General features: G+C 39.6%; 4 protein-coding genes, 2 long non-coding RNA genes and 3 pseudogenes across 24 annotated transcripts in view; 6 read left to right on the top strand and 3 right to left on the bottom strand.

Annotated features, from left to right (window-relative positions):
• The window catches only part of THSD4 (thrombospondin type 1 domain containing 4), a 701,089-nt gene extending 561,117 nt beyond the window's left edge, over positions 1-139,972 (top strand). For 3 of the 4 annotated variants that reach the window (XM_045587370.1, XM_036457096.2, XM_036457098.2), the window contains 10 exons: positions 67,133-67,308; positions 69,552-69,648; positions 72,845-73,117; positions 85,578-85,707; positions 86,599-86,803; positions 87,330-87,503; positions 97,365-97,538; positions 103,604-103,783; positions 126,854-126,998; positions 129,912-131,471. In XM_045587370.1, coding sequence (XP_045443326.1) covers positions 67,133-67,308; positions 69,552-69,648; positions 72,845-73,117; positions 85,578-85,707; positions 86,599-86,803; positions 87,330-87,503; positions 97,365-97,538; positions 103,604-103,783; positions 126,854-126,998; positions 129,912-130,054 — 1,697 coding nt within the window. In that variant the 3' untranslated portion in view covers positions 130,055-131,471. Of the gene's footprint in view, positions 1-67,132; positions 67,309-69,551; positions 69,649-72,844; positions 73,118-85,577; positions 85,708-86,598; positions 86,804-87,329; positions 87,504-97,364; positions 97,539-103,603; positions 103,784-126,853; positions 126,999-129,911; positions 131,472-138,646 lie in introns of those variants that run through there. The other variant, XR_006742686.1, reaches the window with a different exon arrangement.
• Positions 139,973-158,306: 18,334 nt separating this feature from the next.
• NR2E3 (nuclear receptor subfamily 2 group E member 3) lies at positions 158,307-164,008 on the top strand. Of its 2 annotated transcripts, none has more exons than XM_045587354.1 (7): positions 158,307-158,389; positions 158,881-159,007; positions 159,157-159,260; positions 159,347-159,595; positions 159,697-159,872; positions 160,618-160,864; positions 163,823-164,008. In XM_045587354.1, exons 1-7 carry the CDS (start codon positions 158,308-158,310, stop codon positions 163,855-163,857), a joined length of 1,020 nt encoding a protein of 339 aa, XP_045443310.1. In that variant the 5' UTR covers position 158,307; the 3' UTR covers positions 163,858-164,008. The 2 variants fall into 2 exon arrangements, with proteins under 2 accessions (XP_045443310.1, XP_045443304.1); XM_045587348.1 differs by lacking the exon at positions 163,823-164,008 and adding an exon at positions 161,102-161,379.
• Positions 163,072-547,990, bottom strand: MYO9A (myosin IXA). Of its 14 annotated transcripts, none has more exons than XM_045587304.1 (45): positions 547,640-547,990; positions 491,605-492,515; positions 472,211-472,305; positions 468,296-468,358; positions 452,890-452,989; positions 448,697-448,753; positions 442,085-442,182; positions 436,121-436,247; positions 415,375-415,464; positions 410,410-410,526; positions 406,584-406,718; positions 371,884-372,005; positions 356,185-356,326; positions 344,311-344,506; positions 335,489-335,608; positions 319,666-319,741; positions 298,668-298,811; positions 297,277-297,316; positions 290,206-290,328; positions 289,859-289,939; positions 286,875-286,985; positions 285,793-285,915; positions 283,094-283,243; positions 281,925-282,244; positions 279,366-280,949; positions 269,046-269,145; positions 268,470-268,539; positions 268,327-268,373; positions 257,002-257,114; positions 248,425-248,567; positions 240,585-240,808; positions 240,021-240,137; positions 239,080-239,268; positions 237,792-237,839; positions 228,581-228,692; positions 226,553-226,614; positions 214,741-214,933; positions 213,205-213,333; positions 211,600-211,705; positions 210,760-210,891; positions 208,423-208,546; positions 206,830-206,883; positions 177,500-177,702; positions 172,347-172,489; positions 167,175-171,843 (listed from the first exon to the last, which is right to left on the bottom strand). In XM_045587304.1, exons 2-45 carry the CDS (start codon positions 492,442-492,444, stop codon positions 171,407-171,409), a joined length of 7,800 nt encoding a protein of 2,599 aa, XP_045443260.1. In that variant the 5' UTR covers positions 492,445-492,515; positions 547,640-547,990; the 3' UTR covers positions 167,175-171,406. The 14 variants fall into 14 exon arrangements, with proteins under 14 accessions (XP_045443287.1, XP_045443260.1, XP_045443263.1 ...); XM_045587307.1 differs by having other exon boundaries at positions 268,470-268,536; positions 547,640-547,989; XM_045587331.1 differs by lacking the exon at positions 167,175-171,843 and adding an exon at positions 163,072-163,951 and having other exon boundaries at positions 268,327-268,539.
• Positions 258,076-259,396, top strand: LOC118706016 (annotated as a pseudogene).
• LOC118729623 lies at positions 352,280-353,894 on the top strand (annotated as a pseudogene).
• Positions 408,310-408,443, bottom strand: LOC118710348 (annotated as a pseudogene).
• Positions 477,204-485,345, bottom strand: LOC123653042. Its single transcript, XR_006742681.1, has 2 exons — positions 485,100-485,345; positions 477,204-477,407 (listed from the first exon to the last, which is right to left on the bottom strand). It is a non-coding gene; the product is annotated as an uncharacterized LOC123653042 (long non-coding RNA).
• Positions 499,729-525,503, top strand: LOC123653043. The gene is made up of 3 exons (XR_006742683.1): positions 499,729-500,006; positions 510,697-510,702; positions 525,491-525,503. It is a non-coding gene; the product is annotated as an uncharacterized LOC123653043 (long non-coding RNA).
• Positions 547,991-548,030: 40 nt separating the features above from the next.
• Positions 548,031-571,399, top strand: SENP8 (SUMO peptidase family member, NEDD8 specific). Of its 2 annotated transcripts, none has more exons than XM_036457094.2 (2): positions 548,031-548,374; positions 568,892-571,399. In XM_036457094.2, exon 2 carries the CDS (start codon positions 568,928-568,930, stop codon positions 569,564-569,566), a length of 639 nt encoding a protein of 212 aa, XP_036312987.1. In that variant the 5' UTR covers positions 548,031-548,374; positions 568,892-568,927; the 3' UTR covers positions 569,567-571,399. The 2 variants fall into 2 exon arrangements, with proteins under 2 accessions (XP_036312987.1, XP_045443314.1); XM_045587358.1 differs by lacking the exon at positions 548,031-548,374 and adding an exon at positions 551,695-551,740.
• Positions 571,400-576,716: the final 5,317 nt, after the last annotated feature.

Genomic DNA, 576,716 nt, shown 5'->3' with positions numbered 1-576,716 from the left:
AGACACAAAAATGTCTCAAATTGCTTGTTGTGTTCCAGATATGTAGCCATAGGTTTATTTGAAGACTGAATCAACCTGGATGTTAACTCACTATTAATTTCAGGATGTGGGGATGATGAAGTGAGATCCAGCCTATTGGAAAGGAAGATCTGAAAAACTTTCAGTGGATGGACATTTGTCATTGCTACCAAAGGGTGTGGAAGGCAAAAAACAAACACAAAAAAAAAAAAAAAAAAAAAAAAAAAAAAAAAAAAACCCACACACACACACACACACACACACACACACACAAAAAAAAAAAAAAAAAAAAAAAAAAATCCCTTAACAGGAAGCATCCCTTGGGCAAGGGGAGAGGGGGTAGGTTGGGGGAGCAGGAGTCCCTTCATGCTTTCTGGTGGGGCAGCAGGGCATGGAGGTTCAAGTCCCCATCAGTTTCCTTGGAGCCACAAAAGATCTTAGACTGGAAGGAGAAGTGGGGGGACAGAGCCTGTGTCGAAGATAGGACTCTGAACAGAGGCACATGTGAAGGCCTCCTTTCCACTAAGGCTGGTGCTTTGGTGAAGACCATCTGGGAAAGGCTGTCTGTCAGATGCTCTATTTGGAAAAGCATTGGCCATTGAGTGGATTTTCATTTATGTTCTGGTGACTTTCTCTTTCTTGTACTGTCACAGGCAATTCATAAAGTTCTAAAATGCTTGGATTTCAATAAATTAATAAATAAATACAATTATTTACTTATAATTGTATTGCCCAAGTGTGCATTCATGGGCCTTATAGTCTTAATGTCTAGTCTTATTCATTTTTAATTATATTTGTTCAGCCTCTCTTTATCTACAGATTCTCTCTTCTCTTCTTTTCTTTTTTTAATGAGTTAGCTGTTGGAGGACCCAGGGTATTTGATTGTAAGGTTTTCCATGGTAGTGAGTTTTGTTGATTGCATAGTCATAATAGAGTTTAGTAAGTTCCTCTGTATTTTCTTCCAATTGCCAGCTAAATAGAGTTAGGCACAGTCCCTTGAGCAAGATGCTACTTCATATATGTTGATATTGCTATAGTTGGTCAAGCTCAGTTAAGGCATTGGCAGACTGTAGCTCCTCCCCCTTCCAACCATACTCCTGTGTCTGCTATCTACCCCTTGCCATTCCAGGAGAGGAGCATCTTGAGATATGGAATGTCCTTGCTCAAAAAGGCAGACGCATAGCTCTGTGAATGCTGGAAATAACCTCAAAGAGGGGAGACGGACTGCAGAAAGGCCCAGGCTCTGTTGTCACTGAGTCCTCTGTAACTGGGGAGATAGCAGCAACCACAAGGGAAACAGGGAGGTGTCCTAACTGCCACCCCACATCTAGGAACACCTTCCACACCACACACTCAGCAGCCAGCACAGATGTTACTTCTTCCTTTACAGGAAGAAGAATGGCTTTAGAACCCAGCTCAAATCCAGACTTGAATCATGGTAGCCCTGTGAACTTAGGCAAGTTACTTTGCTTGTCTGAGCCTCTGCTTCCCCTTCTATACAGTGGAGTCAATAGTGCCTATTAGAGACTTTGTGAAAATATATATGACTAGAGGCCTGGTGCATGAAGTTCATGCAGGGGGACCAGGAGGGTGTCCCTCAGCCTAGCCTGCACCCTTTCCAAACTGGTACTCCTTGAGAGATGTCCAACTGCTCATTTAGTTGGATATCCCTCTCACAATCCAGGCCTGCTGGCTCCCAATCGCTCACCTGCCTGTCTGCCTTATTGCCCCTAACCGCTTCTGCCTACCAGCCTGATGACCCCCTAACTTCCCTCCCTTGCCATCCTGGTTACCCCTAACTTTCCTCCCCTCCAGGCCTGGTCACCCCCAACTGCACTCCCCTGCAGGCCTAGTCCCTCCTAACTGCCCTGCACTGCTGGCCATCTTGTGGTAGCCATCTTGTGTCTACATGGGGGTGGATATCTTTGACCGCATGGGGCATCCATATTATGTGTTTGAGTGATGGTCAATTTGCATATCACCTCTTTATTATATAGGATAATGTATTCATGTTGGGAAAGTTACTTAACTTCTCTCTAAAATGTAAATAATTGAGTTATCTACTGGGAAAGCATTTAGGACATGCCTGGTGCATAGTAACTCTTAAATAAATGTCTTACTATTTATTGACTATTATTTTATGCTAGCTATGGTGATTTAAAGTAACTGAGGACTGGCTGATGTGGCTCAGTTGGTTAACCAATAGGTTACTGGTTTGATTCCTGTTTAGGGCACATACCCAGGAGGGGGCTTTCTGGAGGCAGCCAACTGATGTTTCTCTCTCTCATTGATGTTTCTCTTTCACCTTCTATCTTCCCCTCTCTCTAAAATTATATAAACATATTTCTCAAAATAAAAATAAAAGGTAGCTGAAGAGAATGAATAGGTGTCCATCTCCCAGTATTTCCTCCACAAACAACCTAGAACGTTAAGAAAGAGAAAAATGAAACTGCAAGAAATTCACAGTCTCAGCATAACTTGAGGACAGAGATGTCTCAACATTAAAATAACTAACTGAAAGGAAAAAAGAACACAAAATCCCAGCACATAAAGACCCATACAACACCACTTCCCGACCTCTGTGCAGAAGCAGAGATGTGTGTAGGAAACATCTGGGGAAGAAAAATTCATGCACTGGGCCTCTAGTAATGTATATTAAAAGAAAAAATCATCTTAATAGGAGCTGAAAAGTCACTTAATAACATTTGCCACACAAGCTGTATTAAAACTTTTAATAAGCATTGACCAACATTTTCAGTGGTTAGAGCATCTGTCCATGCACAGAGGGTTTGATTCTCAGTCAAGGACATCTACCTGGGTTGTGGGTTCAGTCCCCATCCCTGGTCAGGGCATGTGTGAGAGGTAACCAATCAATGACTTTCTCACATCAATGTTTCACTTTCTCTCCCTCTCTTCCCCTCCTTCCCTTCCATTCTCTATAAAAATCATTGGAAAAATGTCCTTATGTGAGGATTGACAAAAAGGAAAACCTCTTTATTTTATTTTATTGTTTAAAGTATTACATATAGTAGTACATATATCCTCCCTTTTTCCCCCATAGAACTTCCCCCAGCCTCCTCTACCCCCATCACATGCCCTCATCTACCCCCCCCCCCCAGTGTCTTGTGTCCATTGGTTATGCTTATATGCATGCATACAAGTCCTTTGGTTGATCTCTTTAATAAGCTAGGAATAGAAGTGAAATTCCTTAATTGGATATTAAATGTTTACTGGAATTCAATAGTATTCTTCATACTTAAGATGAAATGTGAAAAATGTCCTGTTTCAGGAAAAGGTAGATGCCCACTATCACTGTGAAGTTTCTAGCCAATGAAATAAGATAAGAAAAATAAACAAGTGGGTTTTCAAAGATGGCAGTGGAATAAGTGGAAACTACACTGACTTTCTCCCAGGACTAAACTGGAGTTACAATTGACATATAGAAAACCCATCCTTAATAACCAACTAAAGATTAGCTGAAGAAACTTTATAATGAAGGATGTAAAGTAGAGACTATCTCAAGACAGGAAGGTAGTGTGGAGGAGCAAGAGCACTGGTTGGGCTCCCACAGGCAACAACTGAAATTATAAAGAGACTAGAGGCCCAGTGCACAAAATTCATGCACAGAGGGAGGAGGAGGGTCCTTCAGCCCAGCCTGCACCCTCTCCAATCTGGGACCCCTCAAGGGATGTCCAACTGCCCATTTAGGCCTGAGAGACCCTAAATGGGCAGTTGGACATCCCTCTCACAATCCAGGACTGCTGGCATCCGACTGCTTACCTGCCTGCCTGCCTTCCTAATTGCCCCTAACTGCTTCTGCCTGCCAGCCTAATCACCCTCTAACCACGCCCTTGCCAGCCTGATTGATTTCTAACTACTTCCCTGCCAGCCTATTTGCCCCCAACTTCCCTCCTCTGGGGGCCTGGTCACCCCTAACTGCCCTCCCCTGTAGGCTTGATCGCCCCTAACTGCCCTCCCTTGCAGGCCTGGTCCCTCCCAACTGCCCTGCCCTGCTGGCTATCTTGTGTCCACATGAGGGTAAGATCTTTGACCACATGGGGGCAGCCATGTGGTGTGCTGGAGTGATGGTCAATCTGCATAGTATTCTTTTATTTTGGATAGAGGCCTGGTGCATGGGTGGGGGCTGACTGGTTTTCCCTGAAGGGTGTCCCGGATCAGGGTGGAGGTTCCTTGGTGTGTGGGCAGCCTGGGCTAGAGGCCTTTGGTGGTTTTCAGGCAGGCCACATCCCCCAGCAACCCAAGTAGAGGCCCTGGTATCTGGGATTTATTTATCTTTTACAATTGAAACTTTGTAGCCTGGAGCGGAGCCAACCTTCTGCTCGATCTGTGGCCATAGCCATTTCTGTTGGAATTTATTTTCTATAATTGAAACTTTGTAGCCTTAAGCAGAGGCCAAGGCAGGCCAGGGATGCAGAAGCTTGGCTTCCTCAATCACCAGGGGAAACTCTTGCCTCCTGCTCTCTTCAGCTCTGCGGCTGCTGCCATTTTTGTTGGGATTTATTTATCTTCTATAATTGAAACTTTGTAGCCTTAAAGTGGAGGCCTGAGCCAGCCAGAGTGCACGAAAAGCTTGGCTTCCTCCATCACTAAAGAAAACCAAGCTTCCCTCCTGCTTTCTCTGTGGCCTCAGCTATATTGGTTGGGTTAATTTGCATAATCACTCCTGATTTGATGGTGGGTGTGGTTTTGTGGGTGTGGCTTATGAGTGTAGCACAGCGGTGGTTAATTTGCATATTACTCTTTTCTAGGGTCTCTCAGCTGTGGGGGGTGGGGTTCCCACTGAGAACTCTGGTGTATAAACCCGAAGCTGAGCTTCCCAGCTCAGAGCACCAAAACTGAGAAAGGTGCCCATATAATATCTGGCTGTGAAAAGCAGTGGGATTTCTGTTTGCAAATGAGAGACATCTGAAAATGCAAGCACCTTCTTAAAGGCCAATGCACAAAATTTCATATGCAACCAACTCACCTTGGGCTCTGCTAGAGGGAGGGTAGCATGGACAAGAGTTGTGTGTGAAGAATTCAGGATTGGTAGCTCTGGTTATAGAGCTCAGAGGGCAGATGCATGGATTCCTGTGCTGAATTAGCAAAGGACATCTTTCTTAGGCATATTTATCATCCAGGCAGCTTTTGCTGGGGGTTGTGGAGGAGGAATTGCTCTACCCATTTGAAATCTCTTGACCCATGCTGTGGAATTTACACCTTGCTGTGGTCTACAGTCTGAGGCTTAAGAGAGGCGGAGGCGGAACTCTGGGTATTTGAGTCTTTGTCTGAAGCCCTCTGGACCAGAGGCTAGGAAATAGATACCTTGGTGTGTACTTTTGTCCTTTCCAAATGCACCCAGCCCAAACAGGGGGAGCCAAAAGCTGTGGATTACTGATAGCTCCAAACAAGGGTATCAGGGCCAGTCAGAAACAGTGTCTGGAATTGGCTTGCACAAGAAACAACTGGGAGTCATAAAAGATCTACCTAATACTCAGAAACAAACTCAAACAGACAGCCAAAATGGGAAGACAAAAAACAAGTCCTAAGTGAAAGTATAAGAGAATTCTCCAGAAAACTTCAATGAAATGGAGGTAAGCAATTTGTCATATATAGAATTCAGAGTAATGATTATAAGGATGCTCAATAGCATGAAAAAAATATAGAAATTATGAAAAATAAACAGTCAGAAATGAAGAATAACATAGCAGAAATAAAGATGAAGCTGCAGATTAAACCACAGCTAGGATTAGGTCAGTGAATTAGAAGACAGGGTAGGAAAATCACTCGGTTATAGAATTAAAAATGAGAAAAAAAATGAAAAGACAGGAGGATCTGTAGGATAACATGAAATATTACAATATTTTCATTATAGAAATACCAGAAGGTAAAGAATGTTAGCAAGGCATAGAGAACTTGTTTGAAGAAATAATGGTAGATATTGTGTGTCTTGTCCTTCCTAACCTAGTGGAGGAAAAAGACACACAATTCAGGAGGTACAAACAAGTCCCAAGCAAAAAGAACCCAAACAGGCCTATGTCCAGACACATCATAATTAAAATGCCAAAAATTAAAGACACAGAGGATTTTAAAGACAGCAAGAGAAGGATCTTTGAAAACTGAAAGGAGAAAATTAAAAATGGCAGCAGAGTATATGGATGCTGCATGGACATCCACAGGAACAAGCTAAAATTACAGTTCACTTTCCACATAGACATCAGCCTTGCCTGGGGGGAAGATAGTCAACACACCCTATTGGAAAACACCTTGCCCTGAGACCACTAAGATATTAAAAGTAACAATTAGCCTCCAGGCAGAAGCACTGCCCCCACCCTATTGAAAAAACTCTCAATACACCTGAGGATGATTGCCTGGAGGAAATTCAAGTCAGAATCCTATTAGTCTGTAGACAGATGCAGTCACTGGAGGCTTTGAGTCCTTGCCTGGTCCAATTAGTCAAAAACAGCATTTAACACTCTGCTGCACTAGAGTTTGAGAAGTGTAGAAGATCAACCTAAAACATAGTGACAAACCCAAATAGACAACCAAAATGTGGAGACAAAGAAGTGATACCCAAATGAAAGAATCAGAGAATTCTCCAGAAGAGATAAATGAAGCAGAGATAAGAAATGTATCTGAAATAGAATGTAGAGTAATGATGGTAAAAATGCTCAACAGTATGATATAGTAACTATGAAGATATAATAACTATGAAGAAATAACAATCTGAGATAAAGAATGACATAACACAAATAAAGAACACATTAGAAGGAATACACAGCAGATTAGGTGAAGCTGAGAATCAAATCAGTGAATTAGAAGACAGAGTTGAAAATATCACTCAATCAGAAAACCAAAATAAATAAATAAATAAAAAACAATTAAAAAACAGGAAGATAGCTTAAGGGACCTGTGGGACAACATGAAACATATCAATATTAGAATAGTAGGTGTGCCAGAAGAGGCAGAAATGGAGAAAGGAATAAAGAAGGTGTTTGAAGAAATAATAGCTAAACATTCCCTAACCTGGTAAAGAAAAAATTCACACAAGTTCAGGAGGCAGAGAGAATCCCAAACAGACCCACACCCAGACTCATCATAATTAGAATGCCAAAAATTAAAGACAGAGAGGATCTTAAAGGCAGCAAGAACAAACAAAACTGATGCCTATAAAGGAGTTCCCACAAGGCTGACATCTGATTTCTCATCAGAAACTCTACAGGCCAGAAGGGAATGGCATGAAGTACTCAAGGTAATGGAAAGCAAGGATCTGAAACCAAGATTACTGTATCCAGCAAGGCTGTCATTCAAATAGACAGTCAAATAAAAGAGCTTAACAGACAAAATAAAAGACTAAAGGAGTTCATCACCATACTCCCCAAAGCAATCTATTGATTCCATGTGAACTGTTTTAAAATACCAAAGGCATATTTCACAGATCTAGAACAAATACTCCCAAAATTTATATGGAACCAAAAATGACCCCGAATAGCCACAACAATCTTGAGAAAGAAGTTGGAGGGATCATAATACCAAATATCAAGTTATATTATAAAGTCATTGTAATAAAAACAGTGGCTTTATAATATTGGCACAAGAACAGGCATATAGACCAAAGGAATAGAATAGTGACTCCATAAATCAACCCAAGCCATTATATTCAATTAATATTTGACAAAGGAGGCAAGAACATACAATGAAGTAAAGACAATCTCTTGAATAAATCGTGCTAGGAAAATTAAATAGGTATGTGAAAAAAAAAATGACATCCAAATTACACCATACACAATAATAAACTTAAAATGGATAAAAGACTTAAATGTAAGTTGTGAAACCATAAATATCCTAGAAGAAACGATGGGCGCCAAAATCTCTCATAGCAATATGTTTGACAATATATCTCCTAGGGCAAGGGAAACAATGGAGAGAATAAAAAAATGGGACTACATCAAAATAAAACAGCTTCTTCCCAGTAAAATAAACCATCAACAAAATGAAAAAGAAGCCCACTGTATGGGAGAACATATTTGCCAATGATACATCTGATAAGGGGTTAATTTCCAAAATATATAAAGAACTCGTACAATTTAACAAAAGGAAAACAAATGCACAGTGGTTGAGCATCAACCTATGAACCAGGAAGTGATGATTGGATTCCAGGAGGTCATGATTGGGCATGAACCTGGATTGAAGGCTCAATCCCCAGGTTGGGGGCAAGCAGGAGGCATCCAATGTATGATTCTCTCTCATCATTGATGTTTCTATCTCTCTCTCCCTCTCCCTTCCTCTCTCTAATCAATAAAAATATTTATTTTTTAAAGAGGAAGACGACCAATCCAATTGAAAATGGGCAAAGGATCTAAACAGACACTTATCCAAAATGGACATACTGATGGCTAAGAAACATATGAAAAAATGCCAAAAGTCACTGAGCATCAGAGAGATGAAAATTAAAGTGACAATAAGGTATCACCTCACACCTGTCAGAATGGATATCATCAACGAATCAACAAATGACAAGTGCTGGAGAGGATGTAGAGAAAAGGGATCTTTAGTACATTGCTGGTAGAATGCAGCCATTGTGGAAAACAGTTTGGAGTGCCCTCAAAAAATTAAATATGGAAGTTGACCCAGTGATCCCACTTCTAGGAATATATCCTAAAAAACCCAAAACACCAATCGAAAGTTCAAGCATAGTAATTTACAATAGCTGAGATCTGGAAGCAGCTCACATAACCAGCAGTAGATGAGTGGATAAAAAAAAAGGCTGTGGTACATTTATACCATGGAATACTATGCAGCTGAAAAAAGAGAAAGGTATCTTACCCTTTGAAATATCAGAGAGGGAACTGGAGAGTATTATGCTAAGTGAAATAAGCCAATCAGAGAAAGGCAGGTCTCACATGACCTCACTCATATGTGAAATCTAGTGAATAAAATAAACTGATGAACAAAATAGATCCAGAGTCATAAAAGTATGGAACAGCCTGACTAATTTCAGAGGGAAGGTGGGGATGGTTGGGTGGAAAGAGATTAACCAAAGGACTTATATGCATATATGCATAACCCATCAATATAAACAGTAGTGTAGTGAAAGCCTGGAGAGGGGTGCAGGAGAGGGTTGGATAAGGTCACTGGAGACAAAAAGGGGACATTTGTAATACTTTCAACAATAAAGATAAATTTTTTAAAAGCGCAGTAAAAGGAAAAGAAAAATAAATAAAAATAAAATAAAATTTATATTTTCAATTTAAATAAATTGAAAATATATGCCATATTTATGTCTAAGATTCCATATAAAAGATCCATAACTTTCCCCAAATTAATTCATAATTTTAATTTTTTTTAAATTCATCAATATTCCAATAAAATTTTAATAAAAAATCATCTAATTCAAAAGTTTGGAAAAGCAAGAGCAAATATATAAAATTAATCACAGTTTTTGAATAAAGTTGAAGTGAAAACATGTACCAAAGAAATTGCAATGAGTTTAGAAATAGACTGAACATATAACACAGAGTATATGCTTAAAGGTGCATTTTAAATAATTCAGGAAATATTGTACAACTTAATAGCCAGCAATCTACAGCCATACTGTTACAGAGTTCCCAAACAATCAAATAATGCAGGAGGAGAGTTTGGAGATACTCACTTTATTCATCGCGTGATGGGCTCAGAGAAAATGAATTCAAATTCTAAGCAAAGGTACAAGCAGAGCTTCCCTTTTTATAAAGGAGCCAGCTCTCTGTGCAATTAGTGGTTATCTCGCTGCTGTCCTTCAAAACAAACACAGCTAAATTTATGGGCATACCTAGTCTTGATCTGCAAGGTCATACAGTTAATTTTATGATCCTCATTTTACAAGCATGCTAAAGCAAACATTTTTAGAAACAGCAGAAAATTCCAAACAGCAGGGTTTTGTTTTGTTTTTTTCAAAATAGGGGTTTTCCTTCTCATTCCCCACCCCCCCACCCCCCTTCCACAAGCTTTTCAGCCTTGTGGTACAGTAACCACGGGATGTTATGGTGAACAGGGTCGTTAAACTCGTTTACTATTTCCTGCTGAAAAAGGACACAGTCCAAAGGGTTAATATCCCATTTCTTCCTCTTGGAGGGGTTTGTAAGAAATTTTTCTGGCTTATAGGACCATTTGAAGTTTAAAGGCATCTAGATGGGATGAGATAAATGAGTTAACAGATTTAGAAGACAAGGTCCTAGGGTTATGGCTATCAGTAGCATTAACAGCGGTCCTGTCAATGGAAGGAGCCATTTTCATATACCCTCCTCCCACCCCCCTGCAGCCCAGGTCTTAGATAACTCCTATCTTATTTTTGAAGCTCGATCAGCTAGTTTATTGGTCCCATCCCTTATAATACCAGACTGGTTAGCATAAAAACAGCAATCTTCCTCAAGGAACAGGCATAGCCCCACTTTCTTCGCTGTGAGGTCTAGTCCTCTTCGATTCTGGAGAGTCACAACTGCCAGTGAGTGGTTAAGATTAAGAAAGTTCAGTAACAGTGAAAGAATTAGCCTTAGCTTCATCATGTTCCTTTGCTGTATAGGAAGCAGTAATTTTATGGTGCCTCTGTTTTCCAGCAAGGGCAGAAGAGCTCTCCTCCTGGGACTAGTTTCTGGTTCTGGTGGCACTCATGAAAAGACAAACTGAGAATTATTAGAAAGAAAAAAACAATAATTATCCATAGATACTAGAGCATTTCCAATTTAAGAGAAGATAAGAAATAGTGTAAGGAAGAATTCAGCAGGGCATTTCTGAATCCCTTGGAGCAGGCTGATCAGCCAGGTCTGTTGTTCTCTTGAAGGTGATCTGCAGGAGGTGTTTCTGGTCAGAGTTCACCTTCCACTGAGGCTGGATGTCACTCGGCTGGTGGGCTGCTTTCACTCAAGAGTGGTGAATACAGTTGTTCAGCCCTGCAACCTTGAGAGCTGTGGGAGTGGTTAGTATGACTGGATAGGGTCCCTTCCAAATTGGATTAAGGGGCTCTTTTTTCCAGTCTTTACCCAAACCTGGTCTCTAGGTTTAGAAGGATGTGTAGCTGTTTCTAGAGGGATGGGTAGTTGGTCAGTAACCCATCTGTGGATCTCAAAGACAGTTTTTCCAAGTCCTTGTAGTTGCTTCTGGATTTCTAAGCTTCCTATTTCCCCAAATCTCACTTTGGCCAAATTAAGGGAGGGGGTCTACCATATAGAATTTCAAAGGGAGAGAAACCCACCCTGGCCCTCAGGGCACAGCGTACCAGCAGAAGTGCAAGAGGCAAGATATCTGTCCAGAAGTGCAAGGTGGTTTCTTGGCATAGCTTAGCCATAGCCTGCTTTAGAGTTCGGTTCATGCGTTCTACCTTCCTTGAACTCTGAGGCCTGTGAGCTGTATGTAGGTTCCATCTAATTCCTAAAGCCTTAGCTACCTGTTCTACTACTTCTGCTACAAAGGCTAGGCCATTATCAGACCCTATGGTCAGAGGCATTCCATACCTCGGAATTATGTCCTTCAGCAATGCCTTAGTGACTTCTCTTGCCTTTTCAGTGGGATATGCCTCGACCCAGCCTGAAAAGGTACAAACAAGGACTAGTAGGTATTTATTTTCTCTGCTAGGCCATACTTCTGTAAAGTCTACTTCTAAGTCCTCAAAAGGAGCTTGCCCACAGCCCTGAACTCCTATTGGTCACACAGGACCCTGTTTAGCATTGTTCTGTGTACAGAGGAGGCATCGCTGAGAAACTGAAGCACACAAGGAGGGAAGACGGGCAATTAGGTAATCTCTGCCTAACAAAGCTTCTAGAGCAGTCTTCCCTAAGCGAGTAAGTTCATGCTGCTGGAGGACTACCTTATGTGCTAACTGTCTGGGACATAGATCCTATGATCTGAGAGTATCCACCAACCTTCTTTTGTTCTTTTGCCCCCTTCTTGCTGAGCCCATTCCTCCTCCTGTGGAGTGTACTTTGGAGGTTCAGGTAATTCCAGGGCCAACATGATCTGTGCTGGTGCTGTTTGTCCTTTGGCAGCCTGCTCTGCTGTAGCGTCAGCATGCTGGTGTCCTGACACTGAGTCTTTCCCTTTCTGGTGACCTTTGCAATGAATGACAGCTATTTCTTTAGGCTCCTAAACAGCTTCTAGTAACTTTAAAATCTCATTTTGATTTTTGATTCCTTTTCCTCCTGCTGTCAGAAGCCCCCTTTCCTTGTATATAGCCCCATGAATATGCAGGGTAGCAAAGGTATAGCGTGAATCAGTGTAGATGTTGGCACACTTATCCTTACTGAGTTCCAAGGTTCTAGCGAGGGCCTAAAGTTCTGCCCTCTGCGCTGACCATCCTTCAGGCAGGGCCTGTGCTTCAATTGTCTCGAAGTTTGATACTACTGCATATCCAGCTCATCTTTTTCCTTCATCTAAGAAGCTGCTGCCATCTGTGAACAATACCAAATCCGGGTTTGGCAGGGGCCTATCCATTAGATCTGGCTGGCTAGAGTAAACCTCCTCTAGGACTTCTAGGCAATCATGTTCAGGGGCCCCGTTAGCAGACCCTGAGACAAGGGGGCCACCCGGAGGCAACTGGGTCAATCTGCTCGGAGAGATAGGCTACTGGTCTTTGCCAAGGTACAAATTCCTGGGTTAGAATTTTTAGGGCTACCCCGTTGTTCTCATGAACAAAAAGATTAAAGTCCCATGTCATATCTGGTAACCCAAGTGCTGGGGCCTCAGTAAGCTTTGCCTTTATGCTGATGAAGGCTTTCTCCTGTTTGGGGCCCCATACAATGGGTGCTTTCTCTTTCCCTTTTAAAGCTTCATAGGGGGGCTTGGCCAGATCTGAAAACTCCAGGATCCAGATTCCACAGAACCTTGCTGCTCCCAGGAATTTATGAATCTGCCACCGGATGCTAGGGACTGGGATGGCACATACTGCCTGTTTTCTTTTGTCCCTAGCCTTCGTTTCCCTTGGGTGATTTGGAAGCCTAGATACTTGACTTCCTTCTGACAAATCTGTGCCTTTTTCTTGTACACTCTATAACCTGTTTCAGTTAACAGTCTTAGGAGGGCTCGTGTCCCTTCCCAGCACTGAGCTCATGTGGAACTGACTAGTAGGAGGTCGTCTACATACTGGAGTAGAACACATCCCAAATCCTGTCCTGGGAACTTAGATAAATTAAATGCTAGTGCTCCACTAAAGAGAGTAGGGGAGTTTTTAAATCCTTGTGGAAGTCTGGTCCAGGTGAACTGCTCCTTGGCTCTTGTATTTGAGTTTCCCACTCAAAAGCAAAAAACGGCTGGCTGATGGGGGCTAATCGGAGGCAGAAAAAGGCATCTTTCAGATCTAGGCATGTAACAGCCTCATTAACAGCCCATAAATCCTGTACTGGGCAGCAGTCATTAGTCCCAGGCTTTTTGACAGGCAAGAGGGAAGTATTCCATGGTGATTGGCATCTTTTAAGGAGTCCCCACTGAAGTAGCCGGTCTAAGTGGACCTGAATTCCTAGGTATGGCTCACACAGTCTCTCATATTCCATCAGGCTTCTGGAAAACCTCAGAGATTTTAGCCCTATTGATGGGCTTCTTGGCTCTGGCCCTGACCCCTTGGAGGAAAGCCAGCTGATATCTTTCTAGCCTGGTATTTCTGTCTTCTGAGTTCGGGGACCAATTAGGTTCCTCATCGGGGAGGGCCTCCCTTGCCCATCTGTCTGTGTCTAATGTCCTTGCCTGCCTCTCCTTAGCCTGCTCCTGCCCTGACTACCTCTCCTTAGCCTGATTCTGCCTTGCCTGCCTCATTACTCCTGCTACTAAAACCTTACTCTGTCCTTCTTGTATACACAGAACCAGACTCAGGCGGCAAGGTCTGAGCAATTTCTAACCAGCTGTCTATGTAGGGAAACTGATCTGGGTGCCCAGGGTCTCCTGTGACTACATTCCACACCACCCTGACCAATCCTTCATCTAAAGAGCCTTTCGAGAGCCAGCCAACCCTGAAGGCTGGCCATTCCGCTTACAGAATTTCCTCAGTGTTTCAGAATTTATTTTAATTCCATAATCTCCATCAAATCCCTTTTTAAAATTTTCAACATGCAAAGGAGAACAGTAGGTTTACTCTGTCCCGACCCCGTGATGATCGGTGGCACAAGACAGACAAGGGAAGGGGTGACCTGTTTTCACAGATCCTCACTCAGATGCCCGCCTGGCCGCGTCTCTTGGGAGCTTAGATTCGTCTTAGCTAAGGTGCACCCGTATAAACCCCGGACCTGGTCACTTCCACGTGGGGGTGAGTCACCGTTATGCCATATGACGAATCTCGAAACCTCAGGTTGGAGCCCACTCGAACTCTGTAACCAAAGTCGTGGAGCCACACAAAGGATAAGAGAGGGCAGGCCCTCTCCCTCCACACTCACACACTTTCACCAGACATTCACTCAGAGTTTAAACAACAATCCACCCAATTCCTGATTAATTTACCTGAGGAAGCCTTATGGCTTCCTGAAAGAAAAGCTCTTTAATTCATTTACAGATGATATTAGAATCAGGGTCCATAGATAGTTAATAATAACTTTAGCCTTAGTTCCACGTTGGACCTTGATGTCACAGGCAGGGACAGGAGCTGTAAGCCCTGACTCTGAAAGTCTCCAATTACCAAAGAGATAATAAAGCCATAAATAAAAGTTCTTTGTTCTTTGAAATGTCATAAATGTATACCTTTAAATTAACCTTAGGACTTTCAAATTTCAATTTAATATAGCAAATTTACAAATCAGAGCAAACTGAAACCCTTATTTATACAAATTTATAAACAAAGAGAGAAATTTTTATTAGCTAAATAGGCTGATTTCCTTCACTGTGATAGAGAGCAAACATCTCTGAGAAAAATAACTCAGCAGTGCTTGCTTAAGACATTTGCAGACTATCATCGCCCTATCTTTAAATAATTTAAACAACAGAAAGAGATAACAAATAAAGCAGTTTTCACTTCACACAGACCATTTAATGAACAGATAATTATGCCAAGACAGATAAACATCCATACTCACATTCTCTCAGTAGACTAGCACAGATTGAAGCTGATCAGATAAACACAACAATGCCCAACTCCCCAGACAGGCTTGGGAGTACTCCAAGCACCCATGCCCCAAAACAGTCTTGGTGAGAAACTACCAGAGGAGTTAAGACTGCGTCCAGTCCCACTTCTCGGTAACAGATTGGCTAGTCCCACACAAACAAACAGCAAAGTGAACTCATAATTCCTTCATTCACCTTCATTCACCAAAGTCCCACATTTTTATACTAGCTAGTCCAAGTTTTTTACTTCTACCCTGTTTCCCCGAAAATAAGACAGTGTCTTATATTAATTTTTGCTACCAAAGATGCGCTAGGTCTTATTTTCAGGGGATGTCTTATTTTTCCATGAAGAATACGGTACACATTTATTGTTAAATGAAAATGAAGGAAATTTATTACCTGTATACGGTATGGTAGTAGTACGGTAGTTGTCAACACAAACCAGACAAACTGTGAATTCTACAGTATCAATAATTTACTCATTTATTCAATGACAATCATGTCATCATCTTCTGGAACATCATCATAACAATCCAATTCTTGAATTTCCTGGTGAATTTCTTATAACTCAATTTCTTTCAGAATCAGTGGACCAAATCTCTCATGTTTAGCAACAGCATTCTGAGACAGAGCCTTGGGGGGGGGGGGGGGGGCTTATTTTCGGGGAGATGCCTTATATTTCACTCAGAAGGAAACCTGTAAGTAGGTCTTATTTTCGGGGAAACACGGTACCAGATATTTACCTAGAGTTTAAACAGTCACCTGATTCCTGACTCCTGATTAATTTACCCGAGGAAGCTCTAAGGCCTCCGGGGAGGTGATCAAGCTCCCCTTTCCACTCATTCTAGTGGGCTGAACTGATGGGGCCCCTACCTTACAGATTCTGTTGACAGGTCCAGAAGTGTCTGTCTGCTCTCTCCAAATGCTGGCGGGGTCCTGGGCTGAGGTCCGGGAGCGCCCAAAGTCCCCCGGTTTAATTCTGCTAAATTAGCAGAGCGGTGCCTCCCAGAGGCCTGTCCAACGCCCCCGGTCCCCAAACCCAGTCCATCCACCAGAGGCTAAAAGGGCTGCATGGGTTGGTTCCTCGAGCCAATGCACCAAATTATGTTACAGAGTTCCCGAACAATCAAACAATGCAAGAGGAGAGTTTGGAGATACTCACTTTATTCATCGCGTGATGGGCTCAGAGAAAATGAATTCAAATTCTAAGCAAAGGTACAAGCAGAGCTTCCCTTTTTATAAAGGAGCCAGCTCTCTGTGCAATTAGTGGTTATCTCGCTGCTGTCCTTCAAAACAAACACAGCTAAATTTATGGGCATACCTAGTCTTGATCTGCAAGGTCATACAGTTAATTTTATGATCCTCATTTTACAAGCATGCTAAAGCAAACATTTTTAGAAACAGCAGAAAATTCCAAACAGCAGGGTTTTGTTTTGTTTTTTTCAAAATAGGGGTTTTCCTTCTCAATACCACCCTGAACTTACCCAATCTTGTCTGACCTTGGAATCTAAGTATGGTCTGGCATGGTTAGTGCTTGGATGGGAGGTAATTATCACTATGGGAAACATAAGACCAAATTTATGTCACTATAGAAATTAATATTAAAAAGTATGAATATATCAGAAAACAGTATAGGAAAATAAAATCTATAAAAGTACCTGAGAAAAATATTTTTAAATTCTATGGTGAGGAGAGAATTTCTAACAAGACTCTAAATCCTTGACCTACGGAAGGATTAATGAGATATATAAGTTGATTTAATAATTAGAACTTCCTCTATGTCTAAAGACTCTGTTTAAGCCGAAGCCAGTTTGGCTCAATGGTAGAGCGTCGGTCTGCGGACTGAAGGGTCCTAGGATCGATTCTGGTCAAGGGCATGTACGTTGGCACATCCCCGGTGGGGGATGTGCAAGAGGCGACTGGTAGATGTTTCTCTTGCATCGACGTTTCTGGCTCTCTATCTCTCTCCCTTCCTCTCTGTAAAAAATCAATAAAATATATTTTAAAAAAATAAATAAATAAAATAAAGACTCTGTTTAAGACAAGTGATACACTAAATGATAATATTTTTAACATATAAACACAAAGGACTAATGACTCATTTCCTTAATATTTGAAAAAGCGCCTACAAGTCACTAAGAAACAATAAAACAATCTAATATAAAACAGGCAATTGATATAAGCAAGTAATTCCTGGACAGAAGGACACATCAATGATCTAAAATTATGTAAAAGGAGCCGAAACCGGTTTGGCTTAGTGGATAGAGCATTGGCCTGCAGACTGGAAGGTCCCAGGTTTGATTCCTTGGTTGCGGGCATATCCCCAGTAGGGGATGTGCAGGAGGCAGCTGATCAATGATTCTCTCTCATTGATGTTTCTAACTCTCTGTCCCTCTCATATATTAAATTATGTAAAAAGATATTTAACCCCATTAAACTCTATATCCCCATTTGAACTCTATAACCCCATAACTCTATAACTCTATAACTCTAAACTCTATAACCCCATTTGAACTCTATATCCATTAATAATCTGGAAAGTTCAAACTGTGGCAGTGTAGTTTTTGCCTAGCAGATTGCAAAAATTTAAATGTTGGTTAAAAAAAATACAGTGTGGAAGAGGAGGCAAAAATGGTGGGTCGCTCTCATCAAGTGTTAAATAAATAATACACCACCAAATTCAAATCCTTGACTTAGCAATTCTACTTCCAGTTGTTTACCCTATGAAAATACTCCTTTAAGAGCACAAAGACCTGTGCAAGAATCTTTCTTGCTATCAGTTTTATAAATTGAAAAACATTAAATGCAATCTAACCACCCCACAATAGGAAAGAGATTAAATGTTATATTTCCCATTCTGTGAAACACTCTTCAGCCATTAAAAATAATGGAGTTGCTCCACATGTAATGACATGAAATGGAAATGAAGATCTCTGAAGGGATTCTGGGCTGCTTTTTTTTTTTTTTTTTTTTTTTTTGTCATAGTAGGGTCCCATTTTTTTTTTAATTTAATAAATCTTTATTGTTCAGATTATTACAATTGTTCCTCTTTTTTTCTCCAATGGTTCCCCTCCACCAGGTTCCCACCCCACCCTCTGCCCTTATCTCCTCCCCACTGTCCTCATCCATAGGTGTACGATTTTTCTCCAGTCTCTTCCCACACCCCTTTTCCCCTGAGAATTATCAGTCCACTCCCTTTCTATGCCCCTGATTCTATTATATTCACCAGTTTATTCTGTTCATCAAATTTTTTATACATTTGATTTTTAGATTCACTTGTTGATAGATATGTATTTGCTGTTCATAATTTTTATCTTTATCTTTTTCTTCTTCCTCTTCTTAAAGAATAACTGTCAGCATTTCATATAATACTGGTTTGGTGGTGATGAACTCCTTTAGCTTTTTCTTATCTGTGAAGCTCCTTATCTGCCCTTCAATTCTGAATGATCACTTTGCTGGGTAGAGTAATCTTGGTTGTAGGTTCTTGCTATTCATCACTTTGAATATTTCTTGCCACACCCATCTGGCCTGCATAGTTTCTGTGGAGAAATCAGCTGACAATCATATGGGTGCTCCCTTAAAGGTAATTAACTGTTTTCCTCCTGCTGCTTTTAATATTCTCTCTTTGTCTTTTGCTCTTGGCATTTTAATTACAATGTATCTTGGTGTGATTCTCTTTGGATTCCTTTTGTTTGGGGTTCTGTGCATTTCCTGGTCTTGTAAGCCTATTTCTTTCACCAGGTGGGGGAAGTTTTCTGTCATTATTTCTTCAAATAGGTTTTCAGTATCTTGCTTTCTCTTTTCTTCTGGCACCCCCTTAATTCTGATGTTGGTATGCTTAAAATTGTCCCAGAGGCTTCTTACACAATCTTCAAATTTTTGGATTATTTTTTTCTTTTTGCTTTCCCTGTTGAATGTTTTTTGCTTCTTTGTATTTCAAATATTTGACTTGATTCTTGCATTCCTCTAGTCTACTGTTGGATCTCTGTATAATATTTTTTATTTCAGTCAGTGTATGTTTAATTTCTAGTTGATCCTTTTTCATATCCTTGAGGGTCTCGCTAAATTTATCAGCCTTTTCTAGGAAATTCTTGAAAAACCTTATAACAGTGGTTTTGAACTCTATATCCAGTCATTTGTTTTCCTCCATTTCTTTCGTTTGTGATCTGTTTATTTGTCTCCACATTTTCACTGCTTCCCTGAGTTGGTAGCGTAGCTTTGTGTACTAGGTGTCCTATATGGGCCAGTGGGTTGGCCTCCCTGTTTCCTGAAGTGGACACTCTTGGTGAAACTCTTTGTGGACTATGTGTACAGCCTTGGTGTAGTTAAGTCTTGATTGTTGTTGGTATCACTGGGAGGAATTGACCTCTAGGCCAATTGGCTGTGAGGATCAGCTGTGTCTAAGCCGGGAGAACTTCTGTGTTTGAGACAGCCTTATAAGACAAGACTTTCAAAATTTCAAAGCCTCTGTGCTCAGCTTGGAGTCTCAGGGCTGATCAGATAGTCTTGGCTTCCTGTCAGCCCTTCCCTATGAGGCCCCTGGTTCTCAGTGTCCCTCGGTAACCACTGCAAGCACCTGCAAGAGTAAACCACCCTCAAGTTTTGTCCACTGCCAGACAATCCAGTTTCCTCCCCCAATGAATCTATGTTCCCATATTCTCACCCAGAACTGGAGTTCAGTGCAGTGGGGAGTTTCTGTTTCCCTCCTGCTAGAGAAAGCCAGCAGCACACTCAGTAGTCACTCCTCTCTTTGCACACTTGCATACACACCTCCAGATCTCTGCCTTTTACGGCTCCCCTGAGTTTCCGCCTGAAAGTCCAGATTCCCCTCTTCCTTCCCCCTCCACCCCATATCAGGCTAGGTCCCTAAGGTTTCACCCGGAACTGGAGTTTAGTACAGTCGGAACTGGGTTTCAGAACAGTCAGGAACTTTTGTCTCCTTCCCACTAGAGAAAGCCAGCCAGACACTCAGCCATGTGCACATGTGTCTCTGTACCTCAGCCTTTTGTAGCTCCTCTGATTCTCTGTGTGCTTTTCTCTTTCCTTCTAGTTGTATAATTTCCACTCAGCCAGCTTTCCTATGGTTCTGGGTGGTATCCATTTTGTCTTTTAGTTTTAGTTTTGAAATTGTTATTCGAGGCAGCAGTTTAGGTGTTTATCTATACTGCCATATTGGTTTTTCTCCCTAGAGTCCCATTTTTGTATTAAAAATGCACCTTATGAGCTTTAGCTGGTTTGGTTTAGTGAATAGAGTGTTGGCCTGTGGACTGAGGAGTGGGTTTGATTCCCGTCAAGGGCACAAGCCCAGGTTGTGGGCTCCATCCCCAGTAGGGGATGTGCAGAAGGCAGCTGATCAATGATTCTCTCTTATCATTAATGTTTCTGTCTATCTCTCTCCTTTCCTTTTTGAAATCAATAAAAATATATATTTTTAAAAATACATCCTATGAAATTATAGTCAAACCCCAATACTTGAAAGTCTCCCATCTCTAACAATTTAGTTCACACCCAAGTTATTCATGGAATAAATGTCTCAGTTGTCGAACAAAATTTCATTCTTGACCCAATAATCCTTTCATGCTTATATCTTTATGATCAGTCAGATATCTCTCAGGTGACAAACAAAAGAGAGAATGTGTGAGTATGAGTCAGTTTACCACTAAACTTCTATTGTTAACATCTTTGAATATTTTCACGCTTTTTTGCTTTTGTTGCTGATTATTATTATTAACTAAAGGCCGGGTGCAAGAAATTTGTGCATGAGTATGGTCTCTAGACCTGGCCTGTGATTAGGGCCATCTTCCCCAGCTGCACACAGCTGGCCCTGCCCCCCCACCATTACCCACCCCCAGTTTCCTGTTCGCCATCAGAGCCTGCCAACCATGGAAAGGGACTGAAAGGTGGTCAGTGTGCCTCATAGTGACTGATTGAGCAGTCGTTCTGCTGTTAGGGTCAATTTGCATATTACCCTTTTATTATATAGGATATGTATATACAGTAAATCAGCACGGGTCCTATGAAGGTTAGTGATAGCAGCAACATGAAAAGGACAGTTGTGAGAACCATGATAGAGCTTAAAAGAAATAATTGTAAAGTGTGATAAAAGTGTTACCTGTCTGATTGGCTCTTGAGTATGGCATGGTGAAATCAATGATTAGCACAATTTTAAAACATTAAGAGGCCATCAAAAGTGCTGATGTTGCTACGAGTGTGAAACTGCTCACAAAACAATGATCACAGGCAGTTGAAGCGGTAGAAAAACTGTTGTTGATTTGGATAAATAAAAAGCAGTTACCCAGTGATAGAATTTTAGAGGCAATTATTTGTGGAACAGTAAAGATGCTACATACTGACCTCCTGGAAAACCCCCTGAAAGTGATTTGTTTAAGGCTAGAATAGGGTGGCTCAATAAATTTAAGAAAAAAGTAGTATTCATAGTGTAGTGAGGTTGCCAGTTCTAACAAAGTAGCTGCTGGTAATTTCATGACACAATTTAAAAAATATACAGATGACGAAGGATTTGTTCCCAACAACTGTTCAATTGTAATGAGACCTGCCTCTTCTGGAATAAAATGGCAAAGAGGACCTACATCACACAGGAGAAGTCACTGCTGGGAAACAAGCCAATGGAGGACAGCCTGATGTTATTGCTGTGTGGAAATGTGAATGGGAACTTTAAATTGAAACTTCTACTTGTCTACTATTCTGAAAACTCATGAGTTTTTAAGAAAAATAATGTAATGAAAAACAAGGTGAATATGATATGGAGAGCTAATAGCAAATCTTGGTTGACCAAGCAATTTTTTATTGAATGGATTCATGAAGTGTTTGCCCCAAGTGTGAAGAAATAACTCTGGGATAAACAGTTGCCACTCAGGGCACTTTTTGTAATGGACAATGCCCCTGCCCACTTCCAGGCTTGCAGGCCAATTTAGTGAAGGAGCAGAATCATCACTGTTAGGTTCTTGCCACCTAACAAGTCCTCTCATCCAACCCATGGGCCAGCAGGTCATTTTTAATTTTAAGAGCTCTACACAAAGGCACTGTTTCAGAGGTGTTTTGAAGTGACCTCTGAAGCTAAATTAACCCTCAGGAAGTTTTGGAAGGAACATTTTAATATCCCCACTTGCATGAGGCTGATAGACAAAGCATGGGGGGAAATGTGCAATCAGCCTGGAAGACACTGTGGCCTGAGTCTGTTGCTCTAAGAAACTTTGAGGGCTTTGAGGATGAGCCTGTGTCTGTTGTGGAGAGTATTGTGTCTCTGGGCGAGTCCATGGCTTGGAGGTGGAATGATGATGATGTCGAGGAGTTGGTGGAGGATCACAGCACTGAGCTGACCACCTAGGAGTTCCAGGACCTTCAGAGGGAGCAGCAACAGATGGCAGCTGAGGAGGAGGAGGGAAGAGGGGTATTCCTACTTTACTAATCAAGGAAGTGCTTCGAAAATGGGGAGAAATGCAAAGTTTTATTGAGAAATATTACCCTGACAAAGAAGTAGCAAACCCTACCATAATAATGACAATGCAGCATTTCACTCATCAAGCATTAAAACATAGACAAAAACACATCATTGGATAAGTTTTTAGTGAGACAGAGGCCCAAAAGCAAGTTCTACTGGAGACAAAGAAGCCCAGAACAGCTACCTGACTTTTTATAGAAGGGGACTCCCATTCCAAACAATAATATCCTCCATCCCTCCATCCCTCCATCCCTCCTCTCCATAGTCAGTCATCAATAGCTCTCAACATTAAAGGTAAGTTCTAGTGTATTTGTAAATTTTCACTTTTTACTGTATATTTCATTTTCTTTTTGTTAAAATTTTCATTTACACTTCATGTCCATTTTGTTTTTAAAGTGTTTATAGAGTAAACAGTATATTACATGTGTACTATACTAGTATATATAAGAAAGGTTAAAACAGGAAATAATTTAGGGGGCTGGAATGAATTAATTCAATTTAATTATTTGTAATGGGAAAAAAATAATGATTTTCACAAAAATAGGTTCTTAAATAGCTTCCAGGATGAAGTAAGTTTAAAAACCAAGGTCCCACTGTATATATCACTTTATATGCCTCTGTGTGGGAACATGCATGAAGCAGTTGGGAAGAAGCCCTGACAGATTCCAGGAAGCAACCAATTACTATGTTTCTTTCACATATCTCTATGTCTATGTCTATGTCTGTGTCTGTGTCTGTGTCTGTGTCTGTGTCTGTGTCTGTGTCTGTGTCTATCTCTACCTCTCTCTATCTCTATCTCTATCTCTATCTCTATCTCTATCTACCTCTTTCTTCTATCCACCCTTTTTCCCTCCCTTCCACTCTCTCTAAAAATCAATGGAAAAAAATATCCTCATGTGAGGATGAATAAAAAAGAAAAAATATATAAAGTGAGATTGGGGCTATGTAGAGGGAGAAGAGAGAATTTCTACTTACCTTTAGGACACAATGTTTTTAATGATTTAACCTCTGTGTTGTAAAAAACTCAAATTATTCTAGTGAAAAACATGGCAAATAAAATGGGCAAAGGCAACACTACTGTCCAGCCTATAAATCAAATCTGAAAAATGTCTTCAGACCAGATGTCCCCTGCTACCCTCATCATCTGAGGTATTCCCAACTGACAGACTTCAAAGCCTGGGCTGTCTGCAAAGTTGCTCTGGGGCTTTCCTCGCAGGTCGGGCTTTCCCATCAGGTTCTTCCCTGCTGCCTTGTCCAGGCCCCTCTCACACACACACCACAGTGACTATAGCTGCAGTGTTGTAACAGGATCAGAGAAAAGCAGGAGGAGCCTACCACCAAGTCTCGGAGTTCATTTTCATAGTTAAATTCTTAGTTAATTTATTCCATCATTTTGAATTCATTATTTTAATTAAATTTAAGCTTTTAAGAGAGTTTTTCATTTAAAGAGACCTTGGAGATCTTTCAGTTTAATCCTAACATTTTATGTATGAGGAGTCAGAGGCCCAAGGAAGGATCGTTAATATATTGTGTTACATTTAAGACCCTTGAATTTGGGGCTCAGCCTCATTTCTTGATTCTTATGAAAGCAAACTCCTGACTGTTTGCCACCATTTGAGAATGTTATTGCCATTAGCTGCTCATCTATACCTCCAGAAAGGTGACCATAGTCACTTCTCTTTATAGAACAAACTAAAGGCCCAGTGTATGAAATTTGTGCATTTGGGGCAGTCACTCAGCCCAGCCTATACCCTCTCGCAATCTGGGACCGCTCACCTGCCTTCCTGATCTGCCTGCTTGATTACACCTAACCACCTCTGCCTTGGCTCCCCCCCCCCAACCCCCACCATGACTTCATCCAGAAGGTCATTCAGTTGTCTGGTCTAATTAGCATATTATGCTTTTATTATTATAGACTAGAGGCTCCATGCATGAAATTTGTGCATGGGGAATGGTTGTCCCTCAGCCTGGCCTGCACCCTCTCCAATCTTGGACCTCTCGAAGGATGTCCTACTACCCATTTACAGGGATCAGGCCTAAACTGGCAGTTGGACATCCCTCTCGAAATCCAGGACTGCTGGCTCCTAACCACTCACCTGCCTTCCTGCCTGCTTGCCTAATTGCCCCTAACCACTCTGCATGCTAGCCTGCTCACCCCCAACTGCCCCCTGCTGGCCTGCTCACTCCAAAACTGCTCCTCTCCCCACTGTCCTGGTCACCCCCAACTGACCCCCACTGACGGCCTGCTTGCCCCCAACTGACCCCCCTTACTAGTCTGCTCATGCCCAACTGCCCCCCTGATGGCCTGATCATCCCCAACACCTTCCCACCAAGCTGATCACCACAACTGTTGTCCCATCCTGGCATGATGGGACAGCTGCCTTCCCCTCTTGGCCTTTAACTGCCTCTACCTTGGCCCCACCACCATGGCTTTGTCCAGAAGGTATCCTGGAAGGTCTCCCAGTCTAAGTAGTATATTACCCTTTTATTAGTATAGATAGAGGCCAAGTACATGGGTGGGGGCCGGCTGGTTTGCCCTGAAGGGTGTTCTGGATCAGGATGGGGGTTCCCTTGGGGCATGTGGCCGCCTGGGCAAGGGCCTGTGGTGGTTTGCAGGCTGGCATGCCCCCATGGATAAGGGTCCCTCCTGTAGGGATGTGGCCAGTCTGGGTGAGGGGCTGATGGCTGTGTGCAGGCAGGCTAAGCCCTCCAGCAGGGACCCTCACCCCATGTGGGTGTGGCTGGCCTGGGTAAGGGGCTTTTTTTCTTTTTTCAGTGCCTCATTGAGCATAGGACAGGGCCAGCTGGAAGCAGGTATCTGGGATTTATTTATTTTCTATAATTGAAACTTTGTAGCCTTAAGCAGAGGCCAGGGCCAGCCAGGGCGAGCAGGAAACTTGGCTTCCTCCATTGCCACAGGAAACCAAAGCCACCTGCTCAATTCAGCTTTGTGGCAGTGGCCATCTTTGTTGGGTTAATTTGCATACTTGCTCCTGATTGGCTGATGGGTATAGCAGAGTGATGGTTAATTTGCATGTTTCTCTTTTAATTAGTGTAGATGTCATCAGTCAGACCTGTCATTCCTTCAAATTAAGTCTTTCTGACCTTGAGACTTTTCCACACAGGCTATTCCCTCTTTCTTCTCTTCACAAGACTGGCTCCTTCCCACACTCAGGCACCTCCTCTGAGAGGTCTTCCCATCATTACCCCTTCTGGCAACCCATTTTCCTCAAAGAAGGCAGACTTTGTGTGTCTCGTGTCCTTAGATCCCAGAACATAGAGCATATAGTAGGTGCTCAGAGTTTGTTAGGTGAATAGAGGTGCAAATGTGACACCCACTTCTGGCCCTGCTCTTATGTGATTGTCCCCTCATGTGGTCCATGGAATTGTATTATCATTTAAGGGTATTTTTAAGTAAAAATGGTACAGCTCTATTATTGTAATTTGTGTGGATTACAAGGGAGACTGAACATATTTCTATTAATTTATGATGTTTGTTCAGCTGTCCACTGTCATCTGAATGCTTTACTCAGTAATTCTTGGGTAGTGGCCTGAGTCAGATGGGGGAAACCTGTGAGTGGTTGTAACCTGAGTCAGGTGACAAAGAGAGGGGATAGATTTAACTTAGGTCTTAAGTACCAGGGACAGGATCCTGGGGGCTTGGTGCTATGGAAGATGCCTAAAGCCAGCCCCACCAGCTGACCTCTTGCAGGTTTTCCCACAGAGACAGCTCATCTGGGCCTGCAGTGCAGACAGATGGCACAAGAGTAGTGGGTCCTTAGTCATGGGAGGGTCCTCGGTCATGGGAGGATCTGGAATGATGGCAGATCCAGACGTGAACTCAGCTGCAGGCCCAAGTCTCCTCTGGTGGTAGATGGAGAAACTCTACTACTAGGAGCCTTCATTTATTCCTTGTGTTAGAAAGGTGAGCCCCAGAGTTAGGGGTCCTAGTAAAACATGAAGGATACTCAGGAGTCAGACTGTAAGGCAGTATCTTTACTTCTGCAGAAGGGAGTGCAATTGACAAATTCTGGTAAATACACACACTGATCAAAAAGTACCTCAGATTTTATGCCTGATGCAGTCTGCATTCACCCTGATTGGTTAAGGCTTGTGTTCACATTCTTACATGATTGGTTAATTCAAAGGATGGGGAAAGGTTGACATTTAGGAAACAAATATTTAGAATGGCAGCCTCCTGGGGAATTGCAAGTCATGGGAGTTAGAGTGGTGACCGTCTCTCAAAATGGCTACTCTTAAGCTAAGGAGCTTCCTTTTTTGACAGAAAAGATTATGGGTTGACTATCATAATTCTCACACTTGTCAGGTCTGACTTCTGTCCTCCTCTCTGGTGAAGGGCAATGATCTTGGCAAATATTAGTAGTATTTAGTGAAAAACTGTACAAAGTTTTTTAACATAATTTAAAGTAATTTCACACTAAGAAACCATAGTTTTTTTTCTTAGAGTGAAAATTGCTAAGTGACAAGGTAAAGACAGTGCATACAGTTATACTAAATTATATAACTGAGAGATAAGTATTTATTATTACACATTTATCCAGCAACCACCAGGATCTAGGCACTCAACCTGGAGACCCACAGGCCGCAGTGGCATATGTAATGGAACAGGGGCAGAGTGGGTTTGGATGCAGAACATGTGGCAGGAGCCCAGGGCCCAAACCCACTCTGACTCCAGAGCCCAACACCTATTAGCTGTGCACATGGCAACCTGGGTCCATGTGGGAAGTGGAGCATGATGCCATCCTCGTGGACTCTGATTTGAAAATCTTGGCCTAGAGAAGGTAAAAGTCCACTTTGTGTCTTCAAAACAGAAAGAGGAGCGTTGGTGGTATAGTGGTTAGTATAGCTGCCTTCAAAAACAGAAAGAGGTGATGTGTAGAATAACTGCTGGCAGGGGAGACACAGAAGAGATGGGACATGGGCCAGGTCTTGAAGAACAGGTAGAATTTGGAAAGGAAAAAGCAGGAGCTAAGGGGTGAAGATAATCCTAAACCACTAAAGGCAGCCAATGAACTGGCAGGACTGGAATGAAGGGCCTTCTGGGAAGAAGTGACACCAGAAGGGTGAGCACCCATGGCTCACCAACAGCCAGGAGCCCCTCAAACTGTGGGTCCTTCAAATGCTTAATCAGTGTTGGTTTTAAGAAGAAATTGGGCCCTGTGTGAGAAAAGGGAGATCAATGGTAGCAGCACTTTAATTTCCACATCTTATGGATATTTAGCAAAACTAAACCCCAAGGATAACCAACCCACTTTCCTTAGAGGGCATTTGGTTCGTCTCTGTTGGTGATGAAGCACTGCAGTGTTGTGGAACAGGTTCTTCTTGAACCCCAAGCAGCTCATCTGGGGAGGTCTATGGACATACACAGAAGCCCCTGAGAGAAGTTGAGGGAAATAAAATTTCCTATCTTTGCATTTCTTGTGAGGTATTGCTTTACAGTCTAAAAGGTGTTTGAGAGCTCCTCACAGACCACCACCCCAACAGCTGCCAGACTTGTCCATTCCCTGTCCCAGCACTCAGGGTAGCTAAGCTAACCCAGCCCCAACCTCAGGATAGCTGCCAGGACGAAATTAGAAGCTATTGTTGATTTTTCACCCAGGAAAAGGATTCCGCAGTCATTCATTCATTCAGTATTTCAGAATTGCCTACTATCCACAAGGAGGATATAAAAAAGAAAAAATAGAAGTGGGTTCTTCCTTCCAAGAGTATGTGGTCAGTTAATCTAATGAGGGAGATAAGAAGTAATCTTTTAGTGAAAATTCCCTAAAACACAATGTTATAGGAATCCAGAGGGGATGGTGTTACTTCTAGTGGGGGTGGGGCAGGGAGGGAGTCAGATGAAGTTTCGGAAGAAAGCATCAACTAACCATGAAACTTGAAGGATAAGTAAGTTATTGCCATGCATGCAAAATGAGGAATTGCATCCAGAGAATCACAAAGCCTCAGAGAATTGTCTAACTCTTCATTTTACATGTGAAGAAACTGAGGCCCAGGCTAGGTAGGGGCAAGTCTGGAAACTGAGCCTTTACCTACTGCAGCTTCTGTTCTCATAGTGTCCCGGGGCAGGGCTTCCTCTGAATGCAGTGTATGCAACTGGCTGGAAGGGGGTAAGCTCTGACCTTATTCGGGTGGAATGAGAGTTGCAGTTTGCTTTGAAACAGGATTTGTAATTGAACAGATGCCACAGGTGAAGGAAGAACCAGGGAAAAACAAAGGTTTCCAGCCTCAGTGGCAGGGAAGACACCTGGGCCAGGAACAGGAAGAAGTAGGGCTAGGAGAGAAAATGATGTGTTTGGTTTGGGACATGTACTAGAGGCATTTATGAAATGTACAGGGTAAAGTTCTAGCAGGCCATTCCTGCCGTTCATGAAGGAGTCAAGACCAAAGATAATTGAGTGTCATCTCTTCATGGTAGAGAGTTGGAGTTAGCCAAGAGATGGGATGGAGGGGAAATAGAAGCTCAGCAGACAGTATCCACAACTCCCTATGGAAAGGAGAAGGCAGAGGGGACCCATGATAGGTGGAGGTCAGCAGGGGTTGGAGATGTAATACCCTGGAGGGGAGAGGGGAGAAAGATTTCTCAGGGATCAGTCTATGTCCCAGCAAAAAGAGTTAACATGACACAAGCATAACACTTGAGAAGAGGCAGCTGGATCTAGCAACTAGAACATTATTCCTGACTTTCATAGGTACAAACATCTCTGGCTAGAACAACTAGGATAAAGCCATAAAATAAATCAAAAGTAACTCTAACTTGAACAGATAAGTTAGGTATGGGAAGGGCAAAGAAAAGACACAGGATATAAGCACAAGGGTCCTAAGTTGAGGAAGAGTCCAACTAGAAAGGGACAAAGAAAACAGCAGCCGCCCTTTGTAGGGGTCCCTTCTGTCCCTCCTTAGCCAGGAGAGACAGAGTAGAAACTTAGAATTAGGAGTTTTAGAGATAGAAGCTGGTTGCAATAAAGTTTCTGTACTTTTCACCTACAACCTTTTGTCTATGGTTTCATTCTTCAAATCCATCTGGACAAGAACCCAGAATCACTTTTGCTTCCTGCTCAATAAAACAACCGGAATCACCACGATGGAATTTAACTAGAAATCACTAACAAAAACAGATCTGGGAATTTCCAGACTATTTGAAATTAAACAACACATGGAAACACCACAAGTCTCATGTGAATTTAGAAAATATTTTGAACTGAATAAAAATGAAAATAGAACATGTCAAAATTTTTCTGGGATGTAGCTTATGCAGTGCTTAGATGAACTTATTAGCATTATATACTTGTACTAGAAAAGACAATATTAAGTCAATAATTTAATCTGCAACAGAGAGAATTTTGGAAAAGAAGAGCAAATTAAGCCCAAAGCAAGCAGAAGGAATGAAATAAAAATAAGAGCATAAGTCAGTGAAATTGAAAATAGGAAAGCAATAGAGAAAATCAATGTGCTTATATGCAATCTGTATCTTTGGTGAGGTGTTTGTTCAAATCTTTCCCCTAATTTCTAAAAGGATTTTTGTTTTCTTACTGTTGAATTTCAAGAGTTCTTTACATCTTCTGAATATAATACAGAGTCTTTCACAGAGCAAAAGTTTTTAATTTTGATGAATTCCGGTTCATCAGTGTGTTTTATCCATGGATCTAGCTTTAGGTGTAATATCTAAGAAACTTTCACCTAACTCAAGGTCATAACAATTGTATCCTATGTTTCTTCTAAACGTTTTACAATGACATATAGTTCTATGATCCATTTTCATTTAGTTTTTGTTTAAGGTGAGAAATATAGGTTGAGATTCAGTTTTTGCATATTGATGTTCATTGTTAAAGTAGCATTGGTTTAAAAGATTATCCTTTCTTCATTGAATTTCCTTTACAACTTTGTTAAAAATCATTTGGCCATATTTGTGCAAGTCTATTTCTAGGCTGTATTCTGTTCTTTTCATCTGTGTTCACCCTTTTGCCAATACCACACTGTCTTGATTACTGTAGCAGGCATGGAGTGAGTTTCAGGGTGGGTTAATAACGTGAAGTTTCAGAGATGTCTACTGCACATACATTATCATAAAATTTGAAAGTAGAATTTTTAATATTAAATATAGCATCAAGGATTCTTAAATTTTGCCTAGGGAATATCAGATCCCTGATTCTTGGAGTTGTCTATGTCTCAAGTTAGCCCAACCTCTAGAGCAGTGCTTGATAAACTAGTGTCACCAAGGCTTGTTTAAACACCAAGGTTTGGCTTCATTTGTGCCTCTACAATGAAACCCTTATGTTAAATTAACATCTAAATACATACTATGTTTTTTTAGAATAACTGCTTTTGCCATTACCAGTTCACTGAATTGCTGCTGACATCTTGGAACTCCTAGCAATACTATTGGATTGGTTGTTTGGAATTTCCCTCACAATCCTGCATTTTCTTTCATTGGATTCAAGTTTATGCACCAAGTTTCCTCTTTTTTTGTCATCAATTTTTGTAATTAAGAAAAAAAACAACTACCCACCCAGTTGATGTGGCTCAGTGGTTGGGCGTCAATCCATGAACCAGGAGATCATGGTTCGATTCTGGGTCAGGGCATATACCTGGTTGTAGGGTCCATCCCCAGTAGGGAAGGTGCAGGAGGCAGCAAATCAATGTTTCTCTCTCATCATTGATGTTTCTAGCTCTCTCACTCTCCCTTACTCTCTCTGAAATCAATAAAAAACATATTTTTAAAATTACCCAGAGATGGGGGTTGGGGAGGGCTAGGAGAGGGTAATGGATAAGAAACGGGGACATGTAATACTTTCAACAATAAAATAGATATTTTTTTAATTTCTCAAATCTCCAGCTTTGAAGGACCTTTGGTTATATAGTGCCTAGAACAGGAATGAAACTCTAAAATTATATATTTGTATAAGTAATAAAATTTAAAACACTAACTGTCCCATTGTGTTGAAAATTCTGCTTATTCACCAATGTCATTCTAGTTTAGCCCCAAGTTTTGTGCTCTTGTTGCAGAAGACAAAAGAAATACCAAGCACACTTCCTAGAGGGACCCGTTTATTAACACTAGTGGACCCTGGAATGATTTCCAAATCAGAGTGAAGAAACAGGGCTTCACTTTTTATAACCTTCTGGGGTCTTTGTTTTGCAGATATGGTTCCGCCCACTTTCATGGGCTTAAAAAAAGGCCCCCAGGTGTTGGGGTTCCCCAGGCTATATCCAATGATCTGTTCTGGGGCCAGCAATAATGACCCTCTTTTCCCACCCCCCAGGGCAGTGCATTGTTCACAGTTTTTATGGCCTGACAAGCCTTGCAAGACCAGTTTCCTCCTCATCCAAACCCCCCTCCCCTTGTCCCACAAGCTTCTTTTAGCCTTGGGCAGCAATGACCACTGGATGTTATGGTGAACAGGGATGACTACCACTCTTAGCTACTTCCAACTGGAAAGGGACAATGACCAAGGGGTTATCATCCCACTTCTTCCTCTCAGGAGTTTGTAGAGAGTTCTGGTTTGTAGGACCATCTGAAGTTTAAAGGCATTCCTGTCCAGTTTACAGGCAAGCAGAGGTAAGCAGTGGTCCCACACGCATAGAATGTTCCTGCAGGGGATATCAGAGATGGGTGGTGTTTTCAGGCTTGGGAGCAGAGTTACATAGTTCATCTGTTGGATGTTGGCCCTGCATACTGCTGAAACAAATAGGAGCAACATTGGTTAGCTGCACATTGGCTGTGACAGGTCCTATTATTATTTTTTCCTGTCAAATAAAATCTCCCTACCCCCATCACCACCCCCACCTCTACATGCATTTGGTAGTAGAGTCGTAACATGCCACAGACTAATAAGTATAGCTAACAGAAATCTGATTTGATTGGGTTTTCTCATGGACTACCCGGTTTAGTATATTTGGGTAGTGAGTTTCTAAGCAAGAAGCAAAGTATGGCATGACAAGGTGTAATACAACAATTTATGATAAGGACTTTGTTTCCTTGCTGTGTGGAGAGCAGGAATTTTATGGTACTTCTGTGTTCCAGTAAGAACAGATGATGTCTCCTCCTGGTACTAGTCTCAGATTCTGCTGGCATTCATAAAAAGATAAAATAAGAATTATTAGATAAAACTAGTGATTATTCAGAAATACTAGAGCATGTTACATTAGGAGGAGATAAGAAAGATTAGTGTTAGAGAGAATTCAGCAGGGTGTTATCTGAATTCCTTGAAGCATGCTCTGCAAGATCTGCTATCTTCTTGAGGGTGATCCGCTAGAGGTGTTTCACCTTCCACTCAGACTAGATGTCATTCAGCTGGGGGACTACCTTCACCTGGAGTGGTGAATCCAGGTGTTTCCTTAAGAGCTGCGGGGATGGTTAATATGACTGGATAGGGTTTCTTCCAGGTAACTTGAGGGGCTCCTTTTTCCAGTCCTTTACCAAAATCTGGTCTCCAGGTTTATAAAGATGTACAGCTTTCCCTAGAGAGATGGGTAGTCAGTCAATAACCCATCTGTGGACCTCAAAGACAGTTTTTCTAAGTCCTTATAGTTGTTTTTTGGATTTCTAAGTTCCCTATTTCCCCCAAATCTTTCTTTGGCCGAATTAAGGGAGGAGGTCTACTGTATAGAATTTCAAAGGGAGAGAAACCTACCCTTACCCTTGGGGTACAGTGTATCTGCAGGAGTACAAGAGGCAAGATTTCTGTCCAGGGTAAGGTTGTCTCTTGGCACAGCTTAGTCATAGCCTGCTTTGGAGTCCGTTTCATGTGCTCCACTTACCCTGAACTCTGAGGCCTGTAAGCTGTATGTAGATTCTATTTAATTCCTAAAGCCTTGGTTACCTGTTGTACTATTTCTGCTACAAAGGCTGGCCATTATTGGACCCTATGGTCAGAGGCATTCTATACCATGGAATTATATCCTTCAGCAGTGCCTTAGTGACTTCTCTCACCTTTTCAATGGAGTGGGTTATGCCTTGACCCAACCTGAAAAGGTGCAAACGAAGACTAGCAGGTATTTATTCCCTCTGCTAGGCCCTATTTCTGTAAATATCTACTTCTAAGTCCTCAAAAGGACCCTGTTTGGCATTGTTCTGAGCACAGAGAAGGCAATGCTGAGAGACTGAGGCACACAAGGAGGGTAGATGGGAAATTAGGTAGTATCTGCCTAACAAAGCTTCTAGGGCAGTCTTCCCTAAATGAGTGAGTTCATGCTACTGGAGGACTACCTTATGGGCTAACTGCTCTGAGACATAAAACCTATGATCTGGGAGTATCCACCAGCCTTCCACTGTTTTCTTGCCCTCTTCTTTCTGGGCCCATTTCTCTTCCTGAGGAGTGTATTTTGGAGGTTCAGGTAATTCTAGGACAAACATGATCCATGCTGGTGCTGCTTGTTCTTTAGCAGCCAGCTTGGCTGTGGTGTCAGCATGCTGGTTTTCTTCTAGTCTTTCCCTTTCTGGTGGCCTTTGCAATGGATGACGGCTATTTCCTTGGGCTCTCAGACTGCCTCTAATAATTTAAAATCTCATTCTGATTTTTTATTCCTTTTCCTCCTGCTGTCAAGAGCCCCCTTTCCTTATATATGGCCCCATGGACATGCAGGGTAGCAAAGGCATAGCATGAGTCAGTGTAGATGTTGGCACGCTTATTCTTACTGAGTTCCAAGGCTCTAGTGAGGGTCCAAATTCTTCCCTCTGTGCTGACCATCCTTCAGGTAGGGCCTGGGCTTCAATTGTCTCAAAGTTTAATACCACTGCATATCTGGCTACTCTTTTTCCTTTATCTAAGAAACTGCTGCTCTCTGTGAACAATACTAAGTCCGAGTTTTGCAGGGGCCTATCCCTTAGGTCTGGCTGGCTGGAATAAACCACCTCTAGGACTTTCCAGGCAATCATGCTCAGGGGCCCCCTCAGCGATGGGTAGAAAGGTGGCAGGAGTAAGTGTTCTCACTGCTCCTAATCGTACCCAAGGATTCTCACATAACAGCCCTTGATACTGAGTCATTTGAGCACAAGTCAGCCAGTGCTGCCCCCTTGCTTCCATCAGGGTGACAACAGCATGAGGTACTTTACATTTAGGTTTTGTTCCAGGGTAAGCTTATCCACTTCCTTGACTAACAATGCAATGGCTACAAGGGCCCTGAGACACAGGGGCCACCTCAAGGCAACTGAGTCAATCTGCTTGGAAAGATATGCTACTGGTCTTTGCCAGGATCCAAACCCCTGGGTTAGAACTCCTAGAGCTACCCTGCTGTTCTCATGAACAAAAAGATTACAGTCTCGTGTCACATCTGGTTGCCCTAGTGCTAGGGCCTCTGTGAGCTTTGCCTTTATGCTGATAAAGGCTTTCTCCTGTCCGGGACCCCAGTTGATGGGTGCCTTCTCTTCTCCCTTTAAAGCTTCATAGAGTCTTGGCCAGGTCTGAAAATTCTGGGATCCAAATTCGGCAGAATCCTGGCACTCCCAGGAGTTCCAGAATCTGCCCCCGCCAGGTGCTAGGGACTGGGATGGCACATATTGCCTGCTTCCTTTCAGTTCCTAGCTTTCGTTTCCCTTGGGTGATCCAGAAGCCTAGACTTGACTTCTTCCTGACAAATCTGTGCCTTTTTCTTGGACACCTGATAACCTGTTTCAGTTAGTAGTCTCAGAGGCCCTCGTGTTCCCTCCCAGCATTGAACTGATGTGGAGCTGGCCAGTAGGAGGTCATCTACATACTGGAGTAGAACACACTCAAGTCCTGTCCTGGAAACTTAGATCAGATGATAGTGCTCCACTAAAAAGAGTAGGAGAGTTCTTGAACCCTGTGGCAGTCTGGTCCAAGTGAATTGCTCCTTGGTTCCTGTAGTTGGGTTTTCCCATTTGAAAGTGAAGAGAGGCTGACTGGAAGGCTCTAATCAAAGGCAAAAAAAAGGCATCTTTCAGATCTAAGCATGTAAACCACTCCACCTCTGATTGGATGAGTCCCAGAAGAGTATAGGAGTTTGGCAGTGCTGAATGCAGGGTTATAACAGCCTTATTAACAGCCTGTAGATACTGCACTGGGCGGTAGTTGTTAGTTCCAGGCTTTTTGACAGACAAGAGAGGCGTGCTCCATGGAAACCTGCATTGTTTAACAAGTCCCCACTGAAGCAGCTGGTCTAAGTGGACCTGGATTCCTAGGTATGCTTCCCTTGGAATTGGATATTGGTAGATTTTAACAGGCTGTGCCCCAGGCTTTAACTCAATTAGCACTTGGCCGTGGTCCTTAGCCAGGCCTGGAGGATTCCCTTCTGCCCAGGCCAACAGGAATTCCTTCTCTAATTCAGGTTCTAATGGTGAGGCCTCTGTCTGGGGGATATAAAGTCTCCATGCTTCCTCCCTCAGCACTGCTAAGAACAGGATCATTGGGGAGGTCTCCTCACCTAGGCAAAGCTGTGCTGAACCTTCTGGAGCAAAAGTGATTTCTGCCTCCATTTTGGCTAAAAGGTTTCTACCCATTAGAGGCATTGGACAGTCTGGCAAGTACAGGAATTCATGAATTACTTGATACAGTCTGATGATTTCTCATTCTATTTTTTTTTAAATGACAATGAATTTTGAATGGGATTGCATTAATCTGTTTATCACTTTGGGTAATATGGCCATTTAAACTATGTTGATTCTATTTTGTTGTGTCTTTTTCAATATCTGTTAATAATGCTTTGTAGTTTTCTGTATATAGGTCTTTGACATTCTTTGTTAAGTTTATTTCTAGGTATTTTATTCTTTTGGTTGCAATTGCAAAAGAAATTTTTTTATTTCTTTTTTCTGAAGTTTTGTTGTTAGTTTACAGGAAGGCAATGGATTTTTGCACATTAATTTTATATCCTGCAACTTGATTGTATTTGTTTATTGTTTCTAATAGTTTTTTGGTGGAGTCTTTAGGGTTTCCTATACAGAATTATGTCCTCTTCAAAAAGTGACTATGTGTCTTCTTCCTTCCCTATTTGGATGCCTTTTATTTATTTTTCTTGCCTTATTGCTCTGGCTAGGACATCCAACACTCTGCTGAATAATAGTGATGAGAATGGATATCCTTGTTTTTTTCCTGATCTTAGAGGAAAAGTTTTCAGTTTTTCACCATTGACTATGATATTACCTGAGGGTTTGTCATAGATGGCCTTTATTATGTTGAGGTACTTTCCTTCTATTCCTGTTTTATTGGGTGTTTTAATCATAAATGTATATTGTGTCTTATCAAATGGTTTTTCTGTATCTATTGATAAGATCATATTATTTTTATCCTTTCTTTTGTTTATATGGTATATTATGAAGATATGACTTTGGGTGGTGGGCACACAGTTTCTTGTAAAATAGAAACCCACACTTGAATCCTATACGTTCATGTTGATCAATGTCACCCCAATCAATTTAATTTAAAAATAACCTTTGATGGCTCTCCAGCACCCACAATCCACCCTGCAGTCTTCCCTTCTAACCTCTTCAGTGGGGCTCTCCCTCCATACTCCCCACTCCACTCCAGTACTCAGCACCCATGACACCCCTCTCTAGCACATCAGGCTGTTCCTTCTCCTCTAAGCTCAGGCCTCTTTCTGCTTCTACCTCTGCCCCCTGGTGCCCTTCCCCTGTTCTCTTCCTGGTGAACCGCTTCTCACCCTGCAAATTCTTGCTCAAATGCGACCTCTTCTCTAAGATCCTCTACCTTTCATGAAAGTTTTACCAGCCTCTCTGTTCCCATTATATTAGCATGCGTCTGAAATTCCAAAGTTATGAGCTATGTTATCTTTGCATCCCCTCAATACTGCTTTGCCCAATTTATTTTCTTTCTTAAACCATAGATGGAACCTATTACATACAAAGTATTTGAAGCTTGGAAACACAAACCTTCTTTATAGTAAGTATTCAAAGGAAATTTGGAGTAAAAATAAATCAAATGTTAATATCTTAAAGAATGAGAATTAGCTGTACTTAGCTCTAATTTAGCAATGAAATAAGAACAAAGACTTGGCATTTCTCTTTATTTAACCCCTTCACAACCTGGGATCACGGAGTGCTGAAAAGAAAGCCAACCTTTCTCTGATACTCTGACTTCCAGTCCAAACGTGTTACATCATATTTTAGAAAATGACATGGGTTCAATTTTTCTAAAATCCAAATGCCAAAGTGAATCTGAACTGAAAAATTACTGTGTAATACTGTGTGTATATTTATTTAACAGAAATCATAATTTGTACACTTTATCAAACTGTGCCTGGATCTACCTAAAAATGCTTGTTTTTTAAAAAACAGAGTTTTTATGCAGCACTGCTTATGTTTACCATTTGGGTCAGGAGGAATGAAGAACATTTTTGCGATTGAAATTCTTAAACAGGAATATCCAGATAAGCAGGACTTTAAGTAGAGTTTCCAAGACTTTCTTATCTGAATTCCAGGATTAAAATAAGATAGATCAGAATCCAAGATGGTGGCATAGGTAAACACCTAACTGCAGCCTCACACAACAATTTCAATAAAATACAACTAAAATACAATGTGGACATTACCCAGACCTACAGGAAAGTTGACTGACTGGAAATTCTACAACTAGAAGGAAAGAGAAAACCAGAAGGAAAATCAGAGGAGCCATAAAAGCCTAAGGTACGAGACATGTTGTGCACGTGGAGAGGAGAAGCAGGGGAGGCTGAGTGCCTGTTTGACGTTCCCTGGCGGGAAGGAGATAAAAGCTCTGGACTGAGCTGAACCTCAGATCCGACAGCACTGAACTCCAATTCTAGGCCAGACCCTGGGCACCCAGGCTCATACAGAGGGAGCCTGAGCTGTAAGGCAGAATCTCAGGGGAACAGTAAAAGGCAGTCCCGAAGGCGCACACATTACGTGCAGAGGATGGACTGTTGACTCTGCTGCTAGATTGCCCTAGTGGGAAGGAGACAAAAGCTCTGGACTGTGCTGAGCCCAGTTCCGACTGCACTGAACCCCAGTTCTAGGCCCGACCCTGGGGACTCAGGCTCATACAGAGGGAGCCTGAGCTGTAAGGCAGAAACCCAGGGGAGCGGTGAAAGGAAGTCCTGGAGGTGCACACATTGCACACAGAGAACGGACAATTGACTGTGCTGCTGGGTTGACCTAGCAGGAAGGAGACAAAAGCTCTAGAAAACTCTAAACCCCACTTCCAATCCCACTTCCAACTGCACTGAACCACAGTTCAGGGCTCATTGTGGGAGAGCCTAGACTGTTTGATAACAGGCGAAATACGAGGGCACTTTTCTCTCAGAGGTACTTGCAGCCAATACCGAAGGACACTGAGGAACACTGAGACTCAGGAGCCTAATAGGGCAGGGCTGACGGAAGGCAAGGCTGTAGACTCCACCCTGAAACTCCACCCCACCCAAGCTGAACAAAGAGACTTTTAAGGCTACCAACTCAGAGAAGCTGCGAAAATGTCGACACAAGGAAACAGATCACAAATGAAAGAAATGGAGGACAAAAAGCCACTGATATAGAGTTCAAAACCACGCTTATAAGGTTTTTCAAGAATTTCCTAGAAAAGGTCGATAAGACCTATGAGGATATGAAAAGGGATCAACAAGAAATAATAAGGAATCAACTAGAAATAATAAGGGATCTACAAGAAATAATAAGGGATCAACAAGAATTAAAGAATACATTGTCTGAAATAAAAAATATTATACAGAGTCCTAAAAACAGACTGGAAGATTGCAAGAATCAAGTCAAAGATTTGGAACTTTAGAAGACACTCCTCAACAGAAGCAAGAAGATAAGAAAATCCAGAAAGTTGAAGATAATGTAAGAAACCTCTGGGACAACTTCAAGTGAACCAACATCAGAATTATGGGGGTCCCAGAAGATGAGAGAGAGCAAAATACCAAAAACATACTGGAAGAAATAGTGACAGAAAACTTCCCCCATCTGGTGAAAGAATTAGACTTACAAGTCCAGGAAGCGCACAGAACTCCAAACAAAAGGAATGCAAAGAAGACCACACCAAGACAAATTATAATTAAAATTCCAAGAGCAAAAGACAAAGAGAGAATATTAAAAGCAGCAAGAGCAAAGCAGGTAGTTACCTATAAAGGAGCACTTATCCGATTGTCTGCTGATTTCTCAACAGAAACCATGCAGGCCAGACGAGAATGGCAAGAAATATTCAAGGTGATGAATAGCAAGAACCTACAGCCAAAAATAATCTACCCAGAAAAGCTATCACTCAGAATCGAAGACCAGATAAAGAGCTTCACTAATAATAATAATAATAAAAAGCTAAAGGAGTTCATCACCGCCAAATCAGAATTATATGAATTGCTGAAGAGGGTTCTTTCAGAAGAGGAAAAAGATAAAGATAAAAATTATGAACAACAAATATGTAACTATCAACAAGTGACTCGAAAAACCAAGGGAATTAAAAAAACCTGATGAACAATATTAACTGTTGAATATAATAGAATCAGAGGTATGGAAGGGGAGTGAACTGACAATTCTCAAGGAAAAGGGGAGTGGTGGGTGTGGGAAGAGACTGAACATAAACTGTGCACCTATGGATGAGGACAATGGGGGTGGGGAAAGGGCAGAGGGTGGGGTGGGAACCTGGTGGAGGGGAGTAATGGAGGGGGGGGAAATGAGGAACATTTGTAATAATATGAACCATAAAGATTTATTTTAAAAAATAAATAAATAAATAAATACAAAAATAAAAATAAAATAAGTAGATCAGAGCAATACAGCTCATAATTTACTTCTATTCAACAAGCATTTATTGATGCCAAGCAAGAGCTAAGTAGTGGGCAAACAAGCTTATATCACAGTGTCTGCCTTTAATGCACTCACCTTCTAGCAAGGAAGGCAGGTATATAAATATATATATAAAAGCCTAAATGATCGAACAACTGGTCGACCAGTCGCTATGATACACAGTGACCACCAGAGGGCAAATGCCCAAAGCAGGAGCTGCCCCCTGGTGGTCAGTGCACTTCCACAGCCAACCTCCCATGGCTGACCAACCTCCGGTGGCCCCTCCCCCAAGTCAGCCAATATCCTCAGTCCCTGCCCCCCCACTCAGCCAGTTGGCCTCAATTGCCAGCTAGGCTGAGGGACCCCACCCATGATGAATTCATGCACCAGACCTCTGGTCTATATATATATAAAACCCTAAGTGACTGTTCAACTGGTAGCCATGATACAAACTGACCACCAGGAGGCAGATGCTCAATGAACAGGCATGGAAGCATGTAACAGAGTGATGAATCTCAGAGGAAAGAGGAATGGGAGGAGGGCAGGAAAAGATTAACCAAAGATCTTATATGCATACTAGATGCCTGGTGCACAGATTCATGTACGGAGGCGGGGGGGGGGGGGGGGTGTCTCTCAGTCTGACCTGCGGGGATCAGGCCAAAACCAGCAGTCTGGCATCCCCAAAGGAGTCCCAGTTTGTAAGAGGGCTCAGGCCAGGCCGAGGGATCCCACTGGTGCATTTATCCATGTACTGGGCCTCTAGTACAGAAAAATAAACATGATAATGGAAACCAGCCCTGACAGATATATGCACACGTACTACTTTGTTCTATTGCCATTGAAGTTGGACTCGAAGCCTTCTTCTGTTTCAGATCCTAAAACTTATTCTGAACTATGTTTTACCTTTGGCAGTTTTGAGAAGCAAACAGTGACAGAATCTGTGCAATCTATATGCACAGCCTTCCTTTAGTGTGTTTATACCAAGCAGTAGAAGTTTGAAGCATTTTAAGGAATAATGGGGCTTTGTCTGAATTGCATGTTTGATTATACACATTGTTGTCCCTTCATCAAATTACATATTTCTAGCAGTTGTTGCCTAAGAGTTAGCTCAAAACTTTTGAAAAATGCATATGGAGCAACAGAGTAGTGATCCAGGATTCAGGAGTCAGAGGCAGCAGCTTCTGCCAGCTTTGAAATTTTTATTATCTGGTCCAGCTCTGCCTGTAATTAGTATCACTTGGGGAGCTTTTAAAACACTCAATGCCCAGGCTATACCCCAACCAATTAAATTCCATCTCTGGGAAGTAGAACTCAGGCATGAGGATTTGAAGGAAAATAAGTCAACTTTTTATTTGGAAATACAGACAGACACCAACTTAGAATGGTTTTACTTAATGATTTCTTTACTTTTTGATAGCAAGAAGGTAATATGTAGAAGCCAGGCTTTGAATTTTGAAGTTTGATCTTTTCCCAAGCTAGCAATATGAGGCCCCACACTTTCTCAGGATGCTGGGCAGTGGCAGGAGCTGCAGCTCCTAGTCAGCCAGGCTGACATTAGAGTAAGCAACCCATGCCCTGCAGTGTACAGTGTTGCCAGAGCTTTTGTTTTAGTTCAAAGCTTCAAACATTTTCCAGACCCAAAATGCTTTCAACTGTGCACATTAATGAAGATCCATACAATACTCTGTGTTCTTCAACACTTGATTATAAAATAGAATATATGCTAGATGATTTTGCCCAACTGTCAGCTAATGCAAGTGTTCTGAGCCGTTTAAGGTAGGCTATGTAGGTTAGGTGGATTAAGTGCATTTTTTACTTACAATATGTTCAACTTACAGTTTATCAGGTCATAACCCCATTGTAAGCTGAGGAGAATCTATAATTTGAAATTCATAAAATGTAACAAACATAAAAATAATACAAAGAACCTCTTTCTCTTTATCGAGAGTCACCTAGATGTTTTCCTCTGAACCATTTGAGGTTTTTACATGTATATTGGCCCGTTACCTGTACATACCTCTGTTTTAGTATTTCCTAAGAATAGGAATATTCTCTTATATAACCATGGTACAATAGAATAACTTCACACATTTAAGTTAATACAGTACTTAAAAGTATTTCATTTACCACCCATACTCCAGTTTTGTCAATTAATCAGGTAATGTTCTTTATAACACTTTTCTACATCCAGTTTAGAATCCAATCAGGGTCAGGAACCACATTTAGTTGACATTTCTCTTTCTCCTCATTTAATCTGTATACAGACTTTCTTTATCTTTCATGATATTGACATTTCTGAAGAATACTGTTCCCCACTTTCAAAAGCCAGAATGCTCTTCATGGTCAGATGCAATGACACTCTTTTAGTCAGAGCACTGCAGTGTCAAGTGCCTCCTTTCCAAGACACAACATCTGGATGCACACAATGCTCACCTTTTCTCACTGATCTTAATTTGAGCACCTAGTAAAGTGTTCCCCAATTTCTCCTTTGCTACTACTATTAAACAATCTGAGGAACCTATAAGACCAAGGGAATATCTTGCTCCACAATGAAATGTCCCCCAAAGTTTGCCATCTGTTGATGATTTTGAGGGTTGGATGGTAACTATGGAGGGAGTGCTGAGTTGGAAAATCATTTCTCAATTGTCATAGTAAATATTGTTTTCAGCAAAAGTCATCAACATATCTACATTTTAAGTGACTCTCTTTAAATTTCTAACTTTATTTATAATCAGATTTAATGCTTGAATATTAGTAGAAAATATTTTAAATTTTTTAAATTTCTCCTCTTTAATAAGCTTAAAATTTACTTTTAAACAGCATCCTTTTTGGATCATTTGCATATACAGAAGGATTCTGGGAGGTCTTAATAACTTTTTCAAAGGACTGGCTTGTAGGGTGTAAGCAAATTTTCACTTTGGCTTTTGTTAAACCTAATTTCTTATAAAAATATTGGTTTCTTCTATCACTTAATTTATATGAGACCTTGATTATATTTGAAAAAGTTAAATTATATAAATAATTAAAGTAGGCATCTTTGTTGAAAAATCAAAGGAAGAAAATTTATATATTTGACCCAAGAGGTACAAATTCCATCCCCTTCCCCAGCCTATCTAAAATGCAGGCCACTAGAGGGCTTTTTTGTCTTCAAAATTCCATTGCTTTTGTGTGTTTTTAAAATTCTTCAGAGGAAGAAATCTAGTACTGCAACTTTGCCTTGCCCTCAGGGATTAAAACTTTATTATATTTAAAATATATGTATATAAACAAAATATATTTATTAATTTTTATTTGATAAAGCTTTTCACGTGATTTTAAGTATAGTAGATCAGTCTAATTAAAAAATAATTCTTCTGACATATATGTGTGTGTGTGTGTGTGTGTGTGTGTGTGTGTATATATATATATATATATATATATATATAATTGTTTGAAGTATTAACTTATAGTAGTACATATATCTCTTTTTTCCCCATTTGACTTTCCCCCAGCCTCCACTACCCCTTGTCACATGCCCTCATCCCACCATCCCAGTGTCTTGTGTCCATTGGTGTGCTTATATGCATGCATACAAGTCTTTGGTTGATTTCTTTCCCTCCCTCCCTACACTCCCCAACCTTACCACTGTAATTTGACAGTTTGTTTGGTGCTTTACTGCCTCTGTATCTATCATTTTGTTCATCAGCTTATAATGTTCTTTATCTTCCATAAAAGAGTAAAATCGTGGTATTTTCTTTCAATGTCTGGCTGCTCTTCAGGTTCATCCTTGGTGCTGCAAATGGTAAGAACTCCTTTTTTTTTACCACAATGGAATATTCCATTGTGTAGATGTACCATAGTTTTCTAATCCACTCATCTGCTGATGGAAATTTAAGCTGTTTCCAAATCTTAGCTATGGTGAATTGTGCTGCTATGAACATAGGGGTACATATATCCTTTCTGATTGCTGTTTCTTGTTTCTTGGGGTATATTCCTAGAAGTGGGATTACTGGGTCAAATGAAAGTTCCATTTTTAATTTGTTGAGGAAACTCCATACTGTTCTCCACAGTGGCTACATCTGTCTGCATTCCCACCAGCAGTACATGAGAATTCCTTTTTTTCCGCATCCTCACCAGCAGTTGTCCTTTGTTGATTTGTTGATGGTAGCCATTCTGACAAGTGTGAGGTGGTACTGCATTGTTGTTTTGATCTGCATCTCTCGGATAATTAGTGACTTTGAGCGTATTTTCCTATGTCTCTTGTCCTTCCTTCTATCTTCTTTTGAAAAGATTCTATTTAGGTTCATTGTCCATTTTTTTTTATTGGATCATTTATCTTCCTTTTATTAAGTTGTATAAGCTGTCTGAAGATGTTGGAGATTAAACCTTTATCAGTTATTACATTTGCAAATATGTTCTCCCACACAGTGGGCTTTCTTGTTGTTTTGTTGATGGTTTCTTTTGCTGTGAAAAAAACTTTTTTATTTTGATGTAGTCCCATTTGTTTAGTTACTCTTTAGTTTCCAATGCCCTAGGAATGGCATCATTGAAGAAATTGCTTCAGCATATGTTTGAGATTTCTCTGCCTGTATATTCCTCTAGTATTTTTATGGTTTTTCTATCTTATGTTTAAGTCCTTTATCCATTTTGAGTTTATTTTTATTGTGTAAGTTGATGATCTAGTTTCATTTTTTTTTGCATGTATCTGTCTAATTTTCCCAACATAATTTATTGAAGAGACTGTCTTGACTCCATTGTATGTTCATGCCTCCTTTGTCAAATATTAATTGAGCATAGTGGTTTGGGTCAATATCTGGGTTTTCTGTTCTATTCCATTGGTCTATATGTCTGTTCTTATGCCAGTACCATGCTGTTTTGAGAACAATGGCTTTGTAATACAGCTTAAAATCTGGTATGAGATACTTCCTACTTTGCACTTCTTTCTCAGGATTGCTGTAGCTATTCAGGGTCTTTTTTATTCCAGATGAATTTTTGGAGAGTTCTTTGTAGGTCTGTAAAATATGCTGTTGGTATTTTAATGGGGAGTGCATTGAATCAATAGATTGCTTTGGGTAATATGGACATTTTAATGATGTTGATTCTACCAATCCATGAACATGGTATGTTCTTCCATCTGTTATATCTTCCTCTATCCCTTTTTTCAATGTCCTGTAGTTTTCCACATATGGATCTTTTACCTCCTTAGTTAAGTTTATTCCTAGGTATCTTAATTTTTTTGGTGCTATGATAAATGGAATTGCTTTTTAGTCTCTCTTTTGGTGTATAGAAATGCCATAGATTTCTTGGTGTTAATTTTGTATCCTGCTACATTGCTGAATTCACTTATTAAGTCTATTAGTTTTTTGATGGACTCCTTCAAATTTTTTATGTACAATATCATGTCATCTGCGAATAAGGACAGTTTTACTTCTTTTTTCCAATTTGGATGACTTTTGTTTCTTCTACTTATCTGATCACAATGGTTATTTCTTCCAGTACTATGTCTAACAGGAGTGGAGAGAGTGGGCATCCCTGTCTTGTTCCTGTTCTTAGGGGAAATGGTTTTAGTTTTTCCCATTGAGTATAATTTTGGCTGTGGGTTTATCATATATGGATTTTTATCATGTTGAGGTATGATCCTTTCTATTTCCACCTTGCTAAGAGTTTTTATCAAAAAAAGGGTGTTGGATTTTGTCAAGTGATTTTTCTGCATCAATTGATATGACTATGTGATTTTTATCTCTCTGTATATTTATGTGATATACTGTGTTTATTGATTTGCGGATATTTTACCATCCTTGCATCCCTGAGATAAATCCTGCTTGGTCATGGTGTATGACCTTTTTGATGTACTGCTGGATGTGATTTTCTAGAATTTTTTTGAGGATTTTGGCATCTATGTTCATGAGGGATATTGGCCTGTAATTCTCTTTCATTGTGTTATCTTTATCTGGTTTTGGTATTAGGGTGACACTGGCTTCATAGAAGGAGTTTGGAAGTGCTTCTTCCTCTTGAATTTTTTGAAATAATCTGAGGATAGGTATTAGTTATTCTTTGAATGTTTGGTAAAACTCGCCTGTGAAGCTGTTTGGCCCTGTGCTTTTGTTTGCTGGAAGCTTTTGAATGACTGCTTTAATTTCTTCCATAGTTATCAGACTATTGAGATTTTTAGAATCTTCCTGATTGAGTTTTGGAAGCTTGTATTTTTCTAGGAATATGTCCATTTCCTCCAGGTAATCTAGTTTTTTGGAATAGAGTTGTTCATACTATTTTTTAACAATCCTTTATATTTCTGTGGGTCTGTTGTTATTTTGCCTCTTTCATTTCTGATTTTGTTCATTTGGGTCCTCTCTCTTTGGTTCTTGGTGAGCCTCATTAGAGGTTCATCAATCTTGTTTATCCTTTCAAAGAACCAGCTCTAGGTTTTGTTTATTTTTTGTATTGTCTTTTTAGTCTCTATGTCATTTACCTCCACTCTGATCTTTATTATTTTCTTTCTTCTACCTTCACTGGGCTTTTCTTGTTGCTCTCTTTCTAATTCTTTGAGTTGTAAGGTTAGGTAATTTATTACCAATTGTTTTTTGTTTGTTTGTTTGTTTGTTTGTTTTGCAGTAGGCTTGTAGAACTATGAGGTTCCCTCTCAAGTCTGATTTCGCTATGTCCCATAGATTTTGGGTTGTTGTATTTTCATTGTCATTTGCAGCCATAATATTTTTTTTTATTCTTCTTTGATCTCTATGGTAACCCAGTCATTGTTTAATAGCACACTATTTAGTCTCCATGTGTTAGGTGTTTTTTTGTTTTGTTTTGTTTTTTATTGTTTTATTGTAGTTGATTTCCAGTTTTATGCCACTGTGATCTGAGAAGATGCTTCAGAAAAATACAAGCTTCCAAAACTCAATCAGGAATTTATATATTTCATTCCATTCCCTTCTGGCCTGATATGATTTCTATCTTCTTGAATTTGAAGAGACTTTGCCTAAGACCCAAGGTATAGTCTATCTTTGAAAATGACCCATGTGCCCTTGAGAAGAATGTATATTCTGTGGCTTTGGGGTGAAATGTTCTGAAGATGTCAATTAATTCCATCTGGTCTAGTGAGTCATTTAGGATTGATGTTTCATTGCTGATTTTTTTGTTTAGAGGATTTGTCCAAAGCTGATAGTGGTGTGGTAAAGTTTCTTCCTATGATTGTATTGCTGTCAATCTCTCCCTTGATATCCTCCAGAAGTTTTTTTTGTTTGTTTGTTTGGTTGGTATTTTTGTTTTTGTTTTTGTTTTTAATGTATTTTGGTGCTCCTGTATTGGGTGTGTATATGTTTACCAGAGTATTTCTTTTTGTTGGGTTGCTCCCTTTAGTATTATGAAGTGGCCTTCCTTATCTCTTTTTATGTTCTTCATTTTGAGATCTAATTTGTCATATATAAGTATTCCTACCCAAGCTTTTTTTTTTTTCATTTCCATTAGCCTGAAAAGCCTTTTTCGATTCCTACACCTTCAGTCTGTGTGTGTCTTTTTTCTGAGGTGGGCTTCTTGTAGACAGCAGATATGTAGGTCATGTTTTCTTATCCAACCCAATTTCCTATGTCTTTTGATTGGAGTATTTAATCCATTTGCATTTAAAGTTATTATTGATAGGTACTTGTTTGTGGTCATTTTTAATTCTTTACCCCTGTGTTCCTTTTTCACTTCCTATTTCTGTTTATTTAACAGCAGACTCTTTAGCGCTTCTTCACTTGCTGTATTGGTGGTAATAAACTCCCTTTGTCCTTTTTTTGTCTGTCAAGCTTTTGATTTCACCTTCAATTTTGATTGATAGCCTTGCTGGGTATAGTATTCTTGGATTCACACCCATCCTTTGAATGAATTTATATATTTCATTCCATTCCCTTCTGGCCTGATGTGTTTTTGTTGAGAAATTAGTTGCTAGCCTGATGGGGTAGCTTTGTAGGTAACTTTCTGTCTCTCTCTTTTGCTGCTTTAGGTATTCTTACTTTGTCATTGGTGCTTGCCAATTTAATTATAATGTGCCTTGGCATCGGTCTTTTGGAGTTCATTTTGCTTGGGACTCTGAGCTTTTTAGATTTGTGTGGGGTTTTTCTTCCTTATATCAGGGACGTTTTCTGTCATTATTTTTTCAAACCATTTTTCTATTCCTCACTCAGTTTCCTCTCCTTCTGGCACCCCTATTATGTGGATGTGGTTTTGTTTCTTGTTGTCCCAAAATTCCCTTAAGCTCTCCTTCTGCTTTTTACTTTTTTTCTAGAAGCTGCTCTACTTGTGTATTTTTTCCTGCCTTATCTTCTGGCTCACTTATGTGGTCCTCTGTTTTTTTAGTCTAATTTTGATGCTTTCCATTGAGTTCTTTATAGCAGTGATGTCATTTTTCATTTCTTCTTGGTTCTTTTTCATTTCCCCTTGGTTCTTACACATATTGTCAAATTTGTCTTTCATTCTTTTCATCCACCTTATGACCATTTCTCTGAATTCTTGCTCTGACAGGTTGCTTGCCTCCATTTCATTACTTCCTTTTCTGGTAATGCCTGCTTTTCTTTCATATGTGGGCTCTTTCTTTATCTCCCCATGATCTCTCTTATCTGGGCATTTAGTTATGTAGTTCTCTCTCTCCTGCATTTTTAAAGCCACAAAATACAACACAACAAGGTACAACACACAAGGCACTGAACACAAATGTATTCGATATTGATAACCCCAAATAAAGGTGACCACCAAAGAAAGGCAAATTTGAGCATAGGAGAGAAAGAAGAAAAAAAGGAGTGAAAAAATGAAATTGGGAAAAGGGAAAAAAATAAGAGAGAGAATCAGAAAGAAGAGTTTTTGCAGAAAGCAGTAAGATTTTGGCCCCAAGAGTCTTCCATGATTCCTTTCTTGTACTCCACGGAGTAGCTTTTTCTCTTCGTGCTCATTTCTAGGGGTAAAAAAAAAGGAATTGGGGTATCAATGTGGGGGGAGGGGGATCACTTAAAATGACACAGGGGGTGCCGAAACCGGTTTGGCTCAGTGGTAGAGCGTTGGTCTGCGGACTAAAAGGTCCCGGGTTTGATTCTGGTCAAGGGCATGTACCTTGGTTGCGGGCACATCCCTGGTAGGGGGTGTGCAAGAGGCAACTGTTGATGTTTCTCTCTCATCAATGTTTCTAGCTCTCTATCTCTCTCCCTTCCTCTCTGTAAAAAATCAATAAAATATATATTTTTTAAATGACACAGGGGGATCAGAGGGGGAAATCAAAATGGCACAGGAGAATCAGAGGGGGGATTACCATTTTATTAACCCCTTTTGATCCTCCTGTGTCATTTTGATTGCCCCCTCTTACCCTCCTGTGTTATTTTAAGTGATCCCCCTCCCCCCACCCTGTGCCACTGAACACCTTCACCAGACATCCCCCCTACCTTTTTGTCAGACCTTTACCCTGGCGCCTGCCTGGGGACTGTCACTGGGCTTGCTGGGGCCTGGATCTGGGCTGGAGCAGGGTCTGCCACTGACTGAGAACCTTTAATCATCATGAAGGCAGCCACAAGCATCAGGTAGTGTCACCAGAGACAGACTAGCACTCACCACCTTCGCCACGTCCTGTCCGCTCTAATCCTCCTGTTCTTCTACATGCATCTGTGAAAGTCTCCTCCTCTCTCCCGCCCTGCGCTCACCGCTCATTCCGACCTCCACTCCGCTGCCCTGGCCCGCAGGGCAACAACGGGGGTACGCAGGAACCACCTAAGAGAATGAAACAAGCAAGGAACGTGAAAGAATGGAGGCAAGACAAGGTTCTGATCAAACCTCGAACTTTATTCTTTGAAATGGCTGTATATATACAGCAGAAACAAAGGAGGGCAGGGTTGCCTATGCAGAGGGGTCTTTGGCAGTGTATAATTGGTTTAGGCACTGAGTGACAAGGTGGTAAGGTATCTGGTGACACAGGATTGGCTAACTGCCAGGGCGGCGTAACATTCCAAGGTGTAACATTCCTAGGCTGGGCTAGCTATGGGGGAGGATTAGGAAGGGGAAGTTGCAAAGATGCTAAGCGGCAGGTTAATCTTATCTTCTGACCAAACCCTCAGGGCACCGCATAACTTCTGCTAGAAGGAACTTAATTCTATTTCCTTAAGACGGAGTTGCTTGTCTCAACTCTGATGGCTCCCAACACTCCACCTGCACACAGCAGTGATGTCAGGACTCCGCATAACGTCACTGGTTGCTAAACTCCAGTCGGAGCGGCCCTAGTGACCAGTTTACGGTAAATTAATTTTCATTCTGAGACAGAGCCTAGGGGGGCTTATTTTCAGGTGGATTTCCTTATATTTCACTCAGAAGGAAACCTGTTAATAGGTCTTATTTTCGGAGGATGTTTTATTTTCGGGGAAATACGGTATATATGTGGGGACAAAATGCCATTAGAATAGCCACTAATCCCAACAAATGCCAGCAACAAGTACCTGGAGATGAATGAAAATTACAAACTACAACTAATATCAAGCAAGGTGAGGGAAAACAGAAGCAAAAAACAAGCAAACACAAAACATAAAGAAAAAGAAATACAATCTCACAAACAAGCATAATAATCGATATAATCAATAATCAAACAAACAACAACAAAAGGACAGAGGAAAAAATTTGGATAGTAAGAAAGAGAAGAGAGAGGTGTGAATGGATTAGGAGCAGAGGATTGGAAATTAGATATATAAGTAGGGTGCAATTTTAACAGAAGGTAAAAAGAAGAAATAGGGAAAATCTAAAGCAGGAATAGGGTATGAGAAATAGGACAACAAAAGAGGGAAAGTGAGGAAGAGAGTGTTGGCATCAAGGTAAAGTTGAGATAGAGTAAAATGATCTTAAAGGAAAGATAAAAATAGAATGTAGAACAGTAATCCCAAAGTATAATAAAGAGAAAATTAAATGACACTTTAAAAATAAAGGTAAAATATTAGTAGTAATAATAGTGATTGAAAAAATGTAATAATTTAAAAGGTAAAAATCAAGTGAAGAAATAGAAAAAAAATTAGTTTCTTAAGTAAAAGATGAAAAAAATAAAAATGTGCAGTAGTGAAAGTCATTCTCTCTTCTGTTCTGTTTGGCATGCCTTGCCTTGTCAGGACAGTTTTGAAGTTCCCTGCATTCCACTGCTCCTCAGTGTTGTAATCCAGTCTTGATTTTTAAGCAGGCAGTACATCTGTATTTCTTATTTTCATTTATTTGTTTTTACACAAGAGTCAATTTGTGATTCAACCCTTGGATGTCAGTTTTCCCAGAATGACCTCTGATTTGTTTTCCCTGTGGCAGTTAATTCTGGTTTAGTGGAGTGGGTTTCCCCAGAGCTGGTTCTCTGATGGTTATTCCCTGCTTTGATCCCCAGGTTCCAGAAAAGCAACTTTCCTCTGCAGTCTCTTAGAGTGACCTCAGTCGGGTGATTCTATATATTGGGCTTAGTAATCAGAAGCAAGGATTTAAAGAAGAAAAAGAAAAAAGAAGAAAGAGTAAGAGTAAGTGTGCACAAGGGCTTTGTGCACAAGTCTATGCAGTCTTTTTTCCTTTTGGGTCTAAGCAACTAGGACAGTTTTAAAATTTTTAGGCTGTCCTTTTGCACCCAGATCAAAATGGGTTGCTTTTTAGAGTTCCCTTCTGTTAGCAGCTCTGCAGATCCCTTCCACATTCACGGATCATACTAGCCCCAACATCCATGGATTTTTCTAGGCACAGACTGCCCCAGGTTCTCCAGCTCCCACAGTATGTGTGTTTCTCTCTTTTGCAGGGACCAGAGACTTCAGCTTATGCCAGGTGAAATCTGACCTTTCCATTGTGGAGTGTAGAGCTCCTCTGAATCTGCGTGCTTGTGCCACTCAGGGACTGATGTTCTCAGATTCACAGCTGTACAGTGGGTGTTGTAGTTGTAGATTCCCCATGATTTTCAGGCATCTGATAACATCCACTTTCCCCTTCAAGATGGCACAGTCTCCGTGTCCGAGCTGGACACTCAGGGAGGGAACCCAGCAGCAATGGGAGCTGCCTGGTCAGGGAAGCCCCATCCAACAGTTCCCCACCATCTCCTGGAGTATAGCTGTCCCTCAGCTCACCAACAAACACTTTTTGCACTACCACACACTCTCCCTTTGTTTTCTTACACACTATCTTGCAGTCTGCTTTCCAGTCAGCAGCCATCACAAATATCTATTTTAAGAAGAAAAAATAAATTCTTTCAATCACTCCAGGGCCCATGAAATGTTTCAAAGTAAGCCTTTGGTTTAAGTCTTGAAATTTAACTTGGAAAAACTATCAAATATCTTACCTAATAATAGACAAACATGTAGATTTACCTCCACTAGGCCCACAGACAATCAGAGTGAGTATGCAAATTAACTAAAAAAAAAAGCGCCTGTGTCCTGGGAACATCCTGGCACACAAGTTACTGTGAGGCCAAGCCGTGTGAGCCCAGAGCAGCCTGGGAAGGGCCTGAGCCAAGGGGCTCCTGGGTAGGGCCAGGCCTGCAATCAGAATGAGGGAACAGGGATGGAGCCTGCGATCAGCCTCTGGTGGAGGCTTTTGGCCTTGGCAGGAGCAGAGTCTGCAATCGCAGGGAGCTGGGGGTCCTTCGCCAAAGGCTTTTGGCCTGGGCAGGCCTAGGCAGGGGTGGAGCTGGCGATAAGGAGCTGGAGGGTCCCTGCTCAGGTGTAAAGCTTCAGCCAGAGGCTTTAGGCCTGGGCAGGGCCCAGCCCGTGATTGGTGTGAACTATAGAGTAAACCCCTTTTCTGACTGCACATTGACTGAGCTTCCTTATGCCACTGATAATAATCTTTTTTTTTTTTAAATCTTTATTCATATTATTACAAATGTTCCTCTTTTATTCCCCCCTCCATTGCTCCCCTCCACCAGGTTCCCACCCCACCCTCTGCCCTTTCCCCACCCCCCATTGTCCTCATCCATAGGTGCACAGTTTATGTTCAGTCTCTTCCCACATCCCCCTCTCCCCTTTTCCCCGAGAATTGTCAGTTCACTCCCCTTCCATACCTCTGATTCTATTATATTCAACAGTTAATATTGTTCATCAGGTTTTTTTAATTCCCTTGGTTTTTCGAGTCACTTGTTGATAGTTACATATTTGTTGTTCATAATTTTTATCTTTATCTTTTTCCTCTTCTGAAAGAACCCTCTTCAGCAATTCATATAATTCTGATTTGGCGGTGATGAATTCCTTTAGACTTTTTTTTATTATTATTATTAGTGAAGCTCTTTATCTGGTCTTCGATTCTGAGTGATAGCTTTTCTGGGTAGATTATTTTTGGCTGTAGGTTCTTGCTATTCATCACCTTGAATATTTCTTGCCATTCTCGTCTGGCCTGCATGGTTTCTGTTGAGAAATCAGCAGACAATCGGATAAGTGCTCCTTTATAGGTAACTACCTGCTTTGCTCTTGCTGCTTTTAATATTCTCTCTTTGTCTTTTGCTCTTGGAATTTTAATTATAATTTGTCTTGGTGTGGTCTTCTTTGCATTCCTTTTGTTTGGAGTTCTGTGCGCTTCCTGGACTTGTAAGTCTAATTCTTTCACCAGATGGGGGAAGTTTTCTGTCACTATTTCTTCCAGTATGTTTTCGGTATTTTGCTCTCTCTCATCTTCTGGGACCCCCATAATTCTGATGTTGGTTCACTTGAAGTTGTCCCAGAGGTTTCTTACATTATCTTCAACTTTCTGGATTTTCTTATCTTCTTGCTTCTGTGGAGGAGTGTCTTCTGGCTCTTTATGTTCCAAATCTTTGACTTGATTCTTGCGATCTTCCAGTCTGTTTTTAGGACTCTATGTAATATTTTTTATTTCAGACAATGTATTCTTTATTTTTTGTTGATCCCTTATTATTTCTTGTTGATCCCTTATTATTTCTTGTTGATCCCTTTTCATCTCCTCATAGGTCTTATCAACCTTTTCTAGGAAATTCTTGAAAAACCTTATAAGCGTGGTTTTGAACTCTATATCCAGTCGCTTTTTGTCCTCCATTTCTTTCGTTTGTGATCTATTTCTTTGTCTTGGCATTTTCGCAGCTTCTCTGAGTTGGTAGCCTTAAAAGTCTCTTTATTCAGCTTGGATGGGGCAGAGTTTCAGGGTGGAGTCTACAGCCTTGGCTTCCGTCAGCCCTGCCCTAGTCTCAGTGTTCCTCAGGATCCTTTGGTACTCGCTGCAAGCACCTCTGAGAGAAAGGTGCCCTCGAGCTTTGCCTGCTACCAAACAGTCTAGTCTCTCCCCCAATGAGCCCAGAATTGGGGTTCAGTTCAGTTGGAAGTGGGGTTCAGAGCAGTCTGGAGCTTTTGTCTCCTTTCTGCCAGGGCAATCCAGCAGCACAGCCAACCATCCGTTCTCTGCGCGCACCTCCAGGACCTCCTTTCACCGCTCCCCTGGGTTTCCTCCTTACAGCCCAGGCTCCCTCTGAATAAGCCTGGGTCCCCGGGGTCTGGCCTAGAACTGGGGTTCAGAGTAGTCAGAACTGGGGCTCAGCACAGTCCGGAGCTTTTGTCTCCTTCCCGCTAGGGCAATCTAGCAGCAGAGTTAACAGTTCATCCTCTGTGTGCAATTTGCACACCTCTGGGGACTCTGCCTTTCGCCGCTCCCCTCCCCTGATATTCCGCCTCATAGCCCAGATTCCCTCTGTATGAACCTGGGTCCCCAGGGTCTGGCTTAGAACTGGGGTTCAGCGCTGTTGGGTCTGGGGTTCAGCACAATCCAGAGCTTTTATAATATCTCCTTCCCGCTAGGGAACACCAAATAGGCACTCAGCCTCCCGCTCCTCTCCGGCTCTGTTCTCTCCGCTCATGCAGTGTGTCTCCGTACCTTAGGCTTTTACAGCTCCTCTGATTTTCCTTCTGGTTTTCTCTTTCCTTCTTGTTGTAGAATTTCCAGTCAGTCGATTTTCCTGTAGTTTTGGGTAATGTCCATTTTATATTTTAGTTGTATTTTATTGAAATTGTTGTGTGCGGCTGCGGTTAGGTATTTACCTGTGCAGCCATCTTGGATCCTCCCAAAATTCTGATAATATTCTTAGTAACTTGGGTAATAAGTATCCGAAAAGGTGATCTAGGGTTTTTTCACCACACTTCTGGAGAAAAAAAACAAAGGTCCACTGCTGGAGGGGCTAAGAAATGTCATATCCTGCCCTAGCCAGTTTTACTCAGTGGATAATGTCTTGGCCTGCCAACAGAAGGGTCTGGGTTCCATTCTGATCAAGGGCATGCTGGGGCCCAGGTCAGGGCTCATGTAGTAGGCAACCAATCAAAGCGTTCCTCTCACTTCAATGTTTCTCTTTCTTTCCTTTTCTCTTTCACATTCTCTAATAGTCAATGGAAACATATCCTTAAGTGAAGGAAAGAAGGAAGGGAGGGAGGGAGGGAGGGAGGGAGGGAGGGAGGGAGGGAGGGAGGGAAAGAAAGAGAGAGAGGAAGAAAGAGAGAAAGAAATGCATATCCTATGAAAGACACATCTTGAAAATACCTAAAGAAAGTTGTCATTTTTTTCTCGGTGAAGAGACTGGAGTCCATGTTGATGAAAACAACTTGGTGTCTGTGGTGACTGGCAGTGACTTCAGCAGTGGGGTGATGGGGCTGGTGCCTTACCCTGATCAACCTGGTTGCCTCCCACAAAGGGAGGCTTAGGACATCCCCTAAGGCCTCCCAGTATGTGAGAGGGGGCAGGTTCAGCTGAGGGCCCCATTGCACAAATTTCGTGCACTAGGATCCTAATATACATACATACATACATACATATATGTATACACACACACACACACACACACACACACATATATATATATATATATATATATATATATATATATATATATATATTCATTCCAAGGATTATAGTATTTACTTTTTATAGTTATCTTAAAATATATTAATCAAATTTAAACTGGTTTATATATTAAAAATTTGGTTGATACCACAGAATTAATCCCCTTATTTAGTTAGACCAATAAACAGTATATTTTGAACTAATTTTTCTAGAAAAAATATAAAAATTATTTTCTAAAAAATAAATTTCTATACTTTATGCATTTTGTTGTTGATAGATTAAATAAAGAAGGTAGCTGGAGATCTGGATGGCACGACACATACTGGCTTTATTGGAGGAAAGGTACCCTTGCTGGTTGCTTCCATGGAGAGGGATGGAAGAGAGCTAGTGCAGGGGGTACAAACACCTTTAAGGATAGGAGGCAGGGCTTAGGGCACTCAGCACAAGCTGATTGGTGATTAGGGACCTAGGGACTTAGGAATCAGGGGCTTAGGGTATTTGGCAGGTGCTGATTGGTGGTTCAGAGCTCAGGAATGTCTGGCCACAGGTGGGGTTTAAGTCTGTCCATTAGCTGGAGGAAGAGAGGATCTATCAATTATAACAATCATAAAATTTCTCATAACTTAATTTGAACTTTAAACTTTTAGAAGCCTTAAATTTTAGCTGGCAAGTTAAATACTTAGCATTTCTTAGATTACTAACACCTTTACATTTTAAAAAATGTATTTCAAAAATACAAGATATATTTATAATATATTCAATTCTGTCCCCTAGATTTTTCTTACGAAACAAACTCAGATTAATATTTCAGTATTTTGTTATTTCAAAATACCTAGACATTTAATAAGTTTTTATCATTTAATTCAGCAAACTCCAAAGTTTTAAGTTGCCAGAGGCTCCAGAAAACCAAGTTTCTGCCTGGCAAAACAGGTTTGGCCTAGCCTGGTCTATTTGAATGTAAATTGCCACATTTTTCCTACTGGGTTGCTGCCACAGGAAATAAGACCAGTCTTTTTCTCTGTTAAAGAATGAAGCTAGTTTCCCCCTGGGCTACTTGGACCCTTGCTATTAACATATTATTACTGAAAAGCTTTACTACAAATCCTTTATTTTAATTACATTTATTTATCTATATTTTAACAATTTGGGGATTTTAAAGCTAATTATTATCCATGGTATTTACTTCTTTAAATTCTGTAAAAGAGATGATTTACTGACATTTTGGTGACCTTAATGTTATACAGTCCATTATTTTTTAAAAACTGCCCTTTATTATTGAAACAATAATCTTGTTGCCCAAACTAAGCCTGTATTCTTTCTTTTCTCCTTGGGTCATTTCCACCATCTTTCTTTTGAGAAAAAACAGCTTTGGGTTTTATTCTGTAGCATTAGTAAAGAGATTTAAACTTAGCTCAAAACCTTGTCCAACATTGGATAGAGTGTTCTTTTGCTTTAAGATAGCTTTCTCTCTCTACAAGTACAGAAATCCCAGACGAATTCCTAAATTCTGTAAAACTTTTAAAAGATGAATGGGGGGAAAGCATGGCGGAAATGAGTTTTCCTAGCACACTCAAGAGTGGGCATCCATTTTATAGGATTACCACGTGACTCACAATCTCCACATCCTGTTTTTTTGGGGGAAAAATTAGCAACTGACGTGGCCGAGTTTATTTTCTTATTAACTTAAAGGCATGTTTAATAGATAACAATAAACATATTAATCCAAATAAGATGACAGATCCTGAATCTTTTTCTTTTCCACTCTCCATGGCATTGACTAGCTTTTAAAGTTATTTTTGCTAAAATCTGCTTTTCCCAACATGTCCTACAGTAATTTTTAAGCAAAACATTAGAGAGTCTCTCAGTGAGAATGCTCAAAGCTTTAATCTCTCTAGCTGCCCAGCCTTTCAGTACTAAAGGCGGATTTGGCAGCAGGGCTTTTTTATTTTTATTTTTTATTACAGACTTTTGACCCCAAATTTGAATTAGACATTTTGCATCTTGAACAAGAACCCACATAGTTAAATGTGACAACAGCACTCCTTTTCCTTGAGCCTGATTTAAAAGAGTACCTTTCAACATTTTAATTTCTTTATCCTTGAGCATGGAAGCTAAAAATTTACAATGATACATTTGCCTTTAAACTTAATTATTCCCCATTATAGTCTGGCTAGAAAAAGACATTCCCACCCAGTCTGGATTCACAACTTCCAGAGCTGGTGCAGGCTTTATGCACAGTGAATCATCCCACCGAATTTACCAGTGACTACTCGCCTATTACTGGTGATTCCCACCTATAATATATCGTGTAAAACTTTTCTTCACTCAGGCAAATAATCTTCTCCAGATATTCTTGTCTCAGGCACCATTAATGCCAGGGTGTTTCTCAGCATCTAGAAGGGAATAGGAATCTGGAAAAGGGGCTGCACATAAAGGGATTAAGAGACTAGACACAAAATAAAAATTTGGTAGGCATGTTGGAGGACCAGACAGAAGCTTAGTTCTAGTGACTAAACTCCCAAAAAAAAGCACACAGGACTTTTTATCACACATTTTTCCCTCTAGCAAAGCAGATGTACATATCAAAGGTAAAGTTTTATAAACAATCAAGAGATTATCAGGTTGGGCGAACTGCCATCAGCTGTTCCAGCAGCAGGCAATAATATATGCAGATTTTCAGCCCTGCTGAAGCTGTCTATCCTCCTCCTGATGAACTTCTCGAATGTATTATGCTAACTTCCAGCAAAAAAGAATAAACAATGTGAAGATATGTCATGGAAATAAAGTTAAATAAAAGATGCCCAGTGCAAAAGAGTATTGTGGTATTATTCAATTTATATGAAATTTAATAACAAGCAAAACTATGGTGTTAGCAGAGTAATTAGTGGGAATCCTTGAGGCTTGTGGGGACAGGAGTAATGACTTTGAAAAACCTGGAAGGAGGCTTCTGGGATGCTGGAATGGTCTATATCTTATTTGGGCTGTAGTAACACAGGTATAATACAAATATAAAAATCATGCTATAAATTTATAAATACTTTATATAAGTAATATCCTAATTTTAAAATATTTTAATACAGCTATAAACCAGGTTGCCAATGCAATTAACTCAACTGGAATGACCTAATCTACCCTATCGCAAGTGCTCAGGAAAGGACACCTATATCAGAACTTAATCACCTGCCTGGCCACTACTACCTTTCTGTCGAAGACACATCCAGTGCCAATGAAAAAGGGAAAATGGTACATGCCAGCATTTAACAATGCAGTACATGAGCTTAGTGTCAGGGAATATTTTGTGTTGAGTTGAATTGGACTCTCTTTTATACCTCTCTTCCCACCCCACCCCCCATGCCAAGGATTAATCACAATCCAAACCCATAATAGCTTATGCCTTGTGTATGTTACATGATTATAGGCATCTTCTCAAATTGATTGCTGATAACTCAAAAAGGTTGGCTCTGGGAATCCTCAACACTCACAGACAGGGACAGCAGGCATGTTGTGAAGGCTTCAGTAGAAGGGAGGAATAAAGGCCGCAACCCCTAGAATGGCCCTTTGGCCTACCTCCTCTCAGTGTCTGCCCTATTGTCCAGGCAGAGCCAGAAGATGAGAGGTAAAACCTTTCCTCCTTTGATTAAGAAGCTTCTATTTTGATCAGGGCTCAAAAATAAGAGATTAGAGAAGTTGTACTGCAGTGGCTCTATAACTTTAATTGCACCACAGCCACCTGGGGGGCCTGATGCTAGACCCCCTCCCAGAGTTTCCAATTCAGCCAGCTTGAACCTACATATCTGACCAGCAGCTACCAGGATGCTGATGGTGCTGGTCCAAAGACCACATTGGTGTAAGGGAAGAATTTGGAATCAGATCATCAAAGTTTAAGTCCTGAACTCTACATAATAGCCTATGAACTTGAGCAAGCAACTTAATCTCTCTGAGCCTATTTCCTCATCTGTACAAGTAATGTAATATGTGTCCTGCTTGCCTTATAGGATTGGCATTCATATTATGAGTTCATTTGTAGGGTTTATTAGTGAAGTATAATTGACTTACAAAATTATATTAGTTTCAGGTGTATAACATAGTGATTTGACATTTATATACATTACAAAGTGATCACCACACAAAGTTATGATTGTCACCATACAAACTTATTATAGTACTAGAGGCCCAGTGCACAGATTCGTGCACTGGTGGAGTTCCTCTGAGTGGCCTGTAAGCATTGGGCTGAAACCTGCAGTCCAACACCACCTACTACTCCTGCCTGCCACTCCTGCTCATCCCAGCCCCACTGCGGTCTCTGGGCTGTGATGGCCAGCTGTGAGCCCTGCATCTGGCACCTGTCAGTGAGCTGAGTGGCATTCCCACTGAGGGAGTGCACTGACCACCAGGGGGGGCAGCTCCTGCATTGAGCATCTGCCCCCTGGTGGCCATTGCACATCATAGCTTAGGCTTTTATATAGAGAAACTAGAGGTCCAGTGCACAATTTGCGCATTAGGCCTGGCCAGCAAAAAACAAATTTGCAATACAGTAGCATGTGCTTCTTTAACATTAAAATAAGAGATCTTTTAGAGGACCTAACAATCATAGTAATTATTATATATAGGGATGACTTTGAAAGTTTGTTTGTTTGTGGAACCAAAGTTTATTGGGAGAAGCCAGTCCTGGAAAAGGTGCAGCTAGGATTTCAGGAGTAGGCATGTCCAGAGCTTCCTTTCTATATTACAATCGAGAGTAGTTTAGTATCCAAGCTAATTAAAGCCTAATAGTCCATGTATGGAGACCCACATGGCCATAAGCCACATGGGCATAGGGGATATGCTCCCTCACAATAGGTATCCACTGTGTGCTATGCCGGGGAAGAAAGGAAGGGAGCACATATTTTTTTGTATATATGTTTACCTCATTGTGTCTGACTCAAAAAAAGCATTACATTCTTCCATGATAAATTAAAGGTTTATGTCCATCCCTGAAAAACATCTATGTGCTTGTTAGGGTTATCTGAAAACTTTCCTAAAGTTATCTTAATTTGTCTTAAGTCTTATATGGAAGATGATATCTGGACACAGGTGGGTCCAAACTCTCCCCCTGTCACTGCCTGAAGAGGACAAATGGTAGTCAGGGAGCCTGTGTGGCTGAGTTCCCCTTGAGGCTTGGTGGGACTAGTCCTTCTGGGGGTCCTAGATAAGGGGAACAAGATGGGCCATTAGGCTCCGTCACCCACTTAGGGGTTTCTCGCTCTCTGGTATTGCTTTGGATCAATGCTGTTAAGAGCAACGGTTTAATTTTGTATTGTTGACACAATTTTTTATTGTTTCTTAAAGCAAAGAAAGCCTGAATACATGAAATCTCTGACCTATATGGCAATGAGTTTTTAAACAATTTTTCAAAATATTTGTAAATCTTAATGTCATATGAATACATGTGTGATTTCTATTGATGATAAAAGTCACAATAGTACTAGTACTATTATGGTCTGTTGCCTACATTTATTATAGAAGGAATGCTAAGATAAAGATGTAATTGACAGACCCTTCCAAGGTGGTAGTATGAAATGAATACTTGCGTTCCATTTCCAGCTTCACTAGCATATTCTGAGACTCAGCTGGGTTTGTGCCCATGTGTGGGCTTTTGTTGAAACTCATAGACTAAACCACATGTGTCAAACACAAGGCCCGCGGGCCAAATCCGTCCCTCCAGGCCTTGCAATGTGGCCCGCACCGTGCTGTCATCACTGCACTCCGCTGCGTTTCCATCACAATGACAGTTTATGACTGTTCAGTAAACCATTCGGCCCGTGATTTAGGCTGGATTTTAGATTTTGGCCCCTTCTCTGATTGAGTTCGACACCCCTAGACTAAACAGAAAATAGCAGGGCTACAGACCTCAGCTGGCATTGTGGCGGTGGCCGGTGATGTCAGTCCCCTTAGCTTTTGACTTTGTTGTGCTGTGCTACTTCCCAAATAACTTCTAAGACCTGCTGAAAGATTGAGAAACTTGGAATTTACTAGTACTTCCATAGGAAGAAACGACATCCAGATCACAGTGACCTGCTTGCTCTAAGGAAGTCACCTTCTTTATCTGATTGTGGAAGCCAGTGGTTGGGTCATCAACAAAAGGCATTAAGCTTATGGGGTAAAATGTATGAGAAGCAAGGCTTAGGTTATACACCTAGGCTCTTGGATAAGGGCATTGCTGGTGCAGATAGTTTAAACCAAATATATATGCCAGGCATTGACAACTAAAACTGGAATAAAACTTAAGTGTCAAACAGAAGTGATTTCCTCACATTGATACAGCTGTGAGGTTGACTTTCAAACAGGTTTTGTCAAAGCCTAACCTTCAGTGAACACACTCACTAGCAAGAGTCATAAGTCACCTGCACCTTTTTGTAGGGTAGGGTTGGACACCATTTATAGCTCTGTGAATGCTTAGGGGCACATAAACTGTAGGTACAGCTGTTTTCAATATATCTGACCAGGTTTCAGTTCTTTGAGAGCTGTTTCAGAAGCTAAACCACGAGCATATGGAATCAGGACTGTGTTTGTTAAAAATCTGGTATGGCTTTTATATGCTTTGCTGTTATATGGGTAAGGACTCATCTAAAACTTTAGAATGGATGTGTGAGTAACAGTAGTAGATGATAAAAGAATTCAGGGTCACGTGTTTTATTTGCTGGGAGGCCCTTGCAGCTCTTTCATATGAAGTATTTCAAATGGTTCTTTACTGGAACTTTATGTTTCGAGATAATAACCTATTCTACAATATTTTCATTAACAGCAATAAAATCTTAGTCAAAACTTACCTCAGTTTTGAGCTTTTGATACTCTGAATGGGATTTTAAGGAGAAGCTGTAAAAAATTGAAAATACATATATCCCTCAGGGTATGTCTGCTTGTACGGTGCTTTTTATATTAATTATAAAATCGTAAGCCTTTAAAAAAGTAATATAAGCATATGATAAAGCAAATTTAAAATAGTAGTAACAAGATAGAAAATGAGAAATAATGGTTCCCTTCTCATCTCACATCCCAAACTAAACCCCAGTTTCTGTCCTCAAATATTAACAGTTTTATGACTTTTTCTAAAAAGTATTATGCATGTGCCTGCATGTATATGCTTTTATATAAAGTATACACAAATGAGATTATACCAAACACACTGCTTTGCATTTTTGTTTCCTTCAAAAATTATCATTGCCGAAACTGGTTTGGCTCAGCGGTAGAGCGTCGGTCTGCGGACTGAAAGGTCCCAGGTTCGATTTCGGCCAAGGGCATGTACATTGGTTGCGGGCACATCCCCAGTAGGGGGTGTGCAAGAGGCAGCTGGTCAATGTTTCTCTCTCATCGATGTTTCTAGCTCTCTATCTCTCTCCCTTCCTCTCTGTAAGAAAATCAATAAAATATATATTTTTAAAAAAATTATTGTTGAGTTCTTGCCATACCCACACACACAGACCCATCTCATTGTTTTTAGGGCCCACTGCATGGACATCCATTAAGCAATCCTCTACTAATGAATATACATGTTGTTTTTAGTTTTTCTACATTTAAAAAAATCTTCAGAGAATATATTGTTATAAACACTTTCATATATTTACAGAAAGGTATTACCAAGTAGTTTCCTAGAAGTACAATTCCTGGGTACTTTATGTATAGGCACATAAGGTTTTAACAATATAACTACTGCCCTCCAATATGATTGAATCAGTTTATATTTCCACCAACAATGTTATGGGTGCTTGCTTCATATACCTGTCAATTCTGGCATCATTGAATCTTTTAAAACATTTGCCAATCTAGTGGATCAAGAATATACCATTGTGGCCGAAACCGGTTTGGCTCAGTGGATAGAGCGTCGGCCTGCAGACTGAAAGGTCCCGGGTTTGATTCCGGTCAAGGGCCGTACCTTGGTTGCGGGCACATCCCCAGTGGGCGGTGTGCAAGAGGCAGCTGGTTGATGTTTCTCTCTCATTGACGTTTCTAACTCTCTATCCCTCTCAATTCCTCTCTATGTAAAATCAATAAAATATATTTTTTTTAAAAAAGAATATACCATTGTGGTTTTGACTTACATTCCTTAAATTATAAGCAAAGTAGAGCATCTTTTCATTTACTTATGGAATACGGGCGGAGGGAAGCTCATTGGTGGAGCTACGCGCTGAGTGCACCTCATTTACTTATGGAATATTTGTACTTGGTTTTCTGTGAATTGCCTATTTATCATTTCTTGCCTATCTTTCTTTTGATGTTGCCTTTTTCTACTTTTGTGTTCAGCAAATAGCAAGTTCCTACTACCTGGTGAGCACTGTGCTTGGACTAGAGCTCTAACAGTGAGGAAGCACCACTTCCTTTGCCCTTTTGGAGCTTAGGGTGTACTGGGAGACAGACATTATTAGAGCAAGTGAGAGAAGAGACAGGCTTGGACTTGGGGTGAAAGAAGACTGCTGAGGAGCTGACAACCGGAGAACAAATAGAAGAAAAATAAACATCATACAATTTCACTTATATGTGGAATCTAATGAACAAAATAAACAAACAAAATAGAAATAGACTCATAGATACAGAGGAAAGGAGGGTTGAGGGATGGGTGAAAAATGTGAAGGGTTTAAACAACAACAATAACAACAAAACACCAAAAAAAAACTCATAGACCCAGACAATAGTATTGTGATTACCAGAGTGAAGGGAGTGAGGGAAGGTAAGAATGGATAAAAGGGGGATAAATGGTGATGGAATAAGACTTGACTTGGAGTGGTGAAAACACAATACAATATTATAGGTGATGTATTATAGAATTTTATACCTAAAACTTATATAATTTTATTAACCAATGTCACCCCAGCAAGTTCAATTTTTTAAAAAGTAAAGGGGATAAAAAGAACAAATGGGACTGGAGGCTCAAGGAAGTATGTCTGGAAGAAAGCACAGCATTTTGGAGGGAACATGATGTGTTAGATGAGCTAAAAGGCCAGTGAGCAGAGCACAGAGATGACAGTGATACAAGATGAGGTTGGACCACATCACCTATGGCCCTGGCTTCATTAATGATTGGAGGTTTTCCCTAGAGAAAGAGAAAACCATTGAAGGATTTTGAGCTGTAGTTAGTGACCAAATCTGAATTCTAAAAAGAAGGGAAACAGAAAGACTAAGGTGAAGGTTTTTGAGTTAGTGCAGATAAGCCCTGATAGTAGCTTGGCACTTGATTATGGTGATGGGCAAGGAGAGAAGCAGATTGGTTCAAGAAATATGGAGGAGGACAAATAAATTTTGATGGTGGATGGATAGAGGTGATAAAGAAGGGAGGAAGTGTCCAGGATCCACATGTCTAAGGATTCGTGTGTTTCTAATTAGATGGTGTACCATATACTGAAACAAGAAACACTGGTAGATTTAGGGATGAATTCAGTATTAGACAACACATCTGAGTGAAGCTGTCAAGTAGGCAATTAGATACAAAAATCTGGGAGCAAGGGAAAAGTCTGGATTGGAAACATAAATTTGAAAGTCACTGGACATAGTAATTAAAGCCATGGACATGAGTACAATGGCCCAGGAATCCCTGAAGAATGCTAATATTTAATAGCCCAGTAGAGAAAGATGATATAGAAAGGAATAATAGAAGTCTGAGAGCAGGTGGAAAGCAAGCCAAGTGTGGTGTCCCAGAAACCAGTGAAAGAGTGTTTCAAATAGGATGGAGTGGTCAATAGTGCCAAATGTTGCTGAGATGTCTAGTAAGAGGTGGCTACAAAGTTTCAATTATAGAAGATAAATAAATCCCAACAATGATGGCTGAGCTATGGAGCTGGAGCAAGCAGGAGTCTTGGATTTCCCCTGGTCTTCACTCAAGGCTACAAAGTTTCAATTATAGAAAATAGATAAATCCCAGATACCTGCTTCCAGCCTATGCTTGGGTTGCTGGGGAGCATGGCCAGCCTGCAAACCACCACAGGCTCCTCACTCAGGCTAGCCCACACCCAAGGGAACTCTCACCCTGATCTGGGACACCCTTTAGGGCAAACCAGCCGGGCCCCACCCATGCACCAGGCCTCTATCCTATCTAATAAAAGAATAATATGAAAATTGACCATCACTCCAACACACAAGATGGCTGTCCCCATGTGGACACAAGATGCCTGCCACAAGATGGCCAGCAGGGGAGGGCTGTTGGGAGGGACCAGGCCTGCAAGGAAGGGAAGTTGGGGGGACCCAGGCCTGCAGGGGAGGGCAGTTAGGGGTGACCAGGCTGGCAGGGGAAGGCAGTTAGGGGCAATCGGGCTGGCAGGGGAGCAGTTAGACATCAATCAAGCTGGCAGGGGTGTGGTTAGGGGGTGATAAGACTGGCAGGCAGAAGTGGTTAAAGGCAATCAGGAAGGCAGGCAGGTGAGCAGTTGGGATCCAGCAGTCCTGGATTGCAAGAGGAATGTCAGATTGCCCGGGATGGGGCCTAAACGGGCAGTCGGACACCCCTTGAAGGGTCCCAGACTGGAAAGGGTACTGAGGGACACACACACCCCATGCATGAATTTTGTGCACCAGGCCTCTAGTTCATTAATAAATGGGAAATAAACTGAGACTTCACCTTAGTGGTGGGGATTAGGGCTAACAAAAGCATACAGGCTCCATCAAAAAGGGGCAGTCCTCCATAGCTCTAACTGATTGCTGCCTCAAGGGAATGGAGCCAATGTTAACATGTCTTCTTATTTTACAAAACAAGGTAATACTCTAAATTTTTCATGTGAAATTTTCCAATTATTAAATTTATGTTAAATTATATTTAAAAAATAATAACACGAAGGCCAAATTAAGCCCATCTGCAGGCTAAAATCCACTACTGAACTGCCAATGTGCAACCTCTCACCTCAATAATGGGATATAATAATTTCCCCTAACCTAACCACTCTTGCCCTTTATTTCTATGGTGGAATCAATCGAAGTTGAAAAGGTGATGAAGCCCAAAGGGATGTGATCTAGATGCCTCATTCTGCTCCAATGCCTAGATCAGTACCTGGCACATAGTGGATCCTGATGAAAAACTTAATGAAGCAATAAGTCAGTTCAATTCCTTGGGCTAACCTGAGAAACTGTGTCATTTCTCTTGACAGCTTTGCGAAGTCGTTCTGGCCGCTCCATCATCAATGGGAACTGGGCAATTGACAGGCCGGGAAAATATGAGGGTGGAGGGACGATGTTCACCTACAAGCGTCCAAATGAGATTTCGAGCACTGCTGGAGAGTCCTTTCTGGCTGAAGGTCCCACTAACGAGACCTTGGATGTTTATGTGAGTTTGTATGTTTCTGTTCTTGGGATAGTTTATCTTGTTGCTTCTAAGGACCACACTTAGAACAAATAAGCAACAAATCATTGCCCATGCTCAGTATGACCATCTGAGCGAAGTCCCTGGAGGTGCCCTTACATCTCAGCCTTCATCTTCACCATTCACCCTGAATGTGCCCAGCTCACAGAAACCTTAAACTCTACCAGATGCTTAGAACCCTCTGAGTTTATTGACCCAGTAAAACCAATTTTACTTGTTGAACCAAATCAGAGGCAAAACATATCCTTTATTTCATGAGCATTGGCTCTCCTCCAGGCCCTTGCCTCCTAATGCTAATTTGGCATGTTTTCTTTTTATGGTAAAGGAAAGCAAATGCCTAAATCAAGACAAGACCGCTCACAGTTCCCAGCCCTCTTCAAATTCTGTTAAAGCAGATGAAGACAGGAGAACTCCAGAGTGCTCCAGATGACCCAATAAAGTGCAAAGTAGCAATACAGAGTTTACTAGGCATTCCCTGATTCACAGAGAACTTCAACTTACTTAACAAGAAAATCAATTATGAAGACACAAGTTAAAAACGGTCCTTGTTTTTGAAAGAAACACTAGAATCTAGTCTTCTTTAAAACATTAGGAAATAAAAGGTGACAGAAATAAAAGCTTGAAATTGGGTTTTATGATAGAAAGACTGAGCTTGCTTATAGATATGCATTCTCTTACAACCTCCCAAACCAGTACATGTATGCATTAAGGTTTTATATATATTACTTCTCCAAATATAAATTTACATGTTTGTTCCTCTCGGGCCTAGTAGCTCATGGACTGGAAACTATAAAGAAAGCCTTGTGGTAGATATTCTTTTACACTGTCCGATAGGTTGTTGGACTCTGGGTAGGTTTAGAATGGCATCAGGGATAAAAAGCCATATTGTTAAAGGACCACTGTGGGTGGTCTAGGACGTAGTAGCCAACAATAATTTTCTAAATGGGACAAGGTTTATATTGGCAGAACGCTCACAAAGCTCAAGAGGCATGGAAGAGAAAGAGTTTCCAGCCACAAACCAATTGTCGAATTGTGTGAAAGGAGAAGTAAATGAGGGGATGAAGGGTAGACCACAGGAACCTGAGGTCATAACACTGTCTCTCAGGACTCTGTGTGCACCACCATGGTTTCTGAGTGTACGAAATCCACTGGGTGATGTATAAAATGGAGGCCTCATTGCACATGCAGGGAAGACATAAGAGATAAAGGCATAAATGGACATAATAGACATATTCAGGAAACAAACTGCTTGAAGCATAAAAGACTTAAGAGATCATCTGTGATTCCAACTTCTTCTCCAGATGAAGAAAAATAAAACTGAGATTAAGGGACTTGATCTAGGTTACACAGCTGGTCAACAAGAGAGCCCCTGTATAAAGCAGTAGAGACAGAAATACCAGGAGGTAGGAGTGTCTCCTTGTCTGACTCAATTTACTCAGGAAATTCTTCTTCTGCTGGTGAGCTGAGCCCATCGCCCTGCTGCCCACCAGTAAAGCCATGGGCATTTGTGCTCCAGGACCAATAGAGAGGGGTTTATTTTGCTGGACCATGCTGATTTATTTTTTTCTTTTGCCCCAGAAAAGTCTCATTCCTGACCTGCACAGCCCTATGCAGTTTGCTGTTCTACTTTTGTCATCGGTTCCTAAGAGAATAGGACCTAGGGACAGTTACTTCCCTTATACCTGTTTTCCTGACCCCATTTCTTTGTGGTCTAGAGCTTTCTATGGATGAGAAGGGGAGAAACCCAAGAGTCAAAGAAGAGAAGAGGCTGTGGGCAGGTCTTTCCTGAGCCAGCCTCACTGGCCAGGTAGAAAATGATAAGAGAACCTAAACTTGTATCCAGCTGGCTCTGCCAGAGATAGGCCCTTTGCTTGGCTCTCTTGCCACCTAATAATATTCAAACAGGTTCTCTGAAGTGTCAATATGTACCTGCTTGGACACTCTGAGAGCACTAAGCAAAATCACATTGCTCCCCTCTTCCTATTTGGAACTTATAAAATATTCACTTTCAGTTTTCTTTTGAGTTTTTCATTCTTCTAAAGCAAATAACAAAAAGCCATCTGGAAATAGCTTTGTTTAATCTGTCACAGGTTCACTGATATTATTAGATGTGAATCGAGCCCTTCACTTATAGATCCTGTCACTTATTCCACTGAACCCAATGGATGTGCGTGCCAGCCCAGTGACACTGACTTTTGTGTTGTCAGATGATACACCAGCAGCCTAACCCAGGAGTCCACTACGAGTACGTTATCATGGGGACTAATGCCATCAGCCCACAAGTGCCACCTCACAGGAGATCAGGTAAAATCCCTTGTTTTGCTGCCAAGCACTCAGATCATTTCTCTTTATTTATTTATTTTTAATTTTAGTTCAAATTCATTTCCTTTTTATTAAAGTTCAAGTTACCATTACATGATTTGGTTCTTAGTAATGGAAAACTTGTCCAAATAGATAATATGTTATCATCAGTATTTCCAGGTGATTTTTACACTCTAGTATTATCAGTAAATCCTTGGAGAGCCTATTGCTAGGATTTATACTTTGTCAAAGTTCAGTTCCTCTGGAGTGAAGATTCCCAGTGCATTTAAATTTGGTCTAAGTTCCTGGATGACATAAGGGTAGGTTTTCTTATGCAGTCCTGCTTTGTCCTTAACAACCTCTAGGATGCTAACCACACTAGCAAAGTCATTTAACCATCTGCATGCCTGCAAAGCAGAATCAATTATTGATATTTGGGGTTCTGGAGCCAGATCATAGCCAACAAGTATGTTCATCCATTTATGCAATTCCCAGACATCAATACCTGGCTTGTTGAAGTATGTCATCCAGTGAGCTTCAAATTCCTCATCTGTCTCATGTGAACCATGGGAGTATTAGCCAACTGATAGCTCGGAGACAAGACAGGAGCCAGGCAGGATACAAGAGGGCTCAATGGAGAGGGTTACTCAGCATGCCAAGACAAGGGGAGTGCAGGCTAAGGCTGAAAGTTGGAGCGTTTTCTTTTAAAGCCCCTTCCCTCTTCTTCTGTGCAGTTACCCTTTCTCTCTAAATCAGCACAGGGAAAACCCAGGGACACATACTTCAGAGTCAGTGGCCCTGATGTCACCACTCATCTGAGCCTTTGCTGATTCAAAAAGAAGTGAATACCCTGGGTCTTTCTCTCCAGGTCCTCACTTTGAAATGCCTTATACTGGTTTTTTATTGTTGCCATAATAAATTGCTTCAAGCTTAGTGGCTCAAAACAACACAGACTTATTCCTTTACTGTTCTAACAGTCAGAAGGCCAACATGGGTTTGCTGAGCCAAAATCAACGTATGGTTGCCATGTCCCCACAGAGGCTGTAGGAGAGAGTGTTTCCTTGCCATTTTTCCAGAGGCCACTTGCTTTCCTTGGTTCACAGCCCCTTCCTCAATCATCTAGGCCAGCTGAGCAGCCCTTCACATCTCTTTCTGGCTCTCACCCTCTGCTTCCGTCATCACATCTCTTTTCCTGACACTCACTCTCCTGCCTCTTTCTTATAAGGACTTTTATTGGGGCCACCCAGATAACCCAGGATAATCTCTCCACCTCAAAATCTCAATCATGGCTGCAAAGTCCCTTTTGCCATATAAGGTGATTAGGACACAGACATCTTCTGAGGTCTTTTTGCCAGTGCCTTTTCTATTAGCCCCCTTTTACTTCTGTTAACACTACATTGATCTATCAGAAAAGAATAATGAATTCACACTTAACAACCTGCCTCTTTCCTGGGGCTCTGCTGATAGACAGGGCAGGCAGCTTTTGTTTAGGAATGGCACACACTTGGGCTCTGCAGATGTTTCTTTGCTGAGTGCTAATGGAGCCCACCACCTGAATGGAGACTGTCTTTTCCATCTTTCAAACAGGAAGGTCTGCAGAAATATTAATGATGACAGTTGCTCATATTCACTGGGACCTTGCTGTGTGCTGGACACTGCTGATCCCATCACATAAATTAACTCACCCAATTTTCACCAAAGTGCTTAGAGGAAAGTACTGTCATCAGCCTCGTTTTAACAATCAGGAACTAAAAGCTTATGGAGATTAGGTTCTTATGCAGATCCCATAGTGACTAACCCTGTGCTTGTTATATACTGCCTAGAGGCAATCTGGTCCAACGCCTGTCCTACAGAGTGAGGGGACAGGTGTGAGACCTGGCACATCCATTCTTCTCTGGGCTGCCAATCAGATAATAAAATTACCTGATTGTCACTGGCCACTGGGAGACAACAGCCTGGAGTGTGTCAGACACATAGGGTACATGTGTTGTTCAAACTCCAAGTTAGCGTACTCAATCCGACAGATTTTTTAAACCATTTCCAGGAGCAATACACAGTCTGAGAATCAAGTCCAGGGGGCGAACCAATGCTGATTTATAAGGGCAATTGGACAGACTACTTGAAATCATATAGGATATTGATGTTTGATAACAAGTCTAATGGGTTTCACCTAACAGGTAGCATGGAGTTCTGGGGTCCATTGCCTAGGGCAGGGCAGGACCAGAAGGGGTCACTTGTAAAAAGTTGGTGAGGAAGGGCATTCTGGACCAGGCTTCATCCTCCATATCAACTGAGTTAGAAGGGCAGAGCCTGAATCCAACTCTGCCACTTTCTTGCTGGGCAACCTCAGGCAAGTCAGTAACTTCTCTGAACACATTTCTGTACTCAAAAACTACACTCAAAGGTTTGGTTTTGAGGGGGCAGGAAGTAGGGAACTTAATACACTAGGCATCAATCCTAGTGCCCAGTACATACAAAGTACTCAAAGGTGTTTTTTTGCTGATAACATCTTGGACAGTCTCATTTATATCAACATGCCTGATTTTGTCTCTGTTATTTTTAATTTGCATGTTGTATTTTAAACCACAAAATTGTAAGTAGCCAATTAGATAAGAATGTATTGGTGAAGAGGCAAAGAAAGCCCTATGTTTTAACTTGATTTAACAGTAACTGTCGAATTTGCCTCCTTATTTTGTAACAAACTAATATGTGCTTGGATAAATGTTGCCAAATTGTTGTCCAAAATTTGCATCTTATTTGCAGACTCTTTTACAGTGTATGAGAATGTGTTTTCAGAAACCTTCAGCAAGGAGTGTAGTGATTAAGGGTTTCCAAGGTCTCTAATCTTTATTATTAGGCAAATAGATTTTTTGTTGTTCTTGTTTTCACATGTAGTTCTTTAATTATAAGTGAAGTTGGGCACTTTTATCTGACTTTTGTCAGCTTGTATTTCTTTTTGGGTAAATTGTCTCTCCCTGGCCCTTGCTTACCTTTCCTACTTGAATGTTCATCTTTTTTCTTATTTGTTTTTTAAAATGTTTTAAATGTTAAAGAAATTTGTGTCTGCTTATTTTAAATATATGTGCTATGAATTAGAAATGATCTCATGCTACCTGATTTAAAATGTTGAAGCAGTTTTCTCTTTATGACTCACCCTCCAAACTGAACTTCCTTCTGCGTGAACCCTGGCCTCTCTCAGGGAAGCCCTTCCAGGGCCAACTGCTCCCAAAGAGGAGGAGTCAAGAGGCAGAAGAGAAGGAACGGACTGAGAAGAAGGAAGACTTGCATGGTGGAGCACCAAAAATATTCACCTCAGAATCTGCACAGACCTTCTCAGCCAGGCGTCCAGATAGATTTTCTTCCCACTGGCCAGGCAATTTGGTTCTACCAGCACCACAGCCCCCAAGACGAAGCCGAGATCACAACTGGAAGCAGCTGGGGACCACGGAATGCTCAATGACCTGTGGGAAAGGTGAGCACCCAGGAGACAGGTGTGTGTGGAGGGTGGAGTGGCTGGGGGGGAGGGAGGGGGGGTAAGGAGGATAGGGGCAGGGACATAAGCCTAACCCTGCGATGACTCACTAGTGTGAGGTTGTGTGTGTGTGTCGGGGGGGTGGGGGAAGGGGGGTCCCCAAAATCACCTTCAGGTTGGACTTATGAGACAGAAAAGCTGCTGTGCTCATAGTTACAATTTATTACAGTGAAAAAAATATAGGTTAGAATTGGCAAAGGGAGACAGAAAGCTAATTACACATCGAGGCCAAAACCATTTTGGCGAGGACCTGTCCATGACACAATAGAGGTAAGCAGTATGAAAGTTAATTGACACAGGAACCCAAGATCAAAATGTATTTTTATTGAAATAGCCTGCCATTTAGGTTATGGTGTGATGCCTGTTGCAGGGACCGGATACACTCAGAGCCAGGTGGAGACAAGGGAAAGTTATAAAAAGGATAAAAATGGTTGTCATGTGGTTTTACATTGAGGGTAGCATGTGTATATTCTCTTCCATTTCATGTCTTTAAAGATAGCCTGGCCCAGACCGCCCAGGAGGGTGAGATGCAGCCCTCTCTGGAGATGGTCAGACATTGCTTTGTGGACATAACAGATGAGGACAAAAGCATGTGCCATTAGCCAGCTCACCCTCATGCTGCTCACACAGTCTGCTTACATCCAGGAGGCCATTCAGCAAGTCTCCTCTGTTCTGTACCAGACGTGATGGCAGGACTCTGCTTATCTTGCCTCCCTCATCACCACTCCAGTCTTCATGGTTCACACTAAAATAAAAATCTACCACCCTTACTGTTCTCTCTGGTATCTTGCAGGCACTTGCCTGCTTGCACTTCACCATCTAGCTCAGACATCACCTCCTCTGTGAAGCCTGCCTGATTTTGTAAGGCAGAGGTAGGCACTTCTTCCCTGGACCTCATAGCAATTTGAGACGCAGTTCTTTTTGTCCCAACTCTTCTTGTCCTCGCTGTCTCCATAAGTGTACACTTTGCAACTTCTGCAGTTGGTATCAGGCTTGCATGGTGGGGCAGTAAGTATTCCTTAAGTGCTTCTTGAATGAATGGCAATATGTGCACCTGGCCTCTCCATATAATATAGACACACACACTGAGTGGCCAGATTATTATGATCTCTGAACACATAATAATCTGGCCACTCAGGATATATGTATGTATGTATGTATGTATGTGTGTGTATATATATATATATATATATATATATATATATATATATATATATATATATTACTAATATATATATATTAGGCCTGGTGCATGAATTCGTGCATGGGTGGAGTCCAGCCAGCCTGGTCAAACTCCTGGTCGAGGAGACAATTTGCATAGTAGCCTTTTATTATAGAGGATATACACTGATTGGCCAGATTATTTTATATCCTATATAATAAAAGGCTAATATGCAAATTGTCCCCTCCACCAGGAATTTGAAGAGGAGGAAGGTTGGCCAACCGCCCATGTCCCCTCCCCCTGGCCAGGCTGGCTGGACCCTACCCATGCACGAATTCATGCACCAGGCATCATATATTGAATATATATATTAATAAAAGAGAAACAAGCAAATTGACCATAACTCTGCTACACGCACCAGCCAATCAGAGCAAGTATGAAAATTAATCTAACAAAGATGGCAGCTGCCATGGAGCTGGAGTAAGCAGGAGGCTTGAGTTACCCTCAGGCATGGAAGAAGGCAAATTTCCTGCCACCCTGGCCTGCCCTGGAACTCTGCTCAAGGCTATAAGTTTCAATTATAGAAGATAAATAAATTCCAGATACCTGCTTCCAGCTGGCCCTGGCCTATGCTTGGATCACTGGGGAGCATGGCTGACCTCCAAACCACCACAGGCTCCTCACCCAGGCTGCCCCATGCCCCAAAGGAACCCCTACCCTGATCTGGGACACCCTTCAGGGCAAACCAGTTGGTCCCTACCCATGTACCAGACCTCTATCCTATCTAATAAAAGAGTAATATACAGATTGAGCATCATTCCAACACACAAGATAGCTGCCCCCATGTGGACACAAGATGGCTGCCACAAGATGGCCAGTAAGGTAGGTCAGTTGGGAGGGACCAGGCCTGCAAGGAGGGCAATTGAGGGAAATCAGGCCTGCAGAGGAGGGAAATTTGGGGGGAACCAGGCCTGCATGAGATGACAGTTGGGGGGGACCAGGCTGGCAGGGGAGGGCAGTTAGGCATCAATCAGGCTGGCAGGGAGTGGTTAGGGGGTGATCAGGCTGGCAGGCAGAAGTGGTTAGGGGCAATCAGGAAGGCAGGCAGGCAAGCATTGGGAACCAGCAGTCCTGGATTGCAAGAGAAATGTCCAACTGTCCAGGATCGGGCCTAAACAGGCAGTCAGACATCCCTTGAGGGGTCCCAGTTTGGAGAGGGTGCAGGGTGGGCTGAGGGACACTCCCACCCTGTGCATGAATTTTGTGCACTGGGCCTCTCTCTCTCTCTCTCTCTCTCTCTCTCTCTATATATATATATATATATATATATATATATATATATATATATACACACACACACACACACATACACACACTGAGTGGCCAGATTATTATATATTCAGAGATCATAATAACCTGGCCACTTAGTGTATTATAAGATCATAATAATCTGACCACTTAGTGTATATAATAGATTATATATATAATATAATATAATATAATATAATATAATATAATATAATATAATATATATTATATTATATATAATTATATATTTATATAATAGATTATATCACATATATAATAGCTTATATATAATTATATAATCTATTAGTGTATATTATAGATTATATTATATATAATCGATTATATATATAATCGATTATATATAATATAATCTATAATATACACTAAGTGGCCAGATTTATTTATTTATATATATATATATATATATGTATATATATATATATATATTTATTTATATACACACACACACACACACACACACACAAACACACACACTAAGTGGCCAGATTTTTTATATATATATAAAGAATGTGGATTTGTGTATTCAAAACTGAAGAATCTCTTTCTTTAGATTTCCATATTATTTTTATTCATGTTCTGAAATAGTTTTTCTCCTTTGCATTGTGGGGGGACACATGTACACACTTCACCTGTGCACTCAGTGCCTAAAATGACATGCTCATCCTCTTCTTTATCCTGATAAACTGCACTAATTCTCAGGCCAAAGAGCTACTGAAGAAGTGTCTTGGAAATAGAAGAAAACAGAGCTATCTTATTCATCTAACACAATAGCCCATGGATGGCCCTTCTTTGCTCCCTTGAAGGTTTGCTCCCAGACATTGAAAGTCTCAGTCAAAGGTGAAGGGCAGGTGAGGCACTGTGAATGTACCAAGCACTTAGCTCATCTCACGGACATCAGCAGTAGTGACAAGAGCATCGTGACAAGAAAGTCTGAGTGTGCCAGTGCTGTCCAGCTCTTTTCTGGACAACCCAAGTTCATTCCACCACCCCCCTTTTTTTAAGGTATTATATGTGTACATATCTTACCATTGCCCACACACACACACAAACACACACACACACACACACACACACACACACACACACACACACACGCGCCCTCCCTCCCCAGAGTTTTGCATCCATTGGTTATGCTTATATGCATGCATACAAGTCCTTCACTTAATCTTTTATCTCCCCCATCTCCCTCCCCTCCCTGCTGTAATTTGACAGTTTGTTGCTTTACTATTTCTATATCTTTTTGTTCATCAGTTTATAATGTTCTTTATTATCAATAAATGAGTGAGATCATGTGGTGTTTTTCTTTCATTGACTGGCTTATTTCACTCAGCATAATGTTCTCCAGTTCCATCCAGGTTGCTGCAAAGATAAGAATTTCCTTCTTTTTTATGGCAGCATAGTATTCCATTATGTAGATGTACCATGGTTTTTGGATCCAGTCATTTGCTGACCAGCACCTAGGCTGATTCCAAATCCTAATTATTGTAAATTGTGCTGCTTTGAACATAGGAGTACATATATCTTTTTTGATTGGTGTTTCTAGTTTCTTAGGATATATTCCTAGAAGTGGGATTAATGGGTCAAATGGGAGTTCCATTTTCAGTTTTTTGAGGAAACTCCATACTGTTCTCCACAGTGGTTGCACCAGTCTGCATTCCCACCAGCAGTACAGGAGGGTTCCTTTTTCTCTGCATCCTTGCCAACACTTGCTGTTTGTTGATTTGTTGATGATAGCCATTCTGACAGGTGTGAGATGATATTACATTGTCATTTTGATTTGCATTCAGATAATTAGTGATTTTGAGCATGTTTTCATGTGTCTTTTGGCCTTCCTTCTGTCTTCTTTTGAGAAGATTCTATTTAGATCCATTGCTCATTTTTTAATTGGATCATTTATCTTTTTTTATTAAGTTGTATAAGCTGCCTGTAGATATTGTAGATTAAACCTTTATCAGTTATAACATTTGCAAATATGTTCTCCCATACAGTGGGCTTTCTTATTGTTTTGTTGATGGTTTCTTTGCTGTAAAAAAGCTTTTTGTTTTAATATAGTCCCATTTGTTTATTTTCTCTTTAACTTCCATTGCCCTAGGGGAAATATCAGTGAAAAAGTTCTTTCCACATATGTCTGAGATTTTGCTGCCTGTGGATTCCTCCAGTATTTTTTTTTAAATATATTTTATTGATTTTTTACAGAGGAAGGGAGAGGGATAGAGAGTGAGAAACATCTATGAGAGAGAAACATCGATCAGCCGCCCCTGCACACCTCCACTGGGATGTGCCCGAAACCAAGGTACATGCCCGCAGGCCGACACTATCCACTGAGCCAAACTGGTTTTGGCTCCTCTAGTATTTTTATGGCTTTCCATCTTATGTTTAAGTCCTCTATCCCTTTTGAGTTTATTTTTATGGATGGTGTAAGTTGGTGATCTAGTTTAATTTTTTTTTTTTGCATGTATCTGTCCAATTTTCCCAACACCATTGATTGAAGAGACTGTCTTGACTCCATTGTATGTTCATGCCTCCTTTGTCAAATATCAATTGAGTATAGAGGTTCTCTATTCTGTTCCATTGATCTATATGTCTGTTCTTGTGCCAGTACCATGCTGTTTTGAGAACAGTGGCTTTGTAATACTTGAAATCTGGTATTGAGATTCCTCCTACTTTATTCTTCTTTCTTAGGATTGCTGTGGTTATTCGGTGTCTTTTTTATTCCAGATGAATTTTTGAAGAGTTATTCCTAGGTCTGTGAAATATGCTATTGGTATTTTAATGGGGAGTGTATTGAACCTATAAATTGCTTTGGGAAGTATGGATATTTTAATAATGTTGATTCTATCAATCCACAAACATGGTATGTTCTTCCATCTGTTTACATTTTCCTCTACCTCTTTTTTCAGTGTCCAGTAGTTTTCCACATATAGGTTTTTTACCTCCTTAGTTAAGTTTATTCCTAGGTATCTCAATTTTTTTGGTGTGATGGTAAATGGGATTAATTTTTAGTCTCTGTTTTTGTAAGTTCACTATTGGTGTATATAAAGGCCATACATTTATTGGAGTTAATTTTGTATCTTGCTACATTGCCAAATTCATTTATTAAGTCTGTTAGTTTTTTTATGGAGTCTTTTAGGTTTTTTGTGTACAATATCATGTCATCTGCAAATAAGGACAACTTTACTTCTTCTTTTCCAATTTGGATTCCTTTTATTTCTTCTTTCTGTCTAATTGCAATGGCTAGTACTCCCAGTACTATGTCAAACAGGACTGGTTGAGAGTGGGCATCCTGGTCTTGTTCCTGTTCTTAGAGGGAATGGTTTTACTTTATGCCCATTGAGTATGATGTTTATCAAATATAGCTTTTATTATGGTGAAGTATGATCCTTCTGTTCCCACTTTGTTGAGAGTTTTCTCAGGAAAGGGTGTTGTATTTTATCAAATGCTTTTTCTGCATCAATTGATAAGACTATGTGATTTTTATCTCCCAATTTGTTTATGTGATGTATCACGTATATTGATTTGCAGATATTGTACCATCCTTGCATTCCTGGGATAAATCCTACTTGGTCATGATGTACGACCTTTCTGATGTACTGCTGGATCGGATTTGCTAGAATTTTGTTGAGGATTTTGTTCATGAGGGATATTGGCCTGTAATTCTCTTTCATTTGTTATCTTTATCTGGTTTTGGTATTAGGGTAACATTGGCTTCATAGAAGGAGCTTGGAAGTGCTCCTTCCTCTTGAATTTTTTTGGAATAGACTGAGGAGTATAGGTTTTAGTTCTTCCTTGAATGTTTGGTAAAACTCCCTTGTGAATCTGTCTAGCCCGGGCTTTTGTTTGCCAGAAGCTTTTTTATGACAGCTTCAAGTTCTTCCATAGTTGATGGCCTATTGAGCTGTTTAGATTCTTCCTGATTGAGTTTTGGAAGGTTATATTTTTCTAGGAATATGTCCATTTCCTCTAAGTTGTCCAATTTGTTGAAATAGAGTTGTTCATAGTATTTTGTAACAATCCTTTGTATTTTGATGGGGTCTGTTGTTATTTCTCCTCTTTCATTTCTGATTTTGTTTACTTGGTCCTCTCTCTTTATTGCATGATGAGCCTGGCTAGAGGTTCATCAAACTTGTTTATCCTTTCAAAGAACCAGATCTTGGTTTTGTTGATCTTTTGCATTATTTCTATGGTCTCTAAATTGTTTATCTCCACTCTGATTTTTATTATTTCCTTCCTTCTGCTTACACTGCTTTTTTTCTAACTCTTTGAGTTGTAGGGTTAGGTAATTTATTACCATTGTTCATTGTTTTTTGCAGTAGGGTGGTAGGGATATGAACTTCCCTCCCAAGACTCCTTTCACAGTTTCCCATAGATTTTGAATTGTTGTGTTTACATTGTCATTTGTTGCCAGGATGTTCTTTATTTCTTTCTTGATCTCTCTGGTAACCCAGTCATTGTTTAATAGCACACTGTTTAGACTCCATGTTTAGGTTTTTTGGATTATTTTTCATTGTAGTTGATTTCTAGTTTTATGCCACTGTGATCTGAGAAGATGCTTGATATGATTTCTATCCTCTTGAATTTGAAGAGACTTGGCCTATGTCCCAACATGTTGTCTATCTTTGAAAATGACTCATGTGCACTTGAGAAGAATGTATATTCTGTGGCTTTGGGGTGAAATGTTCTGAAGATGTCAATTAATTCCATCTCATCTAGTTAGTCATTTAGAATTGATGTTTCTTTGCTGATTTTTTGTTTAGATGATTCGCCCAAAGGGGTAGGGGGTTATTAAAATCTCCTACTATGATTGTATTGCTATTAATCTCTCCCTTAATGTCTTCCAGCAGTTTTTTTTAATGTATTTTGGTGTCCCTGTATTGGGTGCATATATGTTTGTCAGGGTTATTTCTTCTTGTTGGATTGCTTCCTTTAGTATTATGAAGTGGCTTTCCTTATCTCTTGTAATGTTCTTCACTTTGAGATCTAATTTGTCATATATAAGTATTGCTACCCCAGTTTTGTTTGTTTGTTTGTTTGTTTTGTTTTGTTTTTCATTTTCATTCACCTGGAAAACCTTTTTTTATTACTTCACCCTCAGTCTGTGTGCATCTTTTTTTCTGAGGTGTGTTTCTTGTAGACAGCAGATATATGGATCTTGTTTTCTTATCCAATCCGTTACCCTATGTCTTTTGATTGGGGCATTTAATCCATTTACATTTAAAGTTATTATTAAGAGGTACTTGTTTGTCATCATTCTTATTCTTTTCCTCTGGGTTCCTTCTTTGTTTTCTATATTCTTTTTTACAGCAGACCCTTTAGCATTTCTTGCATTTCTGGTTTAGTGGTGATAAATTCCCTTAGTCCTTTTTTGTCTGTGAAGCTCCTGATTTCACCTTCAATTTTGATTGATAGCCTTGCTGGGTACAGGATTCTTGGATTCTTTCTTTGCATGACTTTTTATATTTCATTCTATGAAGAAGAATACGGTACACATTTATTGTTAAATGAAAATAAAGGAAATTTATTACCTGTATATGGTAGTATGGTAGTTGTCAACACAAACCAGACAAACTGTGAATCCTACAGTATCAAGAATTTACTCATTTATTCAATGACAATCATGTCATCATCTTCTGGAACATCATCATAACAATCTAGTTCCTGAATTTCCTGGTGAATTTCTTGTGACTCCATTTCTTTCAGAATCAGTGGACCAAATCTCTCATGTTTAGCCTAGGGAAGTAGGCTTATTTTTAGGGGGATTCCTTATATTTCACTCAGAAGGAAACCTATAAGTAGGTCTTATTTTCGGAGGATGTCTTATTTTCAGGGAAACATGGTAGCAGTAGTAATAATGCTGATTGAAACTAAAAATCTAATAATTAAAAAGGTAAAATCAGTGAGGAAAAAGGAAAAAATTGTTTATTAAGTAAAAGATGCAAAAAATGAAAATAAAATAAAAAATAAAAAATTAGCATAAAAATGTGCAGTAGTGAAGACATTCTCCTCCTCTGTTATTCTGTTTGGCATGTCTGTTTCTCAGTCTAGACAGTATTGCAGTTCTCTGTGTTCCACTGCACCTCAGTATTGTAAGCTAATCCTTATTTTTAAGTAGGCGGTTTCTTGATTTCTTGTGTTTCTTTATTTTTGATTAAGTAAAACTAATAATAAAAAGTTCAGTTTGCAATTCAGTCCCTAAGTGGCAGTATTTCTGGATTGACCCCGTCTTTTTGGCTGCTCTAGCTTTCTTTTTCAATGGCACTCAATACTGGTTTGCGGAGATGGGCTGCCTCCGAGCTGGCTCCCAGATGGTCTCTCCCTGCTTTGATCCCTAGTTTCCAGTAAAGCACTTTCCCCCTGCATTCTCCCAGGGCATGCCAAACTGGGTGGTCTTTGCTTGGTAATCAGAAGCAAGAGTATTAAGGGGGAAAAGCCCAGGTGTGCGAAAGATGGGTCTGTGCACAAGTTCAAGCAGACTGCACACCTTTCAAATTCTTATGCTCTCCCTCCATGTCAGATCAGAATTGGTTGCTTTTCAGAGATCCCTTCTGTTAGCAACCTTGAGGACCCTTCCACATTCACAGATCATGCCAGACCCAACAGCTGGGGACTTTTGTGGGCACAGACTTCCCCAGTCCTCAGGGTTTTGCAGAGCAGGCTTTTCTCTCTGCCGCCGCTGCTGCCTCCACCTCTGCCAGGACCCAGATACCTCACGTTATCCCTGGAAAAATCTGACTTTTCCATGGTGGAGTGAAGAGCTCCCTTGAATCCATGTGTTTGTGCTGATTGGGGCCTCACAGCTGTTCGGTGGTCTCCACAGTTGTGAGTTTTTCAAGCCTCAGATAAGATCCATTTTTCCTTGCAAGATGGAGTAGTTTTCCCTCTGAGCCCGTAGCTCCAGGAGAGGTCTCAGTCACAGTGCGGGCTGCTTGGTCACCCTTTCCAGCAGTCCCTCACCTTCTCTTAGAGTTCTGCTATCCCTAAGCTTGCCAACAAACATTCCCTGAGCGACTCTCAGGCGCTCCTTCTATCTGATCCGGGACTAGGATCGGAACATGTCTGTCTATTCTGCCACCATTTTTACCTTCCCATTCCCCTTGTGACCTCATAATTTATCCCCACACTGACCCTCTCCCAAACTCTTCTCCAGTGCTTCACACATTTCTAGGCCTGTCACATTAAAATTTCCCTTTCTGTAAATGTCAGAGGAATGACATCATCATCGCAGAAGAGGCCCTGTCACGGGCATTCAGGTGTGGCCTGTACTCTATCCAGTCATCACTAAGACCTCTATCTGGTCAAACTCTTGGCCTGATTGTTTGGTACCTGGAGTTCCACACTGGAGTTATTTATTTTCTTCTTGCTCCTTATTTTGTCCATCTCTCTATATGCCTTACTGACCTCTGCCTGTGGTACATTGCCTTGTCCAACTTAATGGACTTCTGTTTTGATCAGTACATCTAACATATAACCCAACCAAACTGATCCCAGTTCTTCCTGCTGCCTGAAGCCCAGCCAGCACCTGACCTCACCACCCTATTTCCACTTGAATGGCATGCTGGAACAGTGAAAAGATGGCCAGGTTTTTCCCTTTCTGCAGAGATCAAAGTTGACCCAAAGAAGGAAACCATCGTGGTCACTGGAATCAAGAATTATAGATCTGGCCGAAACCGGTTTGGCTCAGTGGATAGAGCGTCAGCCTGCAGACTGAAAGGTCCCAGGTTCGATTACGGTCAAAGGCATGTACCTTGGTTGGGGGCACATTCCCAGTTGTGGGGGGGGGTGCAAGAGGCAGCTGATCGATGATTCTCTCTCATCAATGTTTCTAACACTCTATCCTTTTCTCTTCCTCGCTATAAGAAATCAATAAAATATATTAAAAAAAAAGAATTATAGATCTGATATTTTCTTAACAACAGAGAAAGAGGGAGAGCCTCTGACTTAGCTTCCACAGCTAAGCGTTGGAACTGGACCATGGACAAGTGGTAAAGGTGGTGAGAGGGTCAGGGAGGGCAGGCAGAGGCCATTTGCAAACAGCCCAAGCAGGACCCATCTTTGCAAGACACAGAGCATTCCTATGGTAGTCCATATCCTTTCCTCTAGATATACAAAATGTCCCTCTCATTTGAATGCCAAGTGATTGGAATAGTTACTATTTCCAACCCACAAACTTAAAGTAGAAAAGTTAAACCCATGTGGCCTGAAGGGAAAGGGATAAGCTAAAAAATATACTTTTACATGATCCCTTAATAGCTGAGTTCCAAATGGATACCTTTAAAGCCATGTACTGAATCCACTCACCTGAGAACAACGTACTTAATGTTTATTGACTTTAATTGAAGATCCTTCTTAAACAGAAGCAGATATATCGCTGGACCAAACTTAATTCCACAAAAGTTTTTGCTTCCTATTAATTTTACAACAGTACTGCTTTTTACTCAGGTAATAACTATGCTTAATTAGAATGTTATTTTAAGTAATGGTCTCAAGTTATAGCTACATTGTAAATTTTTACTGCCAGAGTACTTTAAGCAAGTATGTGTTTCAGATTCAAAACTGTCTTACAAACTGTCCAGTTTCTTACAAAACTATCCTCTGGCTCAGTGTCACATAAAACCAGCTTAAAGAGGCACTGAACCACTGTTCATGGCTGATGAAATATTGAAACACATATTAAAAATTATTTCTCTAACTACAATTAAAATTGTAGCAAGCTGGAAGTTCAGAAACTGTAAATGCCTGGCCAGTCAGCAGCAGTGCTGAGACAGAACTGTAGAATAATGACAGTGCTCTGCGGGGAAGGAAATGAGTGGTGGTCTAGCCTGGGGGATGGGCAGCTTTTTCTGATGACTCATCTTTCTCTTCCAGCAGTTGGGATGCAGTCGCAGCTGGTCATAGTTTTCACTTTGTAAACGTTCCTTCGTGATACTTCAGTGTTGCCACCTGGGGATAGCAAAGGAAGGAAGGCAGAATTATGAATTGGCAGGTTTTTTTTTAGTTGTTTTGAGAACTAGAAATTCCACTTAACAAATTATTTTCCCCCAAAATAGATGTATAAATTTTAAGACAATGAAACTAGGCTGTGTGAGGGTGTTTTTTAATACAAAAATCTGAGGCAGTTAGTATAATTTTTTAAGCAAAGAAGTAAAAATAATATTAGACTGCTAACAAGTATTCATTCAACAAACTTTAACTAAACACCTACTACTCTGCTGGGTACTGGGGATACAGAGATGCCCAGAACTAGTGCTGTGTCTCAGAAGCTCACTGTCTCATGAAAGCAGACATATACTCTTAAATAACTAAAATACCACTGGATCAGGACATTAGAAGAAAGTGTCAAATGATTTACATAGGGGAAGCCAGCTACGCTTCTAGTCTTTCTTGAATCTTCTTATTTCTCTCTCCATCCTAACTATCTCTTAAACATATCTGGGGCTTGCAGGCAAGTTTGTTGGGCACTTTTGTTCTAGTTCAGTGACTTGGACAGCCCCCTCCCTTCAAGGCCCAGGTGCAAACAGGTTCCCCACGGAACCCTTTCTCTGGGATGCAGCTGGAGCTCTTCCAACCCATTTCTATTTGATGTCTCCAGAAGATGTTCAAGAGTTATTATTTGTGCTTATTTTATAATCTCTCCCCGACATAGTGATATAAAAAACCATTATGGAAATTTATCTGCCTTTGAGCATTTCAAACCACGTTCACCAATAGACTATAAGCTCTCTGAGGGCAAGAACTATTCCTACTCTCCTTTGCACCCACAATGCTGAGCAAAGCCCTTGCGTGAGAGTGTGCACATGGATTGTTCTGTTTCTGTGGCCTCTTCATCAGCTCTTGGGTCTCTGTGCATCTCCCCCGCAAACAAACATTCAGGTGTGCGGCACTGTCCTTCAGACGTTCTCCTTGTCCTTCTAGGATCACAGTACCCCATTTTTCGCTGTGTGCACAGAAACACTCATGAAGAGGTTCCCGAGAGCTACTGTGACTCCAGCATGAAGCCGACCCCTGAGGAAGAGCCTTGCAGCATCTTCCCTTGCCCAGCCTTGTAAGATGTTCTCTCCGCTTCCATCTCTATTATCACATCACTTCTAGTTGCTTGAGCGAAGGACCTTGGTAGCACATATAATCTCATTTTTAAATCAGTCTACATCTGATTTAGAAACATGAGACTTGATCTTTGCATAAGATGTAGTCTGTTTAGCAAAATCACCTATCTTTCCGGATCATCACAGGAACCTGTAGCCTTTAGCAGGTCAGCATACTCCCAGGAGCCCACCATTTGGGGATTTAGAGCAATTAGGGTTTCACCTGGCAAGGAAAAACACAGAGGGAAACAGAGAACTACAATCCAGCATAGTCAGTGCCATAGGAGAGCTGTGTACAGAGGGAATGATGAAAGGCACACTACATCTGCCTGGAGAAACCAGAAAGAGCCCCTAAGAGAGGCCTTGGACTGGCTCTTTAATGACAAGTAGGACACTTTCAGAAGATCATGGGGACAGGGCCCAAAAGGTGTCAAAACTTAATTCTCAAAGTAATAAAAACATGTTTTCATCCGAACACCTGATGAGCAGGGTGGCACAAGAGGAAATATGAGACTGATGTGTAATTAGCTCATGAAAAATAAAGAATGCTGGGCTAAGATTTCTAAGTTAGTTCCAAAATGGGTTAATGGCCTATAGGTTAATGAAACTAAACTTTGGAGTTTGTTTTTTGTTGGGTTTTTACTAGATAAATTTGTACCTTGTCATTTTTCTTAAGTTGCATATACTCACTGGCAAACAGCATGTTAATTTCTTTACAGAGTCAGGTAGCCCTTAGGTAGACTAGTAAGCAATGCCCTGGGATTCTGATGGTTCTGTGTGAGTCAGCTGAGCTCCTGCCCTCTTCCTGCCGACTGAAGTGATCTGTCCCTGTCCCTCTCTCCTTGAGCCAGTTGGGACATCGGGGAGTGGTCAGAGTGCAGCAAAACCTGCGGCCTCGGCATGCAGCATCGTCAGGTTCTGTGCCGCCAGGTGTACGCCAACCGAAGCCTGACAGTGCAGCCCTACCGCTGCCAGCACCTGGAGAAGCCCGAGACCACCAGCACCTGCCAGCTCAAGATCTGCAGTGAGTGGCAGATCCGGACAGACTGGACCTCGGTACGTGGAGTTGGGGGCTTTGCTCTGGAGCACCCCCTCCAAGGCCCACACTTCCCTCCTGCCTCCCCCTCTGAGACCTGACTTGGAAGGACCCTGAGTTCTCCGGGAGAGAACCTGCCTGCGGGATCCGGGCAGCCACTTTTATAAACCTTATCTTGTGTCCATAGCCAGTGTAGAGCGCTGGAGAGCCCAGAGGAGCCTTGTGCAAAAGCTCTCATCTCTGTGTGTCACAGGGAGGGAAGGCTGGCAAATTCTGGTAGAGATGTCTCCTCCCCCATCTTCTCTTCCATTTTCTAGATGACAGAACAGAGGCTCAGATGGACAGAGTAGGCAAGATATCAAAGAAGGTCTTGGCGAAAGGGTTTGTGAAATGATCAGGGCTGGGATTCTCCTGAGGTAGCATTGCAGGCAGGGGACCTAGCAGCACAGGGTGTCTTCCCAGACCTCTGTTTAAAGGGCAGGTAACAAGAAGAAGGTCGCCCAGACCTGATGTTGCCCACCCGCTGACTTGCTTGCTGTGTTGCAGTGCTCGGTGCCCTGTGGAGTGGGGCAGAGGACCCGAGATGTAAAGTGTGTGAGCAACATTGGGGACGTGGTTGACGACGAGGAATGCAACATGAAGCTCCGGCCGAATGACATTGAGAACTGTGACATGGGGCCCTGTGCAAGGAGCTGGTTCCTCACTGAGTGGGGTGAGAGGGTGAGTGTGGCCGCAGCCCAGTGGGTTTTCTGGAGTGGAGAGAAGAAGGGGAGAAGAAGGGTGTCGGGAGGGGATGAGGGAGGCTGGGCTAAGGGTGGGAGCGGGTGTCACAAGGTACCCCAAAACCATACAAAGAGGAATTACTAGCCAAGCATCCCAAGGGTAATTTCTGACTCTAGGGGAAAGGCCCATAAATGAACAACTGCCGGCTTTCTATCCTTCTATGAATCTCCACAGTGCTTCCAAGCTATCTTGTGCCTCTGGATGACCCGGGCACCTTGTTACACAACACAGAATCTGGACAGAGGAGGTGGGCTGGCCTGGATCCTGCATGTCTAAGGAGCTCTCAATGGCACCAAGGCTGTAGGCCTTAGGAGATACTCCTGAGCTCCCAATCCTTCCCCCGTGTCATGTGAACAGTACAGTATCTCCAGCTGGGAGGAGGAAGGGGCACATCGGAGGATTGGGGCCCATCCACCCTGTTGGTTGATTCCATCTTGCCAGCACCAACTCTGACTGGTCAGTGCCCACCAAGGACCAGTTGCTGAGTATTCTGAACCTGCAAGTGTTCACATGGGTTTCCTTCACAACCTTCCTCTCAGCACAATGAAACAATCCACGCCAGTAGGAGTACTGTTGAGAAGGAAAGGAAAAACAAAGATGTAAATGCAGCCTTCACCCCACATTCAGAGATCCTCTCAGAGATTCCCATCAGGTGGGTTTATCTCCTCATGGTTTCCTGTCACCTTGTGGCAAACAGCCCCTGCCCCTTAGTCCCAAGACAGTCCCCAGAGAGAGAGTGCCTTTCGCGAAAGCACTGAGCCCTTAGATGAGCAACTCACCTTGCCTCCAGGCCCAGCCCTGGACTCTAGCAGGCACCAAATTAGCCATCAGGAAAGTGCTAGCCAAAAGCGTCCATTGACTCAGACCTCTGCCCCTATGGCTGAGTCCAGCAGAGCTCGCCCAGTTCTGTTTGCGTCCCTCCCTTCCCCTCCTAGCAAGCACATGGTTTCTGGCCTTGCAGAAGCAGTGCTGGGGTGTGTCAGGGGTCATTTTGTGCACCTCCCTTGCAGAATAAGGAGTCCTTGATAGCATTCCTGGAGTAAATCTGATCCCTTTGTCAGAAATTCCCCGTGTGTTAAGCCAATGACGTCTGCTTCTTGTACAGCCCAGTGTCAGGTTTCCTTCCACATTGAACCCAGGTTTTTCTTGCCAGCTCCCAGTATGTCCTGTCAGAAGTGCATACACTGTCCTTACACTGCAGATTCACAGATACTGGGGAGCCCCTTCCACTTTTTCTCCAGGCTAAAAATTCCTACTTCCTTCAACTGATTTTGTCTTTCCAGATTTCTAGCCAGAATTTGTTTGTACTAAGAATAAACCTGCCTAATTTAGTGTATAAGCAAATTAATGAAAACAATAATACTGGGCCTTCTTTTTATATTGGAAAGATGTTTTTCAAAATAGTTCATTTTTATGCTCATACAGTAATATAAACTATTATAAAGGATATGAAAAGAATCTCAAAGTATACCTATAAACTCTTCAATCTAACAATTTAAGAGTTTAAGCTACACTGACAAGCTTTTTTCTACTCATACATACTTTTCATACATAGTATTTTGTATTCATATATATGTTTTAAGGACATAATAATAATATATGTATAATTTGTTAACCTGATTTTTTTTACTTTTCTATTGTAAACATCTTCTGGGATTAAAAACCTTGAAAGTATTTTTTTTTTATTAGAATAAGCTATTGTATGATTATTACAATTGAACTAATAATGCCCTATTTCTAAATTATTGAGGGCATTTTCTTACTATTTTTAATAATATTTCAGTAAATATCCTTTTTTTTATTATTTCAGATAGGAAGGGAGAGTGAGAGAGAGAGACAGAAACATCAATGATTGGAGAGAATCATTGATTGGCTACTCCTGCACACCCCACACATTAGAAATAGAGCACACAACCCAAGCTTGTGCCCTGACCGGGAATGGAACCATGACCTTCTGGTTCATAGGTCAATACTCAACCACTGAGCTCAGTAAATATTCTTATGTATAAATCTTTATATGCACTTTTCTTTGTTTTCCTAAAATAATGTTTAGGAAGTAGAATTATTTGACCAAATGCTATGAACTCCTTTATTTATTTATTTATTAATTTTCTGTGAACTCCTTTAGAACTCTTGATATATTTTGGCAAATTTCTCTCCAGAGAATTATTTCAATTTAGAATCTCCCAAACAGCAACTGAGATCACTTTTATAATTATTTTATTTCAGTGGTTCTATACTGTTTTTAATTCCTTCTCTCTACATTTGCCAGGCTCTGAGAAAAGCATTGGGCTCAGAATAACTTGGGTTCAAAGAAAAAAGCAACTACGTGGAGGAAAACTACAATGCTCCATTCCTCTGTGTGTCTCCCATATTTCCTTAGAACAGTAAAACTCTATAAGTAAATTTACAAGGAATTCCACACTAGTTATTTTCTCTCCAATAAAGACCTCTGCTTTGTATTTTAACATAAGTACTTGTTGGATCTAACAATTGTCTTAGAATTTCAAATAGAGCGAAGAATGAGTACTTTACTAATATTCTTCTATTTAGAGAACATTTTTGCTTTTTTGGAAAAGTTGGGTTAAGCCATGTAAGTATCCTGTGTATGATATAAGTAAGGTTGCTTATTGTCTCCCAAAATAGATCATTGCTCCTGATTATTTTGAGTACATGAATGGGAAGGGTTACTATTGTGTTTAAGAGAGAGGGAATTGCTATTGGCACCCTTTCCCCAAGAATTATTTCTTACTAAGAGGCCTGTTGCACGAAATTCATGCAAGAGTATGGCCTTCCTTCCCCTGGCTGCTGGCACCAGCTTCCCTCTGTACCTAGTACTCGGGCTTCCCTCCCAGCCCTGGCTTTGTCCAGAAGGACGTCTGGCCTAATTAACATATTACACTTTTATTATTATAGATTATTATAGATGAGACCTTAAGCAAGCTGCTGACTCCCTGCCTCTCAGTTTCCTACTCTGTAACATTGCTGAGTGAACATGAAGGGAATGACCTTTCAAACTAGGACCTAGATGAGACTGGCATGCTAGGAGGGTTTCCTGTGGGCGCTTTCTTCTTCATATCAGCATGAAGTTTCCATCAAAACCCAAACTGATGGGGTTCTGAAAGCCTGGGGTTAGTGAACTCGTGGAGATGGGGGGAGAGTGATGAACTTAGAGAGGGCATGGAAACTCGGCACCCCTTCCCACATACCTTTCCCTGTGCTTCTCTTCCATCTAGCTGGTCCTGGGTTATATCTTTGTATAATAAACTGGTAAAATGTTTCTCTGAGTTCTGTGAGCTGCTGTAGCAAAGCAAACAAACTGAGAAGAAGAGTTTTAGAAACCTCAGACTTTTAGCCAGATGGTCAGAAGTACAGGTAAAAAACTGGACTTGGGATTGGCTGCTGAAATTGGGGGTGGGGTAATTGCCTGTGGCATCTAATGCCATTTCCAGGTAGTGTCAGAATGAAGTTGAATGGCAGGACACCCAGCTGGTGTCGAAAAATGGCTTGATGGTGTGGGGACCCCCACACACACACACACACACATTGAAATTGGCACCAGAATACCAAGAACATCCTGTTGTCCAATTTAAAATTAATTGGTCTCTGCCTAAATACATTGAGATTGTAAACTCAATCTGAACCTTCTCTTAAATGTTTAAGGTAATATGTATAGTTTTTCTGACTTGATGACTCACCTTAAAAACATCCTTGCAGCTTCTTTTAAAAATTTTATCTTTATTGTTGAAAGTATTACAGATGTTCCCCTTTCTCCCTATTAACCCCCTTCACCCTACACCAGCCCCCACCCAGGCCTTCACCACACTGTTGCCTGTGTCCATAGGCTATGTATATATGTACTAGTATATAAGTTATTTAGCTATTTTTAATTGAGATTGGGGCTTATTAGATGCAGGCATCATTTGCTTTTTAGTTCTGCAAATCAACAAGTTTAAACATTTGTACAGTTTTTAATCACAACAGAGAAAAAAGTCTTCTAGAAAGTCCACCAGCCTCAATTTTCACCTAAATTATCACCTAATTACTAAGTATGTTTTCCAAGAGAAGAAATAAGTAAAGATATTGAGTTAAATTGTGAAAGATGATGCATAAAACTGAAGTCCAGATATAGTCATTAGAACCTTACAGTGTCTCAGGACCACTTGGGCCAACTTTAGCATTTTGCTATTGCTAGGGTGAGAAGATAATCCTTACCAGAGGGTTGCTTAGGAATTCCTGTGTCTCTGTGTTTTAGCTGTGCACAAGTTCACTTAGGAGTCAGGTTCTTTTCTGAAATGGATTTGGTCCTTCTTTTCTGAAGTGGATTTGGTTTTTCAGGGTCAGTAAATGGGGGTGTTTTGGTGCTTCACTTTGAAGATTAGTCTCTGCTGGCTAGTAAAGACCCCTTCATCCCCTCATTTCTACTGAGAGGCTTCCCTGGTCAGGTCCTGTGTGGGTAGCTCCTTTTAAATATAAATTGGTTGTGCTTTTCACTGCAGCTTCGGCAGGGCTGATCCTTGTGATGTTCTCTCACTGAGCATTGACTTGGCCCTTAGCATTACTCTTTTAAATTAAGTGCTCAGAGATATGGGGAAACTTTTCTAAGATGCATGTGGTTTTCCCAAGATTACTTGGATTGGAAAGCAGATTTCTAATAACAATGCAGTTAAAACAAAAGTTGTGAAAAGCATTTGTGAACCTGTAAGGGAGATAAAACTTTTTCTTTACTCTCTTAGGTACTTTAATGGAGGGTTGCAAATTAAGCTAACAGTAGCCAGATTAATATGAGAAAAGCATATAAATTTTATCTGATGTTATTGTGTTTTATATGGCATGGGGATAGGGAGGAGGGAACTTCATAGGAAATAAATGAAAATCCCAGAAAAGCAGTTAGATTTGAGGGATTATGTAACATTTTAACAAAGGGTAATAAATTGTGAAGTGACTAGACAAAGGATAGGGGATTGGCTTCTGGGAATAGTAAATTGTAGGAAAATAGCTGAAAAATATATGGGGAAAACTAACGGAAGATAAGGGTTATAGTAAAATTTGTTTATGCAGACTTGTCTTGATTCCCCATCATCCATAAGAATGTTCTCTTATTCCTGAAACTGGTAGGGCATTCTCAGGGGAATGTATGCCCTGCTTCTAGGCTGAAAAAGGGAGGGCAGAGAGCTCTTTCTGCATCTGCTATTTCTTTTTTTCCCTTTTTTTTTTTTTTAAATATATTTGTATTGATTTTTTACAGAGAGGAGGAGAGAGGGATAGAGAGCTAGAAACATCGATGAGAGAGAAACATCGACCAGCTGCCTCTTGCACACCCCCTACTGGGGATGTGCCCGCAACCAATGTAGATACATGCCCTTGACTGGAATCGAACCTGGGACTTTTCAGTCCACAGACCGACGCTCTACCACTGAGCCAAACCAGTTTCAGCTGCATCTGCTATTTCTTAATTGCCATGAGCTCAAAATAATCAATAGGCCAAAGTAGCATATTTTGGGGCATATTCTAACCACTTATGAGCTCTTAGCTCCAGAGTTCCCTCCCTGAGGAGTCAGACTCAGTTTAGCAGTGGTCATGTAAATGTTTGATACTCATCCTGGGTTATGATTTTACAAGATTAAATAGCAAGTTACAAAAACAAAAGTAGGATTTTTTATAAGGAAATGAGGTTATTAACATTTTGTTCCTTTTCTTAAATTTTATTTAAAATTATATTGCTTTTATTTACTTTTAAAATGATGGTGGTAGAAACCAAACACTGACTCTGTTTTTAAGAAAAGTCCCACCAGAAACCCCTAGAAGGGCTTTGGTTATAACATTTAGGCACTTTCAGAATTGGAAGGTGCTGATGAGAGAATAAAATTGAGTGGGAGAGGACCCCCATCATATTTATTTCTGATATTCAGGGATTTGCCCATAGGTGAAGTGCTCACTGAAAATGAAGTAAAGGTGATGTAGGCATTGAGCCTACTTACATAATGAGAAAAAAATAAATGGACACAAATAACCATAATACAAAGGATGACAGCAGAATACAGATGTGTCAGAGCACAGCTGCACTGAGTCCACATATTCTTCTGAAACCTACCCTACTTTATTAATTGTAGAGGCCAACCTCCTCTGCCCAGGCTGGACCTTCTTGGACTCCATGTGGTAGAAGGAAAGACCATGAGAAGTTGTGGGTGTATAAGAATGAGTCTTTAGTTAGGAGCCAGTGGCCATTGCTAATAAGGAGCCATCACACAAAACAGTTGTTCACAATAGTCACATACAGGCAGCCATATAACAATACATCTTTCCTACAAAGCAGTAGTAGCCTTTGTACCCACAGACTTACCTAGCAGCAGCACTGAGCTCTCTCTGTCCCAGTAGCCTCTCTAGCATAGCAGCAGGACCTGAGCTCTGAGCTCTCCTAAGTAGCCTCTTCAGCTTCTCCCTACCACACTGGATGGCCAATAATATATATTATACTACTCAGACAAAGGAAGCTTCTTGCCACATAGTGACCTTGCTGTGCATTGGCATAGTCCTTGGACACCCTGATTAAGATTCCCATGCTCAGAGTGGCCTTGGCCATCTGGTATACTCTAAACAAGGCTTTTCATACTCCAATTGGCCTTGAGCATTCTGCGGATTCTGGCATGGTTCCCATAAGATATCATGGGAATTCTAAGGATGGGAAGTATCTATTGAACTGGGAAATCAGGGACGCTTTCACAGAGGAGATGGCACTTGAGCTGAACCTGAGCAGATTTTGAGTGTCCCATGGAAGGGCAAGAGTGCTCCAAGCAGAAGGAACAAGGTGCTAGGAGCATTTCGTGTGGCCAGGGAATAGTGAACCTTGGCTCTGTCCAGGGTAGTCAGTGATTTTCATATATTACATCTAACTATTCGGCCCCTATGATTGTTTTAGAAGTTCATATTGTGATAATGTAGAAGTTACTATAAAGGAAACCAGTGTGGCCTGGCTGATGTGGTTCAGTAGTTGAGCATTGACCTATGAACCAGGAGGTCACGGTTCGATTCCCAATCAGGACACATGACTGGGCTGTGAGCTCCATCCCCACTGTGGAGCATGCAGGAGACAGCTGATCAATGATTCTCTCTAAGCATTGATGTTTCTTTGGCCTTTCTCACGTTCTCCCTTCCTCTCTAAAATCAATTAAAAAAATTTTTAAAGAAAAATAGTGTGTTCCCAGTGTAGTCTAGAAGAATGGAACCATATTTTAGGGAACATTTAATGCCATTTAGGGGCAGTGCATAGTGAATGTCATTAGGAATGGACCAGCAACAGAAGGACTTCAGCATGGATATACCAGCACTTGGAAGTCCAATGACAAGAAGAGCTGGTAAAGCTGAGTGAGAAGCTGCGACCACAATCCAAGGGAAGAACATCAGGGTGCTGGGAATAACTGCAGCAGCAACAAGACAGATAAATGTGCTTAAACTAGAATCTATGAGACCTGCTAGCTGGCGAGATGTGGGAAACCAGGAAGCCAAAGAGCAGTGGGTTGTGAATCCAGATATGCATTTGAAAACACATTGGAAAACCCAGAGGAGAAATAAGAATGATGATGAAGGTGATATCCAGTCATTTCACCTATTGGACATGAGGTATTGATGGGACACCCACACCAAGATGCCCTGAAAATATAGGATGAGAAGCAAAAAAAAAAGGCAACATTCTGAAGTATTACAAGGCAGATGGGAAATGCTCTCAGAGCTTCAGAGTATTTACTGTGTCCTTGGTGAAGACAGAGTGAGATTGTAGTAATGACAGTTATGTAGCTTTAAGTGAAGGCTTAATCCTGTGAGCTTTGATTTCTCTTATCAGATTAATAATGCAGATTTTTTTCAATAGATAGAGTTACACATATGTTGATGCATATGTGATTTTATATGTATGCTATTTTGTTGTATTGACAATAAGCTTCAACACTTCATACGCCAAATTTCCTGAAGGTATTAACATCATAGATATTTTTACACTTAAAAATGTCAAATTTTATGCCAAGAAAAGAGCATTTGCAGCAAATTATAATTCATTAATTTATGTTGAAGAAAAGTGCTGCTGAAAATGATCATATACTTCAGGAAGCTTATGGTGAACATACTCCATCTCAAGATACTTGTGAACACTGGTTTAAATGCTTTAAAAGTGATGATTTCCAAGTGAAACACAAAGTACATACCGGTCAACCGAAAAAGTTTGAAGACCAACAATTACAAGCATTATTGAATGAAGATGTATGTCAAACTAAAAAATAACTTGCAGAAAGATTAAACATTGCTTAACAATTTCTAATAATTTACAAGCAATGGGAAAGGTTTTAAAGGAAGGGAAATGGGTGCCACATCAACTGAACGAAAGACAAATAGAAAACTGAAAAGTCATCAGTAAAATGTTGCTTCAAAGGCACAAAAGAAAGTCTCTTTTGCATCGAATTGTGACTGGCAATGAAAAGTGGATTTATTTTGAGAATCCCAAATGCACAAAATCAAGGGTTGATCCAGGTCAACCATTAACATTGACTGAAAGGCCAAATCGCTTTGGAAAGAAGACAATGCTCTGCGTTTGGTGGGATCGGGAAGGTGTGGTATATTATGAGCTTCTAAAACCAGGTGAAACCATTAATACTGATCACTACTAACAACAAATAATCAATTTGAACCACACTTTGATCGTGAAATGACCAGAATGGGCCAAAAGATGCAGCAAAGTAATTTTGCTTCATGATAACGCACCATCACAAACTTCAAAACCAGTTAAAGACATGTTAAAAGATCTTGCCTGGGAAGTATTAACCCACCCGCTGTATTCTTGCTCCTTCAGATTATCACTTGTTCCAATCAATGGCACATGCACTTTCTGAGCAGCACTTCAAAACATATGAAGAAGTGGAAAATTGGGTCTCTGAATGGTTTGCCTCAAAACAAGAAAAGTTCTATTGGGACGATATCCACAAATTACCTGAAAGATGGGGAAAATGTGTAGCAACTGATGGACATTACTTTGAATAAAGTACTTTTGATTTCTCTTGAAATTATTGTGTTTTCTTTGATTACAAAATTTGTATTATTAACCAATACACTTAGTAGAGTAGAGATGTAGGTCTTGGCCTTTTAAAGCCCCGCAATACCATTATTGAGTACCTACTGCATGCATTCATTGAGCACCTCCTCTCTACATGTAATTCACTCCCTGTAATACTGTCAGGACTGTGTTCCCATGCCAATGATCAAGGTAAGCATGCCAGAAGTGAGAGGCTCAGGTCACTTGCCCCAGGCCACATAACTGGTAGTGATATTAACACCAATATGACCAGTTCCCAGTCCAGGCTCTTCCTTTATACCAGGCTGCATCCTGATACACCGTCACAGCTGTGTCCTTTATGGACTAGAACCATGTGCCTTAATATTAGGCAGCATTGTTGAGGTGACACACACCAATTCTCCTCCTTCCTCAGATCAGTCCAGACTCACTACCAGTTTGTAGACATGTGCTTACGTTTTCACATTCTTATTCTTCTTCTGCTGAATATATTTTTGAAAGCCAAAGCCAGAACAGATAGTCTGACAAGTGCAAGCATATCAATCACAACCAAAAATTCTAAGGCCAGGGATATGCAATACTGATGTCTCATGATGGAGCAGGCCATGCGTGAGAAGTGGTCAGAATTTTCCAGGGCAAAGAATTGGTGGGGAAACATGCTGTTCTGGAATCATTTGAATGTGGCTCAGAACCTGGGTGGAGAGGCCTTCCCTCTACTGTGTCCATCTTCTGTCTTACAGTGTTCAGCAGAGTGCGGGGCTGGAGTGCGGACACGCTCGGTGGTATGCATGACCAACCACATCAGCAGCCTGCCTCTAGAGGGCTGTGGGAACAACCAGCCAGCAGAGGCCACTCCGTGTGACAATGGGCCTTGCATGGGCAAGTTGGAGTGGTTTGCTGGGAGCTGGAGTCAGGTAAGTAGCCACAACTGGGTGTGTCTGCCTATCCCTAGAAGAAGCAGCATAGCAGAGGGGTTAGGAACTGGGCCTGGTATGTCTACGTTTGAATCCCAGTTGTGTTACTTATGACCCTGAAGAAGTTGCTTATGCTCTTGGAGCCTCATTCAGTCAACACTATTTACTGAGCATTTATTATGTTCTCTTCTAAACACTTGAACACAATAAAAATTCCTGCCCTCAGGGAAGATCATGGTGTAGTATGGTTTCTTTGTCTATAAAATGTGGGTAGCGATAGAACCTGAGAGGTTATTTTTAAAAGAAATGAAGTAATGTATTCTAAGTATGTAGCACACAGTGCCTGACATAAAATAAATGTACAATAAACCACAGCTACTGCTGCTATCATTGTTAATAAAGCCAGTTTGATCTGAGTTTGAGTATCAGAAGCAGAAATAAATATGACCCAGAAATCCTATCTCTAGAGGTATAGCCACAGGAAATAAAATCATTATCTCAAAAACATATCTGCACTCTTATGCTCAAAGCAGCATTATTCACAATAGCCAACATATGGAAACAACCTATGTGTCCATCAACAGATGGATGGATAAGAAAATATTCGTAGGAATATTATTCAGCATTTAAAAAAAAAAAGGGAAATCCTGCCTTTTACAACAATATGGATGAACCTGGAGGGTATTATGCTAAGGGAAATAAGTCAGACAGAGAGAAAATACTGCATGGTATCAATTATATGTGGAAAAAGCAAACTTATAGAGGGTAGAATGGTGATTTCCAGGGGCTGGGCTAGAGGAAATGGGAAGAGAATAGTAAAACTTTCAGTTATTAGATGAATGAGGTCTAAAGATCTAATGTATATCATGGTGACTATAGTTCATAACACTGGACTGTATAACTAAAATTTGCTAAGACAGTAGAACTTAAGTGTTCACACAGAAAAGAATGGTAAGTATGTGTTAACTCAATGTGGAAATCCTTTTAAAATGTATACATATACCAAATCATCAGTTTAAATACATTATAATTGTGTTTGTCAAACCTCAACTAGAGGCCTGGTGCATGAAATTGTGCACAGAGTGGGGTGGAGTTCCTTCAGCCCAACCTGCATCCTCTCCTATCCAGGACACCTCAGGGGATGTCTGACTGCCGGTTTAGGCCTGATCCCCAGCAGTCAGACATCCCTCTCACAATCTGGAACCACTGGCTCCTAACTGCTCACCTGCCTGCCTGCCTGATAGCTCCTAACCTCCCCCCCACTGGCCTGGTCACCCCCAACTGCCTCCCCCTGCTGACCTGGTCACTTCCAATTGCCCCCCTGCCGGCCTGGTTCCTCCAACTGTCCCTCCTGCCAGCCTGATTGCCTCCAATTGCCCCCCTTGCTGGCCTGGTTACCCCACACAATCTGCAATTTAGTCATTTGGTCGTCTCTCACTAAGCCCCCTGCTGGCCTGGTCACCCCATGCAGCCTGCTGTTCAGTAGTTTGGTCATCCCTTCCTAACCCCCCTGCCAGCTTTATTGTCTCACACAGCCTGTGTTCAGTCGAACATCTGGTGGTTTCGGTTGTGACGGCCCCTGACTTTTTATATATTAGGATAAATCTAGAGAAATTTTTTTAAAAAGCATAAAAAGAAAAAAATTGAGGTTGTTTATTATAAAGAACTAGATACTTTAATAAAGTGACTTAATTTATCAATTAATGTTTTCCTTACTGTGCCAAAATTGAGCATGAACTGAAAATGTGGAAAATATCATTCCCTCCTATTTCTTTGTTATGATTACCATCAATATTTTGAGTTCTTGGACCACTTAGCATTTGGCTTCCAGGGTTGGCTAGTTCTCCAAGGACTTTTTGGCTGATTATCATGATTTACACATTATTAGGATCTCTGACTCCACATATTAATAGAATTTTATTTATTTTAAGTAGCTTCATACAAAGACCCTGAAAAATGGATTGCCTTGTCCTTGTAAATTTATATAACCCCTTTGGAAAGCAATAAAATTCAAGAGCCATAAAAATGTTCATTAGTCTTCACCCAGTCACTCCACTCCTGGGGATTCATTTTAAATAGAAGAAAAAAGCCTTTTTGACAGAGATGTTTATGACAGCCGGGCAATATTTTATGGTATATCATAACTCATTAAAATAGTATGTGCAACAACAATAATTAGGAAGATGTGGAAAGTACATTAATAGAGTGGCAAGTGGAAAACAATATGAAAACCTTTGAATCCTATTATCTCAACCACTTCAAAATATAGTGTGTTTTTTTATGTAAACAACACGGAGAAATTATTTGCTCAAATTTCATTTAATGTTTTATAATACAAACTATAAAATATAAAAAAATTAAGAAAGAAAATTCAAATATGGCCAATGGTAGGTACCCTGGTAAGTATGAGTTAGACATTTTTAGTTATTTGATTTGGGGCAACTAATTTAACCTCTCTGAGCCTGTTTCTTCATCCAAACGTGAGGATAATAATACCAACTTCCTAGTTTTATTATTGGGTTTTCATGAAATGCTATATATATGGGGGTTGCACATTGCTTGAAGCACAGGAAGTACTCAATAAATATTAGTTCCTTTTTTTCCATGTTTATTTTTTCCACTAGCTGTTTCTCATCCTTTATTGGTTATAAAACACCTAGAAGGTAAACTCCAAAGATAGTTAAAAATGGAATGTACCTATAGGATGCCAAATAACGATGTAAACTGAGGCAATTGGAAGAATCCTGTGTCAAATTGTAATATCAGATCATAAGTGTACAGGTATGGTGAAGATAAGGGATGCAATTCAACTTGCATGCCTACCAATCTCAGGAGAGGAAAACATGATTCAGGGTCTTTTTTGTTTGTGGGCCTCTTGTTGACTTTAGACTTAAACTCAGAGAACAGAGTGGTATGAATCCAGGTGAAAGCAGCCTTTATTTCTGCTAAGATGAGAAACATATAATTTATTGCCCTGTTACCCACGAAAGTCAGCACATTTTTTTGCAATCATTTGTATGTTTGGACTTTTCCCTGCCATGTTATTGTGTGTTTTCCATTTAATTTTCTATTTCCATATTTTCTTGGGATGTTTTTCCTCCCTCTCTCCTTTCCACCTCTTTCCTTTCCACACATTTATATTGGTATAACTTTCTTGTTTCATTTTTTCTCTCTAACATTTTGGAAATTATAAATCTGTTTTTATTCATCCAATGACATTAGAAGAAAAAAGATTTAACACACAGTTTTAAACTTATTTTCAGTGTAATTATCAATAACCACATTCAATCTATAATACTTCCATAAAGATGTTGAGATCATCTGGATTTAGCTCCATATTAATGTTAATTAATTTTATAGAAAAATACTATTCTAGATTTTAAAATAGCCTTCTTCCCTTCAAAAGGTTATTTTTACTGAAATATAATTCACTTATAAAATTCACCCTTTAAGTGTACAATTCAGTAGTTTTTTTGGTATATCCACAAAGTTGTACAACCATCACTACTACCTAATTCCAGGGTATTTCTGACATCCCAAAAGAAACATATAGCCATTATTTATTTCTTTATTAAAATGTTTTTTAAAATATTTGTATTGATTTCAAGAGGAAGAGAGAGAGAGAGAGAGAGAGAAACATCAATGATAGCAGAGAATCATTGATTGGCTGCCTCCTGCACACTCCTTATTAGGGATTGATCCTGCAACCTGAGCATGTGCCCTGAACAGGAATTGAACCGTGACCTCTTGGTTCATAGGTTGATGTTCAACCACTGAGCCATACTGGTCGGTTACTATAGCCATTATTAACAATAGTTTTTATTGGTGACTTTGTCAACTTCTGCTTTTGTAACCTGTCTCTTCTTCCTGATTCTTTTTAATTTTGTTAGAGACCATAACCCAGTAAGTCTTTCTAATAGGATTCATAAGCCATCATTTTCTGAGCCCTTCAATATTTAAAAATGTTTTCACTTTTCCCTTTGACTTGAATGCTCCCAGTAGATGCAGATACCTTTGTTTCTTCCTTGGCAGAGTCAGTTTCCTGGTCAGTATCTTAGCTGACTACTCTCAATGTCCGAGGCCACCTCCCTCCTGCTTTTCACAGCCACATGTCCACCACCATTCTTGCCCAAAGCATTTGAGCTGCTTCCTCTTGGTTAGGAGTCACTCCTGTATGTGCACTTTGAACTATGATCTTTTCCTTCGATTTATTCTCATCTATCTTTCACCATTCAAATATTCTTCATAATTTCTGGTTCACCAAGGGTGAGTTCCTTTCCTAATTCAAATACTGTCTTGGCTCATGGACACACATATACTTACACACATCCATTCCTTTGTTCCCACACACACATATTCTGCTGTTTCTGGCCATTTAAGGTAGGAGAGGGCTGAGATATGTGCTCTTTCTCCCTTCATTACCTAATGTCTTCAAGGACTTTACAAACATAACGTAAAATCGCCTGAGGTTTTGATCAAGGTTTAGAGTCTTCTGTTTTGCCAAGTACTGGGTCTGTACCTGGCCCCTCAGAGTAGTCAAGGGTCTTTCCAGTTTCCAAACCCCTCCATTTTGCAGGTAGACAATGAAACCTGGGAAAGTGCTCTGTCATGGCCAAAGACACGGGACTATTCAGTAACAATGTTTACTAGTTTCTATGTCTCCTGACTTCAGTGTTCTGCTCCTGCTGTACCCTGGACCTTACATCCTTACTCCTCTTTTGCCTGGAAGCCTATTTCTCCTCTTCTGCCTCCAATTCTTTCATTATTTGCAGCACTTGAAAGAGAAGAACAAAACATGAATATACTGATAATGCGCCAGGTCAATAATGAACATGTTATGATGAGTATTGTTACACACAGATGAGAAAGATCACATCCAGGAAAATCCCATGTTGGATACATCATTAATACACACTGTACACACCAAATAGATAGAATACAGTCTGCTTGTGAGGCTGGGATGGTACTTAACCTCCAGCACAAGTAGATTAATTAACTCCATAACTAACTAACATGGAAGAAAATAGGAAATATAAGCTAAGAAGATTCCTGGATGCCTATGAAGATGGCAGAAAAAGACACAAAGCAAAAATTGCCAATCATGGTGCTTATTGTGCCCCATGTGACCAATTCATAGTCTATTGGCTTGGATTTTTCCATTTTCTATATAGATGTGGTTTCCCCCCTATTTTTGTTTGACCCTATACCTGACTACAAAAGCAAGGCTAATGTTAAAACTTTAGCTATAAACATTGTTAAAAGTTTTCCATAAAGGTAGTGGATTCTTTAAAGTCTCTGAAGGCCTATACAACAAAAGTTTTAAACTTTTTAATCAAGATATATCGAACGAACCAAATGTGAATAAAAAAATGCTTTACAAAGTAATAGATTTGTGCATAATTATCGATATATGAATCGTATCTTCATAAACTAACAAAATGCATCAATATATTTAATTGTCTGTCCTCTGTGCTCAGACTCAGGGAAGTGAGAGGAATGGGCCCCATGGTGAAAGGCTTCCTACTGGCCACCCTGTTGGAATGGAGGGTTGGCCATATTGTCCCAAACCTAGAATCTTCTATTCAGCTTTGTATGTCTCAATGAATTTTAACTTAATCCTTCATGCACAGGTGCACAGACTCTGAGAGATTAATTCATCCCCAGTGTTCACCCATTAGGGGACTGGCAGAAAATGAATGTGTTAGATCATTGTCAGGGGTCTATAATTCTACTGGATAGAAACAAGCAAAGTGATTGCCTGGTGTGTTCCTGTAGGTGAGTCTAAGGGGAACCATTTCAGTCTCAGCACAGAGGGCACCATGATCTCAGTGACAAGTAGCCTGAAGCCCTGATGACTCAGGACACCCATTCTCCACCCCAGACATAGAACTGTTAGGAAAATTGGAATTCATGGGCAACTTCTTCTCTAGAAACGTTTTTCAATACCCTTGGGCTCTTCCTTACTGAATTGATTATAGAAAGCATGTGCAGACACACCCTGATGGACCACCATTCTCATCTCCTGCCCATGATGTGATACCATCTTCTTCTGCTTCCTTCTTTAGTGCTCCATTGAGTGTGGCAGTGGGACCCAACAGAGGGAAGTGATTTGTGTTAGGAAGAATGCAGACACCTTTGAAGTGCTGGACCCTTATGAATGTTCCTTCCTAGAGAAACCTCCCACCCAGCAGTCCTGCCACCTGAAGGTTTGTGGAGCCAAATGGTTTAACACAGAATGGAGCATGGTAAGTCAAGGTGCTCTTGATAGAATTGCTGCTTTTAGTGCATCATTCTCCTGCTTTCCTTCCATATACACACCTGGGCCTCCGACTGGGTGCCAGGCACAGGGCTCAGCCCTCAAGTAGATTCCCTATAATGGTCTATCCAGATGGTTGCTGCCAGGGCACCCCAGATGCACTCTACTTGGTGGGTGGAGCCTAAGGCTGAGACAATCTTGATCTAAACTGCAGAGCCATAAAGCACAGACTCTTAACTGTCAGTATGCATAAGAATCAGCTGGGGCCTTGTTAGGAAAAAATGAATTCTGGGTCCACCCAGAGAATTTTGCATTTTGAATAGTCTCCTTAGGAGACTTGGATGCAAGTGTCCTTGGACCGCATTTTGAGGAGTGCTGCTTCAGAGGATTGATGGCTGAACGCATTCAAGGATGCCATTGAGAAACTGCATCATGAAGGAATTTCAGTAGGTCTCAGTAATACAGTGAGACCCACACCAGTCAGGCCTCAGTGTGTGTGTGTGTGTGTGTGTGTGTGTGTGTGTGTGTGTACACTTGTTTAAAATTCAACAGATGATATGGACTATGTATTATGAAACTGGTCCTGTTTTTCTCTTTGAATTGACTCCTAGGAAACTCAAAGCTAAAATTGTTGTCCATCTCTAAGAGAGAGTTTATCAGCCCTTACAAAAATCTATTTTTATATTTTATATTTCTTTTAACCTCAGTTTCCCCAGATCATTTTACATTTTGTAATCCTCAAAGCATTTCTTAAGCCATCTTAGATCCTTTTTGTAAGGAGGGGGGTACTGTGTGAATGATGAGAGGCAGAGAGAGTCTGAGACACAGAGATAGAGTTAATACACAAATAGGTTACTAAGAATTAAGTGGAAAAGGTTTGAAATAGTGATAACACCCTTTTCTTTCCCCAAGTAAAAGAGTTTATTTTCAAGAAACATCCTAAAACAGAAAATGTCCTCAGGGCATCATTCCTGGTGACCAAATAACAGACCTTGGACACATGGGGGTGGGATTCATTCTGCTTTGTGTCACTGAAGATCTTCAAACATGATTGTAGGTGACCCCAAAGTAGAGGCCAGAGCCTTTATCAAAATCATTCATAGGTGATAAAAAGATTTTGCTTATAAAATATATGAATAAAAGCTGAGAATTCTGCTTCCAAACAGTGTGTTAGCTCCAGTGAGAACAGCCATTTGGCATGTGGTGAACCATAGGTCAGAGGCAAATGAAAACAAAGGAGGTGTTGAGTTTCAGAGGTGTTTTTTCAACTTCTGGGAAATGAAATTTAATTATTTTGATGCTGGCCAAGCCCCTTGAGAACACAGGAACAGATCACTATTTTCTTTTACTGTTTAGTTTGAAGAGTCTAGAAAGGACCAGATTCACCAGACATTTCAAAAAAGATAGACTGTGAAAACAACTGTCTGGAAACAACCCAGATGTCCCTTAACAGGTTAATGTGGTACCTCTGAACAACAGATATTACTCAGCAACAAAAAATGAATGAACTGTTGGTACCCAAATACCATGGATGAACTTCAAATGCATTTTGCTAAATGACACCCAAAGCTACAAATTGTACTATCCCATTTATTTAATATTCTATAAAAGGCAAAACTATATGGACAGATACCAGGTCAGCTGAATCTCACCAGGGAATTTGTTGTGCCTGATGAAACTTTGACATAAATGATAATAACAAAGACTGTGATGGAACCCAGATGTCTTTGAAGATGCCTTGTTTTGTAAATTTGAGTTTATAAGTGAGTCAACATTTTATGTAATTATTAAATAAAATTTTAAAGCAATCCATAAAAATGGAAAATTAAATGAAACAAATTAACCTAAATATATATATATATATATATATATATATATATATATATATATATATATATATATATATATATATATATATATATTCAGTAGAGGCCATCGCACTATTGCATGTGGATTAAAACACAGCATTTGACTATCTATCCCTAAGGACAAAAGAACTACAGAAAAGTGTCTACATTGCTTGCAGTAATCACATTTTCAGTGATAGTTTTGTACTATATTCTGAGATAGTTGGGTGTAATGTGTAATAAAATAAATGAGTAATATACTTTATGGTAACATGATGATATGTGTGTATGATAATATGATAGTATAACTCTGTTATCCCCAGTATCCTTGAGAAATAGTGTTCTCAATTTAGGATTAAAAAGATAGGAGAGGGATTAAAAATGGCAGCAGAGCATGAGGAAGCTTACAGACATGCTCCCAGGACCAAACTGGAATTACAACTAAAATACAAAAATAAACCCCACCCTGAATAATCAATTGAGGTCTAGCTGGAGAACCCTGAAAACCAAGGACATAAAGTGGAGATCACATAGAGACTGTAAGGGTGGGGGAGGTGCAAAATAGCTAGCAGGCTCCCACAGGTTGTAGCTGAAGTTCCAGAGAGATCTCAGCTATTGGGGGGTTGCCAGTGAGAATTCCGAAGTCTAATCCCCAAGATGGGTCCCCCAGCAGATAGTACTTGAACTTAGAAAGGTATCCAGATAACACCTGTCTGTGAAAAGCAGCAAGGTTGCTGTCTGTCAGAGAGACATGGATGGAAATGCAGGCACCATCTTAAAGGGTCAACACACAACATTTTGAGTGCAGCCTCTCGCCTTGGGCTCTGGCAGAGGGAGGGCAGAGTGGACTGGAGCTGTATAACATAAGCCAGGGTTGGGAAATCTGGGGTTAGAGCTTAGAAGACAGACACCTCAGTTTCCTGTGCTGAGTTATTCCCTCATGCTATGGAAGTTATCTTTCCACAAGATAACTTCAAGCAAACTTTTGCTATTCTGTGGTTTTTGCCTGGGGTAAAGACAGTTAATTCACCCTATTGGAAAATCCCCTGCCTCACCCTGTGGAGTTTCTGAGGCCCATTAAGAGACTGAGAATAATAATTAGCCTCCAGACAGAAGCAATTGCCCCACCCTGTTTGAAAATCTCTCAACCCCACCTGTGGACAATAGCTTGGGTCTACTCCAAACTGAATCTAATCAGTCTTCAGGCAGAGGCAATTCTCTGGAGCCTTTGAGTCTTTGCCTGATCTAATTACTCAGAAACAGCAGTTTGAGTCCCTGCCACAAACACCATCCCAGTCTGCTCATTGAGGCAAAAGTCAGTGGGACCCCCAAGTACTTGCAGATAACATCTGCAGGACCAGCTCAGAACAAAGTCAATAAAGCTATGAGACTCAAGGCAGAGTCCCCAAACACTGGACTACTAGGGGATTCAACCCTTTGGACCTCAGGTTGCCCCGGGCCAGAAAGGGACAGTTACTCACATTCACCTACACTAAAGAAGCTCCCAGGAGACCCAGGATAGACATACCAAAGAACCATTCAACAACATCAGAACAAAATTCAGCAAGCCACACAAATAGTGGATCAAAAGCACCTGTATAACAGCTGACACTACAACATTGGGGTTGAACCTCACTGGCAGCAAGTCAGAGGAGAGATCCCTCCCACAAATGGGACATCAACATTCAAGTTCCAATTAAAACAGGAGATCCCAAACAACACACACAAGGGGCACCCCTAGAGCATCCAGCTTGGCAAACAAAGAGACTACACCTCTAGACCCTTTAAAACACTTTCTATACAAGTATAAGGCCATCTCACAAAGACTGGGAGCTAAATCAGTTCTATCTAATACATAGAAGCAAATACAACAAGATAGCTAAAATGGAGAGACAGGAGAGAAATCAAGAACTTGCTGCCTTGCACAACCACTTCAAAACTACAACTAAAAGACAAAATGGGCATTATCCAGAAACACAGGAAGACTGGCTGAGTGGAGATTTGGAGGAGGGACAGATGTAAAGTACAGAAATATGGAGGCGTGATAAGGGCTGGCAACTGAGTACGCTGTTGTCTTTTTCAATCAGAAGGGAGATACAAGCTCCCGACTATTCTGAACTCCAATTCTGGGAGAGACTCTGGGGACCCAGACTCATACAAGGAGAAACTGGACTATCTGGCATCAGGCAGTATTCAAGGCTGGCTTTCTCTCAGAGGTGCTTGCAACAATCATTGCTACCCTGTTTCCCCAAAAATAAGACAGTTTCTTATATTAATTTTTTCTCCCAACGTTGCGCTAAGTCTTATTTTCAGGGGATGCCTTATCTTTCCATGTGCTAGGTTTTATTTTCGGAGGAAGTCTTATTTTCGGGGAAACACAGTACTACACGGAGCCGTGAAACACAGAGACATGGGACCTCTTCCAGGCAGGGCTGACAGTCAACCATTGCTGTTTGCTCCACCTCACCCAATTTACAACTCCCAAGCTGTGCTCAAGGCTTTTGCATATGAATGGCCTGGCCCTTTGCAATCTAAAGCCTAACATACTGCATCTGGGTGAGAGAGCCCCAGAGCCTCAAAAAAAAATCCCAAGGCTTGACAGCATTTTGCATTGTTCACACCTGGGCCTCATGTGGGCACCTCCAAAACCCAAACAAAGAGAAGGAATCTGCAAATCTCTCTGTAGCCCCTGCTGGGTGGCCTCAGGCAGAGGCTAAATTAGCACCTCCTTGGAAATCCAAGAGCCAGTGTACCCAGGGGTCAGAGTAAGACCATCCAGATTACAACTCCTCAGATCCATAAGGGACATACTCAGGGAGCAGAATCAGTGAGCACCAAAGCCCCACTGAAGCAAGTCTTGCCCCATCAGGGTGTCTCAAGCACAAAAGTCCTCCCATCATAAACACAGCTGATCCTCATAACCAATTGGTCTGGAGGTCAATTCCTCCCAGTGATACCAACAACAAGTACTTCGTGCCACTTCCTCTGGCCTAAAGTGTTTCTAGTGAGAAGTCAGTTTACATTCTAATTGAAACTCCTTTGTAGGTAATTTTCTGTCTTGCTCTTGATGCCTTTAAGATTCTTATTTGTCCTTAACATTTGCCATTTTAATTATGATGGTTTTATGTGTGAGTCTCTTTGGGTTCATCTTGATTGGGACTCTGTGCCTCCTAAATTTGTGTGACATTTTCGTTCATCAGGTTGGGGAAGTTTTTTGTCATTATTTCTTCAAAAAGTTTCTCTGTTCCTTGCTTATCTCTTCCCCTTCTGTTATTCCCATAAGGTGAATATTGTTATGTTTCATATTGTATCAGAGCTCCCTTAAGTTATCTTCCTGCTTTTAATTCTTTTTTTTTCTATTTGCTGCTCTAATTAGGTATTTATCTTTACCTTATCTTCCAAATCACTGATTCGATCCTTTTTATCCAATTTACTTCTAATCCCATCTAGTGTGTTCTTGATGTCAGATATATCACTCTTCATTTCTGTTTGGTTCTTGTTCCTGGCCTCTATTTTCCTTCTCATGTTATTGTAATTTACACTAAGTTCCTTAAGCATCTTTATAACCATTGCTTTGAAGTTTATGTATGATAGGTTGCTTGTCTAATCCTTTTTCTGGAAATTCCTTGTTTTCTATCATTTGTCAGTTGTTTCTTTGTCTCTCCATTTTTTTCTGATAAATTTTTATTGTTCAGGTGATTTCAGTTGTTCCTCTTTTTTCCCCTCATAGCTCCCCTTCACCGGTTCCCACCCCACCCTTTTCAGTTACCTGCCCCCACTGTCCTCATCCATAGGTGTATGATTTTTATCCATTCCCTTCCCACACCCCTCACACTCCTTTCCCCTGAGAATTGTCAGTCCACTCCCTTTCTATGCTCCTGATCCTATTATATTCACCAGTTTATTCTGTTCATCAGACTTTTTATTCACTTGATTTTTTAAAGTCACTTGTTGATAAATACAATATGTATTTGTTGTCACTTTGTTTCTCCTAATTTTTATCTTTACCTTTTTCTTTTTCTTTCTATTCTTAAAGAATACCTTTCAGCATTCCATATAATATTGGTTTGGCAGTGATGAACTCCTTTAGCTTTTTCATATCTGTGAAGCTCTTTATCTGACCTTCAATTCTAAATGATAGCTTTGCTGGGTAGAGTAATCTTGGTTGTAGGTTCTTGCTATTCATCACTTTGAATATTTCTTGCCACTCCCTTCTGGCCTGCATAGTTTCTGTTGAGAAATCAGCTGACAATCATATGGGTGCTCCCTTGTAGGTAACTAACTGTTTTTCTCTTGCTGTTTTTAATATTCTCTCTTTGTATTTTGCTCTTGGCATTTTAATTTGATGTGTCTTGGTGTGGTTCTCTTTGGATTCCTTTTGTTTGGGAATCCTAAACTTTCAAGTCTATTTCTTTCACCAAGTAGGGGAAGTTTTCTTCAAATAGGTTTTCAGTGTCATGCTCTCTCTTTTCTTCTGGCACTCCCATAATTCTGATGTTGGTATGCTTGAGTTGTCCCAAAGGCTATGACTTCCAGTACTATGTTGAATAAAAGTGGTGAAAGTGGATATCTCTGCCTTGTTCCTCATCTGATCTTAAGGGAATTTTAGTTTAGTTTTCTGGCACAGGGTAGGTTTAATAAGTACTTTTTTATATAAATAAAGAATGGTATGGGAAGTATTGAGATAAATCTAACTTTTCCCCCATTAAACTTATCTTGCAATAAAATAATTTAAAATATTTATGCAAAAAGTAAACAGTGTTATCTAAGCAATAAGTTTTCTATGTTATCCTATATAATATTGATGAAAGAGTAATATGCAAATTGACTCTCACACCAACACACAAGATGGCCATCCCCATGTGCTCAAAGATGTGAACACAAGATGGCCACGACAAGATGGCTAGAAGGGGCCGGGGGGGGGGGGGGTGGCATTTGTGGGTGATCAGGCCTGCAATGGAGGGCAGTTAGGGGTGACCAGGCTGGCAAGGAAGGGCAGATAGGGGTTACTGGGCCAGCAGAAGAGGGCAGTTGGGGGTGACCAGGGTCAATAAAGCAGATAAAGAAGATCAAATTTTAAGGGGAAGAGAGAAAGGAAAGAGACAAACCAAACTGGGGAAAGTAGAAGAAAAACAGGAGAAAAAAAAGAGTAGAGAGGAAGAAAAGGGTGCAATAAATAAATACAAATAATAATTTTTTAATTAAAATAAAGAAGTGAATTGTTGTTCACTTCAGCCAAGTTTTAATGCTCCATGGGAGCTGGTTTAGGACCCCACTTTTCTGTCTGCCAATTCTGGGCTTCCTGTTAAGTTCATAAATCCTTACAACTTTCAGGTATGGTCTTTGGCTTTTAGCACCAAGTGATCACTTGAAGCTCCAAGTGATCCACCAGTCCTCTGCTTATATCTGTCTCTGCAGGCTTTGGCTCAAACAGGCAGGGCCAATCTGTACTCTTTGCTTGCCTACCAGCTATAATCTGAATCATTCAAGCACCTGTTTCTGACAGGGTTTCAAATGGGGTTGGTGCTGTTTCGCTTTCAGGGAATAAAGTGTCGGGGGTTGGGGGAAGTTTCTCTGACCCAGAGCTATTCCACTGTGAGTGGTCCAAAATATTACTCAGGCCTTGATTGTTCAGAGGTCCTTTTATGAAACCAATAGAGTTGGTTGGCAACGTGGATATTTTATCAGTCTGGCTCCCAGAAAATCGAGGCAGAGGGCCCCTCTTCCAATCCAGTCATTGAGGACTCCTTGGAGCTGTTCAGACACATAAGCTTGGCCTCTGCCTTTGTTTCTTCTGTAAAGCTCAAAATGCAGGGTGTGGCAGACTGTTATCACCTTCCCTAAGGCTACTAGGAGGGGCTAGCTCTTCTGGGGAGAAATGGCCGCTTAGGTCTGGAACCTTAAGTCCTAATGCTAGACTCTTGGCCACAGGTCCCTGCCCTACTTCCCTCCCCAGCCTCTTCCTGGGCACCTCAAGTTGTACCTCCCCCTACCCTGCACCAAAGCCTCAGCTGAATAATTGCAATTGTAAAGTCCTGTGTTCTGAGTTTAGAGAATAAAAACAAGAACAACAATGAAACCTCAGCTTTCTCTACCCCCAGCACCAGGCTACTTTCCCCATTTCACAGGGCCATCTTTTGCAGGGTAGCCTATTGCAGCTGTGGTCTTGGGTCCAGAATCCTCAGCTGCCAGCAGCCCTGTGGCTTTTGCTTTTCACAATTGGAAATTAAGCCTGCTGCCAAGGGACCAGGCCTTGGTGCAACGCAGCTTCCTTCTCTCCCTCTCAGCCCACTGGCCTGCTGCCCCTCTCAAGCGCACTTCCCCATTCCTACCAGTTTCCAGGTGTTTTCTACCCTTCCTACTTGTAAGCTGTCTTCTCAGCTATTCTTAATTTGTTAATTCTGGGTGGATGTTCTCCGATTTAGTTGTATTTCCAGTCTGGCCCTAGGATGGGATGCATGACACATCTACCTATTCATCTGCCATTTTTTCTTTCTCCTCCTATTATTTACTTTTTATTGCTGGGTTAAAGTTATACAGATTATCCTTGCACTTTGAGCAAGAGTTTCTTATTTGAAGTTTTGGAAACAGTTTTAGGTCTTAACTTGGAAAGGTAGATATTAATCTACCCTTTTGTCGCTTTCAAAAAATCCAAATAGAAGTGATTATATCTAAAAAGAGAGAGAGAGAAAGAGAGAGAGAGAGAGAGAGAGAGAGAGAGAGAGAGAACCCAAATAAATAAAATCAGGAATGAAAGAGGCAATATAACTATAGATACTATAGAAATACAAAAGATTGTAAGCAAATACTATGAACAATTATATGTTAGCAAACAGGACAACCTGGGTGAAATGGAAAAAGTCCTAGAAACATACAATCTTTCAAAACTCAATCAGAAAGAATCAGAAAACCTGAGTAGGCCAATAACAACTGATAAAATTGAACAGTAATTTAAAAACTTCCTGGGCCAGATGGATTTACAGATGAACTTTACAAATAGTCGAGGAAGAACTAACACCCATCTTCATCAACTATTCCAAAATATTTAAGAGGAAGGAACACTTCCAAGCTTTTTTTATGAAGCCAGCATTATCCTAATTCCAAAATCAGATAAAGGCAGTACAAAGAAAAAAAATTGCTGGCTATTATTCCTGATGAACATAAATGCTAAAATCCTCAACAAAATATTAGCAAATCACATCCAGCAATATATTGTATATTAAAAAGATCAGACACCATGATCAAGTGGTATTTATATCAGGGATGCAAGGCTGGTACAATATTCTCAATATTTCTCTTTCAATGTGTTTATGTGGTGTTTTACACACCACATAAACACATTGAAAGAGAAAAATCACATGATCCTATCAATAGACAGAAAAAACATTCAAGAAAATCTAGCACACTTTTTTTGATAAAAACTCTCAGCAAAGTAGGAATAGAGGGATTATACTTCAACATAATAAAGGCCACATGTGACACACCTGCAGCCAACATCATTCTCAATGGGAAAGCACTGAAAGTGTTTTCCTTAGGAACAAGACAAGGATTCCACTTTCACCACCCTTATTCAACATAGTCATAGCCACAGCAAACAGAGAAGAGCATCCAAAATGGAAAGGTGGAAGTAAAATTGTCATTATTCGCAGATGACATGATATTGTACATAGAAACCCCTAAAAAATCCACCAGAAAACTACTAGGCTAATAAAAGGATTCAGCAAAGTAGTAGAAACAAAATCAGCATTCAAATAGATGGCATTTTTATACCCCAATAATGAACTCTCAAAAGAGAAACTAAATAGTAATCACATTTACCATTGAACAACAGAAACAAAATAGATACTGAGGAATAAACTTAACCGAGGAAGTAAAAGACCTGTATTTGGAAAACTAAGAAATAGAGGCAGATAAAAACAAATGGAAGTGTATACCACAAGCATGTCAAACTCAAAAGCTAACACAGGTCATATAAACAAGGTTTAAGTTTATGTGGGCCACAAAGAAACAAAAGCTTCAATTTTCATAGAAACGTAGGTTTATTTTGGTAGAGACATGCTGAATACAAAGAGCTGAAATAAATGAGTAATCGTTAACATAAAATAATAGAACATTTTAATAAAAATCAATATGTCTTTTTGAAAATTAACTTACCAGACACTAAATAACTACATAAATTAATAAGTGTAATGCAAATAAACTATTTTTCTTGTTCTCTGAAAATGAAATATTTCCTGTTGTGCATGCCAAACAAGTCAGTCCAAGACTTATGACGTTGCAATTGGCTGTTAAAATATTTGCTGCTACTATTAGTGGAGAGAAATGGTGTGTCTATACATAAGGTGTATAAGGTGTATAAGGGAAATAAATGCAATATGATTGTAGTAACCAGTCATTAGTGAATGTTGTAGTTTGTTATTAATAATTATGTATAACAGGATATTGTAAAAATTAAGTTAAAAAAATTTTATTAAAACATTTCTTGCATACCTTTATATTGAGTGGGCTGCAGAAATATTCATTGTGGGCCACATGTTCATAGATTGGAAGAATTAACATAATTAAAATCCCTATACTACCCAAAGCAATCTACAGATTCAAAGCAATCCCTATTAAAATACCAATGGCATTCTTCACAGAGCTAGAATACATACTCCAAAATGTATATGGAACCATAGGAGACACCAAATAACTGTAGCAATCTTGAGAAAAAAGAACGAAGTACGAGGTATCACAATACCGGATATCAAACTATACTACAAAGCCATTGTAAGCAAAACACCCTGGTACTGGCATAAGAACAGGCATATAGACCAATGGATCAGAACACAGACCCCAGAAATTGAACCACATCATTGTGGTCAATTAATATTTGACAAAGGAGGCAGGAACATACAATGGGGTAAAGACAGTCTCTTCAACAAATGGTGATGGGAAAACTGGATAAACACATGCAAAAAGATGAAACTAAACCACTATCTTATACCAGACACAAGAATAAACTCAAGGTGGATAAAAGACTTAAATGTAAGGCATGAAACCATAAAAATCTTACAGAAGAACATAGGCAGTAAAATCTCAGACATCTCATGTAGCAATATGTTTGTGGATATATCTCCTAGGACAAAGGAAACTAAGGAGAAAATAAACAAATGGGATACATCAAAATAAAAAGCTTCTTCATAACAACAGAAACCACTATCAAAATGAAAAGGAAACCTACTGAATGGGAGAACATATTTGGCAATGATATATCTGATAAGGGGTTAATATCCAAAATATATAAAGTACTCCTACAACTCAACAAAAGGAAGACAGGAGAAAAAAAAATGGCAGTTGAATAGACAGACGGATCCTGACCTTTGTCCCGGAGCAGAAAGAAGGACCCAGCTGAGGGTTGCAAGGGGAGTATTTGTTGGTGAGTTAAAGGACAGCTAAACTCCAAGAGAGGGTGGGGAACTGATTGATGAGGTTCCCCTGACCAGGCAGCCCACAGGGTAGCTGAGTTCCCTCTCAGAACGAACAGCTCAGATGCAGAAACTGCACCATCTTAAAGGGGAAAGTGGATCTTATTGGAAACTTGAAAAGTTGCAACTGTGGTGACCACTGAACAGCTGCGAGCCCCAGAACACTGGTTGCCAATTGGTGTAAACACGCGGTTTCAGAAGAGGTCTACACTCCTCCACAGAAAGGTCATATTTCACCTGGGATAAGGTGAGGTCTCTGGTCTCTGAGGGAGAGAGAAGCATGCTCACTGTGGGAGCTGGAGGATCGGGGAAGGTCTGTGCCTAGAGAAGTCCATGGTTGTTAGGGTTGGCGTGATCCATGAATGTGAAAAGGGGTCCTCAGAGCTGCTAACAGAAGGGATCTCTAAAAAGAAATCCATTTTGTTCTGATGCAAAAGGACAACCTAAGGATCTTAAAAGTATGGTGGCTGCTCTGACCCAATAGAGTAAGGGGGATAGGCAGACTTGCCTGCAGCCCCGTTGTTTGCACACTTGGGCTTTTTCCTCTTCAAATCCTTGTTTCTGATTACTAAGCCCAATACATAGAATTACCCAGTTGGGGACCACTGAAATACTGCAGGGAAAAGTTGTTTTTCTGGAACCTGGGTATTGGATTGGGGAGTAACCATCAGAGAGCCAGCTCTAGGGCAGCCCATTCCCACAAACCGGTATTGAGTGCCACAGGGAAAGAAGGCTACAGAGGCCACATAAACCCAGAAGTCCATCAAGAAATACTGCCACCCAGGGGCTGAATCACAAATTGACTCTTGTGTAATCAAACATAAAGACAAGAAATTGAGACACTGGCTGCTTAAAAATCAGGACTGGTTTAATACTGAGGAGCAGTTGAGCACAGAGAGCTGTAACACTGTCCTGACTAGGAAACAGGCATGCCAAACAGAATAATAGAAGAAGTTAATGACTTTCATTACTGCACATTTTACTTTTTACTTTTTTATTTTTTATTGTTTGTATTTTTATTTTTTACATCTTTTACTTACGGAACTATTTTCCTCACTTGATTTTACATTTTTAGTTATTACATTTTTATTTTCAATCAGTATTATTACTACTACTATTTTACCTTTCTTTTAGTTTCATTTTATTTTTAATTTATTTTACATTGGGATTAGTGTTCTTCATTCTATAATCATCTTTTCTTTTGCATCATTTTACTCTACCTCAATTCTACCTATACGCCATCACACACTTCCTAGCTTTTCACCTTTTGGTGTCCTGTTGCTCTTACCCTTTTCCTGCTTTAGATTTTCTCTATTCTTTCTGACTACCTACTGTTAATATTTGACCCTACTTATATATCTAATTTCCACTCCCCTGCTCCAAGTCCATACACACCTCTCTCTTCTCTATCTTCACTATCCAAAAATTTGTTTTTTTTCCTCTGTCTTTAGGCTGTGCTTTGCTTGAAAGTTGACTATATCTATTTTCTATGCTTTTTGTGAGATTTTTTTTGCTTATTTTTTGTTTTTGTGTGTTTTTTGTTTGTTTTGTGTTTTTTTTTGTTTTTTTTGCTTCTGTTTACCCTAGCCTTGCTTGACATTAATTGTTGTTTGTAGTTTGTATTAATCTCCAGGTACTTATTGCTGGCTGTTCTATTGGAGTTTTCTCCATATATGGAGAAAACTATATGTATATAGTATGGTCTACTTTTCTTTCTTAGTCTCTTTATTTTCTCTTTTACTTTTTTTCTCTTTTTCCCAATTTAATTCTGACAGTCCTTTTTTTTTCTCTCTCTTTTTTTTTCCTCATCTTCTTCTTTCTCTCCTTTTCCCTAATTTGCCTTTCTCTGGTGGTCACCTTTATTGGCAGTTATCAATAATGTGAATATATTTCTGTTCAGTGCCTTGTGTCTTATATATGGTTGTGTTGTATTTTGTGCCTTTAAATCAATGCAGGAGAGAGAACTACATAACCAGATATTGAGAGAAGGGAGACCATGGGGAAACAAAGAAACAGCCCACATATGAAAGAAAAGCAGGCATCACCAGAAAAGGAAGTAAATGAAATCGAGGTTAATAACATGTCAGAGAAAAAATTCAGAGAAATGGTCATAAGGTGGCTAAAAAGAATGAAAGACAAATTTGACAATATAAGTAAGAACCAAGAGGAAATGAAGAAGAATCAAGAAGAGATGAAATATGACATTGCTGCTGTAAAGAACTCAATAGAAAACATCAAGACTAGTCTAGAAGAAGCAAAGGACCGCATCAGTGAGTTAGAAGACAAGGTAGGAAAACATACCCAAGTAGAACAGCTTCTAGAAAAAAAATTTAAAAACAGGAGGAGAGCCTAAGGGTACTATGGGACAACACAAAACAAAATAACATCCGCATATTAGGGGTTCTAGAAGGAGAAGAAACTGAGCAAGGAATAGAAAACCTGTTTGAAGAAATAATGATAGAAAAATTCCCCAAGATAAGAAAGAAAAAACCCACACAAGCCAAACCGGTTTGGCTCAGAGGATAGAGTATTGGCATGCAGACTGAAAGGTCCTGGGTTCAATTCAAGTCAAGGGCATGTACCTTGGTTGCAGGCACATCCCCAGTAGGGGGTGTGCAAAAGGCAGCTGATCGATGTTTTTCTCTCTCATCGATATTTCTAACTCTCTATCCCTCTCTCTTCCTCTCTGTAAAAAATCACTAATATATATATATATCCCCACACAAATCCAAGAAGCTCACAGAGTCCCAAGCAGAATGAACTCCAAAAGACAGGTGCCAAGACACATTATAATTAAATTGGCAAACACCAACGACAAAGTAAGAATCTTAAAAGCAGCCAGGGAGACACAGAAAGTTACTTAAAAAAGAACCACTAACAGACTAGCAACTGATTTCTCAACAGAAACTCATCAGACCAGAATGGATAGAATGAAATATAAAAAGTCATGCAAAGGAAGGGTCTGAATCCAAGGATACTGTACCCAGCAAAGCTATCAATCAAAATTGAAGGTGAAATCAGACAAAAAAGGACTAAGGGAATTTATCACCACTAAACCAGAAATGCAAGAAATGCTAAAGGGTCTGCTGTAAAAAAGAATATAGAAAGCAAATAAGGAACCCAGGGGTAAAGAACAAGAATGATGACAAACAAATACCTATCAATAATAATTTTAAATGTAAATGGATTAAATGCCCCAATCAAAAAACATAGGGTAACGGATTGGATAAGAAAACAAGATCCATATATCTGCTATCTACAAGAAACACACCTCAGAAAAAAAGATGCACACAGACAGAGGGTAAAGTAATGAAAAAAGGTTTTCCAGGCGAATGAAAATGAAAAACAAAAAAAAAAAAGCTGGGGAAGCAATACTTATATATGACAAATTAGATCTCAAAGTGAAGGACATTATAAGAGATAAGAAAGGCCACTTCATAATTCTAAAGGGAGCAACCGATCAAGAAGAAATAACTCTAGTAAACATATACATACCCAATACAGAATCATCCAAATACATTGAGAAAAAAAAAAAAAGACCTTCTGGAGGATATCAAGGGAGAGATTGACAGCAATGCAATCATAGTAGGGTTTAATATTTCATTGGACAAATCCTCTAAACAAAAAATCAGCAAAGAAACATCAATCCTAAATGACTCACTAGACCAGATGGAATTAATTGACATCTTCAGAATATTTCACCCCAAAGTCACAGAATATACATTCTTCTCAAGTGCACATGGGTCATTTTCAAAGCTAGACCATACGTTGGGTCATAGGCCAAGTCTCTTCAAATTCAAGAAGATAGAAATCATATCAAGCATCTTCTCAGATCACAGTGGCATAAAACTGGAAATCAACTACAATAAAAACAATCCAAAGAATACTAACACATGGAGACTAAATAGTGTGCAATTAAACAATTACTAGGTTACCAGAGAGATCAAAACAGAAATAAATAAAAAAACATCATGGCAGCAAACGACAATGAAAACACAACAATCCAAAATCTATGGGACATAGTGAAAGCAGTCTTAAGAGTGAAGTTCATAGCTCTACAAGCCTACTGCAAAAAGCATGGAACAATGGTAATAAATTACTTAACCCTACAACTCAAAGAGTAAGAAAGAGACCAACAAGAAAATCCCAGTGTAAGCAGAAGAAAGGAAATAATAAAGATCAGAGTGGAGATAAATGACATTGAGACCAAAAAGACAACACAAAAGATCAACAAAACCAAGAGCTGGTTCTTTGAAAGGATAAACAAGATTGATGAACCTCTAGCCAGACTACCCAAGAAACAAAGAGAGAGGACTCAAATAAACAAAATCAGAAATGGAAAGAGGAGAAATAACAACAGACCCCGCCGAAATACAAAGGATTGTTTAAAAATACTATGAACAACTATATTCCAACAAACTGGACAACCTGGAGGAAATGGACATATTCCTAGAAAAATAGAACCTTCCAAAACTCAATCAGGAAGAACCTAAACAGCTCAATAGGCCAATAACTATGGAAGAACATGAAGCAGTCATCAGAAAGCTTCCGGCAAACGAAAGCCCAGGGCCAGACAGATTCACAGGAGAGTTTTACCAAACATTCAAGTAAGAACTAAAATCTATCCTCCTCAGACAATTTCAAAAAAGTCAAGAGGAAGTAACACTTCCAATCTTCTTCTATGACGCCAGCATCACCCTAATACCAAAACCAGATGGCCACTATCCCTCATGAATATAGGTGCCAAAATCCTCTACAAATCCTAGCAAATCAGATCCAGCAGTACATCAGAAAGATCATACACCATGACCAAGTAGGATTTATCCCAGGAATGCAAGGATGGTACAATATCTGCAAATCAATAAACGTGATTCATCACATAAACAAATTGAGAGATAAAAATCACATAGTCTTATCAATTGATGCAGAAATAGCATTTGACAAAATCCAACACCCTTTCTTGATAAAAACTCTCAACTAAGTCAGAATAGAAGGATCATACCTCAACATAATAAAATCCATATATGATAAACCCACAGCCAACATTATACTCAATGGGAAAAACTAAAACCATTTCCCCTAAGAACAGGAACAAGACAGGGATGCCCACTCTCACCACTCCTGTTTGACATAGTACTGGAAGTATTAGCCATTGCAATCGGACAAGTAGAAAAAAATAAAAGGCATCCAAATTGAAAAAGAAGAAGTAAAGCTGTCCTTATTTGCAAATGACATGATATTGTACATAAAAAAATGAAAAAACCCTATAAAAAAACTAATAGACTTAATAAATGAATTCAGAAATGTAGCAAGATACAAAATTAATGCCAAGAAATTTATGACATTTCTATACACCAATAGTGAACTTACAGAAACAGAGATTAAAAAAGCAATCCCAATTAACATCGCACCAAAAAATTAAGATATCTAGGAATAAACTTAACCAAGGAGGTAAAAGACCTATATGAGGAAAACTACAGGACACTGAAAAAAGAGATAGAGGAAGATGTAAACAGGTGGAAAAACATACCATGTTCGTGGATTGGTAGAATTAACATCATCAAAATGTTCATACTACCCAAAGCAATCTATAGATTCAATGCACTCCCCATCAAAATACCAACAGCATATTTCACAGACCTAGAAAGAATTCTCCAAAAATTCATCTGGAATCCAGATATTGACACAAACAACTATGCTGAATTAATATTTGACAAAAGAGGCATGAACATACAATGGAACCAAGACAGTCTCTTCAATCAATGGTGTTTAGAAAATTGGTCATACCATGCAAAAAAATGAAACTAGATCACCGACTTACACCATACACAAAAATAAACTCAAAATGGATACAGGACTTAAACATAAGATACTAGAGGAGTCCACAGGCAGCAAAATCTCAGACATATGCAGAAAAAACTTCTTCACTGATACTGTTCCCAGGTCAATGAAAGCAAAAGAGAAAATAAACTAATGGGACTACATCAAAATAAAAAGCTTTTTTACAGCAAAAGAAACCATCAACAAAACAACAAGAAAGCCCATTGTGTGGGAGAACATACAATATTTGCAAATGTTACCACTGATAAAGGTTTAATCTCCAACATCTATAGGCAACTTATACAATTTAATAAAAGGAAGATAAATTATTCAACTAAAAAATGGGCAACGGACCTAAATAGAATCTTTTCTAAAGAAGTCAGAAGGAAGGGCTAGAGACACATAAAAACATACTCAAAGTCACTAATTATCTGAAGGATGCAAATCAAAACGACAATGAGGTACCATCTCACACCTGTCAAAATGGCCAACATCAACAAATCAACAAACGACAAGTGTTGGCAAGGTTGCGGAGAAAAAGGAACCCTCTTGCACTGCTGGTGGGTATGCAGACTGGTGCAGCCACTGTGGAGAACAGTGTGGAGTTTCCTCAAAAAACTGAAAATGGAACTCCCATTTGACCCATTAATCCCACTCCTAGGAATATATTCTAAGAAACTGGAAACACCAATCAGAAAGGATATATGCACCCCTATGTTTATAGCAGCACAATTTATAATAGCTAAGATTTGGAAACAGTCTTGGTGCTGGTCAGCAGATGACTGGATCAGAAAATTATGGTACGTCTACACAATGGAATACTATGCTGCCATAAAAAAGAAGGAATCCTTACCATTTGCAGCAACCTGGATGGAACTGGAGAACATCATGCTGAGTGAAATAAGCCAGTCAATGAAAGAAAAAATATCACATGATCTCATTCATTTATGGATAATAATGAACATTATAAAGTGATGAACAAAAAGATAGGTACAGAGACAGTAAAGCATCAAACAGACTGTCAAATTACTGCAGGAAGGTTAGGGAGAGTTGGGGAGATAAGAGATAAACCAAAGGACTTTATGCATGCATATAAGCATAACCAATAGATGCAAAACTCTGGGGGGTGAGGGCATGAATGGGAGTGGGGTGGGAAGACAATGGTAAGATATGGATATGTCTAATACCTTAATTAGAAAATAGAAGAAAAAAACAAAAGGAAGAAAAACAATTTAAAAATGGGCAGAGAAATGGCATGCAGTACTCAAGGTAATGGAAAACAAGAATCTGAGACCAAGATTACTAGATCCAGCAAGGCTATCGTTCAAAATAGATGGTCAAATAAAGAGCTTCCCAGAAAAAAAAAAAAAAAAAATCTAAAGGAGTTCATCACCACCAAGCCAGCATTACAAGAAATGCTAAAGTGACTGTTTTAAGGTATTGCTGAGAAGAAGAAAGAGAGAGAGAACCCTACCATACAGAATTAAAATGGCTACAAATAAGAACCTCTCAATAATAATCCTAAATGTAAATGGATTAAATGCTCCAATCAAAAGGTGTAGGGTAGCTGAATGGATACAAAAACATGACTCAATTATATGCTGTCTACAAGAGACCCACCTCAAAACAAAAGACACACATAGGATGAAAGTTAATGGTTGGACAACAATTTTCCATGCAAATACAAAAGAAAAAAAGGCTGGAGTAGCAATACTCATATCTGACAAAATTGACTTTAAAAGCAATATGCTAAGCAAAATAACCCAGTTGGAGAAAGATAAATATCATATCATCTCACTCATTTGTGGGATATAATGAACAACATAAACTGATGAACAAAAATCAGAGGAGAACAAAAATATACTATAATATAATAGTATAACAGTATAATATAATATACAATTCCTAAGATGCAGTAATTCTGTTATTTGCAGATTTATAACATTTCCTACAACTTCTGTGATATTATACTATGTAAGTACAGTTTTGGTAATATTACATTTAAAATCCTTTTATTCTTGAAGTATTAATGATTATTGCATGTAATATAATTATATGGAAGATTTTAAAAAATGTGCGGAGGACTTGAATAGATATGCCTTCAAAGAGGATATAAAAATGACCAAGAGACACATTAAAAAAATGCTCAAATCACTAATCATTAGAGAAATACAAATTAGAACTACAATGAGATATCACCTCACATTTGTCAGAATGGCTATCATCAAAAATCAACAAACAACAAGTGCTGGCGAGAATATGGAGAAAAGGGAACCTTAGTTCACTGCTAGTGGGAATGCAGATTGGTGCAGCCACTGTGTAAAACAATATGGAGTTTTCTCAAAAACTTAAAAATGGAACTTCCTTTTGACCCAGAGATCCCACTTCTGGGAATATATCCTAAAACCCCCAAAATACCATTCAGAAAGAATATATGCACCCCTATGTTCATAGCAGCGTTATTTACAATAGCTAAGATTTGGAAACAGCCCATGAGTCCATCAGTAAATGAGTGGATAAAAAAAAAAAGCCATGGCACATTTACACTATGGAATACTATGCAGCTGTAAAAAAAAAAAAAAAAAAAAAAAAAAAAAAAAGGAACTCTTTGGGGCAGCATGACTAGACCTGGTAAATATTATGCTAAGTAAAATAAGACAAACTGAGAAAGACAAATATCACATGATCTCACTTATTTGTGAAATCTATTGAACAAAATTAATTGACCAACAAAATAAGACCCAAAGCAGGGAGGCATGGAACAGGCTGACATACCTTAATGTGGGCTTTGGGAGACAGTAAGAGATAAACCAAATACTTACTAGAGGCCCAATGCCAAAATTCATGCATGGGAGAATCCCTCAGCCCAGCCTTACAATCCAGGACCCCTCGGAGGTGTAGAACTACTGGGCCTAAACCAGAAGTCAGACTTCACTCTCACAATCCAGGACCCCTCACTCCTACTGGCCCGCCTGCTTGCTCCTTACCACTTGGCTCATCGCTCCTTAGCACTGCTGCCACCACCACCACCACCACTGTGTTCACCAGCCATGAGCCCTGCTTCTGGCTGAGTGGCACTTCCACTGTAGGAACACACTGTCCACCAGGGGCAGCTCGTACTTTGAGCATCTGCCCCCTTGTGGTCAGTGAGCGTCATAGTGACTGGTCATTCTGGTCATTCCGGGTGTTCCGCCATAACGGTCACTGGGCTTTTATTTATATAGATATGCATAGCCCATGGACACAAGCAGTAGGGTAGTGAAGACCTAGGAGAGTGGGTAGGGACTGGGGAGGAGGGGAGTTAGGGGAAAATAGAAGATATCTGTAATACTATCAACAGTGAAAGATACATTTTTAATTTTTTATTAAAAAAAGAAAAGTTTAAGTGAAACCCTTGTTGTCCTGAATTTGAATTAGAAATACCAATATGAACTCATAAATTAGTCTTACTTTCTTAGGTTTATCCACTGAAAGAGCCTAGAAACCATGACCAGCCCAAAATACCACTTTCCACTAAAGGAACCAGGAATTCTTAGATAAGTGGCCAATTCAAGATCTGGGACTACATAATTATAAAATAGATTGGAATATATTTTAATATTTTTAAATATTTTTAATATACTTAAGGAAGGTCTCAAAGACAACTGAATTTATGTCCAGAGGACTCAAGAACCAAATTTTAGAGGCTCCTGCTAGCCATTGATGGGACATCAGTGAGCATCAGGAAAAAAAATAACTACCATAGATTGAATGAAACACATCACTTATACTAAATTCACCCATTTATAAATTATAATAATAATAAATAGGTCACCATTAAAGAATGTTAGAGAAACCAACTCATTGTTCTGAAAACTGATAGATAAAAGAATCAAGCATTTATTATTTATTAACAAAGAAGCTGTCCCACTGGGTAATGGGAGAATAATGGCTAGGGGATGGTTGGGGAAGGAAAGGAGTCTTTAGCAAAAGCTCCAGCTAATTTAAGAAGAGATAATAGAATAGAATCAGCATTTTTCAACCCTGAATGAATTAGAAGATCTGGGCTTTGCTCATCAATGGCTGCTGACATCCCTAAAAGACAGGTGATATATAATTCCTAAGGATTAGTCTCACCAAAAAATCAAATCTACACCTGTTAAGGCCTCTTCTAGATCGAACTTCCATTTTACAGGAAATACAGAAGCCAGAGGAGCATGTTAAACTGTCCTGTGGAGATGTAGTCAGCAAAATCCTGACCATGGAGAACTCTGCCAGACAAATAACTCAGTGCAAGGAAAGAAAGCTCAGAAGAGGGGAACCTATTGATTAAAAGGCATATCAGTCAACTGTAATGTGCAAATCTGATGAGGATCCTGATTTTTTTTTAAACAATATTAAAATGTTATGAAATTTACAAGATAAGTGAAAATAGGATCACTGACTATTTACAGGGGTGAGCAAAAATCAGTTTACAGTTGTGAGTATGCAAAAAGTTTATTTTTGTATTATTATTTATTAACTAGAGGCCCTATGCATGAAATTCATTCAAGGGGTTTGGCCCCCACCATCACTGTGGCTGCCTCTGCCTCGGTCCCCACTGCTTCAGCCTCATCGGAAGGTCATCTAGAAGGATGTCCAGAAGGACATCCAGTCTAATAAGCATATTATGCTTTTATTATTATAGATTATTGTATTGTTTTCCATACAAAAAACTGTAAACCTACATTTTCCCCACCCCTGTATTTAAAAACAATAAGAAATTTCCCTGGCTTATGTTACTCAGTGGTTAAACCTGAACCAAAGGGTGGCAGGTTTGATTCACAGCCCTTGTCGGAGAGCATATGGGAGGTAGCCAATGTACCATATTTTTCGGACCATAATACGCACTTTTTTCCCCCCAGAAGTGGGGGGAAAAAGTCCCTGAGTCTTATGGTCCAAATATAGCCTACACATATACTTTAAAAAAAAAGTTTTTTTTACTTGCCCGGCTCTGTGTGGTCTCTGTGTGCTTGCCCGGCTCTAAAATGGTTCTAAATGCTGCTGTTTACTTTACAGGGTTGATTACATGTGTTTATGACTGTGATGTTGGGTTTTAATGCACATAAAATATTTTAGGACACTATTTGTTTCAGAATCTTTTTTTCTTCATTTCCCTTCTCTAAAAACTGGTGCTTCTTATGGTCCGGAGCGTCTTATGGTCCGAAAAATACGGTATGTGTCTCTCACACCAATGTTTCTCTCTCCTCTCTCTCTCTCTCTCTCTCTCTCTCTCTCTCTCTCTCTCTCTCTTCTCTCCCTTCCATTCTATAAAAATCAATGGAAAAAAATATCCTCACATGAGGATTAACAAAAAATAAATAAAAACAATAGGAACTATGTATTATTACTTTCTAGGTGTGATAATGGTATAATTTTTGGTGGTTGTTATTCCTCATCTGAGGATATTTTTTCCATTGAATTTTTTTTTTTTTTTTTTTTTTTTTTTTTTTTTTTTTTTTTTTTTTTTTTTTTTTTGTCTTTTAGAGAGAGTGGAAGGGATCAACTCTGCAACCTAGGTATTTTCCCTTGGCCATAATCAAACTCATCACACTTTGGTTCATAGGCCAACATTCTAACCACTGAGAAACACTGGCCAGGGTGGTATTGTGGTAATTTTTATGGAGTCCTTATGTTTTAGAGTTACAAACTTAAATATTAAAGAGGACATGATATGATGTCTACATTTGCTCTGAAATAATCCAAGGAATGGATGTGGGTGGGTGTAGCTGGGACATGACTGAAATGATTTGATGGGTGTTGAAACAGATTGACAGATGCATAAGGGTTTGTTTGAATACTGTCTCCATTTGGAGATGTTTGAAATTATTCATTGGTTGTCCTCTGAAGTGTGCTGAGCTAGTAGACTGCCAAGAAATCTAAACTTCTCCTTTTGTGCCCATGCAGTGCTCCAAGAGCTGCCAGGGGGGCTTCCGGGTCCGTGAAGTACGCTGTCTGTCAGATGACATGGCCCTAAGTAATCTCTGTGACCCTCATTTGAAACCAGAAGAGAAAGAATCCTGCAACCCTCAAGACTGTGTCCCTGAAGTTGGTAAGTAGGGATCCCTATCCTGGAATAAAGATTCATCTTTGTTAAGCTCTGTCAAGTTCTCTGGTGTGAAATGCATCCAGGTGGAATTCAGGGTCAAAGTACTTTTGGTATGTTAAGTTTATAAGCATGGATGGTAATCTAAGCCACCCACCAAAACTTAAATGGGAATTGATTATAAGGGTAATGCATTCAGAGACTTGGTTCCATCATCCTTAAGGTCAAAGTAGTGAGATTTCAATGTCATATTTAAGGGGGAAAAAAGGCCTATCTGGTTTGGCTCAGTGGATAGAGCATCAACCTGTGGCCTGAAGGGTCCCAGGCTCAATTCCACATACCTCAGTTGCAGGCTCCTTTCCAACCTGGGCCTGGTTGGGACACATGCAGGAGGCAACCAATCAATGCGTTTCTCTCACATGGATATTTCTCTCTCTGTCTTTCCCTCTCTCTTACACTCCCTCAAAAAATCAATGGAAAAATATTCTCAGTTGAGGATTTTTAAATAAATAATCCTACCTAATAAAAGAGTAATATGTAAATTAACCATCCTCTGCTACAACCACAAACCACACCCACCAGCCAATCAGAGTGAGCATGCAAATTAACCCCAACCAAGATAGCTGCCACCACAAATAGTAGGAGGGAGGTTTGGGTTTCCCCAGCAATGGAGGAAGCCAAGCTTTCCACACACCCTGGCCGGCCCAGGCCTCAACTCAAGGATACAAAGTTTCAATTATAGAAGATAAAACCCAAGAAAAACAGCAGCAGCCACGGAGCTGGAGAGAGAAGGCTAAGGTTTTACCCAGGGATGGAGGAAGCCAAGCTTTCCACCTGCCCTGACTGGCCCAGGCCTCCACTCAAGGTTACCAAGTTTCAATTATAGAAGGTGAATAAATCTCAATAGAAATGGTTGCAGCCATGGAGGAAGCAGAAGGCTTGGCTTTGCTCCAGGCTACAAAGTTTCAATTGTAGAAGATAAATAAATCCCAGATACCAGGGCCTCATCTTGGGTCGCCAGGGGGTGTAGCTGGCTTGCAAACCAACACAGGCCCCTCACCCAGGCTGCCCCATGCCCCAAGGGAACCCCCACCCTGATCTGGGACACCCTTCAGGGCAAACCAGCTGGCCCCCACCCATGCACCAGGCCTCTATCCTATCTAATAAAAGAGTAATATGCAGATTGAAAATCACTCTGACACACAATATCAAGATAGCTGCCCCCATGTGCACACATGATGGCTGTGACAAGATGGCCAGCAGGAGAGAGCAGTTGGGAGGGACCAGGCCTGTAAGGAAGGGCAGTTAGTGGCAATCAAGCCTGCAGGGGAGGGCAGTTAGGGGTGACCAGGACAGCAGAGGAGGGGAATTTGGGGCAAAAAGGCTGTCAGGGGAGCAGTTAGACATCAATTAGGCTGGCAGGGGAGTGGTTAGGAGGTAATCAGGCTGGCAGGCAGAAGTGGTTAGGGGCAATCAGGAAGGCAGGCAGGTGAGCAGTTGGGAGCCAACAGTCCTGGATTGTAAGAGGATCCCAGATTGGCTGTACTGAGGGACACACAACCCCCATGCATGAATTTCATGTACCGGGCCTTTAGTCTACATATATAAAAGGCTAATATGCAAAGTGTCCCCTCTGGAGTTTGACTGGGAGTTTGATCACTCACTATGGTGTGCACTGACCACCAGGGGAGGGGGTGGCATTGGTTGGGTGCTGCGGGAGTGAGGGAAAGAGGAGGTTGGGAGGCAGGGAGTCAGGGAATCTGACCAACCCTGATCACTGGCTAGGCCTAGGGACCCTACCTGTGCACAAATTTCCTGCATTGGGCCTCTAGTCCTATCTAATAAAAGAGTAATATGCATATTAACCATCACTCCACTACACCAGAAGCCATGCCCACCAGACAATCAGGAGCGAGTATGCCAATTAACCCAACCAAGATGGCTGTGGCCATGGAGCCATCAGGAGGCTTGGGTTTCCTCAACAATGGAGGAAGCCAAGCTTTCCCCACACACTGGCCAGCCTAGGCCTCCACTCAAGGCTACAAAGTTTCAATTATAGAAGACAAATAAATCCCAGATACCAAGGCCTCTGCTTGGGTCACTGGGGGTGTGGCCAGCCTGTGAACCACCACAGGACCCTTGCCCAGGCCACCCCAATCCCCAAAGGACCCCTGCTCCCCGATCCAGGACACCCTTCAGGACAAGCCAACCTGCCCCAACTGGAGTACCAGGCCTTTATCCTATCTAATAATGCAAATTGACCATTATTCCAACACATAAGATGGCTGCCCCCATGTGGACACAAGATGGCTGTCACAAGATGGTCAGCAGGGGAGGGCAGTTGGGAGGGACCAGGCCTGCAAGGGAGGACAGTTGGGGGTGATCAAGCCTGCTGGGGAGGGCAGTTAGGGGTGACCAGGCCTGTAGGGGAGAGCAATTGGGGGGGGGGGGGAACTAGGCTTGCAAGGGAGGGCAGTTAGGGTGACCAGGCCTGCTGGGGAGGGCAATAGGGACAAACAGGCTGGCAGGGGAGCAATTAGGCATCAATTAGGCTGGCAGGTGAGTGGTTAGGAGGTAATCAGGCTGGCAGGCAGAAGTGATTAGGGGCAATCAGGTGAGAGGAATGTCCAACAGCCCAGGATCAGGCCTAAACGGGCAGTTGGACATCCCTCAAGGGGTCTCAGATTGGAAAGTGTTCAGGCTGGGCTGAGGGACAGCCCCCACCAGTGCATGAATTTCAAGCATCGGGCCTCTAGTAATAATAATAAAGGAAAAGAAAAATGCAAACTCTTAGTTCACACCCACACTCCATCAGCAATAGGCAGCAGGACCAGGATGGAGAGCCCTCACCTTGCTTTGTCTCCCCAGTAGTCCAGGCTGCCCCTCGTGCTCAGAGCATTTTGTTCTCTTCTGCTACAGATGAAAGCTGCAAGGACAGATACTACAACTGCAATGTGGTGGTGCAAGCCCGCCTCTGCGTCTACAACTACTACAAGACTGCCTGCTGTGCCTCCTGCACTCGCGTGGCCAACAGACACTCAGGCTTCCTGGGGAGCAGATAACACCTCTGCTCCTACTCAAGGGGCAGAGCAGTGAGTCTGTAAGAGGCTGACCATCAGGCTGCTGATCCACCAGGGCTTCCTGGCCCAGGGTGCTGCCAGCCAATTTGGTCACCAGCCTCACCTTCACTAAAGTGTACACACAGTGCCAGGCACAGAGTCATGGCTCTGAGCATCACCATCAACTGAATTTCTCTCCTTGGGAAACCTGAAAACCTCTAAGAGTGATCTCTGAAAACCAGTCAGGGGGGCGTGCAGGCAGCTCTCAGCCAACCTCTCCTGGGATTTTCTAAGGCAGCCCTGACTGAACACTATCTCCCCGAGGGTGCTATTGGCCTTTCCAATATCAGCACCCCCTGGAGAGTCAAAGGAGGCAGCACCCCTAACCCAGGGCACCACGGAGACTTGCTGAGATGCCAGCATCCCTGTTACCTCAGCCCTGCTGTGCCTTTCCTCATTCTCAAAGACATTAGGTTGTTTGCCTGCATCATGACACAAACATCTCATGTCATGCAGTGCTTTATTGTTTCACAGGTATATTCACAGATATTAATTCATTAGCAGCTTACAACACCCAAGAAGGGTGTTGTCCCTATTGTACCAGCAAAAAAACTGAGACTCATTGACCTCCCAGCCATATTCACCTGTTCACTGGAAGAGCTGAGTCCCAACCCAATCTGACCACAAAACCCTCACCCCAAGGACTGTATAGAAGTCTTAAGTCTTCAGGATGCACTTCATTTCAGAACAAGAGTGAGAATTTCCTAATTAGCAAATGAAACCCAGGACTTTGAATTCTTCCCTCCAGCCAAAGGTCAAAACTTTATCCCAGCATCAGTTGTTTTAGAAGTCTGTTTCTACCAATCCCTTCCCCCACAGTCACAGGCCCTCATCACAGGATTCTATAGCTTTTGTTAAGCCTGTCCTTAAAGGAACTCTCTCTTGAGACCATAAAGGCACTGGGTATCAGTCATTGCCTGAAATTCTGACTTCATTCCCCAGTGAGATGTTTCCCCTGGAACCAAAAGTCAGGGTCCCTTTGGCCACAACAGTCCCTTTCTGGCCCCAGAGCAGATTTCCAGAGCTGTGTGCTCAGCCCCTCCTCAGCCACCTGCCTGGTAAAAAGTGTAACCAACCCACACTGGCAAAAACCTCGTTTCTATTAGAAAGAATTTCCTTTTGGTCTTTTTGTTTTGATTTATGAATTTCTTTCTATTACTTCAAATCGCTTTTTTCTCACCCAGGACTGACAATCCATGTCCCCGCCCCACTCCCAGACATGAGCACTAAGACCTACATTAATGGAGCTAGTCTGGGAGGAGGGGCTGTGAGCTCCAGTGACAGTTGCACCAGAGGGCTCTTCCCTGACTCACCTCGCCTAACTCTGTAGTTCCAGAGCCTGTGGGGAGTTAGTTGGGGGGGGGGGGGGGGGGGGGGGGGGGGGGGGGGGTGTAACAGTGCCTATTGAGAGATGAACTCTGGAAAATCCATTAAGAAGAAGAAAATATATGTATATATTTTTTCTTTTACCCATTAAGAAAAGTACCAAGCTAAACAAGTTGTAAGCTCTTAGTACTGTGGTCCTGGGCCCATTTCCCTTTTATAGCAAGCCTTAGCAATTGTGTTTCTCCCATGAGCCCTTTAAACCAGAAGTCTGCTAATTAGATGATCAGTTGCCATTTTTGGAAGCAATATCACCAGTTAGATCTGATACACTGTTAGGTTCCCACTACCCTTGAGTTTTCAGGAATTCTCTTTGGCTTTCCTGTGGCTGTCCTCTTCCTGGGGAGCCCCAGCACCACTTCCCAGAAGCACCCCATCTCTCCTGGTTCTTATGAGACTGCTGCAGAGAAGCAGGCAGGAAGAGGCCAGACTCCTCCTGCCACCAAGTGTATCAGTGATTTAATCCAGTTCCTGTCCCCCACCTCCTTTCATTAGAGGCTTTTGCTTCTAATCACAAGGGGAGTTTGTCCTTGATGCAACTGCTCTCAGAGCTGCTGAACAAGGCAGCCATCTGTAGGAGTCCTTAGAAGAGGCTGTCTTTACACATTGGAGGGCGGGCTGGACCAGTGGATGGGAGAGCAGGAAGGGTGATTTCAGCTCAAATTAAAGGAAAACTTTGTAGCTATGCAAGCTGCCAACAGAGATGTGGCATCATTTATGAGTGTGCTCTCCATCCTAAGTAGGACTCTGTTGTGTGGGAGGTGAACATCCCAGTTCCTTCCACCCAGGATTTCATGATGTGCTGGTCAATGATGTCTTTATCTCTGACATCTGATAATGTCTGTGTCTCCCAATGTTCCCTAACATTTCTTTAAAGCACAGTGATCCTTCCATGATAATGGCCATTGTGGAATTGGGTAGGGTGCATCTCTTTACTTTGCGGGGAGCAAGCAGAAGTACCTAAACTCAGAGGCTTTATTCTCTTCCAACAAATAGCTGAGCTATTCTTGGAATTCATTTATCTCTGGAATTGTTATAAAATTTCTAGAACAGGGGTTTTATTTGTTTATTTGTCTTAGAAATCCAATTTTTACTAATTTTCTACCTTCTCGTGTCAGCATCCAAATGCTTTTGTCCTTAGCATAGCACATCAGATAAAGTCACTTGATGTTTTCAGTGACCACGTGCCTATGTAGGGAATCTAAGGAAAGCTCACCTTTTGATGGCTCCCTCCCTCCAGATGTGTCTAACTCTCCCTTTCCTGGACCCTATGATTCTGCTTTCTTTCCATTACTTGCCACTCCCTTCTCAGTCCTCTCCATGTTCCATTAACTAGCCACAGTGCAAACCTGAAATTTACATTTGATAGTGCCCCCCCCCCTTTTTTTTCCCCTGTGTACTGGATTGCCTTATCTCTGCCCTGAATTTTAAAATTAGGTGAATTTAAGCTGTTAATCTGTTTTCCTCACAATCAACAGAGCTCTAAACAGAAATAGTTTCTTTGCCCTCATGACAGGACCTCTCAGAGCTGTATCTAACTGTTCCTTTGCCTTATTTCTCTGGTCTAGGGTTCTTTTTCATTTTCCTTTTTCATTTCCTTGAATATGTATCATTTAGATATTCTCAGAGTTCAATATTCAGCACTCTTTTTCCTCTAAAACAAATGGCTTTATAGACAAATGAAAAATGGGAAGCAAGCTTAATTTATTTCCATGCAGTTGTGTGGCAAAGAGAGAAATCCAGATATTACTAATATTACTAGCATCATGCTAAGCCAATGTATTTTTTTTTAATATGGCCATTTTAGAGTTTAAATGTCAGTTCTTTAATGTGGAAGAAGACACAAATATAAGTGGTATAAAGAAATAGGGCTTACCTAAAAGCAGGCTTCATACTCAAACCTGAAGGAACCTATGCCAGCATGGCAGGTGGGGACCAATAGTTGATCCATGCTGTGTGAAACATTGTCAGTGTGACTGAAGGGGGAAATAGTGCCTTGCTAGTGAAATTTGTAGATGACATTGGCATTGGCATTGGAGATGGCAGGTTCTGGACCCAAAATGATCTGGGAAACTATTGACCAGGGAAAAACATATAGTCCTACCTTTGGGTTTTTTTAAAAAAATACTATACAAGTACAAGGTGTGGATGATATAAGAGTTTTGGTTGACTAAGCTCAGTGTGAGTCAGGAAAGTGGGATGTAACCACACACACACAAAAAAATTAAACAGAAAACACTTGGACTACATAAGGAGCATACGTTGGTGAGCACTATTATTATGGAGAATGTCAGCTGTATGTAACATTCAGCTGAGCATGCCCAGTCCTGATGAGCTCTGCAGGCTGTTCAAACAGGAAAAAAGACTTTATAATGGTTAGCCTGGAGTCCTTGGGATAGCTATCCAGGAACAGGAGATAAAACTACAGGAAGGCAAATTCCAACTCTTGCAGAAGAATGAGCTTTCTGAAAATTAGAGCATTCAGGAGGCAGAGCCCACCTGGCCAGTGATGGCTGTCCTGTCACTGGTGGTCTGAGCAGAGGCTGAAATGGCCTTTTGTCAGGGATGCTGTAGAGGGGATTCAAGCACCCAGCTGGGGCAATAGACTTAAGATCCTTACCAAGTCTGGGTTTGGGTGACTCTATAAGTAGAACAGCTTTAAATGATTCTCCAGGTCTGCAATGGCCAGTGCAGGCACACCTACTTCCCATTCCTGTGTCTGCAATTTGAACCCTATGTTGCACCCCTCCGAGCTCAATGTAGCCACCAGAGAACCACTAGAAAACTGGTCAGAGTTGCTCTGACTCGTCCTGCTTTGTAGATGAGTAACCAAACGTCCCGATGGACAGTTCCATGCTCAGGGTCACATGCCTTGATGGCAGCAGAGCCTCTACTAGACTAGGACCCTCTAATACCACCTCTCTTCCTCAATTTACCTTCCTTTTCTGCACCTTTGCTGGAGCAAAGTAACCCTCTCCACCCGGAACAGTCCCACCTGCGAATTACAGTGGGAGCCATCCTCCATGTTGAGGAATGTGACCATGAGAGGCTGGGAACTTCCAACCATCTTCCTCACCCACCATCTTTCAGACATGAGCCCTTGGCCTCAGTGAGAGGAAAGCCATCCTGTTACATAAACTAACTGCACCAGCTTTGACCCCCAGGCTCCCACCATTCAGCTTGACAGAAGTATATACTTTGTTATAACTTATTATTTGTTCTGTGTAAATACAAGATGTTTATAGGAAATATGTATTCTGAACTCTATTGGCAGTATGAGTCACTACACCAAAATAGTTCTTTTATTTAGAATAAATTAATTTTAAAGGAACCTAATAGGTATTTATTTACATATGCAATCCACATTTGTGTAAAATCATTTGATCCTACTGGAAAGTTGCTACCTAATATCTTACCCTAAAACTGTAGTTATGATTTAATATACTGATTAGTCAAACTCCTTGGATCTAAAGATCAAATATAAATTACGTGGCTTTTCGACTTGCTCGGGGCTTTTTCCCCCTGGCATTGTACCCATCTATATTGCCATCTTTTCATTTTAAATATTATATTTGGTCATATGATATGCCCTCCCTTCATGCCCAAACACTTGGAAAATGAAATATGAGGGTCTTTCCCTGCCTCCTCTGTCTCACCTCCTTCATGAAAGTTGCCAGCATTACGTAAGTTGCGGGAGGCTCAGTGAGAGCCCTGGATGAAGCAGTCTCCCTCCCTGCATTTACTGACTGCCCTGTTTCCAGGGCCCCCTGGTCACTGCTAAGGGGGGGCTCTTGGCTTTCCTATCAACTAACTGCATAGTCAGGAGCAAAGACCCTGCTGAGTACTCCACTGACTTGTGCCACCTTGTGATGTTAAATTATTGTTTAAAGAGGTGGAATGTGAAGGTTAATTATATGAGTAAATACAGTCTGTTTTCTCTTCAGCAAAAATGACAACTATTTTTGTGTATGACTAAATTATTTTTATTATTGTAAAAATACAATAAACTGGTTAAGAGATCAGCTTTATTAACACATTTGTGCTCACATTGCTTTAAACAGCCCCCTCCAAAGAAGAACCGAGCCCTTTAGAGGTGGGTTGGCTTGTCAGACTTAGGTTCCGGGCACTCTGTGGGTGGCTGGGCCACTTAGAGAACAGAGCCCATCTTAGATACAAAGGCTGATAGCCTGTGGTTTGTGCATGTCCTCAGCTTGGCTGTGTGTGAGGATCACCAGAGGAGCTTAAGATAACATATTCAGGAGAGTAGCTACCCTGGATGGCCCTTGTCTGGTCCCTTTTTAAACGTCCCTCAGGCAGGAGAAAAGGTAAGACCCATTGTACCATTCAGTGTGGCTCCATCTCCCAACTTGACTAAAACTTCTTCCTACTTCCCTCGGGCTGGCTTCACCTTAGTTGTGAGTTAAGCAAAGTATTTAACAAATTCTTTCAGATTATCATGGTGTGTAATAAAGGGAAATATGACTTAGGCTATGACACCTGTGGAAAGTCACCCTGGCCTAGATCTCTAGTGGAGTGCCCATGAGCTCTGTCTCAACTCCATCCTGCATGGCATTTCATCAGTAACTCTCAGAAACTTATTCTTATGCCTGAAATGTGCTTCCCACCCCTCTCACCCACCTTTTTCTTGCCTAGAAAATCTTCATTTACTCTCTTTTTCAATTATGGTAAAATTCTTGTAGCATAAAATTCATTCATTTACTTATCTTAAAGTGTACAATTCAGTGGTGTTTAATGCACTTCATGACGTGCAATACCCAAATCCTGCTGAGTACTCTTACACACTCTATCTTGTTCACTCTTCACGTAGACACAAAGTTAGATAATTATTTATACCCTTTGATAAATGAGAATTCAGAGCAGTTTGGTGCAGCTGCCACTTGGTGGCACCAGATTTCCACAGTCAGCTTGTCCTCAGGCGGGTGGTGTGCTTCTCCAGCACCAGCCCCCAGGGCCTGGCATCCTCACTGTCCAAGAACGTATTAGTTCCAGTCTCTTTCTCCACACCTATTCCAATCATTGGACAACGGCTGCATGAGCACTGGATGGGGGCTTAGCTGTTGATGACACGTCTGTTGAGATTTATTGTAGTTTTACCAAGCTTGGTATGACAGACCTGATCATACTGCATATGAAGATATGTAATCACCATCCAGAGGGAGAAAATGAACCTTCTCTGTTCTTGGGACCAGACTCAGCTGGATCTCTTGGTCTCCAGTTCAAGGGACCACACGCCATACATGTTGATTGAACTCCAAGAAAGAGCCCAGAGATGGTGGTCAGGATGGTGATTGGGATTGGGAGTGTCTGGAAGGGAAACTGTCTTCAACCATCTTCAAAATCTCCAGCACTATCAGGACAGTGACAAGAACCTGGAAACTATAGCAAATCAGTAAAGAGAAGGGGCAGGGAGTCAGACTTGGTTCAGACAAGACGTTTCTGTATTAGAGAGACACTTAGAGAACAGGGTTCAGCTGTGAAAGTGGGAAAGGGTATTTTGAGACCCTAAAAAAAACACATTTGGGCAGAGGGAAAATTTGAATATGGGCTGAAGTTAAGATGATACAGGGGAATCATATAAAACTTCTTGGAAGGGGTGTCTGGTGTCTGGTAGAGCATGAGTGTGCACTGCTGCAGTCGTGAGGCCCTGGTATCTGCAATTCACTCTCCTAGCGGCTGGCACCATCACTGTGTAAGCACCCCTCTGTGGGTAGACAGGATGCATGCAGATAAGGTGAACACACTGGTGGATACAAGCAAAGGGCATGTGTGTTCATTACACTATTTTTTACTTTTCCAAGATTTCACATTTTCTAAAATAAAAATTGAGGGGATAAAGTACAAAATAAGAGAGAATTAAGAGAACTAACTTTTTTTTTCTTTTCAATTTTCACATTTGTCTAATGACCTAATCACCTGGAGTGCTCCTCAATGCCCCTGAGCTCTCTAAGGGTGCACACACACCATTGCTCCTCTTACCCACAGAGCCTGGTGCAGCTGTGTGTCCGGCACCTGAACACATGCAGGGCACCCACAGAGGCAAGCACAGCATCTGTAAGGCCAGCTCATGCCGGTAGTGATCCTTAGCATCAATAATTTATTGAGCACCTGCTATGTGCCAAATATCCTTTAGATCCTTTACATGATCTAGTTTAATCTTCACAACTCAAGAAAGGAGCACTTCATTGTGTGGCCATTTTGTGGATACATAAATTGAGATTCAAAGAGAATAATTTGACCATTAAGCGGCAGGTCAGCCTTAGGTTTTCATTATGCTTCATTTTGTAATGAAATCAACTATATTTTAGGTAATGTTGGGACTCCCTCTCTTCCACTCCCTCTCCCCCCCCCCCTGCCACACACACACACACACACACACACACACACACACACACCCCTACCCTGCCCTCAGATACTCTAGTTGTCAGTTCTTGAGGGTGGAGACCAGGAATTGGTGTTCTGGAATTAGCAGGGAATTCTAGGGCTGAGAACCACTGGGAAGGGTGTGTAAGTCATCTGGGTCTTGCTGGACTTCACTTTCTGATTTGATGACTGGTATGTGGCCTGAGATTCTGCGGGTCTTGTAAACTCCCAGGTGAAGCTACTGCTTTGAAATGAGGTACTTAAATTAACCCTTAAGAAAGTTGAGGGTTTTCTTGTTTTTGTATTGGGAAGTTGAGCCATTGACTGCTGAGATTCTTTATGAAAGTGTTCTATAAAGTTGAGATGCTTTTCCTTAATCTACCAGTTTGTTCCTTCAATCAGTGAAACACAGACTCTAAAAGTGTTTGATGTCTTTTTACTCATGACATGCATTATTTAAATTTTTAACCAGATAATCTATGTATCATCCAGTCATTCATTTGGTCACACTTAGAAGAAAATCTGGTTACACTGACTTAGGGATTTGTTGTGTGTGTTTTTTTTTTTTTTTTTTTTTTTTTTTTTTTTTTTTTGTTTGTTTCTTTGTTTGTTTTTCCTAATGAAAAATTGGAAGGAAAGCAGTTGCTGGCATTGGTTCAGCAACTCGACAGTTTTGGGGCCAGCTTCTTTGCAGTTCTCTTGGCCTCTTCCTCATGGTTGCAAGACAGTTTCTCTGGCACCAGTTCTTTTCATCAGCTTCCGGGCAGGAAGGAGGCAGGGCAATTGCAGCTGCATTTGTCTCCATTTACTAAGAAAGCAAACATTCCTAGAACCCCTTTCCCTGGCAAACAAACGTCCACTTAGATCTCATTGACCCAAAGGGTTCCATGCTATTTTAGCTGCAACACAGAGAAAGGATTGTCCTGATTAGCTCGGACCAATCAGCATCCACCTGCAGGTGCTGGACACATGGTGGCGGTGAGAGCACAGACTTGTGGGGAGGAGCAGCGAGTCCAAGCCCTGCCCTGCCCTCTCCACTGCTCTAGCCTCCAGGGAGCTGCTCCTTAAGTGGCTTGAGGCTTCCTAACCCTAACAAATACGTGTTGACTAAAGGGAGATGTAGTCAACACATATTTATTGAGCATAAACCACGTGCCAAGCATAGTTTAGGGCACTAGAGACAGGTAGACTTTACAAAATGCTGTACAACCTGAAACTTTTGCAAATAAGGAGACACCTCCTCCACCAAAGCAGCAGACAGAATCAGTGCAGCCAGGTTTCCAAGGTAAATGGCAAATAAGCGGACGTCATGTCTACCTCTCTGCTTCCTGACAGCTGGGATGGGTGGTGCTCGGCAGATTCTATTTCTGACCAGGCAGGCAGGGAACACACACTGGCAGTGCCTCCTCTGTGCAGCACCACCAACACTTTCTTTCATACCAGCAACCACTTGGCAGCAGGGAAAGCCGGGTCTTAGCCAGATTAGGAAACTAACTTGTGATCACACAGGTCATAAGCGCTGAGGAACTCACGCCCACGTCAAAACTTACACCTGTTCCTCTTCAATGCTCACTCTCCATGTGTAAAGCTACACTTGGCTCCCTGAGTGTGTGCTATGCATTACAGCCAAGGCTGCTGTGTCCTTATAGAGGTTCCCTGGCTTGGGGTGGAGAGCTGAGGGCACTGGCAGCTCTTCTGTGAAGTTTTCTCTCTCACTCTATTGCCTCCAGGAAAAATGCTTCCCTGCTACTTCTGTGACCTACTTTTACATGTGATTGTAAGCCCAAAGTCAATCTTGTTTGACAGCTGGCCAGGATGCAAGAGGGACAAAAGCAGACCGACTTAAAGCATCTGCTTTGCTTGAACTTGATACCAACATCAGCTACTGCTCTCTTACCCTGACAACAGAATTTGTGGCTCCTAGCTCCACCTGAGCCCTGGGTAGTCTTCCCTAACTTTTACACTCATCTTTGCTTTGTGGCTCACTGACCCATGCCCCACTCACCTGATCCTGTTTGTCTTACCTAACCTATATAATAAAAGCCTAATATGCTAAGTGTCTAGTTGTCTGGTCATCCATTCAACTTATCAAAGCATAATATGCTAATGATATGCTAAGGTCATTCAACCACTTGCTATAATGTGCACTGATCACCAGGGGGGCAGACACTCAGACTGGTAGGTTAGCTTGCTGCTGGGGTCCAGTCGATTGGGACTGAGCGAGACAGTATGGACATACCCTGGAGCCTTCCTGCAGTCCCTCCCTGGCTGGCCAACCTCCCATGTCCCTCCCTGGCCCTGGTTGTGCACAAGTGGGGTCCCTTGGCCTGATGACCTGCACCCCTCACAATCCAGGATCCCTCAGGGGATTTCGGAGAGCTGGTTTTGGCCCAATTCCACCAAGGGACCCACTGGTGCATGAACTCATGCACCACACCTCTAGTTATTATATAACAAACTATCTCCCAAACTTAGTGACTTAAAACAACAGCCATTTGATTATTCTTCATGATTCTGTGGGTGAGGTGCCCACAGGTACACTGGGCACAGCTTCTGTCTTCTCCTTGTGATATCCACTGTGGCCGAATTGCCCAAGGCAGCTCCTTCATGCCCAGGCCTGAGGCTGGCTGAACTGGCCACATTGCCTTGCCCAAGGTCCTAGATCTAGGGCCTCAGTTCTCGCTGTTGGCTAGAATCCTTGCTTCTTCCCTTTGTAGTCTTGGGGCCTCACCCTCTCCAATGTCCTCTTCATGTGGTCTCTCCTTGTAGCTTGGGTTTCTCAAACATAGTGATTAGAGGGGGATGACCACACAAGAGAGGAAGAGGCTGCCAGAGCCCTTGAGGCTGGCTGTGAAATCCCAGACACCACTTCTGCCTCATTCCATTGGCCAATGCTCACCACAGGCAGCCCAAATTTGGAGGTGGGGGAAGGGAGGCAAGGCCCCTCAGCCTGCCCTGACCTGTGATTTTTGTGTCTCCATTTACAAGTGAACAAAAGTGAATCTCCTTTGTGATTCATTTTCAGTCACTCACTTATTCAACAAACTCTGTGGCCAGCACTGAGTATGAACCAATGCACCAAGTGGAGCGTACATTCGAATGGGGGAGACAGAAAATGGAAACAAAGAAGTAACTTATGCTGCCACTCGGCCATGTATGCTATGAAAACAGCAAAGCTGAGAGATGAATGGGACATGGTGGAGATTGGCAGGGTGCCACAGAACAAACTAGCCACAGGCAGGTCTGGGTGAGGGCGGTGAGGGGCAGGGAGGTGCAAAGGCCTGCTGCACTAGAGCAGGCCCAAAGTGTCCAGAAACGGAGCGAACAGGAAGTGGGGGGGGGGGGGGCGAAGAGGAGATGAGGCCAGACACCTTGGAAGCTAAGACTTTGATTTCCACATGAGAGAGACAGGAGGCCAGTTAGGCATCCAGGCAGAGGAGTGATGGGATTCAAGTAAGGTCAGCTGCCTGAGAGGCCTGCACTGCATTTACTGTGCCCCAAACGCCCACTTTCCTGGGTTAAACTGTTAGCATTGGAGGCAAGCTGAGAAATGCCAGCTCAATGAAAACACTGACTTAGGAAACCCACTTAACACAATGTAACAAAAGTGGTAAAGCTGAATATATCCTTTCACTTAATAATTCCATGCCTGGGAATTCATCCTGGGGATAGAATATAATAACTCAGAGTTTTCAGGAGTGTTTTCATAATGTTTTTTCATTTTGTGCTTTAATGTTAATAATAATCTTGTTTCAATAGGCATGAACATATATACTCCATTTTCTTAGTTTCCTCTTTATGGCCAAATACCATTGGTTCCAGCATTGGGACCAGGTAGTATTAGTTTGTCATGTGCTGAGCTACCGTGAGAAGCATGGAGTCAAATTCAGTATTAAAAGATACATTCCTTGCTACCAAGCAAAAGCCAAATTATATCACAGACTTGCTGCTTGAGATAAGGGTCTTCAATAGTATGTGTAGACAAGAGTTGTAAGTTACCTGTCATTACATGCCAAACCTAAAAGAATTCACACCATTTAGTTGGTCCCTATATCCATGTTGGCAACCGAGTTTCGGCAAAACATTATATATTTTATCAATGTTGTTGCTTTTAATGTTGTTTGGCAATAGTGTTTTTACTTAATTAGCAATTTCCTTTTGATTACATAGTTCTATAACAGTTATAATCCCTCTACTTCATTTTATTTTTTAAACATTGGTGTTAAACATTAAATTATTCTGTTCAAACTTGGGGAAAAGTGAAATAATTAGTTTTCCTTTAAAAGTTGTTTGGATGTTGCCCTAACAGATTTGGCTCAGTGGATAGAGCATCGGCCTGCAGACTGAAAGGCGGCAGGTTCGATTCCTGTCAAGGGCATGTACCTTGGTTGAGGGCACATTCCCAGTAAGGGGTGTGCAGGAGGCGGCTGATAGATGTTTCACTCTCATCGATGTTTCTAACTCTCTATCCCTCTCCCTTCCTCTCTATAAAAAATCAATAAAATGTATTTTTTAAAATATATTTTATTGAGTTTTTACAGAGAAGAAGAGAGAGGGATAGAGAGTTAGAAACATCGATGAGAATCATCGATCAGCCACCTCTTGCACATCCCCCACTGGGGATGTACCCACAACCAAGGTACATGCCCTTGCCTGAAATCAAACCCAGGACCTTTCAGTCCGCAGGCCTATGCTCTATCCTCTGAGCCAAACCAGTTTCAGCAAAATGTATTTTTTTTTTAAGTTGTCTGGATGTTACTCAAGAGAGAGCAACACTGGAATAACTAGAGGTTATTCAAACTATTCAAAACATCTTTTTCTGCTATTGACTCACTGAAAAATGACACCGTGCCTGCTGCAGGAGCTGCCCTGACAGGTTGGTCCCACAAGGACTTGGAATGGACAGCTCATTTATCCTGGTAGTGACCACGCTCTGGGAGAGAGAACAGGCAGATCTGTGCCTAGAAAGTTCTTCAGCTCCCAGGCTCAGAGCATGCATGCTTTATGTCACTTGGACTTTCTTTCAGGTGATCTCAGTCATGATCTTCTGTATAACCTCCTCCCACACCCTTCCAGCTCCCTTACCTCTTGCCATCACAGTTGGCACCCAAGACTCCTCTGACCCATCCTGCCCCATGCCAAACATCTGCTGTGCAGGACATGTCCTCTGAACCAAGCTGTGTTTGCCTAATCCTATTGCTTTCATACTTTCTTTTCTTACTTATCCTATATAATAAAGAGGTAATATGCAAATTGACTATCACTCAAACACACAAGATTGCTGCCCCCATGAGGTCAAAAAATGGCCACCACAAGATGGCCGGCAGGGGAGGGAAGTTGGGGGTGACCAGGCCTGCAGAGAAGGCAAGGCAGTTAAGGGTCACCAGACATACAGAGGAGGGAAGTTAGGGGCAATTGGGCCAGCAAGGGAGCAATTAGGCATCAATCAGGCTGGCAGGGGAGTGGTTGGGGGTGATCAGGCTTGCAGGCAGAAGCGATTAGGGGCAATCAGGCAAGCAGATGAGCGGTTGAGAACCAGCAGTCCTGGATTGTAAGAGAGCTGTCCAGATTGGAGATAGTGCAGGCTGAGCTGAGGGACATCTCCCCACCCCAATGCACAAATTTTGTGCACTGGGCCTCTAATAAAGTATAACCTGACCAAGATTTCTGAACATGCACGACTACAAAATTTCATCTCACCTGTGGTAGGTTTGTCAACTGAACCTAACCATCACTTCCAATCTCAGATAAGTAAGTGTCCTTTCTGCTTGATGCCCCCTAAACCTGGTAGTCTGATCCTTAAAGCAATCACCTCTATGATACAGGAAAACTGAATTCTACTCAAAATTCTGTTTCTAGCCATTCTGACAAACCATCTCAACAGTTCTTATGGGAACAGAAATTCTCTTTATAGAATACTAGAGGCTTGTTTCATAATATTCATGCAATAGGCCCCTGGCCTCACTCCCAACCATCCAGGAGCCAGCAAGTCCCCATTCCCAGCCACCCGAGAGCAGGCACGTCTCCACTCCCAGGCCTCCCGAAGATGGCAAGTCCTCGCTTCAGTCTGGGGCACCACTCCAGTAGCTCCTTCTGCTGCCCTCCTTCCCCTCATAGCAGGATTCACTCCGCTCTGCACGTGTATATGCAAATCAACTTCCATCTTTGTTGGGTTAATTTGTATACATCCTCTGATTGGCTGTGGGCGTAGCAGAGTGATGGTTAATTTGCATGTTTCTCTTTTATTAGGTAAGATCATATATTTATTAAGATATTACAATATAATGAATCTAGCAGATGTTCTAATGTGTGAAGACATCACCTCAGTGTAGACAGTGAGTCTCATTGCTCTATCACAAGCTTCTCTTTGGTTGGTAGGAAAAAAAAAACTGCATTAACACTGGGTAATTTTATCAAAATTCATTACTAAAAGAGTTTAAATCATCTGCCTATCGTTGTAAGTACTAGTGACATGTGTTCTTTTCTGCTATTTCAAAAAGTAAGTGAATAAAATTTCCACATCTCTTGTACTAGAATTTGGGCTCCATTTCCTGGAGCCCGCAGAGCTTTTCTTATGTAGTAACAGCTCTGTCTTGTGGCCTTTCTGGATATTGCAAGTAGATCAACTGTGGGTCATAGGTCTGGGAGAGAACTTAGATTTGGGAGAGAACTCCAATACATCCCCCTGCCTTCACACAGGTAAAGTTTATTAGCTTTACTATTTCTTCATTGGAACAGTCCAGAGAGGTTAAGATACTAATGCAAGGTCTCACAGCTAGAAGTAGAGTGTATTAGCTGAAATTCCTACAATCTTCTTCTCACTTTTTAAGAAGAGGAGACCTTTCTTCAAACAAGACCCTACCAATTATCAAACAGACACATGTAGATGTATTCTGGTTGAAGTGACAGAAGGGCCTACTTTTGCTAGTCTGGGACTGCTTCCCTGTTAAACCCATGTGAAAACTCCAGAGTGGGAACTGAACAAAGATCCCTCGGAGGGATCCCTAGGAAATATTACCTTCTGAAGTCATTTGTCATTTTATCATTTTTCTGTTCTGTCCTTTTATTAAAACTCTCTCTCTCTCTCTCTCTCTCTCTCTCTCTCTCTCTCTCTCTCTCTCTCTCTCTCTTTCTCTCTCTGCCACAATTATCAGCAACTCTGTTTTTACCTCTCTCTTTCCACATAATCTTTAATTTGATTTGTTTTTAATTGCAAGTAAATGTTTTAAAGCTCCTGTAACAGAACCAATGGCAACGTTGGCCATGGGTGTAATAGCAGCAGGAATTGGTGGAGGCTGCTCCACACCGGGCCCTATTCCAAGCTCTGCACAGGAGCAGCGAGAGGATTCTCTCATAGGCACAAGCAGAGGGCAAAGCAGAGAAAAGAGAAGCAAACTCTGCTGGGAAACTGGAGGAAGCTTTCCATCATTTAGTCAGTCATTCAAGAAATAATTATCAGGCACCTTCTATGTGTAGATAAGATTTCTGGTCTCATAAAGCTTACATTCCAACTGAAGGGGAAAGGCAATAACAAATAAACAAATAGATGAATAAAATAGTTCCCAATCTGGTCTGAGGAGAAACACTGGAGCTGGATCATGAAGTGTGTGAAAGAGTCATCTGGAGGAACAGGGAAAGGCCACTCAGAGACAAGGAATCTGTGCAAAATGAAATAAGTCATATACCTGTGGAATCTAAAATGGGATTAAAGGGTACAAACTTCCAGTTATAAGGTGAATAAATTCTGGGAATCTAATGCACAACATGGTGATTATATACTTAAAAGTTGCTAAGAGAATTATTTTAAGTGTTCTCACAACAACAACAAAAAGAAATGGTAATTATGTGGCATGATGGAGGTGTTATCTAACTCTACAATGGTAATTATATTGCAATATAAAGTGTGTCAAATCAAAATGTTGTATACCTTAAACTTACATGATGTTAAAAGTGCATTATATCTCAATAAAGCTGGTGAACAAATTTTAATATATATATATAAAAGCCTAAGCAACTGTCCAACCAATTACTGTCCAACCAGTAGCTCTGACACTCAATGACCAAAATGAGCTCTCTGACATTACCCAGATGCTCCAACCAGTAGGTATGATGTGAACTGACCACCAGGGGGTAGATGCTCAACACAGTGCTGCGGAGCAACAGCAACTGTGCAGAGTGACTTCTCACACCCTGGGACCTCTTAGGGAATGTCGGAGAGCCCATTTTGGCCTGATCACCACAGGCCAGGCCGAGGGACCCCCACCTGCCAGAGGGCTCTTGCTCACTCCACAGACACCCTTTGATCCCTGATGCCACCCAGGAGTGGTTGGCCGGGTAGTGACTGCGGGAGGTCAGATCCTGAGCGTGTCAGGCCCATCCCATCTAGTCCCACCCTGCCGGCCACCTTCTAATTTATTTCTTTTCAGTGTGCATGAATCCAAGCATCGGACCTTTAGTAATAAATAAATCCTCAAAATAGAAATCTTGCATAAAACATTTGGAGGAGAGCATATGAAGGGCAGGAGAATAGAAGGAGTTTGGGAGTAAAGCAAATGGCACAAGTGATGTTATCAATCCTTTCATTTCACCCATGTCTATAATGCCTATCTTCTGTCAGACACCTATCCAGTATCAGGTAGATCGAGCCTTCTGTCTGATTCATCATATATAACAATTTACACAGTTCAAGGTTGCACTATCAGCCTAGTTTAATGGAAAAATGACAGCCAAATGATGTTGCACATGAACAAAGTTTATCGGTTCTATACATGGTGAATCTGGGATTAGCACCTTTATTTATTTATTTATTTATTTATTTATTTATTTATTTATTTTAATCAATCTTTATTGTTCATATTATTACACAGGTTCCTCGTTTCTTCCCCACTCCACCAGGTTCCCACCCCACCCTCTGCCCCCTCATCCTCATCCATTGGTGCACAGATTATGTTCAGTCTCTTCCTCCCTCCCTTTCCCCGATAGTAAATCCCTTTTCAGATAGCAAATCTGTTACTTAGCATTTTCTCATATCAATAATACCTCCACATGCCCAATGATACACTTCACACAAAAGACATTTCCAAATAGGACAACCAGCCTCATCCAGGCCCCACCCAAGGCACTCACAGATCAACACCCCAGCACTATACTAACTCAACACATCCAGATATAAGCCTTCATCACTTGATTCAGCAGACCCTCAAGTTCCCGCAAAAGTTTCCAGCCATGTCTGAGAGGCAGCCGTGGGGCAGGGGCAGGTGAGGAGCTTGCTGTTTTGGGCCAGGCTGCTCCTGGCCTGGCCTCTGTTGCTCTGGTTCGTTCCACAACCAGCTGCTCCGTGTCTGGTCACTGCCGCTCCCGACCCAGTTGCTCTGGACTTGGCTGTTGCTGCTACAGGCCTGGCCACACCCGACTCGGCTGCTCTGGGCCCAATTGCTCTGGGCCCGGCCGCTCCGGGCCTGGCCACACCCAGCCTGGCAGCCGCTGCTCCAAGCCTGGCCGCTCCCAGCCTGGCAGCCACTGCTCCGGGCCTGACCACACCGGACCTTGCTGCTCCGGGCCTGGCCGCTCCCAGCCTGGCAGTTGCTGCTCCGGGTCTGGTCACTGCCACTCCCAACCTAGTTGCTCTGGACTTGGCTGTTGCTGCTACAGGCCTGGCCACACCCGACCCGGCTGCTCTGGGCCCGGTTGCTCCGGGCCCGGCCGCTCCGGGCCTGGCTGCTCCCAGCCTGTCAGCCGCTGCTCCGGGCCTGGCCGCACCAGACCCGGCTGCTCCGGGCCTGGCCACTCCCAGCCTGGCAGCCACTGCTCCGGGCCTGGCCGCACCAGACTCGGCTGCTCCGGGCCTGGCCGCTCCCAGCCTGGCAGTCGCTGCTCCGGGCCTGGCCGCACCAGACCCGGCTGCTCTGGGCCCGGTTGCCCTGGGCCCGGCTGCTCCAAGCCTGGCCGCACCCGGGCTGGATGCTTTGGGCTTGGCTTCTGCTGTTCTGGGCCTGGCTGCTCCCAACCCGGCTGCTCTGGGCCTGGCTTCTCCGGGCCCGGCCACTCTGGGTCTGGGTGTTCCTGGACTGGCCACCCTGGGCTTGGCCGCCTCTGCCTCAGGCCTGGCTGCCACTGCCCCAGGTCTGGCTGCTCCAGTGCTGGCCGTTGATGCTCTGGTTCTGGCTGCTGCTGCTCTGGGGCCTGGCCACTGCTGCTCCGGGCCCGGCTGCCACTTCCTTGTGCCTGGCCACTCTAGGCCTGGTCGCCGCTGTTCCAACATTCTGTCCCTTTTTCTTTCTTTCTTTCTTTCTTTCTTTCTTTCTTTCTTTCTTTCTTTTTTTTTTTTTAAACGCATTTATGTTGCAATGTATACACTCCACCACATAAAAGAGAGAATGAACTACATAATCAGACACCCAGAGAAGAAAGAACATTGGAAAACAAAGAAACAGCATGTATATGAAAGAAAAGTAGGCATCACCAGAAAAAGGAAGTAATGAAATGAAGGCAAGCAACATGTCAGAGAAAGAATTCAGAGAAATGGTCATAAGGTGGCTAAAAAGAATGGAAGACAAATTTGACAATATGAATAAGTACCAAGGAAATGAAGAAAAACGAACAAGAAATGAAAAATGCCATAGCTGCTATAAAGAACTCAATAGAAAACATCAAAAGTAGACAGAAAAAGCAGACCTCATCAGTGATCTAGAAGAAAAGGTAGGAAAAAATATCCAAGTAGACCAGCTTCTAGGAAAAAAAATAAAAAGCAGGAGGAGAGCCTAAAGGAAATTTGGGATAACGCAAAACAAAACAACATCCGCATAATAGGGATGCCTGAAGGAAAAAAAAAAAACTGAGCAAGGAATAGAAAACCTGTTTGAAGAAATAATGACAGAAAACTTCCCTGATATAGGGAAGAAAAAACCCACTCAAATCCAAGAAGCTCAGAGTCCCAAGCAAAATGAACCCCAAAAGACCAACACCAAGGCACATTATAATTAACCTTTAAAAGATAGCATTTCAATTCCTGCAGTGGGGTCTCCCAGCCGGAGCTTTTTTGGACATTTAAATTCAGCTCTGCAGATATTTGCTTTTTTGCCTTTATCTTATCTATTTTTTGAGTTATTTATGAAAAGTAAAAACATTTATAAAGAAAATGTATTAAAGTTATCTTTTAACCATTTCTTGCTGTGAACTAAAGTTCCTTTTCGTCTGATAAAGGTTAGATTGGTAAACACTAATGACAAAGTAAGAATCTTAAAGGTGGCCAAAGAGAGAAAGAAAGTTACATATAAAGGAACCCCCATCAGAACAGCAACTGATTTCTCAACAGAAACTCATCAGGCCAGAAGGGAATGGAATGAATTATAAAAAGTCATACAAAGGAAGGGTCTGGATCCAAGAATACTGTGCCCAGCAAAGCTATCAATCAAAATTGAAGATGAAACCAGGAGCTTCACAGACCAAACCAGCAATGTAAGAAATGCTAAAGGGTCTGCTGTAAAAAAAAAAAAAAAAAAAAAAAAAAAAAAAGAATTAGAAAGTGAAAAAGGAACACAGGAGTAAAGAATAAGAATGACGAGAAACAAGGGAGCAATCCAATAAGAAGAACTAACTCTGGTAAATATATACATACCCAATAAAGGAGCACCAAAATACATTAAAAAACAAAACAAAACAAAACAAAAAAACCTCCTGGAGGATATCAAGGGAAAGACTGACAGTAATACAATCACAGTAGGGTTTAATATCCCATTGGAAAAATCCTCTAAACAAAAAATCAGCAAAGAAACATAAATCCTAAATGACTCACTAGACCAGATGGAATTAATTGACATCTTCAGAACATTTCACCCTAAAGCCACAGAATATACATTCTTCTCAAGTGCACATGGGTCATTTTCAAAGATAGACCATACGTTGGGTCATAGACAAATTCAAGAAGATAGAAATCATATCAAACATCTTCTCAGATCACAGTGGCATAAAACTGGAAATCAACTACAATAAAAACAATCCAAAAAACAAACAAACAAACAAAAAAACCTAACACATGGAGTCTAAACAGTGTGCTCTTAAACAATTACTGGGTTACCAGAGAGATCAAAACAGAAATAAAAAACATCATGGCAGCAAACAACAATGAAAATACAACAATCCAAAATCTATGGGGCACAGTGAAAACAGTCTTGAGACAGAAGTTCATAGTTCTACAAACCTTTTGCAAAAAGCAAGGAACAATGGTAATAAATTACCTAACCCTACAACTCAAAGAGTAAGAAAGAGACCAACAAGAAAATCCCAGTGTAAGCAGAAGGAAGGAAATAATAAAGATCAGAGTGGAGATAAATGACATTGAGACCAAAAAGACAACACAAAAGATCAACAAAACCAAGAGCTGGTTCTTTGAAAGGATAAACAAGATTGATGAACCTCTAGCAAAGCTCACCAAGAAGCAAAGAGAGAGGACCCAAATAAACAGAATCAGAAATGAAAGAGGAGAAATAACAGACCCTGCTGAAATACAAAGTATTGTTACAAAATACTATGAACAACTCTATTCCAACAAACTGGACAACCTGGAGGGAATGGACATATTCCTAGAAAAAATATACCTACCAAAATTAAATCAGGAAGAATCTAAACAGCTCAATAGGCCAATAACTATGGAAGAACTTGAAGCAGTCATCAAAAAGCTTCTGGCAAACAAAAGCCCAGGGCCAGACAGATTCACAGGAGAGTTTTACCAAACATTCAAGTAAGAACTAAAACCTATCCTATTCCAAAAAAATTCAAGAGGAAGGAACACTTCCAATCTCCTTCTATGAAGCCAGCATCACCCTAATACCAAAACCAGATAAAGACAACATAATGGAAGAGAATTACAGGCCAATATCCCTCATGAAGATAGATGCCAAAATCCTCTACAAAATCCTAGCAAATCAGATCCAGCAGTACGTCAGAAAGATCATACATCCTGACCAAGTAGGATTTATTCCAGGAATGCAAGGATGGTACAATATTCACAAATCAATAAATGTGATACATCACATAAACAAATAGAGAGATAAAAATCACATAGTCATATCAATTGATACAGAAAAAGCATTTGACAAAATACAACACCCTTTCTTCATAAAAATTTTCAACAAGGTGGGAATAGAAAGATCATACTTCAACATGATAAACCCACAGCAAAAATCATACTCAATGGGTAAAAACTAAAACCATTTCCCCTAAGAACAGGAACAAGACAGGGATGTCCACTCTCTCCACTCCTGTTCAACATAGTACTGTAAGTACTAGCCATTGCAATTAGACAAGAAGAAGAAATAAAAGGCATCCAAATTGGAAAAGAAGTAAAGCTGTCCTTATTTGCAGATGAGATGATTTGTACATAAAAAATCCAAAAAACTCCATAAAAAAATTAATAGACTTAATAAATGAATTCGGCAATGTAGCAGGATACAAAATTAATGCCAAGAAATCTATGGCATTTCTATACACCAATAGTGAACTTACAGAGAGACTAAAAAAGCAATCCCATTTAGCATCGCACCAAAACAATTAAGATACCTAGGAATAAACTTAACCAAGGAAACTACAGAACACTGAAAAAAGAACTCAATTTGTATATTAGGGTTTTACTATATAAGATAGACTAGAGGCCCAGTGCATGAAATTTGTACACGGGGGTGTAGGGTCTCCTCAGTCCAGCCTGCTCCCTTTCCAATCTGGGACCTGTTGGGGGATGTCTGACTGCCTGTTTAGGCTCCTAATCACTCACCTGCCTGCCTGCCTGGTTGCTCCTTACTGCCTCTGAGTGCAGGCCTGGTCACCACTAACTGCCCCCCGCCACCAGTCTGATTGCCCCTAACTGACCCCCTGCTGGTCTGGTCACCCCAACTGCCCCCTTCTTGCCAGCCTGGTTGCCCCCAACTGCCCCCCCACTGGCCTAGTTACCCTCACTGTCCCTCCACCCCCGCCTAATTGTCCCTAACTGCATCACCCCCTGCTGTCCTGGTTGCCCCCAACTGTACCCCCTGGTTACCTCTCATGGTCTCCCCAACCCCCCACTGGCCTGCTTGTTCACACCCCATGCATCCTGCTTGTTCAGTCATTTGGTTCTCTCAGTAGGCCCCCTGCTGATGTGGTTGTAGGTAGCCATCTTGTGGGGTGTGAGGGTTAATTTGCATACTACTTTATTTTATAGGATTATTAGTATTGTTCAGATTTATTTCAAATTAGCAAGAGTATTAAAAACACAAAAAGCCTTATCTTGATTATCATAACATATGCTCATTATTAAACATTCAAAAATATAAAGAAGAAAATAAAATATCCTCCTTTGGAGAAACCTCTGTTGATACAGTGTGCATCCTTCCCAATAGTGCCTGAGACGGCAGATACATGATTCCTGAGGCACCGCATTACCCACCTGATAGCCAGGCTCCTCAAGAACAGTCATGGCAGTGATTCCTGCATCTGTGAAGACAAACTTGGTGAATTGTTCCCAGGAAAGCACGAGCAGCAGTTCTCGACCAAGGGTGGTTTTTCCCCTCAGGGGATAGTTAGTAATGTTTGGAGACATTTTGGTTGTCACAACTGGGGACAAGGGGATGCTACTAATATCTGGTATGTTAGAGGGTCAGGGATGCTGCTAAACATCCTGCACAGGACATCCCATAGCAAAGCTTTATCAGGCTGAAATGTCAATAGTGCCCAGGTTGAAAGACCCTGCCATGGGCTGTTTTGTTTGTAGATAATACATGTTATAACCAGGAGGGTCAGTCAGCTAGAACACACTGATGTGGTTGTACTGGTTAAGCTTTTATAATACTCTGTACTGGTTTTCAAGGAGCACAGCCCCCCAACACCCATCCTCCAGAGCTTCCCAGGGTCCAGCACTAAAGGGTCAAGACCTGGAATAAAAAGGGTAACTCCAGGACCAGGCCTTACCCTTTTCATTCTCATCTATAAACACTTACAATTTATTGATAAATATTTCCTACAGTTATTATTGGTAACATTTATTTCAAATTAGCCATTCTCTTTTAAAATTAAAGAGATTTTGCCCTTGCTGGGGAGCTCAGTTAGTTGGAGCATCATCCTGACACTACAAATTTGCAGGTTCGATTCCCTGTCAGGGCACATACAAGAATCAATCACTGAATGCATAAATGAATGGAACAACAAATCTCTCTCTCTTTAAATTCAATCAATAAATTTTAAAAGGAAAGAGCTTTATTTTATCCTGATTATAATTGTAACACATTTTCATTATTAAACATTTAAACAAAACACAAAATTTCTGATTGTGGTGACAATTTCTGCTGGTGGCGTCCTTATAATAGCTCTACTGGAGAATGGAAAAGCCACCTTTCTGAGCCCTGAGAGGAAGGAGAACTTAAAACAGAAACTATTCACTCGTCATCTGGTCACAAAGAAGGAAAGGGGTCACCCTACCTGGAGCAGATCACCCTACCTAGACAGACTGTGCTGGACAGGCCAGGAGCCTCGGCAGTCCTGCTTAGACCTTTAAAACTATTCCAGAGACTTTGTTGAGAAATGTTTCTGCTAGTGTCTGTCCCTTGGAGTCCTGAACTTTCTTCAACTCATTGCTTTAGAAAAATAAACTATTGGATCATTTAGGTCCTGCCAAGGAGGAAGGAGTCCCATGATCTGTGGCCAGAAATCCCCGAGACACATGAAATCACGATGTACATGCTGGGGTTTTTTTTCTTTATTGATTAAAGTATTACATATGTATCCTTAGCCCTCCATTGCCTCCCACCCCACCCCCTGTCCATGCTGTTTCATTGCTTGGCTTTGAAGTGGAAACTGGGGGCCTATTTCCACAGGAATGAATACAGAAATAGCACCACTTGCAATGCTGCATAGCACCCACCGCAGGGTTGGTGCACTTAGCCAGTTGCCTACAAACAGGTGTTTTCCTAAATTGCTGCAGGGAACAGCCTTCTGACTACATCTCTGTAAGAGTTTGTGGGATGGTTTCCTGGAAGTGGAATTGCTGGGTACTGATGAACTCCTCCACCCAAGCTCACCACCTGTTCCCCTTTCTCAGAGATAGTGAAGACCCTTGGCATGGTCGAGTGGGGTTAAGGAATCCCAGAAGATGAGTTTCCAGGACCAAATGCTGTGAATGAGGCTTGTCCCACACCAGGAGCCCACATGGCCACCAGCCCTGTCAGCCTGACAGGGTCACTGCAGAAACCTCTCCCTCCTTTCTTGGCAGAACCCAGGCCATCTTTCAGCCTGGGGCCTGAAATCCAGGGTGTGACAGGCCCAAGACAGACTGGGCAGGGGACTTTACCTTCCAGGATCTTAAGTGTCTAGAGGGAAGTCTGTCCGGCAACCGTATCATGCATCTTCTGTTTCTCCCACTTCAGCTCCCAGCCCCCAGCCCTACCCTTCAGGGAGTCAAAAGGAAGTTGATGACTTGTCCTCTGGGGGAATAATAGTATTAGTGAAAAGGTGGCCTCTGGCTGCTTTGTCAGCAGATTCAAGGCTTTGGTTTAAATAATCCTTTGGCATCTGCCCCAGTAGCTGGTGGCCACAGATCGGTGACACTCCCCTGCCCCAGTCCTGCTGGCTGTCATCCTTTCTGGCTGCATGGTCACAGCTCTGGCTGGGCCTGACCTGCAAAGAACCGAGGGCCAGGGGCTGAGAGGACCTCAGCAAGGATCAAAATGAGTGAGGGGTTAACAGAATAAAATAAAAATAAACAGAGTAAGCTGGGGCAGGTCAAGCACTGCAGGCATCTTTATTTTCAATGGATTTATTTTTTGCCATCCTAAAGTAATACATGTCCACTATAGAATAGCAAGAGAATACAGACAAGTTAAAAACATATTCCTGTCTATTACATGCCTTTTGACCCACATATCAAGATTACCTGAACTCTGAACCTGGTCCCTGGAATCTTTCACCTGGACTGAGGAGAGAAAGTTGGCTTGGAGTGAGGTCGAATGCTAAGGACAGGACCTGCCCAGCAGGAAGAGCAGATGGACTGAGGCAGGCCTGGCGCCCTGCAGCAGGCAAGCTCTGAATAGGCCTGGCGGATGGAGCAGCAGAGAAAAGGCTGCCAGGTTCTGCCTGGAGGACCCTTCCCTGACACCTTCAACTCCTTCCCTCTGGTCCTTTCCGTGCATTTACTGAGAGGAACTGAGCCAGGAAGCAGTCCTGGTATCTACCTTCTCCCAGTATTTGCCTCCCTGCTAAGGGCTTTAGGGAAAATCTGATACCTTTCCACACTGTCCACCTGTAAAGGCTTGCTCTGAAGTCTCTCCCTGAGTCCCTTCCCCACAATGGTCACCCCCAGCCTCTGCCCTCTAGCCTGCTTCCACCTGCCTCCTCCTTCTCACCTGGGACTGGGCTAATGCCTTTGGTATCAACTCCTTTAATCCTAACACTAGGAAACAAGTTTAGAGATGATGAAATGGAAGCACAGAGAGGCAGAAAAATTTGTTCAAGCTCACACAGCCAGAAAGATACTGAACTGTCCTAAGCTCTATGATTCTTCAAGGTGGCCCCTGCCCAGGCCACAGCCGGCCCCTACTCTACTCTGCCACCCTCAGGCTTGCTCAGGTAGCAGGCTGTTGATTCACCACCAGCTTTATCCTCACTCTGTTTGACTCCTTTTTCTTTGTGTCTCCCAATTTTAAAGGGAACTCCTTAAATAATGTTTAAAAATATCTCCTTGATAGGAAAAAGTCTCCTTCATGCCTCCTTCTTACAAAGCCCTTAGCTCTGTTTTCTTCCTTCCTTAATGGGTCTCTGCTTTCAGTCCCTCCCTCCCACCTGAAAGAACCGCTGGCCAAAGGCACCAGTCACCTCTTGCTGTCCAAGCCCGAGATGGCAGTCTCCTTGGAGAGTATCTCCATGGAAAGCAGGAGTGTGGGGATCAGACACAGGTTTGTAACCTGTCTACATCCCCCATCTCCCCACCGCTCAGTAGCTTTGTGGTCTGAAGCAATTGCTTAACGTCTCTGAAACTCAGTCTCTTCCTCTGTGAGGATAACATTTTTAGAGGGTTGCTGTGAGTTTTGAATATGACATTGTAGGTATTTGTATAAGAACTCTCCTGGAATGCTCTTCCACATTTTACTAGTGATACAATTGGCCTCATAGGACACTTGATCTTGCTTTAAGGCTGGGTTAGCCCGTTCTCCAGGATGCCACCATTCTTGAAGCCTCCCCTTCCATCTTCCCATGGCCCGAGCTCCTGATTTTCCCTCTCAGCTCCTTTGCCAGAAGGTCTTCCTAGGCCCTGACCTCCAGGATTAGAGTCTTTTTGTTAACCTCGGGCGCATCCCTCCTGGCACATGCATGCTCCAGATGGTCCTTCAGTCCTGGACTCAGTGCCCATCTCTGTGCAGAAACATGGAGGACATGTTGGTTAGGATCTGTGGAGCTGGTCTCCACACCAGACTTCGTGTGGATCTGTGGCTGGGAACTGGGGGCAGAGCCCCAAGCAAGAGTGTGGTAGGAAGTTGCCATGGAAGCTGTGAATGTGTACAAGCTTGCCCAAGAAGGGGGTGAAAAGTCTACTGGGGCCAATGCTGGGACACACTGAGATGATGACAAGTTCAGAGCAGTGAGTTACAGAAGAGCTTTGGAAAGGAAGGACTGATCAACCAAGTTCAAGGGAGATGCCCTTGGCCTTGGCCTTGGCCTTGGCTGTGGAGGTGAGGTGGAGTTGGAGATTTCACAGTGGAGGTTCTGAGGAACTGCCTGTCAGGACAGGGATGCGCAGGGAGGACATAGGCAGAGGCTCAGGTGTAAGGCCTTAGCCTATGGCCTCAATCCTCTGAGGCCCCAAAGAGCAGATTACCCTGCAAAGTCCCTCGAGCTGACTTTCCAAATCCCCAGTAGTGCTTCTCTGTCACAGTGAAGGTTAAAACCACTTACATAGGGCCTTGCCCCACTCCACCTGTCCTCCCAGAAGCTTCACACTGTCCCTTCTGCTCCTTGGGCTTTAAGGCTGGGTCAGCCCGTTCTCCAGGCTCACCCTAGAGGTGAGCTCAGGTCTGCTGAGGACGGGTGGCCCCTCCAGAACAACCTGGGGCTTTCTGCTCCCTCCTGGGCATGGGGTGGGAGTGAAGGAAAAGGGAGCAGGGAAAGGAAAGGCTATTTCCTGATGATTGCTCTCTGATATCCTCAGTAATCTTAACAACAACAGCATCCATCATTTGTTATCCTATAGGAAGTACCAAGCACTGAAATGCTTCTTACTTAGTGTTCCTTCCTACATACAAGACAGGTATTATTGTCACCCCTTTTGCAGATGAGGAACCTAGAGCTCAGAAGTTTAAATCATTTGTTCAGGAACACATGGCTGTCCTGTGAGGGAGCAGAGATTTGAACTCTGGTCTGTTTCTGCTCTCTCCACCCTCCCTCTGGGCTCTGTGCTTGGTCCAAGGAGGGAGACTCCTCCTTCTGCCTCCTCCCCTCAGAAGCATCCTTGGGCTCAGGCTTCGAAGCCTGGGTCTTGGGCCAGCTGAGAGGCCAACAAGGAAAAAGTCAGGAAAAGAGGTACGGCTGCCTAAGAGCCTGTAGCCAGGCTCAGGGGCTGTGCCCTCATCTCGTCCTATGGACCTAGCTCTCCAAGTGGGTAAGAAAAACACCTGCCTTCTCCTCTCTGCTGCCTTGCAGGCTTGAAGGTGACCCTCCACATTGCGCCACAGGCCTCCCACCTCCAAGCTAGCCTCAGAGACTCTGTTGGACCCACTCCCTTGTGTGTGGGCGCTGCCTCCATGCTGTGGCCAGGACCCTGGAATCCTGCGTCCTCAGCAGTCCCTTAACGAGAGATTGGGGGAGAATTATGAGGGGTGAGGCGGGGGAAGGGAGAGCTGGGCCTACCCAACGAGCACAGGTCCACACACAGCCACACATACTTGTGCGGAAAGCGTCCGGCACCTCAGAAAGGGTCAAGTCCTGGAGACATTGGATGGCAAGCAGCTTGAGAGCATGGGGCACTGGCAGCTGCGGGCGGGGTGGCGGCAGCAGGGTTGACCAGCCCTGGGAGCCTTGATAATGTTGCAGTTGTGGCCGGTCGATCCCCTGTGGAGACAGTAAAGATTAAGAGGATCACCAGCTTCACCAGCACTGCCCTGGGAGAGAAATCCTCAGAACCCAGACCTCCTGCTGTGAAAGGAAGTTGGGGCAGCTCCTGAGTCAGACAGTGGGAACAGAGTAGGCAAGAGGACAAAGAAGAGAGATAGGAGAGAGACAAAGAGAAAGAGAGGTCGCCAGGGCCAGGGAAAGGGAGAATTACATAGAAGAGAGAGGGGGCACAAGCAGAGGGGCAAAGTAGAGAGGGAGGTGGAAGCTGATCGGCTCAGTGTCCCAGGAAGCCTCCCTCAGGCAGGAAGGTGGAGGCTGCCCTGGAACCTTCCAGAACTTGGACAGCAGCTCCCTCCAGCTTCCACATGGCTGCAGCTGCACCTACAGCTGTGGCTGCCTCCAGGAAGGAGTCTCCAGGCAGATGGGGCCTGGGAGAGGAGCAGACAGGTATGGCTTTCCTGAAGGTAAGGTCTGGGCCCTTGCAGAGCGAAGTTTGCACCATGAAAGGAGCCAGAGTGACTCAGGCCCAGCCCCCCAGGCTGTGAGCAGGTGTGAAGGAACCTGCTGGAGAACCCAGATCCCAGAAGCATGGGGTCAGTGGAGCCAGGTCAGGACAATTGAGCTGATAGGAAGGAAAGAAGAGAGAACGCGCCCTTTAGGGTTTATTGGTGAGATTCCAGTGGTGTTGTCAAGAATGTTTTGTTTTCTGGACCCACCTGCACAGATGGGGTGGGATGTGGAGGCAGACAGCTTTCGCTAGTTGAAAACTGGCCATAGAGGGTGGTGAGAGGGCAGGAGTTGGGTGGGTGCGGTGGGTTGGGGGTGTGTGTAATAGGGGAAATATTTTTCAAATTGGAAATGGAATGAGGGAGAGAGAGGGGTCCATGAAGAGGTGGGAGGGGTTGTGTACTCACCCAGCCCCTACCCCTGCCCCTCAGGCATGGGCCCCTCTCTTCAGTGTCGTGTGTGTGGAGACAGCAGCAGTGGGAAGCATTATGGCATCTATGCTTGCAATGGCTGCAGTGGCTTCTTCAAGAGGAGCGTGAGACGGAGGCTTATCTACAGGTGAGGGAGGCTGGGTCCCTGCCAGGAGAGCCCTGCTCCTAACCTAAGGGTCCCTGTGAGGGGGAGGAGAGTTCAGGAAGAAAGAGTCCAAAGCCCACGGTCTAGCACCTGAGCAGGATATGGACACCTGGGGTTCCCATCTGCCTCAGGTGCCAGGTGGGGACAGGGATGTGCCCAGTGGACAAGGCCCACCGGAACCAGTGCCAGGCCTGTCGGCTGAAGAAGTGCTTGCAGGAGGGCATGAACCAGGATGGTGAGTTGGGGAGCCAACTGGAGAGGTGTAACAGAGGGGCTGGGGCACATGGCTGGTGGGTGTCCTAACCCTTCCTGCCTCCCCAGCTGTGCAGAATGAACGCCAGCCACGAAGCACAGTGCAGATCCGCCTGGACAGGGTGGAATCAGGCAGGGAGGCCCGGCTGGAGCCCCTGGTGGCTTCCCTGGCCCCCACAGGGCCCAGCCCACGGAGCCCCACACTTATTTCTGCAGCCAGAGCCCTGGGGCCTGGGGCTGTTACACCTCCAGGGCATCACCAGTTCATGGCCAGCCTTATAACGGCTGAAACCTGTGTTAAGCTGGAGCCAGAGGATGGTAAGTGGGAGGATGGCCTATATCCCCACACCCAGGCCTCTGAGCACTCCTGCCTCTTGCTGAGGAGCAGTGGCTTATGTCACAGCTCCCTCCTCCAACAGCTGATGAGAACATTGATGTCACCAGCAATGACCCCGAGTTCCCCGCATCTCCACATTCCTCCTGCTCACCCTGTGGTGTGGACAGCATCCATGAGACATCTGCCCGCCTGCTCTTCATGGCTGTCAAGTGGGCCAAGAGCCTGCCTGTGTTCTCCAACCTACCCTTCCGAGATCAGGTATACTCATTGGGTGGTCCCAGGAGTCAGCCAGCTGGGGGCACATACTTCTTTGTGCAGGTGATGACTGGAGGTGCATGTGGCTTGGGGAGGTGATGGCTGGGGATGCACATGCCTGTGAGGCAGGGGTGGTCAGAGGCACAGTCATAAGTCTGTGATGGTTGGGGTGGCTCATCTCATTGGGTAGAGATTGTGACTGGGTGAGCACCTAGGGGACCATGATGGCAAGGGGCATACAGGAACCAAAGGTTTGAAGGCAATACCATGCCCCTGGTCTGCTTTCCTCCTAGACAAACCTCGGGTCCTACAGGCACTGTGTCACAGGGTGGTCTGCATACCATGACCAATGTGAGCAGATGGTGCTGGGCTCCCTTGAAGCACAAAGGTCTCTGATTTCAGGTCTTGAGCTTCAGCCCAACCAAGATGCTCTCTGCACTTCTCGTGGCCAAGCAGACCAAGCTGTCATGATAAACCTGAGAGACACACTGAGGGTCTAAGCCCTGAGCCTAGGTTTAAGCCAGAACCCAGGCTGCATCTCCCAAGTTCACTCAGTGCAGGGTGCTCATGAGCAGTGTCCCCAAAGCTCCAAGCTTTCCACAATGTTCCAGGTGTGGCTCTGGATGGAACCCAGGCAGCCGGGCCCCTGGATGAGTCAGGAGTTGCTCCTGCTCATCCCGAAGACACTGGGCTGCAGGCTGGTCTGAGGCTGTCTCAGCCAGCACAGTTCCTCCCTCTCTGAGCACAGGTGATCCTGCTGGAAGAGGCCTGGAGCGAACTCTTCCTCCTTGGAGCCATCCAGTGGTCTCTGCCTCTGGACAGCTGCCCACTGCTAGCCTCAGCCGAAGTCTCAGCTGCTGGCAGCTCCCAGAGCCGGATGGTGCTGGCCAGTGCGGAGATGCACTTCCTGCAGGAAACCATCTCACGGTTCCGGGTGTTGGCGGTGGACCCCACAGAGTTTGCCTGCATGAAGGCCCTGGTCCTCTTCAAACCAGGTAGCTGGGTCTTTGTCCAACCAGAGAAATGGTTGGGGAAGAAGAATGGGAATTCCAGTGACTACCTTCTGGCTCTCACTTTCCCTCTATCAACCCACATAGACCCATATGTTTGCCGACTTCTTCCCTGGGGGCAGGAGGAGAGAGTGCAGGCAGAGCACAGCCTTCCTAGGCCCTGGCTGCCTGTGAGGGGCAGGGAAGGAGGAAGAGGAGCTCACTGCTGTTGCTCCTCTCCAGAAACGCGGGGCCTGAAGGATCCTGAGCATGTGGAGGCCTTGCAGGACCAGTCCCAAGCGATGCTGAGCCAGCACGGCAAGGCCCACCACCCCGGCCAGCCCCTGAGGTGACCTGAGCACATGCTTCCCTACACATCTACCCTCACCTCTTCACCCCATGCCCATCTGTCTGGTTCCACCTCAGGGCTGCACTACTTACACAGGTCAAGGGTCTCAGTTCAACATATCCAACATGAATTAGGTGCCAAACACAGTGCCAGGCCCCGAGAGTGGGGACCAAAATGTGTAAGACAAAGTTGCAGCCTCCCAGGGATGCCCAGCACAGTGACTACACTGAAGATGAGAACTGGTCAGGTATTGGGGTTGTATGGATCTGAAGGAGGCAGAGACCCATTGAGGGTGGGGTGTATGGCAGTACTGACAAGGACTCTGTGGAGGCAAAGCTAGGTTTGGAAGGAAGGCTAGCGCCTAAAAAGAGAAATCATAATTTACCAAGGGAGAGAGACAAACTCGGCTGTGTTCTTATGATAAGAGCCCTGTTTGGAAGGTGAAACAGATTGCTTCTAGGGAGAAGGAGGGAGATTAGGCTATAACAGCACTCTGGGGCCAGCCTGTTCAGGACTTTGGATGCCAGCCAAGGCCATATCTGATTTGGTGCAGGCTAACGTGGCAGTGAATGCAGAGGATGCGGCTGCCATCATCCAGGGAAGTCATGGAGTCTGCTCCTTGGGAGTGGAAAAGAGATGACAGATCAGAGAGCCTCTAGAAGCTGGAATGGGTCAGATCTGGCACTTGGATAACATAAGAGGAGCTATTGTGAGAAGCGGTAGTCATGAAATAGAAAGGAGGCAAAGATAGTTTTGAGGCAGCATAAGGTCTGATGCAAGTATGGAAGGACATTTCCTGGGGATGTCCTTGTATAAGTCAAGTGTTTAGACAATAGCCTGGCCTGGCTGGGTTTGGGGGACAGTAGCTGCAAGCTGAGAGTGTGTGTATGGATGTGAAGGGGGAGAAAGAGGGCGTCCAGCCTGTCCCACTACCAAAGGATACCGCAAGGTTGGAGCACTTGGCCTCCAGGAATCTATTGGCTATTTTAGACCATATTTTCTGCATGCTCTTAGGGTTCCCAGCAGTTCTCTCTGAAGAAGTAAGCTAGCATGGACACCCTAATCTGAAAAATGGTCACAAGAAGAGGTCATTTCCCTTAAAGAAGAATCAAAGTATCCCGGGCCTCACCACATTGCACAGCAATATGTCTGCAGCTTGTGTGCACAGCTGCCTAAGGGTGACAATCACACAGCAGACAGCAGAGGCCTCCCGGGCCAACTTTCTGTTGGAATCAACTTCCAGAAATGTCTGAGCATACTGGTTTTGTATCAAATTTCAAAATTCTGGTTAAGTTCAGTGTTAACTACAGGCAGTTCAGTGTTAACTACAGGCAGGACTGAGTATTGAGAGTGAGTTCTCTGAGAGCTGCCAGCTGGCACAGTGACCACACTGCAGTGTTGAAAAACTGCAACACCTGGGAAGAAATACAATTCCCATCATAACCCAGTACATACACTGACACTGCAACAAAGCTCACCAAATCCTACCTGCCCTCCCTTTGTGTAATTAACTCTGACATTTGTTCTTGTTTTTTGTGTGTTTTTTTTGTTTGTTTGTTTTTTGTAAAGACTGGTTGTGACCCATTAGTGCAAGGGTGGAGAACATCCGGCAGAGGGCCGAATAAGGCCTGCAAACTCATTTGGTCTGGCCTTGCCAAGGCATTAGGGGTGAGTCAATTAAATTTTTGACCAAACATAGCAGGCTAATGTTTAAGTTGATAATTTTGTATGGTCTGTGAATGATGTTATAAATATCCAAATGGCCCTTGGCAGAAAAAGGTTCCCCACCCCTGCAGTAGTGGATCAATTCCTGCTGTGTGGAAAAGAACTTCTCTACTCCACTTCACTTATTTCTTCCTGACCCTCCTTAGATCAGAAACACAGAAGAGGGGAAGGCACAGGGAGGGTATATGGCTGCTCTGTGCCACACAGTCACACTCACAGGAGAAAGCAAGTCCTGGAGTTGGCAAAACAAGATTATAGATGATTGGGAGGTGGGTGAGGCATCCCATAGATTCCACGGAGGAAGCTGAGCAGGGAGTAGCCTCACTTTGGAGTGGCTTCTTCACATTAGTATTGACACTGGCTGTCAGGCCTCCTACCCAAGAAAGTTGACTCCCCCTCCCCCCATCTGTCTCTTGGGGCTTCACCATCCACCTTCTGGGCACTGGGGACACTCACTTGTAGTTCTTATTTAAAACTACAATTACTTGTTTTCTGCCGCAAAAATTATGATTCTACTTCAGAACATTTTCACTAATGTGTTACTCTATCATCCTGGGTGGCTTACAGAGGGGAATTTTATTCTTTTCAAATGTATATAGTATTAATCACCACAGTAATTATATATATATATATTATTAACATAAAGAACTTCTTACTTTATAATCTTTACACATAATAAACCATTTTCATCCCACTCCTCAACTAAACATATTGTAAAAGGTCCACATGGGTCAGGGGTAGGTAGCAGCAACCCTCTAGGGAGTGGGACCTTTCCTCAAAATTTCTCCCTACTTTCCGTGGGCTCCTCCCCTCTGCCTTTCCGGGACCAGTGCCCCGGTCTTGTGCTCAGACACTGATAATCAAACTGATCTGTCCTCTCTCCTGTTCAGGTTTGGGAAATTGCTCCTGCTCCTTCCATCTTTAAGGTTTATCACTTCTGAACGCATTGAGCTCCTCTTTTTCCGCAAGACCATAGGGAATACTCCAATGGAGAAGCTCCTCTGTGATATGTTCAAAAACTAATGGAGGTAGAAATAAAATGGATAAACCACCTTGGAAAACAATCTACTGAAGTTGAACATTTGCCTGCCCTGTGACTCAGTAATTCCACCTGTGCCTCGCAGAACTGTCCACCAATATATAAGAATATTGATAGCAGCTTTATTCATAATAGCCCAAACTGTACATCAACAATAGGATAAATTATAGTATAACCATATAGTGAATAGAAAACAAATAAGAATGAACCACCAATACATGTGACAATTTCACAAACATAAAAGTTGAACAAGAGAAGGGAGGCACAACTTCAGTTTTCACACAGTTCCAGAACAGGGAACACTAACAGGTGGTGACAGAAGTTGGAAGAGTGATTCTTTTAGGTTGGAGATGGGATGATTGGGAAGGGTCCCATGGGAGCCTTCTGGTGTGTATGAGATGTTCTTTATTTTGATTGGAGGTGGTTTCACAAGTTTATTCATTCATAAAAGTTATTTAAGCTGAGCACATTACTGTTTTATGTTAGATCTCAATAAAGAAGTGAAAATACAAAAGCAGAAAACGAATGTGCCAGAGACCTCCCTGTGAGGGCCTGACTGAGGAAGGGGCACAGGGATCCACTTGGTTTCCACTCCGAGTCAGCACATATGAATTCAAGCTTCTCTCCAGATGGCATCTCACCATCCTATGGCTTCTCTCGATCTTTCTCCTTATCCCTCCTCACCCCTCCATAGGCAAAGATGAACACCATCCATCTCATAGGCAGGCATGTTTTGTGAAGGGAAATCTCCATCACTTCTTAATTCCTTATGAAAGATGAAGCAGAGACAAACCTCACATCATTTTCAAAGAGACCCAGAAGACCTAGAAAATAATAATAATAAAAAGCTAACATAGCCCTGGCCAGTGTATCTCAGTTGATTGGGCATCATCTCATGCACTGAAAGGTTGCTGGTTCGATTCCTGGTTAGGGCATATGCCCAGATTGCGGCCTTGATCCCATGTAGGGGTGTGCATGAGGCAGCTAATTGATGTTTCTCTCTTCTTCCCTCTCCCTCTGTCTATAAAAATTTCTATAAAAATTTTTTAAAAATAAATCTAACATATATCAGGCGCTTTCTATAGTAGGCAGTGAGGTGGGCACTGATTGTGCATTGTTAATGAATCCTCACATGAACTCTGGGGGAGGGACCAATCATCCTCAAATATAAATGAAAAAACTTGAGGCTTAGAGAAGACTCAACTCTTGTGACTCTATTTAGCTCTGCTCATCTCTGGCACTGCCTCCTCCTCATGCCTCCTTTACTCCTGGAATCCACCGAACAATCAATTGCATTTTTTGTCTTCAAAGAAGAAATGCTTGAAATGGAAAAGAAAAAGGCCCTGTGAGGAATCTGTGAAATCCTTGGGGTTCCCTTGCCCTTTACTCTGTGTACAAATTCTAGCTGACAGAGATATCATGCCTTGATGAAGAATGGTTCAGAAGACTCTTCTTTGGAAATGACAATAGCTAGATTGGTGCTCAGAGATGAAAAAGCATGGCAAATTCAGCTTGAGCCTCTTCTAAGCAAATTAGTTGAGACTCTTTATGCTTTTGGAAGCAAAAGCATAAGACTTGCCTTAGTTATTTGGCTCATTTAATGTCTATGCCACAGTGCTATACAATTCCCTATCAAAAGTTTTATCCATAAGGTTTAAAGACCTATTTTAGAAAGCCTAAGCAAAGGAACTTTCGCAAGAAACATAGTTGAAATATGAACAGATGTGCACATTTATTCTACACTCTCCCCTTTTCATTGGAAAGACAACCTGCTGAAGTTCGTAGGCAGTGTCTGGAATGTGTGAGCACAGCAATTCTACATTGGGAGATTGCTTGGGATTTCCAGGAGGAAGTCTTGGAGGACTAGAGGAGGTACATAAGCTGGACTGTCTGTGGTCAACCTGGCATCAATTCCACTCCCTTCTAGTCTTTTGTTCATTGCAGAGATTCCAAAGAACTACATTTCCCATGATCCTTTCCCCCATGGGTTGGTGAAGGAAGAAGGGCACTCACATGGGACTTGGGAAGGTAAGCACAAACTATTTATTCTTCTAAAGCAGTTGCAGCTGGATGTGTGGGAAAATAGAGATTTCCAGAGGCCTTCTTTAGAATTGCAGTGGCTTTCAGGCAAACTCCTATGAAATTTTGACCTTTTGGCTGAGATCTTTATCTTCTGCAGGAGCTTCTCTGACCTTTGTCTCCCAGTTCTTCCATTGTGGATTTTAAGCCCCTAATTACTGTATCAAGTCCTTTTCACCTGGAATATATGGAGTAGCTTCTGTTTCCTTAACAATGCAGCTCTCAGAACAGCCCAGCATCTATTCAACCTTTTGCTTTAAATTGGCCCCACTGGAATTCGGATGGGTAACAAATACCTCTTTCATTGCATCCATGGCCTTGCTAGGAGAGGATACTATAAAAGGTTTTGTGCCCTCATTGCCAGACATGTCTTTGGTTATGAAGTCCACAGGTAGTCCTTGTGGCCTCTCTGAGCCGTTTGTTTCAGCTGCAGTTTTCAGATTCGTGAGGCACTTCTCCTCCCCCTTAAGGTAGTATTTAAAGGTAGAACGGGCTGAGAAAGACTCAAAGATGCCAAGAAGCACCCTTCAAATTAATAAATGTAGCATGGTAGTGGAAATTGGATATTATAGATGACTAGTCCTCCTCTGTTGGGCATCACTGGTTTTCCCTAGAATGCAAGCTCCACAGGGGCAGGGAGTTTTGTTTTGTTCACCAATGTAGCCCAAGCAAAACCTGGGCAAGATAGAAAAACTAACGTCCAAAAAGGGCAAATGACTTTTCCCAAATTCGTGCAATTTAATGGCAGAACAAACATGACAAACTAGAATTGAACTAGTGAGCCCTATATTAGCAGATATTGCTACTTATTCATGGCCTTTTTGGTGAGTATCCTAATTGTAGGCTCACTACCTGTTCTGCCAGCTAGCCCTAAACTGAGTCAGTGAGATCTTGACAGCTAGCAGCTAGCACCTATTACAGAAAGTGACAGCTTGCGTCTCACCTTTACTTGATTTCAGTTGAGTTCCAATAAGCACTACTTCTGCACTTTGTCAACTGTGGCCTTGCTCAGTCTTTTCCTTACAAAAAAGAAAAATCACTTTAACAAAAATCATTGTTCCCTGGGATCAAGATGGAGCAAGTTGGGGTGGGAGCCAGGAAGGTCATAAAACAAACCACACATATTGCTGCTTCTGGAAGCTTTTGTTCTTTAATGAGCCATTGGAGTAATTTGTTCATCAAGCTGCTTTTGTGTAGCCATACAGCACATATTTTGAGTGACACAAACTGGACTCTATACAGATATCTTGCTCTCCCAACCCCCCTCCCCCAAAATAGGAAATTACAAAGCGCCTGGTGATTGTATTAGGAATATAATCAGTTCCATGGGTGAGATAAATCATTCTTCTTATAGAATTATTCTGTTTAACAGTAAAATATATTTCACAGGCTATGTCCGTTTACAATACATAGTCTTTTAAAAATTTACATTCAGCATACTTATAAATTATTTAAATCCATTAAAATAATATAATAATACTAATCTGTAGTACACACCTTTCCCTAGTTAAATAATTATATGATTCAAAAGGTGCAACTTTTATATGACCTAAGAGGACTGATAAATAGGAATTAAGTATGGATGGATAGCAAAGTGATCGGCTTTTTTTTTTTTTTAAGTTACAACCAAGGGACCACAAAAACCTAATAGATCCATGTCCACACTCATCATTTTGCTAACACCAAATCAAACATGGGAATGGTTCCAGAAAAAAAAGTGATAAAAGTATTTTAGGGGGATAGAAAAGACAAAGCACTCCCACAAATACTGAGGAATTTTACAGCCACGGTCAGCATGGTGGTGGGCCACAGGGCTGGGGGTTACTAGTGTCACAAAAGTATGGGTGACATAATGCATTTGTCAACACAGAGTGATGCATGCCCCATATGCAGATCCCCATCGAGGGAAAAGAGAGGAAAGAGGATGAGGAAAGCTGCTTGGACTGTGTTTCTCTTTAAAATTAAAACTCTTAGCTTTGAACACATCCTGAGAATACTTTCTTCTCTCTGGCTTACCAAAGTGCTTGTGAAATATACACATTCATTAGTTATAATTTTAAAAACACTAAGGCCCACAGGCACTGAACGGAGCCTGCAGCATTTGGCTGGACTTATTCTTTTCAGCAGGTTTCTGGGATCCTTTGTCTCCTACAGTAAAAAACAAAAACAACAACAACAAAAAACCCTCTCATGATAGAACAGAGAAGTCTCTTCTAACCTCCCAGCAGAGGTTACTGGAAAGCTGTAGCTGTTTTTTGAGGAATGAGAAGGCAGGGCTCTGGTATCCCATTCCCTGACCTGGGCCCCTTGCCTCTGCAAGGCTCCTACAGGGAATGCATACCTCCCTTAATGTTTTCAGAAGCCCAGTTAGGGAAAATAATTAAAATGGCAGGAAGTACAAAGTACATGACAAACTAAGCATACCACCTCCCTGAACCTTTCTTATATTTGCTGTGATGGTCATTTGCTTCACTGTGGTGCCCAATGTGATCCAAATTAGGCTTTTCTGCTGCTATCACATTTTCATCATAAGAGATGTGTTGGTTTTACTGGGGAGAATCGAAATCCAGGTTTTATTTGGGGCCAGGAATGTGTGATAGAACAGAATGCTCTTCAATCTGGAGTATGGACTCCAAATATGGGGCCATCCCATTGCTGTCATTCAGGCATTTTCTTTGAGGCATTTGAGATTAAAGTAAACATGCAAAGCAATAGGAAATACAGATGTGACACATGTTAAGGTTAAATATCTTAATCATAACTGGTTGCAATGCATACAGCATCACTTTGTGGTGACTTAACTTTACCCAGGGAGAGAACCAGTTAAGAACAAATGGAAGGAGATAGAGCACTTAGATTTGACAGTTTTTGAGTTATGGCATCATCACTGTAGCCCACCTATTATCCCATGAGAACAGCAGCTTTCCTTCAAAGGGACGGTCCCAAACTTGCTCTGCATTCTTGTAATTCGGTAGCCCTTTCCTCCCCACCACCCTCCATTTTGGCAGCGTGTTAAATGACTAGAAACCCACAATCTAGCAACTGCAAAGCAATATTTTTTATTTAACTTTATCCAAATTCAGGTTTCAAGTCCCTGAGAAAAATTATAAAGTCTCCTAATATCCATTGTCAAGTTTCTATAAAATGACCTATATGAGTTGTTTTTTAATTGCCAAAACTTATTTTGCAAAAACAATAACAACAAAAATTTAGTAGGAGAACATATGCCGAGATGTGTTCTGCAGGCTATTCCTCTGGGCCAAAGGAAACTATCCAATAAGGGTACTCTCTCCTTTTGTATGGTATTGACCAATGCCTGGCAAGTGAAGAGCAGCAGTCATGCCCAACAGAACGCTACTCTCCCAAGAACACTGATACACTCCTGCAGTCTGGCAGCGGTGCCAAGGCAGCAGCCATCCCACTTTCACACAACCATGGGATGAATTAGGTTTTCCTCTGGGAGATTTTATAAAATTCAGATTTTTTAAAGGCTTTACATTTATCACTCCTCATGACAGCCTGGACAAGGTAGCAGATGATTGTGGGGTATAAAATGGAACATTTACTCACTAACCACCATCATTCTGGAGATTTATAAAGATCCCTTTTCCTAACTCATTTTGGAACCCAAACTAGGAAAAGGGAAGACTCCTGCTGCCTTTAGCTGCCACTCAGAATGATGTTCCAAATCTCATCTCTGGAGTTCGACAACTACCACTTAAGCAGTGGCATGAGGTTCAGTATCATGTAACAGGAGAGACTCTGCCTTAGCATGTTTTAATAGGTCAGTAACTTCAAATTCTAGAAGCATTTAAAGGAAGAATAACCAAAATTCAGGTTACAGTGCATGTGGTAATTAGACAAGATCCATTTAGTAACTTTCAAAATAAATATTTTCACATATTTATCTCAAGAAAGGGAAGCATGTTTCATTTCTCATATATTATATAAATAGAAATAGATTTCGAATCCCACTGATGCTAAGCTTAAAATGCTACTATAACTCAGATGTATGGAGACACCTAGTGGTGAAGATGGTTTGACTTTTGACTTGTCCTTTAACTCAGGGATGTGTGGCTCTCACCTCCCTGTACAATCATTCCTAAACTTAGGAAGAAATTCCATGGAAAGAGGGAAGCATAAGGTGAAAAAGAAATATGCATACTATACATATATATTTACAGTAAACTTCAGTAACCAGAATATAAACAAAAGTAGCTTCAAGTAGTCCTTGATTTAAAAAAAAATCTATTTAATACTGATGGTCTGAGGAAAAAAAAAAAGTTACATGGGTCATCTGAAAAAGTTCTCTCTTATTTTTTGGCAGCTTTTTGTAACACTTATCCATGTAATATTGTGTTGTGAATGTTTTGAGAGAATTGATTGAATGGTCATTTGTCTTTGAGTTCCAGGTTGAAATCTACCAGCAGATGAAAATGAGATCTTCAGTTCAATCAACACAGAGAAAAGCATGGATGGATTAGGGTGAAACCCTCATGTTTAGTGTTCACCACATCTCTGATATCTCTGGGTCATTTAAGAAAATTAGAGGAACCTGATCCTAGGACCAGAGAATATGGGAACAGTATGGCTACTGAAACTTCAGCCCATGCAATATATTTGGCAGGAACTAACTAGAAGTTAAACCAGCATTTATTATTATTATATCAATCATCATCAAAAAACAAAACTTGTACTCTCTTCTTCATTGTATAACCAGAGGTCTGAGACATGCTCTGATGGCTTAATCACTGGAAACAATTGCCTTTTTACTTTTCCCAGAATATAACATGAATTGTTTTTTAAGCAAATCTTAAAATAGAGGGCTTAACCTTTTTCTTTTTTTTTTAAATCCTTGGGGGAGGGGGGAGTATATTCTACCTCAGCTCCTAACTATTCCCAAAATAAATTCAAAATCTTTTGCTTATATGGTTAAGAAAGATTTACATGTTTTCTCAAAAGGCCAGAAATTGATGCGCCCACTCCTCAGGCCCACAATGTGCTTACCAGTTCCACACACCTCTGGAAAGGGAAAAGAGGATGGAAGAGAGGCAGGTACAAAGACCTCCACGATTGACTCAAATCCCCAAGCCCTAGCTAGGTGGCTTTGTTAGTGAAATCTATGGTCAAATACTGCAGCCAAGACACAGCTGGCACCATCCAGGCAAGCTTCAAAGAGGCCTTTCCACTTCCACAGGAGGCCCAGGAATTCAGCACACCAGGTCTTGGTTATATTCTTGGGCAAGAGGCTGGACCTCACTCAGAATGGACTATTGTGGATGTGGCAATGAGAAGAGGCCTAAAGATGAGATATGTTTACATCTCTGAAGCTATGAAGAAATACACATCTGCTAGTTCAGACCATAAACTCATTATTTTCAAAGAGAGCTGGCTGTTGAGTGGAGCTGCAGTCTGGGTCCACAATTTTCCTGTGGCCAGACTCCACTGTCCCCTCTAGGGTCTCTTTGGTTTTTTGAGGTGAGTTTTTCACATTCTTTAATTTTTGTTTGCCCTTTTCAGGGTTGAAGGTTCCTCTGCTGATGAACTGAGGTTTGTCATCTAGGGATTTGGTCTGGCCCAATGGTCCTTCCATTTCTAGGGCCTCACCAGCTGAGGCAGCTCGATAGAATGGAGATTTAGAACAAATCTGAAATCGTTTTCTGGTCCCATGAGAAGAGACTGAAGAATCCACTGAATCCAAAGAGTCGTGCTGCTTTTTTAGCTGCTTTCTCAACTTGATAGAAGGTTCAGACTTGCCAGCTGCTCTCAGGGAGCTAAGGACCAAGCTTCTCTCTAATCCAGAGAAGAGACCAAAGCTGTAAATGACAATTCCCTCTAAAGCATATCATTATATAATCAATAGGCATCACTATACCCACGTGAAATGAGGTGGGCTAGATTTGGAGGGTCCAGGCTGACCTACTTTGTGCACACACATAACTCAAAAAGAGCTCACCATCCATTTCTACATACATCATTTTAGGATCAACTCCAACGAAGTCTGAAATTTAACTAGGCCATTAGGAGATGACTGTCACTGTCATTTTAAACTACCCACTCTTAGAAAATGGATCGTGGGTCAGTAAGATAACATTGTTGTGATTACTGGCTTTTCTCCTTGGTAAAGTAAATGCTAGAGAAAACAATAAATTACTAAAAGCTGCATTAGATTGAAGGCTTCATCTAATGAATAATTTATATAAAAGCTTCACAAAGATCATTATTTTCCAACTCTTTAGTACTCTGTCTTAGCTTGGGAATCCTTAATCCTCTTTTGCACTAAGGTGTTCATTTACCTGATTTCTCAAAAATGGCACCTTCAGACTCAATATTTAAGTTTTCTGAGCTATCGGCGGTCCCAATGGAGGCTTCAGACTCAAGGGTTTCATCATCAGAGGCACGGGGTTCCAGTATAAGCATCTCAAATGTCAGCTCCTCCCTGTAAGATACAATCAGGAAATCCATTAGTATTTGATAAGAAGTGGAAGGAAGTCAACAGGAGAAAGACCTTCCATAAAAGTCAGGAATTTAAGTAGCAAAACCAGTCACATTTCTTACTGTTCCCAATCAGGTGATGATGAGGATCTGAAAGCTATAGTAATGGTGAAGGCTAACACTGTATGTACTAAAAGACAAAGTACAGCAAAGGCTGGGCCCATAAAGGGGCCAATGATGAGGTAGGGAAAGATGCCACAGCTGTAAGATCTAGTTATCAGATTAGTGCTCTAAATTCACTCTAAGCTTGTTTATAATGCCTCAGGAAGAAACTTTCTTTTCTCTGGTCCTGTTTCCTCACCTATAAAACAAAGAGATTAAACTAGATAATCCCTAATATTCCTTCCAGCTCTTTAACTATTTTCCATGAAACTTTATCTTGACCCCAGAGAAACCTCTGGATGAAGTAAAACACCGATTTGATCTTTTCTGTCCTTGAAGCTTAAGCCATCTCCACTTATCATATTTTCTTCTTTTCATCAATCACCCATCTATCTCAGTCATAACCGCTTAGTCCCTGAAGTCTTTGGTACATGGCTCCAAATCTTGCTTTTCTCACTACTGCCCTGATATCACCCTAAAATACTTCAATCAATACCATACCACCAAAGTTCCTCTCTGTCTGCAACTTCTAAGAACCTCCTCTTCACTTTATATAGGAACTTTCTCCAATGGGAAGATCTGGAATTATACCAGCTCTGAATCTAACACATACTCTAGTCTACTTGCCCACAACCTCCTTGTCCTTCCAATTCTTACTTCCTTTTTCATCTCCCCTTTTAAAGCCCTTTAAGCTTCACTTTCACTACCGTGTTTCCTTCTGAGTGAAATATAAGGCATCCCCCGGAAAATAAGGCCACCCCTAGGCTCTGTCTCAGAATGAAAATTAATTTACCGTAAACTGGTCGCTAGGGCCACCTCGACTGGCGTCTAGCAACCAGTGATCTTATGCGGAGTCCTGACATCACTGCTGTGTGGAAGCAGAGCGGAGGTCGGAGTGAGCAGTGAGCGTGGGGCAGGAGAGAGGAGACTTTCTCAGATGCATGTAGAAGAACAGGAGGATTAGAGCAGACTGGACACGGTGAAGGTGCTGAGTGCTGGTCTGTCTCTGGTGACACTACCTGATGCTCGCGGCCGCCCTCATGATGACTGAAGGTTCTCAGTCAGTGGCAGACCCTGCTCCAGGCCAGATCCAGGCCCCAGCAAGCCCAGTGACAGTCCCCAGGCAGACCCCAGGGGTAAATGTTTGATAAAGGGGTAGGGGGGATGTCTGGTGAAGGTGTTCAGTGGCACAGGGTGGGGGGAGGAGGGATCACTTAAAATGACACAGGAGGATCAAAAGGGGTTACTAAAATGGTAATCCCCCTCTGATTCTCCTGTGCCATTTTGATTTCCCCCTCTGATCCCCCTGTGTCATTTTAAGTGATCCCCCTTCCCCACCTTGATACCCCAATTCCTTTTTTTTACCCCTAGAAATGAGCGCAAAAAGAAAAAGCTACTCCGTGGAGTACAAGAAAAGAATCGTGGAAGACTCTTGGGGCCAAAATCTTACTGCTTTCTGCAAAGAGAAGATATTGAGTATCTGGTTGGTCTGAAAATGGTGAGCAGAACATGTGGACAAGGGAAATGCTAAAAAGCACAAGTGAGGATCAGGTCGGCAACCATTATTTTCCGAGCTGAAAGACCTGATCTGTGAATGGGTTGTTGACAGGAGAGCAAAGGCTTTGGTTGTGAATAGGGCTCAGATTCAAGAATTTGCCCTTGCAATGGCACCACACTTTGACATAGCCCCTGAAGACTTCAAAGCATCACAAGACTGGCTGGATAATTTCCTTCAGCGAAGTGAACTGTTTTTAAGAAGATCTACAACATTGTTTAGGTTGGAAGATATTCAAGTTATTAAGCGAGCACTTGCATTCAAGTCCTTTATTTAGGGGTGTTGAACTCAATCAGAGAAGGGGCCAAAATCTAAAATCCAGCCTAGATGATGCCGACTTCTCTAAATACAATCTTTCCAACATGATTGCTATGGATGAAACTGCAGTGTTTATGGGCCAATCATCTCAAACAACAATTGAACAGCGGGGTACCTGCTTAGTGTACATTCCCTCCACTGCTTACGAAAGTGCACGTGTTTCCTGTCTTTTGGCAATTCATCTGGATGGCACTAAAATCCCACCTTTAATCATTTCTAAGGGCAGGAAAAGATTGAACGTGTTTTGAGCATTTTTATTCTTGAAACTGAAAAAGCTTGGGCCACACAAGCAGTTATAAGGAAGTGGGTTGATTTAATGCAGCTGCTTGTTATGCGAGGGAGCCAAAGAGGTCTGCTAGTCTGGGATGCAGCCAGCACTCACCATGCTAAAGACATGAAGACATTTCTTCACGAAAGAAAAATAGATCAGATAATGATTCCCGCAGGAATGATGGCCTATCTCCAGACTCTTGATATTGCAATAAACAAGCCAATTAAAGACAATTTGTGCATGGAAATTAATGACTACATTGAAAATAGAATGTAGAGAAATCAGCGTGGAAACTTTGTAAAACCTAAACTGCAAGAAGTTGTTTCTTGGGTGAAGAATTCATGGGAGAAAATCACTGACAGTTGCATTGCAAATGTACTGCGAACAGGCTACCTTGACAAGAAGTACTCATTTAAAGACAGAGCTATTGTTAAACATGAGAGATTTGGTCCACTGATTCTGAAAGAAATGGAGTCACAAGAAATTCACCAGAAAATTAAGGAATTGGATTGTTATGATGTTGTTCCAGAAGAAGATGACATGATTGTCATTGAATAAATTAGAAAATTATTGATACTGTAGGATTCACAGTTTGTTTGGTTTGTGTTGACAACTACCTTACTGTATACAGGTAATAAATTTCCTTTATCTTCATTTAATAATAAACGTGTACCGTATTCTTCTTCATGGAAAAATAAGACATCCCCTGAAAATAAGACCTAGCGCATCTTTGGGAGCAAAAGTTAATATAAGACACTGTCTTATTTTTTGGGGAAACAGGGTACCTAGCTTAGACAATAATTTCAAAGATAATCTCATTGCTGAAATTACCACTGTCATAAGCCATGTTCTGAGACTGTGCTCATACTCTTTCCTTTCTCTAGAAAGATTTTCCCCTTCCTACAAATTCTTATTCATCCTTTAATACCTCTAATACCATTTTCATCAGAGCTGAGTTAGGTCCTCTTTTTAGATCATTCTTGTATCAAATAGCCCAGACAATGTTCCCCACTTTTGCTTTATCCTGTTCTGCCAAGCTGAGCTCCAGCTGCTTTTTTAGCTTGCCTAAATTCTAGACTCAATCCTGGCAAACAAAAAGTACTTTAACAGCTGAAACTGGTTTGGCTCAGTGGTAGAGCATCGGTCTGTGGACTGAAAGGTCCCGGGTTCGATTCCGGTCAAAGGCATGTACCTTGGTTGTGGGCACATCCCCGGTAGGGGGTGTGCAAGAGGCAGCTGGTCGATGTTTCTCTCTCATTGACATTTCTAGCTCTCTATCTCTCTCCCTTCCTCTCTGTAAAAAATCAATAAAATATATTTTTATTAAAAAAATACTTTAACAGACTCATATCCCCACATGAATCAAGTTCTCAGATCTGGAATTCTGGAACTCAGGAACAAACATCATCAGTCAGATTAGCATATGAACCCTTCAGGGAGAACCATGGAATGTTCAAATTATCCCCAAAATGTATTGTTACCCACCTTGTTTCAGTGATGGCAAAGGTTACAAAGCTGCTTATTTGTCCCCTAAATTACAACCAATTTTTCTACTCAGTATTCCAGCACCCACTAGTGTTGCTGCCCTATTCTGATCATTTAATTGCTAGCCTCATGGCTATTTTGATCTTTAGATAATATCTTTCCTTTATGGAGTTTTGAATAGGGACTTTGTCTTAGCCTGGGAATTTTTATTTTTTTTAAATATACTTTATTGATTTTTTACAGCGTGGAAGGAAGAGAGATAGAGACCTAGAAACATCAATGAGAGAGGAACATCGACCAGCTGCCTCTTGCATGTGCCCGCAACCAAGATACATGCCCTTGACCGGAATCGAACCAAGGACCTTTCAGTCTGCAGACCGACGCTCTACCACTGAGCCAAACCGGTTTCGGCTAGCCTGGGAATTTTTATTCCCCCCTTTTAAAGATAAATCTGTTCACCGAAGATGGTTTCTGACCTGTTAGAATCTTGGCTAAGATTCCTTGACACACCCTGCTCCAGTCAGCCTGTCTAGAATCATCACCATAGCAGCTTCAAGTCTCCATGCTTATGGAGCTTCCTTCAGACAACATAACTTTGTCATCTCCACATCCTCTGTATCACCTGATGATACAGTGCTTGACACATAGGAGATCTATACTAATAAAAGCCTAGGAGGTCCTGGCACCAACACGTGATGCCCTCACATCGCCATAAGATGGCCGCCACAAGATGGCTGGCAGGGGAGGGCAGTTGTGGTTGACCAGGCCAGCAAGGGAGGGCAGTTAGGGATTACCAGGTTTCCTGTAGGGGAGGGCAATTGGGGGTGAGATCAGGCTAGCAGGGGAGGGCAGTTGGGGCAACCAGGCTTGCAGGGGAGGGCAGTTGGAGGCAATCAGGCTATCAGGGGAGCAGTTAGGCATCAATCAGGCCGGCAGGGGAGCAGTTGGGAACGAGCAGGCTGGCAGGCAGAGAGATTAGGGGCAATCAGGCAGGCAGACGAGTGGTTAGGAGCCAGCAATCCCCAATTGTGAGAGGAATGTCCCAGATTGGAGAGGATGCAGGCTGGGCTAAGGAACACTTTGTTTCCCCTCCCCGCTGCCCCCTACCATGCATGAATTTCATGCACCAGGCCTCTAGTATTTAATAAATAAAGAAATATAAAAGACGGAAGGAAGGAAATGAAAACAAATAGTGGTCACTCTCTTTCCTCCTGGAAACTCACTTCTCTTTCTGTAAGTTCTCAATCTGCTCAGTCAGCACTCTCTCCTCCTGCTGCATAGCCGTTTGCTGCTGTTCTGTGATGTCCATCTCCATGGTTGTTTCACTAGTCAAGGTCTCTTCTGGGACATCAGACATAGAGGGCAACCGAACTACAACAGGAGAGGATGAACTTGCATAGTTTCCTCGATGAAGACACCCCTTTCCCTACAAAGAAAAACACATGTTGTAAAGTAAATTGAGTGCCTACATCAGTTATACATGACCCATTTAGGATAACAAGAGTACTTTCATCATACTAGGTGAATGTTAGAAATAAATGGAAACATTCTGTAAGGCCCAAGATACTTAGTGAAATACTATCCATCAAAAACTTTTAGGTTAATTATTTCTTGCAAGATCATTGGGAAATGAATACTTCAGCATGTGAGAATATAAAGACACATTGTGTACTGGGATGTGATTCTTCTTGTAAATATAGGCTGCATCCACTCCAAACTAAATATCCACACAAGGCTATTTAAATGTAAATCAATTAAAATTAAATAAGTAAAAATTTAGTTCTGCATTTTCACTAGCGACATTTCAAATTTTCACAAAGTCACAGGTGATTAGAAGCTACCATATTGAATGGTGCAGATATAGAACATTTGCATCATCACATAAAGTTTTGATGGGTAACAATGCTCTTCACCTTTAACTGTGGAATGAACAATCTCTCTAGGAAGACTAAAAAAACATGTCCCAAAACTGTTTCATTAAAAAATAATAATAATTTTTATATCACAGGGTGCAGGTGAGTTTCTCTGAGAATAACTCAAGAAATTTCTTTCTTGAGGTCAGAGGGAGAAAAAAATCATATTACTTTTAAATTTGTTACTTTGTATATAACTTTAGCTTCTGATAATGGCAGAATAGATATTTTAGATTATCTCAGCAGGAGTGCCAAGAACAACTGTACCAAACACACACACACACAAACAACATATTCTTAAAGGCACCAGAGAGCTAACAAGGAAGGCCAAGGAAAAGCTGGCCCAGCATTTTGGGCTAATCTACAATAAATTTAAGAAAAGGTAGCTGATAGTCTGAACAGAGCTTCTGACAGACTATATCAGGGGTCAGCAAACTATGGCTCATGGGCCAAATCTGACCTTGTGCCTGATTTTGTAAAAAAAACCAAAAAACAAAAAACAAAAAAACTGTTTTATTGGAATACATTCATGTTAATTAATTCACATATTATCTATGGCTCTTTTGCATAATATGGCAGCATTAATTGTTGTAAACATAACTGTAAGGTCTACAAAGCCTAAAATATTTACTCTCTTGTCCTTTTCAGAAAGAGTCTGCCAACACATGGGGTAGAGAATAAAAGTGAGAGTCCAGAACCACACAAGGGTGTGGGCTCCATGCCTGACACTAGGATCCCCAAGATTTGTATCCTAGACCTCAGAGTAAACTGAAATTATAATAGTCCTTGCAGACACTGCAGTCTAGCTTCAAGACAGTTGAATAGTCCAGAAAATTGTAATCCCTGAAAATGGATAAAAGTAAGCTAGATTTTTAGTGCTCTAGCACCTGGCAGAAAAAGTGAAAATAATATTTAGAGGAAAGAAACATCATCTAAGGCATCAAAATGTCTGACACAATCAAAGGTAACCAAGAACAAAAGGAAACAACATAATGTAAGTGAAAACCAGTAAAAACAACAGGAAATAGAAACCCTCAATCATTCCAGACATTGTGCTATAAGACAAACTTAAAATAACCATGCTGAAGGAGATAGAAATACACTGTTGAATTAATGGGCCAGAAATTATTAGATCAGAAGAAAATATAAATAATCAAGCAGGGAAAACAAAACAAAAAATTTGTAGGTAAAGTTCAGAAAAGAAGGTAAACAACAGGATACAAAAACAAAACAAAACCAAAAAAAAACTAAACAAAAAAAAAAAACCCTACTGTATGTAAAAAATAAATTGAAAAATATATATATACTAGAGGCTCGGTGCATGAAAATTCATGCACCATAGGGGGAGGTCCCTCAGCCAGGCCTGCCCCCCTCTCACGGTCTGAGGCTTGTCTGCACCTCGGGACAGCCCTGGGCGGCTGGGCAGCCACCATCCTAGGCTTGCCTGTGCCTCGGGCTGGCCCTGGGCATCTGGGAAGCCACTATCTGAGGCTTGCCTGTGCCTTGGACCATCCCTGGGTGGCTGGGTGGCTGAGGGGACTGGGGGACTCTGGTGGTAGGCTTGTGAAGCAGCCAGTCCCGCCTAGGGGTGGGCCTGGCTGTGCTGCATGCTTGCTACCCTGGTGGGGCTGAGTGGACTGGGTGCTGCCATCTTGTGGCTGTGGGTGCTGCCATTTTTGAGGGCGTGACAGTCAATTAGCATATTCCCTCTTTATTAGATAGGATATGGAGAGAAAAGCAATTCTGTAGAAGAAATATTAAAGAGATAATGGTAGAGCATTTTTTAAGACCAAAAAGATGTCAACCTACTTACTGACTAAAGAAAGCCTTCAACCTATAAGAAAGATAAACTTAAAAAGTCCATACCCAGACACAGTTACTAAAAATCAAAGGCAAAAAAAAAATCTTAAAAGCATTAAGAAAAAAAAAATGCATCTGCAATAAAGAAACAACTTTTCAATAGAAACAATGGAAGCAGAAAACAATAAATGATACTTTCAAAGTGATGAAAGAAAAAAGTAACTGCCAATCTAGATTTCTATACAGAGCAAAACAACTTTCAAGAATGCAATTGAAATAAAGACATTTTCAGTCAGTCTAAGAGAATCTGTTGCTAGCAGACCTGCCCTAAAGAGCAGATAGAAAATGACACAAGAATAAATGTTAGTGAGGGAGAATGAAGAACAATGAAAATAGTAAATATGTGAGAGAATCTAAATGAAAAGTGACTGCATAAAACATAAGAATAATACCCTAAATTTTAAAGTAAGCATTTTCCCCAGTTGGATTAAAAATATACAGATAACCTAAAATACAAACAGTAATTGTATATTAACTAAAGCATATTAAAGTTCTCAAATTATCTTGGAAAAAAATAAAAGTACCAATGAGTATACAATGGTAGGTAATGGATTTTTATTGTAACATTTAGTTTAACTACTAAAAGAAGCAAAAAAAAGAGAGGGTAAAACCTTTTAAACAACAAAAGAAGAAAGTGGAATAAAAAATAGTCAAAAGAAAAAGGCAAAAAGGAACAAAAAAGGCAAGAAGGAAAAGAAATATGTATCAGGTAAAATAAAAGCACATAATACTAGATTTAAACCCAAATATATCAGTGATTACATTAAATGTAAATTGATTAAATGTTCTAGTTAAAAATATAAATATCAGACTGTAAGTCAATATGAAGTCTACAAGGGACACATATAAAACATAAGAATTAAGAAAGGTAGAGAATAAAAGGATGGAAATAAAAGGCATACAATGTCTAATCAAAAGGACACTAGTGTTGCTATTTTAATTCTAGACAAAGTAAACTTTATGGTAAGAAGTGTTACCTGTGATAAAGAGGGATATTTCACAATGACAAAAATTCAAATTATGAAGAAGATATAAACATTATTTCTAAATTTGCAAATATCCATTTCTGAAGAAATGGCTTCAGAAATTTAAAGTATAATACTTTTTCATCTGGCGACAGCCATCACAGATCTTAAAACATTAGCAGACTCATAAAACCTCGTAAGTCCTAAATTCCTTTCTACTTAAAAATCTTAAACCATCTATTTTGTGTGTAAAGATTGTTCAACTAAAGGAATAAACTTTAAAAAATAAATTTAAAGTAAAATATTGACAAAAATACTCAAAGAATTAGACAAAGCTATAATCAGCACAAAGAAAACAAGTGTGTACAAATCAGTAAGCTATGGATCTGAACAACTTAAAACATAAGTGATGATAACAGACATACATAATTCAGTATTTAACAACTACAGAACACTCATTATTTTAAAGTGCATACAGCAAAGACTATACATTTTTAGGGTTGAAATAATTTATCTGATCTTTTTAAAATAAGTTTACTAACAGAGCAATTTTAAGGGGAAGACTAGTAACACCTATATATTAAGAAATAGATTTCTAACACACTCATAGTCAAAGAAGAAATCACAATGGAAATTAGAAAATATTTTGAATTAATCAACAATATCAAAGTCTGTCAGAAACAGTTTAACTCTGCTTACATTAAAATTATAGCTTTATATATTTATTTTTCTTTAACGAGCAACAAATAAAAAAGGTTAATTTTTAAAGTAAGCATTCCCCCCCCCCCCAAGACAATCAAATAAAGAACAACAAAATAAATTCAAGGAAAGGAAAAGAAATAAAGATAAGAGTTAATAAACATTAAAAAAGAAAGGACAAAATCCAAAATGTAGTTCTTTGAAAAGACTAATAAAAAAGTTAAAACCCTGGCAAGAAGAAGATAGAGAGAATCCACAAGTAACCAAAGGCACAAATAGGATGAGACTACTATGAACACCTTTGTCAATAAATCTGAAATTTTATACAAAAGTGTATGTAGAGAAATTCTATGAAAATCCAAGTAATTAATACTGTCAATAAAGAAATACCAAAAAAAAGTGAATAATCTTACCAACTAAATTCATAAATGCACTTTCAAAAGAGAAAACTCTAGGCCTTTATGATTTCATTAGCAAACAAGAAGAAATAAAATACAAATGACACAAATTCTTTACAAAATTATAAAAAAGACTATTATTCCCTCAACTCATTCTTAGAGGACAGCATAATCTTGATATCAAGAAATAACAAGAATATCTCCCTGGCTGGTATGACTCGGTTGGGTGTCATCCCATGCACCAAGAGGTTGCCAATTCGATTCCTGATCAGGGGCACTTGCCTGCATTGCCAGTTTGATCCCCAGAAGCGGGGTGTGCAGGAAGCAGATGATAAATGTTTCTCTCTCATTAGTGTTTCTCTGTCTTTCCTCTCTCTCTAAAATCAACTAATAAGGATATAAAAAGTAAGAACTATTATGACAATTTTACTCATAAACACAGGTACAAAAATTTTAAATAACTTATTATAAACTAAATCAAGCAATATGTAAGAAGGAAATCACCTCATGACTAAGTTGGATTTACTGCGGTAGTGTAATGATGGCTTAACATTAGAAAAACATTTGGTATAATATATCAATAACATAAATGTTGATGAACAACTCAATGGGCATAGTAAAGGTATTTCATAACATTCAATAATAAATCCTAATAATAATTCTTAGAAATCCAGGAATAGAAAGGAAAATTATCTCATAAAGCATCTAAAAATTCTATAGCAAGCATCATTATTCAGTGGTAAAAGTATTAAAGCCTTCCCTTTGAGATAGGGCAATGTGAAAAATGATCCTTATCACTTCCTTTCAATACTATACTGGAGATTCTAGCAAAGGAAAAAAAAAATCCATATGGACTATAAAAAAACAAGTGAAACTATTATTACTCATGAACAGTATGACTAAGATATAAAATCCAAATAAGTCACAGCAAAAGTATTAGAATAAGTGAGTTGAGCAAGGTGAAAAACACCAAAATCAAATGTATTTTTCTTTCATGAGGAACAAATAGAATATAACAATTTAAAAATAATATTTATAATTGCATTAAAATATTAAATCCTGGTAATAAATAAAACTGAATATTAAGGGCAAAAATATAAAGCTTTTTAGAAACATTATTTCTATAATATAAAGTAGTGAAAAATGTCTTAAACGTGATATAATATGTACTAGTCTAAGGAAAAGGCTGATAAAATTTAGACTACATTACAATTAAGAACTCCTGGTTTAAAAAAAAAAAAAATTCCTGATTCATCTAATGACACCTCTAAGTAGAAGAAATTTGCAACGGAAGTAACCAATAAAGGGCTTGCATCAAAAATTCAGAAAGAACTCCTACAAATCAGAAAGAAACAGGCAAGCCAATTAGAAAAAATGGGCAATAGCTTTGAACAGGTCCTTCAGAAAAGGATATCTCATGCATACTTATAAAAAGGATCTTAAGCACATTAAAGAGTACAGAAGTGCAAAATTAAAACCACAATTACACACACTGTTAAGAGTAGCTAAAATTAATAAATCTGGAATATAAGTGTTGACAAGGAGGTGGAACAATTGGTAACTTTCATACACTACTACTGTAGCACAACTTTATGCACTAAAGTTGATGATACATATATCCCATGACCCAGTAATTCCACTCCTGTATTTCCCCAACAAAAATACATGCATGTGTACATAAAAAATACATGTATCAGAATATTCATAACTCCCAAAACACAAGTCAACGCCTACCAACATGAAAATGGTTTAATGGTGGTATACATATCCTGGAATACTATACAGGAACAAAAATGAACTACAACTAAACACAACATGGATAAGTCTTATACATAATAAGACTTAAATAAGTTAGATACAGAATAATATGATTCCATTTATACAGAGCTGAAAGCAAACACAACAAAACTATAGTGCTCAAGAATACATCCTTTAGTGGGAAAACAACAAAGAAAATAGAGCAAGTAACATATATAAAACTCAAGTTATTGCTCACCTCTGGGGGAGAAAAAGGATTGTGGTTGGAAAGAAAAAGAGGAGTGCTTTTGGGAATGTTGGCAATGTTCTATATATTGACTGTGAGTGGTATGTTGATGTTCATTTTATAATTCATTAAGATGTTTATGTATATTTCTGGGCTCCTATATATATATATATGTGGTGTATTTCACAATAAAAGTGGTATTTAAAAACTTTTCAATGTTAGCTATTTCTGCAAATATGCCATTATCTTTTGAATAGCATGAGACAATAAAATGACAGATTTCTCAGTTGATTTGGGGGAGAAAGAAGGAAGACATGCTGTATCAGAAACAGAAACTACTGATCTAGCGCTACTGGTGAGATGAGGTGGAAGTGGGGGGCAAGTTCTAAGGGCAGTCACGTTAACTAAACTCGTATGTTCTAAAACATGCAATGGGATGAAAAATCAAAAGAATTACAAAATTATTATTCCACTTTTAGTTCTGAGAGCAAGAAGTAAAGAAAATATTAAGAAAAAATTGCTCACAACACAAGATCAGTCTGCAAATTCAACAAAAAAATGACTTAGAAGAAGGCACGGTTGCCTTTGCCTGGCCAATGTGGCTCAGTGATTGAGCATTGATCTATGAACCAGGAGGTCAGAGTTTGATTACAGGTCAGAGTACATGCCCGGGTTGGGGGCTTGATCCCCAGCTGGGAGGCGAGAGAGAGAGAGAGAGAGAGAGAGAGAGAGAGAGAGAGAGAGAGAGAGAGAGAGAGGGATATTGAGATTTAAAATTGCCTTTGTTCAATATCCATGCCATCACCTTCCTAGCTGCCCAAATACTTTACCATGTGTTAGCTAAGGATTATTTAACAGAGCTAAAGAAAATCAAAAAAGCTCTATAGGTCTAGGTCTTTTAAGACAGCATTAAATAAAGATGAAAGAAAACCTGAAACTTCTACAGCCCTGAGTTCTCTTACAAGGTCAAGGAAATTAACTTTTGAACTTGATTACATGGAGCTTTAGAAATATAAAAAAAATGCTAATATTGTGCTAAAAATTGAACATAAAGTTGTATACTATAGGTTGTTTTTTTTTAAATCAAGGATTTCTATTAATTTTTAGAAAGGAAGGGGCAGGAGGGGGAGAGAGAAATAATCAATGTGAGAGAAACTAGTGCCCTGATCGAGAATAAAATTTGCAACCTTTTTTTTTAAAAAAAAATAAATCTTTATTGTTCCTATTATTATGTTTCTTTTTTTTTTCTCCCTCCATTGCTCCCCTCTACCAGATTCCCACCCCACCCTCTTCTCCTTCCCCACCCCCCATTGTCCTCATACATAGGTGCACAGTTTATGTTCAGTCTCTTCCCGCACCCCCCACTCCCCTTTTCCCCGAAAATCGTCAGTTCACTCCCCTTCCACACCTGATTTTATTATATTCACCAGTTAATATTGTTCATCAGATTTTTTAATTCCCTTGGTTTTTAGAGTCACTTGTTGATAGTTATGTATTTGTTGTTTATAATTTTTATCTTTATTTTCTTCCTCTTCCTAAAGAACCCCCTTCAGGAATTCATATAATTCTGGTTTGGCGGTGATGAACTCCTTTACTTATTTTTTTATTTGTGAAGTCTTTATCTGGCCTTTGATTCTGAGTGATAGCTGGGTAGAGTATTTTTGGCTGTAGGTTCTTCTATTCATCACCTTAAGTATTTCTTGCCATTCCCGTCTGGCCTGCATTGTTTCTTTTGAGAAATCAGCTGACAATCATATGGGTGCTCCTTTATAGGTAACTACCTGCTTTGCTCTTGCTGCTTTTAATATTCTCTCTTTGTCTTTTGCTCTTGGAATTTTAATTATGATGTGTCTTGGTGTGGTCCTCTTTGGGTTCCCTTTTGTTTGGGGTTCTGTGCACTTCCTGGACTTGTAAGTCTATTTCTTTCACCAGGTGGGGGAAGTTTTCTGTCACTACTTATTCCAGTATGTTTTCGGTATTTTGCTCTCTCTCTCCTTCTGGGACCCCCATTATTCTGATGTTGGTTTACTTGAAGTTGTCCCAGAGGCTTCTTACACTATCTTCAACTTTCTGTATTCTCTTATCTTCTTGCTTCTGCTGAGGAGTGTCCTCTGGGTCTTTGTGTTCCAAATCTTTTACTTGATTCTTGCGTTCCTCTAGCTTGCTGTTGGGTGTCTGTATAGTATTTTTTTTAAATTTCAGTCAGTATATGTTTAATTTCTAGTTGGTCCTTTTCCATATCTTCGAGGGTCTCTCTCATATGCTTGAGGGTCTCGTTAAATTTATCAGCCTTTTCTAGGAAATTCTTGAAAAACCTTAAAACTGTAGTTTTAAACTCTATATCCAGTCACTTGTTGTCCTCCATTTCTTTCGTTTGTGAACCGTTTCCTTGCCTCAGCATTTTTGCTGCTTCCATAAGTTGGTAGAGTGGCTTTATGTGCTAAGGTGTCCTATATGGTTTGGTGGGTCAGCCTCCCAGTTACCTGAGGTGGACACTCTTGGTGCACCCCTATGTGGACTGTGTGTACAGCCTTGTTTTAGTGAAGTCTTAATTGTTGTTGGTATCACTGGGAGGAACTGACATCCAGGCCAATTGGCTGTGAGGATCAGCTGTGTCTATACTGGGAGACAGCCTTATTCCGCTAGTCTTGCAAAAGTGCAAAAGCCTCTGTGTTCAGTCTGGATGGGATGGAGTTTCAGGGTGGAGCCTACGGCCTTGGGTTCCCATCAGCCCTGCCCTATGAGATTCCTGAGTCTCAGTGTTCCTCAGTGTTCTTCGGTACTCGCTGCAAGCACCTCTGAGAGAAAGGTGCCCTCGAGTTTTGCCCACTACCAGACAGTCTAGTCTCTCCCCCAATGCGCCCGGAACTGGGGTTCAGTGCATTGAAGTGGAGTTCAGTGCAGTCCAGAGCTTTAGTCTCCTTCCTGCTAGGGCAATCCAGCGGCACAGTCAACAGTCCGTCCTCTGCGCGCATTCACGTGCATGCCTCCAGAGCTCTGCCTCTCTTACACTGCCTGTATGAGCCTGGGTCCCCAGGGTCTGGCCAAGAACTGGGGTTCAGTACAGTCAGAACTGGGGCTCAGCACAATCTGGAGCTTTTGTCTCCTTCCCTCTAGGGTGGGGGTGTTGAACTCAATCAGAGAAGGGGACAAAATCTAAAATCCAGCCTAAATCGCGGGCCGAATGGTTTACTGAACAGTCATAAACTGTCATTGTGATGGAAACGCAGCGGAGTGCAGTGATGACAGCGTGGTGCGGGCCACATTGCAAGGCCTGGCGGGACGGATTTGGCCCGCGGGCCTTGTGTTTGACACATGTGCTCTAGGGCAATCTAGCAGCACAGTCAACAGTCAGTCCTCTGCGAGCATTCACGTGCACGCCTCCGGAGCTCTGCCTTTCGCCGCTCCCCTGAGTTTCTGCCTTACAGCCTAGATTCCCTCTGTATGAGCTTGGGTCCCCAGGGTCTCGCCCAGAACTGGGCTTCAGTGCAGCCCGGAGCTTTTATCTCCTTCCTGCTAGGGAACGCCAACTAGGCACTCAGCTGCCCCTCCTCTCTGGCTCCATCCTCTCCACACAAGCGCACGTGTCTCCGTACCTTAGGCTTTTAAAGCTCCTCTGATTTTCCTTCTGGTTTTCTCTTTCCTTCTAGTTGTAGAATTTCCAGTCAGTCAACTTTCCTGTAGTTCTGGATAATGTCCATTTTGTATTTTTGAAATTGTTGTGCGGGCTGCAGTTAGGCGTTTACCTATGTCACCATCTTGGTTTTTTTCTCCCGCAACCTTTTTGGTGCACTGGATGATGCTGCAACCAAGAAACACCAGCCAGGACAATGTAACACAGATCCTTAATTATTTGATTTAGGTAAGAACCGTCCATAATAGACTTTCCTGTTATTCTGTGAGACCAATCTGTAGTAAGCTTTTCCACTATAACAAAAATTTTGGGAACCAAATGCTTTAATGTGAAGGTTCTAAGTGAAGATACCTCTTTGAGGTAATCCTCAGTTGAGCCCAGCATTTCCATTTCCTCATGAGGCTTAAAGAGGTAATAATATAAACAAGTAGAAAGTACACCAAAGTGTTAAAATGAATAAAGCCTATGAGGAGAGTTTTGATTTCTCAGAAAAATGCTATAAGGCCCAAGATGGAGAAAGGATGCAAGAAGGAATGGCAAGGTATGGTAGAGGGGACACAAAAATTTTCAATGTTATAAGTCAAAATAAGCCCAAAGAGTTAAAGATAGATGAAGTTAGAGAGATACCTGTGGTGGTAATTAGGGAGTGGATTGACAAACCCTTAAAGAAACTTGATGACTGCCCAGCTGTTGTGGCTCAGTGGTTGAGCATTGACCCATGCATCAAGAAGTCGCTGGTTTCATTCCCAGTTAGGGCACATGCCCAACTTGAGGGCTCAATCCCTGTTGGGAACCTATAGAAGGCAGTGTATAGATGTTTCTATCTCTCTCTCCTGGTCCCTTCCTCTCTATCTAAAAATTAATACAAATATATTTACAAACAAAAACAACTTGATGACTATGTAGGGAAAGACATCTCTTACACTCACTAGGGAAACATGAAGATCCTCAGCCTGGCCTGCGAGGATCGGGCCAAAACTGGCTCTCCAATATCCCCTAAGGCAATGGTCGGCAAACTCATTAGTCAACAGAGCCAAATATCAACAGTATAATGATTGAAATTTATTTTGAGAGCTGAAATTTTAAAAGTTAAAATTATTCTAATACCACTTCTTTAAAATAGACTCGCCCAGGCCAAAGAGCTGCAGTTTGCCGACCATGGCTCTAAGGAGACCTGGATTGTGAAAGGGTGCAGGCCAGGCTGAGGGATCCCACCAGTGCATGATTAGGGCTGGGGAGGGATTGTGGGAGGGCTCCGGGGCATGTCTGGCCTATCTCTCCCAGTCCCTATTAGTGGACCCCAGCAGCAAGCTAACCTACCTGTTGGAGGGTCTGCCCCTTGGTGGTCAGTATGCAACATAGTGACTTGTTGAACAGTCAAATGAATGGTTGGATACTTAGCTTATTAGGCTTTCATTATATAGGATTGAAGTTTGTCCATGGGTTGAATATGTAAGAAGGAAAAACTATGCACTACCTAGATAGGACTATATATATAATTAGTTAAAGCATAAATCTCAGAATCCTAATGAAGAAACCATACCCCAAAACAGCACTTTGGACCAAGATAGACTATCGCTGCTTGAGTGTCTTCTGTTAAGTCATAAAAATAAGAAGTAAAGAATTGAATTATGGGACCACTTCCTGAGGAGTCCATTTTCCTGGTAAGGGGAGGCCTAGAAAATTGGCTGTTTTGCATAGTGCTATAATTAGGTAACCAGGCTTGTTCAAATATCCCAATGCTTGTAGTTATGATTCACTAGATGAAGATTAGAAACCACTTTAAACACTTGAGTCATTTTTGTACATTTATTTCTTACACATGAAAAGGAATTATCTTCACCAAATATTTCTGTGCAATTCTGTAAGCCAGGAGTGTTTTATGTAGTGAAGAGTAGTGGTTCTCAAAGTGTAGTTGGTGTCTACAAGCCCATGGAGATGCCAAAATTATTATGGTAAATTTTTTTTGTTAATCTTCACCTGAGGATATTTTCCCCAATGATTTTTAGAGAGTGGGAGGGAATGAGAGAGAGAGAGAGAGAGAGAGAGAGAGAGAGAGAGAGAGAGGGAGAGAATGTGAGAGAAATATCGATTGGCTGCCTCTGGTACACATCCCAACCAGGGCCAGGCTGGGAATTTAACCTGCAACCCAGGTACAAGCCCTCAACCAAGAATTGAACCTACAACTCTTCGACACTTCAACCACTGAACCACACGAATCAGGGCTCAAAATTATTTTTATAATGATACTAAGATGCTAGTTGTCCTTCCACTTGACAATTGCACTAACTGTTTTACAGCTATTGGCATCTTTGCATAAATGAAGGCAGTGGTATCACATCATATTTTGTGCTGTCATGCATAGATTTTTAAAAAGTCAATTTCATTTCATGTCTTCCATTAAGCAGTATAAATTAATTTTATTCTTAATCCTTGAGTTCATTATTTTTAATTTTCTGTGTGGTAAAATTAAAAGTTTTATACACAACGGACCTTTCTGCATACTGACTAGTTATCTTAAGAAAACAATATGTGAACATTTGAAATGCAAATGAATTAAAAGCTTTATTCATGAAATGCTACTTAACACATTACAGACTAGTAGTTTCATTGCTAGCTTTACCCAGTGGCCAGATAAGTTTCTATTGAATGAGTACAAAAAAAGTTTTACATAAATGTTAAAGGCACACTTTAAAATTAAATATCCATTGTAGTTTGAAGTAATTCTACATAATAAAAGTAATATGCAAATTAACTATCACTCCGCTACAAGCCACGCCTACCAGCCACGCCCATCAGCTCATCAGAGCGAGTACCGTATGTAAACTAATGCCAACCAAGGTGGCTGCAGCCACAAAGAGCAGTTGAGAGGCTTGGGTTACCTTTCAAAGAAAGGGGCAAACAGGAAGGCAGGCAGGAGAGCAGTTGGGAACCAACAGTCCTGATTGTGAGAGGGATGTCCGGTGAGATTGAGTCTAAACGGGCAGTTGGACATCCCTAAAGGGATCCCAGATTGGAAAGGGTGCAGGCTGGGCTGAGGGACACCCTCCCCAAACTTGGCCTCTAGTTTATTACATGTTCTTACAAGCTAATCTTTTAAAAGTATGATATTTTGTAAAACACTGTGTAATAAGAAGAATTCTCATGATCTATCCACAATGTGTTAAAATAATCGACTAAGTAGGACTATTGCATACAGCAGGCACTGTCTTTAAAAATGTAAGAAGGAAGCCCATCATTTCAAATGAAATAAATGTATGACTATATTTTTTGTCAATGGTGACATTTCAAGCTTTCAAACAAATATTAAAATTTTTGAAAACTTATAACTGCCCCATGAGTTTGACAGCTGCCCAGTTCTAAAGATTTTCTAAAGAGACAGGTGGTGATATTAACAAATGTTATTTTTGTTTGATATTGTATAATGAAACATTTGAAAGATCTGCATAACTCAGTGAACCAATATTTTCTGAATGATTCACTTATGACATTATGAGGCCATATATGAATTAAAAAAAAAATCTCTTCAAATGTTGAAATAACCAATAGATTATTATTTTATTTTTTGTTAATCTTTACCCAAGGATATTTTTTCCATGGATTCTTAGAGAGAGTGGAAGGGAAGGGGAGAGACAGACAGAGAAAAACATTGAAGTGAGCGAGACACATTGATTGGTTGCCTCCTGCTCCGGGGGTTAGAGGGTGGGAAGATAGAGCCTGCAACTATGGTATGTACCCTTGACCAGAATTGAACCTGGGACTCTTCAGTCTGCAGGCCAATGCTCTATCCAGAGCCAAACCAGCTAGGGTAACCAATAGATTTTAATATCACTGGAGATATTGTAATTATAAGAAACTACAAAATTTTGATTTGGGGGTGTAGGCCAAAGAGCAAACAAATTCATGTGAATGACAAGATCAAAACTGTATGGACCACTTCCCTCACTCGAGATACCACACAACTTCATAAGTCCATTTAACAGGTATGAATATGAATCTCTTAATGGCATCTTTAAAAGAGCTACGAGCTGTTCCCTTTTAATAAAAGAACTGAGGGTTTTTTTCATCACAAGACCAACATTTTACAGGGAAGAAGGAAACATAGCTTTGGATCATGAGCAGATGCTAAGCAGGCAAAAGAAATAACTAAGTTGTTTTAGAGGATGTATGAGGGAAAAACTCTCTGCTTTCTTTTTAAAGAAACATGTTCCTGAGCTATCTTCCTTGCCCTGAGAGACATATCAAAGACTATGATAAATCACTAGTTCCACTTCTCTAATCTTCTGTATTAGAATTGATTTCCACTAGAAAAATATATCCTAGTTAGTTCACTAGTTCAAGAATAATAAGAGATGTGCAAAACAGAGCTGGACTCAACCTGCAGCTTACTCCAAATCAGCTGAGATAGTAATAAATACATAATTATTATGTCAAGCCAATTAATTTTTGGGTGTTTTGTTAGGGAATATTATTGTGAGTATAGTTGATGACTTTAGGCTATCCCAGGCACACCTAAAGTCACATTCTAGAAGCTACTACTTAAGCCCATTGTTTTTCCCTAAAGGTCTGGAAGACTTTGGTTACCAGAAAAAGTTTGGTGGTACTATTCCCTGGTTTAAAAACCTTTGATGACCTCTCAAGGCCTAAAAGGATCAAATCCAAACTTCTGGTCCTGGAACTTAAGAATATAAAACCTTACTATCATGTATGGGGGGGCGGGGGGGGCAATGTTAAAATATGTACACAGATAATAATTTAATAAAAAAAAAAACAAAAAACAAAACAAAACAAAACCTTACTATCAATCTTCCCTTCCTTCATTCCTACCAAGAAATCTTTCATTGTAGCCCTTGGAGTTTATTCAATTTTCTCAAGTAATACTACTCATCCAACTCTCTATACCCCTATAGCTTTGAACAGATAAGATGAGATTTAATAAACTGAACTACAATTATTTAGATTTTTGTTTACTAGATTGTTAATTTATCTAAGGCAAAGATTTTGTCATTTCTAAACTTCCAGTATACCTAGCACAATTCCTGAAGCATGGCCTTTTTTTTTTTTTTTTTTTTTTTTAAAGAAAAGGAATGAGAAAAAATGAAATTAAAGGAATAGGTCTTATCTATAAAAGAGAATGAAAAGGAAAAAAGACAAAGAGAGGTATTTCTAAAGAAATATTTATTTAAAGTAGTCTCATTTTTACTTAGTAAAACTAAAAGTTTAAAAATATTAAATGGATTTATGATACTAAATTGAGTTCATGTTTTATCTCTACAAAAATCTTCCTAAAAATATAAAGCTATGAATACTATAGTACTGTCATAAATTCTATTAAGCATACATAAGGAAAATATAAATATTCAAAAATATGAATAGATACTGGTGACTTTCTTCTTATCTTTTACACTTCACCCTATTGTTTCGAATTTTCTAAATTGAACATGAAACAAGTATATAAATGTATCTTTTATGTAGAAGTATAAGATCTCAGATTTATCAAATGGCTAACTTTAAAATAAATTTAAAGGTTCTGTAATTGTTCAATATAAAATAGTTTATCTTTCATTTTCAGGTTCTATAACTTCTAATTATAAAAGTTTCCATAAAAATAGTAAGTATAGAAACAAAGACCCTAGAAGGTTATAAAAAGTGAAACCCTCTGTGTGTTTTGCCACTCTGATTTGGAAATTAATCCCGGAGTCCTCTAGTGTTAATAAACTAGTTAATAAACTAGTTCTCTAGTGTTAATAAATGGGGTCCCTCCCTTCCTCTAGGAAACATGCTTGGTATTTCTTTGGTCTTTTGCAACATTTGGTACCCTAAAGCGGGAAGGTAACTGTGTTTGGTTCTTGTCTCCATGTAAAACACTGGGGTGGACACCTCTCCCAGAACTACGGGCTCAGAGGGAAAACTACTCCATCTTGCAAGAAAAAGTGGATCTTATCTGAGACCTGAAAAACCCACAACAGTGGAGACCACCGAACAGCTGTGATGCCCCAATCAGTGCAAACATGTGGATTCAAGGGAGTTCTTCAATCACCCATGGAAAGGAGAGAGAATACTACATAACAAGACATCCTGAAAAGAGAGACCATGGGGAGACAAAGAAATAGCCTGCACAAGAAAGAAAAGCAGGCATCACCAGAAAAGAAAGTAAACAAATTAGAGACAAGCAACCTATCAGAGCAAGAATTCAGAGAAATGATCATAAGATGGCTAAAAAGAATGGAAGACAAATTTGACAATATGAGTAAGAACCAAGAGGAAATGAAGATGAACCAAGAAGAAATGAAAAATGACATCGCTACTGTAAAGAACTCAATAGAAAGCATCAAGAGTAGACCACAAGAAGCAGAGGACCGCATCAGTGAGCTAGAAGACAAGCTGGAAAAAAATACCCAATTAGAGCAGCTTCTAGAAAAAAAAAAAAAAATTAAAAAACAGGAGGAGAGCCTAAGGGAAATTTGGGACAATACAAAACAAAACAATATTAGAATAACAGGGGTTCCAGAAGGAAAGGAAACTGAGGAAGGCATAGAAAACCTGTTTGAAGAAATAATGAAAGAAAACTTTCCTGAAATAGAGAAGAAAAAACCTACATAAATCTAAGAAGTTCACAGAAACCCAAACAAAATGAATTAGAAAAGACAGACATCAAGGCACATTATAATTAAATTGGCAAACACCAACAACAAAGTAAGAATCTTAAAAGCAGCCAGAGAGACACAGAAAGTTACATATAAAGGAACCCCCATCAGACTAGCCACTGATTTATCAACAGAAACTCATCAGGCCAGAAGGGAATGGGATGAAATCTACAAAGTCATGCAAACAAAGGGTCTGAATCCAAGAATACTATATCCAGCAAGGCTATCAATCAAAACTGAAGGTGAAATCAGGAGCTTCACAGACAAAAAAAAGACTAAGGGAATTTATCACCACCAAACCAGCAATGCAAGAAATATTAAAAGGTCTGCTGTAAAAATAAAAAAGAAATAGGAAGCGAAGAAGGAACACAGGCGTTTAGAATAAAAATGATGACAAATAAGTACCTATCAATAATAACTTTAAATGTAAATGGATTAAATGCTCCAATCAAAGACATAGTGTAATGGATTGGATAAGAAAACAAGACCCATATATCTGCTGTCTACGAGAAACCCATTTCAGAAAAAAAGACACACACAGACTGAGGGTGAAGAGATGGAAAAAGGTTTTCCAGCGAATGGAAATGAACAAAAAGCTGGGGTAACAATACTTATATCTGACAAATTAGATCTCAAAGTGAAGGACATAACAAGAGATAATGAAGGCCACTTCATAATATTAAAGGGAGTAATCAAACAAGAAGAAATAACCTTGGTAAACATATGTGCACCCAATACAGGAGCACCCACATACATATTAAAAAAACAATCAAACAAACAAACAAACAAACAAACAAAAAACTGCTGGAGGACATTAAGGGAGAGATTAATAGCAATACAATCATAATAGGAGATTTTAATACCCCACTATCACCTATGGACAAATCATCTAAACAAAAAATCAGAAAAGAATCATCAATCCTAAATGACTCACTAGACCAGATGGAATTAATCGACATCTTCAGAACATTCCACCCCAAAGCCACAGAATATACATTCTTCTCAAGGGCACATGGGTCATTTTCAAAGATAGACTATACGTTGGGTCTTAGGCAAAGTCTCTTCAAATTCAAGAAGATAGAAATCATATCAAGCATCTTCTCAGATCACAGTGGCATAAAACTGGAAATTAACTACAATAAAAATAATCCAAAAAAATCAAACACATGAAAACTAAACAGCATGTTATTAAACAAGGACTGGGTTACCAGAGAAAAAAAGGAAGAAATAAAAAGATCCTGGCAACAAATGACAATGAAAACACAACAATCCAAAATCTATGGGACACAGCAAAAGCAGTCTTGAAAGGGAAATTCATAGCTCTACAAGCCTATTGCAAAAAAAGAAAAAAAAAGAAAGAAAAAAATGGTAATAAATTATCTAACTCTACAACTCAAAGAGAAAAAGAGCAACAAGAAAGGCCCAGTGTAAGCAGAAGGAAGGAAATAATGAAGATCAGAGCAGAAATGAATGACAAAGAGACCAAAGAAAGAATTCAAAAGATCAACAAAACAAAGAGCTGTTTCTTTGAAAGGATAAACAAGATTGATGAACCTCTAGTCAGGCTAACCAAGAAACAAAAAGAGAGGACCCAAATAAACAAAATCAGAAATGAAAGAGGTGAAACAACAAAAAATCCTGATGAAATAAAAAGGATTGTTACAAAATACTATGAACAACTCTATTTCAACAAACTGGACAACCTGGAGGAAATGGACATATTCCAAGAAAAATATAACCTTCCAAAATTTAATCTAGAAGAATCTAAAAATCTCAATAGGCCAGCAACTTTTGATGAAATTGAAGCAGTCAACAAAAAGCTTCCAACAAACAAAAGCCTGGGGCCAGACAGATTCACAAGAGAGTTTTACCAAACATTCAAGGAAGAACTAAAACTTATCCTCCTCAGACTATTCCAAAAAATTCAAGAGGAAGGAACACTTCCAAGCTCCTTTTATGAAGCCAGAATCACCCTAATACCAAAAACAGATAAAGACAACACAATAAAAAAGAATTACAGGCCAATATCCTTCATGAACATATTAATAGATGCCAAAATCCCCAACAAAATTCTAGCAAATAGGCTCCAGCAGCACATCAGAAAGATCATACACCATGACCAAGTAGGATTTATTCTGGGAATGCAAGGATGGTACAATATCTGCAAATCAATAAATGTGATATATCATATAAACAAATTGAGAGATAAAAATCATATAGTCATATCAATTGATGCAGAAAAAGTATTTGACAAAATCCAACACCCTTCTGTGATAAAAACTCTCAACATGGTGGGAGTACAAGGGTCATACCTCAACATAATAAAAGCTATAGTATATGATAAACCCATAGCAAACATCATACTCAACGGGCAGAAACTAAAACCATTTCCCCTAAGAACAGGAATAAAACAGGGGTGCCCACTCTCACTGTTTGACATAGTACTGGAAGTACTAGCCATTGTAATTAGACAAGAAGAATAAATAAAAAGTATCCAAATTGGAAAAGAAGTAAAATTGTCCTTATTTTCAGATGACATGATATTGAACATAAAAAAACCAAAAGACTCCATAAAAAAACTAATAGACTTGATAAATGAATTTGGCAATGTAGCAGGATACAAAATTAATGCCAAGAAATCTATGGCATTTCTGTACATCAATAGTGAACTTACTGAAAGAGAAACAAAAAAAGCAATCCTATTTACCATCGCACCAAAAAAACTAAGATACCTAGGAATAAATTTAACTAAAGAGGTAAAAGACCTATATGTGGAAAACTACACAACACTAAAAAAAGAGATAGAGAAAGATGTAAACAGATGGAAAAACATACCATGTTCATGGATTGGTAGAATCAACATCATCAATATGTCTATACTTGCCAAAGCAATTTATAGGTTCAATGTACTCCCCATTAAAATACCAACAGCATATTTCACAAACCTAGAAAGAACTCTCCAAAAAATTCATCTGAAACAAAACAAAACAAAAAAAGACCCCAAAAAGCCACAGCAATCCTGAGAAAGAAGAATAAAGTAGGAGGTATCTCAATACCAGATTTCAAGCTGTATTACAAAGCCCCTGTTCTCAAAACAGCCTGGTACTGGCACAAGAACAGACATATAGATCAATGGAATAGAATAGAGAATCCAGATATCAACCCAAACCTCTATACTCAATTAATATTTGACAAAGGAGGCATGAACATACAATGGAGTCAAGACAGTCTCTTCAATCAGTGGTGTTGGGAAAATTGGACAGATACATGCAAAAAAAAAAAAAAAATGAAACTAGATCACCAACTTACACCATACACAAAAATAAGCTCAAAATGGATAAAGGACTTAAGATGGGAAACCATAAAAATACTAAAGGCATCCACAGGTAGCAAAATCTCTGACATATGCCAAACGAACTTCTTCACTGATACTGCCCCTAGGGCAATGGAAGCTAAAGAGAAAATAAACAAATGGGACTACATCAAAATAAAAAGCTTTTTTACAGCAAAAGAAACTATCAACAAAACAACAAGAAAGCCCACTGTATGGGAAAACATATTTGCAAATATTATTACTGATAAAGGCTTAATCTCCAAAATCTACAGACAGCTTATACAACTAAATAAAAGGAAGATGAATGATCCAATTAAAAATGGGCAATGGACTAAATAGAATATTTTCAAAAGAAGGTAGAAGGAAGGCTAAGAGGCACATGAAAACATGCTCAAAGTCACTAATTATCCAATAGATGTAAATCAAAACAACAATGCGGTACCATCTGACACCTGTCAGAATGGCTAACATCAACAAATGAACAAATGACAACTGTTGGCAAGGTTGCGATGAAACAGGAACCCTCGTGCGCTGCTAGTGGGAATGCAGACTGGTGCAACCACTGTGGAGAACAGTATGGAGTTTCCTCAAAAAACTGAAAATGGAACTCCCATTTGACCCAGTAATCCCACTCCTAGGAATATATCCTAAGAAATTAGAAACACCAATCAAAAAGGATATATGCATCCCTATGTTCATAACAGCACAATCTACAATAGCTAGGATTTGGAAACAGCCTAGGTGCCCATCAGCAGATGATTAGATAAAAAAACTATGGTACATCTACACAATGGAATACTATGCTGCCATAAAAAAGGAATTCTTATAATTTGCAGCGACCTTGATGGAATTGGAGAACATTATGCTGAGTTAAATAAGCCAATGAAAGAAAAACACAACATGATCTCACTTATTTATGAATAATAAAGAACATTATAAACTGATGAGCAAAAAGATAGATACAGAGACAGTAAAGCAACAAACACACCGATAAATTATAGCAGGGAAGGTAGGGAGATATGGGGGAGATAAGAGATCAACAGAAGGACTTGTATACATGTATATAAGCATAACCAATGGACAAAAAACTCTGGGGAGGGAGGGATAAATGGGAATGGAGGGGAGGGGGCAATGGTAAGATATGTACACATATAATACCTTAATAAAAAAATGAAAAAAATGAAAATAAAAACAGTAAGTATGGTTCTACAGGTGTGGCTCAATGGATAGAACATCAGCCTATGGACTGATTCCAGTCAATGGCAAGTACATTGGTTGTGGGCACATCCCCAGTGGGAGGTTTGCCGGAGGCAGCTGATGGATGTTTCTCTCTCATTGATGTTTCTGACTCTCTATCCCTCTCCCTTCCTCTCTGTAAAAAAACAATAAGAGCTGAAACCGGTTTGGCTCAGTGGATAGAGCTTCGGCCTGCAGACTGAAAGGTCCCAGGTTCGATTCCGGTTAAGGGCATGTACCTTGCTTGCGGGCACATCCCCAGTGGAGGATGTGCAGTAGGCAGCTGATTGATGACTCTCATCGATGTTTCTGACTATCCCTCTCTTCCTCTCTGTAAAAAATCAATAAAATATATTTTAAAAACCCCACACAAAACAATAAGATATATTAAAAAACACACACACACACACACACAAAAAAAATAGTAAGTATGTTATGTGAAAAGGAGCTAGCATGGCAGTGGAGTCAGTGGGATTTTTCTTGCACTGCCTCCCAGAATCAAACTGGAAATAAAACTAAATTTGGGAACATTCACTCTGTATTACCAATTGAAGACTAACTGAAGAGGAGACTTTTTCAACAAGGCACAAACCACCTCCACACCAGTAGGAAGAGTAGGGTTGCGAGAGGGACTAAGACCAACTCACACAAGCCAGGGCTGAGGGTGAGAAGGGATTATCTCCACTGAGGGGTTGGGGTTATCTCCTTCTAATAGCAAAAATCACATAGGGAACCATCGTAATTTATTTTTGTTTAGTATTCTGTACTTTTTGTTCTCTAAACACATAACCTCCTTGGATCACTCTACCATTTTGTGAACTCTTCGCTTTCTCTTCACTCACATATAATCCTAGCATCTCAACACCACATTAAATCTTAAATTATTGTCTCTTTCTATCTTCTGCTTTTTATTCTCCCAAACCTAATTAGCAGGCTTACTGAAAAAGTCAAGTTCCTTTGCCATGTATTACTGTAGTTCTTCCTCTCTTTTCTGTAAGAATTCCCTATATAATTTATCTTCCTGTTTGTCCCCATCTGAGAGAAGATTATAAGGATTCGAAAGAGGTGCTTCTTTTTCAGAAAAAGAACCCAAATATTGTTCGTCTTTTGCCTATTACCCCCAAGAGATCCCATGCCTAATCCTCTTCAGCACTGGCTCTTATCGAATACATGACTGCTGCATGCATATCTTCAAGTAATGCCTTGTGCTCACCATAATGATCTCTGGAAGGGAGTTAGGAAGAAACAGAGTAGGAAATATTCTGACTACAGTGTTATCAAGGATAACACTACCAGTTCTCATCACACGGATAAAGACTATAACTATGTGAAGTAATGGATGTTAACTAAATTTATTATAATAATCATTTTGCAATATATACGTTTATCAAATAATCATGTTGTACACCTACAATTAAAAAATGTTATATGTCTATTAGAAGCCTGGGGGATAAAATCATGCATGGGGGAGTGTGGTCCCTCAGCCTGGCCTGCACCCTCTTCAATCCAGGACCACTCGGGGGATGTCTGACTGCTGGTTTAGGCCCACACTTTTAACAGATGACAGCTCCATTGTTCTTTCTTTCTTTTCATGCTTAAATCAATTGGAATTGGCAGGTATTCAAAGTGTGTATACATTAGGGGGGGGGGCACCCTGTATATCTCTAGTCAGCAGTGAAAGGAACCAATGGCAGATTTGGAATCCCACACAGGTAAGCCTACTCACTCCCCGCATGTCTCCCAACTCCTCTTTCCATCTTCGCGGGCAGTGGGAGAATCAATGTTTTCTCTCATTAACTTGGAAAAGCACATCCTGTCATCCACTGCCCGGCAAGAGTGTGCTAGGCCGAGTGAGCGAGGCCCAGTCAGGGCACCCAAAGTGCACATTCCTTCTCTGCAGCACCCTGACTATCCCACTGTTTTACTGAGAGGACGGACCTCCTCACCTCCTCTGGGTTCCCAACCTCGAACGCTGACCAAAGGCACCTCAGCAAGGGCTGCCCCATGCCCACCAGGTGTGCCTATCTGCACCTGCTTCTGCCTTAGCACCTGCATTAGCCCCATGGAGGCGAGCTTGTCGCCGCACTGACTTCCGAGGGAACAGGGCATCACCACTCCACCCTTTCACTGTTATCTCAGCACTGATGGCCTGCAGGCATTGCTTCAGCTCGGCCTGCAGGCTCTGCTTGGCGCTGCTCACAGCCGCCACCACCATGTAGGGAATATAGGTTGCCCTCCACCTGGCCCTGCGTCCCCTGCCCTCATCCCCAACACTGCAAGTTCCTGCCCACCCACATCTGCTGTGCGCAGAGCCTCCTGATCAGTCGTTACTGTGATGGCATCCCGACCAATCTGCATATTACCCTATTATAAGTATCTACATTAATAAAAGAGAAACATGCAAATTAACCCTCACTTCGCTAGACCCAATCAGGAGCTAGTATGCAAAATTAACCCAACAAAGATGGCAGCTGCCATGGAGCTGGAGTGAGCAGGAGTCTTGGGTTTCCCGCAGCAATGGAGGAAGCTAAGCTTCCTGCCCGCCCTGGCTGGCCCTGGTTTCTGCTCAAGGCTACAACGTTTTAATGATATAAGATACATATATCCCAGATACCTGCTTCTAGCCGGCCCTGGCCTCTGCTCAAGGCTACAAAGTTTCAATTATAGAAGATAAATAAATCCCTGATACCTGCTTCCAGCCAGCCCTGGCCTCCACTCAAGGAGACACTGAAAGGAAAAAAAAAGCTCCTTACCAAGGCTCCTTACCTGAGCTGAGGAACAACACCCCCAACCAAGAATTTTGTGCACCGGGACTCTAGTCTACCTAATAAAAGATTAACATGTAAATGGACCTTACCTACGATATGCCCACCAGCCAATCAGGAGTGAGTATACAAATTAACCAGCAAAGATGGCGGGTTAATTTGCATACACAGGTGCTGAGCGGCAGGGGGCAGGATGCTTGCGTCATTGCCATGGTGACAATGCAGGCATTGTGTACCACCCCCAGCTGCACCGAGCCTCTGAGCAATGTAGAAAGGTGGAAAGGCGGCTCTGGCCAGAGTGAAGGTGGTGCCAGAAGCCAGGAAATCTTCATGCATTGGGCTTCTAGTAGATTATATCTTTTGTTTGTTTTTTTGTTGTTAATTCTCACCAGAAGCTGTTTTCCCACCGATTTTTAGGGAAAGTGGAAGAGAGAGAAAAAGACAGAGAAACATTGATTTAAGAGAAACACATCGACTGGTTGCCTACTGCACAAGCTCAACCAGGACCCGGGCGGGGAAAGAGCCTGCAACCAAGGTACATGCCCCTGATTGGAATCAAACCCGGGACCCTATGGTCCGCAGGCCAACACTCTATCCACTGAGCCACAAACCAGCTAGGACAATTACATCTTTTTTAAAATACTGGCTGATCAGTACCAATAACAGTAAGAATGCCTCTACATTCAAAGAAAATTCTCATTCTCTGAATCTAATCCTCATTATGTCAAGTCACCTGAATATGACTAACAGACTTAAACACTATGCATTAATATAAGAAAACTAGAGGCCCGCTGCACAGATTTGTACACTGGTGGGGTCCCTCGGCCTGGCCTGTGTGGATCAGCCAAAACCGCAGTCCAACATCCCTCAAGGGTTGTAGTAGTGCTCAAAGCTGCAGGTGGCCAGGGAGGAGCCTGGGCCGGGTGCCATGCCACTCCCGCTCATCCCAGCCCTATTGCACCTGCCGCCACCATTGCTTGGTTGGCTTGCTGCTACTCCGTTGCAGTCTCTATTTGCCCGTCCTAGGGCAATACCAGTATATCCATGACCAAGAAGCTCATGCCCAGTCAGTTCTGATGCCAGTCCCAATCCCAGACCAGATGGAGGAAGGGTGCATAGGGGAAGTATCTGTGGGAGAGGCTCACGCCACTGCAGCTGTACTCGCCAGCCATGAGCCTGGCATCTGGCAACCATTGGTGAGCTGAGCGACATTCCATTGTGGGAGTGAATTGACCACCAGGGGGCAGCTCCTGCTTTGAGCATCTGACTCCTTGTAGTCAGTGTGCATCATAACTACCAGTTAAGTGATTAAGCGGTCACTTAGGCTTTTATATATATATTGAGGTATATAGACTAGAGGCCCAGTGCATGAAATTCGTACATGGGTAGGGTCTCTAATGGCTGCTGGCCAGGGCCTCCCTTCTCCCAGATGCCTGCCACCACTGTCAGTTGGGGCCTCCCTTTCCCTGGATGCCAGACAGGGCCTCCCTTTGCACCCTCCTTGGCTTGGAGCTGCCTGCTCACCTGTTCCACCATCCTGCCACAGTCCCGCTCTCATCAGGCCCCATCAGGGCCAGAAGCGCCTCTGCTTCCACCAGCTGCCAGCGCCACATTGCCAACGCCCATCATGTTCCACGCCACCCCCTGGTGGTCAGTGCATGTCTAATTTCCAGTGGGTCAAACTCCCACCCGTAGGGACAATTTGCATATTAGCCTTTTATTATATAGGATGGTAGGACCCTTTGTTAGAGTCAAGTAAGTCAAAGTCCACACTTAGAATACAATAGCTCTTTACTTTCCTTTAAGGTTCCTTAGAGCTGCCACTTTTCAATTGATTGTTGACAGGTTCATGGACCTCCTGCCCCAAATCAATGGATGTTCAAGTACCTTATCTAAATAAAATGGCATAGAACAATGCATGTAATCAGTCCTCCACATCCTCGGATTCCCAACCTGGTGATATGGAGGGCTGACTGGGTATTTATCATATTGAAAATAACAACAACAATGTATAAGTTGCCTTGCCCCATGCAGTTCAAACCCATGTTGTTCAAGGGTAATCTATATTTTCAAAATCACTTCAAAATGAAATTATGAGGGTTCAATCCATTTTAGTAATGGAAAATATGGTTATTTACAAGGGAAGAGCCTTTTAACTGATATATGACTCTTAGTTTTGCCCATCTCTAATCATTACTCTTCAGATTACCTAAAAGGTACATTGATGGTGATATTCCTACTTAAAAATCTTTCTATAGCTTCAAAATGCTTCAAAGTAGAAAATTCTAAATTCTTAATGTTGCACACATGGTTCTAAGCCACCTTTCCTAATTCTTCTGTCACTTCCACACCTGTTCTAGCTAAACAAAGTAGTTATTATTCATAGATTGCTGCTTCATGCTTCCTTGCCTCTGGAATTGTCTTCCTCTTTCTTTTCTCCATTTGTTAAATTACTACTCATCTTTCAACACCCAACTCAAATGACTTTTCACATTGTTAATAATAAAACGTACTTCTTATAAAATCCAGTTTACACTTCAGAAAAGCCACTAGTGTATTTAAAGTAGCAATTTTTAAAAATTTATGAATATGTGAACATTAGTAACTTTGATTAGAGTCAGTCTATTTAAAAAAATATATATTTTATTGGTTTTTTACAGAGAGGGATAGAGAGTCAGAAACATCAATGAGAGAGAATCATCGATCAGCTGCCTCTTGCACAACCCTCACTGGAGATGTGCCCGCAACCAAGGTACATGCCCTTGACCGGAATCGAACCTGGGACCTTTCAGTCTGCAGTCCGACGCTCTATCCACTGAGCCAAACCGGTTTTGGCAGAGTCAGTCTATTTTAAAAAATATATATATTTTATTGATTTTTTACAGAGAGGAGGAGAGAGGGATAGAGAGCTAGAAACATCGATGAGAGAGAAACATTGACCAGCTGCCTCTTGCACACCCCCTACCGGGGATGTGCCCACAACCAATGTACATGCCCTTGACTGGAATCGAATGTGGGACCTTTCAGTCCGCAGACCGATGCTCTACCAGTGAGCCAAACCAGTTTCGGTGAGTCAGTCTATTTTTAATGGATATCCAAAACTAACTTAATACTAACTTCTATCTCTTCTAGATTCAATTTTCCATAGATGCTTACTGAATATCAAATATGTCCTAGACACAGTCTTATTCTTAAGACTGAGCCTATAGTCTTTTCTACAGCTAAATGCATATGCAATAGGACGTTAAGTGGGATTTTTTTCTCGTTCCAAAACTGTGGATAAAGTCCAAATTAAATACCTCTTCTTCTAACTTCAAGGAACTAACAGTAGTTGGTACTCTTAGGGCTTACTGAGAGGCACCAATTTATTGAACCAGCCCTATCGTCAATATTACAACACCTTCCCTCGGTGTGAACCTAGAAAGGCCGAAAAGAGGTTTATTGGACTTGGAGGAAAACACAGAGTTTATGAAAAGAGGATATTCCATTTCCTCTTTGGGGAAAAAAGCAGTTGCATGTGAATCCACAGAGTAAGAATCTAAGTTTGAGGTCATCTAAAAGAAAGACACACTGGTATTTCATCCCATTTGGTTATCTATATAGGCACAAGATTTACTGATTTGCCTCCTTGTTATATGAACAAGTTAAAAGAGAAATTGAGAGAGAGTGTGGTGGTAGAGAGATAGGCAAAACTATTGTCCACCCTGAGTTGCTGGTTCCCAAGAAGTATAAAAAAATGTAACCTCCTCTTTCCCATTATGCAGTAAGAGGTAGATTTGATAGGATAAAGTCTTACAAAACAAATACATATCAGAATCACTAGGTATGAATGCTATCAGTCATGTTTAGCTAGAAGATGTGACTAAATCTTGCATGGGATGGCATCAATGCCTCTGGAAATGGAATAGGACCATGCCCACTGTTATCAGGGTAAACTTGAGCTATCACTCATTTTCATTTAGTCTGTTGACAAAGAGCTTGAAATTACTGTGGAACAACCAAGAAAGAGAGGTGCCTCCTCAACACTGGGATATCATGAAGACTTCTGCCTCCCCATCACTCCTCCTAGCTTCAACACCAGAGGAAGAAAACACAAGAAAAAGAGAGGGCAGAAGTGTGTGACCAAAAAAATAAATAAAATAAAAATAAAAAATAAAAGAAACAAACCCCTACTTATCTACCCCTAAAGTTTCCAACCCCAGATTAAGATCAGTTTGTCCTTGGATAAAGTGATAAGAGTACTTCATCAAGCCCGTGACTGAAGTTATAATATGAAAAGAACTACGTCTTAAATACTAAAATAAGACTATAGCATTTGAGTACTATGGAATAGTGAGAAGGTATTGTTAAGGTAGTTAATATTCAGTAGGAAAAGAGTTTGGCACGGTAGAGTTATAATTAGAAGACAGTTACTAGATAAAAAGCAAAACTGATTTGTATTTACTTGCCAGCAAGTTGAAATCCTCAAAGAATTGGTTACATTAGTTTCCCTATATAGTGGTGTTCTCAATTTTCTATAATTAATAAAATCCTGATGTAAGTTTTATTATACCGTGATATTTAAGTCTAGAACCAGGCCACAATTTGCACAATACTATTTGCTGCTCAGTTTAAAAAATACTAATTGGATAAGAGCCATACTTTTATACCTGGGAAGACACCACTGAGGTCACAGGTATGAATGGACTATATATAATTAGCATTATTAATAGTGGAGAATGTTGGAAGTAGCAATAGATATTTCAAGTAATAAATGAAGGAGACTGCTGAGAACAAGGCTCAGAAAACAGAAATTAATTTGGTAACTCAATGCTTTCAATATTCACCTTTTAATGATCCAACCAAAGAAGAAACCACAAGGTTTATCTGACAAAGAGGAAAAATTAGTATATTGTATATGGAGATTGTTCAGCTGCATGTTACAGAGGAAGGAAAATGAAGGTTCTAAAGAAAGAGAGTAAGAGAAAATAAAGTGAAGGCTGATTAGGAAGTGGGTCTTAACTGGGGCTGCACACTGAGGATGGACAAGCATGAATTATAGACGGAGTAGAACAACTCTTGGATGGATGAGAGACAATAATGTAAAGTGGCTGTGACACACTGCAATATTATACATACCGAGACTGAACTGCGGGTAATGCTCATAAATCTAACTGCAATTAGTACAGGTTTCTGGATTAGGAAGGACATGAAAAGGAAAGCAGAAGGTTAGAATGTACATGTCATTGTCTCATTTCAGTGGACTTATTCTGCAGCATCAGCAAAAAAACACAACTAGCCTACCTGCTTTGAATAGTAGCTTTTCAGTAAAAGGTCTCTTCCTTTCCTACCCAGATGAGCTAAACTGAGCCTCTCAGTACTGAGTTCCTAAAAATTCATACTACAGAAAGGGTTTCACTTTTAAATGGGGCTTCTTTTCTCATTTTCTGAGGAAAAAATTTAGATAGTATCCTGTGATAGGCTTTACTGGTTGGAAAAAAGTCTATCTTTATGTTTGTTTTTAGAAAAGACACTTCTAATCTAACCAATAGACATTGGTTGAGTACTTGTTCTGTGCCAGACAGTTTTAATATTGAAGGAAGACAGTTATTTTAATATTAATCTAAATATAAATCATGAAGATGGAAGAAGTATTGCTGTGCCACTGGAAATACACAAGTATGATGATGGGGGAAGCCTGCTTCTCTTTAAAGATTTACTGGGTATCTGAGAGGGTGTTCATCACTACAATTTTGTTTTACAATTGAGGGGAAGGGTAAAAAATGGGCAATAATTAAACTTTAATTCAAAGTAGTTTTCCAGTTATCCAGATCCTATTGATTATTGGTCAATGAGAACTGGAATTATTTATAAAAATATGTCATTAGTTACAAATGAAAATAGTAAACAGAAAGGTGGCCAAATGGAGAAAATATCATTTTTGCAAAGCTTTTCTCAAAACACAACAATAAACCCTTGAAGAATCTTTATTTGGAAATGGTAGACTCATAGATAAAATTCTAATTACTTATAAATCATATTTTTGCAGTTGGTTAAGTTCTCTACATCCCAGGAGTATTGGCAGGACCAACAAAAATGATAATGTTTGGGGGTAGAAACAGATGGTGGAAGGAAGTAGAGAAGAAAGTTAAGATAGGTTAAGTTTTCAAAGAAAGAACAGGAAAAGAAAATAGGGCAGATTATTAAACCACCAACATTTTATTCAAATACCTGATTTTTAAAATCCTACTTAAGGCATCCATAGTACCGTGGGAAAAAAAATTTTTTTTTTGCTCTTTTTTAAATTTTTATTTATTTTTAAATTTTTTAAATTATCTTTGTACATATACCATTACCCCCCCCCTCCTTCCATACAAGCCCTCCCTCCCCAGAGTTTTGTGTCCATTGGCTGTACTTATATGCATGTATTGAATATATAAGTCCTTCAGTTGATCTCCTATCTCCCCCAGATCTCCCTAAACTCCCCGCTGTAATTTGACAGTCTGCTTGTTGCTTTATTGTCTCTATATCTATCTTTTGGCTCTTCAGTTTATAATGTTCTTTATCATCCATAAATAAGTAAAGTACCGTGAAATTTGATTAATTTTTTTTTTTTTACTTGTTTCATGTGAAAAAGACTCAGAGAATAATCTCTCTCTCCACCATTAATGCACACTTAAAATCCCAGGAAGGCTCTCATTTTCCCCTGTGATTTCACATTGTGAATCTTACCATTGATCTACGAATGAGTGACAACCTGGTCTTTGCTTTATTCTCAGCAAATTCCAAGCTACTGATGTCTTTGAGACGAGCCTTATATTTATTCATTTGTTCCACAACAATCAGCTCCACACAACTGAAATGGGAGGAAAGAGAGAAAACTGTTAAGAGCTAAAGTAAGTCAAATAAAGTATAACTTCCACAGACTGTCTTTCAGCTAAGTGTGGTAGATGGTCAGAAGAAAAAGAAAAATCAACATCCCTTATTTTATGAGCTAAGAGACAGGGTTTAGAATGGTGGTTCAGAACTTTGGCTGCACTTCAGTACCCATCTGAGGAGTGGTTATAAAGTCCAAAGCCCAGGACATACCCTGAAACAATTAAATCAGACTACACTGTAGGGACAGGACACAAACACCAGTATTTTTTTCAAACCTCCTTTTGCATATAAGAGCCACTAATCCTGAAGGAAAGCAGAGGCTCACAAAGAAAAAGGCCAATGTAAAATATAGGAATACTAAGGGCAAAAGAATTCAGAGCCATAAGACCAGACTAGATTACAAAAAGATACAAAGTATATATAATTTGGAAAATTGGAATTTTAAAATACATTTAGAAACCATAGCATTCCTTAATAAAAGCCAAATTTTATTTTATTTTTAAAAAAAGGTTGACACTTGCCAGGCTGCTGTGGCTCAGTGGTTGAGCATCGACCTGTGAACCAGGAGGTCATAGTTTGATTCTAGGTCAGGGGCACATGCCTGGGTTGCAGGCTCAAACCTTAGTAGGGGTAGTACAGGAGGTGGCTGATGGATAATTATCTCTCATTATTGATGTTTCTATCTCTTTCTCCCTTCCTCTCTAAAATCAATAAAATACATTTTTTTAAAAAAAGTTTAAAAAGGTTGCCAAAACCGGTTTGGCTCAGTGGATAGAGGGTCGGTCTGCGGACTGAAAGGTCCCGGGTTCGATTCCAGTCAAGGGCATGTACCTTGGTTGTGGGCACATCCCCGGTGGGGGGTGTGCAGGAGGCAGCTGGTCTATGTATCTCTCTCATCGATGTTTCTAGCTCTCTATCCCTCTCCCTTCCTCTCTGTGAAAAATCAATAAAATATATTTAAAAAATAAAAAAATAAAAAGTTTAAAAAGGTTGACACTTTGCTTCAACCATTTTGTTATTTCTTTTATTGATTTGAGAGAAAGAAAGAGATCAAGTGATGTTCCATTTACAGTATAATATTTATGTACTAGAGGCCCAGTGTATGAAAATTCATGCACTGGAGGGGAGGGTCTTTCAGTCTGGCCTGCCCCCTCTCACAGTCCAGGAGCCCTCAGAGAAGGGGGGCGACCTGTCGATCAGGGAAAGGCAATGCCCCCATCATACCTCTGCTGCTGCCACTGCTGGCAGCACAAGCCTTGCCAGCCTGGAAAGCTGGGCAGCCACTAACCGAGGCTTGCTTGCGCTTTGGACCAGCCCTGGTGTGGCTGGGCAGCCACCATCTGAAGCTTGCCTGTGCCTCGGGCCGGCCCTGGGCAGCTGGGGGGCTAAGGGTGCTGTCGTCTTTGTGAGGGCATGATAGTCAATTAGCATATTCCCTCTTTTTTTAAAATATATTTTATTGACTTTTTACAAAGAGGAAGGAAGAGGGATAGAGAGTTAGAAACATCGATGAGAGAGAATCATCGATCAGCTACCTCCTCTGCACCTCCCACTGGGGATATGCCACAACCAAGGCACATGCCCTTGACCAGAATCAAACCTGGGACCCCCCAGTTTGCAGGCCGATGCTCTATCCACTGAGCCAAACTGATTCATGTACATATTCCCTCTTTATTAGACAGGATTCATTACGTATTCCTTACTGGGGATAGAATCCACAACTTTGGCATATTGGAATGATCCTCTATCCAAATGAACAAGAAAAGCCAAATTTAAAAAATAGAATCCTCAAAACAATGATGCTCACTTGAACAGACTCTTAAAGAATTTTAGCATTAAAAAACCCAAGGTGTCCAGAAACCTTTTAAAAAAAAATATATATATATATATATGTTTTATTTTAGAAAGGAAATACGAGGGAGAGATAGGAACATCAATGATGAGAAAGAATCATTGACTGGCTGTTTCCTGCATGCCCCCTTCTGGGGATCAAGCCCACTACCCAGGCCTGTGCCCTTGATAGGAATCGAACCTGGGACCCTTCCGTCTGCAGGCTAATGTTCTATCCACTAAGCAAACCAGCTAGGGCCAGAAATATTTTAAAAATAATCTAAGCTTATAAAATAATTTACTATGTTTGATATCTGGATAAAGTGACTACACTGAAGAGGTGATGGTGACTGGCCTTACGTGGTAGTTTTACTGATGTCCTGCACGCTTTGTAGTGGGTCAATGGTATCAGGGCAGCGTAGAATGCAGGGTGCAAACACAATGGCTAAAGCATTAGCAGACATTCGATTAGTGTTTTCCTGCAGAGCAATCCTAAAAAAAAAAGATCCCAAGTGAAACAAAGAGAAAATAGTAGGGAGGTAGGCAAAAGAGATGACAAAGATGTAGCCATAAAATACATAGTACTGAAGGACATTCATAATAGTTGAAGGGCGATACTGTAGGCTTTTCTGAAAACTGTTTCTTTGCCTCCAGAAAACACACTTTTACTCTGTTCCTTCTTTGAAGCAATGTAGGCCAGCAGATAGCCTATCAAGAGAAATCTATGGTCCATGGCTCCAGGTTACCATTACTAGATGAACATGTCTGAAGAATATAGAGTAGAAACTTCAAGGCATTTTTAGATAGTCTTATTTATCTAAAAAGAAAGATGGTTTCTTTCCAAAGTACTGCTGATATTTACATTCAGAGGAAGAGAACTACTTCTGAAGTCTCTTTGATCAGTCCATTCCTAATTTACTTACTTTCTAGTTCAGGATTCAAATAACAGGTCAGGCTACACAGTGCCACTCTGAGGCTAAAGTTGTTACTTGATTCAAATAGAGCAGAGAAGCACCTGCCAGATTGTCCAACTAGTCTGAGGATTTCTGCTCCAAGGAATTATTCATTATTTCTTTCAGGCATTGACTTTATATATAGGGAAAAAATGATCTATCAGTTTTCCAAGTAAAAGAGCTCTTCATTTATTTAAAAGAATCCAAAAGGAATTCTTAGACATCCCTTGCTTCTTGAACAAGATACCTGACAAGATGAAAGATGAGGCGTTCCAGTGTATTAAGATGAGTTCGGGAGAGCTGATCAATCACAGAGTATACACCACGGATTGTCTCTTTCCTCTCCTGAAGACCTAAAAACAGTAAGAGCAGCAAATAAGATTGAATATTCCCTCTTATATACAGCATATTCTTCCTGAATAGACACTAGGTAGCAGGGGAGAATGGCTCTAGAGTTTTAGGAGAGGTAGTTGTCACTCAGTTACCACTTATCTCTCATTGGTTGAATTATATTTTCATTCTGAGTTTTTTTCTATATTCCAGTAATCCTTGATTACAAGGAGAAAGACATGCCTTCGTTTTTCAGGCATTTTGGTGGCCAACTAATCCCCCATTAAAATTAATCAACTGCCATATAATTTTTAAATAAGTCTTATGGGACTTTGAGAAATCATGCCTTAGAGACTAAATACTTCTAGGCCTTTATCCATAGTCTACCTATCAGAACTGAAAAACTAAATTCCATAACCTATTAGGCCTGGCATAAAATAGACATCCAGCTTTACACAGAGTTCTTGCCTAGATCCACAATTTAAATGATCATAAACCAACCCTTAATATCCTGCTATAGTTTAAGAAGCAGCTAGGAAAATTCCATGCTGGGAGGAATAGGGAAACTGACATAAGAAAATTAAACAAGGCCAGTTTGGCAGCCTGCAGTCAGCTTATAAATAGCTAGTCCTTTTATCTTCCCCCAATCAAGGATGCATGAGAGCAAATGGTTAATGTTTGTCCAAAAAATGCAGGAGAGGGGGAAAGGACGAGGGGGAGGCAGAGAGGAGAAAGAAGAGGGAAGGAAAAGTGCAGTCTTATGTCATCCCTGCTTAAATAGAAAAGCCAACAGTCTCTGAATTGCCAGGTGCTTCTCATAAATTCTGAGAAAGCCATAACAGAGAGAGAGAGAGAGAGAGAGAGAGAGAGAGAGAGAGAGAGAGAGAGAGAGAGAGAGAGAGAGAGAGAGAGAGGCACCTTTAGAGTTAACCTGTACTAAGATATGTAGCAGAGGAATTTTAAAAATTTTAGACAGAAAAGTATATAATGCAGAACCCATTCCCATAGCACACTCACTCTTCAGATTAGCTGAGAGCCCATCCGTGCTTCATGCCAGATAGATTTGCTTGCCTTATTTCTTTAATAAATTTTAATGCTTTACTTTCTTAATAACATTAACGCAATGCAGTTATCTGGAGTCACTTGTTTGAATTCATTCATACAAGAAGACAGGAACCATTGAGGAAACAGACCTCTCCTTCCCACTCATGGGCTGTCCCATAACACCTCTCTGGTGTCTGTGAGAGGTGCCTGTAACATATCCAATTTAATCTTTTAATTTGTTTGTAACCCTAGTCTTGCAATCTGTTTGTGACAAACAAACAACTCAGAAAACTTTTAGGATACTGACATTTTAATGAGACTCTTAAAAAGTCAACATTTACTGCCAGTTTTATATTTATACTTTTGGATCTTCATGGTAAAACCACTAGACTAGAGGATGCCTAAATAATCTATAACAAAGGTGGCATTCCTTACCCAAGTGTAGGCTTTCCCGCAAACTCAGGAAGCCTGTGCTTACCCATAGCTCGAAGAAATTCTTCATACAGCTCAAAGGTCATGAGTGGATTGGGCAAATCACGAAGCCATTGTTTGAATACACTTGCAATGACATGTATGTTATAGTCATCTAGGCTTACACTCTCAGCATCTATTTATAGATAAAAGTTTTTATATAATAAAGACAAAACATGCAAAAAGATTCAAATAATTCATTTCAGAAACTATCATCACCAAAAGAAGTCTTGATGTTCTTAATCAGGCTGACTAATTTATATTTTCTACAATCTAATCCCATGCTTTGGAACAGTGCTTCAAACTATAGTTAGTAAATGAGCAGTTTATGTTTGTTTTCCAAATCTGTTATAGACTGATCCATGTGTAAAATAAAAGACCATGTTTTCAAAGTACTGTTAAATTGCTCTAACAGTTTCCAAACTCTTACTCTCAACTTCTGTACTTACCTTGTTATATTTGTCTTGAACCACACTTTTAGTAACAATGCTTTGGATGGCAAATGGAAAAAAGTCCCAGCCGACATTTTCTAAAAGTTAGGTTGATTTTAAGTCATTCTTAGAGATGAAAGGAGAATAATTATTGAGCTTAGGAAATGTAAAGGAAATACCTTTACTCTGTTGAGAATGAAACCAAAGTCAAACCCCTGGATACATTCCAGAGCTGTAGCTAAAGCTGTTCACAGCTACATGTTCAACCCAGTAATTATCAGTTTAAATAACTATATCATCAATGTAAGAAGGCAGTAAGATGCATTGCAAACTATACTTGGAATCAGAAAAATAGAGATTAACAGGCAATAGTTTAGAATATGAAGTCTGAAGATTTGGGGTCAAATTCCAGCTTGACTATTGAAGGGTGATGAGTCTTTAAACCTGTGTTTCTTTACCTATAATATGGATAATAATACCTAATTTATAGGATTGTTGTGAAGATTTATATAACAGCTAATAGCTCAGTGCCCTGTATCATCAACAGCTTAATTTCCCCGAACCTAAATTTTTCTTTGCAAATTACAGATATCATAATCTTAAAATTGTTAAAACAATTAAATGAGATTTGTCTGAAAGTATCTAATAATGTCTTGTATAAATGACACAATCAATATATGTTTGCTGAATTGACCACATAAAAACAAAAGTCTCCTGGTCTGTGCGGCTTATTTGATTGAGCAATATCCCATGCACGAAAAGGTCGCCAGTTAAATTTCTGGTCAGGGCACAAGCCCAGGTTTCACGTTCAGTTTCTGGTCCAGGTGTGTACTGGGAAGCAACTAAGCAATGTTTCTCTCTCACACTGATCTCTCTCTCAATTCAATAAAAACATTTGTGTGTGTGTGTGTGTATTTGTGTGTGTGTGTGTGTTGTGTGTGTGTGTGTGTGTGAAAAAGTCTCTTTAGAAAGCCAAGAAATGATAAAATAAGTATCACAGAAAAGATTACATTCTTTTGGCCCAAGAAAATGATCAACATGTAATAAAAACTTTAAGAGCACAAAATGACCTATTTTTTCATTTGGTCTTGATTTGGAGGGCGCCATCTTACCTGTGTCTAGACCTTGTCGAAGCTCCTTGATTTTATTAGTTGAACCAGACTTACGGTAAATACCTTCTGTGTACAGTCCATGCATTTCAATGTAGTTTATGAGCTTTTCCACCACTAAAGGAACAGTTCGGTCTTCACTAGTCAAACGAGACAGTTCAACCCCAAATTGTCGCGATGATAGCTCTGGATCATACTAAATGGAAGATAATTTTTGTTTCCAAATATGTTCAAACATCTTTAAACACGTTTACTTTATTATCCTCAAAAATCTTCAGTGCTAATTAGTATATATCGAATAAAAGATGCAAACATTCCTCAGTCTAACATTTAAGATATCAATATTACTTGAATTGATTCTAACTTCTCCTTATAGTCTTATGTTAATGCATTTGTCACTTATGTGTTAAATAATGGGGAAACAAAATCAAATAAGAGATAGTCCTTATTCTAAGACTAATGCTAAGACTAGTAATTTAAGCATGAGGAGATAAGTAGAACAGAAACAACAGATTTATTCAGTATTATGGAGCTATTGAAGTGAAACAAGCTAGATCAGGAAGGACTGGACTGGGTAACAAGTAATGACCTTGAGAAGACCTGATGCTTAATCTCTTGGAAAGCAAATACTACTAGTACATGAGTGAAGAAAGCAAGAAAAAAGCACCTTTTAGACACAGAAAGCAAAGAACTAAAAATTGGGCAAATAAACATATTAATCTGATATGGCTGAACTAAAAATGAGAAAAAGCTAACATTATAAAGGACTTTGAATACTAAGTTACAGAATTTGGGTCTTGTCCAGATAGCTAGGGAAAGCCACCAGAGAGTTTTAAGAAGGGAAAGATAAAAGTTTTATATTTTTATGCATCATTCATCTACATATACTCTGCATTCCAGCAGTCTTAAATTATACAAGGTAATATCTCTGAAAAATATTTCTAGGTCTGAGGTGGAATATAAAAAACACTCAATCTTGAACTATTTATAGGATATAAGTAAAAATGTTACATAATCACTATATAAATTAGGTTATTTCATAGTTGTAACAGGAATGTCATTTTTCTATCTCAGAGGGTTACTGTAAAGATTAAATTTCAGATAAACATACATAGCACAGTACCTGGTAAATGACAAATGCTCAATGAATTGTTAAATAAATAAAATAATGCTTGCTGCAGTGATTAAAACAAAATAAATATTGGCCAAACTTCTTATTATTGTAATACACACATGCACTCATTTAATTCATTTATTTAAATGATATGGCTAAAGCTAGGGCATTGGGAATGTTAATGAAGACTCAAGAAATCAAGGAAAAATTAATTTGAATATTTTCAACTGAAAATTTAACTGTTGTGTTTTTTTTTTTTGTAAAAATGTTTTTATAATTTCTTCCTCTAAATTAATTTCCTTGTGAATTTAAAAAAAATTATTGAAGTATGACATACATACAAAAATGTGTACAGATCCTAAGTATATAGACTTTGACAAAATAAATGGACACTTATTACCAGGACCCAAATCAAGAAATAGAATATAACCAGCAATATAAAATTCCCCTCAAGGCACTCTCAGCAATTGGGTTTTACTGTTTAAAAATAACCAAAATCTATACTTGTATCACAATAGTTTTAACTGCTTTTGAACATTATATAAATGGTAGAGCATACATATCATGAGTTAGTTTCATCAATTTTGAACTTTATATTTCTGAGTACCAATAGTTTAATTACATTGCTATATAGTGTTCCATTATACAAATACTAGAGGCCCAGTACATGAAATTCATACACTTGGGGGGCGGGAGGGATGTCCTTCAGCTCGTCCTGCGCCCTCTTGCAGTCCAGGAACCCTCAGGGATGTCTGACTGATGGCTTAAGCCTGCGCCCTAACATCCATGTGGAGATGGGAGAGGCTCCTGCCACTGCCTCTGTGCTTGCTAGCCATTAACCCAGCTTCTGCCTGAGCAGCACTCCTGCTGTGGGAGTGCAATGACCACTAGGGTGCAGCTCCTGCGTTGAGCTTCTGCTTCCTGGTGGTCAGTGTGCATCATAGCGACTGGTTGTTCCACTGTTTGGTTGATTTGCATATTAGCCTATTATTATATAGAATACCACAATTTACTTTTTCATTCTATTGTTGATGGACATTTAGATTTCTTTCAGTGTGGGGCTATTTCAAATAGAGCTGATATAAATGTTCTTGTATTTGTCTTTGGGCACAAATATCTATGTACATCTGTTGAGTATATATTTTAGAGTGGTACTGCTAAAAGTCATGAGAAAGCTTATGTTCAAGTTTGATAAGTACTGTAAAAAATTTTCAAGAATATGTCAACTTACAATCCTATCAGTAATGAATGAAGGTTCCAGTTGCTCTAATCCTTGCTAGGGTGTTTTTAATTCCAGCCATTCTAGTGGGCATATAGTATATCTCACTATCGTTTCAATTTGCATTTTCTTTCTTCTTTGAATAATGAATGGGTTTTGAGTTCTAATATTTTTCTTGTATTTATTGAGATGATCACATTTTTTTTCTTTACTTGCTCAATGTAGTGAATTACACTAATTTCTGAGTGATAAACCAACTTTGCGTTCATAAAATAAAAACTAGCTTTATCATGAGTTACTTTTTCATTTTTAATCATTAGTAAGACTTTTACATTTATGCTTATATATTGATCTGCAACGTTCCTTCATTGCAATATCCTTTTCATGCTTGCCTTCAAGGTTTCACGTGATTTTGTTAAAAAAAAAAAAAAGCCACAAAGTATTCACTCTTTTGTCATTATCTGGCATAGTTTGTAAAAGAATAGTGTCGATTCCTCTTTAAATACTAGCACATATTTAACAGTAAAATCATCTGAAGATTTTCAATTACAGATTCAACTTTAATAAATATGACTCTATTTCCTATTTTTTGTTAACTTAGGTTAGCTAAACTGTGACTTTGGGGAAATGTATACAATTAATCTAGATTGTCAAATTTATTGGTATCAAGGCATTTGTAATAGTGTTTTATTTACCTTATAATGTATGCAGTACCTGCAGTGACACAGCACTTTCTGTTAAAATTTTTGTTTGCTAAGAGGTTGTTTTAGGTTTTTCAAAGCACTAAGATGAGTCTTTGTACATTTTTATCTTTTGAACAAATTCTCCTGATTTAACTTATTTTTCTTTATTATCTTCCTTTCGCTGTCTTTGGTTTAACTTCCTGGGATTTTTTTCTTCCTAGAGATGGCAATTTAGATAATTTCTAGCCTTGTATCTTTTCTAATATGTGATTTAAAGCTATTTAAAGCTAATATTCTTCCAATATTCTTCAGCTATAGCCATACTTTTGCTACGTCATAATTTCAATACCACTGAAATAAAAATATTTTTCTACTTTTATTGTGATTTAGAGGTATACTGCTTAATTTCCAAACATGAAAATTGTCTAATTATCCTTATATTTATGTACAGCTTAATTCAATTCTGCTCAAAGAACATACACTCAATATTTTCTATCTTTTGAAATTTGTAGGAACTTGCTTTATGGCTCAACATGACTGATTCTGTCAAATGTTTTTTGTGCACTTGAAAAGACTGTAGTCAGGCAATTATATAATGTCAGGTTTAATACATGACAAGTAGGTTGTTTTTTTTTAAACTTAATTTAATAAATCTTTTATTGTTCAGATTATTATAATTATTTCTCCTTTTTCCCCAATAGCTCTCCTCCACCTGGTTCCTAACACACCCTGTGTGCCCTTACCTCCCCCTACAGTCCTCATCCATAGGTGTATAATTTTTGTTCAGTCTCTTCCCACACCCCCACAGCCCTTTCCCCCTGAGAATCATCAATCCACTCCCATTCTATGCTCCTGATTCTATTATATTCACCAATTTATTATGTCCCTAAGATTTTTAATTAACTTGATTTTTAGATTCACTTGTTGATAGATAGGTATTTGTTGTTCATAATTTTTATCTTTACTTTTTTCTTCTTCTTCCTCTTCTTAAAGAATACCTTTCAGCATTTCATATAATACTGGTTTGGTGGTGATGAACTCCTTTAGCTTTTTCTTATCTGTGAAACTATTTATTTGACCTTCCATTCTAATGATAACTTTGCTGGATAGAGTAATCTTGGTTGTAGGTTCTTGCTATTCATCACTTGAAATATTATTTGCCACTCCTGTCTGGCCTGACTAGTTTTTGTTGAGAAATCAGCTGACAATCGTATGGGTGCTCCCTTGTAGGCAATTAACTGTTTTTCCCTTGCTGTTTTTAATATTCTCTCTTTGTCTTTTGCCCTTGGCATTTTAATTATGATGTGTCTTGGTGTGGTCCTCTTTGGATTCCTTTTGTTTGGGGTTCTGAGTGCTTCCTGTACTTGCAAGTCTATTTCTTTCACCAGAAGGGGGAAGTTTTCAGTCATTATTTCTTCAAGTAGGTTTTCAGTATCTTGCTCTCTCTCTTCTTCTGGCACCCCCATAATTCTGATGTTGGTATGCTTGAAGTTGTCCCAAAGGCTTCTTACACTATCTTCAAATTTTAGATTCTTTTTTCTTTTTTCTTGCCTGGTTGTTTTTTTTCTTCTTCTTTGTATTTCAAATATTTGACTTGATTCTTGTGATCCTCTACTCTGCTGTTGGGTCTCTGTATAATATTTTTTATTTCAGTCAGTGTATATTTAATTTATAGTTAGTCCTTTTTCATATCCTCGTGGGTCTCATTAAATTTATCACCCTTTTCTAGGAAATTTTTGAAAAACCTTATAACCGTGGTTTTGAACTCTATATCCAGTTGTCTGTTTTCCTCCATTTCTTTCGTTTGTGATCTGTTTCTTTCTCTCTACATTTTCACTGCTTCCATATGTTGTTGGTAGGGTGGCTTCCTATATGGCCCAGTGGGTCGGCTTCCCATTTACCTGAGGTGGACACTCTTGGTGCACCCCTTTGTGGTCTGTGTGTACAGCCTTGTAGTTAACTCTTGATTGTTTTTGGTGTTACTTGGAGGAATTGACCTCCAGGCCAATTGGCTGTGAGGACCTGCTGTGTCTATAATAGAAGAACTGCTGTGCTGGGGACATGCTTATAGGGCAGGACTTGCTTCAGTGGGGCTTTGGTGCTGAGTCTGCCTCTTGAATGTGTCACTTATGGATGTGAGTAGTTGAAATCTGGTGTCGCCTCACTGACCACTAGATACATTAGCTTTTGAATTTCCAATGGGGTGCTGGTCAGGTACTGCCTGAGGCCACCCAGCAGGAGCTACAGCGAGAACTATAGTTTTCTCCTGTTTGCTTGGGGTTTGGAGGTTTTGGAGCTGTCTGACCAGAGCTGGTTTGTTAGGTTAAGCTACAATAGGGTAGACCCCTTATATGCAAAAGCCACTGCATGGAGCTTGGGTGGGTTTGCAGGTTGTGCAGGGCAGGGTCTCAGGGCGTGGCAAACAACGTTGGCTGCCAGTCAGCCATCTCTGCGTTTCCACATTTCCAAGTCCCTGCACCCCACACCCTAGCTCAGTAAATAATGACTGTTGGCCGCACCTCTGCAAGAAAGTCACCCTCACTTTCCACCCAATCAGACAGTCTAGCTTCTCCCCATAGGAGTTTGGGTCCCACACGTTTCCCTAGAAACTGGAATTCAGAGTAATCGGGAGCTTGTCTCCATTCAGGTTCAAAAAAGCAGCTCACTCAATCACCCGCCACCAGCCCGATTTGCGCGCCTCTGTAGCTCAGCTTTTCAGCACTGTGCACATCTCAATGCTCTTTTCTCTTTCCGTCTATAATAGTTGTAGAACTTCACTCAGCCAGCTTTCCCATGGTTCTGGGTGACAGACATTTTGTCTTTTAGTTGCAGTTTTGAAATTATTGTGCGAGGCAGCAGTTTAAGTGTTTATCTATGCTGCCATCTTGGTTTCTCCCCTAGGTTAAGTTTTTTAACCTTTGTTTTAATATAATTTTCATCTTTACTGACTTTTTGTCTGCCAGGTATTAAAAGCTATAATAGACTGTTCAAAAGATAAAATTTTTATGTCTCCCTGATAGGTTCACCATTTTCTCATTATTGAACATTTTTATCTGACATAATGTTTCTTGTCCTAAAGTACACTTTAATATTATACAGCTACTAGAGGCCCAGTGTGTCCCTCAGCCCAGCCTGCACCCTCTCCAATCTGGGACCAACTGCCCTCTCACAATCCAGAACTGCTGGCTCCCTACCACTCACCTACTTGCGTGCCTAAGTGCCCCTAACCACTTCTGCCTGTCAGCCTAATCACCCCCTAACCACTCCCCTGGGCCAGCCTTATCTACATCTAACTGCTCCCCTGCCAGCCTGATTGACATTGAATTGCTCCCCTGCCAGCACAATTGCCCCTAATTGTCCAACCCTGCTAACCCAGTCACCCCTAACTGCCCTCCGCTGCACATCTGATTGTCCCAACTACCCTCTCCTGCCAGCCATCATGTGTCCACAATGGGGCAGTCATCTTGTGTGTTGAAGAGATGGCCAATTTGCATATTACCTCTTTATTAGATACAACTGAAGGCCTGTTGTATGAAGAGATTCATACAATAGGCCTTCCTTCCCTTGGCTTCCAGCACCAGTTTTCCTCCAGCACCCAGGACCCAAGCCTTCACTCCGGCCAGAGTCTGCCTTCTTCATCTTTGCTGCAGACTCAGGCCAAAGTCTGCCATCTTCTTTTTCGCTGCAGGCTCTGGCCGGAGTCTGCCATCTTCGTCTTGGCTGCAGGCTCTGGCTAGAGTCTGCCATCTTCATCTTTGCTGCAGGCTCTGGCCGGAGTCTGCCATCTTTGTCTTCGCTGCAGCTTCTTCGTCTTTGCTGCAGACCCCAGCCTGTGTCGGCAGTCTTTGTCTTCCCTGCAGACTCTGGGGTCTGCAGTCTTGTCTTCACTGTGGCATTCCATTTCTGTAGATCCCTTTGCCCCCTGCCCTCCCTCTCTTAGCAGGCATCCTGCCTCACTTGGCCACTCCAAGCCTGGAGCACCTGGTAGGCACCATCTTTGGCCTTCTAATTTGCATACTCACTCTGATTGGCTGTGGGTGTAGCAGAGGTATGGTCAATTTACATGTTTGTCTACAATTAGATAAGATACCACCTTTCTTTTTCTTTTAAAAAAATATATTTTATTGATTTTTTTACAGAGAGGAAGAGAGAGGGATAAAGTTAGAAACATCAGCTGAAACCGGTTTGGCTCACTGGTAGAGCGTGGGTCTGCGGACTGAAAGGTCCCGGGTTCGATTCTGGTCAAGGGTATGTACATTGGTTGCGGGCACATCCCTGGTAGTGGGTGTGCAAGAGGCAGCTGGTTGATGTTTCTCTCTCATCGACGTTTCTAGCTCTCTATCTCTCTCCCTGCCTCTCTGTAAAAAATCAATAAAATATATATATTTTAAAAAAGTTAGAAACATTGATGAGAGAGAATCATCGATCAGCTTCCTCTTGCACATCCCACTGGGGATGTGCCTGCAACCAAGGTACATGCCCTTGACCAGAATCGAACCCGGGACCTTTCAGTCTGCAGGCCGACGCTCTATCCACTGAGCCAAACTGGTTTCAGCAGATACCACCTTTCTACTGGTTACTTTTTCCATCTATATCTATCTATCCTTTGCTTTCAACTTTTCTCTATCTTTATATTTAAGCATGTCTGTTATAAACAGGTTATTATTGAAATCTTTCAGTAGGTTTTAACCTGATGTTGTAATTCAAAGTATTTAGACTATTAATATTTTATTTTTAATATGCTGTTTATTTATTACTAGAGGCCTGGTTCACAAAATTCATGCACTCAGGGGACATCACTTAGCCAAACCTGAGCCCTCTCACAGTCTGGGAGCTCTCGGGAGATATCCAACTGACAGCTTAGGGGAGCAAGCCTAAGCCGTCAGTTGGACATCCTTAGTGCTGCTGCAGAGGCAAGAGAGGCTCCTACCATTGCTGCTGTGCTCACCAGCCATGAGCTCGGCTTCTGGCAGAGCGGTGCTCCCCTGTAGGAACGTACTGACCACCAGGGGCAGCTCTGGTGTTGAGCATCTGCCCCCAGTGGTCAGTGAGCATCATAAACACTGGTTGTTCCACCACTGGGCCAAATTTGGCTCTCCAACATCCCTGAGGGGTCCTGGATTGTGAGAAGGCACAAGCCAGGCTGAGAGACCTCACTGGGGCATGATCGGGGCCAGGGAGGGACACAGGAGGTTGGCCAGCCGAGGACAGACCCCGGGAGGGCTTCAGGGCGTGTCTGGCCCACCTTTCTCAGCCCCAATTGGCCAGACCCAGCAGCATTCTAAGCTACCAATCAGAGAGCTGGCCCCCTGTGGTCAGTTACATCATAGTGACTGGTCAACCAGTCAACTGTCTGCCCCCTGGTGGTCAGTGCATGTCATAGTGAGCGGTTAAGTGGCCTTAGCATATCATTTGCATATTATGCTTTGATTGGTTGAATGGCCAACTACAAAACTGGGCACTTAGCATATTAGGCTTTTATTATATAAGATAGCTTTGGACAAGTTTTTCTTTTTAAAAAAAAATTTCAATTACATTTGATGTGCAATATACCGGTATTAGTTTCGGGTGTATAACATAGTATTTAGCCATTTATATAGCCTATGAAATGATAGCTCAGGTAAGTCTAGAACCCACCTGACACCATACAGTTATTACAATAATAACTATATTCCCTATGTACCCATGACTATTTTTATAATTGGAAATTTGTACATCTTAATTTTTTCTCCTTTAAACCTATCCCCCAACCTCTTTCCCATCTGGCAGTTATCAAAATGTTCTTTGTATCTGTGAGTTTCTATTTTGCTTGTTAGTATATTTTTTAGATTCCACATATAAGTGAAATCATATGGCATGTCTTTCTCTGTTTGACTTATTTCACTTAGCATAATATCCTCTAGGTCCATCCATGTTATCACAAATTGTTTTTTGTTTTTTTTAAAATATATTTTATTGATTTTTACAGAGAGAAAGAGAGAGGGATAGAGAGTTAGAAATATCTATGAGAGAGAATCATCGATCAGCTGCCTCTTGCACACCCCTCCACTGGGGATGTGCCCGCAACCAAGGTACATGCCCTTGACCAGAATTGAACCTTGGGCCTTTTAGTCCACAGGCCAATGCTCTATCCACTGAGCCAAACTGGTCTCGGCTGTTATCACAAATTGTAAGATTAATTTGCTTTTTATGGCTGAGTAATATTCTATTATATATATGTACCACCTCTTCTTTAGCCATTCACTTATCAATGGAGACTTAGGTTGCTTCCATATATTGGGCCTCTAAATAATGGTGCAATAAATATAGGGTTGCATATATCTTTTTGAATTAGTGTTTTGGATTTCTCCAGATAAGTACCCAGAAGTAGAATTGCTGGGTCATAAGGTAGTTCTATTTAAAAATTTTTGAGGAACCTTAAAACTGTTTTCCATAGTGGCTATACCAATTTACAGTCACATCGGAAGTGCATGAAGGTTCCCTTTTCTCCACATCCTTGCCAACACTTGCTGTTTGTTGATTTATTTATTTATTTATTTTTATTAATCTTCACCCAAAGATATGTTTTGTTTTTAATCTTCACCAAGGATATGTTTAGAGAAAGGAAGGGAGAGGAAAGGAAGTGGGAGAGAAAGAAACACAGATGTGAGCAAGAAATATTGATCGGTTGCCTCCTGTGTACACTCCGACCTAGATGTTTCCCTGACTGAGAATCAAACATAATTCCAGGGCTGTTTGTAGATTTATTGATGACTGACAATGTGAGGTGTTATCTTATAGTTTTCATTTTCAATTCCCTAATGGTTAGTTATTTTTTCATATATCTACTGGCCACCTATAGGTCCTGTTAGAGCAAGCACGTCAAACTCGTGGCCCACGGGCTGCACACGGTCCACAATGAATATTTTTGTGGCCCAACCAATATAATGGTACATAAGAAACATTTTAATAAAAATTTTGTAACTTAATTTTCACAATATCCTCCTATACAGAATTACTAATAACGAACTACTACATTTGCTAATTACTGATTATTATAATCGTGTTGCATTCATTTCCCTTATGCATCTTACTCACAGGTGTACCATTTCTCTCCACTAATATAGCAGCGAATATGTTAGCAACTGATTGCCACATCATTAGTCTTGTACTGACTTGTTTGGTGTGCAAACAGGAAATATTTCGCTTTCGAGAAACAAGAAAAATAGGTATATTTGTGTTAGGCTTATTCAGTTATTCAGTGTCTGGTAAATAAATGTTCAAGAAAAAAAACATTAAAAAAAACCCAAACATTAATTTTTATTAAAATGTTCTATTATTTTATGTTAACAATTACTCATTTATTTCAGCCTTTTGTATTCAGCATGTCTCTATCAAAATAAACCTAAATTTCTATGAAAATTAAAGCTTTTGTTTTTTTGCAGTCCATATAAACTTAAACCTTGCTTATATGGCCTGTGTTAGCCTTTGAGTTTGACATGCCTGTCTTAGAGAAATGTCTTTTCAAGGTCTCTGTCCATTTTTTAATTGAATTGGCTTTTTTTTGTTTTGTTTTTTGGTGTGTGTATTTTAAGTTGTATGAGTTCCTTATATATTTTGAATTATAACCCATTATGAGACATATCATTGATGAATATATTCTCCTATTCAGTAGGTTGTCTTTTTGTTTTGTTGATGTTTTTCTTTGCTATGCAAAATTTTTTAGTTTGGTGTGGTCCCATTTGTCTTTCTTTTGTTTCCAGTGCCTGAAGAAATATATCAGAATAAATATTGCTAAGAGAAATGTCAGATTTTACTGCCTATGTTTTCTTCTAGGAATTTTATGATTTTCAGTTTAACATCAAGTCTTTAATCCATAAAGAGCTTTTTCTTGTATATGGTGTAAGAAGGTGGTCTAGTTTCTTTCTGATAGACAAGAAAATTTCTATCTTTTAACCTATTATTTGAACATTCTAATAAAAAATTTTTAAGTACATGTCTGACAAGTCAGTAATTGGATCATTGGTGAGTCTATTGATTTTGTCTGTTTTTCTCTTGGTCTCATTTCTTAATGTCTAATATTATACACAAACAAATTATAAAAACTCTGGATAATGTTATCTCTCTTTATGGAGGATTCACTCTATTCTCTCTGGTAAGTAGCCATGATTTATCTATTTATTTGGAACCAATGAAAATTCTATCTATAGGCTATAGACAGCATGCACACACATTTATATTATAATTCAGATTTGCACAGTATTATTACAATTGTCTGTATATTACTAATCAGTAAAAAAATGTGATCTAATATTGTATAATGCATATATACATCAATAGAAGCCTGAAATCTTTAAAAAATGAGACACCAAAGTACATATTCAGTATCTTTTAGATCTCTGTGTATCCACCAACTAAATAGTGCATTTTGATATTTATGTTAAAATATATAATTGTAATCTACCACTTTTAAGACAACTCCTAGGAAGATATATGAGTGTTTAATGAAGTAGAAAACCTTTAAAAGTCGTGTTTTAATATATTTTAGGGGAATTAGTTTAGTAGCTCCTATGTAGTGAAGGTAAATATAGTTCCAGGAATATCAATTCAGTTACATATAAATATATATATCTTCCTATATGTTTTCTATGTTTCTATATGCTGGATCATGACATAAAATGTATATTTTATTGTGATTTGTGGTCAAAAGTTTAAAACCCACTTCTCTATAAAACTATGAAAGAGGCCTTGGTTTATTTTCATGAAGCACAAAAAAACAACAGATCTGTTGATTATTACTCATAGGTAATAACTTCTTACCTTTTTAGAACACTTGGCTGTGGTTTTCAGACAGCACTTCTTATGGCAAGCATACTTGCATACTGAAAAACAGGTTAAGAATGCAGAATTTTTAGAAGTCTGTGTATCAATGACAAGAACTTAAACAATTTATGTTTATTTTGGATATAAATTTTTTTCTTTAGATACCAGACTGCCATAGTATCGTACATATGCTTTGTTCAATATTAGAAAGAAAAAAAATTTAACCCATCCCTATAAGTTCAATTTACTTATTTAACCCATGCTATTCGGAAATATAAAGTTGAAAAACATGCCTAACGTTTCTAAACAATGTCTATACTTTAAAAAATTCTGCCCATCATTCCTCCCCTCCTCTCCCATATTACAGTAGACTATTTATCTGTCTCTCTGGTTTGATTCACAAATTATTTATGTTTCCCTCACTTTACAATCTGCTAAAATGCCAGAAATAGCTACATTTGTAAACATTCCAACAGGTAAGGAAGTCATTACTGCCAAAGACACTTACTAAAATAAAAACAAATTAACACATAAGGTATAAGAAAGGCCTTAAAGGTCAAAAATAGAACTTTGAAGACCAAAACATAAAAATATCAGTTGTGATTGGGAAGATAAGATAAAGAAAAGGTTCAGAGCAGAAATAACATCTTAGAGAAGGAGAAAACAGGATGTCTGGGCAGGTGGGAAGAGGTACACCAAGAAGAAGATACTAAGAACACAGTTGGCCTATGTCATTTTGCTACACAAGCTCCAGCCCTTGCATATCAGATTCTTGACCTCTAATATTATACGATAGTTTAACTTGCAGCATTTCAAGGCCAAGATCAAGTAAGGACATCATTGACTGGAGAAATCACCAGTATAGACACAAAGAAAGTAATTCTACTAAGAAATCAACCAAGCCCACCCAAGCCATAAAAAAGCAGATTCTTTACATTTTCAGTTTCAAATTAGAGATAAAATTATACCAAATTTAAAGGACTCAGACTAACATTAATCACTATAGCTTTTTATGCAATACAAAAGGAAACAATTGTTGAAGCATAGAACATGTGAACATATCTAGCAGTAGTGGTGATTTGGCTGTGGTGAAGACGACTTTTATGCTTGTTACCTTAACCCTCACAGGATTACTGACAGCACCAGAGTAGATCCATGAAGTGACAGGAATGAAAAAGATCCTCTGTAAGCCAGAACCAAGTTGACCTACAAAAAGTCTCAACTTACGTTCTAGGATTTGTATATTCTGATGAAAGGATTACAGTAGGAAAAAAGTACCCCGTTAGGTTATAACCTAAGAATTCATTAGATAATTAATCAATTCTATAGGTCCATCTACATTAACATATATTTATTAAAACTTATAATATGCCAGAACTGTTTTAGGCACTGGTGATATAGAGGAGACAGGTAAGTTTCCCAACCTTATAGAACATACATTCTAGTGGGACAAACAAACAAGAAAATAAATGAATACCTAATATAATCTTGAGTGGTGATAAGTACTATAAAAGATTTTTAAAGTTGAGTAATGGTTCAGAGAATTAGGGGACCAGGTGGCATTTTAGGTAGAGAATAAGAGCTCTCTAAGAGGTAACATGTGAGTAGAGACATAAATTAACTGAAATAGTAAAGTCCTATTAACATCTAGAAGAAAAGCATTTTAGATAGAGTGAGCTACAAGTACAGTGACCAAAAAATATCAAAATATCCGGATTAGCTACTGAGAGTAGAGAGATGTGACGTTAGAGAATTAAAAACAATGACATAAGAAAACTAAGGGAACTCTGCCTGTGTGGCTTAGTTGGTTGGAGCACTGTCCCATATGGTGGGTACAATTGCTGGTCAGGGCAATGCATTTCTCTCACACTGATGCTTCTCTCTCTCTCTCTTTTTTTCTATATCTCTAAATTAAATTATTTATTTATTTATTTATTTATTTATTTTTAAGTAGAAGAGGTCTTAAAAAAAAAAAAAAAAAGGGAAATAGTTAAAAAAAATTCCTCAAGGTTCTCTTATACTTACATTTGCAAACAGAGGCTCGGTCCATTATCCATATCAAAGAAGAACAGTACTCACAGTATGTAGGAATGCTATACTGAGTGGCCTTAAAGATGTGACCATTGTGCTCTTCCACCTGAATGAAAGAATACACTACTTATGTAAAAGCCAACAGTAAATGTTGCCCTAACATGGTCACTCATTCAATCCCTTATTAAGTCCTTTTGAGTGTTTATTCCACAAGGAAAATTATGATCTTATCTATAGTAATAAAAGTGTAATATGCAAATTAACCGAATGACCAAACAGCAGAATAACCATCCAGATGATCTTCTGGACGACCTTTCAGATGAACACACTATGACACCCACTGTTGCCAGGCCAGTCAAGGCAGGTGCAATGGGATTGGTCAGGAGCCAGCCACTGCTCCATGATCACCCTTCACAGAGGGAAGCTCAGGCCACCAACCAGCAGGCCGTGGAGGGCAGGCGATCCATCGTAGCGCCCCGGCCAGGTGGGCAGGACCTACAGCTTTGGGGCGATCGATGGCGGAGCCCCTGCCAGGTGAGTGAGGCCTACCTCTTCGGGGCAAACAACTGTGGGCTCCTGGACTGTGAGAGAGTACAGGCTGGGCTGAGGATTCCCCCCACTCCCCAGTGCATGAATTTTGTGCACTGGGCCTCTAGTAAAAAATAAAATAAAAGTAGAATATGTGTTCCCTGCTTATAAAAAGCTAACAATTTAGTAGAGAAACAAGACTAACTTAATATGAAAATCAGAAAGCAATGCTATAAACACATAAAAGTTAGCTTAAGTCTAATCAGCATGTTAAGTTAAAAGCAGCAATTCTTAAATTATTACAATATTTTTAACCTCAAAAACGTTTTGCACTTTTGAAAATTATTGACAACCTCAAACATAAGTTATACCTACTGATATTTACTACTGTATCAATATGAAATAATTTTTAAGTACCGTATTTTTTGGACCATAAGACGCTCCGGACCATAAGACACACCAGTTTTTAGAGAAGGGAAATGAAGAAAAAAAGATTCTGAAACAAATAGTATCCTAAAATATTTTATGTGCATTAAAACCCAACATCACAGTCATAAACACATGTAATCAACCCTGTAAAGTAAACAGCAGCATTTAGAACCATTTTAGAGCCGGGCAAGCACACAGAGACCACACAGAGCCGGGCAAGTAAAAAAACTTTTTTTTAAAGTATATGTGTAGGCTATATTTGGACCATAAGATGCAGGGACTTTTCCCCCCCACTTCTGGGGGAAAAAAAGTGCGTCTTATGGTCCGAAAAATACGGTATTTGTCCAATTATTTAAAATTAACACTAAACATATTACATGTTAGCATAAACACATTACATGTTAACATAACATTTCTATGAAAAACAACTATATCTTTAAAATAAAAAAAAGTAATGACAAAAAAGGGTATTTTTTTAACTTTTTGTAGATCTCTGTAATATCTGGCTTAATAAAAGACACTTGCATCTCATATTCCCATCTTCATTCAACCTGTTGGCAGGTACAGTTTAGTTTGGAAGATACAATGAAAATCCAGGTTCACACAGATATAAAATTGATAAAAATAAAAGAATAATTTAATTGTCTTTTTAGATAATACTACATCAAACCTCTACAAATGATACCTTAAAGGTTAATTGAAATATGGAAACTAAAAACACACCAATGAACACTTCATGCTCTCTGACATTATAATCATTTTCCCAGCTTTGCTAAAATTTACAACTTTTACTCTAAGTACCATCTTATCTAATAAAAGAGTAATATGCAAATTGACCATATCTCTGCTACATCCACAAGCCATGCCCACCAGCCAATCAGAGCAAGCATGCAAATTAACCCCAACCAAGATGGCTGCAGCCACAGAGAGCACAAGGAGGTTTGGGTTTCCCCAGCAATGAAAGAAGCCAAGCTTTCCACCTGCCCTTGCCAGCCTAAGCCTCCACTCAAGGCTACAAAGTTTCAATTATAGAAGATAAACAAATACAAAGAAATGGCGGCAGCCAAGGAGAAAGCAGAGGCTTGGCTCTGCTCCAGGCTACAAAGTTTCAATTGTAGAAAATAAATAAATCCCTGATGCCAGGGCCTCTGCTTGGGTCGTCAGGGGGCATGGCCGGCCTGCAAACCACCACAAGCCCTTTGCCCAGGCTGCCCCATATCCCAAGGTAACCCCACCCTGATCCGGGACACCCTTCAGGGCAAACCAGATTCTCCCCCCCACCTCCCAATGTGCACCAGGCCTCTAGTTAAGAAAATAAAAAAATAAGCCACAGACTTGAGAAGATATTTACAAATCATATAGCTGACAATTAACTTCTATCTAGAATATATGAAGAATGGTTACATCTAAAAAAAAGAAGATAATTTTAAAATGGGCAAAACATTGAATAGACAGTTTATTAAAGAAATACAAATGGCCAACAGGTACATGAAAATACACTCAAAATCATCACTAATCATGAATATGCAAACTAAAACCATGATGAGATACTGTTTCACACTCACTGGAATGGCTACAATTTAAAAAGACAATGACTTTTGGTGAGAATGTGGAGAGACTGGAACCTTCAGATACTGCAGTTGGGACTGTAAAATGGTACAGTCATTTGGAAAACAGTTTAGCATTTTTTAAAAATATTCAATACCAGGAATTCTATTCTTAGGTTTACATCCAAGAGAACTAAAAACATATGTTCTCACAAAAAATATTCATAAACACAAATATTCACATAGCAGCATTTTTATAATACCCCAAAAAGTGGAAATAACTTAAATACCCATCAAATGATAAAAGGATAAATAAATGTGTTATATCCACATAATGGGTTAGTAGTATTTCTGCACCAAAACCCACCAAACTACTGATATATTCAATACATAATTTGAGGAACCGCAAAAACACTATACTAAGAAGCAATATGCAAAAGGCCACACATTGTATGATCCCATTAATATGAAATGTCCAAAAAATGCTAAAATATAAAAACAAACAAATTAGTAGTTGCCTATAACTGGGAATTTGTAAAGGGCAAATTGGCATAAAAAATCCTCTTAGGGTAATGTAAATGCTCTAAAATTGGATTGAAGTAATGGTTATAACTGTAAATTTATTAAAAATCACTGAACTTTATTCTTACAAGGGAAAAATTACATTGTAATTAAATTTAACTCAATAAAACTCTTCTAAGAAACATTTTTATCTATCCTACACTTTAAATGGACATGATTTTATAGTATTATACAGTGATGATTCAGAAAATACTGGCTCACAGAATTGTGTGGCCCTACCAAATGTTGACACATTTTAATACACACTATCAGAAAATGATTATTATTCATATTATCAACAATCTCATTAGAAGATTCTCTACTAGAAAACTGTGATGCTCACAGTGGGAAATTAAAGTTTTCCACAATTCTAATATTTGCTTGAAATCTCAAACTTTACCACTTATAATATAGTCAGGGTGTTTTCTTTGAAGTGAGAAGGTCATTTTGTTCATTTGCAGAAAATGTCTGCCAAATACCTAAGTCTAAATAAGTATAGCTTATTAATAAAGAAGTGATTTCCATTTAAAAAGTGGATAGAGACACATGCAGTACACATAAAAGGTTGTATACAAATATTCCTAGTATCATTACTCTAGTTAAAAATTAGAAAAACCCTGAAGTCCAAAAACTGATGAATAGATAAAGAAAGTGTAGTATAATCTACACAATAAAATACAATTTGGCTATAAACTGAATAAAGTTACATACATGCTACAATATGCATGAATCTTAAAAACACAATAAGTGAAAGAAGATGGATCTAAAGGATCAATCTTGATTTTTTTTTTTTCCAATATGAAATATCCATAATAAGCAAATCAACAGAGACAGAAAGTAGATTAGTGGTTGACAGGGCTGGGGGAAGACAGAATGGAAAATGACTTCTTAGAGGTGATAGTTACCCAATGTAGTAAATACAGTCAAGTGCTGCTTAAGATGGGGATACATTCTGAGAAATGCGTCATTAGGTTATTTTGTCACCATGTGAATATCATAGAATGCACTTATGAAAATCTAAATAAAATAGCCTACTACATGCAAAGGCTATATGGGATAGTCTATTGCTCCTAGGCTACAAATCTATACAACATATTACTGTACTCAGCAACTGCAACACAATGTTAAATATTTATGTATGTAAATATATATAAACATAGAAAAGATATAATCTATACTAATAACCTATACTAATAAAAGGGTAGTATGTTAATTAAGGCAGATGTCCTCTGGATTTCCTTCAGAACAAAGCTGCAGAGGCTGCCTGAGGCTCAGGCAAGCTGCGAATAGTGGCTGCAGCTGCCCAAGGCTGGCCCAAGGCTCAGGAAAGCCATGGATGGTGACTGCCACTGCCCAGGCCACCAGTGGCAGCAGCAGTGAGGTGATGAGGGCTGTGCCTTTCCCTGACTATGGGGCTGTGCCTTCCCCTGACTACGGCCAGACTATGGCTTAGGCTGGGGGCTGAGGCAGAGGTGGTTAGGGGTGATCAGGCTGGCAGGGGCAAGGTAGGAGCAATAAGGCCAGCAGGGGGGCAAGGTAGAGGTGATCAGGCTGGCAAGGGCGCAGTTAGGGGCGATCAGGCAGGAAGGCAGAGGGGTTAGGGGCAATCCAGATAGGCAGAGGAGTTAGGGGAGATCAGGCAGGCAGAGGAGTAAGGGGCGATCAGGCAGAGGGGTTAGGGACGATCAGGCAGGCAGGCAGGTGAGCGGTTAGGAGCCAGTGGTCCCAGATTATGAGAGGGATGTTCGACTGCCAGTTTAGGCCAGAATCCTGTGGGATTGGGCCTAAACTGGCAGGAATTGGGCCTAAACCAGCAATCAGATATCCCCTATGAGGTCCTAGATTGAAGAGGGTGCAGGCTGGACTGAGAGACTCCCCTCCAGTGCACAAATTTCATGCACCAGGCCTCTAGTTCTATCTAATAAAAGGGTTATATGCAAATTAACCATCACTCCATCACAAAGATAGAGGTGCCCCTAGACACAAGATGGTGGTGCCCAGTCCTCTCAGCCCTCTGGAGTCCCCCAATCCCGGGGTGGTGGCTGCTGAGAGCAGGCAGCATGAGTGTAGAACAGTGACAAGGCAAGCATGACAAGGCAAGTATTCTGCACCCAGTCGCAGATGGGCCTCTGGGCCATGGAGGGCCTCTGGGCAGCAGGCGCAGAGCAGCCAGGCCCCTTAGCGAGCTACTGGTGCACGGATTCATGTGTAGGGCTACTTATATAGTGTAATGTTGGAGACCAGGTGTAAGCTGACAGAGTCCTTGTCCCTGAAGGGACTGACAAGAATCAGTCCCTTCCCACACAGTGTCCCCTGACTTGTTTTGATCTGACCTGTTTTGATGGCATGTTCTTATTGTCAGAATGAGAATGAGATAGACTTTTCATAGCTTATAATAAGTATGTAAATATTTACCAAGAATTTGGCTTCCTGCTTTATCTTAGAGATTAAGAGAAACAGAGAATACATTCCTCTTTGTTGACCTCCCATTCAGTATTTGTAAATAAAAGGCATTACGCAGTTAATAAAAGTAGCTGCAGTTGGTCAATGACTACCTGCAGATTCCTCTGGACCCTGCTCTCCTGTTTTTCTTTCTTTTCTCAATTCCCATCTCCCTACCTCAACCCGGTTCAACTGGTCCCTGACAGTATAAAAGGTAAGAAATAGTATATATATATATGAGGCATTCATGAATGAAGTTTGCCGGACTGGATGTTGCTCTGAGTGAATCATCGAGTGAATAGTGAGTAAGTGTGAAGGCCTAGGATATTAATTTAAACTATAAACATTGTGAAGAGAGAATCCAAGATGGTGGCAGAGGTAACACCTAACTGCAGCCTCACACAACAATTTCAATAAAATACAACTAAAATACAAAATGGACATTACCCAGAACTCAAGGAAAGTCGACTGACTGGAAATTCTACAATGAGAAGGAAAGAGAAAACCAGAAGGAAAATCAGAGGAGCTGTAAAAGCCTAAGGTATGAAGACATGGTATGCGCACGGAGAGGACTGAGCCAGAGAGGAGGGGGAGGCTGAGAGCCTGGCTGGCGTAACCTAGCGGGAAGGAGATAAAAGCTCCAGACTGTGCTGAACCCCAGATCCGACAGCACTGAACCCCAGTTCTAGGCCAGACCCTGGGGACCCAGGCTCATACAGAGGAAGCCTGGGCTGTTAGGCAGAATCTCAGGGGAGTGGCAAAAGGCAGAGCCCCCGAAGGAGTGCACATTACGCGCAGAGGACGACTGTTGACTCTGCTGTTAGATTGCCCTACTGGGAAGGAGACAAAAGCTCTGAACTGTGCTGACCCCAGTTCCGACTGCACTGAACCCCAGTTCTAGGCCAGACTTTGGGGACCCAGGCTCATACAGAGGGAGCCTGGGGTGTAAGGCGGAAACCCAGAGGAGCGGCGAAAGGAAGTCCCAGAGGCGTGCACATTGCCCGCAGAGAACAGGCGGTTGACTGTGCTGCTGGATTGCCCTAGCAGGAAGGAGACAAAAGCTCTGGACTGCTCTGAACCCCACTTCCAACTGAATTGAACCCCAGTTCCGGGCTCCTTGGGGGAGAGCCTAGACTGTTTGGTAGCAGGCGAAACTCAAGGGCACCTTTCTCTCAGAGGTGCTTGCAAAAGTACTGAAGGACCCTGAGGAATACTGAGACTCAGGAGCCTCAAAGGGCGTGGCTGATGGAAGCCAAGGCTGTAGGCTCCACCCTGAAACTCCACCCCATCCAAGCTGAACACAGAGACTTTTAAGGCTACCAACCAAGGGAAGTTGCTAAAATGCTGAGAAAAGGAAACAGATCACAAATGAAAGAAATGGAGGACAAAAAGCGACTAGATATAGAGTTCAAAACCACGCTTAAAAGGTTTTTCAAGAATTTCCTAGAAAAGGTCGGTAAGACCTATGAGGATATGAAAAGGGATCAACTAGAAATAATAAGGGATCAACAAGAAATAATATGGAATCAATAAGAAATAATAAGCGATCAACAAGAAATAAAGAATACATTGTCTGAAATAAAAAATATTATACAGAGTCCTAAAAACAGACTGGAAGATCGCAAGAATCAAGTCAAAGATTTGGAACAGAAAGAGCCAGAAGATACTCCTCCGCAGAAGCAAGAAGACAAAAGAATCCATAAAGTTGAAGATAATGTAAGAAACCTCTGGGACAACTTCAAGTGAACCAACATCAGAATTATGGGGTCCCAGAAGAAGAGAGAGAGCAAGATACCGAAAACATACTGGAAGAAATAGTGACAGAAAACGTCCCCCACCTGGTGAAAGAATTAGACCTACAAGTCCAGGAAGCGCACAGAACCCCAAACAAAAGGAATCCAAAGAGGACCGCATCAAGACACAGCATAATTAAAATGCCAAGAGCAAAAGACAAAGAGAGAATATTAAGCAGCAAGAGAGAAACAGGTAGTTACCTATAAACGAGCACCCAAACAATTGTCAGCTGATTTCTCAACAGAAACCATGCAGGCCAGATGGGAATGGCAAGAAATATTCAAGGTGATGAATAGCAAGAACCTACAGCCAAAAATAATCTACCCAGCAAAGCTATCACTCAGAATCGAAGGCCAGATAAAGAGCTTCACAAATAAAAAAAAGCTCAAGGAGTTCATCACAGCCAAACCAGAATTATATGAATTCCTGAAGGGGGTTCTTTCGGAAGAGAAAGAAAATAAAGATAAAAATTATGAACAACAAATACATAACTATCAACAAGTGACTCTAAAAACCAAGGGAATTAAAAAACCTGATGAACAATATTAACTGTTGAATATAACAGAATCAGAGGTATGGAAGGGGAGTGGACTGATGATTCTCAGGGAAAAGAGGAGTGGGGGGTGCGGGAAGAGACTGAACATAAACTGTGCACCTATGGATGAGGACAATGGGGGTGGGGAAAGGGCAGAGGGTGGGGTAGGAACCTGGTGGAGGGGAAAAAAATGAGGAACTTTTGTAATAATATGAACAATAAAGGTTTATTGAAAAAATAAATAAAAAAATAAATAAACTATAAACATTGTACACTTAAGCTATACCAAATTTATAAAATAACCCCAAATTAAATGAAACATAAGAGAAAATGATGTAATCTAGAGACACAGTAAAAACGAGATATATAAGGCATACTATTTTAGAAGCAAGTTTTCTGAATAAGTTTTTTTAATAAGTATACTCTAAAAATAATAAAGAATATAGTAAAATAAAGAAACCAGTATTATGTATTATTTATTATCATTATCAAGTATTACGTACTGTACACAATTGTATGTGCTATACTTTTTACTGGTACTATAGAAGACTTATTTACACCATCACCACCACAGGCATATGAGTAAAGGTTGTGCTCTGACATTATGAAACTTCTGATCTCATTAGGCACCATTTCAGACTTTTTTCAGCTCCATTATATTACTAGAGACCTGGTGCCCTAAGCCCAGCCTGCACCCTCTCCAATCTGGGACCCCACCGGGGATGTCTGACTGCTGGTTTAGGCCTGATCCCTGTGGTATCGGGCCGATACCAGCAGTCAGACATCCCTCTCACAATCCGGAACTGCTGGCTCCCAACCACTCGCCTGCCTGCCAGCCTGATCAACACCTAACTGCTCTCTTGCAGGCCTGGTCACCTCCAACTGCCTTCCCCTGCAGGCCTAGTCACCCCCAATTGCCCTCCCCTGCAGGCCTGGTCCCCCCCAACTGCCCTCCCCTGCAGGCCTAGTCACCTCTAACTGCCCTCCCCTGCAGGCCTGATCACCCACAACTGTCCTCCCTTGCAGGCCTGGTTCCTCCCAACTACCCTCCCTTGCTGGCCATCTTGTGGCAGCCATCTTGTGCTCACATGGGTTGGCCATCTTGTGTGTTAGAGTGATGGTCAATTTGCATATTACCTCTTTATTATACAATATATTATACAGAATAGTTCAGTGGGTTTGAAGCCACCAGCCATTTTAGGAAGCCACCATTGGTAACAAGTCAATTCACAAAAGACAAAGCCACATCTCATTTCAAATATTTTAAAGCCAAAAATGATTGCACTATAGGCAACTGATAAACATATTCCTTAAACATATCCACATAAATACAATATGATATGATATAACATAAAAGACTATGACTTACTAAATCAGTTTCTTTTTTCCTCCTTTTCTTTCTGTCTGTTTTTGGCACCTGGTAGGAAATAAATACAGAAACTGTGCTATAACAAAAACCAACATACTTCTTACTTCTTTGCAAATGCTAAGACTTTTTTCTCAAAAGGTAATAGAGTAAGCAAATGTGAGAAATTTTGATGTTTTCTAAAACGGTATTCATAAAAACAACAGAATAAAAGGATTTTTTAGAAATTATTTTCCTTTTAAACCTCAGTCCTGTCCAGAAACCACACCATATTAATTTAAATGACTTTATTTTACTCATTAATTAAATGATTACTAGTGAGAAAGATTGCACTTTCCCTATTTTGGTTCTAGAAAACTCACTATCCCAGAACTAAATATAAAAAAAACCCCTAGCATTTGGAATACAAAAAAGTTCTTTTATATATGACATTTCCTGATAACCATAGTATAGAACAACTGAAGCCTAATCTTTTAAAATTATAAAGAAAGACTATAGTAAGAATCTTCTGCATAACATAAAAACCTTAGCCTAGATCTAGAACAGAAGAACTTCTAAGGATTTATTTGTATCTGACTACTTAAAAAATGATTTAAGATAGTTTGTAAATCTAAACACATATAACCAGAATAACTGAAAATAAAATGTAACACAACAAAAAGGATTAATAGTATTCCTAAAACCTATTAATTAGATAATATTAACACCTTGTAATTCAGTATCCCAGCTAATTATTTAAGCTGGGACAGTAAAAGAAAACACATTGATAACTTTTTCTAAGCCTGCTACTCCTCTGTAACTTGGATTTCATAATAGTTATTTAATAGGGCTGAAACAAGAATTAAAATACCAAACACCTAGACCAATTTGTGGTACTTAATAAAGATTATTATTATTATTAACAGATTTCCAGAAACACACACTTTCCTAAAACCTAATTCAAAATGAAATATAATTTGTTGATCCTCATGTAATGGTCCTAGATGAAATAGTGAATCATACCTTCTTTTACAAAAGAAAATTCATGTAATGACCTCTATCAAAGCTGAAGGTATAATCCTCAGGGGACATTAAATTTTATCTCAGTGAAGAATGTATTAATGTATTAAATAACATATTTAGAAAACATGGTCTAATGAAGTTATCAGACATAATGGAGTTTGTTAAATCTCAAGTAATGCTAAGTTGACATTTCCTGTAATATTTTTCTCAAATACCAGATGTCCCAAACAGACTCTTGAGCAGAGTTAATAACTGAACCCTTTAAGAAATCAAAATATAACATATTTACCTTTGGAGGTATACAATCCAAACTCTTGAATTCATTCATATATTCATCTAAAAACACTTTAAAAGTGTTGACCCAAACTCTGACTGGAGATTCTCTCCAATCTCGCTGCTCAAGTCTCATGGTCTTTTCCAGAATCTGCTCAAATAATGCATAGAGGTCTTTATATCGTATGCTTTTCCCATCATCTATCTAATAAGCAATAAAAGAAGAAATTTAAGGGTTTTAGAAAGAAATTCTTTCATATAGATTAATTCAATTTGCATTGGGTTAATATTCAGAATAAAAATTAGGAACCTGATATACTTTCTAATGGGCAAGCCCATGAGGTCATGTGGTATTTACCTAGATGTAAATTCCTACTATACTGTGAAATATCTGCTGAGTAAAACCTGCTAACTTTTAGTAAAACATTGGAACAGTTTAAAGAATGTAGTAATTTGAAAAAGTCCTGGGAATTTCTCCCATAGTCTGGCATTATAAAATAAATTTTCTAAAACACAACCAGTATCATATTTACAGCATAAAGTAAATCTGAAAGTGATATAAACTGATAGGTAGAAATCAGTAAACAAAACTTCTAATTCCACTGGGGGGAAAATGTATAATAATTCCACACATGTAAGAATTAAAATCTAGAACTAAAGATTTATGAAAAGTCGAAATAGCAGAGTCCATGGGTAATATCCAGAATTCTAAATTCAATATCTTAAAAAGATGAAAATATACCCAGGAGGGGGAAAAAGAAAACTACTTAAGGAAATTTGAGGAAGCTACTAATCTGAGATCAGTAGTCAGTATGCTTTTCCCTAGCTATACCTAAAACAAAAACAAGGAACCGAAGAAATCTCTAGTTGAACATGGCCTCTGTATTATCTTCTACAGTATTGACAAATTTTTCATATGTTGATCTACAAAATATATACTAATATTGCCCAACTTACTGCCAATGCAGATGAATAAAAGCTAAAGATATTCTGCCGGAATTCTTTCAGGGCTTTTTTAAATACAACATCCACTAGTGTGTCTTTCTTGCTGTCTTCATTATCGAGGTCATTCATCTGGGGGCCACAGAAAGAGTTTTTGTAATGAATCAAGTAATTGAAAAGAGGTAAATGAAATAGTAAACACCTATGACTGCCCTGAAAGTGAAAGCCACTGCTATTATAGGTAAAGCACGACTAAATAGCCAAAGTTTCATTATTGCTAGATGATTTTCTAATGTCCTTTCTAACATTTATGATTCTATAGTTCTATCAAAAAAACAACTCAAAGTATGCAATGACAACCCTCATCTTCACTATGCAATATATAACATGACAAATTACAGTAAAATTCTGTTTACCCAGACTGACTAATGTATATTATATTATTTACACCTTTCTCAAAAAGACCATTTAAGTTAATAAAGCATATGCCTCCTTGATCTCTAGGGACCATATCCTGATATACACAAGTATTCCATAGTTAAAGCTGATCAGGGGCCTAATTCAGCACTCAAAGTGTACCTTTTTCAGAAGAAATTCATCCATGCTCTTTAAATCACTGGCACTTTCTATGATCTGGACAGAGTCATTTTGCCAATGCATGGATTCCAAAGCCACACTGCTGATCTTCACACTTGGTTTGCGCTTTGCCTTTGGAGAGGGCTCTTTATTCTCTTTGAACTCCTTCTGGCAAAAACCAGGCAATTCTGGGCTCAAAGGAGGTGTTGGGTGATACTGAGCTAATTCTACAATTCAAGAGAGAGTAGCCAAAAAGAAAAGAAATTTAGTAAAAACAATGCAATCTCCACATCCTTAATTTCCTTTAGTAAGTCACTGTAAGAAACACATGTAAATGTTTGAAAGCAAAATAATAATTTTTGAGGGCAGGCAGTTAAACAATAAATCCAGACTGCATGTTCGTACAAAAAATGTATTTAAGAATGATCACTTTTCTTGAAAAAAATAAATTCTTATTTATTTCAGAGAGTAAGGGAAAGAGAGAAAAATAGAAACATCAATGATGAGAATCTTTCATCAGCTGCCTCCAACACTGGGGATAGAGTCTGCAACCTGGGCATAGTGCTCTGACCAGGAATCAAACCCTGATCCTCTGATTCATAGTTTGACGCTCAATAACTGATCCACCACAGCTGGGCAAGAATGAGCACTTTTCAATAAAAATGCTATCTATCCTGTCTTCCTAAGGTTTGATACTGAAAACCCGAGCGGAAGTATCTTATAGAACTGAAGCCAGTGCCAAGGAAAAGAGAGTACAAAAATCACACTAGCATGTTAAATGCTGTTAACTCAGTCATAATTTTACTGTATTTATTTGAAAGAATATCCAGCTATATAAAACTCAAACAAGTGAAGTTTGATTATTACTTCTGCCCAATGATAATTAAAAAGCTACAATCTTAATTTGTATACACATATCCTTATGAAGCAAATACACAATGAAGACTGCTAATAAAATATGCTTCAATAGAGGCTAAAACCATGAACGCTTCAGTAATGATATCTGAACGTAACAACTGGTTCACTTTTACTTCAATCTCTTTTATATTTGGGATTTTCTTATATATCTTCCACATAACTGTCTGAATTTCCCAGAGAATTCCTGGAATGAACTTGGCTTTGTTTTGTTTATAATACTAGAGGCTCAGTGCACAAAAATTGTGCACGGGAAGGGGGGTTCCCTCAGCCCAGTATGCACCCTCTCCAATCTGGGATCCCTCGGGGGATGTCCGACTTCCTCACCTTACTGCCCCCCAACTGGCCTGGTTGCCCCCAATTGTCTCCCTTCCCTCCCCCTGCTGGCCTAGTTGCCCCTTACTGTCCATCCTGCTGGCCTGGCTGCCCCGAACTGCCCCATTGCCAAGCTGGTCGCCCTTACCTGCCCTCCTCTCACCGACCTGGTCTCCTCTCACTGCCCTCCCCCTGCAAGCCTGGTTGCCCCACACAACCTGCTGTTCAGTTATTTGGTCGTCCCTCACTAACCCCCCTGTTGGCCTGGTCAACCTGCGCAGCCTGCTGTTCAGTCATTTGGTCTTCCCTCACTAACCCCCCTGCCGACCTGGTTGCCCTACGCAGCCTTTCCCCACATGTATTCACCTTACCCTCTTTCCAATGATATATCCTCATCCCATCTAAAAGCTAATTCTGGCCCTGGCCAGTTGCTCAATGGTTAGAGCATTGACCCACGAACTGAGAGGTCATGGTTTTGATTCTAATCAAGGGCACTTACCTCAGTTTCAGGCTCTTACCCTGACCCCAGTTGGGGTATATGCAGGAGGCAACCAATTAATGTGTCTTTTTTTCATAGATGTTTCTCTCACTCTGTCTTTCCCCCTCCCTTCCACTCTCTCTAAAAATAACTGGGAAAAATATATCCTTGGGTGAGGATTAACAACAACAAAAAAGCTCATTCTGATGCTGGGGGAAAAAATGCTAATTCCACCTCAGGCGAAAGAAGTGTGACTAACCTAATCTCAAATATGATGCTAGGATAAAAATTACAAAGATATAGGATGCGAGTTTATTCAAATTGGTATCAACTAATTTTAATTCTATTATATAACCTAGATATATAATTATTTCATTTAGTAAAGTCAATTATCTTTTTTATAATAAAAGAAATAATAAATACTAAAGTAAGTTTATAACCCTATTTCACATTAAAAACAAGAGCTACCTTGAGGAGAAACCAAGATGGCAGCATAGGTAAATGCCAAACTGCAGCCTCACACAACAATTTAAAAAAAAAACAACTAAAATACAAAATGGACATTATCCAGAACTACAGGAAAGTCGACTGACTGGCAATTCTAGAACTAGAAGGAAAGAGAAAACCAGAAGGAAAATAAGAGGAGCTGTAAAAGCCCAAGATACGTAGACACAGTGCACACGAGGGGAGAAGACGGGGCAGCTGAGTGCCTGGCTGGAGTTCCCTAGCAGGAAGGAGATAAAAGCTCCGGACTGTGCTGAACCCCAGTTCTGACTGCACTGAACCCCAGTTCTGAGCGAGACCCTGGGGACCCAGGTTCATACAGAGGGATTCTAGGCTGTAAGGCGGAAACTCAGGGGAGCTGTGAAAGGCAGAGCCCAGGAATCGTGCACATTGCACACAGAGGATGGACTGTTGACTGTGCTGCTAGATTGCCCTAGTGGAAAGGAGACAAAAGCTCTGGACTGTGCTGAGCCCCACTTCCAACTCTACTTCCAACTGCACTGAACCTCAGTTCTGGGCTCATTGAGGGAGAGACTAGACTGTCTGGTAGTGGCTGAAACTCGAGGGCACCTTTCTCTCAGAGGTTCTTGCAGGGAGTACTAAAGCAGCTGAGTACCAAAGGACATGAGGACCACAGACTCAGGAACCTCAAAGGGCGGGGCTGACAGGAAGCCAAGGCTGTAGGCTCCACCCTGAAACTCTGCCCCATCCAAGCTGAACACAGAGGCTTTTGCAATTTTCCAAGTCTAGTCGAATAAGGCTGTCTTCCGGCACAGACACAGCTGATCCTCACAACAAATTGGCCTGGATGTCAGTTTCTCCCAGTGATACCAACAACAATTAAGACTTAACTACAACAAGGCTGTACACACAGTCCACAAAGGGGTGCACCAAGAGTGACCACCTCAGGTAACTGGGAGGCTGACCCACTGAACCATATAGGACACCTTAGAACACAAAGCCACCCTACCAACCCAGGGAATCTGCAAAAATGCTGAAGACAAGAAAACAGATCACAAACAAAAAAAATGGAGGACAAAAGTGACTGGATATAGAGTTCAAAACCATATAGGTTTTTCAAGAATTTCCTAGAAAAGGCTGATAAAATAAACGAGACCTATGAGGATATGAAAAGGGATCAACTAGAAATAAAAAAGAATCAACTAGAAATAAAGAAAACATTGGCTGAAACAAAAAATATTATACAGAGTCCTAAAAACAGAATGGAAGATCACAAGAATCAAGTAAAAGATTTGGAACAGAAAGAGCCAGAAGATACTCCTCCGCAGAAGCAAGAAGACAAGAGAATCCATAAAGTTGAAGATAATGTAAGAAACCTCTGGGACAACTTCAAGCGAACCAACATCAGAATTATGGGGGTCCCAGAAGAAGAGAGAGAGAGCAAGATACCAAAAACATACTGCAAGAAATAGTGACAGAAAACTTCCCCCACCTGATGAAAGAAATAGACTTACAAGTCCAGGAAGCGTACAGAACCCCATACAAAAGAAATCCAAGACACATCATAATTAAAATGCCAAGAGCAAAAGACAAAGAGAGAATATTAAAAGCAGCAAGAGAAAAGCAGGTAGTTAACTATAAAGGAGCACCTGTATGATTGTCAGCTGATTTCTCAACAGAAACCATGCAGGCCAGATGGGAATGGCAAGAAATATTCAAGGTGATGAATAGCAAGAACCTAACAGCCAAAAATACTCTACCCAGCAAAGCTATCACTCAGAATCAAAGGCCAGATAAAGACTTCACAAATAAAAAAATAAATAAAGGAGTTCATCACTGCCAAACCAGAATTATATGAATTCCTGAAGGGAGTTCTTTAGGAAGAGGAAGAAAATAAAGATAAACATTATGAACAATGTAACTATCAACAAGTGACTCTAAAAACCAAGGGAATTAAAAAATCTGATGAACAGCCGAAACCAGTTTGGCTCAGCGGTAGAGCGTCGGTCTGCGGACTGAAGGGTCCCAGGTTCGATTCCGGCCAAGGGCATGTACATTGGTTGCGGGCACATCCCCGGTAGGGGGTGTGCAGGAGGCAGCTGGCCGATGTTTCTCTCTCATCGATGTTTCTGGCACTCTATCTCTCTCCCTTCCTCTCTGTAAGAAAATCAATAAAATATATTTAAAAAAAAAATCTGATGAACAATATTAACTGGTGAATATAATAGAATCAGAGGTGTGGAAGGGGAGTGAACTGATGATTCTCGGGGAAAGGGGGAGTGGGGGGTGCGGGAAGAGACTGAACATAAACTGTGAACCTATGGATGAGGACAATGGGGGGTGGGGAAAGGGCAGAGGGTGGGGTGGGAACCATGCCCTTCTGAATGAAGCCGCGGTGGCAGTGGCCGAGGCAGAGGCAGCCACCACGACGACAGGGGCCAAGCCTCTTGCAATGGAGGGGAAAAAGTGAGGAACATTTTTAATAATATGAACAATAAAGATTTATTTAAATTAAAAAAATAGATGTAGAAAAAGAAGGGGAAAAAAAACAAAACAAAAACAAAACAAAACAAGAGCTACCTTAATAAATTACTACCCAAAGATATTTAAAAAGCTACAATCTTGCCTGGTCATCATGACTCAGTGGTTGAGTGTTGACCTATGAACTAGGAAGTCACAGTTCAATTCCCAGTCAGGGCACATACTCAGGTTGTGGCCTCCATTCCCAGCGTGGGGCATGCAGTAGGTAGCCAATCAATGATTCTCTCTCATCCTTGGTGTTCCTATTTCTCTCTCCCTCTGCTATCCTCTCTTAAATCAATAAAAATATCTATAATAATAAAAGCATAATATGCTAATTAGACCAGACATCCTTCCAGATGCCCTTCTGAATGAAGCCGCGGTGGCAGTGGCCGAGGCAGAGGCAGCCACCACGACGACAGGGGCCAAGCCTCTTGCATGAATTTCGTGCAGCGGGCCTCTAGTATTCAAAATAAAAAGCTACAATCTTAAATTTTATACACATATCCCTATGGAGCAAATACATAATAAAGACTACTAATAATATATGCTCCAACTAAAGAGTTTGGGAATTAGTAATAGAGAAAATAACTGTGAAAAATGAAAAATTTAGAATGATTACTGTAAACTAGATAAGATATATGAAACTGTTCCTGTTAGTAATGTAATGGAAAGAAATTCCTAATCTTCCAAACTAAACTTGTAGTATTCACTGTTGGTTTTATCCTTATCATTTTGTCTGACACACAGTGGACTCTGTGGAAGTTTTTGTTAATATTCACCTGAGAATATTTTTCCATTGATCTTTAGAGTGTGGGAGAGAGAAGGAAAGACAGAAACATATCGATTGGTTGCCTCCTGCACATGCCCTGACCTGGCCTGGGAGAAGCCTGCAACCAAGGAACATGCCCTTTATCAGAATTAAAGCCAGGTCCTTTTGATCTGCAGGCTGACACTCTTATCTACTAAGTCAAACCAGCTAGGGCCCTATGCTGAACTTAATGATCTTTCCTCCTTGTCCCTTTATCATAGAAATTAGAAGTTTTGTTTATTTATTGTAATTGTTTCTATTGTATCTTTCTTTAAGAGATAATAACTTTCTTCCTAGGACCTCTTTCCATTCTATTAAATAGTGGTATTTCATCCAGTGCATATTCATCTACAATGTACACCCCTACTGAGGATAGCTCATCTCTTTATATATAGTAATTGAAAACATGCTTAAGCAAGGGAAGAATGGAGTAATCTAATAGAGGGATTATTGAAATCCTTAGAGAGTTAATAATTCTAGCATTAAAAAAAGCCAGTGTTCTCAAAAGATGAACTGTTGGGTACTTTCAAATATGTTATGACTAACGTCCAAAAAGTTAAAATAACAGCTACCATTATAAAGTTCCAGGCACTGACATATGGTAGTTACTTAATATGTACCATTGTGTTTAAGAATGTGGACTCTGGAGCTAGACTGCCTAGATTCAAATTTCAGATTTGCCAATTACCGTATTTTACGGACCATAAGACGCTCCAGATCATAAGACGCACCAGTTTTTAGAGAAGGGAAATGAAGAAAAAAAGATTCTGAAACAAATAGTGTCCTAAAATATTTTATGTGCATTAAAACTCAACATCACAGTCATAAACACATGTAATCAACCCTGTAAAGTAAACAGCAACATTTAGAACCATTTTAGAGCCGGGCAAGCACACAGAGACCACACAGCCGGGCAAGTAAAAAAACTTTTTTTTTTAAGTATATGTGTAGGCTATATTTGGACCATAAGACGCAGGGACTTTTCCCCCCCACTTCTGGGGGGAAAAAAGTGCGTCTTATGGTCCAAAAAATACGGTACTGTCCTATCTACTAAAAGAGTAATATGCAAATTGACTGTCACACAAGATGGCCGCTCCCATGTCATCAAAGATGGCTCCCCCATGTGGACACAAGATAGCTGCCACAAGATGGCAGGCAGGAAGGAGAGTAGTTGGGAGGGACCAGGCCTGCAAGGGAGGGTAGTTGGGGGCAATCAGGATTGCAAGGGAGGACAGTTGGAGGTACCCAGGCCTGCAGGGGAGGGCAGTAGGTGGGAACCAGGCTTGCAGGGGAGGGAAGTTTGGGGGCGATCAGGCCAAAAGGGAAGGGCAGTTAGGGATTACCAGGCAAACAGGAGCGGGCAGTTAGGGTTGACCAGGCCTGCAGGGGAAGGCAGTTTGGGGGTGACTGGGCAAGCAGGGGAGGCAGTTAGGGGTGACAAGGCCCATAGAGGAAGGCAGTTTGGGGGGACCAGGCCTGTAGGGGAGGGCAGTTGGGAGGGACAAGGCCAGGGGGGGAAGGCAACTGGGAACAATCAGGCTGGCAGAGGAGGGAAGTTGGGGGTGACCAGGCCTGCAGGGGAGGACAGTTAGGGGTGACTAGACCAGCAGGGGAGGGCATTTAGGGGCAATTTGGCTGGCAGGGGAGCATTTAGGCACTGATCAGGCAAGCAAGTGATCAGCTGGGAGCCAGTAGTCCTGGATTATGAGAGGGATGTCCGACTGCCCATTTAGGCCCGATACGGGATCAGGCCTAAACGGGCAGTCAGACATCCCTCAAGGGGTCTAAGATTGGAAAAGGTGCAGGCTAGGCTGAGGGACACCCTCCCCCGCCATGCATTAATTTCATGCACCAGACCTCTAGTATGTATATAATAACTTCCCTGTACCTGTTTTCTCATCTGTAAATTAGGAATAATAATCATATTACCTCAAAAGTTGTGAGGATCAACTGATTTAATGTATACATGCTTAGTACAGTGCTTTATACATAGTAAGTGCTCAAATATGAGCTGCCGTTATTTTTACTTATAATACCTATTTGTGAGTGTATGAGGACTAAATTTTAACACTTTAAAAAAATGAGGCTAATCAAAGATTCAGCCATTCTTAAAGTAGTTGTTGCTTCACCATTTTGTACCACATTTCTTTGAACTTCTATTATAGGTACAATGTATTTTTATAGTTATCTTTTAGTTAAGGAAGGATTTCATAATTCTGGTCCTATCTCAGGAAATATAGCCAACAGGATTGACATTACAATAATTAGAAAAACAGCAAACTTTCAAAAAGAGCCAATAGTAATTATGAAGACAATCTCCACCCTTTGTCTATTTTTACCATCTGGAAACTGATGCACTGGAATCATATCTGAGCCAGTCAAGAGCGGTAAAACCTCCAACTGGGTGGCAGGTTTTATTGTAGTGATCTTCTTCTCCCCTTGTTTCCCTTTGGCCCAGAATCTCATCCTCGCTCTTTGAGGTCTATTTAGAAAAACAAACAAACAAACAAACAAAAAACAAATGAAACACACACACACACACAAAAAGGCAAAAATGGAAATCAGCCAGTTCCAGGAATAATATTTGTAACCATTTTAAGCTTAGTTCATTTAATATTCACATGTAAATTTAATCATACTTAACTTTTAATTTCACATTTAAATTTTATCTGAAAGATAAGTATTTTCCTCACCTAGAATACAGCAATAATAAGACCTAGACATTAAATAATTTCCTAAAATAAATGGCTACAAAGTAATGAAACAAGGATTCAAATCAGGTTTTCTAATTCTTACACTGGTTATCTCTTCATTCTTGTCTTCTAGCTAGGATTTAGTGTACAGATACCATAATAAAAACAAAAATACTTTTAAAAAAAATTACTGATATGCCATTACTCTAAAACATATTAGTTTACATTTTGGGAGGTAATTTCTTCCCAGTATTTATACATATGCATATCCATTTTCACATCTTGTAATCATGATACAGATACAATTTTGAATCTTTCCTCTTGCCATTATGTAACAAAGGTTTTAATGTTACTCATTAAATGTTAGTCATCAATATTAATAACAAAAGCCACCACTTATCTTGCTCCAGACACAGTACTAAGTGCTTGAATAGGATTACTTTTTAAAATTACTACAACAAGCTTACTTTCAAACTATTATAACCACTTTACAGGTGAAAAACTGAAAGCTTAACCAGTAAGTACTTTTCCCAAGGGTGCACAGCTAGTGAGTGACAAAGTTGCAAATCATACCTCCTATGCTATAATGCCTCATTCTTCGTGCTTACATACTTTTTTTATCACATAAACCAAGGCAATATCTTGAGATAATAACAACAGCTTACATTTACTGACTACATATCAATTATCCTAACCCCATCTGAGGAGACTTATTTGTACATTAGTTTGTTCCTTCATATATTCACTGAGTTAATAAAAAATTTTTTTGACCCACGATATGTGATCAGTGCCAGGGCCTCGCCAGCAGATGAGGGGATCACAAGGCAGGTGCTGGGCATGGAGGTCATTGCGGCATAGACTATCAAAGAGAAAGAACTGAACCTCACATCACCCTGCTTGGCCCCGGAGGATGGATGGTTAGCCAGAGACAGGTAAGATTCCTCAGGGAAGAAACAACCTAAGACAGGCACAGTCGCAGAGAGAACTTGGGGGTCAACAGAGGTGGGGCACAGATCTTCAACCCCCAAACCTTGCAGGGGCCTGAACCCTAAACCCTTCTGAGGGAGGTCTTCTGCCCCCATGGCTGCTTAGCTTCCCATGCCCAGCTCAAATCGGGGCCCAGGTAAAAGAAAGACTTGGCTGACAGCAGCTGCCCTCTCACTGCAAAAGACTTGTTTGAGTTGTCTTGTACCCATGATGTGGGGAAGTGGGTTTTTGATATTAAAATCCAACCTAGTAACAGGAATGGTCAGGGCCTACTTACAAAAGCAAATAATCCTTTCCACTAATATATAAAGTTTCTTACTAACTTATATGTCCATATAGCATAAGGAGAAATTTTCTACAAGGCTTATTACAAACGATAGCATCCTTCTGCCATTCTCATTCCTTTTCTACTCGCTGAAAACAATGCTTTTGAATTAATTTAACTGATTCTTTCAATATTTATTGTACTTACATTGCTATCATATTCATAGCCACAGGTGATAATTAAGCATGTTCCATCACATCTTTTCTACACTTTCCACAAACACAAATGTAACCCCAAAAGAATCATATCATAATTTTAGATCAATATATAGTATTTTCTTTTAGTAGTTAATTTTCACTATTTTTATTATATAAATAATACTCATGACTAAAACATGTAGTTCCCTGCATAACCTATTTTTTTCTAGAGTTAAATGTTGTCTATACTTGCTTACTTTTCTCCATAGTTCCCTATTTGTGTATATCTCCTCTCAACATTTTCAAACATAGTAGCTACTCCATCAAGTTTCAAGTTCTTGAAAATTCTCTCCTGAGTCTCTCTGATATGGTTTCCCTCAGAGCTTGCTGTATAACATCAATTGAAAAGCTACTTTCACAGATATAATAGACAGTACTTTTGTTGCTTAGCCTATCTAATAAAAGAGGAATATGCTATATGCTAACTGACCCTCACGCTATCACAAAGATGGCAGCACCCACAGCCAATATGCTAATTGACTCTCCCGCCCTCAAAGATGATGGCACCCACAGCCAATGAGGGAATATGCTAATTGACTGCCACACCCTCAAATATGGTGGTACCCACAGCCACAAGATGGCAGTGTCCAGTCCCAGCAACTGGACAGGTGTATGGCAAGGCTGGGCCCGCCCCCAGGCGAGCCCAGCTTCTCTGCATGCTTGCCTCTGGAGTTCCCCAGTCCCCTCAGCCCCCTAGCCACCCAGGGCCGGCCCAAGGCACAGGCAAACCTCAGATGGAGACTGCCCATCCAACAAGGGCTGCCAGAGATACAGGCAAGCCTCAGATGATGGCAGCCCTGCTGCCCAGGGCCACCCGAGGTTCAGGTAACCAGGGTTGGTTAAGTATTGTACTGCTGGGAGTGGCAGCACCAGAAGTGTGATGGGGTGTCACCTTTCCCTGATCACCAGGTTGCCTTCTGCCCCTGAGGCTTCCCAGACTGTGAGGGGGAAGGCCAGGCTGAAGGACGCCCCCCTCTAGTTGTTTTATAATGATAGTAGAGGCCTGGTGCACGAATTCATGCACAGATGGGGTACCAAGACCTGGCCAGAAAATGGGGCCAATCGGGGCAAGGCTGGCCAGGGGAAGGAGCCCCAGGAAGTTGACCGGTGGGAGGAAGGGGAATGGGCAGATCAGGGCCTAAACCAGCAGTCAGACATCCCTCTCGCAATCTGGAACCACTGGCTACTAACTGCTCACCCCTAACTGCCTCTGCCTGCCTGCCTGATCACCCCTGATTGCCCACCCTTGCCAGCCTGATCTCCCCACCCAATTGGCTCTGCCTGCCTGATCACCCCTAACTGCCCTCCCCTGCCAGCCTAGTTGCCCCCAACTGCCCTACCCTACCGGCCTGATCTCACCCCAACTGCTCTCCCCTGCTGGCCAATGTGGTTCTGACTGGTGTGTTTCTATGCCAGCCAGAATCAAAAGCTCGGCCTACTAGGCAGGCAGCCATTGGCTCCTCATAGTTCATTTAGATTTGGTTCTGATTGGCTGGTTTCTATGCCAGTCAGCATCTCTGGGCCTGATCAGAGAGGGGGGGCTGATCAGCAGCCCCCGCAGAGGCCCAGAGAGAAACAGAGGCATGGCTGCTGGCGAAGCCTAAAGAAAAAGAGAAAAGCAGTGAGTCATTAACAGCTGCCATGGAGGCTAAGAATCAGACCCTCTTTGGCTCTCTCTCTGGGCCTGATCTGCAGCCCCCTCAGCAGTCAGTGCTGAATTGCCCTGGCAACCCAGTACTGACTGAAGGACTGACTTATACTGTTCAGTCGAGCCTTTGGTCAATCGTTATAGACCCTGGGTTTTTATATATTAGGACATGAGGCCTGAAATTCATGCATGGGGAGGTGTCCCTCAGCCAGCCTGCACCCTCTCCAATTTGGGACCCCTGGGGTATGTCTGACTGCCGTTTAGACCCAATCCCACAGGCAGTCAGACATCCCTCTCACAATCCAGGACTGCTGGCTCCTAACCACTCACCTGCCTAAATGCCTGCTAATTGCCCCTAACTGCTTTTACCTGCCAGCCTGATTGTCCCCCAACTGCCCTCCCATGCTGGCCTAATCTCGCCCCCTCCCTGGAGGCCTGTTTGCTCCAGCCATCTTGTGGTGGCCATCTGTGATGACATGACAGCAGCCATCTTGTGGCAGATATCTTTGACGATGTGGAACAATGCCACCTAGGCTTTTATTATATAGGGTATCTTTTGGTATGGGCCTATTTTCAGCCAATTATGTTGGGCTCTTTATATCTAGAAATTCTTGCCCTTCAGTTCTATAAAATTTATTTGAGTTACTTTATTAATGATTTCATCCCCTCCATTTTCTTTGGTCTATCTTTCCAGAGCTCCTATAAGTGGGTCAGTGAATCTGCTGAACAGCTCCTCTAATTTTCTCATTTTTTCTTGTCTCTTCCATCTCTTTGCCTATTTGCTCAACTTTCTGAGATATGGCCTTATTTTTCTAACATGTCAGAGTTGTTTCTTTATACTATTATAATTTTCAAAAGCTCTTTTCATTATGAATGTTTCTTTTTCATGCACTCTGTCCCATTTCACAAATGTAGTCGTATTTACTAATACAAGTCTATTGATGATTTTACTTGTCAAAAAAATAAATTGTACTTGTCTGTCTTGAATTCCTCCTCCTCCCCTATGGTTTATTTCTTCCAAGTTGTATTTTATGTATTATTTTGGGTTTATTTAAGATGTTCCCTCAAATGTCTAGTAATAAAAAAATAGGGCAAAAAACAAGCCTTAGCTGGTTTGGCTCAGTGGGTAGGGTGTTGGCCTGTGGACCAAAGAGTCACGGGTTCAATTCCAATCAAAGGCATATGCCCAGGTTACAGACTCGATCCCCAGTAGGGATGTGTGCAAAAGGATTCTGATCAATGATTTTCTCTCATTATTGATGTTTCTCTCTCTCTTCCTCTCTGAAATCAATAAAAATATATATATTTTAAAAATAGGGTGAATCTTGTGGTTATGTTTTGTAGGGAGAGCCCTTTTACAAATATCTCTATGCCTTTGCTAGAAGGTTGGACAAAAAGTCCCAAAGACTCTAAACCATCTGCTTAGAAGGTACATGAAATGTCAGAAGCTGAGTCAAGAAAAAAAGCTGGGCAATATAATCAGTATGTAAATAGTCATTAAAATAATCTGTGCCAAATATATACCCCAATCTTCAAAAGTCTGGTAATCTCCAAGTGCAGAGATCTTTTGTTTATTCTTTCTAGGGAATAAATCTCCTGTTTTCTGTTAGGATTGGGGAAGAACAGTCAACCTGATGCTTCTTTCTCAGCTTTACTCAGTTGGTTTAGGATTCAACATTCTCATATTTTCTTAGATTTTCAGAGAGAAGAAGGAAAATGGGAGAGGAAGATAGAGATGAGAATGAAACATTAATCAGTTGTCTCCTATAGAGCCCCTACTAGGGATCAAGCTCACAACCTGGGCATGTGGCCTGATTGGGAATCGAACTGGCAATCTTTTGGTGCATAAGAGACACCTAACCAACTGAGCCACACCGGCCATCTCATATAGATCCTCGGGTTACATTAGAGATCTGTTCCTACGGTGTGATGTAACACGATTATCGCTATAAGTTGGAACTCACCTACATAAGTATCTACGTCACTCACATGGAGCACATAAACAGCAGTAATGAAGTGAAACAGTAAAAAAAATTTAAAAGATAACAATTCCTGACATTTACTTGTGGTAAATAAATAATAAAAAACATAAAGCACATATGTACATATGTCGAAAAGACGGAACTTTTTAAAAATAAATAAATAAATGGGAGATGGCAGCATAACCACAAAATGACATGTTGAGTCTGACGTAACCTGAGGACTACCAGTATTTAAAATTTATTTTTACTTTTTTATTTATTTCAGAGAGGAAGGGAGAGATAGAGATATCAATGATGAGAGAGAATCATTGATCGACTGCCTCCTGTATGCTCCACACTGAGGAAGGAGCCCACAACCCAGGCATGTGGTCTCACTTCATAGATTAACGCTTAACCACTGAGCCATGCCAGCTAGACTGTTTACTTTTTGGATACCGCAGTTTTATTATTGTTGTCTTGTGCTGTTTTCCTATTGTTGTTTTCGTCTTTTTGGTCCTGTATAGGTTTTATCATTTTAGTAATTTTGAAGGAGAAAGTGGAAATTAAATTTGTATACTTAATCTGCTATCTCCAGCTATATGTTCTTTCTAGTTTGCCAAAATTTATCTCTAGGATAAATTGCTCTGGGTTTGGGTTATCTGGCTTATGCCTCTATAATCATTAAGGAATTGCTCTTTAATAGTGTTATGAACCAGATAGATTTCAATGTGATTTTCAAGTGTTCATTGAGGGCCCGACTACCTTATATAATACAACTCGAGGCCCGGTGCTCGAAATTCGTGCAGGGGTGGTGGTGTGTCCCTCAGCCCAGACTGCACCCTCTCCAATCTGGGACCCTTCGAGAGATGTCTGGCTGCCCGTCATCATCAAACGGGCAGTCAGATATCCATACCACAATCCAGAACTGCTGGCTCCCAACTGCTTGCCTGCCTGCCTTCCTGATTGTCCCTAACCGCTTCTGCCTGCCAGCCTGATAACCCCCCTAACCACTTCCCTGCCAGCCTGATTGATGCCTAAGTGCTCCCCTGCCAGCCTTATTGCCCCTAACTGCCCTCCCCTGCAGGCCTCGTCACCCCAAACTGCCCTCCCCTGAAGGCCTGATCACCCCTAACTGCCCTCCCCTGAAGGCCTGGTCACTACCAACTTGCCTCCCTTGCAGGCCTGGTCCCCACTAAATGCTCTTCCCTACAGGCATGGGTCCCCCGCTACTGCCCTTCACTACAGACTCACTCTTCCCCAACTTCCCTCCTCTGCCAGCTTGGTCACCCCTAATTGCCCTCCCTGCAGGCTGATCTCCCCCAACTGCCCTCCCTTACAGGCCTGGTCCCCCCCACTGCCCTCCCTTGCTGGTCATCTTGTGGCGGCCATCTGTGTCCCCATGGGGGCAGCCATCTTGCATGTTGGAGTGATGGTCTATTTGCATATTACTATTTTATTAGATAGAATAAAGAACCAAGATATTTATTTATTTAGTCTGGTTAATTTTTCCTTTAAATATTTTCCAGAGTAAGTTTTGGTAGTAAATGTTTTTCTTGAAATAAGTCAATTTTATTTGTACTTCAAGTTCATTTTTTAAAATAAATGTAAAATTACTTTAAAATGTCTTCTTTTCCTGTAATGATTTCTTCATTGTCAATTAAGATACTATAAAATTGTGTTTTTTATTATAAATTTGGTGTTTTTCTTTTTCTTTTATTTTTTTAATTTAATTTTTAATTTTTATTTAAAAAATATATTTTATTGATTTCCCACAGAGAGGGAGAAGAATAGAGAGCTAGAAAAGTCGATGAGAGAGAAACATTGACCAGCTGCCTCCTGCACACCCCCTACCGGGGATGTGCCCACAACCAATGTACATGCCCTTGACCGGAATCAAACCTGGGACCTTTCAGTCTGCAGACCGACACTCTATCCACTGAGCCAAACTAGTTTCGGCTCTTTTTCTTTTAATTTCTCCCCCTCAACACAATCCATGCCCAATATCATTCTGCACTAGCTCCAGATACACTGCAAAGTGGCTAGAAAAGCACATAACTACAAAATGATTTGCCTGCTGCCCCAAATATCCAACAGGCACCATACAGTTATTACAATGTTACTGATTATATTTCCATTGTTGTAATTCTCAATCTCTTCACCTTTTTCACCAAGTCCCCCAACTCCCTTCCCTTCTGACAACTATTAGTCCGTTCTTGCTTCTATGAGTCCATTTCTTTTTTATTTGTTGCTTATTTTGTTCCATTATATTCCACATGTAAGTGGAATCATATGGTATTTGTCTTTCTCTGACTGGCTTTTTCACTTAGCATAATACCCTCTAAGTCCATTCATTCTGTTGCAAAAGGTAACACTTGTTTCTTATGGCCAAGCAGTATTTCATTGTATAAATGGACCACAGCTCTTTTATCCACTTATTTTCTGAGGGGCACTTGGGTTGCTTCCATATCTTGGCTATTGTAAATAACACTGATTGAACATATGCATGCATATATTCTTTCAAATTAGTGTTTCAGGTTTCTTCACAGGATAATCACTGGGTCATAAGGCAGTTCCATTTTTAATTTTTTGAGGAACATCCACACTGCTTTCCATAGTGGTTGCAACAATCTGCATTTCTAATAGTGCACTAGGTTTTCATTTTCTTCAACTCCCAAATATATTTATTACAAATAAAATTTCTACATACTCTCTTAAAGAGAACATAATTATTTCCCAAAATATTTTTCCAGTTCCATTTGTAAATCACTTAACTCAGAATAAAATCTAAGTCCAAAACTGAAAAATATTTTTAATCTCATCTGGTCTAATCTCTTTTTTTACAACAACAAAAATATCACAAGTCATATAATGATTTAAAGACTTTGCTTAATTCACACTTAGAAAGATAAAGCTCATATTATATATCTGAACTATTATGTGCTTGTCACACAGTAGGTACTTAATACTTGTTGAAAATAGCTAAATTTCAAAACTAATTGTTCTGTCAATTATGCTTTTGAAAAGAAGCTAAGTATTTAACTACCGTATAGTCAACTAGGAAATAAATTATATTATCTCTATTAACTTTCAGTGTATATTTTATACCTTATATCCAAATCTGAAGACTTCTCTCTCACTGCCAACTTCGTAATTTCTCCTTGAGACATAGTCTTATGAAGCTTTGTTTCTTCATCAACCGCAGAAAATCGTTGTGATGTCTGTAATAATTACATAAGTGGAAGACTTTAAACTGAAACTCAGGTTATATAATTTTTTGAGAATTATACCTATTAAAAACATACAAAAATACATTAAGATTATACAGAGATTTACTGACATAAGAGAACCTATTAGAACTCTGCCTGGCGTAATCTGAAGTAAAGAAAACTTGGGTCAATGAAAATGCTAAATAGAACCTACCAGCTCAAGTTCTCTAACAGTTTAACAAAAAATGTCAAGTGGAACGATAAGAAAAAAGTTAAACCATCTAAAGATACTGACAAAAGATCCAGGACCTGACAAATATAAGATGCTAAGTACAGTCTTTCATAGCTCATTTTTATGGCTTAACTTGCTATTAAAGATTATTATTATATCCAGTAAAGGATTTAAAAGAGCAAGTACACAGAAAGAAAAGAGAAAACAGAGGAGCAAAGAATAAAAAAATCATTATTACCACCAATAGTTTAAATTATGAACAATTTATATGGCTATCCAATTGGGACCTGAATTTTAATTTGCAATTCCCGTGTCTTTTGTTTACAATATAACTTTTTAAAGAAGTGAATTTCCTGTTACCTATTCAAGTCATTTCCTAATATTTAATTTTTCTATAGTTAAAATATATTTTCCTTAACCTTTTTGTCTTCTTGACTATGGCCTTAACAACAAAAACTATCTTGAGTTGTTAAAATTTAAAGAACAAACTTCTGCTTCTGGCAAAGATGGAGTAAGAGGGACCCATTTTATCCTTTTGCTGAAATAACCACAAACAGAAATCCATACAAAACAACATGAAAACAGCACTTATCAAGATGATGGACAGTTATCCTTGAGAGAAGAGAAAGGAAAGGAAGTGTGTCCTACAACTGTCTCAGCTTAGTGACTTAAGGTTGTTTTCAGCTGCTACAGAGAGGAAGAATCCAGGTGAAACTTGGCAGACTCTCATGAGTTGAACACATGAAGCTAAAAGTCCAGAGAGACAAAGGTGACCAAAAGTCAGGAGCTTGGAGAGAAAAGGATGTACAGAGAAAGAACTTTGGAGATCTTCAGAGTTTACACATTGAATATTTAGCTGAGTACTAATCAACACCTCTGTGTCAGAAAACTGCCCAAGACCAGGAAAAGGCCACCTATAAGGATTAAAGGTAATAGTGCTCATCCCTCACAAAAGGCCAGTAACAGTGCCTGTGCCCAAGAATCAGAGTATACAACTTTATGATTCCCAGGGCATTGAGTAAAGTATACTGAGTATCTTGCCTCAATAATCAAGAACAATGCCTCAATAGTCTAGCCTAAGTACTGCTCTGCTTGAGTCTAACAAAATTTTATTTTATTTTATTTAATAAAATTGTGTGTTTAAGCTGTATGAATTTTACTTACATATAAGTAGTAAAATGACTACTACAGTCTAGTTAATTAACATATCTCCTTCACACAGTTACTTTATTTTTTCTTTGCTGATGAGAGCACCTGAAATCTACTCTCTTGACAAATTTCCAGCATTCAACAGAGTGAGCCTAGCAAACCTTAAAAGGAAAACCTAAAAGGTATAGATGCTTCCAGAACAAAGTTTTAGAATATTACTGAAATTTAACAGGCTCAAAAATATTAATCAAATATAAATATCCAACAAGACAAAATTCACAAAGTCAGGCATCCAGTAATAAATAACTAGGCATGCAAATAGGTAAACTATATACTAAGAACGAAAACAAAAATACTAACACAAATGTTATCAAGTACTGGTAGTTAGAGGACTGACTAAAGGGAAAAAACATAAAATGGCACATGATTCAAAATGGCTTATTTTTAGAGGCATTATTGGTTAACTCCACTTTCCACTGCCCTTTTTCTGAGGTAAAAGATGATAAAAATAAATAAATAAATAAATAAATAAAAAATTAAAAAAGGGAGGCAGATAGGAAGCCATTGAGGAGCAGCAGCCAAGGCTTTGTGCTAGCCCATAGCCAGGGGCCTCAACAAGGACCACACCAAGAACATGAGCAAGCACCACTGTGGATAACTCACCAAGCAAAATAAGTTTATGTGGGACATGATCTGAGAGGTGTGTAGGCTTTGCCCCCTCTGAGTGGCATGCCATGGAGTTGCTCAAGGTCTCTAAGGACAAGAGGGCCCTGAAGTTCATCAAGAAAAGGGTGGGACACACATCTGTGCCAAGAGGAGGAGAGAGGAGCTGAGCAATGTCGTTGCAGCCATGAGGAAGGCAGCAGCCAAGAAGGACTGAGCCCCATCCTCTCTGTGTATAATAAAACCTGTTTGGAGAAAGAAAAAAAAAGGAAGAAAGGGGTGCCTTTTAGAAATTAGGCATTAAAAAGGAAACACAGCAGAAGGTGAAAATTTATAATCCAGTGCTTGGCCAGCATGGCTCAGTGGTTGAACTTGAGGGTCATGGTTCAATTCCTGATCAGGGCTTATGCCCAGGTTGCAGGCTTGATCCCCAGTATGGGGCGTGCTGGAGGTAGTCAATCAATGATTCTCTCTCATTATCATTAATGTTTCTATCTCTCTCTCCCTCTCACTTCCTCTCTGAATTCAATAAAAATATATGCTTTTTAGGCCGAAGCCGGTTTGGCACAATGGATATCGACTTGGGGACTGAAGGGTCCTGGGTTCAATTCCAGTCAAGGGCATGAACCTTAGTTGTGGGCATATCCCCAGTAGGGGGTGTGCAAGAAGCAGCTGATCGATGACTCTCTCTCATCGATGTTTCTAGCTCTCTATCTCTCGCCCTTCCTGTCTGTACAAAATCAATAATATATATATATATATATATGTATATATATATATATATATATATATGTATATATATATATATATACATATATATATATATATATATGCTTTTTAAATTTTATAATCCAGTAACATAAAATAGAAGAATAATAATACCAGAAACACAATGTCTTTGCCATCACAATAAAAAACTCAAAAAGGCTGTGTAGAAAAGAAACTAAACTTTGCTACATTGGCAGAAGAGGAACCACTTGAACATGGTCTTTAAAACTACTCCAAATGTACAAAACTAATAAGTTGAAACGTACAAAATCTACACAAGCTACAGTAAGAAAACCAAAATTCAAACCAAAACAACTCAGTTGGTTAACTCCACTCTCCACTGCCCTTTCCCCTGAAAAAACAAAAAATAAACAAAAAACAAAAAGCAAATACCTAGCTCAAAGCAGAAAACTAATTTAAAAATGAATTACATATTTCCAGTAAGACATGGTCTCACTCATCTAGGGGAAATGATGAACAACATAGACTGATGAACAAGAACAGACCCAGAGACAAGGAGGCATGGATCAGACTGTTGGACCTCAGGGGGAGGGTGGGGATAAAAGGGAGAGATCAACCAAAGGACTTGTGTGCATACATATGAGTCTAACCAGTGGTCAAGGACAACAGGGGGGTGGGAGATAATTGGGGAGGGAGGAGGGATGGAAATGGGGGAATGAGGTTATAAAGAAATTTTTAAAAAATTACATATCCTCACATGTATGAAATACCTGTAAAAATTAAAAAACATGTTGAATGAATTCAGAAAATAAATAAAAACATAATGCAATAAAGACTAACTTGTAAGATGACTAAGGGGAAAAGGTACAAATGAAAATATAAAGGGACCTAAAAAAGGCAAGAGGATAATCTATATATGTGAAAGCCTAATATGCAAATTGTCCCCTTGGGAGTTTGACCAGGAGACTGGGAGTTTGATCGCTCACTATGAGGGAGGTGCAGAATAAAGGAAGGCCCTGGCTGGCAAGTGGCAGCCAGGGAAGGAAGGCCCCAGCTAGCAGCCAGGGAAGGAAGTCCCTGGAGAGCAGCCAGAAGGCCCCAATCGCCGACCAGGTCTAGTGACCCTACCCATGCATTAATTTTGTGCACCAGACCTCTAGTAAAGAATATAAGGTGATATAAAGAAATAAGGAAAAAAGGGTCAAGAGAAAGTGGCTGAAATGGAAGACAGGAAAATAAGAAAATAACTTGTTTATAATAACTGGAATTCCTAAACAAGGAAAACAACAGAAATTTAAAACAATAATCCATCAAAACTGTTCATAAATAAGGCAAAACCAGAATTTAAATATTGACAGAGTTCTGCAGGTATATGGAGTAACTGATCTACAATGATCAACTTGAAGACATATCAGAAACTTTAAATATAAAGAAAAAATTCTGAAAGCCTCCAAGTAAAAAAATCAAATAACTTATAAGGGCAAGAAAATTTTACTGGCAATAGGCTTATCAAAAATAAATAAGCAAGTAAACAATGAAACATTATTTTTTTTAAACTCAGGGAAAGTATGAATCAAAGATATTTTATATGGCAAAGATGTCCCTTCAAATATCAAGCTTGTAAAAACAACTCAAGGAATTCTGCATCTATGAGCCCTTCATGAGTAATTTACTAGAGAAGACCATCATCCAAACAAGAAATAAGTCAGGAAACTTCAGCAAAACATTTAATGTTATCATTCAATATATTTAATAGTATATCTCTGGCAAAAAACAAGGATGGGGACTAGGGAAAAAGAATAATATGGAAAATTACATGTTCTGACAAAGCAGAAATCTAAGAAACAAGAGTAGAAGGGAGAAGGAAAGTAGAGAGTACAGTAACTCATCAATAGTTGGGTTACAGTAAATGAGAATTAAAGAAGATTACACATTAAAAATTACTGAAGAATAATTGGTTAAAAAGTAGTAAATTAGACACAGCTGAGGAAAAACCAAGATGGCAGCATAGGTAAACACCTAAACTGCTGCCTCGCACAACAATTTCAAAACTACAACTAAAAGACAGACCAGACATCATCCAGAATCACAGGAAAGCTGGATGAGTGGAAATTCTACAACCAGAAGGAAAGAGAAAAGCTCACAGAGAATCAGAGGAGCTGCAAAGGACTGAGGCACAGAGGCACGTGCGCAGAGAGGAAGGGTGGCTGAGTGCCTGGCTGGTTTTCTCTGGGGGAGAGGGAAGGAAGCCCCTAACTGCACTGAACCCTAGTTCCGGGCAAAACCCCATGGACCCAGGCTCATACTTGGGGAGTCTGGACTGTCAGGTAGAAAGGCACATAGAGACTTGGAGACTTGAAGAAGCCATGGTGGGCAGGGGTCTGGAGACGCACACCCACGAATTTGCACAGAAAAGACTTATTGCTAAGGTTGCCGCTAGCTCTCCCTAAAGGAAGGGAGTCAGAAACTCCTGACTGCAGGGAACCCCAGTTCGGACTGCACTGAACTCCAGTTCCAGGAGAGCCTGGGGAAATTTGGACTATCAGGCAGAAACTCAGGGGAACCACGGAAGGCAGAGGTCTGGAGGTGCGCATGCAAAGATAGGGCTGATGGGAAACCAAGACTGTCTACTCAGCCCTGAGACTCTGCCCCATCCAAGCTGAGCACAGAGGCTTTTGCAATTTTCCAAGTCTGGTCCTATAAGGCTGTCTCCAGCACAGAAGGTCTCCTGGTGTATAAACACCTGATACACACAGCCAATTGGCCTGGAGGTCAATTCCTCCCAGTGATACCAACAACAATCAAGACTTAACTACAAGGCTGAACACACCGACCACAAAGGGGTTCACCAAGAGTGTCCACCTCAGGTGACTGGGGAGGCCGACCCACTGGGCCATATAGGAAACCTAGCACACAAAGCCACCCTACCAACTTATGGAAGCAGCAAAACTGCCGAGAAAAGGAAACAGATCACAAATGAAAGAAATGGAGGAAAACGAACAACTGGATATAGAATACAAAATCACAGTTATAAGGTTTTTCAAAAACTTCCTAGAAAAGGCCAATAAATTTAGCAAGACCCTCGAGAATATGGAAAAGGACAAACTAGAAATTAAACATACACTGACTGAAATAAAAAAAAATATTATACAGAGACCCAACAGCAGACTAGAGGAACACAAGTATCAAGTCAAAGATGTGAAATACAAAGAAGAAAAACAAACAAACAAACAAAAACACTCAACTAGGAAAGGGAAAAAAAAAAAGAATTTAAAAAGTTGAAGATAGTGTAAGAAGCTCTGGGACAACTTCAAGCATACCAACATCAGAATTATGGGGATGCCAGAAGAAGACAGAGAACAAGACACTGAAAACCTATTTCAAAAAATAATGACTGAAAACTTTCCATACCTGGTGAAAGAAATAGACTTACCAGTCCAGGAAGAGCAGAGAACCCCAAACAAAAGGAATCCAAAGAGGACCACACCAAGACACATCATAATTAAAATGCAAGAGCAAAAGACAAAGAGAGAATATTAAAAGCAGCAAGAGAAAAACAGTCAGTTGCCTACAAGGAGCACCCATACGATTGTCAGCTGACTTCTCAACAGAAAATATTCAGGCCAGACAGTAATGGCAAGAAATACTCAAAGTGATAAATAGCAAGAACCTATAACCAAGATTAGGCAGCAAAATTATCATTCAAAATGGAAGATCAGATAAAGAGCTTCACAGATCAGAAAAAGCTAAAGGAGTTCATCATACCAAACCAGTATTATATGAAATGCTGAAAGGTATTCTTTAAGAAGAGGAAGAAGAAGAAAAAAGTAAAGATAAAAATTATGAACAACAAACACATATCTATCAACAAGTGAACCTAAAAATCAAGTAAATTAGAAATCTGAGGAACAGAATAAACTGGTGAATATAATAGAATCAGGGGCATGGAAAGGGAGTGGACTAATAATTCTCATGGTGAAAAGGGTGTGGGGGGTGCGGGAAGAGACTGGACAAAAATCGTGCACCTATGGATGAGGACAGTGGGGGGGGTAGTTAAGGGCAGAGGGTGGGTTAGGAACTGGGTGGAGGGGAGCTATGGGGGAAAAAGGAGAAACTATTATAATAATCTGAACAATAAAGATTTATTAAATTTTAAAAAACTAGTAAATTAAAGGCATTTTTAAAAGTCATATACAAATGATAACAACCAATAGAACAAGAACACAACCCTCCTTACCAAAAGAAATTTTTAAAGAGAAAAAAAATATTTAACATAACACAGCAAATTTGATGTAGCACAATATAAAACTACAAGAGTTGAGACTGAATATCAGTTATATTAATAAATATGAACAGATTGAACTCATCTATCAGGGGAAGAAATCTTTAATTTGGCTCACAAAGCACGACCAAACTATACTGTATAGAAAATGCACATCTAAAACAAAAAGATCCAGAATGGCTAAAGTAAGGGATGACTAAAAGTATTCTGGGAAAATAGAAATAATAAGAAAACAGAGGCTGTGATTTTACTATTTAGAAGAATTCAAGCAAAAAACAAAAAACAAAAGCCACCATTCCCAATGATAATAGGTGACTTTAACACAACATTCATTGTGGATAAGACAGATCAAGTGTACAAAAAAATAAAAATATAAAAGACAACATAATCAATAAGGTAGAGATTATGGATATGTACTAAAATTTTACACTCAAAATAGAAAATACACCTTATCAAATGCACATGATATATTCACAAAAATGGATCATATAATAAATTTTAAAAATACTGATTGTTTCATAGGAAACTCTATGCAATCTTCAATGAGCAAAGCCACAATGCTATAAACTATCCCTAACTTTCTCAAGGGAATAAAATACACATTCAGTGTATTTAAACATTGTGGCTATTGTGTGAGGGACACCAATCCAAAGCTCTTATGTCATAAACTTTTTTCAATACCAACCAGCTTTCCAACTATCCAGACCACCTCTAAATCACTAGCTTATACACTGCCTCTCTTGACTTCCTCTTTCTGAGAAATTACTAAGACCTAATCAAGGTTGATTTTCACTTACTATAAAAAAGTTAATAAACTTAGCCATATTTAATTAGCAGGTTTTTCTAGCTGATTTTGGGGGAGTGGACAGCGGAAGGAAGGAAAACTCAACACAGCTAAGGATTGGAGAGTATCTCAGAGAATAACACACAGAAATAAGAATATAAGAAGCAACAGCAGTTGGGCAGGGGAAAGGGGGTGAGAAATATAGTTTTATCATACTGGAGATAAAAAAAAAAAAAAAAAAAGACAAATTCTGGAGTGCTATTTTGAAGTCATACCCATAGAAATGATTGGTTTAATTCTGGAGAATGGTAGAAGAAACTATACATAGAAAACTGTAATGTTACCTATACCAATTCTATGAATAAGGGATAGAAATTATTTTACTAAACTCACTATTCAGAAGATTGAGAGACTATAATCCTCTATAAAAACCACCTTAAAAATACTGCTTAGCATAATGTCATTCTTCTTGGGTAAAAGCCAACATAGTGGGTATAAGAACTGAGAGCAGCATACATAGACTAAACAATTACTCAAATGACAGAGTTAAAAGTAGAAATTAAAAAAAAACCACACATACCAAAGTCTTAAGGAGAGAAACCATTATTCTTGTTTCCACTCCCCCACAACTGGTTAATGTCATAAGGAGCAATAATTAATCAACTTAGGAGGTAATGTTTATCAAATTCCCTTCATGTAATTTATTTATAAATTGCCTTTATCCTATCAGATGTTTCACAACTGGAAAGGTTAAATGGCTTCTTCCAAGATAAAATTGACACACATTTTAGCAAAAGTCAGTGATGGCACTTTGTCCAGTAAAAAAGCAAAACAAAACAAAACAAAACAAACAACAAAAAGCGAAAAAACTACAAAACAATAATTTTTTTTAAAGCTCATGTGCCATAGAATAAAGCCCATTTAAAATCCAAAAGATATCTCAATTTTGAAAATTCAGTTGATTCCATTTAGAAACAATTAGTCTTCACGTTCACAATATCAAATATTAGAACATAGCATATTTTCAAGATAAACAGAAATACTTTAAAACTGTCCCTACCCTTCCCAACCCAACCCAACTAAATATCTATCAGCATATTATAGAAAGCAAAGCTTCTTCAAGCAAGTATCCACCAGAAGCAACCACCATCACTTGTTCCTAAAATAGTAATGAAACAGAAGAGCAGTGAGAAAGCTGGAGAGGTGACTAACATACTACAGAGATTGTTCTATAACTACTGGCATGCAGTGACTGTCAAGCGGATGAATAGAATCATTGGCAGAGACTATCAGCTAGAACCCTTAAAGGGGCTGAATGCTCCAAGCAGAAAGCCCAACTTCCTGATTCATCTTAGTAGAGTTCTTAGTAAGAAAGAATTCTACCACCAAAAAGACTAAGGTTTGTAACAAAGGAAACTCTCAGGAACAAAGCAGCAACTACAAATATTAAGTTCTTCCACAAATAAAGTATTTATTTACTATGCTTTAGAGAATAAATTAAGCATGCTCCCTATTCACAGTAAAAAAATATATAGGCAGTACTTTTCATTAAAATTAGTTTGCTTCAGCCTTGACTGGTTTTGCTCAGTGGACTCAAGGGTCCCAGGTTGGATTCTGATCAATGGCATGTACCATGGTTGTGTGCACATCCCCAGTAGGGGGTGTGCAGGAGGCAGCTGATCGATGTTTCTCTCTATCCTTCTCCCTTCCTCTCTGTAAAAAATCAATAAAATCTATTTTTAAAAAAATTAGTTTGCCTCATCCCAGAATTAATCTTTAACTAATATTCATAAAAGAGTATGTGTTGCTATTTATAACTAAAAAACAAGGCACCTCCAAAATTGAGTTATTTTATTGTACCTGAAGAGAGGGCTTTGGTCTAATTATATATATATTAGTGGTATACAAATTGTTCCAATAATTTACAATCCTAGTTTAGCTCAGTGTAATGAATCATTTATCCAATTAGAAAACTGATTGTGCACTTTTCTGTGTTGTTTTTTCTTCCTTAGAATGTCAATATTGTCATTTTAAAACTGGGTCTATCTACAACAAAAAATAAAGAAAAAGAGAATATTCTGGAAATTAGCAAAAATTTTAATAAACTTGATCTTTGGCACAAACAGCTTAAAATAGGTCGAAGATAAAATATTTAATGAGTCAAAAGAAGACCACCCTAAAATTTTTCTCCCATAAGAAAAAAAAAAAAAAAAAAGAGATCCAACTTAATTAAGGATATGCATGGAAATAATCTGCATATCACTCCACTTTACAGTGTAATGTTTTAGTACATAACAGACATACAGGATCCTTATATTGTGTATTTTCCAGGTCAATTCCAAAATTAACACTTTATATGCACAAATACATTCAACACTTGCCCAACTTTAGGGTGTCTCCCCAAAATGTATATAGATACTTTGAATAATTATAAAGGCAGTGTTTATTAAAATACATTTCATATTCAAAATTGAGCTATCAGCTGTTACAGTGTGTTTACATTTTTTTGGGACACACACACACACACACACATATATATATGTATGTATATATATATATATATATATATATATATATACACATACATACATATATATATATAATTTTGGTTGAGATCTGATAAAGTTATATTCTTAGTTGAAATAATGCAGTTTTATTTAAACCTAGTTCCAATGCTATAATTTGTGATTATAACAAACTCACAATAAATACAAAACCTCTCCTTGGGCTGGTTTAGTCTATTGCTCATTATATTAAATTTTTAAAAATCAATTTTTATTTTGTATTACTAAAAATTAGGGAGGAAAAGCAACTTCAAATGCAAAAAAAGAAAAAAAGAGAATACCATTTCAATTAAAAGCTATAGGTTGTCACATAAGCTAAGTCACTAGATTAGAGAGGAATCAGCAAACTATGGCCAACAGGTGAAATACAGCCCATTGCTGTTTTTTGTAAATAGGTTTATTGGAATACAGCCATGCCCAGTTGTTTACTTATTGTCTCTGGTTCTTTTCACTCTGTGGTGGCAGAGTTAAATAGTTTCAATAAAGACTGCTTGACACACAGCGTCTAAAATGTTTATCATCTCACGTGTTATAGAAAAAATACTTGAGGGTCCATGTTTCAGACCTTTCAAGACATTAATACAGAACATTTCTACATTAAGTTAGCCATAATGATGCTTAATTTATGATTTCACATAAACTGCTAAAGTACCTTTTATCTTTGTCCTATTAAATTAAAATTTAGCTTATCTGCTGTGTTCACTGAGGTTTTCCATGTACAAAACATTATCCAGGGAAGAAGCTGTGAAGGTTAGCTTTAGATTAGCAAAGACTATACCCATCATATTTGCTTGTTGCCTATTTTTCTTATATAAAATTACCATTTCGGAGTCACTGTGAGAGGCCTGACCCAGGATGGGAGCTGGCTCTAGCTCAGAGTGAGAAGGTTGGTCAAGGAAGAGAAGGGGCTCAATGTCATCGTAATCATCTTCCTCTGTATCCCCCTCCCCATCAGCAAAAGTACCTCTAGTCAAGAAATCGGAGCGCGTCCGCGCCATTCGAGCTTTCTTTTTATGGGCCGGTCTGGCAACCTGCTTGACCAAATGATAAAACAAATAACACAACAATGTTTTGTTTTGTTTTTGAGATGATGCCAATGAAAGATATCAGAGAGCTCATGAATTTCTTGAAACATCCCTCCACCCACAATGTACTTTCCACTAGAAGTGACAGAGATAACCAAAAACAATTCATATACATTACTCTGGACAAGGATGAGAATGGAAGCTAAATTTACACTGTTCTTTGCCATAGCCAAGGAATTCATCTTTTACTGCCTAAAGTCACAAAAACCATTTGCATACATTGCCTTCTTTTTCTTAGCAACTTCTTTTTTGTAAATACCATCTGTTTGTAGACACCATTCCCTGCCTAAAGTACACCTCCCTAAGTAAGAATAAACTGAACTCATGGCTTCTTTCTCTATAAACTCTTCAGATTAAATGGGTAGATGAGATGCTATGTCTACAAGAATAATAATTTCCAAAATAGCATGCATTGATTTTGCATAAAATATAGATAGGCAAAATTCCATATTTACCTCTTCTTGGCCCGGCCCAGTTAACTTCACAGGTTTCCAAATTGGTTCATCTTGTTTATGGAGTTTAGGATTTCCAATGTTTAAGGATTCCTTGTTGAAACTTAGAATAAAAAATCAGGATTACATTTCAATTCCTGACAGCAGTCTTAAAGTACAGCATAAAATATACTTCTACAACCAGGTCGAAGAATTCCAGAGAATTCCATATATATTCAATTCCCCCAAAAATATATTAAAAAATTCTGATTATCATGTTGATAGTATTATCAAGAATTTATGGTTTTCTCAAGGTGGGGCAGGAGAGGTGTATCTTTCTTGATCCTCCTCCCAGAACCAAACTGGAAATGAAACTAAATTGGGAAACATTATCCCTGAATTAGCCAACTGAAGACTAGCTAAAGAGGAGACTTTTAAACAAGTAAGGGCAAAAACCACCTTGAGACTGCACCTGTATAACAGCTTTCATGATGTGGCCAGGGCTGAGTATCACAGTTAGTTAGCCCAGGGGAGATCCCACCCACAAGGGTGGCAACAACAATCATGACCCAATTACCAGAGGAGAGTCCAAAGAACCTACAAAAAGAAACATTTCTAGGAGGAGGTAAGATGGCGGAAGAATAGATGGGCGGATTCTGAGCCCTCTCCTGAAGCAGAAAGAGAGAGCAACTGAGGGTCTTGTGCTGTGAGTGTTTATCGGCAAGCTGGGAGACAGTGAACACCAGAAGAAATTGCTGGGGGGCTGCTGACAGAGGTGCCCCTCACAGGGAAGCACCCACGAGGGCTGTGTCCCTGCCCGGAGCTACCTACCGGCTTGGACAGGGAAACCTCACCATCTTGAGAGGAAGATAGGATCGTGTCAGAGGCCTGAATATCCACAGCTGCAGCGACCACCAAGCATCTGTGACCCCCAGAACGCGGATCCCAGGCGGCGCCAACACCTGCCCTCACAGGATTGCCCCACTGCTCAGCGAAAAGGTCAGATTTCGCGGGGAGAGGGTGGAGAGCGCTCGCAGCGAAAACAAAAAGCCTGCGTCCACAGAGCGCGCTCGCGGAAGCTGGAGGGCGGTGATTATAAGTAGAAGCCCCCGCTGTTGGGCTGTTGTCACCCTTGAAAGTGGACAGGGCTCCTAACAGGGGAGATATCTAAAGAGCAACACATTTGGATCCGACTCGGAGGGATATCAGAGAGTTGCGGGAGATTCCAGTTGCTCGGACCTGCCCCCTCCCCCCCTCCGTAGTTCCAGCTTCAGAGAGGATGAGAAAAAAAAAAAAAAAAAAAAAAAAAAAAGCTGGAGAGGCTCTGTAGTCTGGAAGTCAACCTAGAAACACTGCCCCCAGAGGCTAATTCACAACTTGACTCTAGTGTAATAAAACCAAAGCAAAACCTGCCTAAAAATCAGGACTGGATCATAACAATAGAGGAAGCGAATGACCTTCATTACTGCAAATTTTAATTAAATTTTTTAAATTTTATTATTTTTTTAATTTTTAAATTTTTGTTTTTTATTTTTGTTTTCATTATTTGCAAGGTTTACTCAAGAAACTATTTTTTTTCTTTTTCCTCACTTGATTTTATCTTGATAATTATTACATTGTATATGTAATCAACATTATTACTACTACTAATTTACCTTTTTCATCTTATTTTCTTTTGTTTATTTTCATTATTTTTATTTCATTTGATTATATATATATATAAATATATATATATTTATATATATTTTTTTTTTTTAATTTCAGGATTACTGTTCTACAGTCTTTATCTATCCTTCTTTCTCCAACGCTTTATTCTATCTCAACCCTACCTTTATGCCTTCACCCTCTTTCCAATCTTTTCCTTTGATTCCCTGTTTATCTTAACCCTTTCCTGCTCTAGATTTCCACCATTCCTTCTGTCTACCCCCTCCTAAAATTTCACCCTACTTGTATATATCTAATTTCCAACTACCTGCTCCAAACCCATTCACACCTCCCTCGCAGTTGTCCTAAAAACAAAACAAAACAAAACAAAACAATCTTTCTCTCTAACTCTTTGAAGTTTTATGTTGAATGTTAACTTTACTGAAGTTGTATGCTTTTTTTTTTTTATAAGATTGATTTGCCTATGCTTTTTGTTTGATTGTATGTTTTTGTTAGCTGGGTTCTAGTCACCCTTATTGGTGGTTATTAATATCGCAAACACATTTCTATTCAGTGCCTTGTGTGTTCTACCTGGTTGTGTTGTATTTTGTGCCTTTCAATCAAAGCAGGAGAGAGAGAACTACACAACCAGACATCCTAGATCATGGGGAGACCAAAAAACAGCCCGCATATGAAAGAAAAGCAGGCTTCCCCAGAAAAGGAAGTAAACGATATAAAGGCAAGCAAGCTACCAGAGCAAGAATTCAGAGTAACGATCTTAAGATGGCTAAAAAGAATGGAAGACAAATTTGACAATATGAGCAAGACCCAAGAGGAAATGAAAAAAACCCAAGAGGAAATGAAGATGACTCAAGATGAAATGAAAAATGACATCGCTACTATGAAGAACTCAATAGAAAGCATCAAGAGCAGACTAGAAGAAGCAGAGGATCGCATCAGTGAGCTAGAAGACAAGATGGAAAAAAATACACAATTAGAGCAGCTTCTAGAAAAAAAAATTAAAAAGCAGGAGGATAGCCTACGGGAGCTTTGGGACAATGCAAAACGAAACAATATTCGAATAATAGGGGTTCCGGAAGGAAAGAAAACCGAGGTAGATATGGAAAACGTATTTCAAGAAATAATGACAGAAAAATTTCCTGAGATAGAGAAGAAAAAACCCACACAAATCCAAGATGCTCGCAGAGTCCCAAGCAAAATGGATCCCAGAAGACCGACGCCAAGACATATTATAATTAAATTGGCAAACACCAATGACAAAGTTAGAATCTTAAAAGCATCCAGAGAGAGACAGAAAGTTACATATAAAGGAACCCCCATCAGACTAACAACTGATTTCTCAACAGAAACTTATCAGGCCAGAAGGGAATGGGATGAAATATACAAAGTCATGCAAAGAAAGGGTCTGAATCCAAGAATACTGTACCCAGCAAGACTATCAATCAAAATTGAAGGGGAAATCAGGAGCTTCACAGACAAAAAAAGACTAAAGGAATTTATCTCCACCAAACCAGCAATGCAAGAAATGCTAAAGGGTCTACTGTAAAAATAAAGAAATAGGAAGCGAAGAAGGAACACAGGGGTAAAGAATAAAAATGGCATCAAATGAGTACCTTTCCTTAATAACATTAAATGTAAATGGTTTAAATGCTCCAATCAAAAGACATAGAGTAACAGATTGGATAAGAAAACAAGACCCATACATCTGTTGTCTACAAGAAACCCACCTCAGAAAAAGAGATGCACACAGACTGAGGGTGAAGGGATGGAAAAAGGTTTTCCAGGCAAATGGAAATGAAAAGAAAGCTGGGGTAGCAATACTTATATCTGACAAATTAGATCTCAGAGTGAAGGACATAACAAGAGACAATGAAGGCCACTTCATAATACTAAAGGGAGCAATCAAACAAGAAGAAATAACCCTGGTAAATATATATGCACCCAATACGGGAGCAACCAAATACATAAAAAAAACTGCTGGAGGACATTAAGGGAGAGATTAATAGCAATACAATCATAGTAAGAGATTTTAATACCCCACGGTCACCCTTCGACAAATCATCTAAACAAAAAATCAGCAAAGAAATATCAATCCTAAATGACTCACTAGACCAGATGGAATTAATTGACATCTTCAGAACATTCCACCCCAAAGCCAAAGAATATACATTCTTCTCAAATGCACATGGGACATTCTCAAAGATAGACCACATTTTGGGACATAGGCAAAGTCTCTTCAAATTCAAGAAGATAGAAATCATATCAAGCATCTTCTCAGACCATAATGGCATAAAACTGGAAATTAACTACAATAAAAATAATCCAAAGAAATCAAACACATGGAGACTAAACAGCATGCTATTAAACAAGGACTGGGTTACCAGACAAATCAAGGAAGAAATTAAAAATATCCTGGAAACAAATGACAATGAAAACACAACAATCCAAAATCTATGGGACACAGCAAAAGCAGTTTTGAAAGGGAAGTTCATATCCTTACAAGCCTATTGCAAAAAACTAGAAAAAAGTGTACCAAATGATCTAACTCTACAACTCAAAGAGTTAGAAAAAGAGCAACAAGAAAAGCCCAGTGTAAGTAAAAGGAAGGAAATATCAAAAATCAGAGCACAGATAAACGACATAGAGACCAAAGAAACAATACATAAGATCAACAAAACCAAGAGCTGGTTCTTTGAAAGGATAAACAAGATAGATGGACCTCAAGTCAGACTAACCAAGAAACAAAGAGAGAGGACCCAAATAAACAAAATCAGAAATGAAAGAGGTGAAATAACAACAGACCCCACGGAAATACAACGGATTGTTACAAAATACTATGAACAACTCTACTCCAACAAACTGAACAACCAGGAGGAAATGGACATATTCCTAGAAAAATATAACCTTCCAACACTCAATCAGGAAGAATCTAAAAATCTCAATAAACCAGTGACTTGGGAAGAAATTGAAACAGTCATCAAAAAGCTTCCAGCAAACAAAAGCTCAGGGCCAGATGGCTTCACAGGAGAGTTTTACCAAACATTCAAGGAAGAACTAAAAACTATCCTCCTCAGACTATTCCAAAAAATCCAAGAGGAAGGAACACTTCCAAATTCCTTCTATGAAGCCAGCATCACCCTAATACCAAAACCAGATAAAGACAACTCAATGAAAGAGAATTACAGGCCAATATCCCTCATGAACATAGATGCCAAAATCCTCAACAAAATTCTAGCAAATCGACTCCAGAAGAACATCACAAAGATCATATAGCACGACCAAGTAGGATTTATTCCAGGAATGCAAGGATGGTACAATATCCACAAATCAATAAACGTGATACATGACATAAACAAATTGAAAGATAAAAATCATATAGTCATATCAATTGATGCAGAAAAAGCATTCGATAAAATCCAACACCCTTTTCTGATAAAAACTCTTAACAAGGTGGGAGTACAAGGATCATACCTCATCATAATAAAAGCTATATATGATAAACCCACAGCCAACATTATACTCAATGGGCAAAAACTAACACCATTCCCTCTACGAACAGGAACAAGACAGGGATGCCCACTCTCGCCACTCCTGTTTGACATAGTACTGGAAGTACTAGCCATTGCAATTAGACAAGAGGAGGAAATAAAAGGTATCCAAATTGGAAAAGAAGTAAAGTTATCCTTATTTGCAGATGACATGATATTGTACATAAAAACCCAAAAGACTCCATTAAAAAAGTAATAGACTTAATAAAGGAATTTGGCAATGTAGCAGGATACAAAATTAATGCCAAGAAATCCATGGCTTTTCTATACACCAACAGAGAAACTGCAGAAACAGAGACTAAAAAAGCAATTCCATTTACCATCGCACCAAAAAAATTAAGATACCTGGGAATAAATTTAACTAAGGAAGTTAAGGACCTATATGCGGAAAACTACACGACACTGAAAAAAGAGATAGAGGAAGATGTAAGGAGATGGAAGAACATACTATGTTCATGGATTGGTAGGATCAACATCATCAAAATGTCCATACTTCCTAAAGCAATCTACAGGTTCAATGCACTCCCCATTAAAATACCAACGACATATTTCACCGACCTAGAAAGAACTCTCCAGAAGTTCATCTGGAACAATAAAAGACCCCAAATAGCCACAGCAATCCTGAGAAAGAAGAGTAAAGTAGGAGGGATCTCAATACCAGACTTCAAACTATATTACAAAGCCACTGTTCTCAAAACAGCCTGGTACTGGCACAAGAACAGACATATAGACCAATGGAATAGAATCGAGAACCCAGATATCAACCCAAATCACTATGCTCAATTAATATTTGACAAAGGAGGCACGAATATACAATGGAGTCAAGACAGTTTCTTCAATAAATGGTGTTGGGAAAATTGGACAGACACATGCAAAGGAATGAAACTAGATCACCAACTTACACCATTCACAAAAATAAACTCAAAATGGATACAGGACTTAAACATCAGACGGGAAACCATAAAAATACTAGAAGCATCCACAGGCAGCAAAATCTCAGACGTATGCCAAAAGAACTTCTTCACTGATACTACCCCTAGGGCAATGGAAGCTAAAGAGAAAATAAACAAATGGGACTACATCAAAATAAAAAGCTTTTTTACAGCAAAAGAAACCATCAACAAAACAACAAGAAAGCCCACAGTGTGGGAGAACATATTTGCAAATGATACCACTGATAAAGGTTTAATCTCCAACATCTACAAACAGCTTATACAACTAAATAAAAGGAAGATAAATAATCCAATTAAAAAATGGGCAATGGACCTAAATAGAACATTTTCAAAAGAAGACAGAAGGAAGGCCAAAAGGCACATGAAAACATGCTCAAAGTCACTAATTGTCCGAGAGATGCAAATCAAAACATCAATGCGGTACCATCTCACACCTGTCAGAATGGCCAACATCAACAAATCAACAAACAACAAGTGTTGGCGAGGTTGCGGAGAAAAAGGAACCCTCCTGCACTGCTGGTGGGAATGCAGACTGGTGCAACCACTGTGGAGAACAGTATGGAGTTTCCTCAAAAAACTGAAAATGGAACTCCCATTTGACCCAGTAATCCCACTTCTAGGAATATATCCCAAGAAACTAGAAACACCAATTAGAAAGGATATATGCACCCCTATGTTCATAGCAGCACAATCTACAATAGCCAGAATTTGGAAACAGCCTAAGTGTCTGTCAGCAGATGATTGGATCCAAAAACTATGGTACATCTACACAATGGAATACTATGCTGCCATAAAAAAGAAGGAATTCTCATCATTTGCAGCAACCTGGATGGAATTGGAGAACATCATGCTGAGTGAAATAAGCCAATCAATGAAAGAGAAACACCACATGACCTCATTCATTTGTGGATAATAAAGAGCATTATAAACTGATGAACCAAAAGATAGATATAGAGACAGTATATCAACAAGTAGACTGTCAAATTTCAGCGGGGAGGGGAGGAAGATCTGGGGGAGAGAATAGATCAACCGAAGTACTTTTATACATGCATATAAGTACAACCAATGGACACAAAACTCTGGGGAGGGAGGGGATGTGTGGGAGGGAGGGAGGGGGGCAAAAAAAAAAAATCAATAAAATATATTTAAAAAAAAAAGAAATAGAAAAAGAAACATTTCTAGAGCATCCAGCTCTGGAGATAAACGAGACTACACCACTGGATACCACAAGACACTTAAGGCCACCCCTCAAAGCCAGGGAGTCATAGCAGCTGTATCTAATAAACAGAAACAAACATAAAGAAACAGTTAAAGTGGGGAGACAAAGAAACAACCTCCAAATGAAAGAAAAAAGGACTCTCCAGAAAAAGAGCTAAATGAAATAGAGTCAAGCAATTTGTCAGACATAGAGTTCAGAAAAAGGAATTTAATGAGAATTATAGGAACTGAATGGGAACTACAAGGAACTTAGTGGGAATTACTATATCAGCATGAAAAAGAACATAGAAACCCTGAAGAATAACCAGAAATAAAGAATATCTTATCTGACAACAAAATATTAAAAGTAGGCTGGAAGAAGCAGAGGATTGAATCAGTGATATGTAAAGAAAAGAAAAACAACCAGCCGAAACCGGTTTGGCTCAGTGGATAGAGTGTCGGCCTGCAGATTCAAGGGTCCCGGGTTTGATTCGGGTCAAGGGCATGTACCTTGGTTTGGGCACTTCCCCAGTAGGGGGAATGCATGATCACCCCTTAACCACTCCCCTGCCAGCCTGATCAATGCCTAAATGCTCCTCTGCTAGTCCAATTAACTCAACTGCCTTCCCCTGCAGGCTGGGTCACCCCAACTGCCCTCCCCTGCCAGCCTAGTCACCCTCAACAGCCCTTCCCTGCAGGCCTGGTCCCACACAAGTGCCCTCCATCCCCTGCAGGCCTAGTTGTCTCCAAATGCCCACCCCTGCAGGCTTGTCCTCTCCTTCCCCCCACAAACTGCTCTCCCCTGCTGGACTGGTACACCCAAATGCCTTCCCCTGCAGGCCTAGTTGCCCCCAACTGCCCTCCCCTGCAGACCTGGTCCCCGCCAAATGCCCTCCTCTGCCAGCCTGGTCCCCCCCAATTGCCCTCTCCTGCAGGACTGGTTATTCCCAACCACCCTCCTCTGCTGGCCCGATCACCCCTAACTGCCCTCTTCTGCAGGCCTGATCACTCACAACTGCCCTCCCCTGCTGGCCATCTTGCGGTGGTTATCTTGTGTCCACATGGGGGAGGCCATCTTTGACCAAATGGGGGCAGACATCTTATGTGTTGGAATGATGGTCAATTTGCATATTACCTCTTTATTATATAGGACTAGAGGTCTGATGCACAAAGATTCATGCAAGAATGGGCCTTCCTTCCCAAAGGTTGCTGGCACTACCTTTGCTCGGGCCAGACCCGCCGTTATGCCTTTGCTCTGGCCCAGAGCCATCTTTACACCTTCCCACACTGCCCAGAATCCCAGAGTGGCCAGGGCCCTGTGGAACGCCTGTGTCCCACCCTGGCCACTAGGCCTGTGTATGCAAATTAACCCACCATCTTTGCTGGGTTAATTTGCATACTCACTCCTGATTGGCTGGTGGGCATTGCAAAGGTTCTGTCAATTTGCATCTTTCTCTTTTATTAGTGTAGATAGTGTTGGAAGTCCTAGCCACAGCAATTAGACAAGAAGAAAGAAAAGGTATACAAATTGGAAAGGAGGAAGGAAAACTAATTATTCACAGATGTCATAATATTGTACAAAGAAAACCTTAAAGACTCCACCAAAAAACTACTAGATCTAATAAATGAATTCATTACAGTAGAATACAAAATTAATATCTTGTCCTTTGTCCTATGTAATAATCCCTAAACAATCCTAAATAGATGGCAGTCTTTCCTAGGTAATAGCGTTTCAGATATCTCCCTTTTTTACTAATGCATGATTAAGCCTAGCAATCCCAACTTCTCCTAAAAGATTCCCTTTTGGCCATTATAATTTCCCTTGCCACAGTTGTGCCTATTGGTCTTTGATTAGTTCTCCAAAGAAAACAATAATTATTAGAACCTTTTAAAAAAATTTTTCAGAGGGAGAGAGATAGAAATATCTCTATATTAAGAGAGAGAATCATCGATTAGCTGCCTCCTGCAACAGCCCCCACTGGGAACTGAGCCTGCAACCCTGGCATGTGCCCTGATGGGAATAAAACTGTAATCTCCTGGTTCATAGGTTTATGCTCAACCACTGAGCAATACTGGCCGGACTACTAGAACATTTGATAGCACTTGACCACCTAATTTTTAAACTCATGGCATTTAATTTAGATTCCATTTCTTTTTCTTCTCCCTCATGAACCAGATGAAGACCATCATGTACTTATCAGCATTAAGAAACCCAATGCTGCCGAGACTGGTTTGGCTCAATGGATAGAGCGTCGGCTTGGGGACTGAAAGGTCCCGGGTTCGATTCCGGTCAAGGGCATGTACCTTGGTTGCGGGCATATCCCCAGTAGGGGGTGTGCAAGAGGCAGCTGATCGATGACTCTCTCATCGATGTTTCTGACTCTCTATCTCTCTCCCTTCCTCTCTGTACAAAATCAATAAAATATGTTTAAAAAAAAAAAAAAAAGAAAGAAAGAAACCCAATGCTGATTCCTAATCATGAAACTCAAGGTTTTAGTCCCAGCTATTTAATGTGACCTTAAGTCATTTAACTTCTGGAGGCACCAGTGAATTCATCTATAATATGTGAGAACTGGACTAGATAAATTTAAAAAACCAACATTTATAATTCTATAAAATGCTAAGGTTTCTAATATTACTTCATGAATGAGAGACTTGAAATATACATTTTACTTAAACTTTTACATAAACAATCTAATATATAATCATTTTGAAGATAAGCAGATCTTACTTAGGTAAAGCAAACTAGATCAAGTAGACTAAAGATAGATTATCTTGAAAATTTTATTTTAAAAAAATAATTCACAAAAAAGTAATTCACAAGGATGATTAATCAGCAAAAAGATTATGACTCACTTTACTGTGATACTCGCTTTGCTCAGTAGTCTGGAATTGAACCCTCAGTATCTCTGAGGTATGCCTGCAAAATTTTCCAAAAAGTTTCCCACTTATACATAAAAGTAAATAAACATTTCACTTACAGGGAAATACTCATATTTTCCTTTGGTGTGAAGAAAATGGCCCTAGTAGTTCCATCTCCGGGAGGGTCATTAGATTTGTGTCTATTAGACTGAGTTGGCCTAAAGTGTTCTCTTTTTGAAGTGCCATTATTATTGAATTTACAGGCTACATTCAGTTGGTTGGACATTCTGTCTGTCTTGGATAATTCACTGACAGTACTAGATTGGCTTGGGCCTCCTTTTCTTTCAAAGCACAGGGTGACAGGTCGATCCTTCAGGGGAAAGTGAGCAGAGGGATTGTCTTTTAGGGCAAAAGCTGAATCTTTTACAATTTTTGATTGATGCCCTACTGCATCAGATTCTTTCTTATTTGGTGTATTCGGCCTCTCTCTTTGCTTTGATTGATAGAAAGATGATACTGAAAAAGACTCCCCAATTCTTTGTTTTTCAATTGTCTTGAAGGTTTTACGCTCCCTCTCTAAAATATCTGTTTGCTGTCGAATCTGTTCCATCATCTCTTTTTCATTCTGCTGCTGCAACTGTTTTTGCCTTTCTTCCTTCTCAGTATTCAGCTTTTCTAACTTCTTAAGCACAGTATTAGACGAATCTGTACTCAAAGCAACAACGTGATTTTCTCCTGAGAAGCGATACATTCTAGTTTTCCTGCTAATATCCAGAGTAAGAGCTGGAATTGTTTCTTCACTTTCCATTAGTTTGTTTCTCTGGATACTTGTGTCTAGTTGGGAACTTGTTTTCAGTGGGTCTTGAGGAATATAAAAAAATGTAGGCAGACTACTGGAAACAAAGGAGTCTCTTAGTTGTGGCTTACAGGAGTCTCTCAGTTGTGGCTTACAGGTAATAGATTCAGAACTGCAAACCAGTTTTTCCATCATAGTCCTATTATTCAAAGGCACTGAATCAGAGGATGCTCCCTTTTGAATCATTGTATAGTTAGTCTCACTTCGGGCATTGGCCTGTGAATCAAATTTTTGACTGCAAGATATCTTAGGTGATAGAAACTGCAAGTCTCCTTCATCTAACATTACAGACTCTAGTTTGTTCTTTTGGCTTTCCTCACAGCTCAGATGTTCCAAACTTTCTTGAGAGCTTTCACTTTCAGGTGTACCCTGTAAAGACTGAAGGCCCTCAGGCATCAGTTCTGTAGACCATCGGCGTTCTTCTGAAGGAGACACACCACCAAGAGAACGAACTTTTAGCAATTCTAAGCTAAATATAGCTTGTTCTAGTTCTCTCATTCTCCGACTTTCTCTTTTGGCCCGACCTACTTTTTTCTGGTGGAGATCTTCCAGAGACTTGGGTCTCTCTCTTATAATCACATCTTCCTGCAAGTCCACACCACTCTGGCTTCTGGCTCTCTCCTGTCGCTTGTTTGAGGAATCCTTCAAGCAGTCCACTGAACTAATTCGATTACTCTCAATCACAGACTTACATTCCTCTATGGCTTTTACTCTGTTGTCAAAGGAACAATCCTCCCATTCTGAAGGGTCTGAACCCTGAATTTTCAGAGTTCCATGTGGCTCAATATTCATCAATCCAAGTTCTAGTTTTGTTTCTTTTAGCCTTTGTTCTTTTAAAGCTTTAAATCTATATGAAAATAGGGGAGGGGGGGGAAGTAGGTTATCACTGGAGAAAATACATTTACCTAATACATTTACTGAGAACTTAAGAATGGGGACAAGCTAAGCTGCAGAAGGACAAGCCACCTGCCCTGCAGTCCCGGGAGTGAGCAGTTGGGGCTGCGGCCTAGAAGAGGGACAAGCCGCCTGCCCCGTAGTTCTGGGTGCCAGCAGCTGCAGCTGCATCTGCAGCCTGGGAGAGGGACAAGCTGCCTGTGCCGTGGTCCAGAGCACCTGCTGCTGTGGCCCAGGCGAAGCCGCCTGCTCATGATCCCTGTAGCTGCAGCTGGCCCAGGCAAGACCGGCCCAGATCCTGGGTGCCTGCGGCCAGCCAGAGAGAGGGAAGCCCAGGTCCCAGGTGCCTGCGACCAGCCAAAGGAGGGAATCCTGGGTCCCTGGTGAGGGTTGAGGTAGAGATGGTTAAGGGCAATCAGGCCAGTAGGGAAGCAGTTAGGGGGCAATCAGGCAGGTAGGCAGAGGGATTAGGGACGAACAGGCAGGCAGGTAGGCAGACGAGCAGTTAGAAGCCAGCAGTCCCAGATTGTGAGAGGCAGTCAGACATCCCCCGAGGGGTCCCAGATTGGAGAAGGTACAGGCCGGGCTGAGGCACCGGGTTTCCAGTTTAAACATAAAATTGAAGTTTCTAAAGATAAAAACGGTTGAATAATGCTGACTTTTAAAGATCCAACCTAATGTAAAAATTAACTTAGCAGTTATAACCACAGATCTTGTAAGTTTTCAGTCCACTTTAATTCAATAAATACTTGTTTAGCTTCTATTATAGACCACACAACGTAGATTAAAATTGCTAGGAATACCACAGTTTAGTGGAGAAGATAAATTGCACAAAACCAATTCTAATACAATTAAGGCAAGTGTTAGAGCAAAAGTATAAATAATGTACTTTAACAGAGAGAATAATTATTATAACAACAAAGATTACCTTTGTCTTGCTCTGAATCCTCTACATATTGACTGCAAAAGGATAATTTTGTTCCTTTGTTCTTGATACTTCTTACTTTCCCTGTAGCCTTTCCATCTTGCCTGTATACAAATAGCAGCCATGTGCCTCCACCTATAGCACTCCCTCCATCTCTGCTGGATGATGATGGTTGCAGTCCGGAGCTCCAAATACCGCTGCCTCTCTAAGTGAGCACGCCAGGAAGCTTGGAGAAGAGTAGCTGCACTAACCATAACTAGAGTATCCTTTTGCACAACTGCATCTCTGACTTGCTTTTGATTTAAGTAATTCCGCCAGAATCGCTGTGAAGAAGATAAAATAATAGAAACTGCTGTCATATCTTATACCACATTTTCACAGAAAAAGGAAAAAAGAATAAATTTCTTAATGTCATAATTAGAAGGTAAGTGGCTAAATATAGCTAAATTGTGGGTGATTAAAAAAAGTTTTCTTCTCTAGATATGCTTAGTTAAAGCAAATATTTTAGATAATATAACTTCAATAAAGTTAATTCTAGAATTCTAAAATTTAAAATTTTGATGCTTTCATGTCCTATAAATTAATTTTAACAAGTTATAAATTATTCTCATATTACAATTTGCCTATATAAATTATTCTCATATTACAATTTGCCTATATTAATTGGGTTTAAGGTCAATATGTACACATTTCAAAAATTAAGATAAAAAGATTTTCTTATACAAACAGAATAGGTCCTGTGAAACAGCTACTGTATAAGTTGATGAGAAAGAAAGTAAACCAGGTATATGTGAAATAAGATACCTATAAACCAAGATGAGTACCTAACAACAATGTATTTATAACATGCAACTGTCAATCAGAAAACTACTAAATATAACTTTGTAACAAAAATTAAGACACATAATTCCTTTGCCCCAATCATATCTCACAAGCCATTATAACTATAAATTCAATTTAATTTAAATTCAACTCCATCGATATTTATTAATAGTCTTTATTATATGCCAAATAATATTTTCAGTTATCAACTTTTCAAAAATGTGAACACATTCTCATCTCTGAAGAAGTTTATATTTTTATTTATACGTTTCATAGTAAAATAATTCTAGTTACTAAAACAAAGGCCAAAAAAATAGCCAATCTCATGCAAGGAATCCTTTGTCTCCCACCTGAATGATAACTGATGCCTGTCTCAGATGGAGAAAATGCTGCCTGCACAGGAAGACCCTAAACCACCGCTGTAACAATATTATTCTGTGGAGCACCTCTTGGTGAAGCAGATTTTGTAAGTGCTGACGTTCCTGTTCCTTTAGGAACACCTACCAGAAAAAAGAGAGATGAGAAATACAGTTTAAGAAAAAATGAGAAATTTATTTCATGAATCATCCCTTCTGTGATAAGCATTTTTAGAGATGAACAAATACAGTGGCAGATTTATAAAAGCAGTACTGATAAATATTTTTATAATTTATCCAAAGTAGTCATTCTCAAAATGGAAAGAATATGTTAGGATACAGAAGGGGAAATGGGAAGGTGCATATGTGTACAAAAATCCCAAGAGGCCTAGTGCACAGATTCGTGCGCACTGAAATTAACTAGAAAGTGGCCGGTGGGGCAGGAATAGGTGAGAGTGGCTAGACATGCCCTGAAGCCAACTTCACATGGTCCTTCCCTGGCTGGCAACACCTGGGGCAACATTGGGTTTTACAGGGCATCTGCTGAGTGAGCTGAGTCCCTCCAGCAGGTGAGATCCCTCGGCCTGGCCTGTGGGGATTGGGCTGAAACCAGCAGTCCGACATCTCCCAAAGGGTTACCACACTAAGCATCTGCCCCCTGGTGGTCAGTGCACATCATACCAATGGGCCAGTTGGCCGGTCACTTAGCCTTTTACATATATATATAGATTATTCCCTTGGAAAATTCACCACCATCATAAGCCAATGTACTGCTAGTTGTATGTCATATTTCTGCTGATTTTTTTTTTTTTAAGAGAGAGGAAGGGAAAAAGAAAGAGAAACAATAATGTGAGAAACATCAATTGGTTGTCTCCCACACATCCCCCAAGTGGGGATCAAACCTGAAACCTGGGTATGTGCACTGACCAGAAATCAAACCCACCTCCTTTCTTTGTATAGGATAATGCTCCACACAACAGCCACACAAACCAGGGTGTCATATTTTTCAAAGATGTTCGAGTAGGGGGAAACAAGTTGAGAACCACAAATCTCCAGTTTGATCATAAAATGAATAAACCAATAATAAGTCTTTTAGAAACCCAGTATGCACCAAAGGCTTCTTGCTGCCCAAAGCTATTAATCAGTTTATCTTTTTATTCCTTCATTCCATTAAAAAAAAAAAAAAAAAAACTAGGGGGATACAAAGATAATTTAGACATGGTCCCTTAGAAAATAGAATTTGCATTCATCTTAAAGAGCAGGTAGATAATAAAAATTGTATACGCTTAAGGTATACGTTTTGATGTATGTATACACTGTGAAATGATTACCATAATCAAACTAATTAACACATCCATTACCTCCCATTTTTTTGTCAAAAATAAAAACATATTTTTAAAAAGAGTACCAGTCCTGGTCAGAGGCACAGTCAGTCAGTTGGAGGATTCAATTTCCAGTCAGGATACAAACCTAGATTGTGGGTTCAATCTCTGATCGGCGCACCCAGGAGGCAACTGATCAATGTTTCTCTCTCGCACTGATATTTCTCTCTCTAAAATCAATAAAAACATAAAATAAGTTGCCTTTAAAAAGAGCACATAGATATTAGATACCAACATGGAAAAGAGTAAACTAATGAGGGCAAGAGACAGAGGATCCCACCTGAGCAAAACAAGAAGTTGAAAATAATGATAAAGGCACGTACAGGGACAATGAAATACCTAATCTTAAAATGAAGGAATTAAATAGTGTAAGATCACAATATGAAGATTCTTGAAAAGGAGAAAGATGTGAATCTAATGAGAAGGTCATCAGGAGATTATTACTGAGCAGGAAGTCAACATAAAGAAAGAAATATATTAAGATGATTTTGACAAAATGGGTCGATTTCAACAGAATAACAAATACACTGGAACTAGAGGAGGAATCTATTTACTGTAAGAGAAATATATTTGAAAGGGAAAGAAACAGATCTACCATGGAAGCAGTAGCATTAGAGAAAAAGGGAGATATGTGAGAATCATTTGTTAAAAAAAGAAACAATTTTGTAAAAGGATTAAAGTAAAGGGTAAGCCAAATATGATTATGGTTTCTAGCCTAAGGAACTAGAAGAGGGATGACAGAAAAGAGTAGTTGGTAAATTAAGGGTAGTAGGGAAATCAGGATAAGGTGACTTTGGGCAAGTAGAGTTGGAAATTACAGTAGAGCACTAGGGGAAATGATTTTTAGGGAGTTAAAATTTTAGGTAGAACTAGAGAATTAGCCAGAAGTTCTTTAAATTGACTATATTATTAAGTAAAAAAAATATTCATGGCCTACTTACACTCCTTATGACATCTGAAAATCTATGTTTTTCTTTGTTAATCCTCACCTGGGGATATTTTTCTGTATATTTTTAGAGAGAATGGAGGGAAGGAAGAGAGAAAGACAGAGAGAGAAACATAAATGTAAGAGAGACACATTGATTGGCTGCCAACCACACCAGGACTAGGGATCAAGTCTGCAACGTAGGTATGTGCCCTTGAATGGAATCGAACCCCAGGACTCTTCAATCCGCAGGCTGATGCTCTATCCACTCAGCAAAACTGGCTAGGGCTAGAAAAATATGTTTTTTACAAACCATTATCATAGGCAAAGATTGTCATTATTATTTAAACACAAAAACACACTCAATTTTGACAATATATATTTACCATAGATTTTCCAACTTGATAATTATTTGGATTAATATTTATTTTCCTGAAGAAATCCTGAATATAAAATTTAGATGGAGTGATATTTCGAGGAAGAAGTACATGGAAGTGGCTCACAAAATCCTGAAAAATGAAAAGAAAATGTTACAAAGCCACAACAGAATGACATGAAAATTTTATAAAACTATAAGATCCTAAATTTTAGCTAACTATCCTTTTATTGATCTTTTTCTCATTCTTTTAAATATGGTGAAATCAAGGAAGTACTTGTTAACTTAAAGTATTACCAAAGGTTAAATAATAAAATGGAAGTTCGACATAGTATTTTGTTATCAAAGGGAAGCAAGAGAAGAAAAGAAGAGCAGAATCTAATCATCCCTTTGAGAAAGCTGTACTTAAAAAAAAAAAAAAAAAAGAAAAAAAATTATTTAGCTATAATCAGAAACTTTTAGCAAAATTTAGAAAAATAAGCAAAGTGACAGTTATTATAGGATGAAGCTTTCCCTCCAACTAACAATAAAGACTTGCTCAGTTGCTGAAAAGCTTCAATATACTTTTTTATACTCAAAGCAGCAGTAACTGATGAGAATAAGCATGAGTCTTGCTCGCAGCTTCCTATAAAAGAAAATCCTGCTGAGAAAACTTCAGCAAAAACCAAAAGGAATATTTTATTTTTTTTAACTAGACAGTTCTGATTGAATTATTAGTGTGAAGACTTATCATACATGTGAAGAACTGCTATGCTGCCAGTAAATTTAGTATTTACTCATAAGAGTCTGAGTAAATATATAATATGAAGCAATCAGTATTTGTATTTAGTATTTAGTATTAGTATTAGGAAATTTAGTATTAGGAAACATTCAGATCAAATGGGAAAGTCATGTACTGGATTTTCTTAAAACACAAGTTTAATAAGACTGGTGTCATTCAATGAAGTGAGTACTCACTACCAGTTTAATTCTGTGTACAAAAGATGGAATGGAAAGGAAGAATTAAGAGAAATAAGCCCCAAATAAAAACATAAGACAGAAATCATTTACTTGATATGCACATATACTTAAAGATCACTGTAAAAGTATAACCTGGAAAGAGTATTTGCAGCTGTATCCGGATTGGCGAATTCGAACTGTCTCCAGCATTCCAGTATACCGAAGCTGCCTAAGAACCAAGGCATCATTGAACCTTAATGGCAACTAAAACAAAGCAATAGAAAAAAAATCTTTACCTAGAAGAATAGATGTCCAAATTAATGTTCGTCTTACAAATGTGATTAAATTTTGTATATCTAGGAACTAAGTTGAAGCTTGTCTGGTTACGATATAGTGAAGTGACAGGACAATCTTACTTCCCTAGTAGGTAGCTTCAAAAAAGTTCTGACTGCCTGACCCTAGGGAATATGAGAAACCAGGTTTCCAGACTTCTCTAGCTATAGTTCAAAAGGAATGTAGTTACCCACAGAGAAGGCCACCTAGGAGTCAATATAAAATAAATAACGAACTAACCTACTTACATATGATCAAGAGTGTCTGTATTATTGTTTTTAATTAGGATTTTATACATAATCTCACTCAGAAACTACCTGTCCTACTTTACCAGTTGCCTTGGATAATTGAGAGGTGACAAGATTAAGAGTAGTTTATTTCCTTAAATACTTTCGCTGATAATACTGGTATGACACACTGAAAAACAACTGATTTCATTGTAAAGGCAATGATAGGGAAGAAGCTAATAGTCACAATGCCCTTAAACTCTTAGGTATCTCTGTAGACACATTTTCGGACATTCAAAACAATATGGATTTGGAGCTTCTGATATTTCTCCCTATGCATTCTAAATATTTTCAATAATTCCCTAAAGCAATCCCAAACATTTTCCTTCAGACAGATGGGGCATACCAGCTGTCAAGGAAAAAAAGTCAATGGGCAACTTATGTTAAATAGTAATAATAACAGTTGACACTTATTTAGTATTTATTTTATACCCTGAAATACTTCATTAATTGAATTCTTTGTATAGTGTGAAAGAAAAGAGCCACGTGCTAACCTGACAAGCTCAGGGAAGGCCTGCATGGCAGTCTTACAAACCCAGAGACCAAAGATAACCACAAAAGATGGTTTGAAAATTAAATATCTAACAGGTTATAGTAGTCATGTCCCAGATATTTCACCTGACAAAGATCAACTTTGATCTTTTACTGAGCCCCTCTGCCTTCCAGCATCTGAGATAACATATCTGTGAGATGTCTGGGTAACTTGTAACTTTCTTTTTACCCCAGATCCCTCAGGGCACAACAAATGGCCTCGAGACATTTCTCATTGTTATTGTTATCAAGTTCATTGTCAACTGTTAATTACGTTAGAGTATCCTGTACCCATCTCTGTAAAAGAAGCTCATGTCCATCATTTAACCTTTTACCCTATCCCAGAGGTCTGGGTCGTCGTGGGGGGGAGGGGGGGAAAGGGCCCACTTCGCTTTGTCCCACCTCCCTAATCTATCACCAATGAATTTCATGTAACTAATCTACCTCTCTTTCCTTTGATTGCAATGTATAAATATAGAAATGTAACCCGCCATTCTCCGGAGCATTATCTCAATCTGTTGAGGTTCCCCCAGCATATGTTGACAGTAAGGCTCAAATAAACTCACAAAAAAATTCTTTACAGGTTTCAATGGTTTTTTCGTTAACAATAGCAAGGTCTCATTTAATAACAGGGACTCAAATTTCTATTTAACTATAAATAAAATGGTTTCTTTCTTAGTCACTACAAGATAATAACAACATTTACTAACCACTTAGTATGAACTGGGAACACTCTTCAGTATATTACCAGTATTAACTCACATATACTCACTGAAATATAGTGGCAACCATACTTTGGTAAAAACTGCTGTTTGAATTTTAACCCTGCTAAATCTGGCTTTTGCATCTGATTAAAACACTGGGTACTTACCTCAGCTTCCAGGTGGAGACCTGGAGGCTAAAGCAATTTTCCCTTGCCTTGAGACCAGGACTACAGGAGATTAATTCCCATTACTCAGTAGCTTCAGGGATAGAAACTGTAGATAACCTTTAGAGACTAACAGTTGAACTCTATTGCAAGATGGGGCCATATTCCAATGTCCAGCAGGATGTGACTGGGAACCCAGTCTTTAGAATTTAGTCTTTAGGATTTAGAATTTAGAACAAAGGAAAATTCCTGTGGTTTGAACATTTAAAAGGGACTGCCTACCCCTGAAACAGTGCTGTCCTGTGAGACCACCTGCGTGTGATGCTCTCACAGCTGTCCTGGCCAGTTATTTCAATAAATCCTTGCCTGCTTTTTTAATTAATCATCAGCCTCCGGTGGTCTTATTTTGAATCCAGATTCTGACCCCACAACACTCACAAAACACTATGAGGTCTTATAAATACAATATATTCTTACATGGCTGAAAATATTTAAACCACAGAAAGATTAACTTGTCTAAGGTTACAAAGCTTGTAAATAACTAAGTTAGAGACTGCTTCCTAAGAATTAAGAAAGCTGAACATAATTCCTACACAGTTTAGCTGTTCAGGCTGGGAGCTACTTTTTCCTATGATGAACATAAAGAAAGATGATAAATGTTTACACTTTTTCGATATATTCTGCTAAGCCCTAATTAGGAGGCCTGTCATAGAAAACAGAAAGGAATAAAAAACGCCCATATCTTCCCTATTTTATAAAGATAAGAATCTCTAAACATGAAAAATGCCTAGCAAGTTCTTTAAGAGTGAGAATGTATATCCAAACATGAGGGATTAATCTCCAGGTAATAAAAATTGTATGAAACTCTTTCTCATTATGGAATTTCAAGAGACATTTGCTTCTTAAAATTCTTGTATCTATTAAATCAATACCATATAAACACCTTACAGGCAAGTAGGCATAAAGACAAGAAAAATATCCACAGAAACTATAGAACACTGTTTTCCTTAAAAAATATTATAGATAACTCTTTCTATCCACTTGCTCTCCTAAGAAAGAATTTAAACTTGATTTGAAGTAAGCTGAGTGAGAATTTCTCATGCATAGGACATTTTTACCTTTTCTGCATTAGAGCGAATGCATTTTACAAAATATGGTTCTGCTTGACCAAGTGTCTCCATCAGCTTGTTTAATGAGGCCTGCGATGCAAAGCAATAATAATATGAGAATTTTCTTCCATTCCACATTGGCAACAATTTATAATTATAAACAATGATGTTGTTAAAATATGCAAAAATGAGTGGTATACAAAAAATAGGTTTATTTCTGAAAAGTCAAATGACCATTACAGCATGGCTTTAGTCACATGAATCATATCCCATTCAGGTTATCTTGCAATCATTTTTTGACCTTTCAGTATCAATCTAAAGGAAACAGATTCCTCTTTGTTAAAATAGAAACTAACCTGAAACTGAGCACTGATGCTGAGAGGTTTCTTTTTCTTGTGCAAATGAAGAAGGGACTTGGTAATGCGATCCTGCAAAGTCAGTCTTGTCAGGTGCTTTAAAGAATTTACCTCTAGCAAGTTCTAAAAAGAAGGGGGGTGGGGGAGATAAAATTCTTCATATAAATTAATCTAAGAATAGGGAATACAAAATTGTAAGCCAGTTTTCATCATTTCCTATGTATAATGCCTATGGTGAATATGGGAGACTGATATTCAACATCCATCTTATCATTCTCTTACTTTCCTGCAGAAGCTTTTCAGCTAACAAGAAAACTACTTTTCCCAAATTTTCTTGCATCTCAGGTTCTGTAAGTGATTTAAGTTCATCAATTGAATACATGAAAGCTGGGAAGGTATAATGAGTCAGAGGCTTTGGCTAGTAGCTTCTGTTTCTGCCTGCAAGCGTGTACAGAATAAATTGCTTCAGTTTTCTGTCCAGGTATTACTTTTTTGAGTGCTGAGAGGCAGAGTGTATTGTCATTACAATGCTAATAAAGGCACTTGAGCCCTGGAGCCAATAGTTTTAGCAGCTTCTCCAGCAGCTACAACTTCCTGATTGCAGGTCAGGTCAGTTCTGCACTGTTATTATTATTATTTTTTTTTAAATATATTTTATTGATTTTTTTTACAGAGAGGGGAGAGATATAGAGAGCTAGAAACATCGATGAGAGAGTAACATCGACCAGCTGCCTCTTGTACACTTGCTACCGGGGATGTGCCCGCAACCAAGGTACATGCCCTTGACCGGAATCGAACCCGGAACCCTTCAGTCCACAGACCGACGCTCTACCACTGAGCCAAACCAGTTTCGGCTGCACTGTTATTTTAATGCTCTGAAACTAAGACTTCTAATGCTTTCTAAGTGCCTCTCTGAATTAAGTACCTTTCTACATAAAAATATCTACAATAATTACTGTTATCTGCAACTGAATCCTAACTCACAAATTAAATTCAATCCCAAGGCTATGCCATGAACACAGAAAAGAGAAAGTCCCTATTGTGAGAATAAACAAGTCATCTTTTCTGTCAAAGAACAGTTTAGACAGCCGCCATTTTGGGGTGAACACCTTGTATATGGCAGTGATTTTGTTCATGAAAAGAATATATCTATACAGATGTGCAACTAATAATGTTACTGAAAAGTAAAAGTTTTATTGTATGTAAAGTACAATATTGAGTTAAAAAGGCATGACAACTTTAAGTCTAAAAAGTATTAATTTTGCCCTGGCTGGTGTGACTCAGCTGATTGGACGTTGTCTCATGCACCAAAAGATTGCTGGTTCAATTCCCAGTCAGGACACATGCCAGGTTGCAGGCTCGATCCCCAGCTGGGAGTGTGTAGGAGGCAGTGGATCATCATTGATGTTCCACTCTCATTAACATTTCTCTCTCCCTTTCCCTCTCACTGCCATATACAAGGTGTTCAAACCCCCCCCCCCAAAAAAAATATACACACTTTGACAGCTGATAACTCAATTGATCTTTCTTTTCAGATTTAACCCATTGGAATTAATAATTATTCAAAGAGTGTAAACATTTGAGCATTGTTCCTTAGCAAGTGGAGGCCAGACTTCTGATAGATCCTCCCTTCCCTCAGTTGTTGGACAGACATAAACCGCACCTCTGGCCAGATATTCCTGAGCTCTGAACCACCAATTAGCCCCCATTCCTAAGTCCCTAGGTCCCTAATCAATCAGCGTGTGCCGTGTGCCGAGTGCCCTAAGCCCCACTCTATCTTTAAAGGTGCTTGTGAGCCCCTCGCTCGCTCTCTTCCGCTATTCTCCGTGGAAGCAGCCGGCAGGGGTACCCTTCCCTCCAATAAAGCCTGTGTCCTGCCATCCCGGTCTCCAATCTACCTTCTCTATTTAATCTATCAACTTCTACCCATAAAATCACCATGCTCAGATCAATAAAAAAATATTCAGATTACTACAGATCAGGCTCTGTTCTAAGTGTTTGGAATACAGTATATTTAAGTACAAGGAAATAGGCTACAAGGGCATTATAAGATAAATGATAACTTGAGGATTATTAAGATTTATAAAGAAGATAAAACAGGACAAGTGAAAAATGGGGAGACAAGGCAAAACAGAACAAGGTGGAAGGCAAGAGACTAAGGGGACAAAAGAGAGATTAATCCAGTTAAGTGACAGCTGCAATAATAGCCCAGTATGATGTGACAGAAACTAACAAACTAGAATGTGGAACAGAGATCTAGTGGGAAAAATATATAGAGTTAATTTATTTCTTAGATGTTCCATTCATTATTACTTTATTCATTTCTTAATTCCATTTTTATTATTTGATTTATTCAGCTTTTTTTTAATATATATTTTTTATTGATTTTTTTACAAAGAGGAAGAAAGAGGGACAGAGAGTTAGAAACATCAATGAGAGAAACATCAATCAGCTGCCTCTTGCACACCCCCCACTGGGGATGTGTCTGCAACCACAGTACATGCCCTTGACTGGAATCGAACCTGGGACCTTTCAGTCCGCAGGCCGACGCTCTATCCACTGAGCCAAACTGGTCTCGGCTTGATTTATTCAGCTTAATCAGTTCTTTAAAAAAAAAACAACAACTATTATTTACTGCTTACTGTGCAAGGTGTTGTAAAAACAAACATAAAAAAGATATTGCTGAGACATTATTTGCAATTGCCAAGATATGAAAGCAATCCAAATGCCCATCCACAGACAAATGGATACGAAAGAACTGGTTCATACATATATACAATGGAATATTACTCAGCCATAAGAAATAAATAAATCTTGTCATTTGTGACAACTTGGATATACCTGGAGGGTATTATACTAAGTGAAATAAGTCAGACAGAGAAAGACAAATATGATATATTTCATTTATATGTAGAATTTAAGAAAACCAAAACAAAATAAAATAAACGAAACAAACAAACTCTAAAACATTCTAATGGTTGCCAAAAGATGGGTGGAGGAAAAGATGAAACAAATAAGGGATTAAGATATGTAAATTACCAGTTATAATTACAGTCACAGGGATTTAAAGTATAGCATAGGGAATAGCATCAGTAATATTGTAATAACTATGAATGATGCCAGACGGGTATTAGACTTATTAGGATAATCACTTTGTAAGGTATATAAATGTCTAATCACTGTGTTGTATAGCTGAAACTAAGGTAATACTGTAAGTCAACTGTAATTATAATTAAATTTCTAATTTAAAAAAAGAAGATACTGCTCATGTATCTTCTAAGATACTAAGACTAACTTCATGTCTTGAGCCTGAGTGACTAAAAATTTAGTAAGGAAATGACATACTAAAATCACTCTGGGCATCAAGAAAGAAAGATGAGCAGGAATATACAACAAAGTAGAAATGTTCAACAGGGCAACTGACAGTGAAAAATTGGAAACTTAAAGTGAGGTCATGTTAGAAAAGTAGATTTAACAGAAGTGACAGTTTCAAGTATGAGCAGAAATAAATTTTAGGGAAAAGGGAAAGTACTATCTGTAATAATCATTGAGAACAAAAACTATAGTGAATCTGATGAGGAGGCAGAACTGACAGCCACCTTCTGGGGGCCACAATAACTCACTAAGTAGACTCCAATAATCTGTACAAGCACCCCCTTCATCATGGAGAACCTAATCTGCTATAGCTTCCAAATACAGCATGGAGTTCCTTGCTTCCAGAAAATGCATTCATCAGGACTTGGCTGCTCAAAACATTCTTGTAGTTAATGACAACATTGTGAAGACCTGTGACATTGGTTTGGCCAGAGATATCTATAAAGACCCTGACTATATCTGGAATAGAGATGCAAGACTCTGAAGTGGATGGCACCTAAAGCCATTTTTTACAAGGTTTATATTACCCAGAGTGATGTGCGGTTGTTTGACATCTTGATGTGGGAAATATTTTCTCTGGACTGTAGTCATACCCTCTGACTTAACTTGTGTCCACTGGTGGAACAACATCCCAGCCAAGACCCCAGTACCAGCCAGGTCTGGGACCACCTCCTGAGGCTAGAGACATGCAAAGCTGCATAAAAGGCTTGAATCTGAAAGCAGCTCAGCCTCCCCAGCTGAATATCCAGGAGCCTGAGAGATGGGGACCTGAGCTGGGCTGCAGGTGCCTGTTTCCTGACCTCTCTTCCTGCCCACCCAATCAGGAAGCCTTAAAGATAGTCAAGTAAGAAGCTTGTCCAATTGGAAGATCAGAAAACAGCTATTGTTGAGGTTAATTTGAAACCATTCATTTAATCATATATGAGTAATACCCACCTCATAGGGTGTTGTGAGAATTAAAGATGAAAAAGGAGACAAAAAAAAAGAAAGTATTATCAAAAGATACCAAGTAGAAATAAATTCTAAGAGAGAAAAGGGAAAGTACAATAAAAAGAGAACTATACAAATGAATAAGAGACAAATGAAAAAAATGCTCAAAGTCACTAAATCAGAGAAATACAAATTAAAACCATAGTGAGATATCACCTCACACCTATTAGAATGGCTATCATAAAAAAAATCAACAAATAATAAGTGCTGGTAAGAAGAAAAGGGAACACTAGTTCACTGCTGGTGGGAATGCAGATTGGCGCAACTACTGTGGAAAACAGTATGAAGTTTCTGCAAACAATTAAAAATGAAACTTCTGTTTGATGCAGTGACCCCACTTCTGGGAATATATCCTAAAGACCTCAAAACACCAATTAGAACAAAAATATGTATCCCTATGTTCACAATAGTGTTATTTACAATAGCTAAGATTTGGAAACAGCTCAAGTGCCCATCAGCAGATGAACAGATAAAAAAGCTGTGGGACATTTACATTATGGAATATTATGCAACTGTAAAAAAGAGGGAGCTCTTGCCCTTTGGGGCAGGATGGATAGACCTAGAAAATATTATGCTAAGTGAAATAAGTCAAACTGAGAAAGACAAATATCACATGATCTCACTTATTTGTAGAACCTAATGAATAAAATGAATTGACCAACAAAATAAAACCCAAAGCAGAGACTAATGCAAGCCAGGCCGAGGGACCCCACCAGTGCACAATCGGGGCCAGGGAGGGACACGAGAGGTTGGCCACCTGGGGAGGGACTGCAGGAGGGCTCCAGGGCGTATCCAGCCCATCTCTCTCAGTCCAGATCTGCTGGACTCCAGTAGCAAGACTATCTGACCCTGGTGGTCAGTGCATGTCATAGCGAGTGGTTGAGTGGCATTAGCATATCATTAGCACATTACTCTGATTGGTTGAACAAACAACTGGATGACTGGACACTTAGCATATTAGGCTTTTATTATATCAGACTAGAGGCCCAGTGCATTAAATTCGTGCAAGGTGGGGGGGGGGGAGTTCTCAGCCCAGCCTGCACCCTCTCCAATCTGGTACCCCTTGGGGGATGTCCGACTTTCCATCTGGGACTGCTGGCTCCTAACCACTCATCTGACTGCTTGCCTGATCACCCCTAACCCCTCTACCTGCCTGCCTGATCACCCCTAACCCCTCTACTTGTCTGCCTGATCAAGTAGAGGGGTTAGGGGTGATCCCGCCTGCCTGTCAGCCTGATTGCCCCTAACTTCCCCCCTGCCAGCTTGATTGCTCCTACCTTTCTCCCCTGCCTGCCTGATCACCCCTACCTTGGCCCCTGCCAGCCTGATTGCCTCTACCTTGCCCCCTCGCTAGCCTGATTGTCCCTAACCTCTGCTTTGGCCCCCAGCCTAAGCTGCAGTCTGGCCTCCCTGTGCTGGAGGCAACCTGGCAGATCAGGGGAAGGCACTGTCCCCATCACCCCACTGCTGCTGCCACTGGTGGCCACCATGGCTGCCTGAGCTTTGGGCCTCGCAGCCGAGTACGGCTGCCTGAGCCTCCAGCTGGCCCTGGGCAGCAGTAGCTGCCATTCACTGCCTGAGTCTCAGGCAGCCGCTGCGGCTTTGTCTGAAAGGATGTTTGGATGTTCATTTGGAAGATGTCTACTCTAATTAGCATATTATTCTTTTATTAGTATAGGTATGCATAGCCCATGGATATGGCCAATAGGGTGATGGATACGTGGGATAAAGGGGAGGGCTTGGGGAGGGATAAATGGGAGATATTTATAATACTATCAACAAGAAAAATATATTTAAAAAAGAGAACTATATTAACAGAGGGCTAAGGACTTTTGAAAGTTACATTTTAAAAATATCTGCTGATGTTTAACTGTTTGGGATTGTAGTAAAAATAAAGCATTCTAAAACCTACCAATCTCAATAAAATGAAAGGTGCCTTGAATACAAGTGACGGAATCTTATTTCTACTAGCAATAAAAGTTGTACAAATACATGCAAAAATGCTTCATATAGCAAGATATGAAAGAGGCTACAGGATTTCACCAAAGCCCCAATCCTGCCCACTATTTTTTATATGGTTTATATGGTTGAAAAAATTGAAATAATATTTAAGGGCATGTGAAAATTATGTGAAATTGAAACTTCAGTGTCCATAAATAAAGTTTTATTGGAATATAGTCATACTCATTCAATTACAAATTGCCTATAGCTGCATTTGTGCTACAATAGCAGAGCTATGTAGTTAGAACAGAGACGACAGTTCTGTAAGGCTATATGAACCTTTACAGAAAAACTTAACTAACTAATGCTAATGATAATAAGGAATTAGGCAAGGTCTAATTAGAAATTATTTAAAAATCAAGTAAAATTCAGAATTTGATATCAACCTGGCTCAAGAAGAAATAAAAAGATCTCATGTAAAGAGGCAATTACTCAATAAAAATTTGCATTTTATTCAGAGATTTTTCAAATACTAGGAAAAAAAGATATAGCACAAATAAATACCTACCTAAATAAACAAGGTTGGCCATTTTATAACATCCAATCTTACTTCTAACATGGATTTAACTGAATGCACATAGTCCCTATTTTGTGTATAAATAAGGTATCTCTTGTCTTTGATTTCTAATGATTGTTTGCATGAATAATAAAAATATAATTATGAAATAGGAAACCACAGGGAAGAAGAATTTTCATAATACCAACCTTGGGAAGGCCAGGCTTGAATTTGAAGTTTCTGTTTCTCCTAAAGAGATAAATCACACACAGAAAAAACAAAACAAAACAAAACAAAACAAACAAACAAAAAAAAAAACTATTGTAAAGATGAATGATTTCAAGGTCTCTATTGAAACAACAGGTTATATACCCATTTCTAAGACACAGATCATTTATATGAAAATGCTGTCTGATTCTACTAAGCATGCACTTTTAGAAAGGAAGGATAGGAAAAAGAGAACAAGGAAAGAGATGCCTGCTCTGTAACATATAAACAGACTTATGCCTGATGATTAATAACATAATGTTGTATATTTAAAGCTAAACTTTCATTTTCTTTTGGATGTTAATAGGTCTCTAATTTCTTATGACTACAGAAGTTTTTTTTCTGTCACTTTAAAGTTTAAATAGATGCTTATATTTTAATGATTTTTTTAAATGTACTTTTCACTAAAACTTAAAAATTCTCTCTTTTTTTTTTCCTTATTCATAACTCAAAAACATACTTACATTAAGACCATTATTTTTTATGGCCACAGAAAGATAATAAAAGCTAATACTGATTAACGTGGGTTGGGGAGTCAGAAAGACCTGGGCTTGAATCTAAGCTCTTTCACCTACTAAGGTATGATATTAACCTCTCTAAACCTTGGTTTCATTACATGACAATGTAAAATACCACCAACCTCTTAGAGTTATTGTGAGAGTTAAATTAGTTAACTCATAATTCTGGATTATAGCAAGATTTACATAAATTGAAATATGACACTGTAAAACAATAATTTAGGGATTAAGGAATCCAATTTAGTCACACCTCCAGCTATTCAAAACTATGCTTTGGAAGTATCTGGAATATGTTGATACAAGTAGCTAACAACTTTTAACTGGTCTACCATGCATGGGGTATCTACACCAATTCTAGAAGTTTATTATCAGGTTATGAGGAATGGCAGGCTTGGATAAGTTTTAAGTATCTGTCATTCTATGTGCTACCATTCACCATTTCATAGAGAATTTTCCTGCCCAATCTGTTAGGACTGCCAGAATTGAAGGACAATTGCTGTTAAAGATCAGGAATCCTAAAAAGGGCTAATAATATTTTCTCTTTCTGGATGTAAGGTCCATCAAAGAGCAATAAAGAATCATCTCTATAATGAGTATATATTCAACCATAATTCTCCAGGTAAGATGAAAACAAATAAACAAAAACATACTAGCTTAATAATGCATAAGATTCAGAGCTTTAAAAGTTGAGTATTTTTTAATCTTGCTTTAACTCAAAATTCTACTCCAGATAATATCTCCATCACTTTCTCTTTTTTCACCCATGATTTTAAACCTGTCACATAAAGCAATCCACATTATTGATTAATACTAACGTGAGAATGCCATGGGCTCTTTCCAATAGCTTGCTGCTAGCAGAGTTAGCGAATATCCCATCTTTGTCAAGCAAGGAGGTGTTACTTGATAGTCTGCTCTGGTGAATCTCAGTTCTGCCATTCCAGGCCATATCAAATGTATCACTGTAAAAATTAAGTATAGTACAATTTGCTTTAGTTAATTGAGACATCTCTAACACTCTAAACTGCTTTAAAAAGTAAAATGAAACTTTAAACTCTAAAGTTTCAATTTAGAAAAAATGCTAAACCAGCAGAAGTGTTATTTTTCTAATCAGAGAGATTATCAATCAATTTAAACTAATCTTTTATTCATTCAAAACAAAATTTTTCTATGGATTCTAGCACATTTGCATGCAAGTGTGCATGTAGATGACCACATCATATAGCTGTCTTTAAATATATTGTAACCATTTAACAATCAGTATATAATATCATATATTTGTTAGATTTGTCTTTGTTAGATTTTAGAACTTCCAAATGCTACTAAAAAAAAATTCCAATTTTAATAGGCCATCCCATTGTGGAATATTTCATTTCCTCCTGGGAGGTCTCACCATTACACACATGTCCACTAGGGCTGAGCACTATTCTAGGCACTGAAGATATAAGAATGAACAAAACAGGTAAAATTATCAGTGATTACAATAAAAAGGGTTTACAGGGGGCTTTCCAGGTAGACAGCAACTTGCATTCATATTTGAATTCTTCCAGAAATCCATAAAAGCATTAAGAACTTTTAAAGGAATAAACACTTAAGAGAATATACTAATATATAACCCCAACACATTTTTGAAATATGAAAAGCAGATGTAGAGAGTAAATAGCTTTTTCAGTACTAAACCTTAAATTGGCTGTGGGGAAAGTTAAGAAACATCTCTATTTATTCTGCAAGACTCACCTAAGGCTCTGAAACTAGAAGTAGCAAGTACCAAGTACCTCTGGAAGTGGTGAAAATGTAGGTTAAAAATGGGAGCAATAGTTAAAAGTCAGGTTAAGAAGCACTTAAAACTCCATGAAGCCAAATGATCATCCCTCACTTACATAAGCAAGAGGATGAAAGAGGAAGCCATGCACAATGGAGGGTGAGTATGTTAAAAAGAAGTCAAAGGAAATACTGAAAACAGAGGTCTCAGTTTGTTACCCAGCTAGCTCCAGAATGCTGGCATCTGGGCTTCAGTTGACTCCTCAACAACACAAATTTGAACTGCACAGGTCCACACATTTTTTTCAATAAATACTATAAATGTATTTTTTTCTTAATAACATTTGTTTTTCTCTAGCTTATTTTCTTGTAAGAATAGTCATAATATGTGTAACATATAAAAGTTTTTAGAAAAAAAAGTTATATGTGTAATTTTTACTGCACAGGAGGGTCGGTGCCCCTTACTCCTGTGTTGTTCAAGGGTCAACTGTATATTCTCCAGGCAGAAAATTAGAAAAAACTTTTGTGTGAAATCTGATTATGCCAAGAGAAAAGACCCAAAGATACCAATAAGTTCCAGAGACTTATCAGAAATTCCAACTAGCATTTCGATATCTCAATCTTAAATATGAACAGTTGACCACGGCTCACTAGACATCTGAAGGAAGTCCCTAGCATGAAACATAGAGATCAAAATAATCATGACACAAATAACTTGAAGGACAAAGGCTAGACAGGGAAAAGAAAAAAATTTTAAATCTATTATTCTCTTTAGAGAGTAGAGAGAAAATATTCCATGTATGAAATAAGAACAAGATGCTATAAAAAGTTAAGCATAGAAAAGATAAAATTAGTAACAAAAAACGTATGAAAATTAAAATATGATACTGATGAAAATACAGAATATACCTTCACACATTCAAATATATTTATTGAGCACCAACTAGTGTCAATTATTTTTCTAGCAGTGGGTATATTCAATTAACATACTAAAAGTTCTACCTTATGAGGATTAAATTCAGGTAAAAAGAGACAAATAATAAACACATGACAAAATATATTGTACGCCCTCAGCCTCCCAGCTGTCCAGGGCTGGCCCAAGGTGCAAGCAAGCCTCAGATGACGGCTGCCCAGCTGACACCAGAGAGCAGGCAAGCTACCGATGGCAGCTGCCCAGCCCCCCAGGGCTGTCCAAAGCTCAGGTAACCAGGGCCAGCCAAGGCTTGTGCTGCCAGCAGTGGTGGCAGCAGAGGTGAAATGGAGGCATTGCCTTCTCCTGATCACCAGGTCATCTGCTGCCCCTGAGGGCTCCTGGACTGTGAGAGGGGGCAGGCCAGGCTGAGGAAAACCCCTCCAGAGCATGAATTTTCATGCACCGGGTCTCTAATATAAAAGGTATATGTAACATGGCCTCCAATTTTATCTCCTATCACTTTTCCCCAGCTTACTCTATCTCAGCCTTACTGATAATATTCACCAAATTGATCTACAGATTCAACATAACCCTATCAAAACCCCAGCTGCCTTTTTTTAAGAAACTGACAAGCTGATTCTAAAATGCATATGGAAATGAAAAGAATCCCAAAATAGCCAGAACGATGTTCACAAAATACACCAAAGCTGGAAGAATTATACTTCCTAATGTGTGTAAGCACATACAAAGTGGCAGTAATCAAAACAACATGGTACTGGCATAAGGAAAGATCAGTGGAAGAGAATTGAGAACCTAGAAATAAATGCTATCAGTTATGGTCAATTGAGTTTTGAAAAGATGTCAATAATTTAATGGGGGAAGAACAGTATTTTCTTTTCTTAAATATGTTTTTATTTATTTCAGAGAGATAGAGAGACAGAGAAGGAAACAGAGAGAGGGAGGGAGAAGGAGGGAGGGAGGGAGGGAGGGAGGGAGGGAGGGAGGGAGGGAGGGAGGGAGGGAGAGAGAGAGAGAGAGAGAGAGAGAGAGAGAGAGAGAGAGAGAGAGAGAATGAGAGAAAATCATCAATCAGCTGCCTCCTGCATGACCCCTACTAGAGATCAAAGCTACAACCTGGGCATGTGCACTGACCAGGAATTCAACCATGGACCTTCTGGTTCATTGGTCAATGCTCAACTACTGAACCACAGCAGCAAGGCAGAACAGTATTTTCAACAAGTGGTGTTGAAATAACTTGATCTTCACAAGCAAAAGAATGAAGCTGGACTTCTATCTTATAACAGATACAAAAAATAAACTCAAAATGAAGCAGACATCTAAATTTATGAGTTAAAACTATAAAATTCTTAGGAAAAAACATAACCTTTGTGACATGGACTTAGATCACATGTGTCAAACACAAGGCCCGCGGGCCAAATCCGTCCCGCCAGGCCTTGCAATGTGGCCTGCACCGCGCTGTCATCACTGCACTCCGCTGCATTTCCATCACAATGACAGTTTATGACTGTTCAGTAAACCATTCGGCCCGCGATTTAGGCTGGATTTTAGATTTTGGCCCCTTCTCTGATTGAGTTCGACACCCTTAACTTAGATAATAATTTCTTAAATATGACAAAAAATATAGCCAAAAAGGCTGAAACCGGTTTGGCTCAGTGGTAGAGCATCGGTCTGCAGACTGAAAGGTCCCGGGTTCGATTCCAGTCAAGGGCATGTACATTGGTTGCGGGCACAGCCCCGGTAGTGGGTGTGCAAGAGGCAGCTGGTCGATGTTTCTCTCTCATCGACGTTTCTAGCTCTCTATCTCTCTCCCTTCCTCTCTGTAAAAAAATCAATAAAAATATATTTAAAAAAATATATATATATATAGCCAAAAAAAAGATGAATTAGACACCAAAATAAAAAACTTTTCTACTTCAAAACATCACCACAAAAAAGTGAAAGGACAACTAACTCTCAGACTGAGAGAAGATACTTTCAAATCATACATCTAATAAGGGAACTATATCTGGAATATATAAATAAGTCACTCAAAAATACTAAGAACACATTATTTAAAAATAGAAAAATTACTCAGAAATAAGAGCAATGAACTATTGATATATGTAACAAACTGACAGACTAAACACTGTGTTAGGAGAAAAAAGTTAACCTCAAAAAATTAAGAAGGTTAGTCTATATAACCACAAAATTTGCTATTTTGGCATAAGGATTATTTTTAGCTGAAAGGAACTGAGAATCAAAACATAACAGGGAGAGTTCTTTCTCTGCCTTCAAAAGCAAAGCATAAATTCCCCTTTGTGAAGATGTCCCTCTCTCCCTTACAAGGAAAAGCAACTCTTTTCATCAGAGACATAAAACAATGAGATTAATTTGCATAAACAAACCTTATGAAAATAACTTCCATTAATTTCCCCTTATATTTCCTAGTCATTTCCCCACTTTTAATCATTCCCTGAAGGCCAAATAATCTTTTCTTTGTTAACAGAATATAAGCCCCCAAGTATAACTGCTTCTAGATTTGCTTTTCTATAAATACTGATGCACATAAAATATTAATAAAAAATTATAAAACTCTATACATTAAATAAAACTGCAAAAAACTACAGATACACATATATGTATATTTTAAATGGTAAAAAAAACTGTAGTTCAGTTAATATGAATGTACTACTATAAATTTCCTGGGTTTGATAATGTATTACTATTATATAAGATGTCACTTAAGGGAAACTGAGTAAAGATTACATGAGACTCAATGAACTATTTTTTTCCCTTTGTACTATTTTTGAAATGTCCTGTTTTGAAAAAAAGGAACATAACCTTACAAATTATTATCCTATTTGTTCTTTATTTAAACTCTAGACAGTAGGTTCTTGGGTTATGTCGGAGATTCGTTCCTACGGTGCAACGGAGCAACGTTAACACAATTTTCACTGTAGGTCAGAACCCACCTACATAAGCACCTATGTCACTCACATGGAGCACATACAAAGTAATAATGAAGTGAAACAGTAAAATAAAGATAACAACTTCTGACCTTTACTTGTGGTAAATAAAGAATAAAAAACAAAGCATAGCACTAACTGGTTTGGCTCAGTGGATAGAGCATTGGCCTGCGAACTGAGGAGTACCAGGTTTGATTCCAGACAAGGCATGTACCTTGGTTGCTGGCACATCCCCAGTAGGGGATATGCAGGAGGCAGCTGATTGATGTTTCTCTCTCATCAAGGTTTCTAACTCTCTATCCTTCTCCCTTCCTCTCTGTAAAAAAAATCAATAAAAAATATATATATTTAAAAACATAAAGCACATATGTACATACATTGAAATGATGAAACATTTTTTTATAAATAAATGAGAGATGGCAACATAACCACAAAAATGTCGAGTCTGAAACCCGAGGACTGTCTTTATGCCAATTGACTGGTTGCTATGATGTGCACTGACCATCAGGGGGCAGATGCTCAACACAGGAGCTGCCCATTGGTGGTCAGTGCGCTCAGCCAAAAGCCAGGCTCATGGCTGGTGAGCACAACAGCACTAAGGATTTCCAACTGACGGCTATCAGTTGGACATCCCCCAGGGCTCCTGGACTGTGAGAAGGCTCAGGCTGGCCTGAGGGGGAACCACCCCCCCTGAGTGCAGGAATTTTGTGCACCAGGCCTTCAGTTTATTATAAAACTAACTTTTTTAAAGCACAATAACGATAAACATAAAATTCTGCAGAACAGTTACCTGTGGAATTTGAGAAAGGGAAATGACCACAAAGTAAAATAAAGGTGGATGCAGTAACATTAATAATGTTCTGGTTCTTATCTTGAGTAGAATTATTTTCTTGCTATGCTTCCTAATGTACATTGTTTTGTGTAGTCTCTTATATCAAATGCTACATTAATGTACAAAGACAATAAGAGCTTCCCGTAAAACAGGTACACTAAACACGTCATATATACCATTTAAAATCCTCAGTCTACTGCTGCTGCAAACAATACTATGATGGGTTACACACAGACATTTTATACGTTTTTAAAAAGATGCTATAATAGTACCAGGTTTCAGGCTCCTTTTATATGATGTAGGATTCTCCTCTGTACTTATATACATCTCTGTTGGATAAGATCTTACTCCTTTCTTCTCCAAGGCAAACAGATGGTCCCAGGACACAAATTATTCAACTTATCAACTGGTCCCACTGGGTTGAGTAACCAATAGTCAATTCATTAATGCATTCTTTTCTAGTTTTCCCCCCTATTAGTTCCAGTGTGTATTTTCCTTTTAGGCAGATTACACTGCCTGTGAAAAATCCAGAGAAGCCCAAGCTTTTTTTTCCTCTTTAATTTCAGGTGGATAGCCTAGTAGTTAGACAATCATATACTTCACAAAGTGTTCTCCTAATATTCCCAGTACCAATTTGGCACCATGCATAGTTATCACAATATTACTATGCTGTACTTTATGTCCCCGTGACTATTCTGGTAACTACCAATTTATACTTCTTAATCCCTTCCCATCACCTTTCCTCCCCTCCCCTCTGGCAATCAACAGTCTGTTCTCTATATCTATCTATCCATCTATCCATCTGTTTCTGTGTATTTTTTCATTTATATTGTTCTTTAAAATCACATGGTATTTGTCTTTCTCTGACTTATTTCACTCAGTAAAATACCCTCTAGGGCTATCCATGCTGTTGGTAAGATTTTATTATTTTTACAACTGAGTAGTATTTCATTGTGTATATGTACAACTTTTTTATCCACCCATCCATAGATGGGCACTTGGACCACTTTCGTATCTTCGCTATTATAAATAATGCTGCAATGAGCATAGGGGTGCATATATTCTTTCCAAATAGTGTTTTGGGTTTCTTAGGACATATTCCCAGAATTGGAATGCTGGGTCATAAGGCAGTTCCACTTTTAATTTTTTGAGGATATTCCATACTGTTTTCCATATTGTTTTCTGATAATTAGTGATGCTGAGCATCTTTTTCATGTCTGTTGGCCTTCTGTGTATCTTCTCATTAATTCATTCTTAATTGGGTTTCCTTTATTTATTTTCTTATTAAGGTATTATGTGTGTACATGTCTTACCATTGCCCCCACCACCATCCCAAACATGCCCTCACCACCCAATCTCTTGCGACCATTGATTAGTTTATATGTATGCATACAAGTCCTTCGATCGATCTCTTATCTCCCCCACCTCTTCCTAACCTTCCCACTGTTACTTGATAGTCTGTTTGATGCTTTACTGCCTCTGTATCTATCTTTTTGTTCATCAGTTTATAAACCGTTATAATCCACAAATAAGGAAGATCATGTGGTATTTTTCTTTCATTGCTTGGCTTATTTAATTTAGCATAATGTTCTTCAATTCCATCCAGGTTGCTGCAAATGGTAAGAATTCATTTTTTATGGCAGCATAGTATTCCATTGTGTAGATGTACCATGGTTTTCTGATCCAATTATCTGCTGACGGGCACCTAGGCTGTTTCCAAATCTTAGCTATTATATATTGTGCTGCTATGAACATAGGAGTGCATATATACTTTCTGATTGGTGTTTCTAGTTTCTAATATAATACATATTCCTAGGAGTGGGATTAGTAGGTCAAATGGGAGTTCCATTTTCAGTTTTTTGAGGAAACTCCATACTGTTCTCTACAGTGGCTGCACCAGTCTGCATTCCCACCAGCAGGGCATGAAACTTCCTTTTTTGCCACATCCTCATCAAAACTTATCGTTTACTGATTGGTTGATGATAGCCTTTCTGACAGTTGTGAAATGGTACCACATTGTTGTTTTGATTTGCATCTCTCGGATAATTAGTGACTTTGAGCATGTTTTCATTTGTCTCTTGGATTTCCTTTTGTCGTCTTTTTAAAAGATTCTATTTAAGTCCATTGTCCATTTTTTTATTGGATCATTTATCTTCCTTCTATTAAGTTGTATAAGCTGCCTGTAGATGTTGGAGATTAAACCTTTATCAGTGATAACATTTGCAAATATGCTCTCCCATACGGTGGGCTTTCTTGTTTTGTTAATGGTTTCTTTGGCTGTGAAAAAGCATTTTATTTTGATGTACTCCCATTGTTTATTTTCTCTTTAGCTTCCATTGCCTTAGGAGCAGTATCAGTGAAGAAGGTCTTTCAACATATGTCTGAGATTTTGCTGCCTATGGATTTCTCTAGTATTTTTATGGTTTCCAGTCTTATGTTTAAGTTGAGTTTACTTTTGTGTATGGTGCAAGTTGGTGATTTAGTTGCATTTTTTTGCATGTATCTGTCCAACTTTCCCAGCACCATTTATTGAAGAGACTGCTTTGACTTCATTGTATGTTCATGCCTCTTTTGTCAAATATTATTTGAGCATAGTGGTTTGGGTTGATATCTGGATTCTCTATTCTATTCCACTGATCTATATGTCTGTTCTTGTGCCAGTACCAGGCTGTTTTGAGGACAGTGGCTTTGAAATACAGCTTGAAATCTGGTATTGAGATACCTCCTACTTTGTTCTTATTTCTCAGGATTGCTGTAGCTATTCAGGGTCTTTTTTTGTTCCAGATGAATTTTTGGAAGTTTTTTCTAGGTCTGTGAAATATGCCATTGGTATTTTAATGGGGAGTGCATTGAATCTATAGTTTGCATTGGGTAGTATGGACATTTTAATGATGTTAATTCTACCAATCCATGAACATGGTATGTTCTTCCATCTGTTTACATCTTCCTCTATCTCTTTTTTCAGTGTTGTGTAGTTTTACGCATATAGGTCTTTTACCTCCTTAGTTAAGTTTATTCCTAGGTATCTTAATTTTTTTGGTGCGATGGTAAATGGGATTGCTTTTTTAGTCTCTGTTTCTGTAAGTTCACTATTGGTGTATAGAAATGCCATAGATTTCTTGGCGTTAATTTTGTATCCTGCTAATTGCCAAATTCATTTATTAAGTCTGTTTTTTTATGGAGTCTTTCAGGTTTTTTTATGTACAATATCATGTCATCTGCAAATAAGGACAGTTTTAATTCTTTTCCAATTTGGATGTCATTTATTTCTTCTTCTTGTTTAATTGCAATGGCTAATACTTCCAGTACTATGTTGAACAAGAGTGGTGACAGTGGGCATCCCTGTTTTGTTACTGTTCTTAGGGGAAATGATTTTCTACAATGTCTCCAAGTTCCATCTTATTCTAACCACTTGTTTGAATGTAACTAACATTTTTCTATATCATGTTGATTTTTTCTCTTTAATGCTCAGGAGCCCAGGTATAGGGGACAGTTAAGTTCAGGGCCTCATGTCTGGTAGGGTTAATAGCATGCTGTTTAATCTCCATGTGTTTGATTTCCTTGGATTGTTTTTATTGTAGTTGATTTATATGTTTATGCCACTGCAGTCTAAGAAGAAGCTTGATATAATTTGTATCTTCTTGAATTTGTAGAGACTTTCCCTGTAACCTAATATATGGTCTATCTTTGAAAATGACCTATGTGCACTTGAAAAGAAAGTATATTCTGTGGCTTTGGGGTGAAATGTTCTGAAGATGTCAATTAATTCCATCTGGTCTAGTGAAAAATTTAGGGTTGATGTTTCTATGCTGATTTTTTGTTTAGAGGATTTGTCCAATGGTGATAGTGGGATATTAAAGTCTCCTACTACGATTATATTGCTGTCAATTTCTCCCGTGATATAGTAGCTTGCTACTTCTTACAAAAAAGCAAAAAATTTGATATAATCAACATTCAAGCAAACAACAACAAAAGGACAGAGAGAAAAACAATTTTTTAAATAGTGAAGTCAGTGAAGAGAGAAGTGTGTATGGACTTGGAGCAGGGGATTGGAAATTAGATATATAAGTAGGGTGAAATTTTTAACAGGGCATAAACAGAAAGAACAGGGAAAATCTAAAGCAGGAAAGGAGTAAGATAAACAGGAAACCAAAAGGGGAAAGATTAGGAAGAGAGTGATGGTATAAAGGTAGAGTTGAGATTGAGTAAAACGATGCTGAAGGAAAGATGAAAATAGAATGTAGAACACTAATCCAAATTAAATAAACAGAAAATAAAATGACACAGTTAAAAAAATGGGGAAAATAGTAGTAATAATACTGATTGAAAATGAAAATGTAATAATTAGAAGGTAATATAAAGTGAGAAAAAAGAAAAAAAATTTAGTTTCTTAAGAAAAGATGTAAAAAATGAAAATAAAAAAATTAAAAATTAAAAAATAAAATAAAAAATAAAATGTGCAGTAGTGAATGTCATTCACTTCCTGTATTGTTCTGTTTGGCATGTCTGTTTCCCAGTCAGGACAGTATTTCAGTTCCCTGCATTCCACTGATCCTCAGTGTTGTAAGCCAGTCCTGATTGTTAAGCAGGTGGCGTCTTAATTTCTTGTATTCCTTTATTTGCAATTACACAAGAGTCAATTTGTGATTGCCCCCATGTGGCACTGTTTGTGAATTGACTTCGGATCTATTTGACCTCTCTAGACTGTGTTGTGATCTTTCTTCCCCTGTGGCACTCAATACCAGTTTGTGGAAGTGAGCTGCCTCAGAGCTGGCTCTCCAATGGTCACTCCCTGCTCCGATCCCTATATTCCAGAAAAACAACTTTCCTGTGCAGTCTCCCAGGGTATTACCAACCGGGTGTTCACTATGTATTGGGCTTAGTAATGAGAAGCATGGATTTGAAGAGGAAAAAGACCAAGTGTGCAAACAATGGGTCTGCATGCAAGTCTAAGCAGCTGACATAACTTTAAAATTATTAGGCTGTCCCTCTGTGTCAGATCAAAATGGGTTGCTTTTTAGAGATCCCTTCAGTTAGCAGCTCTGAGGACCCCCTTCCACATTCACAAATCGTGCCAGCCCCAAAAGCCACAGATTTTTCTAGGCACAGACTTTCTCGGTCCTCCAGCTTCTGCAGAGCACACGTTTCCCTCTCCCGCTGAGACCAGAGACCTCACCTTATCCCAGGCGAAATCTGACCTTTCTGTGTTGGAGTGAAGAGCTCCTTTGAATCTATATGTTTGTGCCAATTGGGGACAGGTGATTCTGGGGTTCACAGATGTTCAGTGGTTGCTGCAGTTGTAAATTTTCAGGCTTCCAACAAGATTCACTTTCCCTTTCAAGATGATGTGGTCTCCACATCCCAGTCTGTAGCTCCAGGAGGGGACACAGCCGCAGTGGGGGCTGCATGGTCAAGGGAACCTCATCGAGCAGGCCCTCACCTTCTCTTGGAGTTTAGCTGTCCCTTAACTTACCAATAAACACTCCCCATGAGACCCTCAGTTGTGCTTTCTTTCTGCTCCGGGACCAGGCTAGGAACATTTTCTGCCTCTCTGGGTTTCCCTTTTATACACCTATATTCCCACCCTGTGGGGAAGCACAGGACAGGAGTTGGATGAGGGCAGTACGAACCCCCAAGTGTTGACTGGAATCTTTATGCTTAGTCTTCAGATGTCCTTGCTTAAAGGACACTGCAGATGCATGTGTCTTCTCAAGGATACTTAACCTGCTGATAGTATCTAATAATTAATTTTAGTACAAGCTGTTGTTACAATAAACGTCTAAGGAGGCAGGCGAATGGGGCTGTGTGGTTTCTATAGCCAGGCAGTCCCTTAGCCTTCCCTTTTACAGAAATGTGTCTCAGAGTACTCATTCATCCATTGCTCAGGGTCTGTTGGTCATCCTTGGCACCAACCCTGCTCTTTAGGATAAGATACTTAGATAAACTACTTAGTCTCTACTTAAGGGAAACCTGTAATAAATCTCCATTGCATACTAAACTCAGTTGGGACATACTAAGCCCCAAGCTGAAATATCACTAAAATGATAAATAAAAATGTCATCAATTTACAAGAAAAAGAGTAGGAATAAAGACTAAGTAAGAGACAAAGGAAAGTCTAGCCAGCGTGGCTTAGTCCTAGAGCATCGACCTAAGTATATGGGATCCATAGGAAAGCAGGGCATATATGTGTACATGTGATTGAAGAGATATATATGAATATACAGTGTGTGTGTGTGTGTGTGTGTGTGTGTGTGTGTGTGTGTGTAGAAGCTAGGGTTGGGAGTATGAGACTAACACAACAAAATGCATGTGGATCTCACTGAGAATTCTGGAAAGGTTCAAGTATTAGAGATAACTGGTACCATTGCAATGGTGGTACTGAGGGAGGCTGAAACTAAGAAAATATTTAAAATAAACATTTTAATGAAAGTATTTAAAATATCCTAACCCTTGCCCAGCTGGTTGTATTTAAAGTATTTAAAATATCCTAACCCTTGCTCAGTGGTTGAGCATCAATCCATGAACCAAAAGGTCCCTAGTTTGATTCCTGGTCAGGGCACATGCCTGGGTTGTAGGCTTGATTCCCTATAAGGGGCATGCATAAACAGCTGATAAATGTTGTCTATATTTCCCTCTGCCTTCCTCTTTATCTAAAAAATATCAATAAAAAGTATTTTAAAAAAAAGAATTATCTACACCAATAAAAGAGAAACATGCAAATTGACTGTACTCCAATATACTCACAAGCCACGCCCAACAGCCAATCAAGAGTATGCAAATTAATCCAACCAAGATGGCTGGGGCCATAGAACAAGCAGGAGGCTTGGGTTTCCCAGGCAATGGAGGAAGCCAAGCTTCCAGCCCATTCTGGCCAGCTTTGGTCTCTGCTTAAGGCTACAAAGTTTCAAATATAGAAGATAAATAAATCCCAACAAAAATGGCAGCAGCCATAGAGCTGGAAAGAACAGGAAGCTTGGGTTGCCCCTATGATGGAGGAAGCCAAGTTTCCTGGTCAGCCCTGGCCTCCGCTGAAGGCTACAAAGTTTCAATTATAGAAGATAAATAAATATCAAATACCAAGGCCTCTGCTTGGGTCACAGGGGAGCATAGCCAGCCTACAAAACACCATAGGCCCCTCGCCCAGACTGCCCCACACTCCAAGGGAACCCCCACCTTGATCCAAGACACCCTTCAGGGCAAACCAGCCGGCCCCCTCCCATGTACTAGGCCTCTATCCTATCTAATAAAAGAGTAATGTGCAAATTGACTGTCACTCCAACACACAAGATGGCTGCCACCATGTGGGCACAAGATGGCCACCACAAAATGGCCTCAGGGAAGGGCATCTGAGGGGGACCCAGGCCTGCAGTAGAGGACAGTTAGGGGCAATGAGGCTGGCAGTGGAGCAGTTAGGTATCAATCAGGCTGGCAGGGGAGTGGCTAGGGGGTGATCAGGCTGGCATGCAGAAGCAGTTAGGGACAATCAGGAAGGCAGGCAGGTGAGCAGTTGGGAGCTAGCAGTCCTGGATTGTAGGAGGGATATCCGACTGCCCATTTAGGCCTGATCTTAAATGGGCAGTCGGACATCCCTCGAGGGGTCCCAGATTGAAGAGGGTGTAGGCTGGACTGAAGGACACACACCACCATACATGAATTTCACGCACCAGGCCTCTAGTTCAAAATAAATAAATAAAGGTAAGCCCTTACCCTATATATTTAAGTAACAGTCCCTTCCTCATACCTATCTAATATGGAAATTTTAATTTATAGAGAAGCTAGAAGCATAGGATCTCAGCATAAGTCAGGGACATTAAGCATAGCAAAAGGTAAGGGTGGGATCAGATTGAAGAGAGAAGGAATTAGGAGGCAGTTCAAGATGGCAGCACAAGAAGATCCTGAACTCACAAACTATGTATAAACACAAAAAAGACTTTTGAAATGACTATACAATACATACCATTTTAAATTTATAGTAAAATATGTGTTATTTTATAATACTTATAATTTGCTATTATTATATGATTTAGTAATCTCATACACCTAATTACACTAATATCCAAGTTTTATATTGTTTTCTAGAAAATATGTAAACAAAATATATACCAAGACATGAAGAAATCAATGAGATTTATCTACCTATAACATAAAAAAATTACTACATGCTATTTTGTGACTAAGTCATATCAATTCTAGTAGAACTTTGAAATCCACTCATCTTTATAAATGTTAAATATGATCATTTCTAAAATAATGGTATTAATAAGGAACTTGACCTTTTTATAAGAAGTACTTACTTTTGTTCTCATTATTGTATTTTACAATAGATCTCAAAATTCTGATACACATTTGTCCAGATCAAGAGGAAAAGTTGAATTTAAACATCAATTATGCTTTAGACAGTGAGTTTTTACTTGTATTAAGAATAGAAATTAGGATACACAACATGCTACAGTTAACTTTTACAGGATAAGTCTATCTCAGTCATCAAATATGTAGATATCAAAATAGTACAAAGTCCTAAGATTGGTGCCATTACCTAAGCGTTTTAATGAGAGTTATTCCTGTTCCTTAAAGCCATAGGATTTGCATGATAGTACAACAGATACCATTTAATTATAAAACCTACCATATACTTATACAATGTACAAAATGCATTATGTATTTGTTGAAATTAAATTCTGATGACACACATTTTTGTTTCCTCCTAGATAACAACTTTCCAAAGGCATTGTTTTTTTTTTTTTCAATATAAGATGGTGTATTCTAGTTTTCATACATTCTGCTCTACAACTATTCACTTACAAGAGCTACTTCCAACTAGGAATATATGTGTCTTTCGTTACTAGTGCAGTCATTTTATTCATAATAAGGGTCATTATAGCAGCATCTCTAGTACATTTACAACCTTTGCTTTATGATATGTAGTCAGAGACTCTGTACTTTTTCTTAAATTATAGTTTAATAAAAAGACATTTGTTTCCAGTTTATACTCTCTTACCAAAAATAACAATTGCCCTCTCAACATTAATGAACATTTTATCTCTCACTTGAGGAATATTTGCACTAACTAAAAAATGTTTTACTACTTACATTTCATTGGTTTTATACAGACTACATCAATTCTTAGTACGAGGTCACCACCAAATTGGACAGTCTACTCTTTTATCATTTAAGAGTCATTCATTAGGAGAATTACAGACCCAAAAACCTCCACTTAATATACATAGCTAATAATTTCATAATTGATCTTATTTTCTAAGTATCTAATACCCTGTCTTCTTCCTCTTCTCATCAATTTTCTCTAAAATAATATAAAATAAATTCATAATATAATAACTACAATCTGGAAGAATCTTCTTGTTAAGACTGCTAGCTGGCCTTTTCCTGATAACATTGCTTCAATGCCACATATATCTTTCTTTATTGTATACAAAAGAAAAGAATCAGGCTGATGTAATATAATTTCCTGTGAAGAAGGGTCACATATAAATTTATATACATATATTTACAAAATTAACTTATCATTCCATGAGTGCCTAAATTCAGTTAATTGTTGAGTCTACAGCAACTCAATCAATTTTAAGTATTAGACTATCCCAACTGATATATAAAAAACAGAAGCCCACATAGGTCACTTCAGGTACCCAATATTTAAAGTATAAAGAAATACGAGCTAGGAATTAAGAGAGTTATAAGGATTAAATTGCTTTGGGAAATGGGATAAGACACTGTATCCTTTTATTTTTTTAAACATATATTTTTAAAATATATTTTTATTCATTTCAGAGAGGAAGAAAGACGGAGAGGAAAGAAACATCAATGATGAGAGAGAATCATTGATTGACTTCCTCCTCCTAGGGATCGAGCCCACAGCCCTGGCATATGCCCTTGACTGGAATAGAACCAGGGACACTTCAGTTCACAGTGGATTGAGCTTCTATCAGACAGGGACTAAATATATTTTTAATGATTTCAGATTGGAAGGGAGAGGGAGAGATTCTCATTGATCGGCTGCCTCCTGCATGACCCACACTAGGGGTCAAGCTTGTAACCCAGGCATGTGCCCTGACCGCTAAACGAACCATGACCTCTGGGTTCACAGGTCATAGGTCAACATTCAACCACTGAGTGATGCCAGCTGGGCTCTTTTTAAAATCCAAACCAAGAAAACAGGTTCGGAGAAATCCAAGATGGTGGCATAGGTATATGCCTAACTGCAGCCTCACACAACAATTTCAAAAACTACAACTAAAATACAAAATGGACATTATCCAGAACTACAGGAAAGTTGACTGACTGGAAATTCTACAACTAGAAGGAAAGAGAAAACCAGAAGGAAAATAAGAGGAGCTGTAAAAGCCTAAGGTATGGAGACATGGTGCACAAGAGGGGAGAGGACGGGGCAGCTGAGTGCCTGGCTGGCGTTCCCTAAAGGGAAGGAGATAAAAGCTCCAGACTGTGCTTTTCGACAGCACTGAACCCCAGTTCTGAGCGAGACCCTGGGAACCCAGGCTCATACAGAGGGAATCTAGACTGTAAGGCTGAGTGGTGAAAGGCAGTCCAGGAGGCACGCACATTGAGCGCAGAGGGAGGACTGTTGACTCTGCTGCTAGATTGCTCTAGTGGGAAGGAGACAAAAGCTCCAGACTGTGCTGACCCCCAGTTCCGACTTCACTGAACCCCAGTTCTGGGCTCATTGGGGGAAAGACTATACTGTTTGGTAGCGGGCGAAACTCGAAGGCACCTTTCTCTCAGAGTTGCTTGCAGCTAGTACCAAAGGACACTGAGGAACACTGAGACTCAGGAACCTCATAGTGTGGGGCTGTAGGCTCCACCCTGAAACTCTGCCCATCCAACCTCAACACAGAGGCTTTTGCAATTTTCCAAGTCTAGTTGAATAAGGCTGTCTCCCTGCATAGACACAGCTGATCCTCACAACCAATTGGCCTAGATGTCAGTTCCTCCCAGTGATACCAACAACAATTAAGACTTCACTACAAACAAGGCTGTACACACAGTCCAGAAAGGGGGGCACCAAGAGTGTCCACCTCAGGTAACTGGGAGGCTGACCCACTGAACCATATAGGACACCGTAGCACATAAAGCCATTCTACCAACTTATGGAAGCAGAAAAAAATGCTGAGACAAGGAAATGGATCACAAACGAAAGAAATGGAGGACAAAAAGCGACTGGATATAGAGTTCAAAACCACGCTTATAAGGTTTTTCAAGAATTTCCTAGAAAAAACCGATAAAATAAACAAGACCTATGAGGATATGAAAAGGGATCAACTAGAAATAATAAGGGATCAACAAGAAATAAAGAATATATTGGCTGAAATAAAAAATATTATACAGAGTCCTAAAAACAGAATGGAAGATCGCAAGAATCAAGTCAAATATTTGGAACAGAAAGAGCCAGAAGACAATCCTCACAGAAGCAAGAAGATAAGAGAATCCATAAAGTTGAAGATAATGTAAGAAACCTCTGGGACAACTTCAAGCGAACCAACATCAGAATTATGGGGGTCCCAGAAGAAGAGAGAGAGCAAGATACCAAAAACATACTGCAAGAAATAGTGACAGAAAACTTCCCCCACCTGGTGAAAGAAATAGACTTACAAGTCCAGGAAGCACATAGAACCCCAAACAAAATGAATCCAAAGAGGACCACACCAAGACACATCATAATTAAAATTCCAAGAGCAAAAAACAAAGAGAGAATATTAAAAGCAGCAAGAGAAAAGCAGGTAGTTATCTATGAAGGAGCACCCATACGATTGCCAGCTCATTTCTCAACAGTAACCATGCAGGCCAGACGGGAATGGCAAGAAATATTCAAGGCAACGAATAGCAAGAACCTAACAGCCAAAAATACTCTACCCAGCAAAGCTATCACTCAGAATTGAAGGCCAGATAAAGAGCTTCACAAATAAAAAAAAGCTCAAGGAGTTCATCACCACCAAACCAGAACTATATGAATTCCTGAAGGGGGTTCTTCAGGAAGAGGAAGAAAATAAAGATAAAAATTATGAACAACAAATATGTAACTATCAACAAGTGAATCTAAAAACCAAGGGTATTTTAAAAATCTGATGAACAATATTAAATGGTGAATATAATAGAATCAAAGGAATGGGAGGGGAATGAAGTGACGATTCTCGGAGAAAAGGGAAGTGGGGGGTGAGGGAAGAGACTGAACATAAACTGTGCACCTATGGATGAGGACAATGGTGGGTGGGGAAAGGAACCTGGTGGAGGGGAGCAATGGAGGGGGAAAAAGTGAGGAACATTTGTAATAATATGAACAATAAAGATTTATTTAAAAAAAACAACAACACACACACACACACAAAAAAGAAAGAAAACAGGTTCCTTAACTCAGAGATCTTTAATGATCAGGGTTAGACTACATGCACACCTTATTTTATTGTACTTTGATTTACTGCACTTTGCAGATATTGCATTTATTACAAATTAACGTTAAGTCCCTCCATCAGCAAACAATACTATGACTTGCTGAAGATACAGATGATAGTTAACATGTTTTAGCAATAAAGTAATTTTAAATTAAGATATGTACATTGCCGAAACCAGTTTGGCTCAGTGGATAGAGCATCAGCCTATGGATTGAAAGGTCCCGGGTTCGATTCCTGTCAAGGGCATGTGCCTTGGTTGCGAGCACATCCCCCCAGTGCGGGGTGTGCAAGAGGCAGCTGATCGATGATTCTCTCTCATTGATGTTTCTAACTCTCTGTCCCTCTCTCTTCCTCTCTGTAAAAAAATCAATAAAATATATATTTTTTAAAAAGATATGTACATTGCTTTTTCAGATATCAGACTACTGCCCAGTTTACAGAATAAGCATAGTGTAAATATAACTTTTACATGTACTGGGAGATCAAAAAATTCATATGACTCATTTTATTGCAATATTTGCTTTATTGCCATGGTCTGGAACCAACCCCACAATGTATGCGTGTATTTTCAATAGACTGAATTGAAGGTACACAGGTCATCAGAGTAAAGATCTAATTTGTTCTTGGGTGAAATTTAACATGAAAATATAGTGGTGAATCTCATCATTAGTCAAGTATCACTGATAAGAAAACAAAATGCATACTCTATAAAGATAGTAAGTCATTCAATTTGTTGGCATCACAAATTGGTAAATAGAGTTGAGATTGGATACTTGGGCTGTAACAGCTCTTGAATTTGAGACTAGTGAATCTAGACTTCTTTTAACAAGCAACAAAGAGTTATACACTGAGTGGCCAGATTATTATGATCTCTGAACACATAATAATCTGGCCACTTAGTGTGTGTGTGTGTGTGTGTGTGTGTGTGTGTATGTGTGTGTTTTACACACATACATACACACAAACACACACACACACACATATGTTTTAGAGGCCCAGTGCATGAAACGTGCATGGGTGGTGTCTGACCAGCCTGGCCAGGGGGAGGGGACATGGGTGGTTGGCCGGCCTGCCTGTTGGTCGAACTCCTGGTTGAGGGGACAATTTGCATATTAGCCTTTTATTATACAGGATATACACTGATTGGCCACATTATTATGCATTCAGAGATCATAATAATCTGGCTACTCAGTGTAAAAAAAGTTATTGAGCAGGGAAATGACAATATACATTAAAAATATAGTAATGCAAAATAGAAAAAGTGATCAATAAAGTTATACCTTGATTTTAATAACAGACCATTTCTATCTATATCTCTATTTCTATGTCTATCTCTACCTCTCTCTGTTTCTCTTGCCCCCCGACCTCTCTAAAAAATCAATGGAAAAAATATATGCTCAGATGATGATTAACAATAACAACAACAAAAGTAAAAAGCTAAACTACAAATTGGGAGAATATATTTGTAACATGTTACTTAAGTGGGATCAGTACATAAGATTTAGTTTAAAAACTTTTAAAAAATATGTGCAAAGAACAGGAATTTTATACAAAAATATGTTCATTAATAAGCAAGAAAATGAAAATTATAACTACAATAAGATACCATTTTATAACTACATCCTTATTAATAGGAAGCTCAATTTTTTTAAAATGTATTTTATTGATTTTTTACAGAGAGGAAGAGAGAGGGATAGAAAGTTAGAAACATCGATAAGAGAGAATCACCAATCAGCTGCCTCTTGCATAACCCCTACTGGGGATGCGCCAGCAACCAAGGTACATGCCCTTGACTGGAATTGAACCGGGACCTTTCAGTCAGCAAGCTGATGCTTTATCCACTGAGCAAACCGGCCAGGGCGGAAGCTCAATTTACTTGATGATGTTTAAAATGAAGAAAGCAGACTCTCTAGATAGGCACTAAACAATGTTCTTTTGCTCATATAAAGTACAATCTTTAGAAAACAGCATGTATAAAGTGCTGGGAAATGAAACCTAACATTGTCACTGGTAGTAAAATGTAAAAAGAGCTGGCCAACCTTGATGGCTCTGAATGGTCGGAGCTATTAACTCATCATCTAGTTGAGATAGTGGTGGTTGAGGCAACTTTAATTTGTTAATCATATGTAAATGTAAATTCTTGTTGATTTTCTGTTGTTTGAACTTCCAGCCTAAGAGGTGTATTTGTTTCAGATTCTCAATAAAAGGAATGGTAAAAGGCCAGAGCATCAGGTTAGTCTTCCCACTAGAGGTGGACTTCCCGCCTGGCCCCCATTTTCCCAAATTAACTCTTTTCCAGTCTCTTCATTTTAGTGTGCAGCCTTCTCCAGAAACTGGACCCTGAGTGGGCTCTGAACCACGCAGGTCTGAGAGGGCAGGGCGGGGCGTTAAGGGATCCCACAATAAAGAACAAAGTAACTTTATTTACAAACTGCGAAAATTACACTTGTAATTTTCAAAATTTACTCAAGAATTCTTCATTAAAAATGGTTAAAAAATAAGCTCTGATTATCATACTCAGCAACAAAAGGTATTCAATGGTTTGATGTAAACCAAACTACTCAATTATTACTTACCAATAAGATTTCTCCACAGAGAACAGAAAAACCCTTAAACTTTGCAAAAGACATAAAATTCAAGAAGGGTCTCAGAAATAAAAACATACGTGGTTAGTTTAAATTATTCTTGAAAACTTGTTTTTTAATTGTACAATCACTTTACCAGAGGCAATTTTAGGTAATTTAGTTCTAATAGTTTTGTTAATTCTAACCTTATTAACTTACTACATCATTTATAAAAGAGTTAAAGAAATATAAAGCAAACTAGGCCTGATTTTCTATATATTTTTAAAGCCACAAAAGTAATAATAAGAATTCTAGTTATTTTTTCTATAATTCCTTGAAAACAAAAGCCAAACATACTTACTGTTGATTTTTTTCATTTAAAGTATTCATGCTCTGGAGATCAGAAAGAGGTATCCTAGGATTTTTACGGGTTACACCTAGTATATAAAAAGCAAAAATTTTCAAATCAGTGCGAAGAAAAACTAAATATGAAATAATGTTTCCAATGAAAAATGAAATGAATGTACTTTGATAGTAAATATTTGCTGAACATGTCAGAATAGCTAAATAATAATATGAAGCAAGTCCCATGACTGTTACTTACAAGTCTGACTTAACCAACGATGAACCCAATTTTTTCAGCAATAAGTATATTGCTAACATTGACTACAGATTTTAGTCTATTTTGTCAGATATGAGTATTGCTACACCAGCTTTTTGTTTTTTTTTCTCCATTTGCATAGAAATTTTTTTCTATCCCTTCACTCTCATCCTGTGTGTCTTTTGTTCTGAGGTGGGTCTCTAGTAGAAACCATATAGTTGATTCATGTTTTTGTATCCCTTATGCTACCCTACAACTTTTTTTTTATTTTTTATATTTTATTGATTTTTTTACAGAGAGGAAGGGAGAGGGATAGAGAGCTAGAAACATCGATGAGAGAGAAACATTGATCGACCAGCTGTCTCCTGCACCCCCCCCTCCCCCCACTGGGGATGTGCCCGCAACCATCGTACATGCCCTTGACTGGAATCGAACCCGGGACCTTTCAGTCCGCAGGCCGATGCTCTATCCACTGAGCCAAACCAGTTTTGGCTACCCTACACCTTTTGATTGGACCATTTATCCATTTACATTTAAGGTTATTTTTTATAAGTACTTATTTATTGCCATTTTAATTCTGTATGTCTAGATTTCTCTCTTTCTCTTCATTCTTCTCATTATAGCAGTCCCTTTAGCATTTGTTGTAATGCTGGCTTGGTGGTGATGTATTCCTTTAGCCTTTTTTTTTTCTTTTTTTTCTTTTTTTTTTTTCTGGGAAGCTCTTTATTTGACCATTTATTTTGAATGATAGCCTTGCTAGATATGGTAATCTTGGTCTCAAATCCCTGCTTTCCATTACCTTGAGTACTTCATGCCATTCCCTTCTGGCCTATAGAGTGTCTGATGAGAAATCAGGTGTCAGCCTTATGGGAGCTCTTTGTAGATAACAGTTTGCTTTTCTCTTATTGCCTTTAAGATTCTCTCTGTCTTTAATTTTTGGCATTTTAATTATGATGTTTCTGAGCGTGGACCTGGTTGGGTTCTTCTTGCTTGGGGTTCTCTGTGCCTCCTGAACTTATGTGACTTTTTCCTTCACCAGGGTAAGGAAGTTTTTTTTGCCATTATTTATTCAAACACATTCTCTATCCTTTCCTCCCTTTCTGCCTCTTCTGGCACACCTACTATTCTAATATTGTTACATTTCATGTTGTCCCACAGCTCCCTTAAGCTGTCCTCCAGTTGTTTTTTTTGTTTGTTTTGTTTTGTTTTAATATATTTTATTGATGCTTTTAAAGAGAGGACGAGAGAGGGAAGAGAGTTAGAAACATCAATGAGAGAGAATCATCGATCAGCTGCCTCTTGCACACCCCCTACTGGGGATGTGCCCTCAACCAAGGTACATGCCCTTGGCCGGAATCGAACCCGGGACCTTTTAGGCTGACGCTCTATACACTGAGACAAACCGGTTTTGACTGTCCTCCAGTTTTTTGGGTTTTTTTTAATTGTTTTTTCTTTTTAGTTCTCTGATTGTTGTTTTTGTTTTGTTGTGTTTTTTTTCAATCTTGTCTTCTAATTCACTGATTTAATCATCAGCTTTCCTTAATCTGCTCTGTATTCCTTCCAATGTGTTCTTTATTTGTGCTATGTCATTCTTTATTTCTGAATATTCTTTTTTCATAGTTACTATATCTTTTCTCATGCTGTTGAGCATCTTTACCATCATTACTCTTTATTCTGTTTCAAATAAATTTCTTATCTCTGCTTAATTTATCTCTTCTTCTGGATAATTCTCTTATTCTTTCATTTGGAGGTTGTTTCTTTGTCTCATTTTGTCTGTCTGTCTGGGTTTGTGACTATCTGTTAGGTAGAGCCTCTATACCTCTCAATCTCCAGTGCAGGCAGAACAGTGTCAAATGCTGCTATTCAACTATAGATTTTAAAGATCAATTAATCTTATATATAAAAACACTAATAATCAAAAATGACAAATTGCTTTCTTAAGAATTATCAATATTCTTAAGTTTTAATTTTCTTCGAATCATTCAATAAACACTAGAACTCTATAAAGCATATGGCTACCAATTCATAACCTATCCACACAAAGACATAGAAAATCATAATTAAACCCACTCAAAAAAATTAGAACTAATAAATGAGGTCAGAAAAATGACAAGATATAAGATTAATATTCAAAAATTGTATTTCTTTACAATAATAAACAATCAGAAAATGAAATTGAGAAATTCCATTAATAACATCAACATAAAAAAATAAATTTAACAAAAAAGTATAAAATGTCTATACTGAAAATGACAAACATCATTGAAAGAAATTTAATTAAATGGAATGTCATCCATGCTCATGGATTAGAAAACTTACTAATGTTAAGATGGCAGTACTTCCCAAATTGATCTACCGATCTATGCAATCTCTATTAAAATTCCAGCTGCCTTTTCTTACAGAAATACTAGTAAATATATTGACCCTATAATTAATATATATATGCAAGAGACCCAAAATAGACAAAACAACACTGAAAATGAGGAAGATGGTTGGAGGACTCATACTACTTGAATTCAAAACTTACTACAAAGAAACAATAACTGAGACTTGGTACCAGCATAACAATAAACAAATGTATCAATGGAAGAAATTGAGAGTACAGAAATAAACTTATACACATTTATGATCAACTTAATTTTGATAAAGGTGCTAAGACAATTCAATGAAAAATAATTTCATTCCTTCAATTCCTAATTCATGGACACTAATTTCCCTATGACAACTTATCATTGTCTATCCTCTATATTCATTCTTCTACATATTAAAACAATCATCTCAAGCCTTTCCTCAATATTAGTAATTCAATTTTCATCTCTTTCCTCTACTTCTTGAGCTCATACAAGTTTTGCTTTATAACTCTGCTTGTTTCAGTAGCTCAATACCTATTTTCATTATCATACTAATAGTTTATATCCTCAAATGTGTGCTACTGCTTTATTGGCTTCATGTTCTTTATTTTTCTATACTGTTAACTGCTCACAGGGAACTTTTTCTTGGTAATATTTTTTCCTGCAAACAAAATATTTTCTTTTAGGATGGTTCTTTTATGCATGACTCCTTTATTTTCCTCTGTGTAATGATTTAATATCAATTATTAAACATTTTAAACATTAAAAAGACCTAAGGAATAGTATACTGAACAGTTGCAACTGATCACTCAGATTAGGAAATGAAGCCCAGTGGACCAACTCGGATCCCATTCCAACAGCATTAGATTCCAAAATTGATCACTTATTGGAATTATCATAAAAGTACTTTAAACAGCTATCATGTTCAATGACTTAAATTAAAATATTATCTTACTGAATTAACAGATAGTCTCCAGAAAGAAATGGAAACTAAAAAAGAACCAAATGGATATTTTGGAACTAAAAACTGAAATTTTGTGAAATGAAAAATTCATTTCATGGGATTAAGACTTGAAACAGCATAATGAACTTGAAATCAGATAAATAAAAATTATCCAATCTGAAGAAAAGAACAAAAGTAGAAAATAATGAACAGAATATGAGGACTGTGTATGATATCAAATATTCTAAGATCATGTAAATTGGTATCTCATAAAGAAAAGAAAAATTGTAGCAGAAAAAAATTTAATATTGGACAAAAATTTCCTAAATTTATTAAAACAATGAAACACAAGTCCAAAAGGTGAAGCAAATCTCAAACAGGATAAATATAAATATTTAGGGACATCACAGTCAAATTGCTAAAATTCAAAAGATAAATATAAAATAGTAAGCAACCAGTGTAAAAAAAAAAAAAAAAAAAGGTGCATTAGATATAAAAGTATAACAATAGGGTAACATCAGAGTTTATAACCACAAATAATGTAGGGGAAAAATGGAACAACATCCTTAAAGTGCCAAAAGTTTGATAGTTCCTAATGATGTTAAATATATGTCTATGTTATGACACTGTAACTCCACTGACAAGTTTCATTCCAAAGAATAAAAATATATGTATACAAATGACACAAACAAGAATGTTTGAATAGCTGGATCCTTCACAATAGCTCAAAATAGTACACAACCCTTTTATCCACCAAGAAATGAACGATAAACACAACGTTGTATATACAACTGTATACGTGTGTGTGTGTGTGTGTGTGTGTGTGTGTGTGTGTGTGTGTGTATGCACACATATTCCACACAATGGAATAAGTCAGCAACAAATTTCTGAGTTATAAAACAACACAGATGAAAATGTATAGCATTATGTTGCATAACTTGAGAACACCAAAGAATACACACTGTATGATCCTATTTCTGCAAAATTTTTAGAAAAGGCAAAACTAATTTACATAGCAATGAAAATCCTTTTTTATTATTATTACAGGAATCTTAACAAAAGTTGTCTAGCCCCAGCCAGTTTTGCTCAGTGGCTAGAGCATTGGCCTTCGGACTAAAAGGTCCCAGGTAAGATTCCAGCCAAAGGCACTTGCCAGGGTTGCAGGCTTGATCCCACACAGTAGGGGGTATGCCAATCAATGATTCTCTCTCATCATTGATATTTCTATCTATCTCTTTCCCTTTCTGTCTGAAATCAATAAAAAAAAAAATTTTTTTTTTAAGTTGTCTAATGGAGCTGGGAAAATGTACAAGAGAGCAAGAATAAATTTTCTGATAAATTTTTATTCCAGTCTTTTATTTTTAATAATTTTATGTTCATGGTTTGTCATTTATCTTTTAACTGAATATTTTTTTGTAACTGAATAATCTATTTTTTAAATGTTTAGTTCATTTTAATTTATTGGTATTGCGTTGGCCAGGTGGCTCAGTTGGTTGGAGCTTTGTCCCATACACCAAAAAGCTGAAGGTTCGATTCTGTCAGGGGTGCATGCAGGAGGCAACAGTTCTCTCCAAAATCAATAAAAACATAACCTCAGATGAGGATTAAAAATACATTATAAAAATAATTTATGGGTGTTACTTATATATTTGGATATTTTTCTGCCTTTTTATTTTATGCTTTGTATTTACCCTAATGCAATTTTATCCAGATTTCCACTGATTTTATTTATATTCTGACTTCTTTTTTTCATTTTATAAAGTTATATGGTATACACTCTTCTCTATGAATTTTTAACACATTCATAAATTCGAATCTAAATTCTTTTCTTTTCTAAAGAGTACAAGAATTTTCTAATGCTTTTATTCTAATCAAACCATCCCTGTAACAGATGATGCTACACAGTACTTATTTTCACCCATTTTCTTCCCATAATCAACCAAATTAGATATTACTACTAAGTTTTACAGACTGTTTATTTAGATTTATACACATTTACCAATTTCTCTATCAGAACTCAAAACTTTCTAGTGAGTTAGTTCAGCTTCTTTCTCCACAAAATCTTTTAGTAACTTCTACTGTGTTTTTTCAGATTACTATGTTACTTATGGCTATTGTTCATCTCTGCCTTTCATTTTCATCATTTTAAGAATTTTATAAATAGTCAAACATTTTGAAAATCCATTTTGAGACTTTAATTGGTGAGGTTAATCTATTTTTATTAATTTTATATAGTGGCTTTTGTATTTTATTTGATATCTCCCATTTATTCTTTAAACACATTTTCCCCTGTAAAGGTTTCTTATGAGACTTTAAAAGATAAAGATTCTATTTTTGTTTATCCATATCTAAAACTGAAACTAATGGGCCTTATGGAAAATACATGCTTATCTTTATTAAAAACTGTTTTTCCAATATAACTGTTCTATTTTACATTGCTAATAGAGTTTAGAAGTGTTCCAATCGCTTCCCAACCTCATCATCATTGTGATTATATTTTGCATTTTCCAAATTACTAATGAAGCTGATAATTTTTCAATTTTCCATAGACCATTTACATACCGGTATCTTCTTTTTTGGAAATGTATTAATATATTCAAATCTTTGGCCATTTTTTAACTTATTTTTGCCTTACTGTTGCAGGATTTAAAAAAAAAAAATTTGTTTTTGTTTTCAAGTCCATTAACAGTTTCAGTATTACAAATATTGTTTCCCAGCTATGGTATATTTTTTGTTTTCTTAATATATTTTTAAAAAATCAAGTTTTCAATTTCAGTGAATTCCAATTTATCAATTTTTTCATGCTCTTATTGTCCCATCTAAGAAATCTTCGCCTGTCCGAAGATTGCAAAGATTTTCTCTCAGGTTTTAAGTTTTACTCTTTATAAAGTCCATTTTGAGTTAATTTTTATGTATTATATTAGGGGTCAAAGTTCTCTTGTAATATATAAATATCCAATTGTTCCAGTGCCATTTATTTAAAAGCCTATATACTTTACCTCCCACTGAATTACCTCAGCACTTTTGTGGAAAGTCAATTGACCATATATGTGTAAGACCTACTCCTGGATTCTTTACATGATTCTATTGATCTTTACACTGGGAATAACTGCATTATCTTAGTGTTGAAATCATATAGTGTATTCTCCAGTTTTGTTCTTTTTCGAAATCATTTGGTCATTCTAGCTATTCTATTTTTAAAAATATATATTTTATTGATTTTTTTTTACAGGGAGGAAGGGAGAGAGATAGTTAGAAACATCAATTAGAGAGGTACAACAATTAGCTGCCTCCTGCACACCTCCCACTGGAGATGTGCCCGCAACCAAGGCAAATGCCCTTGACCGAAATCGAACCTGGGACCTTTCAGTCCGCAGGCTGATGCTCTATCCACTGAGCCAAACTGGTTTTGGCATTCTAGCTATTCTATATTTCTATATAAATTTTAGTTACCATCTTTTGAATTTCTACCAAAATATCTGCTCTGATGTTCATTAGGATTACATATCCAATCTACAAATACATTTTGGAGAGAACTGACATCTTATAAAAACAAAAACATGTACCTATCTTCACTTATTTAAGGTATTTTTTATTTTCTTTCAATTGGACACATAATACATATTTCATTAAATTTACCCCTAGGTGTTTCATTTTTCGGTATATTGTCTGTTGCATATTAAATTGCTTTAAAACCTAGCACTTTAAAACAATAGTGATCATATCAAAGATTCTAGAAGAATAGATTTGAAGAGCAGCTTAGCTAGGTAGTTCTGACAAGATCTAATTAGGCTGTATTCAAACTGTCGACCAAGGCTCCAGTCATCTGAAGACTGGAATAGAACTGAAGGATGTGCTTTTAGGTCACTCATATAGTTGTTGGCAAGCCTCAGTGCCCACTGACTAGAGGCTTCAGTGGGATTTTTAATAGGGCTACTCCAAATGGCAATTTGCTGTCCTTAGGGACAACAGAGAGAGCTAGGAAGAAATTACCTAAAATAAAAATCACAATCCTTTATAATTTAATTTCAGAAGCAACAACTATCACTCTGCCATATATACTATAGATAACTAACACTAGTAAAATCTGGGAGATTACACAAAGTTATAAATATCAGAAGATGGGAATAACTGGGACTATCTAAGACACGTGTCAAACACAAGGCCCGCCAGGCCTTGCAATGTGGCCCGCACCGCGCTGTCATCACTGCACTCCGCTGCGTTTCCATCACAATGACAGTTTATGACTGTTCAGTAAACCATTCGGCCCGCGATTTAGGCTGGATTTTAGATTTTGGCCCCTTCTCTGATTGAGTTCGACATCCCTTAGATTCTAAGGGGCTGGCAGCCATACATGTATAAATGGAACTTATAAATTTCACTTTCCAAATATTTATGGTTAGTATATTACATTTTAATTTCACATATTTACTGCTATCCTTTGACTGTTAAATTCACTTTTTAGATCAAAGAGCATTTTTTTCAAACTTCTTAGCACTTTCTATATAGATGCTCATGCTGTCTACATCTTCCTTTTAAATCTATGTACCTTTTATTTCTTTTTGTTACCTTTAGTACATTGTTGAGTGGTAAAAGCAAACATCTTTGCCTTGTTCTAAATGTCAGGGAGAAGCATTTCATCTTTCTCCATTAAGTATAAAGTCTGCTATAAAATTTTCATGTGTAAAGTTGAAAAAGTTACCCTGGCTGGGTAGCTCAGTTGGTTGATTATCCTCCCTTGAGCCTAAAGTTTACAGTTTGATCTCCAATCAGGAGGCAAATAATGTCTGTCTGTCTGTCTGTCTCTCTCTCTCATCAGAATATATCCTCAGATGAGGATAAAAAAAAGTCACCCTGGTTGGTATTGCACCGTAGTTAGAGTGCCAGCCTGTGCAACAAAGGGTCATAGGTTCAATCACCAGCCCAGGCCGGGGTGCATGCAGGGGGCAACCAATCAATGTGTCTCTCTCACATCAATGTTTCTCTCTCTCTCTCTCTCTCACCCCTCTCCCCCTTTTCGGTATCTTCCCCTCCCTTTCTCCCTTCCACTCTCTCTAAAGGAAAAAAAAAAAAATCAATGGAAAAAATATCCTCAGGCGAGAATTAACAATAACAACAATAAAAAGTTGTCTTCTATTCCTAAGCTGCTAAATTTTATAATAGGAATGGGCATAGAATTATGACAAACTCTTTTTATACATCTACTGAGATAACGATGTGGTTTTTTTAGATGGTTAATATGGCGAGTTATATTGATTTTCTATTATCAAACACCAACTTTCATTCCTAGAATAAGTTCCTCTTGGTCTTCATATATTATTTTCTATATAGTCCTGAATTCAGTGTGCTCTTATTCAGGATTTTAACATCTAACATTGTGAGGTATGTTGGTTTGTAGATTAGTTCCTATACTATTTTTGTCTGATTTTGGTATTTGAGTAATAATACTGGCCTCATAATATGATTTGTATAGTGTTCCTTATTTCTCTGTTTTCTGAAAGAGTTGAAAACTGGTATTCTTTTCTTAGACAATTCTTAAACAAAATTCACGATTGAAGCTATTTGGGTTTGAACTCTTTTGTGTTTTTATGTGAAAATTTTATTTATGAATCTAATATCATGAACAGATATAGGGCTATAAGATTTTCTATTTTTCCTTGGGTCCATTTAGATGACTTGTTGACACTGAATGAATTTGTCAATTTCATCAAGGTTGAATTTATTGACATAAATGTTCATAATTCCACTGCTCCTTAACCTTTTGTTCTGTAACATATGCAACTGTGTCTATAGTTTAAATCCAGATAACAGTATTTGCTCTTTGCTCATGTTTCTTGATCAGAATGGCAAGAACAGCACTGTCCAATTCAGCAGTCACTAGCCATAGGTAGCCATTCAAAATTAAATTGATTAATGCTTCAGTTTAAAAAATTTTTTTTAATTTCAGGTACTTAACAGCCACATGTGGGCTAATGGCTAGTTTTAGGTAGCATCATTGGAAGACATTTCCATCTTCACAGAAAGTGCTATTGGATAGTGCTGGGTTCGAACTTTATTTCTTTGTTCTTTTTGAAAAAAACAGCTTTTGGTTTCCACTGTTGCCTGCTTTCTATTCACAGGTTTTAGCTCTTAACCTTTTTCACTTCTTTCTACTTGTTTTGGGTCTAACATGTTCTTCTTCTTGTAGCTTTATAATGTAAAAGCTTATTACATCATTAATGATACTTTTATCTTATTTTTTCCTAATATAAAGATTTAAAGCTAGAAATTTTCTTCTAAGCACTTTAGTTGCGTTACACACGATGTAATGTGTTGTTTCCATTACCATTCAGATCAAAAGACTTTCATGTTTCCCTTATGAATTTTTCTTTTAACTCATGAGTTATTTATACACTAGAGGCCTGACACGTGAAATCCATGCATGGTAACAATCCCTAGGTCTGACCTGTGATCAGGGCCATCTTCCCCCCTTGCCTGCAGCCAGCCCACCCCACCTACCCACCCACCCACACCCAGTTCTTAATTCACCATTGGGCTATCGGAGATTGCCACACGGGGGAGGGACCAAGATATCACCATTCCTGAGGGTCACCCTCTGTGTGTGGGAAGATCAGTGGGGTAGGGGCCTTGGCCTGGCACTGCCCGAATCCTTCACCACCCATTTGTGGTTCCCTGTTCACCACTGGGCAATGGGAGCCTGCTGGCCAGGGAAAGGAATCAAGAGGTAGTCAGTGCGCTTCTTAGTGACTGGTCAAGCAGTTGTGGTCATTCAACAGTTAAGATCAATTTGTATATTACCCTTTTATTATATAGGATGTTGTTTATTTTCCAAATATTAATATATAAGAATTTCTCAGATAACTTTCTACTATTAACTGTCCATTTTAGTCAGACAACATACTTTAAATTTCAATCATTTGTGTAACCACACTAAACTATAGCCTGAGGTCCCAGACATTAAGGCAGCCACAGTCAGCAAGATGAGAGTCGTTAGGAGCATCAAGCCCACAGACAGCTCTTTTCTGACTATTGATCCTTCATCTTTTTCATGAATATCATCATCTCCATTGTTCTGAGACTAGACTATCAAAAGTATGGGTTTAAATTGAAATGAAGTTCTATTTTACCCTTTTTCTCTTTCTCCTGCCATCTTATGCCTTATCCTTTCCAGAGCTCCTGACCTCTGCAGAAGTGGGGCTGCATCTCATACTCATGATAACCTCAATCCTTTAATTTCCTCTGCCAAATCTCAGAGAATTAGTCACTGCATTGGGAAAGTAGGAGCACCAGAAATGAAAAGGAGGAAAAGCCACAATACCTTTTATGCCTTAACCTTGAAGGTCACAAAGTCACTTCTTCCACATTCCATTTGTTAGAAGGGAGTCACTAAGTACAGCACAAACCTTTTGAAGGGAGGAGTATCAAAGAATTTGTGGACACATTTAAACTGCCAGAAAATAATTTTTACCTTAAATAGTCGTATACCTTTTTTAAAGAAATTAAGAAATGGAAAGAAAATACATAAAGTCATTTGTTTTATACATATTTACTATTTCTGATCTTTATTTTTTCCAGTAATTCATGGATCAACATAGTTGAGACCATGGGCCAAATAAAACCCACTTCCTATTTTTGCAAGGTCTATGAACTAAGGATGGTTTTTATATTTTCAAATGGTTGAAGAAAAATAAATGGAAGAATCTTTTTGTGACATTTGAAAATCATATGATATTTAAATTTCACTGTGCATAATAAAGTTTCATTGGAATATAGCCATACCCATAACAGATAGTTAACTTTTCTTCTAACATAGGGGTGTCGAACTCAATCAGAGAAGGGGCCAAAATCGAAAATCCAGGCTAAATCGCTGGCCGAATGGTTTACTGAACAGTCATAAACTATCATTGTGATGGAAACGCAGCGGAGTGCAGTGATGACAGCGCGGTGCGGGCCACATTGCAAGGCCTGGCGGGACGGATTTGGCCCGCGGGCCTTGTGTTTGACACATGTGTTCTAACAGGTAGTTAACTTGTCTGGTACCCAAACTACAAATACAGAAATTTTGCCTAAAAGCTGTTTTGGTTTGGGGGTTTTGCTCTGTTTTGTTTTTAACTGTGATTTTTTTTTTTTTTATATCTTTCATTCTCCACTGCTTTCAATGAGAACTGTTAATCATATCATCATTCCCCTATACTTAATGTAATATTTTCTCTTAGATGTTTTAAAGATTTTCTGTTTAGCAATCTGCCTATAATGTGCCTAGTTGTGGCTTTATTTTGTACTTATTCTTCATAAAGATCACTGAGCTTCTTGGATCTCTAAGTTAGTTTTTTTTAACCCATCATGAAAAGTTTTCAGCCACTATTTCTAATATTTTTTTGTCTCTTTCTCTTCTCTACTTATAAGATTCCAATTAAGGCAATAAGTATTCAGCTTTCCCCACCCAAAAGCTATGCACAGATACAAAAAAACCTTCAGTCAGAAAAGCAACAAACTTGCAAATCTCACCTACTGCAGTTGCTTGCATCTTTCAAAGGTACTTTCCTATAATATTTGGTTTGCAATGCTTCTTTGACAGAGCTCTACAGTCTATTTCCAGTACACTCACAGCAGTCAGTCAATTATGGCTGGCAATATTCATATCCTAACTTTGAGTTTTAGCCTTTTGGCAATTCTCTCAGTTCCAGGATTTTTCTCCTAAATTCCAAGCTGCTTGCCAGTCCTCAACTTTGTCCTCTGACACCGCAAGCCAGTTATAGAACTACGAGGGGCCCTATGCACAAAATCCATGCACAGGGTGGGGTCCCTAGGCCTGGCTGGCATCGGTGCCTATTGGGGCCATCTTACCCAGTTTCAATCAGGTCTGGGCAGGCAGGGGCCTTCGAGCTGCTGGCCCAGGGCCTGGGGGCCTGCCGACCACTGGACAAGGCCTGCCAGCTGCTGGATGGGGTGGGAGACAGGGGAAGGGACTGGGGGAGGCTGGCTGTGGGAGTCTACTGTGGTAGCTCCTGCACTGAGCATCTGCCCCCTGGTGATCAGTGTGTATCATAGTGACTGGTCTACCGGTACTTCCAGTTTTTCAGTCGTAAAGGTCACTTAGGCTTTTATATATATACTAGAGGCCAAGTGCACAAAATTCATGCACGGGGTGGAGGGGAGAGAAGGGTCCCCTCAGCCCCGCCTGCACCCTCTCCAATCCAGGACTCTTCAGGAGATGTCCATATGCTGGTTTAGGCCCAATCCCCAGGATCTTGCCTAAACTGGCAGTTGGACATTCCTCTCACAATCCTGGATCGCTGGCTCCTAACGGCTCACTTGCCTGCCTGCATGATTGCCCCTAACTGGCCCCCCCTGTCAGCCTGATCACCTTTAACTGCCTCTGCCTGCCAGCCTGATCACCTCTCTCTGCCCCCCTCGCCATCTTGGTCATCCCTAACTGGCCCCCTACCGACTGATCACCCTTAATTGCCTCTGCCTGCTGGCATGATTACTCCCAACTTGCCCCCTCCCCCCCCTCCCCCCCGCCTGGCCTGATTGCCTCCAAATGCCCCCCCCCCCCTTCCTGCAGGCCTGGTCACCCCACGCAGCCTGCTGCTCAGTCATTTGGTCACCCATCACTAAGACCCCTGCTGGCCTAGCCACCACACACAGCCTGTTCAGTTGTCCATTGGGTTGTGATGATTGTTTAGGCTTTTATATAGATAGATGGGAGTTGGGAAGTACTTTGTGCAAAAAGCTACACATTCACAATTCTTACCTAGTTCTTAAAGAATGATTCTCCTCAAGTTTCTGCTTTTTCCTTTTTTTTTTTTTTTTTGGTCTTCTAGTCTTTGGGGTCTTTTTTCATTTCTTTCAAATAGTTATTTTGAATTTTTTTTCAAGGTTTTATCATTTTTATCTGAGAGAGGGTTCATTCACCTTACCAATTTACCATTACCTAAACCTAGTAGTCCCTGACTTTTTTTTAAAAAAAAAAACAAAAACCAATATCCCAAATATGAGTTTATAATTTTATATATTATAAAATTTTAATTATTGGTATCACTACAATGGAAAAGGAAATAAACTACCTAAAATAATGAAAAAAAAGTCCAACTTCCACAATTGTAGAAATAAATTTGCATGTGAATGCAAGTAAATGTACAATTTCTTTATATAGACTGTGCTGAAATTTGTGCTTTCCTATTCTGGGCCAACATATACCAAGCTGGAATACAATCAAGCCTAAGGCTAAGAGACATGAAAATCAACAAAACAAATATATCACTTGCAACTATTTATAAGTTAAAAATAATTAATTTAAGCTCCCAGAAAAGATCTATAGATTGTTTAAAACAATGTTCCATGGATTAAAATATTTTAAAAAGAAGGATGGATAAATGGAATAAGAATTTGTATACATTTTAGAAATAATACCAATAATTAACAGTAACATTTAAGGATGTCTTTTTTTTTTTAATGAGATACTTACTTCTGTTCTTTTTAAAATGAGAAAACATTTTAAATAATGTTTTTCAAAATACATTACATATTTTCTTATACCAAGATATAGTAAGAAGAATTAAATAAGAAGAACTAAAGAAAAACAGTCAGAGCCTGGCTGGCATGCCTCGGTGGTTAACATCAACCTATGAACCAGGAGGTCACGGGTAGATTCCAGTCAGGGTACATATCCAGGTTGTGGGCTCAATCCCCAGTGTAGGGAATGCATGAGGCCTACCAATGATTCTCTTTTATCATTGATGTTTCTATCTCTCTTTCCCTCTCCTTTCCTCTCTGAAATCAATAAAAAATATATTTTTTAAGAAAGAAAGAAAAGCCCTAACTGGTTTGGCTCAGTGGATAGAGCATCAGCTTGCAAACTGGGGAGTTTCAGATCCATTCCAGTCAAGGGCATGTACTTTGTTTGTAGGCAAATCCTCAGTGGGGGTGTGTGTGTGCAGGAGGCAGCTGATCAATGTTTCTCTCTCATCGATGTTTCTAAGTATCCTCTCTCTTCCTCTCTGTAAAAAAAAAAAAAAAAATCAATAAAATATATATTTTTAAAAACTTAATTTGCTCTTAGGAATTTCATTCACTTATAACAGCATACTAAAATTTCAAGGAATTTCTATCACAAAACTGAGAAACTAGCAAAGTGTATCTGAAATGACTGTAAAAAGCTTAGAACAGAAAATGTAAGTAGTTTCACCGAAACCAGTTTGGCTCAGCGGTAGAGCATTGGTCTGCAGAGTGAAAGGTCCCGGGTTCGATTCTGGTCAAGGGCATGTACGTTGGTTGCGGGCACATCCCCGGTAGGGGATGTGCGGGAGGCAGCTGGTCAATATTTCTCTCTCATCAACGTTTCTAGCTCTCTATCTCTCTCCCTTCCTCTCTGTAAAAAAATCAATAAAATATATATTAAAAAAAAAAAAAGAAAAAAAAAAGAAAGAAAATGTAAGAAGTTTAGATCCATCATATGCAAATTTCTGAGTTAATCGTCAAGTATTCTGTAGTATCCTTAATTTTATTCTCATTATTTCAATTAGTCTAATAACTATAATCCACAATAGGTAAAAGAACCCATTTTTATGCAGAAGGAGTATAACAAATAGAAAAGAAGAAAATGGAGACCAAGAGCATCTTTTTATACCTATTTTATTAAAAGAAAAAAGAATATCCACTATGATACTGTCATTCTTCCTTAAGCCAAAACATTAATGTGGTAGCTTTGCACTAAACCGGACTAAAGAAAGTCTAATAGGAGGATTCCAAGCAGATTCAACTATAAACGAACATAAAAATCAGCAGGAATTTGAAAGGAGAAACTTGTAGCAGTGCTGAATATATTAATCATCTTGTGGTGATTATTTCATAGGTGCATATATTTTGCAAAAACTTATGAAATTCTATGCTTTTGCATGCAGTTTGTTTTGCCTTAATTAGATTTTAATAAAGCTTAAAAAAAAAGTCATCAGAAAAGAAAATCACTATTCATTTTTACCCATTACTCAACTACTTTAAAGACAAAAATAAAAATCAATTCAGAGTCTGTAACAAAATGTAATTAAAAACTTAAGGATCACAAGCAAACAGACATTCAAAGTAAAAAAACAACAATAGGTATATTGACGTTTTTAAGAGAAAAAAACTAAAGTTCCATTAAAAATATCCTGAGATCAATTGGTCAAAGGATTCTAGAGGTCATATTGCCTATATAATTTATGCCCCACCCTGGTATAGAATGCTCTTGGTTTTCATTTCCAAATGAATATATGATGACATAGTTTATCAAGATTTTCAGCCTTACTGTACTTCTCTTCCTTGCATCTCTGCAGAATCTCTAAGCTCCTCTGGTGGACTGGGTGTTGGAGAAAGCTAAAACTATCCATACTTTTCAAAATTGCACATGGCGCTGTATCATCATGCCCTTAGGAAGCAAAAGAAAAACAAAAAAATTGAGAAAAGAAAAAAACATCATATAAGCCCAAACCAATTGAGAATCAAGGATAATGCTACCAACTTTCTTAGAGTATATAAAAACATATCAAATGATAGGAGTTAAAGGTAAATGATTTTTCCAGTTAATTTGAATAAATTACACAACAATAACAGTAAAAAATAAAGGTCCTTTTTAGTAATCAAAATATCCTTTTCAATACTCAAAGTGTTGGAAGTTAGCACCATACTAATAATTTCTAATTTAGAACACAACTGGTATGGAAATTATAAAAACAATTGGTATGGTTTAGACTTTTTTTAAAAAAATTGACTCATTTTTTTCAGATCTGAAATATAATTGGTATATAATTGGCAACAATGCAAGAAACACTGATGAACTCCAAAGAGAAATTTACCCAAAATAAATTACCAAAAGTTAAACAATTATATCACAAATCTTGCAAATAACAAAACTTGTAGTAATTCCAACAAGTGTGTCAATTTGAAAGAGTGGGAAGAAAGCGCCACAGAGCAGGAAATCCCAGCAGCACTTCTGTATATTTATAAATCTAAAAACAAGCTAAAAAATCTGTACCTTTCCACCAATTCTTATAAAGTGAGACAGAATCAAACTACTGGTGGGAAAAGGAAGAGAGCACTTTCAAATAAGGACCAAAGCCCCAGATTAGTGTTGCTGAAACAATGAATCACTCAAGCAATAATGGGGGAGGGAAAGGTTCAGTACCATAAATACTAGCAATAAATGAATTTAAAAGAGAATATAGGTTTTCCAGGTATGGAGGGAATTAGTATCATTTACTTAGAGAACATCTCTAGACTTATGCCTTTAAATTAAAATTTATGTACCTTGCCTTTAAAAAGCAAAAGTGAATAGTTACCAGATAGAGGTAAATTAAACAATGAACTGAAGTTCCATTGGTGCATATCTATATATATAAAAGCCTAAGTGACTGAACGACCTAACATGTCAACAGGTAGCTATGATGCACATTGACCACCAGAGGGAAGATGCTTAATGCAGGAACTGAACCCTGGTGGTCAGTGTAATCCCATAGGCAACCTCCCTTGGCCGCCAACCCCCTATGGTCCCTCCCCACAGCTGGCCGGGTGGTCAGTGCATCCCCAGAGGAAACCTTGCAGTCCCTCCCCAAAGCTGGCTAGCCCAAATTGGGACTGTGCAAGACAGCCCCAACGGGCACCATTCACCTGCCAGACCAAGAGATCCCACCCGTATGCAAATTCATGCACCATACCTCTAGTCTATCATCCTATCTAATAAAAGAGTAATATTCAAATTAACCATCACTCCATTGCACTTACCAGCCAATTAGGAACAAGTATGAAAATTAACCCCAAGCAAGATGGCTGTGGCCACTGAGCAATCAGGAGGGAGGCTTGAGTTTCCCCAGTGATGGAGGAAGCCAAGCTTCCCACACAACCTGGCCATCCCAGGCCTCCACTCCAGGCTAAAAAGTTTGAATTATAGAAGATAAATCCCAACAGAAATGGCGGCAGACACAGAACAAGGAAGAGCAGGAGGCTAAGATTGCTCCCAGCAAAGGAGAAAGACAAGCTTTCCGCACACCATGGCAGGCTCAGGCCTCCACTTAAGGCTACAAAGTTTTAATTATAGAAGATAAATACCAACAGAAATGGCTACCACCACAGAGGAAGCAGGAGGCTTGGCTTTCCTCCAGGCTACAAAGATTTATTTTTTATTTTTATTTATTTATTTTTTAATTAAATACTATCTGTGTACATACACCATTACCCCCCCTCCCATATATGCCCTCCCTCCCCATAGTTTTGTGTCCTTTGGTTGTATTTATATGCATGTATACAAGTCCTTCGGTTGATCTCTTATCTACCCCAGATCTCCCTACCTTCCCCGCTGTAATTTGACAGTCTGCTTGTTGCTTTACTGTCTCTATATCTATCTTTTGGTTCATCAGTTTATAATGTTCTTTATTATCCATAAGTGAGTGAGGTCATGTGGTATTGACTTCTCCTTCATTGACTGGCTTATTTCACTCAGCATGATGTTCTCCAATTCCATCCAGGTTGCTGCAAATGATGAGAATTTCTTCTTTTTTATGGCAGCATAGTATTCCATTGTATAGATGTACCATAGGGTCCATTTGATCCAATCATCTGCTGATGGACACCTAGGCTGTTTCCAAATCTGAGCTATGGTGAATTGTGCTGCTATAAACATAGGGGTGCATATATCCTTTCTGACTGGTGTTTCTAGCTTCTTGGGATATATTCCTAGGAGTGGGATTACTGGGTCAAATGGGAATTCCATTTTCAGTTTTTTAAGGAAGCTCCATACTGTTCTCCACAGTGGTTGCACCAGTCTGCATTCCCACCAGCAGTACACAAGGGTTCCTTTTTCTCCGCAACCTTGCAAACACTTGTCGCTTGTTGATTTGTTGATGGTGGCCATTTTGACAGGTGTGAGAAGGTACCCCATTGATGTTTTGATTTACATCTCTGGGATAATTAGTGACTTTGAGCATGTTTTCATGTGCCTCTTGGCCTTCCTTTTGTCTTCTTTTGAGAAGATTCTATTTAGATCCATTGCCCATTTTTTAATTGGGTCATTTATCTTCCCTTTATTAAGTTGTATAAGCTGCCTGTAGATGTTGGAAATTAAACCTTTATCAGTAATAACATTTGCAAATATGTTCTCCCATACAGTCGGCTTTCTTGTTGTTTTGTGGATGGTTTCTTTTGCTGTAAAAAAGCTTTTTATTTTGATGTAGTCCCATTTGTTTATTTTCTCTTTAGCTTCCATTGCCCTAGGGCAGGCGTCTTCAAACTACGGCCCGCGGGCCACATGCGGCCCGCAGACGAGTCTGACCCGGCCCGCCAGGTTTTTTGGGCAGTGAGCGCAGCCGAGGTGTTACAGTAGGAATTAGTAATTCATATAGTCCAGCCCTCCAGCTCTCTGAGGGACCGTGATCTGGCCCCCACTTTAAAAAGTTTGAGGACCCCTGCCCTAGGGGCAATGTCAGTGAAGAAGTTCTTTTAGCATATGTCTGAGATTTTGCTGCCTGTGGATGCCTCTAGTATTTTTATGGTTTCCCATCTTATGTTTAATTCCTGTATCCATTTTGAGTTTATTTTTGTGTATGGTGTAAGTTGGTGATCCAGTTTCATTCTTTTGCATGTATCTGTCCAATTTTCCCAACACCATTTATTGAAGAGACTGTCTTGACTCCATTGTATATTCGTGCCTCCTTTGACAAATATTAATTGAGCATAGTGATTTGGGTTGATATCTGAATTCTCCATTCTATTCCATTGATCTATATGTCTGTTCTTGTGCCAGTACCAGACTGTTTTGAGAACAGTGGCTTTGTAATACATCTTGAAGTCTGGTATTGAGATCCCTCCTACTTTACTCTTCTTTCTCAGGATTGCTGTGGCTATTCGGGGTCTTTTATTGTTCCAAATGAACTTTTGGAGAGTTCTTTCTAGGTCAGTGAAATATGCCATTGATATTTTAATGGGGAGTTCATTGAACCTATAGATTGCTTTAGGAAGTATGGACATTTTGATGATGTTGATACTACCAATCCATGAACATGGTATGTTCTTCCATCTGTTTACATTAGGGGTGTCAAACTCAATCAGAGAAGGGGCCAAAATCTAAAATCCAGCCTAAATCGCGGGCCGAATGGTTTACTGAACAGTCATAAACTGTCATTGTGATGGAAACGCAGCGGAGTGCAGTGATGACAGCGCGGTGCGGGCCACATTGCAAGGCCTGGCGGGACGGATTTGGCCCGCGGGCCTTGTGTTTGACACATGTGGTTTACATCTTCCTCTATCTCTTTTCTCAGTGTCATGTAGTTTTACGCATATAGGTCTTTTACCTCCTTAGTTAAGTTTATTTCTAGGTATCTTAATTTTTTTGGTGTGATGGTAAATGGGATTGCCTTTTTAGTCTCTGTTTCTTTAAGTTTACTATTGGTGTATAGAAATGCCATAGATTTCTTGGCGTTAATTTTGTGTCCTGCTACATTGCCAAATTCATTTATTAAATCTATTAGTTTTTTGATGGAGTCTTTTGTTTTTTTTTATGTACAATATTATGTCATCTGCAAATAAGGATAACTTTACTTCTTCTTTTCAAATTTGGATGCCTTTTATTTCCTCTTCTTGTCTAATTGCAATGGCTAGTATTTCCATACTATATCAAACAGGAGTGGCGATAGTGGGCATCCCTGTCTTGTTCCTGTTCTTAGAGGGAATGGTGTTAGTTTTTGCCCATTGAGTATGATGTTGGATGTGGGTTTATCATATATAGCTTTTATTATGTTGAGGTATGATCCTTGTACTCCCACCTTGTTGAGAGTTTTTTTCAGGAAAGGGTGTTGGATTTTATCAAAAGCTTTTTCTGCATCAATTGATATGACTCTATGATTTTTATCTCTCAATTTGTTTATGTGATGTATCGTGTTTATTGATTTGGGGATATTGTACCATCCTTGCATTCCTGGAATAAATCCTACTTGGTCGTGGTGTATGATCTATCTGATGTTCTGCTGGAGCCGATTTGGTAGAATTTTGTTGAGGATTTTGGCATCTAAGTTCATGAGGGATGTTGGCCTGTAATTCTCTTTCATTGAGTTGTCTTTATCTGGTTTTGGTATTAGGGTGATGCTGGCTTCATAGAAGGAGTTTGGAAGTGTTCCTTTTTCTTGAATTTTTTGGAATAGTCTGAGGAGAATAAGTTTAATTCTTCTTGAATGTTTGGTAAAACTCTCCTGTGAAACCATCTAGGCCTGGGCTTCTGTTTGCTGGAAGCTTTTTGATGACTGTTTCAATTTCTTCCCAAGTTACTAGTCTATTGAGGTTTTTAGATTCTTCCTGATTGAGTTTTGGAAGCTTGTATTTTTCTAGGAATATGTCTATTTCCTCCAGGTTGTCCAGTTTGTTGGAATTAGAGTTGTTTGTAGTATTTCATTACAATCCTTTGTATTTCAGCGGGGTCTGTTGTTATTTCACCTCTTTCATTTCTGATTTTGTTTATTTGGGTCCTCTCTGTTTCTTGGTTAGCCTGGCTAGAGGTTCATCAATCTTGTTTATTATTTCAAAGAACCAGCTCTTGGTTTTGTTGATCTTATGTATTATTTCTTTGGTCTCTATGTCATTTATGTCTGCTGTGATTTCTATTAATTTCTTCCTTCTGCTTACACTGGGTTTTTCTTGTTGCTCTTTTTTTTAATTCTTTGTGTTGTAGAGTTAGATAATTTGTTACCATTTTTTCGCAATAGGCTTGTAGAGCTATGAACTTCCGTCTCAAAACTGCTTTTGCTGTGTCCCATAGATTTTTTGGATTGTTGTGTTTTAATTGTCATTTGTTTCCAGGATGTGTTTAATTTCTTCCTTGATTTCTCGGGTAACTCAATCCTTGTTTAATAGTATGCTCTTTATTCTCCATGTGTTTAATTTCTTTGGATTATTTTTATTGTAGTTAATTTCCAGGTTTATGCCACTATGATCTGAGAAGATGCTTGATATGATTTTTATCTTCTTAAATTTGAAGAGACTTTGCCTATGTCCCAAGATGTGTTCTATTTTTTGAGAATGTCCCATGTGCACTTGAGAAGAATGTATATTCTGTGGCTTTGGGGTGGAATGTTCTGAAGATGTTGATTAATTCCATCTGGTCTAATGTATCATTTAGGACTGATATTTCTTTACTGATTTTTTTGTTTAGATGATTTGTCAAAGGTGACAGTGGGGTATTAAAATCTCCTACTATGATTGTATTGCTATTAATCTTTCCCTTAATGCCCTCCAGCAGTTTTTTTAATGTATTTGGGTGCTCCTATGCATATATGTTTACCAGGGTTATTTCTTCTTGTTGGATTGCTCCCTTTAGTATTATGTAGTGGCCTTCATTATCTCTTGTTATGTCCTTCACTTTGAGATCTAATTTGTCAACGAACCAACATCAGAATCATGGGGGTCCCAGAAGAAGAAAGAGAGCAAGATACTGAAAGAAATAGTGACAGAAAACTTACCCCACCTGGTGAAAGAAATACAATAGACTTATAAATCCAGGAAGCGCACAGAACCCCAAACAAAAGGAATCCAAAGAGGTCCACACCAAGACACATCATAATTAAAATCCCAAGAGCAAAAGACAAAGAGAAAATATTAAAAGCAGCAAGAGAAAAACAGATAGTTACTTACAAGGGAGCACCCAAAGGACTATCAGCTGATTTCTCAATCGAAGCTATGCAGGCCAGACGGGAGTGGCAAGAAATATTCAAAGTGCTGAATAGCAAGAACCTACAATCAAGATTACTCTACCCAGCAAAGTTATCATTCAGAACTGAAGAGCAGATAAAGAGCTGCACAGATAAGAAAAAGCTAAAGGAGTTCACCACCACCAAAACAATATTATATGAAATGTTGAAAGGTATTCTTTAAGAAGAGGAAGAAGAAAAAAGATAAAAATTATAAACAACAAATACATATCTATCAACAAGTGAATCTAAAAATCAAGTGAATTAGAAATCTGAGGAACAGAATAAACTGGTGAATATAATAGAATCAGGGGCATAGAAAGGGAATGGACTGACAATTCTCAGGTGAAAGGGGTGTGGGGGTTGTGGGAAGAGACTGGACAAAAATCGTGCATCTATGGATGAAGACAGTGGTGGGGGGGCTAGGTAAGGGCAGAAGGTTGGGTGGAAACCGAGTGGAACGGAGCTATGAGGAGTAAAAGGAGAAACAATTTAATAATCTGAACAATAAAGATTTATTAAATTAAAAAAAAGAATATATCTAACAGTAAATAGAAGAAATGTTTCCTTGCTGAGTTACATCTTAGCAGGATATTTAATCAATTTTATCTTTTTTAAAATTGATGTCCATTGTAAAAAATAAAACGTATCTTAAAAGAAACTTTGCCTTAAGCATTTTTGTAAAATAACTTCTTAGAATTACCGTATTTTTCGGACCATAAGATGCACTTTTTTTCCCCCAGAAGTGGGGGGGGGAAAAGTCCCTGCGTCTTATGGTCCAAATATAGCCTACACATATACTTTTTTAAAAAAGTTTTTTTACTTGCCCGGCTCTGTGTGGTCTCTGTGTGCTTGCCCGGCTCTAAAATGGTTCTAAATGCTGTTTACTTTACAGGGTTGATTACATGTGTTTATGACTGTGATGCTGGGTTTTAATGCACATAAAATATTTTAGGACACTATTTGTTTCAGAATCTTTTTTTCTTCATTTCCCTTCTCTAAAAACTGGTGCGTCTTATGGTCCGGAGCATCTTATGGTCCGAAAAATACAGTAACTTTGCAAAGCAAATTTAATATATCCTTTTTACTTAAAAAACACACAACTATAACTCTCCCTTATCTACATAGGCCAGTTTACACATGAAAATCTGAAAAATGAAAATTAAATTAGTTTTGTCTCTCATTTTAGAAATAAAACCTTCTAAATAGTTTTTCATTTGAAATATATCAAAGCTGAATTTAAAAGTTTTACTGGTAGTAGGCATGCCAAAAAGCCATATAAGTCTCAGAGTCCTAAAAAGATTAGACAAATAAATAGGCTATGTAGAATATAACAGTATACTTCTATTTAAGTTACTCTGGCCAGAAAATGACTACATATATATTAGAAAATGCTCACTACATGGCAATGTTCTATCAAAGGCTAGAACTACAACAAGCAACAATGTGATTGCAGTAGTTAGCAAGGGCTTATGAAGATGCCCTACCACAGAATGTGAAATGGGTATTTTATGATTTAAGGAAAAGGCACACAGAAAAAGTAACCTGCTTTAATCATTTCTAAATGTCAAGATAGAATCCAGTGAACTGAGTTAAGGTTAAGTGCGGGGGAAGGAGAAGGGTCACAACTAATACTTCATAGTCCTGACCAGGTATCTTAGTTGGTTAAAGCATTGTCCCAATACACCAAGGATGTAGTAGGTTTGATCCCTGGTCAAGGCATATACAAAAATCAACCAATGAATGAATAAATAAGTGGAACAACAAATCAATGTTTTCTTTCTCTCCCCCCCCCCCATCTCTCTAAAACCAGTAAATAAATAAAAAGTCATAAACTGATACTTTGCATTATCTAACTTTACCGTCACAATTATAAAGGCAGCAATAGCACTCCAAAAATAATGCCAATAGCTGTAAAATTAGTCAAGAGAAAAGATGACATTTGATTGATTACCTAAATCAGGTTATCTCCACTATCTACACTACCTCCATCCTAATTTTCTGACTCTCGATTTATGCTTCCACATTAAATTGTTTCATTTCTAGTAAAAACTATCACAGAAGAAGCAGAGAAAGATATTGATATCAAATTCTATATACTTAGATAATAATTACATTTCACTTTTTGTTTAAAAATCATAGCAATGTCTTCTTACTAAGTGTCTACTAAATATTAGGTGCTTTTCACTCATTATTCCTATCAGTATAAAGTACCAACCCATATACACACACATACATCTCATATCTATTTAATTAAATTATATGAAGTTCACCAGAACAAATGATATCTGAAACATGATGTTATGGTATGGTAAGAAAACAGAATGGCATAAGATTAGTGTCTCCTTAGGGAAGTAAAAAACAAGAAAAAGAAACATGGTAGAATACTAATACTACTGCTTACCAGTTTTTCTCTGAACGTGTCTCTTCCCGGCTTCCCTGAAAGCAACCATAGCTCTGAAAAAGGCCCGGAGAACTGCCCATCGGAAAACAGATACAGGATCAATTCCAATCATCCCAGAGATAAATGCATTTTTGCTACTTCTCAGAAGAGCTACAATGTCAGGGCGCATATGATCTGTATTTTTTTCCCGGAAATCCTATATGAAAAAAAATGCCAGTGTTATTTTTAATAAAATTATTAAACCAAGAAGATAATTGGTCACATGTTTGAACAGTGGTTGAATAAGGACTATAGAAGTGATTTCTGTTCTAAGTAGCTAACTGAACAAAATATCTACACTAATAAAAGAATAACATGCAAATTGACCGCACCTTTGTGATACCCACCAACCAATTAGGAGTATGCAAATTAATCCAACAAAGATGGCAAGAGGCCGAGGGAGGGGTGATGAAGCAGGTGTTCTGCACCACCCTAGCTGCTCCTGGCCTCTGGGCAGCATGGGAAGACAGAAAGGCAGCTCCGCCTCAGCCAGAGCAAAGGCAGTGCTAGCAGCCAGGGTAAGAAAGGCCCATTCTTGCACAAATCTTTGTGCATCAGGCCTCTAGTCTTCTATAAAATTCCACTCAATCCTAAAACTATTAGATTGTACACTACATTTGAATTAGAAAGTATATTCCACGATTTTATTGCACTTGACAAACCCTGGTAAGGAAGACCTCTCCGAAAGGATACCATATGAAATGACAAGAAAGCTGAAAAATGAAAAGGAATCAGACATAAGAAGGTCAGAAATAGCATTCCAAGCAAAGGGAACATCTACTACCTATAGGTGATGAATATTTGAACAAGTTAGAAGAAAAGCATTAAGAGCAAGGGCTGGGTATTCTAGGCAATGAGTGTTGTGAAAGATTAGACAAATAAATAGGCTATATGGATTACACAATCCTGAATTAGGAGTCTGAATTTTATTTAAGTGTAAAGGCAAGTGACTGGAAAGGTGATGACATGAGCTAACTGCTATTTTCTAAACACCATTTGGTTCTGTGGAGGGAATGAATTGTGCAAAGAATAGAAAAAGGGAGACCAGCTATTGTAATATTCCAGATAAGAGCTGACCGTGACTGGGACTATGTTGGTAGTATGAATAAAAAAGAAAAAGAGTGATCATATTTATGATATGTTATGGAGGTAAAGACAAAGGACTTGTTGGTGGATCGAGACACAGTGATTAAATTAGGTTTAACACCTATAGTTGAGGTTTGAGTAACTAGGTGAAGAGGTGCCATATACTCATATGGAGAAGACTAGAGCAAAGAATAATAGGGAGGAACAGAAGCTTACTGGAAGGAGATCCCAGACTGATATGTATAGTCTGGGCATTTGGCTATAACCAAACCCGGATGGAAGGATCAAAACTTGGAGTAAATCACTACAAGTTTGTTCAACTTTAAAAAATAGCTCTAACTCAGAATTCTATGAAGAATATGCCTAATATGATGTCATCTACCCTCATGTCCAGAAGGCAGTTGGGCTCATCCTATTACTTTCAGGCATTTCCTTTCCTAATTCTTCTTTGTTCACCTGAGAACAGGAAAAAAGGGGCAAATAAGCAGAAGTCTTGGTCCGTGACTTGTCCCTAGATACCCTTTGATTAAAAGGGTGGGGCAAGGTTTATAGTTGTGAGTACAAGAAACAGTTTATTCTTGAAATTTGTATATATCATAAAAGTTAGTAAACTGATAACTTTCAAATCCAAAACATCACCATTGCCATCATCATCATCATTAGTTAATACCTACCAAATGTAGACAAGATGTCAGGCACTAAGTTAAAACACAATAGATAACCTACCCGATTCTATCATTTACTGAATACAGTAGAATCAAGTATAAGACACTTCATTGATAGGTAAACGGAGAGGTACAGAAGTTTGCCAAAAGTCAAACACAGTAACAGTGCAAGAATTAAAATATCAATCTTCACTAACCCTAGACCATCCCATCCTATAACTATACTGCTATAAAAATTCCAGAATTCTTTACCATGATGACAAATATTGATAGAGACCTTCGTTTTCCAAATGTAATGTCTATCTACATAGGTCTTGTCTATCTACGTAGGTTTAGACTTCTAAATACATTTCATAAACTAGTCACATCATTGTACTTGAAACTCTTTTCTCTTGGTTTCTATAACAATACATTTTGTGATTTACTACTTACCTTTTATGCTATCCCTCTCAGTCTCCACTGCTGGTTTCATATTAGAAATTCTTACCATCTGGTCTTATGCACTCTTTTCATTAAACCATCTTACACCAGGTGATCTCAAACATAAGATGGCTTAAAGCACAACCTATATGATAAGGCCCAAATCTGTTTTCCCAGCTCAAATTTTTCTTGTTAAGTCTAACATACATTTCCACATTTCAAAATTCAAAGAATGCATTGTCCATTAAAACAAGGCAAGCCTCACCAAAACCGGTTTGGCTCAGTGGATAGAGCCTCCACCTGCGGACGGAAACGTCCCAGGTTCGATTCCGGTCAAGGGCATATACCTTGGTTGAGGGCACATCCCCAGTATGGGGTGTGCAGGAGGCAGCAGATTGATGATCCTCTCTCATCGATGTTTCTAACTCTCTATCTCTCTCACTTTCTCTCTGTAAAAAAATCAATAAAATATATATTTAAAAAACAAAAACAAAAACAAAAACAAGGCAAGCCTGGAATTTCCTTTGTGGGAAAGTTTTAAACTACTGGTTCAAATCATTTAACAAATATTTGATTTTCAAGTTTTCCTATATGTCAGTTTTAGTAGTGTGCATTTTTCATCAAATTTTCCATTTTATCTACATTGTCAAATTTGTTGATAAAATATGTTCATATCCTTTTAATATCTGTAGGTTATGTAGTTAAGTCTCCTTTTTTATTTCTGATATCCATAATTTGTGAGTCTTTTGTTAAATAATTATTTTTTATTCTTTTTACTTATATCTGTTATCTTCTTAAAGAACTGACTTTTTATTTTGTCAATTTCTCTACTGTACATCTGCACTCTTTGTACTGATCTCTGTTCTTCCCTTATTTCTTCTCCTATTTTACTGAAGTATTTTAAAATAATTTTTTTTTTTTACTTTTCAATTATAGTTAACATACAATATTATATTAACTTCAGGTATACAACCTATTGATTAAATATTAATATAACTTCCTAAGTCAGTGGTTCTCAACTTTTCTAATGCCCAGACCCTTTAATACAGTTCCTCATGTTGTGGTACCCCCAACCATAACATTATTTTCATTGCTACTTCATAACTGTAATTTTGCTATTGTTAATGAATCATAATGTAAATATTTGTGTTTTCTGATGGTGTTAGGCTCTACAGCAGGGGTTATCAACCTGTGGAGATCACCACAATAAGACTAGTATCAATCTGACACCATACATAATTACTACTGTACTTTACAACCTGTGACTATTTCTATAACTAGCAATTTACACATCTTAATTCCTTCCCATTTTTCACCTATGCCCCCCAATGCCTCTCCCATCTGGAAACCATCGAAATGTTATCTGTATCTATGGGTATTTTTAGTTTATTCACTTATTTTGTTTTCTAAATTTCACATATAAGTGGAATACACAGCATTTATCTTTCTCTGACTGACCCATATCACTTATTATATTCCATAAGTCCATCCATATTGTGTCAGATGGCAAGATTTCATTCTCTTTTATGACTGAGTCATATACTCCATTATATATATATACTAGAAGCTCAGCGCACGAAATTCATGTGCGGGTACGGTCCCTAGGTCTGACCTGTGATCAGGGCCATCTTCCCCAGCTGCCTGCAGCCAGCCCCCCCCACCACCACCCACCCCGGTTTCTCATTTGCCATTGGGGGATCAGAGCCTGCCAGCTGGGGTGAAAACCAAGAGGTCAGCCATTCCTCCTGCTTACCAGCCCCACCCCCGCCGTGGGATGCCCTCTGTGTGTGAGGCAACTGGTGGGATGGAGGCCTTGGCCTGGCACCACCCGCACCCCCACCATCCATCCCTGGTTCTCTGTTCACCATTGGGCAATCAGAGCCTGCGGGCAGGGGAAAGGGACCAAGAGGTGGTCAGTGTGCATCGTAGTGACTGGTTGAGCAATCCTGGTCATTCCACCAGTAGAGTCAACTTGCATATTACCCTTTTATTATATAGAATATATAACACTTTTTTCTCTATCCATTTGTTTATCAGTGGACACCTAGGTTGCTTCTATATCTTGGCTATCTCTACCTATAAATGCCTAAGAGACTATTCGACTGGTAGCTATAATGCACACTGACCACCAGGGGGAGATGCTCAATACACAGGAATAGAAACATGGAACAGACTGATGGATCTTAGAGGAGAGAGGGCAGGAAGAGGTTAACCAAATATCTTATATGCATTCTAGAGGCCCGATGCACAGATTCATGCAATGGTAGGGTCCCTCAGCCTGGCCTGTGGGGATGGGGCTGAAACCAGGAGTCTGACATCCCCAGAGGGGTCCCAGACTCCAAGGATACAGGCCAGGCCAAGGGACCCCACTGGTGCATGAATCCATTCACCAGGCCATTAGTTGTAAGTAATGATGCAATAAAGTGAGATGCATGTGTCTTTTTGAATCAGTGTTTTAGGATTTGTAGGATAAATACCCAAGTGAATTGCTGCGTCCTTTGCTATTATTTTTCTAGTTTCTTAACATGGAAGCTTAGATAATTACTTTTTAATAATTCTCTCTAATGTATGCATTTAAAGTTTTAAGTCCTTGATTTAAATGTATCTTACAAATTTTGATATGTTGTATTTTCATTAATATTCAATTTTAATTATCAATTTATTGTGATTTTTTTTGACTCATAGGTTATTCAAAATAATTTTATTTAAATTCTAAACACCCAAGAGAACCAAGATGGCAGCACAGGTAAACACCTATACTTGCTGTCTTTCACAACCACATCAAAATTACAACTAAAAGGCAGAAGTACTACCGAGAACCATGGGAAAGCTGGCTAAGTAGAAGTCCCACAACTAGAGAGGTGAAGAAAGTGCATTGAGTCTAGTAAGAGGTGCAGGGGCACAGAAAGTGCTAGCACCTGGATGTGCTGCTCTTTTAATCAGGAGGGAGACAAAAACTCCTGCTTGTTCTGAACTCCAGCGCCAGGTGAGACTCTGGGGGACCCAGACACATAGAGGGAGAAACTGGGACAGGAACGTAAGAGCGACTTTCTCTCAGAGCTGCTTGCAATGATCATTGTTCCCGCATGAGGGCGCATGATGCAGAGACCCAGGGACCCCTCCAGTGCAGGGCTGACTGGCAGCCATTACTGTTTATTCCACCCTGGTTATTCCCAGAGACCCTGCCCCACCCAATTTACACCACCACCCAAGCTGTGTGCATTGGCTTTTGCATATGAATGGCCTGTCTTTTCTCCTTCTAAAACCTGTTAAACTGCAGCTGGGTCAGGGAGCCCCAGAGGTTCCAAAAGAAGCCCCAAGGCCTGGCAATAGCAGCAGCCTGCCTTGCTTCACAGCTGGGCCTCTTCTGAGCACTTCCAAACTCCAAACAAAAAGGAGGAATCTTAAGATATCTCTGTAGCTCCTGCTGGGAAGCCCCAGTCAGTGTGCCCAATGGTTAGAGTGAGACCATATCAGATTACAACTCTTCATATCCATAAGTGACATACTCAAGGGGCAGACTCAATGAGCACCAAAGCCCCACTGAAGCAATTACTGCCCCATAAGGGTGTCTCCTGTGCAACAGATCTTCCAGTGTGGATACAGCTGGTCATCACAGCCAAATGGCCTGGAAGTCAATTCCTGCCAGTGACAACAGTAATCAAGGGTTAACTAACAAGACTGTGCAAACAGCCCACAAAGGGATGCACCAAGAGTGTCCACCTCAGGTAACTAGGGAGGCTGAACCTCTGGGCCCTATAAGACACCTACCACACAAGGACACTCTATAAACTCAAGGAGATTTAGAAGCTACCCAATACATAGAAACAAACACAGAGAAGCACTCAAAATGCAGATACAAAGAAACAAGTCACAAATGAAAGAAATGGATGAAAGCTAAATTCTGGATATAGAGTTCAAAACCACAGTTATAAGGTTACTCAAGAATCTTATAGAAACTTCTGAGAAATTTAATGAGACTGTCAAGGATATGAAAAAGGACCAATCATAAATTAAGCATACACTGACTGAAATAAAGAATAATATACAGAAATTCAATAGCAGACTAGAGGATCCCAAGAATCAAGTCAAAGATTTGAAATATGAAGAAGCAAAAAATACCCAACCAGGAAAAAAAAAAATCCAAAAATATGAAGATAGTGTAATGAGCCTCTGGGACAACTTTAAGCATACCAACATCAGAATTATGGGGGTGCCAGGGGAAGAGAGAGAGCAAGATACTGAAAACCTATTGGAAGAAATAGTGACAGAAAACTTCCCCCACCTGGTGAAAGAAATAGACTTACAAATCTATTTTAGGAAGCACAGAGAACCCCAAACAAGAGGCATCCAAAGAGGACCAACCAAGACATATCATAATTAAAATGCCAAGAGCAAAGGACAAAGAGAGAATATTAAAAGCAGCAAGCAGAAAACAGTTAGTTATATACAAGGGAGTACACATACGATTGTCAGCTGATTTCTCAACAAAAACTATTCAGTCTTGAAGGGAGTGGCAAGAAATACTCAAAGTGATATATAGCAAGAAGCTACAACTAAGATTACTCTACCCAGCAAAGTTATTATTCAGAATGAAAGGTCAGATAAAGAGCTTCACAGATCAGAAAAAGCTAAATGAGTTCATCACCACCAAACCAGTATTATATGAAATGCTGAAAGGTATTCTCTAAAAAGAGGAAGAAGAAAAAGGTAAAGATAAAAAATTATGAACAACAAAGTGACAACAAATACATATCTATCAACAAGTGAACTTAAAAATCAAATGAATAAAAAAACCTAATGAACAGAACAGACTGGTGAATGTAATAGAATCAGGGGCATGGAAAAGGAGCATACTGACAATTCTCAGGGGAAAGGGATTGGGGGAGTGTGGAAAGAGATTGGACAAAGAGCTTACACCTATGGACGAGGTCAGTTGGGGTGGGGGAGGCCTGGAGTGGTGTGGGAACTGGGTGGAGGGGAGCTATTGGGGAGAAAAAGAGGAACATCTGTAATAATCTGAACAATAAAGATTTAAATAAATAAATTATAAACACCCCAAAACTGTCTAGTTATCCTTATGATATGCCAATTATATCAACTTTTTGAGTAGTTTAATTTTTGATTTTTATTTTGTGCCTGCTTATTTTGTTAGGTACTAAGAGATTATGCCTTAAAATCTACAACTATGAAAAATGGACTTGTCTAATTCTACTTTTGTTCTCCTTTTGTTTTATATATATTGAAATGAAATCATAAAGTAATATAACTTTTGATGACTATGTCTTCCTGTTGAACTGGCCCCTTTTATTGGTTATAAAATGTGCCACTTTATCTCTAATAATACTTCTTTCCTTAAAGACTACTTTGTCCTATAATAATGTAAACATATCACTTCTTTTAGTTGGAGCTTGCACAGAATATCTGTTTCCCATCTTTTACTATGTGATAATATGGATGAATAATCACAGACACAAATGTATATGCTGCATACTTCCATTTACCTGAAATTTAATGACAAGTAAAATTAAGGACAAAAATGTAGAACAGTAGTTACCTCTGAGCAAGGAAGAATGAGCAGTGAAGGTGCATGAAAGAAACTGACCAATCAGAATGAGGAACCAATGGCTGGGTAAAGTGTGAGGAACCAATGATTGGGTAAAATGTGAGGAACCAATGGCTGCCTAGGAAGTGGAGCTTTTGACGCTGACTGGCATAGAAACTGATCAATCAGAACCAAATCTAGGGGCTTAGAGTTGTTTTTGTCCAGGGAGAGTGTCAATCCCGAGGCCAGCTCCAGCAATGGCCTTCACAAATCTACAAAAAGTGTTCATCAGTGACAGCCTGGACCTTTGCTGCCAGAAGATCCTGCAAGATGGAGGGCTACAGATGGTGGAGAAGCAGAACCTGAGCAAAGAGGAGCTGATAATCACAATTCAGGACTGTGAAGGCCTTATCGTTCACTCAGCCACCAAGGTGATCGCGGATGTCATCAACGCAGCAGAGAAGCTCCGGGTGGTGGGCAGGGCCTGCACCAGCATGGACAACGTGGACCTGGAGGCCGCCACAAGGAAGGGCGTCCTGCTCATGAACACTCCCAATGGGAACAGTCTTAGTGCTGTGGAGCTCACCTGTGGGATGATCATGTGTCTGGCCTGGCAGATTCTCCAGGTGACAACTTCAATGAAGGATGGCAAATGGGACTGAAAGTAGTTCATGGGAACCAAGTTGAATGAAAAGGCCCTGGGAATTCTTGGCCTGGGGAGGAGAGAGGTAGCTGTCCAGATGCAGTCCTTCGGGATGAAGACTGTAGGGTATGACCCCATCATCTGACCAGAGATCTCAGCCTCCTTCAGCATTCAGCAGCTGCCCCTGGAGGAGATCTGGCCCCTCTGTACCTTCATCACTGTGCACAACCCTCTCTTGCCTTCCACGACATGCCTGCTGAACGACAGCACCTTCACCCTGTGCAAGAAGGGCATGCACGTGGTGAACTGCGCCCATGGAGGGATTGTGAACGAGGGCGCCCTGCCCTGGGCCCTGTAGTCAGAGCAGTGCGCTGGACTTGTTCATGGAGGAGCCGACTTGGGACCATGCCTTGGTAGACCGCGAGAATGTCACCACATGGGCGCCAGCGCCAAGCAGGCCCAGAGCTGCTATGGGGAGGAGATCGCTGTCCAGTTCGTTGACATGGTGAAGGGGAAAGCTCTCGCAGGGGTCAGGAATTCCTAGGCCCTTACCAGCACCTTCTCTCTGCACACCAAACCTTGGATTGGTCTTGCAGAAGCTCTGGGGACTCTGATGCGAGCCTGGGCAAGGTCCCCAAAGGGACCATCCAGGTGGTGATGCAGGGCTTATCCCTGAAGAATGTCGGGAACTGCCTAAACCCTGCAGTCATTGTCGGCCTTCTCAAAGACACTTCTAATCATGCAGGTGAACTTGGTGAACATCAAGCTCCTGATGAAGGAGGCCGGCCTCAATGTAACCACCTCCCATAACCCCCCTGTGCCAGGAGAGCAAAGATGCAGGGAAGGCCTCCTGAGCGTTTCCCTGGAAGGTGCCCCCTACCAGGATGTGGGCTTTGTCCAGGGCACCACACCTGTGCTGCAGGCACTCAATGGAGCTGCCTTCAGACCAGAAGTGCCTCTCCACAGGGGTATGCCCCTGCTCCTGTTCTGGTCTCAGCCCTCCAACTCTGCCATGCTGCCTGCCATGATTGGGCTCCTGATAGAGGTAGGCATGCAGCTGCTGTCCTACCAGACCTCAGTGGTGTCCAATGGGGGGACCTGGCATGTCATGGGCATCCCCTTCCTGCTTCCCAGCCTTGATACCTGGAAGCTGCATGCTACCAAGGCCTTTCAGTTTCACTTCTGACCTTGGCACTCACCAGGACCAGCCTTGGGGGCTTTATGATCAACACTGAGAGGTCACATTGCCAAGGCTGCTACCACTGTTATCATCGGACCCCGGTAATAACCACTTAATAAACAGCCTATCGTCCCTCATCCCCTAAAAAAAGCCAAATCTGGGTCAACTGTGAGGAGCCAATGACTGCCTAGGAGGCAGAACTTTTGAGGCATAGAAACTGACCAATCAGAACCAAATTGGCCAACAGAGGAGGGCAGTTGGGGGTGAGATTAGGCTGGCAGGGGAGGGCTGTTGAGGGTAGGATCAGGCCATCAGGGAAGGGCAGTTGGGGGTAACAAGGCTGGCAGGGGAGGGCAGTTGAGGGCAAGATCGAGCTGGCATGGGAGGGCAGTTGGGAGCGAGATCGGGCCGGCAGGAAGGGCAGTTAGGAGCGATCAGGCAGGCAGGCAGAGGGGTTAGGGACAATCAGGTAGGCAGAGACAGTTAGAGACAATCAGGCAGGCAGGCAAGTAGGTGAGCAGTTAGGAGCCAGCAATCCCAGATTGTGAGAGGGATGTCTCAGATTGGAAAGAATGCAGGCTGGGCTGAGAGAACCCCACCCCTGCCATGCATGAATTTCATGCCCCTGCCACTAGTATTAACTATAATCACAATGCTGTGTATTCAATCTCCAGAACTTAGAGATGATTATGATAACCTTCTAACTGCAAGTCTGAATCATTTGCCCAACATCTTATCAATTCCCCACCTGTTAGCCTAGTGGTCACCAACCTTTCAGACCTCACAGAACACCAGTGGTCCACAGATCACTGGTTGGCAACCCCTGCTCTAGCCCCTGGTAACTACCATTCTGCTCTGTTATTCTTAATGTTTATTCTAAAATCTATTCCTTCCTGTCTTTTCCATCTGAAAAAATAGCACATCAAATTTATCCATTAGCTATAACCAGAAGTCACTTACCTAAAATTTCCTAATGAGGTGTACTGATTATACCTCTGAAATATATTTCATAATTATTTAAATCTTTTCCCACTCCATTGCCACCCCTGTGGTTCAGTTTATCTTACAAATTCACGTCAACAGGTTTTAAAAATAACCTAATTTGATCTCCCACCTCCCATTCCCTGTTGTTCTTTCTCCTCACAGTAATCAAAGCAATCTTTTAAAAGCACAAATTACATCCTCAACCTTAAAATCTTTTCATGGCTCCCCATAATAATTTCAACAAAAAACAAATTCATTTAACTTCATCTAAAAGCCCTGAAGAATGAACTTTCTTTCCATTCTCTGAATTCATTTTATGCCACTAGATCCAGTGTTCACTATAATCTCGTAACACTGGCTTGTTTTCAATTATTTTTATATGATAGGTTTTTTTCTATCTAATGATTCATCATTTACATTTACTTCAGGCCATCTTTCAAAATCTGAGTTTCTCAGAGAGGTTTTCATGGATCTACAAATTCAAAATACAATATTTAGTTTTTGTTATAGAACCCATTCATTAATGGAGCACATAGTTCCATTTATCTCTATTATATACAAATACACATACGTGTGTGTGTGTGTGTATGTATGTTTATATTCAGAGAGCCAGGAATATATTTATCTATTTTACTTTATCACTGGATCATTCCAAATACCAAGGGTCTGACATGCTGTGTGTTTAATAAACACTTCCTGAATAAGTGATCTTAATTCTGACTCTTATCTCAAGATGCAAGAGAAAATATATTGCTCCACTAGTCTCCATAGCATCACTGTCTTGCCTGGGAAATTGTCTTAAATGGCAGGATCAAACATCAAATGATTGAAAGATAATAGCTCATTAATTACAAAGAAGAACTGAACAAAATTATGAATATTTCCTTCCATAGGAGTTAAAGAGTTTTAATAAATTCATTAGTAGTACACACTCACAAATACCTAATGTTGCATAGAGACATGAAGCTTCAATCAGGCCTCATGGATATAGAGAAGAGAATAATTCAACAAACTATACAGATCAACCAGTGCTTTTAAGACATACTGATGCTATCTATTCTATCCGATCTAAAAAGGCTATTAGATGGACTAACATCAGGTTTATATGTAGAAAATATCAACAGAAACATCACCTAAGACAATAATATATTACAAGATGGAGTCTGAATTTTAGCAGTATCCTTATAATAATCCTTATAATGTCTCTAATTGTACTGATGAAAAGCCTCCACACCTACAAAGGGAGTAGTGTGGGATAGAGTTAAGATTACATCTCTACACTAAAGGCATATGCAATTTCAAATTTACTGACCTTTATCCCATATTTTACTTTCCCGGCATAATGCTTTATGGTGAAAGCAGGCTCCATCACAGCTGGAAATTCAATGTAAGAATTCTCTTCATGTTGATGCTTAAATTTAGCTAGCAATGTTTGATTTGTAGCCTGTGGAAAGCTGAATTAAAAACAAAAGAAAGATGTTGCAGTGAATACAATCTTTTTAAAAAAATAAAACAAATTATAATTACATTGCCATCAAACACATTTAGCAAATTACAAAGAGTTTTTACTGGTATTTTCTAATCTGATTTTCATAACAAGCTAAAAAGTGTAACAAGAAAAGTATTCCTATTTTATAAATGAGGGATCAAAAGTTGTGATTTGCCCAAACTCAATTTGAAAGAAGTGGAACTGAGAAATAAACTCAGGTTTTTAAGCATTTAGCTTATGTTGCATTGTGCTATACTACATACTATAAAACCTATCTATAATAATAATAGCCTAGGTGTTCAACACGCCCTTTTGCCATGATGTTCTCATGCCATCACAAGATGGTTGTGCGCACAGCAGAGGTGGAGCCCAGCAGCCACTCCGCGCAGTGAGGCCTGGGGGTCCCTCGGCTCCATGTGGCAAGGAGGAAGCCAGTCACATCGTCTCTACTGCCTCCTGCAGAGGCAGGTCCCAGCAGAGTCCCCACCGCCTCAAGCGGAGGAGGTGGGTCATGGTGTCTGTGCCACCTCGCACAGAGGAGGTAGGTCCCAGAGGAGAGCCCCTGCCGCTTCACATGGAGGAGGCAGGTCACCACAGAGAGTCCCCTCTACCTTGCACAGAAGAGATGGGTCTTGGCAAAGAGTCGCTGCCACCTCGCACACCATAGAGGTGGGTCCTGGCATTCCTGACGTTTTGTGCAGAGGAGACAGGTCCTAAGGCTCCCAGCACTACAGAGGTGGGACCCTAGTTCCGGTCTCTTTGGGGCAATCCATCCAGGAGCCCAGGATGAGTGGGCAGGGCCTACCTCTTTGGGGAAATCAATCACTCACAGGGCTCTAGCACTATAAGAGGGACATCCCTCAAATTTCATGCACAAATTTCGTGCATCGGGCCTTTAGTCTATAATAATACAAGCATAATATGCTAATTAGACCAGAAGTCCTTCCAGACTAGGCTGGGGCTGCAGCCTCCATGGCTATGAGGTAGGAATTGGGGCAGCCCCAACAGCTGCCAAGGTCTACTCTTACACCAATTTAGGCATCAGGTCTCTAGTAGAATAATAAAAACTAAATCATATGTTGTTTAGTGCCAAGAACTTCCAAATAGAAAATGATGTCTCAATTTGGATAGGTTTTTTAATCAGCTTAACAATAACCCACAACCTTCGGACCAACTAAATTTGGATAGGTTTTTTAAATCCACTGTAATTTTTGTTTTATTTCTTCATATATAAATTAAGCAGTAATTTTCTTACCCGTACTAGTTAATACATATTTTTATATCTATTATTTCAAATATATCAATGGTATTGTACTCACTGATGAGCATTTCATATCCAGGAATAATTCAAATAATATTTATTACAAACTAATTACATAATGGCAAATATAGGAATATAAAAGTTCAGAAGAGAAAAAAATCACTAGTCACTGGAAGTAATGAAAAGGTTCATATGGGTATAGAAGACAAGTATGAAGTAGGAGTTGAACACAGGACATATCACTGATAGAGAAAGGAGAGAGCAAGTATCCTTCAGAAAATATTGATAGTTTCATTTAATAGCTGAGATAATAAGAAATGTGACATGAGGTTGTAAAGATGCTCAGTATAAAATCTAACATGTACAAACAATTCCAAAATTACAACAAAAATGATTAAAGATGTACTATGTATTGGAATCAGAAAGGAAAATGGCCTTTGGTGTCAGTCATAGTCATAGTATAGGTTACCAGTTGTTTGTGAACTTGGGCAAGTTATATAGATAACCTTTTTTAAGAATTGGTTTTCTAACCATAAAATTAGTACAATGAGGTATCACAATACAAGTAGGATTTTAAAAACCTGAGTAAAAACATCTAACACTTGCTGGCATCCTATAGAAATGATATAAAAGTTATCTACTTTATGTTGCCAACATTGTCATTTTTCTAGTCACCTAGGTCTGCTTTCACATTCAAATACTATCACTTCTTTAAAACATCTGTAGGCTAGCTCTTCCTTTCCATTTCAGAACTCTAAAGCCATTCTAGAATGGATTATAATCTTACAATTTTAAACAGCCTCAATAATAGTTCCAGTGATTCTACAAGAAATAAGTTTTCCTATAATAGTGCTTTAATCATGTGCCTCCCTACTCACAAAAATGTATGGATCACCAGGCACATACATGGAATCCAAGCTCCTAAGCCTAGACCAACTTGTGATTTCTTTTTCTCCTACTTTTAAATGGAAGGAAAGAATATTCAAAGGAGGACAGACATGAGAATAGTTTTTGTTTCAAACAAGTAAAGATGGAAAGGAAAGCTCTCCACATATCCCACATTCAACAAACATTTGTAGATACATACTACCTTATCAAGCAAAAGAGCTTGGAACAGAAAAACATCAGACATTACTATTCATTCTAAAGCTTTTCATCTAGTGTTCCCACAAAGGCCATCTGCAAGGACAGCTTCAAAGTTTCTATGCACATGGGGAGTACTTCTGAAACTCTCAAAAAAAAAAAGAAGGGAAAAAAAAATGCCTGGAACCCATCTGATGTGGTTCTACAGAATTAAAGCTAGGTGATGCCACATTAATATTTTTTTTACAAGTGCTCTTATGAGCAGGCAAGACTGACAACAGGCTGTCCTAAATGAATGCTCTGATCTTACCTTCAGTTTGTTAAATTATTAATTCTGATTCAAGAAGTCTAGGGTGAAAGTCTGAAATTTTGAATTTTTAATAAGCTTCAACATGCTGCCAATGCTGTTAGCAGATCACACTTTCAGTACTATAGGAAAGAATGGTAACACTCCCAGCATCCTATTCCTCCCTAACTTTGTTTACAATATTCCTCCTCTCTAAATTACACCCTGCATGAATCTTTTATAATCTAGTTTTAAAAAACATGCCCAATGTCAAATAGCCATTAATCAGTGAGAAAAATTAAACAAGACTTCTGACTTCAAAAGTCAGGCGCCTAAAGCACTACAAATACATTGAATGAAGAAGGAACACTGCTAAAGATATATTTCATGTTATATATTCACTATATAACAAGGTATTTTTAGAGGAAAAATACTTAGTCTAAATGATTTCCAAAATGGTTCCTCCTACATGTGACTAACTTATTTTCAACCACTCCTTAAAGATACATGGCAGAGAAAAATATTTCATGCCTTTGCAACTTCTGAGATATTAAAGCATAGAGACAAAGACAATAACAACAACATAAACTGAGGTTTGTTAAAAATTTTATGGTGGACTGAATACAGAAACATACTTGAAGGGACAACTATCAAGAGGTTATTCAGTATCGCCTACCTACAAAACCTTACAGATGGCTAAAATGGGTAATTTTATTACTTTATGAAGCAACTGCTAATAAGCCTAAATAATTAAAAATTTCTTCAAAATATTGCCAAAACCGGTTTGGCTCAATGGTTAGAGCGTCGGCTTGGGGACTGAAAGGTCCCGGGTTCAATTATGGTCAAGGGCATGCACCTTGGTTGCGGGCAAATGCCCAGTAGGGGGTGTGCAGGAGGCAGCTGATCGATGACTCTCTCTCACTGATGTTTCTAACTCTCTATCTCTCTCCCTTCCTCTCTGTACAAAATCAATAAAATATATTTTTAAAAAACAAATAAAAATTTCTTCAAAATATTGAGTCAAAATCTGTCTCCCTGTAATTTCTGGTCATGGCTTAACCTCACAAGCTTTTGGGCAACAGCGAAGAGGTGGAAGCCTCCTCATTGGGCAATATTTATATTTATGACAATACTAAATAAATAAATAAATAAATAGGATCAATGAAACAAAAGCTGGTTCTTTGAAAGGATAAACAAGATTGATGAACCTCTAGCCAGGCTCATCAAGAAGCAAAGAGAGAGGACCCAAATAAACAAAATGAGAAATGAAAGCGATAAAATAACAACAGACCCCACCAAAATACAAAGGATTGTTAAAAAAAATATATATATACATATATATATAATATATATGTGTGTACATATATAATATATATGTATATATAATATATATATATGTGTGTGTGTGTGTGTATTATATATATATATATATATATATATATATATATATATATATATATATATATATATAACTCTATTCCAACAGGACAACCTGGAGAAAATGGACATATTTCTAGAAAAATATAACCTTCCTAAACTCTATCAGGAAGAATCTAAACAGCTCAATACGCCAATAACTATGGAAGAAATTGAAGCAGTCATCAAAAAGCTTCCAGCAAACAAAAGATAGGGGCCAGATAGCTTCACAGAGTAGTTTTACCAATCATTCAAGGAAGAACTAAAACCTATTCTCCTCACACTATTCCAAAAAATTCAAGAGGAAGGAACACTTCAAAGCTTCTTCTATAAAGCTCACATAACCCTAATACCAAAACTAGATAAAGACAACACAATGAAAGAGAATTACAAGTCAATATCCCTCATGAACTTAGATGCCAAAATCCTCAACAAAATCCTAGCAAATTGGCACCAGCAGTACAGTACATCAGAAAGATCATACACCATGACCAAGTAGGATTTATCCCAGGAATGCGAGGATGGTACAATATCTGCAAATCAATAAATGTAGATAAAAATCATAAAAAGAGATAAAAATCACATAGTCATATCAATTGATGCAGAAAAGGCATTTGACAAAATCCAACAATCCGTGATAAAAAAAATCTCAACAAGGTGGGAATAGAAGGATCATACCTCAACATCATAAAAGCCATTTAGGATAAACCCACAGCCAACATCATACTCAATGGGCAAAAACTAAAACCATTTCCCCTAAGAACAGGAACAAGACAGGGATGCCCACTGTCACCACTCCTGTTTGACATAGTACTGGAAGTGCTAGCCATAGTGATAAGACAAGAAGAAGAAATAAAAGGCATCCAAATTGGAAAATAAGTAGAACTGTCCTTATTTGCAGGTGACATGATATTGAACAAAGAAAACCCCAAAGACTCCTTCAAAAAACTAATAGACTTAATAAATGAATTTGGCAATGTAGCAAGATACAAAATTAACACTCAGAAAACTGTGGCCTTTTTATACACATAATGAACAAAAAGAAAGAGAAACTAAACTAAAATAAATAAATAAATAAAAATCCCATTTACAATTGCAACACAAAAATTAAGGTACCTAGGAATAAATTTAACCAAGAAGGTAAAGGACCTATACTTAGAAAATTACAGGACACTGAAAAATGAAACAGTAAGATATAAACAAGTGGAAGAATATACCGTGTTCCTAGATTGTTAGAATCAACATCATTAAAATATCCATACTACCCAAAGCAATCTATAGATTCAATGCAATCCCCATTAAAATACCAATGGCATACTTCAAATATCTAGAATAATCTCTCCAAAAATTCATCTGGAATAAAAAAGACCCCAAATAGTTGCAGCAATCTTGGAGGGAACACCATACCAGATAGATATCAAGCTATATTACACTTGAAGGAATGGCTGAGCTAAAGCCAGCCCTCAAGCTATATTACAAAGGCATTGTTCTCAAAACTGCCTGACTCTGGCACAAGAACAGATATATAGACCAACGGATCAGAACACAGACCCAAGAAATTGACCCAAACCATAATGCTCAATTATTATTTGACAAAGGAGGCAAGAGCACACAGTGGAGTCAAGACAGTCTCTTCAATAAATGGTTTTAAGAAAATTGACAGATACATGAAAAAAATAAAACTAGACCACCAATGTACACCATTCACAAAAACAAACTCAAAATGGATAAAGGACTTAATCATAAGGCAGGAAACCATAAAAATCTAAGATTACTGGTTAGCAAACTCATTAGTCAAAAGAGCCAAATATCAATAGTACAATGATTAAAATTTCTTTTGAGAGCTAAGTTTTTTAAACTTAAACTTCTTCTAATGACACTTCTTCGAAATAGACTTGCCCAGGCAAGTCTATTTGTGGAAGAGCAACACTCAAAGGGCCAAAGAGCCACATGTGGCTGGAGAGTACCAGTTTACCGACCACAGTCTTAGAAAAAGCCATCGGCACCAAATTGGCAGACATATGTCGTAGCAATATCTTTACCAACAGAGCTCCCAGAGCAATGGAAACTGAGGAGAAAATAAACAAATGGAACTACATAAAAATAAAAACTTCTGCATTTCTCTGGTAACCCACTCCTTGTTTAATAGCATGCTGTTTGGTCTCCATGTGTTTGATTTCTTTGGATTATTTTTATTGTAGTTAATTGCCAGTAATACCACTATGATCTGAGAAGATGCTTGATATGATTTCTATCCTCTTAAATTTGAAGAAACTTTGCCTATGTCCCAAAATATGGTCTATCTTTGAGAATGCCCCATGTGGACTTGAGAAGAATGTATATTCTGTGGCTTTGGGGTGGAATGTTCTGAAGAAGTCAATAAATTCCATCTGATCTTGTGAGTCATTTAGGATTGATGATTCTTTGCTGATTTTTTATTTAGATGATTTGTCGAAGGATGACAGTGGGGTATTAAAATCTCCTACTATGATTGTATTGCTATTAATCTCTCCCTTAATGTCCTCCAGCAGTTTTTTGTTTTTTATGAATTTGGGTGCTCCTGTATAAACAAATGACAATGAAAACACAACAATCCAAAATCTATGGGACACAGCAAAAGCAGTTTTGAGAAGGAAGTTCATAGCTCTACAAGCCTATTGCAAAAAAACAAGATAAAATGGTAACAAATTATCTAGCTCTACAACTCAAAGAGTTACAAAAAGAGCAACAAGAAAAGCCCAGTGTAAGCAGAAGGAAGGAAATAACAAATATCAGAGAGACCAAAGAACATAGAGACCAAAGAAACAATACATAAGATCAACAAAACCAAGAGCTAGTTCTTTGAAAGGATAAACAAGACAGATAAACCTCTAGCCAGGCTAACCAAAAAACAAAGAGGACTCAAATAAACAAAATCAGAAATGAAAGAGGTGAAATAACAACAGACCCCGCTGAAATACAAAGGATTGTTACAAAATACTATGAACAATTCCATTCCAACAAACTGAACAACCTGGAGGAAATGGACATAATCCTAGAAAAATACAAACTTCCAAAACTCAAGCAGGAAGAATCTAAAAATCTCAATGGACCAGTGACTTGGAAAGAAATTGAAATAGTCATCAAAAAGTTTCCACCAAACAAAAGCCCGGGGTCAGATGGCTTCACAGGAGAGTTTTACCAAACATTCAAGGAAGAACTAAAACCTATCCTCCTCAGACTATTCCAAAAAATTTAAGAGGAAGGAACACTTCCAAACTCCTTCTATGAAGCCAGCATCACCCTAATACCAAAACCAGATAAAGACAACTAAATGAAAGAGAATTACAGGCCAATATCCCTCAGGAACTTAGATGCCAAAATCCTCAACAAATTTCTAGCAAATCGGCCCCAGCAGAACATCACAGAGATCATACACCATGACCAAGTAGGATTTATCCCAGGAATGCAAGGATGGTACAATATCCGTAAATCAATAAACGTGATACATCACATAAACGAATTGAGAGATAAAAATCATAAAGTCATATCAATTGATGCAGAAAAAGCTTTTGATAAAATCCAACACCCTTTCCTGAAAAAAACTCTCAACAAGGTGAGAGTACAAGGATCATACCTCAACATAATAAAAGCTATATATGATAAACCCATAGCCAATATCATACTCAATGGGCAAAAACTAAAACCATTCCCTCTAAGAACAGGAACAAGACAAGGATGCCCACTATCACCACTCCTGTTTAACACAGTACTGGAAGTATTAGCCATTGCAATTAGTCAAGAAGCAGAAGTAAAAGGCATCCAAATTGGAAAAGAACAAGTAAAATTATCCTTATTTGCAGATGATATGATATTGTACATAAAAAAACCCAAACGACTCCATTAAAAAACTAATTGACTTAATAAATGAATTTGGCAATGTAGCAGGATAAAAAATTAACGCCAAGAAATCTATGGCATTTCTATACACCAACAATGAACTTACAGAAACAGAGACTAAAAAACAATTCCATTTACCATAACACCAAAAAAATTAAAATACCTAGGAATAAATTTATCTAAGGAAGTAAAGGATCTATATGCAAAAAACTACAGGACACTGAAAAAAGAGATAGAGGAAGATGTAAACAGATGGAAGAACATACCATGTTCATGGATTAGTAGTATCAACACCATCAAAATGTCCATAATTCCTTAAGCAATCTATAGGTTCAATGCACTCCCCATTAAAATACCAATGGCATATTTCACTGCCCTAGAAAGAACTCTCCAAAAATTCATCTGGAACAACAAAAGACCCCGAATAGCCACAGCAATCCTGAGAAAGAAGAGTAAAGTAGGAGGGATCTCAATACCAGACTTCAAACTATATTACAAAGCCACTGTTCTCAGAACAGTCTGGTACTGGCACAAGAACAGACATATAGATCAATGGAATAGAATGGAGAACCCAGATATCAACCCAAATCACTATGCTCAATTAATAGTTGTCAAAGGAGGCACGAACATACAATGAAGTCAAGACATTTTCTTCAATCAATGGTGTTGGGAAAATTGGACAGATACTTGAAAAAGAATGAAACTAGATCACCAACTTACACCAAACACAAAAATAAACTCAAAATGGATACATACTTAAACATAAGACGAGAAACCATAAAAATACTAGAGGCAAATGTTATCACTGATAAAGATTTAATCTCCAACATCAATAGACAGCTTATATAACTAAATAAAAGGAAAATGAATGATCCAATTAAAAAATGGGCAATGGACCTAAATGGAATATTTTCAAAAGAAGACAGAAGGAAGGCCAAGAGGCAAATGAAAACATGCTCAAAGACACTAATTATCCGAGAGATACAAATCAAAACAACAATCTCACACCTGTCAGAATGGCCAACATTAACAAATCAACAAACGACAAGTGTTGGCGAGGTTGTGGAGAAAAAGGAACCCTCATGCACTGCTGGTGGCAATGTAGACTGGTGCAACCACTGTGGAGAACAGTGTGGAGTTTCCTCAAAAAACTGAAAATGGAACTCCCATTTGACCTAGTAATCCCACTCCTAGGAATATATCCCAAGAAACTGGAAACACCAATCAGAAAGGATATATGCACACCTATGTTCATAGCAGCACAATCTACAATAGCTAGAAATTGGAAAACAGCGTAGGTGCCCGTCAGCAGATGATTGGATCCAAAAACTATGGTACATCTACACAATGGAATACTATGCTGCCGTAAAAAAGAAAGAATTCTCATCATTTGCAGCAACCTGGATGGAATTGGAGAACATCATGCTGAGTGAAATAAGCCAGTCAATGAAAGAGAAATACCATACAGGCGTCTTCAAACTACGGCCCGCGGGCCACATGCGGCCTGCAGAGGAGTCTGATCCGGCCCGCCAGGTTTTTTGGGCAGTGAGCGCAGCCAAGGTGTTACAGTAGGAATTAGTATTTCATATAGTCCGGCCCTCCAGCTCTCTGAGGGACCGTGATCTGGCCCCCACTTTAAAAAGTTTGAGGACCCCTGCCATACGACCTCACTCATTTATGGATAATAAAGAACATTATAAACTGATGAACAAAATGATAGCTACAGAAACAGTAAAGCAACAAGCAGACTGTCAAATTACAGCGGGGAGGGTAGGGAGAACTGGGGTAGATAAGAGATCAACCGAAGGACTTGTATACATGCATATAAGTACAACCAAATGGACGCAAAACTCTGGGGAGGGAGGATATGTATGGGATGGGGGGCAATGTTAAAATATGTACACAGATAATAATTTAATAAAATATAATAATAAAGGGGGAAAAAAAAAAAGCTTCTGCACAGCAAAAAAAATAAACCATCAACAAAGCAACAAGAGAGCCCACTACATGGGAGAATATATTTTCCAATGTTGTCACCGATAAGGTTTTAATCTCCAAAATTTATAGGGAACTCATACAAATTTACAAATGGAAGATAAACAATCCAATCAAAAAATGGGCCAAGTACCTAAATAGACACCTTTCGAAAGAGGATATACAGAAGGCCAAGAGACATATGAAAACATGATGAAAGTAACTAATCATCCAAGAGATGCAAATCAAAAGAACGAGGTACCATCTCACACATGTCAGAATGGCTATTATCAACAAATCAACAAACAAAAAGTGCTGGCAAGGATGCGGAAAAGGAGAAACCAAGATGGTGGCATAGGGCAGACACCTGAATGCAGCCTACCACTACAAATTTGAATTTACAACTGGAAAACAGGGGAAACATCTCCCTGACGCGCCGGACAGCTGGCTGAGAGGAGGCTCTACCATCTGGGAAGGAGAGAGAAGGCACGCTGAACCTCAGAAACTGTGAAGGGGTGGAGAACTGTGTGCTCGAAAAGGCAGCTGCCCTACTTGGCTGCTGTCTTGCTTGCAGAGTGGGGAGAAGAGGGGGCCGAGTTCACTGCTGGCTTACTCCCTGCGCGAGGAGAGGGCAGACAACTAACGTGCGGCTGGCTTTCTTGTTCAGGAGGAAAACAGAATCCCCCTATTGCTCTGATAGACGGTCCCAGGCAGAAAGAGGCCAAACTGTCAGGCAGTGGGCAGAGATCTCTCAGAGGTGTGTGAAGCCAGTGGCCATTACTGAGGGACTCAGAAACCAGACCCTTGTAGGGAGGGGCTGAATAAAGCTTGTCTGCACCACCCAAGACTCTGCCCCATCCAAGCAGAGCATAGAAGCCCTTCCAGAGGCTAGCTTTCTTGTTCGCCACGAATAGGACTCTCCTAGGGAGGGACAGATAGGAATCCAAAGCTGGTCTGCGCCTATACAAAAGAGGTGCGCAAGCCTGCAACCAATCTTGCGGGATTCACCAAAGCTTGGATGTGCCACCCCAAGACTGCGCCCCATCCAAGAGGAATACAGGAACCCTCCTAGCTGAGACACTTCTGATCCTCATAGCCAATTGGCTTGGAGATCAACGCTTCCCAGTGATACCAACAACAAGCAAGGGTTAACAACAAGACTGCACACACAGCCCACAAAGGGCTACACCAAGACTGTCCACCTCAGGTAACTGGGAGGCTGACCCACTGAACCAAATAGGACACCTTAACAAACAGCCATTCTACCAACTCAGGGAAGCAGCAAAAATGCTGAGACAAGGAAACAGATCACAAACAAAAGAAATGGAGGACAAGAAGCGACTAGATATAGAGTTCAAAACCACGCTTATAAGGTTTTTCAAGAATTTTCTAGAAAAGGCCGATAAAATAAATGAGACCTATGAGGATATGAAAAGGGATCAACTAGAAATAAAGAATACATTGTCTGAAATAAAAAATATTATACAGAGTCCTAAAAACAGACTGGAAGATCGCAAGAATCAAGTCAAAGATTTGGAACACAAAGAGCCAGAGGACACTCCCCCACAGAAGCAAGAAGAGAAGAGAATCCAGAAAGTTGAAGATAGTGGGAACCTGGTGGAGGGAAGCAATGGAGGGAAAAAAAGTGAGGAACATTTGTAATAATATGAACAATAAAGATTTATTTAAAATTAAAAAAAAAATTTTAAAGTAAAAAAAAAAAATTTGAAAATGGAACTTCCATTTAACCCAGTAATCCCACTTCTAGAAATATATCCCAAGAAAACAGAAACACCAATCAAAAGGATATGTGCACCCCTATGTTCATAGCAGCAAAATTTACAAAGATTTAGAAAAAACCTAAATGCCCATTAGCAGATGAGTGGATTAGAAAACTGTTTTCCATCTACACAATGGAATACTACACTGCTGTCAAAAAGAAGGAATTCTTAACATTTGTAACAACATAGATGGAACTGGAGAACTTTATGCTACGCAAAATAAGCCAGTCAGAGAAAGATAAGTATCCCATGATCTCACTCATTTGTGGAATATAATGAACTACATAAACTGATTAACAAAAATAGAACTGGAGTCACAGATGCATTGAACAGACTGTCCTACCTATGATGGAATGCAGGGGGTAAGAGATCAGCCAAAGGATTTATATGAATGTATATGAGCATATCCAATGAACATAGATATGGGAGGGGGGGTTGAGGGCATTTTCTAGGGGTGGGGAGCAGTAGGGTAGAGGTCAAATGAGGTGGGGGGAAAGGAGACTTATGCAGTACATTAAACAATAAAGAATTTAATTTAAAAAATAAAATAAAATAAAGATGAAAAACAAAGAAAAAAAAAAACTACTTATGGCTGTGGCTAGTGTGGCTGAGTTGGCTGGAGCATAATGTTTCCCAGTCAAGGCACATACAGGGGAAGGGAAGGAAAAGAAGGGGGCACATGGGAGGCAACCAATTGATGTTTCTGTTTCTCTCTGGGTTCAGTCTCTCCTCTCTCTCTCTCTTTTTCTCTCTCTCTCTCTCTCTGTCTCTCTCTCTCTCTCCCTCCCTTTCTCCCCCCCCGCCAATAAAAACGTATCCTCGAATAGAAATTAAAAAACCACCTATGAACCTTTCCAAAGAAAATATACCAGCGGTAAAGGTACACAGCAGAGTTAAGAACCAATACCTTACAATTTTATAAGAGACTAGGCTCCTGTTACAGAAATATTCCTGCAAGACTTCCGGTGGGCTTCCCTCCCGCCACCACCACCTCTCTCGCTGCATATGGGCATGGTGGGGTGGGGTGGGGCGGATGGGACAGGCGGGATGGGCACCCCACCACACCTGCGGCCACCACTGCCACTGTCTCTGAAACTGTGTACGCTGCCACCACTGTTGCATGCCTCTCCATGCCCGCTGTTGCCGCTGTAACCATCACCACCCCACCCACTGCCATCACCGCTGGGGCCTCGTGCACCACTGCTGCAAGCCCCACCCCGCCCACATGACCCGCTGCACTGCCACCCCCTGCTGCCGCCTCCATGGCCATGGCCATGCACACCTCCGCTGCACATCTCGCCCCACCCTGTCCAGCACGCGCTGCCAGTGCTTTCCCTCCAGCAGCCACAGCAGCCTTGCTTTCCACTTTCCCTCCCTCTTCCGCATATGCAAATTAACTGGCATCTTTGTTGGGTTAATTTGCATACTCACCCTGATTGGGTGGTGGGCATGGCTTGTGTAACTAAGTGATGGTTAATTTACATATTGCTCTACCAGAGGCCCGGTGCACAAAATTTGTGCACAGGGTGGGGGGTGTCCCTCACTCTGCACCCTCTCCAATCTGGGACTCTTCGAGGGATGTTAAATGAGCAGTTGGACATCCCTATCACAATTCAGGACTGCTGGCTCCCAACTGCTCACCTGCCTGCCTTCCTGATTTCCCCTAACCACTTCTGCCTACTAGCCTGATCACCTCCTAACCACTCCTATGCCAGCCTGATGGACGTCTAACTGCTCCCCTGCCAGCCCATTTGCCCCCAACTTTCCTCCTCTGCCGGCCTGGCCACCCCTAACTGCCCTCCCCTACAGGGTTGATCGCCCCCAACTGCACTCCCTTGCAGGTCTGGTGCCTCCCAACTGCCCTTCCTGCTGGCCATCTTGTGTGGTGGAGTGAAGGTCAATCTGCAGAGTACTCTTTTATTAGATAAGATAGGGGCCTGGTGCATGGATGGGGGCCAGCTGGTTTGCCCTGAGGGGTGTCCCAGATCAGGGTGAGGGTTCCCTTGGGGTGTGGGACGGCCTGGGCGAGGGGCCTGTGGTGGTTTTCAGGCCAGCCACACCCCCTGGTGACCCAAGCAGAGGCCCTGGTATCTGGAATTTATTTACTGTCTACAATTGAAACTTTGTAGCCTGGAGCAGAGCCACCCCCCCTGCTCACTCCGGCTGCCACCATTTCTGTTTGGTTTTATGTATTTTCTATAATTGAAACTTTGTGGCCTTGAGTGGAGGCCTAGGCCAGCCAGGGCAGGTGGAAACTTTGCTTCCTCAGTTGCTGGGGGCAACCCTAGCCTGCTCTCTCCAGCTCCATGGCTGCTGCCATTTTCCTTTGGACTTATCTTCTATAATTTAAACTTTGTATCCTTGAGTGGAGGCCTAGGCCAGCTAGAGCAGGCCAAAAGCTTGGCTTCCGTTGCCAGGGAAACCCAAGTCTCTCAACTGCTCTCTGTGGCTGTAGCCATCTTGGTTGGGGTTAATTTGCATACTTGCTCTGATTGGTTAGTGGGCGTGGCTTGAGCAGCATGATGGTTAATTTACATATTACTCTTTTATTATGTAGAATTATTAGGTTAGATAATATATGTTTCAGGGCATATGAGGCAAAACAAAAAACTTTTACACAACTGTGGCCATGAAATTATAATATTTTATAATTACATTTTAATTCATTTTAGGTTGATGTAAATAGTCTAGTAATACAGAGAGTAGCTGTAACTGTAGTCTCCTTTCCAATATATTTTTCATTGTGCCATATTCACTCTGTATTTCTATACAGGCATTTTTTGTGTTTATGGCTTATCAATAAGGTGACATATAACCTACTATATAAACCAGATTTTCTGAGGGTAAAAGTAGGTACCTTTAATAACTAAACTGGACAACAGTCATAAACTTTAGATTTTCCCACACAAACATGATGTATGAATAATAAATCCCCAATATTTTACATCCTAGTTTAATGGGTATAATATTAATTTCCAAATATTTTACTTAAAAGTAATAAAAAACTTACACAATTTTCTATCACCTCAGTTTCTCCAATTCTAAATCTGCCAACTCTTAGCATAATTTAACTATAAATAATACTTTATAGAGTACTGAGAATGCTCTAACGCAGCGTTTTTCAACCGCTGTTCCGCGGCACACTAGTGTGCCGCGAGATGTTGCCTGGTGTGCCGTAGGTGCAGACAAGACAAAAATTTTATAATTTTTCACTATTTTGTTTACTTAATATTTCATAATAAAGTAATTATAAAATACTTTCTTTGTGTTTATTTGATTCCTATTCAAGAGAATTACTTTAAATATAGTCAATATAGGCACAGAGTTAAATTTTTTAACATTTTCTAATGGTGGTGTGCCTCGTGATTTTTTTCATGAAACAAGTGTGCCTTTGCCCAAAAAAGGTTGAAAAACACTGCTCTAAAGGATGCCATGTGAAGCTTTATTTCTGAAGCATGGAGATAAGTTTAGTACATTGAACAGGATTAGCAAAGGATGTTAAATATTTGGCATATATTGCCACTTACTACCTGCCCAGTTGTGGCAGTATCACTAATCTATCATGATACATTTTCTACTAAATAGGAAATTAGCAAACATATCTCACATATAACTTGATTCAACAACAAAATAAATTAATGCCAACAAATTTAACATCAATGTAACTCTGTAGAAGAAAAATGGAAAAACATATTTAAATGAGTTCTATAATAGTGAAGTCCATCCAATTTTCCTAGACACACACACACAAAATGCACTTGATAATGTAAGAAGAAAGCTTAGGATTTAAGACATGAAAAGTCCAAATGGCCTATGACAAAATGGAAAAGAATTATACTCACTTGCTTTCTTCATCTAAAAGATGGAGAAGTCCTGTTGGTTTCTTACTAATAAGATTTATGCAACAGGTATTATCTATATAGTCTATATTGTGCCAGCTGATACCTTCAGCTCTGTATTCCTCCTAGGAAATAACAAATTAACAATTTATTTATCTTACAGACAATAATAGGTATAGGATAATAAGGATTGAAAAACTTTTAACGGGCTTAAAAAAGAATAGTCTAAAGTTTCCTCTTTTAAATCACAAAGACACAAGACAAAATGTATAATTTCAATTTTATAAAATCTTGATAGAGTATGTGTCTATTTCCTTTAAAAAAATACATGCAACCAATTTTTTTTGTTATTGTTAAATCCTACTTGTGATACATTCAGATCAAAATTTAGGGTTAAATTTATTTTAGACATCCTATCTGATGATTACTCTAAGGAAAAATATAAACTATAGAATCCTAATTTCTCCCATGTGACTATAAATCATCACAATGAATTTAATAAAACAATGTCTGGGCCAAGTGGAAAACCATCACCTCCAGTGGTTACTGATATAAATCATATAGAATTCAAATATACTTGCCTTTAGCAAAACAAAACTCTTAGTATATTTTCTAAAATAACAAAGTTTCACATTCCAACACTTAAAAATTCAAACCTCAGGCCTTGAGCAACTATTAAAAACCCTCTCTCTGTCAAAATCCCCACATTCCTTACTAATATTTCTCTGTACTGAAAGGTATTATTTTACCCATCAGTGAGATGCTTTTACTTTTTGACTATTTTCCAGAAAGATGCCTCTGAGAACCTAAGAAGATACATTTCTATATTACAGGGATATTTAGGCACCAAGAAAATACTATGTTCACATGATGATTTTAGTATTCACTGAAAATACTTGCATACTTCTCTGTAAATATGGTGATTTTATAATTATATCACTTCTGTATTATTATAATCCTACAAAGAAAAATGACCCTAATATACAGATGCAAGCAATTGATGATAGTTATTCTAACTGGGAAAGCCAAATGCTTAATTCTTTCCTTTTAATTGAAAATTTCACAAGTAAAACAGAGTAGCTATATGCAGTGCTCTCATCTCCTCCCATACCCACATCAAAATTACAATTAAATTATGGAATGACCAACATTGAGAACCGCCTAGCTGAACAGAAATTCTATAACTAAAAATATATAGAAGAAGCCACATCAAAACCAGAATGAGGAGTAGAGATGCAAAATGGGCTGGTCCCACATCCACTTATGACAGTTAAAAATCAGAGGAATAACTCAGCTGTGGAGATCCCTCCTGAAGAGTGAGGGGTTCCAGTCCCATACCAGGCTCCCCAGTCTAAGATTCCAATGCCAGGAAGAGATATCCCATAATTGGGGATTGTGGCTGAGTAAGAGGAAGGGCTGCTGGAGTCCCAGGCATTCCTCTTAAAGGGCCTGTGCACAGATTTACTCACTGACTTACTTGCTTTGAGTAGCAGTACTGGGGCAGCAACTCAAAAAGCGCCAGGGCCATACAGAAAGGAACTGAATAGTCTGGTTTCAAAGCAAGGGCTAGAGGAGCAGCTTTCTCTCAGGCAGAGTGCTGCTAAATGCCACCGTTCCTTTATTGATCACTCTCTCCACCCAGCCTACAGGTATAGGCCAGTGCCAAGTTTGAGTATTCATCAACCTGGCTAATACCCTGCCTGTTGATCTCTAGGACACCACCCCATACAACTTGTGGGCCAACTCAAGCCACTTTTCCATTTAAACAGCCTGTCTCAGCTAGTGCTGGGGACTTTCCTAAAATTTCCCAAAGGTTCACAAACTCCTAACAAGCAGTAGCTGGTCTCAGAGCACCCCATACTCCTTGTTAAGCAGGGCCTAAGCCAAGCACTAGTGCTAGCCAGACTTAGGTGTCAGCTTAGATTCTCCCAGGCACCTCCAAGCCAAACACAAGTAGTTACCATTTGCAGATCACTTTGTAAACCATACCACGTGGCCCCAGAATGGCACAGGCAGTGGCTGACCTTGGCCTGCACCAGAGCCCCTCCTAAGAGGCCCCTGAATCTACATACCTGGTGGCTAACTTCAGACCACAAGGGAACACTCAATCTCCTCTACAAATGACTTAAGGGCAAACTCAGCAGGCACTAGATCCCCATTAACATAAATCTTGCTCCACGGGGTCAGCCCCTGCACAACAGCATCTCTGATATAATCATGACCATTCCTCCTAGCCAATTGGCCTAAGGGTAAATCCCTCCCACTGAAGTGCCAACAGCAATCAAGACTCAACTATAATAGTAAGACACACACAACCCACACAAGGGAGCACCTAACTCATGTGACCTGGGAGACTGTGCCACTGGACCTCACAAGATACCTACTACATAGGGCTACTCTACCCAGACTGAAAACATAAAAGATCTATCTAATACATAGAAACAAACACAGGTAGGCAGACAAAATGAAGAGACAAAGAAACATGTCACTAATAAAAGAGGAGGAAACTAAAGAAAACTAAACTAAATGGAGACAAATAATCTACCAGATGCAGAGTTTGAAACACTGGTTATAAGATTGTTCAATAGGGGAAGAGATGAACTCAGTGAGAACTTTAACAAAGAGATAAGAAACATAAAAATGGCAACAAAACATAAAAAAGAACCAGTTAAAAATGAAGAATACAATCACTAAAAATAAAGAATAAATTAGATTAAATCAACAGTAAATTTGATGAAGCAGATGACAGAATCAGCTTTTTGGAAACTAGGGTAGCAGAAAACACCCAATCAAAACAGCAAAAAGAAAAAAAGAATTTTTTTAGTGAGGATAGTTTAAGGCAGGGGTCTTCAAACTACGGCCCACAGGCCACATGCGGCCCGCAGAGGAGTCTGATCCGGCCCGCCAGGTTTTTTGGGCAGTGAGCGCAGCTGAGGTGTTACAGTTCGGCCGCCAGGACCTGCATATACACTGTCACTGCACGGCCGCTCGGACCCCTCTGCCGCTTTAAGAGCACAGTGCCTGCTGGGGCTCAGAGTGTGCGACGTGCCGCAGCACAGGCACGTCTGTGCTGTGCTACGCGGCAATGATGTAAAAAGGCTCCCGCTTCACACCCAGGCAACGTGGTGTCTGTGTGCTGTGCCTGCCTGTCAGTGAGGTTCTCCTCCTCTCCCTCCACTGCCTTCACCAAAGGTCGGTCGAAAGTGCCATAGAAAGAAATTTTTGCCAGATGGGGGGTTTCTGCCCGATTGGGGGGTGGGGGGTTGGTGACTCATATGAAAATTCCCCTTGGGGGGGGGGAGCGTTCGGTGCTGAAATCAAAATTCTGCCAGTTGGGGGGTGGGCGGTGGGCGGTGGTTGGGAGGTCAGGGCTTCGGTCGGTGCTGAATTGCCCATATGGAAAATTCTGCCAGTTTTGGGGGGAAGGTGTTCGGTGCTGATATGAGAAATCAAAATTCTGCCAGGTGGGGGGGCGGGAGGGGGACTTGGACCAAGTCTCTTTGTGGAAGAATTGAGACTGACAGCATGCCGCCCCAGCCAACAGCCTTTTTTTTTCCATGAGGCAACCCTGATCGCATCTTCCTACTAATATAGCCAGGCCCATTCCAAACCAGAAAGTCAACTCCAGTGTAAAAAGACGATTAAAGCCTTTTAAAGGAGTTTACATTAAAAATTTTATATGCATTTTGCATTTCCTTTTCAGTGTTCACATGCTGATTCCGAACATATCAATTTGGCCGTTATATAGGGAGATATAACCGAACCCCATCAGGGACTGAGCTGGTCTGCTTAGAAAAGCCTGCAAGAGGTAAGTGTCCACATCGGGGGCAGAGACCTACTAATGGGAGTTCATACACTGTGTGTGTGTGTGTGTGTGTGTGTGTGTATGTATGTATATACACATATATATACACACACACACACACACACACACATATTAGTATTTTACTAATAGCAATTTGGAATCCCTAGGAAACAATGATGTCAAGAAAAAGAAAAATTGACTCCGAGTGTAGGATATTCAAAGAACAGTGGACTTATGATTACTTTTTCACGCAGTACAAAGAAAAAGCTGTGTGTCTGATATGCCAGAATATAGTTGCTGTGTTCAAAGAATACAATTTGCGACGCCACTATCAAACTCAACATAAAGATAAATATGATTGTTTGGTTGGAGAAGTGAGAAAAGATAAAATATTAAAACTGAAACATACACTGACAACTCAGCAAAATACTTTTGTGAAGCAGAAGCAGCTAAATATTTCATCACTGCGGGCAAGTTTTCAAGTTGCCAAGCTAATAGCGCGCAATGGCAGACCATTTGTGGAGGGAGAATTTGTTAAAGAATGCCTTCTTTCTGTTGCCAAAGAGATGTGTCCAGAGAAGGCCGATTTATTTAGTACAGTGAGTCTTTCAGGAGCTACAATGACACGAAGGATTGAAGAAATGGGAGACAATTTGCAGCACCAATTGCAAAACTCTGCAAAAAAAACTTTGCTATTTTTCCTTGGCACTCGACGAAAGCAAAGATGTTCGTGATTCTGCCCAACTTCTCATTTTTATGCGTGGGACAAATGAGTATTTTGAAGTCACAGAAGAGCTTGCTGCACTGCAAAGTATCAAAGGTGCAACCACAGGAGTGGATATATATGAAAAGGTTTGCCAAACTGTGAATGGTTTGGAGCTGGACTGGGCTAAACTAGCCAGTGTGACAACTGATGGTGCTCCTAGCATGGTGGGGTCTAAGAGAGGAGTAATTGCTCACATTAAACAAGAGATGGACAAACATAACCATCCTCATCCAATTGCCATACACTGCCTCATCCACCAACAAGCGCTGTGTTTTAAATTACTGAAGTGGGACTCTGTTATGAAAATTGTGGTAACTTGTGTTAATTTCATTAGAGTTCATGCACTAAACCACAGACAATTTCAGGAATTTCTGTCTGAGCTAAATGTTGCCCATGAGGATGTTCTGTACCACACAGAAGTCCGTTGGCTGAGTAGAGGGAGAGTTTTGAAATGTTTCTATGACTTACTTCCGCAGATTACAGCTTTTCTACTTTCAAAAAACAACGAAGTACCAGAGCTCAATGATGCAGAATGGAAATGGCACTTTGCCTTTCTGACAGATATAACAGAGCTACTCAACAGTTTCAATCTGCAACTTCAAGGAAAGGGGAAGCTCATCTGTGATATGGCATCGCATGTGAAAGCATTTGAAGTAAAATTAGGCCTTCTCATCAAACAAGTAAAGGAGGAAAACTTCAGCCATCTCCCAACAATTCAAAACCTGTCAGCGGACAAACCATTGGTTGCATTCCCAAAGAAAACATGTGTGGATTCACTGGAATTGTTGCAAAAGGAGTTTCAATTTAGATTCAAAGAGCTTCATCTCCATGAACAGGACATACAGCTTTTTCGTAACCCATTTTCTGTTGAGATTGAAAATGTCCTTACAATTTACCAAATGGAACTGGCTGAACTGCAGAATTGTGACTCTCTGAAAGATGCATTCAAGTCAAGTAGCCTTCTGAATTTCTATGCATCTCTCCCCTCTGAGACATATCCAAATATCAGGAACCATGCACTCAAAATGGTAACCATCTTTGGTAGCACTTATGTCTGTGAACAGACTTTTTCAAGAATGAAACATCTGAAATCTCCAACCAGATCAAGATTAACTGATGCCCACTTGCATCACTTGTTACGACTAGCAGTGACAAATATGGAACCGGACATTGACCATCTCATTAGCCAAAAGCAGGCCCACAGTTCCCATTGAAATACTGGTAAGTGATCTGTTTATTTATAAATGTTCTTCATTTTATTTATATTGTATTTGTTACCTTTTTGCAAAATAAGATATGTGCAGTGTGGGTAGGAATTAGTAGTTCATATAGTCCGGCCCTCCAGCTCTCTGAGAGACCGTGATCTGGCCCCCACTTTAAAAAGTTTGAGGACCCCTGGTTTAAGGGACCTCTGGAACCACCTCAAGTTTACCAACATTCATTCGCATCATGGGGGTGCTGGAAGAAGGAGAGAGAGCAAAGAAATGACAACCTATTTAAAGAAATAATGATGGAAAACTTCCCTAACCTAGAAAAGAAAATAGACACACAAGTCCAAGAAGTTGAGTCCCAAACAAGATGAAACCAAAAAGACACACTAATATACATCAAAATTAAAATGCCAAAGGTTAGAGACGAAGTTAAAATTTTAAAAGCATCAAGAACCCTAGCCAGTTTGGCTTAGTATAGGGGTGTAAAACTCAATCAGAGAAGGGGCCAAAATCTAAAATCCAGCCTAAATCACGGGCCGAATGGTTTACTGAATAGTCATAAACTGTCATTGTGATGGAAACGCAGCGGAGTGCAGTGATGACAGCGCGGTGCGGGCCACATTGCAAGGCCTGGCGGAACGGGTTTGGCCCGCGGGCCTTGTGTTTGACACGTGGCTTAGTAGGTAGAGTGTAGCCCTATAGACTGAAGGGTAGTGGTTTGATTCTAGTCAAGGGCACATACCTCAGTTGCAGGTTAGATATGTGGCTCTGGTTTCGGCAGATGCAGGAAGCAACCAAGAACTCTCTCATATTGATGTTTCTCTCCCTTTCTCTCGCATCCCTTCCACTCACTCTAAAATTCAATGGGAAAATATCCTCAGGTGAGGATCAACAAAAAATAATTGATTAATTAATTAAAATTAATGGGAAAATATCTTCTGGTGAGGTTTAACAAAAACTAAATGACAGATAGAGATGGATGGATGGATGGATGGATGGATGGATAGATAGATAGCAGAAAGAAAAAGGCACTTAGTGACCTACAAAGGGAGCTCCCATAGATTGTCAGCTAATTTCTCAATAAAAACTTTGAAGGCCAGAAGGGATTAGCATAAAATATTCACAGTGAGGAAAAGGAAGAACCTGCAACCAAGATTCCTCTACTCAGTAAGGCTATTATAGAGAATTGAAGGCTATCATAGAGAATAGAAGGACAAATAAAGAGCTTCCCAGATAAGAAAAAGCTGAAGAGGTTCATCACTACCCAAATCAGTTTTTATAAAAAAATAAGATTAAAAATATGAATAACAAAACAGCAATAATTGCATACCTATTAATTATCTTATAGTTTTTTAGAGAGAAGAAAGTGGTTAGATGAGAGAGAGAGAGAGAGAGAGAGAGAGAGAGAGAGAGAGAGAGAGAGAGAGAGAGAGAGAGAGAGAAACACTGATGTGAGAGCGAAACATTGATTGGTTGCCTCTCATACATGCTCTAAACCAGGGGTCCTCAAACTTTTTAAAGTGGGGGCCAGATCACGGTCCCTCAGAGAACTGGAGGGCCGGACTATATGAACTACTAATTCCTACTGTAACACCTCGGCTGCGCTCACTGCCCAAAAAACCTGGCGGGCCGGATCAGACTCCTCTGCGGGCCGCATGTGGCCCGAGGGCCATAGTTTGAAGATGCCTGCAACCCAGATCAGACCCAAAACCTAGGTATATACCCTGACTGGGAATGAAAACCTCAAGCTTTTGAGGGGGTGCTGGAAGCTTTCGCTGGTATGGGAAACACCTCCAACCATCTGAGCCACACTAGCCAGGGATACCAATATTTACTTTAAATGTTAATGGACTAATAGTCCAATCAATAGCCATAGGGTGGCCAAATGGATAAAAATACAAGAGTCAAACATATACTGTTTACAGGAGTCCCATTTCAGGTCAAAAGACAGACAAAAACTGAAAATAAAGAGACAGAAAAATATATTTCATGCAAATGGAAACAAATAAGTTGGGGTAGCAATATTTATATCAAACAAACAGACATTTAACAAAGGCTATTACAATAGACAAAGAAAGAGCCAGCAATTCCACTTCTGGGTATTTATCCTAAGAAAGCCAAAACACAAACTCAAAAAGACATTTGCATCCTCATGTTCACTGCAGCATTATTTACTATTAGAGGCCCGATGCATGAAGATTCCTGCAAGAATGGGCCTTCCTTCCACTGGCTGCCAGCACTGCCTTTGCTCCAGCCAGAACTGCCTTTCCACCTTTGCTCCAGCCCGGAGTTGCCTTTCTGCCTTCGCTCTGGCCCAGAGCTGCCTTTCCACCTCCCCACACTGCCCAGAGGCCTAGAGCAGCTGGCGAGGAGCAAAACACCTGCATCATTGCAAGTGTCCCACAACTGGCTGCTTGCACCTGTGTATGCAAATTAGCCATATTTGTTGGGTTAGTTTGCATATTCAGTCCTGATTGGCTGGTGGGTATCTCGAAGGTTCAGTCAATTTGCATATTTCTCTTATACCTAGTATAGACAGCCAAGATAGGGAAGCAACCTAAGTTACCCACTGACAGACAAATCGATAAAGAAGACAGAATATGACTCAGCCATAACAAAAAGAATGTTATCTTGCCATTTTGACAATACGGATGGACCTAGAGGGTATTATGCTAAGTAAAATGAGTCAGAGAAAGACAAATGTTATATGACTTCACCTATATGTGGAATCTAAAACAAGATAAATGAATAAACAAAACAAAAGCAAATTCATAGATACAGAAGATATTTTGAAGGTTTCCAGATGAGAGGAGGGTTGGGGGAATGGATGAAAAATGGGAAGGGATTAAAATCTGCAAATTGCCAGTTATAAAAACAGTTAGTAGTGGTTCTCAACCTTTCTAATGCAGTGACCCTTTAATACAGTTCCTCATGTTGTGGTGACCCCAATCAAAAATTATTTTTGTTGCTACTTCATAACTGTAATTTGATTGGGGGTCACCACAACATGAGGAACTGTATTAAAGGGTCACAACATTAGAAAGTTTGAGAACTACTGAGTTAAGGGAATGTAAAGTACAGCACCAGGAATATATCAATAATATTGTAATAACTATGTACAGTGCCAGAAAACTACTAGATTTATCAGGATGATCACTTCATAAGTAGTACACAGGGTCTCAGTGGAAGGGGTTGATCAAGAGGAGTAGCTGATGAGGAGACACTACAAAGAGAAGGAGTTGCAAGCCAAAATTTAAGGTATGAATAATGCTGTTTCAAAGAATGACAAAAAGAAAAGGAAGCAATTCAATGAAAATGTTGCTAAGTTGGAAGCAGAAATGAAACAGAAACAGAGAAACTGGAGCAATTTAAGCTAACTTTAGGGATAGTAAAATACATTCTGGTGCTGTTAACATTTCAAACTTGATTCTTGAGAATCAGCCACCTCAGATACCAACAGCATAAAAGAGATGAGACAAAAAAGCTTCACTGAAAAAAGAGCAGAAAGAAAGAATAGCTGAAGCTGAAATTGAGAACTTACATAAAGCTAGATGTGTAGAAAGTGAAAAACTTGCTCAAATACTGGCAGCTAGACAGTTAGAAATTAAAGATTCCATCTGATGGCCACTGCATGTAGAGAGCCATTTAAGATCAATTGAAAGAACAGAAATGCCATGCCTCTGACTATTGCTGCCTTCAGTAATTAAACTGCTAAGTATATGCAAAGCCATGTGAAAGACTTTCTGCCATTTTTAACAAACCCTAATACAGAAGGAAGATATGTATACTTCAGAAGAATTCGAAAAGTACTGTGATGGCATTATATATACAACTGCATGGGGAAATCACCTTGAGCTAAAATCTCTATCTCATATTTTACAAACACCAATAAAGATAATACAGGCAGATTCTCCTCCCATTGTAGTTGGCAAAGAGTATAAAGAAAAAAAAGCTATTAAGAATTGCATATATGAAATATGCATATGGCTTAGAAAGTGAACAGAGCTACTGGAAATTTCAACTAGTTTACAAAATGTTATACAATTATATTTTAATACAGTGTGCCAATATGAATAATTCACACCAAGTGCTAGGTTGTTCTAAATATTACTGAAAAACCGTTTTATGGCAAAGATTTTAACAGGTTTCTCAAAAAATTGTGTCAGAGATAAACTTTAACCAATGTCCTTTTAGTGGTATTTTAAAAATACTTGTAAGTCCACTGTCAAGAACATCACTCACAGGCCAATATGCAAATATATATATATATATATATATATATATATATATATATATATATATGAATGATGCAAATAGACCGAACAGCAGAACTGAACAATGATGGAACAACCGGTCACTATGATGTGCACTGACCACCAGGGGAGAGTGCGTGGAACATGGAGGGCATTGGCTGCTGTGGGATGGTGGAGCAGGTGAGTGGGGGCGCCAGACCAAGGCAGGGTACCAGGCACTGTCATCTGGGCAAGCCTGGTGTTTACTGGAAATTCTTTACTCCCACATGCCGCTGTCCCACCCAGTGCTTGCATCTGCTGCCAGCTCCAGCCCTGCTCACACCTGATGCTGGTGCCAGAGCCACCACTTACACTCACTGCCAGTGCCCAGTGCCAGCCCTGACCCCAATCATCCGGCGCCATCAGCAGATGTGAGCAGAGGCTGCTGGCCCCAATCACCCCTCAGCGCTTCTTCACCTCCTCCTGCTCCTAAGGGGTGATCAGGCAGCAGCCACTGCTCACACCTGCTGAAGGCGCCAGCCCCACTTGCACTGACTGCTGGTGCCAGCCCTAATCACTCAGTGCCATCAGCAGTTGAGAGCAGGGCCAGAGCTGCCAGCACATGGGAGCAGTGGCAGCAGGAGCAGGGCTGCTGGAAAACAAGGGGATGGGGGCACGGTAGGAGGAGTCAGCAGGGGTACAGAGGATGGGCCAAGACCTGCCCCTGTGCCCATGGCAGCCTCGTGACCCCTAGTTTGCTTATATTTTTATTAATATTAACATAGAATACTGAATATTATGTTGAAATAAATCTTAAATATGTTTTTAAAAGCTTTCAGTAAAAGCCCTAGTTGGTTTGGCTCAGTGGATAAACCATTGGTCTGCAGACTGAAGGGTCCTAGGTTCGATTCCAGTCAAGGGCACATGCTCAGGGTGTGGGCTCGATCCCCAGTAGGGGTCATGCTAGAGGCACCCTCTCCCTTCCTCTCTAAAATCAATTAAAATATATATTATTTTTTAAAAAGCTTCCAATAACCATTTCAGTGTAATTTTTCTTTAACAAATGAAAAGACTCAGTCTTTTTGTCAATGCAATAAAGTAGGGGGGTGGTGATAGGAAAATTAATTAACACTTATAAATAAACTTTATTACAGTAACCTATTGATGGGATTAATGCTATGAAGTGTTGTTTTTTATGACACATGAAAATGAAGCTAAGAAGCTTGTTTTAATGACTGAGAATTTAGTTTTGTTTCAATAGTGTGATTTTTTTTTTCTTTTTAGATGTAAATTAGATGTTAAGATTGAGGGCTGGGAGAAAATGGCAGAAGAATAGACAGATGTGTTCTGAGCCTTGTGCTGGAGCAGAAAGAAAGAACAGCTGAGGGTCGCACTGGGAGTGTTTGTTAGCAAGCTAAGGGACAGCCGAACTCCAGGAGAAGGTAGGGGACTGCTGGATGGAGTTCCCCTGAGAGGAAAGCACCCATGGCGGCTGGGTCCCCTCTCAAGAGATCTCGCCATCTTGAAAGGAAAAGTGGTTCTCAGAGACCTGAATATCCACAACTTCGGTGACCACTGAGCAGCTGTGAGCCCCAGAACACCGGTCCCAGGTGGCACTAACACTTGGACTCAAAGGAGCTCTCCATTCCATCACAGAAAGGTCAGATTTCGCAGGGATAGGGTGAGGGCTCTAGTCCCGATGGAAGACAGAAACACAGCACTGCGCACTGCGGAAACTGGAGGACCAGGGAGGTGTCTGCATGGAGAAGCCCCAGACTGTTGGGATGGTGTAATCCGTGATTGTGGAAGGGGTTCCTCAGAGCAGCTAACAAGGGGGATCTCTAAAGAGCAACTGTTTTGATCTGGCACAGAGGGATAGCCTGCAAGTTTCAGGAGTGTGCAGTCTGCTGGACTTGCCTGCCAGCCTCTGCAAACCAGTTGAGTGCCACAACGAAAAAAAGCTAAAGAGGCCTTAGAGTCCTGGAAGTCAACCCAGAAACACTTACACCCAGAGGCTGAATCACAATTTGACCCTAGTGTAATCCTACCTAATAAAAGAGTAATATGCAGATTGACCATATCTCATAAAATCAAGTTGGCTGCCCCCATGTGGTCAAAGATCCTGCCCCCATGTAGACACAAGATGGCCACCACAAGATGGCCAGCAGGGGAGGGCAGTTGGGAGGGACCAGGCCAGAAAGAGAGGGCAGTTGAGAGGAACCAGACCTGCAAGGGAGGGCAGTTGGAGGCGATCAACTCTGCAGGGGAGTGCAGTTAGGGGTGACCAGGCCGGCAGAAGAGGGAAGTTCAGGGCAAACAGGCTAGAAGGGGAGCAGTTAGACATCTATCAGAATGGCATGAGAGTGGCTAGGGGGTGATCAGCCTGGCAGGCAGAAGTGGTTAGTGAGGAGTGGAAAATAACTGACCTTGCCTGGAGGGTAGAAAGTTGCTACTCCCTCCCCCTCCTGGACCTGAAGGCCAAATCAACAGTCTGGGTTAGTCAAGGCTGAAGATAGCAGAACAAACCAAGAAGGAAGATTAGGCCATCCGGCCGATGCATGCAACCACAAGGTTAAGCAATATAGAAATTAATCAGCTTCAGCCCCGTGGACCTCCACCCCCCCCTTGTTTGGAATGTGCTTGTTTGAAGAGTGCTTAAAAAGGAGACTGCTTTGTAATGGCTGCTGCTCCTGGCCCGCTCTGATGCCGCGGCGGCAGCCCAGATTCAAATCTGCAATAAAGTTTGTTATTTGATTCCGCAATTGGCTAGTTGGAGTTATTTCCCGGGTAGGGGTCTCTGCCTATTGGGTGGTCTCGTCTCCATTTAACAGTTAGTGGCTATCAGGAAGGAAGTCAGGTGAGCAGTTGGGACCCAGCAATCCTGGATTGTGAAAGGGATGTCTGACTGCCCGTTGAGGTCCGATCCGATGGGCAGTCAGACATTCCTCAAGGAGTCCCAGATTGAAGAGGGTGCAAGCTGGGCTGAGAGAAATCCCCAGCCCCCGTGCAGAAATTTCATGCACTGGGCCTCTAGTAAAAAATAAAGAAATACGAGAAATTAAGACAAGGCCTGCTTAAAAATCAGGACTCAATTACAACATGAGGAGCAGTAAAACGCAGGAAACTGCAATAATGTCTGGACTGAGAAACAGGTGTGCCAAAGAAAATAGAGGAAGTGAAAACCTTTATTACTAAACATTTTATTTTATAATTATTTATTTATTTATTTTTTAAATATATTTTATTGATTTTTTTTTTGCCCCCCTCCCTCCTCAGAGTTTTATGTCCATTGGTTGTACTTATATGCATGTATACAAGTTTTTGGTTGATCTATTATCTCCCCCAGATCTCCCTCCCCTCCCCACTGTAAATTGACAGTCTGCTTGTTGCTTTACTGTCTCTATATCTATCTTTTGGTTTTAGTATTTATTTTCATTATTTGCATCATTTACCTAAGAAACTATTTTTTTTTCTTTTTTTCCTCACTCGATTTTACCTTTTTTAATTATTACATTGTTATTTATTACATTTCACCCCAAAGTCACTGAATATAAATTCTTCTCAAGTGCACATGGGTCATTTTCAAAGATAGACTATATGTTGGGACATAGGCAAAGTATCTCCAAATTCAAGAAGACAGAAATCATATCAAGCATCTTCTCAGATCACAGTGGCAAAATCTGGAAATCAACTACAATAAAAAAATCCAAAGAAATCAAACACATGAAGACTACACAGCATGCTATTAAACATTGACTGGGTTACCTGAGAGATCAAGGAAGAAATAAAAAACATCATGGAAACAAATGCCAATGAAAACACAACAATCCAAAATTTATAGGAAACAACGAAAGCAGTCTTGAGAAGGAAGTTCATAGCTCTACAAGCATACTGCAAAAAACAAGAAACAATGATAATAAATTACCTAACCCTACAACTCAATGAGTTAGAAAGAGAGCAACAAGAAAAGCCCAGTGTAAGCAGAAGGAAGGAAATAATTAAGATCAGAACAGAGATAAACGACATAGAGACCAAAGAAACAATACAAAAGATCAACAAAACTAAGAGCTGGTTCTTTGAAAGGATAAACAAGATTGATGAACCTCTAGCCATGCTCACCAAGAAGCAAAGAGAGGGGACCCAAAAAAACAAAATGAGAAATGAAAGAGATGAAATAACAACAGACCCCACCAAAATACAAAGGACTGTTACAAAATACTACAAACAACTCTATTTCAACAAACTGGACAACCTGGAGGAAATGGACATATTCCTAGAAAAATATAACCTTCCTAAACTCAATTAGGAAGAATCCAAAAAGCTCAATAGGCCAGTAACTATGGAAGAAATTGAAGCAGTCATCAAAAAACTTCCAGCAAACAATAGCCAAGGGCCAGATAGCTTTACAGGGGAGTTTTACCAATCATTCAAAGAAAAAATAAACCTATCCTCCTCAGACTATTCCAAAAAATTCAAGAGGAAAGAACTCTTCCAAGCTTCTTCTATGAAGCCCACATCACCATAATCTCAAAACCAGATAAAAATAACACACTGAAAGAGAACTACAAACCAATATCCCTCATGTACATAAATACCAAAATCCTCAACAAAATCCTAGCAAATCGGCTCCAGCAGTACATCAGAAAGATTATACACCATGACCAAGTGGGATTTATTACAGGGATGCAAGAAGGGTACAATATCTGCAAATCAATAAACATGATACATCACATAAACAAACTGAGAGATAAAAATCACAGTCATATCAATTGATGCAGAAAAGCATTTGACAAAATCCAACACCCCCTTTTTGATAAAAAACTCTCAACAAGATGGGTATAGAAGGATTATACCTCAACATAATTAAAGCTATATATATGATAAACCCACAGCAAACATCATACTCAATGGGCAAAAACTAAAACCATTTCCCCTAAGAACAGGAACAAAACAAGGGTGCCCACTCTCAACACTCCTGTTTGACATAGTACTGGAAATATTAGCTATTGCAATTAGACAAGAAGAAAAAATAAAAGACATCCAAATTGGAAAAGAAGAAGTAAAATTGTCCTTATTTGCAGATAACATGATATTATACGTAAAAAAAACAAAAAACAAAAGACTCCATCAAAAAACTAATAATACACTTAATAAATGAATTTGGCATTGTAGCAGATACAAAATTAATGCCAAGAAATCTATGGCATTTTTATGTATCAATTGTGAACTTAGAGAGAGACCAAAAAAAAAAAAAATTAAGATACCTAGGTATAAACTTAACTAAGGAGGTAAAAGACCTATACGCGGAAAACTACAGGACACTGAAAAAAATAAATAAATAAATAAATAAATAAATAAATAAATAAAATAAAAAAGAAATAGAGGAAGATGTAAAAAGATCGAAGAACATACCATGTTCATAGACTGGTAGAATCATCATTAAAATGTCCATACTACCCAAAGCAATCTATAGATTCAATGTACTCCCAATTAAAATACCAATAGTATATTTCACAGACCTAGAAAGAACTCTCCAAAAATTCATCTTGAATTAAAAAAAGACCCCAAATAGCCACAGCAATCCTGAGAAAGAAGAATAAAGTAGGAGGGATCTCAATACCAGATTTCAATCTATATTACAAAGCCATTGTCCTCAAAACAGTCTGGTACTGGCACATGAACAGACATATAGATCAATGGAATAGAAAATTCAGATATCAACCCAAATCAATAAGTTCAATTAATATTTGACAAAAGAGGCATGAACATACAACGGAGTCAAGACAGTCTCTTCAATAAACGGTGTTGGGAAAATTGGACAGATACATGCAGAAAAAAATCAAACTACATCACCAACTAACACCATACACAAAAATAAACTCAAAATGGATACATACTTAAAATTAAGATGGGAAACCATAAAAATACTAGAGGCATCCACAGGCAGCAAAATCTCAGACATATGCCAAAAGAACTTCTTCACTGATACTGCCCCTAGGGTAATGGAAGCTAAAGAGAAAATAAACAAATGGGACTACATCAAAATAAAAAGCTTTTCACAGCAAAAGAAACCATCAATAAATCAACAAGAAAGCCCACTGTATGGGAGAACATATTTGCAAATGTTATCAGTGATAAAGGTTTAATCTCCAACATCAATAGACAGCTTATACAACTAAATAAAAGGAAAATGAATTATCCAATTAAAAAATGGGCAATGGACCTAAATAGAATATTTTCAAAAGAAGACAGAAGGAAGGCCAAGAGGCACACGAAAACATGCTCAAAGTCACTAATTATCCGAGAGATGCAGAGAAAAAGGAACATCGTGCACTGCTGGTGGGAATGTAGCCATGTGGAGAACAGTATGGAGTTTCCTCAAAAAACAGAAAATGGAATTCCCATTTAACCCAGTAATCCCACTCCTAGGAATATATCCTAAGAAACTGGAAACACCAATAAGAAAGGATATATGCACTCCTATGTTCACAGCAGCACAATTTATAATAGCTAAGATTTGGAAACAGCCTAGGTGTCCGTCAGCAGATGACTGGATCAAAAAACTATGGTACATCTACACAATGGAATATTATGCTGCCATTAAAAAAGGAATTCTTACCATTTGCAGCAACCTGGATAAAATTGGAAAACATCATGCTAAGTGAAATAATCCAGTCAATGAAAAAAAATACCACATGATCTCACTCATTTCTGGATAATAAACAACATTATAAACTATTGAACAAAATGATAGATACCGAGACAGTAAAGCATCAAACAAAATGCCAAATTACAGTGGGAAAGTTAGGGAGAGGTGGGGGAGATAAGAGATCAATCGAAAGAATTGTGCGCATGCATATAAGCATAACCAATGGACCTAAAACTCTGGGGTTGCGGGCATGTATGGGAGTGTGGGGGTTGGAGGGAAATGGTAAGATATGTACATATATAATACCTTAATAAAAAATAAAAAATAAAGAAATCAGATGTTAAGCTTTAAGAGATGGCACAAATTCAAAGGTAAATAAGTGTTCCCTAACAGTTTTGAACCTAAAGATTTACAGGTTAGCCTTTTATTTTTGTGTAATGTAAAAATGTGAAACAAAAATATTAAAAATGAAAAAATCCAACAGATTAATAATTTATAATTCATATTACTACTTGCTGTTTCTTAAACTTCAGAATGGAATTAATACCATAATTTCTTGATTATTTTCATAACTACACATTTTTACATCTTTGTTCTGTTTTCTCCTTCATTGCTCAGCTGCTTTGCTTACCTTGCAGATTTTTCCACTAAGGAACAGTTTGGAACTTCTCTTATTATCGGGTCTAGTAATAATTAATGTCGTTTTTAACATTCGTTAAAAATCTTGCTTGGCGTTGACTTGTATTGACATAACCTTCAAACACGTGGTATCTACAGAACGTGTGAAGTGCAATTAACAAGTTTTGCTTGAAAAAGTTTGTGTTTGGTTTGGTTTTTGTTGCAAAACTAGGGCTAAGAAGATGGCGGATGAAGAGCATATTCGGCACTGCATGCTTTACGAGTTCCAATTAGGAAGAAAAGCAAGTGAGGCTGCAAAAAACATCTGTAGTGCTCTTGGTCAAGATGCAGTTAGCGCCAGAAAATGCCAGCGTTGGTTTGAGAAATTTCGCGAGGGAAATTTTTCATTAGATGACAAGAGTGGTCGAGGCCATGTGTCCAATTTTGATCAAGAAGCTCTTCAAGCTCTTTTGGTGCAAAATCCTCAAATTACCCAACAAGAGCTTGCGACAACTTTAAATTGTTCACAAAAAACAATTTCCAATCAATTGCATGCACTTGGCAAAGTCCAAAAGTTTGGAAAATGGGTTCCTCATGAGTTGACCGACAACAACCGTAATCAAAGAGTCACAATTTGCAGTTCGCTCCTCTCTCGTCAAAACCGTTTGCCGTTTTTAGAGCAAATTGTTTGTTACCGGAGATGAAGAATGGGTGCTGTATGTTAATTTGAAAAGGCAGCCTCAATGGTTGGACAAAAATGAGGCTCCGCAGCCCACGCCAAAACCTGACTTGCATGCGAAAAAAGTGATGTTGTGTGTTTGGTGGAATTTTAAAGGAATTCTTCATTATGAACTTTTACCATCTAACCAAACCATTACAAGTGCAGTGTATAGTGCCCAATTGGAAAGGTTAGCCCAAGCTTTAAGAGAAAAAGAACCCGCGCTGATTAATCGGAAGGGCGTAATTCTTCACCACGATAACGCACGACCGCATACTGCAAGAATCACTGCTGAAAAACTGCGCCAGTTGGAATGGGAAGTTCTCCCTCAACCTGCATATTCTCCTGATATTGCCCCTTCCGATTACCATTTGTTTCGTTCTTTGCAAAACTTTCTTCTTGGAAAAAAATTTAATAATGAAGAATGCCTCAAAAATGCATTGACCGAATTTTTTGCATCAAAATCACAAGAATTTTACAACAGAGGGATTAAAATGCTTCCTGAGCGTTGGGCACAAGTAGTAGAAAACAACGGCAACTATATTGTTGATTAAATTTTGTTGTATTGTTTAAATAAATTCGATTTAAAAAAGTATTAGAAAACGACATTAATTATTACTAGACTTAATATTTAAAATTGAAGGAGTAGCAATGTACTGTAAAAGGTCCAAGGATAAATTTACTTAAAATCTTTCCTCTTTTCAAATTTGTCTTATAAGATCTTTCTTTCTTTCTTTCTTTCTTTCTTTCTTTCTTTCTTTCTTTCTTTTTTCCTTCATTCTCTAGAATTAAAAGAAACTATTTTTTTGTTATTTTGTTAGCCTTTTAAGGTCATCTTTCCTTAACTGAAACAAGCATTTGAGAATGATTACATGTATGGATAAAGTCTAAAGCTTCTCTTTGGGAGACAAGACTTTATAGTAAAAATCAATAAATAATGCTTTTTGGTGTGATTTACCTAACTCGCATTTCAGGTTACATGTAACAATATTTCTTTTAGGAAAATAGTACTCATCTATACAATTGGGTCTGATAATTTTATATGCAAGGAAATATTATGTAAATGAGACCTTTTTGGTTGAATTTATTTTCCCCCAATTAGAAATAACTAGTAACATTTAGCATAAAGTACATAACATTTGAATTTTTGCTTTCTAAATGTAACAAATTTATAGTTAAATATGGAGTTTATAATATTAAAAATGTGGTATTAATCTCTTGTGCCTATGAGGTGATGATGTGGGAAGATGGTCAACTAGATCAAATAAGTACTACATGAAGGTAGTCTATTTTAAGAAGTTAAAAACCATTCTGCCTGTCAGACAAAATATATGCTGAAGGCTAACTGTTTTGTAATCCATAATCTGAGTTTTCTTGTAGGTCTGTAATATACAAAATAATGAAATTATAAAATACGAAACACCTTGGCTTTATTTTGAAGTAATCATTATTTTAAAATTAAAAGATAAGCATTCAGAAGTAATAAAACAAGGTATCATGAAACTTAGTTGTTATAAATTCATCTATATTTAAAGTATTGGGAAATATCTTAATGGTAGTTTATTTTTTTTTTCCCTAACAAGGGGCATTTTCTTGATTATATGTTTATTTCTATTTTTATTATTTTTAAACTAGAGGCACGGTGCATGAAATTCATGAACGGTTAGGGCCCCTAGGCCTGGCCAGTGATCAGGGCCAATCTATAGGGCCATCCGCAGGGCCATCAGGGAGGCCTCCCGCTGGGGCCTGCAGGCTGGGGGCAGCTCCTGTGTTGAGCATCTTCCCCCTGGTGGTCAGTGCATGTCATAGTGATCAGTCATTCCACAGGTCGTTCCACTGTTTGGTCGATTTGCAATTAGGCTTTTATTATATAGGTTAGTCCATATGGTTATAAACATTTGTTAGCTTCTATTCGTTCATAAAACTTCACATAAAAAATCATTTTAGCTGTAACGTAAAATGGAAGTCTTTAAAAAATGGCAGATGTTAACTTAAAAGCAGATATACTAATTTAGTTTTTGCTGTATAATGATAATCTCATGGAAATTTCTTAAGTTTTCCTTTGTCCTAACTCAAAAAGTATGGTATGTTGAATTTCTGAAATATGTTAAGCAAAGAATTTTATCCCTGTTTACAATTTGTATAAAGCAAAAAAGGAGTGTATATAACTATCTAGACTTGTTTATATTATCTGTTTGCCAGAAAATAAAAGATGGATTAATTTTTTAAAATGTCCAATTACTATGTTGTACACCTGAAATTAATAAAATTACACGTCAACTGTAATTTAAAAATAAAGTATTTTTAAAAGTATTTGTTGTTGTTTTTTTTTACAAGTGGTGCTAATAAAGTTTTTCCCCGATTCTTCTTTTTTATGGGATGGTTAACAAGTGTACTAACATAGTATGAGCATATGAACTTTTATAGACAGCACTAGTGGTCCAAAATCCCAACTCATCCCCTTTTTCCAAAGATGAAGAATCTTGCCCCTTAACTATTATCTTAACTTCTGATACCATTGACAAGCCTCACCTCTTTAAAAATAAAATCATACAATATATATTCTTTTTATCTGGCTTTTTTTTTTTTTTTTTTACGCAGCATTATGTTTCAGAGACACATCCATATCATAGGATTAATTAATTTTAACTGCTGTAGGGCAGAGGTTGCTGAACACATTTGCTCATTTATACATTACCTATGGATGCTTCCTGAACATAACAGCAAAGTTGGGACCATATAGACCAAAAAACCTAAGAAACACTTAGCTGGTCCTTTACAGGAAAAGTACACCAAAATCTGTTATAGAGCATTAATTCTCAAACTTGAATGTGCAGCCCTGGCCAGGTAGCTCAATTAGAGCATCATCCTGATACATTAAGGTTATGGGCGGGTTTAATCCCTTGTCAGGACACATACAAGAAACAACCAATGAATGCATGAAGTGGAACAACAAATTGATGCCTCTCTGTCTCTCTTTCCTCTCCTTCCCTCCCTTCCTTTCTCTTTCTAACAATCTATATATACAAAATCCTAATATGCAAATAGACTGAATGGCAGAACAACAGAAAAGCCTACCAACCAGTCGCTATGACATGCGCTGACCAGCAGGGGTCAGCATCAGGCAGAAGAGTGCAGAACATGGCTGACATCAGCCACAGTGGGATGGTGTGACAGGTGAAAGGGGGTGCCAAAAGAAGGGGGGCCACCAGTCGCTGTCATTGGGGTGAGCCTCTGGTGGTTACTAAAAATTTTTTATTCCTGTGTGCTGTGGTTGCGCCCAACACTACCACCTGTTGCTGGCCCCAGTCTCACTTGCACCCACTGCCGGCACGGGAGCCACTGCTTACACCTGCTGCCAGTGTCAACGCTGGCACTGTCAGCGGGTGCAAGCAGCAGCTGCCTGCTCCTATCGTCCCTCAGGGCTTCTCCACCTCTCCCTGTTCCTGCAGGACAATCAAGGCCAGCAGCCACCTCTTGTACCCGCTGCCAGTGATGGCCCCACTCTCACCTGCTACCAGCACCAGAGCCACCACTCACACCCAATAATGACTCCAGCCCCACTCACACCTGCTGCTGGCCCCAGCCCCAATGGCTCCATACTGTCAGCAAATGCAAGCGGGGCCGATGCCATCAGCACATGGAAATGGTGGCAGTGGGAATGGAACTGATGGCAGACAGAGGGCTGCAATGCGAGGGGCAAGGTGGGGGCACATAGGATGAGATGAGACCCGCCACCGCTGTGCCCACTACAGCCTCACAGCCCATGGTTCTCAATTCTTTTCAAGGAGCACGAACTCATGCATTAATAGTCCATTAATAATAATAAAAAAAAGTTAATGTACAACAGAATCACATGGAGAGCTTATTAAAACACAGACTGTTGCCCTAGCTGGTTTTGCTCAGTGAATAGAGCTTAGGCCTGAGAACGGAAGTGTCGCAGGTTGATCAGGGCACATGCATGAGGCAACCAATCTATTTTTCTTTCTCTCCCTCTGTCTTTCCCCCTCCCTTCCACTCTCTCTAAAAATCAATGGAAAAATATCCTTGGATAAGGATTAACAAAAATATAAAATAAAACAAAGATCACTGGGACCCAGAATTTCTGAAGTACAGGGAGGAGTCCAATAGTTGCATTTCTAACAAATTCCTTGGAAATGCTGATGTTACCAGTAGGGTTAAGAGAAGAACAAAACTTTTGAGAACCAATGCTGTAAATATTTACATGCAATGTATTCCCCCATTTGCACTTTTGATAGACATTATAGTTACTTCCAATGTTTGGTCATTAAAAATGCTATTTTGAATATTTCTATACAAAAACCTTCAGTGTGAACTTATATGCAGTCTAAGTATGAAAACACAGGCTTATAAACTACACCAGTATAACTTTAGCAGATTGTGCCAAAATAAACTTTCTAAAATAGTTGTACCTATTTATGCACCCACCACTAGTACAGGGGACTTTCATCCACAGTATTTATCTAATACTTGTATTATCAGTGTGTTTTTGTTTTTTTGTTTTTCATTTTAATCATTCTGGTGAATGCTAAGGGGTATCTCATTGTGGTTTTAATTTTTATTTCCCTGATGACTAATAAAGTATGAAATCTTTTCCATGTTCACTGCTCAGTTGGGTGTCATTACATGTCTATTCTCCTATATAATAAAAGCCTAATATGCTAAGTGTCCAGTTGACCAGTTGGCCGTTCAACCAATCAAAGTATAATATGCTAGTGATACCAACAACAAGCAAGGCTTAACAACAAGACTGCACACACAGCCCACAAAGGACTGCACCAAGACTGTCCACTTCAGATAACTGGGAAGGCTGTGCTACTGGGTTCTGCCAGGACACCTAGCACACAAAACTATTCCATCAAATCAGGGAAGCAGCTAAAATGCAGAGAAGAGGCAGGACACAAAGGAATGAAATGGAGGAAAGTAAAAGAATGGACATTGAGTTCAAAACCACAGTTATAAGGTTTTTCAAGAATTTTCTAGAAAAGGCCGATAAAATAAATGAGACCTATGAGGATATGAAAAGGGATCAACTAGAAATAAAGAATACATTGTCTGAAATAAAAAATATTATACAGAGTCCTATAAACAGACTGGAAGATCACAAGAATCAAGTCAAAGATTTGGAACACAAAGAGCCAGAGGACACTCCCCCGCAGAAGCAAGAAGAGAAGAGAATCCAGAAAGTTGAAGATAGTGTAAGAAACCTCTGGGACAACTTCAAGCGAACCAACATCAGAATTATGGGGGTCCCAGAAGAAGAAAGAGAGCAAGATACCAAAAACATATTGGAAGAAATAGTGATAGAAAACTTCCCCCACCTGGTGAAAGAAATAGACTTACAAGTCCAGGAAGCACACAGAACCCCAAACAAAAGGAATCCAAAGAGGACCACACCAAGATACATCATAATTAAAATGCCAAGAGCAAAAGACAAAGAGAGAATATTAAAAGCAGCAAGAGCAAAGCAGGTAGTTACCTATACAATAAAGGAGCACCTATACAATTGTCAGTTGATTTCTCAACAGAAACCATGCAGGCCAGACGGGAATGGCAAGAACCTACAGCCAAAATTACTCTACCCAGCAAAGCTATCACTCAGAATCGAAGGACAGATAAAGAGCTTCACAAATAAAAAAGAGCTCAAGGAGTTCACCACCACCAAACCAGAATTATATGAATTACTAAAGGGGGTTCTTTAGGAAGAGGAAGAAAATAAAGATAAAAATTATGAACAACAAATATGTAACTATCAACAAGTGAATCTAAAAACCAAGAGAATTTAAAAAATCTGATGAACAATATTAACTGTTGAATATAACAGAATCAGAGTTATGGGAGGGGAGTGAAGTGATGATTCTCGGGGGAAAGGGAAGGTGGGGGTGCGGGAAGAGACTGAACAAAAACTGTGCACCTATGGATGAGAACAATGGGGGGGTGGGGAAAGGGCAGAGGGTGGGGTGGTAACCTGGTTGAGGAGAGCAATGGGGGGGGGGGGGAGGAACATTTGTAATAATCTGATAATTTTTTTTTAATGTATAATATGCTAATGATATGCTAATGTCACTCAACTGCTCACTATGATGTGCACTAACCATCAAAGACAGACAGTCGACCGATTGACCAGTGGCTATGATGTGCACTTACTATCAGTGGGCAAATGCTACAACTGGTAGGTTAGCTTGCTGCTGGAATCTGGCCAATCAGGACTGAGCAAGATGGGCCGGACATGCCCTGGAGCTCTCCTGCAGTCCTTCCCTGGCTAGCCCATATCTCTCCTCGGCCCTGATTGTGCACAGGTAGGGTCCCTAGGCCTGATTTGCAACCTCTTGCAATCCGAGACCTTTTGGGGGATTTCAGAAAGCCGCTTTCAGCCAGATCCCTCAGGCCTCTAGTGTTTAGGATAAAAACTCTGAGGAAACATTCTTCCTTGTTCTCAATCTTAGAGGGAAAGGATTCAGTTTGTTTCAATTAACTATATTACCTGAAAGTTTTTTGAGAATGCCCTTTAACAGAAAGTTCCCTTCTATACCTAGTTAACTAAGGTGTGTTTTTTTTACATATATAATTTTATCAAATGCTTTTTATATTTCTATTGAGATCATCATGAGGTTTTTTCCTTCATTTTTTTAATAGATGAATTACATTGATTGGTGATTACATGTTAACTCACACTGGAAAAGAATTTCACTTGGTTCTGATGCTTTTTTATATATCTTGCTGAATTTAATTTACTAATTTTGTCTAAACTTTTGGAATCTATGTTTACCAGTGATACTGACCTTAAATTTATTTTTTAAATCCTCACCTGAGGATATGTTTGTTGATTTTAGAGACAGAGAGAAATATTAATGTAAGAAATATTGATAGGCTGCCTCTCACATGCAGCTCTGCCAGGGACTTGAATACGCAACCTAGGTATGTGCCCTGACTAGGAATTGAACCCACAACATTTTGGTGTATGGGACAATGTTCCAATAAACTTTAGCCACACAGGCCAAGCAATTTTCACTTCTAATATCCTTGAAAGATTTAGGTATCAATGTTGTCCTGGCTCCCTAAAATACATTTAATTGTCCCTTTTTTTCTATTTCACATAACTATTTATGTCAAACCAATCTTCTTTTGTGTTGGTAGCATTTACCAGTGAAACCATCTTGGCTTACAGTGTTCTTTATGAAAAAATTTTTAATTACATATTCAATTTCTTTAATAGTTATAGGTACAAATTTTGTATTGCTTATATGTCAGTTCTGAAAATTGTTTTTTTCCCCCCTGTCATCTGATAAGTCTACATAAAAACATAAAGTTGTTTTAACTATCAAGGGTCTCAACTTGTGGAGGTTACCAGGGAGCACCTCCCTGCTCTTGAATCTGTTAAGTATCTCACACTTCAAGCTGGACTCTTTCTGAATCAGCAGCCCTTTATCATAATAGACAAGTTTCTTACAGATCTAAGCACAGTAAAATTGTACTTATTTGAAGGTATTCCGATGCCTTCAAATATACTTTGTTCAGTTTTTTCAGGTGTTCCTCAAGGCAAGTTTAGTGAAAATTACCTAGTTTGACATCCCCAGAAGAGGGATAGATAGAAGAAAAACTCACCAGATTATGAAATCCTCAAATAAGATCCCTGGCACTCTAAATTTTCTATTTTCAATGCTTAGCACAGTACCTGACACAATTATTTTTCAATTTATTGGTGAATCAATTACCTAAAGGACAATTCTGAGGAAGTAAAGAGAATAGGAAGAGAGCACTATTACAAATGACACATAATGATTTGAAATATATTTCGAACCACAGAAACATCTTTTGTTCTGTCTCTTATTCCATATTTTCTCTACTAAAACTCTGATTCAGGACTCAATCACTCACCTACACTACTTCAACTGGCTCATACACGTGGCTTATATATACGTCCTTTCTTCTAGTTCATCTCTCTTCAGTCCATCTCCCATAGTTCCAATTCAAATCCTCCACTAAATATATTTCAAATGTCTCCTCATTCTCTAAAATTCTAAATTTCTCTTCACAATATATAAGGCTCACAACTATCTGAACTTAGGCTATTTCATCAAACTTACCTTTCTTTCTGCCTGCATTCTTTATTTTATACCCTATATTTTAGCTACATTGATTCAGTTCATCAAAAGCCTATGTCATTTTATTTTAAAGTTTTAAGGGATTGTTACCTTAGTTTAAAATATCTTTTTTCCATTGACAATCTGGCAAACTCAACCTTCCATTCAAAACTATGTTCCAGAATCATCCCTGGGAAATCTTTGCAGACTCTCAGGAAGTTCTAATCAACTTCATTCTTTATATCACTACTTTACCTTATATCTAACTATAGCATTTACTATCCTACATGACAATTACTACATCCTCTGTGCCTATGTACTAGTTTTAAACAAAATGTAAAGGTGAACATCCATAATCAAGATTTTCAAGATGTTTTCTCCCAAATAATATTTTATACTTTTCTATTTCTAGCTCCATTTTAAAAAATTGTATCTACTTAACTGATTTGTATTCAATTGAATTTAACAAATAATCACTGGGTACCCATCTCATACCAGGTACTACTGATAAATATAATCCCAGCAAATCCATTTTAAGAGAAAAACTTGAGAGAAAGAATAAAATAGATGAGATGGCAAATAGGTATAAGGTTTCTAAACTTTCCAGAAGTAACACTGAAACAAAATTACATTACATCATAAATTACAGAAGAGAATACTGAGACTTTTAAGAATATAGAGATATGCCTTAGAATCTAAGTCTTCTGATCTATAGTTCCAACATATTACCCAAAACTTATGATACTCAGAGTAGCAAATCAATGAGAATCACCAACTCCCAAGTAGTTATGAACACATTTTCCATGAACTCTAAGGTTTTCTTTTTATAGATGTTTTTAGGTAAGGCATTTCTTGTGACTACTCCAGGTCTAATCTAGACTTCTCTAAAAAAGGTAAGAATAATTTCAGATTACAATAACAAAATAAATGTCTTCTTCAAAAATAATTTAACCAGTCTTCAAAAATAATTTAACCAGTCTTCTTTTGTTTTCTCTTTTTAAATAGATATGTAATTTTTTTTATTGCTTTCAGAGAAGAAAGGAGAGAGAGAGAAACATCAATGATGAGAGAGAATCATTAATCAGATGCCTCCTGCATGCCCCACACTGGGGATCGAGCTCACAACCTGGGCATGTTCCCTGAATTGATTCCCAGGATTAAATCCATAACCTCCAGGCTCATAGGTTGATGCTCAACCAATGAGCCACGCCAGCCAGCACAAAACTTCTGTTTAGATCCACAGAGCAAGTGGTGCTTTGCTTTTTAAAGTACAGAACACATCAACTAAATGCAATCCTTTGCTCCCCCAACACATATACCCATTTGCAAAAGATAAAAATACTAATTTGGCATAATCTAGTTAAAAGAACACTGGACTGTTAAGAGACCAATCCCAGCTCAGCTTCTGATTAAAAGCAAAAATTATGGAACCAGTCTTAAGGATTGAATAATTGATTTAGGCATCACCTGTAAAACTAGAATAAAAATATTAGGACTTGCCTAAGAAATAGTAGGCACTACATAATGCTAGCTATTATTATAGCAAGCAATACTATCCTTTATTGTTCTTGTTGTTAATCCTCACCTGAGAATATTTTCTCCATTGATTTTTAGAGAGAGTAGAAAGGGGGGAGGGGAGAAGGAGAAAGAGAAAGAGACAGAGATAAAGATAGAAAGGGAGAGAGGGGAAGAGGGGAAGGAAGAAGAGGAGAGGGAGGGAAGGGAGAGCGGGAGGGGGAGGGGGAGGGAGAGGGAGAAAGACCCCTGTCCCACATATGCCTGGACCAGGACCAGGGATCAAATATGCCAACCCATGTACGTGCCCTTGACTGGGAATCAAACCCACCACTTTTCAATGGGCAGGCTGGCACTCTAACCACTGAGAAACATCAGCTAGGGTATAATAATAATACCATCATCTTAAAAAAATATTTATTATTAAGATTATTATAGATGTACCTCTTTTTTCCCCTCAATGCCCCCCTCCATGCAAGGTTTCCGCCAAGCCCCAAGCCTTTGCCACTTTATTGTCTGTGTCTATAGGTAATGCATATATGTATATAAGACATTTCTTCCCGCCCCTCCGCCTACCATCCTTACTTCTGAGCATCATCAGTTTGTTCCATTTCCATGCCTCTGATTTCATCTTTTTCACCAGTTTATTCTGTTCATTACATTTCTTATTCATTTGATTTTTATATTCAACTAGAGGCCCAGTGCAATGAAAATTCATGCAACTGGAATAGGGGTCCCTCAGCCTGGTCTGCCCCCTCTCACAATCCGGGAGCCCTCAGGGATGATCAGGAGAAGGCAATGCCCCTATCATACCTCCGCTGCTGCCACTGTCCACAGTGCCTCTGCCGGCCCTGGTTACATGAGCCTCAGGCACACTAGGTGACTGGGCAACTGTCATCAGAGGCTTGCCTGTGGCTCGGGATGGCCCTAGGTGGCTGGGGGCTGAGGGGACTGGGAGACTCCAGAGGCAGGCACACGGAGCAGCTGGACCTGCCTGGTAGGGGGGCTGAGGGGACTGCCGCCATCTTGCCACTGTGGGCACTGTCATCTTTGAGGGTGTGACAGGCAATTAGCATATCCCCTCCTTATTGGCGTGGGCACTGCCATCTTTGTGAGAGTGTGATGGTCATTTAGTATACTTCCTCTTTATTAGATAGGATTGTTGATAGGTATGTATTTCTTGCCATTTTGTTGTTCATATTTCTGAACCTTCTCTTTTTCTTCTTTTTTCTCTTCTTAAAGAATACCCTTCAAAATTTCATGTAATACAGGTTCGGTGGTGGTGAACTCCCTTAGCTTTTTCTTGTCTGTGAAGCCCTTTATCTGACCTACCATTCTAAATAATAGCTTTGCTGGGTAGAATTTTCTTGGTTGTAGGTCCTTGTTATCCACCACTTTGAATATTTCATGCCACTCCTTTCTGGCCTGCATGTTTTCTGTTGAGAATTCAGCTGACAGTTGCATGGGCATTCCCTTGTATGTAACTAACTGCTTTTGTCTTGCTGCTTTTAAGATTCTATCTTTATCTTTTGCCCTTGGCATTTTAATTATAATGTGGTCCTCTTTGGGTTCCTCTTATTTGAGACTCTCTGTGCTTCCTGGACTTGTAAGTCTATTTCTTTCACTAGGTAGAGGAAGTTTTCAATATCTTGCTCTTCCTTTTCTTCTAGCACCCCCATAATGTGAATGCTGGTAAGCTTGAAGTTGTCCCAGAGGTTCCTTACACTATCTTCATATTTTTGGATTCTTTTTTCTTTTGCTCTTTTGGTTGGGTGTTTCTTGCTTCCTCATATTTCAAATTGTTGGTTTGATTCTCAGAATCCACTACTCTTCAGTTGAATCCCTATATATTATTCTTTATTTTAATCAGTGTATGCTTAATTTCTGAATGATACTTTTCCATTTTTCTGGAGATTTCTAGAAGATTCTTTAGTAACTTTATAACTATGGTTTTGAACTCTATATCCAATAGTTTGCTTTCTTCCATTTCTCTCATTTGTGACATGTTTCTTTGTCTCTGCATTTTGGCTGCCTCCCTGTGTTTGTTTCTATGTATTGGGTAGAGCTGTTATGTCTTCTTGAGTTGGTAAAGTGGCCTTGTATAGTAGGTATTCTAAAGGGCCCAGTGGCTTAGCCTCCCCAGTCACCTGAGCACATTCTTTTTGAAGTTGAGCCTTGATTACTGTTGTTGTCACTTGGAGGAACTGACCTCCAGGCCAATTGGCTATGAAGACTAGCTGCAACTACAGTGGGAGAACTGTTGTGCAGGAGACTTGCTTCAATGGGGCTTTGGTGTTTATTGATTCTGCCCCTTGAGTGTGTCTTATGGATGTGAAGAGTTGTAATCTGGTATGCTTTCACACTGACAATTGGGTAGTACCCTCGCTGTTGGAATTCTAGGGAAATACAAAGTAAGTCATTGCCTGAGACCACCCAGCAGGAGCTACAGAGAGATCCACAGGTTCCTTCTCTTTGTATGAGGTTTGGAAATGCCCAGATAAGGCCCAGCTATGAAGTAAGGCAGGGTGGCACTGGTGCTGGTACTAGGTCCTGGGCCTTTTATTGATAGGTTTGGTGATCCCTGACCCAGCTGCAGTTTGTTTAAGAGATTTTAGCCTGAACAAAAACAGGCCAATCATAGGCACTGCACACAGCTTGGGTAGGGTTGGAAATTGGATGAGGCGGGGTCTTAGTGAATCACCAGAGTGAGCTAACAAAAATGGCTACCAGTCAGCCCTGGGATGGGGGAGGTCCCAGCATAGGAACAATGCTGGGACCTCCCCCTCAATCTGGGTGATAGCTACCCTCAAATTCCTACCTCATGCCAGAAAATCCAGTTCCGCCTTGTATGTGTTTGTGTCCCAACGTCACTGAACTACAGTTCCTGGTGCTGGAACTTAGAGGAAGCGGGACATTTTAAGTTCAATTCGTAGTGCTAGACTTTTAAGAGGTACAGCTCGGTCTCCAGCAGCCTCTGTGTCACAAACCCCAATCCACACTGGTTTTTACAGCCAAAGTTCTTACTGCCCATAGGAATTTCTTTTCCCAGCTCTGGGATCCTGGATTGGGGTATTGGTGTGGGGCTAGAACCACATGCTCCTCTGGGCAGCCTCTACAGATTAAAAAAGTGGCACACATAGGAGTCAGACCTTCCCATTCCAAGTCTCTGCACCTCCTACCAGTCTCAGTGTGCTTTCTTCTTTACTTCTCTAGTTGTAGTACTTCCATTCAGCCAGCAGCGGTTCTGAATGATGGTTATTCTGTATTTTAATTGTAATTTTGATGTCGTTGTGGGAGGTGGCAAGTACAGGAGTTTACTACACTGACATCTTATTGTCAGTCAATACTATCTTTTAATAGCTCTATTGAAGAGTCTAACTAAAAAGTAATGTGTTTAAGAACTTCAAGCATTCAAAATGACCAAACCAATGTTGCTTGTGCAACTGTTAATCAGTCCTTATAACCCTTTAAGCAAAATATAGGTAGGACAGAAAGCAACAAACCCTATGATAAAAAAAAAAGTCCCTCTTTTATAGACCAGTTGTGGTATTTCTGTTCATTTCATTATTTTAAATTACTAATTTGAAAGAGGGAAGAGGGAAGGGAGAAACAGAGAGGGAGAGGAAGGGTGGGAGAGAAAAAGAGAGAGAGAGAGAGAGAGAGAGAGAGAGAGAGAGAGAGAGAGAGAGAGAGAGAGAGAGAGAGAGAGAGAGAGAGAGAATATGAACTCAAAACCTTGGTGTATTGGGATGATATGATCTAACCAACTGAACTGCCCAGACAGGGGTGTTTATTTCATTTCTTCACTATTCCCTTAAGTCAAATAAAATTCCTGCTTCTCCTTATGTCCTCATACATAAACTGAAAAAAAGAAAAATGCTACAATCTCAACTTGTTACTGATCTCAAACTTGGCTTGGAGGAAGACCCCACATTTTCTTTGTGCATTTAACCTAAGAATTCTTATGGAAATTGATGGTTCATTTGTCCTACACTAAGTCAATTTGAGCAACTCACAGGATATATATAGTTACCCATTTTTTTCTCTATATATTTTCCTGTTTCCTTATATCCACACTATGAGTTGATTCAAGAATCCATTAATAGCTCCTATATCTGGAACTAAGAGTCCAAAGCAATCAACCATTCTGGAACTAAGAGACCAAAGCAATCAACCAAGCCTACTTAGTATGCGACCAAGCCCATGTAACTAATTAAAAATCAATAACAGAGAAACCAAGATAGTGGCATAGGTAAACATCTAAACTGCTGCCTCCCACAACAATTTCAAAACTACAACTAAGAGACAAAATGGACATCATCCAGAACCACAGGAAGGTGGCTGAGTGCAAATTCTACAACTAGAAGGAAAGAGAAAAGCACACTAAGATTCAGAGGAGCTGCAGGAGGCAGAGGTATTGAAATGCACGCACGCACAGTGCATGGCTGGCTTTCTCATTTTGGAGGGAGACCAAAGCTCCCAACATTGCTGAACTACAGTTCCAGGCGAGACTCTGGGGACCCAGACTCAGAAACTGGACTGTCAGGAAAGAGAAAAGCACACTGAGACTCAGAAGAGCTGCGGAAGGCAGAGGTACCAAGGCTCAGGTGCAGAGAGAGAAGGCAACTGAGCGTGTGGCTGGCTTTCTCAAGCAGGAGGGAGACAAAAGCTCTCGACTGCACTGAACTCCAGTTCCAGGTGAGACTCTGAGGATCCAGACTCATTTGGGGAGAAGCTGGACTGTCTGGCAGTGGGTGGAACTCGAGGGCGGCTTTCTCACAGAGGTGCTTACAGCGATCACCACGGGACAGTGTGACACAGGGGCCTATTAGGGCAGGGGTGACAGAAAACCAATGATTCTCTGCCCTGAGACTCTGCTCCATTCAAGCTGAGCACAGAGGCTTTTGCAAGTCTTCTCCCATAACGGTATCTCCAGCACAGAAGTTCTCCCAGCATAAACACCGTTAATCCTCACAGCCAACTGGCTTAGAGATCAATTCCTCCCAGTGATACCAACAACAATCAAGGCTTAACTACAACAAGATTGTGCACACAGCCCACAAAGGGATACACCAAGAGTGTCCACCTAAGGTAACTGAGGAGGTCGACCCTCTGGGCTCTATAGGACACCTAGTACACAAAGTCACTCTATCAACTCAGAGAAGCAGCCAAAATGCAGAGACAAACATATCACAAATGAAAGAAATGGAAGAAAGCAAATGACTGGATATGGACTTCAAAACCACAATTATAAGTTTTTTCAAAAATTTTCTAGAAAAGGCCAATAAATTTAGCGAGACCCTCAAGGATATGAAAAAGACCAACTAGAAATTAAACATACAGTAACTGAAATAAAAAATATTATACAGAGATCTAACAGCAGACTAGAGGATCTCAAGAATCAAGTCAAAGATTTGAAATACAAAGAAGCAAAAAACATGCAACAGGGAAAGAAAAAAGAAAAAAGAATCCAAAAATGTGAAGATAGTGTAAGAAGCCTCTGGGACAACTTCAAGCATACCAACATAAGAATTATGGGGGTGCCAGGAGAAGAGAGAGAACAAGATACTAAAAACCTATTTAAAGAAATAGTGACCGAAAACTTCTCCCATTGATGAAAGAAATAGACCTATGAGTCCAGAAAGCTCAGAAAACCCCAAATAAAAGAAATCAAAAAAGGACCACACCAAGGCACATCATAATTAAAATGCCAAGAGCAAAAGACAAAGAGAGAATATTAAAAGCAGCAAGAGAAAGAAAGAGAGCAACCATATGATTGTCAGCTGATTTCTCAACAGAAACTATGCAGGCCAGACAGGAGTGGCAAGAAATATTCAAACTGATAAATAGCAAGAACCTACAACCAAGATTACTCTACCCAGTAAAGCTATCATTCATAATTGAAGGGCAGATAAAGAGCTTCACAAATAAGAAAAAGCTAAACCAGTATTATATGAAATGCTAAAAGGTATTCTTTAAGAAGAGGAAGAAGAAGAAAAAGTTAAAAATAAAAATTATGAACAACAAATATATTATCTACCAACAAGTGAATCTAAAAATCAAGTGAATAAAAAATCTGATGAACAGAATAAACTGGTGAATATAATAGAATCAGGGACATGGAAAGGGAGTGGACTGACAATTCTCAGGTGGAAAGGGATCTGGGGGTACCAGAAGAGACTGGATAAAAATCGTATACCTATGGATGAGGACAGTAGTGGGGAGTAAGAACAGAGGATGGGGTGGGAACTGGGTGGAGGGGAGTTATGGGGGGGAAAGAGGAAAAATTGTAATAATCTGAATATTTATTAATTTTTTTAAAAAGAAAAAGAAAAAATCAGTAACAGAAACTCAAAACAAACCCACCCAATTTTTTTTTTAATATATTTTATTGATTTTTTACAGAGAGGAAGAGAGAGGCACAGAGAGTTAGAAACATCAATAAGAGAGAATAATCGATCAGCTGCCTCTTGCACCACCCCTACTGGGGATGTGCCCGCAACCAAGGTATATGCTCTTGACCGGAATCGAACCTGGGACCTTTCAGTCCGCAGGCCGACGCTCTACCGCTGAGCCAAACAGGTCTTGGCGAAACCCACCCAATTTTCATTCAAAGGTGCTTTCAAAGACATATTACTGAATCTATTTGGGTCCTATTAAAAAACAACAAAACCCTGCATAATATATCTTACAACCTATGGTCTGACATGTTATTTACTTACATTAATGTGAAGACTACATTTTCTGTATTGAAATGTAATATTTAAAATGCTTATCATGGCCCAGCCATAGTGGCTTAGCGGTTGAGTATTAAACTATTATAAACCAGGGGGTCATAGTTTGATTCCTAGTCAGGGCACATGCTCTCGAGTGGCAGGCTCCACCACTGTGGGACCTATAGGAGGCAGCCAATCAATGATTCTCTCTCATCTTTTGTATCTCTCTCTTTCTCTCTCTCTTTCGTTAATAAAAATATTTTTTAAATGCTTATCATGACTATGAATCAAAAATTTATATGTGTGTATGTGAAGGTGGGGAATGAAGGAGTTGCAGGGGAACAAGCATATATGCACTTAGTACTTACCTGTTCCAGTTTAAAGATATGCTGATTAAAGTAGTGTTGTAAACGTTCATTAGCAAAATTAATGCAGAACTGTTCAAAGCTATTATTTTCATAATCTTCAAAGCCAAAAATATCAAGAACACCAATGGATAAAGTCTACAAAGCAGGAAAAAAATTATGATTAAAAATTGATGTTCAAATTTATTTCATAAATAGTATTTATAATAAGAAACAAAATCCTCAAAGTTTTTTTTCAGTACTGGAGAGTAGGTTTTGGGGGCCAACGTTCAACCACATTATACCACAAATAAAAAACACTTTAGTTCTCTTTAGTTTCATCTTTTTCTTTTTATCCTAATTATTCTTTTATTATCCAAAATTTTAAACAACATAACCCACTGATTATTCTAAAGAAATGTACAAAGCAGGGACGCTGGCCAGTTTTCTCAACTTCAGGAATTCCTCAATTCCAAGTGACAATGGAATGGAAATAACAGGCTACGGGAATTAAGTTACTTAAGTACTACTAGGCCACCTACTGGCAATGCATTGTTTTTATACCAAGAGGGCCACGCAATTTTTTCTACTTTGACTTCCATAATCCAATAGAATCCTGCTTTAAAAAACAAGCTAACAAATATGTTTAATCAGCCTTGTACAAGCTAGAAATAAAACTGAATATTAGAATATATGGTTTCTTGAAGTTAAAAAATTTTATTAAAAAAAAACAAAAAATTGTAGCCCTAGCTGGTTTGGTTCAGTGGATAGAGCATCAGCCTGCAGACTGAAGGGTTCCAGGCTCAATTCCAGTCAGAGCACATACCTCAGTTGCAAACTCCCAGCCGTGGTTAGGAACATGGTCCCTGGTCAGGGGCATGCGGGAGGCAACCAACTGATGATCTGTCAACCAATCTCATTGATGTTTCTCTCTGTCTCTCCCTCTCCCTTCCACTCTATCTAAAAGTCAATAGGAAAAATATCACTGGTTGAGGATTAAAAAAAGAAAATTGTACAACGATTATAATGTTAAATAGTTCTAAAAGGATTACAACAAAACACAACAATATAATCTTCATAAATTTCTGCACCCTAATATCAACAATTCTCAAGTCATTGAGCTGTTTGGTATAGAATAGTATAGTATTTGTATAGTATAGCACAGCATAGTATAGTATAGTATGGTAGAGTATAGCATAGTATAATATAGTATACAAATGCTTATTTTTCTATTTCTTGATATTTCACTTGTAGAAATTATCTTCTAACTACTTACTATTGATGATAGGGATTTAATTCTAATACCCCCAATACATACTTTCTTTTCACCACTCCACCTCATTCTTGAAATACAGTTGTATGGCAACTTTGGTTAAATGAAAATAATTTTTTTCCACCAAAGACAGAGAGAGATACTAGGCAAAATGATGTAATGAGTGATAGTGAGAGATATTTTTAAAATTTCCATTAAGAGTATTTTGTTTTCCATAAGTACCTAAATCAATAAAATTCCTACTGTCCCCTCCACCTCCCAAAATAAAAGTATTTTGTTTGATTAATTCTGTTGACTAAATTCTAAGCCCTTACGAAAATAATGACCTTCAAAAATAAGTTAATTTGGTAAGTTAGATTATAATTAAAATTAATATTCTGTGGGCTCATATAAAGCATGAAAAGTTCATATAAAAGCAATATTATACTTATAATAATCAAATTAAATAATACAGGTGGCATTTCTTTTTTCTTTTCCCTGTGTCCCCAAGCTTGAGGATAGAACCTGCAGACTGGAAGCCACCAGCACCAAAGACATGACCCGAAGGGGGCTGGCACCCTGTCCATTACAGGGACAGGGACAATACACCTGATCTCCCTGAGAAAGAGGATTAAAGATGACATTTCTAATCAACCTATAAAGGTAAACTATTCATCCCATAAAAGTGTTAGAAAATGAATATGAAATTATTAAAATTAAATTTCTAAAGTCTATCATATTAAAAGTAAATTCCAATTGGAAAAAAAAGATCTGAATATAAAAAACTATATTCTAAATGTTTGAGAATAAATATTTTATAATTTGGGCTGGAAGAGGACTTCCAATGTAAAATAAATAAATAAATAAATAAATAAATAAATAAATAAATAAATAAATAAATAAGGTCCAGGACAATAAAAGAATGACAGAACTACACAAAAATTTAAAATTTCAAAAAGCACAACATAAATCTTTAGAGAGAAAATGTTTGCAATGTACGTCAAACTAAAAGTCTCATATACACAATGAATCCTAAAAAGGAATAACAAAAAGATAAAATAAACAACAAAAATAGAAAAAATAAAGAAAAGAAATAAAACAGAGAAAATATAAGATACTCAGTTTTCATCTATCATTAAAAACATTGGTAACAAAATAGATTAGTCTTCCTTGTCAGATTAGCCTAATGAAAATTCTGAGAATATCCAATGTGACTAAAGGTGTTAGCAGGGAAATGGGCACTTTCATGCACTACTGATGCAAGTGCAGGTTTTTGTTTTTTTTAAAGCAATTTTGCAGCATCTACCAAAATTTTAAACATATATATCCTTGAATCCAGCAATTTATTTTGAGGATTTTGTCCTAGACAAATTATGCAAAGAATATTTTTTACATTATTATTTAACAATAAAAAATTTAATATATTTTAAATGGGAGAATTTATGTTACACATCCAAACTATATATTTACAAAATTGATAAAAATGAGATAGATATTGGTAGAGAGAACAGATTGACAACTCTCAGAGGGTGAGGGGGTTAGGGACCAGGTTAAAAAGGTGAAGGAATTAATAAAAACTATTAACATATAAATATGGCAAATATTTAATATTTGTCACAAAAAATAAATTCATAGATGCAGACAATCCTATGGTGATTACAAAAAAAAAGGAAGCTAGGGGAGGTCAAAGAGGGTAAAGGGGGGATAAATGGTAATGGAAGGGGACTTGATGTGTGGTGGTAAACACAATAAATACACAGAGAATGTATTATAGAATTGCACACCTGAAATCTATATAATTTTATTAACCAATGTCACCATAATACATTCAATTAAAATAAAATAATGAGGTATAGCTATATTTCAAGACATACTAAGTTTTAAAAAACAATACACATAGAAGCAATACAGATAATGTGGACAAAAAGGGGGGTTCTGTGGAAAGTAACCTCACAGGGTGATCTACTCATAAATTCCTAATGAGGCAGTTCATTGTGGGTAGTCATGTCCCAGGCCTACAACCTCTTTGGTGAAAAGCTTTAAGCCAGCCATGTCCACTGTTTCAGTCTATCTACATTAATACACCTTTGAAAAACCAGAAGTAATAACCCTTGAAGTGGGTATTAACTCTCAAGACAGCACATAATTTTAACTATTCTGTTGCCTCCTCCCACCTTTAGGTAATCTTCCTTAGTTTCCTCCTAATTTCAATTGCATAAAAGAAACTGCAAAAATATTCTTCTCCACAGTACTTGAGATCTTGCTGCTCTTCAGCATATGTCGTCAGTTTGGCTCAAATTAGCTCATAGAAATCCACAACAAATTAGGACATTTCTTACAATGACAATTGTATAATTGTATTTTTATGTTTAAAAGCAACTCTATATGCACATTTATAGAAATGTAAGTACATAAGAAAAAAGGCACAGGTTAACAGCTCCTCTAAGCAGAATAATAAAAACAGAAATAAGGAAGAAAACAGCAGGGAATAGAGATAAAAAGATGACTCTTACATAACTCCGACTTTTTAAGTTTAATGTATTAACCAGTTTATTAAAACCATTTTCTAGAAAAAATATATAATTTATAAATGTATACCTTGGTATTTTGCTCCAAATGTTTACTATTCAGAAGTGCATGATTAATCCGAAAAACTATCCAGTCAAATAGGGCACTATATAAAGACTTAGCCATGGAATTCCTCACTGTCACAGCCTGAAAAAAGAGAGAGAGGGTTAGGAATAAAAGTGAAATTAGCAATAATCTAACTAAGATATTATAACAAAGTATGTTTTGTTCTCACTAAATAAAAAAAGCTTACTATCATGAATTAAAAATTAAGTTTTCTCTCAATATAAATACCTTCTAATTATAATAGGCTATAAATTTTCTATATACATTCATTGATTTAGTCCAACTCAAAGAATCTAGGCTAAAACTGGAAAAATCAGAAAAAATGTAGGTTATTCAGTTCAAGATAGTTTTACTGAAAATTAAGGTATACCGTATTTTTCGGACCATAAGACGCTCCGGACCATAAGACGCACCAGTTTTTAGAGAAGGGAAATGAAGAAAAAAAGATTCTGAAACAAATAGTGTCCTAAAATATTTTATGTGCATTAAAACCCAACATCACAGTCATAAACACATGTAATCAACCCTGTAAAGTAAACAGCAGCATTTAGAACCATTTTAGAGCCGGGCAAGCACCCAGAGACCACACAGAGCAGGGCAAGTAAAAAAACTTTTTTTTTAAAGTATATGTGTAGGCTATATTTGGACCATAAGACGCAGGGACTTTTTCCCCCCACTTCTGGGGGGAAAAAAGTGCGTCTTATGGTCCGAAAAATACGGGTATATATTTCACCTGGTAAAGACGGTATAATAGGAAGTTTACAAACAAATTAACCTTGCCATCTAAAGTGGAAAGCAATAAATCTGTTAGCAAAAAGGCCATCAATTATGTTAGAGTCCCAGTCAGATTCTTAAAACATAACCATAATACCACTACAACTATATTCCTGGTTATCTTCAGCTTGTAATCAATAGTAAGTTCTAGAATTTCTCCATCCCTACACAGAGTAACAATTCTTTCATTACAGAGTTATGCAATTTATTTTACCTCATTTCAAACTTGCCCCAGTTTATGGAAACTGTAGACTAACTGCTCAATTTTTTTGTAAATCTGAAATTGTTCTAAAACACAAATTCTACTAGTTAAAGAAAATTCAACATTTTAAAAGTACTACAACCGCCCAGCCAGTGTGGCTCAGTGGTTAAGCATCAACCCATGAACCAAGAGATGACAGATTCTAGTTAAGGTCAGGGCATATGCCTGGGTTTCGGGCTCCATCCCCATTATGGGGTGTATAGGAGAAAGCCAATTGATGATGCTTCTCTCTCATCAATGCTTCTATTTCTCTATCCCTCTCCCCTCCTCTCCCCTCCCCTCCCCTCCCCTCCTCTCCCCTCCCCTCCCCTTCTCTCTCTCTCTCTCTCTCTCTCTCTCTCTCTCTCTCTCTCTCTCTCTCTCTCTCTCTCTCTCTCTCTCTCTCTCTCAAAAAGTAAAATAAAATAAAAACATTTTTTAAATTAAAAAAAAGTACTACAACAAAGTGGGGGGACATATGTCTTAGATAATCTTAAGTCTTAGCACTTAAAATACAATCATTTATATATTTATCACCTAGTGACATATTTTGAAACTTGTATATTCAGGTACACATTTATATTCAGTTCTGAAGTTTAGAGGAAGTAAAGAGTAATGATTAACAGCTGGACCATCTTCCAATACCAAATTCTCTACTTATTCTCTACTTATTCCAGTGGTTCTCAACCTTTCTAATGCTACAACCCTTTAATACAGTTCCTCATGTTGTGGTGATCCCCAACCATAAAATTATTTCATTGCTACTTCATAACTGTAATTTTTCTACTGTTAACGAATTGTACTGTAAAGATCTTTGTTTTCCGAGGATCTTAGGCTCTATAGCAGCGGTTCTCAACCTGTGAGTCGTGACTCTTAGACTACTGCTTATACATTTGCTGTATAGAGATCATACAGATGATGGCTGAATTTCTAAATTTGTTAAAAAGAAAAAAAACTTCAAGTTTCTAGACCAAAAAAAAATTTACTGCTACATAAAAACCACTACCAAAGAGAAGAGAGGTATCAAATTCTATATCTTTAACACTATCAACTTGAAAATAATTGGAAGATGTTTACAAGTTCTGAGAGAAAAAAGGAATTTTGCCCTAGTATTCTATACTTATGCAAGTTATCAACAACGTATCTTTAAAATACCAATAAAATCAATACTCTGGTTTCTCTTCAGATTGCATAAATCTTTCGCCTTTTAAAATACCAATAAAACCATAGTCTAGAAATAATTGCCATTTTATTTTTCCCAGAGGGAGAAAAGGAAATGAAGATAATTTAATCATATTCAGCAAAAGTAAAACATTATAAATCTAAAAAAACAAGCCAGATACAAAAAAGAAGAAGACAATATATTGGTTATTTCAACCCGTTAAATATAATGGGTTAATTTTTTAGTTAAAAGACAGACTTTCATATTAAATTAAAAACTAAGCCCCAACTATATTTATGGTTTAGAGTTAGAAACTATTTTCATAAAATATGATTAAATAGAATCCAGATTTATCAAAGTATGCCAATACTTATTTACTCCACAACTCCCAATATTATACTTTCAGCCCTTATTCTCTGAAATGCAGTCTTGCCTAACACAGTTTAATTTCAATAAGCCCAATATCAATTAATATTTTCCCACACAAACAAGATCTCATTTAGTGTTTCCTATCTTACTATTCTTATAGTTGTACGAACCAGAATATTAGGATTCATCCTTGACCTTACTTCTTCCTCTTTGCCTCCCATTTAGCAAATCTCTGACAGATCCTGTTGGTTTTACCATCTAAATTTCTTTCGTTTTAACTATAATGATTTCTCCCTACCATTATCTTACCATTCTAGACAAAGCAGCAAACACCATTCTCCTCAGTACTAATACAGCCTCCAAATTAATCTTTCCATATTCACTCTTGCCCACTATTTTCTAATCCTAAAATGATCCCCAAGATTCCCTGTACAGGTTCTATAACACATGTATATAACCTAAGTGTGAACAGGACTGTAACTATGATGAATTTCATCCCACTAATTGTCATAAGATAAAGAGATTTTAAAGATTTTATTATGGCCCCAAACAGCATACACACACACACACACACACACACACACACACACACAACACTTTTTTTTTTTTTTATTTATAGGAAGATCATCCTGGATAGAGCTGACTTAATCAGAGAAAACTCTTAAAAGAAACTGATTTCTTTCATCAGAGATTTTCCTGCTGGCCTTGAAGAAGCAAACTGCTATGTTGTGAACAGGATTCTAGCTGCTGAGAATGGCCCTTGACAGCCAACAAGAAATTCAGGATCTCAGTCCTACAAATACAACAAACTGAACCCTGTTAACAACCTGTGAACTTGAAAGAGGATGTTGATTCTCAGATGAGAACACAGCCCTGACAAACATCTTGACTTCAACCTGATGAAACCCTGAGCAGAGTACCCAGCTAACCTGTGCCCAGACATGATCCATGGAAACTGTTAGATAATAAAATTGTATTAAGTGGCTAAGTCTGTTACACAGCTATACGAAACTAATATACTCGTTTCCAAATAACTCTTCACACTGCTGCCAGAGTGAAGAGTTATTTGGAAATTTCCACTGATCTTCAGATGAAATACTAAAAGCCTTAAGGACTGCTCCTCATTTTAACACATAGCACATTTAATACCTAGCACATTCCTAAGCACATATTTCTAAGCAAATAAACTAAACAAATATAAATAAAAAATAAAGCAAAGGCTATAAATATAATCTCAGAAAGCTAAATTTAAAGTTAAAATGTTTTATAACTAAAAACGTTGTTAAAGGAAATACAAAAGCAATGAAACCTTATGCAAAAACAGTTTGGTTTTTTCTGCTATTTAGAAAGGAGCTCTCAAAGTTGGACACTATAAAATATGACATAAGATACATGACATACATAATGAAAACATGTAGACTTATAGGTACCTACAAGTTAGGAGGGACCTAAAAAGTGGGATAAATGGATCAACATCAGCCCATAAAGCATTCTCTACAGTTCAATCATTATTTCCCCACCCTTGTGTTTTCTAATCTCATATTGCTGTCCTATTTTTATAATTCTCAATTTCATTTCTTATCACTTTCATAAAATTACACTAAAATAATAAAGTTTCTTACTTCTATACACCTGGATAGTACAATAATAATAAATCTCATCTGGAAGCCTCATTATACAGTTAAAGTCATACACTGGGTAAAATAATCTAAATAAAGAATACAGAGAAAAAGATAAGACTGTGTCATAGGGCATTCCATCTTTCAAAGGTCAGAAAGAAAGAAAGAAAAAAAAGCAAACAAACAAAAAATAAAAACTGAAAAAATAAACCAGGAGAGTCTGAAATACCAAAAGATAAGACACTGCCTCAGTGGTTGAGCATCAATCTATGAACCAGGAGGTTATGGTTTGATTCCCAATCAAGGTACATGCCCAGGTTGCAGCTGTGGGCTCGAACCAAAGTGTGGGGTGTGCAGGAAGCATCCAATCAATGATTCTCTCTCTCCCTCTCCCTTCCTCTCTGAAATAAATAAAAATATTTATTTATTTTGTTTAAAAAAATAATAATCAATTAGGTCAAATATTGCTCATTTATAATTCTATTTATCATCTCTTCACCCCATATTAATAACATGAAACTTAAGAAGAATGGTGGACAAATTAATAGCTTTTAAGAAAAATGTAAGACTAAAAAAAAAAATCCTTAAAATCACATTCAACTTTAAGTTTCCAAGTTGATGGAAAGTTCACAAATTTCAAGGGCCCAGAAATACTTTAATCAACACCTTTTCTTGTTATTTTCATTTTGTGTTAAGAGAAATAACACTACCCAAACTTCTAAAAATTATCAGAGTACTTTGATCCAAAGAAAATCCACTCATACCTCTGTTAGTCTGTATGGTAAAATAAGCTTTTCTCCCACTGTCACAGTCTTCCTTGTAACTAATGCTTCAAATAGCACCTCTTCTTTAACCTGTACAGCAGAAAAGTTCAATGTATAAGATTCATAACAATGGTTTGAATTATTTATTGAAAAGCCACATAGAGGAAAAAATTGAGATTAGCAAATAGTAAACAACAGAGTAAAAGAAAGACAATAACACTGGGAATTTTAAATATTGGCCAAAGTGAAATGTAAGTGTCCTGCGTGGTGGGTTTTGCTCATTGGTTGAGTGTTGACCCATGCACCAGGAAGTCAAAGGTTCAATTCCTAGTCAGGCTCAACCCCCAGTAGGGGGCATGCAGGAGGCAGCAATGTTTTTCTCTCCTCTATGTTTCTATTTCTCCCTCCCTCTCCCTTCCTATCTCTAAAATCAATTTTATTTTAAATATTTTTAAACATGTGTCCCACAGTGTCCACTCCCAGACCCCCCGACGCTCCCCAAAAAAAGAAATCAAAAGGGTATTTTAAAATTAAAGTTTTCATTCTGATCAAAATAGAGAACCATGTTTTATTGTTTTGAATATGGAAAATATAAAATAGTATTAACATTTTAAGATGATCAACCATAATCTCCTAACCAGGAGAAAAGAACTGAATAGTAACAATACTTCTTGAGTTCCAGAAAAACTGTGATGTGTACTAATTTATGTTTCAGTTGTTTCTTTTTATTTACAGATGTTAAACTTTAAGATAGAGTTGATGCTTCCTTAAATCTCACTCTCTAAAGGCCAATACTATCATAAATTTGATATGTGTCATTTCAGTTTATACATACAGTACATATTAGATGTTTTCATAAACATTATCTTATACTGTCAAGTGAATTTAACTTTTATCTGTAAATCATATTCCCATGTTTCTGAGATCTACCAATCTTGATAAGTTAGATCAAGCTTATTCATTTTAAAAGCTATATAGCACAAAACTATATCAATTACCACAATGTGTGATCCATTCTACTTTTAGGCACTAACACCACTTACATTTTTGCACTATTGGAAAATAAACTGCAATAAATATAACTGCATATGCTTTCATGAGTTTCTCTGAAATAGATACCTAAAAGCAAAATTACCAGGTTGTAGTCTACACATTTTCAGCATTATAGGATATTGCCAAACTCCTGTACACAGTTTTTACCAACCTATTCTCTCAGCAGCAGTACTGAGAGTTTCCTATTTCTTCAAACCTTGACTATTCCTGATATTATCAGACTTTTTACTTTTACCACACTGGTGAGCATGAAATGGTAAAACAAGGTATTTTATAAAGCATCCATATATAATATAAAATTTTCATAAAATTTTATGTAGATAATATAAAATACATAAAGCAAAGCAGATTAGACTACAAGGAGAAATGAGTTATAAAACAAGAGAATACAATATTACCCTGACACCAGCAATTAATGACAGATAAATATTTTTTTTTAAGTTTTGCCCTAGCCAGTTTGGCTCAGTGGATAGAGCATAGACCTGCAAACCAAAGGGTCCCGGTTTCAATTCCAGTCAAGGGCACATACCTTGGTTGTAGTTCCTCCCCAGCCTGGGCCCTGGTGGGGGCATGTACAGGAAGCAACCAATAGCTGTGTTTCTCTCACATTAATGTTACTCTCTGTCTTTCCCTCTCTGCTCTACTCTCCCTAAAAATTAATAGGAAAATATCCTCAAATAAGGATTAACAAAAAAATATATATATATACCTTCTTTTGAAAAATATACCTTCTTTTGCCCAATCCTCAAATTTCAAAAAACAAAAACAATTTTAGGCACATTACTTTCACAAAATACAGTAAAACTAAAAATGAACAAAGATTAAATATAAAACCATATACTTTCAGATATATTTAAAATATTTTTATAAACCAAAATAAATAGCAGGTTACACAAGCACAATAAAACTAAAAAAAACACATGTGATTTCTAAAAACCAACATTATGCCCTAGCTCAATGGTCGGCAAACTCATTAGTCAACAGAGCCAAATATCAACAGTACAATGATTGAAATTTCTTTTGAGAGCCAAATTTTTAAACTTAAACTTCTTCTAATGCTACTTCTTCAAAACAGACTCGCCCAGGCCGTGGTAATTTTGTGGAAGAGCCACACTCAAGGGGCCAAAGAGTCGCATGTGGCTTGCAAGTTGTGGTTTGCCAACCACTGCCCTAGCTAGTTTGGCTCAATTTGGCTCCATGGGTAGAGTTTAAGCCTATGGACTGAAGGGTCCAGGTTTGATTCCGATCAAGGGCACATGCCCAGTTGTGAGCTCAATCCCCAGTAGGGGGCATGTAGGAAGCAGCCGATCAATGATTCTCTCCCATCATTGATGTTTCTCTTTCCTCCCTTCATCTCTGAAATAAAAAAAAAGTGTTTTTAAATAATAAAATAAAAAACACTTATACTGTGAGGTGTATTTCAGCAATTATTACTAAAAATTAAAAAAAAACACATTTAAAAATAAAGGATCTAAGCAGTGTGGTCAAGAAATTTTTCTAAAGGAACAAACAAATGTAAGCTAGCAAAAACATGGAGCAAAGGTTATTTTCATATACTTGCACTAGAGGCCCAGTAAACAAAATGTATGCGGGCGGGGGCGGGGGGTGTTGGAGAAGGGGAGATGCCCTCCCTCAGCCTGGCCTGCACCCTCTTCAATTTGAGACATCCCTCTCGCAATCTGGAACCGCTGGCTCCTAACAGTTTGCCTGCCTGCCTGATTGCCCCTAACCACCTCTGCCTGCCTGCTTGATAGCCCCTAACCAAATCTGCCTGCCGGCCTGATCACCCCTAATTGCTCCCCTGACAACCTGATTGTCCCTAACTGTTCCCCTGCCAGTCTTGTTGCCCCTCCCTAACTATCCTCCCTTGCTGGCCTGGTCAACCCTAACTGCTCTCCCCCGCCACCTAACCACCTCTGTCTCACCCCCACCACCATGGCTTTGTCCAGAAGGACGTCCGGATGGATGTCTGGAAGATGTACAGTCTAATTAGCATAGATAAACTGGTACAACCCCTGTAAGAAGTCATTTGTCAGTATCAGTATCCTCAATATGTGTATATAACTTAACACAAAAGTCTACTCCTTAAACTATTCTCTAGAACAGCAATTTTCAATCAGTGTGTCTCAAAAATTTTTAAAACATGAAATACCTACCTGACTATTTAGTCAGGTGCACTGACCTCTTCTCCCTTAGACTGTCAAATAAAAAAACGATAACAGCCAACACAACAACCAAATTATACCTATTTTTTGTCAGATCAGCAAAAAATATATTTTTGGTGTGCCTGAGTTTTAGTAATTAGTTTATGTGTGTCATGAGATTTAAAAAGGTTGAAAATCATTGCCCTGTGAATAATGCTCACACATGCTAACAAGAAGACATGTATAAGAATGCCTATCATAATCTATAATAATAAAAGTGTAATATGATAATTAGACTGGACAGCTGAACAACCTTCCAGACGTCCTTCCTGACGAAGCCACAGTGGCGGGGGGCAGGGCAGAGGTGGTTAGGGGTGATCAGGCAAGCAGGCAAAGTGGTTAGGAGTTATGAGACAGGCAGGAAGAGTGGTTTGGTTAGGGACGATCAGGCAGGCAGGCAAGCAGTTAGGAGCCAGCAGTCCCAGATTGCAAGAGAAATGTTCAACTGCAGGTTTAGACAGTTGGATATCACCTGAGAGGTCCCAGATTGCAAGAGGGTGCAGGCTGGGCTGAGGGACTCTCCTCCTCCCTACCTCCCCCATGCACGAATTTCATGCACAAGGCTTCTAGTACTATTTATAAATGGAAAATTACAAACAACCTCAATCTCCACTAAAACAGATAAGCTATGTTATATTCATAGGATGGAATTTTAAACAGCAACTAAAAAGAAGATTCTAGAGCAGTGGTTCTCAACCTTTCTAATGACACGACCCTTTAATGCAGTTACTCATGTTGTGGTGACCCCCAACCATAAAATTACTTTCGCTGCTATTTCATAACTGTAATTTTGCCACTGTTAATGAATCATAATGTAAAGACCTGTGTTTTCCCATGATCTTAGGCAGCCCTACTAGTGGTTCCCAATGACCCACAGGTTGAGAACCGCTGCTATAGAGCCTAAGACCATATAATTGAAGTGAGCTTCAATTATATGCAGTGTCTTATGACTTGTGTAGGAGGACTACAAGTATACATTCAGGTAGTTAAATCATTTTCTATATGTATTGTGCTGAAAATGCTCCATAATTTAACACAGAGAAAAAGAACTTATGTAAAAACAAAACTTAACAGATTAAATGACAGAACTAATATATCTAACGGTCCTTTATTTTGTTGTTGTTAATCCTCACCCAAGGATATTTTTTCCATAGATTTTTTTTTAGAGAGAGTGGAATAGATGGAGAGAGGAGGGAAGAGAGAAAACATCCATGTGAGAGAGACACAATGATTGGTTGCCTCCTGCATGTGCCCCAGGACAAGGGCTCGAACCTGCAATCCTTAGGCGCGTGGGCCAGCACTCTAACCAGACAGCAAACAACTGCCAGGGTTAAAAGGCCCATTATTTGAAAATAAAATACCGAAAGCTAATACCATAAAGAAAAACGTTTAAATATTAGCATATTTACAAAGAACACAAACATAATACATTTTAAATATTTGATCAACACATGAATTCCTAGAAAAACACAAATTATCAACATTAACTCATGCCAGATTTGCAAATCCTAAATAATTAGTTAACACATAATAAACTAAAAGAACATCAAATATAGTTGATCACAGGGCTGATATATCTTAAATTTTTATGAAATATAATATTCTCTGCTAATGTTTTTTATTTATTTTTTCAATTACAGTTTACAACCATTGTCACTGTGTATCAGTTTCAAGTGTACAGCACAGTGGTTAGACAATAACACACTTTATAAAGTGTTCCCCCTGATATTTCCAATACTCAAAGAGCAGCATATATGGTTTTTACAATATTACTGACTATATCCCCTATAATGTACTTTACCAGTACATCCCCATGACTACTTTATAACTTCCAATCTGTACTTCTTTTTTTTTTTCTTCTTTTTTTCTTTTTTTTAATATATTTTATTGATTTTTTTACAGAGAGGAAGGGAGATAGATAGGGCTAGAAACGTTAATGAGAGAGAAACATCGACCACCTGCCTCTTGCACACCCCCTACCGGGGATGTGCCCGCAACCAATGTACATGCCCTTGACCAGAATCGAACCTGGGACCTTTCAGTCCGCAGACCAACACTCTACCACTGAGCCAAACCGGTTTCGGCCCAATCTGTACTTCTTAATCCTTTCCTTTTCCACCCAGTTCCCAAAACACCCTCCCTTCTGACAACCATCACTCTGTTTCTTATCCATGAGTCTGTTTTTGTTTTGTTTATTTGTTTATATTATTCTCTAGATTCCACATATAAGTAAAATCATATGGTACTTTTATTTCTCTGACTAACTTATATCACTCAGTATAATACCCTCCAAGTCCAGCTTTTTTTTTTTTTTTAATTGCACAAGAATCTGTAAAAGGATGAAGAACAACCTAACTCAATTTAAGAGGGTGGCTTAATGCTGGCACTAAAACCTGTTAACAATTGTACACAGATCTACACGCAATGCACAAGCATACAAACAAAACTAATCCTGCTTCTATTTGATAAGCATCATAAAGAAAATACTACTGAATTCATAATATACTTTTATAATTTTCCAAATGCCTATATATATATATATATATATATATATATATATATATATATATATTTTTATATAACTTTTAAAATGAAGATCTTAATTAATACAAAATAATTAGCTCCCTAGGAGGAGGGAAAAAATGGCAGCAGAATAGACAGATGTGTCTCGAGCCTTGTCCCAGAACAGAAAGAAAAGAACAGCTGAGGGTTGCAAAAGGAGTATTTGTTGGTGAGTTAAAGGAGAAGATGAGGGACTGTTAGACAGGGCTCTCCCTGAACGGGCAGCCCCCACTATGGCTGGGTTCCCTCCCAGAGCTACCAGTTCGGATGCTGATACTGTGCCATCTTGAGGGGAAACTGAATGTTAATAAGAAGCCTGAAAATCTACAACTCGGCAGCACCCACCAAACAGCTGTGAATCCCAGAACACCTATCCCCAATTGGCACAAACATGCAGATTCAGAAAAGCTCTACACTCCACCACGGAAAGGTCAGATTTCTCCTGGGATAAGAAGAGGTCTCTGGTCCCCAGAGAAATCATGCACTGTGGGAGATGGAAGACCGGGGAAAGTCTGCACCTAGAAAAATCTGTATCTGTTGGGGCTGGCGTGATCCGTGAATGTAAAGGAGGTCCCCTAAGAGCTGCTAACAGAAGGGATCTCTAAAAAGCAACCCATTTTGACCTAATGCAAAAGGACAGCCTAAGAATTTCAAAAGTGTGCTGGCTGCTTAGACCCAAGAGTGAGAAAGGAATGCGCAATTTGTTCGCAGCCCTAGAGTTCACACACTTGTTTTGATTACACAGTTGTTTTGATTACACAGTTGGGGTAACCCTGGGAGACTGCACGGAAATGTTGTTTTTCTGGAACCTGGGGATCAGAGTGAGAAGTGACCTTTGGAGAACCAGCTCTGAGGCAGCCCATTTCCACAAACAAGTATTGAGTGCCACAGGGAAAGCAGAATCTAATCAAAGGCTAGAGAGGCCCTATAGACCCTGAGGTCAATCCAGAAACACTGCCACCAAAGAGCTGAATCACAAATGGACTCTTGTGTAATTGCATATAAAGGAATACAAGAAATCAAGACACACTGCCTACTTAAAAAATCAGGACTGGCTTACAACACTGAGGAACGGTGGAACACGGGGAACTGCAATACTGTCTGGACTGGGAAATAGGAGTGCCAAACAGAATAGAGGAAGTGAATGGCCTTCACTACTGTACATTTTATTTTATTTTTTTTATAATCTTTTAAGAAACTATTTTTTTCCTAACTTGATTTTATCTTTCTAATTATTACATTTTTATTTTCAATTAGTATTACAACTACTATTCGAACTTTATTTTAAAAAGTTTTATTTTCTCTTTATTTTACTATGGAATTAGTGTTCTACATTCTATTTTCATCTTATCATTAGCATCTTTTTACTCTATCTCAACTCTACCTTTATTCCATCAACCACTTCCTAACTTTTCTCCTTTTGGTATCCTGTTTCTCTTACCCTTTTCCTGCTTTAGATTTTCTCTGTTCTTTCTTCTTATATCCTGTCAAAATTTCACCAGACTTATATATCTAATTTCCAAGTCCAATCACACCTCCCTCTTCTCTGTCTTCACTATCAAAAAATTTATTTTTCTTTTCTTGTTTGCTTGAATGTTGATTATATTGATTTTTAAAAACTATTTTGTGAGGTTGTTTTGCTTATTCATTTTTTATTTTGTTTTGTGTGCTTTGTTTTAGTTTGTTTTTTGCTTCTGTTTTCCCTCACCTCGCTTGATATTAGTTGTGTTTGAAGTTTGTATTATTCTCCAGGTACTTGTTGCTGGCTTTTGTTGGGATTACTGACTGTTCCACTGGAGTTTTCTCCCCATATATATAGTTTATTCCCTTTTCTTTCTTATTTTCTTACTTTACTCTCTTACTTTTTTTTTCCTCTTCCCATTTTCATTTTGACAAACCTTTCTCTTTTTCTATTTTTTTTAATTTAATAAATCTTTATTGCTCAGATTATTACAATTGTTTCTCCTTTTTTTTACCCCCATACCTCCCCTCCACCCAGTCCCCACCCTATCCTCTGACCTTACCTCCCTCCTGCTTTCCTCATCCATAGGTGTATAATTTTTGTCCGTAACCCCCACTCAGACACTCCTTTCCCCCTGAGAATTATCAATCCCCTTCAATTTTATGCCCCTGATTCTATTATATTCATCAGCTTATTCTGTTCCTCAGATTTTTAATTCACATGACTTTTAGATTCACTTGTTGATAGATATATACTTGTTCATAATTTTTATCTTTACTTTTTTCTTCTTTTTCCTCTTTTTAAAGAACATCTTTTAGTATTTCATATAATACGGATTTGGTGGTGATGAACTCCTTTAGCTTTTTCTTATCTGTGAAGCTCTTTATCTACCCTTCAATTCTGAATGATAACTTTCCTGGGTAGAGTGATCTTAGTTGTAGGTTCTTGCTATTCATCACTTTGAATATTTCTTGCCACTCCCATCTGGCCTGCATAGTTTCTGCTAAGAAATCAGCTGATAATCGTATGGGTGCTCCTTGTGGGTAACTAACTGTTTTTCTTTTGCTGTTTGTAAGATTCTTTGTCTTTTGCTCTTGGCATTTTAATTATGATGTGTCTTGGTGTGGTCCTCTTTGGATTTCTTTTGTTTGCGGTTTTTTGCGCTTGCTGGACTAGTAAGTCTATTTCTTTCACCAGGTGGGGGAAGTTTTCAGTCATTATTTCTTCAAATAGGTTTTCAGTATCTTGCACTCTCTCTTCTTCTGGCACCCCCATAATTCTGATGTAAGTACGCTTGAAGTTGTACCAGAGGTTTCTTACACTATCTTCAATTTTCTGGATTCTCTTCTCTTCTTGCTTCTCCAGAGGAGTGTCCTTTGCCTCTTCGTATTGTAGATCTTTGACTTGATTCTTGCATTCCTTTATTCTGCTGTTGGGTCTTTGTATAATATTTTTTTTATTTCAGTCAGTGTATGTTTAGTTTCTAGTTGATCCTCTTCCATATCCTCGAGGGTCTCTTTCATATCCTTCAGGGTCTCACTAAATTTATAGGCCTTTTCTAAAAATTCTTGAAAAACCTTATAACTGTGGATTTGAACTCTATGTCCAATCATTTGTTCTCCTCCATTACTTTCATTTGTGATCTGTTTACTTGTATCCTCATTTTCGCTGCTTCCCTGAGTTGGTAGGGTAGTTTTTTGTGCTGGGTGTCCTATATGGTTCAATGGGTCAGCCTCCCAGTTGTCTGATGTGGACAATCTTGGTGCACCACTTTGTGGACTGTGTGTACAGCCTTGTTGTAGTTAAGTCTTCATTGTTGTTGGTGTCACTGGGAGAAACTGACCTCCAAGCCAATTGGCTGTGGGGACCCGCTGTGTCTATAATGGAAGATTGCTGTGCTGGGAATACGTTTATGGGGCAGGGCTTGTTCCAGTAGTGCTTTGGTGTTCATTGAATCTGCCTCTTGACTGTGTCCCTTATGAGAATAGTTGAAGTCTGGTGTTGTCCCACACCAACCGCTAGATACACTAGTTTCTGGATCTCCAATGGGGTGCAGGTCAGTTACTGTCTGAGGCCACCCAGCAGGAACTACAGCAAAAACTACAGTTTTCTCCTCCTTGCTTAGGACTTGGCAGTTTTGGAGCACTCTGACTGGGGCTCCAGTTTATTTCATTAACCTGCCATAGTGCAGGCCATTTATATGCAAAAGCCGCTGTGTGGAGCCTAGGCAGGTTTGTAGAAAGTGTGAGGTGGGGCCTTGGGGCAGGGGCGGGATCTCAGGGTGTCACTAAGCTGGGGCGTGTCAAACAGCAATGGCTGCCATAAACCATCTATGCCTGTTTGCGTTTTCAAGTCCCCGCTCCAGTGCAGTAAACAATAATTGCTACGCACAACTCTGCAAAAAAGTCACCCTCGCTTTGGGATCCGATGGCTGACAGACCAGCTTCTTCCCGAAGGCATCTGTGTCCCCCGCATGTCCCCAGAAACTGGATTTCAAAGTGATGGGGAGCTTGTTTTCCTTCAGGCTGAAAAAAAGCCGCACGATGCACCCAGTCACCCACCACCAGCCGGATTTGCGTGCCTCCATACCTCAGCTTTTCAGCGCTTGTACTCTTTTCTCTTTCCTTCTAGTTGTAAGACTTCCGTTCAGCCAGCCTTCCTGTGGTTCTGGGTGATAGACGTTTTGTCTCTTACTTGCAGTTTTAAAATTGTTGTGCAAGGCGGCAGATTAGTTGTTTACCTTTGCTACCATCTTGGTTTCTTGGCAATTCTCTTTCTTTCTTTCTTTCTTTCTTTCTTTTCTTTCTTTTCTTTCTTTCTTTCTTTCTTTCTTTCTTTCTTTCTTTCTTTCTTTCTTTCTTTCTTTCTTTCTTTCTTTTTCTCTCTTCTTCTTTCTCTCCTTTTCCCTAATTTGCCTTGTGCTGGTGGTCACTTTTATTTGGGGTTATTAATATCATGAATACATTCCTGTTCAGTGCCTTGTGTGTTGGACCTGGTTGTGTTGTATTTTGTGCCTTTAAATCAACGCAAAAGAGAGAGAACTAGATCACCATTCATCCAGAGAAAAGAGACCATGGGGAGACAAAGAAAAACCAAGAAGAAATGAAAAATGACATTGCTGCTATAAAGATCTCAATAGAAATCATCAAGAATAGACTATTAAAAAAAAAAAAAGAAAGAAAAAGAAAAGAATAGACTATAAGAAGCTAGCACCAGTGAGCTAGAAGACAAGGTGGGAAACAATAGCCAAGTAGAGCAGCTTATTAAAAAAATTTAAAAGCAGGAGGAGAGTCTAAGGGAACTTTGGGACAACATGAAACAAAGCATAATAGGGCTTGGAGAAGGAGAGGAAACTGAGCAAGGAATAGAAAACCTGTTTGAAAAAATAATGACCAAAAATATTTTACCAATATTGGGAAGAAAAAACCCACAGAAATCCAAGAAGCTCGTAGAGTCCCAAGCAGAATGAACCCCAAAAGATCAACTCCAAAGCACATTAGAATTAAAATGACAAACACCAACCACAAAGTAAGAATCTTAAAAGCAGCCAGAGGGAAACAGAAAATTACATACAAAGGAACCACCATCGGACTAGTAACTGATTTCTCAAAAGGAACTTATTAGGCCAGAAGGGAAGGAATGAAATATACAAAGTCGTGCAAGGGAAGGGTCTAAATCCAAGAATACCGTACCCATTAAGGCTATTAATAAAAACTGAAGGAACTTTACAGAGAAAAAAAAGGCTAAGGGAATTTAGTACCATCAAACCAGCAATGCAAGAAATGCTAAAAGCCGAAACCAGTTTGGCTCAGTGGATAGAGTGTCGGCCTGTGGATTAAAAGGTCCCGGGTTCGATTATGGTCAAGGACATGTACCATGGTTACGGGCACACCACCAGTAGGGGGTGTGCAAGAGGCAGCTGATCGATGATTCTCTATCATTGATGTTTCTAACTCTCTATTCTCTCTCTTTCTCTCTGTAAAAAAACAATAAAATATATTTTTTTAAAAAATAAAGAAATGCTAAAAGGTCTGCTGTAAAAAAAGAAAGAGAGAAAAGAAGGAACACAAGGTAAAGAATAAAAATCCCAACAACTACCCTGTTTCCCTGAAAATAAGACAGTGTCATATATTAATTTTTTCTCCCAAAGTTGCACTAGGTCTTATTTTCAGGGAATGTCTTATCTTTCCATGCGCTAGGTATTATTTTCAGAGGATGTCTTATTTTTGGGGAAACACAGTAAGTACCTATCATTAATAAATATACATGTAAATGGATTAAATGCCACAATCAAAAGACATAGGGTAACGGATTAGATAAGAAAACACAACCCATATAACTGCTGCCTACAAGAAACCAACCTCAGAAAAAGACCCACACAGATTGAGGATGTAGAACTGGAAAAAGGTCTTCCAGGTGAATGGAAAAGCAAATAAGGCTGGTGTAGCAATACTTATATCTGACAAATTAAATCTCAAAGTGATGGACATAACAAGAGATGAGGAAGGCCACTTCATAATACTAAAGGGAGCAATTCAACAAGAAGAAATAACTCTGGTAAACATATACACACCCAATACAAAACCACCCAAATACATTTAAAAAAAAAAAAAAAAAAAAAAAAAAAAAACTCCTGGAGGATATCAAGGGAGAGATTGATAGCAATACAATCATAATGGGAGACTTTAATATCCCACTGACAAAATCCAACACCCTTTCTTGATAAAACATCTCAACAAGGTGGGAATAGAAGGATCATACCTCAACATAATAAAAGCCATATATGATAAAACCACAGCTAACATCATACTCAATGGGCAAAAACTAAAACCATTTCCCCTAAGAACAGGAACAAAACAGGGGTCCCCACTCTCACCACACCTGTTTGACATAGTACTGTAAGTATTAACCATTATATTTAGACAAGAAGAAGAAATAAAAGGCATTCAAATTGGAAAAGAAGAAGTAAAGCTGTCCTTATTTGCAGATGACATGATAATGTACATAAAAAAAAAAGACTTCATCAAAAAACTAATAAACTTAATAAATGAATCTGGCAATGTAGCAGGATACAATATTTACGCCAACAAATCTATGGCATTTCTATATACCAATAGTGAACTTACAGAAACAGAGACTAAAAAAGCAATCCCATTTACCATCGCACCAAAAAAATTAAGATACTTAGGAATAAACTTAACTAAGAAGGTAAAAGACCTATATGCTGAAAACTACAAGACACGGAAAAAAGATAAAGACGTAAAAAGGTGGAAGAGCATACTATGTTCATAGATTGGTAGAATCAACATCATTAAAATGTCCATACTATCCAAAGCCATCTATAGATTCAATGTACTCCCTATCAAAATACCAATGGTATATTTCACAGACCTCAAAAGAACTCCCCAAAAATTCATCTGGAATAAAAAAATACCTCAAATAGCCACAGCAATCCTGAGAAAGAAGAATAAAGTAGGTGGGATCTCAATACCAGATTTCAAGCTGTATTACAAAGCCACTGTTCTCAAAACAGCCTGGTACTGGCACAAGAACAGACATATATATCAATGGAATAGAATAGAAAACCCAGATATCGATCCAAACTACTATGCTCAATTAATATTTGACAAAGGAGGCATGAACATACAATGGAGTCAAGACAGTCTCTTCAATAAATGGTGTTGGGAAAATTGGACAGATACATACAGAAAAATGAAACTAGACCACTAACTTACACCATACACAAAAATAAACTCAAAATGGATACAGGATTTAAACATAAGATGGGAAACCATTAAAATACTAGCAGAATCCTCAGGGAGCAAAATCTCAGACATATGTTGAAAGAACTTCTTCACTGATACTGCTCCTAGGGCAATGGAAGTTAAAGAGAAAGTAAACAAATGGGACTACATCAAAATAAAAAGTTTTTCACAGCAAAAGAAACCATCAATAAATCAACAAGAAACATATTTGCAAATGTTATCGCTGATAAAGGTTTAATCTCTAACATCTAAAGGCAACTTACACAACTTAATAAAAGGAAGATAAATGATGCAATAAAGAAATGGGCAACGGACCTAAATAGAATCTTTTCGAAAGAAGACAAAAGGCAGGCCAAGAGGCACATGAAAACATGCTCACAGTCACTAATTATCCAAAAGATGCAAATCAAAACAACAATGAGGTACCTTCTCACACCTGTCAGAATAGCTATCATCAACAAATGAACAAATGTCAAATGCTAGTGAGGATGCGGAGAAAAAGGAACCCTTGTGCATTGCTGGTGGAAACGCAGACTGATACAGCCACTGTAGAGAACAGTATGGAGTTTCCTCAAAAAACTGAAAATGGAACTCCCATTTGACCCAGTAATCCTAAGAAACTAGAAACACCAATCAGAAAGGATACATGCATCCCTATGTTCATAGCAGCACAATTTACAATAGCTAGGATTTGGAAACAGCCTACGTGCCAGTCAGCAGATGATTGGATCAAAAAACTATGGTATATCTACACAATGGAATACTATGCTGCCATAAAAAAGAAGGAATTCTTACCATTTGCAGCAGCATGAATGGAACTGGAGAGCATTATACTAAGTGAAATAAGCTAGTCAATGAAAGAAAAACACTACATGATCTCACTCATTTGTGTGGATAATAAAGAACATTATAAACTGATGAACCAAAAGACAGATATAGAGACAGTAAAGCATCAAATAGTTAAGCGGGAAGGTTAGGAGAGGTGGGGGAGATAAGAGATCAACCTAAGGACTTTATGCATGCATGTAAGCATAACCAATGTCGCAAGACAGTGGGTGGTGAGGACATGCATGGGAGTGGGGTGGCAGGTGGCAATGGAAAGATATGTACACATGTAATACCTTAATAAAAAATGGGCAAAGAAATAATAATTAGCGCCTTGGCTGGTTTGGCTCAGTGGATAGAGCACTGGCTTGCAGACTAAAGGATTTAGTTTTCCATTCCAATCAAGGGCACATGCCTGGGTTGTGGGCTCAATCGCCAATAGGAGGCATGCAGGAGGCGGCTGATCAATGATTCCCTCTCATTATTGATGTTTCTATCTTTCTTTCTCCCCTCCCCCTTCCTCTCTGAAGTCAATTAAAAAATGTTTAAAAATAAAATAATTAGCAATGGGTTCAATATTCAATCTACAGTGTTTCTCATAACCACCTAATTGAAAAGCTGCTACATTTGTTAAAAAATATATTATTTATGTTGTTTCACCAGATATTAAAATAAAAAAAATGATAAAAACTTAACAGTTTTTGGTAATGGTGATCGTTATGATAGCTCAAGACAAATATTAGATCCACAACTACCTACTTAATCTATTGGAGCTTGATCTCTTTCAATAATTTCAGAATTATCTATCCCAAAAAGAATTTATAATAGTAAACAGGAGACTTAAAACATTTACTGTTGTCTCAGGTAACTATAAAAAGTAATTTGAAAAATAAATTAAACCATTTTTTTAAAGATTTTTAAAATGGATTTTCAGAGAGAGTGGAAGGGAAAAGGAAAACATCCATGTGAGATTTAACTAATGAGCTGCCTCCTGCATCGATATTAAGCCTGCAAAATCAAAGTAGCAAATTTTTGTTGCAGAGCACACACCCAACCAATTGAGCCACACTGGCCAGGGCAAATTAAACTATTATCTTAATGTTTTCTTACTTTTTTAAAATATATTTTTATTGATTTCAGAGAGGAAGGAAGAGGGAGCGAGAGACAGAAACATCAATCATGAAAAAGAATCATTGACAGGCTGCCTCCTGCATGCCCCCCACAGGGAGCGAGACTGAAGCACAAGCATGTGCCCTGAGAATCAAACTGTGATCTCCTGGTTTGTAGATCGATGCTCTATCCACTGAGCAACACCAGCTAGGCAATCAATTTTTTAAAAATTATTTATTGTTGAAAGTATTATATATATCTCTTTTTCCCCCCACTGACCTCACCCCAGCTGTTCCCACCCCCCAGCATATGCCCTCAACCCCTACTGTGTGTGTTCACAGGTTATGCTTAAATGCAGGCATACAAGTCCTTTGTTTGCTCGCTTACACCCCCTCCTTTCCCTTCTGACAGATGTGAGATAGTACCTTATTGTCATTTTGATTTGCATCTCTAGGATGATTAGTGACTTTCAGAATGTTTTCATATGTCTCTTGGCCTTCTGTATGTCCTCTTTCAAAAAGTGTCTATTTAGGTCCTTTGCCATTTTTTTATTAAATTGTTTAATAAATTTGTTAAATTGTTTAACAATTTAATTTAAAAAATGGCAAAGGACCTAAATAGACACTTTTTGAAATAGTGCAGAGAAACAATTTTATTGTTTTGTTGATTTATTTTCCTGCACAGATATAATATAGTCCCATTTGTTTATTCTCTCTTCAGTTTCCATTGTCTTAGAAGCTGTATCAGTAAAGATATTGCAAAGAAATATCTGATATTTTGATGTCTATGGATTCTTCTAAACTTCTTACGTTTCTCATCTTACGTTTAATTCCTTATCCATTTTGAGTTTCTTTTTGTGTATTGCGTAAGTTGGTGATCTAGTTTCATTGTTTTGCAGGTGTCTGTCCAATTTTTCCCATGCCATTTATTGAAGAGACTGTCTCAACTCCACTCTGTGCTCTTGCCTCCTTCTTCAAATATTAATTGAATATAATGGGTTGGGTCAATTTCTAGAGTCTCAGTTCTGTTCCATTGGTCTACATACCTATTCTTTTGCTAGTACCAGGCAGTTTTGAGAACAGTGGCTTTGTAATATTGCTTGATATCTGGTATTGTGATCCCTCCAACTTTATTTTTCTTTCTAGGATTGTTATATTTATTCAGGGTCTTTTTGAATTCTATAAATATTTTTAGAGAGTTTGTTCGAGGCCTGTGAAATATGCCATTGGTATTTGGGCAACCATTATTTTAAAAACATTTTTTCTTATTAAATAAATAATATAATACATTATATTAAATTAAAATAAATTTATATTTATCATTGAATGGAATCACTTGAGAAGTAAGGAAATTAAGTTAAATCTTAACTAAAGAGTTCACATTTTTTATTATATCAGTTAGTATGCCTAACTTTTAATTTTATCTCAACAAAAGCCTTAAAACTATAATTATTAATACTATTATCAATTGTAACCAATAGAGCTTTTTTTTTTTTAATTGCCAACTAACTATAAGCAGGATACCATAATAGGTGCTGCCATATCTTCTCTAACTTCTCACCTTTGAAGATGTCTTCTTTCTGCTAATTACCCAATCTTTACTCCCAGAACCAGTCCAAACTATATGTAACAAGAAAGATTTTTAAAAGCTTGTGTTATAAAGTGAGATTTGCTATCAAATCACATTTGATGTTGGCCTAACTTTGACAGTGGTAACCATTCTCAGGATTTGATTTTTCTTTTTTCTTTTTTTTTTTAACCAATACCTGAGTATTGCTTTGAATTGCTTTTATAAGTCTCTCAAAAAGAAGAAATGCTGTACTAGAACCAGAAACCTTGCTATTTGTTGATCACCAGCCACAATCCCTGTATTACAATTCCAAATGTTTGACTAAAATATTACTTAATATGCCTGACTGAAATGTTCTCTGACCCTCATGACCTTCAAAACCACACTCAACATCCTGGTAGAATTTCCACTGAGTGAGTCTAGTTACAAATTAAGATACTCCTCCCTTCTCCTGCCTCTTCTGCCAGGCTAACTCATTCCACTGAAGTTAATAAGCAATATCCAGGCGTGTACAAAATAATAAACACTTTAAGGTCAGACAAACAAGAAAGAGGCATCCATTACTCTCAGAGAACACTGCCACTTTATAATGGACATAAACTAGTTAACAATTAAATTTCTGCTACAAAACTAAAAATAAACTATCTTAAATAGAAACTGATGGAGCAGACCACTTAACAAGGTTAAGCCTCATGAGTTGGCACATGAAACAAGATTTTAAAGATGAACAGTATTTTAATACAAAAAAGCAAGCTATTCATAATTGCAAAAAAATACTGTAAATAACCAAGATATCCTAAGAGGTGAATGGAAAAACTATGATTTAGCTATACAGGAATATTACCCAGCAATATAGAGAAATGAGCTATTGAGACAAGAAGCATGGATAAGTCTTAAATACATATTGCTAAGTGAAATAAATCAGTCTGAAAAGGATATGTACTATATGATTCCAATTATGCTACATTCTAGAAAGGGCAAATCTACCGTTAATAAAAAGGTGAGTGGTTGCCAGGCAACAGTGGGGAAGGGGTTGAATAGGTGAAGAGATTTTTAGTGCAGGAAAACTATTTTGTATGATACTGTTTAACAGAGTATGCATGACATTATGCCTTTGTCAGAACCCATACAGCACAAAGAATGAATCTTAATGTATACAAAGTATTAGAAAATCATTTAAGGAATTGGGAGATCTTAGAAAAGAATTCAGACCATGACAAGAGAATCTAACTATACGACAAATATATGAAACAACCACAATGTTCAAGAAAGTGGGTGGGGGGGGAAAAGATATGGACTTAACTAATTCTGAAAATGAAGGAAGTCTATAAAACTAAAAGCAAAAGGAACTACACTCTACTAGTATAGTTGATAGTCATTTCCCACAGGAGTATGGGTTAACAATTCTTATACTGTTATACATGTATACTAGAATTAAATAATTAATGAATGGAAGATGATGGGAGATAGGTTACTCACTGTTAGAGTGGGAGTTTACATATAAGTAAAGGGAGAAGGCTAGATACATGTGATAACGATTAGTTAGAAACATTAGCAAACCTCATCTATATATATATATATATATATATATATATATATATATACACACACACACACACATATACACACACCGTGTTTCCCCGAAAATAAGACCTACTTACAGGTTTCCTTCTGAGTGAAATATAAAGCTTCCCCCCGAAAATAAGGCCCCCTCTAGGCTAAACATGAGAGATTTGGTCCACTAATTCTGAAAGAAATGGAGTCACAAGAAATTCACCAGGAAATTCATGAATTGGATTGTTATGATGATGTTCCAGAAGATGATGACATGATTGTCATTGAATAAATGAGTAAATGCTTGATACTGTAGGATTCACAATTTGTCTGGTTTGTGTTGACAACTACCGTACTACCGTACCATATACAGGTAATAAATTTCCTATATTTGCATTTAACAATAAATGTGTACCATATTCTTCTTCATGAAAAAATAAGACATCCCCTGAAAATAAGACCTAGCGCATCTTTGGGAGCAAAAATTAATATAAGACACTGTCTTATTTTCGGGGAAACAGGGTGTATATATATATTAGAGACCCAGTGCATGAAATTCATGCACAGGGCTGGGGGGAGGGGTAGGACCCTCAGCTGGGCCTGCACCCTCTCCAATCTGGGACACCCCTCTCATAATTCGAGACTGCTGGCTCCTAACCACTCTCCTGCTTGCCTGCCTGCCTGATTGCCCCTAACCACTTCTGCCTGCCAGCTTGATCAACCCCTAACCGCTCCCCTGCCAGCCTGATTGACACCTAACTGCTTTCCTGCCATCCTATTCGGCCCCAACTGCCCTCCTCTACCAGCCCAATCGCCCCTAACTGCCCTCCCCTGCCAGTCTGATCGCTCCCAACTGCCCTCCCCTGGTCTGCTCACCCCTAAATGCTCTTCCCCACAGGCCTTGTCGCCCCCAACTGCCCTCCCCTGCAGGCCTGGTTGCCCCCAACTGCCCTCAGCCTGCCAAACTAATCTCATCCCCAACTGCCCTCCCCTGCCAGCCATCTTTGTGGTGGCTATATTGTGGTGGCCATCATGTGATGGCATCACACAAAGGCGTCACGCCAACCTATTTTATTATATAGGATATAGCTAGACAAAAATATTTGCAGATATATGAATAAACCCGGGTTAGCATATACGCATATTTCCTTACTCTGTCAGAGGAGAGGGCCTATGAAAAATTATATCCCTCTCAAAATGAATCTGGCAAGAGAAGTTAGCTGGGAAGCATGAGAAATCATCACTACAGAAAAAAAGAATCCTATCCTATATAATAAAAGGGTATTATACAAATTGACCATCACTCCAACACACAAGATGGCCAGCAGGGGAGGGCAGTTGGGAGGGACCAGGCCTGCAAGAAAGGGCAGTTGGGGGTGACAAGGCCTGCAGGGGAGGGCAGTTAAAGGTGCCTGGACCGGCAGAGGAGGAAATTTGGGGGCAACCATGCCTGCAGAGGAGGTCAGTTAGGGGCAACCAGGCTAGCACGGGATGGCAGTTGGAGGTGACAAGACCTGCAGGGAAGGGCAGCTGGGGGTGACCAGGCCAGCATGAGAGGGCAGTTGGGGATAATTAGGAATCATGCCTAAACTGGCAGTCACAGATCCCTCAAGGGGTCCCAGATTGGAGAGGGTGCAAGCTGGGCTGAGGGACACACAACCCCACCCTCGTGCATGTATTTTGTGCACCAGGCCTATTGTAAAGTAATAAAGACCATGTTATGGAAAGAAGCATTGTAGGTTTCTATATAACTACTAGAGGCCCAGTGCACAAAATTCATGCACAGGGAAGGGGTATCCCTCAGCCCGACCTACACCCTCTCCAATCTGGGACCCCTTGGGGGATGTCCGACTGCCAGCTTAGCAGGGAGCAGGCCTAATGTGGCAGTCAGACATCCCTCTCACAAACCAGACAGCTGGCTCCTAACCACTCACCTGACTACCTATCTGATCACCCCTAATTACTCTGCCTGGATGCCTGATGCCCCTAATTGCTCTCCCCTGCCAGCCTGATTCCCCTCACTGCTCTCCCCTGCCAGCCTGATTCCCCTCACTGCTCTCCCCTGCCAGCCTGATTCTCCTAATTGCTCTCCCCTACCAGCCTCATCACCCTAACGGCTCTCCCCAGCCGTCCTGATCTCCCATAGTTGCCTCTGCCTCAGCCTGCCACCGTGGCTTTGTACAGAAGGTCATGCAGAAAGTTGTCCAGATGTCTGGTGTAATTAGCCTATTACCCTTTTATTAGTATAGATGAAGAAAGAAAAATTCAATATCCTTTTCTCCCCATCCATCCAGATACTCCATCTTCAAATAAAACAATCTAATCAAAATCTTAGCATGAGAAGAAATCTGAAATATAGAAGAAAAAGTAGCAAAGACCTAGAATACTATGCCATCTTGAGTGAAAGATTCATCCTATACAGCAAATTGGGGGATTATGGGTATCAAGGGCAAGAGGAGGCAGGGTAGAAAATCCAAATTTTCCAAATATTGTGACATACGCAATAGCAAAATTTCCACCTTTTGGGCAAACACTATTAATAAAAAAATCATTAACCTATTTACCCCTACAAAACTTCCACAAAATAAAAACTGACAAGTTACCCAGTATTTGAAATGACAATTGAGAATGTAATCACTCACTTCTAATAATGCTGAGACGACAGGAAGAATTTCTGGATTACAGATATCTATAGAGTCATCCCGGTATGTCTTCTTTTTATAACAGATATTACCCAAATGTAGTATTGCTGAGAGAAGAGAGAAAATCCTGCAAAAATAAGATTATAAATTACTACAACTTGCTTATATGTATTCTCTAAGCTTATTTCAACCCAAAAATCATAATCATGCAAATTAACTAGTACAAATATGGCATAGTCTTCAGAAGATAAGAAATATGGGAATAATAACTATAAAATTTATTGAGTGTTTACTATGTTAGTCACTGTGCAAAGTGCTTTTCAAAACCTTAACTTCAGTATTGTACCTACCACTTGTCAGAAAAGTTATCTGAAGGGGACGTCTTGCTAATATCATATTCTGTTGTAGTGTTTCAAAAGTCCGTTCCTTCTTAAATGCTTTTCATCCTGACTGGAATGCCCTTTCCCTACACTATCTATTTCATATCTACTGAATAAGGATGGTTCATGCCTTGGAATCTACATTTTTAACCATGTATCCTAGGTGATTTTTTTCAATTAGTAGTTATCTATACCACTAATAATAATGCAAATTAAATGGGATGCCATCACATAATTACCAATAGGCAGGCTGCGTCCTGCCCCCTGCTCAGGCAGCTGAGAGGCCCAGGGCAGATATGATAGGATATGATAGGAGGGGATAACAAAGGAGAGAAAATGGAAGGCAGGCCTACATGCAGACAGGCTGAGAGGAAAAATAGAAATACAGAAAGAGAACAAGAAAAAGACATAGTAATGGAAAAGGGAGGAAAATTCGGGGCTGCACAAGGGCCGTTGGAGATCATTGGGGGAGCAGCTGTGCCTGGCGAGGGGCGGGGCACAGGTAGTGCAGGGCAGGTAGCCTAGCCCAGATGCAGGAGGAGGGCGGTGGCCCCTGGTGCAGGCCATTGGAACAGACGGTCCAAGGCCTTCCAGGCAGAGGCACTCCTGCTTCAGGGCAGCAGCGCCTAGGCCGCATGGGCCTAGGCCACCTCGCAGGGCTGGGCACCCCATGCTGGGAGGGGAGATACAGCTTAGCTGGGGAAGAGTTAGGCACTAAGTACCACTTTCATCCCCAAAGGCTGGACTCCAAGGACAATGGCCAGGGCTAGGTTGGTGGTGAGTTACTAAGTGTATGACTAGAAGTTGGGGTGTCCCGGGCAGGGAATGGGAGGAGGACAGTAGCGGGGAGGCCAAGGAAGGGGGGTGGTGGTGAAGGCCTGGCCGGGACTGGGCCCTGGGCTAGGGATTAATGTCCCCCAAAAGGAAGCTTTAATATCAAAGTGCACTGAGGCAGGCTAGAAGCAGGTCCCAGAGAAGAAAGGAAAAGGTTTAAAAGAGAAACCAGTGAACATGGCAAGGGGAAGGGGGGGGAAAGGGGAGATGTAGTAATAATAGGGAAAGAAAGAGGGAGGGAGGCAGGGTTCAGGCTCACAAGGGAAAGGCGAATGGAGAAGGAGGGTGGGAAGAGTAAGAAGGAGATAGACACTGGGGAATGAAGGGAAAGAAGGGAGAAAAGAGGGAGGGAATGAGCCATGGGAGATTCAAAGGGAGGGAGGGAAAGAAAGCAGGAAAGAGAAGGATGCTAAAATGGGGTGAGGCCAGGAAAATAGTTAAATAAAAAGAAGAAAAAGAATGTGAGAGTGAGGGGAGTTTAAAAGGAGTAGAAAAAAAAAAATAAGTACAGGGTTATTTTTTTTAAATGTAGTCAAACATCCCCTGAGGGCCCCTGGACTGTCAAAGGGTACAGGCTTGGCTGAGATGCCCCTCCCTCCCATGCATGAATTTTGTGCATTAGGCCTCTAGTCTATATATTTAAAAGCCTAAGTGACTGTTTGACTGTTCGATAGGTAGCTATGAAGTGCACTGGCCACCAGAGGATGTTGAACGCACAGGGATGGAAACATGGAACAGACTGATGAATCTTAGAGGCAAGGGGGAAGGAGAGGGTGAGAAGAGATTAACTAAAGATCTTATATGCATACTAGAGGCCTAGTGCACGAATCGTGCACTGGTGGGGTTCCTCGGCGTGGCCTGCGGGGATCAAGCTGAAATTGGCAGTCCAACATCCCCCGAGGAGTCCCACATTGTGAGAGGGCACAGGCCAAGCTGAGGAACCCCACAAGTGCACGAATCTGTGCACCAGGCCTCTAGCATTTAAGAAAGGCTTTCCTACATATTATCACATAATCTCAATTATATGTGGAATCTATGAACAAATTAAACTGATGAACAAAAAAAAATCCAGAGACATTGAAGCATGCAAAAGATAGACTTTTTTTTTTTTTTTTTTTTTGGGGGGGGGGGGAGATTAACCAATGTATGTATACCAGATGCCCAGTGCATAAAATTCATGCACTTGGGGGGGGGGGGGGCAGGTGTCCCTTCAGCTTGGCCTGCACCCTATAGTAGTCTGGGAGCCATTGAAGGATGCCCAATTGACAGCTTAGACCCTCTCCCCACATCCTTAGCACTGCTGCAGAGGCAGGAGAGGCTCCTGCCACTACCACTGCACTCGCCAGCCTGAGCTAAGCAGTGGCTTCTGGCTGGTGGTCAGTGTGCATCACAGCGACCGGTTGTTCCACCATTTGGTCAATTTGCATATTAGCCTTTTATGCCTGCAGAATTGGTCCAAAATCGGCTCTCTGACATCCCCCGAGGGATCCTGGATTGCAAGAGGGTGTAGGCCAGGCCAAGGGACCCCACCAGTGCACGACTGAGGCCAGGAAGGGACACAAGAGTTTGGCCAGCCAGAGAGGGACTGTGGGCAGGCTCCATGGCATGTTCGGCCCATCTTACTCAGTCCCAATCACCGGACCACAGCAGCAAGCTAACCTACTGGTTGGAGTGTCTGCCCCCTGGATGTCAGTGCACATCATAGCAAGTGGTTGAGCAGCCTTAGCATATCATTAGCATATTATGCTTTGATTGTTTGAATGGACAACCAGGCACTTAGCATATTAGGTTTTTATTATATAAGATTATATAGGATATGCATAGCCCATGGACAGATAATAGTGCGGGGAAAGGCCCAGGAAGGTGACTGGAATAAGGTAGAGGGGCCCAATAGGGGGTGAAAAGAACATCTATAATACTTTTAACAATAAAGATAATTTTTTTAAAAAATTAATAAATAAAAAAAAGGCTTTCCTACATCATATGATGGTAACCTTAATGTTTTTTTAAAACAACCTAAGGCCACTGGGGTATATTATCTAATATCAAGTTTCAACTGTGAAACATTTACATCTGGACCCTCTCTTTTGTCTTCCCTCCCACCCCCAGGTCTTTGAAGAACACATGTAACTAATCCAGTCAGCAACTAATCCCTCCACTTATGCTCACCATCCCATGAACTCCAGTTTACTGGGACACATTATTATACTTTTTTTTCCTATCTCTCACCTAAACCTACAATAATTTTTTTTAAATATATTTTTTATTGATTTTATACAGAGAGGAAGGGAGGGAGATAGAGAGTTAGAAACATCAATGAGAGAGAGTCATCGATCAGCTGCCTCTTGCACACCCCCTACTGGGGATGTGCCCGCAACCAAGGTACATGCCCTTGACCGGAATCGAACCCGGGTCCCTTCAGTCCCCAAGCCGACGCTCTATCCATTGAGCCAAACCGGTCCCGGCTTGAGCCAAACCGGTCCCGGCACCTACAAGAATTTTTAATCAAAATAATTTCATGTTCACTTCTCTCTTACTTTAAAAACACCCATCTTGGATTCCACACCTTCTCCCTCACCTTCACAAACAAGCATCCAAATAAGGATTGACTTATAAAATCCTTATTTTTACTTTGTCATCCCTATTTACTATCACATTCTGGCATCTAAAATGTCTCATAAAGGTTACCAAGGACTTCCATGTAACTAAGAAAAGCGTATTATTCCATAGGCATTTAACGCAAGTGAACATCTAAAACTGAATACAACTCTAAAAGCCATTCCTGAAAACTCCAGATATATACATATATTTGTGCCTTGACCACTTTATTTCTTTAGGATAAATTTGTCCTTACTTATGAAATTTACACTATGTGTTTTTCTAAAATTCAGAAGTATTCTAAATAAATAAAGATACTTATTTAGGGACCTACAGCTATATTTAGAAGTCCTGAGTCAACATCTAATTTATAAGTCTAATTTCTTAAATAATTAAAAATGTTTAATTACTCAAACAAAAGACAAGTCAATTATAAAGGACTAAGTAATAAAATTAGGCTGGGTTAAATTAAAGAGGAAATTTAATATCAACTGAAATATTATAAAAATAAACGACAGTCAAAAGATATACAAACATTAATTTCTGAGCCATTTTTAAAAAATATTTTTTTATTGCCTTTAGAGAGGAGAACCGAAAAGGATGGAGAGATAGAAACATCCATGAAAGAGAAACATCCATCGGCTGTCTCCTGCATACCCCCTATTGGGGATTGAGCTCGAAATCCTGAAACCCAGGCATGTTCCCCAACCAGGAATTGAACTGTGACCTCCAGGTTCATGAGCAGATGCTCAACCACCCGCTCAACCACCAAGCCACACCAGCCAGGCCTGAGGCATTTTTAAAAAATTGTTTCTGCAGTAGTTTCTATGGTTGGTAATTACACTGTTTCAGAACTTTGGGTTCAAAAATCAACACATTAATGTTTCCTCACACAAATATGTAATGCATAGACTCCAGGGATAAGAAACATCATGTAAGTAAATCAATATACTATAATTCAATATTAAAAAGATTAATAAATATAAATTAGAATCCCTGTTCTCAAAAAGCTTATAATCTTCCATTAGGGGATAACAATATAAGTCAGGATACCTAAAAATACAGAAGCAGAAACAATATACAGTTAAAGAAAATTTCATTAAAAAGGTCAGTGGATAGAGCATCAGACATCATACTGAAGCATTTCAGATTCTATTCTGGTCAAGGGCACATGCCTGGGTTGGGGGCTCATCCCCAGTAAGGGGGGCGTGCAAGAGACAGTCAATCAATGATCCTCTCTCATCATTGATGTTCCTACCTCTCTCCCCCTCTCCCTTCCTCAATGAAATCAATTAAAAAAATTTTTTTTAAACAATAGTTATAGCCCTGGCCAGAATGGTACAGTTGGTTGGGTGTCATCCCATGTACCAAAACATTGCCGGTTCAATTCCCAGTCAGAGCACATGCTTGGTTGCTGCTTGATCCCAGGTAGGGAGCATGCAGGAGAGGCAACCAATCAATGTTATATTCTCACATTGATGTTTCTTTCTCTCTCTCTCTTCCACTCTTTCCCCTCTCTCTAAAAATCAATAAACTTTTTTTAAAAAATAGTAATGTTATTTTTTTCTGGTGAGAGTCAAGGTTATTTGTGTCTTTAATTTTAAATAGTTTGTTTTATGTTACCAATAACTTACTTCATCTTTATCTCAACCTTTTTACATTTTATTTTATTTATATTTAGTACAATAAACAAAATGTTTAGTACAATTATACATAAATTTAAAGAGTAAATATATGGAAAATTATTTTTTACTGATAGGTATGTGAGCTTTAATAAGTTTAGATATCAATGATACAGAAAATAAGAAGCTATAAAAATAGCTTTGGAAACAACAGTGTTTACCTAAGGTTCAAGAAGAGGCTTCAAGGACACCAGAAACTCTTGCAATTATATGCAAATGTTTATAAATATAAGTGTACAGGAAGAAGAGTTCCTGCTTTCAACTGATTTTCAAAGTATCTCAAAGGAATTTTAACAAAAAAGCAATTCAAAACAAGTCTTTTAGAAAAATTTTCTAAGCCACACCTAAGAAGGAAGGGGCACTAAATCAGGACTATAATAAGTGTCTCAAAGGACCAAGAAAGAGGAATTTTTAAACATACATCATAATTTATCCTCTATTAAAGGTACACACACAATAAATAAACTCACTGTCTTTGTGTCTTGGGAAGAAATCCTACCATTTCCATGGCCAGCTGTAAGCGTTCAAAGTCATGCTTTAAATCTTCCCCCTCCACTATGAAGCAATCCTGTTTATTTTTTTTAAAAATAAGAGGGGAAAATAAAAATTACCCATTGAAAACTAACATACGCCACTCAGAAATATAGTAATTTTAGATAAGTACACCTATGCATAAAAATTAAAGCTGATAAAATACTCAGACACAAATTCATTAGACCTCTAATCTTATGCAAACTAAACACATAGTACTTACCCAAATACCATAAAGTTACGTTTTTTTCTCCCTTTCACAATCACAAAGGCAAGAATCTCAAAAGTAACTTATGATAGCAATTTTTATTTTGAGTAGTTCTGAAGAGTTTTAGAGACCCAAAGCATTCAGAAGAGCTCAATTACACAAATGAGTGCAAATTATTCAATAAATACTTACTCATAGGCAAGTCACTGAACTAGATCCTGGGACACAAAAATAAATTTTAGAAGACCCAATAATTGAGAAATGGAGCATAGAATTGTACGATACAAAAATGTTCAGGTTATACAATATTTAGATATCATATAAATAGCGCCAAATAAAGTAATATAAATATGGTAATCAGCAAAAGAAAACAGTGTACACTACCGGATAAAAAAGTATTACTTTTTCAGATTAACCCTTCTCTTTCAGTTCCCCCCAAAACATTAACATTGTACACTTGTCGTTTTTTTTAAGTTATTTTACTATTTCTTTGATTATTTTTTTAAATGTGTTCATTGATTTTAGAGACAGAGAAAGGGAGAGGTACAGAGAGAAAGGTAAATCATGCCTCCTGCATGCCCTCTACTGGGGTTCCAGCCCACAACCTAGGCAAGTGCCCTAACCAAGAATCTAACCTGTGACCTCTCAGTGCATGGGGCAAATGAGCCACACCAGCCAGGGCTGTACACTTGAGTCTATAAATCCCTTTATTGTATGTTCTCAGAGTCCATTACATTCACATAGTCAAAAACCTCCTTACACGTATTTATTTTTGTAATGCTTATGCGAAAGAATGTTGTACCAAATACTCAATAAATTGTTATCTGCTGTATTCACTTCATTATTTCCAGCATCAAGTCAGGGCAAAGAAGAAAGGGGGTAATTATTGAAATATATATATAATAATTGAATTATTAAATAAGTACTGAATTGAATGCAACACTCCTTTTTGAGAAATTAAGTGTCATTTATTTTTTTAAGTATCAAGCATCTATCATGTATAATCTGCTTCAGATACTATAAAAATTAGTTAATAAATACATCTAGATAAAGTTTAAATTTTTTAATTCACTTCAGTAAGAATTCTTTCTGAGAATCCATCCATTTTCTGCCTATACCATTTTTGATAAGCAATTTTAAGATACATTTAAGACAGTGTCCTACTCACTAAAAAATTTTAACACATTTTTACCTATAGTAAAACTTTTTAAAATGCTCTTGCTTCTTTCCTCCAAGACCACAAAAATCTCATTTATTTTATGATTTAATAAACATTTCTCTATAACCAATAAGGAGGGCGAGGGGTTCTGTGCTTCCACTTGAATAAACTCAATGATATAGCAATGATTCTCATAATTGATAGTGTTCTTGTCTGTTCCCAAAGGTATATTACAATGTATATATAATACTGAGAAAGTACACTGAAAGAAGCACTAAAATATAAATACATTTATATTTTCTGTTATCCAGAATCAACTTTGTTATTACAAAGTTGTCTCAGTGAACACCAAAATCACAATTTTTTAAAACGTGCACTTAACTGTTTTTCTGATGACAAAGATAGTAGAAAAACTAAGAATGGATTAATTTAACGGATCAGAAATACCCTTATCTTAATTTAGGTTCCTATGGAAGTAGACCATGAGATCAAGATTCAGTACAAGTAGTAGGGGGATGGAAAGGTAAAATAGAAAAGGCATGTAGCCTGAATAGGATACAATATTAAAGTAGTTAAACCACAGAGGGTAACTGAAGTTTAATACCAAAGTAATCTCTGAGAAACAGTATAAAAGTACAGAGGTGAAAGAGCTGGAGCATTTATAGACCTATCTCCCAATCAGTCATAGTTGAAAACTTCTGAAGAGAAGGGGAGAAGAGTTGTGAATTAATTCATAGGCCTAAAGAACACAAAAACTAGGTCCTGGAGAAAGCCTTCAGACACCAAAACACAAAGCTGTTGGAGGTCATTGAGAGGACAATGATCTGGTAAGATTCAAAAAAATAAGGCAGGGAACTAACCCACAACCATTACAACCCTTTCCATTGAAAAAAGATAACTCAGCTCAAGTTCTAGTCTTACTTGATAACATACTAGTACACACTCCCCACAAACATACCAAATGGTTCTTTTATGATATCAGCCTTTTTTTCCATCCCTTTCTCATTTACAAGTGCCCACAATAAGTGTGGCATATAGTAGGCATTTAATATGAGTATGAGGGAAAGTGAATGGTATTGTCAAATTGGACATTTTTTTTCTATGCTCTGTTTTTTAGAATGGTATTTGGAAAATCATGCTTTTTTATAACTGATTTTGTGAGTTAGTAAAGATACTGGAGTTCATTGGGGGAGAACGGGGCGGGAAGGACACGAAAATAGCCTGATTGGAATCCCAGTTATACTATTAACTTCCTTCACCACCATAGGAAAAGTCTCTTAAATTCTGAGTCCCCATTGCTTCTCAGGTGAAAGGTAATCATACTAACTTACAGCCAGGGGCTTTATAATGATCAAATATAATATGCATGTTAAAGTGGTTTTAAAATGGAAAAATGTAGGCAAAAAACAATGTACAGCCCTAAACAGTTTGGTTCAGTGGATAGAGCGTTGGCCTGCGGACTCAAGGGTCCTAGGTTCGATTCCAGTCAAGGGCATGTACCTTGGTTGTGGGCACATACCCAATAGGGAGTGTGCAGGAGGAAGCTGATCAATGTTTCTCTCTCATCAATATTTCTAACTCCCTATCTCTCTCCTTCCCCTCTGTAAAAAATCAATAAAATATATTAATAACAACAACAAAATGTACAGCATGAAGAGACTTTATATTGGACTGGCACAGGATAAGGAGTAAAGCCAAAAAGGATAAATTTGAGGGAATTACAACAAACTTATAAACTGTCAGACAAGGAATGGCAGTAAGAGTCTTAAACATGTAAAATAGAAAGAAATGAAAACATTACAGATTCAAAAGATCCTACCCAAACTGCATCAGGATCTACCTATATACTGCAGCAGGTCTACCTCATAGAAAAATAGGCTGCCAGGTATTATACAGATGTTTGAATTACTATAAAGGTAGTAGTAATGACCATGGTGTGCACTTGTTCTCAACAGATAATAAAATCTAATTCCTCTGCAGCATGGTAGACATGACAGTATTCTGAGATTTATTATGATAATTCTCATTGAAATTCTGCCTCATAGTTGGACCCTAAAATCATTCAAAGATTGGCTCCGAAAAATAAGAAGTTATTCAAAACTAGCTTTAAGGTGAAACTATTTGAAAAGATTATTACTGTTTAAAGAAGGGAAATTAGAATTTACTAATTGTCTTTTACATATGAGAGTTATGATGAGAGTCACTTCACATATATAATCTCACTAAATTCTCAAAACACAAAAAGGTAATTATGAGTATCCTATCTAATAAAAGAATAATATGCAAATTGACCATCACTCCAACACACAAGATGGCTGCCCCCATGTGGACACAGATGGCTTCCACAAGATGGCCAGGAAGGAAGGGCAGTTGGGAGGAACCAGGTCTGCAAGGGAGGGCAGTTGGGGGAGATCAAGCCTGCAGGGGAGGGCAGGTAAGGGTGACCAGGCCAGCAGAGGAGGGAAACTGGGGGAGACTAGACCTGCAGGAAAGGGCACTTGGAGGGGACCCAGGCGTACAGGGAAGGGCAGTTGGGGGGGGGGACCCAGGCCTGCAGGGTAGAACAGTTGAGGGACCCAGGCCTGCAGGGAAGGGTAGTGGGGAGGGACCCAGTCCTGCAGGGAAGGGTAGTGGGGAGGGACCCAGGCCTGCAGGGGAGAGCAGTTGGGGGGGATCAGGCATGTAAGGGAGAGCAGTTGGGGGTGACCAGGCCTGCAGGAAAGGGCAATTAGGCATCAATTAGGCTGGCAGGGGAGTGGTTAGGCATCAATCAGGCTGGCAGGGGAGTGGTTAGGGGGTGATCAGACTGGCAGGCAGAAGTGGTTAGGGGCAATCAAGAAGGCAGGTAAGCAAGCAGTTGGGAGCCAGCAGTCCTGGATTGTGAGAGGGATGTCCCAGATTGAAGAGGGTGCAGGCTGGGCTGAGGGACATACACCCCCATGCACGAATTTCATGCACTGGACCTCTAGGGTATATATAACTACATATACATTTGTAGGGAAGAAAACAAACTCAGAGGTTAAATAACTTGCCTATATGACATGGACAACCAAAACAAAATCTATCCAGTACTAAATATTCTGCTTTCCCATGTAACACTAGTTGCTTGAGTTTATTTAATAGGATAATCTTTAAAAGAAATTAAATCACCATCTAATAGGTAACACAAGGTTCTCTGTTAAAAGCAATCTTCTCATTATAGTTTCCCTTGAGATAATTTATACAATTACATAACATGTATAATAAGTAATATAGAATTGGCAGAATAGTCCTTATCAATTCTCTCTATAATTCTAGTTATATAAGTTCTTTTTTTTAAATATAGTTTTATTGATTTCAGAGAGGAAGGGGAGAAGGAGAAAGATAGAAACATTAAAGATGAGAGAGAATCATTAATTGGCTGCCGCCTGCAAGCCCCCTACTGGGGATCAAGCCTACAACCTAGGCATGTGCCCTTGACTAGAATCAAACCCAGGACCTTCTGACCGCAGGCCAACACTCTATCCACTGAGCCAAACCAGCCAGGACTATATAAGTTCTAATAATAGAGAGGAAAACAAAGATTAGATAGCACCAAAATATACTATGAGAAGGAGATAAGAGGAAAAAACAAAAGATCCTCAGACTGACTGACTGCTTTCATTAATTTTATTTATAAAAAAACCAACAACAGAAAATATAATTAAAGTTCAAACTAAAACAGACTTGAAAACAGGCAGCAGGATGGTGGTGATGAAAGTAATGTTAAGGGAATAGGATAATATGGCTATAAAAATCCTTCCCAAAGGAAAAAATGAATAATGATGATTCCAACGGTGGCAGCAGTGGTGGAAACATTTACTGTGCACTTACTAGGGATTTAGCACTCTGTCAAGTTGTTTAGATGCACTAATTTAATATTCACAAAGGCTAAAGACCATTATTAACACCTTAAATAAATTATAGAAACAAAAGAATTAAGTGACCTGCTCAGGTTCTCAAAACTAGTAAGTGGTTGAGCCAGTATTCAAGTTACCAGGAGGTCTGTTTACTTCAGAGCACCAATTTGTAAACATTACTTAGACTATCTAAAGAATAGCAGATCTGTTCACAATTTTACTATAAACTCTGTATATGAAATCAAGTCTTATATTGGCCGTGAGTTTCTAGGTCTCTTACCTACTTCTCAATGGTATAATAAGTGAAAAATAGAAGCCTCTCAACAGTGGCAAAACAGCATAAAATTTTTCTACTAAAAATTATCAGAATCTATACATTTAAATGTCTAAAATTTACTTTCCAAAATGTTAAATTACTTGACTTATTAGAAATACTAACACAATTAAACTTTGAAGGGAAATTTTAATGTCCATAATTACTTATCTTTTTCAACTCTGAAATAAGCTAGTTTTGTAATTAGTGGAGTTTCTTATCATATGAAGTATGAATTAAAATGCTGGTAATTTAAAGCAAGGATTAAGATATTTTATGTTTCCAGAAGGACTGGTTAATAAATTAGTTCATTAGTTAAGTAATAGATATAGATGAGTGTGTGTTTTCAGCCTTTTACATTGACCTAATTGCAAACTAAAGGGAAGGAAAAAGATTATTTTGTGTCTTTCATATGATTATAAACTTGTCCTTATAAAATATAACAAATAAAACTAAATTTACTTTATCATTTTATATGCTATATGCCTTTAAATCACTCAATTTAAAACGTGAAATAATATAAAGCATTAAATATAAATATAGCCTCCCTTGCTATTAAAAAATCAGAAAAATTACAGATGCATTCAGATGTAGACTGCTAAATGACACATAAAACAGGAAGGATGTAACTTTTAAAAATAAATAATAAATACTACTCATGTGAATAATTAAACCATTAAAATTTTTTGGAAAAAAAATGTCAAGAGAAAATCCCCTGTAGTTCATAAGGATCCACATCAATGCTGAAATCAGGAATGCAATCAATTTATTATTTGTCAAATTAAATACTAAATATAACTAATTGTTAGCAGAAAAATATCCAAAAATGTAATTGATTTTTAATCAACAAACCATATAATATCAACTGAAAGAAATTTAACATTAAGTATTCTTTCCTAGATTGTTTGTATATCAGCTAATTTTCTTTCTAAGTCGTGAAATAGATAAGGATCCCTTAACAGGGACACAGAGTATTTAGGTACTTGTACTGACCGGCTCAGAGTCACAGCAATAATCATCCCAGCTCTGTCTGGGGGGTTTCTTTTTTATCTGAAAGTAATGCAGATTCATTAGGTAGAAATAATGGTTAGTACACTTTTCTAGTAATTTCTTATAGAGTTCAGATATCACTGATGCTATCCAAAAAAAGTTATTTAGTATAGCAGCATAAAACAAGAAACAACAAGGTAAACATTCCAATTCTAAGAGATCATATCGTATCTAATAAAAGGGTAATGTGCAAATTAACATCACTCTGTCACAAAGATGACAGCATCCATAGCCACAACATGGCGGGACCCAGTCCTCTCAGTCCCGCCAGAATCCCCTAGTCCCATGAGGGCAGCCACTGAGAGCGGGCAGCATGAGCAGCCTGGAAGAATGTTTGCTTTGTTGCTGTGGTGATGAAGCAAGCGTTCCGTGCCTGGCGAGGACGGGTCTTTGGCCAGGCCAAGCCACCGAACACTTGCATCTTTGACCCAACAACAAGGCAAGCATTCTGCACTCAGCCACAGATGGACCTCTGGGCCACAAAGAGCCTCTGTGCAGTGGGTGCAGAGTGCCCAGGCCCTGCAGAGAGCTACTGGCGCTTGAATTCGTGTCCAGGGCTACTAGTATCGGGTCTAGTAGTAATTAATGTCGTTTGTTAAGATTCGTTTAAAATCTTGCTTGGCGTTGACTTGTATTGACATAACCTTCAAACACGTGGTATCTACAGAACGTGTGAAGTGCAATTAACAAGTTTTGCTTGAAAAAGTTTGTGTTTGGTTTGGTTTTTGTTGCAAAACTAGGGCTAAGAGGATGGCAGATGAAGAGCATATTTGGCACTGCATGCTTTACGAGTTCCAATTAGGAAGAAAAGCAAGTGAGGCTGCAGAAAACATCTGTAGTGCTCTTGGTCAAGATGCAGTTAGCGCCAGAAAATGCCAGCGTTGGTTTGAGAAATTTCGCGAGGGAAATTTTTCGTTAGATGACAAGAGTGGTCGAGGCCGTGTGTCCAATTTTGATCAAGAAGCTCTTCAAGCTCTTTTGGTGCAAAATCCTCAAATTACCCAACAAGAGCTTGCGACAACTTTAAATTGTTCACAAAAAACAATTTCCAATCAATTGCGTGCACTTGGCAAAGTCCAAAAGTTTGGAAAATGGGTTCCTCATGAGTTGACCGACAACAACCGTAATCAAAGAGTCACAATTTGCAGTTCGCTCCTCTCTCGTCAAAACCGTTTGCCGTTTTTAGAGCAAATTGTTTGTTACTGGAGATGAAGAATGGGTGCTGTATGTTAATTTGAAAAGGCAGCCTCAATGGTTGGACAAAAATGAGGCTCCGCAGCCCACGCCAAAACCTGACTTGCATGCGAAAAAAGTGATGTTGTGTGTTTGGTGGAATTTTAAAGGAATTCTTCATTATGAACTTTTACCATCTAACCAAACCATTACAAGTGCAGTGTATAGTGCCCAATTGGAAAGGTTAGCCCAAGCTTTAAGAGAAAAAGAACCCGCGCTGATTAATCGGAAGGGCATAATTCTTCACCACGATAACGCACGACCGCATACTGCAAGAATCACTGCTGAAAAACTGCGCCAGTTGGAATGGGAAGTTCTCCCTCAACCTGCATATTCTCCTGATATTGCCCCTTCCGATTACCATTTGTTTCGTTCTTTGCAAAACTTTCTTCTTGGAAAAAAATTTAATAATGAAGAATGCCTCAAAAATGCATTGACCGAATTTTTTGCATCAAAATCACAAGAATTTTACAACAGAGGGATTAAAATGCTTCCTGAGCGTTGGGCACAAGTAGTAGAAAACAACGGCAACTATATTGTTGATTAAATTTTGTTGTATTATTTAAATAAATTCGATTTAAAAAAGTATTAGAAAATGACATTAATTATTACTAGACCTAATATTATTATAAGCACTAGAGGCCCTGTATATGAAAATTCGTGCACTTGGGGGGTGGGAGGTGGGCCCCTCAGCCCAGCCTGCCCCCGCTCACAGTCCAGGAGCCCTCAGGGGGTGTCCTACTGAGGGCTTAGGCCCATTCCCCACTGGGCCTATCAGGGGAAGATGCCACCCCCATCATCCTACTGCCACTGCCAGCCACTGCAGCTGCTGGCCCTCCTCAGCCCTCGCAGCTGCTGCGGAATAGTCCAGAAGGACATCCAATCTATTCAGTCTAATTAGCATATTACTCTTTTATTGGTATAGACTAGAGGCTCGTTGCAAGAAGCGATTTGTGCAATAGGCCTTTCTTCCCTTTGATTCCAGCACTGATTTGCACCCGGGACCTAGGCCTTCACTCTGGCCAGAGTCTGCTGCCTTTGCTGCAGACTCAAGCCAAAGTCCTGCTATTTTCGTCTTCGCTGCTTCACTGCAGAATCCAGCCAGAGTCTGCTGTCTTTGCTGCAGACTCGGAGTCTCCAGTCTTCATCAAGTGCCACTCCTGTAGATCCCTTTGCCCCCTGCCCTCCCTCTCATAGCAGGCATCTGGCCCGCCCAGCGGCCACCATCTTTGTCCTTCTAATTTGCATATTCCCTCCTGATTGGCTGATGGGCGTAGCAGAGGTATGGTCAATTTACCTGTATGTCTATTGTTAGGTAAAATACCTACTATTGTCCAGTGACTCTGAGATTTTTATTAACTGCTAAGTCTCATATTTTATGAATATTAACCTAATGACAAGAATACATATGGCATGGCCACCAAATACAAAAATCTGGAAAAATAGTAACTCTTAAATTTCTCTACTATTAACAACTATCAGCTTATTTATGGACAATTACTACTTTTTAAAAAGAAAAATATTTAATTACCCAAATATAATGTAAATAGTTTAAACAGGGGAGGGGGTGAACTCAGAAACCCCATCAATTTTTTTTGTAAAAAAATGCTACTTAATTCTATACATGACAAGTACCTAGTATTATATCAGGAAGTGATATTTTTAATAATCACTTATATCAACTCAAAGTTATTTCAATGTTGCTTCAAAATTAAGAAATACCAGTTATACAGCAGGCTTTTTCTTCAGAAAAGTCTAAGATGTCTCTTTCAAAACCCTAAATACATACTACAATCTTTGAGCCATTATCAAAGTGTCAATTTTCTTATAAAAACTTCATAAGGATTTTTAATTACCATAAAGGAATGTTTTTCCATAGATATTTTTGCCTCAAAAAATTAAAATAATAAGAAGAGGCCATTGATGTACTATCATGTCAATTTCATTAATGTTGGTCCTAGAATTTTTGCTAATATGTGAAGTAATAAATTTAGTGAAATCAATGTAATGAAAAGTTGTGATAACTAGTATTTATTATAGATGTTTGGGAATATAATGTGAGTTTCGAGGAAGATAAAAAAATTTTAAGTCACTTCCTTTGATACATTTCATATTGAGTGTTTAACAGGTTCATTCACTAAATTATGAAAATAATAATACCTTAAGTCAGTATCATAGTATCATGCAGAGAGTGATATGTATTAGACTTCAAAACATGCAAATGAAATCTCAAGTAATCCCTTGCAAAGGTCAAGCATTAAACACTGGTATCATTTAACTGTGTGTGTGTGTGTGTGTGTGTGTGTGTGTATGTATATATAAAATATATATATATATATAAAATATATATATTTTATAAATATATATATATATTTTATATATATATATAAAATGTCTTGAGAGAGGAGGAAGAAAAGAGAAACCTCATTAGTTGTTCATCTTATTTTTTAATTCATTGGCTGCTTCTAGTTTGCACCCTGATCAAAGATCGAACTGGAACTGAACCTTGATATATGGGACGATGCTCTAAACAACTAATCAACCTGGGCAGGGAAACATTAGTATCATTTAACATGGGTGGTCTGTAAAAGGTAAATTACTTTTGAAACAGTAACCATTTCTAACATGGATATAACTATAAATAGTTTATTACTTTGTTAAAGAGTCTCAAAAAAAGCAAAAGGCACACATATAACTAATCTTTTAAAACTCATGAGAGTAATAATTTTTAAATTTGAGAACTACGTCACACAAATTTTTAGATTGCATGTTTGGAAATGCTAGTTAATATCCATTACCAGATTTGGAAAACAAAGTACTTTAAAAAATATGAGACTCAGAAGGAATAAGAGCTAAAATTTAATAATGCTCTATATTTTAAAATACTTTTCATTAATGCATACCTGATTAAGATAATGATATTCTTCTGGTTGTTTAAGATGGAATGCTAATCTCTCTTCTTCACTTGCTCCTGCCAGGAGGTAATAGAATACATGATAGTTCCTGTTGGAAACAAAGAAGCATGGCTTTATAATGAATACTAGAGGCCCGGTGCACAAAATTCATCCACGGAGGTGGGGAAGTGTCCCTTAGCCCAGCCCACTCCAATCTGGGACCCCTAGAGGGATGTCCCTGGGATCGGGTCTAAAAGGGCAATCGGACATTCCTCTCACAACCCAGGACTGCTGGCTCCCAACTGCTCACCTGCCTGCCTTCCTGATTGCCCCTAACCACTTCTGCCTGCCAGCCTGATCATCCCTAATCACTGCCCTGCCAGCCTGATTGATGTCTAACTGCTCCCCTGCCAGCCTATTTGCCCCCAACTTCCCTCCTCTGCCGGCCTGGTCACCCCTAACTGCCCTGCCTTGCAGGCCTGGTCCTTCCCAACTGTCCTCCCCTGCTGGCCATCTTGTGGTGGCCATCTTGTGTTCACATGGGGGCAGGATCTTTGAACACATGGGGGCAGCCATCCTGATCTTGTGCGTTGGAGTGATGGTCAATCTGCATATTATACTCTTTTATTAGATAGGATACAGGCCTGGTACAAAGGGTGGAGGCTGGCTAGTTTGCCCTGAAAGATATCCCAGATCAGGCTGGTGGTTCCCTTGGGGCGTGGGGCAGCATGGGCAAGGGGCCTATGGTGGTTTGCAGGCCAGCCAAGCTCCCTGGTATCTGGAATTTATTTACCATCTACAATTGAAACTTTGTAGCCTTGAGCAGAGGCCTAGGCAGGCAAGGGCAAGCAGAAAGCTTGGCTTCCTCTGTTGCCTGGGAAACCCAAGCCTCCCTCCTGTTCTCTGTGGCTGTAGCCATCTTGGTTGCGTTTATTTGCATACTCGCTCTGATTGGGTGGTGGGCGTGGCTGGTGGGCATGGCTGGTGGGTGTAGCGGAGTGATGGTTAATTTGCCTATTATTCTTTTATTAGGGAGGATGATTCACCTATGATTATCATTTAACTGGGGGAAAAAGCAAACATTAATTACTAAAATGTTTCAGCTTTGCTTCATTTTTTAATACAAAGGTGATAAACTCAATATTTAAGTACATAAAATAAAATAATGTTTTGGCTGTTCAATTTAAAGCAGAGAGGTAAAGGCAAGAATATGGCAAAGTTATAACGTCGCAAAATTCTCTCATTCACAAATCAATTAGAGTACTTAGCAAATTTGTCAAAAATCAACTTTTTAGAACTCTGGAAGTTAACAGCTTTACAGCAATTCAAGGAGTGTCTACATAAGAGAAACGGCTGAAACTCAGTAAAACCGGTAAGCCTGCGACCTTTTAATTTATCCTATTCTACTTGCTGCTTGCCAGATCTATGGTAGCCTTCAAAGTCAACAGTTTACAATCGTGGTCAACACCAAAGCCTGGCAGTCTCCAAAGGAGAGCCTCGTCCCATAAGAAATATCATTATCTGAACTGTCTGGAAGAAACCAATGTTCAAAATTGTCCTTATTTGAACTGAGCCAAAGTAAACCAAATGTGAAAATCTTTTCCCCAGGGGCATTTGTAGAAAAGAATTAAAGGTAAATTTTTAATATGCTATTGTCTGAAGCAGTGGATAAATTTTGGGGCAAAAAATAGACTAACCAAAAACTTAAAAAAGAAATATATGCAAATCTCCACCCAATCTTTGAAAAGGTACAATATATTGCTGAGAATCTATTGTAGATGACCATGCACATACATAAAGTTGTGCACATGCTCAAGACTACATGCCAGCTCTGCAAATACCAGAAGAAGTACTAAACTCTCACCTCTGCACAAGCAGAAAGTAAAGGTGAAGGCAAAATTATACAAGTAAAAAGCCTATACAAGTGAAAGGCATGTCAAACTTACTATTTCTAAGCACTTAAGAAAATCTCTTTTTAATCATTAGCTAACCAAGCAGATATACTTCAATGCCCATACTTGAAAAAAAAAAGAGACTTTACGAAGTTAGCTCAGAAAAGTAAAAAAACAAACAGCAGGAACAAAAACAACAACTACAAATCCTGGGATGGGAAGAATTTCATCTCCAGAGCTTCCACATGATTATTTCAAATGTACAAATTAAAAAAAAATTTATATGTGTATAGATATATATCCATATATATATACAGTAATTGTCCATGAGGAAGTTCAAGCATTACTTACTAGACAACAGTTTTAAACAAAAACTAAAGGAAACTATGTTTAAAAGAACTATATGTTTAAACTATGTTTTAAAAAATATATGAATGATATCTCACCAAATGGACTATCAATAAATATACAGAACTTATCATAAATGTCAAAAGAAATTTTAACCCTTTGCACCCCGCGGTCCCCTCTCAGGGGACATCGGAATTCTAGCATATCACTCGGATGTCCCCTCTCAGGGGGGACATTGCAGTTAATCAGTGATTACGGGGAATTGAGTTAATTCAACGCACGTGTCCGCCGCAAAGTAGCATCGAGTAGCTGGTAGCCAATGTCCAGAATGGTTCAGAGTGCAAAGGGTTAAAGTTGAAAAACATAGTTTAATTATAACATTTTAAATTTAAAAAAACCTAGAGGTCAATATTAGATCGAGACAAGAAAAATGAATCAGTGAACTTGAAAACAGGTCAACTAAGAATAGTCTACAAAACAAAAAGAGAAATAAAAAAACTGAACAGATTATCAGAGGTCTATGGGACACCATTACACAGACAACAACACTAGCATAATGTAGAGTACCAAAATATGGAAATGCGAGTTCAAAATAAAAAGAGAAAAAAGTGCAAAATAATATTTTTTTAATATCATTTTATTGATTTTTACAGAGAGGAAGAGAGAGGGACAGAGAGTCACAAACATCGATAAGAGAGAAACATCGATCAGCTGCCTCTTACACACACAACCAAGGTACATGCTCTTGACCAGAATCGTACCCAGGACCCTTCAGTCTGCAGGCTAAAGCTCTATCCACTGAGCCAAACCGGTTTCGGCAAAAGAATATTTTTTAAAATAATGACAAAGAACTCCCCAAATTTGGTGAAAAATATTCTCTTTATCAAAGAAACTAAAAAAATTCCAGGGAGTGGAAAGGGAATCAACAATATCTAAACCTAGACAAATCAAGACTGTTGAAAGAGATAGACATTTTCTTTTTTGTAATATTTCAATTCCAATTAATAATCAACATTGCTTTATATTAGTTTCAGGTATTTATATAATCTATAAAGTGATCCCCCTAATAAGTCTGGTGCCCATCGAACACCATACTTAGCTATTACAATATTATTAACCATATTCCCTATGCCATACTTGACATACCCGTAATTATATTGTAACTACCAATTTGTACTTCTGAATACCTTCACTTGTTTCACCAAACCACCAATCCCACATCCATCTGACAACCATCAGTTTTTTTCTCTGTCTATATGTCTGTTTCTGTTTTGTTGGTTCATTTTGTTCTTTAGAGTCCACATATAAGTGAAATCACGTGGTGTTTGTCTTTCTCACTGACTTATTTCACTAAACATAGTACCTTCTAGGTCCATCCATTTGGTCAAATACAAAAAGTAAGATTTCATTCTTTTTATGACTAATATTCCATTGTATATATGTACCACCTCTTATTTATCTACTCTATTGTTAGACACTTAGGTTGCTTCCATGTGTTGGTTATTCTATCTAATGAAAGAGTAATATGCAAATTAACCATCACTCTTCTACACTCTCAAGCCATGCCCACCAGCCAATCAGGAGCAAGTATGCAAATTAAGCCCAACCAAGATGGCTACAGCCACAGTGCAGGCAGGAGGCTTGGGTTTCCCCAGCAATGGAGGAAGCCAAGCTTTCCACACACCGTGAGCACAGGCCTCCACTCAAGGCTACAAAGTTTCAATTACAGAAGATAAATAAATCCCAACAAAAATGGCAGCAGCCACAGAGCTAGAGAGAGTAGGAGGCTTGGTTGCCCCCTACAATGGAGGAACACCTGGCAGGCCCAGGCCTCCAATCAAAGCTACAAAATTTCAATTATAGAAGATAAATAAATCCCAGATACCAGAGCCTCCACGTGGCTGGCCTACAAACCACCACAGACCCTTCCCCAGGTGCCCCACAGGACCCCCACCCTAATCCAAGACACCCTTCAGGGCAAACCAGCTGGCCTCCACCCATGTACCAGGCCTCTATTCTAAGAGTAATATGCAAATTGGCTGTCACTCCAACACACAAGATGGTTGCCCCTATGTGGCCAAAGATCCTGTCCCCATGTGGACACAAGATGGCCACCACAAGATGGCCAACAAGGGAGGAAAATTGGGAGGGACCAAGACTGCAAGGGAGGGCAGTTAGGAGGGACCAGGCCTGCAAGGGAGGGCAGCTGGGGGTGATCAAACCTGCAGGGGAGAGCAGGTAGGGATGACCAGGCTGGCAGAGGAGGGAAGTTGGGGGTGACCGGGGCTGTAGGGAAGGGCAGTTGGAGAGGAGGAGGGAGACCCAGGACTGCAGGGGAGAGCAGTTGTGGGGGACCAGGCCTGCAGGGGAAAGCAGTTGGGGATGACCAGGCCTGTAGGAGAGAGCAGTTAGGAGCAAACAGGCTGGCAGGGGAGCAGGTAGGCATCAATCAGACTGTCAGAGGAGTGGTTAGGGCAGTGGTTCTCAACCTTTCTAATTCCATGACCCTTTAATACAGTTCCTCATATTGTGGTGACCCCCAACCATAAAATTATTTTTGTTGCTACTTCATAACTATAAATTTGCTACTATTATGAATCATAATGTAAATATCTGTGTATTCCGATGGTCTTAGGTAACCCTGCTGCTGTAGAGCCTAAGACCATAGAAAACACAGATGTTTACATTATGATTCATTAACAGTAGCAAAATTACACTTATGAAGTAGCAATGAAAATAATTTTATGGTTGGGAGTCACCACAAAGGGTCGTGGCATTACAAAGATTGAGTATCACTGGGTTATGGGATGATCAGGCTGGCAGGCAGAAGCGGTTAGGGGCAATCAGGAAGGCAGGCAGGCGAGCAATTGGGAGCCAACAGTCCTGGATTGTGAGAGGAATATAGGAGCAGGCCAAAACAGGTAGTCGGACATTCCTCTAAGCAGGCGTCTTCAAACTACAGCCCGCGGGCCACATGCGGCCCGCAGAGGAGTCTGATCCGGCCCGCCAGGTTTTTTGGGCAGTGAGCACAGCCGAGGTGTTACAGTAGGAATTAGTAGTTCATATAGTCTGGCCCTCCAGCTCTCTGAGGGACCGTGATCTGGCCCCCACTTTAAAAAGTTTGAGGACCCCTGCTCTAAGGGTCCCAGATTGAAAAGGGTGCAGGCTGGGCTGAGGGACACTCCCCCTGCACAAATTTTGTGAACTGGGCCTCTAGTGTAAATAATGCTGCAATGAACATAAGAGTGCATATATCTTTTCAAACTAGTGTTATGAATTTCATCAGCTAAATATCCAGAAAGAAATTGTTGAGTCTATTTTTAATTTTTTGAGAAACCTTCATACTGCTTTCATTGTGGTTGCACCAATTTGCAATCCTACAATACTAACAATGCTTGAGGATACCCTTTTCTCCACATCTTTGCCTTTGTTGCTTTGTTGATAACAGCTATTTTGATAGGTGTGAGGTAATACATCATTGTGATTATAATGTGCATTGCTGATGATTAGTGATGTTGAGCATCTTTTCATATGTTTATTGGCCATCTGTATGCCTTATTTTTAGAAAAATGTCTATTTCAAAAAAAAGAAAAGAAAAAATGTCTATTCATGTCCTCTGCCCATTTTTCACTAGATTGTTTTTGTGGTTTTTTTGGTGTTCAGTTGCATGAGATCCTTATATATCTTGGGTATTCAAATGTCTCACTGGTAAATCCCCCATTCAGTAGGCTTTATTATCATTTTGTTCATGATTTCCTTCTATGTACAAAAATTCTTTAGTCTGATATGGTCCCATTAGTTTATTTTCTATTGTTTCCCTTGCCCAAGGAGATACATAATATATATATATATATATATATATATATATATATATATATATATATATATTACCAAGAGAGATGTCAAAAATTGAATGGCCTATGTTTTCTAGGAGTTATAAGATTTCGAGTCTTACATTTAAGTCTCTAATTCATTTTAAGTTTGGTATATGTTGTAAGGTGATTCACTTTAATTCTTTTGCATGTACCTGTCCAGTTTTCACAATAAAATTTATGTAATGGACAACCATATGTTCTTGCCTCCTTTGTCATATATTAAATAACCACATAAGTGTGGGTTTACTTCTGGTCTCTTTATTCTGTCCTATTGATTTGCGGATCCATTTTTATGACAGTGCCATATCATTTTAATTACATCATCTTGTAGTATAGCTTGATATCTATCAGGTAGCATGACCCTCCAACTTTGTTCTTCTTTCTCAAATTGCTGTGGCTGTCTGGGGACTTTGGTGGTTCCACATAAATTTTAGGATTATTTGCTCTAATTATACGAAAAATTGCTGGGTGTTGTTTTTTTTATAGGAATCGAATAAAATCTATAAAATTATTTGGATAGTATGGGCATTTTAACAATGTTCATTCTTCCTAACAATTTGCACAGTATGTTTCCATTTATCTGTAATACTGTCAATTTCTTTCTTCAACATCTTATAATTTTCAAAGTACACATCTTTAACTGCCTTGGTTAAATTTTTTCGCAGGTGTTTTTGATGCAATTATAAATGAAATTGTTTTCTTAATTTCTCTGAGAGTTCATTACTGATATATACACATTCATCCAAATTCTGAATATTAATTATTTTGTCCTAGTACATTACACTAAGTTTATTTATCACTTCTATTGTTTATTGATGGGTTCTCTGTGTATATAGTATCATACATCTGTTAAAAAATATATATATATTTTATAAACTGGAAACAAAGAGGTAAAACTATTGTATATATATATATATATATATATATATATATATATATATATATATACCTCTTTGTTTCCAGTTTAAATGCATTTTATTTATTTTTATTATCTGACTGCTATGATTAGGACTTCCAGTATTATGTTGAATAAAAGTGGTGAAAGTGGCCAGGCCAGCATTGCTCAGTGGTTGAGTGTTGACTTATGAACCAGGAGGTCACGGTTCCTTTTCCGTTTAGGGCACATGCCCAGGTTGTGGGCCCAATCCTGTGTGGGACGTGCAGGAGGCAGCTGATTAATGACTCATCTCTCATCACTGATGTTTCTATCTCTCTCTCCTTCTCCTTTCCTCTTAGAAATCAATATATACACACACACACACACACACACACACACACGTTTTGTTTTGTTTTTACAGAGTGGTGAAAGTGGACATCCTTGCCTTATTCCTGATCTTAACAAGATGAGTATGATGTTACCTATCAGTTTGTCATAAATTGTTGCCTTTATAATGTTGAGGTATGTCCCTTCTACTCCCACTTGCTGAGAATTTTTATTTCATAAGTGATGGATTTTATTGAATGCTTTGTCTCCATCTATTGATATGATTTTTATCCTTCAATTTGTTTAGAATGTGTATCACATTAACTGGTTTGCAGATATTGAACCAATTTTGCCTACCAGAAATAAATCCCACTTTATCATGGTGTATATTTTTAAAGTATAGCTGACTTCAGTTTGGTAATATTTTATTGAGAATTTTTCCCCCTAAGTTCATCAGATACTAGCCTATAATTTTTTTCTATATAACATCTTTGTATGATTTTGGAATCAAGGTAATGCTGGCCTCTTGAACTGAGCTTGAGAGTTTTCCCCCCTCTTGAATTTTTTTTTTTTTTTTTAATCACTTGAGGAAGATTGGTGTTAATTCTTCTTTGAATGTTTGGTGAAATTCTGTGAAACCATCCATTCCAAAACTTTTGTTTGTTGCAAGTTTTTTATTACTAATTCGATTACATTAGTAATAACTAATGTGTTCAGATTCTTCTGATTCTTCTTGATTCAAAATTGGAAAACTACTAGGAGTATCAGTTAATAATGCAGAGTTTTTTCAATAGAGTTACACATATGTTGATGCATGTATTACATCAGCTTGTAGTATAGTATATGTGATTTTATATGTATGATATTTTGTTGTATTGATAGTAAGCTTCAAAACTTCATGTCGCCGAAACCTGTTTGGCTCAGTGGATAGAGCATCAGCTTGGGGACTGAAGGGTCCCAGGTTCGATTCTGGTCAAGGGCATGTACCTTGGTTGCGGGCATATCCCCAGTAGGGGGTGTGCAAGAGGCAGCTGATCGATGACTCTCTCTCATGGATGTTTCTAATTATCTCTCTTCCTTCCTCCCTGTAAAAATCAATAAAATATATTTTAAAAGAAAAAAAAAAACTTCATGTCAAATTTGCTGAAGATGTTAACATTATAGGTATTTTTATGCTTAAAAATGTCAAATTTCATGCCAAAAAAAAGAGCATTTGCGGGAAGTTTTCATTTGTTACTTTATTTTGAAGAAAAAGTTGTATACTTTGAGAAGCTTATGGTGAACATGCTCCATCTCAAGATCCTTGTGAAAGCTGGTTAAATGCTTTAAACGTGATGATTTTGATGTGATAGATAAAGAACAACCAGGTCAACCGAAAAAGTTTGAAGACCAACAATTACAAGCAGCATTATTGGATGAAGATGCATGTCAAACTCAAAAACAACTTGCAGAAAACTTAAAAGTTGCTCTGCAAACAATTTCTGATCATTTAAAAGCAATGGGAAAGATCTTAAAGGAAGGAAAATGGGTGTCATATCAACTGAACAAAAGACAAATGGAAAACCCAAAAGTCATCAGTAAAATGTTGCTTCAATGGCACAAAAGAAAGTCTTTTTTGCATCGAACTGTGGTTGGCAATGAAAAGTGGATTTATTTTCAGAATCCCAAACACACAAAATCATGGTTGATCCAGGTCAACCATCAACATTGACTACAAGGCCAAATCGCTTCAGAAAACGATTTGGTGGGAACGGGAAGGTGTGATGTATTGTGAGCCTTTAAAATCAGAGGAAACCATTAATACTGATCGCTACCGACAACAAATACTCAACTTGAACCACACTTAGATCGTGAAATGATCAGAATGGGCCAGAAGACACAGTAAAGTAATTTTGCTTCATGATAATGCATCATCACAGTTAAAGACACTTTAAAAGATCTTGCCAGGGAAGTATTAACCCACCCGCTGTATTCACCAGACCTTGCTCCTTCAGATTACCACTTGTTCCGATCGATGCCACATTCACTTTGAGCATTTCAAAACATACGAAAAATGTGGAAAATTGCATCTCTGAATGGTTTGCCTCAAAACAAGAAAAGTTCTATTGGGACAATATCCACAAATTACCTGAAAGATGGGGGAAATGTGTAGCTAGCGATGGACTTTACTTTGAATAAAGGAGCTATGGGGGAGGGGGGAGGAGAAGATGGCCAGCAGGGGAGGGCAGTTAGGGGTAACCAGGCTGGCAGAGGAGGGAAGTTGGAGGCAAACAGGCCGATAGGGGAGCAGTTAGACATCAATCAGGCTGGCAGGGCAGTGGTTAGGGGGTGATCAGGCTGGCAGGCAGAAGCAGTTAGGGGCAATCAGGAAGGCAGGCAGGCAAACAGTTGGAAGCCAGCAGTTCTGGATTGTGAGAGGGATGTCCGACTGCCTGTTTAAGATGGGATTGGGTCTAAATGGGCAGTCAGACATCCCTCTAGGGGTCCCAGATTGGAAAAGGTTCAGGCTGGGCTGAGGGACACACACACACACACACACACACACACCCCCGTGAACGAATTTCATGCACCAGGCCTCTAGTATATATATAATACATGCTTTCTACAAGAGACATACACTATAGATTCAAAGACAAAAATAGGTTAAAAGTAAAATGATGGACACAATAGCATGCAATCTGTAACCCAAAGAAAGTTGAAGTGTCTATACTTATATCATATAAAATAGATTTTAAGACCAAATTTTTTATTAGATGCAAAGGTCATTTTATAATGTCAAAAGGACCAATCCATCAAGAAAGTATAACAATTCTAAACATAAATACATCTGAAAATAGAGCCCCAAAATACATGAAGCAAACATTAAAAGGAATAAATAAGCAATTTAATAATAGTACTGAGATATTTCAACACTCCCCACCTCCTCAATAAAAAAATAGAAAAACTATACAGAAGATCAACAAGGAAAACAGGACTTGGAAATACTACATTCCACCTACACCTAACAGACATCTATAGAATACTGCATCCAACAACAGGATACACATTTTCTCAAGTACCTATGGAATAGTCTCAGGATAGACAGTATTAGACTACAAAACAAATCTCAATAAATTTAAGGGGACTGAAATCATACAAAGTGTGTTCTCTGACCATCTTACAAATCAATAACAAAATACACAAATATGTGGGAATTCAACAACACAATCCTATATAACGTAATGGATCAAAGAAGAAATCACATAGGAAACTAGAAAATGCATGAAAACACAAATACAACACACTAAAATATGAGAAACAGTTGAAACTGTGTCCAGTGAGACTTTATAGCTGTACACTCATTTTTTTTTTAAATCTCAAAGCTATAACTTGACCATCCAATTTAAGAAACTAGAAAAAAAAATAAAAGGAGCAAATTAAACCCAAAGCAAGCAGAAGGAAATAATAAGCATGACAGCAGAAATAAAATTGGGAATAGAAGCGGGGGGGGGGGGGGGCGGCGGCGGCGGGAATCAATGAAACCAAAGCTTGGTCCTCTGGAAAGAGGGGGTAGATTATTATGGTCTGAATGTGTACCCATCAAATGCCTATGTTGAAATCATAACTAAAAAAGATGGGGCCTTTGGAAAGTGATTACGTAATGAAGGTCGAGCACATATGAATGGAATTAGTGCTCTTATAAAAGAGATCCCTAGCCGAAACCGGTTTGGCTCAATGGATAGAGTGTCAGCCTGTGGACTGAAAGGTCCCAGGTTCAATTCCGGTCAAGGGCATGTGCCTTGGTTGAGGGCACATCCCCAGTAGGGGGTGTGCAAGAGGCAGCTGATGGATGATTCTCTCTCATCTATGTTTCTAACTCTCTATCCCTCTCTCTCCCTCTCTGCAAAAAATCAATAAAACATATTTTTTTTTTAAAAAAGAGATCCCTATCCCTCTCTACCACAGGAGAACTCAGGAAGAGGGCTCTCACCAGAATGCAACTATGGTGTCACCTTCATCTTAGATTTCCCAGCCTCCAAAACTGTGAGAAATAAGTTTCTGTTATTTATAAGCTACACAGTCTGCAGTATTTTGTTATACAGTCAAATCTCGGTCCTTGAACATCTTCCAATGTTCACAGAAAATGTATTGGTTGTCGGGTTCTTGACTGACAACCCTTTCATGCTGATACCTGTATGATCATTCACAGGTCTCTCAGGCAACAAATGAGAGAATGTGCAAATGAAAGCATGAGTCAGTTTCCCATTAAACCTCCCAAAAAATTGTGCTCTCAATATTTTCATGTTGTTTTGCTTTTGTTAATGTTTATTATTATTAAAAACATACAGTAAGTTACCATGGATCCTAAAAAGGTTAGTGATAGCAGCAAAGTGAAAAGGAGAGTTGTGAGAATGATAGATCTTTAAAAAAAAAATAACTGCAAAATATGATAGAGCCGTTTGCTGTCTGATCTGGCTACAGTGTGTGGCATAGTGAAATCGATGAATAGTACAATTTTAAAACATAAAGAGGCTATCAAGAATGCTGATATGGGGGGGGGGGGGGGAAGAAAGAAAAAGAAAAGAATATTGATATGCCCTGGCCCATGTGGTTTGAGCATCAACCAGTACACCAAAAGGTTGCAGGTTAGATTCCCAGGCAAGAGCATGTACCTGTTTTGCAGGTATGGTCCCCATTCAACAAATCAATCGATGTTTTCTCTCTCTCTCTTTCTTGCAATCTCCCTCTCTCCCTCTCACTTTCTCTGTCTCCCCATCCCTCCTCTCTTCCATTTTATCTGAAAAATCAATTGAGAAAATATATTCAGGTGAGGATTAACAGGAACAAAAAGAGCAGATGTGGTTAACCGTGTGAAAGTACTCACAAAACAATGATCACAGGCAATTGAGAAAGCTTAAATAGCTAATTATTTGGGGGTCTGGAACACATTAATTTAATCTACATTATTTCTAATGGGAAAAAATGATTTTGTTTGTAAACAAACCACCTCTTGAACAGCCAGCCTTCTGGAACAAATTAAGTTCAAAAACTGACGTTTCACTGTTATCAGCCTGGATGAGTTAAAGCAAGGATATGTCTCAAAGTCAGAAATGAAAGGGGGGATATTAACAACAATCTAACAACCTAACAACTTATGGAAATTAAAAAGAAAATGTCATAAGGGAAAACATACATAAAATGGATAAATCCCTAGAAAGATAAAAACTACCAAATCTGACTAAAGAAGAAAATAAAAATCTAAACAGACCCATAACAACTAAAGAGTTTGAATCAGTAATCAAAATTTCTCACAAACAAAAACTGAAATCAAATGGTTTCACTGGTGAATTCTATCAAACATTTAAAGGATTAACCCAATCTTTCACAAACTCTTCACGTCTTATTCTATGAGCCAGCATTATACTGATATCAGAAGCAGAAAAAGACTTCAAAAGTATAAAAGGATATTACAGCAATATCCTTTATGAATACAGACACACACAAAATCTTCAACAAAATATTATCAAGCCAAATCCACCAACATATAATAAAGATGACACATACACCTGAAAATCAAATCCAATAAAATAACAGAGAATCAGTTTATAAGCTCTGGATCTTCACCTCCTATAAATTCTTCAAAACCAAAGAAACCAGGAATATATCCCTACCATTCCATTAAAATGTGTTATAAAGAAGTTACTAATAACCTTCTAATAACAGTACCTATTAGCTCTGCAAGTCTTTATGAAGCTACTAGAGGCTCAGTGCATGAAATTTGTCCATGGGTAGGGTCCCTAGACCTGTCCAGCAATCAGGGCTGCACCACCTCCTGGTGGTCAGCACACATCATAGCAAGCGATCAAAATTCTGGTCTCCTGATCAAACTCCCGTAGGAACACTTTGCATTATATATATATATATATATATATATATATATATATATATATATATATATATAATGCAAAGTGTGTGTATACACACACACACACACATACATACAGAGAGAGGGGGGGGGGGGGACTCTAAAGGCCTGGTGCACAAAATTCGTGCACGGGTCGGGGGAGGGGGGGTCCTTTAGCCCAGCCTTCACGCTCTCCAATCTGGGATTCATGGGGATGTCTGACTGCTGACAATCGGACATCCCTCTCACAATCCAGGACTGCTGGATCCTAACTGCTCACCTGCCTGCCACCTGCCAGATTGATCCTAATCGCTTCTGCCTGCCAGCCTGCCTGATTGTCGCCTAACTGCTCCTCTACCTGCCTGATTGTCCCCAACTGCCCTCCCCTGCTGGCCTGATCTCTCCCCCAACTGCCCTCCCTGGATGGACATCTGTGGCAGCCATATTGTGATGACATCACACAAGGGCATGATGCCACCTAGGCTTTTTTTTTTTTTTTTAATATGTTTTATTGACTTTTTACAGAGAGGAAGGGAGAGAGATAGAGAGCCAGAAATGTCGATGAGAGAGAAACATCAACCAGCTGCCTCTTGCACACCCCCTACCGGGGATGGGCCTGCAACAAAGGTACATGCCCTTGTCCGGAATTGAACCCGGGACCTTTCAGTCTGCAGACGGACGTTCTACCACTGAGCCAAACTGGTTTCGGTGGCTTTTTTTTTTTTTAATTGATTTTTTTACAGAGAGAAAAGGGGAGGCATAGAGAGTTAGAAACATCCATGAGAGAGAAACATCGATCAGCTGCCTCCTGAACACCACCTACTGGGGATGGGCCCACAACCCAGGTACAAGCCCTTGACAGGAATCAAACCTGGAATCCTTCAGTCCGCAGGCCAATGCTCTATCCCACATGTGTCAAACACAAGACCCGCGGGCCAAATTCGTCCCGCCAGGCCTTGCAATGTGGCCCGCACCGCGCTGTCATCACTGCACTCCGCTGCGTTTCCATCACAATGACAGTTTATGACTGTTCAGTAAACCATTCGGCCCGCGATTTAGGCTGGATTTTAGATTTTGGCCCCTTCTCTGATGGAGTTCGACACCCCTACTATCCACTGAACCAAACCAGTTAGGGTGACCGAGGCTTTTTTTATATAGGATTCTCTTTCTGAAATTCTATTCCCTTCATTTTGAAATACCTCTAATTCAGATTTTCTCATCTGCTAGCCACAAAAAAAGTAACAGGAAAGTCTGAGTTCTCGCCCTAACCTTGCAGATAATTCATTATGATAATGTTAGCTATTAATTATTGCACTATTATTATACATATAACATTTTATAAATATTATTTCATTCAGAATTCTAAACAACTTCAGGATAGTTTTCTATTTGTAAAATTAGAGTAAGAAGCAGAGAAGTTAAATGAGATGACAAAGGCATATCCATTATTTGAATAATTAGGACTGTTTAACTTCAATGTTGGCCTTTTATTTTGTCTCATTGTAACATGATGCAAATCATTTATATCTTCCAATATTTGGCTCCTTCATCTGAAGGAGGCTGCATATATCATCTCTGAAGTCCCACATATCTCATATATTACATTGCAATTAAGAACTTTATTAAAAACTCTTCTCAAGTTAAAGAAAAGATACTAAGACATGAAAAATGTTCCAAAGCACAGTGCTCACAAAGCTCGTAAAGATTACCACTGCTTTCCAATTCTGATAGTTTGTCTAGATTTTAGAAAGAACAATAGTTTTATACACCCATTTTAAAAATCTCCTAGCAGCCCCTGGCCAGTGGCTCAGTTGGAGTGTTGTCATATACACCAAAAAGATTGCAGGTTCAGATTCCCAGTCAGAACACATACCTAGATTGTGGGTTCAATCCCCGATTGGGAAGCAGGTGGGAGGCACCAATTGACAGTACTCTCTACTTCAATGTTTCTCTCTCTCTCTCTTTCTCTCTCTCTCCTTTAACTCTATTTAAATCCATAAATCATATCTTTGGGTGAAGATTAAAAAAAATAATAATCTCCTAGCAGCCTCAGAAAAAGTGCACTGTTCTGTCCATGACAGAAATGGCAATTATATGTAAAGCTATGCATGGTATAAACTGAATTAAAGATCATAATATATAAAGATCCTAAAAGTCAATAAGCATTACACAAATGTTAACTTGATCTAATTATACAAATGAAAATATGTACCGTTCATTATGCTCTTGATAAACAAGTCTGGACTTCTCCAGTAGATATTTTTCAACATAGGCACTAGAAGAAAAATAAAATTGGTTAATATAATTAATATAAGGTAGACAAATATTTTTTTCAGAGAAGATGAAAAAGTATAAAGGCTATCTAGACCATTTTAGTACATTTGCCATTAGTAAATGTGTAAGGATATTGTTATCCGTGTTTGGTTCATAAACTCATAACTCATAAATCTTAATTTGTTTTGTTTTGCTTTCAATAAAGCAAAATAAAGCCAGAAGTTCAAAACATGGCACATAAGAACTACCCATAACACAGACCTTACTTTCTTTCCAGGCTCATCTATCATACTATACATTATTTCAAATATCATACTTTGGCCAGACTACAAGTAAGACTCAAAGATATACATTTTTTACATATTAATGCTACTGCCACATTCTAAAATCAATTATTTTTTACTGATTTACTCAGTAAGTATTCATTAATTGTGCACTGTGCTAAGCACTGTTCAAATATGAAAATACATGATACTTTACTATTCCCAAGGGGCTTACAAAATAGTGGAGGAAATAAGTAAATTAGCAACTATCATACTGAGTTGATTTGGTTTATAATAGAACAATGACCAATTATAGATGTATTAGGAGGTACAAATAAGATTTAATCCAGCCGGGACCGGCTTGGCTCAATGGATAGAGCGTCGGCTTGGGGACTGAAGGGCCCCGGGTTCCATTCCAGTCAAGGGCATGTACCTTGGTTGCGGGCACATCCCCAGTAGGGGGTGTGCAAGAGGCAGCTGATCGATGACTCTCTCTCATTGATGTTTCTAACTCTCTCTCTCTCTCCCTTCCTCTCTGTACAAAAATCAATAAATTAAAAAAAAAAAAGATTTAATCCAAGAGGGGAAAAGGATGTAAGGAAGAATTCCCCCAGAGGTTGAATATAAAGCGCATAGTAAACATTCATTAAATTTACCTAGTAAATGACTAAATGACTCTAAAATCTGAAAGATTGCCTAGAATAAGACAAGGAGAACTGCCTTTATGTAAAGGCATAAAAGAAGGAAACCTATCAACTTCAGGGAAGATACTTAACATGGCTAGAGAATGAGACAGGCAAGTGGACTAGATCAAGAAGGAAAAATATATAGTGTGCTAGAAGAAAGGAGTTTATCCTGAAAATAAAAGCAACTTAAACAGAATTGTATTGCTGATGTTATTATCTTTATCCAGTCTGTGTCCTTCAAATCTTCAATATCTCTTCCCCAAATTGGAGCAATCAGTTAAGCTCTAATAAGAAAAAGGGATTCTATAAATATAAAAGCTTTAGACTACTGAATCCAAATTATTTAGCATAAACCTCTTTGGGGTCAAAATCTGATTCTTAAGCTTTTATTTCCCTCAGTTCCCTCCCATAGGAAGCTCTGTATTTCAGCTACTCTAAAATACAGGCTATTCCCTCAAGAATGATATTCATTCCTGTATATATTGTTCACAGTCTTCCTTCCACTTCTAATTCTGTGGACTATTCCCTCTCTGTCTAGCTAATTCAATTCATTAAAATTAAGCATAAATGTACCTTCTTTGCAAAGTGTCACCACTACTATCAGTAATTAAAATTTATCACTTCTTCTGAAGTAGCATTATTACCTCTAATCTAAACTACTGAAACCGGATTTTATTGGTCTAAAATGAAAAAAGGGAAACTAATAAACTAGTGTGTTAAATTCTTATACCCACTCTGCATCATATCTTTGAGTATTAATTTCTCCACTTATAAAATAGAGGCATCTATATTAATGATATTGACCTGTACTTTTTATGCTATTTTGATTATGCTTGTCTTATCACTCTACTTTTTGTATATATGTACATATGTATGTATGTAATTATTTATATGAGTTTATTTGAGTCAAGTTGACGATATCTGCATTTAGATTTAAACTTTTTTATCAATACTATGTGTAATCTTACACCCTCCCTATCCCCTCCAAAAAAACAAGGATAAATTATTCTGCAATGGCAAACAAGTTTCATAGCTCATTCCTTTCCTGTGATGAAGAATGTTAGTTTTTAAAGGTACAGTTGGTACTTTTACTCATAAAAGAGAGATGCAGTGACATCTGGCTGCTCTTTCCTACCCTGTTTCCCCGAAAATAAGACAGTGTCTTATATTAATTTTTGCTCCCAAAGATGCGCTAGGTCTTATTTTCAGGGGATGTCTTAATTTTCCAATATGGTAACACATTTATTGTTAAATGAAAATAAAGGAAATTTATTACCTGTATACGGTAGTACGGTAGTTGTCAACACAAACCAGACAAACTGTGAATCCTACAGTATCAAGAATTTACTCATTTATTCAATGACAATCATGTCATCATCTTCTGGAACATCATCATACCAATCCAATTCCTGAATTTCCTGATGAATTTCTTATGACTCCATTTCTTTCAGAATCAGTGGACCAAATCTCTCATGTTTAGCCTAGGGGGGCCTTATTTTTGGGGGATGCCTTATATTTCACTCAGAAGGAAACCTGTAAGTAAGTCTTATTTTCAGAGGGTGTCTTATTTTCGGGGAAACACGGTAGTATTTATGATTGAATTGTTGGAGAGGTTGCTAATGGGTAAAGTTGAGTGTATTGCTTAGTAACTTACAAAGTACCATTATATATATTCATTGATTCTTAAGACATTTTAATGACTTAGAAATGGCTGATGTTTGTTTTCTCATTCTATAAATGAAATCCAGTGACTATTCCTCTATGTTAAGTGACTAGCTAAAAAGGTTCAACTTTCTGTTACATCAATAATGACAAAAAAATATTCATCTTGAGTAAGTCAACAAATAGACCCAAGATTTAAAAGAAAAAAAAAAAAAAGAAAAAAATCACCTTTTGAGTGCTCTCCATCCCAGTAGTATGTTGGCATCTTCCCATTTGCTTTCTTCTTTCCCCACAGGCATGAATCTCCTAAACTCTAAGGGACTCCATGAGATGGTCAACCAGGAAAGAAATGGGCAGAGGCAGCTAACCCACCAAACCTGACTTCCCATCAAGCTAAAGCAGCCCTGCCTCAGCTCATTTCTTCCGTATAACAATTTTATTAAATTTATCATTATTGTTGAAAGTATTACAAGTATGCCCTTTATTCCCCCATTGATCCCCTTGACCTCACTCCCACACATCCCCATGCCTTCTCCACACTATTGTTGTTTGTGTCCATGAGATATGCATATATGTGTATAAATTCTTTGGTTAATCTCTTCCTGAATCCCCTACCTGTTTTCCTCTGAGATCTTTCTGTCTGTCCCATGCTTCCATGTTTCTGGATCTATTTTGTTTACCAGTTTATTTTATTCCTTAGATTCCAAAAGAGAAAAAGTTTAAAAAATCTGCTTCCCACCCTAGCTGGTTTAGCTCAGTGGATAGAGCATCAGCCTGTGAATGAAGGGTCCCAGGTTCGATTCTGATCAAGAGAGCATACCTTGGTTGCAGGCTCCGCCCTGGTCCTGGTCAGGGTTCCTGCAGGAGGCAACCAATTGGTGTGCTTCTCTCACATCAATGTTTCTTTTTGGCTTTCCCTCTCTCTTCCACTCTCACTAAAAATCAATGGAAAGTATCCTTGGATGAGGATTAACAAAAAAAATAAATCTGCTTCCCAGTGTCACTATTCTCATTAAAGAGCAAATGAACAATCTATGGCTTAGAAACAATCATTTATAATATCAATAAGGTAATATGCTAATTAAACCAGACGTCCTTCCAAACGAAGCCAGGGTCTGCCAGTGGCCAGAGGGAAGCCAGTGCCAGCAGCTGGAGGACAGAAGGCCTACTCTTGCATGAATTTCATGCATTGGGCCTCTAGTAAAAATATAACATGTTCCAAAGCCTGACATTGCTACTTACCCAAGTACAGTGCCTGTTTCTTGGTAATTTACTTGAATAAACTTGCCAAAACGACTTGAATTATTATTATGAGCTGTCTTTGCATTTCCAAAGGCCTGTCAAAATAAATAGTTCTCATTAATTTAATTTTCAAAAGATGAAAAACCCTATGTAGGAAAAATTCTAAGAGACAAAATGTTAAAGAAACAGCAGAAAAAAAATTCACTTATATCTTCAACCTCATATAGTTTAGGTAAAGTAAAAAAAAAGTAACTAATAATTGAAATAAAACAAGAAGGCAGTATTTTATGTTATTTGGTAAAATAACACTTAATTTTAAAAACTTAATGCTCATTAAAATTCTCATTTAAATTTCAAATTCTAGAATAAACAAATTATATTTACATATAATTTCAATTTATTAATTTACTTATTGGTTTTAGAGAGAGAAATATCAACTTGTTATACCACTTATATACGCATTCATTGGTTGATTCTTATATGTGGCTCGACCTAAAATGGAACCCACCACCTTAGCATATCTGGACAATGCTCTAACCAACTGAGCTACTCAGGCAGGGCAATATATGTGTGAGTTTTTTAATCTTGCTAAACTTAAATTTTAAAAAGTTAGGTAAAAAATAATTACAACATAATAATTAAAATTTTTAAGTAGTATAAATGAAATAAAGTTTCATTACATAATGTACTGCACTTTATTACACCTAATTAAAACAAAAGAACAGTATTATTTTTTTTAAATAAAAATATAAAGGCTCCCTAAATTACTACCTAAAGTATATGCCATGCAATTAAATATTTCTCAGCAATAAAGATGAACTACTGATATAGATATCAATATTGATAAAAATTAAACATTATGTCATGGGAAGAAACCAGACACAAGAGTACATTTTGTAATATGAAATTCTAGGGGGAAAAAAACACAAGAAAATCAGGAAGCAGACCAGAAGTTGTTTAGAAATGGGCATGGGGTTGAAAAATGTCTACAATGGGAGAACAAGATGGAGGCATAGATAAATACCTGTACTTGCTACCTCCTGCAAACACATAAAAATTACAAGTAAGCTGAAACCGGTTTGGCTCAGTGGATAGAGCGTCAGCTTGGGGACTGAAGGGTTCTGGGTTCGATTCCAGTCAAGGGCATGTACCCTGGTTGCAGGCACATCCCCAGTAGGGGGTGTGCAAGAGGCAGCTGATCAATGACTCTCTCATAGATGTTTCTAACTCGCTATCTCTCTCCCTTCCTCTCTGTACAAAATCAATAAAATATATATATATTTTTTAAATTACAAGTAAAATACAAAACAACTATCATCTAGAACCATGGGAAACATGGCTGAGTGGAAGTACTACAACTAGAGAGGAAAAGAAGAAAGTACATCGAGACTGGTAAGAAGTGCGGAGGCATGAAACGGGCTGGCACCTAAGTGCACTGCTTTTTTAATTGGGAGGGAGATAAAAGCTCCCACTTGCTCTGAGCTCCAGTGCTAGGAGACGCTCTGGGGGACACAGACAGATAAGGGGAGAAACTGGACAGTCTAGCATAAGGGCAGAAACGCAGGGGTGTCTTTCTTCCAGATGGAGGTGCTCACAAGAGTCATTATTCCAGTGCTGGGACCTCCCTGATGCAGGGCTTACTGGCAGCCATTGCTGTTTCCTCGACCCTGGAGATTCTCTGAGATATCACTCTACCCAATTTACAACACCACCCAAGCTGTGAACAGAGGCTTTTGAATATGAATGCACTGTCCTTTCTCAGCCTAAAATCTGTCAAACAAGCTTGCAGCTGGGTCAGGGAGCCCTAAAGTAATCAAAAGAAGGCCCAAGGCCACACCAGCATCAGCCTGCCTTGCTTTACAGCACATGTGTCAAACACAAGGCCCGCGGGCCAAATCCGTCCCGCCAGGCCTTGCAATGTGGCCCGCACTGCGCTGTCATCACTGCACTCCGCTGCGTTTCCATCACAATGACAGTTTATGACTGTTCAGTAAACCATTCGGCCCGCGATTTAGGCTGGATTTTAGATTTTGGCCCCTTCTCTGATGGAGTTCGACACCCCTACTTTACAGCTGGGCCTCAACTGGGCACTTGCAAAGTTGATACAAAAAAGAAGAATCTGTAGCTCCTGCTTGTTGGCCCCAAGAAGTGGCTGACTCTGTACCTCCTTGGAGATACAAGAGCCAGTATACCCAGTGGTCAGTGTGAGACCATACTAGATTACAACTCTTCACATCCATAAGTGACACAACTCAAGGGGAAGACTCAGTGAGCACTAAAGCCCCACTGAAGCAAGCCCTGCCCAATAAGGTTGTTTCCTTCGCAGCAGCTCTTGCATTGTAGACACAGCTAGTCCCCGCAGCAAATTGGCCTGGAGGTCAATTCCTCAAAGTGATACCAACAGCAATCAAGGCTTAACTACAAAACCCTGTGCATACAGCCCACAAAGGGGTGCACCAAAAGTGTCCACCTCAGGTGATTGGGGAGGCTGAGCCACTGGGCAATATAGAACACCTACTAAACAAAGGTCACTCTATCAACTCAACGAGACTTAGCTGCTACCCAATACAAGTATAGAAACAAATACAAGTATAGAAACAAATACAAGGAAGCAGCCAAAATGCAGAGATAAAGAAACATGTCAAAAATGAAAGAAATAGAAGAAAGCAAACTACTACATATAGAATTCAAAACCACAGTTTTAAGGTTGCTAAAAAATCTTCTAGAAACCTCAAAAAAACGTAGGGATACCTTCAATGATCTTAGTGAGAATGCCAAAAAAGGAAAAGGGACCAATCAGAAATTAATCACACACTAACTGAAATAAAGAATAATACATAGGAGAGGAGGGGACAAGATGGCGACCAAACAGACGGACTTGTTCTGACCCTGGTCCCAGAACAGATAGAAGCAGCGTCTGAGTCGCTCAGGGAATATTGATTGGCAAGTAAGGGGCAGCGGAACTCTAAAGGAAGGTAAGGAAGGGTCCGCTGGACAGGATTTCCTGACCAAGCAGCCAGCACTGCGGCAGCAGCAACCTCTCCCGGAGCTACGGGCTCAGAGAGAAGGCTGCGCCATCTTACCAGGAAAGGAGGATCTTCTCTGAGGCCTGGAAAACCCACACCAGAGGAGACCATCGAGCAGCTGTGACGCCCCAATTGGCGCAAACACGTGGATTCAAGGGAGTTCTTCAATCTCCCACGGAAAGATCAGAGTTTGCGGGGATAGCCTGAGGGTTCCAGGGTCCCGGTACGCTGGCAGCAACTGCAGCCTTTGCGCGCCCCGCGCCAAGCTGTGCCAGACTGTGGCTGCAGCAGGAATCCTGCCTAGGGAGACCCAGTGCTGGGTTTGGCGTAATCTTCCCCAGAAGTGGGACTCTTTTTAGACACGGAAAAGATTGTTAAGAATCGGGGCTGTCCGACAGGCGCGGACACGGGCATTCCACAGAAAGGTTGGGTTTTGCCTGGGACAACACCGGGGGGGGGGGGGGGGTGTCTCCCAACAGCGAAAGCGAAAGCGGCAGCTGCGGCGACCGCCCAGTCGCTGGGACCCTGAAAATCTGCGTACACAGAAGCCCCCCACTGTTGGGTCTGGTGTGATTCGAGAGAGTGGACGGGGGTCCCCAAGGTTGCTACTAGTGGGGTTCCCTAGGGAGCAACCCATTCTGATCCGAAACGGTGAGAGAACAGAGGAGATGAAAAGCAGTCTGTTTGTAAGTGCACACAGACTCTCCCATCCCGCACCTAGGCTGGTTCCTCTGCAACACTTTGCTTCTGATTACAAAGGAGAGATCACCCAGATTGACTGACCCTAGACACAGGAGGGGGAAACTGCTTTTCTGGAAACTGAGAAGCAGAGCAGGGAGAAATCATCCAGGATTCAGCTACGAGGCAAAAAAAATAAAAATTAAAAAAAAAAAAAACGGTATTGAGTGCCACAGAAAAAGAAGGCTAGAGCAGCCAAAAAGACGAGACATCAATCCACATACACTGCCACCTAGGGCCTGGAATACAAACTGACTGTGTTTATTATTAGTTTTATTTTATCAAAAACCAAGAAACTAAGGAATCGCCACTGAGGAGCAGAAGAACACAGGGAACTGCAATATGGTCTGGACTGAGAAACGGGCCTGTCAAATAGAATAACAGAAGTGAATGCCCTTCACAACTGCATATTTTTTTTGCTACATTTATTTTTATTTTTTTTATTTTCATTTTTTGCATCTTTTACTTATACATTTTTTTTTCCTTTTTTCCTCACTAGATTTTAACTTTTTAATTATTACATTTTTAGGTACAAAAAGCATTCTTACTACTGCTATTTTAATTTTCTTAAGTGCCATTTTATTTTCTCTTTATTTTACGTTGGAATTAGTGTTCTTCATTTTATTTTCATTTCTCTTTTAACATTGTTTAACCCTAACTCAACACAACCTTTGCACCATCATTTTCTTTCTACCCTCCCCCCTTTTGCTATCCTGGTTATCTTAACCCTTTCCTGCTTTAGATTTCCTTACTCTTTCTGTATCCCCCTGCTAAAATTTCGACCCTACTTATATATCTAATTTCCAATCCCCTGTGCCAAATGCATACACACCCCTCTCTGAGCTCTATTAACTAGCAAAAAAAAAAAAAAAAATTGTTTTCCTCACGGTTCTTTTGATGCTATTTGGGAGAATGATGACTATATTGTATTTTTATGCTTTTTAGTGAGAGTATTTTGCTTATTCTTTTGCTGTTGCTGTTGATCGGTATTTTCTTATATGATTGGTTTTTGTTCATTGTTATTTTATTACTTCTGTTTTCCCTTCCTGTGCTGGAAATTACGGGATGTTGTTGATTGTATTATTCTCCAGGTACTGCTGACAACATTTGTTGGGGTGAGTGGTTGTTCAATTGAAATTCTTTCCCCATATATATAGTTTATTCCCGTTTCTCTCTCTCTCTCCCTCTCTCTCTCTCTCTCCCCCGTTTCCCAAATTCATTTGACACTCTTTTTCCTATCTTTCTCTTTTGCTCACGCCCTCTTCTCTTTTTACTCTTCCTCTTTCTCTTCTATTCCCTAATTTGCTTTTCCCTAGTGGTTACCTTTATTGGAAGTTATTAACATTGCAAACAAAATTCTGTTCAGTGCCTTCTGTGTTGTACCTGGTTGTGTTGTATTTTGTACCTTTAAATCAACGCAGCAGAGAGACATCCTGAAAAGAGAGACCATGGGGAGACAAAGAAACAGCCCACAAATGAAAGAAAAGCAGGCATCACCAGAAAAGGAAGTAAACGAGTTAGAGGCAAGCAACCTACCAGAGCAAGAATTCAGAGTAACGATCATAAGATGGCTAAAAAGAATAGAAGACAAATTTAACAATATGAGTAAGACTCAAGAGGAAATGAAGAAAAACCAAGAGGAAATGAAGATGACTCAAGAAGAAATGAAAAATGACATCGCTAATATGAAGAACTCAATAGAAAGCATCAAGAGCAGACTAGAAGAAGCAGAGGACCGCATCAGTGAGCTAGAAGACAAGATGGAAAAAAATACCCAATTAGAGCAGCTTCTGGAAAAAAAATTAAAAAGTAGGAGGAGAGCCTACGGGAGCTTTGGGTCAATTCAAAAAAAAAAAACAATATTCGAATAATAGGGGTTCCGGAAGGAAAGAAAACTGAGGTAGACATGGAAAACGTATTTCAAGAAATAATGACAGAAATCTTTCTCAAGTCTCAAAGAAAATGGATCCCAGAAGAGCAACAGCAAGACATATCGATATTATATTTAAATTGGCAAACACCAACGACAAAGTAAGAATCCTAAAAGCAGCCAGAAATAGAGAGAAAGTTACATATAAAGGAACCCCCATGAGACTAACAACTGATTTCTCAACAGAAACTTATCAGGCCAGAAGGGAATGGGATGAAATATACAAAGTCATGCAAAGGAAGGGTCTGAATCCAGGAATACTGTACCCAGCAAGGCTAGCAATCAAAATTGAAGGTGAAATCAGGAGCTTCATAGACAAAAAAAGACTAAAGGAATTTATCTCCACCAAACTAGCAATGCAAGAAATGCTAAAGGGTCTACGTAAAAATAAAGATATAGGTAGCGATGAAGGACCACAGGGGTATAGAATAAAAATGGCGTCAAATGAGAACCTATCATTAACAACATTAAATGTAAATGGTTTAAATGCTCCAATCAAAAGACATAGGGTAACAGATTGGATAAGAAAACAAGACCCATATATCTGTTGTCTACAAGAAACCCACCTCATAAAAAAAGACCAAGTGGCATTTATCCCAGGAATGCAAAGCTGTTTTGACATTCAATTCTAGTCAAAGGCATGTACCTTGGTTGTGGGAACATCCCCAGTAGAGGATTGTACAGGAGGCAGCTGATTGATGTTTCTGTCTCATTGATGTTTCTAACTCTCTATCCCTCTCCCTTCTTCTCTGTAAAAAAATCAATAAAATATATTTTTAAAATAATAATAAAATTAAAAAATTAAAAAACTTTTTTTTGGGGGGGGGGGACAAAATAAACACAAACAAAAACACACCAAGGTCTTACTTCATTAGACATTGATAATGTCTAACACTGATAATCGGGAAAAATATCAGATTCACACAAATTTTTCCAAAAATGTAAGGAGAAGACTTCACAACTCCTTTCCATTAGGCCTGCATTACCCTGATACCATAAAACAAACAAGAAAACAATATTTCTCATGACCACAGATGCAAAACTGCGAAACAAAAATGTTAGCAAGCCAAACCAAAAAATGTCTATAATAAAAGCATAATATGCTAATTAGACCAGACATCCATCAGGACGAAGCCAGGGCTATGAGAGAACCCCAAGTTCCGGGTGTCTGCTAGCGGCCACATGAAGGGAAGCCCAAGTCCTGGGTGCCTTTCTTCATTGTAAATAAATAACTGGACAAAGTCTATGAAACATCTGTTTGCAAACACTGGACAACTGGCAATACAGAATTTTGATCACTGAGAGAAGGGAAACAAAGGGAGAGAGCCCTAAAATGTATGTCCCTGATTTTCTGCCTGGAGAAACTTTCTGGATCATACATATTATAGTATGTGAAAGAGGATTCTAAACAGAGCATGGTGGTCTCACTGAGTTGGGGAAACAGACTGGGGATTAGGGAGGCTGCATTGGCTGGACGTTGTGGGCCAGTGTGTTACAGAGAATGGCATTGCCCAGATAAAGAGCCCCAAGCATTTGTCTGAGGTCTCATTGAGTCTCTAGCTGCATACTGTGCCCTGCATATTGGGAATGAGACTTCAAGTGGTTGGTCAAAGAATAACTACTGAGAACAGAACAAACTATTAGGATGCTATAGGCTAAACAAGTCCCAGAACCAACAAAGAATGAGAGATGGTTGAGTTCTGATCCCACACAGTAATGAGATCTTTTTGAACATCTGTTACAATTAATAGAGACCCCAGAAGGGCCATGCCTTGATAATATGGCTAAATAGCCCTAGATTAAAGGCCAACATAAGTCCATACCAACAGAGCTTAAATTCAAGTATTGAAAACTGATCTGCAGGCAATTTAACTGTCTTCCAAGTAAAGCTGCTCTTTAAAATAAGAACAAAAAATTTAGACACTTAGCAATGACTGGGAAGAATCAGGAAAGTGGGAATCAAAATCAGGAATTATAAATAGACTTAAAAAAATAATGACAAGAATTGTAGACAGCTATTATAAATATGTTGAGGAACTTAAAGGAAAGCATGAACATAATAAGGAGATAAATAAAAGATATAGAAAAAAGAAAAGTATGCCCTAGCTTGTTTGGCTTAGTAAGTAGAGTGTTGGCCCATGGACTGAAGGATACTGGGTTTGATTCCAGTCAAAAGCATATACCTGGGTTGCTGGCTTGATCCCCAGTGGGGGGCATTCAGGAGGCAGCCAATCAATGATCCTCTGTCATCATTGATGCTTTTATCTCTCTTCTTCTCCCTTTCTCTCTGAAATAAATATGTATATATTTTTTTAAAGCAAAGTAGAATTTCTAGAAATAAAAGATCCTATATAATAAAAGGCTAATATGCAAATCGACCGAACAGCAAACAACAGGTCGCTATAACGTGCACTGACCAGGAGCAGACGCTCAATGCAAGAGCTGCCCCCTGGTGATCAGTGCACTCCCACAGGGAGAGCAACGCTCAGCCAAAAGCCCTGAGCCATGGGAAGTGAGCCTAAGCCTCCAGTCAGACATGCCCCGAGAGCTCCCGAACTGCAGAGGGTGCAGGCTAAACTGAGAAACACTCCCTCCCCCCAGCCCCGAATTTCATGCACCTGGCCTCTAGTTAAAAGATAATACATCAAGACCAAGTGGCATTTATCCCAGGAATGCAAAGCTGTTTTGACATTCAAAAACCCATCAATATAATGCACCATATTATCATCTCAATAGACACAGAAAAAGCATTTGACAAAACATCTAATACCTGACCTGGCTGGATAGCTCAGCTGATTGGAACATCATCCTGATACCCCAAGGTTGTAAATTCCATGCCCAGACAGGGCACCTACAAGAATCAACCAATGAATGCATAAATTCAAAAACATAAAACAACAAATCAATGTTTCTGTGTCTCTGTCTCCCTGCTCTTCTTCCCCTCTCTAAAATCAATTTTTTAAAAATCCAACATCCATTCCTAATAAAAAAAAAAAATCTAACAAAGTAGGAATAAAAGGGAATAACCTCAATCTAGTAATGAGGATCTACACAAAACCGAGAGCTATCATCATACTTATTTAAGGATTGAATGCTTTCCCTCTAAGACAAGATTGGTGCTTTCAACACTTCTATTCCACATTATACTGGAGTAACCAATGCAATTTGCAAGGAAGAGACATTCGGATTGGAAGGAAGAAATAAAAGAGCCCTTTTATTCACAAATATGATCTCCTATGTGCAAAAGCTAATGGAAATTAAAAAAATATATAACAGGATTAATATTTGCATCTAGCGAGGTTAACATACCAAGATCAACTGTATTTCTATACACTAGGAATTACCAATTGAAATTTTTTTTAATTTTCATGAAAAATTAAGATACAAGCTTACCAAAGTTATAAAAGACCTGTACACTGAAAACAACAAAATACTGCTGACAGAAATTACAGCTCTTAATAAATGCAGTAACTTGGTCTTGGGTCAGATGACTTAATATTGTTACTATGTCAAATCTGCCCCAAATTGAACTAGATTCAATGCTATCCCAATCAAAGTCCCAAAGGCCTTTTATGGAAAAATTGATGACTTAGTAATAAAATTAATATGGAAATGCAAAGAATCTAGAATATCCAAACAACTATGCAAAATAAAAGAAACTGGAGGACTAATACTACCCAGTTTCAAAAATTACAGTAAAGCTATAAAGTGAAAATAAAGTGGCACTGGCATAAAGGCAGAAAAACAGGCCAATGTGACAGAGGAATCCAGAAATAAACCGACATATACATAGACAAATAATTTTTTAACAAAAGAGACAGAGGCAATAAGGTGAAGAAAAAACTTAAGACAAATGAATATTAACAGGTCATCACTGGATCTCTACTTTGCACCATATACAAAAATGGACCATAATCCTTAATGTAAAAAGGAAAAAATGAGAAAATCCTTGTAAACTAGTAGTTAGGCAAAGTTTTTGTGTGTGTGTGTGTGTGGTTTCTTTAAAAATATATTTTATTGATTTTTTACAAAGAGGAAGGGGAAGAAATAGAGAGTTAGAGACTTCAATGAGAAAGAAACATCAATCAGCTGCCGCCTGCACACTCCCTATTGGGGATGTGCCTGCAACCAAGGTACATGCCTTTGACCGGAATCGAACCTGGGACCCTTCAGTCCTCAGGCCGACGCTCTATCCACTGAGCCAAAACGACAAGGGCAGTAGTTAGGCAAAGTTTTGTAAATGTAACACCAAAAGAACGATCCATAAAGAAAATATGGCTAAAATGAACTTGATCAAAATTTATATTTTGTTCTTCAAAAGGTACTATTAGAAAAGGATTAGCCCACCCAGTGTGGCACGAAGGTTGAGTGTCGACTTATGAACCAGGTCACAGTTCAATTTCCAGTCAGGGCACTTGCTGGGATTACAAGCTCGATCTCTGGAGGAGGTGCAGGAGGTGGAAAGAATTAATTATTTTCTGTTTTTGATGTTGCTACCCCTCTACCCTTCTCCCTTTCTCTTTCAAATCAATAAAAATATATTTTAAAAAAGAGATGATTAAATCGGGGAGAAATTTCACCAAGGAGGTGAAAGTTCTGTACAATGAAAATTCTAAAATATTAATAAATGGAAAGCTATTCCATGCTCATAGATTGAAAAAATTAATATTGTAGCCAAGGAGGAGAAGACAAATGGCGGCTGAATAGACGGACTTGTTCTGACCCTGGTCCCAGAACAGATAGAAGCAGCGTCTGAGTTGCTCAGGGAATATCGATTGGCAAGCTAAGGGGTAGAAGAACTCTAAAGGAAGGTAAGTAAGAGACCGCTGGACAGGATTTCCTGACCAAGCAGCCAGCACTGCAGCAGCGGAGACCTCTCCAGGAGCTACAGGCTCAGAGGGAAGGCTGCGCCATCTTACCAGGAAAGGAGGATCTTCTCTGAGGCCTGAAAAACCCACAGCAGAGGAGACCATCAGGCAGCTGTGACGCCCCAATCGGTGCAAACATGTGGATTCAAGGGAGTTCTTCAATCGCCCACGGAAAGGTCAGAGTTTGCGGGGATAAAGTGAGGGTTCTGGGTCACCGCTGCGCCGGCAGCTACTGTAGCCGCTGCGCGCCCAAGCGGCCCCTGCGCCGAGCTGCACTGGGTTTGGCATAATCTTCCCAAAAATCGGGACTTTTTAAAAATGCCAAGGGACACGGGACAAAATTGTTAAGAATCGGGACTGTCCCCCCTATGGTGGAACATCTGGACACTGTGGTGCAAACCCACCCTGCGCCTGATCCCCTTCACCTCCTTCCTTCTGGTACTAGGGAAGGACTGCCCAGTTGGGCATATCCTGGAAGACTGCAGGGTGAAATTGCCTTCCTGGAAACTGGAGTTTGGAGCGAGAAGAGACAGTCTGGAAGCCAGCCTACACCCTGGCAGCCTAATGGCCAAAACATAGAGTTATAGAGAAAGAAGGCTAGAGCAGCAGCAACCAAAAAGACTGAGAAGTCAAACCACAAACTGTCACCTAGGGGCTGAATTACAAACTGCCTTTTTTTTTTTATTGTTCCCTTTTTCCTTTCCTTTTTTTTTTAATTACTTTTAATTAATCAAAAATTAACGGACACAAATAACTAAGATATAGCCTACTTAAAATTAAGGGCTACCTTACAAAACTGAGGTGCAGTGGAACGCTGGGAACTGCAATACTGTCTGGACCAAGAATCAGCATGCCAAATAGAATAACAGAGGAAGTCAATGACCTACTGGACATTTCTATGGTAATTTTTCTATTCTTTATTTTCATTTTTTACAACTTTTATTTTATTTTCATTTTTTATATCTTTTACTTAAGAAACGATTTTTTTTCTTTTTTCCTTACTTGATTTTACCTTTTCAATTATTACATTTTTCAATCTCAATCATCACTATTACTACTGCTAATTTGCATTTTTTGTTTCCTTTTTCTTTTTTTTCCTTCAGTACCATTTTATTTTGTCTTTATTTTACACTGGGATTAGTCTTCATTCGATTTTAATCTCTACTATTGCATCGTTCAACCATATCTCATCTCGACCTTTACACTATCACTCTCTTACTAACCTTTACATTTTTCTTCTCATGTTTATCTTATCCCTTTCCGGCTTTAGTTTTTCCCTGTTCTTTCTGTATTCCCACTGTTAAAACTCTCACCATACTTATAGACCTAATTTCCAACCCCCAGCTCCAAGTGTATAAATACCACTCTCTTCACTATATTAACTAGTTAAAAAAAAAACACAAAACTGTTCTCCACTCTGTCCATTTGTCGTCATTTGCGTGAATGTTGATTATAGTGAATGTTTTTGCTTTTTACTAAAATTGTTATGCTGCCGAAGCCAGTTTGGCTCAGTAGTGGAGCGTTGGTCTGCAGAATGAAAGGTTCCAGGTTTGATTCCGGTCAAGGGCATGTACATTGGTAACGGGCACATCTCAAATAGGGGGTGTGCAGAAGGCAGCTGGTCGATGTTTCTCTCTCGTGGATGTTTCTAACTCTCTATCTCTCTCCCTTCCTCTCTGTAAAAAAATCAATAAAATATATTTTTTTAAAAATTGTTATGCTTATCCTTCTGTTATTATTGTTGCTTTGTATTTTTTAAAATCCTTTGTTTTTGTTTGTTTTTAACTTCTATTTATCATAGCCTTGCTTAATAATAGTGGATATTGTAGTTTGTATTAATCTCTGGTTGTTCTATGGGAATTTTCTCCACATATATATATATATAGTTTGTTTCGACTTTCTCTCTTAGTCGTCGTCGTCGTCTTCTTCTTCTTCTTCTTCTTCTTCTTCTTCTTCTTCATGGTCTTTTTCTTCTTTTTCTTCTTCTTCTTCTTCTTCTTAGTCGTCATCATCTTCTTGTTCCTCTTCTTCTTCCTCTCTCTCTCTCTCTCTCTCTCTCTCTCTCTCTCTCTCTCTCTCTCTCTTTCTCCTCACTCTCTCTTTTTTCCCATTTTCCAACTTCATTTCGACATTACTTTTTTTCATCTTTTTCTATCTCTTCATTTATCCCTCCTTTTATTTACCTTTCTTCTTTCTCTCCTATCCCATAATTTGCCTTTTCCTAATGATCACCTTTATTAGAGGTTATTAATATCACAAATACATTTCTGTTGTACCTGGTAGTGTTGTATTTTGTGCCTTAAAAATCATCGCAAGAGAAGGAATACCACATAACCAGACATCCTGAAAAGAGAGACCATGAGGAGACAAAGAAATAACCCGCACATGAAAGAAAAGAGGGAATCACCAGAAAAGGAAGTAACTGAGTTAAAGGCAAGCAACCTACCCGAGCAAGAATTCAGAGTAATGATCATAGGATGGCTACAAAGAATGGAAGAGAAATTTTATTATATGAATGAGAAACAAGAGGAAATAAAGAAACAAGAGGAATTGAAGAAGAACCAAGAGGAATTGAAGAACCAAGAGGAAATGAAGATGAACCAAGAAGAAATAAAAATGACATCGCTACTATGAAGAACTCAATAGAAAGCATCAAGAGAAGAAAAAACCCACTCAAATCCAAGATGCTCGCAGAATACCAAGCAAAATGAATCCCAGAAAACCAACGCTAAGGCACATTATAATTAAATTGGCAAACACCAACGACAAAGTAAGAATCTTAAAAGCAGCCAGAGACAGAAAGTTACCTGTAAAGGAACCCCCATGAGACTAGCAACTGATTTCTCAACAGAAACTCATCAGGCCAGAAGGGAATGGGATGAAATCTACAAAATCATGAAAACGAAAGGTCTGAATCCAAGAATACTGTACCCAGCAAGGCTATCAATCAAAATTAAAGGTGAAATCAGGAGCTTCATAGACAAAAAAAAAAACTAAAGGAATTTATCTCCACCAAACCAGCAATGCAAGAAATGCTAAATGGTCTACTGTAAAAATAAAGAAATAGGAAGCGAAGAAGAAACACAGGGGTATAGAATAAAAATGGCATCAATAATATCTTTAAATGTAAATAGATTAAATGCTCCAATCAAAAGACATAGGGTAATAGATTGGATAAGAAAACAAGACCCATATATCTGTTGTCTACAAGAAACCCACTTCAGGAAAAAAAGACGCACACAGACTGAGGGTGAAGGGATGGAAAAACATTTTCCAGGAGAATGAAAATGAAAAAAAAACTGGGGTAGCAATACTTATATCTGAAAAATTAGATCTCAGAGTGAAGGACATAACAAGAGATAATGAAGGCCACTGCCTGCAATCCAACAAGAAGAAATAACCCGGGAAAATATATATGCACCCAATAAGGGAGCACCCAAATACATTTAAAAAAAAAAAAAAAAAAAACCTGCTGGAGGACATTAAGAGAGAGATTAATAGCAATACAATCATAGTAGGAGATTTTAATACCCCATTGTCACCCTTGAACAAATCATCTAAACAAAAAATCAGCAAAGAAATATCAATCCTAAATGACTCACTATACCTGATGGAATTAATTGACATCTTCATTCCACAAAATACTACGAACAACTCTATTCCAACAAACTAAACAACCTGGAGGAAATGGACATATTCCTAGAAAAATACAAACTTCCAAAACTCAATCAGGAAGAATCTAAAAATCTCAATAGACCAGTGACTTTGGAAGAAAATGAAACAGTCATCAAAAAGTTCCAGCAAACAAAAGCCCAGGGCCAGATGGCTTCACAGGAGAGTTTTACCAAACATTCAAGGAAGAACTAAAACCTATCCTCCTCAGACTATTCCAAAAAATTCAAGAGGAAGGAATACTTCCAAACTCCTTCTATGAAGCCAGCATCACTCTAATACCAAAACCAGATAAAGACAACACAATGAAAGAGAATTACAGGCCAATATCCCTCATAAACTTAGATGCCAAAATCCTCAACAAATTTCTAAAAAATCGGCTCCAGCAGAACATCACAAAGATCATACACCACGACCAAGTAGGATTTATTCCAGGAATGCAAGGATGGTACAATATCCGCAAATCAATAAACGTGATACATCACATAAACAAAATGAAAGATAAAAATCATAGTCATATCAATTGATGCAGAAAAAGCATTTGATAAAATCCAACACCCTTTCCTGATAAAAACTCTCAACAAGGTGGGAGTACAAGGATCATACCTCAACATAATAAAAGCTATATATGATAAACTGACAGCCAACATCATAATCAAAGGGCAAAAACTAACACCATTCCCTCTAAAAACTGGAATAAGACAGGGATGCCCACTATCACCATTTGTATTTCACATAGTACTGAATATACTAGCCAATGCAATTAGACAGGAAGAAGAAACAAAATGCATCCAAATTGGAAAAGAACAAGTAAAATTATCCTTATTTGCAGATGACATGATATTGTATATAAAAAAAAAAAAACAAGACTCCATCAAAAAACTAATAAATTTAATAAATGAGTTCGGCAAGGTAACAAGATACCAAATTAACACCAAGAAATCTATGCCATTTCTACACACCAACAGTGAACTTACTGAAATAGAGACTAAAAAGGCAATCCCATTTACCATCGCACCAAAAAAATTAAGATACCTAGGAATAAACTTAACTAAGGAAGTAAAGGACCTATATTCAGAAAACTACACGACATTGAAAAAAGAGATAAAGGAAGATGTAAACAGATGGAAGAACATACCATGTTCATGGATTGGTAGAATCAACATAATCAAAATGTCCATATTTTCCAAAGCCATTTATAGGTTCAATGCACTCCCCATTAAAATACCAATGGCATATTTCACTGACCTAGAAAGAACTTTCCAAAATTTCATCTCGAACAAAAAAATACCCCGAATAGCCACAGCAATCCTGAGAAAGAAGAGTAAAGTAGGAGAGATCTCAATACCAGACTTCAAGCTGTATTACAAAGCCATTGTTCTCAAAACAGCCTGATACTGGCACAAGAACAGGCATACAGATCAGTGAAATGGAATAGAGCACATGTGTCAAACACAAGGCCCACGGGCCAAATCCGTCCCGCCAGGCCTTGCAATGTGGCCCGCACCGCGCTGTCATCACTGCACTCCGCTGCGTTTCCATCACAATGACAGTTTATGACTGTTCAGTAAACCATTCGGCCCGCGATTTAGGCTGGATTTTAGATTTTGGCCCCTTCTCTGATTGAGTTCGACACCCCTAGAATAGAGAATCCAGATATCAATCCAAACCACTATGTTCAATTAATATTTGACAAAGGAGGCATGAACATACAATGGAGTTAAGACAGTCTCTTCAATAAATGGTGTTGGGAAAATTGGACAGGTACATGCAAAAGAATGGAACTATTTCACCAACTTACACCATACACAAAAATAAACTCAAAATGGATACAGGACTTAAGCATAAGACAGGAAACCCTAAAAATACTAGTGGCATCCACAGGCAACAAAATCTCAGACATATGCCGAAAGAACTTCTTCACTGATACTGCCCCTAGGGCAATGGAAGCTACATCAAATGGGACTACATCAAAATAAAAAGCTTTTTTACAGCAAAAGAAACCATCAATAAAACAAGAAAGCCCACTGTATGGAAGAACATATTTGCAAATGGTATCACTGATAAAGGCTTAATCTCCAACATCTACATACAGCTAATACAACTTAATAAAAGGAAGATAAATGATCCCATTAAAAAATGGGCAATGGATCTAAATAGAATCTTTTCAAAAGAAGACAGAAGCAAGGCCAAGAGGCACATGAAAACATGCTCAAAGACACTAATTATCTGAGAGATGCAAATCAAAACAACAATGCAGTACCATCTCACACCTGTCAGAATGGCTATCATCAACAAATCAGCAAAGGACAAGTTTTGGCGAGGATGCGGGAGAAAAAGGAATCCTCGTGCACTGCTGGTGGGAATGCAGATTGGTGCAACCACTCTGGAGAACAATATGGAGTTTCCTTAAAAAACTGAAAATGGAGCTTCCGTTTGACCCAGTAATCCCACTCCCAGGAATATATCTTAAGAAACTAGAAACACCAATCAAAAAAGATATATCGCCAGCACCGGTTTGGCTCAGTGGATAGAGCGTTGGCCTGCGGACTGAAAGGTCCCGGGTTCGAGTCCAGTCAAGGGCATGTGACTTGGTTGCGGGCACATCCCCCATGGGGGTGTGCAGGAGGCAGCTGCTCGATGATTCTCTCTCATCAACGTTTCTAGCTCTCTGTCCCTCTCTCTTCCTCTCTGAAAAATCAATAAAATATATATTTTTTTAAAAAGGATATATGCACCCCTATATTCATAGCAACACAATCTACAATAGCTAGAATTTGGAAACAGCCTAGGTGCCAGTCAGCAGATGATTGGATCAAAAAACCATGGTACATCTACACAATGGAATACTATGCTGCCATGAAAATGAAGCAAATCTTATCATTTTCAGCAACCTGGATGGAATTGGAGAACATTATGCTGAGTGAAATAAGCCAGTCAATGAAAGAAAAACACCACTCATTTATGGATAATAAGAAGCACTATAAACTGATGAACAAAATGATAGCTACAGACACAGTAAAGCAACAAACAGACTGTCAAATTACAGCAGGGAGAGTAGGGGGATATGGGAGAAATAAGAGATCAACAGAAGGACTTGTATGCATGCATATAAGCACAATCTATGGACAAAAAACTCTGGGGAGAGAGAGCATGTATCAGAGCAGGGGGTGGAGGGGATATTGGTAACGTATGTACCCATATAATACCTTAATTTAAAAAATGAGAAAAAAATAAAAAATAAAAAACCCATATATATTCTCCTGTTAGGAAGGAAGGAAGGAAGGAGGGAGGGAGGGAGGGAGGGAGGGAGGGAGGGAGGGAGGGAGGGAGGGAGGGAAGGAAGGGAGGGAGGGAGGGAAGGAAACAAAGGAAGGAAGAAATATAAAGCAGGAGGCATCACATATCTTAGATAAAAATATTGCAACTATCACACTCTTCCTGATTTTAAATGATATTATAAAGCTATAGTAATCAAAACAGTGCAATGCTGCAATTTACAATAACTATGTTCTGGAAACAGCCCAGGTGCCCATCAGTAGATGAATGGATAAAAAAGATGTGGTATATTTATACCATGGAATACTAGGCAGCAGTAAAAAAAAAGAAGAATCTCTTACCCTTTGAGACAGCATGGAGATACCTGGAGAGTATCATGCTAAGTGAAATAAGTCAATCAGAGAAAGACAAGTATCACATGACTACAATTTTATGTGTAATCTAAGTAACAAAATAAATGGATGAATGGAATGGATCCAGAGACATGGAAGCATGGAAAAGAGGGTGGAATCTTGGAGGGAAAGTGGGGGAGGTAATCAACCAAAGATCTTATAACATAAATACATAAACCGTGGACACAGATAGCAAGGTGGTGAAGGCCTCGGGCAGGGAGTGGGGGCAGGCGAGAGGGGGTCAATGGGGAATAAAGGGGGACATATGTAATACTTTCAACAATAAAGATAAATTTATTTAAAAATAAATAAATAAAGTGTGGTATATCCATACAGTGAAATACTACCTTATCAAAAGTAATAAATTATAGGCACACATAACATGGATGAATCCCAAAATAATCATATTGAATAAGAAAAGTCAGACATAAAGGAGTACATAGTTAATTATATAGTAAAATTACATTTATATGAAACTATAGAAAATACAAACTAATCTACAGTAACACAAACCACATAAGTGGTTGCCTGCAGATTAGTGGACTAGAAAGGGTGTGAGAGAGGTATTATAAAGAGATATGACAAAACTTTAAGGATAATAGGTATGTTCTGTATCTTAACTATGGTGGTGGTTTAATAGGTATATACATGTGTCAAAATTTATCAAACTATACACTTTAAATATGTGAAGTTCACTATCTCAATTATACCTAGCAAAATCTCTTTAATAAGCAATATCACCTTTTCCTTTCAGCTCTAAAACAAAAACAGTATATTTTCTTTCTTTTCTACCCTTGATAGTACTACTCTCAAAACATTACAGAACTAAAAAAAAATTACCCCATATTTTCTGCATTTTCCAAAGTGAGCACTTAGAATTTCAATGCTAGGCACAGATGTTAAGGTTGCCAAGACACAAATATATTGACAAGAATATTTTCCCCAATCACCTACTTCCATAACCCTATTACTAACAGAAGTTTTGCCACTGCTATTTCCCTTTACAAGGGGATAAATATGTTCCAATTATATCTTTATTTTGCATCATTATGACCCAAAGATACTCTTAGAAAAAATATTGCCACTATCTTGCCAAAACTGGTTTGGCTCAATGGATACAGCGTCAGCTTGGGGACTGAAAGGTCCCAGGTTCGATTCCGGTCAAGGGCATGTACCTTGGTTGCGGGCATATCCCCAGTGGGGGGTGTGCAAGAGGCAGCTGATCAATGACTCACTCTCATCGATGTTCCTAACTCTCTCTCCCTCTCTCTTCCTCTCTGTACAAAATCAATAAAATATATTAAAAAAATATATATATTGCCACTATCTCACAACCTGCTTTTTTTACTGTCCCATCTTCCAGTTTTCCTTGGTAAGTTATGACATCCATACTTCTATTTAGTTTCATTTCATTTTCTCACATCTACCAGATTTTTATTTTTAATTTTTTAAAGACACGTTTAAGAGTAAGAAAAGCATTTCTACACACCTCAAGAACTGGTCCGGCTCCAAGAATAATTTGTTCCACTCCACTGGCAAATCCTTTCTGACTGAGAGCAGTAAGGTGGTGAATAAGAAAGTTTGTGCTTTGAGTCTTCCCAGAACCACTCTCTCCCGAAATCACAATGCACTGATTCTTTTTGCGCTGAAGCATGGTATGATAAGCTACATCAGCCACAGCATAAATGTGGGGTTCAAGTTTTCCCAACTGGTGGTTATCATACATTTTTACATATTTGGGGTTATAAATAGGAAGAAACTTGAATGGATTAATAACTATTAGAATACTGCCAACATAGGTATAAATTTTTTCATGCTTAAAGCGATTTCGTAGGTTTTCTAAGAGAGTTTTCTCATTCAAATCAGGTAAGCTACATAAATCATCAAAGTCTTTCTGTTGAGGCTGTGGAAGAAAACCCCGTTCCATCATCCTGCGACGCTCTTCTGTTACCTGTAGCCATGACTGAAGACTACCATAATGGATTGATCCATCAAGGTTTTTTTCTCTCAAAAGAAAGCGGTAGTCCTCTCCACTTAGGCGATTTTCCAGAGCCATTCGAGGCCACAACATCATTCGTTGCACTGGACAGTCTGTTGGATTGAGTATCCATTCTTCTCCACCAAATTCCTTTACCTCTGCTAGAACATAACATTTTGTTTTGTCAAGATGAAGCCTGTTTATAAGAGAGTCAATCACCTCAGCAGCTGTGGAGTTTTTTCTGGCAGGAATTGGACAGTAGATTGTCCCTTCTGAAATTGTCCCAGGATATATATGTAATGTATGTTCATTATCTTCAAAGAGTCGTCTTCCTCCATCATTTATATTCATATTGAATCCTGTCCCATCAGCATGAATAGTACATGTTCAAGATTGTGAAAACCATTTTCATGTCAAAAGAACTGTAACATAAAAGATGTGAAACATTTAGAAGTCATATTACATAATCATTGCTTCCTGATGCTCAAGAAAGAAAGGCTTAACAATCATGTTGATTACATTTTTAGAACATAAAACCCTAACTCTTAGATGGAAAGTCTTGTGGCTCAGTGGTTGAGTGTCATCCATCTATGAACCAAAAAGTCACGGTTCAATTCCCAGTCAAAGCACATGCCCAGGTTACAGGAGCAATCCCCAGTGTTGAGTGAGCAATAAGCAGCTAATCAATAATTCTCTCTCATCATTGATGTTTCTAACTCTTTCTCCCTCTCCCTTTCTCTCTGATATTGATTTTAAAAACTGATTCATGAATTGGGCAGCATTCCATCTAGAACTAGAAAGGTGATCAGTAGGAACAATCTTGAAAATGATCTCATTGAGATCACATAATATTATATTTTATTGTCTAAATGAAGACTCTTTCTAAAGCAGCAACTTGCCAAAAATTGTTTCAATGTTTTATTACATTAATAAATCAAAATCCAAGGAATACAAAATAAAAAATATTTTGTCTTTTACTATCTCAAATGTTTGTAAGGTACCCAAGATTGGAATTAGGTCCTTTCTTCATATCTGAGGAGCCTCTCTGAATCACACAAATCTTAATCACCCTGCACTGAAAAGCTCTTATGAATAAAGCAAAAACAAGAAAAAAAAATGCCATTGATGGAGCACATTTTTGTGAAATAGAAAACAATAAGATGAGATTGGAAAGTAAACTATTTTAATTTAATTAATAAATAGATTTTAAAAACCTGCTAAAGAATAGATGTATTTAAGAACATCTATACTCTTGAGGAGAAGGGGGCAACAAAAAGATCATGCCCTTGCCCTGGCTGGTGTTGGTCATCGGTTAGAGCACATGTGTCAAACACAAGGCCCGCGGGCCAAATCCGTCCCGCCAGGCCTTGCAATGTGGCCCGCACCACGCTGTCATCACTGCACTCCGCTGCGTTTCCATCACAATGACAGTTTATGACTGTTCAGTAAACCATTCGGCCCGCGATTTAGGCTGGATTTTAGATTTTGGCCCCTTCTCTGATTGAGTTCGACACCCCTAGGTTAGAGAGTGAGTCAGCTCACACACATAAAGGGACATTGGTTCAATTCCCAGTCAAGGGCATATACTTGGTTGGGACACATGCGGGAGGCAACCAATCGATGTGCCTCTTTCATTTCCATGTTTTTCTTTCTCTCCCCCCAGTTGTCCATCTCTGGGCCTTTCTTAATTACTATAGCTCTCTAAGTTTTGATATCTGAAAAGCATATCACTTCTATTTGTTCTTCTTTAAAGTTACTTTCACTATTTACTCTGCCATAAGAATTTTAAGAGCCACATATCAACTAATATAAAATCACCTTTTGGCAGTTTGATACTGTATTGATATTATAGATTAATATTAGGGAAAAACTAGCATTCTATTGACTTCCCATTCATGAACACCATGTTACTTTTTAAAATTGTACTATTTTTCAATTCTAAGGTCTCTGTCATTTTTATATCCTTCTCTCCCTCTTTAAATTTCATAATTGTTTTCATTTAAGGGATATTAATTGTTCACTTATCTCCTTGAAAGTCCTAAATATATAATTTTATATCTTCCAAATTAAAACTTTAATGTCATCTACTGTAAACTGCTCTTCTGATGATTGATTTTATTTTGTATCTTTCTCAGCATTAGATGGTTTAATTTGTTTGAGAATTTGGCTTTATAGTCACATTTTTTAATACAAGATTTCTTTTGGTTGTCCATACATGTACTGAGAACCCACTATTTACTACTTTTTAAAAACATAACCACAATACCACTAATCGCACCTTTAAAATTAACAATTTTCTAAATTTGTTTAAATATTTTTAATTGTTTTGAGAGAGAGAGAAAGGGAGATGGAAAGAGAGAAACATCGATTGGCTACCTCCTGCACACCCCCTACTAGGGATCAAGCCTGCAACCCAGGCATGTGCCCTGACTGAGAATCGAATCTGTGACCTCTTTGTGCATGGGACCACACTCAACAAATTGAGCAAAACCAGCCAAACTAAAAATTAAGTTTTTAATATTACTATTTTTTACTTCACCAGTGTTCAATTTCCCCATTTACCTCATAAATATTTTTCTTATAGTCTATTCAAATCAGGAGAGTTTTCCTGAAGTAACAGTATGGACATGCTATGACCTGGCATATTCCTAGTTGTAAAGCTATGTTTGCATTCTCCTGAATCTCTAGGTATATGGCTTCGTATAAACTGTGGCCTCCGGCACCAGTCAAAAGCAAAGCTACTTCTTCCAATCAAGCAAGCTCTACATTGCACAATCAGGATATGCACTGTAAAACTGTAGTCTGATTTCTAAAGGTATACAATATGAAACTAACCTCAGATTTATCTCTTTCAACAGAGGAACCATACCTATCCTGGCCCATGGTTTCCAACAATGAAACCAACTGTAATAACTCTTCCCCATTTACAACAAAGAAGCCAAACCTCTAGGCTCCCAGCCATAGAATCACTCACTGCTTTGTGTTCTATTCCCTTTCTGAAACATAAAAATGTTTTTCTTTTTTTGAGCCCCACTTACTTGTAAGTCCATTTGATTTTCTCTTCTTATTGCTTTATCAATCACTGCTTTGTGTTGTTGTGTGTGTTTTTTGTTTTGTTTTGTTTTGTGTGTTGTTTTTTTTGTTTTTTGTTTTTTTTTTTGGGGGGGGGAGTTTGGGATAAGGGTTGTCTCAAAATATCATCACAAATACATCTTGACAGCAAGCCATGAGCGTTTATCAGAATCATCTGGGAAACATTTTTAAAATATACATTTCTAAGCCCAATGTTTCTGAGGTTGGAAAATCTTGGCAATTCTCTTGTTGCTGGTCCAGAGTATAGCATTTAGGAATCAATGGTCTGCATTTCCACTCTCCTCTCCCTTACCACTCTTCCCACATAGCAAGTTACTGCCAATGCTCTTTGAAAATGTCACCAATTACCATAATGTTGCCTAATCCAAAAGCCTCTTCTCAATTCTCATCCTAAAGTGGCCATCTTATTCTTGAAATTGCAATCACATGACAATTATTTTTCTTGCAATATTCTAATAGGCTTATTCTTTCTGATTCACTCTTATAACTCCTTTTCCTCACTTTAAAAATAAAAATATTCTCTCAGTTTCTGGTCTCAACTCAGTGCTCTTTACCTGCATAATTTAACCTAATTCTTTAAACTAGAGACCTGGAGCATGAAATTCGTGACTCAGGAGAGTCCCTCAGCCAGGCCTGCACCTCTTGCAGTCTAGGAGCACATCCATAGTGCTGCCACAGAGGTGCCCCGCTGCACAACCCAGCCATGAGCCTGGCTTCTGGCTGAGTGGCACTCCCCATGGGAACACATTGACCACCAGGGGGCACCTCCTGCCTTGAGCATCCGGCCCCTGCTGCTCAGTGTGAGTCATAGTGATTGGTCATCCTGCCGTCCAGTTGATTTGCATATTAGCCTTTTATTATATAAGACTAGACATCTGGTATACGAAATTCATACACTGGAGGGGGTCCCTCAGCCAAGCCTGCCCCCTCTCACAGTCCAGGAGCCCTCAGGAAATGTTCTACTAATGGCTGCCACAGTCTGGCCTCCCTCTGCAGGAGGTGACAGGACTGATCAGTGGAATATGCCACCCATATCACCCCCCTGCTGCTGCCACTAACAGCTACCGCAGCCACCAAAGTGTCTTCATCAAGATGGACTCCAGTCCCTTCACCATGAAAAAAATGACAATTTTCTTATTTTCAAGATGTCTTTTTTATAGGATATGGCATTTTTTTCTTTGAAGATATTTTTCCGTTGACTTTTAGAGAGCATGGAAGAGAGAGGAAAAGACAGAGATAAACATCAATGTGAGAGGAACACTTTGATTGATTGCCTCCTGCATAGCCCTGACCTGGGACCCAGCCAGGGAGGAGCCTGAAACCTAGGTACATGTCCTTGATCAGAATCGAATCCAGGGAGAAACCAAGATGGCAGCATAAGGTAAACATCTAAATGCAGCCAACATGACAATTTTAAAATTACAACAAGAAAGCAGAGCAGCCGAAACCAGTTTGGCTCAGTGGTAGAGCATTGGTCTGCGGACTGAAGGGTCCCGGGTTCGATTCCGGTCAAGGGCATGTGCATTGGTTGCGGGCACATCCCCGGTGGGGGGTGTGCAGGAGGCAGCTGGTTGATGTTTCTCTCTCATCGGCATTTCTAGCTCTCTATCCCTCTTTCCTCCTCTCTGTAAAAAAATCATTAAAATATATTTTTTTTTAAAAAGAAAGCAGAGCAAACATTGCCCTGAACCACCAGAAGGCTAGCTGAGTGGAAGCTCTACCATCTAGTAAGGGAAGAGAAAGGACGCTGAGCCTCAGGAGCTGTGGAGGTGTGGAGATCTGTGCACGTGGAAAAGGCGGCCGCTGAATACGCTACTGCCTTACTTGTGGAGTGTGCAGAGAGGGCAGGCAGCTAACACGTGGCTAGCTTTATTGTTCGGGAGGAAAACAAAACCTCCCTATTGCACTGATAGCCAGCTCCAGTCTGAAAGAAATTGGACTGTCAAGCAATGGGGAAAACTCTCTCGGAGGTGCTCATGGCCAGCAGCCATTACTGCGGGACTCAGGAACAGGACCCTCTTAAGGCGGGGCTGATGGGAAACCAAAGCTTGTCTACGCCACCCCGAGACTTTGGCCCATCCAAGCAGAGCACAGAAGCCCTCCCAGTAGCTAGCTTTCTCGTTCAGGAGAAAGAAAAATTCTCCCAATTGCACTGATAGCCAGCTCTGGTCCTGGTAGAAACTGACGGTCAGGGAGCAGGCAAAACTCAAGAACAGCCTTCTCCCAAATGGTGCGCTATGGATGTGCTCCTGGGCTGCAAGATGGTGCAGGCCTGGCTGAGGGAATCTCCTGAGTGTAAGACTCAGCAAATAGGACCCTCTTAAGGCGGGGATGACAAGAAACCAAAGCTTGTCTGTGCACTCCGAGGTTCTGCCCCATCCAAGCTGAGCACAGAAGCCCTCCTAGCTAAGACACTGCTGATCCTCACAAACAATTGGCTTGGAGATCAACTCTCCCCAATGATACCAACAACAAATAAGGCTTAACTACAAGACTGCACACACAGCCCACAAAGGGCTGCACCAAAACTGTACACCTCAGGTAACTGGGAAGACTGAGCTACTGGGCCCTGCTAGGACACCTAGCACACGAAACTACTCCATCAAATAAGGAAAGCAGCTAAAATGCAGAGAAGAGGCAGGACACAAAGGAATGAAATGGAGGAAAGCAAAAGAATGGACATAGAGTTCAAAACCACAGTTATAAGGTTTTTCAAGAATTTCCTAGAAAAAGCTGATAAAATAAATGAGACCTTTGAGGACATGAAAAGGGATCAACTATAAATAAAGCATACACTGACTGAAATAAAAAATATTATACAGAGTACTAAAAACAGACTGGAAGATCACAAGAATCAAGTCAAAGATTTGGAACACAAAGAGCCAAGAGGACACTCCCCCGCAGAAGCAAGAAGAGAAGAGAATCCAGAAAGTTGAAGATAATGTAAGAAACCTCTGGGACAACTTCAAGCGAACCAACATCAGAATTACGGGGTCCCCGAAGAAGAGAGCAAGAGAAAATATATTGGAAGAAATAGTGACAGAAAACTTCCCCCACATGGTGAAAGAAATAGACTTACAAGTCCAGGAAGTGCACAGAACCCCAAACAAAAGGAATCCAAAGAGGACCACACCAAGACCCATCATAATTAAAATGCCAAGAGCAAAAGACAAAGAGAGAATATTAAAAGCAGCAAGAAAAAAGCAGGTAGTTACCTATAAAGGAGCACCCATACTATTGTCAGCTGATTTCTCAACAGAAACCATGCAGGCCAGATGGGAATGGCAAGAAATTTTCAAAGTGATGAATAGCAAGAACCTACAACCAAGATTACTTTACCCAGCAAAGTTATCACTCAGAATCGAAGGCCAGAAAAAGAGCTTCACAAATAAAAAAAAAGCTAAAGGAGTTCATCACCGCCAAACCAGAATTATATGAAATGTTGAAAAGTATTCTTTAAGAAGAGGAAGAAGATAAAGATTAAAATTATGAACAATAAATTTGTAACTATCAACAAGTGAATCTAAAAACCAAGAGAATTAAAAAATCTGATGAACAGTATTAACTGGTGAATACCTTGTTTCCCCGAAAATAAGACAGTGTCTTATATTAATTTTTGCTCCCAAAGATGCACTAGGTCTTATTTTCAGGGGATGTCTTATTTTTCCATGAATAAGAATACGGTACACATTTATTGTTAAATGAAAATAAAGGAAATTTATTACCTGTATATGGTACGGTAGTATGGTAGTTGTCAACACAAACCAAACTGTGAATCCTACAGTATCAAGAATTTACTCATTTATTCAATGGCAATCATGTCATCTTCTGGAACATCATCATAACAATCCAATTCCTGAATTTCCTGTGACTCCATTTCTTTCAGAATCAGTGGACCAAATCTCTCATGTTTAGCCTAGGGGGGCCTTATTTTCGGGGGATGCCTTATATTTCACTCAGAAGGAAATCTGGCCGAAACCGGTTTGGCTCAATAGATAGAGCGTCGGCTTGGGGACTGAAGGGTCCCAGGTTCGATTCCGGTCAAGGGCACGTACCTTGGTTGCGGGCATAACCCCAGTAGGGGGTGTGCAAGAGGCAGCTGTTCGATGACTCTCTCATAGATGTTTCTAACTGTCTATTTCTCTCCCTTCCTCTCTGTACAAAATCAATAAAATATATTTTAAAAAAAAAAAAAAAGAAGGAAATCTGTAAGTAGGTCTTGTTTTCGAAGAATGTCTTATTTCTGGGGAAACATGATATAAAAGAATCAGAGGTATAGAAAGGGAGTGGACTGACGATTCTCAGGGAAAAGGGGTGTGGGGGTGTGGGAAGAGACTGAACAAAAATTATACACCTATGGATGAGGACAGTGGGGGGTGGGGAAAGAGCAGAGAGTGGGGTAGGAACCTGGTGAAGGGGAGCAATGGAGGGAAAAAAGAGGAACAATTGTAATAATCTGAACAATAAAGATTTATTTTTTTAACAAAGAAAAATAAAGAAATATACTTCTTAACTAAAAAAAAAAAAAAAAAAAAAAGAATCAAACCTGGACCCTGTGGTCCTCAGGCCAAGGCTCTATCCACTGAGCCAAACCGGCTAGGGTAGGATATAATATTTCTTAGCCCCTCTAGCAGCGGACCTTCATTTTTTCCTCCTGGAATGAAGTGGAAAAACCCTAGATCACCTTCTTGGATTCTCATTACCCAAGTTACCAAGAACACTGCAAGTGGCATAGAGGGAGCTTAGGCAATGAGCAGTCAGAAAAGGTATTTCCTCTGCAGCTCACACGCAGAGGCGGGACTGCTGGTGTGCCATCGTGTGTCTGCTCAGGGCCTGCTCCAGCAGTGCCGCAGCAGCTGGAGCAGGACCGTGTCTGTGTGTCCACTTCAGGCTTGCACCAACTGTGGCTTGCCTGACCGCACATGCAGTACCCTCCCACCTATCTGCACACACAACCTCATCCTGAGCCAGTTGTGACTGTTACACTGCCCTGGCTAATTTGCATATTTTATGCCCCAATATATATATACACACAGTTGCCTATTATTTATGGATTTTTGTGCTACAATGGCAGAACTGGTGGTGAAAAGTGGATTTACTATAAGACTCCCAAACGCACAAAATTATGGGTTGAACAAGGTCAACCATCAACATTGACTGCAAGGCCAAATCGCTTCGGAAAGAAGACAGTTCTACGCGTTTGGTGGTATTGGGAAGGTGTGGTGTACTATGACTTCTAAAACCAGGTGAAACCATTAATACTCATTGCTACTGACAACAAATAATCGATCTGAACCCTGCTTTGATCATGAAACAATCAAAATGGACCAGAAGAGGCAGCAAAGTAATTTTGCTTCATGATAACACACCATCACACACTTCAAAACCAGTTAAAGACACACTAAAAGATCCTGCCTGGAAGTATTAACCCACCCGCTGTATTCACCAGACCTTGCTCCTTCAGACTACCACTTGTTCCAATCAATAGCACACACACTTTCTGAGCAGCAATTCAAAACATAAGAAGTGGGAAATTGTGTCTCTGAATGTTTTGCCTAAAAACAGGAAAAGTTCTATTGGGGCAGTATCCACAAATTACCTGAAAGATGGGGGAAATGAACATTATTTTGAATAAAGAACTTTTGATGTTTCTCTTGAAATCAGCGTGTTTTCTTTGATTACAAAATCCACCATTATTAACCGGTACACCTAGTATACCTTCTTCTAGTGAAAGTACTATGTTTTTATTTGAAGAACTACCTGGTTATATGACAGAGTTTAAATGGGTCAAACTCATCCCCTAGCTAAAATAGAGGGGTGGTTATTAATTATGACACTGGCTCAGTTTATTCCATTAAGTCTAGTGATGATGGTGGCGGTTCACTATACTGAAACATGGCTGCAACTATTAAAAAAGAATTTTTTTTTTCCATTAGGGCTGCTAATCTAGAAAGATGTACATTACTACCCCGCTTATCTACAGTTTCACTTTCTGTATTTTAAATTATCATAGTTAACCACTGTCTAAAACTATTGAATGGAAAACTCCAGAAGTAAATAAGTTCATATGTTTTAAATTGTGTGTCATTCTGAGTAATGTGATGAAAGTTTACACAATCCTGCTATGTCTGCCTCAGGGTCATGAGTCATCCTTTGTCCAGTGTATCCCTCTATATAAAGTTTATATTATAAACTATTCAACAATCAGTAACTTAGTAGCTCACCATGGCTTGATTATCCAGGATGATCCAAAGTAAATGATCCTTTTTCTGCCATAAGATCAATAGTAGCCTAACATTATATCACAATCCTATGTCATTCACCTAATTTCATCTCATCATATAGGCATTGTATCATCTGACATCATCATAAGGAGGGTGAGTATAATAAAATGATTTTGAGAGCAAGAAAGAGACCATATTCAAATAATTCTTATTACAAGTAACTTTTAATTTTTAATTTGTTTTTATTGATTTCAGAGAAAGGGAGAGGAAGAGATAGAAACATCTATATATAAAAGGCTAATATGCAAAGAATCCCCTCAGTGTTCAACCCAGGAGACTATAAGTTTGATCACTCACTATGACGTGCACTGGCCACCAGAGGGCAGCAAAGAACAAAAGGCCCCAGCCAGCAGCAGAAAGGCTCCAATCAGCCCTGATTGCCAGCCAGGCCTACGGATCCTATCCGTGCCCGAATTTCATGCACCAAGCCTCTAGTCTAGGGGTGTCGAACTCAATCAGAGAAGGGGCCAAAATCTAAAATCCAGCCTAAATCGCGGGCCAAATGGTTTACTGAACAGTCATAAACTGTCATTGTGATGGAAACGCAGCGGAGTGCAGTGATGACAGCGCAGTGCGGACCACATTGCAAGGCCTGGCGGGACGGATTTGGCCTGAGGGCCTTGTGTTTGACACATGTGCTCTAGTCAATGATGAAAGAGAATCATTAACTGGCTGCCTGTACACCACCACAGAAAATCAAGCCCACAATCCGGGTATGTGCCCTGACCAGGAATCAAACCATGACCTCCTGCTTCATGGGTTGACACTCAATCATTAAACCACACTGGCCAGACTATTTCAGTATTTTTTATAAATTTCCTATTTTATTATTATTATTAATCTCTTACTGAGCCTGTTATAAATTAAAATGTATCATATTTATGGGACAAAACACAGTATATACAGAGTTAAGTACTACCCACGGTTTCAGGCATTCACAGGGGTCTAGGAATATATATCCCATGAATAAGGGGGAATACGGTAAATCTAGAGCTGTTGGCTGTTGGTTTTTAAACCTGAATGCTTTAAAAAAAAAAAATAAAAAAAAAAAGTTTTTGTAGTAAAAGAGAATGAACACACACATTCTGTTTGGGCCACTGAATTCATCAATGAATCAAAAAAACTCAACCACTGAACTTTCTTGTTAAGTGTGGCAATCAATTCTCTTTTATGCCCTAAGCCACTGTGAATTGGGTTTCTGTCATCCACAATCAAAAGAACCCACTACAAAAAATAAAATCTCAGTGCAATACTCTTTGAGAATATAGGTATTCTTTGTTATCCAAATCCCTGATATCGAAAAATATCTTTAAACTAAGGAACCAAATATATTTAAATAAACTTTTAGATACTCCCTTCATTATCATGCTACTTGCTATCCAAACCTGAGAAACCAAACAGATTCAAATAAGGCAGTACTCCCCTGACATCCAATTCACATTTTTTAATTGAAGAATTAAACAAGAGTTAAAGTGAAGGATACTTGTAATGCCAATCTTGAACAAATAAGGCAATAAATATACAACATAATGCAAAATGACAACCCAAAAAATATAAAATTGTATTTAACAGTATACATATATAAAAACGAACAGAAATGTTAGGCTTCTGGGAAATCTTCAAAATGTCCTTTTATACTTGTCACTAAAAGTAAGGTTAAAGTGCATCACCTCATTTGAGTTTAACAGCAATTCTCTAAGACAGAGAACAAAACCTTTCAAGTCATAAAATTAAGGCTTAAAGAGGAAAGAAATAAGAGAAACCAAGATGGCAGCATAGGTAAACACCTGAACTTGCTGCCTCACACAACCACTTCAAAACTACAACTAAAAGACAAAACCGACATCATCCAGAACCACAGATAGGCTGGCTGAGTGGAAATTCTACAACTAGAAGGAAAGACAAAAGCACACTGAGACTCAGAGGAGGTGCGGAAGTAAAGTGCAGAGGAATAGAGGTGAGTGCTTGGAGAGGGCTAGTACCTGATTATGTGACTGGCTTTTTCAATCCACAGGAAGACACAAACTCCCAACTGCTCTGAACTCCAGTTCTGGGGACCCAGACTCATATGGAGAGAAACTGGACTGTCTGGTAGCAGGCGGAACTTGAGGGCGGCTTTCTCTCAGAGATACTTGCAGCCAGGCCTAGGGATCCTATCTGTGCCTGAATTTCATGCACCAAGCCTCTAGTCAGTGATGAAAGAGAATCATCAACTGGCTGCCTGTACACCACCACAGAAAATCAAGCCCACAATCCGGGCATGTGTCCTGACCCAAGGGCCTCTGAGGATAGGGCCGAGATTCAGCCATAGCTGTTGCTCTACCCTGTTGATTCCCTGAGACCCTGCCCCACCAAAGTGGTGCGCAGAGGCTTTTGCATATGAATGGCCTGGCCCTTTGCCAACTATTATTATTTAACAAACTACAGCAGGGTCAGAAAGCACCAAAACTTCCAAAAGAAGGCCCAAGGCCCCACAGTAGAGCTTGCATTGCTTCACAGCTGGGCCTCATCTGAGCACTTCCAAATCCCAAAGAGGAATCTGCAGAACTATCTGCTGGATGGCCTCAGGCAGAGGATAAATTTGAACCTCCTTGGAGATCCAAGAGCCAGTGTACCCAGTGGTCAGAGTGGGGCCATCCACATTACAACTCCTCAGATCCAAAAAGAACACACTCAGGGGGGCAGACTCAGTGAGCTTGAAAGCCCCACTGGAGAAAGTCTTGCCCTATAAGAATGTCTCCAGCACAGAAGTTCTCCCAGCATAGACACAGGTGATCTTCACAGCCAATTGGCTTGGAGGTCAATTCCTCCCAGTGATACCAACAATAATCAAGGCTTACCTACAATAAGACTGTGCACACAGCCCACAAAGGGGTACATCAGGGGTGTCCACCTCAGGTAATTGGAGAGGCCTATAGAACACCTAGCACACAAAGCCACACTATAAACACAGCGAAGCAGCCAAAATGCGGAGACAAAGAAACAGGTCAAAAATTACAGAAATGGAGGAAAGCAAACTAACTAGATATAGAGTTCAAAACCACAGTTATAAGATTACTCAAAAATCTTCTAGAAACCACTGATAAATTTAGTGAGACCCTTAAGTATATAAAAAAGCACCAACTAGAAATGAAGCATACACTGACTGAAATAAAGAATAATATGCTGAGATCCAACAGCAGACTAGAGGATTGCAAGAATCAAGTCACAGATTTGAAATATGAAGAAGCAAAAAACATCCAACCGGAAAAGCAAAAAGCAAAAAGAATTCAAAAAGTTGAAGATAGTGTAAGGAGCCTCTGGGACAATTTGAAGTATACCAACATCTGAATTATGGGGGTGCCAGAAAAATATATAGAGCAAGATATTGAAAACCTAGGTGAAGAAATAAAGACAGAAAATGTCCCCCACCTGGTGAAAGAAATAGACTTACAAGTCCAGAAAGCGCACAGAACTCCAAACAAAAGGAATCCAAAGAGGACCACACCAAAACACATCATAATTAAAATGCCAAGGGCAAAAAACAGAGAATCTTAAAAGCAGCAAGAGAAAAACAGTTACCTACCAACAAGGGAGAACCCAGACAATTGTCAGCTGATTTCTCAACAGAAACTATGCAGGCCTGAAGGGAGTGGCAAAAAATATTTGAAGTGACGAACAGCAAGAAACACAACCAAGATTACTCAGCAAAGCTATCATTCAGAATTGAAGGGCAAATAAAGAACTTCACAAACAAGAAAAAGCTGAAGGAGTTCATCACCACCTAACCAGTATTATATGAAATGCTGAAAGGTATTCTTTAAGAAGAGGAAGAAGAAAAAGGTATAGATAAAAATTATGAACAACAAAAAGACTTCAAATACATATCTGTCAACAAGTGAATCTAAAAATCAAGTGAATAAAAAAATTGATGAACAGAATAAACTGGTGAATATAATAGAATCAGGAGAATAGAAAGGGAGTGGACAATTCTCAGGGGAAAGGGGTGTGGGGGTATGAGAAGAGACTGGACAAAAATCATACACCTATGGATGTGGACAATTGGGGGGGGGGGGGTTAAAGGGCAGAGGGTGGGGGGGGAGCTATGTGGGGGGGAGGGGGAGGAGCAACTGTAATAACCTGTGCAATAAAGATTTATTTTTTTAAAAAAGAGGAAGGAAATATATGGACTTTAAAGTGGCATTTCAAATCACTATGGAAAAGGAATTTATGCAATAATAATGTGGGGATAAATGTGGAAATAAAATTATACAAAGAATTAGCATATTACTGGTACTATTACAGCAATCAAACATTGCTGCATCTTTTATAAAGAAAATTAATATTCTTTTTATTCTCTATACCAGTGTTTCCCAAAGTGTGGTACACGTACCCCCAGGGATATGGGAAGAGTTTGGTGGGGGTACGCGTTGCACTGGAGTTTGGTGGGGATATGCACTGCACCGTGCTTAGCTGCGCCTAATTCTACGTTCTCATGAGTACAAGGGGTACTCAGCATTACGAAAATTATAGAAGGGGTACACATATGTCAAAAGTTTGGGAAACACTGCATACCAAAGTAGTTCTTTCAAAAATATATCCTAACAGAAAAACAATGTGGTAGACAGTTGCTATGGTCAGAAGGGTGTGGTTCAGAATAGGCCAGCTTATGATGGTATTTACTGGACTAAGTTAAAAGAAACTAAATTATAAAAGGAAACTATTGTGGAGAAAGAAAACGAAATTAGAAATTAGAGTTTCCTTTAAATTCAAGTTCAGTTAAAAATATGAAACAACTAGAGATTTTGAATGCAGTTTTGTATCTGTGCACTAATAAAATTTAATTTTCAAAAATTATATACTGTTGCTTTTACTTTATCAAATTCTTAAGGTTATACATGCTTTATCATAGGAATCTATAGATGAATGTTAACAGAATCATACATTATCATTCACTAACAAGAGAGGTAAGGAATCAGGCAAATACTAGTACATGTCTGAAAAATAAAAATCTAGCTTCACTAAAGAAAAAAAATTAGCCGAAACCAGTTTGGCTCAGTGGATAGAGCCTCAGCCTGCGGACTGAAGGGTTCCAGGTTTGATTCCGATCAAGGGCACATACATTGGTTGCGGGCACATCTCTAGTGGGAGGTGTGCATGAGGCAGCTCATCGATGTTTCTCTCTCATCAATGTCCCTAGCTCTCTATCCCTCTCCCTTCCTCTCCGTAAAAAATCAATAAAATATATTAAAGGAAAGGGAAGGAAAGGGAAGGAAAGGGAAGGAAAGGGAAGGAAAGGGAAGGAAAGGGAAGGAAAGGGAAGGAAAGGGAAGGAAAGGGAAGGAAAGGGAAGGAAAGGGAAGGAAGAAAGGAAGAAAGGAAGAAAGGAAGAAAGGAAGAAAGGAAGAAAGGAAGAAAGAAAGAAAGAAAGAAAGAAAGAAAGAAAGAAAGAAAGAAAAAGAAAGAAAGAAAGAAAACAAATTACTTAAGCCCTGGTCACTGTGGCTCTGTGGTTAAACTGTTGGCCTGCACAGTGAATGGTCATAGGTTTGATTCCCAGTCAAGGGCACATACCCGGGTTGCAGGTTCGTTCCACAGCCCAGGTCAGGCAGGGTGTGTGTGCGTGCATGCAGGAAGCTACTAATTGATGTGTATCTCTTACCCTACCCCTTTCTTCCATTTTATCTAAAAGGGATGGAAAAATATCCACAAGTGAGAATTTTTTAAAAATCACTCAAGGCAAAGGCCTCACCAGTACATATTAAAAGGAGAACATTCTATTATTATCAAGGCAAGGTCCAATTGTGGAAAACAATAGTGATGTAAGTGAAGCTGTAAGTTTCATGGGGAGAGAGCTATTAAACACTTTTAACTTATTTTAGAAAAACAACCCTGGGAAAGTGGTACACATGTTTCTTCACTATTTCAGTAGTTAGAATTCAAGTGTTCTACAAATAAACAGTTATTACCATAAAAATGTGTAATCACATATACAAATATATATGCAACTTACTTCCATATGTAAATATATTTTTAAACTCTACAAACTGTTTCTTAATGTTTCTTTTTTTTTTTTTTTTTTTTTTTTCAGTACTCCCCAATACTCTTACAAACCCATTTCCTTCTTTCCTATTTACATACCTGGGCTATATTTCCCAAACTTCCTTGCAGTTAGTTTCATATGACCATGTGACCAAATCTTAAGCCAATAAAATGTGGGCAGGAATGATGAACATTCCCTTCAGGCTGATCAAATAAAATTCTCATTCTGCTGGAAAAATGGGAGAGGATTCAGAAAAAGATCTAAGGTCCTAAAGCCATGGTTGGCAAACTGTGGCTCACGAGCCACAGGCGGCTCTTTGGCCCCTTGAGTGTGGCTCTTCCACAAAATATCAGGCCTGGGGGAGTCTATTTTGAAAAAGTGGCATTAGAAAAATTTTAAGTTTAAAAAATTTGTTTCTCAAAAGAAATTTCAATCATTGTACTGTTGATATTTTGCTCTGTTGACTAATGAGTTTGCTGGCCACTGTCCTAAGGGATACAGAGCCACTAGATGGAATGAATCTGGGCCCAAAATGTCTACATGGAGAAGAGTTCCCACTATTACCTCTCCTCCATTCATTTTACTGCACTCCACTGTGATGTATTGTAAATAAGAAATAAAGTCCGGAGAGATCCAAGATGGCGGCATAGGTAAACTGATGCCAGGCACAACAATTACAAAACTACAACTAAAAGACAAAACGTCTTATCACCCAGAACCATGGGATAGCTCGCTGAGAGGAAGCTCTACAACTAGACTGAAAGAAAAAAGAGCATTCAAGGCACAAGCGCTGAAAAACTGAGGGCGCACGCGCGATACGGGCTGGCAGTGGATCCCGGCTGGAGGTTTGCGTTGCTTTCCTCAACCCAAAGAGAGGCAAGTTCCCAATCTCTCTAAAATTCAGTTTTTGGGGAGAAGCTAGCTGATCAGTCAGAAAGTGAGGGTGGCTTCGTTGCAGAGCTACGAGCAAGAATAATTGTTTGCTGTGCTGGGCCCACGAGACCCAAGGACGCAGGCTGAGAGGCAGAGATGGCTGACGGGCAGCCATCGTTATTGGCCACGCCCTAGCCTCCTAATGCCCTGAGACCCCGCCCCGCACAATCTACAAACACACCCAAGCTCCAAGCAGCAGGTTTTGCAAATGAATGGCCTTCTCTAGTGCAGTATAACCTAGCAAACTTGAAACCTGGTGCAGACAGCTCCAAAGCCTCCAAGCTTCAAACAGGGAGGAGAGAACTGTGGTTCTCACCGTAGCTCCTGCAGAGTGGCCTCAAACAGTAGCTGAACTGCACCCCATTGAAGATCCAGAAGCCAGTGTACCCAGTGGTCAGTATGAGACACCAGATTTCAACTCCTCACACCCATAAGTGACACATTCGGGAGACAGACTCAGTGAGCACCATAGTCCCACTGAAACAAAGCCTGCACCATAAGCGTGTCTCCAGCATAGCAGTTCTTCCTTTATAGACACAGAGGATCCTCACAGCTGATAGGCCTGGAGGAAAATTCCTCCCAGTGTACCAACTGCAATCAAGGCTTAATTACACCAAGACTTTGCACTCAGCCCACAAAGAGGTGTACCAAGAGTGACCACCTCAGGTGATTGGGGAAGCTGACCTACTGGCCTCTATAGGTCACCAACCACACAAAGCCACTGCATCAACACAGAGAAGCAGCCAAAATGCAGACACAGAAACATGTTACGAACGAAAGAGATGGAGGAAAGAGTTCAGAACCACATTTATAAGGTTATTCAAGAATCTTCTAAAAACGTTTGAGAAACTTGCAGGGCATATTTCCATTGATTTTTAAATAATCTTTTTCTTATTATACTACTAGAGACCCATGCACGAAAATTCATGTTCTGGGGGTGAAGGGGTCCCCCAGCCCAGCCTGCATCCTCTCACAGTCCAGGACCCCTTGGGGATGTCCGACTGACGATTTAGCCCCCCCCCTCCCCAAATTGGCAGGCAAATATTCCTCTGGCAGCCCAGAAGCCCTTGGGGGATTTCCAACTGATGGCTTAGGACTATTCCCTGAGGGATCTAGCCTAAGCTGACAGTCAGACATCCTTACCACTGACACGGAGACAAGAGACACTCTTGCCACTTCTGCTATGCTGGCCAGCCATGAACTGGCTTCTGGCTGAGTGGTGCTCCCCATGTGGAAGCGCACTGACTACGAGAGGGCAGCTCCTGTGTTGAGCATCTGCCACCTGGTGGTCAGTGCGTGTCATAGCGACTGGTCATTCCCAGTCATTCTGCCATTAGAATCAATTTGCATATTACCCTTGCTATTCACCCTTTCTCCATAATAGAAGTGTCAACCAAATTCACAATCAACAATGACAGATCAAAACACGTGTGTGACTGGCACCAGCAAGAACTTTATATGTACTGCCCATGCACCAGTCAACTTAGCCTTTTATATATATAGATAAACTTATTAATTAGACCTGCTTTCTGATTTAGCTAAACTTTTCCTAGAATAGTGAAGCACCCCAATTTCTCTTTCAGGTAATTTCAGCAACATAGCAGTAAATATCAACACGAAGCAGATTATTATTGTAGATCATGCAGGAAAAGGGTAAAATATCTAATTGTAGCAGTGTTGACTATACTGTGCACAGTGACAAAACCTGAAGTCATTTTCAAGTTCCACCATTTATTATTTTTCAGTTGGATCAAGTTTCTAAACTTTATAAATCTCTGATGTCTTGCTAATGAAAAGAAAATAGGATTCTAAAGAGTCTCCTATCTACCTACTCCAAGACTTCTGTTAGGATTAAATGAGATAAGGCATGGGGAAATGCTTCACAGACATTTAGTTGAATTGTAAAATGTTTGCACCTGGCTATAAAGCAAGTCATGTTTCTGGGCTAAAGAAATTCCAAGGAGGCTAGTCTCTAGGGAGAGGAAGATGGGCGTTGCTACATGATGTCATTACGCGGCGCCCACAGCCACCATTTCCGGGCTGGGCTGGGCTATGGGTTACATTTTGTGCCATGGGATCTTGCCAGCATTAGCTGTGGTTTAGTGGGGTGTGGCTCCAGGGTGCTGGCAGGGCCTTTGTCCCACTTGGGAAAAGCCAAGTGTTGGTTTGTTAGTGCCAGGTCCATGGTGCCATTTATTTTTAAATGGCCAGTGCACATCACTGCAGCTCTTGCATTGAGCATCTGCCCCTGGTGATCAGTGCACGTCATAGCTCCCAGTTGGAAGGAAGGACACTTAGCCTTTTACATAGAGAGAGATATAAATAGATTGTTGCATGTACACAGATAATAATTTAATAAATTAAAAAAATAGAAAAATAAATAGATTGTTGCTCAATTCCTTCATTGCACAGATCTTAACCAACATGCCAAAACTCTTCAACAATTAAGATTCTGAGATAAAAAAATAAAAAAAAAAACCAATGATACAAATGAACAAGTAATTCTGAATATCCATTAGTTCTCTTTTAATAAAGGGTCAGACAGTAAATATTTTAGGTTTTGTGGGTCACATAAAACCTGTCATATATTCACTCTTTTTGATATTTAAAAAAATCTAAAACCCATTTTTAGCTCTCAGACAGTACAAAAACAGGTTACCTGCCGTATTTGACCTGTGGGCAGTAGCTTGACTATCATTATAATAGAGGACTGAGCTGTGCTTATTTCAGTTATCGCAACACTCAGTGATGCCTCTTGGAGATGGTCAGAATCCTATAGGACATAAAGGAGCAAACTGCTAATATATGGGTGATACATTTCTAGGTAAAAGGAATAGGTATTACAAATGTCAAAATCAGAAATAAATTTAGTATGGTTGAGAAAGAGAAAGGAGGTTAGTGTGTCTGAAGCAAAGTATTCAAAGAAGAAAATGGAAAAAGATGAGGTCAGAGGTAGGAAAGGTTTAGACTGTGTAGTAGCTTGTAAACTGTAATAGAAATGGGTATTTTGTTTTGATACAGGGAACAATAGTGGGTTATATTATTAAATAGGTTATATCATATAATTTATACGTTATATTACAATATAATTTATATTTTAAAAAGATTACTCCAATTGCTTAAAAGAGAATGAATTAGAAGGAGGGAAGGAGGAATAGAAGCAAGAAGATAAATTAGGAGGTGCCTGTAGTAGTACAGGCAAAGACAATGGGTGTTTGACAGAGCAATAGCAATGGAGACTGAAAGTAGACAGATTGGATGTGTATTCTGAACTCAATGAAATACACGAGTAAATTTATTCCATAGAGCCAACTTGAGTTAAATGTGGGAACAAACATAACACGAAGGTTTATGTGAAAGCAATTGGGTAAATAGTGGTTCTATTTATTAATATGGGAAAGAGGAATATGACTTCAAATGCCTTTTGTCATATTAAGTCTAAAATTCCTATAGAATATCCAAATGGAAATATCATGTAAATAACTGGATATATATATAGGCTGAAAAACAAATGAGAAAAGGACTAGAGATAATGCACATCTGGTAATCATCCACATATGGTTGGCATTTTAAGCAACCAGACTAAATGACCTCACATATGAAGAGACTCAGAGAAAAAGAACTATGACCAAGCCCTGTGGATTATTAATGTTTAGTGGTCCAGGTGCAAAAAGAAAGGGGAATAAAAAACAGAGCAGTTAATGATTTAAAAGCACTTAGTAGTAACAGTGGTGGTGATAGTAGTAGTAATAGTAGTAGTAGTAATGGTAAACCCTTAGAATACTTATGTGCCAAAGTATTCATTAAAATCATTAAATCTGAGAACAATTTTGGAAGGTAAGCACTACTATCGCCATTCTCAAATGAAGAAACTTAAGAGAATAAACAGCCTGCGTAGATGACATTTCTAAGCAAAGAAAACCATCCAGAGAAATTAAGAGTCACAAAAGAGAAGTATTTCAAGAAGTAGCAAATGAAGTCAGATAATGGTAGACAAATGACCTATATATTTTTAACTATGGAAATCAGTTATGACCATTTCTATGCTTGATTTATGATTGTAGTGGACTGATTCAAGGCAAGTATCTCAATTTCTTCATGAGATTAGTGTGAGAGACAAACAAGTTAACATATGAAAAGAATTTAAAACAGTATTGGGCACAAGTACTAGTAAGCAGTCATGAAGTGTTGGCAAGTTTTATTAGTATAATCACTAGAGACCCGGTTGCACGAAATTCATGCACGGTGGAGGCGGGGGTGTCCTTCAGCCCAGCCTGCACCCTCTCCAATCTAAGACATCCCTCTCACAATCCAGAACTGCTGGATCCCAACCGCTCGTCTGCCTGCCTTCCTGATTGCCCCTAATCACTTCTGCCTGCCACACCCCTAACAACTCCCCTGCCAGCCTAATTAAAGTCTAACTGCTCCCCTGCCAGTCTGTTTGCCCCCAACTTCCCTCCTATGCCCTCCTGGTCACCCCTAATTGCCTTCCCCTGCAGGCTTGATCACCCCGAACTGCCCTCTCTTGTAGGCCTGGTCCCTCCCAACTGTCCTCCCCTGCTGGCCTGTTCACCCACAGCAGCCCTCCCTTGCAGGCCTGGTTCCTTCCAACTGCCCTCTTCTGCTGGCCATCTTGTGTCCACATGGGGACAGAATTTTTGACCATTTGTGGCAGCGATCTTGTGTGTTGGAGTGATGGTCAATCTGCATATTACTCTTTTATTAGATAGGATAGAGGCCTGGTGCATGGGTCTGGGCCAGCTGGTTTGCCCTGAAGGGTGTCCCAGATCAGGGTGGGGGTTCCCTTGGGGCGTGGGATGGCCTGGGTGAGAGGCCTGTGGTGGGAGGCGTGGGATGGCCTGGGTGAGAGGCTGGCCACGCCCCCTGGCGACCCAAGTGGAGGCCCTGGTTTCTAGGCTTTATCTATCTTCTACAATTGAAATTTTGTAGCATGGAGCAGAGCCAAGCCTTCTACCGTGTTTCCCCGAAAATAAGACATCCTCTGAAAATAAGACCTAGCACATGGAAAAATAAGACATCCCCTGAAAATAAGATCTAGCGCATCTTTGGGAGCAAAAATTAATATAAGACACTGTCTTATTTTCGGGGAAACAGGGTACTTGCTCCATGGTGGCAGCCATTTCTGTTGGAATTTATTTATCTTCTATAACTGAAACTTTGTAGCCTTAAGTGGAGGTCAAAGCAGGTCAGGGCTGCAGAAGCTTGGCTTCCTCCATTGCCAAGGTCAACTCAAGCCTCCTGCTCTCTCCAGCTCCATGGTTGCTGCCTTTTTGGTTAGGATTTATTTATCTTCTATAATTGAAACTTTGTAGCCTTAAGCAGAGGCCTGAGCCGGCCAGGGTGTATGGAAAACTTGGCTTCCTCCATTGCCAGGGAAACTCAAGTCTCCCTCCTGCTCTCTCCGTGGCCATAGCCATCTTAGTTGAGTTAATTTGCATACTCACTTATGACTGGCTTGTAGGCATGGTTTGTGAGTGTGGTGGAGTAATGGTTAATTTTGCATATTACTCTTTTATTAGATAGTATAATAATAATTATTGGGTATTCTATTACCTACATATAAGCAGACATCTTATATTTCCTATTATAAATCACTCATGGTTACTAATCTAGTTTTATAACATCATCCTCTAATATGAAGTCCCAGGAGAATCCAAACCTGCCAATACTTTGACCTTGAACTTTCAGCCTCCAGAACTGTGAAAAAATAAGTTACTGTCATTTAAGCTATCTAGTCTGTGGTATTTTGTTATGGTAGCCCTAGCAAACTAATACAGTTTCAGCACACAATTATTAATACACTTTAATTGACCTTGTATTATAATGAATTCCAAGGGATACAAACTCTTATTTTTCTCTCAGAGATATAACGTCCTCTATGTCCACTATTTTTCTTGTTCAAAAAGAGCTTCAAATATTATACTCAAGTTCCTTTCTCTTCCACCCACTCAAATGTAATCATCTCTGTCCTCTATTCTTAGTATTTACCACCATTATCAGGTCTATTTTCCAACACACTAGCAAATTTGTAATCTGACATATTTAACACTTGACACTCTGACACCATTTTCCCCCTCACGCACTCCTTTACCAGATGCCTCATTTATACTTCTTAGCCTCAGCAGTGCTGACAATGAGGCATTTACCAAGTGTACCTGTTAATAATATAAATTTTTTTTCAATAGATGGAGTTACACATATGTTGATACATATGTGATTTGATATGTATGCTATTTTGTTGTATTGACAGCACGCTTCAAAACTTCATATGTCAAATTTGCTAAAGGTGTTTTTGCGTATATATTTTTACACTTAAAAATGGCGAATTTCGTGCCAAAAAAAAAAAAAATGAACATTTGCGGAAAGTTTTAATTCATTACTTTAATTTGAAGAAAAATGCTGCTGGAAGTTTTCGTTTACTTTGGAAAACTTCTGGTGAACATGCTCCATCTCAAGATACTTGTGAATGCTGGTTTAAATGCTTTAAAAGTGATGATTTAGATGTGAAAGATAAAAAACATCCAGGTCAACCAAAAAGTTTGAAGACCAACAATTACAAGCATTAATGGATGAAGATGCATGTCAAACTCAAAAACAACTTGCAGAAAGATTAAATGTTTCTCTGAAAATTATTTCTGATCACTTACAAGCAATGGGAAAGATTTTAAAGGAAGGGGAATAAGTGCCAGATCTATTGAATGAAAGACAAATGGAAAACCAAAAAATCATCGGTAAAAATGTTGCTTCAACAGCACGAAATAGTCTTTTTTTGCATCGAATTGTGACTGGTGATGAAAAGTGGATTTATTTTGAGAATCTCAAATGCGCAAAGTCATGAATTCATCTAGGTCAACTATCAACATAGACTGCAAGGCCAAATAGCTTTGTAAAAAAAGACAATGCTATGTGTTTGGTAGGATCAGGAAGGTGTGGTGTAACAATTAATAATGATTGCTACCAACAACAAATAATCAATTTGAACCACTCTTTTACCATGGAATGACCAGAATGTGCCAGAAGACACAGAAAAGTAATTTTGCTTCATGATGACACACCACCACACACAGTTAAAGATTTACCAGACCTTTCTCCTTCACACTACCACTTGTTCCGAACGATGGCACACACACTTTCTGAGCAGCACTTCAAAACATACAAAAAAATGGAAAATTGTGTCTCTGAATGGTTTACCTCAAAACAGGAAAAATTTTATTGGGACAGTATCCACAAATTACTTGAAAGATGAGGGAAATGTGTAGCTAGTGGTGGACATTACTTTGAATAAAGCGCTTTTGATGTTTATCTTAAAATTATCATGTTTGGTTTTTTTTATTACAAAATCCGCATTATTAATCAGTACACCTAATAGAAGCATCACCAGCTAATGAGAGCACCTTTGATTCATGAACAAACCATTAACATGATGGTTTCTGTCAATTATTTAGCTTATTGCTTACACCAGAAGGCTGGAGATTTTTTCTGACTGCTGCAGTTGTTCTTCAGTTCAGAAAGTTCAAATGTTAACTCTATGTAGATTATTAAAAGTGAAAAACACTGCTCTTCAAATACTATCAAGAGAGTTCAGCTTCATTGAGTTATTACCATCAACAAAACATGTGCTAAGCGTTGATTTCTCTACTTACACTGGTAAATCTGTGCTCATTTATCTACACATCTAGTGTCCCTTCTCTGACCAATAATGTGCATTTTTGCAAAGCAATTACCTTCCAAAGGTAGTAATATGATCAGAGAACAGAGTATCTCTTAACTTATTTAAGAAGAAAGCCTAAAATTATGTTACCATTAGAATGAAAACAGCTAAGTTATGCTTCAAAATGTTCATCAAATATCACCTTACTGCCTAAAGAGTCAAAAGATGGCAAATAAATTATTTTTATTCCTTCAAGGTCTTAATCCTATCACCAGTAATTCTGCCAGACCAGTTACAGAAAAGTGCAATCTTAAATTTTTCCTAGGGTTTTGGTAGTTTTAAAAAGGTGCCATCATTCACTATGTGTCAAAAACTATACTATGCCAATAACTTCAAATGGGATTATAAATAATGTTACCTCTGCTTCGTTAACCTGTAAGATAACAATGCTAAATAACTTATAGTCACTGAGTATCCATGAAAATAAGTTAGTAGTTTTATGTAAAATAAAAGTAAAAAATGTTACTTTACAGCATGGCGATCATTATTTTACTGCATAGAATCAGATAGCTAATCACAGATTGCTTATTAGTTCAGAATTACATATTAGTAAAATTTCAACTAAACTTTTAGAAGTCATTCTAGAAATTTAAGTTTTCCAATGAATTGGGATTTCAGCTCTTTAAGTATTAGAAGTTGTTTTCAAATACTCTGGATGAAATTATTTCTACAACATATTTCAAGAACATTATATCCTTTTAAGCAGGGTATACTGAATATAATTTATGCTTTACTTAGAAATTTTAAAAATTACAATAAATGTCAATTTTTATGATAGTAACATTCATAGAAACTACTGATATGTATGAGCAAGGCCATCTGCCTCCATCCTCAATATCACTAGATTGGCAAACTTTTAGTTTATAGAAAAGCTTTTAATCCTGTCAGCATAATACCGTGTTTCCCCGAAAATAAGACATCCTCCGAAAATAAGACCTACTTACAAGTTTCCTTCTGAGTGAAATATAAGGCATCCCAAAAAAAATAAGGCCCCCCTAGGCTCTGTCTCAGAATGCTATTGCTAAACATGAGAGATTTGGTCCACTAATTCTGAAAGAAATAGAGTGACAAGAAATTCACCAGGAAATTCAGGAATTGGATTGTTATGATGATGTTCCAGAAGACGATGACATGATTGTCATTGAATAAATGGGTAAATTCTTGATACTGTAGGATTCACAGTTTGTCTGGTTTGTATTGACAACTACTGTACTACCGTATCGTATACAGGTAATAAATTTCCTTTATTTTCATTTAACAATAAATGTGTACCGTATTCTTCTTCATGGAAAAATAAGACATCCCCTGAAAATAAGACCTAGCGCATCTTTGGCAGCAAAAATTAATATAAGACACTGTCTTATTTTCGGGGAAACAGGGTAGCCTACAAACATCCCTGTTTCATTGCCGCCTCTAATCCATGTGACCTTGAAAACCAAATATTCACTTAAATTGTCAAAAATGAACTTCTAAATGAAAAGTCTGAGGGATTCTCACATAAGTATAGAAATGTTAACCGCATCTATCCTATATAATAAAAGGCTAATATGGAAATAGACTGAACAATTGGTCGCTATGATGTGCGCTGACCACCGGAAGATGTGTGCAGAACATGCGGGCATCAACCATGGCGGATGGTGGAACAGATCAGCGGAGGGGCGCCAGACCAAGGCAAGCCTCTGATGATTACTGAAAATTCTTTGCTCCTGCTCACGGTGGTCCTGCCTGGGGCTTGCTCCCACTGCCAGTACCAGCCCTGCTTGCACCCACTGCTAGTGCTGACGCCCACTCCCACCCATAGCCAGTTGGAGAGCCGCTGCTCGCACCTGCTGCAGTCACGTAGCGCCGGTCCCAATCACTCAGCACTGTCATGGGGTGCAAATGGCAACTGGCAGCCCAAATTGCCCCTCAAGGCTTCTCCCCCTCTCCCTGCTCCTGAGGGGCAATCAGGGCCAGCAGCCACCTCTCACACCCGCTGCCAGGGATGGCTCCACTCACATTTGCTGCCAGCACCAGAACCACCATTCGCACCACAGCCAGTGCTGAAGCTGCTGCTCACACCTGCTACCAGCACTGGGGGCCAGTCCCAATTGCTCTGTGCCATAGCTGGTATGAGTGATAGCTGCCAGCCCTGATCGTCTATGAGGGCTTCTCCACCTCCCCTTGCTACTGAGAGGTGATCAGGGCAGCAGCAGCCACTCACACCCATTGACCGCACCAGCCCCGCTCGTACCTGTGGCTGGCAGCAACCCCAATCGCTCTATTCCGTCAGTGGGTGCAAACAGGGCTGGCACTGTCAGTGCATGGGAGCAGTAGCAGCAGGAACGGGGCTGCCATCAGAAAGGGGACCAAGGACCATAACAGGAGGGGACATGGGGGGCATAGAGAATGTCCGAAGACCCACCACTGTGCACTGTAGCCTCGCGGCCCACAGTTCCTTTCAAGGTGCATAAATTCGTGTACATGGCCCCTAGTCCTATCTAATAAAAAGGAAATATGCAAATTGATCATCACTCCAACACACTAGATGGCCACCCCCATGTGGACACAAGATGCAACCACAAGATGGCCAGCAGGGGAGGGCAGTTGGGAGGGACAAGGGATCCAGGGAAAGACAGTAGGGACAGACAAGGCCGGCAGGAGAGGGCAGTTGGGGGGGGGGGGGGGGGGGGGGGACCAAGCCAGCAGGAAAGTTTGGGGGACCAGGCCTGCAAGAGAAGGCAGTTGTTGGGGACCAGGCCTGCAGAGTAGGGTAGTTGGGGAGGATCAGGCCTCCAAGGAAGGGCAGTTGGGGGTGACTAGGTCAGCAGGGAAGGGCAGTTGAGAAGGACCAGGCCTGCAAGGGAGGGTAGTTGGGGGCAATCAGGCCTGCAGGGCAGGAAAGTTAGGAGTAACCAGGCTGGCAGAGGAGGGCAGTTGGGGTTTACCAGGCCTCCAGGAAAGTACAGTTGGGGGGTGCGTGGGGAGACCAGGCCTACAAGGGAGGGCAGTAGGGTGAGACCAGGACAGCAGGCGAGGGTAGTTGGGGGGGAGGGGAGGAAGAGACAAGGCCAGCAGGGAGGCAGTTGGGAGGGATCAGGCCTGCAGGGGAGGGCAGTTAGGGGCAATCAGGCAGGCAGGGAAGCAGTTGGGTGTTGATCAAGCTGACAGTGGAGTGGTTAGGGGGTTGATCAGGCTGGCAGGCAGAAGTAGTTAGGGGCAATCAGGCATGCAGGCAAGCATTTGGGAGCCAGCAGTCGTGAATTATGAGAGGAAAGTCTGCACTCTTAGGCAATCAGACATCCCTCAAGGGGTCCCAGATTGGAGAGGGTGAAGGCTGGGATGAGGGACAGCCCTCCTCCACCCCGTGCACGAACTTCATGCACCAGGCCTCTAGTCCTACCTAATAAAATAGTAATATGCAAATTAACCATCACTCTGCTACACCCACTGGCCACACCCACCTCGCTTGATATTAGTTCTTGTTGTAGTTTGTATTCTACTTGAGGTACTTGTTGCTGTCATTTGTCAGAATTAATGGCTGTTCTTTTAAGAGTTTTCTTACCATATATATATATTGTTCCCCTCTTCTTTTGTATACTCTTTCTTTTCTTTCTTTTTTTCTTCCTTTTCCCAATTTCATTTTTGCCCTCCTTTCTTTATTTCTTTTTTTTTTTTTCTCATCTTCTTTCTCTCCTACCCTCTAATTTGCCTTTCTCTAGTGGTCACCTTTATTTCGGATTATTAATATCGTGTATACATTTCTGTTCCATTTCTTGTGTGTTGGACCTGGTTGTGTTGTATTTTGTGCCTTTAAATCAACGCAGGAGAGAGAGAACTACATAACAAGACACCCTGAGAAGAGGGACCATGGGGAAACAAAGAAACAGTCCAAATATGAAAGAAAAGCAGGCATCACTAGAAAAGGAAGTAAACAAATTGGAGGCAAGCAACCTGCCATGAAAAGAATTCAGTGAAATGGTCATAAGGTGGCTAAAAATAATGGAAGACAAGTTTGACAATATGTATAAGAACCAAGAGGAAATGAAGAACTAAGAAGAAACGAAAAATGACATCACTGCTGTAAAGAACTCAATAGGAAGCAACAAGAGCAGACTAGAAGAAGCAGAGGACTGCATCAGTGAGCTAGAAGACAAGGTGGGGAAAAATGCCCAAGTAGAGGGGAAAAAAAATTAAAAAGCAGGAGGAGAGTCTAAGGGAACTTTGGGACATCACAAAACAAAACAACATCTGCATAATAAGGGTTCCAGAAGGACAAGAAACTGAGCAAGGAATAGAAAACCTGTTTGAAGAAATAATGACAAAAAAGTTCCCCAATATTGGAAAGAAAAAACCCACACAAATCCAAGCTCAAAGAGTCCCAAACAAAATGAACCCCAAAGGCCAACACCAAGGCACGTTATAATTAAATTGGCAAACACCAGTGACAAAATAAGAATCTTAAAAGCAGCCAGAGAAAGACAGAAAGTTACCTACAAAGGAACCTCCATCAGACTAGCTACTGATTTCTCAACAGAAACTCATCAGGTCAGAAGGGAATGGAATGAAATAACAAAGTCATGCAAAGGTGGGTTCTGAATCCAAAAATATTGTACCCAGCAAGGCTATCAATCAAAATTGAAGGTGAAATCAGGAGCTTCACAGACAAAAAAAAAAAAAAAAAAAAAAAAAAAAAAAAAAAAAAAAAAAAAAAAAAAAAAAAAAAAAAAAAAAAAAGGACTAATTGAATTTATTACAATCAAACCAGCAATGCAAGAAATGCTAAAGGGTCTGCTGTAAAAAAAGAAATAGAAAGCGAAGAAGGAACACAGGATAAAAAATAAAAATGGCATCAAAAAAGCACCTATCAATAATAACTTTAAATGTAAATGGTTAACTGCACTAATCAAAAGACGTGGGGTAACGGACTGGATAAGAAAAGAAGACCCATAGATCTGCTGTCTACAAGAAACCCACCTCAGAAAAAAAGACAGACACAGACTGAGGGTAAAAGGATGAAAAAAGGTTTTTCAGGTGAATGAAAATGAAGAAGAAAAAAAAAAAGCTGTGTTAGCAATACTTATCTCTGACAAATTAGATCTCAAAGGGAAGGACATAACAAGAGATAGAGATAAGAAAGACCACTTCATAATACTAAAGGGAACAATCCAACAAGAAGAAATAACTCTGGTAAACATATATGCACCCAATACAGAAGCACCCAAATACATTAAAAAAAAAAAACTCCTAGAAGATATAAGCTCATTCTTTGAAGCCCACATCACCCTAATACCAAAACCAGATAAAGACAACACAATGAAAGAGAATTACAGGCCAATATCCCTCATGAATATAGATACCAAAATCCTCAACAAAATTCTAGAAAATCAGATCCAGCAGTACATCAGAAAGATCATACACCATGACCAAGTAGGATTTATCCCGGGAGTGCAAAGAAAGTATAACATCCACAAATCAATAAACGTGATACATCACATAAGCAAATTGGGAGGTAAATATCACATAGTCATATCAATTGATGCAGAAAAAGCATTTGACAAAATCCAACACCCTTTCTTGATTAAAAACTCTCAACAAGGTCGGAATAGAAGGATCATACCTCAACATAAAAGCTATATATGATAAGCCCACAGCAAACATCATACTCAATGGGCAAAAACTAAAACCATTCCCTCTAAAAAAAGGAACAAGACAGGGATGCTCACTCTCACCACTCCTGTTTGACAAGTTGACATAATACTATACATAAAAAACCCGAAAGACTCCATCAAAAATCTAATAGACTTAATAAATGAATTTGGCAATGTAGCGGTATACAAAATTAATACCAAGAAATCTATGGCATTTCTATACAATAGTGGACTTAAAGAAAGAGAGACTAAAAAAGCAATCCCATTTATCATAGCACCAAAAAAAAATAAGATACTTAGGAATAAACTTAACTAAGGAGGTAAAAGACTTACATTGGGAAAAACTACACGACAGTGAAAAAAAAGAGATAAAGATGTAAACAGATGGAAGAACATACCAGGTTCATGGATTGGTAGAATCAACATTAAAATGTCCATACTACCCAAAGCAATCTATAGATTCAATGTACTCCCCATTAAAATGCCAACAGCATATTTCACAGACCTAGAAAGAACTCTCCAAAAATTCATCTAGAATAAAAAAAGACCCTGAATAGCCACAGCAATCATGAGAAAGAAGAATAAAGTAGGAGGAATCTGAATACCAGACTTCAAGCTGTATTACAAAGCCACTGTCCTCAAAACAGCCTGGTACTGGCACAAGAACAGACATATAGACCAATGGAATAGAACAGAGAATCCAGATATCGACCCAAACAACAATGCTCAATTAATATTTGACAAAGGAGGTATGAACATACAATGGAATCAAGACAATCTCTTCAATAAATGGTGTTGAGAAAGTCGGACAGATACTTGCCAAAAAATGAGACCAGATCACCAACTTACACCATACACAAAAATAAATTAAAAATGGATACAGGACTTAAACATTAGAGGGAAAACCATAAAAATACTGGAGAAACCGAAATCGATTTGGCTCAGATGATAGAGCATCGACCTGCGTACTGAAGGGTCCCACGTTAGGTTCTGGTCAAGGGCATGTACCTTGGTTGCGGACACATCCCCAGTGGGGGGGTATGTAAGAGGCAGCTGATCGATGATTCTCTCTCATCAATGTTTCTAACTCTCTATCGCTCTCTCTTCCTCTCTATAAAAAAAAATCAATAAAATATATATATATTTTTTAAATACTGGAGGAATCCACAGGCAGCAAAATCTCAGACATATTCGGAAAGAACTTCTTCACTGATACTGCCCCTAGGGCAATGGAAGCTAAAGAGATAATAAACAAATGGTACTAAATCAAAATATAAAGCTTTTTTACAGCAAAAGAAACCATCAACAAAACAAGAAAGACCCCTGAATGGAGAACATATTTGCAAATGTTATCACTGATAAAGGTTTAATCTCCAACATCTACAGGCAGCTATACAACTTAATAAAATAAGATAAATGATCCAATAAAAAAATGGGCAATGGACCTAAATAGAATCTTTTTGAAAGAAGACAGAAGGGCAAGAGATACATGAAAACATGCTCAAAGTCACTAATTATCCAAGAGATGCAAATCAAAACGACAATGCGGTTCCATCTCACACCTGTCAGAATGGCAATCATCAACAAATCAAACAACGAGTGTTGGCAAGGATGCAGGAGAAAAAGGAACCCTTGTGCACTGCTGGTGGGAATGCAGACTGGTGTAGCCACTATGGAGAACAGTATGGAGTTTCCTTAAGAAACTAAAAATGGAGCTCCCATTTGACCCAGTAAACCCACTTCTAGGAATATATCCTAGGAAACTAGAAACACCAATCAGAAAGGATATATGCACCCCTATGTTCATAGCACAATTCACCATAGCTAAGATTTGGAAACAGCCTAAATGTCCATCAGCAGATGAGTGGATTAGAAAACTATGGAGCATCTACATAATGGAATACTATGCTGCTATAAAAATGAAAGAATTCTTACCATTTGCAGCAGCATGGAAGTATCTGGAGAGCATTATGTTAAGTGAAATAAGAAAGTGAATGAAAGAAAAATACCACCTGATCTCACTCATTTATGGAAAACAAAGAACGTTATAACCTGAGGAATAAAAGGTAGATACAGAGGCAGTAAAGCATCAAAAAGACTATCAAATTACAGCGAGAAGGCTGGGGGGTGTTGAGGAGGGAGGGAAATAGATCAACCAAAGGACTTGTATGCATGCATAAAAGCACACCAATGGACACAAGACACTGGGGGTGGGAGGTGGGATGAGGGCATGCAACAGGGAGTAGGGGAGGCTGGGGGAAGGTCAATGGGGATAGGAGATATATGTACTAATATATGTAATATTTTAAACAATAAAAAAAAATTTAAAAAGAGAGATGATAAGAGTGCGAAAGCTAAGTTAGACCCCGACCAAAACCCAACTCGAGCTTTGGTTTTCACAGTCTCATAAAGATAAAAGTCATGCCTGGACCTACCTTAGGTAGTAAGTCATATAGGAGATCCTATACCATACAACTGGAACCCATAAAATGAACCAAAGTAAATGTGATCCATTTTAACCTATCTCCTAAGAATTGCAAGGAAAGTTCCTTTGGCACTGCGGTTTAAAGGAGAAAGGAAAAGAAGAGTTTTTGACAAGTTAGAACTTCTTCTGTAAAGGGCAAAATATATATAGGTTAGCCTTTAGAGGCCATGTGATCTCTATTGCAACCACTCAACTCTGTCATTATAGCATGAAAACAGCCACAGACAAAACAGAAAACACTATTTAAGAACACTAAAATTTAAGTTTCATGTCACAAAATATTGTCCTTTTTTCCCAATTATTTAAAAATGTTAAAACCATTCTTAACTTTCAACCTTACATAAACAGGCTACAGGCCACAAGACACATACTGACTGCCGCCTCAGCTACCGTGTTTCCCCGAAAATAAAGCATCCTCCGAAAATAAGACCTACTTACAGATTTCCTTCTGAGTAAAATATAAGGCATCCCCCGAAAATAAGGCCCCCCGTAGGCTCTGTCTTGGAATGAAAATTAATTTACCGTAAACTTTGTGAAACCTAAACTGCAAGAAGTTGTGACTTGGGTGAAGAATTCATGGGAGAAAATCACTGACAGTTGCATTGCAAATGCACTGCGAGCGGGCTATCTTGACAAGAAGTACTCATTTAAAGACAGTGCTATTGCTAAACATGAGAGATTTGGTCCACTAATTCTGAAAGAAATGGAGTCACAAGAAATTCACCAGGAAATTCAGAAATTGGATTGTTATGATGATGTTCCAGAAGATGATGACATGATTGTCATTGAATAAATGAGTAAATTCTTGATACTGTATTGACAACTACTGTACTACCGTACCGTATACAGGTAATAAATTTCCTTTATTTTCATTTAACAATAAATGTGTACCGTATTCTTCTTCATGGAAAAATAAGACATCCCCTGAAAATAAGACCTAGCGCATCTTTGGGAGCAAAAATTAATATAAGACACTGTCTTATTTTCGGGGAAACAGGGCACCACAACCCTACCTAGACAGGCACACATACACATACACAGACTTGTGACCTTAATTCACATTGCCTGGAAACCCAGGTTATAGTCATCTAGAAGATGTATGAGCAAGTGTCACAAATAATGACCTAAGAAAAGGCATTATTTAGAACTAGAGGCCCAGTGCATGAATTCGTGCATGGGTGGGTTCTGGCCAGTCCAATCCCAATCAGGGCAGATCAGGCAGGGCCGAGCCTGTCAGGAGGAGATGGAGGGAGATTGGCCAGGCAGCCTGCCCCAATCAGGACCGGCCAACTTGGGGGAGGGGCTGCAGATGATTGATCAGCGTGCCCCGACCCTGACTGGGGTGGGGGAGGCCGATTAGGGGTGGGGTCAGCCATACGTAGGTGCTTTGGGCATTGACAGCTGGCCCCGCCCCCAAATGCGGTGGGGGAGCCCTTTGGGGTTTAGTGGCCATGGGAGGGGCCATGGAAGGGTAGCCAGCCAGCCTCATCCCTGATTGGTGTGGGAGGGGCCAATCGGGAGTGGAACTGGCTGGGAAGAGAAGCCATGGACCAATCGGGATGTGGGGGCCTATCGGGGGCAGGGCCAGCCAGGGAAAGGGGCCGCAAGTAGTTGGTCGTCTATCCCTGCCCCCTATTGGAGTGGTGGGGGCAATCAGGGGCAGGGCTGGCCAGGGGGAAGGGCTGCAGGGGAGCTGCCATCATTTGGGGTGGAGGAGTCCAATCAGGAGCGGCTCTGGTCAGGGAGAGGGTCATTAGCCCCGCCCCATGATCAGGCCAGTTCGGTGGCTGCAATGGGCATCATAGCAACCGGTTATTATAAATTATGGCTTTTTATATAGAGAAACAAACAAGGAAACAAAACACCATGAAAGAATAGAAATAAATATCCAAAAATTTCAGATATAGGAAATGATCATACACAAAATATAAAAACTGTTTACTAATGATTCAAAGAATAAACCTTAAAATATCTGAAAAGGACAAGAACAACAAAAAATCATTTAGAAGATTTGAAAAAAACTAAAAACAATTTATGAAATTATAAAACACAAATGAAATTTAAAATAAATTGGAATAGTTGAAGAAAAAATAGTGAATTAAAACACATACCTGGCCCTTGCCAATGGCTCAGTTGGTTGGACATCATCTCATATATCAAAAGATTACTGGTTTGATTCCTGGTCAGGTCAAGGCACATGCCCAGGCTGCTGATTCAATCCCCAGTAGGGGAATGTACACATATGGGAGGCAATTGAGTGATGTTTTTCTCTCTCTCTCTCTATTCCCCTCTCTAAAATGAATAAAAGCATATCCTCAGGTGAGGATTTTTAAAAAAAGACATATCTGACTAAATTACCCATAGTGAAAGAAGGGGGCGGGGGGGGGGGGGGGAGAGGAGGGACAAAATAAGGTTAAAAAAAACATGTAAGGGAAAAAATCTAATATATATGAAAATCAGAGATCCAGAAAAAAGACAAAAATAGCACTGAAACCATAATATCATTTCCTTTGAAAACAAACAGATATCAATAACAAAAAGATAACCAGGGATAACAAATGGTATCTGTCACACCAATATATATCTCATTCTATACACTTCTCCTAGAGGCCCGGTGCATGAAATTTGTGCACTTGAGGGGTCCCTCAACCAGGCCTGCACCCTCTTGCAGTCCGGAAGCCCTCAGGGAATGTCCAACTGAGGGCTTAGAGGGGAGCAGGCCTAAGCTGGCAGTCAACCATCCTTAGCGCTGCCACAGAGGCAGAAGAGGCTCCAGCCACATCAATGCATTCACTAGCCATGAGCCTTGCTCAGGGCTTCTGGCTAAGTGGCACTCCCCCTGCATTGAATGTCTGACCCTGATGGTCAGTGCACATCATGAGACCAGTCATTCTGCTGTTCAATCGATTTGCATATTGGCTTTTTATTATATAGGATAATGTAACATTGATATTTTCCCCTAAGTTCTCTCCCTCTTGAACTTGGGTGGGCCTTCATAACTGTCTATACCTGTGGTCATCAAATGTGGTTCATGAGCCACATGCAGCTCTTTGGCCCCTTGAGTGTGGCTCTTCCACAAAATACCACGGCCTGGGCGAGTCTATTTTGAAGAAGTGGCATTAGAAGAAGTTTAAGTTTAAAAAATTTGGCTCTCAAAAGAAATTTCAATCGTTGTACTGTTGATATTTGGCTCTTCTCTAGACCAAAAGAATTTAGCAAAGTGAGGCTGAGTGTCTTCTGAGGCTATTACTATTGTAACTAGCTAGTTATTAATATTAATGGCAGAAAGCAAAGAGAAGGCCAGACGTTATAAACATGGTCATCTCGGCAGCTTCACTAGGAACCTGCAATTTTATATTACCCAGGTAACCAACAGTCAATTCCCTGCAAATCACTTGAGGAAGAGGTCCAACAAAGGGGAAATGGACACATGTGCAGTGAAGTCAGGGTAATGTAGGAAAGATGCCTGCCTATCAGTCTAATCTAGAAACAAAGAATACTGGCTAGGAGGATGTACTCCAATGCAAGCCCGCTAAAATTTGGAAATATATAATCCCCAAAGGAATTCTCACTCTCGTTCCTTTTACTTCTCTCCTGCTTCCTTGCACTCACTGTGTGTCTCCATAGTTATGTGGACCTCACACACAATGGATTGCAATTGGGAACACAAGCTAACCTAGTCAGATGTTGGAGTTATGTGCAAATATGGAGCAGAAACTTTGGGCACCAGCTTTGATCTTAGCTCTGCTGAAGACAAAAATGGAACTTTTTCCAAGGTGGGAAGGAAGGCACCTGAGAAATACAAGGGTTTAATTCCATAGAAATGAAGCTTTCCACAACACCTTATCCTCCCATGGGACCCATAGGAAATTCTTATTCCCATGGCACCCCAAGAGCTCTACTTCTACGAGCAATAGGTGGGGACATGCAGAGCACCCCAATGAAAACAAGGCTAGTTCATAAATAGCAAACAGCCATATGGCTTCTACCTAACACTTTCTCCCTCAGGAATTCCAATGGTCATACCATAACAGCACTATGAAAGCACCGCGGAAAAATCCACTTAGAAAGGAACTAAAGCACAACTGCCAAGTTGAACCATTCCTAACCCACAAAAACTATAAACAATAATGAGCCACTAAGTTTTGTAGTTAGCTTATTATGCCATAATAGATAACATACTAGAAAATGCTCATACAGGTAGTAAATTTAAAAATATAGTTCCAAATAATTCACATGACAAATAAGTACACAGAAAATATTTTGAACTAAAATACTACAATTCAAAACTTGCGAGATGCAACTAAAGCAATACTTTATAGACTGGTCGCCAACCTTTCAGACCTCACGGACCACCAGTGGTCCACATACCACCAGTTGGCAAACAATGCTTTATAGCAAAATTTATAACCCCAAATAAGTATATAACAGAAAGTAGTAGGTACTTCTATCTATTCAGTAAGATAGAAAATAGAGTAGCAAAATAAACCTTGGACAAGTAAAAGGAAATAAAAGAAATAACGAGAATCAAAATGAAAACATACACTAGAAAGGGCCAAAAACCAGAAGCTGGGTCTCTGAAAAAAACTATAAATTGGCAAATATCTGTCAAGATGACAAGTGAAAAATGGTGTTATTAGGAATGAAAAAGGAAAAAAAAAAAAAAAACTACCTATGCTGTAAATATTAAATAGTTAAGAGGATTTTTTTAATTCAGATGAAAATGAAAAAATCCTAATAAATACTACATAATTTAACAAACCTTATTCAAGAAGATACAGAAAACTTGAATAGCCCTGTGTATTATTTTTTTAATCCTTTCCCAAGGATATGTTTTACTGATTTTTTTTTTTTGGGGGGGGGGGGGGTAAGGGAGAGAAACAGAGAGAGGAAGGGGGAGAGGAAAAGTGATGTGAGATACATCGACCACTTGCATTCAGTATGTGCCCAACTGGGAATTCAAATCTGCAACCTAGGTGTATGTGCCCTGACCAGGAATCTAACCTACAACCTTTTAATGTACAGGATGATGTCACCTAGCCAGGACCTGAATAGTCCCATTTAAAAAAACAAAATGACTTCAATAAAAATTAAAATTAAAATCTCCCCCACAGAGAAAACCAGAGCCACACTACTTTACCACCACCAAGTTCTGCTAAATACTCAAGAAATGAATAATTCTAACTTAAGTAAATTTTTCCCAATTTTTTTTATGAGGCTGGCATAATTCTAAAACCAAAGAACTCTGGCAGGGACAAGACAAGACAAGTCATAAACTAACCTTTTTTTTTTTTTTAATATATTTTATTGATTTTGTACAGAGAGGAAGGGAGAGAAATAGAGAGTTAGAAACATCGATGAGAGAGAGTCATCGATCAGCTGCCTCTTGCACAACCCCTACTGGGGATATGCCCGCAACCAAGGTACATGCCCTTGACCAGAATCGAACCCGGGACCCTTCAGTCCCCAAACCAACGCTCTATCCATTGAGCCAGTTTTGAGTGGGAAGTTCATATCTCCACAAGCCTATTGCAAAAAAAACAAGAAAAAATGGTAAAAAATTATCTAACACTACAACTCAAAGAGTCAGAAAAACAGCAACAAGAAAAGCCCAGTGTAAGCAGAAGGAAGAAAATAATAAAAATAAGAGTGGAGATAAATGACATAGAGATAAAAAAAAACAATAAAAAAAAAAAAAAAAAAGCTGATTCTTTGAAAGGATAAAAAAGATTGATGAACCTCTAGACAGGCACATCAAAAAACAAAGAGAATACAAATAAACAAAATCAGAAATGAAAGAAGTGAAGTAACAACAGACCCTGCCAAAATACAAAGGATTGTTACAAAATACTATGAACAACTGTATTCCAACAAACTGGACAACCTGGAGGAAATGGACATATTCCTAGAAAAATATAACCTTCCTAAACTCATTCAGAAAGAATCTAAAAATCTCAAAAGGAAGAAATTGAAACAGTCATCAAAAAGCTTCCAGCAAACAAAAGCCCAGGGCCAGATGGTTTCACAGATTTTTACCAAACATTCAAGGAAGAAGTAACACCTATCCTCCTCAGACTATTCCAAAAAATTCAAGAGGAAGGAACACTTCCAAACTCCTTCTATGCCCACATCATCACCCTAATACCAACACCAGATAAAGACAACACAATGAAAGAGAATTACAGGTCAATATCCCTCATGAACATAGATGCCAAAATCATCAACAAAATTCTAAAAAATAGGCTCCAGCAGAACATCAGAAAGATCATACACCATAACCAAGTACTATTTGTTCCAGGAATGCAAGGATGGTACAATATCCGCAAATCAATAAATGTGATACATCACATAAGCAAATTGGGAGATAAAAAACATATAATCATATCAATTGATGCAGAAAAAGCTTTTGATAAAATCCAACATCCTTCCCTGATAAAAACTCTCAACAAGGTGGGAGTACAAGAATCATACCTCAACATAATAAAAGCTATATATGATAAACCCACAGCCAACATCATTCTCAATGGGCAAAATCTAACACCATTCCCTCTAAGAACTGGAACAAGACAGGGATGCCCACTCTCACCACTTCTATTTGACATAGTACTGAAAATACTAGCCATGCAATTAGACAGGAAGAAGAAATAAAAGGCATCCAAACTGGAAAAGAAGAAGTAAAATTATCCTAATTTGCAGATGACATGATATTGTACATAAAAAAAACAAAGTCTCCATCAAAAAACTAATTGACTTAATAAATGAATTTGGTAATGTAGCAGGATACAAAATTAACACCAAGAAATCTATGGCATTCCTATACACCAACAGTGAACTTACAGAAACAGAGACTAAAAAAGCAATCCCATTTACCATCGCAGCAAAAAGACTAAGATACCTAGGAATAAAGTTAACTAAGGAGAAAAAAGACCTATATTCGGAAAACTATATGACACTGAAAAAAGAAACTGAGGAAGATGTAAACAGATGGAAGAACATACCATGTTCATGGGTTGGTAGAATCAACATCATCAAAATGTCCATACTTTCCAAAGCAATTTATAAGTTCAATGCACTCCCAATTAAAATACAAACGGCATACTTCACAGACCTAGAAAGAACTTTCCAAAAATTCATCTGGGAAAAAAAGACCCCGAATAGCCACAGCAATCCTGAGAAAGAAGAGTAAAGTAGGAGGTATCTCAATACCAGACTTCAAGCTGTATTACACAGCTACTGTTCTCAAAACAGCCTGGTACTGGCACAAGAACAGACATAGAGATCAATGGAATAGAATAGAGAATCCGGATATTGACCCAAACCTTTATACTTAATTAATATTTGACTAAGGAGGTATAAAAATATAATGAGTCAAGAAAAGTCTCTTGAATAAATGGTGTTGGGAAAATTGGATAGATACATGCAAAAGAATAAAAGCAGATCGCCAACTTACACTATACACAAAAATAAACTCAAAAAGGACTTAAACATAAGATGGGAAACCATAAAAATACTAGAGGCATCCACAGGTAGCAAAATCTCAGACATATGCCAAAAGAACTTCATCACTGATACTGCCCCTAGGGCAACAGAAGCTAAAGAGAAAATAAACAAATGGGACTACATAAAAATAAAAAGCTTTTTCACAGCAAAAGAAACCATCAACAAAACAAGAAAGCCCACTGTATGGGAGAACATATTTGCAAACGTTATCACTGATAAAGGTTTAATCTCCAATATCTCTAGACATCTTATACAACTAAATAAAAGGAAAATAAATGATCCAATTAAAAAATGGGCAATGGACCTAAATAGAATCTTTTCAAAAGGAGACAGAAGGAATGCCAAAAGGCACATGAAAACATGCTCAAAGACACTAATTATCCAAGAGATGCAAATCAAAACAACAATGCGGTACCATCTCACACCTGTCAGAATGGCTATCATCAACAAATCAACAAACGACAAGTGTTGGCCAAGATGCAGAAAAAAAGGAACCCTCGTGCACTGCTGGTGGGAATGCAGACTGGTACAGCCACTGTGGAGAACAGTATGGAGTTTCCTCAAAAAAATGAAAATGGAACTCCCATTCGACCTAGTAATCCAACTCATAGGAATATATTCTAAGAAACACTAATCAGAAAGGAAATATGCACCCCATGTTCATAGCAGCACAATTTACAATATCTAGGATTTGGAAAAAACCTAGATACCCATCAGCAGATGATTGGATCCAAAAACTATGGTACATCTACACAATGGAATACTATGCTGCCATAAAAAAGATGGAATTCTTAGCATTTACTGCAACCTGAATGGAACTGGAGAACATCATGCTGGGTGAAATAAGCCAGTCAATGAAAGAAAAACACAACATGATCTCACTTATTTATGGATAATAAAGAAGATTATAAACTGATGAAAAAAAAGATGGATACAGAGACAGTAAAGCAACAAACAGACTGTCAAATTACAGTGGGGAGGATAGGGAGATATGGGGGAGATAAGAGATCAACCAAAGGTCTTGTATGCATGCATATAAGCAAAATCAATAGATGATAAACTCGGGGGGGGGGGGGCATCTACCATAGTGGGGGGGGGGGGCAATGGAAAGATATGTACACATCTAATACATTAATAAAAAAATAAATAAAAAATATTTACCACTCAAAATTAATAGGCTATTTTCAGCAAATATTCTTTGACCTATTATATTCTTGCCTGACACTAAACTATTAAATAAGCAAGAAATCTTACACAACACATCCCACACAGAATATTATTAGTATTATATGCTTATGAGTTTGTCTAGTGCATAAAAATATGCGAGCCCTAGCCAGTGTACTCAATGGTTAGAAAGGACTGCGAACTAAAGGGTTGAGGGTTTGATTCCCAGTGAAGGGCACATACTTGGGTTGCGGGTTCTTTCAGACAGGAGTTAACCAAGCAAAAAAGGGGAAGGGAAAGACATTAAAGAACAAAGAATGCAAATCAGGCTAGAGAAAGCATATATTCAGTAAGAATGGACCAAAGACTGAGAGAATCCAAGATGACTGACCAGGTAAACACCTAGCCGCAGCCGCACACAACAATTTCAATAAAATACAACTAAAATATAAAATGGACATGACCCAGAACTACAGGAAACTTGACTGACTGAAAATTCTACAACGAGAAGCAAGGAAAAAACCAGAAGGAAGCGCAGAGGAGCTGTAAAAGCCTGAGGTACCGAGACACGCGGCGCGCGCGGAGAGGACGGAGCCGGAGAGGAAAGCAGCTGAGTGCCTGGCTGGCATCCCCTAGCAGGAAGGAGGTAAAAGCTCCTACTGTGTTGGGCCCCAGATCCGACTGCTCTGAACCCCAGTTCTAGGCCAGACCCCAGGGACCCAGGCTCATCCAAAGGGAGCTGGGCTGTAAGGCGGAACCCCGGGGGAGTGGCAAAAGGAGGTCCTGGTGGCGCGCACATTGCACGAAGGGACGGTTGGCTGTGCCGCGGGATTGCCCTGGCGGGAAGGTGACAGGGGCTCCAGACTGCTCTGAACACCACCTCCAATCCCACGACCAACTGAACTGAACCCCAGTTCCGGGCCATTGCGGGAGAGCCTAGACTGTTTGGTAGCAGGCGAAAATCGAGGGCACCTTTCTCTTAGAGGCCCTTGCAAGGAGTACTGAAGGACCCTGGGGATTACTGAGACCTGGGAACCACATAGGGCGGGGCTGAAGGAAGCCAAGGCTGTAGGCTCCACCCTGAAACCCGCCTCATCTGTAGCTGCAAAATGCGACAAAGAAATAGATCACAAACGAAAGAAATGGAGGACAAAAAGCAACTGGATATAGAGTTCAAATCTACGCTTATAAGGTTTTTCAATAATTTCCTAGAAAAGATCGATAAGACCTATGAAGATATGAAAAGAGATCAACTAGAATTAATAAAGAATCAACAAGAAATGATAAGGGATCAATAAGAAATGATAAGGGATCACCAAGAAATGATAAGGGATCAATAAGAAATGATAAGGGATTAACAAGAAATAAAGAATACTTTGTCTGAAATAAAAAATATTATACAGAGTCCTAAAAACAGACTGGAAGATCGCGAGAATCAAGTCAAAGATTTGGAACATAAAAAGCCAGAAGACACTCCTCCGCAGAAGTTAGAAGGCAAGAGAATCCAGAAAATTGAAGATAATGTAAGAAACCTCTGGGACAACTTCAAGCAAAACAACATCAGAATTAGGGGAGTCCCAGAAGATGAGAGAGAGCAAGATATCGAAAACATACTGAAAGAAATAGTGACAGAAAACTTCCCCCACCTGGTGAAAGAATTAGACTTACAAGTCCAGGAAGCACACAGAACTCCAAACAAAAGGAGTCCAAAGAGGACCACACCAAGACACATCATAATTAAAATTCCAAGAGCAAAAGACAAAGAGAGAATATTAAAAGCACCAAGAGCAAAGAAGGTAGTTACCTATAAAGGAGCACCTATACGATTGTCAGCTGATTTCTCAACAGAAACCATGCAGGCCAGAAGGGAATGGCAAGAAATATTCAAGGTGATGAATAGTAAGTACAGCCAAAGATAATCTATCCAGCAAAGTTATCACTCAGAATGGAAGGCCAGATAAAGAGCTTCACTAATAAAAAAAAAAGCTAAAGAAGTTCATCACCACCAAACCAGAATTATATGAATTGCTGAAGGGGGTTCTTTCAGAAAAGAAAGTAAATAAAGATAAAAATTATGAACAACAAATACGTAACTATCAACAAGTGAATCTAAAAACCAAGGAAATTAAAAAAAAATCAGATGAACAATATTAACTGTTGAATATAATAAAATCAGAGGTAAGGAAGGGAGTGAACTGATGATTCTTGGGGAAAAGGGAAGAGGGGGATGTGGGAAGAGACTGAACATAAACTGTGCACCTATGGATGAGGACAATGGGGGGTGGGGAAAGGGCAGAAGGTGGGATGGGAACCTGTTGGAGGAGAGCAATGGAGGGGGGAGGGGAAGGAACATTTGTAATAATATGAATAAAAATTTATTTAAAAAAACTTTTAAAAAAGAATGGACCAAAGATTTAAGGGAGACTGCAAGATAGGAAAGTTCAGAGAAGAGGCAGATCATTTAGGATCTCATATACATGTCATGCTACAGTTCAAACTTTATCCTGAAAGCAATGAGAAGGCACTAAAGATCTTTCAATAGAAAATGACACGAGGAGAGAGGTGTAGGTAAAAGACTGTTCTGCCGCCTCGCACAACAATTTCAAAATTAAAACTAATACACAGGACATCTATCACCCAAAACCACGGGAAGGCTGGCTGAAAGAGAAAGGAGCACAAGCACTGAAAAGCTGAGGAGCCTAGGTACAAAGGCACGTGAATTGGGCTGGTGGCAGGCGACTGTGAGCGTGGCTTTTTAATTATTTTTCAACCTGAAGGGAAACAAGCTCCCAATCTCTTTGAAATCCAGTTTCTGGGGTTATGTGGTGGACTGAGAAGCCTACGGGGAAAATCTGGTCTGTTGGCTATCCAGTCGAAAGTGAGGGTGACTCTATTGCAGAGGTGTGCACAGCAATCATTGTTTATTGCGCTGGGGATTTGGAAACTCAGTCCTGAAAACACGGAAGGGCAGAGAAGGTTGAGGGCAGCCATTGCCGTTAGCCACACCCCAGCCTCATGACATTCTGAGACCCTGCCCCACCCTGAGCCCCACCCCCACCCTGAGGCCCTGCCCACCCATTCTACAGACCCCCCCCCCGCCCCCAGGCACCACACAGCTGATTTTGCATAGATATATATATATGGCCTGTATTGTGGCAGCTTAATGAAATAAACTGCAGCTCCAGCAACAAAACTGCCAAGGCCCAAGCAAACAGGAGAAAACTGTAGTTCTTGCGGTAGTCCCTACTGGGTGGCCTCAGACAATACTGAACTGCTCCCCATTGGAAATCTAGAAACTAGTGTATCTACCCCGTTTCCCCGAAAATAAGACAGTGTCTTATATTAATTTTTGCTCCCAAAGATGTGCTACATTTTATTTTCAGGGGATGTCTTATTTTTCCACAAAGAACACAGTACACATTTATTGTTAAATGAAAATAAAGAAAATTTATTACCTGTATACGGTACGGTACTACGGTAGTTGTCAACACAAACCTGACAAACTGTGAATCCTACAGTATCAAGAATTTACTCATTTATTCAATGACAATCATGTCATCATCTTCTGGAACATCATCATACAATCTAATTCCTGAGTTTCCTGGTGAATTTCTTGTGACTCCATTTCTTTCAGAATTAGTGGACCAAATCTCTCATGTTTAGCAATAGCACTGTCTTTAAATGAGTACTTCTTGTCAAGATGGCCCGCTCGCAGTGCATTTGCAATGCAACTGTCAGTGATTTTCTCCCATGAATTCTTCACCCAAGTCACAACTTCTTGCAGTTTAGGTTTCACAAAGTTTCCACGCTGATTTCTCTCCATTCTCTCCAAGAGCCTACAGGGGGGGCCTTATTTTCGGGGGGATGCCTTATATTTCACTCGGAAGGAAACCTGTAAGTAGGTCTTATTTTCGGAGGATGTTTTATTTTCGGGGAATCACGGTAGTGGTCAGTGTGGGATGACACCAGATTTCAACTACTCTCAAAAGGGAGACATTCAAGAGAGACTCCCCCAACCCCGGCCAAAACCCTGTGAACTCAGGCTCATACAGGTGGAGTCTGGACTGTAGAGAAAGGCACATGGAGAATCAGAGACTGAAAGACTGGGGGAGCCGGGAGCCGCAGCGTCCACAGTCTACAGTCAAATGTGAGTGCAGAGAGGTCTGACCACAGAGGTTGCTGCGGCCTTTCAATAGCGGAAGGAGTCAGAAGCTCCAGACTATAGAGATCCAACCCAATTCCAGGCAAGCCCCCAGGGCACCCACGTTCTTGCACAGGGAATCTGAGACGGTCATGCGGAAACTCAGGGGAGCCATGGAAGGCAGTGGTCTGTGGCTTGCACACAAGGGCAGAGCTGATGAGAAGCCAAGACTCAGCTCAGCCATGAGACTCCGCCCCATCCAAGCTGAGCACGGAGGCTTTTGCAATTTTGTAAGTCTGATCCTATAAGACTGTCTCCAATACAGAAAGAATCCCAGAGTAGACACAGCTGATACATCCAATGGGCCTGGAGGTCAATTCCTCTCAGTGATACCAACAAGAATCAAGGATTAACTACAACAAGGCTGTACACACAGTCCACAAAGGGGTGCACCAAGAGTATCTAACTCAGGTAACTGGGAGGTTGACCCACTGGGCCATATAAGACACCAAACACACAAAGCAATCCTACCAACTCTGGGAAGCAGCAAAAATGCCAAGACAAGGAAATAGATCTCAAACAAAAGAGAGGGAGAAGAACAAAAGACTGGATATAGAGTTCAAAACCACAGTTATAAGGTTTTTCAAGAATTTCCTAGAAAAGGGCCGGGACCGGTTTAGCTCAATGGATAGAGCGTCGGCTTGGGGACTGAAGGGACCCGGGTTCGATTCCGGTCAAGGGCATGTACCTTGGTTGCGGGCATATCCCCAGTAGGGGGTGTGAAAGAGGCAACTGATCGATGACTCTCTCTCATCGATGTTTCTAACTCTCTATCTCTCTCCCTTCCTCTCTGTACAAAATCAATAAAATATTAAAAAATAATAATAATAATAATAATTTCCTAGAAAAGGCCCATAAAATAAACGAGATCTTTGAGGATACGAAAAGGGATCAACTAGAAATAAAGCATACACTGTCTAAAATAAAAAATATCATACAGTCCTAAAAACAGACCAGAAGATTGCAAGAATCAAATCAAAGATTTGGAACAAAAAGAGCCAGAGGACACAGCCCCGCAGAAGAAAGAAAAAGAGAATCCAGAATGTTGAAGTAAAGTGTAAGAAACCTCTGGGACAACTTCAAGTAAACCAACATCAGAATTATGGGGGTCCCAGAAGAAGAGACAGAGCAAGATACTGAAAACTTATCGGAAGAAATAGTGACCAAAAACTTCCCCCAACTGGTGAAAGAAATAGACTTACAAGTCCAAGAAGCGCATAGAACCACAAACAAAAGGAATCCAAAGAGGACCACACCAAGACACATAATTAAAATTCCAAGAGCAAAAGACAAAGAGAGAATATTAAAAGCAGCAAGAGAAAAACAGTTTAATTTCTAGGTGCTCCTAGAAAAGAGCACCCATACAATTGTCAGCCGATTTCTCAACAGAAACTATGCAGGCCAGACAAGAGTGGCAAGAAATATTCAAAGTGATGAATAGCAAGAACCTACAACCAAGATTACTCTACCCAGCAAAGTTATCATTCAGAATTGAAGGGCAGATAAAGAGCTTCACAGATAAGAAAAAGCTAAAGGAGTTCATCACCATCAAACCAGTATTATATGAAATGCTGAAAGGTATTCTTTAAGAAGAGGAAGAAAAAAAAGTAAAGATAAAAATTATGATCAACAAATACATATATATCAACAAGTTAATCTGAAAAATTAAGTGAATTAAAAATCTGAGGAACAGATTAAACTGGTGAAAAAATAGAATCAGGGGCAAAGAAAGGGAGTGGATTGATAATTATCAGGGGGAAAGGAGTGTGGGGGAGTGCAGGAAGAGACTGGATTAATTAAAATCGTACATCTATGGATGGGGACAATGGAAGGGAGGTAAGGGCAGAGCGTGGGACGGCAACCAGGTGGTAGGGTGTTATGAGGGGGAAAAGGAGAAACAATTGTAATAAACTCTGCAATAAAGATTTATTAAATTTAAAAAATAAGAAAATGACATGATTAGATTTGTATTTCTACCATAAATGTTAATTGTGGTGCCTGCCATGCTTGCAATCCCATTTTATGACAAATTAGCCTATACACTGCCCCATGCTTTTCACCTTTATGATCCTGCTCCACTCCCACATGTGCAAATAAACACAAAGTTAACATTAGTTGCCAGGAATAGTGACATGACCAAAGTATACAGGTTTGATAGCAATCCATAAGGAGAAGAAAAAAAACTAAGCCAAAGAGATTGTTTCCTGGGAATTCTACATAATAAAAGGCTAATATGCAAATGACCAAATGGTACAATGACCGGTCACTATCATGTGTGCTAACCATCAGGGGGCAGACACTCAGCACAGGAAATGGCCCCTGGTGGTCAGTGCACTCCCACAAGGGGCGCACCACTCAGCCAGAAGCTGGGCTCATGGCTGGCAAACACAGGGCATGGGTGGGAGCCTCTCCCGCCTCCGTGGCAATGCTAAGTATGTCCAACTGACAGCTGAGGCCCACTAAGACATCAGTCCAACAACCCCCAGGGCTCCCAGATTGCAAGAGGGCACAGGTCAGGCTGAGGGACCCCCCAACCAAGTGCACAAATTTCATACACTGGGCCTCTAGTGGAAACCAGAAAATCCTAGAGAGTAGGAAGAAATTAACAGGAGCTCAAGTTAAAAAGATAGCAGCCAGGAGTCAAGATGCTAGCATGAACATGATATAGCAGTTATTAAGGAAGCAGAAATTAGGAATAAATGAATGCTATGAGCTGGGCATGGGGGAAGGAGGGCTAAGTAGAGAGAAAACGAGTAGCTAAGACAAATTAAAAGGAGAGCACTAGAGTAAAATCTGTCTTTACCTGTTTCTAGTTTTATATATTAAGCCCCTATTTTTGAAACCAAGTTGTTTAACTTTTCCTGGGTTCCCTTGTTTCCTGGATTTCCTTCCAATAAGCACCTGACTACTTAATGTAACTTGAGTCTCTTCTTTGCCTGAAAGAGCCTAACTAAAAAAGCATTTTAGAACACTTACTCTAGCAGCAATGCAGAGAATGAACTGGGGGCATGGCATAACAACATGTAGAAGAGAAAAGGCAAGATAACCACTTAAAAAGCTTTAAAAAAAAAAAAAAGATAGAATATGAAATATCATGAAGGAGAATGTACAAAACTTAAGTGATATTGGTAGTAAGGTACACAGTGTATTGGAAGACGACTCCCAGGTTCCTGAAGGCTTTGTGAGGAAAGAATGGTGCTATTCATGAAGATAGGAAATCAAAAGAAAAAATTTTTGTTGCCATTTGTCTCCCTCTTACCCAATTTTTGGGAGGTAAAAGAGGCAGAGAATATAATAGTTTTATATTGTACATGTTTGAAGTGCTAGTGAAATGTGAATCCAAGTGGAGATGTAGATTAGCAATTATTTATAGGGGTCTAAAATAGAGGCAAGGGTTCTACAAAGCAACTCAAAACTTAGGAACAAATAAAGTTGGCTTTATAGTTTTAAAACAAAACTGGAAAAATTTTAGCCAATATTTATTTAAATTAAGTTAACATAACTAAAAATCATGCAAACTAAAAACAACATATTCTTAGCAAAACACATTTCAAACCTCCTGCATTTCTCTGTGAAGACAGAACTACTAAATAGTATTATTCAAATGATTAGGAAAGGTGGAGTATGTATTACTAATTTCTATTGAGATTTTTCTTTTTCTTTAAAAGTCTAAGTTTAATGAATCATCATAGAAATGCAAATTAAAACCCCAATGAGATATAGCCTCACATCTGTCAGAATGACTATCATCAAAAAATCAGCAAATAAGTGTTGGCGAGGATGTAGAGAAAAGGGAACCCTCATGCACTGTTAGTGAGATTGAAGATTGATGCTGCCAATATGTAAAACAGTATAGAGGTACCTCAGACCTTAAAAATGGAACTGCCTTATGACCCAGAAATTCCACTTCTGGGTATTTACCTGCCAAAACACTAATTCAAAAAGATATATGTACTCCTATTTTCATTGAAGCCTTATTTACAAAAGCCAACATATGGAAGCAATGCAAGTGCCAATGAACAGGCAAGTGGATAAATAAGTGGTGGTACCTACATGCAATGGAATATTACTCAGCCACAAGAAATAATGCAATCTTTTTGTGACAACATGGATAGATCTAGAGAATATTATGCTAAGACAACATATGATTTCACTTATATGTGGAATCTAAATAACTAAATTAATGAACAAACAAAATGGAAACAGACTGATAGAGAGCAGACTGATGGTTGCCAGAGGGAGGAAAATTGGGGGAATGGGTGAAATGGGTGAAGAGATTAAGGAGTACAAGAAGGAAGGTACAAAATAGTCAAGGAGATGGGAAATACAGCATAGGGAATAGAGTAAATAATATTGCAATAACTATGTATAGTGCCAGCTGCGTATTAGACTCACTGGGGGAATCACTTTGTAAATTATGTGATTATTTAACTACTATGCTGAACACCTGAAATTAATATTTAAAAAAATACTGAATGTCAACTATAATTGAAAAATAAAACTTTAAAAACAAATGCAATGTAAAAAAATACCTACTTAAAAAATAAATTTTAAATTACGACAAAAATATCTAAGTTTACTCCATTTCTTTCATAAATTGTAACCACTAATAATAACTACGGAGGGATGTATTAAAAAGTCACATTATACCTGCCCGACAATTTGGCTTCACCGTCTATCTGAGATCCAACACAAGTGGCCAAGCTTTTCTGCAGTGTGTGTTTGACCATTGGCACATCCTGCCTGGAGACCCCTTTGACACCACCAGCCGCCCCAGGCAGGTGGTGGCCGAGACACGTAAGCGTAAAGGCCTGAAGGAAGGCATCCCAGCTCTGGACAACTTCCTGGACAAATTGTAGGTTGCCCTTCCTGCAGCCACCCAGGTGCCATCCCCCTCACCGGCTCATGATCAACCACAACAAGCCCTCATTCTCCACAACATCTTGAGACTGTCCAGACATAGTGCCGCTCGCCTGGCTGATTCTGGGGCCACTCTGTGCCATCACTCATCATGAACACTTGATGCGGTTTCTTTCTATATTTATTTCAAGATTTCAGAGGCAACAGAAATGCCCTGGCTGGTGGGGGAGGTGGAATGGGACACCCAACACTTCTTTCCATTTCTGAGAAAAACTCAAATGTAAAAAAAAAGAAAAAAAAATAATAATAATTAAAATGCATTAAGAGGTTTATTTGGGTAAATGGTCCACAGTGGATTTTCCCCCAGAAAGAGGGAAAGAACAAACAGGTAGACATTTCTGTTTGGACAGAAGCTAGAAGGCAGGAAATTTTGTGCAATGTCACCATGAGCACCTAAAAGCTGTATTAGTGCCATTGGAATAAATTTGATTATGGTGGTGAAAAATAAGTAAAATAAAATTTTAAAAAGTCACATGATAGTAAACCTCACTATTGAATATTAAACTACTAGAGGCCCGGTGCACCAATTTGGGCATGAGTAGGGTCTCAGCCTGGCCAGCGATCAGAGTCAGTTGGGGCTGGCTGGGGGTAGGGACCATCGGAGGTTGGCAGGCTGTGGGAGGTTGGCTGTGAGAATGCACTTACCACCAGGGGGGTATCTTCTACATTGAGCATTTGACCCCTGATGGTCAGTGCACATTATAGCAACTGGTCAACCAGTCATTTGGCCATTCGGTCGCTTAAGCTTTTATATATGTAGATAATAACAAGATTTTTTTAAAGACTTAATCACATATTAGACATTCAACTTTACTTGTACTGTAAATGTTGGGTTTCTGTCCTACAGTATTTTTTCTCATTCAAATCTTTTGCCTCCAAAATCTATTACTATGAACTCAGAATTTGATAATGAGCTTAAGCCACAAATCCAGTTGCCTACTAGCTATCTATATTTGGCAGAAGTATAATCACCCAAGCTCAACATGTTACAATTGAATCCCCTTCTTGACAAAAATAAAAATTAAACTCCTTCCTCATATTGATCCCCACACATCAGTGAAAGCCACAAGCTAGAACCTAGATTGTATCTTCTATGAACCCTCTCCCTAATCCCAAATCCACTGAAATCACCTAGTCCTGTCTATCCCAATATTCAAGTCCAGACCCACTACCATCATTTGCCAAAATTGCCTTTCTAATATTCCTGCCTTTAGCCTTTGTCTACTCTTTAATCTACCCTGCTCACTGAACCCAGAGTTACCTTTTAAAAATGCAAATCTCTCCCAGCTGATGTGGCTCAGTGGCTGAGAATCAACCCAGAAACCAAGAGGTCACTGGTTTAATTCCTGGTCAGGGCACATGCCTGGATTTTGGGCTTAATCTCCAGCAGGCAGGGTGCAGGAGGCAGCCGATCAATTATGTTTCTCTCTCATCTATGTTTCTATCTCTCCCCCTTCCTCTCTCTCTAAAAAAATCAACAGAAGCATTAAAAAATGAAAGTCTAATCAGGCTCCTACATACTTTAAATCCTCCAGTAATTTATTTGATAAATATTAGTCACCATTAAAGCTAGTCACTCTAGCCAAGCTGGTGTGGCTCAGTGGTTGAGTGTTAGTCTGTGAACCAGGAGGTCAGTTCAACTCCAGGTCAAGGCACATGCCAGCTGAATCCCATGTGAGAGGCAGCCCATCAATAATTCTATCTCATCATTGATGTTTCTGTCTCTCCCTCTTCTTCCTCTCTGAAATCAATAAAAATATATTTTAAAAAGAAAAGAAAAAAAAAGCTAGTCACTCCATGTAAGTTCAGCAGATTAATCAAATTTACTTTAATTACATCTTTGTTTTTTGGCTGGTTCAGCACAAAAGAATCATCAGGAAATTTTTTCCAAACCTGAAATATACTTAGAACATACATATAACAGCTGATACATTTAAAAAAGAAGCATAAAGCACTATTTGTAAAATCAAAGACTGAAAATATCTCAAGACCACCAAAATGGAACTACCATCCAGTTAGCAAATGAGGCACTAACACATATACTATTATTGAATAGTCTCTAGGGTCTATTATAAAGTGGGGATAAAAAGTTATATAATGTGCAGTATGTTTTAGTATTTTAAGAATATAAATGTACAAGCAGTTGACATACATCGTTTCATGGTTACATCACCATCTCCCATTTATTTATTAAAAAAAAAAAAAAGTTCTGTCATTTCAATGTATGTACATATGCATTTTATTACTTATTTACCACAATTAAAGGTCAGGAATTGTGAAAACAGGTGGTTAGAGGATAAAGAGAAACTTTTTCCTACATATTCTTTTAACTCCTTTGATTTTTATATTCCATCTAATTATTATCTATAGTTTTAAATATTATTATCCCCCTCTTCAGTTTCACACAAAATAAAAATGTTAAATATATTGATTATATATGCACTGATCATTTGGTTTAACATTACATTTCCTTCTTTACAGCTCAGGAGTACAATTTCAACAACATTTAATTCAATACTAGTAGTGCAGGGCACAAATTTGTGCACATTGAAATAAAATTAATTAGAAGAAATATTTTAGCCAAAACCGGTTTGGCTCAGTGGATAGAGTGTCAGTCTATGGACTGAAAGGTCCTGGGTTCGATTTCGGTCAAGGGCATGTACATTGGTTGCGGGCACATCCCCGGTAGGGGGTGTGCATGAGGCACCTGATCGATATTTCTCTCTCATCGATGTTTCTAGCTCTCTTATCCCTCTCCCTTCCTCTCTGTAAAAAAAAATCAAAAAGTATATTTAAAATATATATAGATATATATTGATATATATATATTTTTTATATCACTATTTGCCCTTTGTCTGTATTAGAAGTGACAACTAAATTCACAATTGACAATGACAGATTGAAACACATGGGTGCGATTGACACCAAGGAGAGCTTTATATGTGTCATGCATATGCAAGCCAACTTAAGTCTTTTATCTAAATAATGAAGAGCCAGAGTCCTAACGGTTGTTACACCAGACCAGAAGTCAGCCCTGGGTTGCGTGGTGACCCAGCACTGACTGAGGCAGCTGCTAGCACCCCAACCCAGCAATGACTGCCTAGGAGGCTGCAGATCAGGGCCAGAGAGAGGCCTGCAGAGAGGCAGGGTATGATCTGTGGCACCTGTTGATAAGAACTTGCCTCTCTTTCTCTCCCAGCCTGGCCAACAGCCGCACCTCCATTTCTCTCCAGGCCTCCACCGGGGCTGCTGATCAGCCCTGGCTTTCTGATAAGGCCCCGTTGATAGGCCTGAGATGCTGACTGGCATAGAAAAAGACCAATCAGAACCAAATCTGGGTGAATGTAAGGAGCCAATGGCTGCCTAGGAGGCGGAGCTTTTGACTCTGGCATAGAAACTGACCAATTAGAACCAAATTGGCCTGCAGAGGAGGGCAGTTAAGGCTGATCAGGCAAGCAGGCAGAGGCAGTTAGGGGTGATCAGGCAGGCAGGCAGGCAGAGGAATTAGGAGTGATCTGGCAGGCAGGCAGGTTAGGAGCCAGCAGTGCCAGATTGTGAGAGGACTGTCTGATGGCTGGCTTAGGCCCAATCCCATAGGACCCCAATTGGAGAGAGTGCAGGCTGGGTGGAGGGAATCCCCCCTCCATGCATGAATTTCGTGCACCTGGCCTCTAGTATATATAGAATAAGCTTGCTTAATTAGACCTACGTTCTGATTTAAACTTTTTCCAGCCCAGTGAAGCATCCCAACTTCTCTTTCAGGTAATTGTCAGAAACACAGCAGTAAATATCAACACGAAACAGATTATTGTATATCGCGCTTGGGGAACAAAGGGTAAAATATTTTACTGCATCAGTGTTTGACTATATTCTGTGAAGTGAGAAAACCTGAAGTCATTTTCAAGATCCACCATTTCTTCTTTTCAGTCTGGTCAAGTTTCTAAGCTTTCTAAATCTCCATTTTCTAGCTAATAAAAAGAAAATAGGACTCCATCAAGTTTCCTATCTACTCCAGCACTTCTGTGAGGATCAAATGAGAGGAGGCACAGAAAACACTTCATAGACATTTGATTAAAGTGTAAAATGTTTGCACCTGGCTATAAAGCAAGTTGTGTTTCCCCAGCTGAAGAAACTCCAAGGAGGCTAATCACTAGGGAGAGGAAGCTGAGCATTACTACCGTGTTTCCCCGAAAATAAGACATCCTCCGAAAATAAGACCTAGCGCATGGAAAGATAAGACATCCCCTGAAAATAAGACCTAGCGCAACTTTGGGAGAAAAAATTAATATAAGACACTGTCTTATTTTCGGGGAAACAGGGTACATGATGCCATTACCCAGATGGACACTCAGCATATTAGCCCTTTATGTATATATATATAGATAGATTTTACTATTGCTGAGAAGCTATTAGTAATAACACCAGTGAACATTGCATGATAACTGTACTTGCTCCTTGGAATAGCAAGACAGCAAGCAACACTAGGTAGGAGAAATATATTAAATTGACATTAACTCTTTAAGGATTAAAGAAAGCTAATACCAGTAAATACAGTAGTACTTTTCCTACAAATTCAAAAACAGCAAATAAAAAAATAAGTATCCTTCAAAGCCTGTACAAAAGATCTGTAATATCTGCAAGATGAAGCAAATGATACTACATGGAGACACAGTTATATCCTATTAGTGGAATGTGACTTAATCCTTAATGGAAGTTCCTAAAATCAGATCTGGACTATCTCACATGTTCTACAAAAGACACAAGATGAAAAGCAGGCGGTGTGACCTTATAACGGCACATACACCCTGCCTTGAGCTTCCATACTCTTCCCTCTCCCTCCCTTTCACAGCACCAGACTAAACCCTACAAACATGGGTGTCGGTTAGTTCCCTTATGACCAAGTGGGGAGCATAGCATTTCATAGCTAAGCCATTTCAACCAAAAGGATCACCACCAGGGGGAAAAAAAAGATATGGTCTGCGTAGGGACAGAAGGTCTGTGGGAGAGGAGTGGGGAAAGAGGGTGTCTAAAGAGTGCTGACATCAGATCTACGGGAGGGAAGAGCATCATGAAATAGACTTATGTGAAAGCTCAGTTGTGTAGAGAAAGAGCTGGTTGGCTTGGCGGTGAGCGACCTGGGAGGGGGAGATCCGCTCGGAAAGGGGGGTGGGCAGAAATGAGTCTGCTTTGGAGCTGGGAGTTGCAATGGGTAAGGGGGCGACCGTGACTGGGTCTGAGAGAAACTGTGAGCCGGTAAACTCACAGGAGGATGTCACGGTGTCTAGAGGCTCCTTTAAGAATCCTCAGAGTCCGAGGAGAGTTCTAATGGGGCGTGCTGCAAGTAGGGGGATTCGTGGCAGAACCACCGGGGAGGCTGGAGGACCGGAAAGGTGTCCGGTCAGAGATACAAACGGTGGGGACCCGGGGCAGGGATCCTGAGTCGGAGAGGCTCCAGAGCAGACTCGCTCTCGGGGTGTCTCCGCTGGGGCGGGGCCCGAGGGCCTCCGCAGGAGCCCAAGAGCGAGACTGAGACGCGAGCCGGCCCAGCGGCGGGGCAGCTGGGTGGCTAAGGCGGGTCTTACCTCGGGCTCCGCTGCGACGGCCACTACAGCCCTCCTCTAGGGCGGAAGCTTCCTCCCACCCTCGGCCCAAGGGTGAGGCCGAAGGAAAAGGCAGAGACTGAGACCAGCGACGGTTACGGGAGGGTGGGAGGGTGGGCCCAGTTGCTTCAGGGTCCGGGCGAGAGGCCGCCGCGCATCCCCCTCCCTGTCACAGAGACTCCGCCCGGCCTGGGCAGGCACATCCCTCGTCGCACCCCGCCCAGAGAGCACGCGTCAGACCGCCGCCTCTGCCGGGGCCGCGGACGCCTCTGCCACCGACTCTCAGGGTCCTGCCTGGACTCTGCGTAGCCAGCATCAACCGCCGCCTGCTCGTCCGTCGGCTCCAGCCCGCGCGCCCCCGACCCCGCGCACGCGGCCCCGCCCCGCGCGACTCCCCAGCTGCGGACCCGCAGGCGCGCGCGCACGCTCCTCCCACGCCCCCTGCCGCCCGCCCGAGTGGGCCCGCTCGCACGTGACGCCACCAGAGAGCCCAGTGTGCGCCTGCGCGGGCACACCCGATTCGGTCCACTCCAGGCAGCCCCGCCCAAAGGTTTTTCTTCCTCTGCGAACCCAGAACTGGGAACGCTGCCTCTACTGGAGAGTAATGTCGCAAGGTTGAAGTAGAAAGCTCTGGGTTTGCGACCGTAGTTCTCGCTTTCCGGCCAATACGGAGTCAGAGGTTCCTGAAGGCTGGTTGAGGTGGTGAGGCCCAGGCAGGTAAGAAGTCACCTCCCCGCTTCGGTTTGTCGGTGATTGTGTCGGGGCCTGGGACTGCTTTGCTGCCCACGCAGAACTAACGTATCCATGCCCTCTCCCTAATTCCGGCTCTTGATTCTCAGCGCGGCCCCTCTGAGTCCCCGCCTCTTTTCTTCACGCCCCCGACTTTTTTTTTTTTTTTTTTTTTTTAGTCCTTTCCATTCATTCTTCCGACTTTTTACAGTGGTTTCCATACCTTGTACTCAAGAAAGTCAGAAACGAATGAAATAGCCTCAGCTTTCTGAACGTCGGAGACGATGAGAGAGTCCGCAATGGTAGTAAAGTAAATTATAACAGAATAAAAGCACAGGATACTCTCTGAGCATAGGGAGCCCCACCCCCACCCCCGATTACGTAGAAGGACAAGGAAACCCTTTCAAGGCGACTTTTGGCTCACTCTAGTGAGCAATAGCTGGTCAAAGAAATAGGAGAGAGAAGCATAAGGAGTGCCAGGTACAAAGGGATATGACAGTATTTGTTCCGGAAGAGTAAAAAATTCGAGGAATAGGATATAGCTAGTGGAAACCATACTGTTGTAGCCTACACTTTAAGGATACGTCGTTGTAAAGGGTAAGGGTGAGGACCGAGAATGTGGGCCGCAAGTATATTTTCTTTAAATATGGGAGACTCTCAGGGTACCATGGAACTGAGAATGTCCAATTTATAGGATCAAGAGCTCTAATAGAACTCAACCTTGTACGCATATCAGAATTATCTGGAAAGCTTTAAAAAAAATAAAAATCAATGTTGTTGCTCCACCCAAAACCAATTAAACAATCTTGTCCGGTAATGTTTTATCCTGAGATGACTAATGCTGAGGGTTGAAAATAACTAAGCTAGAGAAATGTAAAGAATGGGAAGTAAGGAAGGACATAAAGGTATGGAGTTGGCTTTGTGACATTAGAATAGGTGTCATTTGATGAGAGAGAGCTGGGATGGAATGAGAAGCTTGAACAGAGTGATGAAAATTTTGAATAACTGCTCTTAATTTTAATCTGGTGTCCTCATTTACAGCTCTTTTTCCTCTCCCTTTCTCATCTATTTATCACCTGGGGTTTCAGTCTTATAGCTCAAGAGTATCCTCATTTTTATCCCCCACAAGATCAGAGTTGAACCAATTTATGAAATGCAAAGACTAACTTCACTCTCCTAGAGATTACTATTCACAGTGCCTTGCCAATTATTAATTTCATCAATCATTTAAGTTAGGAATGAGATATAAACATTTAGGACATAGCCCTACTAGGATATCATAGTATTAGGGAAACAAACCTTTAAAATAAGAATTCACTTGGCTGGCAGAGAAGGACTGTAAAGACAAAGCCCAAACCAGTGCAGAGCTACTATCTATTTGGGTTAATGCAAAAACCTGCCCATCTGCCTCCAGATAAGAGAGTCACTGTTGTTTGTTATAACTAGAGCATAGTATGGAGAATGGGTGGAGTAGAGAAAAAGATAATAAAGTGTAGACTTAAATCCCATGCTAATACATCTAATTTATATAATATAAATAACTAATAGGTAAAAATAACAAAGGTAAAAAGAAAATAACCTCTTTTACACCACGGACTTCTGTGATAGCCAGCCCTGTGGCCCCTATCTCAGAATGTTTTTAAATGTGAAAATACATGGAAATGAATGGAACCAATTTTATTCAAAGTTTTAAAAATTAAAACAAGTGTGTGATGTAGTTATATATGTTCTTCTTTGGGCATTAATTATCTGGCAACAAGTCTTATTGTATAATTCCAAAATAATGATGAGTGTAAATTATATTTTGAGATACCTGCAGCAACTTTAATATGACATGAAAATACCCTATTTTTTGTTAGTGACAAAAAACAGGGATTGCTATACTATGTATCATTGCCTACATTTATTGACGAAAATACTGAATTTCATCTAGAGATTATTGGAAATAAAAATGCAATTTTATTCCTATTCCAAGTTTATGGAAACCTTAAATTCTAGCCACATCCTGGCCCATGGAGCCTAGATTTGTAAAAAGCTCACTCTATTGTTTTTAAGCAATAGCATGATATATCAAATCTGTGTTTCAGAAAGGTACTAGAGTGGTGTTCATTTCCCAACCTCTATGTTGGAACTGGTTATTGTCTTCTCATCCTCCAGTACCTTAGGTGCAGCAATCCACTGTTGCCTAATACTTTAGGCCATTTGCAGGAGTGAGTATGTAGATATCTATGTAGAAGCAGTACTAGGAAATAAATTGGGAAAATATATTTGCGGCCCACGTTCTCGGTCTTCATCCTTCTTACCCTTTATAGCAGCACTTCCTTAAAGTGTAGTCTACACCAGTATGGTTTCCACTAGTTATATCCTATTCCTCGAACTTTATACTCTTCCAGACAAAATACTGTCATATCCTTTTGTACTTTGCACTCTTTCTGCTTTTCTCCTATAAGTTGGGGCTATTTTTATGGAAATCATTGAATGCCAGGCTGTAATCTGTGCTTGCTTTGGCAGATGATGGAGAGATGTAAAAAATTTTGGAGTAGGATAATAGAGTTCTTTTTGAAAAATTATTTTAACAGTAGTGTATAGTTTAGATCATTAAAAGATAAGATAGGAATTATGATACTACAATATAACTATGTATACATATAAAAGCCAAGTGACCTTTACAAACAGACAACTGAGTGACCGGCTGATAGCTATGACACACACTGACCACCAAGGGGCAGTTGCTCAATGCAGGAGTTGCCCCCAGGTTGTTAGTGCACTCTTAGCCAGCAAACCTTCAGTGGTTCCTCCTCCAGTCTCCTGCAGTCCCTCCCCCTGGCCAGACAGCCCTGATCACTCCAATCCCTGGCCAGGCTAAGGGGCCCCACTGATGCACAAATTCATGCACTGGGCCTTTAATAAATAAGTAAATAAATAAATGATTTTTTAATTAAATGTTATCAAGGGATCTTCTAAAGAGTTTGCTAAATTACTTTATTTCCCAAATGTGCTAGCTACTAAAAAAAAACAGATTGGCCCTAGCCAGTGTGGCTCGGTTAGTTAGAGCATCATCTGTGCTCCAAAAGATGGTAGATTTGATGCCCAGTGGTGGGGGCAGGGAGGTCATAAGGAAGGCAAATGAATCTTTTTTTTTTTTTTTTTTTGGCACTTTTTATTTATTTATTTATTTATTTATTTTAAATCCTCAAGCAAGGAGGATATTTTCCATTGATTTTTTTTTTTTTCCAGAGACTGGAAGAGACCGTGAAAGACAGAAACATCAATGTGAGAGAAACACACCAATTGGTTGCCTCCTGCAGGAGCCCTGACCAAAGTGCCAGAGATGGAGAGGAGCCTGCAACCAAGGTACATGCACTTAACTGGAATTGAACCCTCAATCCACAGGCCAAACTCTATCCACTAAGCCAAACTGGCCAGGGTGGCAATTGGCTCTTACATATCTCTCTCTATCTTTTTCTCTCTTACTCTCCCTTCTCCCTCCCTCTCGCACTCTCTCTCACTATCTCTATCTGAAGAAAAAAAAAAAAATCAATGAAACTAAACTGTATGGCAGCGGGCAAAACATGAGGGCAGCTTTCTCTCAGGTGCTTGCAGCGATTAGCATGGGACACTGAGACCCAGAGGCCTCAGAGGGCAGGGCTGATGGGAAGCCAAAGCTGTCTTCTCAGCCCCAAGACTCCACCCCATCCAAGCTAAGCACAGAGGCTTTTGCAAGTCTTGTCTCATAAGGATATCTCCAGCACAGAAGTTCTCCCAGTGTAGACACAGCTGATCCTCACAGCCAGTTGGCCTGAAGGTCAGTTCCTCCCAGTGATACCAACAACAATCAAGGCTTAACTACCGAAGGCTGTGCACACAGTCCACAAAGGGGTGCACCAAGAGAGTCCACCTCAGATAACTGGGGTGGCTGAGCCACTGGACCTAAAGGACACATAGCACACAAAGCCACTCTCAACTTGGGGAAGCAGCCAAAATGCAGAGACAAAGAAATAGGTCACAAGTGAAAGAAATGGAGGAAAGCAAATGACTGGATATAGAGTTCAAAACCATGGTTATAAGGTTTTTTAAGAATTTTCTAGAAAAGATCGATAAATTTAGTGAGATGCTCGAGAATATGAAAAAGGACCAACTATAAATTAAGCATACGTTGACTGAAATAAAAAAATATTATATAGAGACCTAACAGCAGACTAGCTGATCGCAAGAATCAAGTCAAAAATTTGAAATACAAAGAAGAAAAAAAAACAAAAACAAAAAAAACACCTAACTGTAAAAGAAAAAAGAATCCAAAACTATGAAGATAGTGTAAGGAGCCTCTGGGACAACTTCAAGTGAACCAACATCAGAATTATGGGGGTTCCAGAAGAAGAAGAGAGCAAAACCCTGAAAACCTAGCTGAAGAAATAATGACTGAAAACTTCCCCCACCTGGTGAAAAAAATAGACTTATGAGTCCAGAAAGCAGAGAGAACCCCAAACAAAAGGAATCCAAAGAGACATAATTAAATGCCAAGAGCAAAAGACAGAATATTAAAAGCAGCAAGAGAAAAACAGTTAATTACCTACAAGGGAGCACCCATACGATTATCAGCTGATTTCTCAGAGACCCATAGGACGATGAGGGGTAGTAGCAAGATTTATTGGAGCAAAAACAAAGGACTGCCCACAGGTGCCCAATCTATTCTATGATCAGTTGGCTTAGCCTTATCTTGCTGGAGAAAAAGTCCTGAGCCTGGTGAGCATAAATGCCCACCAAGAGAGTCAGGATCCAGAACCATAATACCATTAACCTGAGCTCTATTAGTTCAAAATAGCCTGCTCCCAGCTGCACTCCTGGCAAGTGCTGTGCTGCCATACCCAGGCCCGAGCTTGGGCCCACATGGCTGCTACAGAGAGAGCATGCAAACAAACCAGCAAACTTACAAAAAACATGTACTTCAGAGGAGAGCCTTTGTTAAGCTTTAATTATATTTCCTTGGGTTTGGGAAGGGGCCAGCTTTCTTTCAAACTAATCTCTTTCAAAATCCTTCATGGGTTTGTTCTGGGTCCTCCCCCTATCCAGTTTGGTTTTTTACTCAGGTTTTTCAGGTTAATGGCCCCTTTATGTTGCCATTTTGATTCCTACTGCACATGCCTCAATTTTGCCTTGTCATCTGGTTTATACTGCACATGTGCTTATCTCCTCCTGCACCATCTTGAATTCTGTGCATGTGCCCAGCGGAGAAATTTCCCCTTTATTGTTTTCTAGAGGCCCAATGCACAAAATTTGTGCAAGAATAAGCCTTCCTTCCCCTGGCTGCCAGCACCAACTTCCCTCGAACACCCAGGACCTGGACTCCCCTCCAGCCAGCAGGCACCTGGGACCCAGGCTTCCCTCACAGCCCCAGCTTCATCCAGAAGGTCATCCAGAAGGATGTCCCATCTAAACAGTATATTATGCTTTTATTATTATAGATTCCTCCCCTCCCTCCCATTCCACTTCTAGGTTGTTCCTGGGGAGATTGTAAAGCTGATACTTCCTGACTGCTTGGGGATTGTTCAGTGATGAAGTCCCTTCAGCAGAGGATACAGTGGTCCCCTGGGGAGCCTGTGACTGCTGCAACTTCCTAGTTGATCAGGCCTAATGTTTAATTCAGCTCCCTAGTTTATTAGGCTTAATTCCTAATTTCATTTACTTTATTAATAATAACTAATTGGCTATCTACACTAATATTTCTTTTTTTTTTAATTTCTTTTTTTTTTAATAAATTTTTATTGTTCATATTATTACAAATGTTCCTTTCCCCCCCCTTCTCACCCCACCCTCTGCCCTTTCCCCACCCCCCATTGTCCTCATCCATAGGTGCAGTTTATGTTCAGTCTCTTCCCACATCCCCCTCTCCCCTTTTTGCCAAGAATAAACAGTTCACTCCCCTTCCATACCTCTGATTCTATTATATTCAACAGTTAATATTGTTCCTCAGATTTTTTTTTTTTTTTTAGTTTCCTTGGTTTTTAGATTCACTTGTTGATAGTTACGTATTTGTTGTTCATAATTTTTATCTTTATTTACTTTCTCTTCTGAAAGAACCCCCTTCAGCAATTCATATAATTCTGGTTTGGTGGTGATGAACTCCTTTAGCTTTTTTTTATTAGTGAAGCTCTTTATCTGGCCTTCGAATCTGAGTGATAGCTTTGCTGGATAGATTATCTTTGGCTGTAGGTTCTTGCTATTCATCACCTTGAATATTTCTTGCCATTCCCATCTGGCCTGCATGGTTTCTGTTGAGAAATCAGCTGACAATCGTATAGGTGCTCCTTTATAGGTAACTACCTTCTTTGCTCTTGCTTCTTTTAATATTCTCTCTTTGTCTTTTGCTCTTGGGATCTTAATTATGATTTGTCTTGGTGTGGTCCTCTTTGGATTCCTTTTGTTTGGAGTTCTGTGCGCTTCCTGGACTTGTAGGTCTAATTCTTTCACCAGGTGGGGAAAGTTTTCTGTCACTATTTCTTCAGTATGTTTTCGATATCTTGTTCTCTCTCATCTTCTGGGACCCCCATAATTCTGATGTTGGTTCGCTTGAAGTTGTCCCAGAGGTTTCTTACATTATCTTCAACTTTCTGGATTCTCTGGCCTTCTTGCGTCTGCGGAGGAGTGTCTTCTGGCTCTTTATGTTCCAAATCTTTGACTTGATTCTTGCGATCTTCCATTCTGTTTTTAGGACTCCATAAAATATTTTTTATTTCAGACAAAGTATTCTTTATTTCTTGTTGATCCCTTATTATTTCTAGTTGATCCCTTTTCATATCCTCATAGGTCTTGTTTATTTTATCGGCCTTTTCTAGGAGATTCTTGAACAACCTTATAAGTGTGGTTTTGAACTCTATATCCAGTCGCTTTTTGTCCTCCATTTCTTTCGTTTGCTATCTATTTGGTTTAGGCATTTTCGCAGGCAGCTTTCCTGATGGGGCGGGGTTTCAGGGTGGAGCCTACAGCCTTGGCTTCCGTCAGCCCCGCCCTATGCGACTCCTGAGACTCAGGGTCCTTCAGTACTTGTTGCGAGCGCCTCTGAGAGAAAGGTGCCCTCGATTTTTGCCTGCTGCCAAACTGTCTATGCTCTCCCCCAATGAGTCCGGTATTGGGGTTCAGTTCATTTGGTACTGGGATTGGAGGTGGCGTTCAGAGCAGTCTGGAGCCCCTGTCTCCTTCCCGTCAGGGCAATCCCACGGCACAGCCGGCCGGCCCTTCTCTGCGCGCAGTGTGCGCGCCTCCGGGACCTCCTTTTGCCGCTTCCCTGGAGTCCCGCCTTACAGCCCGGCTCCCTATGGATGAGCCTGGGTCCCCGGGGTCTGGCCTAGAATTGGGGTTCAGAGCAGTTGGAGCTGGGCCCAGCACAGTCAGAGCTTTTCTCTCCTTCCCGCTTGGGACCGCCAGCCAGGCACTCGGCCTCCCTCCTCTCCGGCTCTGTCCTCTCTGCGCGCGCCACGTGTCTCCGTACCTTGGGCTTTTACAGCTCCTCCGCGCTTCCTTCTGGTTTTCTCCTTGCTTCTTGTTGTAGAATTTCCAGTCAGTCGACTTTCCTGTAGTTCTGGGTAATGTCCATTTTATATTTTAGTTGTATTTTGTTGAAATTGTTGTGTGCGGCTGCGGCTAGTTGCCTACCCGAACAGCCATCTTGGATTCTCCCTATCTACACTAATATTTCACATACCCTTTTAAGAATCCTGAGTTTTTATAATCTTACTAGAGGCCCGGTGCACGAAATTTATGCACTGGGGTAGGGGGTCCCCTTAGCCCAGCCTGTGACCTCTCCAATCCAGGACCCCTCAGAAATGGACTTAAACCAGGAGTCAGACATCCCTCTCACAATTTGGAACCAACTGCCACCCCCGCACTGGTCTGGTCGCCCCACACAGCCTATTCAGTTGTTTATTCAGTTGTTTCATATGCAATGGTCTCTTAACCTTTTATAAAGAGAGACAAGGGTAAAGGATATAGGCCTCATTTTTTTAGCTCATCTGCCTGTCTGCCTGGTTGCACTTAACTGCCTCCCCTCTGACCTGGTCCCCCCCAACTTTCTCCCCCTGCAGGCATAGTCACCCTCAACTGCCCCCCCTCCTGCCAACCTCGTCACCCCTCACTGCCCTCCCCCGCTGGTGTGATCACCTCCAATTCCTCCCCCTCCCCCCCCTCCCCCCCGCAGGCCTGGTCACCCCACGCAGCCTGCTGCTTGGTTGGTTGGTCGTCCCTCACTGACACTACCCCCACCCCCACCCCTGGCCTGATGGCCCCACACAGTCTGTTCAGTCGTTTATTTGGTGGTTTTATATGTGATGGTCTCTTAGCCTTTTATATATAGAGACTAGAGGCCCAGTGCATGAAATTCGTGCACAAAGGGGGGTTGTCCCTCAGCCCAGCCTGCACCCTCTTCAATCTGAGATCGCCTCAGGGGATGTCTGACTGCCCTTTCACAATCCAGGACTACTGGCTCCCAACTGCTCGCCTGCCTGCCTTCCTGATTACCCCTAATTGCTTCTGCCTGCCAGCCTAATCACCCTTAACCACTCCCCTGCCAGCCTGATTGATGCCTAACTGCTCCCCTGCCAGCCTGTTTGCCCCTTAACTGCCTTCCCCTTCAGGCCTGGTCACCCTAACTGCCCTGCCCTGCAGGCCTGGCCACCCCTAACTGCTCTGCCCTGCAGGCCTGGCTACCCCTAACTCTCCTCCCCTGCAGGCCTGGGTCCCACCCAACTGCTCTTCCCTGCAGGCCCAGTCGCCCCAACTTCCCTCCTCTGCCAGCCTGGTCACCCCTAAACTGCCCTCCCCTGCAGGCCTGGTCCCCCCCCCACTGAAGGCCTGGGTTTCCCCCATCTGCCCTTCCCTGCATACCCAGTCATCCCAGACTTCCCCCCTCTGCTGGCCTGGTCCTTCCCAACTGCCCTCCCCTGCTGACCATCTTGTGGTAACCAACTTGTGTCCACATGGGGGCAAGATCTTTGTGTTGGAGTGATGGTTATTAAATAGATGGAGGCCTGGTGATTGAGTGAGGGCCAGCTGGTTTGCCCTTAAGGGTGTCGTGGATCAGGGTTGGGGTTCCTTTGGGGTGTGGGGCAGCCTGGGCCAGGGGCCTGTTGTGGTTTGCAGGCCAGCCACAACCCTGGTGACCCAAGAGGAGGCTCTGGTTTCTGGGATTTATGTATCTTCTACAATTGAAACTTTGTAGCCTGGAGTGGAGCCAAACTTCCTGCTTGCTCCATGGCTGTAGCCATTTCTGTTGGAATTTATGTATCTTCTATAATTGAAACTTTGTAGCCTGGAGTGGAGACTTAAGCTGGCAAGGGCAGCTTCCTCTGTTGCCGGGGAAACTCAAGCCTCCCTCCTGCTCTCTGTGGCTGTAGCCATCTTGGTTCGGTTTATTTGCATATTTTCTCTGATTGGCTGGTGGGCATGGCTGGTAGGCATGGCTTGTGGGTGTAGCAGAGATATGGTTAATTTGCATATTACTCTTTTATTATATAGGACAAGGGTAAAAGGATATAGGTCTCATTTTTTTTTTAGCTTTAGCTTCTTCTTTCTGTCAAGGGGCATAATTCTGCCATCCCTGGACCCAAAAATTCTTACTGTTTATCAAAAGAAGAAGGGAGCAAAGGAGAACAGGTGTCTTCATGTGAGGAAGCGGGGTTTTGTAATGTCTAGGTCAGTCTGCTGTCCTCCTTGGAAAGTGGCAGGCACAATGTCTAGAAAAGTGGTTCTCAAGCTTTCTAATGCCATGACCCTTTAATACAATTCCTCATGTTGTGGTGACCCCCAACCATGAAATTATTTTTGTTGCTACTTCATAACTATAATTTTGCTACTGTTATGAATCATAATGTAAATATCTGTTTTTTCCAATGGTCTTAGGCAACCCAGCTAGCGGTTCTCAACTTGTGGGTCACGATCCACAGGTTGAGAACCGCTTCTATATGTGGGGTCATCACAACTGTATTAAAGGGTCACTGTCCCGACCAGCGGGAGATCAACGTGGGGGCGAGGAGGCACCTAGAAGGGAATGATAGAGGATAGGAGACGCGAAGAAATGGAGGCAAGACAGAGTTCTGATCAAGCCTCAAACTTTATTTTTGAAACAACAGTATATATACAGCAGGAACAAAGGGGGGCAGGGTTGCCTACGCAGAGGGGTCTTTGGCAGTGTATAATTGGTTTAGGCACTGAGTGACAAGGTGGTAAGGTATCTGGCAACACAGGATTGGCTAACTGCCAGGGCGGCGTAACATTCCAAGGCTGGGCTAGCTACGGGGGAGGATCAGGAAGGGGAAGTTGCAGAGATGCTAAGTGGCAGGTTAATCTTTAGCTTCTGGCCAAACCTGCAGGGCACCGCATAACTTCTGCTAGAAGGAACTTAATTCTAAGATGGAGTTGTATTTTCTTAAGACAGAGTTGCTTGTCTCAACTCTGATGGCTCCCAACAGGTCACAGCATTAGAAAGGTTGAGAACCACTGGTCTAAAGCAGTGATCATCAAGCTCATTAGTCACTAGAGCCAAATATCAACAGTACAACAATTGAAATTCCTTTTGAAAGCCAATTTTTTTTTGTATTAAAATGTGCTTTTTTATTTTTTTATTTTTTTTAAATCAATCTTTATTGTTTATATTATTACAAAGGTTCCTCATTTCTTCCCCCCTCCACCAGGTTCCCACCCCACCCTCTGCCCTTTCCCCATCCCCCATTGTCCTCATCCATAGGTGCACAGTTTATGTTCAGTCTCTTCCCGCATCCACCACTCCCCTTTTCCCCCGAGAATTGTCAGTCCACTCCCCTCCCGTATCTCTGATTCTATTATAATCAACAGTTAATATTGTTCATCAGGTTTTTTAATTTCCTTGGTTTGTTTTTTTTTATATTTTTAAGAATAAATTTTAAAATCTAATAATTTTAAACCTTGTTTTTTCTGCCCTGGGAACTGAGAAGCAAACTTGTTTACATGTAAACTTGCTCTTTGGCTATCAAAAGGCGTTTCCATTCAAATGTAAATGAACATATTGTTTAAAGATAGCTGCTGGCTGGAATTGGATTACCTGTTCTGGGTGGGAAGGGCTCGTCCTCCCCTTTCTCCATTAAAATTAAGGTGTTAGACGAAACCGGTTTGGCTCAATGGATAGAGCAGTCAGTCTGGGGACTAAAAGGTCCCAGGTTCGATTCCGGTCAAGGGCATATACATTGGTTGCAGGCACATCCCCAGTAGGGGGTGTGCAAGAGGCAGCTGGTCGATGTTTCTCTCTCATCGATGTTTCTAGCTCTCTATCTCTCTTCCTTTCTCTCTGTAAAAAATCAATAAAATATATTCTTTTAAAAATAATAAATAAATAAATAAATAATTAAGGTGTTAGCTTTAAAACCTCTTTTTGGCAAGAGACCTTAAACTTTCAGAACTTTAAATTTTTCAGGTAGTAAATCAATTACTTAGCATTTTCTCAATTCAATAATACCTCCACATGCCCAAGGATACACTTCACACAAAAAACACTTAAAAATAGATCAACCAACCTCATCCAGACTTCACACAAGGCACTCACAGATCAACACCCCAGCGCTACAACAACTCAACACATCCAGATCTAAGCTTTCAGCACTTGATTCAGCAGATCCTCAAGTTCCCCCAAAAGTTTCCAGCCATGTCTGAGAAGCAGCCCTGGGAGTGAGCTGTTTAAAGATAGCTGCTGGCTGGAATTGGTTGCTGCTGCTGAGGGCCTAGATGCTGCTGCTCCCGACCCGGCTGTTCCAGGCCCGGGGCACTCCCAGCCTGGCTGCTCTGGGCCTGGCCGCTGCTGCTCCAAGCCCGGCTGCTCTGGGCCTTGCTGCTGCTGCTCCAGGCCTGGGTGCTCCTGACCCGGCTGCTCTGGACCTGGCCACTCCCGGCCTGGTTGCTTCAGGCCTGGCTGCTGCTGCTCCTTGCCTGGTTGCTCCCAACCCGGCTGCTCTGGGACCGGTTGCTCCAAAGCAATTTCAAGATGGCAGAACTTTGGTCTCTTCACCCTCCCTTTTAAATAATAAAGCTTTACATTCTAGAAGTGAAGCCAATATACCTCTCCATACTTTACTGACTTAACCATCTAGTCTTGACAACAAGTGAGTTTAGCCAAACCACTGAGTCTCATTTCAGGAGGCGGTGATGCAGATGTGTTTCCAAAGTGAGACCTATCTAATCTAATAAAAGAGTAATGTGCAAATTGGCCATCATTCCAACACACAAGATGACCGCCCCCATGTGGTCAAAGATGGCTACCCCCATGTGAACAGAAGATGGCTGCCACAAGATGGCCAGCAGGGGAGGGCAGTTGGGAGAGACCAAGCCTGCAAGGGAAGGCAGTTGGGGGGTACCAGACCTGAAGAGGAGGGCAGTTGTGGGTGACCAGGCCAGCGGGGGAGGGCAGTTGTGGGTGACCAGGGCAGTTGGGGGGAACCAGGCCGACAGAGGAGGGCAGTTGGGAGAGACCAGACCTGCAGGGGAGGACAGTTAGGGGTGACTGGGCCAGCAAGGGAGAGCATTTGGGGGCGACCAGGCTTGCAGGTGAGGACAGTTAGGAGTGACCAGGCCTGCAGGGGAGGACAGTTGGGGGTGGCCAGGACTGCAGGGGAGGGCTGATGGGGGTGACCAAGCCTGCAAAAAAATACATTTGGGGGTGATCAGGCCTGCAGTGGAGGGCAGTTAGTGACAATCAGGCTGGCAGGAGAGCAGTTAGGTGTTGATCACGCTGTCAGGGGAGTGGTTAAGGGGTGATTAGGTTGGCAGAAGTGGCAAGGGGCAATCAGGCAGGCAAGCAGGTGACCAGTTGGGAGCCAGCAGTTCTAAATTATGAGAGGGTTGTTCAACTGCTGGTGATCGGGCCTAAATTTGTACACATGGTCACTAGTTTCATTGGGCCTAAATGAGCAGTTGGACATTCCTTGAGTGCTCCCAGATTGGTGAGGGTGCAAGTTGGGATGAGGGACACACACAACCTTGTGCACGAATTTCATGCAACAGTCCTCTAATATTCTATAAACAAGCCTTTAGGCATTTACTAGTAATAAGGGTTATACCTGTGAAAACAGAAGAAAAATATACAAAGGTTAATGAACACAGCAAATCATAAACCAGTATATGAGACTGCTGTTACTCCAGAATACTTCCAGATGTATGGCTTTTGCTGGAATGAAAGCAAACGATGACAATCTGATAGATCCTTCTGTTGTTCAGTTTGAACATCTCTGGTGATGTCCTCAGGTGCTCAAGTAAAATCTGTATGCCATACGCAGCCTACGGGGAAAAAGTTTTCATTCTTAATGATTCCAAGTCAAAGAATAATAGAAAAATATAACATTAGTTTGGAGGTTTGAAGACAACTAAAAGAATTCAGGATTCAGTTCTGGTTTTCAAAGCTTTGAAGACAGTTAACTGAACTAAAGTCCAATATCCACAACTGGGCATTTTAAGAGTGTGTGTGTGTGTGTGTGTGTGTGAACTAGAATCCAATATCCACAACTGAGTAATATGTGTGTATGATAGAGTACTACTAGAGATATTAAACAAAGGATAAATATGACCTGCCTCAAATTTTAATTACTCTGGCAGCTGTGTGGAGATTTTACCAGAGTCAATAGTGGAAGTAAAGAGACCAGTTGGGATAGATCTAGATAAGAGATATTGATGAATTTGACTAAGGATAGTCCTAAAAATGGAAAGCATTTAACATATTCAGAATATTTTGGCTATAGAATCAAAAGGACATATTATTGACTGGTGGCCCAGTCAAATTTGTGCACCAGTGGGGTCCCTCAGCCTGGTCTACATGATTGGGCCAAAACTAGCTCTCCAACATCCCCGAATAGGTCCCAGATTGTGAGAGGGCACAGGCCAGGCCATGGGACCCCACCAGTGCAAGATCAGGGCCTGGGAGAGACCGCAGGAGGGTTTCAGGGCATGATGGTCTTGTTCAGTCCATATCAGCCAGACCCCAGCAGCAAACTACCTACCAGACTGAGCGTCTGCCCCCTGGTAGTCAGTGCACATCATAGCAACTGATCCATCAGCCAACTGTCTGCCCCCCTGGTAGTCAGTGCACATCATAGCAAGCGGTTGAGCAGCCTTAGCATATCATTAGCATATTATGCTTTGATTGGTTCAAAGGTCGACCGGACATTTAGTGTATTAGGCTTTTATTATACAGGATTTAATTTAATGTGTGAAGAAAATAGAAAACTCTGGGTGCTGTATATATCCTATATAATAAAGAGATAATATTCAAATGGTCATTATGCCATGATGCAAGCTACCTATGACAGAGAGCTACAGGAGGGCAGGGCAGGGCAGCGAGCTATGTGCTGCAGAGAGCTACAAGCGGTGGTGGGTGGGGCAGTCAGCTGAGACTGGCAGCAGTGAGCTACTTGCACACGAATTCATGCACAGGGCCACTAATTTCATTATAAAATACTAGGCAATTCTTATTTATGTCCACTGTAATAAGTATTTTTAGACATTTCCTCCTCAAAAATCCAGATTGAAACAGCCAACAGTAACACCTTTTGTTAAAGGTTAATTATTCTACCTGAAAAAAAAATGCCTTTAAGATATTTTAATAAATAGCCCCAATGCTTTATTATACTTTTAAAAGATATTAAAATTAATTCAACCTAGAAATTTACAATAGGTTACATAAGAGTGATCTATAATAGGATTAACACAGTTTTTCTCTAAAAACGCATGCAATAAATATTTTAGATTTTGCAGGGTACACAGTTCTTGTAGCTCTGAAACAGCAATATGTAAACAATACATAAACAAATGAATATAACTTTGTTGGAGTAAAACTTAATTTACAAAAACAGGCAGTGGGCCAAATTTAGTCTGTAGACTATATAATTTATTGACCTTTGGACAAGAAAAATAGAATTCTTTTAGGATTTTTTAAAGAGGACAACAAATTTTAAAATTTGTAAAGATGATCCCAAAACCGGTTTGGCTCAGTGGATAGAGCGTCGGCCTGCCGACTGAAAGGTCCTGGGTTCGATTTGGGTCAAGGGCATGTACCTTGGTTGTGGGCACATCCCCAGTAGAGGGTGTGCAAGAGGCAGCTGATCGATGATTCTCTCTCATCAATGTTTCTAACTTTCTATCCCTCTCTCTTCCTCTCTGTAAAAAAATCAATAAAATATATTAATAAATAAATAAATAAATAATAGAATTTGCAAAGATGAGAGCTTAGAATTGCAGAAATCATTGTATCACTTGGAAACCTCTTAAATATATAGCTACCCAGACCCTACCCCCAGAAATAGATCATATCTGCTCTTTTTTTTTAATTAAATAAATCTTTATTGTTCAGATTATTACAATTGTTTCTCCTTTTTTTTCCTCCATAGCTCCCCTCCACCTGGTTGCCACCCCACCCTCTGCCTTTACCTTCCCCCATTGTCCTCATCCAAGTGTACGATTTTAGTCCAGTCTCTTCCTGCACCCCCCACACCTTGCCTCCTGATAATTATCAACCCACTCCCTTTCTTTGCTCCTGATTCATCAGTTTATTCTGTTCCTCAGATTTTTAATTCACTTGATTTTTAGGTTCACTTGTTGATAGATATGTATTTGTTGTTCATAATTTTTATCTTTACTTTTTTCTTCTTCTTCTTCTTAAAGAATACCTTTCAGCATTCCATATAATACTGGTTTGGTGGTGATGAACTCCTTTAGCTTTTTCTTATCTGTGAAGCTCTTTATCTGCCCTTCAATTCTTTCTCTCTCCTCCCTCTCCCTTTTTCCTCTCCCCTTTCTCTCTCCCTCTCTCCCTCCCTCTCTCTCTCTCTTCCTCCCTCTCTAAAATCAGGGGTGTTTTTATTTTTTTAAATTCCCAAAGATGATTCTAATGTGTAACCCCAGCTACAATCACTAATTATCTGGTCCATAATGCAGTATGCAGGTGATGAAGCTGAGACCCAGAAGTTTAATGACTTCTCCGGAGTCAAACAACTGGTTAATTGAAGATATGGATCAAATTCCAAATCTTCTGACTCCCAAATTGGTGTTTTTCTCTACTAGATCATCAGCTTCTTCCTTTTATATCAGCAGAAATCACAATGATTATTGAATTGTAGTTTTTCCCTTTTAAGTTATTTTTATTTTTATTTCATTATCTTCTTTTTATTGATATAATAAATATTCAAGTAGTTGCATTTTAAGGATTTTAAGATTTATATGAAAAAAAAGTCTTTTTCTTTGGTAAAAATTAACTTGATTAGGAAGTGTTCTATACTATTGAATTCAATATTAGTTTCATTTTACTACAGAAGTTGGAAGATATAAACTAAACCTTGTAAGCACAGGATTTGTGTATACTGACAACACATTAACATCATTGCTTCACTCTAAGATTGAGAGAACCATTTTCTCTGGAGTTTAGCATTCACACTTCTTTTTCAAAGGTAAAGCACAAGAACAATGGAGTTGTGCCCTGGCCAGATCTATCCTTGATGACTTTGTGCCTTTATGTAAACAAACAAATGCTTTATGTCCAAAAAATCTTTAAGGTATATTATTATCACCCCAAATATAAGGAATAGAGAAGGAAGTTAACTTTTTTTGAGAGCCTGTTACATACTAGATATTGTGCAGAGTGTTTTCATTTGTTTTTAATTCATGTAACAACCCTGGGAGTCAGGTTTTATTATTACCTCATTTTATAGATGAGGAGAATGAGACTCAGAAAGAGGCTGAATAACTTGTCCATGGTCACATAGATAGCAAGTGGCAAAGTCAGAGCCTCCCTGTCCCAAAACATAGAACTATAATATATTTTGGGAGATTTTACAAATAGGACTCTGAAGAGGTCATTGTCTCCCCAATTTACTCCCCAATATCCCTCACAATTCACCAAAACCAAGTACTAAGGTCTTTTAAAACAAACAAGACAAAAAATATGATAAATAAATAAAAATGGGGTGTTACAAACAATACAAAAATCATAAGAGACCTTATTTCTTTTTTTTCCCTCTAATCTGTTTTTTCTGACTCTTTTTCAAACATTTCATTTCTCTGGCAAACATTTATTGTATCTCAGATATGCCAAGCATAGTGTTCATTTATAGAAAGGAATATCCCTAGGATGGTTCTAGATGGTTCTTGGTCCTTTTGTTAGGTTCTCTTCCATCTCCTTTTCCCTACATTAGTAATGAACTACAACTAAAATCCCAACTAAAATCCTCAGATCATTTCTTCTTTCCTATGTAATCCACTTTCCTCTGATCACTTATTGGTTTTCTGTCTACAATATATTTTCTTCTTTGCTTCTCCATTCCAACTACCATTTCCCCTGGTTTAGGTAGTGTCCTCCTATCTTCATTTTTAATAACAGTCTAATTGATCTCTACCTTCAATTTCTCTTCCAAAAATTAAATCTATATGCTTTGGCTAAATTGTTAATCTTCCTAAAGCATTGGCTTAGCTAGTCATTAATGGCTCACCTTTTCCTCCAGTATAAATCCCAAACTCTTTCACCTGGAATTCAGTCTGTCACCACTTAACTTCTAGTAATCTCGCCTTCATACCTACTCTCACTTCATTCCTGCCAGAGTAGACTACACAATTAAAGGCGCTTTCCTTGCCTCTCTGCCTTCTTAATGCCCTTCTTGCATCTACCAGTCAGTCTTTCAAGAGCCCACTTTTATGCCACTTTATCCTTAAAATCTTTCCTGATCTGAGTTCTCCTTCCCTTTCACTCCCTTTGCCAAGAATGATTGTATTCTGTACTGAATTCCCATACATTTGTTTTTGTGCCTTATGGGTTTCTTCTCTTATTGAGTATAAGACATAAAAATTTTTAAAATATATTTTATTGATATTTTTTACAGAGACGAAGGGAGAGGGATAGAGAGTTAGAAACATCGATGAGAGAGAAACATTGATCAGCTGCCTTCTGCACACCCCCCACTGGGGATGTGCCTGCAACCAAGGTACATGCCCTTAACTGGAATCGAACCCAGGACCCTTCAGTCCACAGGCCGACGCTCTATCCACTGAGCCAAACCAGTTTCGGCAAGACATAAATTTCTTGAAGACACAATAGGTATCTGGATATATTATATATTACTTTTTTTTTTTTTTTTTTTTTTTTTTTTAGTTACCTCTGTTTCTTCGTTTTACATTGACAAATAATTTATATATTTGTATTCTCACTTTTCAGAAGAGGAAACAGGTTTCAAGAAATTAAGTAGTTTATGATCACACAGAATTGTAGGAGTAACATAACTTGAGTCTAAAATTTAAGTCTTCACATTTGAAGTTTAGAGTTCCTTTTCTTGACCAAAGGTGATTTTTCTAAAGGCTAGTTTGGTTCCATTTGCTTTATTTTTTAAAATAGGTTCTTATTATTTCAGAGAAGGGAGAGAGGGAGATAAAAACATCAATGATGAGAGAAAATCATCAATCGGCTACCTTCTGCACACCCCCTACTGGGGATCAAGCCTGCAACCCAGGCATGTGCCCTGATGGGGAATCAATCCCCAACCTCCTAGTTCATAGGTCAAAGCTCAACAACTGAACCATTCCAGCTGAACCCATTTGCTTTACAATTGTGATGTTAAGCTATTGCAGTCATTCATTATGGAATAGAATTAAGTCCTTGATTGACCCATTGTCTGTGTTTGGGACGTTTTCAAAATCAGACAGATAAATCACAAACTATTTTCTGAACAAAATCTTGGCTCTGCCTGTGATACTCCCTTCAAAGTGAGATGCCTATATATCCAGGCACTCTACTCCTTGTAGGCTTCTATCCCTTGTAGGGTTTGCTGTTAAAATATGAGTCTGATTTCAGCTGGCAGCATAGAGAGCAGGTCTCCAGGTATTTACTAGGCGGTACAATCTAGCATTCACCACTATGTAGTGATCATTGACAGCATTGGGGAGTGATTAAGGGAGCCTTGAATGGTACACATGCTGTCATTCTTTTTTCATATTCATATACTCTTAAGTCAAATCAGCAACAAGCTGAGCACCAAATGTCCATGTAAATAGCTGTTAACTCATTTTGCCATCAGGCCGAATATTATGGATCATTAGAAGAATAATCCTTTGAAACAATTTCATCTATTATAAAGATATTGGGGGGCATTAAAATTTATTGAGAGAAAACTGTCTGACTTTAAAGCAAAGAAAATTTTTACTTCTCCTGAGCAAATGCTTTGTGTTTACCTTATTGAGATTGTGAATATTTAACTTAATGCTCTTAGGTTAGCTGCCAAATGGCTTAGAGCCAAATTTGTGGCTCACTTTTAACAAATGGGCTCTGTGCCTCATTAACTTTGTTCCTAGCTCCAATTTATGTTTCTGCTCAAGTTATTCTTTCTTCCTAAGAAAATCTTAGTTCCTGCCATCTCATTCGATAGATAGATAGATAGATAGATAGATACACATACTTAAACAGCCCAGTATTGTTTCTGAAGTAATTTATATTATGACATACTTCATGCACATAAAAGCCTCTTTGGTCTTTCTTAGTTACCTCATTTACTGTATTTACTGTATGTTTGTTTTTATATAGGTTTTTGCAGGGTTTTGATTACATGAAAATAATTGTGCCACAAAATTTAATTGTTTTATAATGTAGCCAGCCCTGGCTGGGTAAGGGTTAGATCATTGTCCTTATACCAAGGATGCCGGTTTGATACCCGGTCAGGGCTCATTACAAGAATCAACCAATTGCCCAGGCTGAGTGACTCAATTGGAGCATCATTCTGTGCACAAAAAAAAAAAAAAAGCTTGCAGGCATTCTTGGTTCACGGCATGTGCCTAGGTTGCAGGTTCATTCCCCAGGTAAGGCACATACAGAAAGCAATTAGTTGATATTTTCTCTCTTTTCCTCTCTCCCTCTCTTCCTCTCTCTCCCTTGGCTGGGTAGAATCAAAAATGAATTTCATTTCTATTACACTCATGATTTTCTGTTCTTCACATTACAGTTTCTTTTAATTACAACTCTAATCACTGTCATTTTCCATTATGGAAAGAGGAAGCAATATTTTATCTCTTGAAAATTAATGTGAAAATACTAAAACTATTTCCCTTGGTAATTAGTAACATTTTTTAGATTCTTTGAAAATTCATCTTTAATATAAAAATAATTTGCCATTGTTATCGTGCCAATATATTCATTAAAGGGCCAATTATATGGTTAATGCCATGAAGTTTAGGAAAACACTAGTTGTAACTTTAACCAATCTAATAACATATATAAAAGAAATTAAAAATCCATGCTTACTGTTTCAGCATAGAAAATTTCCCAAGTTTTCATTCCACCTAATTATAAACATAAAGCATTTATCCTGCAGTTTCCTGAATGTTTACTCTTAGGTAAGCATTGTTGTTAGTTTATAATTGTATTTAATTTTTCCCAAAACTCTGTGAGAATAGCTGTGATTTATCATCCCCATTTGACAGCCAGGTGCCATATTCAACATTAAATATTGTCTTCTGCCTCTCCTTCAGCTTTCAGAATTTCTGAGCAACCCTGGTCAGTTCAAGATGGACCCTGTAGTCTTGAGTTACATGGACAGTCTACTGCGGCAATCAGATGTATCACTATTGGATCCTCCAAGCTGGCTCAATGACCGTATTATTGGGTTTGCCTTTGAGTATTTTGCCAACAGTCAGTTTCATGACTGCTCTGACCAAGTCTGCTTCATCAGTCCTGAAGTCACCCAGTTCATCAAGTGCACTAGCAATCCAGCAGAGATTGCCATGTTTCTTGAACCCCTGGACGTCCCCAACAAGAGAGTTGTATTTTTAGCCATCAATGATAATTCCAACCAGGCAGCTGGGGGAACCCATTGGAGTTTGCTGGTTTATCTCCAAGATAAAAATAGCTTTTTTCATTATGATTCCCATAGCAGAAGCAACTCAATTCATGCAAAGCAGGTAGCAGAGAAGTTGGAGGCTTTCTTGGGTAGAAAAGGAGACAAACTAGTCTTTGTGGAAGAGAAAGCCCCTGCTCAACAAAACAGCTATGACTGTGGGATGTATGTGATATGTAACACTGAAGCCTTGTGTCATAACTTTTTTAGACAACAGCCAGAATCACTATTGCAACTACTCACTCCTATGTACATCACAAAGAAGAGAGGAGAATGGAAAGATCTCATTGCCAGACTTGCTAAAAATTAGATAGTGTATATTTGTGACTTTTGAAGTCTCATTCTGCCTGTCCCCATTTGTTGGATGGCTGCAATCTCAGTGCCTGAGAGAAGATGCCAGATAGAGGCAAGCTTAGGATTTTTACTTTTTCCTAAAAGAATTTCATCCTCTACATTATCCTAATGGGAAGTTTCATTTTAACTGTACCTTAAGGACACAATGTTCTATGAAATGTCTTGAAGTTGTTCACCAATACCTTAAAACCAAGCTATTGTAACATTTATTAATTACCTTAGCCACATCGGCTTATTCCAAAGGAAAATCAGTGATCTGTAAAACAAATTAAGGATATGTGAAACCTAGTGGAATGCAAGAAGAAAACAATAGAAGAACCAAAAACTTATTGTATAGTCCACTGGCTGGAAGCAGATCAAGATCTAAATATTATGAGAATCAATTATTCACTTCTGTGCTCTCTTCCATTCACCATGCAAAGCTTTCCTGCTATCAGTATACCCTTTGCAAAGATTTTGTTATTCTGTCTTTCCCCATCTGATTCCTTGATGCTCTATGAAAGGGGGAATCAAGTAATTTTGTTAAATTAAAAGACTTTGGTAGACCACTTAATTTGCTCAGTGGTCCATTTGCTACTCTGAATTGATAATAGCATTCATTAAACTTGTCTATTAGCCATTTGCACACTCCTACCTTATATCCAAAGTTCTGTGGTTTTAAAACTCAGCTGATAACTTCTCAAGGTTATCTGTTATTTCAAGTAAGTATTTCTGCTTTCTGATAGTAAGTTTTTTCTCTCCTCTTTATCCTTAATCTGGCAGAATTGATTTATATCATGGTGATTTTGGAATTACAATTGTACCTGAAATTTACAAACTAAAAATTGGTTTGTTTTTGAGATATGAAGGACAAAGGGTGACCTTTGACCTTTTCACTTAATTCAAAATGCAGACAATGTAATTTTTAAAATGTGGAACAAAGAGTAAGAAGAAATTCTGTCCCTCCTAAGTCAGTGATGTATTTTTTTCAGAATTGTTCCTAATAACAAAGAGATGATATGTTAACTACATCCATTAATTCTATTATTGAGAATTAGATTGCAATACATATGACACTTAAAATCCAAGATTAGCCCTTGCTGGTTTGGCTCAGTGAATAGAGCATCAGCCTGTGGACTGAAGGGTCCCAGGTTCAATTCTGGTCAAGGGCATATGGCTGGGTTGTGGGCTCCATCCCCAGTAGGGGGCGTATAGGAGGCAGCCAATCAATATTCTCTCACCATTGATGTTTCTATCTCTCCCTCTCCCTTCCTCTCTGAAATCAATAAAAATATATTTTTAATTTTTAAAAAATTAGCTTCAGACATGAAACTGATTTCAGCTACCTCCCCAACCTAACCCTGCCCTCACCCCTAATGGCTCAAAATAACCTCACCAAGCAGTGACCACAGAGGCAGTTACTCAGTTCCTTTTAATCAGGGAGAGAAAACACAGTCTAAATAACTACTGGTTACATAGCAGCCTGAGTGAACAAGAGCTGAAACTAAAAATCAAAGAGAAAGTCAAAAGTTTTCAAGTCAGTAAGTTTTGGATAAAAAGGAGACCTAATGGAAGACGAGCAGAAAAGGAAATTAGGAATTGGCAGTCAGCCATAGGGAAGTAGGGAAGAGGGACAGCAAGAGAAGTGACATAGTGTAAATGATGATGAGAGCAATATTTTAATAACAATTGAATAAAATCCTCTCTTGGAAAGGTTGTTGTCTTTCTGCTAATGCAAAGTATGTGTGGACCCTGAGAAAGGAGATGCACATTGAGAAGACCTCCTGGTGACTTAATGGGGCTCAAATTAGCCTAGCAGCCATTTCTGCGTAAGGGTCTCATGCAAACTGCACTTCAGGGAAAAGCCTCCACTGTTTCTGCCATCTGAGCCAGCTCTACTGGAGGAGTTCCCTGGAATCCTATTTCAACTAGTAGAATTGAAGCTTCCCTCATCCAGTCTGAGCTATACAACTATTCCCCCACCCCAGCTTCATTAGCCAATCAGAACAGCTCAGCTCTGACTAATCAGGGTAGTGCTTTGTGGACCAATAAAACTGCAAAGATTTGGAATCCTCATTTCCATGAGGATGAACCAATCAGGGACCAAGGGCAGGAACTTCTGTTTATGTAAGTAAACTCAGCTGGCTCTGATAGCTCTTTCCCTGTCCACCAAATACTGCACTTTTCTAGATGGAGCTAAAAAATTGACGCTGTCACACTGGAGCAGAGCAAAGCATACCAGTGTAGGCCAGAGCAGGCTGGCACAGAACAGAGCAAAGCAAAGCAGACCAGTGAGGAGCAGAGCTCTCTCTAGCTGTAGAGGGGCCTAGCGCCAGGGCTGCCTCACAGCTGTGCTGTTTTCCAGTAATGTTGTATCACAATTGAGCTGTTTTGCACTGAATAAAGCTTTTTTCTTTATTGCTCCAAATTGGGGATGGCGTTGAATTGGCACCAACGACCATCAGTCTGTTCAAATATCAGATTGTCTCTTTCAAGAGTTAAAACATATCAATCTTTCCTAACTCCCTAAGATTTGTCCTAAAAATAAATTACTTTTTGAATAGTAAAGTCTTTTTTTTAAAATATATTTTATTGATTTTGTACAGAGAGGAAGGGAGAGAGATAGAGAGTTAGAAACATCAATGAGAGAGAGTCATCAATCAGCTGCCTCTTGCACACCCCCTACTGGGGATATGCCCGCAACCAAGGTACATGCCCTTGACCAGAATCGAACTCGGGACCTTTCAGTCCCCAAGCCGATGCTCTATCCATTGAGCCAAACCGGTTTTGGTGTAAAGTCTTTTTTTAAGGTGTTTTTTTTCCAAATGCATACCATGATTGGACTGGGTTGCAGATTAGTCTCCTACAAAACTGAGTATGCCATTGGTAAGAATTAGCATTATAAATGACAGGTGAATTTCAGAATTTACTTATAATATTTCACTGGATACTATAACAGCCTGTAAGTTATATAACTGTTTAATTGATGTTACATGATACAAAATAGGAAAAAGATCTTTTGCTGGTTCCCTTTTTTCTTAGAGTCAAAAGCATTCAATATGCAAAATTTAGCTTCAAACTATGCATATGGAAAGCAGATTATTCAAAATTGGATTGAGCACTGAACTACCCTACTGGCAAATACCTTTTGCATTGATCCATAGTATACTCACATTTGTTTAATCTATATCTCATATGGAATTCAGAAAGGCCCAGCATATATAAACCCAGCTGCAGATGGTAGTCAAAAATAAAAGTCTACCATATTTTCCGGCGTATAAGACAACTTTTGAAACGAAAAAAAGCCTGCTCAGATTGGCCAGAGTCAGAGAGGCGGTCTATTAAAAAAAGAACTGGTGTTGCCTCGGAAGTGGGGGGTAGTCTTATACAGCGAATATAGGCCTAAACCTATGTTTTAAGTGTAAAATTGGGGTCATCTTATATGACAGAAAATATGGGTAAGTGGCTTTTCCATTTAATACTGTCCTAATTATAATTATTTCTGCCCTTGGGCTGTTGAAATTCCTAAGTACTACTACTAATTGGAACAAAATAATTAGAAAAATTACAAGTGGATTATATTTCTGATATGTGCCTTATTATTTTTACTCTAATTTTTACTATATCTGTGTTGACCATATGTTTTAATAATAGGTATTTCATTAAAATGGCAAAGCAGGCCCTGGCTGGTGTAGTTCAGTTGGTTGATCATCGTCCAATGTCCTTAAGTGTTACTGGTTCAATTCCTGGTCGAGGCACATACCCAGGTTTCAGGTTCCATCCCCAGTTGGGGAGAGTATGATTGGGGCATATAGGAAGGAGGCAACCAACCCTATGTTTCACAGTTCAGTGTTTTTCCCTCTTCCTTCCCATCTCTCTAAAATAAATTTTAAAAATGGCAAAGTATGATTTCTCAGTTACATGATTATTGATAATGAAAGTTCATGCTTTCATCACTTAAAAAAGGAAAATATTTACAGAAATTTACATGCTGCCCTGGTCAGATGGCTCCATTGATTTGAGCTTCATCTATGCACCAACAGGTAGTGGGTACAGTTCTCAGTCAGGGCATATACCTAGGTGCAGTTGCATCCTGGTCCAGGCACACACAAGATGCAACCTATCGATATTTCTCTTTCACATCATTTCTCTCCCTTTTTCTCCCTCTCTCTCTTCCTCTCTCAAAATCAATTTAAAAATATATCCTCACGTAAGGATTTTTTAAATGTTTTTTTTAAATGAATTTACATGCTGTGGTGTGGGAAAGAGTGTGAATATTTTTATCGAATCAAAGCCCTGTGGGTTACAAAGTTATTGCCTCAGGCATGATTGATATTCAGTAGCCTTATCTACAAATGGAAGATAATCTGTTTAATTGGGTACTATAAGAATTAAATACTGTGTGTAAAACATGATAGACACTAAAGTACACATAATCCCCTTATGTCCTACTACCAGTTCCATTGTAAGACATCCAGCAAGTTTGAAAACATAGTTTTATATTGCAGCTAAATAGCTGTGTAAATATAGCCTAATTGGGGGCTTAGAAATGGCAGTAGAGGAATTGGAAGGTACATTGACACTCTTCTAGGACCAAAGTGGAAATACAACTAAAATGCAGAAAAACCAGAAACCAAGATGGCGGCATAGGGTAGACACCTAAATGCAGCCTACCATAACAATTTTAAGTTTACAACTGGAAAACAGAGGAACCATCACTCTGAAACATCAGACAGCTGGATGAATGGAAGCTCTACCATCTAGAAAGGGAAGAGAAGGGATGCTGAGCCTCAGGAGCTGTGGAGGTGTGGAGATCTGTACATGCTGAAAAGGCAGCCACCAAGTTTGCTTTTGGCTTACTCCCTGTGCACTGAGAAGGCAGGCCAAGTTTGCTGCTGGCTAACTCCCAGTGCGTGGAGAGGGCAGGAAGCTAATGCGCGGCTCGCTTTCTTGTTCGGAAGAAAACAGAACCACCATATTGCTATGATAGACAGCCCTAGTCAGGGAGAGGCTGGATTGTCAGGGAGTGGGCAAAGCACTCTTGGAGGTGCATGTAACCATCAGCCATTACTGTGGGACTCACAAACCTGACCCTCTTAGGAAGGGGCTGATGGGAAACCAAAGCTTGTCTGCACCACCCCAAGACTCCATCCCATCGAAGCAGAACACAGAAGCCCTTCCAGAGGCTGGCTTTCTCGTTTGGGAGGAAAAAAAACCTCCCAATTGCACTGAGAGACAACTCTGAGCTGGGAAAAACTGGCTGTCAGGGAGCAGGCAAAAAGCAAGAACAGCCTTTCCCCAAGTGGTGCACACCTGCAACCAATCTTACGGGACTCGCTGCGAATAGGACTTTCCTAAGGTGGGACTGACGGGGAACCAAAGCTTGTCTGAGCCACCCCAAGACTCCACCCCATCCAAGCGGAGCACAGAAGCCCTCCTAGCTGAGACACTGCTGATCCTCACAGCCAATTGGCTTGGAGATCAATGCTTCCCAGTGGTACCAACAACAAGTAAGGCTTAATAAGACTGCACACACAGCCCACAAAGGGCTGTACCAAGACTAACACCTCAGGTAACTGGGAAGGCTGTGCTACTGGGCTCTGCTAGGACACCTAGCACACAAAACTATTTCATCAAATCAGGGAAGCAACAAAAATGCAGAGAAGAGGCAGGACACAAAGGAAGGAAATGGAGGAAAGTAGAATGGACATTGTGTTCAAAACCACAGTTATAAGGTTTTTCAAGAATTTCCTAGAAAAGGCTGATAAAATAAGACCTTTGAGGATATGAAAAGGGATCAACTAGAAATAAAGAATACATTGTCTGAAATTAAAAATATATATACAGTATATTATACAGAGTCCTAAAAACAGACTGGAAGACCGCAAGAATCAAGTCAAAGATTTGGAACACAAAGAGCCAGAAGACACTCCCCCGCAGAAACAAGAAGAGAATCCAGAAAGTTGAAGATAGTGTAAAAAGCCTCTGGGACAACTTCAAGCGAACCAACATCAGAATTATGGGGGTCCCAGAAGAAGAGAGAGAGCAAGATACCGAAAACATATGGAAGAAATAGTGACAGAAAACTTCCCCCACCTGGTGAAAGAAATAGACTTACAAGTCCAGGAAGCGCACAGAACCCCAAACAAAAGGAATCCAAAGAGGACCACACCAAGACCCATCATAATTAAAATGCCAAGAGCAAAAGACAGAGAATATTAAAAGCAGCAAGAGAAAAGCAGGTAGTTTATCTATAAAGGAGCACCCATACAATTGTCAGCTGATTTCTCAACAGAAACCATGCAGGCCAGACGGGAATGTCAAGAAATATTCAAGGTGATGAATAGCAAGAACCTACAGCCAAAGTTACTCTACCCAGCAAAACTATCACTCAGAATCAAAGGCCAGATGGACAGCTTCACAAATAAATTTTTAAAAAAGCTAAAGGAGTTCATCACCACCAAACCAGAATTATATGAATTGCTGAAGGGGGTTCTTTAGGAAGAGGAAAAAGATAAAGATTAAAATTATAAACAACAAATATGTAACTATCAACAAGTGAAACTAAAAACAAAGAGAATTTAAAAAATCTGATGAACAATATTAACTGGTGAATATAATAGAATCAGAGGTATAGAAGGGGAGTGAACTGACGATTCTCAGGAAAAAAGGGGATTGGGGGTGTGGGAAGAGACTAAACAAAAACTTCACCTATGGATTAGGACAATGGGCGGTGGGGAAAGGGCAGAGGGTGGGGTGGGAACCTGGTGGAGGGGAGTACTGGGGGTTGGGGGGAGGGAACATTTGTAATAATCTGAACAATAAAGATTTATTTTTTTTAATTAAAAAAAAAAGATCCTTGAGTAACCTTAAAAAATAAATAAATAAAATAAAATGCAGAAAAACCATTCTGAAAAATCAACTGAAGACTACCTGGAGAGAATCCTGGTAACCAAGGATGGAATGTGGAAACCACGTAGAAGAGACTGTTAGGAAGTGCAGAGATGCAAAAGGGCTGGCTCAGCTTCCACAGATAGCAGTTGAAGGCACAGAGGGATAGCTCAAAAGTGATGGGTACCCTGTGAGAACACTGGGGTCTGAACCCAAAGTGGAACTCCCTAATCCAG

Source organism: Pipistrellus kuhlii, unplaced genomic scaffold (assembly GCF_014108245.1).
Source record: "Pipistrellus kuhlii isolate mPipKuh1 unplaced genomic scaffold, mPipKuh1.p scaffold_m20_p_1, whole genome shotgun sequence".
In the NCBI taxonomy this organism is placed as follows: Eukaryota; Metazoa; Chordata; class Mammalia; order Chiroptera; family Vespertilionidae; genus Pipistrellus; species Pipistrellus kuhlii.
The sequence above is the reverse complement of the archived record's forward strand: the minus strand, read 5'-3'. Positions and strand labels throughout refer to the sequence as shown.

Coding starts and splice junctions, on each gene's coding strand:
- NR2E3 (XM_045587348.1), top strand. CDS start 158,308: ATGGCTGCAGCTGCACCTACAGCTGTGGCTGCCTCCAGGAAGGAGTCT. Junction 158,390..158,880: donor CCTGGGAGAGGAGCAGACAG/GTATGGCTTTCC, acceptor CCTGCCCCTCAG/GCATGGGCCCCTCTCTTCAG. Junction 159,873..160,617: donor ACCTACCCTTCCGAGATCAG/GTATACTCATTG, acceptor CTCTGAGCACAG/GTGATCCTGCTGGAAGAGGC.
- MYO9A (XM_036457057.2), bottom strand. CDS start 492,444: ATGAATATAAATGATGGAGGAAGACGACTCTTTGAAGATAATGAACAT. Junction 468,359..472,210: donor GAAACAGGCACTGTACTTGG/GTAAGTAGCAAT, acceptor TTTTTCTTCTAG/TGCCTATGTTGAAAAATATC. Junction 268,540..269,045: donor CTGGGCCGGGCCAAGAAGAG/GTAAATATGGAA, acceptor CATTTGGTCAAG/CAGGTTGCCAGACCGGCCCA.
- SENP8 (XM_036457094.2), top strand. CDS start 568,928: ATGGACCCTGTAGTCTTGAGTTACATGGACAGTCTACTGCGGCAATCA.